This window comes from Labeo rohita, chromosome 24, assembly GCF_022985175.1.
Source record: "Labeo rohita strain BAU-BD-2019 chromosome 24, IGBB_LRoh.1.0, whole genome shotgun sequence".
In the NCBI taxonomy this organism is placed as follows: domain Eukaryota; kingdom Metazoa; phylum Chordata; class Actinopteri; order Cypriniformes; family Cyprinidae; genus Labeo; species Labeo rohita.
In genome coordinates this window covers 15,111,675-15,546,674 of record NC_066892.1, presented here as the reverse complement: position 1 = coordinate 15,546,674, position 435,000 = coordinate 15,111,675, and the positions used below count along the sequence as shown (strand labels likewise).

The window sequence follows — 435,000 nt, the reverse complement described above, 5'->3', positions numbered from 1 at the left end:
TTATATCACGCAATTCAGACTGTTCTTTCTTGCAATTGCGAGTTTATATTTCGCAATTCAGATTTTTTTCTTCGCAATTTGGACTTTTTTTCCCCTCGCAATTGGTTCAGACTTTTTTTCTCTCGCAATTCTTACTTTCTCGCAAGTATTACTTTTTTCTTGCAATTGCAAGTTTATATCTAGCAATTCTGAGTTTTTTCTTGCAATTGCGAGTTTGTATGTTGCAATTTTGACCATTTTTCTTAAAATTCTGAGTTTTTTCTCACAATTGCAAGTATATCTCACAATTCTGACTTTTTTCTCACAATAATTGTGAGTTTATATCTTGCAATTCAGACCTTTTTTCTTGCAGATGTGAGTTTATATCTCTCAATTTTGATTTTTTTCTCGCAATTTGGACTTTTTTTCCCCTCGCAATTGCTTTAGACCTTTTTTTCTGTCGCAATTCTGACTTTTTTTCTCACAATTGCTTTGTATCTCGCACTTCTGACTTTATTGCAATTGCGAGTTTATATCTCGCAATTGACTCTTTTGCTCGTAACTGTGAGTTTGTATCTAACAATTCAGAGTTTTTTTCTTAGAACTGCGAGTACATCTCACAATTCTGACTTTTTTCTTACAGTCGCGATTTTGTATCTCACAATTCTGACTTTTTTCACACAACTGTGAGTATCTCACACAATTCTGATTTTTTTCTCAGAAATCTGAGATATAAACTCAAAAAAATTTCAAGTTACAATATCCGATTCTGAAAATCCATAGAAAACAGCTTGATTTTTTTTTTTGGCATGGGGGACCTGAAATGTCTCAGGATTCTTTGACGAATAGAAAGTTAAAAAGAAAAGAATTTTGAAATTGAAATAGAAATATTTTGTAGAAATTATAAACATCTGTCACTTTTGACCAATTTAATGCATCCTTCCTGAATAAAAGTACTAATTAAAAAATAAAAGTCTTAGCCTAAACTAAAGGAATAATAGCCACAAACTCCTATTTTGATCTTTAAGATAAAATTTGACTGCTGTTATAGTGACAGCGTATTAAACAAATATCAAAAGACGTCTCTAAACTAAAACAGGCACACGGAAAGATGTCGAACTGTTCTGAAGACAGTAACAGCTATGAGCATGTAATTAGCCGAATGATGTTTACATGGCTGGAGGGCCTGAGAGCACAGCGGTTCCAGTCACGAACATGACAATAATGTCTTACTTGAGCAGTCTCCTCTGCACCTCCTCCCAGGCGTCCTGCCTGCTCTGGTCCGTGTACATGCGGAAAAGGATGCGCAGGCCACACGCCAGGCTGCTAGTCTCCTGTTTCAGCAGATTGGGCTTCGACTTCCCTTTGAAACCTGATCACACACACAGACACAATGAGCTTTTTTAATGTGGGACGGGAGAAGAAATCAAGCCAGACGTGACAAAGACTTTCCATTAGGCCACACAGGTGGCTCTATCTGATAACGAGAGGACTTGATACGACGTGACCTGTAAGCTACGTGACGGCTTTTGTAGAAGTGGAGAAATAAACTCCTAACAATGGATGTATTTACTGCATCTCGAGTTTCTAACAACAAAGAAATGACCACGAGCACTGACCAGCCTTCCACAGCGCGGTTCTCTGTTCATTATTGGAGTTAAAGGCCTTAGCAAAGCGATGAGACTCCAGAAGACAGTCGAGCAGTTTAAACAGCTGTTCTGAGGTCAGATAGCGATACATTCCCTGGTCCTGGGTATCCACATGTACATCAGCGTCCAAAGCGTCTCTCTGCAAGAAAACACACTCATTTAGAATGTATTTGACTAGTATTTGTTTAATCAGAGTTTTTAAAGATGCTTAGATGGTACCTGTGCTGCTGCAAAGTTTTCAGCATCCTCCTTCTTACTAGTTGCAGGAAAGAACACAATGTTGTCTATGGTCTGAATGAGCTCCAGCTGGACGACACACTTTATGAGCAGAGCGGCAAACAGCCTCTGTTCCTGGGCTTCTGGGGAGATCGCATATGGAAACATAAAATTAACAGCTGACCAGCTGATAGTCATTATGTTCTTGGTGCATTGTGAAATTAGGCTAAAATTTGGGATAAAAATAATATTGTTAAACTCAATTCATTAAATCATTAAGGATTATTACATGGTTCTCTGGATCTTTTTGATTCTAACTGGTCATTTGTGGCATTCTGCAATCAAATACTATTAAATTTGTGCAATGATGACAAACAATATAGTTCCAAATCTCTCAGTTATGAAATATTGCATGGACAAAAAAATCAATACAGAACAATTATCTATATGGATGGCCACGCTGATACATACCTGAAGCCACACTGAACTGACTCTGCCTGCGGTCAGCCAGAGCCTTCTCCATACTGTTCACCGACTGCTGGTCATCTGACCGAGTCTGAATATCCACTGACTTCTGGGAAATGGAGTCCTGTAAGCACCAGATCAGTACTTATTAATATTTTAACATTAAATGAACTCATATAATACTAGAAGAGCATCTGGTTGAGATAAACACTTGCACATTAAGCACAGTCTGGAAATCTTTTTTACATACCAGCTGTTTATCAGAGTCGAGCTGAGTCATGTGATCTCCCTCCGTACCAGCTGGTCTCCACGTCAACAGCCTGAAAACGACAAATAGCTGGGTTAGAGAGTGTAAGAGCCTTTTCTTTTAGTGATATGGGTTGTCATATCAAGCTAAATTAAGACATTTATTTATTTATGTTATTATAGAATTATGCTTAAAAGGAAACAAGGTTTGATGTAACAGGGCTGACAATTTTACAGCTTTATTTGGCATTATCTCACAAAAAAAACCTCAATTTAATGCAGCTATTTAATTTCTACAAATATCGAGAATTTAATAATCACTCATTGACTATAAAAAAAATCATAGTAACAGGGTTGAAACTTTAACAGTTAATTTAGCTACAAGATGTTATTTTAGAAAGAGCTTATTGCAAATATTTCCACAAATATTCTGTGCTTAATAATCAATTGTTTACTATACAAAATCATAGTAACAGTTTATATACAAAATGTTAATTAAAAATAGAATTTCATACAAATATTTCCACAAATATTCTGTGCTGCTTAATCAGTTGTTTACTATACAAAATCATAGTAACAGTGTTGACACTTTTAAAGTTGATTTAGCTACAAGACGTTTATTTAGAAGTAGAATTTAACGGAAATATTTCTACAAATATTCAGTGCTTAATAATCAGTTGTTTACTGTACAAAATCATAGTAACAGGGTTGACGCTTTTAAAGCTAATTTAGCTACAAGATGTTAATTAAAAAGAGAATTTAATCAAAAATATTTCCAGAAATATTTTGTGAATAATAAGTTGTCCACTATACAAAATCATAGTAAAAGGGCTGAAACTTTAACATTTAAATGAGCTACAAGATGTTTATTAGAAAGACAATTTAATGCAAATATTAACTCAAATATTCAGTGCTTAATATTAATTTGTTTACTGTACAAAATCATAGTAACTGGGTTGACGCTTTTAAAGCTAATTTAGCTACAAGATGTTAATTAAAAAGAGAATTTAATCAAAAATATTTCCAGAAATATTTTGTGAATAATAAGTTGTCTACTATACAAAATCATAGTAAAAGGGCTGAAACTTTAACATTTAAATTAGCTACAAGATGTTTATTAGAAAGACAATTTAATGCAAATATTAACTCAAATATTCAGTGCTTAATATTCATTTGTTTACTGTACAAAATCATAGTAACAGGCTTGACACTTTTAAAGTTGATTTAGATACAAGATTTTTATTAGAAGTAGAATTTAACGGAAATATTTCTACAAATATTCAGTGCTTAATAATCAGTTGTTTACTATACAAAATAGTAACAGGGTTGACGCTTTTAAAGTTAATTTCACTATATGTTAATTAGAATGAGAATTTAGTGCAAATATTTCCACAAATATTCAGTGCAATAATAATTAGTTGTTTACTATACAAATTCATAGTAACAGGGTTGACACTTTTAAAGCTAATTTAGCTACAGGATGTTAATTAAAAAGAGAATTTAATCAAAAATATTTCCAGAAATATTTAGTGAATAATAATTTGTCTACTATACAAAATCATAATAAAAGGGTTGAACCTTTAACATTTAAATTAGCTACAAGATGTTTATTAGAAGTAGATTCAGTGCTTAATATTCATTTGTTTACTATACAAGTTACATAGTAAAAGTTTACATAGTAAAAGTGTTGACACTTTTAAAGGTAATTTAGCTACAGGATGTTTTTTAGAAAGAGAATTTATTGGAATATATTTTCACAAATATTCAGAGCCTAATAATCAGTTGTTTACTATACAAAATCATAGTAACAGCGTTGACACTTTTAAAGTTAATTTAGCTACAAGATGTTTATTAGAAAGAGAACTTAATGCAACTATTTCCACAAATATTCAGTGCTTAATGATCAGTTGTTTACTAGAAAAAATTATATTAACAGGGTTGACACTTCTACAGTTAATTTAACTACAAAATGTATATTCAAGAAAATTTAATGCACATACTTCTACAAATAGAGCATTTAATAATTGGTTGTTTATTTTACAAAATCACACGAACAGGGTTGACAGATTTACAGTTCATTTAGCTACAAGATGTTTATTAAAAAGATGATTTATTGTAGATATTTCTACAAATATTGAGTATTTAATAGTCGAATGTTTACTGTACATAATCATGATAAAAGGGTAAACATTTTAAGACTAGATGTCTACTGATAATATGTAAAACATGATTAAGACGACACTTGTCCTGAAAGAGTTCACATTCTTGATAGAATAAAGCCGTTAGTATTTCAATTGTGGAATAGTTAGAATATTTTAGAAAGGTAAAATATGATAGTGACAGGGCTGATTTTGGTATAGAGGGAAAAAAAACTAAAACGCTATTTTTTATTTTCAGATTTTTTTTCATAACATGCATTTACAAAGAAGGCAGAGTTTTTGCTGAAGATGAAAAAAGTGCTATTTAAACAAATAACCTTTATTTAGGCATGAAGGCATTTTTACCTCTTTATATAAAGGAGGATACTATTAACATTCATTTTGCAAAATGACCCCTTATGAAAACAGCAAACTATCAATTCAGAAAAAAAGACCTTTAGGTAAACACTCACATGTGTGGGATGGTGGTTTTGAAGATGTCCAGCATACAGTTGCAGGTCTTGTCCCAGGTCTCAGCATTAAACTTCTCACCATTAAGGATGACCACGTTTTCAAGGCAATTAGTGCCTGATCTCGCTAACTGCTCATTATCTGTGAGGAGAGATGAGCGTGTGAGATCATGACCTGAAGTCGTATGCTTTTCAATGACCTGCCTATACACAAAAACTTCTAGTGTTCAGTATTTTGAACAACGTGTGTTGTTTTCTCAACAGGGTCACTACAAACGTACTGCAATTGTACCTCGTCTATTGTTGGTACTGTACACTCACCTTGCTGCACACACCAGTAGAGCTGAGAGAGGATATCATCTAACAGAACATCGCTGAGAGATTCAAAGTACTGTGTGAAAACGTCACAGATAGCATAAAGTGCATGATTGCAGGTGGTGGTCATCCACTCCGCTTTCTGTGGGAAGATACAAAATGGAACATTAGCAACAGTTTTCCATCACTGGTATGAAGAAAGGAGTGCTACCATATGATTATGTGAACAGCAGAGAGAGTCCCTTCCAAGCAATTTCTGTGCAGGTGAAAGTTTCTAAAATGGATGTCTTGTTATCTTCTAGGACAGGTTTCAGTGCTGATGTTGACTCGCCTCAGTCTGTTGCTCTGGAAGCTTCATGTTGTCGAAGATCCTGAACACGATACGGAACAGATCCTGCCACCAGTGTTTTTCGTAGGTGTGACCGTACGTCTTCATCACCTCAAACATCACTGTCAGACCCCTGACAACCAAAACAAAAATAGATTGTTGGGATAGGGCGAACAAGACTGAAAATGTGGTACGCATGATTAGAAGAACAAATTCGGGATTTAACTGTTAGCAGTAATTGTTGCCTCAAAACTGACACTTAAATCATACTTTAAATGTTTCTCTGAGACATTTGCTCGGAAATATAATTAATATACATTATTGTTCCAAAGTCTGTGGTTGGAAAAAAAAAAAAAAAAAAACATTAATACAATTTAATATAACCATTTTCTGTTTAAAATATTTTAAAATTTAATTTACTCATATAATGGCAAAGCAAAATTTGCTGCTCAAGAAATATTTTTTTATTGCCATCAATGAAAAACAATTCTGCTTAATATTTTAGAGAAACGCAACATTATTTTGTTTTGTTTATTTCTGTCACTTATGAATTGTAATTTTTGATTTTTATTTATCAGTAACAGGGTTGAAACTTTAACAGTTAGCTACAAGATGTTTATTAGACATAGAAGTTAATGCAAATATTCAGTGCTTAATAATCAGTTGTTTACTCCACAAATTCTGAGTAACAGGGCTGACACTTCTACAGTTAATTTAGCTACAAGATGTTTATTCAAAAATAATCTAATGCCCATATTTCTATAAATAACGCATTAAATAATTGGTTGTTTACTTTACAAAATCATAGTAACAGGGCTGACAATTTTTTAGCTACAAGATGTTTATTATTATGATTATTATTTCTACAAACAATGAGTATTTAATAGTTGGATGTTCACTATACAAAATCACAGTAACAGGGTTGATATTTTAAGCCATTTTAATTTTTGTTGTTGAAATAAAATAAAATACAAATCTTTTCTGTCACTTTTGTATTGTAATTGAATGCATTTGAATCAATTTAATGAAATCGTAGTAACAGGGTTGAAACTTTAACAGTTAATTTAGCTACAAGATGTTTATTATAAAAAAAAGTAACGCAAATATTTTAACAAATATTCAGTGCTAAATAACTGATTGTTTAATATACAAAATCATAGTAACAGGGTTGACACTTCCACAGTTAATGTAGCTACATGATGTTTATTCAAAAATGAATTTAATTCACATTTCTACAAATAAGAGCCTTTAATAATCAGTATTTACAAAAACTTTACAAAATCATAGCAACAGGGTTGACAGTTTTACAGTTCATTTAGCTACAAGATGTGTATTAGAAAGATAATTTATTTCAGATATTTCTACAAATATTTAGTATTTAATAGTGGGATTATTACTATTCAAAATCATGGCAACAGGGTTGATATTTTAAGCCATGATGCATAATGGTATACAGTTTTTAAGGATTTTTTTAGTATAATTTTTTGTATTTACTTGAAATAAAACAAAATGTAAGAGCTAGTTAACTCTCATTCTTTAACAGTTAAAACTTTAACAGTTAATGTAGCTACAAGATATTTATTAGGAAGAAAATTTAATATAAATATTTCAACAAATATTCAGTGCTAAATAACTAGTTGTTTACCATGTAAAATCATAGTAACAGGGTTGACATTTCTACCGTTAATTTAGCTGTAAGACATTTATTAAAAAAAAATTAATGCACATATTTCTACAAATAGAGCCTTTAATAATCAGCTGTTTAGTTTACAAAATCATAGCAACAGGGTTGACGGTTTTACAGTTTATTTAGCTACAAGATGTTAATTAAAATAGATAATTTATACAAATATTGAATATTTAATAGTCAAATGTTTACTACATAAAGTCATGTACGTTTACTATACAAAATCATAGTAACAGGGTTGATATTTTAAGTCATGATGCCTACTGATAATATACATTTAAGGATGCTTTTTTGTTGAAAGGAATTTTTTATATTTAGTAGAAATAAAGAAAAAAATCTGAATTGTAATTTAGTGTATTTTAATAAATTTAATGCATACTTTCTGAATAAAAATATTTTGTAAAAAAATCTTTCTCCCCAAACTTTTAAATAGTTTGTGTAAATCTAAATGTATTAATTTAATGCTACTTCGTTTACAATATATGTTATAAATACTTTTTTTTTTTTTTTTACTAAATACTATTTCCCCACTAGAGCCAGTTAACTCCCATGCTGTAGTTTTAAACACTTATCAAAAGCTTTACAAAAAGATTTGAGATTTTGCTGAATTGTAGGTTTGCCTCTAACCTGGTCCGGACGTCCAGCTTACACCTGTTGATGATGCACGACAGCTCAAAGAGGATGGGGAACCAGCCTCTCACCCAGACGCGGTCCTCCGGAGCAACATTCATATCATCACTGGTATAGTCTTTAAATGCCTGCCGACACAAAACACAGAGCCTTATTTGATTTGCTTAGCACATGCCAGAACACACATGCTGCTAGACTATAAGCTGCATTCACAGATCAAAAGGTTTTTGCCCCAATCTGGCAACCCTAAGTGAGAAGCAGTGGAGGTCTCCATGTGGGTTGCCTTCGCTAATCTCCACTTCAGAAACACCATAGCACTAAAGCACTTAACAAGCACAAACACAGCTCATAACACAACCGCCCTTCATGGGGAGCAGAAAACAGATCATTTACATTTTCCATCTACTTAATACAGGCCTTTAGGTTTTGCTCATTATGGCATCTGGTAATGAGAGTTTTCTCGTTAAAAGTGCCCTGTGGTCTCCTTAAGCGTAATCCATTTAGCGAATGTCTGTCTAAAGCCTGACCCGGGGTCAGATCATAATTCAGCTGTTATGGAGAGCGCACTCGTTAGCACTGACCTGAGGTCGGTCGGAGACGTATTTGGCGCAGTGGCGAATGAGACGGATGGCCTCCATGCTGGTGTCTGGGAAAGAAGCGTTGCAGGCGAACTCAGACAGACATTTGACAGCGTCTTGGAAGGAATCAATGGTAGCTGGGAAATGCTTCTCAAATACATTCGCTGTAAGGAGAGAAGAGACGAGAGAGGCCTTTTACAAAAAGCAGTTTTATACCTAAAAATGAATTAAAAGTTAGTAAATGTTCACAATGGAAATCCTCTATTATACTCCAATGAAACCAAAACTTAAATTATAAGTGTGGAAAATGATAAATGATAATGAATACCATAAATATAAATATAATCGTTTTAGCTGTAATAATTTAAAGGTGTAATAGCTGTAATAATTTACCAAAACAACAACTAATGATTAAATAACTAAATAATTGAATAATACTTTAATAATATTTTATAACTATTTATTAATATTTATCATTAGCAATTTATTTGTATATGAATACACTACTGATAAACTATATAAAAAACAGTTACAAAATATTATAGAATTAAAAATAAATACTATAATAAAAATTATATTTAATATATAATAGTATACAAAAAATAAAAACAATTGTAAAATAGTATTAAAAATGCTATCTAACATAAAAATATCCAAAAAAATAATAAAATAAATATTAAAATAGCACTAAAATGCTATTTTTAAACTTATTTCATGTCAGTTTTTTAATTTCTGCTTATTTCCAAGTGTAGTTAAAAAACAATGTTATAAAACTTTAATATTTTATAACAATTTATTAATAATTAGAATTAGTAATTTATTTTTATATGAATAAACTACTCATAAACTACATAATAAATAATTATATGAGTAAACTATAAACTAAACTATAATTATAAAGTAATCATATAAAACTAAATTATTTTTTGATTTAAAAAAAAGAAAAACTTGACCAGTAAGTGAAAGGAAAATGGAAAAAAAAAAAACATTAAAATAAATAAATAAAAATAAAAATTTAATTTAAAATAAAACACTTGAAAAATATACTGCAAATAATAAACAACAGGCCTAAAAGATGGAGATCCACCAGTGAAAATATGTTTTATTTAGCATTTTTTTAAATTTAATATAAACATTTTAATCATAAATTATATTATTGGAAAACCAATGTTATGATTAGTATAAAAATGCTTATTTAATGCCAGTTTTGTGTTCAGTGTTGAATTTTTTTAAACATTTAAACATCACAAGTTTAAAAAAAAAAAAAAAAAAATGACAACAATAATTTTATATTTTTATAATATTTCATAACTATTTATTCATAATTATAATTAGTAATTTATTTTATAAGAATAAACTATTCATAAACTATATAATAAATAGTTAAGTAAACTATAACTGTAAACTATTCATATCAAAATTATATAAAAACATAAACATCATAAGAAAAAATGTTAATCATTTAAAACAAAATGCTTGAAATATACTGCCACTAATATACCACAGGTCTAAAAGATGGAGATCCACCAGTGAAAATGTTTTTTTTATTAGACATTTTTGTAATTTAATATAAACATTTTAATAATAAATTATATTGGAAAACCAATGTTATGATTAGTGTAAAAATGCTTCTTTTTTTTTTTATCTTATTTTTATGCAAGTTTCTGCTTATTTTCATGTTTTGTTAAACAATTATACTGTACTAAAAACAGCTCTTCATGAGTTATTCCTAAAATGGTGATTTTATCTTGCATATTTTGTATCCTAAATCAGAGAATGCTTGATCGGCATCAGGCACTTACTGACGATGTGTCCAGTTGTCTGGAAGGCCAGCTCCACAATACTCTCATCCTGATCAGAGGCAGCGAGATGGAACACAGAGAAAATGTTCTTCCACCCTGATCTAATATTCCCAGCCTGAGAGTTGACCATCTGGGCTATACAGCGCACCACCATGTCTCTAATGGTAGGAGATCTGTAGATAGAGAACAAGCATGTGAGTGAAGCAGGAAAACACACACACACACACAAGCGCACACACTCGCTCTCTTCATCTCATTCTCCAAGGGCAAACACGTGTAGACAAGTTCATTTTTCTCCATCAGTCATGGAGTTTAGTCATGATGGCTTTTGACACCGTGTTCACTCACTAAGCCTAATGAGTACTGCAGGGTCCATATGAGCTAATACAACTTTCTCCTCTCCACTTCCTTCCACTGATGGAGAAGCTACTTTTAAAGTGAAGATTGCCAGGCTGCTTATAATTGAACACAGTTAGGTTGTAGTCGAGCTACCTTTTTGAAAAAGTAGTGAATCAGTATTTAGTGCTGTTATTGATACCTAAAGCTAAAACTATTTAAAGTTTTTCATTGTCAATTTTGTTAATATAGGAGAAATAATAATGAAATATTCTATAAAATGTATTAAAAAAGGAAAAACCTGAACTAAAAAAAAAATCTTTAAAAAGTAGAATGTTGCATCAGCAAATAAAATAAGTTGAAGCTGAAGTGCTAAAATTACGAAAACTAAACTGAAAAATAAAAGCTAAATTAAAAAAAGCTTGACAAAAAGAAAAGAATTACTGAAATATAAAAAAAGCTAAATTAACCTTGATAAAAAGAAAAAAAAGACAAAACTAAATTACTGAAATATAAAAAAAGCTAAATTAAAAAACCTTGATAAAAAGAAAAATAAAGACAAAACTAAATTACTGAAATATTGAAATATAAAAAAAAAAGACAAAAAATGACACTAAAAAAATAAAATGAAGCTAAATAGAAAAAACTTGACAAAAAAAATTAAAAAAAAAACAACAAAACTGAATTACTGAAATTCTAATAAAAAAATTAAAGCTAAATTTAAAAAAAGTTCGACAAAAAGAAGAAAAAAGACAAAACTGAATTACTGAAATATAAAAAAAGCTAAATTAAAAAAACCTCAACAAAAAGAAGAAAAAAGACAAAACTTAATTACTGAAATATTAAAAAAAAAGCAAAATTAAAAAACCTTGATAAAAGAAAAAATAAGACAAAAATGAATTACTGAAACTAAAATAAAACAAATAAAATGAAGCTAAATAGAAAAAACTTGACAAAAAAGAAAAAACAAAACAAAACTGAATTACTGAAATTCTAATAAAAAATTAAAGCTAAATTTAAAAAAGCTTGATAAAAAAAAAAAAAAAAAAAAGAATTATGGAAACTAAAAAAAAAAAAAAAAAAAAGACAAAACTGAATTACTGAAACTCAAATAAAAAAAAAAATTAAGATAAACAGAAAAAATGGACAAAAAGAAAAAAAGACAAAACTGAATTACTGAAAGTCAAACAAAAAATAAGGTTAAATAGAAAAAAAAAAAAAAAAGACAAAAAAACTGAATTAAAAAAACTCCAAAATTAAAGAAACTAGAAAAAAAAAAAATAAAGCTAAATAAAAAAAAAAAAGACAAAACTGAATTACTAAAACTCAAAAATAAAGCCAAATAGAAAAAACTTAACAAAATGAAAAAAAAGTACAAAACTGAATTACTGAAACTCAAAGTAAATCAATAAATCTAAACAGAAAAAAAAGAAGAAAAATGACAATACTGATTAACTGAAACTAAAAAATAAAGCTAAACAAAAAAAAAAAACACTTCACAAAAAGCAAAAAAGTCAAAAGAACAGCGAAGTTACAAAAGCTAAAATGACAAAAAATATCATAAAATATACTGACACATTAACAAATGTAATAATAGCCCAAATATTCCTATAATAACACCTGATTCATAACAAAACACTGATTTTTCTTTAATAATAATAAACTGATTCACTAAATGAACTGCCAATGGTATGACTTTAATTATTGCCAAAAATAAAAAGAGTTTTATAGACGTTGTCATTGTCATTATTATCTTCTAAATATTCTAAACATGATGAGTGAAATTAAAATTATATTTAATTTTACATTTTCCATGACTTTCAAATCAGTGCCTACTTCACAATAAATACTTTGTTACTGGAAAGCTACACTACAGAGCTACTATCACTTGTAAAAATGTAGTTATTTTAACTTTTAGTTATGGATCAATACACCACTAATGTTAAAAAAAAAAAGGAATGAAGAATTACATAACATAACTGAACTAATAAACAAGACCCTGTTTATATCTGCATGGCATGTCTTGAACGCAAAAATGTTTACCGACACAATGGAGAACATTCGGTATATTTAAACTAGGCAGTGAATGTGACGTAAAGAAGTTGTAAAAATATTTGGAGGCAGGAACTAAAGTCTCCTGAACTGAGAGCAGAGCCTTTCAGAAGAGAAACAACAATTACGTTCATCTCTAACCCGTCTTAAGTCGAGACGACAACGTTTGTACATCAAACCATGCAGTTTATTACAATTTGTTTGGTTATTCAACCGACACTTTCTAAATTTGAAAAAGGTCTGCATTATTCAGTGATATTTCACTTCAATCACAGTGTAAATTGACACGCTCACCTGTTCTTTTTCATTATGTGCTCAAACGGCCTGAGGAAATCCTTCTGGAATCTGAAATTGGCCAATTCGCCCTTCTCCAAAAATTTCATGGACAGCTGCCTCAGAGAATCCACAGCGAAAATAGCGACATCCTCATTGGGATTACAGCCGACCTGAGCCCAAACAGAAAGCGAGAGAGACAGGGAGAACGTTAAAGCATCGAGAGTGCTGTGTTTTCATTTTCGGCTCTCCTTCAATCTATTAGATGTGCCCTCGTGCGGGCAGAGTGAAATTTAAAAGCATCATTAGATTTCTCTGATATTATACAAAGCCACAGTGACACACTCTTCACGGACCGATTTTCTCCCGGCGCCGATTCGGCGGCCGCTTTGAACTCACCTTATTGAAATGATCCCCAATAACCTCCCATATCCTGGACCACTGCAGCCTGATGCGACCCATGTTGTAGTACGAGATCTCCACGATCTTCTGCAGACTGAACATTCGAGGGTGTGTAGGAGAGGCCAATTCGTCCATCGATACAGCGCACAGCCATCGTACAAAATCCACTGCAAGACACAACATCAGTCAACAAGCTGTCACTCAACCTCAAGCCATCCTAGGTGTATGTGACTTTCTTCTTTCAGACGAATACAATCGGCGTTATATTAAAAAATGTCCTGGCTCTTCTCATAATGGCAGTGAATGGGTGTTGAGATTTTGAAGTTCAATAAAGTGCATCCATCCATCATTAAAAGTACTCCACACAGCTCCAGGGAGTTAATAAAGCTTTCTGATGTTAATCAATGCATTTGTGTAAGAAAAATATCTATATTTAAAACTTCAAAAACCATAATCTCTAGCTTCGGATGACATAGGATATAGGCAAATGCGGTGACGAACATGGAAGCACGGTGGAGAGAGCAAAACACAACACAGTTCACAAATTAGAATTACAAAACGAGGATTTGTAATGAAAAATGTTGGAGGTTTGCAATTATAAGCCAAGAGGAGACTTCTCGCAAGACTAGCACATTGTTACCGGAGCTTATGCTATGCCTATATCCTACGTCATCTTCTGAAACGCTACTCTCTCATGAACACGTGTACGACAGTTAGCGGAAGCTAGAGATTGCGGTTTATAAAGTTTTAAATATGGGTGTTTTTCTTACACAAACGCATTGATTCGCTTCAGAAGGCCTTTGTTAACACCCCAGAGCCTTGTGGAGTACTTTTTATGATGGATGGATGCACTTTATTGGACTTTATTGAACATCTCAACAGCCATTCACTGCTATTATAAAGCTTGAAAGAGATAGGACATTTTTTAATATAACCTTGATTGTATTCGTCTGAAAGAAGTAGGGTTGGGTACCGTTCACTTTATCGGTATGGTACCCGTTATGGTACCTTTTTTTTGGTACTTTACTCTCTGTGTAATGCCAAAACCATTTATTTTAGTGAGAAAACAAGTCCAAAACTCTAAATTTCAACATTTTGAACAACAGGGCCATATATTTTTTTCTTCCAGAAATTCTTGTGTTTTAATTTTTCTGATAATCAAATGAAGGCATTAAACATTTATTTATTTTTAATCAAATGAAAATTAAACACTTTTTTTTTGTCAAACAGAGGTTTACTGTTAAAGGGGTCATCGGATGCCCATTTTCCACAAGTTGATATGATTCTTTAGGGTCTTAATGAAAAGTCTCTAATATACTTTGGTTAAAAATTCTCAATGGTTGTGTAAAACAACACCTGTTTTACCTTGTCAACATGAGCTCTACAAAAATCATCTTATTCTAAGGGGATTGCTCCTTTAAATGCAAATGAGCTCTGCTCGCCCCACCCCTCTCTTCTTTCTGTGGAGTGACGAGCCTGTTTACTTTAGCCGCATTTAGTCACGTTTACCCGCTAAACTTGCTAACTAGTACGTTATTAGGAAAGGCGATGGCAAAGATTCATTAAAAAACGCTTATACACACTTCTGCTGTAAGTGAAGCTGGATCACGAGTGATTTGCGTGAACATAGACGGATATAAGTAGATCGGGAGCCGCATGTTTGACAGGTTGCGATGTGTTCATGTCGTCATATAGACGCAGAAGACGAATATCACAGCAAGCATAGTATCAGCCTCAGACGCCATGACCACGGACCGATGGCAGAAGGTCTGGGAACCTTGGCCGCTTTAAATGGCCGAGGCCATATGACTGACAGGTAAAGCAACCAATCACATTTTGTTTGTGCCACATCATGTTTAGGGGCGTAGAAATGTCACCACAATAACAGACTGGTGTGTAAAACTCTCGAACATATTTAAAAGTTTCCAGGACAGGACTTTTGAAAATCCAGCGTTTAGTTGATCCTGATAAGCATTCGTTGTTACAGTTGTAAACAGCTTTCTTCTTTCGTGTGGGGGTTTGGCACCACAGCATTTTTGTTTCCAGGTGGAGCGTTAAAGAACGCAACACACACCTCTCTCGAAAATCCTGTGAGACTATGTTTGTACGAACTGTCTGCGTTCACAGGTACCGAAATTTGGTAGTTAAGCAGTACAGACACAATTCGGTCGGTACCCTTAAAAGTACTGAGTTTGGTACCCAACCCTAGAGAGAAGAAAGTCATATACACCTAGGATGGCTTGAGGACTGATAGTTTTGGATGAACTATCCCTTTAAATGTTCCCTGATATGACAAGGCAGGTCATGAGTTCAAATCCCAGAAACATATACTGATAAAACGCATAGTCTGAATGCAATCTACACTACTGTTTAAAGGGGAATGGTCAGTAAGATTACATGTCTGCCAAATGCATAAATGTACACTTGAAATCTCGTACTTACCGATGGCGTTTCCATCAAGTCTGGTAGAGCCTGTGAATATCCTGCAGAGAAGAATATGAGCGTTTGTAACCGTCCAGAGACATATTAGTGTTTGTAACATTATGAGGTTCATTAGAATTTATGATAACCGTCGTACCGGTCTACAGCAACTACCACACTTTGCGAGCTGGTCTCTCCAATAGACTCCTGAATGCTTGCGATCTGTTTGCGATCGACGTTCCCTCCTACAGTGAGAAAAATCGTGTTGTTTATACAAACACAAACTTCATTTCACACAGTGCTGCTGGATAATTATAGTGGATTATCATAAAGTAATCTTCATCATATTTCAGCTTGAGTTAAGATGTTTTTCGATGATGCAAGGGCAAAGAGAAAAGCTGCAATGCTGATGATGCTCATGTTGAATGTAATAGTTTTTGTCTTTTGACAAAAATATCCTTTAAATTCAGTCAATGTATTATCATATATTTATTAACCTATTTTACTCTGATGGAAATGTTGAAGAAAATATTTTACTTCTTATACACTGCCATTGTAGACTTTAAATGTGTTTTTTAAAGAAGTTTCTTATGCTCATCAAGGCTGCGTTTATTTGGAAAAAAAAAAACAGTAATATCATGAAATGTTATAAGTAACATTACAATATAAAGTAATGGTTTCTATTTGAAATCACTTTAACTTTAAGTTTACTTCACCATATTACAAATAAATCTTAATCTAATCTTGACAAACTATATATCGTTGGGAAGGTCTACTATTTTATCATGCTTTTGTGTTAGACATTATGTAGGCAAAGTAATAGATCACGCAATATAACTCTTAAGAATTTATATATATATACACATATATATACATATACATTTATATATATATATATATATATATATATATATATATTTATATTATATATATTTATATATTTATATATTTATATATTTATATATATATACACACACACATATATTTACTTTTTTTTGCAACATATACTTTTTCAGGATTCTTTGATGAATAAAAAGTTAAAAAGAACAACATTTGCTCAAACTATAAATATAAGTCTAGCACTTTTTAATCAAGTTAACAAATCCTTGGTAAATAAAAGTATTAATTTCTTTCAAATGAAGAAAATACATTTTACTGACCCCAAATTTTTGAACAACAGAAAAGTTAGAAAAGATTTCTATTTTAAATAAATTCTGCTCTTTTTAATTTTTATTCATCAAAAAAATCCTATTAAAAAAAAAGTTCCAAAAAAACATTAAGCAGCAAAACTGTTTTCAACATTGATAATGAATCAACATATTAAAATGATATTCTGAAGGATCATGTGACACTGAAGACTGGAGTAATGATGCTGAAAATTCAGCTTTGCATCACAGGAATAAATTCTAGTTTAAAGCATATTAAAATAGAAAAACACTCTTTTAAATTGCTTTTTTTTCTGTATTTTTAATCAAATAAATGCAGAAAAGTCTTCTTTTAAAACATTACAAATCATACTGATCTCAAACCTTTGAATAGCATTGCATATAACATTTTTTATTTTTATATTTCATTTGCTTTTTTTATTCTACTTTACAAACCAAACATTAACTACATTTTTAAAATTTGATAAATAAATGCACACATATTAAATATATAAAAGACCTATTAGCATAAACATATATTTAAAATCATTTAATTATAACTATGCTGCATCCTTTTCATCTCATCTTATCACTTACTGATGAATAACAACAAATATTTTTAATTGAACAGACCAAATTGCTGCCCATGTGAAGTGTGATTGACTGACCCAAGCCCAGGTATTCATCAGACGTCTGTTCCTTGGTGCTGGTGATGAAGCCTTCCTTCCCCCGTACGGTTCCTGATATGTACCGAGCCTTCACTCCTGTCCCGATGAGCTGGGCCAACTCCAGCTGACTAATGCACTTCAGGATCTGCAGCACACGTCGACAGAATAATAACAATACATCACAAAATCTGTCTGCCAATCACACTGCATAGAAAACATACAGGCCTGTCAAAGTTTGCAAGAGCTCACCTCATGCCAGGAGTTTCCTAAATAATTTCCATCTGTGTGAGCCACCGTGATGAGGGTCTTGATGGTGTCGATGTTCTTCTGCTTCATCTCGGTGATGCCCGAGCTGGCCGTCAGCAGCGTGAAGCGGGCCAGAGCCTGTACATATGCGTCTCGCTCCAACTGGAACAAACAAACAAAGAACTTTTTTTGGACTGAATGTAGGACACGAGTTGAATGGACCAGTTTTATGCACTTCTGGATCTTTGGAAAAGAGCAACATGCACATTCTACAAAATATCTTCTTTAGTGTTGCCCAGATGAAAGTCACTGAGGTTTGGAATGATTCAAAGTTTCATTTTTGGGTGATTTTTTTTTCTTGAAGTAGTCGGTCATTTCAAGCAAAGGTGCTTATTTGGACTGAATAGCAATGCAAACATGTGCCAGGTTTTCTCAGCTCCACTAAATGACCTCTTCATGGTTAATGCAGTGTGTGAAATTACCTGAATGCTGAAGATGCATGCTATCCTGATAGCACAGCGGATTCCCTCCAGGCACAAAGAGGCCACCTCGGTGTCATCACAGTCCTGCAGACCCACGCTGAACGCAGCCAGGAAGGGTGTCCATGCCAGCTATGAGAGATTAAGATAATATGGGATGGGTATTTGGGGCCTGACAGAATGTGTGTGTGTGTGTGTGTGTGAGCACATGCATTGAATACCTTAAACATTGGTCTGACGTGCTCGAGGTGGGTGGCGCTGGTGAAGGGGGCTTGAACGTGGCTCACGGCCTCCATCAGAGCCTTGGCTGTCTTTGCCATTTGCTCCATCTCAACATTATACAGAAGCCTCCTCTGCTTCTCACTGGCCACACCTGATCCAGGGACAGTGGGAAAAGATGCCGTCAGTTAGCACAAACCACATCTCAAAATATCCGAATATTTCCAGAACATAGTATATAATAATAGTAATCATTATTATGATTATAAAATATTGTTTATATTTAAGATTTTAATAAATTATTATTATTACTATTATTATTATTAATATTATTATTGTGTATAATATATTCTTTTATTTTAATATTATATTATAATATTATTATTATTATTGATAAAAACATTGTATTTTTATTTTAATAAAAAAATAAAACGTAATTATTATCATCATTGTTAATAACAAAATTATTAACAATTACAAAATACTGGACTAGTTTGTTTGTTGTGGTTGTTCAGTCAGCCACAGCATTCTACTGTGAAATACTATAAAATAAAATAACTTATTATTATTGATATATACAATGTATTTATACATTGTATTTTTTTATTAAGTGAATATATAATATACTCTTTTTATTTTAATATTATCATCAAGTTTTCAAATAATATTATTGTGATATATACACTGCATTATTATTATTATTATTATTATTATTATTATTATTATTATTAGCATACATTATTATTATTGATATATACAATTTATTTATACATATTATGTATAATATATTATTTTTATTTTAATATTATCAATATTTATACATTGCATTATTGTTGCTGTTATTACTACTACTATTATTATTATATCATCGATATATACAATTTATTAATACATAATTATTTTTATAATAATTAATAATTATAAGTAATAATTATTACTGTTAATATTTGTTTAATTGTTTGATATTTTTTATTTTAATATTATTAACAATTAATAACACTTTTAATAATAATAGTAATAATAATTATTATTATTATTATCTTTATTATTTTTGATAGATTGTATTACTTTAATTATTTTAATAATGATTACTAATTTAATAGCAATCACAATAAACTGGACTATTTTGTTTGGTCAACCTCAGCATTCTACTGTAAAAACAACAAAGTAAAAAAATGTATTATTATTGATATATGCATTGTAATAATACATTGCATATTATTATATTATTATTATTATTATTATTATTATTATTATGTGTATAATATATTCATTTTATATTAATATTATCATCATTATTAATGTAATAGCACTTTTAAATGATTATTATTGATATATACATTGTATTAAAAAAATATGTTATTATTATCATCATTGTTAATAAAAAATAATTGACTAAAATGATTATTAATTTATTAACAATGACAAAATACTGGACTACTTTGATCAGTCAACCACAGCATTCTAATGTAAAATACTACAAAATAAAATAATTTATTATTGTTGATATATAAAATGTATATGTATTATAATTATTATTATGTAAATTTATTTTTAGATATTATTAGAATCTAAATTTTATTTTAATAATCATCATCATTAAATTAAAAAGTAAATTATTATTATTGATATATATTATTATTATTATTATTATTATTATTATTATTATTATGTATAACATGTTCTTATTATTTAACTATTAATGATTAAAATGATGACATATTTATTAACAATTACAAAATACTGGACTACTCTGTTGAGTCAGCCACAGCATTTTCATGTAAAATACTACAAAATAAAATAATTTATACTTAAATAAATCCTTAGTAGGATTATACACACAATGTTGTTTATTCATAATTGAAAAATAAAAAGGATTGCCCAAAAAAAAAAAAAAAAAAAGTCACCATGCTTGTCAGTTCGTCATATACTCACTTTGCTTATTCGACTTCAGAGTTAACTCCTTTGTCTCCTTCATGGATATTTTTTTCCCTGCGATTTCATCATAAATGGCTGAGAGATACTCCTCCGGTAAATCTTTACTGTCATTGATACCTCGGTTCATCTTGATGTATTGCTCTTTCGTCATTTTATTCTTTACCTGCGCCGAGATAAAGGAAACAACAGATCAGTAGCGTTCTTCCTCTTGTTTTCCGTTGCGTCTCAGCAACATCCATCACCCTACATTTAGCTATTCCGCTCACACACATCAAAACTGAATGCCAAACAGCCGTTTCTAGCTCCGGCGTTCACATTAACATTCATAGACTGGGGAATGAAAAGAAAATGCATTCTGCATTCGCTGAAGATTTCAGTGAACAATCAGCGCTCGGCGAACTAACCTGCGGACTGTGTAGATCTGTAGTCAACATGATGATTGAATACGCGAGGACGTACGCGGTGTCAGCGCTGGCGAACAGCGTTTGCCTAAGGAGAGAGATAAAAGAGACAAATAGCGACCGAGTTCAGTGTTTGCGGTGTTAATTAGCAACGCAGGTTAATCGGATGCAACGGCAGGGGATCGGCGCGCTCACCCTTGGTTGCATTCTAAATATCTAGCAGCAAATTTCTCCATCAGTCGATCGATTTTCTGGGCCTCTCCGGGCAGGCGGAAACCCTCGAGGAACATGCGCAGAGCCGGCACGAAGTCTTTGCCCTGGAAGTCCATTTGGTCGACGTAGGCATACATAACCTCTTTATTGATGCGATCGTTGTCTCCGAGAAACTCTCCTACCTGGATCTGTAAGGGTGGAAACAGAAAAGGCCAGTGAGTCAGATATCGATTGTGTAGGTAGAAAAATAAATAGCAGAAAGACCATGTTTCATAACTGAAAAACACACGCTCAGTGCTACAGACACTGCAGATTGGAGCATCATTGAAATGCAATGTCTATTAAAGTATTCCACACACATCTCAAGTCATTCAGGAGGCTAAGGGCTGTTTCTGCTGAAGTGCCCTAATTTTAGGGCAGATATAAGGAGCTCTCTTTACCCATTACTGCTGGAGTCTTTTGAGGCCTGATGAATGAGCATTTGAGTTGCCGATTCATCGCGCTGAAGGATCAAACCGTCTCAGTCTAAGTGGAAGTTTGGCAACACTTTGCTAGAGTGTCTTGATATTTTTGTTTTGCTTTGTTTTGTTTCAGAAATGCTCTGAAGCTGCACATGGAGTTTTATTATAGTGCATTGCTTTAATGTTAAAAACTACACTTTTATACTTCCAGTCAAAAGTTTTTGAACAGTAAGATTTTTAATGTTTTTAAAGAAGTCTCTTCTGCTCACCAAAACTTATTTGATTCAAAATAAAGCACAAACAGTAAAATTCTGAAATATTTTTACTATTTAAAATAACTAGTTTCTATTTGAATATATTTTAAAATACAATTTATTCCTGTGATTTCAAAGCTCCATTTTTAGCATCATTACTCCAGTCACATGATCTTTCAGAAATCATTATAATATTCTGATTTGCTCTTAAAAAAAAAAAAAAAAAAAATTATTATTATTATTATTGTTGTTGTTGTTGTAAACAGCTGAATAGATTTTTTCAGGCTATTCAAAAGCTTTTTGGAAAGAAATTATAGAAACTAATATTTCTATTTAGCAAGGATGCTTTAAATTGATCAAAAGTGATGATTAAGACATTTATAATGTTACAACAGATTTCAATTTCAGATAATTGTTTTTCTTTTGAACTTATATTCATCAAAGAGACCTGAAAAAATCTACTCAGTTGTTTTCAACATAATAATAATAATAACATGTTTTTTTTTTGAGCAGCAAATCAGAATATTAGAATGATTTCTGGAGGATCATGTGACTGGAGTAATGATACTAAAAATTCAGCTTTGAAATCAGGAATAAATTACATATTCAACATATTCAAATACAAAGCAGCTATTTTAAATAGTAAAAATATGTCAAAATGTTACTGTTTTTGCTGTACTTTGGATCAAATAAATGTAGGCTTTGTGAGCACTACAAGAGACATCTAAAAAAAAAAACATGAAAAATCTTACTGTTTTAAAAACTTTTGAGTGGTAGTTTATTTGACCCTAGGCCACAGTACATGGAAGAAACAAGGTAAGGTAAAATATTGTATTTTGTAGGCGAACAATGTTTGTATGCTTACAGAGTCAAGCCTCTCCTCTTGATGTAAGAATTGCGCGATATCTTCGGGCGTGGTTCCCAGCATGCCTTGCTCCTGCAGGTACTGAATTCCCCTCTTTGGTTTTTTGTTAAACCTGTGCATTATGGTAAAAACATATCAGATATGTTATCAGATTGAACATTTTTTTTTAAAAGAGAAGTTTTCAGAATGAAAATTTCCTGATGATTTACTCACCCCCATGTCAAGACATGTTGGATGACATGGGGGTAAGTAAATCATCAGGAAATTTTCATTGTGGAAGCACACGTCTCTTTTAATTGTAAAGGGTAAGTGTGTTTTTTCTATAAAAGAGTTTACAAGATCAGGGGTGCAACCAAAAAAAAAAGGGCTGTGTAAATAAGTTCAGACTGCTTATTTGTGTACCGACAAGGTTGACAGCGGTTAATGCACAATTACCATTTTAGTTCGACTAATTGTAGATACTGTAATAGATATTGTAATACTAAAAAATCTAGGCTATACACTGCGAGTTTCAGGGCAGAATGAAAAACTGTGATATTTTATTCACTGACGGTCTTTACTCGGCAGTGCTAAAACCAGCAGTGCATATACTCACTTGGCAACCGGCCAAAACAAAAGCTTGCTGATTTTAGATTTGAAAATGTTGAAAATTTAAATAAAAAAAAAAAAAGAAAATGTAAATATTAGCACTGTTTTTTTTTTTAAATCACATTTTTATTTTAAAATAATATCATTTTGTTGATTATTTTATTTAAAAAATTAACTAAAAGTTCAATAATATTATTATTACTATCATTAAATAATTTTTTTTAATAGTTACATTTAATGGGTCACACTATGTGTAGTGTAAACAGCAAGCCAAATCTCCATGTGGTCTCATGAGAACCAGACTGAAAACGCATATGCACCCCTGCATATGATACATTTTCTATGAAGTAATAGCTCCTTTCACATTGTAATACCAGTAAATCACTGTAAATTTATCAGAACGACTCGTGCTGCTCAGACAAGTAATGAACGTTCCGTCTTTTTACCGGTAAAGCATCATTCACACATCAGTTTCAAAATACCGGTCAATTCTGTGACATCATTAACCTATCAGATGTCAAATGGACATCTGTTAGATGTCTTTAAGATGTTTATGATTTAGAATGCATGTAAAACTGACATCTTACAGACATCTGTCAGATGTTTGTACATAGCAGAAGCTTTCCAGATCAAGTGATCTTTAACAGACATCTTGCAGACGTACAGTACGTATGTTACCCTTATAGCACACATACATCATGGAGACGTCTATTTGACATCTCATTTACATCTGGAAGATTTTTTTTGTGTTTGCTCATCTGCAATATGTCTATAGGACGTTTCCTATCTGATGTCAAATAGACGTCTATTAGATGTCTTTAAGATGTTTATGATTTAGAATGCATGTAAAACTGACATCTTACAGACGTCTGTCAGATATTTGTACATGCCTTCCAGATCAAGCGATCTTTAACAGAAATCTTGCAGACATACGTGCGCTATCTGGGTATCTGGGTACAGTAGTCAACATCTGACGCGAATCAAAGTTAATCAAAGTTGTCCTAAGACAAGAACAGGTTTTTGGTTTTAGGACAACTTTGATGAAAGGTTTTGATCCACTTCAAATGTTGACTTCTTTATTTTTACAATTCTAACTGTTCTTAATAGTGGTGTCTTTACATTTAAGACAGGTCAGGAGTGTCCAAACCTGTTCCTGGAGAGTCAACTTGTTGCAGAGATTGACTCTAACTTGGCCCAACACACCTGCCTTTCTAGTATGCCTGGAGTTGGAGGACAATGTCCCTCCAGGACCAAGAATGGACACCCCTGGAATACTTAAACTAACCAACCTTCTATACACATGTCTATTGGTAGTGATTTTGTCAAAACATTGGGATTGATTTCATGCATCTGATTCCAACATAATGGCTTACAGGTCAATGCCTTGCTCTATGATCTCCTTCTGTTGTTTGAGGACCTCAAACTGCTCAGGGTTGTCCGTCCCGGACATCTGCGTACTGTAGCTCCCGATGCCCGACGAAGCGGTGGAATCCAAAGAGTTTATGCTGCCGTAACGGTTAATCGTTTCCGGATGCTTCGACTCATTGGTCTCCTGTTCTGAAGGCTTTTCTTGGCCTGAGTGAGAGAGAAGGGAATGAAATTCAAATGCAATTTCAGAGAAAGCAGAAGCAGTGACGAGCCCAGTCTGTGAGCCAATAGGCTAGGAAGTAAAGACGGCATGATTCATTGGGCTTCTGGTTGGCTGTTGGTATATCGGGTCTTTTCTCTGGCTCAGCTTCCCAACACAACAGTTTTCTAATAAAGTCTTTGGCCTAGAATGACTCACATCACAAAAACAGCTCGATGGGGACTGAAGAAAGAGCAGCGTGACCTGAATACACAATGCAACAGATCTTGGTGCAAGCGTAGAAGCCGTGGTTACGTGTTGCGGGATCTTATTACGCACTGGAAACACTGTAAAAGATTTAGCGGGTAGCTATCACTGTAACACGAGCTGTCAGGTCACTTTCTTCTTTCTCATAGTTTCCGCTGTTGGAAAGATCATAGGAGCTAGTCGCAGCTTGGAAATACTTATCCGTTAGTATTAATTCATCTGTTTGATATACAAAAGCTACAGCCACAATACAAAGAACTATTAAGAGACCGCTATCTAGTTTACGCAGCACAAGCTAATGCAATCAATTCTAATGTCACTACAAACTGCCGTTACCTGCTCTCCCTTTTGATGTGCGTCCGTTAAGAAAAAAGAACAAAGAGTGATTGGCTAGCGTGATGAGAATTCAAGAATCTGAAAGCTTTGATTAGTGATCCAAAACAAGCATAATGCACCTGAAGAGTTACCCAGATGAGTATGCTGCAATCTGATAGGCCGATTAGGATGTAAAGCCTGTATATGTAAGAGCATCCATTCATTCTAGATGAAAGGCTTCAGCCATTTCTTAAGCCACGGTAAACATTGTTGTATTTTAAGTGGTCGCTAAAGCACTTTGCGTGTTAGTGTTTGTTAGCCTGTAGCTATCATTTAAAAATAAACAAGAATCTCTGGTTTATGATTGGCTGATCACCGAAACTCTGAGGTGGGCTTGAGGCAATAGAGAAATTTCCCTTTGGGCCAGCAGAGCCTTTTCTCCTCCAAGTTTGATTAGACCTAAATCCCCTCTGCTCCGAAGAGGCAGGGTCTCTAGCTTGGCACATGTCCTCATGCCTGGTTTTGCAGTGTTCAGGAAGCCTGCAGACTGCCTCCCTGATGTCAGGGTGATGAATAACAGCCTCAGGGTTGTTTGATTAAGATGAAAGGCCTGCGTAGCCATCACTGCGAATAGCATTTCCTGCCTGTCTTTGAGGCACAGGACTCCTAGTGCGCTGTCCTCAAAAGCAACTGTTTATCCATTTGGTTCTGCACAAGCCAGAAGCCTCTGGAAAGCAGCGTAAATGCACTCAGAGGAGACTCATTTAGAAAAGCCAGTGTCGTTACCTGGAATATGTAATGCAACTGCTTGGATCCAAAGCATATGAGGATATTGAGGGGCTAAATAAGGTTTTGGAGGTTTGAAGGAGCTAGTATTGATGTTTTGTGCCGCAGAGGCTGAACGTTTGACTTACCGAGACTTGTCTGGGAATTGGGGTTGACATATTGGTCTTTGCTCCATTCCACCATACACTTGAGAATGGACACCAGACACTCCAGGCCTTTCTTCCTTAGAGTCAGCTCCTGAGAAACAACATGAGCTGGGATCACTAATACTGCTTTAAAAGAATAGTTCTTATAATTTACCTGTTCCAAATCAACATGATTTTTTAACTTTCAAACTTCAAAACTAATAAAACAACATCACAAAGTAGCATCACTACCAGATTTTTAATGTTTTTTTTTTTTTTTAAAGAAGTCTCCTCGGCTAAAAGAAGTCTGCATTTATTTGATCCAAAGTACAGCAAAAACAGTAAAATTTGGAAATATTTTTACTATTTAAAATAACTGTTTTCTACTGGAATACATTTTAAAATGTAATTTACTCCTGTGATTTCAAAGCTACATTTTCAGCATCATTACTCCAGTCTTTAGTGTCACTTGATTCTTCAGAAATCATTGTAATATGCTGTACATTGTATATGCATTGTAACATAAATTATAGAAATTAATACTTTTATTTAGCAAGGATGCTTAAAATTGACCAAAAGTGATGATAAAGACATTTATAATGTTACAAAAGATTTATTTTCTCATTACTGGAGTAATGATGCTAAAAATTCAGCTTTGAAATCACAGGAATAAACTACATTTTAAAATATGTTTAAATAGAAAACAATTATTTTAAATAGTAAAAATATTTTAAAATGTTACCGTTTTTAACTGACTTTGCTAAAAATCATTAAAAATCTTGCTGTTTAAAAACTTTTGACTGGTAGTGTATATTCCAAGTTTTTCCAACGCTGTACTGAAGTTTAGCAACAAATAAAATTGTGAATATTTCTAAACATTTACATGCGCAAATATAAATAGACAGTGCTTTGTAATAACTAATTACATGTAATCTGAATTACATAATCAGGCTCCAAAAATTAGGAACATTAAATTAAGTTATACTTCATTTTAAAGTACTCATTTTCAGAACACAGTTACTTTATGGATTACATGATTACATATTATTCACAAAATGACAGTAAATTATTCATAATGTGTTGATTTGCTGTCATTTTCTTTTCTCTATTAAATGATCCTTTCCACCACTTATATATATATATTAGTCTTCCAGTTTTGTGGAACTACACACACCAGTGACTAGCGAGGTGACTATAATTACACAGAAAATGAGAGTCTACACAAATTGTTTAATATGATTTAATAAAGCTTTATGATTAATTAGCTTTTCATCATCTCACAAACCCCCTGAAGTTAAATCAAGAACCCCAGTTTGGGAAAACCGTGGTGTAATGTAATCTTTAAAGGACTTTATGATGTTGATAAATAAAGTAATTAAAACATAGTCGGAACACTTTACCAATTATGCATAATCCAACAGATTACTAACTACAATTTTCTACAATTAACTACGTTACTAACTACAATTTGCGTCACATCATTTGTAATCGATAATGGACTACAATTCATCCTAACTCTGTTCAAAAGTTTTCACCCCCTGGCTTTTAATGCACCGTGTTTCCTTCTGGAGCATCAGTGAATATTTGAACCTTCCGTAGTAAATGCATGAGTCCCTCAGTTGTCCTTAGCATGAAAAGATGGATCTCAAAATCATAGTCATTGTTGGAAAACGTTCAAATACACAAAAAGGCTGAAAAGACCTGAAGGATTTACCTGAAGAACAGCAGGCAGTTTAACTATTCAGGACAAACAAGGTACTCAAGTTTTCTATTTTAATATATTTTAATAGAAAAAGAAATCTCTTTCAACATTAGAAATGTCTTTACTGCTACTTTGATCAATTTAATGTATCCTTGTTTGAGAGGACTGCACACAATATGATTTTGTAAGGGAAAGAGCACTTCAAATGTTTTTTTTTTTTGCGTGCTCATGAACAAAATGAGGGAATGAGTAAGCGATGACATTTCTGGGTGAACCAATCTGTTGAAGAACAGTGTGTTTACCTGAAGTGGGGTTGTGCCCAGTTCATGGCCTCCTCGTCCTTGTGCAATCTTTGAGAGGTCATTCACAAGCCTCTCGAAAATATTAGCAGCATTCAGGTCACAATCATAATTAACATAGATATCTACCACACTCTGGGCATCTGTGAGAACAGAAACATCGTAGAATTACTTGTAGAAACACTCTCATAAATATCTTTGAAAATGAGAAAGCTTTCATACCAGCACATATTCTAGTGAGGGTTTGAATGACCATCCACTTGTGGTCATATGAGCTTGTGGACGTTTCCAGAATGTAAAGAAAAATCTCTTTGAAAAACACCTGAGGAGAGAAAAAGATAAATACAGTTGTTTTTCACCTCATAAATTCATAACCAAGTCAGTAACAGAACAATAATAATGTTTCAAAAGTATATGGTGTTGTCAAGATATAACTTAATCGATTTGAGAGATATTACTATATAAGACTGCACAATAAATCCTAACACACTCGTCTGGAACGTGGCTCACACACACACATACAGACTGAGGCAGAATCACAAGCTTTCATCCTAAACCACAGCTTAAATAAATCCACACTGTCAGCTAGACGCTCCACAGACTGACGCTATCAGGGCAAGACGCGCAAACACATTACGATTCGGAGGGGGGAACTGAGTTCAGGCACCTCGATTTGCATCTTGAGATGTGTCTTGAAGTTGGACAGGAGGGTGAGGAAGATGGACAGCGACAGCTCGAACACCTCGGGGACGGAGGAGACGCCGTTTTTAGACAGCGCTACGCACAGGTACTGCTTGATGGCGTTGATGAACATCTCGTTGGTTTTGAAGATGGGCCCAGCGTTCTGCAGGATGGACAGGAGGAGCTGCAGCGAGAGGACCTTGGACCGTAGCTCATGGGATCTGGAGGAAGTTGAGGAATCTTGGGTGAATAAAACAACATTTACTCCTCATTCCATACAAAATACTCATGCCAAGGCCAAAATAACTCAATCAGTTAACTGTCTTACCAGGACAAAAAACTGCATGGAAACTACTTAATTCATCCAAAAATGAAAATTTCTTTCATTAATTACTCACCCTCAAGTCTTTCCAAACCTGTAAGACCTTTGTTAATCTTTGGAACTCAAACTAAGATATTTTAGATTAAATCCATATTTTGGATAAACCCTCATAGACAGCAATGCAACTGACACGTTCAGGACCAAGAAAGATAGTAAGAACATTCTCGTAGCTTCATAAAATTACGGTTAAAAATTATGGACTATTTTAATGATGTTCTTACTGCCTTTCTAGGCCTTGAACGTGGTAATTGTGTTGTTGTCTATGTAGGGTCAGAAAGCTCTCGGATTTCATCAAAAATATCTTAATTTGTGCTCTTACGTGATCTTACGTGTTTAGAAAGACAAAAGGGTGAGTAATTAATGACAGAATTTTCATTTTTGAGTGAACGGTCCCTTTAAAATTTCTCACTGACATGGCCCAAGTATGACATGATGGAAAAAAAATAAATAAATAAAAAAAAAACACTAAAACCAGCCTAAGATGGTTGGTTGGTTTCAGCTGGTCATCCAGCCTGGTCTTAGTTGGTCACAGCTGGTCAGCAGGCTGGTTTTTTAGAGAGGTTTTGACCACTTCCTTACCTGGTCAGGCTGGTCTTAACTGGTCAGTTTGGGAGACCAGCTGGAACGACTAGCTAAACCAGCTTGACCAGCTAAAACCAGCCACTTCCATCTTAAACCAGCTAAGACCAGCCAACCAGCTTAGGTTGGTTTCAGCAGGGATGTATTAAGAAAATCCAAAAATATTGAGAATTTAAAATGAATAGTTTCTGCTGGTGGCAGGACCGGTGATATTGTGCCTATCAGACTGCAGACATTAGCTGTACAATAATCCAAAAAGTTAGATTATCATTCAAGAGAAAAGGATACAGCTTTCAAAGTCACTGCGACAACAGCAGTGTTACCACTGTTAACTAAAACCATTACAAATGTTTTTTGGTAATTCAATTTAGTAATAAAATGTTATTATTAATATGAAAAGTTTAAGTTGAACTAAAATTAACTGAAGCTTTTAGGGGTTGATTGATTATTGGCCTGGCTGATTATCGGTTATCGGTATTGGTCATTTTCATATTCTTAATTTTGACATTAATTTTCAGTTTTACACCAGACATACTGCTTTAAAATATCGGTTATCGGTCTACTTGATCTGTAATAATTAGTATCTGCATTGGTCCTGAAAAACACATATCTGTGCAAACAGATCAAGTAGACTGATAATCGATGTGTTTTTCAGTGCCGATGACGATACCAATTATTACAGATCAAGTAGACTGATAACCGATATTTTTAACTAATATATATGTCTGGTGTAAAACTGAAAATTAATGTCAAAATTAAGAATAACAAGGGCTCTGACAAAAACTCTGCTTTTAAATTATTTTATCGGCAAATCGGTTATGAAAACGACCGATACCGATAACCATAAAAATGCTTAATAAACTATAATCGGCCAGGCCAATAATCGGTCAACCCCAAAAAGCTTTAAAAAAAAAAAATATACATTCAATCTTAACTTTTCACATTTATAATAACATTGAAAATCTAAAAATACAATCAAAATAAAAAAAAAAAAAAAAATCAATAAATTCAATAATGTCATACAAATAATATTAAAATACCACTGGACTATGGTTTTCTGCTGACACAAATGTCTAAACAGATTATTTTCTAATAAAATATCTATTTTTCATAAATTAAATGTGACCCTGGACCAGAAGACCAGTCATAAGGGTCAGTTTTTTTAAATTGAAATGTACACATCAAGCTTTCCACTGATGTATGGTTTGTTAGATGCAACTATTTGAAAATCTGGAATCTGAGTGTGCAAAAAAAAAAATCAAAATATTGAGAAAATCACCTTCAAAGTTGTCCAAATTAAGTTCTCAGCAATGGATATTAACATTTAAAAATTAACTTTTGATACATTAACGGTAGGAAATTTACCAAATATCTTAATGGAACAATAATCTTTACTTAATATCCTAATGATTTTTGGCATAAAAGAAAAATCGATAATTTTGACCCACACAATGAATTTTTGGCTATTGCTACAAATATACCCATGCTACTTAAGGCTGGTTTTGTGGTCTAGGGTCACAAATACTTAATTAAATATTAACATCATAATTCTCAAAACTATGCAGCAACAGAATCCAAAGGTACTCTACAGAAACAGCTACCAAAACCGTACTAACTGTACTAATTAACAAAATGAAGCTACATTTTTGGTGTTGCAGTCAGGGCACTTAAGGTGTTGTAGGCAGTTGCTAAGTGGCTTCTTAAAGAAGCATCATTCAAGTCCCTAACTTCCAAATATGCTTGCTTTAGTATGCAGCACTGATAAATGAGGCCTGATGTAAATCAAGAGGAGTCAACAGGTCTCAGTCCATTTGACAAAGAGTGATCAATAACATTGAAACGAGCTTCCTGCCTCACTGCCCCTAAAGACACACCAGAATGAATGGCTCTCTTTCTCTTCAAATGACAGGGAGGAACATCTCTCTTGCCCTCTGACAGCCCTATTCACCTGTCATGGGACAGCAGCTGATAAAACCAAGACAACTCAACTCTGCGCAATGCAGATTGATGCCATCAACACTCTTGCTTCAAAATATCTACAACCACAGATCTGAAATTAGGATACAACCACATCAAACTCAGTTGGGCCCTTTTCTGGCACGACATTCGGTACAACAAATAAACAACTCCTGCTGTATACAGTCAGATGATTTATTTAGAAAGACAGGCTTACTTCGGATCAGGGGGACCGTCTGAAAGGGGCTTCATGGAGAGCTTGCAGAGTGAACGGAAAACCAAGAACGCGTCCTTCTGGAGAATGTGGGAAAACTTTGCACCTGGTGCAGGACCAGTGGTAGCTACCGATTCCTGTGGGAGAAATGCTCATGTTTGAATCTTACGGCAATCAAATTTAACTGCCAGGAAAATTAATCATCATCTATAGCACATAACACACATCAACCATAAAAAAAGGCCATAAAATTGGTGTTATGGTCCATTAAGCATATACAATGGTGCCAAAAAAAAAAAAAAAACATCATATCTTTGTGTTTTAATAACAGAATTTCTGCAGAGTTTTTAAAATCCAGTTTAAAACTTAATAAGACCTTTCTTTAAGTCCTACACAAATAAAATGAATACTACGTTTATAACATTTTAATACTTCTAGCTGCTCATTCAAAAAAATTAGGGAGAACTGTTTTTTACAAAACATTACACAAGCAGTAGTTTGTTATTTTAGCAAAACACTAGAGAGAAATGAGGGTATCATGGTTTGTGACATTCCAAACAGACCCTAAAATTTAATTTTGAAGAATTCAGCTGTTAAGTCATTGAAGTCAGTTCTGGATAAACAATCCAGTCAAAAACAATTACTCATGTGTAAACAAAGCCGTTTTACCAGTGGAAACTGGTACCTGAGTGTCATTGGAGGAGACAGACAGTCTGTCGTCGGGTAGGGACGGAGTAAAGCTCGCAGAGATGGGTGTGCCAGGGATGCCGTTGGCGTGAACATTTTCGTTGTCGCTGCCCAACCCTCCCTCCTCTTCCAGCGAGTTTGGAATGCCCTCAGCTGGCTCAGCCTCGCCCTCACGGCTTTCCTTAACATCTGAACACAGAATAGCAGACTTCAGGCTGTGTCCATACAATGGTTTAAAGTGTGAAGCGTATAAAAATCACAGCCACTAGAACAGACATTTTATAACAAAAGATTTGCTTCCTTAAAGAGACAGTTCACTAAAAAAAATTTAATTGTGTGATCATTTTCTTATCTTGATGTAATTACAAAGTTTTGATTTCTGTATTATACAAAACGAGAAATTTTAAAGAATGCAAATTATTAATTTTAAAATAAACGTTTTAAAAGCAACAAATCAGCATATCAGAATGATTTCTGGGGGATCATGTAACACTGAAGACTGGAGTCATGATTCTGAAAATTCAGGAATAGGGATAAATAACAGTTTAAAATATATAAAAATAAAAAACTATGGAAGCCAGTTTAAAAAAATATAAAAAGGCAATTGTGACTTTTTATCTCACAATTCTGACTTTTATTCACAATTGCAAGGTTACATCTTGCAATTCTGACTTTTTTTTTTTAGAATAACGTGATATAAACTCACAATTGTAAGAAATAAAGTCTGAATTGCAACATAACACATTTCTGATTATTTTTCTGACTTCCTGATTATTTTTCTGACTTTTTTCCTCAGAATTGCATGATACAAACTAACAATTGTGTTATTTCGCAATTCTAACTTTTTTACTTGCAATGATGAGTTTATATTTCGCAATTCTGACTTTTTCTCGCAATTTTGGCTATTTTTCTCAGAACTGTAAAATATAAACCTCGCAATTCTGACTTTTTTTTCCAACTGCGAGTTTACAAATTCTGACTTTTTTCTCGCAATGGTGAGTATATATTTTGCCCTTCTGATTTTCCACGCAATTTTGACTATTTTTCTCAAAATTGTGAGACAAACTCGCAATTCTGACTTTTTTTACTTGCAATGATGAGTTTATATTTCGCAATTCTGACTTTTCTCGCAATTTTAGCTATTTTTCTCAGAACTGTAAAATATAAACCTCGCAATTCTGACTTTTTCTCACAAATACAAGTTTGTATCTTGGAATTCTGACTTTCTCACAATTGCACATTTTTATCTTGTAATTCAGATTTTTTTCTTGCAGTTGTGAGATATAAACTTGCAATTGCAAGAAATAAAGTCAGAATTGCGAGTTTTCAGATTTTTTTTTCCAACTGCGAGTTTACAAATTCTGACTTTTTTCTCGCAATGGTGAGTATATATTTTGCCCTTCTGATTTTTCACGCAATTTTGACTATTTTTCTCAAAATTGTGAGACAAACTCGCAATTCTGACTTTTTTCTCACAACTGCGCATTTTCATCTCCCTATTTTGACTTTTTTTCTTGCAATGCCGAGAACAAAGAGAACAAAGAACGAGAATAAATTTGCATTTGCAAGAAATAAATCTGAATTGCGAGATAAAAACATTTCTGATTATTTTTCTGACTAGTTTCTTCAGAATTGCATGATACAAACTCACAACTGTGTTTAAATTTCGCAATTCTGACTTTTTCTCTCAAAATTGACTATTTTTCTCAGAATCATGAGATATAAACTCGCAATTCTGACTTTTTCCGCAGTTTTGACTATTTTTCTCAGAATTGTGAGAAATAAACTCACAATTCGGACTTTTTTCTTGCAATTTTGACTTTTTTTCCCCAGATTTGTAAGACATAAACTCACAATTTTGACTTTTTTCTCAGAATAGCAGGATATAAACTCGCAATTGAGAGAAATAAAGTCAGAATTATGAGATAAAACTCACAAATCTATTTTTTTTCTTGCAACTATGAGTTTACATCTTGCAATTCTGACTTTTTTCTCAGAATTGCATGATATAAACTCACAGTTGTGGGTTATAAAGTCAGAATAGTGTGATATAAACTCACAATTGCAAGTAATAAAGTCAGATTTGTGAGATAAAAAGTCACAATAACCTTTTTTTATTCAGTGGCGGAAGCAGGCTTTCATAGAAAACAGCTATTTTAAATTGCAATAATATTTTGCAACATTACTGTTTTTACTGCATTTTTGACCAAACTGAACTCAGCCAAAATCTTACTGACCCCAAACACTTGAATGGTATATACACATAAATATGAAAAAAAAAAACATCATTTTTGGACGAACTGTCCAACTCTCCCTTTTAAGCAAGATAAATATAACTCACCTCCAGCAACCGTGTTTACGACTTCCTGCAAAATGCTCTGTACAATCTCCTGCGCCTTCTCTTCATAGCGCTGGTTTTCTTCTTCCTCAGTGGGTTCCGTGCCACGCTCTGCCGCACCTAAAAGACAGACGAGTATGTTTAAGCTTCTAATTCTGTCTAGTCAGTCATTCATGCTGTGATAGGAGGATTTTCCCTCCAAGCATGCTCCATTGTCACATTAAATCCACGTTATCAGTTTCCTAATTTAACGTTAAGAAGTGTTATTAAGAAGGGACTCCATACTGCCAGTAACTGGGTGATGTTCTGACAGAAAGCTGTGCTATTAAACTTATGTAAGACAGAGACACTGGCACAGTTTTCCAATAATATCACATCATTAGTAGACGTCTCATCTGTTCTGATGTCAAGCCTGAATACACGATTAACTAATAATGACTAGGAATCAGAGACGCTTGTGTGTGTCTAGCAGTGTTGGGAGGAGGGCTAAAATCCAGCTAAAAATAGTGATACTACTAACTTAAATGGATAGTTCACCCAAATATTATATAAATATAGTATAAATATATGTAATATATAAATGTGCCTTAGCAGTGTGTGAACACAACCACCCTACAATGATAAAAATCCATTCACTTCACTTTTATTAATCCCTACAAACCTAAACAGTCTCAATTATCAAGACAATTTGATTTTCTGAGCAGTATGACATCATATTGCTCAAGCTCCGCCCACGACCGCTGACTGACTTTGCCATATTAGCATATTCCTGCCCTCAGCCAGCTGTACACTGTCCGCCAACATCTTGTAAGCAATGCAGGTGTTTTGTATTTGGATGTAGAAGTGAACATAAGAGTCTTCATTTTCTCTCGACATCAGAGCCATAGGCGACACAGTAGATTAGTTTTGTTTTTGATGGTAATGCGCCACCAAATACACAAACAAACGGGAGAGAGGGGCGGGGTGAGCAGTAGCTCATTATCATTTAAAGAGCCATGCACCAAAACAGCTCGCTGTTTTTTTTCCAAGGTAAAAAGTTTATTGTTTTAACTCACAATTGTGTATAATAAACTCAGAATTGCAAAAATTTAAACTCAGTATGACATCATATTGTTCAAGCTCCACCCACAACGCTGACAGACTGTGCCGTATTAGCATATTCCTTCCCTTAGCCAGTTGTACACTGCCCGCCAACGTCTTCTAAGCAATGCAGGTGTTTTGTATTTGGATGTAAAAGTGAACATAAGAGTCTTAATTTTCTCTCGACATCAGAGCCACTGACGAAGCAGTAGATTAGCTTTGTTTTTGATGATAATGCGCCACCGAATACACAAAAAATGGAAGAGAGGGGCGGGGTGATCAGTAGCTTATTATCATTTAAAGAGACATGCACCAAACAGCTTGCTGTTTTTATATCTCAGAATTGTGAGATATAAACTCGTAATTCTGAGAAATTAAGTCAGAATTATAAACTTGCAATTCTGACTTTTCTCAGAATCGCGTGATATAAATTGCAAGCAATAAAGTCAGATTTATGAGATAAAAACATACAATTCTGACTTTTTATCTCGCAATTCTGACTTTTTTCACGCAACGGCGAGTACACATTTTGCCATTATGATTTTTTTTTTTTTTTGACTATTTTTCTCAAAATTGTGAGACAAACTCACATTTCTGACTTTTTTTATTGCAATGACAAGTCTACATCTTGCAATTCTTAATCTACTTGCTACTGTGAGTTATAAAGTCAGAATATCGTGATATAAACTCACAATTGCAAGAAATAAAGACAGAATTGCGAGTAATAAAGTCAGATTTGTGAGATAAAAACAAGTCTGACTTATCTCGCAATTCTGATTTTTTTCTCACAATGGCGAGTTTGTATTTTGCCATTGTGATTTTTCTTGCAATTCTGACTTTTTTCTCACAAATGCAAGTTATCTCGCAATTCTGACTTATTTCTCGCAATGACGAGTTTACCTCTTGCAATTTTTCTCAGAATTGCATGATATAAACTCACAATCGTAAGTTATAAAGTCAGAATAGCGTGATATAAACACAGTTGCCAAAAATAGTCAGAATTGCTAGATAAAAACTCACAATTCTGATTATTTTTCTCATAAGTTTTTTTCTCAGAATTGCGTGAAATAAACTCAAAATTGCGAGTAATACAGTCAGATTTATCTTGCAATTCTGACTTCTATATATGACGAGTATATATTTTGCCATTCTGATTTTTTTTTAGACTGTTTACATTTTTAGGGATTAATAAAACTGGAGTGAATGGATTTTTATCATTGTAGGGTGGTTGTGTTCAAACACTGCCAAGACACATTTATATGCAAACACCATGTAAAAGTTAATTTTGTGAAAACATCTTGTAAGCAACACAGGTGTTTTGTATTTGGATGGAAAAGTGAACATAAGAGTCTTCATTTTCTCTCGACATCACAGCCACTGAGGACGCAGTAGATTAGTTTTGTTTTTGATGGTAATGCAAAACCGAATACACAAAAAACAAAAGAGAGGGGCGGGGTGATCAGTAGCTCATTATCATTTAAAGAGTCATGCACAAAAGCAACTGTTTTTGAGGTAAAAAGTGTGTTGTTTTAACCAAAAGAACTCTCATAGAATATTCCACTGGCGTCTACAGTCATTTAGAGAAATTACCATAATCATTTACATAAACATGCAACCCTAAAGCAAAATTAATCTCTGCTTGTTTGCTTGTATCTCTTTACTTTGCGCAGCAGCAGTGGCCTGGTCTGCCTCAGTCTGCTCATTCTCCGCAGGGCAGAAGTCTGTGCCGTTCTCTGGTTCGGGACTCTCGTACGGCGGGGATCCCTGCTCGACTTTGCCACCCTGGTGTCCCGGTCCACCGTTGGCCTCCGCGGGCAAGCTTTTGGCGGGGGTGTCTTCGGTGTGCCGCTGTCCAGGAGACTCTGGTTCTTGCTGGCTGACTGGAGAATGCTGCCTGTGCCTTTCTCTTTCCATCTGCTTGGCTTCCTGTAGCTGGAACACACATACACACAAAAGTCAAGTCATTTTAAACATGTATCAGGTTGAGTTTATACACTCATGTTTCCTCCGGGGCAGCCGGGAGCCCAAAGCCAAGCGGACGTACATCCATTTCTCTGAACGGGAGGCAAATGATTACGTTTAGGAACACAGACGGTTCCTATCTTTTAAAAACAAAAAGAAACACAAGACCAGGATCTTATAGCATCTTACTGTATGTAAAGACGATGTCTGTGTTCATAGAGACAGATGGTGGTTGGACTACATGCACCCGGAATGACAAATCTGGACTAGTACGCACATGCTCACATTGGTGTTTTAAAGCAGGATAAGTGTACTCTTCAATCAAAAATGAAAATTCTGTCCTCGTGTAGATTTGAACCGGTATGACATTCTTCTGTGGAACATAAAAAAAAGACACTACACATACAAGGAAAGTCAATGGTGTCCAAACAACATGGGACTCCATTGATTTTCATTGTTTGGACCTGTGTTTCACAATAGGATGTAGTAGCATCTTCACAGAATTCAATGCACTGGGAATAAGTCTGCCATCAATGACAGTAAGCATGCCACATTATCCAATGTCATTTTAAAAATCGTTTAGGATCTGCATATTTTGTCTCAGACAACAAATATCATGTCAAAAATCACACAAGGTCCAAGCGCCCCAAGTATGACAACCAAATCTGAGCTGGTACCTTGGCTTAGCATCTGATAAAATAAAAATAGAGCTGTAAATAAGTTGGATGCTTAGTAAATTTAAAAATTAAAATAAATAGAGAGAGAGAGAGAGAGAGAGAGAGAGAGAGAGATGACAACACTACCACCACCTTGGGTGATAAAACTGATAATCAAACTAGGTTCGTTAATAGATTCAATAACTCCATATACACTACCAGTCAAAGGTTTTAAACAGCAAGATTTTTAATGTTTTTAAAGAAGTTCCTTCCGCAAGTCTGCATTTATTTGATCAAAAGATTTACTATTTAAAATAACTGTTTTCTGTTTGAATATATTTTAAAATGTAATTTGTTTCTGTGATTTCAAAGCTGAATTTTAGCATCATTACTCCAGTCACATGATCCTTCAGAAATCATTCTAGCATATTAGAATGATTTCCAAAGGATCACGTGACACTGTAGACTGAAGTAGTGATGCTGAAAAATTTAGCTTTGATCACAGAAATAAATTAGATTTTAAAAAATATTCAAATAGTAAGCAGTTATTTTAAATGGTAAAAATATTTTACTGTTTTTACTGTATTTTGGATCAAATAAATGCTGGCCTAGTGAGCAGAAGAAACTTCTTTAAAAAAAAAAAAAAAACTTTAAAATCTTACTGTTCAAAAACTTTTGACTGGTAGTGTATATACTTTGCAATTAGCACAATATCATTTTATGCATTTTAAATTATAGTTATAATTTATAAATAAATAGGGCTGTCAAATGACTAATCGCAGTTAACTGCATACAAAATAAAAGTTTGAGTTTGCCTAATATACGTGTGTGTACTGGGTGTAATTTTTATGTATATATAAATACACCCAAATTAATGTATATAGTTAAGAGAAATGTTATTTATGTACAAAATAAATGTATTTATATAAAATATAAATTACATAAAAATTATAATAAATACATATATGCATAAATATTTATTAAATATATACATGAATGCGTTTTTATTTATATATACATAATAATTACACACAGTACACACACATATATTAGGCAAACTCAAACTTTTATTTTGTATGCGATTAATCGCGATTAATCTTTTGACAGCCCTAAAAATAAATAAGTGAATAAATAAATAAATTTGGTACAACACCAGCCTCTGATACATTAGTTTCAATAGTAAATAGCAAAATTAAACATGGTAAATCACCTTAGGTCCTAGCAACTGATAATTAAATTTTAAACCTTTTTTTTAATATCATTATATGTTATATTGGTAATTTATACATTAAATACAAAATAAAGAAATACAAAATAATTCAATAATCACTCCATCCATCTCAACAGAGTAAATCACCCATACAAAGCGTACACATACCAACTGGATTTGATTTATGATTTAAATGAATTAAATATTTATATTTTTAACACACCAAAAAATCAGTGTTGCCAAGTCTACTTTTTCACTGTTGCCACAGGTTTAAGTGGGTTTAACTTCAATAACGTGTTATTTATTTCCTGGAATGCTAATTTTACCAGGGGAACCCCACCAAAAAGTGTATTAATACGTGTATATAATTTGGTGGGTTTTGTTGTAAAAACCTGGCAACCCTGCAAAGAACCTTACATAGCGAGCTGACTGTTGAATATACTGCATTTATCCATTACCCATTTAATGTAACCGTTTATTAATAAAATATGAGGTGCAAAAATGTCTCTTCTCTAGAGCTTTCAGCTATATTCAGTGGTCTGTGTTGGCAAAACAAGCACATCTTTAATATTGTACAGCTGATTAGTTATGCATGATGTGTCTGGCTGTGTCACAATGTGTCACGCTCCGTCCAGACTACTAAAACTGCGTGACAGTGTGTTTTGTTTGTGCCAAAACCGCAAAGGCCCACTTTCAAAGTGGCATCCTTTTGATCAGTGCAGCGACTGTGAAACATCTAAACTGCACCTCACTGTCCTCATCCACATGCAGCTACCTAAACCACAAAGATACAGACACGTCGCGTTTGCTCCTGGTAACAACATCCATCTCGGATGACCCGAACCCAGACGACGTAAACAACAATTGTAAACAAGGTCCAAAATGTCTTTTGATCAGATTACTTAGTGCACAATGTGTCCTGGCACAAACCCAACTGAAGTTTTAATTGACGAATATAATTATGCAACAATTCTGCTCAGAATATTATGTTTATGCGCAATCAAAGTGTATTTCGGAAAAACAATTTTTTTTTTTCTATATGGACTTCAAAATATACTAGGAATGATTCTGTAGTCATACATAAAATTAAGCACTGTTGTAAATATCATATTTAATGTGCTTTCTTTGCCATTATTTAAAAAAAAATTATTTGTGGAATTCTTCATGGAGCATTAATATTTATGTATTAAAATGTTTTTTTTATATGTTGTATATAAATATTGTGGTTTATGATAAAAGATTGTGCATATAATTGAAAATTATTACACATTTTATTTTTCATTAACACAGTGAAAAAAATGGAGAAAAGCTTGATTATTTTAAATAGATACTTTCTAACCCTAACCTTTACTGTTCATTACATTTACATACAGATTCAATATTTTGAAAATACAACAAATGTTTGATGAAAATGTTGTTTGCTCTGTTCAACTTTAATTTTTTTTTAAAGAAATTAATACTTTTATTCAGAAAAGATGCAACAAACTGATCAAAAGTGACAGTATTGACATTTAAAATGTTACAGCTGATTTTTATTTTAGATAAATGCTGTTGTTGTTTTTTTTTCATTTTCAGTAAGGAATCTTGAAAAAATGTATTACAATTTTTACAAAAATATTAAGTGACAATATTAATTTTAAATATTAACTGTTTTCAAAGTTGATAATGATAAAAGTAAAAGTTTTAAAAAAAATAATAACATTTAACATTATAACATTTTTAAATCTTTCATTAGTTCTTTCATTTGGACTTCAGGAAGACAACTGAAACTGTCAAAGTTTCAGTCAAAGAAGTCATAATAATTTTCCATAAAAAAATTGCTACTGCATTTAAATAAATAATAGAAAATTTATATACAGAATTTCTATATAGGAGCTGAAAAACTTATTTCTTCCAGTTTTTAAAAAAAAAAAAATAATAATAATTTTAAAATATATTTTGCTGTCATAAAAAATTGCTACTGCATTTAAATAAATAATAGAAAAAAAATAAACAGAATTTCTATACAGGAGCTGAAAAACTTATTTTTTCCAGTTTTTCAAAAAAAAAAAACATTTTAATAATTTAAAAATCTCTTTTCTGTCATAATAAATTAGAATTTAATACTAACTTTTATAGTATTTAATATATTAATAAAAATAATAATAATAATAATATTAATAATACAATTCCTATTAAATTCTAAAATATGATGACAGAAAGACATTATTAAATTATCAAAACAATTTTTGCCAAAACTGGCAGAAACATATACATTATTATTATTATTATTATTATTATTATTATTACTGCTGCTTTAAAATGTATTATTCTTATTTCTTTTATTATCATTATTTCATACAGTGTCTAATTTTTAATCAGACATATACGTCTGATATATGTCTATATATCAGATCTAAATATTGTAAATTAAATATAAATTCTTATTATTGCAATACTGATGGTCTTGTATGAACATCACCCAAATAACAGTCAACATTTCTGTATTTAAAAAACAAAACATGGCATTATTTGCGCTACATGTTTATTAGGTATCTCACATAAAAATATGACTTAACATTACATTTTCAAATTGTACAATTATTTTTAGTGTTGGTCAACGATTAAGTTTTTGTATAAATAATATATATGTGTGTACTGTGGTTATTAATTATGTATATATAAAGACACACACACATGCATGTATATATGTAAGAACAATATGTTATGCTAATATATTAAATATATTTATATATAAAATAAATAACATGAATATAAATATATACATGTAAATATTTTCAAAATAAATACTGCACTTTATATAGTACACACATATATTATATAAACAAAACCTTTTATTTTGGATGTGATTAATCGTGATTAATCGTTGCCCAGCACTAAATATTTTAAAAGATTTAGCTTTTTTAACTGTATTTCTGATCTAATAAATGCAGCTTCGTTAAGCCATGCTTTAGAATGGTAGTAATATTGTCAAACAGTAACTTCTACAAGAAAAATGGCCCAGTCTTATAAAGCAACATATGTCGTCATAAATAAAAAAAACTCTTTCCTCACAATCCAAACACGTTTGTCACAGGAGTCGCATGTTACTACCAGGTGTGGACAGCTGTTTTCACTGACAACTTGTGACCGAATCACCTGGGACGGATGTTACTACCAGGTGTAAACGTGGCCTTACAAACGAGAGAGAACCGCTGTAATCACACTCTTCCACAACACATAAACATGGTAAGACAGATGAAAGGAAGTCATTTGTCATGGAAGGGACGACAGCAGGCAGAAAACGAACGCAATGAAGCCAAGGCAAGCAGACTGGAGGGAGACGTCTGAGAGATCGGAGAGAGAGAAAGAGAGAGACAGAGTGCGAGAGTGACGGATGAAGCTGATGTACACAAACCAGAGAAAACTTCAGATCAAGCAAATTTCAAGGCAGTCCTGTCACTCTTTACCTGACGATCTCGCTTTCTTGATGCCAAAGACCAACTGATCTTGTGATTTGTAAGCTATATTTTGAAGGGGGGGAAGGAGGAGGAGGAGAGGCATCAACCAAAAAGAAAGAAGAAATGTTAGATCAAGGTGTCATTTCTCCATATTACCACAGGAGAAGTGTCGAGTGCACTCACTGCTTGGTTCTCCATGCGGGCGAATATCACATTCAGCATCTGCGTGAGCGTGGCTTTGGCCGTGGTCTGGTTGATGAGGTTCTTACTGGCCAGATAGATGTTGTAGCACGTTCTCACGGCCTGCAGAACCGTACCTTCGTGGATCTCTATGTGCTGTGAGGTCACGGCTGTAAGCAAGGCCTGTCGGGGACGGGAGTAAAAAGAAACAAATACAAATGTAAACACAGAGGACGTTAAGTTAAAGTGCAGCCATTAATCCTAGGAAAGTATTCGGACGTTACGGGGAGTGTTATTATTTCTTATTTTAGCTGCTGGAATCTTGGTAAAGTTCAAACAGATTAGGCTCGACACGCGGCCGTATGAAGGAGTTCAGCAGCTTTCGGGAGCCGCGGTTGTCCTGCTACTCCACATTCCACAATGAGATTTGTAAAACAATAGCTTAGGCAAATGACGCTATGGAAATCTGAGCGCTACAGGTTGGGGCAGTTCTACATAAAGAATAACACAGAACAGCCTACATACTCAAACTGGAAAAGAAGACATTCTAATTTGCTCAAAAATAACTAAATAAATAAGTGAATAAAACTCTTTCTGCATAATTTGAATGTTAATAATAGGATAAGTGAAATATGAAATAATTTTTTTTTTAACTCCCACACATTAAATTCTATAAATAAATATATAAATAGAATATATAAATATATATAATCCATAGAGGAGCTGAAATATATACTTCCACCAGTTTTGCCATTTTTTAAAAATTAGTAAATCTTTTTTTATAATAAATGATAATTTAATAATAATTATAGCATTTAATATCATAATAGTAATAATTATTATTATTATTATTTGAAATTATAATATATATAACAGAAAGAAGTGTTCAAATGATAAAAACAATTTTTGCAGAAACAAAATTATTATTATTACTGTTATTTAAAAATCTATTATTTTTTGACTTATTATTATTAATACTAATTATTATTTAATTAGAGATATACTTCTGATATACCTTCTTGATGTACTTTAATATATAATATAATACATTAAATATAAATAAAATAAATAAAAATAAAATTAAATATTATATTAATATATAATATAATAATAGACATAATAATAATACTTTAATACATAATAATGAAATAAAATATTAATAAATTCAAATTTTTAAGACGGAAAGGGATTTTCAAATGATTAAGACAATTTTTGCAGAAGCGTCATGCTATTACTGTTAAAAAAATCTATTGTTTTTATTACTTTTATTATTTTTTACAGTGTCATTAATAATTATTTAATTAGAGATGTACTTCTGATATACCTTTTTGATGTACTTTAATATAATGATAATACTAATAATAATTAAATACATAATAATAACAACATGAATAATAATAAAATTATTAAATTCTAAGATATGATAACAGAAAGGAATGATTTTTAAGGGATTTTTTTATGTTTTTTTTATTAATACAATTTTTGCAGAAACTCCATGCTATTATTATTATTAAAATCTATTTTTTTGTGTCATTAATAATTATTATTTAATTGGAGATATGCTTCTGATACACCTTCTTGACATACTTTAATATAATAATAATAATAATAATAATAATAATAATACTTTCATACATGGTAATAATAATCATAATAATAATACTAAAATTATTATTCAATTCTAAATTATGTCAGAAAAGGGATTTTCAAATTAATAAGACAATTTTTGCAGAAACATCACATTATTATTATTATTTTTAAAAATCTATTGTTTTTATTACTTTTATTATTTTTTATTATTTGTCAATAATTATTATTTAGAGTTATACTTCTGATATACCTTTATGATGTACTTTTATATAATAATACATTAATACATACAGTAATAATAATAATAATAATAATAATAATAAATTCTGAAGGCAGAAAGGGATTTTCAGATGATTACAACAATTTTTGCAAAAACATTACATGCTATTATTTCAATCACTATTATTATTATTATTATTTAAAAAAACTATTATTTTTATTACTTTTACTATTTTTTACACTGTCATTAATAATCATTCTTTTTTTCTTTTTTTTTTTTAAGATTTTATTTTTGGCCTTTTTGCCTTTATTATGATAGGACAGATCACAGCTGATAGGAAGTGAAGTGGGAGAGAGAGAAGGGGGCGGGATCGGGAAAGGTCCTCGAGCCGGGATTCGAACTCGGGACGCCCGTAGCGCAACGGCGCTGTACGTCAGCACGCAGCCCACGAGGCTATCAGCACAGACTAATAATCATTATTCAATTAGAGATATACTTCTGATAAACCTTCTTGATGTACTTTTTTAAGATTTTTATTTTTGGAGTTTTTGCCTTGTTTATTAGGATAGGACAGCATATGAGACAGGAAGCAAAGTGGAAGACAGAAGGGGGATGGGATCGGGAAAGGTCTGCAAGGTGGGACTCGAACTCGGGACAGCCTATATGTTGGTGCCCCGCCCACGAGTCTATTGGTGCCGATAAACATCACCCTAATAACCTACCCTGAACATTTCTGAATTCAAAAACCAACACACGGCATTATTTGCTCTGCATGTTTATGAGCAATCTCACATAAAAATGTTTGACCTTTATAATTTGCAACTGGACGCCTTCATCCGTCTGCGGTCCTTGGAAACAGCCACATATAGTCTCTATGATCCTGTCGATGAGCTTTTTTCCGGGTGTGGTGTTGTCCGGGGCGCTGCCCGTCAGGTGACCATATGCTATGAGTTTCTGAAAAATCACAAACACAGCATGAGGTCAAACATCCTCAACATAAGACGCATCCTGACGTGAGCGTGTTGTAGTGCGCTGACCTGTAAACAGTCTAGAGAGGTGATGACGATGCGCGGACATTTGGACTGACAGGCCAACTCAAACGGCAGGAAGTACTTATCTGCTTCGATAAAGTTGGTCTTGGATTTGATTGGCGGCAAAGTACTGGAACTCGACTTGTTGTCCCCAGCCGGTGGGCTGCAAAACAAAAACAAAGATGTCAGTCAGTCAACACATTAGATTACAATAAAACATTGTACATTTCTTTTTCTTTTAATACACAAAACCTTTTAGTTCTGGCAGTGGGAGAAAGCCCTTGAATCTTTTTATATATCCACACTGCAGTGGATGTGACCTAGACTGCATACTCTCGCTTTATATCCAGCTGGAGATGAGAAACGAATCTGGAGAGGTGCCAGGCCAAGCTGGGACTGCTGTGTGTTAGCTAGGACGAGTTTTACGATTTCCTTCGGCAAGACGAGTTGATGAGTGCAGTGGGACATGGGGAAGAGATTGGGGAGATAAAGAATGAAGTTGAGTGGAGAGAGAGAGAGTGATGAAGAGTAAAATGGCGCAATAAAATGATATGACGCAAAAGGAGAGAGTTACAGAGAGCAAAGCAGTGGAAGAGAAAGATGCAGTCACTATTCGTTAGGGCTGGGTTTTGACAAATTTCATGATTCGATTCTGATTCACAAGCTTGTGATTCGATTAAATTATTTTGGAGGTACAGTACATGCCAAAACTGGTACTACATTACTAATACATCACTGACAAGATATAATATATACGACTATAATGGGACATTTTAGGGCTCAAAAATGAATATGAAGACGATGTCTTTTAAGATCACCATTATTAATTTATTACAAATCTCTGCTGTTTAAAATTTCAATTTGAGAAAAGACTCCGTGAAGGAGTCTGTTGTGAACAGCTGTGAATGATTTACTGATTTAATGAGTTGGATTTAAACTGCTCGCTTACAACACAAAGCTGTTTTGTGAATCTGACTCATCAAAAACAGCTCTTTAAGAGAGTAATTTATTCACAATTCATTTTTATTAGAAATTTGCAGCTCATGTTTTAGCATGTATCATCCATCCATCCAGCTAATTGTACACAAAAACAAACAGGAAGCACAAAAATGCTGTCTATTTCATGAGCGAACATGCTTCTGAAAACGCTGTTGTTTTTAAGGAATCAAATGAATAATTTGGGAAATCTAACACAGGAGTCATCAGTCTGAATTATGGAGTAAATCGGTCACTGCAAAACAAAGTATTGTGCTTATCCCAAATTTCAACCCCACTCAAAAATTTTTGAAGTGATTTACTGATATAAATTTGATTTAAACTGATAACTAACAAACAAGACTGCTTTGTGAATCTTTTTGACTGACTCAGTGAAAAGAACCATTTCAAAAGATTCATTTAATAAACTCATATTTTAGTGCTTATCAAACCTGCTAACTGTACGCAAAAATGAACAGTCAGCATAAGAATGATTCATGAATCTTTTTGACAGACACACGAAAAAGAGCCGTTTCAAAAGAGTAATTTTTTCACAATTCATATAGTAATTCACTGACTGAATGAGTTTGATTCAAACTGCTAACTAACATACAAGACTGTTTTGTGAATCTTTTTGAATGACTCAGTAAAAAAATTCAGAAGATTCATGTAATAACACTTGATATTTATTAAAAATATTTAGTGCTTATCCAACCAACCAGCTAACCGTACGCAAAAATGAACAGTCAGCACAAGAATGCTTAATGAATCTTTTTGACAGACACATTGAAAAGAGCCATTTCAAAAGAGTTGCTTTGTGAATCTTTTTGACTGCCATTTCAAAAGATACATTTAATAACTTAATAAGATACATTTAATAAACACATTTAATGAAGCTCATATTTTAGCGCTTATAATCCAACCGGCTAACTGTACACAAAAACAGTCAGCATAAGAATCTTTTTGACAGACGCATCAAAAAGAGCCATTTCAAAAGAGCAATTTTTTTTATAATTCATATTTAGTAAAAATGTGCAGCTCATATTTTAGCATGCATCATCCATCCAGCTAACTGCACACAAAAACAATCAGACAGCACAAAAATGCTGTCTATTTCATGAGCGAACATACTTTTGAAAACAATGTTCTTTTTAACGAATCAAATGAATCATTTGGCAAATTTAATTCAGGAGCCATCAGTCTAAATTATGGACTGAATCAGTTACTGCAAAAACAAAGTATTATATTATGACCCAAATTGCATCCTTACTCAAAAATGTTTGGATTGATTCACTGACTGAATGAGTTGGATTCAAACTACTAACTAACAAACAAGGCTGAATCTTTTTAACTGACTCAGTAAAAAAAAATAATAATAATAATAATTTCAGAAGATTAATTTAATAACACTTGATATTTATTAAAAAATAGTAAGTACATATTTTAGTGCTTATCCAACCAACCAGCTAACTGTACGCAAAAATGAACAGTCAGCATAAGAACGTTTAATGAAGCTTTTTGAGGGACACATCAAAAAGAGCCATTTTTCACAATTCATATTTAGTAGAAATTTACAGCTCAAATCTTAGCACATATCATCCATCTAATCAGACAGCACAAAAATGCTGTCTGTTTCATGACAGAACATGCTCTTGAAAACGCTGTTGTTTTTAATGAATCAAATGAATTATTTGACAAATCTAGCACAGGAGCCATCAGTCTAAATTATGGACTGAATCAGTCTCTGCAAAAACAAAGTATTATATTATGACCCAAATTGCGCCCTTACTCAAAAATTTTTGAATTGATTCACTGACTGAATGAGTTGGATTCAAACTACTAACAAACAAACAAGACTGTTTTGTGAATCTTTTTAACTGACTCAGTACAAAAAAAAAAAAAATCATTTCAGAAGATTCATGTAATAACACTTGATATTTATTAAAAATATTAAGGACATATTTTAGTGCTTATCCTACTAACGAACTAACTGTACGCAAAAATGAACAGTCAGCATAAGAACGTTTAATGAATCTTTTTGACAGACACATTAAAAAGAGCCATTTCAAAAGAGTTCATTTTTCACAATTCATATTTAGTAGAAATTTGCAGCTCAAATTTCAGCACATATCATCCATCCATCTAATTGTACACAAAGACAGCACAAAAATGTTCTTGAAAACGCTGTTGTTTTTAATGAATCAAATGAATCATTTGACAAATCTAACACGGGAGTCATCAGTCTGAATCATGGACTGAATCAGTCACTGCGAAAACAAAGTATTGTACTATGACCCAAATTGCGACCTTGCTCCAAAAAATTTGGAGGGATTCACTGACTGAATCAGTTTAATTCAACTAACAAAGAAAACTGCTTTGTGAATCTTTGTGACGGACACATTTTAAAAGATTCATTTAATAACAATTCATATTTATTGAATTTCATATTTTAGTGCTTATCATCCAACCAGCTAACTGTATGCAAAAACAAACAAACAGCACAAAAACGAGAGCCTGTGAACTTGCTCTTGAAAGTACCATTATTTTTACTGGATCAAACAAACCATCTGGCGAATCAAACCCAGAAAACAAAATATTGCAGGAAAAACAGTCCCAAATCTCTACCTTACTCAAAAATACAGATTTTTCCCATTGTTAGATGTCTACTATCCCATACACTGCCATGTTGTGTTGCTGTGGCTATGGGTTATCTGGCTAGTCTCAGGCTGAGTCAGCGGGAGGCTGCTCCAGTATAATACAGCTCTTCCCATTGGCTCGTCTCTTTCCCCCTCCTCTCCTCACTTCTCCTTCATTCAATCTCATTAATCTGTCTGTGGAGGGATTAGCTAGCTCATATTTTTAATTGACATAAATTGAGCTGTAGCCAGGCTACAAGGGAAAAGACTAGAGCTCTGCCGGGTTCAGAGATTACCGCACACATCTCTCATTTAGCCTCAACTCTCACTGTTTCTCTCTCGGCCCTCACCAAAACAAACCCTTCAGAGGATTTTTTTTTCCATAGAGTTAAACCAAGTAGCTAATTAGCCAGAGCACAAATAGCGCCGTAAGCATCGTGCAACGACGAGACATCTGGGGAAGACAGAATCATCTAGTGCCATTTTAAAAGATTCAATACAAGATCTATTGAGAGCATTTGTGGCTACCCAAGAAAACATTTTCAAATGTGCTTCAATTTGTAAAAACCGTAATGCATTTACAAAGGAAGACTGTGAGGCAAAAAAAAGCTGAAATATCTATCTTACATTTTTATGCGTATCATCTATTTTTTCATGGCTTTGATGGTTATGTGTTGATATTTATATCGCTTTGCACATATATTAATATACATAAGTCTATCAGTGTGTACTGTAATGTTTATTCCCACTAAGTGCATTTCTGAAAATTCCCAGCAGGTTTCAGTGAAAATTATTTTCTGTTGTAAATCGACATTATACCACATATGCAGTTGATAGAGATTAACACTGAACCCAGAACATTCCTGATAAATATCTCAAAAAGGGCAAATACACACATTTGACATTTTCTAAATCTTAAATGTCCAAAATAAATAAATTAAATAAATAAATAAATAAAATAAAATCTTGAATGTCAAAGTGACAATGTACAAATCGAACAGACATCTCAGCAACCAATGTGTGTAGAATGAGAAAGCAGAACCAAAGTTTGAGGTCAGGAAGATTAAAAAAAATATATATATTATTATTATTATTATTAGAGTGCTGTCAAATGATTATTCATGATTAATCGCAACCAAAATAAAAGTTTGTTTATATAATATGTGTGAGTGTACTGTGTATATTATGTATATATAGACAGTATATGATGTATATATTAATATTAATATAATTTATATTATAAATAAATATATTTAATATATAAACATAACATTTTTTCTTAAATATATACATGCATATTATATACACACACACATATTATGTACAACATTTTTTTTTCTGGACGTGATTAATCACTATTAATTGTTGCCAAGCACTAAAATTGTTATATTCAAATAATTTATATTATATATAAATGTATTTAATATATAAACAAAACATTTTTCTTAAATATATACATGCATGTGTGTGTATTTATATATACATAATAAACATACATACTACAGACACATATATTATGTAAACAAAAAATCATTTTGGATGCAATAATCATTTGACAGCATTATTATTTTATTATGTATTCATTATTATTTATTATTATTAATTATTATGAATAAATAAATACATATTTTTAATGACCAAGTAAACATTCAACTGTTCAAAAGTGACAGTAAATACATTTAAATTATTTACTTTCATAAATATTGACTTTCCATTTAAAGAAACCTGAAAAATATAGTTTTTATTTATTTTAATTTATAATAATTTTATTTATTTACTATATTTATTCTATTTATTTTCAGTACTGCTATTTGAATATTAATTTAAATATTAATAATATTACATCTACAACTACTCCAGTATATATTATTATATTGTAGTATATATATATATGAAACCTTGAAATAATAAGACAATAATTATACCCTTTTTATTTATATTTTTAAATGAGTGTGTGTATATATATATATATATATATATATATATATATATATATATATAAATAAAGAGTTTATTTGCAAAAACATAACTCTGTTTTTTTTCTGTTTTTTTATTATGTTATCGTGTTTTTATTGTTCTATTGTGTTAGTTAGCTGTATTATTTTAGTTATTTTTACTTAATCAAAATAACCCAACTGCAGTTTGATTGAGATTAATTGGAATGCACAATAAAAAAAAAAAAAAAAAAATCTATTTTTGCCAATGAACTCAAAATTTTTTAATTGCACTTTCTGGGCTAAACACAAAAACGCAGCATGACCAAAATAGACAAGAATACTAAATGTATTTTTCTATGACAATGTGTACTTAAACATTCAGATTCACAAAGCATTTTGCAGTGATAAATGGTGTTTTAATTAAAAACTGATGCTAAAAATAGAACTATTGTTTGGAAGGAGCACTCCTCACTTCAAAACAGTAATCTGTAAGCAACAAAGGGAAGACACACCAAAAGACACAGACATGGATTTGAAAGCGAGACAGATGGGGGTGAAACAGGTGAGCTGGGAATTAATGGATGTAGAGGGTGAATGAACGCTGTCCCTAGGAGGCGACTGAGATGAAGGGCTGAGAGAGGTGAGGCAGGGGTTCAGAACGGGCTGCCCTGGCCCTGCAGAAAAAGCCCTGAGCACAGTACGTCTCATTCCTGTGTCCTAGTCACACAGCAAGGTCTCCGAGCACATTAACAACACAGGCTGTGAGGGGTGTTTTTCTCCAGCACTGAACACACACTCACAAATCACAATGAGGGCACGGCAGCAGCCAAAACACAAAGGGGCCGCGTGTGGTTACTCTCTGGAAAATGTCAGCGCTGCATTACAAGCATTGAATCTGACAACAATAAAAGGGGGATTTTGAAATACATACTCAATATCTCTACAGCTGGGGTGTGGCAGGAGATATCGACTTACCTTAATTTCTCCGATTCCGCCTTGATTTCCTCTGTAAAAGAAAAGAAACAGTCACATGAGTGTGGTGAAAAGAAACGAGGAGATAAATAAATTAATAAACAACCCTGTAGGGACTAATGCTGTTGAATTAAAGCCAGCTATAAATACAGACTTAATCAGATGGTTGTCTGACTTGTTTACCATCTACTGCGAGGGAAACACAAGAGTTCAAGAAGAGCTTTAAAGATATAATACAGCATTAAGCAAATCGGTTTTCCTAAACATAATAATAAAATAAAAATATTTATATATGCAGAATTTATGTATGGATATAAGGCTATGTTTACACTAGTGCGTTTTCGTTTTTAAAACTGAAATGCAAACCTGGAGTTTTTGGGTCTGCAGCATTTTCGAAAATCTCAGTTTTTGGCTGGAGTAGTGTAAACGACAGGTGTAAACATAGCAAAAGTTATGCATTTTAAAATGAAAACACACTAAACGTAAAAGTATCCTAAAACACAGATATACAACACCTTAAAAAACAACGCCAAACACTGACTACGATGATATTGTGAATTATTTGAAACAATCATTCAATCTTAGGCCCTGTTTTCATTTTAAAATGAAAACAATCCTCGTCTACACTGGCGTTTTCACTGCGTTTCAGAAACGATCTCTGTTTACACTACACAACCGAAAATGAATGTAACAAGACTATCCAGCCAACCGTAACAAAAGTTATGTTTTAAAACAAAAATGCACTAGTGTAAACATAGTCCAAGTTTAAGCAGTTTTAGGCCCTGTTTACACTAGTGCGTTTTCATTTTAAAACTCTTTTAAACTTGCATTCACTCTGCTCTGCGAATGTAGGTTTAAAACACGCAATCGTTTTTTTGCGTAGCCAGAGTAGTGTAAACGCCAGCTGTAACCATAACAATACTTATGTGTTTTAAAACAAAAATGCACTAGTGTAAAAGTAGCCTAAGCTTCTTAAGAAAGTTTATTGTTTAACTTTTACATTATTAAACACAAAAAGAGTTTTTGGCCCTGTTTACACTACATTTTTAAAATGCCGTTTTAAACAGTTAAAATTTTATTAATATGGCAGCCATGCCAAAATGTTCAAAAGTCTGTATTTTGGTCAGTTTAGACTGAAACGCAACCCAGGAGTTTTGCATTCAGGAGTTGAACGTCTCAGTTTTTCGAGGGCCAAATACACCAGAGTAGTGTAAATGACGGGCATAACCGTAACAAAAGTTATGCGCTTTAAAATGAAAACGATCCTTGTCTACACTGGCGTTTTCACTGTGTTTCAGAATCAATCTCCGTTCACACTACACAACTGAAAACGCTTGTCACATGAGCATTCACAATGAGCATGAAGCGAATGTGGGCAGCCACGCCATCGTTTTCAAAAGTCTCCATTCTGATCCGTTTTAGGGCTGCACGATAAATCGCATACGATTATCATGTGCGTTTAGTCAGTAAAACCGGTTATTTGATTAGTAGTAAATCTCCATCACGTTCGTTCGGCTGCAGTGCCAATTAATACACAGAGCTGTAAATCACTGACAAGCTACGCAAAAATCACGCTCATTATCAAATGCGATTCATCTGCGTATTCAGCTGTCCGATTTTGTAAAGTTCCTCATTCTACTCTACGTTTAAGCATGAAAATTTTCTCAAATATAAATTAATTTCATAGCTTTGCCTTCAGTTGGATTGGGTTATCAAGACATTTGGGTGTGCGCTTCAAAAATAATAAGTGTTTATTGTGATATAAATTGTTTTATTTGTGTCCAAACCATTGTCAACCAAGTTACCCACTAGAACCCCCCCTCCACACACACACACACACACACAAAAAGGAATTGTTTGTCCCATTCTCGTATAATTTGCACAGTATTATGATATTTCCTCTAGAAGCACATGGATGAAACACTAGAAGTTATTCTCTCTCTCTCTTTCCCCTAATATTGGTTAAACTAAACCTGTGTCAAGAGTGGATTAATTGACTGTCAAAAGTGTTATCCAAGTATTATTGCTGCAAATTTTAACAAGGCAATTTAACTAAAACTTGTTTTGTTTATGAAAATATATTTCTAAACATACCATATAGTAGTTCTAAGCTTCCATGTAGAGTATAGACCCAACACACTAAAAAAAGTCACGTTACCTGTCAACTGTGTTACCCAGTAAAGCTCCTAAACTGAGCTCCTGTACTCGTACTCGTACTCGTTAAAATGCCCCGATACCAAACGCCAATACCACATCATGTGACAAGTACGTATGCAGGCAAAGAAACACGGACAACAAAACAACAGACAGCAGAATGGAGTCATTAGAGATTAAGGATGTTTACGAAGTATATGTATGCAAGTAATATAATAATGTTAAACATTCAGTATTAAGCTTGTATAACTGGTGCGCGTCAGCAGATTGGATTGAGCGCGTGGCGGCCAAGATGTGCGGGCTTGTCGAGTTAATATCCCGCCTTGATATCACTGGAAAGTTTGTAGTTCGGTGAGATGTGTCAAAAACAATTTAAGTAAATCAATGCACAAGTTATTTAATGGTATAGAGAGAGAGGGAGTGAGAGAGAGAGAGAACGTGAGACAGAGAAAGAGACAGAGCGCGCCCTGTTGCTTGATCTTTATTGATGTTCGCATATTTAGCACACGCATCTTTTGGATTAAAACAAATTCGTAAATATAAAAAAAATTATAGGGGCATTCGCTATAAACATCATTTATTTTCAACCTGATTACAGTACTGAGCCGCTGCAATGGAGCAGTTTAATGCTATTAAATTGAGAATGATGTACGATAGAGCAAGAAAAAAAAAAAACAGTGAAAGTAACAAAACACATTTTAATGGACATAATTAAGTGTAAAAATAAAATAACTAAGGGATATATAGTCGACCCAAAAATTATTCAGACAGCAGATATACACCATCATTTGATCATTTTTATATATATATATATATATATATATATATATATATATATATATATATAATTTTTTTTTTACTAGTGGGTGCAGGACACAGTTTATGATAATGTGATCTAAATAAATTTTGGTTTGACTGTATCTATTTGATAAATGAAGTTGACCAACTAACATTATACATATTCTTTTAGTTTCTGTACCCTATATTTTACAAATCTACCGGTAAATCTTAAAATATCGGTATCGGTACTCGGAATCGGCAAGTACCAAAAATAAAAGTATCGGTATCGGGCGAGTACTGGAAAAAGTGCATCGGTGCATCCCTAGTAGCAAACATAGATGGTATTTTATACACATATTCCTACAGATCACCTATATTATATAGCACCTTATACAATATAGATTGTTTCAAAGCAGCTATGTAAGGTCATGTTTGGGTTTTTGGAAAATACTTTTCTTCACATAGTCAAATTCTAAATGTACCCTAGGGCTGGGCGATATGGCTGAAAACTGTATCACGATATCAGCGTTTCATATCGGTCGATATCGATAATTATTGATATTTTTTATGACCCATTTAAAATAAGGAACAGGAGAAAAATATATTACATTTCAACATTTTTATTTTAAACTTAACCTTCCTCTGATCATAACCCGCCCAGTTATTAAGACAGAAATGTCAACAACCATGGAAAACTCAAATAATTAAAATGTAAACATAATTCTAAAGTCACAATGAACACTTAACAATTATCTCTTAACATTTAAGGTGCAAAATGAAAGAAAATGTAAGAAATGCTTAATAAAGTGTAATAAAATAGTGCAGTGTTAAATGTAAACAGAGAAATATGCCACTGCCTCCGTTTTATCTTTGTACCATTTAGATTCTTTGTCATAAGGCACTGATGCAGAGTACCTCTCCATGGTGGTCTGCTGCTTGGGTTCAGGGATCGAAATTAACTTTTTTTACTTGGTAGCACTGGTGTTCCCAACTTCAAATAGTTAGGAGCACTAAAACTAAATTTAGGAGCACTAAATGAATATTAAGGTTGCATTAAATACAACTACACAACCTATAGCCTACAGCCTAGATATGTTATGTAGTCTAATTTGCGCACATTGGGGAGTCGCTCTCTAAACGTGGGGTATTAAAACTGCTTTTGAATGCGCGCGCGCGTTTTACTTTCGGTTTCGTTTTAACGATGGCGCGAAACTCTCGGCGGTGCTGAGCGTCCATTCTACAATACAAGATATTAATTTAATAATTTTGTCACTCCCACGTTGCTAGGTTATAGAGCGAGTGCCTTTGTTAATGCAACCAAGCTTGCTTCGCAACCTCTGTTTTCTTCCGACGAAGAATAAAAAATATCGAACACATTTTTATTGATATCGATCACGTGTCTATCGCGATACATATCGTTATCGTTTTATCGCCCAGCCCTACTTTATATACCCCTAATTATAGAATGACCCATATACATGAGAGTCAGTTGGTACTACATTACTATAATACTGAAAGTTAAAATTAACTGATTTGTATACAAATTCTTAAATTACACTCAATGAAGTTTTCATAATAATAAAGTTACAATTACATTATTATATTTCTACTCAATTCGCTTTTGGAAACAAACATTTAAATGGTTGCTGTCATAAAAACTTGACGAATTATTGAAGAACAGTGAAACATTATAATGAATATGTTATATGGTGTATATATTTAGCAATTTTTCTAGCTGACTAACGACCGAGTATGTTTGTTTACTGAGGTAAATGTGACGTTACGTGACACTGACGTCTTTGCGCAGTTGAAACACAGATTGAGCGATTACATGAGACAGTATACAGATTTCGGTAAGTAGTTCTCTATCTTTAACATACCTTCGGATGATTATTCATATTTATTTAGTGCCGAAACTGGTATTGAAGCGGAGGAGATCAACTAAGAAGCAAGCGGTCTGTCACTCCACATTAAACAGTGCCAAAACGGCATTTATTGTTTGAATAATGTAATGCAATGGACAGAATTCGAAATCTGAGACTTCGTTTTATATGAAAATAATGAAAACCACGAAGCGCATTGCGATTTATAGGATGGGAGGTGCGCGACAATCATCCAGTCATAAACTGAAAACAGGCTAGGCTAATCGATTCTCGAGATTTAGGAATCGACATCGTTTTATAAAAAAAAAAAACAAGATTAAAACTGAAAGCATAATTAAATCAGACAAAATATTTAATAATCCAAAACGCAAGGGCTCGATGACACCAAACGCACAGACAGCTTCCTCAGAACATATTCTGTCGAGAGAGGTATTTTCACTGCTATCGCAGAAGAATTTAATTACACATGGACCCTTTAACACCTCTTCCTCTGAAACCAGTCATTAACTGCATCAGAAATGCATTCGGAGCGTTGAATAAAACGCACTAACGAGAAGCCCAGAGATGGAGGTACTCGCTGCAAACTTCTGAAAGCGTCTGTATTACATAAATTAGACTTTAAATCAGCTTTAACACCTGGATTCATTAGCGTACGAGCACTTTGCGCCGACACGCGTCGGTCACGCCGTTCCTCACAGGTCAGGATATCTTGACTACTCCAATCTGTGCTGGTGTTTTCAAAGTAGTTTGGATTGAATATGTTTATTCTGAACAAGAGCCTCTGGTCTCAGCGAGCAGCTGCAGTCATGAATGACTAAGTGCTCGGCGCGGGAACAATGTAATACTGTAGAAAGAGCACTCTCCTTCCTCCTCTCGGCAGTAAACAATGACGAGTATAGCAGCATAATGACATCTACACGCTCTGCTGACAGACAGCCCTCCAACACACCAAACACACCGAACACCGACAGAATATCGAGCACTGCTGTCTGCTTACACTCACATCGTTCTCCATCACTCAGCAAGCGTTTCCAAAAATATTAGGGATACAGCAATATTGGTATTAGCTATAATTAGTATTTTTTAATTAGCAGTAGTGGTCTAATCACACTTTGGAAGCAAAGAGCTAACATCAAAATTTTTCCTTAATTTACACACTAGTTTCTATGGCAGGTTTCAAACAGAGATGGGTCACCTTGGACTAACTGATTTGTCGTCCAACAACCAACTAGCCAAGAAATACTGGCATTGACTAGTTCATATTTTTAGTGGCGGTGCTTTAATAATATTTATTTATTTTAAAGAATCACCTTTATAACATTATAAATATTATATTTTGATCAGTTTAATGTATCCTTGTTTTCTTTTTCTTAGCTTTGCCATCAGGAAAAAATTCTACTTACAAACAAATATATTTAATATATAAACATAAGATTTTTTGTTAAATATATACATGCATGTTTTATATATATATATATATATATATAGTTAATAAATTAAAATAATTAAAATATTATAAACTAAATTAAATTACATTAAACATTTAACTATAACTTATATGCAAATTGATATTTTGATATTTTTAGTGGCTTTGCTTTATTAATAATAATAATAATATAAATATAATAATATAAATATTATTATTATTATTATTATTATTATTATTATTATTATTATTATTATTATTATATATATACACACACACACACACACACACACACACACACAAAGTCAGTTTGGCCTGCATAAAATAAGTTAATTAAATTAAATTAAAATAAAATAAATTAAATTAAATTAAACATTCAACTAAAAATAATATGCAAATTAGATATTTTGATATTTTTAGTGGCAGTGTTTTAATAATATAAATTTATGTGTATATATATATATATATATATATATATATATATATTACATTATATTAAATTATTATATGATATATATTTAACTATAAATTATAAATTATAAATAAATTATGACAATTGTAAAAGCAATATCAACAATAATAATAGCATCAACAATGCATTACCCATCAAAACTTTAAAATAATTAAGATGTTTTTGGAAAAACATTCTTATTCTCATCATGGCTACATTCATTTGATTAAAGTAACCAAATAATTAAATTAATTAATTAATAAATTTATTAGTGTATTTTAAACAGACAACTTATGTAACATTATAAATATTATATTTTGATCAGTTTAATGCATCCTTGATTTCTTTTTTAGCTCTGCCATCACACGAAAGAAAATATTTATATATTTATCTTTCATAGTAATACATAAGACATAATAAATAGTTTATATTCATAAATTATTAATGAGTAATTAATTACAATATTATTATAGAAATTATTATTATTAACAACAACAACAATAACAATAACAATAATAAACTGATAAGGAAATTTTGGCCTGCATAAACTTTATGAGTAAATTAAATTGAAATAATAAATTATGACAAATATAACAACAATGTCAACAATAATAATAATAACAACAATAACAATATGCACAACCGGCCAGAAGTTTGGAATAATTAAGATGTTTTAATGTGTTTGGGGAAAAAAAAATTCTTATGCTCTTCATAGCTACATTTAGTTGATTAAAATAAATAAATAAACATTTATTGAAAAAAATATATTTTTTTATTTATTCATTTTTTTATTTATTTTAAACAGACTTTCTGTAACATTATAAATATTATATTTTGATCATTTTAATGCATTCCTTGCTTTATTTTTATTTTTAATTCTTTTGTGTTGCATAAATAAATTCTAAATAAATACATAAATCACATAAACAAATTACAGTCAAAACAAAAATTATTCAGACACCAAATATAATTTTTGATATTTTTTTTTACTAGTGGGTGCAGGACACTATAGTTCTTTTATATATATATATAAATTATTATTTTTTTCCACTCTGATAAAGGAATGTTGTCCATAACCTTCAAGACCATTCTTGGTTTAGTGTGTAGTTTAGGTCTCTGACTGGTTTGATGAAACTAAACTAGCTGTATAGTCACTGTGTTCACCGCAATGCAGGATGTAGATCGGTTTAATCAGTTTTAGTGGTAGACAGTCCCTGGTAAAACACGGAAACCATAGCAACATGATCATTTCCCAGAGAGCCACAACAAGTATTGTGTTACCTGAAATTTCAACACTGAAAACACCCTTGGTCTAAATTTATCCTCTCAATCTATTGCATTAGGTCCATTCAATGCACTTATTTTTCTAATCTTCAGAGAAAGCAATGAACCGACCTTGAGAAAGACTCCGGGCTTGAGCAAACAAATCAAGAAAAACAAATCACAGCCTCCACATCACAGCACAGCTGAAAAGCAAAGGAAAAACCTCACAGAAAAGCACCCCATCTAGAGGTTCCACCAAAATTCAAAGTGTTTCGGCTTTATAGAAAACAGTACGGCGTGCATTAGGTACATCATTTTAATTATGTAATTAATTAATAAATACATCAATTTTATTAATACAATTTTGGAAATGTACACTGTAAAAAAACAATTTGTTGAGTCAACTTAAAATAATTTGTAACCTGGCTGCCTTAAAATTTTAAGTTCAGTCAACTCAAAAAATGTTTATTCAACTTGAAATGTGACAACTTAGATATTTGAGTTGAATCAACTTAAAATTTTAAGGCAGCTGGGTTACTTACCCATCTGTTAAGTTTAGCAAACACAAATATCTGAGATGTTACTTAGTACAACTTAACATTTCAAGTTGAATAAACTTATTTTAGTTGACTGAACTTAAAATTTTAAGGCAGCAGGGTAACAATTTCAAGCTGACTCAACAAATTGTGTTTTTTTATTTTTTACAGTGCATTAGTATTGTGATATTGAATATACAGGAATGCATTAATTCAACGGCTTTAAAGGGATAGTTCACCCAAAAAAGTAAACTCTGTCATTACTCATCATCAGGTCGTTCCAAACTTTCGTTCATCTTCGGAACACAAATTAAGACATTTTTCATGAAATTGAGAGCTTTCTGACCCTGCATAGACAGCAGGGATCCTCCCATGGTCAAGGAAGTACAAAACGACTTTATTACTACCTTTCTGGGCCTTGAAAGTGTCAGCTGCATTGCTGTCTACGCAGGGTCAGAAAGGTCAACTTGCTACCATGCCTGCTTCTTATTCACTGAGCTACGAGCATCCCATACATATCTTAAAAATCTGATGAGTAGCACAAAACACAGTCTTACTGTATGCCATATTGGTGCACTCTAACAGTTGGCACCAATATGATTTTGAAACACTGCCAGCGCCCACAGTTTCTGAGCAGACAGTTGGGACAACATATTATGACACCGCATAAATAAGTTTCTTTCAGTTACCATCAGCTTCAAAGGACTGATATGAAATCTGACTGTGCCACACAGCACTCACATTCTCCAACACAAAGTGTGAAAGATAAATAAATCTCCTGCTAACTCCAGAGAGTTCATACATACATTTCTACAGCAGGAGGCTTGAAGATCTCAATTTAGTTATAATCTAAAAATCATCACGCCTTGTTTCAAAAATGAAATTACGTACATAATGGATGAGTGTGTGGTGAACGAGGGGCACAGAGTTGGCGGTCCACTCTGAATCCGCACTGACCCACATTAAAAGGCGCTTCCATGTGTCCCCTCTCCATTTTAGCAGGGCCTCCAGACCTTCTGCGAATGCCTGGACTGGGACACACGGCATTCCACATATCCATGGGAAAATAAATAGACTCAAGAAGGCCTACTGTATTCAGCTGCCAGTGAATGAGGTAATAAGAAATAGACAATATGATAGAGGGATATGCTAAACTACATATCTTCAAAATTAAAAGGGTTGGTTCACCCAAAAATTAAAGTTCTGTCATTAATTACTCACCCTCATGTGGTTCCAAACCCGTAAGACCTTGTTCATCTTCAGTACACAAATTAAGATATTTTTAATAATATTCAACGGCTTTCTGACCTTGCACAGACAGCAATGCAACTGACATGTTCACGGGCCAGAAAGTAGGAATGGGCGATATCTTATATTTTGCGATATACCGGTAAAATTTTTCCCCCATGATAAGAATTAGTCTTTTCTGCGATAATAACGATAAAGTTTAGTTGTTGACATGCTAAAGGCGGACGTAAAACTAGTATATCGCTAAACGAGGAGCTCCAATCTGAAACTGGTTTGGTCAAAACTGTGTAGTGCGACAAAAATCGCTCTGAGCCTTGAATAATGTTAACTATTACTAGTAGCAAGTGTGCGATGCACTTTCACATGTGTATGAGCCTTTTTACAAACCTGTTGTCCAACAAAGATGTCATTCATTGGCATACTTTTTCTCCAAATTAACTTTATAACATAGTCAAGTGTTTGAAATAACCTTTTGTGATCGGCAGTGGTTCCACATCACAGAATGAGGCAGAAATCATACTGTTTTATAGCATTATAAAGGCTATGTCGATTAGCATTGCATTATAAATATATTTTATCCTTATAAAAATACCCAAGATTGCTTGAAGAACACAGACAAACCATAGCAATGGTAGCAATCGTATGTTTATTGTCTTCAAGTTTCCTCAGTTAAAATTCCTCTGCATTTTATTCAGCTACAGCACATTACGTGTGTACTCAGTAATGCCCACAACACCCTATTTTGGGTAAAAATAGGAAAGATAATACTTTTCTCTAAAGAAACAGGATTTCCCTGAATTATCATCATTGATATTGTTATTGCAATAAACACCAGAAATTATCGTGATAAATATTTAAGCCCATATCGCCCATCCCTGCCAGAAAAATAGTAAGAACATAGTTAAAATAAGAGAGCTGCAAAACAATTAGTTGTGATTAATTGATTTATGTTTGCATAATATGTGTGTTTGTACTGTGTATATTTATTATGTATATATAAATATATTATACATAATAATAATATCTCAATATATTAAAAGACATACTGGAACATTTTGGATTTGTATAGGGGGTGGGAAAAAATAAGCTTTAGCTTCACCCCACTCCTTTTCAAACATTTTCTGTTATGTATGATGTCTTTTTTGTTGGTGCGTAACACTTTTGTAGTGTTTTTTTTTTTTTTTTAATTATGTTTTGTTCGAAATAAAAATGAAATGAAATAAATACAAATACATATATATATTAAGGAAAAATATGTTAGATTTATATGTAAAATATTTATATTTATATTTAATATCAATTATATGCAAGTGTTTAGATACAAATATTTTTTAACATATATGTGTGTATTTATATATACATAATAAATCTACACACACACACATAGTATCCAAACATAAACATTTATTTTGAATCTATTAATTGCAACTAATCGTTTTGGAGCTCTATAACATAGTCAGAATCACTGATTCAATCCTAACGCTTTGAAGCTACGATACACTTTTGGTCTGCAAAGAAAACTAAAATAACGGCTTTATTCAACAATTTCTTTCCTTCCGTGTCAGTCTTAAGGTCTTAAGGTCATTGCACACTTGAGTCTGAAATTTTCATGCGCGTTTTTTTTTGTTTGTTTTTTCCATGTTCGTCATCCTGTCCTATCAAAGTGCCTGCTACCGTCCGCAGAAAATCTAACCTGATCCGAAATTTTTTTATGACGGAGGAAAGTTTTGGAGGCAGTGTGTAAACGTGATTGACACAACCTGTTGTATTTTTTTTTTTTTACCTGCAAAAATTTCGGATGGAAATTTCGGACTCAGTGTGCAATGATCTTTAGACACACATCGATGAGAGTACCACAGAGTCCACCAATGTGGACGTGTGGCAGTTAAACCGACTATTTTAACAATCTCCTTACTACTCAGGTTTGCCAGGTTTTCTCAACAAAACCTACCCAACTGCTACTCAAAACTAGCCCAATTGTGTTTGAGGGGGGTCCCCTAGTAAACTGCCTTCCAGGAGGTAAAATACTGGTAAAATTCGCATTCCAGGGGCTAAATATCACATTATTGTGGTCGATTCAACCCTCAGCAACAGTGTTAAAGTAGCCCAATTCCGCGGGAAAACCGAAGACTTGGCAACACTGTTACTACCTTGCTGTCTATGCAGGGTCAGAAAGCTCTCAGATTTCATCAAAAATATCCTAATTTGTGTTCCGGAGATGAAGGTTTTACGGCTTTGGAATGACATGACGGTGAGTAATTAATGACAGAATTTTCATTTTCCAGTGAACTATCCCCTTAAATAAGACATAAGATACAAAGTTACCAAAATTGTAGAAACAACCTTATGGCCGTACATTCTTCAGCTGTAAAACATCTGTGAGAGAATGTTACAAAAGCTGTTGTGCTTTAGGATAAAACAAACACTTATAACCAGCATGAATTATGCATTAGCTTTGGGCGAGTTGCGATGCTGATGGCGGCTCGGAGATAATTGTGCTCTAAGGACAAACGCTGACAGTTCAGTGAAATCAAATAATGTACAAATGTCAAACTATGATGCCACTATCATGAGCCTTGATTCACTCCAAATCAAAGCAATGACACTAGCGCAATTAATGTAAACCAAACCTGCAACCCAATCATTGATGCAGTGGGGCTCTAGGATGACCGTGTTTATTCGCTCTCTGGGTGTTCTTACAGAGTGATTGCGTAACTGATGGTACGATTACAACCTCTTTGGAAAAAAAATGCTTGTCACTCTTTTTAGTTTTTTTTAGTATTATTTCTATATAGTTTTAATTTTCATTAGTTGCTTTTTTTAATCCGGTATTTTTTATTTATTTATTTTATTTAGTTTTATTTTTTAATCTAGTTGAAATTTCATTTTATATTTCAGTTAAAGTTTTATTAATTTTATATGCTTGTCATTCTTATATATATATTTTTATTTCGATTTATTTCAGCTTTATTTCAATTACCTTTTTTAAGTTCTAGTTCAGTAATTGTATTGTTTCAGTTATACATTAGAAATGTTGTCTTGGCAACTGTAACATGAAAAAAAAAAACTATATAATAATTCAAGCCAATATATAATTCAAGCCAACGATATGAAACGGACTGGTGTCACTTTTATTGATAGTATAAAAGAGAGATGACTAGAAATGACGGAACTTCATAAAACGACTGGAATCAAACTAACATCCCCAATTTGTGCATAAAATCTAAACTTTGGACTTGTGCGTCAACTACAACAAGGCCACAGCTCCAACAGTAAAGCGAGTGTTTGCTTAAACAGAAAACACAAACAGAGGGACAGGCTACTTTCTCAGGAATGCTGGGCTTGTGTGGGACTTCATAAATGCCAAACACGCTGTCGTCAAAAGATGTCCGCGCTCTACCTGAGAATATATCAGCTCTGGAGGTGTCAGTCGCAACTCTAATGAAGCAGAAATAGCTTTACTTTCACTCATGGTGCAGACGGTGGGCCGAGAGCATGCCGTGACATGTCACTCGGTACAGCAACACCATGGGGAGTTTCACTCGGCAGGACAGCAGAAAGCCCCGACTGTTGACAGTCTCTCTCCTTCATAGTGGCAATAATTGCAGGGGAGCTCTGTAATTGCATATTGCTATTTCGCTCTCCATCTCGATTGCAAAAGTCAAATATGTATATGCTTGCATATTGGTACCCTGCTTTGGTGTTTTAGACAACAGCGTGGTGGGATTGAGACGACACCTCCGAGACACCTTCATTTGGGTAAACAACACTCGGAGCAAATTCAAGTCTCCAGTTGCCGGTTTGTTCCATCAATTAAGCAGAAAGCGGATGGTGGCATGTTTTGCAGTACGCACATGCTGCAGCTCCAACGCTGGGGAAAGATAAACAGTAGGGTCCTTCGGGGGTTCTGCAGTACACCACGTGATCAACACCAAGGCAACACGCGCACACGACTGCAGTTTACAAGACAAACCAAACAGAAGCCGTGTGCATAGCCAGAGGTGTGCGAATAGAGTTCGAGGAGACTCCGTTAGGAGAGGTCTTATTAGGGCGTTCTTCGGCTCCTCCTTCATTCCTTCTCGTGTAGAATCACTCGGCAGCTCTCGAGCCAAGATGCGAAAACATCCAAGCTAAGCTTCTTTCACGAGACGTCTACATCCAAGTCCCTCCGGCCCTCGGAAAACTCCGATCTACTTCCCACTTTATCTCTTCCAGTCAAAGGGCAGGGTGGATTTTACACATTCCCAGATCCAAGACTAAAAGACAGAGGCGGGATGAGGCTGATCCCTACTTGGTTTTTGTGCTTGATCATAAGAGCTCACATTGTGATTTGAGAACAGACAGTCTGTGATAAATCTGCTTAAAAGAGGTGACATTTAGCAAAACCATTAGAGCTTCCAAACCAATCCCAATCCCATTCTCAACGGTGACTAGAGTTACCTGAGAGCGCTGGTGCTTTTTTCCTTCACTCCTACAGATGCATTACCATTTCAAAGCACACACATTCACACCGCGCCGGCACTCTCGACAACCAGAGAAACTATTTAAATGAACTCCTCTTGCCTTACAAACCTAGTATTTTCGAGCATGAATAAATCCGACAGACAAGTTCAGGAAGCAGAAGGCTGTAGTTCTTATGGGTGGGTTTGCATTTATAACACTTGAATGTGTTTCAGAACAGCGTGGAAAATCATAGGGCTTTTTTGTTTGTTAGTTTATGACAAGATCCAAGTGAACTTGTGAAATTTTAATCTTAAATCTGTCATATAAAAAAACCCTTCGGGGGGTACACTACTGCACCTTATCTTCCACAAAGGATGCATATTTGTACCTTTACACATACAGATAGGGGTGGGCTATATGACCAGTATCTTATATCACAATGAGTCATTTTATTGATACCACAGAAATTTCATTTTTTGATACCACAGAAATGTCATCATTCTTGTCAATTATCACAAAAACTAACAATAGCCTAAATAAAGAGCAGGTCATATGATATTTTAAAGTGTCCTAATATTGTGTTGGAGTCCAATATAACAGGTTTAAATGCATCTAAGGTCATAAAACATTGTGATTTTTTTCAGAATATACATTTAATTTTAGAATCATTTTTCATTGATGTTGAAACAATTTGTTCGAAGCGGAGCTTAAGGCTCTTAAGGTAAACCCCTCCCTTCCATAAGCCTACTCTGCTCTGATTGGTCAGCTGGCCAAGTCTGTTGTGATTGGTCTTTCTGTATACAATGCATGTCGGAAACAAAACAGCCTTTCCACTAATTAATTTTTTGCTCCAGATGGTTACTTGTAAACAAAGATGCTATAAGGGGTTTAAAAAAAATGGCATCGATATTACCCGAGTCCGAGGATGATACCAATGCAGTTGCTCAACCGGAAACTCCATCGCAAGCATGACTTGATCAGGATGTTTCTCAGTTGTAAGATTAAACTTTGCATGTGGTATTGCTGTGGTATCGTGAAAAAAAAGGATTTTAACCACTGATTCTTCACATCATCTTTCGGCAATGAAAACAAAACAAACTTGCTTTCACAGCACAGAACTTACATCATTCTTGACATAATGTAAACGCACTAACTAGCGGAAGTGTTTGTGGCCAGGTCAGAGTGTTCGTATTTCACGAGTAATGAGTAATGCCCTATATTTTACCAAATGTGCAATTTTCCGGCACTGTTCAACACTGTTCAACGAACACTCTTTTAGTACCACTCAGTGTTATTTTCTATTGGAAACTGCAGTGATATGTACTTACTGGTACGTATTTCACGTCTCTGGAAAAAGTTCCCCAAGGTACGTTTTTGTCATGAGACAGGGTGGGTCTTTCCACAAACTTCTGAATGGTAGTGAATATAATCTTTGCAAATATCTTTTTGGCCTATTATTAGATGAGGCTTTATCTGAACACAACCATGTGGATAAACTTGTTTGTTTAGTGATTCTGCACCTTAAACTATGATCTGGATCCAAATTTGGCCAGGCAACAAGCCTTAAGCATTTTTCACCTGGGCTGTACTCCACCTGTACATTAAAGGTGAAAGTAAAGGTGTGAGTGTTAACCATAAAGTTGAAAAATAGTTGAAACAAGTCACAACTGAGCCGCTGCACATCTCCGTTCAAACACAGTGGCGTTTCGTTTATGAATGAATGCGTTTTTAAATGAATCTAGTCAGTCAATGATTCAATTTCCCATTTCATGAAGTCACTTGATTTATTCCTGAATGAATCAGCTATTCGAACGAATCAAATGAATGAACGATTCAGTAATTAAATCAGTGACTTGCCGTCACCTACTGGCAGTTTTAGTTTCATTTTTAAAGTATCAGTTATTTAAATCATTTAATATTTCTATATTCATCATTTTATATTTAAAACATTATATTTATATTTAAAGCCTCATTAAACATATGAAAATACACCTACAAGCCACTTTTTGTTCTTCTGTACCACCTCTGTAGTACAAATTAATTTTGTTAATACTGATTTCATTCGATTGGTAACTTATTCTGCTGTTTTAATTAGAAATTTTAGATAGCTTATTAAATATAATTAATATAATTTTTAAAAACTGACATAAAAGATGACATACTTTTAATAAAGTTAGAAAAATGCCATTACAAAGGTAAAAACAAAATTCCTCTGTAAATCACTTTAAGGAGTCAAATATCATCTCGTAATGGGAAGGCCAAATTTTGATCAGATTTTTTTGATTATTGATTAGTAGGTGCTCCTAAAATTGACTATGCTCCTAAATTTTAAGTTAAAAGATAATCAAGCGAACAGCCCTGATTTTTATATATATATATATATATATATATATATATATATATACACACATACACATTTTTTTCTAGTATGTCTAGTATCTCCAGCATGGGACTGCTTACTTACAATGCATTGCATTTATGTGTGCATACTCAGGATGCTATAGTTTACAAAAATCTTCATCCTTCTCTACTTGCATAAGACCAGCTAGCTGTTTACAGACCCTACACTGTTTTATTTGCCTCTTGGTTTCTTGATGATACTGTCATGAAGGCATTCTGTCTATGGAAGGTAAACAACATCAGAGACAAATTTGCATAATGTATCTATTTAGCCCACAGTTGAAGTATCAAGTATCCGCCCACCAAATAGACACAAACCATTTCTCACACACAAACACAAATGCTTCCAAAAACCAGAGCCCCAGTGGAGAGGAAGGCAGTGTGCTCTTTTCACCCGTAGAGATAAACACCCGGCTCAGGTCCTCTGCGCTTGAGAAGAGAGCATTGGACCATTGACAGTCGCATTGTCTACGAGAAAGAGAAAATACCTAGCTGTAATTAAATTTAGGGCCCGCACAGGAAATGCTGAGGGAGGTTGTCTGGACAACGCAACATGTGGGGTGTGAGGGTGGCCTTGGTGTAGCCCTGCCAACTAATCACACCAACACTGTGTGTGTAACCGCATGGATTTACTTCACTGGTTAACCAGCCATGGTTTCAAAAAAAAAGAACTTTGAAAATGTGGCTTCTGCTTCAAAAACCAACGAAACTTGTCCAACCCTGGTTGGACACTTTTTCTGCAATCATCTGCATTAGATACACTCAATAAAAGCTAGAACTAAACGAAATGCCTTGACCCTTCATTACTGTTACTATGTCCGACAAGCCATGGTGCTCTCACACCACACATCATGTGAAAAATACATCATGATTACCTCATCACAATTTGATTGCATTGATTCGTCAAAAGAAACCAATGCATTTTTTTCCTCTGAGACAAACAGGAACGATTGTTGACGCTTAGTCCCACCTCTGTGCCTAGACTGGTTGAAACTGTCATCTATTCAACCAATAAACATACGTTTTGGACTTTGAACCACCAATTGGCATGTTTCTTTGGAAATTCGAACAAACTCATGCATGCATAAAAACACATTTGCATTACGGCTCTCTCTGCAAAAACCACAAAAAAAACATCAGATATATTGTGCATCCCTAAAATAAATATGAATTAACACCAGAAGGTATCTTGTTTCAACCATGGAAAGACATCAATACACACCATTTTTCAAATTCAAGTCTACCGACGTTAATCTACTATCCTTGCTGGTTTGTTTTTTGGACAAAACAGCAGATTCAGTGTCATAATTGCTCAAGATTTCCTGTCAAACAAACTCGCTCTGAAGGGTACAGATGCTCCCAATTTTAAAGTAAAGGTTTTGGTCGAAAATAATTTTAGAAGGCTAAAATATTTGACCAAAACAGTGCCTTTTAAATAGAGATTCACTGATAATACGGTTTCATAGTGACAGCGTTTATTTCAGGCACATGTCAGTAATCTGGATTATGGTTGAATGGTTAAAAATTATGGTTGAACCACTGATGTCACATGGACTATTTGTGTCTTACTACCTTTCTGGGCCTTAAACGTGTAATTTGCTTTGCTGTGTATGTGTTTGATTTCATCAAAAATGTCTTAATTTGTGTTCATTTGTGAATGAAGATTTGGAACGACATGACGGTGAGTAATGACAGAATTTTCCTTTTTGGGTGAACCCTTTAACCTAAAGTGTCCATAATCACCTACCCCCCTAGCATTCATAACCCTAATCAATGTAACTGCTGTATAATCTCATAAACACGCTGAAGGATTCTGGTCAAAAATACGGGGTCAAATGGTATTGTCTCTCATTATCTTGAGGCAGAATTATGATTAATTCAGCACCTGTCAGAGACCAAATGAGCTACCGCTACTGAAAGATTATGCATTATTTACAAAGGCCAGTAATGAAACAAAGTGTCTGGTAAAAGATCTAAGCGCCACTGGACTTTGATCCAAAAACCTGATCTTTTATATTAAATGTCCAATCTTGTTTTAATGCACTGCACAGCCAAACAGTTAAAACCTGTGGAAAAATAGAAAAGATACTGCTAACTTTCTGCCAGGACATTATCCGTTAATTTTCCTTAAACGAAACACAACACAATATGTAATTCAAAATGTAGGTAAAAGATACTGAAACCACAGTTTAGTTCCAAACCCATAAGACCTTTGTTCATCTTCGGAACACAAATTAAGATATTTTCTATGAATTCGAGAGCTTTCTGATTTACAGACAGCAACACAACGACCACGTTTAAGGCCCATAAAGGTAGTAAAGACTATACACTGTAAAAAAACAAAAAACACAATTTGTTGAGTCAGCTTAAAACAATTTGTTACCCTGCTGCCTTAAAGTTTTAAGTTCAGTCAACTTGAAATGTTAAGTTGTACTAAGTTACAACTTAGACATTTGAGTTTGTTAAACTTAAAAGCTGGGTAAGTAACCCAGCTGCCTTAAAATTTTCAGTTGAATCGAGTACCACTTAACATTTCAAGCTGAATAAACTTTGAGCTGACTAACTTAAAATTACAAATTATTTTAAGTTGACTCAACAATTTTTATTTTTTTTATTTATTTATTTTTTTTTACAGTGTAGGTTGACCGATATTGGATTTTACCGATACCGATAACTAGGTTGGACCACACTGGCCAATACCGATTAATCGACCGATAAATTAAAATGGATACTGAAATAGTGCTCTACTATTTAAAAAAAAGTAGCCTACTGAACCATACTTTGTAAATGAATAAAAATATTAATTATATAATATGATCATTACAGTTAGTTCATTGTTCATTAATGTTAAAACCAACTGAATTTTTTTTAAATATATCAGTAAATGCTGAAATTAACACATTCCTAACAAGGAACAATACTTCTATTCTACAGCTTTTATCAATCTTAATGTTACAAATGGACTCATATTGTAAAGTGTTACCATTACATCAACAATCAAGCTAAAGATGGCCATCTTTAAATATCTACACAAAGGCCACAGTATTGAAATTGCATACATATGGCTATTGTGTACTTTCACAATTTAACTGCTTCCATTCTGGAACATTTGTAGTTATCTAATCAAAATATAAAAATATGTTAGTCACACAATGGGCAAAAGTGCAGCACGGCATCTAGAAGAACTCGCAGCTATCCAGTGTCACACACACTGGAGGCGGAAAAAAATATCGTCATGGATTTTTGCTGATAACCGATAGTTCCGCCAATCAACTATCGGTGCCGATTAATCGGCAAAACCGATACATCGGTCAACCTCTAGTAAAGACTACATTGAAAAATAGTCCATGTGACATCAGTGGTTCAACAGTAATTTTATAAAGCTACGTGTCAGTCGACACGTGTTCACAAAAGTACCACACCGCATACACTGTAACACTGAACATTGTGCCCTATTTTTACAGACTTTTCTCAGAGTGCAGGACTTTGGTGGTAAATCTGGCACAGGTTTTGGGAAATGAGAAGAACAGTGTACTCTGGCAGGCTCTGCAACCTGTGTGATTGCATCTTAATAACAGAACTGCTCCATCTTTTGAACGTTTCCAGATACTTGCGCAAAAATGCACCCACCCAACATCTTAACAATAAACCCAGGGCCACAAAATTAAATGCATTCACCTTTTTCAAGTGTCCGCAAAGCTAAAAGCCTCACCAGCACAGCTGGGATAAGCCAGACAGCCACTGCCCTCGCATTTAATTCCACTTTCTTTATTAACGAAACGCACGCATACACGCAATCATGCGTCCTACGGCACTAATAAGTTGTACAAAAAACTATTTTCCATTTATGTTCTGAGAAGGAACCAAAAATCAGGACATTTATAGCGAGGGGCATTAAACACATCACGAAACTGCACGAACACAGTCTGGCAGCTTTTTTAATTCATCACCCTGGTGAGCCCTCAGAAAGCAACTCAGAAAGCTGTGATATTTATAAGTTAACTTTATTCTAGGATCTGAACTTCACTTTAAACTTCCTTTCCATTAAGAAACTTTTTATGATGAACAGCACAGGTGCCAACAGGACTCAAAAGCGCCTGAAGTGTTAGATGGCGTGAGTAATATACGATCGGTCTGAAAGCTAAATAATAAATGCGGACACCTGATCTTACTGGTTACTCTCAGTTTCGTCGCAGGTGTCTTGATAACAATGTGAGGACATTAATATTAATAGTCCAATGAATCACAATTAGTCTTTTTATGACAGTACAGGCTTTAAATTTGTGTTTCTGTGAAATTTAGGCCATTTTATAACAACACATCAGACACTGTTGTTGCAATGCCCTCGCTGACAGCGACAGCCCATAGATCAGGACCCAAAAGGAAGGTTTTTTATACCTGTCAGTAGCAGGTGAACTGGGAAACAGTTATGTCACATCCAACATCATATGGTTTCTCTGAAACTGTCACAAAAACATCCTTTCGAGTTTTTGTTATAAATGAACATTGGAGAAACAAAATTTAGAAAGAGTCTCTTTGAGCACTTCACCAACTGACCAAACTAGTGTCATTTAGCATCACTGGCTTATTTTTTTCTTTTTCTTTTTGCAAAAATAAATCTAAATACTGAGAAAATCGCCTTTAAAGTTGTCCAAATGCAGTTCTTAGCAATGCATATTACTAATCAAAAATTAAGTTTTGATATATTTACAGTAGGAAATTTACAACATATCTTTATGGAACATAATCTTTACTTAATATCCTAATGAATTTTGACATAAAAGAAAAATAGATAATTTTGACCCATACAATGTATTGTTGGCTATTGCTACAAATATACCTGTGCTACTTAAGGCTGGTTTTGTGGCCCAGCATTCATTTATATTAACTAATAAATATTAATTTATTAAAAGATTAACAAAAAATACAGGCCATATGAAATGCATTTTTACCAAATTCTGTTTTCATTGTAATGGTTTCATTAAATTGTAATAATCAAAAGTATAAAGCATCTTTGATTGATTTTATAAAAAAAAAAAAAAAAAATTCAATTGAGTGTTTTTCTTTCCTTTATAACATTTCTAGACTCGGTTTTATTATTAAACAAAAAGCAAATCGTACACAATTTAACAATTAAAATATTAACCAAACATACATTTTTAAGGCGATATGAAATACGTTTTTTCGCAAATTCAGTTTTATTTTTATCAAATTCTTTGTTTTCCATTCATTTTCTGAATTCCATTTTAATGGTTTCATTAAATTGTAATAATCAAAAGCATCTCTAATTGATTGATTTGATAAAAATTCTTTTTTTTTCTGTTTGAATTTTTCTGGATTCTATTTTTTTCCTTTTTTATATTTCTAGACTATTTATTATTTAACAAAAAGCATGTCTTACACAATTTTAAAGCAATTTATTAAAATATTAACAAAAATAAAATTTTTAAGGCCCTACACTCTCAAAAATAAAGGTTCCAAATGGGTGTTTTTGCAGTGACACAAGAACCATTTTTGGTTCCCCAAAGAATCTTTCAACTATAAAGAATCTTTTCTGCATTTGAAACAGGTTCTTCATAGAACCATTGATGCCAGTAAAGAACCTAAAGAATATATCAATGATCAATTTTATTTTTAAAAAATAATTTACTGTTTGTTTCTTTCTTTCTTTTTTCACAAAATACTGTGTTTTTACATTTATCTGGTAAATAAATTCTGGTAATTTTTTTTTCTTGTAAATATTCTGTAAAAAAAATGTTTTAATAATAAGCATATTATTAGCAGTACTATCATTATAAAGTAATAATTGTTTGCTGTCATCCAAGTTAAACCAAACTTTTATTTTGACGTGTTGCTGTAAAGACCTTTAAGTTTCTATTTGTATATGATATGATATGATAGATATAACAGTAAAATATTCATCACACACTCCATATCACCTTTTGATTTAAGTGTACTGATGTACTTTTTATTTATTCATCTAAAATTTGGTAAATTACGTAACATTCTGTGTTATACAGTAAATTCCATTTTTATGACTTTATTCCATGTTTTACTCATCGTTGAAATCAGAGCGCCCTACTATAATAACCCTGATCCAAACATATTTAATATTTTTTAAAAGACAATAAAACAAAAACCTGGAAAAGAAAAATAAATCTCACATTGCAATTTAAACCATACAACAACCATGCAATGTTCCTGTCAAAAAACAGTAAGACCATTTATACTTGCACTGGAGCTTGGCAGTTAATCAGGACCTTGTTGGAAGCTAAAGAGTTTTGGTACCATCTCCATTACGCTTTAATGAAATCTTCAATGCGACTCAAAAAAAAATCAGAAGCATCATGTTAGTGACACCACATCCATCTAAACAACCAAGACCATGAATCTGCATGACAAACTACAGCATTTGCAAGAGGTTCCCTGATCACTCAAGAGAGTTTGGTTAAGGTCGATGTGCGGTTTAAAAAAAAAAAAAAGAAGGATCAGACTCAGCCCCGGGGTCCTGTCTATTCAGCCTGAACAGAAGTAGTCTTGCCTGAAAAAGAAAACGATGAACTCGTTTTACCTGCTCCACAAGCATTTATTGTGCTTAAGGGACAAGAAACTCTGCTTATATCTAAACTGTCATTAGGGAAATCCATCTTCATATTCAGAAAATATCAACACTCGCATCAGAGAAGGAAACATCCATGTATTTAATGAGGAACAGTTCAACCAAACATGAAAATTCTGTCATTTACTCACATGATTTTCTAAAATGTGACTTCCTTACTGCTGTGGATCATAAAAGATGATTTTTTTTTGCTTTTTATACTTACAATAAAAGCCAGTGTTGGTAACTAATACAGTCTGGTTACCAGCATTGTTTAAAATATTTTCTTTTGCGTTTCCACAGAAGACAAAAAGTCATATAGGTTAGGAACAACATGAGCAAATGATGACATAATTTTACATTTTTTACATTTACTCCCAAAGCATACATTTACTTTAAAGGAGAAGTCCACTTCCAGAACAACAATTTACAAATTATTTGCTTGCCCCCTTGTCATCCAAAATGTTCATGTCTTTCTTTCTTCAGCTGGAAAGAAATTATGTTTTTTGAGGAAAACATTTCAGCATTTTTCTTCATATAATGGACTACTATGGTGCCCCAATTTTGAACTTCCAAAAGGCAGTTTAAATGTGGCTTCAAACGATCCCAAATGTGGTTGTAAACGATCCCAGCTGAGGAAGAAGGGTCTTATCTAGCGAAACGAACAGTTATTTTCATTTTAAAAAATACAGTTTATATACTTTTTAATGCCAAACGCTCATCTTGTCTTGCTCTCCCTGAACTCTGTTTTTTTCCGGTTCATGACAGTTAGGGTATGTCGAAAAACTCCCATCTCATGTTCTCCCTCAACTTCAAAATCATCCCATATCGCTGTTTTACCTTTTTTGTTAAGGGTGTTTGATCTCCTTTGCATGTTCACTTTGCAAAAACTGGGTCGAAACTTCTGCAGCGATGTAGAATGATATTGAAATGATTTTTGAAGTTGAGGGAGAAAATACGATTGGAGTTTTTCGACATCCCCTAACTGTCTTGAGCCAGAATACACCGAGTTCAGGGAGAGAAAGGCAAGACGAGCGTTTGAGATTAAAAAGTATTTAAATTGTATTTTTTTAATGAAAATAACCAATCAATTCGCTAGACAAGACCCTTCTTTCTCGGCTGGGATCGTTTACAACCACATTTGGGATCGTTTGAAGCCGCATTCAAAATCGGGGCACCATATCAGTCCATTTTATGGAGAAAAATGCTGAAATGTTTTCCTCAAAAAACAATTTCTTTACAACTGAAGAAAGAAAGACATGAACATCTTGGATGACAAGGGGGTGAGTACATTATATGTGAATCTTTGTTTTGGAAGTGGACTTCTCCTTTAAAGGAAACGTCACACTGTCTCACACAGCAGACTATTAAATGCTTCAAAAGCTCAGCATGAGAACAGTATGCTTGCTGTATCTGCAAAGAATAATATTTCAAACAGCTTCCCCTCATAGCCTTTTAGTGACCCATTTTTTTCAGAGTCGTCCCGGCAATGCTTATCTTACAGAAATACCAATCATTTTCCAAGATATACAATCTTGCTTTCTCAATATATATTCACAATGGAAAGTGAGGGAGTGCTAAAAATTGCAGATGAAACCGAGTGCACAACTTCAAGTGAACCACATGTGACCCCCTCCAGTGTGACAAATGAACTGTAGCTCGACAATTACGACAGGATTTCTCTAAAGTTCACTGACAGATGCTGTCATAACTCGGACATCAAAGCGAAACGCCAAATGCGATCCTAAATATGCAAAAACGGACCATAAATGCAGTGCGGTTCAGTAGAAATGCTCTATATGTGACCCTGGATCACAAAACCAGTCATAAGGTTCAGTCATACATTTTTTTAAAATTGAGATGTATGCATCATCTGAAAGCTGAATGAATAAGCTTAGATGTGTGGTTTGTTAGGATAAGATAATATTTGGCTGAGATACAACTATTTGAAAATCTAAAATCTGTGGGTGCAAAATCAAAATCAAAATCGCCTTTAAAGTTGTCTAAATGAAGTTCTTAGCAATGCATAGTACTAATCAAAAACGTTATGTTTTGATATATTTATGCTAGAAAATTTACAAAACATCTTTTGACTCGTACAATGTATTTTTGGCTATTGCTACAAATATACCCATGCTACTTAAGACTAGATTTGTGGTCCAGGGTCACATATTGTTTACCACAAATGCATTTTATAAGCGATATGGACATAAATAAACAAACTGACTGCCACGGTAACTAATAATATTCTTTAACCATTAACTATGTGCATTATCCACATGCCCACTTACAATTTTGCATCAGTCCTTTGTAATCAGAGTAAGCCCGTCTCATCTTTTAAGTAGCCAGAGACCAGATTTGCGAGGATAAGGCCTGTGCTGGGAACTTTGTCTTAGTGGTGTAAAAACACAGCTCACTAGATATGATCTAAATTATTCACTAACCAGCACAGAGAGAAACGGATGACAGCTTCTTATGTTTGCCAAGTGGCATGAAATAGATTAAACTTTCTACCACTCCATTTGACTGTTCTTTACATCTTCGTACGTGAACTAAATCACAGCCTCTCTGAATACAAAAGATGCTTCTATATATGCCAAAGTATGCCATTCCTAATAAAATCACAATGTTTCTATATCTTCAGTGTGAAAATCACAGTTTGCAATGCAGTAAAGCAGACTGAACCAACAACTCTGCATGCACAATGCACGGTGCATGTGATTCCAGCCATGAGGCTGGAAGCCATTGCTTTCTTCCCCCTTTAATAATGCACTGTAATTCAACTTCCACCGTGCATGCATTATTGACCACTGATAATGAGAAATGCATGACAGAGGTAGAGACATTCACCTTGTCCAAACAAGCCCTTTTAGACTAGCACAGCCCCTATTCTGCACACAATACTTCCGTTACGCCCATCGCAAACTAGTCCGAATCATTTGATTCTTTCGCTGTTTGTTCAAATGAGCCGATTCACTAACTCGATTTAACTCGTCATAGATAAACGCGAATTTTCCTCGCTTTCCTCACAAAACATAGCTGTTTATTCATTTTATTGTCAACTGTTAATCCGTCAAATGTTGTAGATTACATCAGAGTGATTTAAACGCTTTCCAATCGGTTCAGGCGAATCGTTCAAGGGAGCCGTTTGAATGAACTATTCGACGGAGACTGGTACAACAATTGCGTATCGTTTCTACACATTTTTAGAAAGTTTAACCTTCGCAAGCATATGTATTCGTTTTATTAAAGACAATTAATATTTCAACGACAGCACTAATGCAAAAAAGCATCCCCGTTTGCGTTTCGCCCCATCTTGCCCAGTCATTGTTGTCATTGGAGGAAACTGGGAATAGTGCAAATAAATTTCCACGAATTTAAAACGACATGACAGCTTAGTTTGTACACGTGAACGTCAGTGTCACATGAGAAGCTTCGACTGTACGCAAAACATTAATTAAAGCATCATTGTTATTGTAATATGACAGGTGGGGTCTCACAATTAACGATGGGAAAACAGTCAGCGACAGTCAAGATGCATTCGAAGCACCTAGTGAATGTTTTTAGAGTGTATAAAATGGTTATGGTATTTATTATGAATAGTTTATTCTGTGCAAAGACGGTCTTTCTGAAGCTCCTGTCAAAGAGGACAAACTCGCCCTGTCAGTTCCTGCTTTCCTTTACCTGTTTCCTAATTCGTACGTGCACTAAATGTGATTTATTTAACCCCAGAGCGCATAATTATCGACGTTTAATGCTAAAGAAGCGGGTACGGGTTTAATTCGAGGCGTTTTTCAGGTAGAATGAGAATAACTTCCGCAATGCTGCTGGATTCATGCAGCTGATCTGAAGCAGCTCCGTTTCATTACCGGTAGGATTAAAGCCACACATGCAGATCTTAAACATCTAAAACACCGCGATCATCGCATCGAAATCATACTGACCTAGTGCCACCTCACAGGCTTTGCGCAGCTGCGAGTGATGAGCCTTTTTCACCTCCTTGTCGGCCAAGATCTTTTCCAAAGCTCTGGTTAAAAACATGTTTTTCGTCTTTTTCCCTTCATACATGACGCGCTGCGACGGGGCGAGGAGAACCTGTCCCAATGGAGGCTGGATCCGCGATTTTTAGATATTCCCGTATGTTTGAGTTGTTCTCCGGCGGATGGTGCCCTCAATAGAGAAACATAAATAAAGCCAGAAGGTGGGGTAAATCCCTCAGTTTTCCATCAGCGACCTGCTGCCTGCGCCATGTTGGAAGGAAATGACGTCACGCACGTAAAAACGGCCGCAGTGAGGCAGAGTGAGAAGTGAGAGAGGACAATTTATAAATATAATGAATTATAAATAATACTAATAAATATAAAGAGGTTATACATAAAAATATCAAATAAATAATAATAATACGTGAATAAAAAAGTTCAAAATATATATGAACTGCGGTTGTCAGATCAGACAAGTAAACTCGCTTCCTTGTGGTAGTTGAGGTTGTAGATATAGTCATAGATACCTGTGGTTATGTTGTCTATAAGTTATATAGCAAGTTGTTATATAGCAACAAAAGAAAATAAAGGGAAGAAAAAAATCTGCGAGCACATTTACTCCTAATTAAAAAAAAACATATTCTAAATACATGTAGGATATTTAAAGTCATTAGGAAATATAATAATATAATATAAATATAATTTGCATTTATTAAAATGACTACCAAAATTAATTTCTGACTGAAAACAGTTCTTGCATATTTTAATAAAAGTAATTTACCGATATACGCTACCACTCAAAAGTTTTTGAACAGTATGATTTTTAATATTCTTTAAAGACGTTTCAGTAATATTGTAAGCAGTAATATTGTGAAATATTTTTACTGTTTTAAATAACTGATTCCTATTTGAATATATTTTAAAACATAATTTATTACTGTGATCAAAGCAAAATTTTCAGCATCATTACTCCAGTCTTTAGTGTCACATGATTCTTAGAAATCATTTTAATATACTGATTTGCTGTTCAAGAAACATTTACTATTATTATTATTATTATTATTATTATTATTATTATTATTATTATCAATATTTAAAACAGTTGGGTATTTTTTTAATTATTTGATGAATAGAAAGATCCAAAGATCAGCATTTATATGATATATATTTTGTAACATTATACATTATACCATTCAAAAGCTTGGAGTCAGTATTTATTTATTTTTTTATTTGTTTACTTATTTATTTAATTATAGAAATTAATACTTTTATTTAGCAAGGATGTTTTTAATTGATCAAAAGTGATGATAAAGTCATTTGTAAGGTTACAATAGATTTCTATTTCACATAAATGCTGTTCTTTTGGACTTTCTATTCCTCGAAGAAACCTGAAAAAATTCTACTCAGCTGTTTTCAACATAATAATAATACTAAATATTTTTGAGCACAATATTAGAATGATTTCTGAAGGATCATGTGACTGGAGTAATGATGCTAAAAATTCAGCATTGAAATCAAAAGAATAAATTACATTTTATATATTTAAATAGAAAGTAGTTATTTTAAATAGTACAAATATTTCACATTTTTACATTTTTTTCTGTACTTTGGATCAAATAAATGCAGGTTTGGTGAGCAAAAGAGACTTGCATTAAAAAACATTAAAATCTTTGAACTGGTAAAAAAACCCTTTTAGTGTTCATGTATACATATATAATGTATACATATACGTGTATGTGTTTTCTGTGTGTTACCATAGTTTGTTAGATCCTGTGTACTGTGCATTAAAAAATAACTGACCTACATATCCTTAAACAACAAATTAATTTTTGGACACTTAAGCCATTTGAATGAAAAACTCTTCATGTCTTAAGACTTATTATTTCTTTTCTTTTCTTCTCTGGTTTTATGGGAGATTAATGAGTCAACCCTCTCTGTAACGACAAACAGTGCTCTTCATCAAGCGCAGCCACAGTTTGTTTTTGGCACTCCAGGATGAGTAATTCTCAGGTCGTATTCACAAGATGCCTGAAATGCCTGAAAGAAGCTGACATCAAATGCGGAGGATGAGTCAAGGCCACGCGATTTCAAGCTGTCTGTTCCCAACAATTGCATATCAAAATTCAGATCATACAATAATTTAATATACTCAACCACCCCATTTAGTCATTTAAAAACAGGGTAAAAAGTCATGTTATGTATAAATAATTATTTATCTATAAATAAATATTTTAATAAGGGATGTCAATGATAATGCGTTAATTTAATTAACTAGTAATGGAAAAATACCGCGATTCAAATATTTCAATGCTGTTAACGATATTTCAGTTGACTGTTGACAAAAATGATGAAGGGCAAGAACTCACTGCGTGATGTAGCCTATAAATCCAGTTATGTGCTCTTGATATTCAAGATTTTTTTTATTCAAGAGTTTTTGTCATGTTTACATCGTAAGCCACTTCACACAAGCAGCAAGAGCAATATCACACACCTACGAGTGATGTTTTTGTCCTGAGTGCAAATGTGATTTTATACAACAGTTCAGTAAATAAGAAGTCAATATTGTTATATTTTAAACATAACAATATCTGTTTTGATGTGTGTTTTTGAGCAATACAGCGTAGAATCGTTTCTGAATTAACCCGTGTTTTGAACGCATCGTGTGAACCAAAGATTCAATGGATGTTCATAAAGTGAATCGTTTGAACGAATCGAATGCACGAATGAATGACTCAATGACTTACTCATTAAGACATTTACCGCCACCTAAATCAGTTTTAGTATTTTATTTAGAGTGTCATTTGTTAAAAATAAAATAAAATGAAATGAAAGGGTAGTTCGTCGTTTTAAACCTGTATGACTGACTTTCTTTGGTGAGAAAGAAGGTATTTTGAAGACTGTTGGTAACTAAGCTGTTTTGGTTAACAATGACTTTCATTGAACAAAAAATGACTTTCATTGAACAAAAAATTGAGTGTTTTTACGGCGCGTCATCAGTCGGCCATATTGGCGGCACTGAACGTAAAAAAAGCCACTAAACCGAACTAAACTCACATATTTTGCTGATTATTGCTGCTGAAAATGGTCAGTTATTGTCATGTTTTGGGCTGTACTTATCGGCAAAAACATTTGGAGTACTATAGACTGCCAAAAATTACAACAAATAAATCAGAAGAGTGCAAAAAACTGCCTGAGGAACAAAAGGTGTTTGTGGTTGGCCAAACTAAACCAGGATTTCCAGGGCAAGACTCTTGACAATATTCATGTTTGTTCTTATCGTTTCCTGTCAGGTAGGTGAAATATTAGGCTTATATCTTAATTAATACCGCTCGTACGTATCTTTACCACCTATTAAATTTAGTTTGTCAAAACACTGCGCCCTTTCCTGCTTACTAAGTCCTTCTATATATGATTTAGCAGCTTCCACACATTTTTTTTCCATGGTTTAGACAGCATAAATTAGCAGAACAACATATTCAGTACATTAACCGTGCAATCCATGCTGTTGTTTACATCTGCCAAATCGTCACTTGACAAACATGATGAAGGACAACAGCGTATTGTATTATGTAGTCCATAAATGCAGTTATGTGCCCTTGATATTCAAGATTCTTTTTATTCAAGAGTTTTTGTCTCATGTTTACATCGTAAGCGACTTCACACGAGCAGCAAGAGCAATATCACACACCTACGAGTGCTGTTTTTGTCCTGAGTGCAAATGTGATTTTATACAACAGTTCAGTAAATAAGAAGTCAATATTGTGTTATATTTTATAATATAATATATGTTTTGATGTTGTGCGTTTTTGAGCAACACAGAGTAGAATCGTTTGAATTAACCCGTGTTTTGAACGCATCGTGTGAACCAAAGATTCGATGGATGTTCATAAAGTGAGTCGTTTGAATGAATCGAATGCACGAATGAATGACTCAATGACTTACTCATTAAGACATTTACCGCCACCTAATGGCAGTTTTAGTATCTTATTTAGAGTGTCATTTTGTTAAAAATAAAATAAAATAAAATAACATAAAATGAAAGGATAGTTCGTCGTTTTAAACCTGTATGACTGACTTTCTTTGGTGAAAAATAAAAGAAGGTATTTTGAAGACTGTTGGTAACTAAACTGTTTTGGTTAACAATGACTTTCACTAAACAAAAAAAATGACTTTCATTGAACAAAAAATGTAGTGTTTTTACGGCGCGTCATCAGTCGGCCATATTGGCGGCACTGAATGTAAAAAATGCCACTGAACCGAACGAAACTCATATATTTTGGTGATTTTTGCTGCTGACAGTGCTCAGTTATTGTCATGTTTTGGACCGTACTTATCGGTCGGACTGGCAAAAACATTTGGAGTACTATACACTGCCAAAAATTACAACAAATCAATCAGAAGAGAGCAAAAAACTGCCCGAGGAACAAAAGGTGTTTGTGGTTGGACAAACTGAACCAGGATTTCCAGGGCAAGACTCTTGACAACATTCATGTTTGTTCTTATTGTTTCCAGTCAGGTAGGTGAAATATTAGACTGATATCTTAATTATACCGCTTGTACGTATCTTTACCACCTATTAAATTTAGTTTGTCAAAACACTGCGCCTTTTCCTGCTTACTGTCACGAATCTGGTCGGTGTCCCGTTGTCCACTCACCACCAGATGTCACTCTCGCCTCACCTACACACTCTGACTGTTACTTTGCATCTCGGACTGCATCTCCCATCCTCCACCGCTCTGATTACGTCAGCCCCCGTGACCAATCAGGCGTTCTATAAAAACCCCGGTCCTCCCCAGTGCACTTCACGGATTGTTGAATTGTTGTAGATTGTATTGTGTTGTTAGCGTTCCATAGTTTCCCGAGTTCCTAGTTTCCTTGTTCCCGTGTTTTTGACTTCTCGCCTGGACTATCGTTTACTCTCTCTGGATTATCTGTATTGCTCCCGTTCGCTCCTGTTCGACCCACGCCTGACTCACAGACTTTTATTGTGCATCGCCCTAATATACCTGCTTGCTGTTGTCTCGACCCTGCCTGTACGACTATGTCTTTGTCTCGCCCATGTAATAAAAGCTTGTGTATGGATCCGCTCGCCTCTCGTCCCTCACTCCCCGTAACACTTACTAAGTCCTTCTATATATGATTTAGCAGCTTCCACACATTTTATTTTTCCATGGTTTAGACAGCATAAATTATCAGAACAACATATTCAGTACATTAACCATGCAATCCATGCTGTTGTTTACATCTGCCAAATCGTCACTTGACAAATATGACGAAGGACAACAGCTTATTGCATTATGTAGTCCATGAATGTAGTTATGTGCCCCTATAATTAAAGGTATTGGGGCAAAATGTCGCTTTATGAGTGTCTCATGTTTACATTATATGATAAGCGATTTCACAGTAGCAGGGAGAGCAATATGTCACAGGGGTACAGTAACAGTTTTTTTTTCCCAAAATAGCAGGAGTGCAAGTGTGATTTCAAACAACAGTTTAGTAAAGAATACGTGAATATTGTGTTCTATAGTAAACACAGCATTATCTGTTTTTGCTCAGTTTTGCTCAGAACCGTTCTGTGTCTCTGAGCAGCACAGCGGTGGATCGTTTCTGAATGAATCCACGTTTTGAACGAATCGTGTGAACCAATGATTCAGTGTCGCGTTCAAAAGAGAGCCATTTACGTCATGAATCAGACGTTTGAACGAACGAAATTAATGATTCAATGGCTTAACTCAAAGACATTTGCCGCCACCTACTGGCAGTTTTAGTTTCTTATTTAGAGTGTAATTTTGTCAAAACAAACAAACAAACAAACAAAAAACACTAAAAGGGATAGTTTGATCAAAAATTAAAATTGTCATCATTTTATCATTCTCATGTCTTTTCAAACCTGTAAAATTTCTTTTGTGGAACATATGTTGGTAAAACTGTTGGTAACCATGCTGTTTTGGCTAACCATGACTGTCACAAAAACACTGAGAAATTTCTAAAATTATCTTATTTTATGTTCTCTGTTTTACTAGGCTGTTGTAGCCTAACATTTATGTGTAATAAATTTATGTTGAGTCAAATAAAATATTTATTTCTAAAGCTACGTTTTTGTACCTGATAAGTTTCTCATTTAACACATTAGATTTAAATGATCTTTTGGGGGTATTTTCACAGCCAAATTTAATTTCAGATTCATTTGATTAATTAATCACCACATAAAGTAATTAATTAAATTACAAATTTAAATTAGTTAACAGCCCTAATTATAATATAAATTGTACATATAAAATAATAGAGAGCTACATGAAGTAACGTTCATATTTTGTGCATTGGTCAAATCTGATTGGCCGATTTGGTACTACTTGCATTTAAGAGATAGTTCAGGCTTAAAATTAAAAACCTGTCATTAATTACTCATCCTCATGTGGTTCCAAACCCGTAAGACCTTCTTTCATCTTCGGAACACAAATTAAAATATATTTTTGATGAAATCCGAGATCTTTCTGACCCTGCATAGACAGCAACACAACTACCACGTTCAAGCCCTAGAAAATCGTTAAAATAGTCCATGTCACATCAGTGGTTTAACGACTTTACTCAACAATTTCTTTCTTTTCTGTATCACACTCCCAGTCATGATGTGATATTGAATATGCTTCTGATGTGATATAAATTCTGTGTACACAGGGATGGATTATGAACTGGACTAATGGGACAAGGGCCTCGTTTCAATCAGTTCAGAGGCCTACGGTGCTCAAAGTACTTGTAAGTACAATCTGGTTGTCTCTTTTGTAAGGTATTACGTACATAGTCTGTTCAATCTTGTATTTGCAACTTTATTTTTCATACTAATGAAGCACTGTTAAAAATTTAGATAGTAGGGCTTATATTTTTCATTTTCAACAAATAATAATCTATTTTTGGATTATACATTCAGCAAGAATGCTTTAACAGCATTGTTATCATAAAACCACTTTTAATAATCTACCTGCTGGTAGATACAAACAGTAAGATACAAAAATCATCTTAAATGCCAACTTGCAAGACACTTTATACTGTATATAACAAAGTACTGTATGTTTTCACTGAAATAAATACTGACTTATTGCAATAAAACTCCAAAACGTAAAAGTACGTAAGAGTACAAATGTAAACATTGCTCTTGCAAGTACAATTAATTATACACGTTACAATTACTTTAATAAGTTTTCTTCAAAACAACAAAAACAGCAATTTTATGTATTCTTGTCTTGCTCATTTTAGAGTTCCCAGTTGACCTTTTCCATTCAAAACAAAATCAAAGCTGTATTTTAGCTGCAGTGATACACAACGTCTACATTAAAATAAACCCATTTTAAGATAACACTATGCATTATTTACATTCTTTGGGCATTACTGTTTTTTGAAGCTCACTGTATATTCGCCCCTCAAAAGTAAAATCCACTTTTTAGTTCACAATTCAAGTGCTTGCACATCTTCACTGTTTACATTTATACCATTTTGTTTAACGTAGAGCTTTTTTATAGTAGTTTATAAAATAAATAAGTCTTAGTTACTGATTTATCAAAAAGGAATTGAAAACAGGCACATTTGTTCATAGCTAATAGACACTGCTATGGCTTATGGGTGTGAAATTGATAGAGGGAGAGAGAAAAAGTTTCATTTAGTACATTTCTTCAGCAGGCCTGAAGCAATGGTCTTTACTGCTCTCATGGTCTCTGTGCAAGTTGGATTAATCAGTTCTTCTGGCAACAGGAAGCCGAAGTAGCCCGTATCACGTAACTCGAAGGCGAATGCATATGGGATCCCATTCTTATAGGCCCAGTCTATTGAGCTTCCAGAACTCACATCTGCAATTAAAAAAAATGCATTACATCACATCTGGACACTGACTCTTGTTGATATTGAAATAGTCATGAGTCAGAAGCATACAGAGGGCAGACAGAGAGCTGATGACTCATACATGCAGTAGCTATATGTCACTGATTGAAGAAAAGGCCGAATGCCTGACTTACAAAGTGTGGTGGAGGCAGGGCCGTATCTGTATCTCACTCCATAAGCTGAGTAGAGAGCGCTCACTGCATTCTGGGCTGCTGATTCCTGAGGGGGAAGAGCAGAGGTTCAAATCTGCTCAAGTATTGGTCCGGGCGATCATTAAGGAAGCTCGCAGATAAGTGTAGTCAAAAGATTGTGCGCGTTAACAGCTATCCAGTCGATATATGTGGAAACTGCACTGAGGCAAGCCTGAAAATAATATCTCAGCCATTCCATATTCTTAATGAGGAGTTTAATGTTTTGCCCTCTGGTAAATGTTATCGAGTTCTGTATTTTTAAAGACTGAATCGCTTTAAAAACTCCAGGGTGCAAATTATACTTTTGCAGTGTTTACTACAGAACCCTATATGGGCCGTTCTATAGAGTTGGAAACGTCTTGAAAAAAATATCTTTTTCCAAAAAATATGTGTGTAAATGTGCAGTTAATTCTCATATTTTGTATTCAGAACGTTTTGGAATATTTGTTCTCTCCCCAAATTTGTCACTACCGAAACACAGTGATATATAATTTATTATAGTTTTTCTAAAAATGCTAAAACACATTTTTTGAAACCATCACTCATTTTCTCAAAACCTTAAACACTAATCCAAATGTTCAAACTAAATTCACAGAACTCCTGACTCCTCTGGCAAAATCAAACAATCGCTTCAAAACCATTTCACCTGTACTCAAAACCAAACAAAGCTTTTAAATCATACACATATTTGTCAGTACTATACACTCATTCATTAGACACTACATCAACAAATGGAGAATACATTGTATTTATTTATTTATTTATTTGTGTGTGTATGTTTATGTATCTTTTTATTGCAAAATAATTACTATATACTGTACAGTACATCATATATACACTCGTATATACACTCTTCTGTACCTGACAGATGCACCCGTGCCTTCTGTGCACTTTGGACAATATTGGCATGAATCCTTTTTAAGTTGTGATAACTTTGCACTGATAAGGGACAACACAAATTACGAAAACAGTTTATTGCATAAACAGTTTATACTGTTTAAAAACTTCATTGATTCATCAAAATGTCCAGCATTAGCAGCTATTACAGCTCTGCATAATCTGGGCCTAAATTCACTGTATTCTAAACTTAATTGGCAATTGTTGAAGCTATTAAGGTGTGCTGACCCAAAAATCTTTTAAAAACCTGGGCCAAGTTTACACCAGTAACCAGGCATCACAGCTGGCAAAGGGACACGTCTGACTTTGACATGTATGTATTCCCATTATTATGTAATCAAAATGAAAATTATTATTGCTGGTCTTCAATGATAATGTCAACTTTAATGTATTTGCACCAAAAAATGATCAGGATTTTTGCTGATATCGTCCAAAACCCCACTTTACCAGGGGTGTTTCCAAACTATTGGAGGGCAGTGTATATATATTTTTATATAAAACACAATGACGTTGTAATGTGTCATTGTAACTGTGTAACTGTGAATCCTATCAAGTCTCTTTCAATCAATATCCAAGTAATGTGTAAATTTGTACTTTTGAAATGGATATATGGCATACATAAAAAGTGCATCCTTCTGAATTTCAAAACAGCAACTGTCATTTGAAAAAATGTTTGTTTTCAGTCGTGCTTTCGTGTTTACCGTGAATTTTCCAACATTTCTCAGCCAATTACTTTCAGTCTTGTACAGAAATGTACACAGGAGTTTATGAAAGAAGAGCTTTAGGTTTTGAATAACTGTGTGTATATGATATATCCAAAAATATAATATTATGGCAAAGGTGTTTGCAACGCAAAACAAATGTTTGCTTTTGAGATGTGTGTGTGATATTTTGAATGCAGTGCATGATTTTGCAAGAGATGTGAGGCATATATTAAGCTTACTAATATTTAAAAGATCATTGTGGGTTTTAACAGATAATAGAAGGATCTTAGTAAACATCTAAGATTTAAATATTTAAATACTTTTTGAATGTTTTGTGGGTAAGCAGTTTGCACCAGATCTGTAGAATTGATGAATAAATATTATGGAAAAATATGGATTAGACTACCTTGGTTGTGCTGTATGTGTTTGATACGCTAAATTCACTGACATTTGGTCACACTGTGTTGACTCAGTAAAAAGGAACTCACAAATTGGGGTACACTAGTTGCTCTGTATGTTTTTGATTCACTAAAACAGACTTTTTCAGTGAAGTCATTTGCTTGTAAATTGGACCACACTGGTTGCATGTCTGTTGTTTTATCTAAATAGAAAGTTGCATTTTATTCACATTATTCTTACAAACACACATTCAAAATATGGTCAAAATGTGATTTGTACATCTAAAGTTTTTCATCTGCTCTAAAATAATAAATTGATTATTTACATTCTTTGGACATTAAAGTGTTAATTCACTTCTGAATTAAAATTTCCTGATAATTTACTCACCCCCATGTCATTGAAGTTGTTTATGTCTTTCTTTGCTTCAGTCGAAAAGAAATTAAGGGTTTTGAGGAAAACATTCCAGGATTTTTCTCTATATAGTGGACTTCAATGGGGATCAACAGGTTGAAGGTCCAAATTGCATTTTTGACACAGCTTCAAAGGACTCTACACGATCCCAGCTGAGAAAAAAATAAAAATTTGTATACTTTTTAACCAAAAATGCTCATCTTGCACTAGCTCTGTGATGTGTGTCTATGACTTCATGCATTACATAATCACATTGGAAAGGAGACGTTCTTAGTTCTTTGTCTGTGTACAAAAAAATTCTAAATCGTCTGACATTTTTGTTTTTGTAAAGTGTGTTTGACTTTCTTTGCATGTTTGCTTTGCAAATACTGGGTTGGTACTTCGCCTACGGCAAGCGTGACCTTTCCAACATCACTACGTAATGCGCAAAGTCGAGTTAGTGCAAGATGAGCATTTGTGGTTAGAAAATATATAATTTTTTTTAGAAAATGACCAATCGTTTTGCTTGATAAGACCTTTATTCTTTGGCTGGGATCGTGTAGAGTCCTTTGAAGCTGCATTGAAACTGCAATTTGGACTTTTAACCCGCTGATCCCCATTGAAGTCCACTATATAGTGGAAAATCCTGGAATGTTTTTCTCAAAACCCTTAATTTTTTTTTTGGCTGAAAGAAAGACATAACTTGCATGACATGGGGGTGAGTAAAGTTCCAGACCATGTTAATTCAGGAGTGAACTAATCCTTTGAATATTTACTAAATGATCCCCACCCATATGGACTGTCTGAAGGCAGAAATCACTCACCACACAGTTGAAGTTTGGTATAGTGGCGTACTTGTAGGAATACGGATAGAGGAGCATCTGAGCATAGGCGTGAATAGAGATGTAGGCTTTGACCCGTTTCCTGTGTTTGCGTAGAAACTTGGCAACGGCTTTGACCTCAGGCTCTGACTCAGGGAAAGGACCGCAGTATGTTTCATCACAGGGGTGCAGGGATGCACCCTCATCTATGAGAAACAGCAAGACAGCAGGTGTAGAAAAATATTATATAGCTTTCTAAGTAATTATTTCATCTTTGCCTTTTCTGCTCCGACTATGTGGAGGTAGACGACTAATACTTTCCTCCCTTGGCATTTTGCTGACTCATGTTCATTCTTTATGTATTTTCTATCATGGTGTCAGGTATTATCTACCAGAGCATTAAGAGTGAACATTTTTAGAAAGGCATTATTCCTGTGTCCTTCAGAAGCATAGAAGAACTAGACTGAACATCCTTAAAGTTTGAGAAAAATAAATAGAGTTTTATTAAAAAATGTACTGGCTCTACTGATTGAATGATTTTGAGATCCATCCTTTCAAACTGAGGATAACAGAGGGACTCCTCATATGCAACTATTACAGAAGGTTCAAATTCTCACTGATGCTCCAGAAGGAAACACAATTCATTAAGAGCCAGGAGGTGAAAACATTTTGAATTTGAATATAAGGGTAAATTTAACTTATTTTGTCTTCTGGGAAACATGCAAGTATCTTCTGTAGCTTCTGAAGGGCAGTACTAAATGGAAAAAAATATGATATTTAGGCAAAATAAGAAAAATGTACACATCTTTATTCAGGTCAAAAGTTTTCACACCCGGGCTCGTAATGCATTGGTTTTCCTTCTGAAGTATCAGTGAATGTTTGAAGCTTCTGTAATAGCTACATAAGAGTCCCTCAATTGTCCTCAGTGTGAAAAGATTATTTTCAAAAATCATACAGTTATTGTTGGGGTTCAAATACACAAAAATACTGAAAAAGCATTATCCACTAGAGCATTAAGAGTGAACATTTTTAGACAGGCATTATTCCTGTGTCCTTCAGAAGCAAATAAGAACTGGACTGAACATCCTTGAAGTTTGAGAAAAATAAATCGAGACATTTTTTAATAAGCAAACCTAACCCTGCTGAACTTAAGCTGGTCAGTGCTGGTTAGTTCTGCAGAGTTCTAGCAAAGATATGCTGTTTGACAGCAAATGTTTGAATATTTTATTTTATTTATTATTTAAAGGGATCATACAAATACAATCGGAGTTATATAAAAAAAAAAACGCCCTGGCTCTTCCAAGCTTTATAATGCCAGTGAATGGGGGTTGAGATTTTGAAGCCCAAAAAAGTGCATCCATCCATCATAAAAAGTACTCCACACGGCTCCGGACGGCAAATAAAGGCCTTCTGAAGTGAATCGATGTGTTTGTGTAAGAAAAGTATCCATATTTAAAACATTTTTACATTTATGATGGATGGATGCACTGTTTTGCGCTTCAAAATCTTGACTTCCATTCACTGCCATTAAGAAAGAACAGTGTTATTTGAAAGAAGAAAGTCATATACACCTAGCATGGCTTGAGGGTGAGTAAATCATGGGGTAATCTTAATTTTTGGGTGAGGTATGCCATTAATATTTGATTTTAATATCTGTTTTAATACTTTCTCTTTACCTGAAATGGTATTTTTTGATGACATTAGAAAAAATTTGATGTTAAATTAGATTATAATTGAAAAAAACTAATGTTTATAACATGAATGAATAAAATACTGACTAAATTTAGAGGATGTTTTGTACCATATTAATAAACGCATTTAACCACAGCTTTAGAGTGTTTCTTTAATGTGAGAAACCCATTGTTAAAAATGTAGCCATACACACAAACATAGATTCTAACATCTTAATTACCTCATGTATTACATAAGGAAATTCAAATACAAGATTGTGCTTGTAAATATTTCATTCTGTTGATTAATTTTTCATCTGTGTGTCAAGCATCTTCATTGGCTGCTAAAGTTGTGTCTACATACTCTGGAACGGTTGTTTATGAACACCAGGGCTCTTCATTTTGAACGAGGAGCTATTTGATTTTTCTGAATAACAACTTACCGCACCATTTGACTTTCCAATTTCGGTTGGCATCCACTCCCCGACAATGATACTTTGGAATCTTTGACCGAGTTTTCCGCCAAAAGCGATCCTGGGAGAGAAAGAGAAACTTTAGATATTTTCCTTCATTATGCCTGGCGGCCTCATATACTTTACAGAAAGGCAAGATATATTGCGTGTTTAACACCACAGAGCCGTGAACAATTAATTTCAGTGAGGTCCAGGCATATGATAAACAGACAGAAGTACCGTCTTCCAGCTGTAATGGTAACCATCCACATTGAAGACAGGCATAATGTAGAAATCAAGCTGATTCATCAATCGTCTAATGCTGGAGTCGTGTTGATAGGAGTTCAGCGCCTGCATTCGCAGAGAACGGAATTGTGACAGACTTCAAGAGATGCAGGAAACGTGTGTCTCGTTTTCCCCACAGATAAACTTCAATAGAGCAAAAAATACTCTCTCTAAAAGGACACAGCAGTGTGTGTTCAGTTCCTGTAATCAACTAAGAATAAATAACCCATTTTCTATTAACAGTTAAGGCCAAAAATTTATATACACCTTGCAGAATCTCCATTTTTGTGTATTTTAATCATTTCCAACAATGACTGTATGACTTTGAGATCCATCTTTTCACACTGAGGACAACTGAGGGACTCATACGCAACTATTACAGAAGGTTCAAATGCTCACTGATGCTTCAGAAAGAAACCTGATGCATTAAGATGCAGCCGGGGGGTGAAAACTTTTGGAATTTGAAGATCAGGATAAATTTAACTTATTTTGTCTTCTGGGAAACATGTAAGTATCTTCTGTAGATTCTGAAGGGCACCACTAAATGAAAAAAAAGATATGATATTTAGGCAAAATAAGAAAAATGTATAGGCTACATCTTCATTCTGTTCAAAAGTATTCACCCCCCAGCTCTAAATACATCGGTTTTCCTTCTGAAGCATCAGTGAGCGTTTGAACCTTCTGTAATAGTTGCATATGAGTCCCTCAGTTGTCCTCAGTGTGAAAAGATGAATCTCAAAATCAAACAGTCATTGTCGGAAAGGGTTCAAATACACAAAAATACTGAAAAACCAAACCTAAAGCGTTTTTCTGAAGAACAGTGGGCAGTTTAACTGTTCAAAAAAGGAACTCATGAAAAACTATCACTAAACAACAACAACAAAAAACAAACAAAACCCACAGCTGTGGATCATTCAGGTAACAACACAGTATTAAGAATCAAGCGTATGTAAACTTTTGAACAGGGTCATTTTTATAAATTCAACTATTATTTTCTTTTGTAGACTATATGTAAATGTCTTTTATGTGAAATATTTTATTCAGGTCAGTACTAAATAAAAAATAACAAGCATAATGATCTCTCTTATTATTTTGGTAAAATAATTCACATTTAGCTGATTCTGCAAGTATGTAAACTTTTGACCTCAACTGTACGTATTAGTTTACTCTAAAAAAACACATAAAAATAAGCAGTGTTATTATGAGTAATGTCTAAATGAGCACAGCAGAAAGCGAAAAATCATGAGTGATGGTGGTTTGAGGGTAATAATAGAGCTGTAATAGCATTCATGGCAAGGTCAGACTTCTTTATGTCTGTTTCATACTGAAGGTCTGCCTCATAGTGGTGTGCTGAAGGTATTGCAACAGACCTGGTACTTAAGTCTCTCTCTCTTTTAATCTCTATCTCGTTCTATATTTGTCTCACTCAGCTGCTGATCTGAGTGCAGTTCATTTGTGTTTTGAAGACTACACCCAGATGAGCAAAAAAGGATGTCACTTAACTAAAGGCACTCTTTGATATTAGTTTATGAGCTGATGTATTATTCAGATTAATTTTGGAGGAATTTAGAGGCTCGCTGCATGAAACAGAATACACAGGTTCTCACAAATAAACAGAACACTAAAAATTTTGTCAAAAATGTTATGAGAGTGTTGTCTTTTATCAGTATAAATGATAATATTAAAGAATGATCTGATTCTTGTCCAAAAGTCTGAGACCTTACTGAAAATTTGGGATTAAAAATCAAATCTAAACCTGAAAACACACACACAAACAAACTTTTAGGATTATGAAATATTTAAACATTTTCACTAGTGGTCTCAGTCTTCTGGATGCCACCATACACTTTGCATAACCTTTTTGGTATTTTTGCTTTGCAGTGGTGGTTGGCGATATGACCAAAATCTTATATCACAATATGAGTACTTTTATTTCACTGCAACAATATATATCACAATATACTTATTTTTTTTGCTTTAAATGAGGTCTTTATGATATCAAAATTTGTGACATCATAGAAATTTGTGACACCATAATTCTTGTCACCAGTGTCAGTATTGCAAAAAACTATTACTAGCCTAAAAACAAAAAAAACCACACACACTAGGGCTGCACCCTAAAAGTCAACTAACCGTTAGTTGACAAGAAGAGGCTTGGTCGACCAAAATTTTATTCGTCGCTTAGTCACAGAAAAAAAAATTCCACAGGAAAGAGGCGGAGTCACGCAATCTGTGACGGACATATCATTAACGGCTGGTCTATGTGGTAATATAGTCTGCTACATTGGGCAGGATATCCAAACACTCACCTATCATTCATCAACCTCAAATATGGCTTTTCAACAAAGATGTATGTAGTAGCAACTTTACATGGCAGTTCAAACAAATGTTAACCTAGAAAATATGCACTATTGAAGTGTCTGTGCAGACTGTGGAAGCTGAATAGTAGCGCACTTACTGCATGACAGATGGAGGCGTTGGTGCGATCACTTGCACTTAAAATACTCCGTCATTTTAGGTCATACAGATAAAGTAATACATCTTTCGAATCTGTAAAGACTCTCCGTTTTATTTGTGTACACTCAGAATAACAATGAAACGTTGCGCTTTTGTAAAATAAAGCAAACAGGATGCGCTTTCTGCCATCTCGAGCGCAAAACTTTGAAACTCCCTGTATATTTGCCTTACAGACATGAAAAACATATCTATAGAGAGTGAAACGTCTACTTTTAAATGAACCAGTTCAAATAGAAAATAAATATTCTCAGATTATGTCATCCGTATGAAACATGCATACAGGCGCATCGACTACTGCGAAGATGACAAGTCAGTGTCTCCGATTTTATCTCTCAAGCTGAAAACAAAGAAAGCGCTAGTTTATCAATACATTATTAAAACGTTAATGCAGTCTCCTTGCTGTTTTTCCCTGACACATTCATAATTATTATGTCTGCCGGTGCGCTGTGGCAAGTTTTTTTTTGCATGCGCTTGGGCGCTTATTAATCTAATTAGGCAACTAAAGGCTTATTATTATGATTTATATGCTTTATTAATAAACATATGACTAATGTCGACTAATGCTTAAAATGAACGACTACTAGTCAACCAGAAAAATATTTATTCGAGGGCAGCAATTAAATAAGAATAAAAAACTAATTAAAAGCCACAAGACAAAAAAAAACCTACAGTAGAACAAAAAAAAATGCTACATGCATTGTATAAAGTAATGTAAAGTAAATGTATAAAACACTCCATATTCTTTACTGTGTACATTAAATATATATATATTTCTTCTTATTAAAGTTACAAATTGATTTAGTCAAGAGCAGTGAGAGATTTTCACTTATTTGTTGTTTGATTAAGGGAGAAGTCCACTTCCAGAACAACAATTTACAAATAATTTACTCACCCCCTTGTTATCCACAATGTTCATGTCTTTCTTTCTTCAGTCGTAAAGAAATTATGTTTTTTTGAGGAAAACATTTCAGCATTTTTCTTCATATAATGAACTGCTATGGTGCCCCGAGTTTGAACTTCCAAAATGCAGTTTAAGTGCAGTTTCAAACGATCCCAAATGTGGTTGTAAACGATCCCAGCTGAGAAAGAAGGGTCTTATCTAGCGAAACGATCGGTTATTTTAATAAAAATAATACAATTTATATACTTTTTAATGCCAAAAGCTCGTCTTGTCTTACTCTGCCTGGGTTGTTTTTTCTGGTTCATGACAGTTAGGGTATGTCGAAAAACTCCCGTCTCATGTTCTCCCTCAACTTTAAAATCGTCCTATATCGCTGTTTTACCTTTTTTCTTAAGGGTGTTTGATCCTTTTTGCATGTTCACTTTGCAAAGACTGTGTTGGTGCTTCTGCAGTGATGTAGGATGATTTTGAAATGATTTTTGAAGTTGGGGGAGAAAATACGATTGGAGTTTTTCAACATACCCTAACTTGTCTTGAGCCAGAATACACAGAGTTCAAGGACTGCAAGGCAAGACGAGCGTTTGAGAATAAAAAGTATTTAAATTGTATTATTTTTTATGTAAATAACTGATCGTTTCACTAGATAAGACCCTTCTTCCTCGCTGGGATCATATACAGCCACATTTTGGATCGTTTCAAGCCGCATTTAAACTGCATTTTGGAAGTTCAAAATCGGGGCACCATATCAGTCTGTTATATGGGGAAAAATGCTGAAATGTTTTCCTCAAAAAACAATTTCTTTATGACTGAAAACAGAAAGACATGAACATCTTGGATGACAAGGGGGTGAGTAAATTATTTGTAAATTGTTGTTCTTGAAGTGGACTTCTCCTTTAACATGGATGAGAGACAGCAGAAATATTAGACTGCTGTCACTTTAAGAGCTGCCCAGATCCAATAAACTGTTACACATGTGTTTTCTTTCTCAGCTGTTTACTTTCACTTAAAACCTAAATTACTGTGTTTACAAGGATACTTGCAAAGACAGGCATTTTGACACATACTGATTGCACTTCAACGACTTAAAATCACTAGTTTGTAAACCGCAACGTTTAAAAACACATGCAAACAATGCACTTTCGTAACCATGCAGCACAGCAATGTCACATGAGCGTGTAACCGTGATAGAGACGATAGTTTAAAATCTCTACCAGTTGACAAATTTCTACCAGTATATCACCTACCCTTACTTTGCAGTGATTTTAATGCCAGCATGAAGTCAACAAAGGCAAACAGAAATAATAACAAGCACATACCTCTTTCACAAACCACTGGCAGAAAGCTGGCCCAATCCATTCTCTTGCATGCACTCCACAGTCTATCCACACTGCCTTCTTAAAGCGACGTGTTCTCTTTCCTAACTGACAGGAGAGGGACAGAGAATGCAGTCTGGTAAGTCCATATGTGTGAGTGTTTGTGTTCTTATAAATGTAGTCAATTTTCCCATCAGCCTTTACCTGGAGCACATAAAGGGGCCGTCCTTCATAGGACTGACCAATAGAAAAGAGGTCCACCAGGTGTGGGTGTGTCCGGTTCATCTCAAACATCCAACTCTGGATCTGTCGATAAGAGCAAAAAGATTTTGACCCACATTCTTCTTATTAACATGCAGCTTGTATTAATTTAAAACTTTGTAATCAATTTTCACACACATTTAATTTTGCAGGTCTGGCCTACTTTTGACCATACACACAAAACCTGTAGTTATTTCTTTTAGTTAGTCTTGTCTTGACTTGTTTGTCTTAATATGTTAAAGCTAAACTCAAGATTTGAAATATTAATTGATGCATGTTTTCTTTTCAAGAGCACTAGAGGAAATTACATCCATAAAACTGAATGTAATCCAGCTCTCGTCTGTTCTGAAGGTTTTCCCATTCATCATCTTGTCATGGGACTAAATCATAGAGCTGGAGTTGAATCGACGCGTTCATTTGAAGTTGGCATTCGGTCTGAGGGAAGAGACCTGTGAGTAAAGGTTTAATGATGTTTTAGGGGGGCACTGAAGAAAACCTCTCGAGATCTGTTTTTCTTGTGCTCTCGGACCCACAACTGAATGCAAATGCACTTCTCAATCAAAAAATGTGAAAATCAAGCTTCTTTTGAGAAAGATTGCAGACAGAGAAAAAAAAATATTAGATCTCTGACTTCTTTATCTCCCTACATAAAAATTACCATGTATATTAATTTTCATCCATGCACTCACCTCTTCCAAAGGATGGTACACTTCATAGTCATACTGGATTTCTGATCTGCGCTTCCTGGAAGACCGGTAGCCGATCTGTCTCTCAATTTCAGTTTGGAGATTGGAAATGAGCACCCTGTGGAGACAGTCAAGGAAGGAATGTTTAAAACACATGCACTGGGTATCTAACCATTTAATGGCAATTTTTAATGTTACTCAGATACATGCATATATATACATATATATATATATATATATATATATATATGTATATAAATGTAAAAGGCTTAAAGGAGAAGTCCACTTCCAGAACAACAATTTACAAATAATTTACTCACTCACTTGTCATCCAAGATGTTCATGTCTTTCTGTCTTCAGTCGTAAAGAAATTATGGTTTTTTAAGGAAAGCATTTCAGAATTTTTCTTCATATAATGGACTTCAATTGTGCTCCCGATTTTGAACTTCCAAAATGTAGTTTAAATGCAGCTTCAAAGGACTCAAAATGATCCAGCCGAGGAAGAAGGGTCTTATCTAGTGAAACGATCTGTCATTTTTTTTTCGAAAAATAAAAATTTGTATACTTTTTAAGCACAAAAGCTTGTGTACCACAGGCTCTCGGATGCGCGTCCATGGGTCGTTCTTGAGCGATTCGTTCATTTTGAACAAATCTTTAATTTGACTCGCAAGAACGAGTCGTCTCGGGGAGTGATTCGTTCAGTCGCGCATGCGCAACATCCTATTAGGTTCTGTACTGGAAGTAGTTCACCTGTTTGGAGTCTTCGGGCTTTTCGAGTCGTTCGTTCATCTTATGGGGCTGTCACGTGACACTGATTTTGCTAAAATTAACGAAATGACGAAGTGAAAAAAAGATTTGTTCATTTTGCTGAACGAGACTCAAAGGTCCGAGTCGGTAAAATGATCCGAACTTCCCATCACTACGACGAATCACATCTAAGTTTATCGTCTGTGTACTCCGGCTAAAAAAGGTAGAGTATGGTGAAAAACTCCATCTTATTTTCTCCTACAACTTCAGAATCATCCGACACGTTGTATCTTTTTGTTTGTAAACAGCGTTTGACTTACTTGCACTTTCTTAGTCTTTGTGTGTTCGCTTTGTAAACACTGGTTCTGTAGTTCCACCTACATTCGGGGCGTGACCTTTCGACATAATTCAATATTATGTAACGTTGTGAACGTGCATGCCAGAACCTGTGCTACATGAGCGTTTGTGCTTAAAAAGTAAACAAATTTTTATTTTCCTAAAAAAATGACAGATCGTTTCACTAGATAAGACCCTTCTTCCTCGGCTGGGAGTCCTTTGAAGCTGCATTTAAACTACATTTTGGACGTTCAAAATTGGGGGCACAATTGAAGTCCATTATATGAAGAAAAATCCTGAAATGTTTTCCTCAAAAATCATAATTTCTTTACGACTGAAGACAGAAAGACATGAACATCTTGGATGACAAGGGGTAGATTAGTTGTGAATTGTTGTTCTGGAAGTGGACTTCTTTAAAAACACTAACTTAATGAGGTTCATACTTGTCTTTAATAAATAGAATTATACAATATAAAATATAATTGTAAGTAATGTTTATTTAATCAAGAAAAAAAAAACCTTTGAGGACCTTGCCTCCTCATTTCAGAACACTAGAGAAAAATAAATTCAAGGATTTGAATTAATGTTATAAGGAAGACCCAATATCACCAACATTAATCATCTAATCACATACCATGCAAACGTATAACATGAAAAAAATGAATTAAACTCCAATTTTGCTTGTTGTTACTGGCTAAGGAAGGAGGAAGGAATGAGAATGCCACAATTTATCTATGTGACCTGTCAAAACCAAAGCAAGCAACGACGGAAGTATTTAAACTAGAGTAAACAAAGCAATAGATGCATTCATTTCTCTCTCTCAACCTATGCCATTACCCACAATCCTCTGAGGTATCACTTCTGCGTGTAAATATGCTCAAATACATCAGCCATGAGAAGGAGAGGAGATATAGAAGAAAAGGCCTCCCTGGGGAAAGGAATGACAATGAAAGTGCTTCTGGCTGCGGCGCGTGAGATAAGCCTCATTGTTGCGGTTGATCTGGATGATTGATGGAGCGAGCGGTTGAAAGACTACTCTGAGTCGAGCTTTCATTTCTGGATCCTTCGGCACATGCAAATCAAAGTCAGACGAATCCAAGTAGATAACTCAAATGCGTGTCCCTCAGAAACTGATTTTTCTCCGGCAGGAGTATGAGAGAAGAGTTCACTTTAATATGAGTCCCAAAGGAGGAAGAAGAGACTCACTCAGATTGGATGTGCGCTTGATGAAGATGTCTTCTCAGCCACTGCGTCTTGTTTCGACCCACATGAACGTCTACTGTGCTGTTCTCTTGAATCATAGATGCGCTGTTGGGCTGCCAAAGGTCCACCTGCAGAACATCATTAAAGTCAGTTAAGAATGTTGTTCCTCAAATGCTCAAATGAAAATTCTGTCATCATTCACCCTCATGTTATTCCGAACCCGTATGACTTTCTTTCTGCTGTAGAAATATCTTTCTCAAACACCACTGACATAGTCATATTTCAGTTGTTTATATTCAGTTTTGGCAGACCAGGTTGGATAGCATTGGCATTGAATTATGGCTGTCACAATTTCTTGATTTAATTTGAGTTCTTGATTTTAAAAAACCCTTGAGTGCATTTTGGCTATGTTGAGTAACCGCCAAAATACTGAAGGAGGCACATTCCATGGATGAGAATCTATACAACGCATTATTAGACTGTTTTCCAAAGCTGCATGATATAATAAACCCATTTAAAAATCATTATAAAGCATAAAGCTATTGTAATTTTACAAACGTTATGACTCAGTTGAATAAATAGTGATAATAAATAGCAGCTCCGTTTACAATGAATGCAGCTCCACACAAACTGTTATTACATGTGTGGAGCGTCTCAAACTCCATCTCTGCATATTGTTGTGAGTTGGGACTACTATAACATTAACTCTGAGTTTATACATTTCGATGTCTACATATTCAAGAAATTACAGTGGCTGCAGCATTTTTGTGGTAAAGAAATGGTCAAATGTTAAAGATTAAGTGGACATTTGAATTAACTCTTGTTTGGTCCATATTAAATTGTATTTTAAGTAAATTTAAAGGTTTTTGTTTGCTTAGGTCTATTTTTATTACCTCAAAAAAATTAATGATAATTATCAGATAACTTGATTAATCGTCAGAATAATCGATCGATTACTAGATTACCAAAACAATCATTAGTGGCATCCCTAATTTAAAATATACATGTATTTTAAGTAATTTTAAAGGCTTTGTTTGCTTAGGTCTATTTTTATTACCTCAAAAAAAAAAAAAAAAAAAAAAGATTACATGATTAATCGTCGGAATAATCAACCAATTACTCGATTACCAAAATAATCGTAAGTGACAACCCTAATTGCTAATATACATGTATTTTAAGTTATTTTAAAGGCTTTTGTTTACTTAGGTCTATTTTAATTACCTCAAAAAAAGTAATTATACTTATCCGATTGCTCGATTAATTGTCAGAATAATCAACCGATTACTCGATTACAAAAATAATCATTAGTGGCATCCCTAATTGCCAATATATATGTATTTTAATCCATTTTAAAAGCTTTGGTTTGCGTAGGTCTATTTTAATTACCTCAAAAAAGTAATTATGCATATCCAATTACTTGATTAATCGTCAGAATAATCAACCTATTACTTGATTACCAAAATAATCATTAGTGACATCCCTAATTGCCAATATATGTATTTTAAGTCATTTTAAAAGCTTTTGTTTGCTTAGGTCTATTTTTATTACCTCAAAAAAAAAAAAAAAAAAAAAAAAAAAAATTATCTGATTACTTGATTAATCGTCAGAATAATCGACCGATTACTTGATTACCAAAATAATCATTAGTGACATCCCTTAATCCCAGAATATATGTATTTTAAGTCATTTGAAAGGCTTTTGTTTGCTTGTCTATTATTATTACCTAAAAAAATGGATTATACTTATCCGATTACTCGATTAATCATCAGAATACACTGTAAAAAAAACAATTTGTTGAGTCAACTTAAAATAATTTGTAACCTGGCTGCCTTAAAATTTTAAGTTCAGTTGACTCAAAAAAAGTTTATTCAACTTAAAATGTTAAATTATACTAAGTGACAACTTAGACATTTGAGTTGAATCAACTTAAAATTTTAAGGCAGCTGGGTTACTTACCCATCTGTTAAGTTTAGCAAACACAAATATCTATTTTGTTACTTAGTACAACTTAACATTTCAAGTTGACTAAACTTAATTTAGTTGACTGAACTTAAAATTTTAAGGCAGCAGGGTAACAAATTATTTTAAGCTCACTCAACAAATTGTGTTTTTTATTTTTTACAGTGTAATCAGCTGATTACTTGATTACAAAATATTCATTAGTGACATCCCTAATTGCCAATATATAAATGCATTTTAAGTAATTTTAAAGGCTTTTGTTTGCTTAGGTCTATTTTAATTACCTCAAAAAAAGTGATTGTACTTATCCAATTACTCGATTAATTGTCAGAATAATTGACCGATTACTTGATTACAAAATAATCATTAGTGACATCCCTAATTGCCAATATATAAATGTATTTTAAGTAATTTTAAAGGCTTTTGTTTGCTTAGGTCTATTTTTATTACCTCAAAAAAAGTAATTATACTTATCCGATTACTCGATTAATCGTCAGAATAATCGACCGATTACTTGATTACAAAATAATCATTAGTGACATCCCTAATTGCCAAAATATATGTATTTTAAGTCATTTTAAAGGCTTTTGTTTGCTTAGGTCTATTTTAATTACCTAAAAAAAAAGAAAAAACAGTATCAGACTCATCAAATACTGAATATGCAAAAATGCATGCATTAAATAAAATCTGAGAAGAAATGAAAGAAAAGGGGAAACGTTTTGGGTTACGCATATAACCACGGCTGGCACTGGAATCAATTAAGAAATTAAATCCAAAAACAACGAGAAATGAACAAATAAAGCAATCTTTGTGAGGAAATCAGGTACTTGAAATTCAAGCAGTTTATCACACGTTGTAAGATCTTTGAACCAGAGAGGAGATCACAGATAAAGCTTTTCCCAGTGCTGTACGATCTGTAGATCAGAGACCTGCTGACTCAGTCCATTCACTGAGAGTTTGAAACAGAGTCTCCATGATCACAGCGTTTGACTGAAATTATCTATTTCTGTGTGTGGATCCACAAAACCACTTTAGATTGCCAGCATATGCCAAAGCCTTTGTAGCAGCCCAGATACCAGTCCCTGAAGCATAACCTCAGATTTGCATCATCAGCCTCTTCTGTACGCCTGCCAAGTCACTACGCTGTTGACTTTGGCTACAACAACAGGCCCATTTAATAAGACGACAGAAGAGTACAGCTATTCAAAACAGCACCAGCAACGGAGTAGATCACAGGCTAGTTTTATTTCCTACATTTATTTCTAGACTTAAAGTGGTGCACTGCATTATATTAGCTTATAATATGTATTTGCATTTCAAATTATATGCCTTGTGTTAAATACAACCTTTCAATGTGTGAGTCTTGGTTAAAAGCAGGGATATCAGTCATGCAATCAGTCCACTCTGCATGCAGAAAAACTCCTCAGTGCTGTGCTGCATGCATTCCTAACAGATGCTCACAAACCTGGCAGCTGAAATGGATTTGACACGTTTGTTTTGATGGTGTTTGACTGGTATGTTCTTGAAACAGATTTTGCATGCACAAGGAAAGCATGAGATTGAGATGATGAACATGTCTTCTAAATAAAGCAGGTGATTAAAAAACACCTGACTTTATATGCGTTAGGAATGTTAGTGATAGAGATGATTGTCAGCAGGTATTATAGGCAGTTTCAGTTCTGTAATTTGAGGGCGAAATCAGTGGAAATTATTAAATATGGTAAAATGTTTTCAAATGAAGCTGAAGCTTGTCACAGACAGGAACTTGAAAGATGGCTGAATTTTAAGGATGCAGATACATACTTTAATTTACATATTTTAATTAGTTACTTTTTATGTAAAATAATGCTTTACGTTATGTTTGACTTACCTTTTGTCACCTAAGCTGGCTTACTTATTTATTTTTTAATAACAAAAAACCCAAAGTTACATTTTTGGCAGCTGTAAAGGTGCTTTCACACTAAAAGTGAAATTAATAAGCCTCAGGCTGAAGGAAGTGCCTCCGAACCTCACCCCCAGTTTCTCTCAACACAGGAACAGGAGAGGTGTCAGTGAATAAATTGGGAAACACTGGTAAAAAACAACTCTTTCTTGTAAATTTAAAAGTAATGCATTACTGTACTAGTGATGTGGAAAAAAGTAATCAGATGAGTGTTACTTGCATTACTTTTAATGCATAACCCCCAATTCTGTTTATAAGGCAACCCAGAGTATATACTTTATGTGTAAGTGTGGTTTCAGATGCTGTACATTTAAAAGACATTTTAGTATTAACATTAACCATTATTTCTTATTGAAATAACAACAAATTGTTTTTTAGTGTACGTGCTTTGTGAATGAGACTCGACTTTTATATTATTTTACTGAAGCCAAAGCAAATATAGTGATTAAAAAAACATGTAAAACATTTTATTTTCTCTTAGATTTTCTGTAGAAGCCAGTTTCCGCCACTGAATAGAAAATAAAAAAGGTTATTAACTTTTTATCTTAGAAATTCTTCATTTTTTCTCAGAATTCTGAGATATAAACATGCAGTTGAGTTATAAAATCAGAATAGTGATATACAAACTCATAATTCTGACTTTTTTCTCAGAATTGCATGATACAGACTCAAAATTGCAAATTATAAAGTCAGAATTGCATGAAAATTCGATATCGCAAGTTATAAGGTCAGAATTCGCAAAGTCGCAAAATTGCAATTCTGAGAAAAATGTCAGGATTTTGAGTTTATATCCTACAATTCTGACTTTATTCTCACAATTGCAAGTTTACATTTCACTGTTTTGACTTTTTTCCTCAGAATTGTAATGTAAACTTGCAATTCTGAGAAATGAAGTCAGAGTTGTGAGATATAGACTTGCAATTGCAAATTATAAAATTAGAATTGCAAGATATAAAGTCAGAATCGGAATTCTGAGAAAAAGTCAGAATTGTGAGTTTATATCTTACAATTCTGACTTTTTCTCGCAATTGCGCATTTACATTTCACAATTTAGGCATTTTTTCTCACAATTGTGAAATATAAACTCGCAATTGCGACTCAAAGTCAGAACTGTGAGATATAAACTTGCAGTTGCTAGTTATAAAGTCAAAATTGTAAGTTTATATCCTAGAATTCAGAATTGTGAGATATACACTTGCAATTCTGAGAAAAAAAGTCAGAATTGTAAGTTTATATCCTACAATTCAGAATTGTGAGATAAAAACTTGCAGTTCTGAGAAATTAAGTCAGAATTGCGTGATAAAAAACGTGCAGTTCTGAGAAATAAAGAAATAACTCACAATTGTGAGTTATAAAGTCAAAATTGCCAGACGTAAACTCACAATTCTGAGGAATGCAATTCTGAGAAAAATCAGAATTGTGAGATGTAAACTCGCAATTGTGAGAAAAAAAGTTTGAATTGTGAGATAAAAAGTCACAATTACCTTTTTTTATTCAGTGGCGGAAATGGGCTTCCATAGACTCCAGCAAGTCTCTAGACACCTGTCCGAGAAGCCCTTCCTTATTTCAGCCAAGAGAAAATCTTGCCAAGTAGCACAACCTTATCAATGACTAAACTGATATAATAGTTTGCAGATGGTTATGTGTGAGCGCAGATCTGAAATCCTCTCTCTGTTAGTGCAGTGACCCCAATTTCTTGGGTTCTCCACATCAAGCATTATAAAAATCAACATGGCTTAGTTTGAGATAAAACTCTGAGATCATTTAACACACGCCATTGTCTAAACATTTCATCAGGATTTTCCAAATCCCTTTATGGCTCCTCAAAGATTAAGTCATATGTGGGCACATTTAGTTTGGGCTAAACGTGATACTGTGTTTTGTCTAAATAGTCATGTTTTTATTCAGTGCTTATAAACCTATTTTCTTCAAATGGCCGTGTCAGTACATCTTGTATTTGATCATCTGAGGTGCATGTGTTTGTACTTAAACGCCTATTTTTTCTGTTTCCGTTTCGTGTTGCCTGTGATGATGTCACTTTGAGAAAATACAGCAGAAATAACCAAATGACCCAAGTCTCCTCAAGCCTTTCAGTGTGACATCAAAGGCAGCAAAGAGAGAAACAAGGCCATTTCACGCTTGTCACTGGAAAAACACCTAGTGTAATATAATGAAATCTTTGTGATGTTTATGTTGCTTGCGCAAATGTTGTTTTAGTCAGAATAGCAAAGTTTTTTATTTATTTTTTAATATCGTGAGATGGCGGAGCGCAACAACGCCGTCTAAAGTACTGCAGCTGCTCACTTAACCGATCTTACTCGTCTCAATCTGCTCAATCTTGGTGATGTCAGTGCCCTGAAATACGTTATAATGGACTATTTCACATCCAGAGATGAAGGATTGCGCTGCACTCGCTTCTACCACAAGGTAGGCTGCATTATTCGTGCTATCTAAACATAAAATGGGTGATCAAAAGTTCGGAGACTATGCCCTGATAGAACAACGTTAGTCTGTGTAATGATGCAGTATAGCGCTCCCGACTTGACAGACAGCTCTCGGTAAACCCGTAAAGTGAAAGTCGTCTCACTTTAAACCTGTTTTTCTCAAAATTCCATTCTTGAAAATCATCGCTATCAGCCAACTTAAAATAGCCATAACTTTGGTTACGTTCAAGCTATGGACAAAATAAAAACAGTTTTGGAAAGGGCTTGAACCCAGCTTTTTAGTATCAAAACCTAAAAAAGGTCAAATTTCACCATGTGTTGGGTTTTCCTAGATCGCTTCACAATTATAATACTATAGTTTGTGTTTTCCTACTGTAACATTCAGTTACAGAAAACTTGTTACAATGATAGTTCACCCAAAAATTTAAATTCTGTCATTAATTACTCACCCTGATGTCATTCCAAACCCATTAGATCTTCGTAATCTTCAGAACACAAATTAAGATTTCTTTGATGAAATCTGAGAGCTTTCTGGCCCTAGACTGCAATGGTACTACCACGTTCAAGGACCAAAAAGGTAGTATAGACATCATTAAAATAGTCCATGTGACATTAGTGGTTCAACTGTAATTTAATGAAGATATGAGAATACTTTTTGTGTGCAAAGAAAACAAAAAGAACAACAAGTTTCCTTTCTTCCCTGTCAGTCTTCGATGCGCGTTCACGACAGTACCATATATCTGAGAATCAAAAAATGTGAAAAGAGTTCACTGATGATTTCATTTGCCTTGCATAGTGTACCATACTTCTCGCTTCTGTCTGTATCCGTATTGTATAGACAGTCCAGTTCAGAAGCATATTTCTGGAGGAAATAGTGGCTTATGATGCAGAGTAACTCGCTTGCCTGACTCTTAAAGGAAGCTGAGGATGGTCATGCATCACTGGTGCTGAGAATGACACAGTGATGGTGCAAAAAAAGATAAAGGCTCTAGAACTGTGATAAACTAAAAATAGTTTAGTTTGGAAGGAAAAAAATGAAGAAACTTGGAGGAGAAAAGGATTTGATAGAATTGATTGGTCGTTCAAGTAACACAAATCCTCCCTGAAGCAGTGGGATCAGTTTCCATGTGGTTTGATTTTGTTTCTCATGATTCCTTTCGCATGTTTAATGTTACGTGAGTATTGTAGGGGGAAAAAGGTGCTCACCGTTAGGTTTTGGAAAAGCTGTTTGACTGCTTGAACCTCTGCGTCGCTGCTCGGGATTATTCTGAACACTTGATCACTGCAGAAATAAAGCATTGCAGTTATTGTAAGTTATTCACTGACACAGGAATCAAATCAAAATACAGGACACAAGTTTTGACCAAGTAAATTTTTTTGGTGTTTATACACTATGCTATATATGTGTGACCCTGGACCACAAAATCAGTCATAAGTAAGTCATGGGTCAAAATGATAGATTTTTCTTTTATGCCAACAATCATTAGGATATTAAGTAAAGATCATGGTCCCTGAAGATACTGTCAGGCATTAACCACAGCCACCTCCACCTTCCACTTTTCCCTTACAGACTCACTACAACTGCTCAGCTGATGCAAGAACTTTCAGATAAGCTTATCATTGCTCAACCCATTCTTGCACTCCATTTTACAACCCTGTTAATAAAGCTCTTGTTTGGTTTTGCACCTTATCTCTGCCTCTGGTCTTATCCCTGTTGTACCATGACAGATATTTAGTAAATTTCCTACCATAAATATATCTGAACTTAATTTCTGATTAGTAATATGCATTGCCAAAAACTTTATTTGGACAACTTTAAAGGTGATTTTTCTCAATATATATACAGTATATATTTTTTGCACCCTCAGATTCCAGATTTTCAAACAGTCGTAAACCCACAATTCTGACTTTTTCTCGCAAATGCGAGTTTAAATCTCTCAGTTATGACTTTTTTTCATGTAATTTTGACTTTTTTTTCTCTGAATTATGATATAAACTCGCATTTGACTTTTTTCATGTAATTCTGACTTTTTTTCTCAGAATTGAGATATAAACTCACATTTGACTTTTTTTCATGTAATTCTGACTTTTTTTCTCAGAATTGTGAGATATAAACTCAGAATTCTGACTTTATAACTCACAAATGCGAGTTTGAATCTCACAATTGACTTTTTTTCCATGTAATTTTGACTTTTTTTTCCTCATAATTATGAGATATAATCTCACATTTGACTTTTTTTTCATGTAATTCTGACTTTTTTTCTCAGAATTATGAGATATAAACTCGCATTTGTGAGTTATAAAGTCAGAATTGCGAGATATAAACTCACAATTCTGACTTTTTCTCGCAAATGTGAGTTGGAATCTCACAATTATGACTTTTTTTTCATGTAATTCTGACTTTTTTTTCCTCAGAATTATGAGATATAAACTCGCATTTGTGAGTTATAAAGTCAGAATTGTGAGATATAAACTCACAATTCTGACTTTTTCGCACAAATGTGAGTTGGAATCTCGCAATTCTGACTTTTTTTCATGTAATTTTGACTTTTTCTCAGAATTATGAGATATAAACTCGCATTTGACTTTTTTTCATGTAATTCTGACTTTTTTTTCTCAGAATTGTGAGATATAAACTCACAATTGCAAGTTATGAAGTCCGATTTTGAGGGGGGAAAAAACTGATATGTTAACTTGCAATTGCAATTCTGAGAAAAAACGTCACAACTGAGAGATATAAACACTTAATTCTGAGATATAAACACTTAATTCTCGCAATCCCGATCTTAAAATCAATGCAAATTTATTTCTTAGAATTGCGAGTTTTTTTTATAACTAGTAATTGATAGTTTATATCTAACAATTCTGAGAAAAAATTTCAAGATGTAAACTGGCAGCTCTGAGGGAAAAAAGCCAGAATTGTGAAATAAAGTCACAATTACCTTTTTTTTTCTATTCAGTGTCAGAAACAGGCTTCCAACAGGCATATAAGGCTTATTTCAAAAGCATTAAAATCTTACAAAATCCAACCTTTTGAACGGTAGTGTAAATAAACCAAAATACAAGTAATTTTCCATGTATCAATTATTATTATAATTGTTATTGTTGTTGTTTTCAGATTTTCAAGTATCTACAGTATGAACTACCATCCAGCAGAAACCAAAATGAAGATGGATATATCATATATAGAACATTTTGTATTCTGAAGAAAATTAGCAGTCATTGTAAGTCTTTGAGATTTTTTGTCTACTGAGCAAGTCTGATTGCACACCTCTTCTCAACAAGCTGCATGATTTAAGGTTCAGTTCATGTGTGTACCACAAACCTGTCATGCTGACGTTTAATGCTAGAATAAGAAAACAATCCCTTAATGCTAAGCATAACAATAGTACTAGTGATTAATGCTAATATTTCCAAGAGCGGCAGTTTTATTGAGCTAGCTGACACATAAAGACTTCTCAGAGGGTTGTTTTCTCTGAAACGGTTCAAAACACACCAAAAATGACCTCATTACATCACTAAAAGCAATCTGCTATTTTTAGGGTTTGAGTGAAGCTGACGCTCCAGGTTACATTCTCCTTTTTTTGTGGTGTAATTGCGCGAGCAGCTCCATGCCAGCTCTATCATTACACAAGTAAGCCACAAAACTGGTCTCAGTTCATCATTAAAGACGTCATCTCAAACTAATGGTAAGCGCAGAGGAAATCGTGCCTGACGCCACACCTGTGCTGTCTTTGTGTGTGGTATTTTATGTCTTGGATGGTATTTCCCACAGAATCTTTATTGTGTGGTGTCATGCAATATCTGCCTATGCTTTAAATAAATAATAAACCCCTCCTCAGCTGCAGGGTGCAAAGTTCTTCATACTCTCATTTATTTTACTCACTATATCGAGGACTTTTTGTGGCATTTTTTAAACCTTTTTTCTGTTATAGAGTTTGGTTATTGGACTGGAGAAACATCCAGGACCTTCTCTATCTGATGTCAGCTGGCGATTCAGTCACACATAAGGACAAAGTTTGGCGTTTAGGTTAGTGTGTGAATGTGTGAGGAATGATGTTATGCCTCTTGGCTGATCTGGGGCAAATGTACTGGGCTTCACACCCTCACATACACTAAGAGGCGTTGATTGGTGTGTTTTATAGCCCCATGTAAAGCATCCATCTGATGGAATGGAGAAAAAACACAATGACTGACCCTATACAGGACAGGAATTTATAGCACCCTACCCTGTAAGATTGCTAACTGATACACTCTTTAAAAAAACGCTGGGTTATTTTTTTCAACCCAAATGCTGGGTTCAGCCTGTTTGGTCATTTCATTGAGTTATTCGGAATATTTATAACCAAATGCTGGGTAGTTTTTCTGCGCTCTAAAAAATGCTGGGTTCAGCCTGTTGGGACATTTTATTGGGTTAATTTTAATATTTTTTACCCAGGTGCTGGGAAGGTTTTCTGCACTCTAAAAATGCTGGGTTCAGCCTGTTGGGTCATTTTATTGGGTTATTTTTTAATACTTTTTACACAAGTGCTGGGTAGTTGTTCTGCACTCTAAGAAAATGCTGGGTTATTTTTTAACCCAAATGCTGGGCTTAGCCTGTTGGGACATTTTATTGGGTTATTTTTATTTGTTTCACAAGTGCTGGGTAGTTTTTCTGCACTCTAAAAAGTGCTGGGTTCAGCCTGTTGGGACATTTTATTGGGTTCATTTTAATATTTTTACCCAGGTGCTGGGTAGGTTTTCTGCACTCTAAAAATGCTGGGTTGGGTTTTTCTTTTTTTTTTTTAACCCAAAGGCTGGGTTCACCCTGTTGGGTCATTTTATTGGGTTATTTTTTAATACTTTTTACACAGGTGCTGGATAGTTGTTCTGCACTCTAAAAAAGTGCTGTGGTAATTTTTTTAACCCAAATGCTGGGCTCACCTTTTTGGGTCATTTTATTGGGTTACTCTTAATACTTTTTACCCCGGTGCTGGGTAGTTTTTCTGCACTCTAAAAAATGCTGGGTTGTTTTTTTTTGTTTTTTTTTTTACCCAAATGCTCGGTCCAGCCTGTTAGGTCATTTTATTGGGTTATTTTGAATATTTTTACCCAGGTGCTGGGTAGTTTTTCTGCACTCTAAAAAAAACTTGTGTTATTTTTTTTAACCCAAATGCTGGGTTCAGCATTTTGGATCATTTTATTGGGTTATTTTTAATATTTATACCCATGTGCTGGGTAGTTTTTCTATAGCTCAGCTGATGGGTCATTTTTACTGTCAATACAAATGATGGACCCCCTCATATACCTACCCAACGCTGGGTCAGTGTAACACAGTGTTGGGTAGTCTGTGCCAAACTGGTTAAAACTGGCTACATTTATCAGCGGCCATTTTGCTTTCTGCCCTGAGAGAAAACTGATTGATGGGAAACTTCCTGAATGAAATTAAGGTTTGTATTACACTGTATAAATAGAAAACCATCTGTAGTCTAACATTTTTTTCACATTCTTTTGTTTTAATGTACGTCGCAGCCAACGTCTGCTTGGAAGCTGGTTTTGATATAATTTTTCAAACATGAATATAAGATAAGTCATGAATATAAGTCATTTAATGCCTTATATTCCGTATATTTGCCAAAATAACCCAAACGTTATTTTAACCCAGCATTTTGTGGAGTTTTAAAATTAGAAAATGTTCTTAAGCAGCAAATAATCATATTAAAATGATTTCTTGAAAGATTAAGTGACAGACTGGAGTAATGATTAAAACTTGCTAAAATGGATATACAATATTACAATATCACAATATTACAGTTTTTTTATCAAATAGTGACTTTGAAGCTGAAGAGATGACATCCAATCACATACTAATAAATCTTCAGAGAGAATAAGGTTTATTATGAGCCATAAATAACTTGGATGTTTCAAAGCCATTCTTATGATAAGCAGCAACATTTCTAATCTCACATCATCGGACATTTTTCACCGGTCTTAATGAAGTGTCAGGCAACATCCGCCTCAAAAATATAACTGAAGCCAAAACATCACATCACAGAATGCACTATGTTGTTAACATCGTTCAGATTGCAGTATCTGTGATATCTCAGAAGACCGCAGGGAGGAAGTGTCCTTTTCATTACACCCTTTCTCTTTATGTTCTGACAGGCCTGTGTTTCCCCAGTTCTCACTCTGTCTGAGTTAGCATTTATATTGCACCCTGACAAGTAGAAAACAAGTGTTTTCACCTCTTTGTGAATTGTTTTGCTCTTTTAAGCCTCTGTGCCCTGAATAATTCATAAACAAGGCTTTGTGTGGAAGTACAAATACTGCCAAAAATTAATAGATACCAATTTATGTATCAAATTAGGTCTCTCTAATTTGAGGCTTTACTAAGTTTACATCAGAGCTTGCTAAAAAATTCACCAGGATGAATAATGCATCATAATTTACTCATTCTCATGTCGTTACAGATCCGTAATGACTTACTCTCTTCCATGGAACACAGAAAAAGATGTTCGGCAGAATCTCCTTTCACAACTCACTTTCATTATGTGGAAACAGATGCAATGCAACTGAATGCTGAGGCTTTCAGTCTCCAGCATAAATGGTTGGAATGCCACGAGAGTGAGTCAAAATACGAACAAATTAAAATAAGTCATTTTATAGAGTGCTCACTAAACAAGAGAGAATTCTCACCAATGGTAGTTTCGAAAATGTAATGTTCATTACTTTTCTATGACCTTGCATAAATTAGCCTCAGAATAGAGCGCAGGATGTGAATCTGATTCCACATTCCAGATTTCCACAATGAAAATCAAAAAAGCGGCCACACTGCTAATGAGAGATCCATAAGCATGGAGTACAGCCAGGAAATATAGTTTAGAATATCTGATCTCTGTCATTACCATCAAACCAACTGACAATCTATAAAGAAATAAACAAAAGATCGCACTTATAATGTTTGCCAAAGTGTCAGTCAGCGTCCATATGATCTTCAAGTCCTTTGAACTTCGTGCTTATACCTGTCGAGACCAACTGCATATTTTAAGATGTCACCAAGGAGTGCTCTTCAACCTTAGAAAAGGAAAAAATCTTGGCCTGCAGAAACTGCTTTGTTTTATAAAGCCGGTGTTGACACAAGAAGAGACAGACTGATCTCTAGTCTTGATCTGAGTGCACTTCAATGCTTCAAAACTATTTTACCAACTCCCACTAGTTCCTACGCCCTGGTTTGTCGCTTGAATCATTTCAGCGAATCGATTCATTCAAACGGTTCTTTTTGAAAGAACCGACTCAACCCATTCACAGTTACTGCGTGTTTTTACTTATTTTCTTATGTTAGCACATAAATGTTTCGTTAAAAACTATATATCGCTATACGTTTGATAAAGTTAAGTAGAGTATATGTGTATAAATTCATAAACGTTCAGCTGTTCATCAAAACGATTCGTTCGAGAGTCACTCACACGTCGCTCCCCGTTCACTACTACAACTCTAATTTAAAAACTTTGAATGAATGAAACGCTTACCCGAAGTAGCGGTTGTTGTAGAGGTAAGAGTCAACCGGATAAAGCACGGTGGTCAAAATGATAACACATCCTAGTAAAACAGCACTGGACAAGTCTGTGATTCTTAATGCCATATTAAGTTAGTATATCAATAAAAACGGAGCAGTTAATCAGAGGCGCTGCGCCTATTGATGCTGAATGGAAATCATCCCAGTGGAAGGAACTGTGAGACTTTTCTGTCCTGGGCGTCCGCTCCTGGGACTATTTCGTTAGGTAGAGGTGTGAAATCATTCATGTGGGAATTCTGGTGCTATCCCGAGTCTTTTAAAGTGTTTTTGGAAGTGTGGTCACGTGATGCGGGGTGTCAGAGGGGTTGGGAACCGAATCCCTGTTTGGAGTGAGATCAGTGGAAGTGCTCAAGTTTATTAAGAACGGAATTCTGCCTCGTCACGGCTGCCTGCAGCGTTCGCTTGATTCCATGGATGTTGTGGTTTTTAATTGACTTAATTAAAGTTGAAATATTTAGAAACACCCTACAAAATATATGTAGATAAATATATAAACTCGTGTTATTAACTCGTAAGTGTCTACACACGTAGAATGTAATATAATAAATGGTCACAGCAACGAAATTAATTGTGCAGCTGGATTTTAGATTACTTCTTGGAGAAAAACAAATTTGTGATGTGCTCTGAAAGGTTACTGTTAGTGAAACGGATATTGCTATAGTATATAGTGTTTTCATCAACTTGCGGCACTGAACTTAAACAATATTGGCATATTTTGCTGATTATTGCTGCTGAAAGTGATCAATTGTCATGTTTTCGGGCTGTACTAATCGAGAAAACATTTGGAGTACTATACACTGCCAAAAGTTGTAACAAATCAAGGAGAAGCGTGCAAAAATTGCAAAAATTTTAAGTTCAGTCAACTAAAGTAAGTTTATTCAACTTGAAATGTTAAGTTGTACTAAGTAACAACTTAGATATTTGTGTTTGCTAAACTTAACAGATGGGTAAGTAACCCAGCTGCCTTAAAATTTTAAGTTGATTCAACTCAAATATCTAAGCTGTCACTTAGTATAATTTAACATTTCAAGTTGAATAAACTTTTTTTTGAGTTGACCGAACTTAAAATTTTAAGGCAGCGAGGTTACAAATTATTTTACGTTGACTCAACAAATTGAGTCAAAAAATATTTTTTACCCAAATGCACTCTAAAAAATGGTGTTTTTTTTTTACCCAAATGCTGGGTTCATTCTTAATGCTTTTTACCCAGGTGCTGGATAGTTTTTCTGCACTCTAAAAAAAAAAAAAAAAAAAGAATGTTAGGTTATTTTTTTTACCCAAATGCTCAGTTCAGCCTGTTGGGTCATTTTATTGGGTTATTTTGAATATTTTTACCCAGGTGCTGGGTAGTTTTTCTGCAATCAAAAAAATGCTGGGTTATTTGTTTAACCCAAATGCTGGGTTCAGCATTTTGGATCATTTTATTGGGTTATTTTTTAATATTTATACCCATGTGCTGCACACATAGAATGTAATATAATAAATGGTCACAGCAACGAAATTAATTGTGCAGCTGGATTTTAGATTACTTCTTGGAGAAAAACAAATTTGTAATGTGTTCTGAAAGGTTACTGTTAGTGAAAAGGATGTTGCCATATAGTGTTTTCATCAACTGGCGGCACTGAACCTAAACAATATTTGCATATTTTGCTGATTATTGCTGCTGAAAGTGATCAATTGTCATGTTTCGGGCTGTACTAATCGATCTGACCGGGAGAAAACATTTGGAGTACTATACACTGCCAAAAGTTGTAACAAATCAAGGAGAAGTGTGCAAAAAACTGAGGAACAAAAGTTTTGTTCTTATCATTTCCGGTCAGGTACACTGTAAAAAATAAAAAAAACAATTTATTGAGTCAGCTTAAAATAATTAGTTACCCGGCTGCCTTAAAATTTTAAGTTCAGTCAACTAAAATAAGTTTATTCAACTTGAAATGTTAAGTTGTACTAAGTAACAACTTAGATATTTGTGTTTGCTAAACTTAACAGATGGGTAAGTAACCCAGCTGCCTTAAAATTTTAAGTTGATTCAACTCAAATATCTAAGCTGTCACTTAGTATAATTTAACATTTCAAGTTGAACTTTTTTTTGAGTTGACCGAACTTAAAATTTTAAGGCAGCCAGGTTACAAATTATTTTACGTTGACTCAACAAATTGTTTTTTACAGTGTAGGTGAAATGTTAGGCTAATATCTTAATCAAAACTGCTCGTATGTATCTTTACCACCAATTAACTTTAGCTTGTCAAAACATTGCGCCCTTTCCTGCTTACTAAGTCCTTCTCTATATGATTTAGCAGCTTCCACATGTTTTCTTCCATGGTTTAGACAGCATAAATTAGCAAACAACGTATCCAGTATTTATTAACCATGCAATCCATGCTGTTGTTTACATCTGAGTATCTCTAGTATGGCCGCACATCCGGGTAACTCACCAAATCATGACGTAAGTGCAAAGCCTCTATTCAAAGTCGATGTTAGAGCATTAGGTAAATGCAGAGGTGATGATTTTATATTTTGCCAGATGAAAGAAAGAAAAAACATTACATAGGCTATACATAAACTGTCCAACTAAATGTTTACGTTTTTTGAAAACACACACGTCTAAGTGTTCTGAATGGTTTCAGCGTGTTTCTCAGAACTTTGGCTAAGGTTCTTTCAAAAGTTTTCTCAGTGACATTTATTCAGAGTTATCTGGACTTTAAATTTGTTCTCAAAACGTTAGCACAAAAAATATTTTAAGCTGACGTTTGTTTAACGTTTTTTAAAATGTTACTACTTGTTTAAAATATGCTTAGGGAACATTCAAAAACAACGTTTCCATAATGTTTAAAAATTATAAAATGGAATGTTCCCATAAAGGGATAGTTCACTGAAATATAAAAATTCTGTCATTAATTACTCACCCTCTTATCGTTCCAAACCTGTAAGACCTTTCATCTTTGAAACACAAATTAAGATATTTTTGATGAAATTCCGAGAGCTTTCTGACTAAGAAACATAGTAAGGACATCGTTAAAATAGTCCATGTGACTATTTTACGAAGCTACGAGAATATTTTGTGCACAAATAAAACAAAAGTAACGACTTAATTAAACAATTCTTCTCCTCCACAATCCACACACGCGTTGTGGTACTTTCAATAATGGTGGAGGGCGGTGACGCGGAAGAGAAAACTTGTTGAATAAAGTCATCATTTTTGTTTTCATTGCGCACAAAAAGAATTCTTGTACTTTAAAGATGCAAACCGATTGCCTTGAAAAAACCAAGTAAAGTGAAATAAGAATAGTATTTTATACTTACAAAGGTTTATTTAGTGTTGTAAACTTACATGCAAGTTCTGGTAACTCAGAATCACTTTGTTGTATTTACTTGAACAGAACTGTAATTTACTTGCTAAAACCATGCAAACCGATTGCCTTAAACCAAGTAAGCATTAATCTAGCACCAGAGTAACGCTTACTTGATTTAAGGCAATCAGTTTGCATGGTTTTAGCAAGTAAATTACAGTTCTGTTCAAGTAAATACAACTAAGCACTTAAATTACTAGTCTAGTAACTTAAGTGCTTCAAAAATACATTACAAATTAATGAAAACAATGTTCTATTCATATGACACATAGAAAGGCAGTGACAAATCAAAGTTAAAGGTAATGTATTTTTTAAAATGTTTTTCAGTGCAGTTTTAAATACAAACCAACAACAATCTGATTTAGGGTATGCTTCCTGTAAAAAGTAGAGGTAGCAGTAAGGAGATGAGTTTAAGTATGGCACTGTGTTGGCTGCACATGTTGCCAATGGTTTATATAATTAAAGTTCAAAAAGTCACTTTAGTTTTAGGGTTTTGTTCTGTCCCAAGTCAAGCACCACAGTTTGAATGAACCTCCAAGTGTTTTTCATGGTATTAGGGCAATCCATATGTAGCAGTAATCCAAACGTACCAAATGACAGTCCAGAAGCAAATGGTTGATGTAGATTCTGGAGACTCTTCTGTGAAGTACTATCCTCAACAATGATGGCAGAAGGCAGAAGACGCAGGGTCAAGGCAGAAAAGATTTGGAGAAGTACATCATTTTCAGTGATGGTCAGCAACCCAACAGATATTAGTGCCCAGACTGCATCAACTTCAGACACCTGTATAAAAACCAAACAAAAACCATAAGGAAATGTAAGGAAATGTGGATGATTAGTTGTCAGTGTTATCTGTCCAGCCTACTCAGTAGTTCACCCAAAATTGAAATTTGTTATCATTTACCCATGACTTTAAAAACATTTTCAGTGAAATCTGAGAAATTTCTGGCCTTCTAAGGAATGCCTACACTGTAAAAAACAATTTGTTGGGTTAACTTAGAATAATTTGTAACCTGGGTGCCTTAAAATTTTAAGTTCAGTCAACTTAATGAAAGTTTATTCAACTTGAAATGTTAAATTATAGTAAGTGACAACTTAGATATTTGAGTTGAATCAACTTAAAATTTTAAGGCAGCTGGGTTACTTGCCCATCTTTGAAGTTCAGCAAACAGTACTTAGTACAACTTAACATTTCAAATTGACTAAACTTATTTTAGTTGACTGAACTTAAAATTTTAAGGCAGCAGGGTAACAAATTATTTTAAGCTGACTCAACAAATTGTGTTTATTTTTTACAGTGTATTTACCCTAAGCTGCAGACGGTTGATCATATAAAGGAATCAGCTCTCTTCAGAAGACTTGAGCTGCTTTTCCACCGTCAGGCCAAACCGTTCTTGTTGCTTAACCAAATCTAGAAGTAAAAAAACAGGTATACTGCATATTCAAGATTTTTTTTTTATGAAATTGTAAATAAAGTAGCACAGTGATTACTGAGTCAAAAAAAAAACTGCTGTACTGCTGTGTAATAGCTTAAGATAAAAAACCTCACCTCCAGTTTAGTGAGGCCTGTGCTAATGAGACCGCTGTTCAGAGAAGGCAGTTGCCACAAACACTTCTCCTAAATATGACAAATAAAATTAAGTTTCACTAGTGGTGTGGCTTACAGATTACAGAAACATTCATTCCTTGATATTCCTTGAGAAAGAAAGTATACACAATTCTATTTATTTGAGGCCACAATCATAAAATCAATTCAAAAGCCACGTTTCCTCTGTACTACTGTAGTAAGTGTTCCAACTCAGCAAAGAAATAACAATTACTGTGAGACAAAGAGCTCATTTAGTTTAAACCACAAAGCTGTAATCCTGCAATGGCTATAATTGTGACGTATTGAAATAAAAACCAAAATCAACATGCGCTGGCTGCATCAACTCGGAGCAAAACAGAAAACTAACTACAAAGTTTTACATTTGTGAGAGTAAAAAAGCATCTAGTGTAAACAGAATCACTTGTCTTTTGTTACATTACACGCAGCCCGTGCACAAAGTTGGCTTAAGTCTCTTACAATTAGCAACAGACAGAAAAATATTTTTTTTATGCACAATTTATTGATAACTTAGTACAAAAAAAGTAAAATAAATAAATAAATAAAAAAAATAAAAGTTGTTTCAACTTAAAATAATGTGTTACCCCGCTGACTTAAAATTTTTAGTTTAGTCAACAAAAATATTCCATTTGTCACTTAAATTAACATTAAGTAACTTAAAATTTCAAGTTGACTAAACTAAAAAATTTAAGTCAGCGGGGTAACAAATTATATTAAGTTGAAACAACTTTTTAAAATATTTTTTTTTACCAATTAGCCACAGCCAACCGATGTCAGCACAAATTCAAAACATTGCTTGTTGCATACGCTCTAATGGTCCTTATTTCTTCTTCTGTGGTTTTGTTGCACATTAGCAACACATTAGCGCACTGCTGCCTCTCACTGGTGAATTCATTGTCATTGGTTTCGTTGTGGCTACTTGAATATTTTAAGTAAGCCTTACTCAACTGTTTTATTCACCTTGAAATGTAGCTTAATAAAACCTAGTAAGTAGAGCAACTAAGTAAAGATAACCAATTATATATAAGTAAGACACACTATTGGATTTTACAGTGTACGTCTGGGAACATTTCAGTTACATTGCTGTCTATGCAGCATCAGATAGCTTTTGGATTTCATCAAAAATAGTTTAATTTGTGTTTCAAAGATCAAGGAAGATCTTACGGGTTCGGAACGATATCGGGGTGAGTAATTAATAGCAGAATTTTTATTTTTGGGAGAAGTGTCCCTTGTGTGCATACAAAAATGAAAACATTTACAAAACTGGATGTTTTGAACGTTCAGAGAACATTCAGAAGTAACGTTTTAACAACATAACACTCTTTCTACCAACCAAGGGGCCTGAATGTTCAATGGTTGTGAGTGCAGATCACTGACCGATTATGTTTCGTTTCATTCTTCCTTCAGTTATCCCATCATCCCCTAGATGAGTTTTAAGAGGTAGCAACTGGCGTTTGTTTGGAGTAGCACCCTCCAGCTCTTGGTGACTCCCATTAATTGTAGCTACAGCATTCCTCCGTTTGATTCTGTATTTATCAGTCTGTAGTGCGGTTAAAGGTCTTGAACCAGCAGGGCTTTGTAATTGCATGGCAGCAGCACATTTTTCAAATGCTTCCCTCTGTGTCAACACTCCGCCACCTGTTTTACACCCAATTACTGCGCAACAAATTACCCTCACAGACAGGCACTGACAGGAAAGCTGGTCCTGGAAAAGCTACTCCAATGTGGAAAACGAAGACCTGGGAGGAAAATTCCTTGGGAATGTGCTTCGCCAAAATATTTAATGAAACTTAAAATTAACATTCTATCATTCTTGCACTGCACATTTTACTTCTTATATCAATGGCATCTTCTAACTAAGTTCAAGGAAGCAATTAGCACTTGAATTTCACACTTGCTTTTCACTTACTTGCTGATGTCCACCATAATTTTTGTCCTCAATATAGCATGAATACAATTAGCCACCGCACTGAAAAGAATCATGAAACTCCTGCGTTCAGCAAAACAAAAATAGCCGTTTACCAGCTTCCCACATGGGCTGCCCAACAGAATCATATTTCTGACCAGTGGTTGGGTTTTGCACTCAAGAAAAACAGCTCTGACGTGTTTCTGAGGATTATGGACAGGTTGGGATACAGTAGCATATTCATGACTTGGTTCCCAACGAAAGCAGATCGTGTTCATGGTTTGTGGGGGACCAAAGGAGTCTAAATAAATAAATAAATAGGGTTGGCGGTTATAGACTGAAGGTGGTTTGTTGAAGCCTCTGATTGCAGAGATGTTAGAGACCGTTTGAAACACCCTTATAGCTTTGTGGTAGTAAAAACCAACGTAAGTAGGCTATACAAGTCCTTCAAGCCTGGAGGTTTGGAAGTAGTACTTGATTTTTAACAAAATAGTATCAGTGTTTGTTTCAAAGTATGTACTTGCAGAGAGTTCATACAGCTGTTTGTGGCCTGTTTGGGACTGCAGATGAAATGGCAAATTATGCAAACACTGTTAACAAAAAACAGATATAAATAAAGAAAATAAATAATTTAATAATTCAAGTTCAGTTTACTTATAATGATTCTTTAATTATGAATAAAAGGAATCATTTCAAAAGATCTCGGACCATTTGGTTGGGCATCAGAATACACTGTGCTGTGTTTTCATATGTGAAATAAACCTGCTCATAAGAGTCATTTGAATGGGAGTATTTTTTAATCAATAAAAAGACCTAGCTTGTGTGTGTCATATTACACTGGATGCGCTGTGATTTTGATTCACTAAAAAGAACCGGTTCAAAAGAGTCATTCGTTCTGAAGTTGGACTACTTTGGTTATGCTGTGATTTTGATTCACTAAAAAGAACCGGCTCAAAGGACTCATTCGTTCAGGAGTTGGACTACATTGGTTGCGCTGTGATTTTGATTCACTAAAAAGAACCGTCTCAAAAGAGTCATTTGTTCTGAAGATGGACTACACTGGTTGCACTGTATTTTTGATTCCCTAAAAAGAACCGGCACATAAGAGTCATTTATTCAGGAGTTGAACTACACTGGTAGCGCTGTATTTGTGATTCACTTAAAAGAACCGACTCATAAGAGTCATTTGTACAGGAGTTGGGCTACATTGGTTGCGCTGTGATTTTGGTTCACTAAAAATAACCGGCTCACAAGAGTCAATCGTTCAGGAGTTGGACTACACTGGTTGCACTGTATTTTTGATTCACTAAAAAGAACCGGCTCAGAAGAGTCATATGTTCAGGAGTTGGACTACACTGGTTGCGCTGTATTACTGATTCACTGAAATGAACTAGCCTATAAGAGTCATTTGTTCATGAGTCAGACTGATATAGTTGTGCTGTATGTTTTTAAATCACCACAAAACTTTCATAACAATAATTCATTCAGGAATCATACTACACTGGTTGCGCTGTATTTTTGATTCACTAAAAAGAACTGACTCATGAGAGTCATTCATTCAGGAGTTGGACTACATTGGTTGCATTGTGATTCTGATTTATTAAAAAGAACCGGTTCATAAGAGTCATTCGTTTAGGAGTCGTACAAAACTGGCTGCGATGTATTTTTGATTCACTAAAAAGAACCGGCTCATGAGAGTCATTCGTTCAGGAGTTGGACTACATTGGTTGCGCTGTGGTTTTGATTTACTGAAAAGAACCGGCTGGTATGAGTCATTTGTTCGTGAGTTGGACTGAAATAGTTGTGCTGTATGTTTTTAATACACTACAAATATTTCAAACGAATAATTCGTTCAGGAATCATGCTACACTGATCGCAATGTTTGTTTCGCATTGTAGACTGAGTATTGCTATTGCGGCTCTGTTAAATAAGTAGTGCAAGAACCTCGATCAGTTTTTTCAGTTACTACAAATAAAACCAAAAAAGCCCCATAGTTACTATACTAGTAGTAAAACTGTGGTTATACAAGTGGTAATCAATACGCCATAAAACATAATTACTACACTTTTTCTATTCATGGCTAGTTTCCGTAAGTGTGATTTGTGCTGGTCCCTTTACTCTGCGGCATACACATGTTCCACAGACATTTATTTGGTGAGACCTTCTATCATGAATCTATTCACTCTTTTATTGCTTGCCATATATTTCAGTCAGACTGAAGTCTGTATGAAGTCATTATGTAATAGAAACCAGCAAGAGAATCCCCGGTGTTAAAAATGCTAAAAGGTCACTGTCTCCGTAAAAATGTGAAAGCCATGGACGAAAATCAAATGAAAACACATTTGTATCATCTTTAAACAGCCACAATAGGGTGATATCATAGTTGTGAGGAACAAAGTTGTCATCCCAGGCTGCTGATTTATGGAAGATTGGGCTTTGTAGTAGAGCTGCACATTTCTCACTCAAGATCTGTGTCCCATTAAGCTCGAGAGAGAGCTGGTTTGAGAAAGAAAATGGATCAGAAAGACAAAACCAGCATAAAATTACCTGTGGAGGGCAAAGACAATTTACTTTCTAGAGAACCATCCCTCCCACTCCTCCTACTGATCTTCCCGCTCTAGTGGAGACAGATCTTCTGTCATTACCTGCTGCTGAACCTCAGAAGATGAAAGCAGAGAAAAAACAGAGTTAAAAAAGAACCACATGATTTCACAATAATTCTTAAGGCTCTGTATAGGAAAGTTACATGTTTGGTACTATATATAACATATTTTATTCCCATCCTGATTAATATCTTGGCTGGTGTGTTTCAGAGCGTGATATATTCACCTCACAAACCATTTTGTTTGGCTCTGTGTTTATATTGTTGTTGCAAATTCTGTTGGTGGTTATTTGTCACCAGCAAAATGCTAAAATGACTTACAGGGATAGTTCACCCAAAATGGAAAATTACCCCATTACTTACTTACCCTCAAGCCATCCTAGGTGTATATGATTTTCTTCTATCAGACAAATACAATCAGAGTTAAATGTAATGTCCTGGCTCTTCCAAGCGTTATAATAGAAGTAAATGGGTATTGAGATTTTGAAGTCCAATAAAGTGCACCCATCCATCATAAAAAATACTCCACACAGCTATGTGGGGTTAAAATGTCCTCCAGAAGTGAAGTGATTCGTTTGTGTAAGAAAAAGAAAAATATTTACAACTTCATAAACTGTAACCTCTAGTTGTTCACGAGAGAGTCAGCGGATGACGTAGGCTCCAAAGCTCATTATTGTTGTCTTTTCTGAGGTAAATCACATTATGACTATTCACAAGCTGTTTCACTGACAGTATAAATGCTTGGAAACAATATTTAATGTTTTCACATCTATTCACTAGTTGTAGTGCGCAAGGCACTCAATAATCTGGAGAAAAAAATACTTTAAATAGCTGTGGTGCAGATTGTAACATCACATCTTAAAGGAGAAGTCCACTTCTAAAACAAAGATTCACATATAATGTACTCACCCCCTTGTCATCCAAGATGTTCATGTCTTTCTTTCTTCAGTTGTAAAGAAATTATGTTATGTTCATTTCAGCATTTTTCTCCATATAATGGACTGATATGGTGCCCCAATTTTGAACTTCCAAAATGCAGTTTAAATGTGGCTTCAAATGATCCCAAATGCGGTTGTAAACGATTCCAGCCAAGAAAGAAGGGTCTTATCTAGTGTAACGATTGTTTTTTTAAATAAAATAATATAATTTATATACTTTTTAATCTCAAACGCTCATCTTGTCTTACTCTGCCTGGACTGTTTTTGTTCCGGTTCATGATAGTTAGGGTATGTCAAAAAACTCCCATGTTCTCCCTCAACTTAAAAATCGTCCTATATCACTGTTTTACCTTTTTTGTTAAGGGTGTTTGATCTTTTTTGCATGTTCACTTTGTAAAGACTGGGTCAGTACTTTTGCAGCAATGTAGGATGATTTTGAGATGATTTTTGAAGTTGAGGGAGAAAATACAAGAGTTTTTCGACATACCCTAACTGTCTTGAGTCAGAATACACAGAGTTCAGGGAGAGCAAGGCAAGACGAGCGTTTGAGATTAAAAAGCATTTAAATTATATTTTTTTAAATAAAAATAACCGATCGTTTCGCTAGAAAATGCCCTTCTTCCTCGGCTGGGATTGTTTACAACCACATTTGGGATGTTTGAAGCCGCATTTAAACTGCATTTTGGAAGTTCAAAATCGGGGCACCATATCAGTCCATTATATGGAGAAAAAATGCTGAAATGTTTCCCTCAAAAAACATAATTTCTTTACGACTGAAGAAAGAAAGACATGAACATCTTGGATGCCAGGGGGGTGAGTAAATTATAGGTGAATCTTTGTTTTGGAAGTGGACTTTGACTTTCGAAAAATGTTTGTAAATCACATTCAGATAATAAATACAGAAACTGTTTATCTTTTGTTTAGATCATAATTTTAAACATTCTATAGATACTTGAAAGTTTAAAGAGTAGAAAAACTACAGTATGCATAAATGGCATTTAAAAGCAACAAAAATGTGGTAAACAACAAAAAAAAATTATGTGACTTTCACAAAAAAAGGAAATTTATTACTTTTATTAAAAATAAACTCCATATATAGAGTGTTCACGACATGTCATCAATCAGCCATATTGGCGGCACTAGATGTAAACGATAGCAGTGAACTGAACAAAACTTGCATATTTTGCTGATTATTGCTGCTGAAAATGGTCAATTATTGTCATGTTTTGGGCTGTACTAATCAGTCAGACGAGGAAAAACATTTGGAGTACTACAGACTGCCAAAAGTTATAACAAATCAAGGAGATGAGTGCAAAAAAACTGTCTAAGGAACAAAAAGTGTTTGTGGTTGGACAAACTGACCCAGGATTTCCAGGGCAAGAATCTTGACAACAGCAGAACAGCAAAACAATGTATTGAGTAGTACATTAACTGTGCAATCCAAGCTGTTGTTTACATCTGAGTATCAGCGGTATAACCAGGGTTGCCAGGTTTTCATAACAAAACCTGCACAATTGCTACTCAAAACTAGCCCATTCGTGTTCAGAGGGGGGTCCCCCATTAAAAATGGCACTGCAGGGGATAAAGTACATGTTTTTTTGTTGGGATTCCCCTGTTAAATTTGTATTTTAGGGGCTGAATATGATGTTATTGGGGTCGCTTCAACTCGCACACATGAAAAACAACCCGCGGCAACAGTGTTAAAGGGATAGTTCATCCAAAAATAAAAATAGGATGTTTATCTGCTTACCCCCAGGGCATCCAAGATGTAGGTGACTTTGTTTCTTCAGTAGAACACAAACAAAGATTTTTAACTCAAACCGTTGCAGTCTGTCAGTCAAATAATGGCAGTCAATGGCATCCACGGCTTTGAGAGTCAAAAAAAAATACACAGACAAAACCAAATTAAACCCTGCAGCTCGTGATGATACATTGAGGTGTGAAGACACAAAACAATTGGTCTGTGTAATTTTTTACCTCTGATCCACCGCAATGTCCAACTGTCCTGAGCGCATTCACAACAGTCCGCGCGTGATGCGTAAATGTGCTCTGTAGACGCATGTGTAGAAGCGATCTGTTGCGCGTATACATCCCTCATTGTTTATACAGTGAGAATGTGGGTACTATGACTACTCAAAATGGTAACTACTTGTGCTTATCCTGATTGTTGCAACCGATTAAAAACTAAAAAGATTACGTTTGCTTGCACAAACTCATCTGGGAGTGTTGACTTTTCACCAACTCCCAATGTTTGAGCCTGATTGCCTACACTGTAAAAAACAATTTGTTGAGTCAACTTAAAATTATTTGTAACCTGGCTGCCTTAAAATTTTAAGTTCAGTAAACTCAAAAAGTTTATTCAACTTGAAATGTTAAACTATACTAAGTGACAACTTAGATATTTGAGTTGAATCAACTTAAAATTTTAAGGCAGCTAGGTTACTTACCCATCTGTTAAGTTTAACAAACACAATATCTAAGTTGTTACTTAGTACAACTTAACATTTCAAGTTGACTAAACTTATTTTAATTGACTGAACTTAAAATTTTAAGGCAGCAGGGTAACAAATTATTTTAAGCTGACTCAACAAATTGTGTTTTTTATTTTTTACAGTGTATGCCAGAGCACGTTGGCGCGTACGCGCCGGCTGTTGTGAACGCGCTCAGGACAGTCGGACATTGCGGTGGATCAGAGGTAAAAAATGATATAAATACTATTCAGTTTCCTGCACAGACCGATTGTTTCGTGTCTTCACACCTCAATGTATCGTCGCGAGCTGCAGGGTTTAATTTGGTTTTGTCTGTGTATGTTTTTTTGACTCTCAAAGCCGTGGATCCCATTGACTGCCATTGTATGACTGACAGACTGCAACAGTTAAAAATCTTTGTTTGTGATCTACTGAAGAAACAAAGTCACCTACATCTTGGATGCCCTGGGGGTTAGCAGATAAACATCAAATTTTCATTTTTGGGTGAACTATCCCTTTAAAGTAACCCAATTCCGTGGAAAAACCGCGGACTTGGCAACACTAAATAAAGCCGTGCATCCGGGTAAATGACCAAACTGTGAAGTGCGTGCAAACCCTCTATATTCTTATAGCTAAATATGATCATCCTATCAGTGTTCTTGGTATTTATTATGTTGGTATTTACAGCCTAATATGTAAGCAGTGATGATATATATCGTCACTATATATGTGTGTGTGTGTGTGTGTGTGTATACAAATTTATAAATATACAAAAAAATACACACACACAAAATCGGCATTCCGAGACCACTTTTATATGATGTCATAAAGAGCCTTCAAAGCGATCTGGAATGAAGCGTTCTAAATAACTCTTGGTAAGTTCAAAGTTGAAGTTCAACAGCTGATGTACCTTTTCTCCTCGCGAAATTACTGACACGTTTCTCTGCCGTGGTACTTGACCTGCTAACCCAAATATGCATCCAACTTAATGTGCAGACCCACGGTGGTATGTAACAGCACGTGAAGTCGGTATAGTTACCCCCCCTGCCGGGCTGTGGTGGTCTGTGGGTGTGCAGCCATGCAGGGGGGGCCAGATAGAGTCGTAAATGACCGGTGTGGTGTAGTGCGTTGTGTGTGGTGGGGGGTGTGACACGGCGATTGACAACCGGAGGACGGGGTGGTTATTCTCTATGACCAAATTAACTTTAATGGTTTATAGCAACCCCACCCGACCCCGCCCTTCATTAGTAATGGTTGTTAATCACTGTTAACACCTGCTATAAACCATATTTATGAGTAGATCAAATACATATTCAAAGTAATGAGGAAAATAAATGACCGAAGTGATCAAAAGACATTAAATGATATTCAATGAAATGCAATAAACGCTGAAACTGAATAGTTCTTGTGTTGTTGTTGTCTTGATGTAAACACTTCAAACTCATGATTCAAATCCAGCATGATGTGGTGCAGCATCCACAGCATGTTTACATAAACTTGAAAATATAGACAGAATACAAAAACAAATAAATCTTCCACAGATTGGACTGCTGTGGACTGTTGTCCAGTGATAGGCCTATGTTCAATGATATGAAAAGTCGGCTATATTTGTTCAAGACCTGGCTTTCCTACTGTTGTTCTTGGCCTCCGATTGAATCCATACACCGTATGGAGGCAGGGTGTGAAAAGGTGTTTACGTATGTGTGCAGATGTGATCATATTTGTTATGACCAGCAGGAACTATAGTAACCGCCACGTGTTATTCTATCTCAGACACCTGTACTGGATTCTGAGTGTAAGCTTGAGATACTTCAAAGATTCAACTTGTATGTAAAATAAGTAGAAAAGATAACACTTCTCTTTCTCAGGCAGGGAGGGAGATTTACTGAGCTCATGTTAAAGAAGTGTCATCAGTCTCGTGTGACTGTCTGAAGAAATTGAGTGTGTTATACTTGCCCTCAGACTACTGAATAAGATGTGGGATGAAGTGAACTGAGACAGAGAAATATGAATTTGAAGAAACATGCCCATATTTATATAGCACTTTATCTGTCATAGCTTTGGAAATGTTTTTCTTCACAGCTATGGGTCAGATAAATTCCACTTCAGATGTTTGCAGATGTTGGAGATGGGGTTGTGGTAAATGTAAAACAAGGGCAGTATTTCACAGGGAAATGTGATTCTGTTATTCTCTGTGTATAATATATATAAATACAACTTGTAAAACGGTATTTATTTAACCAAAATAAGAGGGATCATCTAAAATACATGTTATTTATCATAACCTGAATAAGATATTTGACATAAAAGATGTTCACATATAGTTCACAATAGAAAATAAGTTGAATTTATAAAAATAACCCTGTTCAAAAGTTTTCATACACTTGATTCTTAATACTGTGTTGTTACCTAAATGATCCACAGCTGTTTTGTTTGTTTTTTTGTTTAGTGATTGTTGATTATGAGTTCCCTTTTTGTCCTGAACAGTTAAACTGCCTGCTGTTCTTCAGAAAAATCTTTCAGGTCCCACAATTTCTTTGGTTTTTCTGCATTTTTGTGTATTTGAACCATTTCCAACAATGAATGTATGATTTTGAGATCCGTCTTTTGACACTGAGAACAACTGAGGGACTCTTACAGAAGGTTCAAACACTCATTGATGCTCCAGAAGGAAACACAACGCATTAAGAGCCAGGGGTGTAAACTTTTGAAAAGAATGAAGATGTGTACATTTTTGTTATTTTCTGCCTAACTCTCATATTTTTTATGTAGTACTGCCCTTTAGAGGCTACAGAAGATACTTACATGTTTCCCAGAAGACAAAATAAGTTCAACTTTACCCTGATCTTCAAATTAAAAAAAGTTCTCTCCCCCTGCTCTCAATGCATCGTTTCCTTCTGAAGCATCAGTGAGTGTTTGAACCTTCTGTAATAGTTGCATATGAATCCCTCAGTTGTCATTAGTGTCAAAAGATGGATCTCAAAGTCATTTAGTCATTGTTGGTCAGTACTAAACCAAAAATAACATGCATTTGTATGATCCCTATTGTTTTGGTAAAATAATTAACATTTTGCAGATTCTGCAAGGTGTATGTAAACTTTTGACCTCAACTGTATATTAACTGTAGATTTGGTAGAAAATATATCTTCATACTTTTGACTGCTTCAAAATGGATTTTCCATCCATTAACCCTCAATGAAATGAAAATGTCTTTTCATTTAGACATTATTTTGTTTGTAGCATGTCATTATTTGTTGGGACCCTTTGCTTCTACCATCAATGCTACTTGAGAGTGCAGTTCAATGAAAGCTTATAAGGGTTTGATGTTCTATTAGTTCCTCCTGCCTCTCTTTATCCCACAGAAGTGACAAAGCTGCCATCTGCTGGTCAAGACTGATTATGAGTTTAGTTTTTTAAGCATATTTGTGACCCTGGACCACAAAACAAGTCATACGGGTAAATTTTTTGAAACTAAGGTTTACACATAATCTAAAAGCTGAATAAATAAGCTTTTCATTGATGTATTGATGTAGATAATTGATTTGTTATGATAGAACAATATTTGGCTGAGATACAACTATTTGAATCTGGAATCTGAGGGTGCATAAAATAAAATAAATATATTGAGAAAACTTTTAAAGTTGTCCAAATGAAGTTCTTAACAATGCATATTGCTAATCAAAAATAACATTTTGATATATTAACCGTAGGAAATTTACAAAATATCTTCATGGAACATGATCTTTACCTGATATCTTAATGATTTTATGGCATAAAAAAACAAACAAACAATCATTCATTTTGACCGATACAGTGTATTTCTGGCTATTGCAACAAATATACCCATGCTACTTATGAATGGTTTTGTGGTCCAGTGTCACATTTCATAAATAAACTGTATTCTGAAGCACAGTATATTAAATTGAAATGAGATATCTGAAAAGGAACTCTGATCAACATTAGAGAACACTTACAGATACCTCCAAGTTATTGGTGTTAATCTGGCACCTGGTGCCAACTTCCTTAATCATATGACAAAGCCTATTTAACTGGCAGCATTGCTCCAATTTTCTCTAAGATTGCAAGATGGCGGGCCACTCTAAGGGGACTGAAACCCTGTGACAGGAGGTTGTCCAAATGTAGGCCAAAGGGATGACCCTTTCAGCCATTGCAAGAGACGTTGGTCATTCCAAATCTGTGATTTCTCAAATATCACAGGTTTACAATGACACTAATTCATTCAAATCCCTAAAACAGCTGGTCGCCCACGTAAGACAAATGCACGAGAAGACAGGATAATGTGCTCTCAATAGGGAATCGGTTCAGCACTGCAGCTGGAATTGCTTGCTAGTTCAGCACAGAACAGCATGTTTAAAAGGGGTCATCGGATGCTAAGTTCACTTTGTTCACTAATGTTGTTTGAACATTAATGTGTGTTGGCAGTGTATGTACAAATCTACCCTATAATGATAAAAATCCATGCAGTTGTTTTTAATTAATCTGTAAAAATATTATTCCCTTTTTCAAATCGAGCCATTCTCAGATGCCTGTGTGACAGAGGCCGCTCCCACGATAGTTGATTGACATGAGTGTCTTACCTTAGATCAGTTGTAACAGTCCAACCTCCAAGTTTTGATGCCGGAGCAGAGATGTAAGTTAGACAAGAATTGAGCAATTGAGGTGTTGTGTTGCTGGATGTAATAATGAACGTAGTGGTCATCATTTACTCCCGACATCTGAGCTGCTGAAGATGCAGTAGATTATGTTTGTCTGTGAAGGGAATGCGCCTCCTGATCTACATATATTCGTCTATGTTCGTGCGCATCATTCGTGATCCAGCTTCACTTACAGCAGAAGTGAGTATAAGGGTTTTTTTTATGAATCTTTGCGATCACCTTTCCTAATAATGTGCTAGTTAGCAAGTTTAGCGGCTAAATGTGGTTAAATGTGGCTAAAGTAAACAGCCTTGTCTCTCCACAGAAAGAAGAAAGGGGTGGGGTGAGCAGAGCTCATTTGCATTTAAAGGAACAACCCCTTAGAATGAGATGATTTTTGCCAAGCTCATTTTGACAAGGTAAAAGGGTGTTGTTTTACAAAACCATTGAGAATTTTTAATCAAAGTATATTAGAGACTTTTCATTAAGACCCTAAAGAATCATATCAACTTGTGGAAAATGGGCATCCGATAACCCCTTTAAGAGAAGTCAGACTGAAAGCATGCACTGCAGCGACCAAACCTCTCATCAGCAGAAAGAATCAAAAGGCTAAGCTCACCTTTGTTGAGGAGCATGTTGCGTGAAGAGAAGAGAACTGGTCCAAAGTTCACTTTAGCCATGAGAGCACGTTTAATTTATTCGGATCTGATGGGAAACATCTTGTTTGGCGTCGAACTGAGGACAGAATGAAGTCCAAGTGTGTAGAAAGTCAGTGAAAGGTGCACCCTGCATATGCTGGTTAGGTATGTTTTGAAGCCTGGCTGCTGGTCATGAGCTGGTTTAAGCTGGTTTTTAGCTGGTCCTGAGCAGGAGCTAGTTGCTTAGGACCATCTCAGGGCCAGCTAAACCAGCTCAAACCAGCAGTCATGCTTCAAAACATACCTAACCAGCATATGCTGGATTTTTCAACAGGGCAGGAGGAAGTGTCATGATTTGGGAGATGTTTTCTTCAGCAGGAGTTGGGCCTCTTATACAGATACATGGCTGGAGAATGCAAATGTTAATCAAAACCTCAGTGTGCAATGTTCATACAAGACAATGCTCCCATCACACTACTGAACAGGTAAAGCAGTTCCTTGAAGCTAAGAACATTGAAATAATGAAAAGACTAGGCCAGAGTCCTGATCTAAGCTCGACTGAAAATCCATGGTGACAAAGTTATGGCTAACAAACGCACTGCAGGTACCAAATTATGGAAGAAAGTAGAAAAAGAGTGGACCAAGATCACACCAGTGCAGTGTGAGAAACTTGTGATGTCCTGCGGCCACAGATGTGCTGAAGGTTTTTCAAAGCATGATTTAACTGTAATCTTTTGTGCTACAGTGGTTACTGTTCTCTAGTTTTGATTAATGTTTTTCACAAAATAAAGGTTTTTGTTAACATACCTTGGATATTTTGTCAAACATGTTAGTAGAACAACGGTATACCTACAGCTAATATTCCTTCAAATTTTGAGCAATTAACAATACTTCGGGAAAAAATCAAGTATGTTCTCTAATTTTGATCTCCACTGTATATTGAGACCAAGTCTGTGCCTTTTAGCTGTAACTGTCTAACACTAGAGGGCAGTGTCTGATAGCAATAAAGAAGTGTCACTCCTCTCACTCCCTCAGCCCTCACACTGCTATACCCCATGTCTTCACAAACTAAACATGTCTCTGTTCACATCATAACATTTTAACCCAGGCTCGTAGATGGTCTCTGATTTGACCACGGCAGAGCTCCTCCAGAGGATACTGTGCTCAGCGAGTCAATAACGGGGCGATATTAAATATTTGGCTCGGCTGATCAAATTTTATTGAGCTATTTCAATTTGGCAGACACTACACAGGGCAAACACTCAGTCCGCAGAGGGAAGTAAGCAGATCGGTGCTGAGAATACAAGCACACAGGCCACATTTTCAGAGACCTCCTTGACTGAGAGTCAAATATCTTCCTGTAGAGCTGCACAGAAAGAGCACAGCTAGGAGAAATAAAATAAAATGTTTGGCAGAGAAACTCTATTATAAAAAATAATGTATGCAGTTTAGATTATTTGTAACTGAATACTGGCAGCATGCTGCAAAAAGTGATAACCTGAAACTGTAGATAGAATTAACCCAAATAAAGTAGGTTTAGTTGTATAAATTAATGTATTTAGGTTGATTCAGATATTAAATAATATTTTAACTTAAACTCAATATGCATCTGTTTTTTTCATGCATTTTGTTCAACTGAATTTATAAACTGAAAACAAAATGTCTTAGTTAATATACACTACCAGTCAAAAGTTTTTGAACAGTAAGATTTTTAATGTTTTTTTAAAGAAGTTCAGCTCACCACAGCAAAAAGCAGTAATATTGTGAAATATTTTTACTATTTAAAATAACTTCTTTCTATTTAAATATATCTTAAAATGTAATTTATTCCTGTGATCAAAGCTACATTTTCAGCATCATTACTCCAGTCTTCAGAAATCATTCTAATATGCTGATTATTTGCTATTTAAAAACATTTTTATTATTATTATTATCAATATTCAAAACAGTTGAGTATATTTTTATTCAGGACTATTTATTTATTTTCACTTTTTTACTTTTATTCATTACTTTTATTTTATTATTAAGGAATTTATATTTTTATTTATTAAGGATGCTTTAAATTGATCAAAAGTGATTATAAAGGCATTTATAATGTTTCTTTTTTAGGTAAATGCTGTTCTTCTGAACTTTCTATTCATCAAAGAAACCTGAAAAAATTCTACTCAGCTGTTTTTAATATAACAATAATATAATAATGATAATAATAATAATAATAATATGTTTTTGAGCAGCAAATCAGAATATTAGGCAGATTTCTGAAAGATCATGTGACTGGAGTAATGGTGCTAAAATTCTGTTTTAAAATCACAGGAATAAATTACATTTTATAGTAATAAGATTTAAAAAATACTGTTTTGCAATACTTTGAATCAAATAAATGCAGGCTTTGTGAGCAGAAGAGACTTCTTTAAAAACATTAAACATCTTACTGTTCAAAAACTTTTGACTGGTAGTGTATTTAGGACTCTATGTTATATATGAGATAAAATTGTTAAAGTATCTCACATATATTTAGTTTTACTTAAAATAATCTTTTCAAAGTTTGCATAATCTGTGAAGCATTTGAAAACTTTCCCCCCATGTCATTACATCATTTCATATTGTTACATAATAACTCTTCTCTTTAATGCCATTCAGCTTAGAGTAATGTAACTAATGTAAGAGTCTGGGAAAGGCATGCGTTGTAATTACCCCCAATGTCATCAACATTTCCCCACTGTGCTGGCACGAATTCCTAGCCATTTATTTCCTGTCCTTTTCATGCTGGAGGGAGGCTGGATTTAGGATGAAGGTCTTGGGAGTCACATGGAGCAAAGTTTTTGATTGATGTCCAAAAGCCATTACTACACTTTTCTCAGGCGTGTAGAGTAGTGCTGAAGTTTGATGCTGCTGCTCCTGAATGCAGCCGTTTCCTAGATTGTTTTTAAATTGCGTTTAATCGTTCTGGTGAATTTATCCGCTGCTTTTCCATCATGTTTCAAACCTCCAGCCGGCGTCAGTTCGTTTAAACTTCTCCTCTTGCAACTTTGAAGACTCTTAAGACCATCGAAATGACTGAGGAGAGCAAAGCCGAACACAGAGCCGAAAGTGGGAAAGATTTAGAGAAACAGCTCCGTTTGCGAGTTTGTGTTTTGAACGAACTTCTGAAGACCGAACGGGATTATGTAGGGACGCTGGAGTTTCTCTCGGTAAGTGCGACTTGCGTAATTGTTTCATTGGACAATTTGGTGTTTTTTTAGTCTAGGTGGATCAGGAAGCATTGCCCATTCAAACGGCTGGCAGCGTGACAAAGAACGCTCCGGTTATTATCAAATAAACTTAGGCTACTGTAAACGCGCACATCATCTTTGAATTCCTCTAAGCGTTCGCTAGAGTTTAGAACGCTGCGATAGAACAGTCAGCAGTTCTTGCTGAACGGTGGAATGAAAGTGTACACTTGTAGTAGACATCTGATTTAATTGTAATGGAATCAAGCGTGTGTATTCTATCGGGTAGCAGTTTGCTAAACGCCAGTTATCTAAAAGACGTTTAAAAAAACCTTTTGTGATATTTAAACTAGAAAGCGTTCGAACGGCGTACTGTTGCTATGGTTACTCTAACGGTTTAGCGATTTTTGGCGCAATTTAAAGTTGCTTTCATCGCTGTTGAAACATTTAAAACCCGTGTTAAACACATCCCTGGTGAAAAAAACAGTCCTTGACCAGCAGCAAAGGACCAGCTTAAACCAGCTAAGGACCAGCATAAACCAGTAAAGGACCAGCTTAAACCAGCATCAAAACCTACCTAACCAGCATTCCAGCATCAAAACATACCTACCAGCATATGCTGTTTTTTTCACCAGGGGTGAATGCTTACTTGCAAAAATATGTACTTTGAAGTTATTAATTTGGACCAGTGTTCCAATTTTCCCTCAGAGATAATTCGCATCTTGAATGGGCGCATTCATATTTTGTTGTCACGTCCTTCGCTTGCGGACATGACCTGCACTGGACGCATCTATTTAGTATGCTTTGAGCAAATGAGCAGCATCAGAGGTCTTGTGGTGAACCTCAAAACCCAGACCGTGCCATGCCTGTCAATCCTGCTGATCGCTTTGGTTTGTTGCTCTATCTAAGAAGAAAAAGGACAAGAGCAATTTGTCTCAATTTAATGTGTGCTGCTTGTTTTTTTTTTTAACATTGGAGCGCTTCTCCAGTTCCCGTTGACCCTATGAACGCAGTTAATGTTTGGGATCACAGAGGAAAAAGTTCATTGCTCAGAGGTTTTACAGCTCAGGAGACTAACGGTATCGGTTTCGCCTCACAAAATGAGACGCAAATGTTGACATACAGTAAGCGTATACTGTGGACATCACTGACTTCTCTGAGTTTTGATTGCAGGTGTCTTGGCAAGTCTGAGATATTGAGAACTCGTTCTAAAACTTGATCACAAGATTGCAGTCTTTTTCTCAGAAGAAACATCTCAGAAGTACAAGTCTCTATTGAGCGTTGAAACTTGCAGATGAAAAAGACAATAAAATTGAAAGATTTGATCTTAAACAGAAAAGTGATTTAAACATTATGCAATCTCCATACTGGGTGTCTCTAGCAGGGACGCATGCATCTGTCCATGATTTGTTCTGGCTCAGTGAGCAGAATAGGTAAATGCTTTTGAGTCTGAGCCAAGAACTGAGGCAAAGCAGGTGGACTGAAAGTGAAAACCTCAGACTGGCACACTGTACCAACTAATATAATTTCTGCCTCTGCTGGAAGAACGAAATACTGTTCGCCTTTGGTCCGACAGGGGAATTGAAGACTGGAAGGAAAGGAAATCATTATTATTTTTTTTTTGTTTGTGTAATGCATCATTTTTTTCAGGCATATGAGCAAAAGATGATTTAAATAAGGAAATTAGTGACTAATCACTTATTTGTGTTTAAAGTTTGAAGCGAAGAGAGCAAAGAGAGCATGAAATTGAGTTTTATAAAGTCTGAAATGATTTAAGTCTAAATGAAACATCATTGTGATTGATATGTAGCGATGACCCATGTTTCCCGCTCTTCACGCGTATTCACAAGCTCACATTCCCCATCTGGAGACATTGTCACATGTGGTTTTCAAATTTATTCGAACAAACGGAAATCACTCTATTTAGACCGTTTTGATTCAGTTAAATAAAACATTAGCCTGTGGAGATCTTATTTGCGAGACCTTCAGCATTATGACTATTTTATAAACCAGGCCAGATTATTCTGACCACATGTGGATGTAGTCACTCATCTGTCAATCATCCATTGTGCTAAAAGAAGAGTTTTGTCATCGTGTCCAGTATTTTCAGTGAGTGAAATTCATTTGGAAAAGAGTTTAATGAAACTATGCTCTGAGACTTGCTGCCATGTTATAATTGGCTAGTTTTTGAGCCCATTTGCAACCTCAGACACTTCGATTTTAACAGAACCGGTTTACTTAGATTATTCCCAATTGGTTTGCTGTTCCAGCCAAACATTTCAGTTTGTTTTAGTGCCAGCAATAAACATGATTGCACAACTTGATCTCATGATGAAAACGTACCTGTGGGAACTTTTTCGTGGGATGCGAAATGCGTACCAATAAGAACATATCACAGCATTTCCAACAGAAATGTCCACTGAATGGCGCTAAAACAGTGTTTAGTTTTTTTTTTTTCCCTGAACAAATGAACATACATACGCTACGTTTTTTGTGACGTTGGTTTTGTATGTGTCACCGCAGTTCTGACTTGAAATGTCCTTTGAGTGGTGCTATAACTCTAATACTCCATGACGTTTTAAAATAACGTACCATTTGCACTACACCTAAACATCTCTAATTTTTCAGCTCTTTCATTGTGAGTCCTTTTTTTATGGGATTCATATCCAAGGATTCCGCATCCTAAGTCCAATTCATGATCTCATGACGAAAATGTACCCGTAGGAATGTTTTCGCGAGACGCAAAATAGGTACCAGTAAGTACATATCACTGCAGTTTCCAACAGAAATGTCCATTATATGAATATGACGTAAAAAATGCAGTCGCAAGCATGCCGTTTTAGCTTGTTTTTCAATCTCTAATCTTTCAGCTCTTTTATCGTGAGTCTTGTTTTTGACGGGATTCGTACCCAAGGATTCTGCATCCTAAGTAAAATTCCTGATCTCAGGAGAAAAAAACGTACCTGTGGGAACGTTTTCGCGAGAGGTGACATAGGTACCAATAAGTACATATCACTGCAGTTTCCAACAGAAATGTCCACTGAGTGGCGCTAAGAGACTGTTTGGTTTTGTTTCCCTGAAACAGATGAACATACATATGCTATGTTTTATGTGACGTTGGTTTTTACGTGTTACCGCAGTTCTGACTTGAAATGTCCGTTGAGTAGCTCTAATGCTCGGTGACGTTTTAAAATAACGTACCATCTGCACTACACTTAAACCCACTCAGTAGTATGAACAAAAGTGAATGTGAGGTAAAAACGCAATCGCAGGCATGTTGTTTTAGCTTGCTTTTTTCGAACTGTCATCTTTCAACTCTTTCATCGTGTGTCGTGTTTTAAACAGGATTTGTACCCAAGGATTCCGGATCCTAAGTCCAGTTTAGTGTGGCTAAGCTATTGAACAAGCTTGTTATGTCTGGTGTTGTGTCAATTTTTGACCCAGTGCCAAATTATTACCCCATTTAAATCGCTACAGGATTGCCTAATCCTAACCCCACATCTAACCCTAAACCTACCGATAATAGGGGGGTAGTAATCTGGCAGGGATCACCACCAGAAAGCGACACTGTGTATGAAAATGATCACAAGTGATCATTTACCGCCTCTAGTGTTCATTACTGTTGGAAACTGCAGTGATATGTACTTATCGGTACGTGTTTCGTGTCTTGCGAAAAAGATCCCGGAGGTACGTTTTCGTCATGAGATCAGGTAGTGATTTTTACATTCTTACAGAGGTGAAAAATACTTCTTTTGATGATAAAAGCTTGATGTTGTACCCCTGAGTGTGAGGTCAAGGAGGGAACTTTATCAATTCAAGTCACTGGGAAATATCACCCACATGCTCTCAAGGATCAAAGACTCCACGAGTGCCACTGCAGGTCTGTGACTGATCGCTTTCAACCGATCATCCTGTGGAGAAATGCCCACCAGAATTCCTCAATGTCTAGACCAAAAAAAAAGGCCAGTGTCAAAGGAAGCCTGTGCAGAATTGAAGTTAGATGATAACAACAAACCACGGTGGAGGACAATAGCTGTTGGGGGGTGGTGTTTCATGGCCCGGAGGGCCCAGAGGACCGGTGCCATGCTGAACAGAGGGCATTCTGTGTTTGTGAGAATTAGATGAAGGGGGTCGCTTCTAGACAATATGGCTCCCCAGTGGAACTGGCCTGAAGGTATTGCCAGGAGAGGGACTGTGACGTGAGAGCCCGGGCTGTTTGCCCTCTGTTGTAAAGTACATTTCCTGGTGGAGGAATTCCGGAGAGGTTAGAAGAAATTAGGAAACAATGGCGGATAAGTTGCCTTGTTTGAATCCAGGGGAGAGTTGGCTACATCGGATCAGTGGTTAGTTTGTTCTTGGAAAGAAATTGTTCCTGAAGGGTTAGTTCACCCAAAAGTGAAAATTCGGTATTAATTACTCACCCTCATGTCGTTCCAAACCTGTAAGAACGGAAAACAAACTAATATGTTTTTGATGAAATTCGAGAGCTTGAATGTGTCAGTTGCGTTGATGACTATCCAGGTCGGAAAGATCCTGGTTTTCATCAAAAATATCTTAATTTGTGTTTCAAAGATAAAGAAGGTCTCACGGGTAAGGGATCAACATGAGGGTGAGTAATTAATGACAAAATGTTTCATTTTTTTAGTGAACTGTCCTTTTAAAAGTTGCTGTCGAGTTGGTATTTAGTGTAAAATATCAGCTGCGCTAACTGACAGTTACTTGGCATGCTACGCAGTTGTGTCTGGAAATCAGATGAGCCAAGAACAGTGTCTGGCAATTCACATGAGATGGAGGAAGTCTCTTAAAAGATCTTTTCTGAGATATCCCTAGAATGGCTTACGTAACAGCTCGATATAGATCTGATAGTGGGAGGTTTCAGATAATCATGTTTATATTTGTTAACTGGAGGCTAAGAAAGATGATCCTCAATAAGAAGTGCCTCACTGAGCTCGTTTCTATGCTCTTTTACTGCATGTACCCTTGAGCTTATGATATAGGTCTCTCATGAGAAGTACAATTGACCAGCATGAGCATTTATCAGTACTTGTAGAGTGATTCCAATAGGAGTGAACAGGGGGGAAGCTTTTATGTCCTACTTCAGTAGAAAAACAGCTATGTTGCTGCATAATGTGTTCTCTGGAGTCTTAGCTTTGGATTAAGTGGTCCCTCTGCAGCGTTTTTCTTTCGCAATACCCTTCGGGTTTGGAGGAATTGACCACCCAATGTACTTTTTTAATGCTTAATAATAAAACTTCAAAAAGAGTTTTTGCACCACAAACTGTAATTACTTTTATTTTGCTTTTGGGGTAAACACAAGTCTTAAAAGTCCCTGTAGACATTTCTTGGTCTATTTAGAAATTTGTTTGAAGATGATGTGGTACAGTTTTCAAAGTTACTTGACAATGTAGGATTCCTGCTGTTTGACTCATTAGAACAAAAATAGCAGGGCCGTTTACCCCCAAACACAAATTTAACACAGGGCTGGCTTAAATAATTAAACCAATGCCTATCTGATTAGTCTTTTCCTGGTCTCAGAACTGAAAGTGCATGTGACCAAGTGTAAATGGACTGTGAAACACATTTGAGATGCAATCGATCACTCAGAAGGTGGTGTAAGATTATCTACATTATCTTTTCGTTTAGACTGAAAACCACTGGTTCTCATACGTTTTGATTCTTAATGTTAAAATCTGATGTTTGTATTAGAATGATGTTTTTTTGCTTTCTTGTTCTGTTTATTTATCGTCAGTCTGAGGCCTGTTGATTTGTTGGTGTCACATGACCAGCACTGATTGGTGGGGGTTATATCTTTTCCCAGCCAGGCAGTGAACCCTGCAACCCCGTCCCTTGGGGTCACAGTTCTCCATCCTCAACTTCTTCCTCTTTGTATCCTGGTTTATCCATCTGTTGCTCTGGAAACATAGGGGGTAGATCATCATGCCCTCTTCACCCAGTCTTCACAGGCAAACATATTTGCAAACAAAACCAGCATTAGTTAAACTTTTCTTTTTAGTTTTAGAATGTTTTGCTCTTAATATTTAGTTTTTTTTTTTTTTGTTTGAATCTTTGACTTTTGCTCTCAAAACGGTTGACTTTTAAAATGTTTTGATCTCAAAATTGTTTTGTTTTGACACTTGTTTGAGTCTCAAAACACTGTGCTCCTGAAACTTTGTTTGACACTTCTGTCTGAGTCTCAAAACTTTTTGCTCTTTGAAAATGTGTTTTGCTTGTGCGTTGCAAACACATAAAAGGCTTTTACTTGAGAAGGGTTTTGAAACAATTTCAAAAGTATGCTTGCAAGTCAATTTTTGTAAAAAACAAAACAAAAACAGAACTCAAAGGGTGGGGTCAGCAATCACTGATGAACGATGGGTCGGTTTCCACTAGAATGGCAGCACTTGTTCCTTCCAACTGTGTGAGTTATTAAGGTGGCAAAAAGATAAGGGATATAAGAGGATAAAAATATTTAATCCTTATTTAAGACATTAAGTAGGCTTTTGGAACTCATCCAAAATAAAAGTAACTGTTTGTGTCTATTTTGGATCCACATTAAAAGCACAAAAAATGACTCCAAACTGGGGCTGTTACGATATCAGATATTTCACTACACAAATATTGTGGCCTCAAAAATTCAGGATAACGATATATTGTGATATTCATCTACCTTATTCCTTTTCGCGGAAGTAAGCCTATGAGTGAGATTTCCAGTTCATTAGCTGCTATAGGGAAATAACGAGAAGAGTAACAACATGCAGTAAACTGTAAAACTATTTGCACTACAAACCAGTGTGTTCATAATTAAGATATTAAATTAAAATAGCAAAACAAGCTGTTTTGTACAGCAAAAAATAGCTGGACATGGATGAGACAGGAAGTCAGACCCAAATGGCCACTCCCGTTCTTACAGCAAAAATAAAGTGGATAGAAATCTTAAAAAATAGAAATGATAATAGTAAATAAATCATTCTATCAGTCAAATTAATATTTTATTTATTTATTTATTTATTTATTTTGACCAATGAATCAAACATAGACTGAAAAAAGTTGGATGACGCAACTTCTCTCTTTTCAATTGAGGAAAAGTGAAGCCGCCAATAGGGCGCTGACATACTGCGCTGTTTTGGGACCAGAGTCTGCGCAGTAGAGAACTCGGTACCCAAGTCTACGTGCTAGAGACTTGTGTTAAAATAAGGTAAATACAACCCCAGTCTCTTCCTGAAGATCTCGAAAAAGTCAGTTGGCACCTCAGTTCACTCAGAGAATCTGTCAATCGCAGCTGTCAATCATGACGTCACGCTCCCATTTTTATAGCATCACGTAACCAAAACCGAAGTTTTTTAAAAAACGAACACTTGAACTTACATCAGCATAATAAAGTTTGAAGTGAAATTTCATTATTTAGTTTGCCTCATCAAGTCCCATTAGATTACATGGAGAGGGCGGGGTTTATGACCTGTACTGGGACTAGCCACCTGGGGGCGATCGAAACATTTTGGCTTTACTTTTCAAGACAATTTATGAGAATAACTACATATTTTTAATCCAGACTTGCTTTATAGTGTTGTTCGAGTGTTTGAAATAATTTCCTTCAATGAACTGATTCTTATTTTATAGTATTCTATACAGTGATAAAGTCTATGTTGATTATCATTGCAATATAAATATACATTATCCATTTGAAAATACCCGAGATGGCTTGAAGAACACAGATAAACCATATACTTTTATAATCGTGTGCTGGTTCTTATGTTTTGTCATCCAAAACATTTCTTTCTGTGATTTATTTATTTTAAAAGCATCCTTTTATACAGGATGCCTTTGTACATATAAGGGATTTCCTCAGGGTTGCCAGGTTGTCACAATAAAACCTGCCCAATTCCTATTCAAAACTAGTCCAAAAGTACCCCATTTGTGTTTTGAAGTGGGACCACCATTAAAAATCACATTCTAGGGTTAAAGTACCAGGTTTTTGGCGGGGTTCCCCTCGTAAAATTAGCATTCCAGGGGCTAAATATCCTAATTTCCTGGCAAGTCTTTTGATTTATTACTCCTACAAGTCCCCCTTGCGAACTTTCTGCACGAGGGCACCCTCTGGTGTTGAGTATGAATGAAACAAATCACACGTGAGAGTTTAACGCTCCATAATGGCGCTGGTGTTGAATTATTATGTGTTATATTATGGAATGTGTACTATTCATATTCATAAATCAAATGATGTGGATTTTAAAATAACAGAAATCTTTCATAGATTTTCTACTACATATTTTAGTAAGAGATATAATTTATGTTATATTAAGCCATATTAAGTATAAGTATTAATAACCAGGGATCCCTTTAAATATCACAAATATTGTCAATACCGGTATATCGTGACACCCCTACTCCATACATGTTGGGTTTGAAGCCCTGGAAGTATAAAAAGAAAATAATTGGAGTGCAGACATGGTTGACTCAACTATCACTATCGCCTTTGCCCTTTGTCAGCCAATCAGAAGCTAGCATTGCTTTCTTTCACACTTTAACACGCTTTCTGTCCGTCTCTTGCCAATCTTTACAGCCTTCACCTCCTGCATATGTTCCATCCATTACGTCCCAATACTTTGTTTACTTGAAGTTGCGTTTTCCCCTTGCTACATGGAAGATCATTAAGATTCCAATCTTACTAATGAGTTTGGCTTTCTTTTTCCACTGTAAGGTCATAGGAGTTCTCATGCACCACAGACAGACGTTTTAACCAGCTTCCTTTATCTTATCCTGAGCCGTTTTTAAGCAGTATGCTTAACTAGCTCCCCGAGGCTCAGGGCAGGTCGCCTCATTCCAAATGCACAGCGTGAGCGCAAAATGTGTCAGCCATTTTTCTATTCTAGTGACAGTCCAATTCATGGAAGAGAACAGAGTCTTTTTGTGCCCCTGAGGGAATTTAGAGGTGAGGTTCAGCATTCCGTCTGAATTTACATGATGGTGCCTAAGAACAAGGAAGTTGTCGCTGGTGGGGAGGAATTGTGACCTTCCTGCTGTTTGGGTCTTGAGGTTGTTTGTTTCCGTGATTAAGCTGGAAGCATCTAATCACCTGTGAAAGCTCTCCATCATTTGGTTGCAGTTAAATCTACATCAGTCGAGGTGATTTTGATTATGGCCCTTTGGGATTTGGTCTTGTTGTCTCGCATTGTTTTGCTTTCGGGAAGCAATTGGTTTAGTCCCCCCGGGACCACCACAGTAACAAAATGAATATAAAGTGAACTTCATACATGTTTCACAATGAGCTTTTGAAAGTGTTTTACACTTGCGCCCGTCCGTGTCCCGTTACGTTGGTGTGCAGTCTTGTGTGTCATGTTTGTGAGTGCACAGGGGGCTACCAGGGGCTCTGGCCGGTGAGTTCCTTCAGCTTTTGTGTCAGCGTGAGCAGGATTTCCTTCCTTCCTGCCCCTCCTCTCCTTTTACATTGTGCTCTGCTTCCCCTGCACATAGAGCTGGCTGCGGAGGCACACGGGCCGCTCCACACGACTAGAGTCTATGCCAGGGCATCTGTCTCAGATCAGGCTCTGGAAGACAGCAACTGAATAAGAAACTATTTGTCAGATGTTTTCTGGTAATTTTTTGGAAAAAAGCATGGGTCATCGTGACCTTTCGGGGTGATATTTTGTCTCCTATGAGTTTTTAATGTGGGCTGTTAGTTAGGAGATGAATTAGGCATTTATGCTTGGCCAGTTGGCCTTTCAATTGAGCATGTGTGGGCAAGTGTCAGCATCCATTGGGTATCCATGGACATGTGACACAGCAACCCACAGTGTTGCAGTTGCAGCAACATGAATAACCTCTGCCAAGCACCATCATATCAAAATGGACCCTATTTAGTTTCTTAAAGGTATAGTTTACCCAAAAATAAAAATTTTGTCATTAACTGCTCACCTTCATGTGGTTCCAAACCCGTAAGACCTTCGTTCATCTTCATCCAACAATGACTTTGTGATTTTGAGACCCATTTTTTCACACTGAGGGACTCATATGCAACTATTACGGAAGGTTCAAATGCTCATTGATGCTCCAGAAGGAAAAACGATGCATTAAGAGCCGGGGGTGAAAACTTTTGAACAGAATGAAGATGTGGACATTTTCTTATTTTGCCTAAATATCAGAAGCTACTAGAAGACAAAATAAGTTAAATTTACCCAGATCTTCAAATTCAAAAAGTTTTCACCCCCCGGCTCTTGATGCAATGCATTGTTTCTTTCTGAAGCGTCAGCGTTTTAACTTTCTGTAATAGTTGCATATGAGTCCCCCAGTTGTCCTCAGTGTCAAAAGATGGATCTCAAAATTGTACAGTCATTGTTGGAAAGGGTTCAAATACACAAAAATGTGAAAAACCAAAGAATTTATGGGCCCTAAAGGATTTTTCTGAAGAATAGCAGACAGTTTAACTGCTCAGGACAAACAAGGGACTCATGAACAACTATCACTAAACAAAAAATCACAGCTGTGGATCATTCAAGTAACAACACAATATTAAGAATCAAGCCTAAACTTTTGAACAGGGTCATTTTTTTTTTATTCAACTATTTTTTACTTTTGTGAAAAAAAAAAATAGCATGCATTGTGTATGATCCCTCTAATTTTGATAAAATAATTAACATTTTGCAGATTCTGCAAGGTGTATGTAAACTTCTGACCTCAACTGTAATTGTTGGATATTAGAAGATATTTACATTAATGTAGTGGCAGCCCAATTGACAACCAGTCTAAATCCTTCACAGCCTTCTCAGTTCTTGGAACTTCTTAAAATGTCTGGACAAAACCAAGTACAAAACAGGAAAATCTGATGTAAGGTGTGTATGCAAGTACAAGGTAGTGTGGAAATTGAGGGGCCAGAAACAGTGAGCTGGCGGAAGTGTTGAACGAACCGACCGGCCGGTATAACTCAAGTCTGTCCTTGGTGTCCTTTGTTATTTTGCTTTGTTGTTGTGGCAACAGTTCACAGTCATTGTGTGAAAGCTGACATAGTGTGTAGTACAGTGACTGAGCTCCACAATATCCTGTATAGCATATCAAAGTGTTTCCTCCATGAGGTGCCTCTTTACACTTCTGGTGTTAGCAGACAGCTGCTGAATGGCAAGTCAATATTAAAGATATAAAAGCAAAGCAATGAAGTTGCATCCTTCCTTGCGGTTATCATATAAAAGACATACATAAGTTAAACCCTGCTCTGTGATTTTATCGCTGGAGGTCGCCAGGTTGCCATACTGCCGGTTGCTCATAACCGTTCCGACTGCTGACGTTATTGGTGGGCTGCGTGACTGTCCATAGCTTTTGAAAATCCTAGCACAAATAAGGTGTACTGTCTGTAAAAAAAAAAAATGTAATTTGATTTTAACAAGGACTCTGCAGGTTTACGTTTAGGCTGCCAAGACAGTAATATGTCTTGAGATGCACAATTTGTTATTTACAGAATAGCCAAGACCGCCTACTTACTTGTTGCTCACATTCAGAATTCTGTCTGGATGAAATGTCCGGCAAAACCACAATGAATTTGAGCCATGTTTCTGTGACGCACTTTGTGTGTTTGTATTCTCCTGCTTTCTGAGTCATCACTGGTAATTTGATCATTTTATTAGTCAGAGACCTTCATTTTAAGTCCGTCATCATGACATAGCAGTTAGGCAGGTATCTGTTCTTTTTCCTTCAGCATCTGTGTGGATGAAGACATCAGGTGTAACAGCTGGTGTTTTGTTTAGCATATTGCAAATTGTGCCTCACGTTTACAATCCGTTGTTGAGAGAAATATGCTAAATGCCAGCCATTTCTAAATGTAATGTCTGCTGATGATGATAGTGTTTTAAGAAAAACTGTAGTTTAATATTTTCAATATTGACTGGTCATTTAGGTTTGAGAGTCAGAAAGCTCTGGGATTTCATCAAAAATATCTTAATTTGTGTTCTGAAGATAAATAAAGGTCTTATGGGTTTGGAACGACATGAAGGTGAGTAATTAATGACAGAATTTTCATTTTTGGGTAAACTATCCCTATTCAAATTGAACTGATGATGGGAATACCAAGGTTATACCAATTGCACATTCTTTGAAATGTGCTAATATTTTTGCTTCTTGAGCACAATTTCTAAGCTCTGCATGTTTAAAATCATGTTTTATTTTGAGGATATTGTACTTTTTCAGTCCTGGCTGCAGTGCTTCTTTATCTCTGATTTGTTATTCAATCCACAAATAATCAACAGTCCAGCCCAGGAGACAAATTGAGCGAGCAGTGTTTCATCGTACGGGTCAGTTAAAGGCTACCGCCTGGGAGCGGGAAACAGCAAGTACGGCTTTTAAAGCTAAGCCCCAATTCGTATTCACTGACAGACTCCATGCTGCCTTCCAAAATCTGATTCACCTCAAACCTTTGCAGTGTTGTCCTTTGTGGCTCCACTGTGATCGGCGACAGACCGCTGGTGCCATCTTCCCTGTCTCTTGTGCTGTGCTAACTAGTCCCGGCCTCCAGCGGAGTGACTGGCATGCTGAAGGGGTTAGCGAGGGCCACTGTTCATTCATACACAAAGATGGCATTGATCCCAGAGCACTTGGAGGGGGCACTTTTGGCCGGCCCTTTTCATTGACATTCAAGCTGTCTTTAGGGATTTCCAAAAGGAAAAGACAAAGTTGTTTTCTCTCTTTCCCTCCGTCCAATTGCGACCCAGTCTGAGGTTCCAAGATCCCCAATCGCATCAGATTCAGTAAAAATTGGCTTTATTGAATAACCCAAGACCGAATTCGAATCAATAGCACAGTCGTGTGTGCCACGCATGCTGACTGAGCTTAAAGCGTGCAGCTTAAAATTCAGCTTAGTCACCACGGGCATTCAAATGTCAGTCTGTAATGGGATTTTGACCCCTTGATGCATAACAATTAGCTTTGAAATGCACTCGCAGTAACACTGAATTGGCTATTATGAATATAATAATAGCAGACTTTGAAATGCTATTACACTGTACATTTGATTGCCATTGAGACACTTGGACAATTGGTCATGGGAGCTGAAACGACACAGTCATGGCTCTCAAACCATTTGTCCTCATATCTCATGAGTTGTAGTCGGATTAAAAAGGTTTTCACAAATAGAAGTAAAAAAGAGCTAAAAGAATAATTCTTGGCTATTTTTGTTCTGGTTTAGGCGGAGAACCAGCATAGCTGTGCTGTTCATCTGCAAAATTCGCTGGATAATGAATCTAGAATTGATGTTTAGCTGGTTAAGCTAGTTAAGAAACCAGGCTTGGTTAGCCTAACGGATAGATTTTTCAATTAATAACATTCTTCATTTAAACAGTGCTGATAATGATTCTTAAAATCCCAAGATCAGTATTTTTCTCTCATGTTTTTTAAGCAGTTGTGTGTACTTTTTTTAGCAACTCCTGTATTTATGAATGTCGGTTTGGGATCTGTATTGTATTGTGTAGTCTGTTTCACGAACAAATGACTCTTATGAACAGATTTTTACTGAATTGAGAACACACCGCATGACTAGTGTAGCCAATTAATAAACAAATGACTCTCACAAACTGTTTTTTTAGAGGTTTAACATAGAGCATGACCAGTGTATTCTGATTTGTAAACAGATGACTCTTAGGAACTGGTTCTTTTTAGTGGCTTAAAAACATTGAGCATGACCAGTGTACTCTGATTCATAAACGAATGCTTACTGCAGTTAGTCTGACTTATTTTGAGCCAAATCAAGTGACAATAAGTCAGGCTAACTGAAATAAGCCTGGCTTATTTGGTAAACTTGTTTTTTATTTTTAGTTGATCTAAACATGCAACGTGATCATTTTATTCTGATTCAAAAACTAATGACTCTTATGAACTGTTTTTTTTTAGTGGCTTAAAAACATAGAGAGCGTGACCAGTGTAATCTGATTCGTAAAACAAATGACGCTTATGAATCAGTTCTTTTTAGTTAATCTGAACATGCAGTGTGATCAGTGGATTCTGATTCACAAACAAATGACTCTTATGAACTAGTTCTTTTTAGTTAATCAAAATAAGCAGTGTGATCACTGTATTCTGATTCACAAACAATTGAGTCTTATGAACTGATTCTTTTTAGTGGCTTAAAAAACAGAGCGTGACCAGTGTAATCTGATTCGTAAAACAAATGACTCTTATGAATCAGTTCTTTTTAGTTAAACTGAACATGCAGTGTGATCAGAGGATTCTGATTCACAAACAAATGACTCTTATGAACTGGTTCTTTTTAGTTAATCAAAATATGCAGTGTGATCACTGTATTCTGATTCACAAACAAATGAGTCTTATGAACTGATTCTTTTTAGTGGCTTAAAAACAGAGCGTGACCAGTGTGGTCTGATTTGTAAAACAAATGACTCTTATGAATCAGTTCTTTTTAGTTCATATAAACATGCAGCATGATCATTTTATTCAGATTCAAAAACTAATGACTCTTATGAACTGGTTCTTTTTAGTGGCTTAAAAACATAGGGAGTGTGACCAGTGTAGTCTGATTCGTAAAACAAATGGCTCTTATGAATCAGTTCGTTTTAGTTAATCTAAAAATGCAGTGTGATCACTGTATTCTGATTCACAAACAAATCGAATGTAATGTAATTCGATTTAGCTTTATTAAAAACACGTTGATTCTCTTTGTTGGAATTGATTCCAAACTTTGAATTTGAAATTGATTCTAAACTTTGAAATGACCAGTGTAATCTGATTAAAAAACAAATGACTCTTATGAACCGTTTTTTTTTTTTTTTTAGTGGCTCAAAGACAAGAGCGTGATCAGTGTAGTCTGATTCACAAATAAATGACTTTTTATGAACCGGTTCTAATCATAAACATACATTGCGACTAGTGTAATTTGATTCTTGAACAAAAGAATCCTATAAACTGGTTATTTTTAGTTAATCAGAAACATACAGTGACCAGCTGAGTTTGATTTATAAGTAAACAACTCCTCTGAAATTGTTTTTAATTAATCAAAACCATACAGTGTGACCAATATATTCTGACTCATGAACATACTGTATGACTTTAATGAACTATTTCTTTTTAGTAATCAAAAACGAATAGCATGATCTGTGTTGTCTGATTCACAAACAATGACTTCTACAGTATGAACTGATTCTTTTTAGTTAATCAGAAACATACAGCATAACCAGTGTATCCAATGTAGCTTTATTAGACTGAAAAGGTTATTTTAAAAAGTTGATTCTCTTTGATGGAACTGATTCCAAACTTTAAATTTGAAATTTATTCCAAACTTTGAAATGACCAGTGTAGTCTGATTCATTATCAAACGACTCTTATGAACCAGTTCTTTTTAGTTAATCTAAATATGCAGCATGATCAGTGAATTCTGATTCACAAACTAATGACTCTTATGAACTGGTTCTTTTTAGTGGCTCAAAAACATAAGAGCGTAATCAGTGTAGTCTGATACACAAATAAATGACTTTTTATGAACCGGTTCTAATCATAAACATACATTGTGACTAGTGTAATTTGATTCTTAAACAAAAGACTTCTATAAACTGGTTATTTTTAGTTAATCATAAATATACAGTGTGACCAGTTGAGTCTGATTTATAAACAAACAACTCTTATGAACTTATTTTTAATTAATCAAAACCATACAGTGTGACCGAAGCAGTCTGATTCACAAACAAATGGCTCTTATGACTATTTTTAGTTTATCAAAAACATACAGTGTGACCAATATATTCTGATTCGTGAACATAATGTATGACTTTAATGAACTATATCTTTTTAGTAATCAAAAACGTATAGCATGATCTGTGTTGTCTGATTCACAGTGACTTCTATGAACTGATTCTTTTTAGTTACTCAAAAACATACAGCATGACCAGTGTAATCCGATTGAACTTTATTGAACTGAAACGGTTATTAAAAACAAGTTGATTCTCTTTGATGGAATCGATTCCAAACTTTGAATTTGCATTTAATTCCAAACTTTGAAATGACCAGTGTAGTCTGATTCATAAACAAATGACTCTTATGAACTGGTTCTTTTTAGCAGCTCAAAAATATAAGAGCGTAATCAGTATAGTCTGATTCACAGATAAATGACTTTTTATGAACCGGTTTTAATCATAAACATACAGTGTGACTAGTGTAATTTGATTCTTGAACAAAAGACTCCTATAAACTGGTTATTTGTAGTTAATCAGAAACATGCAGTGTGACCAGTTGAGTCTGATTTATAAACAAACTCTTATGAACTTCTTTTTAATTAATCAAAACCATACAGTGTGACCGAAGCAGTCTGAATCACAAACAAATGGCTCTTATGACTACTTTTAGTTTATCAAAAACACAGTGTGACCAATATATTCTGATTCGTGAACATACTGTACGACTTTAATGAACTTTCTTTTTCGTAATCAAAAACGAAGAGCATGATTGATGTTGTCTGTTTCACAAACAATGACTTTTATGGACTGATTCTTTTTAGTTCAAAACCAAAAACATACAGCATGACCAGTGTAATCCGATTTAGCTTTATTGAACTGAAAAGGTTATTAAAAACAAGTGGATTCTCTTTGATGGAATCAATTTCAAAACTTTGAAATTGATTCAATTTGATTTGAAATTGAACGATTTGGAATCAATCCTTTTTGGAATCTGTTACCAGCCATAATCAATACCCAGTCTCAAGCTGAAGACCAGCATCCAAAAACCAAAAGTATGCAAGTTCCCTCTGCAGGGTGTACTGCTTTATGCTGTCTGACTGTCCGAGGTTGAATATGCAGGTGGGCGTTTGTGGAAGAAAGCATATATGTGACCCTGGACCACAAAACCAGTCTTAAGTCGCTGGGGTATATTTGTAGCAATAGCCAAAAATACATTGTATGGGTCAAATTTATAGATTTTTCTTTTATGCCAAAAATCATTAGGAAATTAAGTAAAGATCATGTTCCATGAAAATATTTTGTAAATTTCCTACTGTAAATATATCAAAACTTAATTTTTGATTAGTAATATGCTTTGCAAAGAACTTAATTAGGAAAACTTTAAAGGCGATTTTCTCAATATTTTGATTTTTTTGCACCCTCAGATTCCACGTACTGAAATAGCTGCATCTCGGCCAAATATTGTTCTATCCTAACAAACCATACATCGATGGAAAGCTTATTTATTCAGCTTTCAGATGATGTATAAAGCTCAATTTCGAAAAACTGACCCTTATGACTGGTTTTGTGGTCCAGGGTCACATATTGAAAAACGTTCTTGCCTTTGTTAATAATAACAAAGTCCATGTACACATGGGTTTTTAGCATGTCCCAAACCAGCATGTTAGCTCTCAGGGCATGTATTTATAGTAAGCGTTTCCTGTGGATGTTTCCCATTGGGATCCGTGGATCCTGATGGTGTTATTAGCCACTGTAAAACACAGGCTTGTTTTATGCTCATCTTTGGATCCTCTGTGAAAAGTGTTTTGTTGCTCGTGCTGTCTTTCTCCGAATTTGGTATTAAGTCTCACACTGTCACAAAGCCTCATGGCATGCAGGCTTTGTTGATGTTGTGCAGAAATAGGCCCTGGTAAATTGAGTTTTTCCTCCGCAGGAAGAAAAGCACAGGCCATTTCCTCAGACGCCCTGGTGTGGGTATGTGAAGGAAGAGGCTGGGCCCAGACTTTGGTTCATCATCTGTCTGGAAGAAAATAAAAATGAATGACCGTGGGAGAGTGCATATGTCCTTTAATGATGAATAATAATCATTTAATAAGTAGATAAAAAAAATAATTTATATTTATTGTGTATATCATATTATTCATTTTGGAACCAGCAGTTGTAGTTATATACTGTCTTGACAGAGTTAACTGTGTGAAAGAGTTTATTAATAATTGCGGATATCTTTATCCTTTTCTGCTTCTTCCATAAAATATTCAGACTTTAAATTCTGTAGTCTTGGTGGATCCAGCAGGCTCTGAATGTTTTCTTTCACAGACTGAATTAGAGCCTGGCCCAATTACCACAAAACAGAGAATCAGTGGATCATCGCTGAACAAAGAAGCCATTCACAGAATTATGTTTTGAATGGAGAGTGTCTGCATTTCTGCCGGCACAAAAGTATACGTTACCTGTGACTGACCGCAGACGTCATGCAGTATTTCCATTCTGTGACCCTGTAATAGTGCTTTGGTTACCTTAGGATTTTCAGGATTAGTAACAGGGCACTGAAGTCAGAAAAAGGGAGAAGAGTAGATTTTGCATAAATTCGTCTTGTATGCAGTAGATAAGCATGATATGTTAGTACCATATTGGTTATCAGCAAATATTAGATTTTTTTTTTCTTTTTGGATATATATCAGCACGTGTTAGATATTAAATGTGCATGCTCATTTACCCTATAGGTATACATTATTATTACATAACAATAATGATAAAAGAACATATTTTTAAAATCATGTGCATACTCATTAATATGGAGGCTTGTTTCTGCCATTAAATAAAAAATAAAAAAGGTAATTGGGACTTTTTTCTTGCAATTGTGAGATTACATCTCGCAATTCTGACTTTTTTTTCTAATTGCGAAATATACAGTCAGAATTGTGGCATATAAACTCAAAATTGAGAGAAAAAAAGTCAGAATTGTGAGATTTTAAACTTTTTTTTTTCAGAATTGCATGTTTATATCTCACAATTTAGACTTTTTTTCAGTTGTGAGATAGAAACTCGCATTTGTGAGAAATAGAGAAATAAAGTCAACTGTAAAATAAACACAATTGCGAGAAATAAAATAAGAATTGCAGGATATAAACTCGAAATTACAGGAAATAAGTTAGAATTTTGAGATATAAACACGCAATTGAGAGATATAAGGTCAGAATTGCGGGATATAAAATTTGCAGTTGCAAGCAACAAAGTCAGAATTGCGAGATATGAAGACAGAATTGTGGGAAATAAAGTCAGAATTGCATGTTTGTGTCTTGCAATTCTGACTTCTTTTCTTGCAATTGTGAGACATAAACTTGCAGTTGTGAGAAGTCAAAATTACAGGATACAAACTTGCAATTGCAAGAAACTAAGTCAGAATTGTGAGATATAAGTCAGAATTGTGGGAAATAAAGTCAGAATTGCATGTTTGTGTCTTCTGGCTGTTTTTTTTGCAATTGCGAGATTATATCTTGCAGTTCTGACTTTTTTCTTGCGGTTGTGAGATAGAAACTCGCAATTGTGAGAAATAGAGAAATAAAGTCAACTGTGAGATAAACTCGCAGTTGTGAGAAGTAAAATCAGAATTGCGAGATATAAACTCAAAATTGCGAGAAATAAAGTAAGAACTGCAGGATATAAACTCGAAATTACGGGAAATAGTCAGAATTTTGAGATATAAACATGCAATTGAGAGATATAAAGTCAGAGTTGCGGGATATAAAGTCAGAATTGCATGTTTGTGTCTTGCAATTGTGAGACATAAACTTGCAGTTGTGAGAAATAAAGTCAAAATTGCAGGATATAAACTCGCAATTACAAGAAATAAAGTCAGAATTGTGAGGCATAAACACAATTGCGAGAAAATAAAGTCAGAATTACAGAAAATAAAGTCAGAATTGCATGTTTGTATCTTGCAATTCTGACTTTTTTCTTGCAGTTGCAAGTTTACATCTCACAATTCTGACTTTTTTTCTTACACTTTTTTTCTTGAAATTACAGGAAATAAAGTCAGACTTTTGAGATATAAACACAATATAAAGTCAGAATTGTGGGAAATAAAGTCAGAATTGCATGTTTGTGTCTTGCAATTCTGACATAGTTTCTTGCAACTGTAAGACAAACTTGCAGTTGTGAGAAATAAAGTCAAAATTGCAGGATATAAACTCACAATTACAGGGAAAAAAGTCAGAATTGTGAGATATAAACTCGCAATTGAGAGATATAAAGTCAGAATTGTGGGATATAAGCTCACAATTGAGAGAAATAAAGTCATAATTGTGAGAAATTGAGTCAATTGTGTAATATAAACTCGCAGTTGTGAGAAATAAAGTCAGGATTGTGACTTTAAACTCACAATTGCAAGAAACAAAGTCAGAGTTGTGGGATGTAAACTCGCTATTGCAAGAAATAAAGTCAGAATTGCAAGATATAAAGTCATAATTGTGGGATATAAACACAATTGTGAGTAATAAAGTCTGAATTGTGAGACATAATTGTGAAAAAAAGTCAGAATTGCAAGATTGCAGGATATAAACTCAGAATTGTGAGATACAAAGTCAAAATTTCAGGATATAAACTTGCAGTTGCGAGATATAAAGTCAGAATCCCAAAATATAAACTCACAATTCTGATATTTGTCTCAGAATTGTGAGATGTAAATTGTGAGTAATGAAGTCGTAATTGCGAGATATATAAAACAAATGCGGGATATAAACTGCCGACTGTGAGAAATAAAGTCATAATTGCGAAATAAGAAGTCACAAAGTCATAATTGGGAGATAAAAAGACACAATTACATTTTTTATTTATTCAGTGGAGGAAACAGACTTCTATATCTAACACCCATTTTAGGTAAATCTTTTACACAATAACAGGAGACTAATTATCCGATATCAGATAAAATCTTTATCAGCCATAACAGTAATATCACTGCATCCCTAGCATTGTAGTTTGGGTTTGATTTCTAGGTTTTGTCTTGTGTTGTTGCAGAAGTGTACATTTATCCTTCATGACTATATTCTACAGCTGTCAATCGGCTGTCATACATAAGTTGTAGTAGGAGGTGAAATGATTTGTGTCAGAGATCTTGCGAACAAACCTGTCATTGATTTTTGACAGCTATTCATTGAAAGCTATTCCTCTCGTAGGTTTGGATGAGATGCTGCAGTTTAGTATTACATAACTGTAAGTGGTGTGGCCTATCATAACGAAACAGGCAGGGCCACTGAATGGCGTCTAACTGTGACTGAAAAGTTATACAATGAAGACTGCCATTGTGTAATTTTTAGCACACGCATGTATACACACGAGATGTAAACAGAGCATGAGCCCAAGCCACTGTGTAGGAGTTTGGCGGCCGACATGTCTGCCTAGCCGGACAAATGCGTAAACATATTCAAACACATACAAACACACACATGCAACTATACATTTATTGCTTCCTGGAGGCAGTAAATAATAGGAAAGACAAAAATTGTGCATACATGGAAAGAAATGAATACTTTTATTAATTAAGCAAGACTTCTTTTAAAAACTGTAGTGTATATACCCCCTCAAAGCCCCATGTAATGTTACCCGAAACCCTGCTGGATTTTTGTACCCCTGGTGAAGATATTAGTGTGATTATGGCTTCATGGCTCGGTGCAGGTTCAGAGCGCTCTCATTTTCAGTCATCTGGCTGTCTAATACAGGCTGGATTTACTGCAGCTACCTACCGTCTGAAGCTGAAGAAGACTAGACAGTGGCCAGCAGGTGTATGTGAGTTTGTCTGCATGTGGTTCACATCCATAAGTTTGTGAGTAAGTGTTTTGGAATGAATACTTGTGAGGTGTTCTTTAAAAGGGACAAGCTGTTTTTTCCTGCAGTCTCCTTGGATCACATCCACCTTTCCACCCTGAAGTTCCTTAGTGACCCAAGACTCATTCTCAATGGGTACTGGATTCAGTTTTTTTTCATTGACTGTAGACAAAACAGGAAACTTTAAAGGAATAGTTGATAATGTGGAAAACACAGACTGAATCGGAGAATCCAGTAATAAATATGGAATTTACTGTCTAACTAATGTCATTGAATTTGCCAAATTTCGGATGAATACATCAAAAGTAGGTCAGTGCGCTTAAATGAAAATGTGATATGGACTAGTGCCTGTGAATATTAAGCTGCAAAAACATTATTTAAATATGAATCTTGCATGTTTTTCCTGTCCTTGTGTGAATGAATGGCGCAGACGTGCGGATTCATTTATGTGTTTTTTTCATTTACGTGATGCTCACAGTGTTATTAGCCTCTTCCTCCTCAAAATATGAGCACATAAACACGTAAACATAATCTTTGAAATTGCGAGTCACTTCATGAGCATTTTACCATTTCTTTGAGAAAAGCTGTCGTCATATCATATACAAACAGAAAATTAAAGGTCTTCACAGCAGCCTGTCAAAATAAAAGTTCAGTTTAACTTGAAGAAATTGTGACAGAAATATATTGATTGTAATTATGATAAATAAAATAAAAAAATAAATATTTTTAAGGAATATTTACCAGAGAACTTATTTACCAGAATTTATTTATTTACCAGAAAAATTATGTAGTTACCAAAAAAAAACTACCAAAAAAAACACACAGTATTTCTGAAAAAGGAAGAAATAAAATAGTAATATATTTAAAAAATAAAATCAACTAATTAGAGATGTTTTTTGATTATTAAAATGTAATGTTTTGTTAAACATTTAATAAATATTTAATAAATTAAATTGTGTACGTTTCATGATTTAAATTTTTTAGATATGCTTTTTGACTGGTATTTTTTTTTTTTTAAATTTAACAATTAAAACAGAATCCAGAAAAATGTAAACGTAGAAAACAGAATTTGGGAAAAAATAAATAAATAAATAAAAAACAAAATAAATAAATAAAAAAAAAAACCTTTTATTTTCATAGCGCCCTGTTATCACAAAAATTAAAAATCTTTTTTTTAGTCACACTCAATTTGGTTCAAACTTGTATGGCTTTTTTTTTTTTTTTTTTTTTTGTCTGTGGAACACAGAAGAATGTTTGTGTCCAAATGTTTTTGAGTTCTGTTGATTTCCACAGTATGGACAAAAACAAGAATACAGAAGTCAATGGGACACGAAACTGTTTGCTGTTTGGTCACCAACATTCTTCAAAATATGTGACCCTGAACCACAAAACCAGTCATAAAGGTCAATTTGACATTTTTTAAGAAATTGAGATTTATACATCATCTGAAATCTGAATAAAGAAGCTTTCCATGTATGATGTATGGTTTGTTAGAATAGGACAATATTTGGCCTAGATACAACTGTTTGAAAATCTGGAATCTGAGGGTTCAAAAAAATCAAAATATTGGGAAAATTGCCTTTAAAGTTGTCCACATAAAGTTCTTAGCAATGCATATTACTAATCAAAAATTAAGTTTTGATATATTTACAGTAGGACATTTACAAGATATCTTTATGGAACATGATCTTTACTAAATATCCTAATGATTTTTAGCATAAAAGAAAAATCTATAATTTTGACCCATACAATGTATTTTTGGCTATTGCTACAAATATACCCGTGCTACTCAAGACTGGTTTTGTGGTCTAGGGTCACATATCTTTTGTGCTCCAGAGATTTTTGGGTCAACTATCTTTTAAATCACTAGTGCATGCAGGCATTTTTATGATCTTGCCAAAATCTAATGAGACTAGCATTTGCTGTGGAAGGTTAAAAGCTGCAGAACCTCATCGCGGTGGGACATATCATATTCTAAAGCTCAGACGACATGAAACCTTATGCAAATGTAAACTGAAGTTACATGTTGTTAGCGCAAGCCAGCAGCCCTGTCAAGCCAATGCAAGGAGCCGTTCGCTTACATTCCACACGCATGTTCATTAGACTTGCTAATCAGCCGGCACAGCTACAGAAACATAATCAGCGCTGAGGCTTTAGCTGCGCAGCCAGGCTGCAATCAAGAGCCCGGGTTTCATTACCACCTTCCTTATTCGCCCTTTCGTTTGGATTTTCATTTGGAGAGTGTTCTGGAACTGTTTAATTTTAGTTGATGAAATATATAAGTGGTTAGTTCTGGGCCTTGTAATCAGCACATTCAGTTGGCATGTGATTATCTTGCCGGTTGAGAGCCTCTCTTTGGTTATTTGGCCTGGTGTTGTAGACCCACTCACTCAGCAGTGAGGACGAGATGTTTACAGCACAGCCATTTAGACAGATATGCTAACAGGAAATGCCTCGTTTTCTGTAGTGTCATTAAATGGTAGTTTCGTAGGTATCGTTTTCAGTGAAATAGCACTTCTTGAATCTTTTCATCCATATGAAGAGTCATACAGATCAAGAAAAAAGACCGTAGATTGCACTTTATTTGACTTAGTAGCATCAGCTAGATGCTTTAGTCACTATCTGTTAAAAAAAATCCACAGGTAAGTTTTTGCTTGCTCTTACAAAACGCAAAAAATTATGGTACTTTTATATTATGACACGGTAAAGTAAAACAATACTATAGTTGTACCATGGTACATGTCCAAAATGTAGTGCTGGGTGATTAAATCTCAGTAATTTCAGCATTTTAACAAAATATATATATATTTAAATTTCCCATAATAAATATAAGGTCAACCAAACAGATATTGCATAGTACACTCAAAATGTTTAATTTAATTTAATTTAATTTAATTTTTTGAATGAAATTAATACTTTATTCAGCAAGGATACATTAAATTGATGACAATTGACAGTAAAAAATAAATAAATAAATGCTGTTCTTTAGAATTTATTCTATTTTTTATTTTTTAGAATGCTGAAAAATCAGCATATCAGAATGATTTTTGAGGGGTTTCTGAGGGAAGACTAATAATGGCTAATGAAAAAAAAATACATTGCAAAATATAGTAAATATAAAAAAAGTTTTTTTTAAAATTGTAATAATAATCATAGTACTCTTTTTAATGGATTTTGATCAAATAAATGCAGGCTTAGTGAGCATAAGAGACTTAAAAACATAAAAATATTTTACTGACCTCTTTTTAATGATATGTATGTGTACGAGTTTTATAATAAATAGCCATATTTACTCATTTACTTGTATTTTTATAAAAACATTTTGGGAACTGTACCACCTGGAGACTTCTGTGAGCACTTTTGTATAATGACTCACTGAATCATTGAATCTTTGACTTAATTCAATGAGCTTGAACTGATTCACCTGATTCACCAAAATGAATCTTAAAAAAGCACAGCTTTCTTAAAGCTCTCATCCTGTGATTTGAGACAATGAAATGTTGTGGAAATAGTCTAATTACAATCTTAGGAAAAATTATTGTAAGCTTGGCAATGTTTCTTTGCAATATTATACCTGAACTGTGTTTGAAAACACGGAGAAGTGAACGACATGTGAACTGTGTTCTCATAAATCTCTAAGCAATTTAAAACCGCTGAATTTGTGATGCAGGTTATTCTTTTAGTCTTTGTTTGAACATGTACCATGTATTTAACATGCATATTTAGCAAACCAAACATTTCTGAATGAGCTTCTGACAGCCTTTGCCTCACTCATATTAACAAATCAACAAGATGTACAGCCACAACTAAGATACCATGCTTTTATTTATCTAGCTTTGAGATGTTTATAATCCAGACATGACAGCTCAATTATCTCAGGCTGTTTTATAATAGAAAAAGCAAGTGCGACACTATGATTCAGATAAGCATTCTCAGCATTCTCTGCTCCAAATAGAGATCTTACCATGTGATAGGATTTATTTGTGTTTACTTAAATGTCCTTCTTGCAAAGTGTCTTGTGGACGCAGCTATTCGTCAACCTGAGTGCTTGAGATTTACTGTATTCATTATTTCTGGTCACAAATGCAGTCACGCTTCCTGTTGTTTTTATCTCAAGTCCTGTTTTGTCAGATCCCCGGTATTGTGGCATCTTTCTCCTTCTCCTTGGCAAGGTTGTAAATCGCATTTGTTATGTATTCCCTGCTGTCTGTGATCCGGAGGTAAAATTGGATTTCATGTTGGATCGTTAGTGTTGGCTGCGGTTTGCTGTAGTTTTGGTCGGTCAGGGCCTCTTCATCCAGCTTGCTGCAATTGGATATTCAACTCAGTCTTTCTCAGACGGATGACTGTGTGCAGGAAGAAGACAGTTTGGCCTGTTTTCTGACTATTTACATTCTCCTCTTTCCTGTGTCCCCAACAGGTACTTCTTCATCGCCTCAATCAGTATGCTGTGTCCAAAATTGATAAGAATATCACAGAGGAAACTGTCAAGGTGAGTTTTGGACACACCATTGGTAACGTCTATTAGTAGTTTAGAAGTTTTGGTTTAAGGGGCAAATTCAAGTGTCCAAAAAAATTGAACACTCATTTAAACACACTAATGTCATTCCAAACCTGTATGACTTTTTTTTTCTTCCATGAAACACAAAAGGAGATGTTTAGTAAAATGCCCAGCCTTCTCTTTTCCATACAGTGTAAGTAAATAAGCTTAAAAAATGACAGAAAGCGCAACGAAGTATCATAAATATGGTCTATAAGACCAGTATTGTTGTTATTATAAAAGAATAATGAGAAATAGCGAAAACATTTAGTTAATTTCACTATGTTGTTTCCTGTTTCTTTCAATAATTTGTGAAATTTACTAGCAATTCCTGAGTGGAAATAGTTTTGAAGTATTGGTTTTAAGGGCAAATTAAAATCTCAAAAATGAAAGAAAACAAATAGTTTATTAAAAATGAAAATTGTTATTTAAACACTCTAATATCATTCCAAACCTGTATGACTTTTTTTCTCATGAAACACAAAAGGATGTTTAGTTAAATACCCAGGCTGATCTTTTCCATACAGTGTAAGCAAATAAGCTTCAAAAAATGACAAAAAGCACAATAAAGTATCATAAATATGATCCATAAGACCACTATTGTTGTTATTATTAAAGAAACAGTTTCGGTAATTTGCTAAAAAAAATTAACATTAGATTAGAACTTACCAAGCCACTTAAAAATGTTATAAAAAGTTATAAAAAAATGATTATCAGAGTACATTTTGCAAATAAATACTACTTCATTCTCTATTATAACATTTTTGTTAAATTCAGTATGTTGCTTATGGATAACAAAAGAAACAAGAGGATTTTGAGACATTTTGTACCTTTTTATTTATTTATTTATTTTTCAAAACATTACATTTTCCTTACCTCTTTGACATTGTTGTGTTGAGACATCTACACGATAATTTCCTTCCTTTAGTATTTGTTCATTTAATTTCTGTGTGTAGTAAGTGTGTAATTTACTGATTTCATACCAACTGGCCCAAAATTAATTTCTGTCCTCTTAAGAGTCAAACCTAGCCTCATATAGACATCTGATTGGTGTAATATAGTATTGTGTTGTATAGTGATAACTTGTTACAGTGTAACCGTTTTGTGGCGAGCCAGCCAGGAGGTAATTTGTGACATTTTCTATTATTTTCTGTAAAGTTTTGAAAAGTGATTAAGCAAAGTGAGTATTTCAGATATTGAGAGACATTACAATGCTAAAGCAAAATGTGTTGTGTGTGTACCGATACTGATACCAATACTGAAACTATGGAACTGTGGTAAAAATACTGAGAAATACCAAGAAAATTTTGTTAAATTCAGTAGGTTGCTTGCTGTTTCTTGCAGTTATTTGTGAAATGTACCAGCAATTCCTAAATGAAAATAGTTCAGCGGTAAATCCTTCACCATTTTTTTTAATGTAACTGAAATTTGAAGTACTTAAATTACTAAAACAGAAATAAAAAATATATAGTATAGTATAGTATTAAAGAAACAAATGAGAAGAGCATGACATAATTAAAATAAGAAATAATATGAAAATATAAAAAATAAAATAGCTAATTTAACATATTATTAAAAATTATAATATTATAAAAAATAATACTAAATACTGTATAAGATGTTCAATGACACATCTTTTTATGTCATACAATAGATTTGTGTGAGGCACAGATCAAAATTTAAGTTGTTATATGTTGCTGTAGTTCTCACTCCACAATGTTGCGCCAGGTTTGACATCAGCGACATCAAACATCATTGGTTCTCTCCCGATGAATCACAATGTGCCAGACATGAGAGTGAGCAAACTGACAAAATTTGCATAATTATTATTTGCAAAATGGGAACTATTTTTTTAAGGGTAGGTCCATGGGTGAACCAAACGGTTGTAAACAATAAATGTTCAGCATGGTTAGTGGTGCGTGACAGTAAACTCAATGCATTCTCATTGGGACAGAAGTGAGTGAGTCATGTAAACATGCTCAGATTGCTTTTTGCATGTTTTAGAGCACATCTGAACATCCGTGTCTGAGGACATTTGTGCAGGATTCTTACTCTCCAAAGGTCATTCAGAGGTCAGGGTTATTGAATATCTGGACTATACAACACACAGCTGGCTTTTTTCTATATAGAGCAGACACAAAAGATTTTTTCAAAAATATTTTCATTTGTGTTCCAAAAATAAACGAAGGTCTTACAGGTTTGGAATGACATGAAGGTGACTAATCAATGACAGAATTTTCATTTTTAGGAGAACTATCTCTTTAAGAAGCATTGAAAATGTCTGAATGCGATAGTATTAGGTATAAGTTTTATATCTAGTTTTATAGTTTGTTTAATACCTTGACACCTACCACTTTTTGTGCTATATTTATATAAAGTTTGATATTACTTTTGCTGTCTAATCAAAAAATATTCATATATTTAAAGGAGAGTTGCATGCACTGTTGCGGTCACTTCCAGACGTTTTTCCTCCTCAGTTTTGGCAGTGCGTCGTTGGTTTTCCAGATCCAGACAATGTCCCTCAGTCTGTAAGTCAATCTTTCCATGTGTTCGCCCCACAGGTGCTGTTTTCTAACCTGGAAGAGATCCTGTCTGTGCACAGGGACTTCCTGTCCATGGTTGAAGAGCTTCTGCAGCCCGACCCCAACCCGTATCATGAAGTGGGACGCTGCTTCCTGCACTTTGTGAGTCTCTGTCTGACACTCTCTCTTTTTCTCCCTGTATTACACACATGCCTGCTGAAAAAAACCCTTCCTGGCTTAAGCTGGTCTTAGCTGGTTTAAGCTGGACTCCCAACCTGACAGGCTGAAAAGTGCCCAAAACCTCTTTAAAATCAAAAGTACAGTAGCTCAGACTGTTTAATTTTTTCCCCCCAAGCAGGATACAATATACTTGTTTTAAAAAATGCAATATACGTGCATACAAAGTGTGTATTTATAGTTATATTTTGCAATTTGTTGTATATATTTTGTAAAATTTCTGAATTATATAATATTTTTAGTAGTTTTTTGGGTCAATTTAGGTTTGTGAGGGTAGAACGCTGCAGGGGTGCTTTGTATGACAATACTGCGTTGTGGTTTTAGGATTGAGGCACTACTTTGTTGTGCTAGCATTTGGTCCGACAGTCTTCCTTCTGCCTCTAGGTAAAGCCTTAGAGACACTGAAGGGCATGAGGAGTGAAATCTCAGGAACCGTTAGTCATATGCAGCTTCAAAGGAGCTTAGCAGAACTGGCCTCCTGTATGTGACTGGCTGTGTCTTTGTGTTTTTGTGTCTCTGTATCTCCTCAGAGAGGAAGGTTTCAGATTTACGACGAGTACTGTGGGAATCACGAGAAAGCCCAGAGGCTTCTGCTGGAGCTCAATAAGATCAGGACAGTACGCACACTTCTGCTGGTAAGACACTTGTTGCTTGTTGCACCGTATATTATTTTTGTGTGAATTTACAATATTCATGTCTACTCCACAGTTTTTACAAGAGAAGTTAGGGCTGCACGAGTAATTAGAATAAAAGGCTCTAATTTAATTAAATAATAGTTAAATATTTTTGTTTGCTTTGGTCATTTGGTCAATTAATTTAGAATGTTTAGAATTTTTATTTTATTTTATTTTATTTTATTTATAATGTTTTTGTTGGCCACATTTCCTATTCCTGGACGGATATCTCATTAATGGGCAGGACCGGACCAAGGTCAGGTCTAACACTGAGGACCTGGTGGCATGTGTTTGTAATACTATATCTTATAACCTCCTGTGATACATGGGAGCTCCTTGGAGAGTCAGACACAAATTCATTTCCTTTGGCCGAGCTGACAGAAGTGTCCTTCAACGCTCTGTCTTTGTAATGTAATGCAAGCACTGACCCGTCTATAACACTAAAATACATACATATATTATAAGACAGGCTGCACACATTTCTGAAGGTTTAATGTTGTGGATTTACTCTGGAAATATAAAAACGTGTATATTTTAAACATTTATAAATGAATGTGTTAATACAAACAGAAATATAACCTAGTGTTCTTGAAAGGATAACGTTAGTAACCTGTTTGGTAGGATTGTGAGCGCTTTTAGATTTACTGCTTCCTAAGTCTTTGAACTCTCTCTGTGTTGGCAATACGGCTGTAATTGAATTTGATTTAATGGCAATTTTATAGCCGTGACCTTGAGGGGAAACATGCCATCCCTCTGAGTCTCAAATTCAAGTATAGAGTGTTATTAAACACCGCACAGGGGAATTTCTGTCATTTTCTGACTTATTTTGCTTGTTTATCTCTTAAGAACTGCATGTTGCTGGGTGGCAGGAAGAACACAGAGGTTCCTTTGGAGGGCTACCTGGTTGCACCAATCCAGAGGATCTGTAAATACCCATTAATCCTGAGAGTGAGTAGAAATTATAGACATCAACTATATCAACTATAGACATTTTTTAGACATTCTTATTTTGACGTAACAAAGTAGTTATATCTAGGTGTGCAAATTGTTTACTTTTTTAAATGAGTCTTTCCATTAATGTCATTACATTGTTCATTTAGACTGATTCGTGAGTGTGGAAAATGCACAAACACAAGAGGTGGGATTTATCGCATGAAACAATCGCAGCCGAGCATAACCAGTCATATCCAATCATATCGCGATGGAAGCATTGCCTCCTCTGAAGTGACTTCCCTCCATTCATTCTCAATTACCCCACACCAAACTCATCATATACTTTAGGGGGTCTGTTAACACTCAATGGGCTCAGGGGAGGCGAGAGAGCACCATGAAGTATCACAAATAGGGTCCATAAGACCAGTATTGTTGTTGTTATTATTAAAGATAGTTTTCAGTAATTGAAATAAAGCTAAAATAAAATAAAATATTAACATTAGATTAGCACTTAAACTTGAAACTTATAAATGCCTTGGTAACTTATTATCAGAGTACATTTTGCAAATAAACGCTATTTCAGTCTTTACTTAAATTTTTGTTAAATTCAGTATGTTGCTTACGGATAACAAAGAAACCAAAAGGATTTTGAGATATTTTCTACTTTTATTTATTGGACACATTATTGAATAACTTGGACTCAACATTAAATTTTCTTTACCTCATTGACATTTTCGGAATTGTTTATTTAATTTCTGTGTGTAAAAATGTGCAGGCTGTTAACTGGTTTCATACCAATTGGCCCAAAATTCATTTATTTTTAACATACTAAGAGTTGAACCTAGCCCGTATATTTCCCAAAAGCATCGTTAGCCAACTATGGTCGCAAGTTCCGTCGTTACCAACGTAGTTCAACGATTCGTGTTTCACGAAACCATAGTTCAAACGAACATTCACAAACAGCATCACAAACTTACGTGGTTGGAACTACAGCTCTCGTCCTGTGGTTTGTTAATAAGACATATAGGTTCAATAAATTATGCTCTTGGGCACAATAAGCAAGCTAACATGCAGTACAATCTATATCTTTTACTCGAACTAAATATAAATGCATTTTAATCTATGTATTTTTAAGCTTCCTCTGCAAGCAACATTTTTGAATAGTGCGTATGCGCATAAATGCCTACAGGAACCCTGGAGTATGACGTAAGAGGGTGTAATGTGGAGAGGGAGACGAGAGGCGAGGGGATCCATATGTAAGCTTTTATTAATAGGACGAGACAAAGGCATGGTTAGACAGGCAGGGTCAGAATAACAGCAACAAACAGGAATGTTGGTGTGAGGCTTAAGAGTACTCCATGAGACAGACGTGGGTTGATCAGCGGCGAACATAATCCAAGACGTGAGACAGAAGAGTAATCCTTATAACGAGCTAGAGTCCAGAAAGGCAGGCGGCGAGAAAGACGAAACGAGATAGCCAGGCGAGAATACAAAACTAAGGGAACTCAGGAACACGGGAACTAGGAAACTAGGAGCTAGGAAATACAGAAACTAGGAAACTTAGGAAACTAGGAAACAGTGCTAGCACTAGGAGAGCGCTAAACGCAACTGACACAGTTCTCCACATTTACACTCCACAAAACTCGGTCACTACCGAGTGAAAGTCCGGGGCTTAAATAGGGCTGCTGATTGGCCACAGGTGTATGGCGCAATCAGCGTGGTGGATGATGGGAGATGTAGTCCGGGATGTAAAGCAACAGTCAGTGTATAATGACAGGACCAGAGTGACATCTGGTGGTGAGCGGATCGCAGGTCACCGACCAGATTCATGACAGAGGGAACCTGGGATGAACTAAACATCAAATAAAGTGAAATGACATGGAATAGCTGCATTTTAGAGATCTCTAATAAGTTAAATAGCCTAAATTATTACTCACTGACGTCATTAACAACGGTCCTACATTGTTGAACTAATGTAGTTCAAGCGACGGAGATGTGACTGTGTTTGGGAAACAGTCATGACTAGCTAGTTCGTTTCCACAACAATGCATCATACTATTTTGTGGCGAGCCAGCCAGGAGGTAAATTACAGCCTGAGCACAAGTTATCTGATTGAACCGAGTGACATTTCCTATTATTTTCTGTAAAGTTTGGAAAAGTGATTAAGCAAAGTGAGTATTTCAGATATTGAGAGACGTTACAAACCCTTGAAAAGTATGGGAACTGTGGTGAAAAAAGTGGGAAATAGTGAAGAACGTTTGTTAAGTTCAGTAAGTCGCTTGCTGTTTCCTGCAATTATTTGTGAAATTTACTAGCAATTCTAGAGTGAAATAGTTTAGATTGTGCACACACACAAGAGGCGGGATTTATTGCATGAACCAATCACAGCCAATCATAACCAGTCGTTTCCAATCATATCGTGATAGAGACCAATCTCACCACATGCTTTAGGGGGTCTGTTAAAATTTAGTGGGCTCAGGGGAGGCGAGAGAGACGTGGACTCTCACTATAACTTTACCTGCTGGTGTTGCTGTTGGACAATGTTGCTTTAGAAAAATTAGTGATTTATACACTTTTTAATGTTATATTTTGTAATATGTACATTTTGGTGACATTTCCCAGCATTGTCACCCTCACATCTTAAATACAAATCAACTAGTAAAACACTACAAAAACTACATGTTTTTGGTGAAAAGTGTTACAAATTATATTGTACATTTACATGGAAAATAAACAGCAATTTTACAAGCGATTATTAACAGTTTCATCTATTGCCAGGGGCATAGCTAATGTTTCGTGGCTGTTCTTTAACCCAAAACATTGATATTTAAACTATTTACTGCAAACACCCACAAGCGCTAGCTCATGTAATAAGACCATCATTTCAGGCGTATTCACTGAGCTTCTCACAGTCTGAGCCGCCGCGGCCCCTCTCGCTAAATACCAGCGATAGGCATCTGTGGTTGCTCAGATATCTTAGACATGTAAATGTGAGCGGCAGAATTAAACTGATGAGGCAGAACACTTGTGTTTAGGCTTGGTTTAGAGATTAGCATCTTCCTCAACACACCCCGTCTTGCAGTAGCAAGAACACTGAACATACCACAAACACAGTTTTAGCTATAATTCTTCAAAACATAGCCACTGGCTTTGGTAATTCCATCAGTCAATGTCAAGCTTTGTTTTAAAGTTAACTTCACTGTGTACTTGTTCACGATACGATCGTGTTATGTTGTAATTATACCACTTTCTTTTTATGTAACGCTTGATGTTTTTGTTCTCTGTGGATGTTTAGGAGCTGCTGAAAAGAACCCCAAAGAAACACAATGACTACTTGATGGTGCAGGAGTCGCTGCAGGTGATGAAAGCCGTTTGCTCCAGTATCAATGAGGCTAAAAGGCAGATGGAGAAGCTGGAGGTGCTGGAAGAGTGGCAGTCTCATATTGAGGGCTGGGAGGTAAGCACACACACACACACATGTCATGATGGGATTCATTTGAACTCTGTTGTTTCTGAACCATTAGTGGTAGTTACTACGGCGAGCTTAGTGATTTGAACAAACCCGTAAAGGATATTTATTAGGGTCTGGCATGTAACTCAACCTGCAAAGTTTGAGTTACACACAAGAAAGATACCTTAAATCATGTGGCTTGTTGCAGAGATGTGTTTTACTTTTATTGTTTAAGAGACATGTTTTACTTTTCTTTCTTTTTTTTAAGTTTTCGAGGTTTTTGTTCAAAAAAAGTATATATATATTTAAAGACGTATCTTAGGCTTACCAAGGTTGATCAAAAAGGCAGTAAAGACAGTAAAATTGTGAAATATTATTACAATATAAAATAACACTTTTCAATTTTAATGTATGTTCAAGTGTGATTTATTTATGTGATGCAAAGCTGAGTTTTCAGCATTATTACTTCAGTCTTCAGTGTATCATAATTCTTCAGAGATCATTCTAATATGCTGGTATGGTGCTCAAGAAACATTTCTGTTGCAGTGTTGCAAACATGTTTTTAGCATGTTTATAGCATGATTATCATGTTGTTAACATGTTTTTACATAATTAGCCTGTTGTTAGCATGTTACTGGTAAGTTTCTAGCATGATTAGCATGTTGTCAGCGTGTTTTTATCACAATTAGCATGTTGCTAGAATGTTTTAACGTGATTAGCACATTGTTAACATGTTTTAGTACGCTGCTAGCATGAGTTGGAATGTTTTCTATGATAATCATTAAGTTTTGCAAATGATAGACAGCTTAAACACTCTAGAAGTCTAATTGTGCAGAAGTTTTGACCCCTTCAATGAAAGTCTATGAGACTTTTCTTAGTTTTGATAAAATCTGTAAAACGGATCAGTTAGAAAAGATATAGCAACTAACTTTAGAACAGTCTGATGGTCTTTTTCAAGCCAGCTTAATAAGAACTGTTTCTTTAGCATAAAATCAGCATATTACAATGATTTCTGAAGAATGGAAGGATGTCATTTGGAAACCATAATACTTTTTTTCCTCTAATAGAAAGTACAAAAGAACAGCATTTATTGAACACTGATTTTTTTGTAACACTTTCCTTCACTTTCGGTCAGTTCAATCCTTACTAAATACATTTCTTTGGGAAAAAAAAAATCATAATAACTTAAAATCTCCTTTCGCTGAGTTAGTTTGAGCTCAAAACTCCATTCTTAATTTTTTCAATGTCTTTGTTGTAAACTATAGAAACCCTAAAATCTTAAGACCTAATTGAACTTGATGCTTTTGTTCAACTGTTCTTTCAGCCTCCGTATAACCCCTCCCTCCACCCACCAGCTCAGCTGAGTGCTCTTTAGACTACGCCAGCACTGTCTGCTCTTTGCATCAATGCCTTTAATTAGACCCACTTTGTACGGCAGTGGCTGCTTGACCATAGCACAAGATTAACTCTGCCATTATTCATATTCAGATGGCTGATTACGGCAGAAATACTTTCACAAGTGCTCTATAAACTAGCCACAAACTATATCTAACATGCAGATGTGTCTTCCCCCCCATCACATCATCTTGCACACAACACGTGACCCATCAAGTAACCAGCAGGTAACGGCGACTGCAGTTCGAAACTCATTTATCCTCCAGACTTCCCCCTTAATAACATGTGACTGGGCATGGGGCTGTAGGCCAAGGGTAACAATGGCGGTGATTGTGCGGGCAGTGTGGGTTCTGGGCTTGGGGTTTATGTAACGGACCCGTCCAGAGAGGTTTTATGTGAGCGGGCTCTCGGTGGCATTAGGGAAAGATAGAAAGAGGTGAAATAAAAGACAGACATGGTGAACTCACACTGATTAGGACATGAACGTCAATGGGGACGTGAATTAGTTTAGACAATAGAGTGACTACAGTAGTTAAAAGAAAACTGTCTGAGTGAATTCTGTCATGATGTATACATCCATATGATTTTCTTCCATAAAAGACACAGGAGAACTTTAGCTAGATGTTTATGATAATCATATATAATTAATATATGTTTAAATATGCACAGCTATTTAATTATAGTTCACCTAAAAATGAAAATTGTCGTAATTCACCCTCACATTGTACCAAACCTGTATGAGTTTCTTTCTTCTGTTGAACATAAAAGATGTTCTGAAGAATAATAGTAACCAAACTGTTCAACTATCTCTTTAATATTTTTGTTCAGCAAGGGTGCATGAAATTTAATCAAAAATGAAAGTAAAGTCATTGTTACAAAAGATTTCTATTTCAAATAAATGTTTTTCTTTTGAACTCTCTAATCAAAGAATCCTCAAGGAATGTATTACCATTCCCACAAAAACATGAAGTAGCACAACACTGATAACTAGATGAGTAAAGTTTCTGAACAAACTTTGAAGTTGGCTTGAAAAAGCCTTGGCTGAAAGTTTAATGAAGTGGTAAAAGCTTGAACTTTGAAAGTTCAGATAGATTAGATAGATGATAATAACATGTTGCTAGCATGATTTAGCACATTGATAACATGATTTCCCATTAAAGGAGAAGTCCACTTCCAAAACTAAGATTCACATATAATGTACTCACCCCCTTGTCATCCAAGATGTTCATGTATTCCTTTCTTCAGTCGTAAAGACATTATGTTTTTTGAGTAAAACATTTCAGGGTTTTTTTCCATATAATGGACTGATATGGTGCCCCGAGTTTGAACTTCCAAAAGGCGGTTTAAATGCGGCTTTAAATGATCCCAAATGCAGTTGTAAACGATCCCAGCTGAGGAAGAAGGGTCTTATCTAGCAAAACGATCGGTTATTTTTATTAAAAAAATATAAGTTAAATACTTTTTAATCTCAGACTCCCGTCTTGCCTTTCTCTTCCTGAACTCTGTGTATTCTGGCTCAAGACAGTTAGGGTATGTCGAAAAACTCCAATCGTATTTTCTCCCTCAACTTTAAAAATCATTTCAAAATCATCCTACATCACTGCAGAAGTACCAACCCAGTCTTTGCAAAATGAACATGCGAATAAGATCAAACACCCTTAACCAAAAACGGTAAAACAGCGATATAGGAGGATTTTGAAGTTGAGGGAGAAAAAACAAATCTGAGTTTTTCGACATACCCTAACTGTCATGAACCTGACTTTCCCCCATTCATTCTTAATTAGCCCCCACCAAACCAACTCATTTTACCGTCTCTGACCTTTGAGTCTCGTTCAGCAAAATGAACGAATCTTTTTTCGAGTCATTTCGTTCATTTTAGCAAAATATAATTAAAATGTTACGTGTTACTTCTCTAACACATCTACTGCTTACACAAACGCTGATCACACTACAAACAAGACTAAACTATAATGCTATAAGAAACAGAAAAGATTAATTCATTGTTTACCTGGGTCGTTAGTCAATGATTAGCTCATCTCACCTCTTATTTGACAAGATTTCGGGTTCGAGTCATTCGCTCATCACGTAACAGCCCCATAAGCTTAACCAATGCAGTGTGAGCTGGAAAAAAAATTGATTAGTTCAACTCTCGAGTCTTCGGGTTCAGCCCCATAAGATGAACGAACGACTCGAAAAACCCGAAGACTCGAAACAGGCGAACTAATTCCAGTACAGAACCTAATACGATGTTGTGCATGTGCAACTAAACGAATCACTCTCCGAGACGACTCGTTCTTCCCAAGTTCAAAATGAACGAATCGTTCAAGAACAACCCATCACTACGCCTCGTGAGAGATGCTGACTCCCGCTGTAACTTTACCTGATGGTTTCGCTGTCGGACAGTGTTTCTTTACAACAGGGGTGCCCAACCCTGTTCCCGGAGATCTACCTTCCTGCAGAGTTTAGCTCCAACCCTGTTCAAACGCACCTGTCTGTAATTATCAAGTGCTCCTTCAGATCCTAATTAGTTGGTTCAGGGTTGAAGCTGAACTCTGCAGGAAGGCAGATCTCCAGGAGCAGGGTTGAAAAACGAGTGATTTAAACACTTTGTAATATTGCTGTTGTTTTTTGTACTAATTTATTTATTTATTTATGACTTCAACAGAGTCCAAAAGTCTGGGTTTTGTGAGTGTGGGTGTTGTTGGGACACTGTGGTAGGTGTGAGTCACTTTGGCATGGTGGCACTAGACTGAGTTAACAGTTGCGGTCAGTGTGTTAACCGCGAAAGACTCTCTGCTGAGTGTTGAGTTTAACAGTCTCACGTACAACTTCCTGTATCACTGGGATTGAGCCTCAGCATTGTCTAATCTCAAAATGGACACGTCACAGCAGGCGCTGGATCTATTTCTGACCATATTTTGCAGGACAGCGTTAATGCCTGCATCCGTTTGAATCTGTTTACCCATCTGCTTCATGAGTCACTGAGCCATGTCGTATTCAAGAATGCAAGTAAATGAATTTGTAAGCAGTCGTAATAAGTTCAAGCCTCGCATGTTTGGAGATTAAACAGCGACGACCGCAACTATTTTTAAACGAAGTGGACTTTTGATACTAGCAGCCACGCACATGCCCTTGTGTTTTAAAAAGAAATTTTGCAAAACAAAGGCCGTGTTGTTTTAGCATTCAGGGTGCGTGTTGAAACGATCCCAGCCAGGTTTCTCTGTCCACATCAACCATTGTAAAAACATACCGCAGAATGAAAAACAGGCGGTCGGATTTTACGAGGGAAATATAGTGGAATGTTTTATAACAGACAGACATGGGTTTTCGAAAATGATGTTGACTGAGTTTTGTTTTAAGATCTACAATTTCAAGATCGTTTCTGTCTATAACACGTATCTGAGCCGTCACACCCTTCTGGTAGGCGAGAAATTATATACGTTTGGTCTGTGTGGCTGGAGCTGTCACTTTAAGTTTCTCAGAGGACAAAAATGAATATTTTGGTGAAATTTCTGTGCGCCGTTTACTGGTACGTACTGTTCTAAGTGCAGCGACCCTTCCAAACCGCTTTTATGAAGCACACGCTGACCTTTTGGAAGCAGTTCCCGATTCTGTTTTAGCCTTCTGTGCTTTATTACTGGCCTTTTGCTTTCCTGTTACTTCATATCCAGGAAACGAGGCCACGAGGCCTTTGACGGGACGTTACACGCACACTTACAATGATAGCAAAGAATTTAAGATTTGCTGCGTAATCATGAACTTCACCTTCTATTAGATGTGAAATGCATCACTGCAGTAATATTGTTCTGGAATTGGGGGAGAGGAAGAGGCTGTCTGTTCTCACAGGCTGTGGGTGGAGGTGGGATCAGAGAGAGTCGTTTTTCCACAGTAGTGTCCAGCAGTGGCTGGTCGTTTTGTTGTTGTTGACCTCCTGCACAGCTGCGTGTCCTTCACAGCAGGTCTTGTGAAGCAGTGGTCATGACTGACCAAGAGCACTCTGGGAAAGAAGACAAAGTGTGAAACAGAGCAGTACGCAAGGGATGGACCATTTGCATGAATTAATGAATGGGAGAAATTATAACGCTTAGTATGGCAGCTGTAGGACATGGAAGGACGTTTTATTTTAATAATAATAAAATATTTTATTTTTAAAATATTTTAATTTTAATATTTAAATGTAATATTAGAATATATAAATACAGAAATTATCATTAATTAAAACGAAAACAATAAAAAATGTTACAAAATAAATATGAACTGAAATAAAATAGAAAAAAATGGCAACACAAAATTCAGCTAGCTTCCAAGGTAACATTTTCATTTTTGTTTTGTTTAACTTGAAGCAAATTACTAAAACTACAACTAATAGATAAAACTAATAAAAAACTTCATAGAGAAAAAAAAATAAAACGGATAAAAATGACAGAACACAAATAAACTACTAAAAGTTTAACTAAAATTAAAGCTGTAAAATTTTAACTAAAAAACATTAGAAAAAATAAAATTCTAAAAATAAAATTTAATTCAAAATATTAACAAAAACTATGAAACATCAGTAGTACTAACATAACACTGACTTTAACATCAAAGATGTTATTTTATTTTATTTTGTTTTATTTACATTTTTATTGAAGAAAAATGTTTTTGACAGATGTAAATTATTGTTAACTAAAACTAAAACTATAAAATGTTTATAAAAAGTATACTTGAAAAAAATCAGCTAGTTTCCTAAACAAAATTCTCATTACTTGAAGTAAATAACTAAAACTAAATGAACTAAAACAAAGTAATAATAATAAAAAATAATAAACTACACAGACAGTTGAAAAAAGAAAACTAATAAAAATTGCAGACACATAGAATTTTTTTAAATTCAAATTTAAACAATAAAAAAAGTTACTTAAAAAAAACATCAGTGGTATTAAAATAACATTGACTCCAACATCAAATTTTTATTTTATTTTATTTTATTTTATTTTATTTTATTTTATTTTATTTTATTTTATATTCATTCAGCTAGCTTCCAAGGCAACGTTCTCATTTTTGTTTAGTTTAACTAAATGAAATAAAACTTATTTAATTTAATTAAAATTAAATTTTAATTTAATAATTTAATTTACATTTTTATTTATTAAAGAAAACACTTTTATTTCTGACACATAGAACTAAAAAATAAAAATAATAAAAACTATAGACATAAAAAATGCAAAATAATTCAGAAACAATAAAAATGACAAAAGCACAACTAAATTACTAAAATGTTAACTAAAATTAAAGTGAAAACAGAATATATACCAATAAAAAATCTAATTCAAAATGTTAACGAAAAATATAAATTCATGAATGGTACTAAAATAACATTGACTAAAACATCATATTTTTATTATTTTATTTAATTATTATTTCTATTTGATAACTGAAAAAAATACAAATATATATATATACTAACGAAAACAATAGACATTAAATACTGAAAACCAATGAAAATGACAAAAACACAGCTAAATTACTAAAACTTTAACAAACTTGACATGAAAATACAAAATTCTAAATATTAACAAAAACTATAAAACCATCAATGGTACTAAAATAATATTGACTCAAACTTCACAGATGTTATTTTAGTTTATTTTGGTTTCTTTTAATGAAGAAAACACTGAAATAAAAAGTATATTTTATTTCTGACACAATGTTTTTTTTTTTTTTGCTCTATTTTCCCTCTCAGGGCTCCAACATCACAGACAGCTGTACGGAGATGCTCATGCAGGGAGTTCTGCTGAAGATCTCTGCAGGGAACATCCAGGAGCGCATTTTCTTCCTCTTTGACAACTTGCTGGTGTACTGTAAGAAGAAGAACAGGTGAGCTTTCACTTTCACCTGTCAAACCTTTCAGCTGCCAGCTGTGTTGGTTTTTAATGAGATAACAGTGAAGCTCAAAAGGAACGTTCTGTGCTGCGCTCTGTTACAGGCGTTTGAAAAACAGTAAGACGGCCACTGAGGGTCCTCGTTACCTCTTCAGAGGCCGAATCAACACAGAGGTCATGGAGGTGGAGAACGTGGATGACGGGACAGGTGTGTGTTGTTTACTCACCCTCATGTCATTACGAATCCATATCACTGAGATAATATTAGAATTTGTTTATATTATTTTTATTTTTCTGTTTTCATTTTAATTGTAGTTAAAGTTTTTAGTAATTGAGTTGTGTTTTACAATTTTATTAGGTTTTTTTTTTTTGCCCAGTTTTAGTTTTACAGTAGGTATTTTCAGTAGGTATAAATTTAGCTTTCTTTTCTGTTCTGTTCTATTGTATTGTATATTAACACAGTGAATATTAAAATGAATGTCGAAAAGTTGCAAAAAAAATACTATATTTTAAATAATTGTATAATGGCATTTTTAACTAAAACTAAAAAGATGCAAAAATGTTACAACATAAATATTAACCGAAATAAAATACAAAAATAAACATTTTCTTAATTTCAGCTAATTTCCAAGGCAACATTCTCATTTTTGTTTAGTTTAATTTGAAGATAATAACTAAAACTAAAATTAAATGAACTTAAAGTAATAAATAAAACTAATAAAAACTACATAGACATATTAAAAAATCAAAACCAATAAAAATCACAAAAAAACAACTAAATTACTAAAACCTTAACTAAAATTGAAAACAGAAAATATGTAAAAAAAAAAAAAAAAAAAATCTAATTCAAAATATTCACAAAAACTATAAAATCATCAATGATACTAAAATAACATTGACTCTGACATCACAGATTTTATTTTACTTTTATTTTATTTTATTTTATTTTATTCTATATTGGCACAGTGTATATTGAAATTAATGTTGAATTAACAAAGTATATTGTATATTTATCAACATTTACATTATTATTTTCACATATAATAATAATAATAATAATAATAATAGTATTTGTATTATTGTTATACTATATTACACATTCATATATAATGATAATAATAATAATAATAATAATAATAATAATAATAATAATAATATATCTTACATAATATTTGTGTAATGGCATTTTGAATGTTTTTTTTTATTTCAAAGGATAAAATTATTATATAGACATTAAAAATATGAAAACCAATAAAAAATGACAAAACACAACTAAATTACTAAAACTTTAAAACTAAAATTAAAGTGAAAACAGAAAATATGCCAAAAAAATCGAATTAAAAATATGAACAAAAACTATAAAACTATTATTGGTACTAAAATAACATTGACTGCAACATCACAGATTATTTATTTATTTATTTTTTTATTTAATTTTATTTAATTTTATTTTATATTGACACTGTGTATATTGAAATTAATGTTGAATTAACATAAAGAAACTATATTTTAAATAATATTTGTGTCATGACACAATCTTTAAATGTATTTTTGTTTTTCATTTCAGATGATAAATTCACTATGTAGATGTATTAAAAAAATAAAAACAGAAAATATGCCAATAAAATCTAATTCAAAATATTTAAAAATATATATAAAACCATCAATGGTACTAAAATAACATTGACTCTTTATTATTCATTGACTCTGATTATTTTATTTATTTTATTAAATATTATTATTTACAATTATTTTATAATTATTTTATAATTATTATTTATTTTATCTTATTTTATTTTAACACAGTGTATATCGAAATTAAAGTCAAATCAACATAAAAAAGCATATTTTAAATAATATTTGTCTAATGACATCTTTTGTTTTTTTATTCATTTCAGAGGATAAAATTAATTCGAGCAATTCAAGATTAAAAGCAATATATATCAAACTGTATCAATTTCATGTTTTAATTTTGTATTTAATGATACACACACACGTGTGTATATTTATTTATATATTTATTTTATTTATTTAGTATATTATTTTCATCTAAAGCAACTGCGTGTGTACTTTGTTTATTTATTTGAGTTATTATTATTATTATTATTATTATTTTGTTTTATTTAACTATAATACTCCTGATCCATTTGACTATTTTATTTTCTGTAAAACACAGAAGAAGTATTTTAGCAGAATGTGTTTTACCGTATAATGAAAGTTATCGGCTACTAAGGCTATGAAGCTTTAAAAGTGACAAAATAGCACCATAAAAGTAGTTCATATAAGTCATGTGACAGCAAACATAATTGGCTTTAATGGAAATCCATCCGTTCGTTTTAAAACAACTGCAACATCGTTGCACCCTCAGGGGGGAAACTATAATAAACTCTACAGCTCTGTAGCGGTTAATAGTTTAAAAGCGTGTGGGGTAAGCCTTTAACTACTTTACCAGCTAAAGGTTAGAAAAATGGCATTTTCTGGGCAGGATGACAAGTGCTTGGAGCCCAGTGACTGGATGAACTCTTGAGCGGAGTGTGTTTTGGCGACGGAGAGGCCCTGATTATCAGTTATATTTGTAGAAACAATCATTTGCTCCCTGGCGGACCTAATATCTGGCGGCTCTGGAGATGAACGGGTTTCAGTCCGTGGAATCTAAACGAAGCCAACGCCACCGCATTTGCTTGTGGGTGTTTTCCCGTTCTCCCCAATGGCTCCGTGTAAAATCCAGACATAGACTATTATTCGAGTGTAATGAAAGCTGTTAGTTTGATGGAGACTTCCTGTGCGTGGCTGTAAAAGTGCACTCGAAGTCATAGATGATGAGTTTGTCTTTGATTTGCATTTTAGTTGTTCAGGTAAAAGCTTGTAGCTTTTTATTATAATGAATTAAAATACTGCGAGGGCTAATGAAGCGGTTTTAAAATGGATGGGTGTTCGTATGAGAGTTGAGAGCAATTTGGAAATTGTTTCGGTTGAATTAAAGGAAGGTGCTGCCTGTAGTGGCGTTATCCCACCAGCGGTCGTACAGATGGATGCCTGTAATTTATCCAATTCCTGTGCTGAATTGAGAGGCGTAATCATTGCAACACGCAGGCCGTTCACGAGGGAAGGAAACACAGGCGCCCAGATTGACTGATTATGGTGCGAAGCAACGGCCCATTTCTAATGCATGAGAAAAACTGATGAATATGCTCAGCTTATTTGTTTTTTTTTTTTTTTTGTTTTTTTTTTTTGCATGTGGTTTTCAGGGTTATGCTCTGTCGGATCTTGCTTGTTTGGCTGTCATGATTATTACATAATCATCTTATAAATAAATAAGGGAGTTTTAAGCAGATGTAGTCTCTCTTTCTAAAGCATGAGTGTGTTATGTGAACTTTTCAAATGAACTTGTGAACTATACGTGAACGTATTAACATCATGTTCACATGCACTGTTCCACCTTGATCTTGCATAATACTGAAGAATTTTGAACAGAAGTAAATAATAATAACATAATGTTTAATACATTCAAAACAACCATTATAAATAAATTAATTAATTAATTACTAATAAGTAGTAAATAATAATAATAATAATGTATTCATTCATTGACTCATTTACTAATAATTTGTTATATATATTATTGTAATGTATAAAATAATATAACAATAACAATTATTTATTATTATTATGTGTAATAAGAATGTAAATGTTGATAAATCTACAATATAGTTTATTATTGTTATTATTATTATATTATTTGTAATAATAATAATGTAAATGTTGATAAATCTATAATATATTTCATTTTAAAATAATAATAATAATAATAATATAATGCATTAATTAATTAACATAATTAACAATGCATTAATTTATTGATTAAGTTACTAATTATATATATATATATATATATATATATATATATATATATGTGTGTATATATATGATATAATATATTATTATTGTTATTGTTGTTATTTTATTTGTAATAATAATAATGTAAATGTTGATAAATATACAATATATTTTTTAATAATATAATAATAATGCATTAATTAACAATTATTATAAATAAAAATTATTATTATTATTATTATTATTATTATTATACTTATTATTATTATAATGCATTAATTAATTAACATAATTAACAATGCATTAATTTATTAAGTTACTAGTATATATATATATATTTATGTGTGTGTGTATATATGATATAATATATTATTATTATTATTGTTATTATATTTGTAATAATAATAATGTAAATGTTGATAAATATACAATATAATTTGTTAATAATAATAATAACAATAATAATAACAATACATTAATTAACAATTATTATTATAAATAAAAATTGTTATTATTATTATTATTATGTGTAAAAAATAATGTAAATGTTGATAAATATACTACATAATATACTTTATGGTGCACATATTTCTATTATAATAAAAATGAGAATATATATATAAATATATATATAAATAATTAATTATTGTTATATATATATATATATATATATATATATATATATATAGTTATATAAAGTTTATATAAGAATTATGTAATTGCACATATCTGCATAAATAATAATAATATAATATACTATATGTTATGTAATATACTTTATTTAATTGCACATATTTAATAACAACAATAATAACAATGTATTAATTTAGTGATTCATTTAAGAATTAGTTTATATATTGTGTAATATAATAATAATAATGTAAATGTTGATAAGTATACTATATAATATACCGTAGTTTGTCAAATATAAATTATTTAATTTTTTAAATAGTTGTAAATAATTCTTTAAAATGGCACATATTTGCATTATTTTTATATTACAGATCCACCTTAATCAGGCATAAAACTGAAGAATTTTGGACATAAATAAATAAAAATCACGTAACATTCAAAACATGCAAAACCGCCATTATTTTTAATAATAATGGTAATAGTAATAATAATAATAATAAATGTATTTTGTTTGTTTACTTAAAAATTCAAATAATATTATTTTATTAATTGCTTTATTTACAGTGAATCATCAGCACCAAATTTATGATTATGACAGCCCAGTTTGCAAAGCACAGAGCCATACAATGTCGAGAAGTGCTTATCCCGAAACAATGCATGAGAATGATTAAGAAAGCAGCACACACGGTATTGTTTGGAAGTTGCAAAAAAAGTTCTAAAGGATTTTGTTCCTCAGAGACATTGATGCAATCAGTGCTTCAAGATGGGTTTTAATTCCTGCCTGTTCTTCAGGACTGTTCAAATAGCATGTCGATTCTTCACGGCCTTGTAATTAGAGCGATCGATTCGTCGTCTGCCTGTGATCCATTTCATTCATGGCCTGTTTTGTTTGTTGCCTGTTTCATGTGGGAATGTTTCATTTGCTCTGAACTTTACTGCTCTCATGGGCTGTTCACACTGCTTTGTTTACGGCCAAGAACATCCATTTTGTCATCTGGGCCGCTTTGATAGATAGCCTGGCATACAAATGTGGAGGGAAGGCAAGAATGCGAAACGGAGAACATTGCTGGTCGTGCCACATGTAGACAAACGGGCCACACAGACAAAAGAAAATATGTTTTGGAAAATTTAAGGAAGTGGCCTGGGAGGGCTATAAAAGGCGTCTCTGACAGGCAGACATTGATTACTTTTCTGTGTTTTTCCTCAGCGGATTACCACAGCAGCGGGAACATCGTGAACAACGGCTGGAAGATCCACAACACGGCGAAGAACAAGTGGTTCGTCTGCATGGCCAAGACGCCCGAGGAGAAGCAGGAGTGGCTGGAGGCCATTTTAAAAGAGAGAGAACGACGAAAAAGTGAGTAGGGATGTAATAATACCTGCTGGGAAAAAACATTACGTTACGGCTAATTACGTGTACTATGAGTGAACGAAAGTCTTCATTTGAGATTTAACGGTCAGATTTTGCTGACAGTACGGTATTACAATGGAATTGTAATTGTCAATTTTTTTGTTGATTATTATAATATATTTTTTTTATTAGTATTATTATGCTTTTGTTAATTTAATTTAATTTTAACATATTATATAAACAGGTAAAATAAAGTAATATAAAAACAAATTAAAATGTGTAACAATAAATATATTGACACACTGGATATATATGTATATATTAGCAGTATAATAAAAGTCGTAATTCGAGATTTAATAGTCAGATTTTGCTGTACGGTATTACAATGTAATTATAATTGTGCATTATTTTTGTTATATTATTATTTTTTCTTAAATATTTATTATTATATTATATTATTTAAACAGATAAAATAAACTAAATATAAAAACAAACAAATAATTGTAACAATAAATATACTGACACGTTGAATCCTGAAATTAATATCAAATCAATATAAAGAAATTTTATACAAAATAATATGTATATATTAGCCATATAATAAAAGTTGTAATTTGATATTTAATAATCAGATTTTGCTCTGCGGTATTACATGTAATTATAATTGTGCATTTTTTTTTATCACTTTTTAAAAATAATTTATTATTATTCTAATTATTATATTATGTTATGTTATATTATATTATATTATAAACAGATAAAATTTACTAAATATAAAAATTAAAAAAAATTGTAACAATAAATATATTGATACATTGAATCCTGAAATTAATATAAAATCAATATAAAGAAATTTTATACAAAATAATATGTATATATTAGCAATATAATAAAAGTTTTTTGCTCTACAGTATTACAATGTAATTATAATTGTGCATTTTTTATTTTTTTATTAAATATTACTATTATTATTATTATTCTAATTATTATATTATATGATATTATATTATAAACAGATACAATAAACTAAATATAAAAATAGTAAAAAAAATTGTAACAATAAATATACTGACACATTGAATCCTGAAATTAATATAAAATCAATATAAGCAATATATATAAATATATATACAGCAATATAATAAAAGTAATTATAATATTATATTATATTATATTATATTATATTATATTATATTATATTAAAATAAAAGTTAAAATAAATTGTGAAATTAATGCAGAATCAATATAAAGAAAATATATCTAAAATAATATCTTTATAATAGCAATATAGCAAAAGTCATAATTTGTGATTTAATAGTCAGATTTAGCTGTATGATATTAAATGTATTAAATTTATAAATAGATAAAACAAACTAAATTAATGTAGAATCAATATAAAGACATCAAACATTAAACTATATATATAAGACAATATAAGAACATTTTATTGTATCATTTATATTGTATTTATTATATTATATTACATTATTCATGTGTTTGTTTATTTATTTATTTATTTATTTATTTAGGCCAGTATCACCAATACTGATACCTATATGAAATTTATTTTAACATTTAATACACCAAAACATGATCATTTTTTAATTCATTTATTTTTTTTTACAAAATATAAATTTACATTATATATTTTAAATGACAACTTTTATTACATTGCTATTTTATATATATACTATTTTATATATATTTTCTTTTTATTGATTCTACATTAATTTTGGAATTTATTGTGTCATAAGACATATATAGACAACATAAGAAAACAAATTAATTTATATAATAGCAATATAATAACATTGATATATTATATTTTATTTTATTTCATTTTTAAGAACAGTATCACCGAATATCACAGAAATTTGAACATATAATAGACCAAAATATGACAGTTTTTTACAGAATATAATCTTATAATTTGCATTATGTACACTAACAGTAAGATTTTTAATATTTTTAAAGAAGTCTCTTCTGCTCACCAAGTCTGTATTTATGTGATCCAATTTTACAGTAAAAATGTGAAATATTTTTACCATTTAAAATAACAGTTTTCTATTGGACTACATTTAACTACTGTACATTAGTTAACACGAACTAAAATATACACATATACACAGTAGACACACATGTACATACACTGTGCTAACACATTTGACACATAAACTCACACAATCCATGCAATTCTGGGTTCACACTGATCTCTCTCTTATTTGCTTTTTCAGCATTGAGACTGGGCATGGAGCAGGACACCTGGGTGATGATATCTGAAAAAGGCGAGAAGCTTTATAACCTCATGAGTAAACAGGGCCACCTCATTAAAGACCGCAAGCGCAAACTCACCACCTTCCCCAAGTGCTTCCTTGGAAGGTAGGTCAGCGAGAGCCATCTCTCAATGCTCTCTGTCTATACGGATAATGGCTGCGATAGACATCCAGGAGAGATTACGCTAGAGGTCACGACCTGTAGTATCACGGGAGTGCGAGTGACACGCTGAGAATGAGAGTGTGTAGCTGTAGAAGTGACTGTAGTGACCGGAGCACATAACAATTCATGAACATCATAAATAACACAGCAGTGAAGTGTAACAGAGTCGAGCAGATCTCAGGCTACTGTACATGATGAATGGCTCTTAAACACTTTTATTACCCGTCCATTTCTGCAGAGTCCATCTGTCTTTTGTTTTTTATTTTCTTTGACTTGTGTGTTGAAGAATAGCTTCTAGGTCCCTTTTTTTGGTTGGGAGTCTTCTTTTAAAGCATTGGTTGAATGTTTATACCTGCTTTTTATTTAGCAGTTTAAATCTGGTCTGTTTTAAATGGTAGCCAGAGTTCCCTGCACCACCCAGTTTGTTTTTAAACTGTTCAAAACACCACAGAGGTAACTGGCATAGTTATGAGCGAACCCAGATGGAATCTGTAGAACTGGTTTAGATTATCTGGATTGATTTAGGAGAAAATATGAGGAGTTGATTGAAAATGGTCACATTTTAAGTGTGTTCTAACGCCATGGCGTGTCGTTGGCTGCATAGACGAGCACAGAACACTATTTAGTGTCCCAGCCTTAGAGGAGACAAAAGAGAAGTGGATTGATTTTTTATATCTACTTTATATTACGCTGCTGCCACACAGATCTAATATAAACATGCGATTTCTTTCCCAGCTGTTTAGCTTCACAAACAAACCCTGCAGTTTTTGTGTGTTTTTAACATAAACTTGTGTGTTTTTGACTGTTTAAGCGCAATTAGACATGAAAGAGATTTTAGTTTAGTACTCACATGCCGTGTGACAGACGCTTTCTGTGCGTGATTTGGATGTGTGCGCTCAGAAAGCCTTGTATCAGAAGTTTAAACTGATATGGCTTTAAAAAGCATGATTTCAGCATGATAAACAAAACCAAACAGATGTTTTTTTAGGAGAGTATCTGAGGAAGAAGCTGTAAAGGCACCATCATATTCTGGAAAAGGGGGCAGGGAGCAGCAGCTCATTTGCATTTAAAGGAGAAGTTTACAGATAATGTACTCACCCCCTTGTCATCAAATACCCTGTAACCACAGCTGTGGTTGCCGGAATTTTACCGTAAAAAATACGGTAGCAACATTTTATGTTTCGCGGTTTTTACTTAAATTTACAGGTAAGTACCGTAATTTCATTAACTGATGTAATGTTAATGTACCAACTTATTGAAGTATTGAAGAAAAAACTAAGAAAAGGGTTATTTCAACAAAAAAAACCATCAAATTTAAAAAAAAAAATGTAACATCAATGTAAAATGTAAAATGTAATCAGTTTACGGTTATTCACTGTAAATTTTACCGTTAACCATTTAACAGGTTTTTACTGTAGCATTTTTACAGTATTTTTACCATTAAATTCACAGTAATTTTTTACAGTGTATATTCATGTCTTTCTTTCTTCAGTTGTAAAGAAATTTCAGTTTCAGGATTTCTCTCCATGTAATGGACTTCTTTGGTGCCCCAAAATTTCAACTTCCAAAATGCCGAGGAATAAGGGTCTTATCTAGCAAAACGATTGGTTATTTTCCAAAATATTTACAATTTGTATACTTTTTAACCTGAAGCGCTCGTCTTGTCTAGCTCTCTCTCTGTGAACTTTGTTTTTTTTTTCGGTCATGACAGTTAGGGTATGTTGAAAAACTCCCATCTCATTTTTTCCTCCAACTTCAAAATCGTCCTACATCGCTGTTTTACCTTTTTTTTATAAAGGGTATTTGATCTTCTTTGCACATTCGCTTTGTAAACACTTGGTTGGTATTTCTGCAGCGATGTAGGACGATTTTGGAACATTTTGGAAGTTCAAACTCGCGGGCACCATAGAAGTCCATTACATGGAGAGAAATCCTAAAATGTTTTTCTCAAAAAAAAAAAATTCTTTATGACTGAAGAAAGAAAGACATGAACATCTTGGAGTACATTATCTATAAATTTTTGTTCTGGAAGTGAACTAATCCTTGGATGAAAACCTTGTTTCTGCTTCCACTCAAAATAGGCATTTCCAAAATGATATAATAAATGATCTCGGTATTTTGAGCTGAAACTTCCTAGACACTTTCTGGGGACACCTGAGATGTTTATTACATATTGTAAAAAGGGGCATAATAGGTCTTCTTTAAAGGGAGCTGAGAGTATTAGAGTTTTACAGTGTTATTGGCAGGTGAAATTCTATTCAGATTAGTCTTATTATTTATTGAACAGAAATGTAAAAGGTTTGTCGCCCCAGAAAACACTGATATTGTGACATATTATTACAATTAAAAATAACACTTTTCTATTTTAATGTGTAAAGACATTTTCAGCAGCAGTTACTCCGGTGTTCAGTCACATGATTCTTCAGAAATCATTCTAATATGCTGATTTGATTCTTAAGAAACATTTGATTTTTTATTATCAGTGTTGAAAACAGTTATGTTTAATATAACATATATATTTTTTGGGACGTTTTGAATTCTAGAAAGTTTAAAAGAAGAGCATTTATTTAAAATAAAAATTAAAATCTTTTGTAACATTATAAATGTTTTACTGTCACTTTTGTCCTTGCTGAATTAAATTTATATATATATATATATATATATATATATTTTTTTTTTTTACAAAAAATTGTACTTTATTTTTTTTTTTTTTTTTACAAAAAATCTTACTGATCCAGAACTATACAACAATAGCATGTATTAGTATTAGTAATCTAATTCAACGAGATAGTTCACCCAAAATTGAAAATTATGTCGTTAATTACTCACCCTCATGTCGTTCTGGATTCCATTTTTTTTGTAGACTCTGTTTTATTGGGTTAAATTAAAATTAAATAATAAATATTAATTAAAAAAGCATGTCTAATTAATCAAAATAAAAACAAATCTCAAATTTGGTTTTATTTTGACCAAATTCTGTGTTTTCCATTACTATCCTGGATTTAATTGTAATGGTTTCATTAAATTTTAATAATCAAAAGCACTTCTAATGAATTGATTTCATTGCTATATTGTTATTTTATTTATTTCTTGTTTATTTAAAAAAAAAATTTTTTACTGGTAAATATTTTTTTCCTGGTAAATATTCCTTAAAAATAATGTTTTAATAATAATTTTATTAGTAGTAGTAGTACTATCATTACATTTGGTAATATATTTCTGTCACAGTTTCTTCAAGTTAAACCAAACTTTTTTTTGAAATAAATAATATATGTTTATATATTCATTTACTCACATTTTGAGACGGCAGAGGCTGTAAACACAGCGAGTGTCACGCACGCTTCAGTATGTGTGTAGTAAACAAAACCACGCATCTACACCATTCATGCACACAGACACACACAGAACATGCAGGATTCATATTTAAATAGTATTTTTGCAGCTTAATATTCACATACACTAGTCCATACTGCGTTTTGACTATTTTAACAATCCATTTGATCTCTCTTTAAACCTCTGGTTACAGCCACTTTTAACCCAGAACAATGCAGTGCTAGAATGTAACATGAAGTTGTTCAGCATCAATCAACCAATCATAAACATCCTTAATGCTTGCCTCATTAAATATTCATGAAGTGTCTTTAATTTTAACATTTTATAGAAACAGTATCAGCTAAGGTGAGATTTAAACCAGAATAGATTTATATGGCAACATCTCCATATTTAGACAAGCAGGTATTAAAACAAATCACACATTAGCCTCGTAAATATGCAAATAAGAATGTCTAACTTTAAACCTGACTATTTAGGATTAAGGACTAAACCAGAGAATAACCCAGGATTATATTAACCTAGGATAGAGGATATTAACTTAACATGTTTTTTAGTGACTTTTCACCACAAGGTAGTTTTCCACACGAGTTATTATCATTTTAGTAAGTTTGATCTGATAGAAATATTGACGCCTGCCTTTGAAGATGTAAGTGTGAACATCTGCAGTCTGCATTACGTTTCAGTACTCAGACCAGAGAATATAAAGGCGATTGTTCCAAGATGTGTTGGATTTTTCCCGCTCTGATCTCTTTTGTTTTAAGCGTGGCTGGGAAATCCTCAGGCTGAACTCAGATTAACTCAGCTCGACTGGGAATCCAGAAGTCTCCGCAGCTGGCTTTCATAATTTAAACCCTTTGAGTTGTCAATATGACAACCTCACCGTTTGCTAAAATAAGATATACGAAACGTTGTGGCGCTCAACTGCGCTCAACCGCAAACGAGACTTTCACTCTTTATAATGTCTTTTGGTCTGGATTTGCCTGTTCAAAGGAGATGATAATAAGAAACCTCCTCAAAGAACAACTGCTTATAGTTGTGGCCAGATTATATTGTAAATGGATTTAGGGGCACAGCATTTTTTCCCCCCCAGCATTTCCAGACAGCACACAGACAGCGAGGTCTAGAGCGGGAATGGATTCATTAAAGATAGAGATCACAGACAGCAGATAATGTTCATGAGTGGGTGGTTTGTGCGTCTCAGAAAGCCAGATGGACTGAAGAAAATATGACAGGAGAACCTGTGAAAATATATCTCTGTCTGGGTGAACGCGTTGAAACACTGTGGTGATCTGGCCACCGGTTTGTGTTACTATTTTAATGTGTTATTCACAGCCAGTAGTATTTTTGATCAGTCTGATCTCTGTTTGCCTCATATATTTCTAAGGCCGCGTTGTGGAAAACGCGGGCAGAAATGCGGAATCCAGTCCTAAAAATAGAATTCACTGTACACAAGATGTCACAGAATTTGCCAAATTTTTATGAATAAATCAAAAGTAAAACGCGTTATGGCATAGCGTTTATAAATATTAAGCTGCAAAATTATTATTTAAAATATGAATCCTGCGTGTTCTGCATGTCTCTGTGTGAATGAATGGTGCAAACGCACGGTTTCGTTTACTACACACATACTGAAGCGTGTGTGGCGCTCACTATGTTTTTACCCTTTGCTGCCCTAATATATGAGTACATGAACACATAAACAATCTCTAGAACTGCTCTGAGAGTCACTTCATGAGCATTTTACCATTTCTTTTGAGCAAAAACTATCGTCATATCATTATACAAACAGAAACCCAGAAACTGCAACCTGTCAAAATAAAAGTTTGGTTTAACTTGAAGAAACTTTGACAGGAATATATTACTTAATGTAATGATAATACTACTACTACTAGTAAATTTTTTTTACAACATTATTTTTAAGGAATATTTACCAGAAAAAAAAAAAAATTTACTAGTAAAAAATTATTAAATAAACATGAAATAAATAAAGTAAGAAATATTTACCAAAAAAACTTATTACCAGAATTTATTTACCAGAAAAATGTAAATAAACACAGTATTGCTGAAAATAAATAAATTAATTAAATATGAATAAAATAACTTATTCATTTTATAAAATCAATTAATTAGAGATGCTTTTGATTATTACAGTTTAATGAAACCATTAAAACGGAATCCCGAAAAACACAGAATTTAGCAAAAAATAAAACACATTTCATAGAGCCTTAAAATATTTTAATAAATTGTCATTAAATTGTGCAAGTTTCATGATTTCAATTAATTATACATGTTTATTTTTTTTATTTTTTATTTAACCAAACAAAAATTTGGAATAAAAAATAAAACAGACTTCATAGGGCCATATATCCCTCCAGTGTTTTAATACAATTTCACTCTTCTCCGCTTTCATATAATTCTCCCCTTGCAATAAGTGCCTCTCTCTCATATGCTAAATTTGCATATTAAACACTGAGTATTGAATTTGCAGCAAATGTTTGCTCTTAATTAACAATCAGACTTAATTAAAACACTTGCTTTAAGGATATTATTGACTAATATTTAGCTATACACCATTTTTTAGAACAAGCTGCTCTAAGAAATTATGTATTTATTGTGCTCACTCATGACTAGCATATAGCATTTGACAGATTACAGTGCATTCACATTTACTAGTATATATGTTCTACATATTCATGATAGATTGATTTCAGAATTAGTCAATATTGGATATTTATCAGGTAGTGTTTATAAAGATATATATATATATATATATATATAGCCGTAATGGTAATTTTCTTATTATATCTGCACATTTACGATTATTTTCTATTTGTAAGACATGCTGTTTTGTGCAACGTTACAGCCTTATGAGCTTCTGTTTTTACATGTATAATTTACAATTTTAAACAGTCTATTGTTATTGACAACAGTTTAAAATAATGGTTAAAGTAATTGGTAAATTCTAGTATTTGATATTAAAGATTATATTTTGTTTTATTTGTATTATATTTAGAAATTATCTTTGATAATATGTTATAGAGCAGCAAATTTAAATTGCTTTGATCAGCCATAATATAACATTGTTACGTGCCACTTGAGCTACACAAACATCTGTGTTTCTTGATTAAAAGCCTAGTGTCTTTGTGATCTGAAGGAATTCATTTCAGTAATGTAGTCCGTGGTGTGATGTACAGTTCTGTTGTGCAGAAAACCAGGTAACAACTTGAAAGCAATTACCAAAGTGACAGCATGCTGACAAACCCTGCATTATTTCCCATCTTTTCACTCCTTCTCTTTCAATCATTGAATCTAATTCTGTCACAGAGACTGCGCTGATGTTGTTTTACATTTGTACATTCTGTCTCGTTCTGTGCTCATCTTTCTTTATTCATTTCAGTCACTGTCATCTTCTTTTTCTCTCCACATCCGTCATTCGTTCAGTCAGCGAAAATGCACTTAAATCCAAAGTTAAATGGTTGTAATTCATGAATGCTTTTTTAGAGAAATTGTATCTCCTAAAACCTCAGAGGTCTGTTGGAGACTGAGATGTTTCTCATGCTGGATCACCGTCGAACTCTGGGAAGAGCCGCAGGATTACACTGGTGGAGCTTGGCATGTTCGTTTTGGTTTTGCGGAGAGCTGGATGGGAAGGAGAGCCGGGGAGGGAGTGGTGGGAGTAGAATCAGATATCCTCTACTGAGACAGTGGCTTTACCCAGCAAAATTACTAAATTATACAGGGCAGTCAGTTTAGCTTTATCGGGCGAAAAAGACAGCAACTTAAGAAACCAGAGAAAGATTGAAAAAAAGAGTAGGAGAGAAACAGAAAAGGAATGAAGGGTTTTTTCGTTGAATTCGAATTTCGGCATTGTTAAGAGGATCAATGGATGGATTGATGGATGGATATATGATAGATGGAGAGATAGATGAGGAAAGAAAGAAAGAAAGAAAGAAAGAAAGAAAGGAAAAGTGACCAGACTTAAACTCCGTCTCACTGCACAAGAAGAATTATTGAGCTTGTCTCTGTGGTGTGATCACTCAATTTTAATGGATTTTGTTGACAGTCATTCATATAATTTATGGGTCCCTCTTTGTTTGTCCTCACATTATTTATATGTCCTCCGTCTCTCTTTTCTTAGTGAGTTTGTGTCGTGGCTGATGGAGATTGGAGAGACCAATAACCCTGAGGAAGGGGTTCATTTGGGCCAGGCTCTCCTGGAAAACGGCATCATCCACCACGGTTAGTTCCATTTTCTATGGAAGCCCTTTTCTTCCACTGAATTAAAAATAGAAAAAGGTCATTGAGACTTTTTGTCTCATAATTCTGACTTCTTTTCTCAGAATTGCGTGATATAAACTTGCAACTGCAAGTTGCAATTCTAAGAAATGAAGTCACAATTCTGAGAAATAAAGTCAGAAAAAACTCCCAATTCTGACTTTTTCTGTTGTAATTGCAAGTTTATATCTCACAATTCTTTTTTCTCAGAATTGCGTGATATAAATTCAGAATTGTATGTTATGAAGTCTGTATGTTATGTGAGATATAAGCTCACAAATCTGTCTTTTTTTCTCAGAATTGCATGATATAATCTTGCGATTGTAACTTAAAAAGTCAGAATTGTGAGATATAAACTTGTAAATATGACTTTTTTCTCAGAACTGTGTGAAATAAATTCAGAATTGAGTGTTATAAAGTCAGAACTGTGAGATGTAAACTCGCAAATGTCTTTTTTTTAAAGAATTTCTTGATATAAACTTGCAATTGTGACTTATCAAGTCAGAATTATGAGATATAAACTCACAAATATTACTTTTTTCTCAGAATTGTGTGAAATAAATTCAGAATTGCAGGTTATAAAGTCAGAAGTGTGAGATGTAAACTCGCAAATGTCTTTTTTCCTCAGAATTATGTGATATAAACTTGCAAATGTGAGTTATAAAGTCAGAATTGTGAGATATAAACACACAAATACGACTTTTTTCTCAGTATTGTGTGATATGAATTCAGAATTGTGTTATAAAGTCAGAAGTGTGAGATATAAACTCGCAAATCTGTCTTTTTTTCTCAGAACTGCATAATATAAACTTGCAATTGTGAATTATAAAGTCAGAATTGCAAATCATAAAGTTGAAATTCTGAGAAATGAAGTCATAATTGTGAAATATAAACTACCAAATTCTGCCTTTTTTTCTTAAAATTGTGAGTTTATACCTGACAATTCTGACTTTTTTCTCTGAATTGCATGATATAAACTCACAATTGTGAGTTAAGTCAGAATTGCAAGAAATAAAATTTGCAATTCTGAGAAATAAACTCCCATTTCTGACTTTTTTTCTCAGAATTGTGTGATAAAAGCACACAATTGCAAGTTATAAAGTCAGAATTATGAGATATAAACTCGCAAATCTGACTTTTTTTTCTCAGAATTGCAGTATATAGTCATTATAATTGCAAGACATAATGTCGCAATTCTAAAAATAATAAAGTCAGAATTGTAAGATATAAACTCGCAAATCTCTTTTTTTCTCAGAATTGCATGATATAGCCTTAAAATTTTGACTTATAAAGTCATAATTGTGAGAAATAAACTTGTAAATATGACTTTTTTCTTAGAATTGTGTGATATGAATTCAGAATTGCGTGTTATAAAGTCAGAATTGTGAGATGTAAATTCGCAAATCTGTCTTTTTTTCTCAGAATTGCATGATATAAACTTGCAATTGTGACTTATAAAGTCAGAACTGTGACATATAAACTCGCAACTATGACGTTTTTCTCAGAATTGTTTAATATGAATTCAGAATTGCGTGTTATAAAGTCAGAAGTGTGATATAAACTCGCAAATATGACTTTTTTTATTAGAATTGTGTGATATGAATTCAGATTTGCCTTACAAAGTCAGAACTATGATATAAACTCGACAAATCTGTCTTTTTTTCTCAGAATTGCGTGATATAAACTTGCAATTGTGACTTATAAAGTCAGAACTGTGAGATATAAACTCGCAACTATGACGTTTTTCTCAGAATTGTTTAATATGAATTCAGAATTGCGTGTTATAAAGTCAGAAGTGTGATATAAACTCGCAAATCTGTCTTTTTTTCTCAGAACTGCATAATATAAACTTGCAATTGTAAGTTATAAAGTCAGAATTGCAAATCATAAAGTTGAAATTCTGAGAAATAAAGTCATAATTGTGAAATATAAACTCCCAAATTCTGCCTTTTTTTCTTAAAATTGTGAGTTTATACCTGACAGTTCTGACTTTTTTCTCTGAATTGCATGATATAAACTCACAATTGTGAGTTAAGTCAGAATTGCAAGATATAAAAGTTGCAATACTGAGAAATAAGAATCAGAATTGTGTGATAAAAGCGCACAATTGCAAGTTATGAAGTCAGAATTGTGAGATATAAATTCCTAAATCTGACTTTTTTCTCAGAATTGCACGATATATTCATAATTGCAAGACATAATGTTGCAGTTCTAAAAATAATAAAGTCAGAACTGCGAGATATAAACTCCCAATTCTGACTTTTTTTTGCAAATGCATGTTAAGTCAGAATTGTGAAATATAAATTCGCAATTTTGAGAACATCTCAGTTTTTTTCCCCCTCCAAAAAAGTCAGAATTGTGGGAAAAAAGTCAGAATTGCGAGATACAAACTTGTATTTGTGAGAAAAAAGTCAGAATTGCACATTTTTGTCTCGATTCTGAGAAAAAAAATCAGAATTGCGACTTTGTATTACGCAGTTCTAGTAGTCAGAATTGTGAAATAAAAAGTCGCAATAACCTTTATTTATTTTTCCACTCTATGCCATAATTTTTATTTTTTACTAACATATGCTGTAAAATTTGGGCTTGTGACCTGTCACATGACAATTAACTGACATCGGAAAATATCAGCTTCAAATCTCTACCTCATTTCTATTTTTAGGTCAGAGGGATTCATCTGACAAAAACTTTTGAATACAAACAGTTGACAAAATTAAATAAACAGAGAGAGAGAGAGAGAGAGAGAGAGAATAAAATGTTCTTTATTCTGCAGAACACAATTTTTATTTTGAAAATACAATACAGACAAAACACACACAATATGCAAATCTTATAAATAAGAAAAAAGTGCTGTTTGTGCTTTACTAATATAGTAAAGGGATAGTCTACCAAAAAATGAAATTCTGTCATTATTTACTTCTCCTCAAACCTGTCTGCATACTTTTCTTCTGTGCAACACACCAGAAGAATATTGGTAACCAAACAGTTTTGGGTTCCTTTGACTGTTATTATATTTTATTTCTTTTTGTGTCCATATGGAAGTCAAAAGCATTAACAACAATCTTCAAAATATATTTGCATGTGTTCCACAGAAAAATAAAGTCATACAGGTTTGGAACGACATGAGGCGAAGTAAATGATGACAGAATTTTCATTTTAGAGTAAACTATCTGTTTAATGCAGATGGCTGATTAGACAAATAGCTCTCTTAATATTTCAATAGCCCTGACATCATTGTTCTCAAGCCCTGAGGAGTTCTGGGAGTGTCCACGAGCAGATGGCTTTTTATAACTTTGTCTGTTTTTATATGAAGTGTTACAAATATTCATTCCTTCACACCCTTCTGTTTGTTTAATACTGAGAGAAAAGGCTGGTCTTCTGTCTGCTTTGTCTTTTGTTGTTTGTTTGGGTAGTGGGGTCCCGTTCTGCTTAATGCATGCTCACCGTATGGACGATTTTTTTTTTCCGTAAAGGAGTCTGACTGGCTTTGAGCCAGGACTTCATGCTAAATCACTTTTCACTTCACCGCTTCCTAACAGGGAGAAATAAATTTGAGCATTAGGGCCCTCTGTCCGCTCGCTCGCATTTACAGCTTTGGTGAGAAAGATTCTTAAGCCTTCGCTAAGTGTTCGCTGAGGAGGATGAATTCATTTGGCAGAAACAGCAGGATTACTTTTCATAAGCACGTTAGTGTTACTTGCATTTGTGCTAACATGGAGCTGAAAGCTTCTAAATTCCATTGAGAGATTCTGGTCCTTAAAAGTTTTTGTAGCCTTTTGTGTCATTGTAAAAGCAACAAAGATATTCAATCAGCCTCATTGTATATCATTTCTCTCGCCATGTAAAATGAATCCACATAGAGTATAAGCCAAAATCTTTCAAATCTTTACATTACAGTGGTAATGTTGTATTTATTTGAAATAGAAGTGCTAATGAACAATATATGGAAGCCAGTTTCTGCCTCTGAATAAAACATAAAAAAGGTAATTGTGACTTTTCATCTCACAGTTCTGACTTTTACCTCGCAATTCCGAGTTTGTCATGAAATTTTCACTTATTTTCTTAGAATTGTGTTATAAAAACTCGCAATTCTGACTTTTTTACTCTGAATTGTAAGATTTAAACTTGCAATGTGAGTTATAAAGTCAGAATTGTAAGATACAGATTCGCACTTCTGACTTTTTTCTCAGAATTGTGTGATATAAAGTTGCAGATGCGAGAAAAAAAACACTCAAAATGTAAACTCACATTCAAAAAGTCAGAATTATGAGATATAAACTCACAATTCTCAGAACAAATTAGTTATTTTCCCTCTCAGAACTGGACTTTATAACTTGCTTTTGCTAGTTTGCTAGTTTATATCTAACAATTCTGAGAAAAATGTCAAAAAGTCAGAATTGCGAGAAAAAAGTCAGAATTACAAGATATAAAAAAGTCAGAATTGTGACAATATCATGCTATTCTGACCTTATAATTCGCAATAGTTTATATCACGCATTCCTAGGAAAAAGTCAAAATTGCAATATATAAACTCGGAATTGCGAGAAAAAAGTCAGAATTGTCAGACACAAACTTGCATTTTCGAGAAAAAGTTCTTGCAATTGCAAGTTTATTTCCCACTTATTCTGACTTTATAACTCGCAACTGTGAGTTTCTCACATATCTGAGAAAAAAGTCAGAATTGTGAGTTTATATCTCACAATTCTGAGAAAAAAGTCAGAACTGCAAGATATAAACTCGGAACTGCAAGAAAAAAAGATTCCGAATTGCAAGATATAAACTCGGAATAGCAAGAAAAAAGTCAGAATTGCAAGATATAAACTCGAAGTTTTGGGAAAAAAAAGTCTCGCAATTGCAAGTTTATATCCTGGTATTCTCACTTTATAACTCACTTCATATATCACAGTTTTGAGACAAAAGTCAGAATTGCGAGAAAAAAAGTCAGAAATGCAAGATATAAACTCGAAATTGCGAGAAAAAAGTCTGAAATGCAAGATATAAACTCAGAATAGCAGAAAAAAGTCAGAATTCCGAAAAAATTTCTGAGAAAAATGTCAGAACTGGGAGAAAAAAAATCTAAATTGCAAGAAAAAAGTCAGAATTGTGAGAAAAAGTTTCTCACAACTGTGAGTTTATATCTTCCTGTACTGACTTTATAACTCACAACTATGAGTTTATATCACACATTTAAAAAATTCTGAATTGCGAGATATAAACTTAGAATTGTGAAACACAAACTTGCATTTGCAAGAACAATTCCACTCTTCTGACTTTATAACTCGCAGTTGTGAGTTTATATCATGCATTTCAGAAAGGTCAGAATTGTGAGTATACATCTCACAGGCTTTCATAACAATGCAAAAAGTGTAAAAAAAAAAAAAAAAAAAAGAAAAAGAAAAAAATCAATTACTTTTACCTTTGGCAAATGTTTACAATTAAAAAAATGAGTCCAGTCTTATTATAAAAGCTGTTTCGTTCTTCATAAAGTGGGTTGCTGCATAGAGGCCATCTTTATAGCTCGCCTGTTATTGGACAGTTTTGAAAGTGGAATAAATTATGGCTCAAACTAACTACTGTTTTAATAGTGGATTGTATTTATAGATTGAATCGCAAATTGAAATCAATTACATTGTGTACATAAAAAAAAAAAAAAACTTTTCAAAACTTTTGTCTGTTATGTAATTTTTATTGTGACACTGCTTGTGAATGAACTTTATTAGTATTATTGCTATTTGCTAGTTGATAATATTTCCATTTGTTTTTATACTCTGCCATTTGGGGGGTTTTCCAGTTTAATATGTCTACATACAAGGCTACATTTATTTGATCAAAATGCAATAAAACAGTAATACTGTGAAATATTATTACAATTTAAAATAACTGTTTTCTTTATTGAAATATTTTAAAATGTAATTTATTCCTATGATGTCAAAGCTGATTTTTCAGCATTATTACTCCAGTCTTCAGTGTCACATGATCTTTCAAAAATCATTCTAATATGCTGATTTGCTGCGCAAGAAACATTTCTTATGTTAAAAAAACTATTTTTCTGGAAATGATGCATGATGCATTTTATTTATCAGGATTCTGTAATGAATAGAGCATTTATTGAAATCTTTGTAACACTGTAAAAACAGTCACTTTTTATCAATTTAATGCATCTTTGCTAAATATCTGTTGCTAAGTGATTGATTTCTATTGAAAAAAAAAAAAAATTCTGACCCCAAACTTTTAAACAGTAGTGTAAATGTAAATTTATGTGAAAACGTATCATTTTGTTCTAGTCTTAATTTAATCTCAACACTTTTAAACTCATTTCAGTGACAGACAAGCACCAGTTTAAGCCGGAGCCGGTGCTCTACAGGTTCCGCTATGATGACGGCACATACCACCCGCGCAGCGACATGCAGGATGTCATCTCCAAGGTAACTCAAGCAGCCATTCTCTGCTAAATGGCTAGTTTCTGTCTCTTTCTGCCCTTTGGAAAAGTCTGGCATACAATAACAAATGTCCTTCTTTCCCTCAGGGTGTGAGGCTGTTCTGCCGACTCCATAGTTTATTCACACCGGTGATCAGGTAAGGGGCCAGTAGCTTAGTTCCACCTCATTACAGCTGTCTCTAGTCACACCAGCTCTGCCAGGTGCGTTCGCACCCCTGTCGCTTCTCCTTCCGATCTAAAGATAGCACCTAAAGGAAAAAAACTAGAGGCTGATAAGTGATAAAAAAATCACTGGAGGTTTTATCCAGAATTACATCAGTTATTTAAATGTTTAAATGTACGTTTGGGTACATATCGGGATAATTTTAGTCTTAGTTCATGGAATTGGACATGATGTTGTGTCGTGCTCCTACGTGAGTAATTAGTGTGGAAGCCCTAAATGTGAAACAGGTGCATTCCAAGATTTTGGCAGCTGACAGACCATAAGACATTAAATTCTACATGCAAACACAAAGCTAATGGACTCCGAGGGCACTGATGATCGGATGGATCCATTTTCCAATTTTCTGCTAAATTCTGCAATTGTTGTTGAAGGCCCGTTGGCCTGGACTACAAATATGCAATCCCATAAATGCATTCTTAAGAGTTGCAAGCTATTTTCTGCAAGGTAAATTGCATACAAATTTGATTCTTTATCAAAGCAAAGAATGGTTGTTTTTGTGTGGGAACCTGAGTGCATTTCTAAATTTAAAGGTTTGTACACTTTGCAGTGAGAATGTGTTTGAGCCATAGACTGATTTTTTGATTTTTTTGTTAGTTTTCATCTGTATATAGGGCCCTATGATTTCCGTGATGCGGAAAAGGTGGACGGAATTGCGGAATCCGGTCATAAAAATTGTATTTACTGTATAATGCGGAATGTCACGGCAAATTTTCGATGAATGAGTCAAAAGTAGGTCAGTACACTTAAATGAAAGCAGGATATGGACTAGTGTCTGCGAATATTTAGTCGGAAATATACTATTTAAATATGAATCCTGCATGTTCTGCGTGTCTCTGTGTGGAAGAATGGCTCAGACGCGCATTTTACCATTTCTGAGAAAAACTATTGACATAATATCATATACAAACAGAAACTTTTAATTTAAGGAATATTTACCAAAATTATTTACCGGAATTATTTACCAGAAAAATGTAAATAAACAACACAGTATGTCTAGAAATACAAATCAATGTTTTTTTTTTTTTTTTTTTTTAATAAAATCAGCTAATTACAAATGCTTCTGATTATTAAAATTTAATGAAATCATTAAAATGGAATCTATAAAATTAAAATTAAAAACACAGACTTTTAAAGTATTTCATAGGGCCTTAAAACTTAATTTTTGTTGAACGTTTAATAAATTGCTGTTAAACTGTGTAAATTTCATGATTTCAGTTAATTAGACATGCCTTTTGATATTTTTTTTTATTTAACCATTAAAACAGAGACTAAAAGTTGAAAACAGAAAAAAACGGAATCCAACAAATCTAAACACAAAAAACTGAAAAAAAAAAAGGGATTTGGGAAAAAATAAAATGGATTTCATAAGATGTATTTATTTATTTAGTTTTATTCGTTTGGTTGGTTCATTGGTTAATTGGTTTTTCAAGTTTTTAAAAATTTGTTCTAATTTTATTTTTAAATCTAAACCTGCAAATAAAAAAATGAACAATGTGAAACAAAAGAAATGTAAAATATTGCTATATGCAGTAATAAAATATTTTAATATTTAATTTTAAATAATTCAATTTAATTTTGAGTTGTGCACTATTTTAGAAAATTATGAAATGTATTTACATTTAATCTTTTGTTTTTTTCATTTAAATGATTATGCTGATAATATATCTATACTCTTTCATTTTATGTTACATATAGAATTCAAAATGTAACTAGTAAAAGTAAAACTGCTTTAACTAGAAATTAAAAGAATTTTGGACCCCACTATGTTTTTATGTGTGCATAGCCGTATTTGGACAGTAACTGTATGTCTTGGGGACGTAAGATAATTTCGGCCTTTACAGAGGATTTTATTGCTGCCCGAATCCAAAAGATTAGTGTTTTTCTCCCACCGCATGAATAAAAATTCCTGTCTAAATTACCCACTGTTTTTTGACAAATGCCAAGGTCATGTGGTATTTGAACTGCCATCAAGATTCACATTTCTAAGTTCGATTCAGGAAGGATCGATTCAAAATTTTTTTTTTTTTTTATCCCATACGAACTGCATTGTGCTTTGCGGTAATTTACACACATTTTAACAGTTTTGTTACTGAAATGCTGTAAACTTTTACAACAGTTATATTATGTCAAGTTTTTAAATAAGACATTATTATGGGGTGCAGTACATTTTTGCATAACTGATTATTTTACTAGTCAAACATTAAAAAAAAGAAAAAGAAAAAAAGACATCCAGCATTTTGAGACTGGAAACCATTTTAACCATAGTGCGACAGTTTTCCTATTTTTATATGGATATTAAAATAATAAAAAACATGTTATTTTTCTATAATTAAATTACATGAGCATCGTTTTCACATGTTTGTAGAAGCTCAAATCGCCATCCGAATGCATTCGTTTTATCACTGGGATGCCATGCTTTTTTTTTTTTTTTTTTACATGACGTCCCCTTGAGAAACAATTACCATCTGAGTAGGGCTTAAGAATGCATATATTCCCACATTTCTCTATCCTGTACTGAGGAACTCTTCCTTGCAAAGCTATAATTGGAGAATCCAGCTCTAGTTTAATTATCTGGTATTTCCTGCTGGTTGGAGGGGCTCCGAAGGGGCTTCACATCTCTGACTTACCCATATTAAAAAAACAAAAACCTCCATCTCTTTTGTGCCTCGAACTCCAGGATGAGTAACATTCCTGACATACTGTATAACAGGAGCAGAACAAAAAGAAAGTAAATATCTAAGAGTGTTTAAAAATGACCAAATGGCCAAAATCAGGAGACTTGATTTGAAAGGTTTGGTTGACTTTGCACACACTTGTCCTACAGATTGCAGTGCTCTTGTGCCAGGCATATGACTGCCTGTGGTAACGCTGTTTACCCTCATTTGTCACGCTGACAGTTCTGGGTACAGCTACAGAGGAAAGGGCTGGCTGTATGTCTGTAGCGGTTAAATCATGGCAAGGCCTGTCCAGACTCACACTTCTGCTCTGTGATTAAAACAAATCCTTATATAATCGAACAGAAACTGTCACACACACTTTTGAGGTGCATAAGTCCTTTAAGAGAAAAGGCTCATTTCCTGTCGTATGTAGGTGTTTGGTTGTGTAAAAATGGAATGGGGATGTTTCTCTTTCAAATTCTCTGAATTGCAAATAGCTACGTTTGGAGCTGACTGCGTGAGTTGTAGGGTGTGGGCCCTAGCTTAGCCCTCTGACCTAGCGCAGTGAGTGTCCCCCAAGAGACTCTTGGCTTCATGGGAAAATCTTTGCTCCATTTCATTTCCCGTGGTCTGGAAGCAGCCACAAAGCATCCAATTGACCCATTCCAGGCCCTGGAGCTGGACCAAACTGAGCTGAGAGACACCTGCTGACCTCTACTGGAGCGGAGAATCTAAATATTTGGAGGACATTTTTAACTTGACACCATCCTAAATACACACCAGTCACTTAAATTGCAAATCACTTAAGAAACAGTGTGATATGCAACGCGGTGGCCAAAGATACCCATCTGAATATTTATGGTTGTGTGTTCTACTAATACTGAATTTACTTTTCCAGAATGGTTTAGTCATATAAACCTGTAATTTGCATGCTGTCAGCATGCTAATCCATCCATGTTTAAAGTTAAAGTTCTGTCAAATCTTCACACATCCAAAAAAAGTGACAACCAGGGCGTTCAAAAAATTGGTCAGATTTATGTACTGATTCATTTCATTCAGTTTTAGATGGTAATAAAGTGTCTTTGTGTGATTTCAGTGAGGCATTGAATCATTAACTCAGCAATTCATTCAAAACAAGTAGTTCAAACCTGAAAACGGTTTCATTCAGATTAATTTACTGCTTTGTCCATGGATTGATTCACTGATTCATTCAGTGGCTTTAGGTGTTGAAAGTGTTTTTTTGTGTTTGAGTGAGGCAATAAGTCATCAACTCAATGATTTATTAAAAATAACAGCCATTCGTGTATTAATTCACTGATTTGTTTGTGTATTCGTTCACCAATTCATTCAGTGGCTTTAGTTGGTAACAAAGTGTCTTTTTTGTGTGATTTCAGTGAGTCATTAAATCATTAACTCAGTGATTCATTTAAAACACATAGTTGACAACTGAAAAAAAGATTTGTTCAGATTCATTTACTGCTTTGTTCATGGATTTATTCACTGATTCATTCAGTGGCTTTAAGTGGTGACGGGTGACTTTTTGTGTGTTCTGAGTGAGGCGTTAAGTCATTAACTTAGTGATTCATTAAAAATAAACAGTCATTCATGCATTAATTCACTGATTTGCTCACATATTCATTCACAGATACATTCAATGGCTTTAGGTGGTAACAAAGTCTTTTTTGTGTGATTTCAGTGAGTCATTGAATCATTAACTCAGTGATTTATTAAAAAATAAGTAGTTCACAACTAAAAAAGATTTGTTCAGATTCATTTACTGATTCTTCATGTGTTTATTAACTGATTCATTCAGTGGCTTTAGGTGCTAACAAAGTGTCTTTTGTGTGATTTCAGTGAGTCATTGAATCATTAACTCAGTGATTCATTAAAAAATAAGTAGTTCACAACTAAAAAAGATTTGTTCAGATTCATTTACTGATTATTCATGTGTTTATTAACTGATTCATTCAATGCCTTTAGATGGTGAAAAGTGTCTTTTTGTGTAATTTGAGTGAGGCATTAAGTCATCAACTCAATAATTCATTAAAAACAGTTCACAACCGAAAAAAAGATTCACTGATTTATTCTTTGGCTTTTGGTGCTGACAAGTGTCATATGTGTGATTTCAGTGAGCCACTGAATCATTAACTTAACGATTTATTAAAATACAAGTAGTTCACAACTGAAAAAAGATTTATTCAGATTCATTACTACTTTGTTCATGGATTTATTCACGGATTCTTTCAGATTAAAAGTAAACAGTTCACAATTGAAAAAAAGATTTGTTCAAATTTACTGCTTTGTTGATGGATTTATTTCACGGATTCATTCAATGCTTTGAGTGGTGATAGAGTGTCTTTTTGTGTGATTTCAGCAAGTCTTTGAGTCAATAACTCAACCATTCATTTAAAATAAGTAGTTCACAACTGAAAAAAGATTTGTTTAGATTAATTTACTGCTTTGTTCATGGATATATTCACTGAATCATTCAGTGGCTTTAGGTGGTGACAGTTGTCTTTTTGTGTGTTTTGAGTTGAGCGAGGCATTAAAAAAATTAACTCAACGATTCATTAAAAATGACAGTCATTCATGTATTCATTCACTGATTTGTTTATGTGCTCATTCACTGATTCATTCAATGGCTTTAGATGGTAAGTGGCTTTTTTGTGTGATTTAAGTGAGGCTTAAAACCATTAATTTAATGATTCATTAAAAATTAGAAGTTTACAACTGAAAAAAGATTTGTTCAGATTCATTTACTGCTTTGTTCATGTATTCATTCATGATTCATTCAGTGGCTTTAGGTAGTGACAAATGTTTTTTGAGTAAAACACTGAATCATTTACTTGATTCATTAAAAATAAGATTCATTCAGTAGCTTTATATGGTTACAAATGTGACCCTGGGTCACAAAACCAGTCATAAGGGTAAATTTTTCAAAATTGAGGCTTATACATCATCTGAAAGCTGAATAAATAAACTTTCCATTGATGTATGGTTTGTTAAGATAGGACAAAATTTGGTCGAGATACAACTATTTTAAAACCTGGAATCTGAAGGTGCAAAAAAATCAAAATATTGAGAAAATCACCTTTAAAGTTGTCCAAATAAAGTTCTTAGCAATGCATATTACTAATAAAAAATTAAGTTTTGACATATTTACAGTAGGAATTTTACAAAATATCTTCATGGAACATGATCTTTACTTAATTTTCGAATGATTTTTGGCATAAAAGAAAAATAAATCAATAATTTTGACCCATACAATGTATTTTTGCCTATTGCTACAAATATACCCCAGCGACTAGTTTTGTGGTCCAGGGTCACAAATGTCCTTTTCAAAAGAGACATTAACTCAATGACTTATTAAAATCAAAAAGCAGTCATCCACAACTAAAAAAAGCAATTGTGCAAAGAGAGACACTTTGGTAAACGATTAGAGCATTGATATGAGTTTAGTGATTTGCACATTGTCAGCATGCTAATCAAGGCACCACTGCTAAAAATATAAAAGCTAAAAAAAAAGTAAGAAAACATTAATGTAAACTTAAAAAACTGACTAGTCGTTTAGTTGAACATTGTGATTCCTTGACATCTTCTCTCAGTGAACATCTCAACTCACTTTGCACAAATCAACTTTGTGTCACTTAGCTGGGTCAGCAAGAGCAAAATATGTGCAAAGGGTCCTTATTTGGTCAAACATTACGACCCCTGTGCAACCCTAAAAGAAATTCAAGGTAAAGAACTTGTTTGGGCCTCAAAAAATTGAGAGTAAAGGGTTGTTGTGACGTAAAAGCCCAAAACAGCTCTCTCAGGAGCTTTTCAGGCGGATGCGAGACAGGCCAAAGGTTAAAGTTTAGCTTGAAATGTGTTTCTCTAGAGGCTACTGTAAAAAGGAGATATTTTTAAACTGTTTGAGTTAAATTTGACTTGTTTTCCTCACAGGGATAAGGATTATCATCTACGAACATATAAATCTGTGGTGATGGCCAACAAGCTGATAGACTGGCTAATCGCACAGGTAAGATTTGAGTCTGATTGTTTTGTACGATGGTATTGTTTTATAGACAGATTGGAAACACATTGACTCCATAGGAAATAGGAAAGAATGGAGGAAAACTGGTAGCTGTTTCCTAAACAAGCCAGATAATCTCAAAAATGCTGAGGCGGAAGACAACAGCAACAGTAAACCACCGTCTAGCCACATAGTCTAATTCTGTCTACCTAAAAAACAGACTAGTCATCAGGAGAATACAGATTTTGATTAAATTTGAAGTGTAGTTCAAATATTTACAGACAGCTTTTAAATTCAGTGAGCGTTCAATAAGATGATGTATTGTGTTTGACTATGAAATTATTGCCAGACGGTCAAGTGACCCTTCAGAGTTGTCACACTGTGGTGACCGGGTCGCAGTAATGTTTATGTGAATTAAATGTGTTTTTCTGTAGCTCAGAAGGAGGGTGTGTGACATTTTGACCGCTTGTAAGCACACAAAGAGAGTGGCACTTGTCTTTTTCTCTTATTAAGGGTGACTGCCGAAGCAGAGAAGAGGCGCTGATCTTGGGGGTGGAGCTGTGTGACAATGGATTCATGCATCATGGTATGATAGCTGTTTATGTAATTGTTTCTCTTTTTTTATTTCCTGTCTTTGTTTCTGTGTCTGTCTGATTATACCTTTTCTCTTTGACACTGTATTTTTGTCACAGTTGTCTTTTTGTGTGTGTCTCAAAAGTGTCAACCAGGATGTTTTAAGCATAAATCAGAGACACTCTAGTGAGGTTCATACTTTAAAACAACAGCATCAATATCAAAAAATACAATTTGCCAACTGGATGAGAGAAATAAACTTCATTTATGATTTTAGGAGTGATTTTGATTCATATCAGTGACTTTTTTAGAGTCTGTTCACCCAAAATTTCAAAAATCATTTACCGATTTAGATTCATTCAGTGATTCGTACATTGATTAGTTTTATGGTTTTAGGAATTGATAAATATGTATTTGTGTATTTTGAGTGAGTCACTGAATCTCAACAATTCATTAAAAATAACAGGCATTCATAACTCCAAAAAAGACATTGCACAAAAGAAGATATTTCAGTGAACACCAAAAATATTTGGTTGAATATTTGTACTGATTTGTATGGAAACCTGTTTCCGCCACTGAATAAAAAATAAATTTTTTTTTTTAATTGAGAGTTTATGTCTCGAAATTCTGACATAATTCGCAATAGTGAGATTATTTCAGTTTAGAAAAAAAGTCAGAATTGTGAGGAAAAAGTCAGAATTGCAAGATATAAACACATCTGTCAGAAAAAAGTCAGAATTGTACATTTATATCTATTTATAACTTGCAATTGCGAGTTCATATCTCGCAATTCTGATTTTATTTTTTGTAATTGTTAGTTTATATCATGCAATACTCGGAAAAAAAAGTCAGAATTATGAGTTTATGTCTCGCAATTCAGACTTTATTTTACTCAGAATTGCGTGACATAAACTTGCAATTCTGAAAAATGAAATCAACTTTTTTCTCAGAATTGCAAGTTTATATGTCACAATTCAGAGAAAATTGTGAGTTTTTATCTTGCAATTCTGACTTTTTCCTCTCAATTCTAACCTTTTTCTCTATTTTTTTCTATTTTTTTATTGTGAGTTTATATCACACAATAGTAAGAAAAAAAGTCAGAATTGTGAATCAACTTTTTCTCAGAATTGAGTTTATATTCTGGCATAACTTGCAATAGTGAGATTATTTCACAATTCAGAAAAAAAAGTTAGAATTATGAGGAAAAAGTCAGAATTGTGAGATATAAACTCGCATTTGCGAGAAAAAAGTCAGAATTGTACATTTATATCTGTTTATACCTTGCAATTGTGAGTTCATATCTCACAACTCTGAGAAAAAAGTCAGAATTGCGAGTTTTTATCTCGCAATTCTGATTTTATTTTTTGCAATTGTTAGTTTATATCATGCAATAATCAGAAAAAAAGTCAGATTTGTCAGTTTATGTCTCGCAATTCAGACTTTATTTTACTCAGAATTGCGACATGCGTTTCTCTATTTCTCGCAATTGTAAGTTTATATCACGCAATACTAAGAAAAAAGTCATAATTGTGAGTCACCTTTTTTCTCAGAATTGCAAGTTTATATCTCAAAATTCTGACATTATAACTTGCAAAAGTGAGTTTTTATCTTGCAGTTCTGACTTTATAACTTGCAACTGCGAGTTTATACCACGCAATTCTGTAAAAAAAGTCAGAATTGTGAATTTATCCCGCAATTCTGACTTCATAACTTGAAATTGTGAGTTTATATCATGCAATTCTGGCTTTATAACTCGCAACTGCAAGTTCACATCTCACAATTCTGAGAAAAAAAGTCTGAATTGTAAGATAAAAAGGCACCTTTTTTCATTTTCTTTATTCAGTGGTGGAAACAGGTTTCCATAGATTTGTTCATAGATCCATTCATTGATTTGTTCACTGATTTGTTTAAAGGGACTATATGGCTTAATATAACATAAATGATGTCTCTAACTGAAATATACAGTAGAAAACCCCTAAAAGATTTATGTTATTTAAGAAATCCATGTTGTTTTATACATATTTTGGACTGTGGGGGCACTATTATTTCGATGACGTCAAATGGTTGCACTCGGTGAGCTACTGGTGCTACCTGTTGCTATTTTTACCGCAACACAACTTGGAATACACATCAAAAATACTGATACTGTGACCACAGCTACTGAAACAGCGTACAGGTAGCGATGGATATAAGTGTAGACTTGAACCAAATGCCGTACCATCAATTATTTTCCCACACGGAGTCTAAACTCCTGCAGATATTGAGTGAAATCTGTGCTGAGAAACTTCTTCAGTGGCTCCGGTGTCATGATAAGCATCGGCATGTTTATATCCTGAGAGGATGGCATCTAGCGTTTCTTGTCTCTGCTGTTTGTAAGCTCTTTCAGTCGCTGTGGTCTACTAAAAACTTCAAAGACATCAGGGCTAAAGTGAAGAGAACAAAGACGTGGGTCTTTAGGAAGTTTTATTCATCTGCAGGCATCTCCCCATTCTTTTCTTCTCTTCTTATTGCTAGGAAAACAGTGAAGACTTATACCGCTTCTCGTGTTGCCCTTCGACCCATCAGTATCAGTATTTCATCTTCCAAGTTGTGTATTTCGAGTTGTGTTTCGATCATCAGTAGCTCACAGAGTGCAACCCCCCATAGTCCAAAATATGTATAAATCTATGTGGATTTTTTAAACAACATAAATATTTTTGGGGTTTTCTAATACATATTTCTGTAAGAGACATTGTTTACTTTATATTAAGCCATACAAGACTTAATACCCAGGGATGCCTTACAAAATATTGATTAGGAAAATGATTTTGTAGTTTATGAGGTAAATTCACACTGCAAAACTTTTCCTCTAACTGGATTCTGCTCATTCTGTCTCTTGACAACAGCCTTGACCTTCTCAGCAATCCAAGTTTGACTGGCTTGTTGTCATGGCAACTGTTTGTTTGCAGGATTTGGGTCTCATTTTCAGGGCATTCGATGCCAAAGTCCACATCATGCTCGTGTGACTCATTTATCATCTAACATGGGCTGCACCCAACAGCCTGCAATTGAGTTTCATAGGCGGCAAACTACCAGCAAATTTATAGAACGTAATAACTTGACTGGCTATGCTTTCATTTTTTGGCCTTGTGTGCGATCGTGGCGTTTATCCGTGATCCAAGATCCAAAATGATTCAATGGGTTTTGTGACCATTACAGCTAATTCGGCTTTATCTAATCTCGCCCATGGAAGTGTGGAGAACACTGGAGCTCTTTTTCTCGTTGGGGGTATTTTTACTACAAAAGTGAAGGCATTGTTTAGAGCCCATGTTGCCGGGGTGACAGATTGAAATCCTGGCCTGTTCCTTTTCACGGGACCTACTTTTCATAGAAAAGGCTTTCCCTCTGAAACTCTCTGTATGGCTCTTGTCATTCCAGTACATTATGTGTTTCTGTCTTCTGTGTGGTACACTAATTCAATTTACACATCAATTTGATCCTCATCTGCTGCGTGACAAGCAGCAGCCAAAACATAACATAATAAGTAGTTGCTATAAAAGTTGCTTTTTGCTTTGTCAGTTATAAAACGACTTTAAAAATGTACCAAATTGAAATGAAACCAAGTAGTAGTCAAATAACTTTTTTTTTGTGTGTGTTGGGCAATGATTAATCATGATTAATTGCATCCAAAATAACAGTTTTTGCGTACATAATATATGTTTGTACTGTGTATATTTATTATGTATATATAAATACACACACATGCACATATACACATGCATAACATATAAGAAAAATATGTCATGTTTATATATTAAATATATTTATATATAGTATAAATTATATGAATATAAATATATACATGTAAATACATGTAAATATTTTCAAAATATATATTGTATGTGTGTGTTTATATATACAAAATAAATGTACACAGTACACACATATATTATAAACAAAAACTTTTATTTTGGATGTGATTAATCATTGCCCAGCACTAGTTTATTTATTTATTTATTTATTTATTTATTTATTTATTTATTTATTTATTTATTTTTTACAAAAACAGAAGTATATAGTAAAGTAATAGTATAATCAAATACAAAAAAATCATATAATTATAAAATCGTGTTATATCATATAACAACAACAATAATAATAATGATGTTTTATGGTATTTTTATTTTTAACAAATTCATAACAATGTTTTAAAATTTTTTAATAATTACTTATTTGTTAATTTCTTGTTTTTTTATTAAATACATACTGTGTATGCAGTGTGTGCATGTATATATTTGTATATTCATGATTTTATATGATTATAGTAACATTTATATATATATATATATATATGACTGTATAAAATCATATTAATTTAAATTATATATAATATTTTATATAATATATATATATATATAATATTTTATATAGTATAATTTTTATATAATAATTATATATATAAATAATATAGAATTATTACTATAAATTATTTGTATTAAACTTTGATAGTTCAAATAATATATAAACTTTGAACATCATTTTTTTTAATGAGAAATGTATGGTACAAAAGTAAACAAAATGGTGTTTTGATATTTATTGATTGTTTTTTTTTTAACTCATTAAATTATTACTTTAAATAAAGTAAATTGTATGGTAAAAAATTAAACAAAATTTTTTTTTTTTTTTTTTTGGTATTTATTTAATTGAATGTGTATAATATTTGATTTAATTATATAATAAATACCAAAATACTATTTTGTTTACTTTTGTACCACACATTTACCATAAAAAAAATGTATGTTCAAAACTTATATGTTTTGGAATGTCAAATTTTAATACTAACAATTTATAAGAATAATTATATATAATTATTATATAAAAATTATACTATATAAAATATAATATATTATATATATTATTTTATATATATTATATACATATATTATATGATATTTAATATATATTAAATATATAATATAATATAATCTATATTTTGTATATATATATATATATATAGTAAAAAAATAACAGAGAAATTCAGAATATTAGAAATTATGATTTATTAAATTTATTACAATACATTTGCGTTAAAAACTTTAATATTTCACAACTTTAATTTTATTTACTTTTAACTAAAAAATATTATTATTAAACTTTTATATTTCAAATTCTTTTAAACTTTGGACATCAACTTTTATACAAAATTTTATGGTACAAAAGTAAACAAAATGTCATTAGAATGAAGCAATTTTAATATTCAGTGATGTGGGCAGAATAGTAAACATTTATGTTTTGTTTTGATGATGACCCATATATATAGCAAAGTGTCATTTATTTTAATTTAGTTTCATTTGATTTATTCAGAGTTTAGCATGTGACACCACAGTATATGTACATTTCCTAATATCTTCTCTAATATCCAGTTTTTGGCTTACTGACATGTAGCACTACTGAACGAGCATCAGGTATAATTTGTCCTTTTGTTTTTTCTCAGTTTTGGAAAAAAGCGAATTTAAGGATGAGCCTCTTCTGTTCCGCTTCTTCGCTGACGAGGAGATGGAGGGTTCCAACACCAAACACAAGCCTATAAAGCACGATCTAAAAATAGTGGAGAATGTCATCGCCAAGTCGCTGCTGGTGAGAGATGTCGTCTGTAATCGCCTACAGCTGATGGCACTTACAATAGCACACGTTGGCGTGAGCCCATGTGGTTTTCATCCACTCGCATGGGGCTTTTCTGCTTCGGCACGTATGGGGGGTCTGAACTCGGGCCAGCTCTGACTCTAGAGTCTTCACCAGTAATTATGCTTGACTGTTTCTAAACCAGCCTCTCATTAGGCTTAAACATGAAGTCAACTGCTTTGACAGTTTTGGCTCATGAGAGACTGAACTTCACATTCTAGGAGCAGCTCCAAAACATGAATTGTAATAAAATGTCACTGTACGACAAAACCAAAGTTATTAAGTCATGATAACTGTGAAGTGTGTACTCTGATTTCAGATAAAGCCAAGCGAAGGAGGTTATGGCTTCATGCTAGAAGACCGAAACAGAGTGCCCATCGTCAAATCAGTGGAGAAGGGTTCCCATGCTGAGGTGCGTGTGTTAGCTTTGTGTTTTAAAAATGAAAACTCTGTTATTAATTACTCACCCTCATGTCGTTCCAAACCCGTAAGACCTTTATCTTCGGAACACAAATTAAGATATTTTTGATGATATCCAAAAGCTTTCTGACCCTGCATAGACAGCAATGCAACTGACACTTTCAATGTCCAGAAAGGTAGTAAGGACATTGTTAAAATAGTCCATGTTTTGTTTGTTTGTGTTCGATTGGACCAGTTAGGCATGATCAACTGAATCCCTAAACCTTGATAATTAACAATTAACACTCTCTATTTGAATGTGCTTAGTTGTAATGAACAGTTCGACGTTTGCGGTTGTGGACTTATAACACAAATAGACCTCAAGTCACGCCAGTCTTGAGCTTCCCTTTTAGTGCTTTAATATGTTCGATTTGCAAGATCAAACCCTGGTAAATGTGGTTAAGTGAACTGGCTCGGTTTTGACGTAGAGAGAGTAATGCTACCCAGACCTGAAGTAACTTGTGCGTCACAGTACGGAGCTCCACGCTGCATTGCATGTGCATCTGTTTCCAATGTGGAAAAAGAAATAGGCAATAAAATCCAGCTGGGCACTTACATAGATGAGGAGCTGTCTTAAAAAAATAGCAAAATGGACTTTCGTTTGTGACAAAAAAAAAGACAGTGACCGAGAGAGGATAAGGTAAAGAGCTGTAAATGATAACAAGAGAACAGCGAATGAAAAAGCGAAAGCAAGAGAAAAAAGGGAAAAGCTGACCAGCCGTTTTTCTCAATGCGGAGGAAAAACATGATCCGGAAACGGAGGACTGCACATTTTATTGTAAGAGAAGAATGGTTATATTTATAGCTGTCAAGGGACGTGTCCAATCCATTCAGTGAAGCACAGAATGAATGAATTACATCCACTTGAGAGCTCAGAGCAGGAAGTTGCATATATAGATGAAAGGATTGAACCCCGCACCTGTGAAAATGAAATTTATCTATGCATTCAGCCATCCATCTGTCCATGATATATACGTTAACCTCAAAATAGTTCTTTTCCCTCAAAGTTTAAGCAGCAAAATGAACACAGGTGTTGTTCATCACATTAGATGCATTCAGTGTGACAGACGAAACTAAGAAAAAATTGTTTGATTTTTAAGTATGTATTATGCTACCACTAAGTTTGGGCTTAGTAGGAGTTATTGATTTTTTTGAAGGAAGTCTTTTATGCTCACTAAGGCTGCATTTATATGATTAAAAATATAGTAAATAATTAGTAATGCTTTGAAATATTATTATAATTTAAAATAGCCCTTTTCTATTTGAATATATTTAATTTTATTCCTGCGATGACAAAGCTGAATTTTCAGCAGTATTATTCCAGTCTTCAGTGTCACATGGTCCTTCAGAAATCATGCTAATAAGCTGATTTGATGCTCAAGAAATGTGTTTATTAATAAAAACAGTTGTTCTATATGGAAACCTGTTTCTGCCACTGAATAAAAAATAAAAATGGGTAATTGTGACTTTTCATCTCACAATTCTGACTTTTTTTCTCGCAGTTGAGATTTTACTTTACAACTTGCAGTTCTGACCTTTTTCTCAGAATTGTGAGTTATAAACTCGCAAATATGAATTTTCTCAGAATTGCGTCATATAAACGTCTAATTCTGAGAAATAAACTCACAATTCTGAGAAATATAGTCAGAATTCTGAGAAGTAAACTCACAATTCTGGGAAATAAATTTGCAATTCCAGAAATAAATTCACAATTCTAAGAAATAAAGTCCAAATTCAGAGAAATAAACTTGCAGTTCTGAGAAATAAAGTCTGAATTCTGAGAAATAAACTTGCAATTCTGAGAAATAAACTCAAAATTCTGAGAAATAAATTCACAATTCAGAAATAAATTCACAATTTTAAGAAATAAAGTCAAAATTCAGAGAAATAAACTCGCAATTCTGAGAAGTAAAGTCTCAAATCTGAGAAATAAATTTGCAATTCTGAGAAATAAACTCAAAATTCTGGGAAGTAAATTCACAATTCAGAAATAAATTCACAATTCTAAGAAATAAAGTCAAAATTCTGAAAAATAGACTTGCAATTCTGAGAAATAAAGTCAGAATTCTGAGAAATAAATTTGCAGTTCTGAGAAATAAACTCACAATTCTGGGAAATAAATTCACAATTCAGAAATAAATTCACAATTCTAAGAAATTAAGTCAGAATTCTGAGAAATAAACTCGCAATTCTGAGAAATAAAGTCAGAATTCTGAGAAATAAAATTGCAATTCTGAGAAATAAACGTACAATTCTGAGAAATAAAGTCAGATTTCTAAGAAATAAATTTGCAGTTCTGAGAAATAAATGTGCAATTTAAAAATAAATGAGCAATTCTAAGAAATAAAGTCAAAATTCTGAGAAATAAACTCATAATTTAAAAAAATAAACTTGCAATTTTGAGAAATAAATTTACAGTTCTGAGAAATAAACTTGCAATTCTAATAAATAAAGTCAGAATTCTGAGAAATAAACTCGCAATTCTGATAAACTCGCAATTTTAAGAAAAAAAGTCAGAATTGTAGGTTTATTTTTCAGAATTTTGATGTTATTTCTCAGAATTGCAGGAAAAAAGACAGAATTGTGAGATACAAACTCGCATTTGTGAGGAAAATAGTCACAATTGTGAGTTATCATCTCGCAATTCTGACTTTATTTCTTGCAATTGTAAGTTTATATCATGCAATTTTGTGAAGTTTTTTTTTTATTTCACAGTTCTGACTTTATAGCCTTATAACTTCTGACTTTATATCACAGAATTGAGAGATACAAACTTGCATAGCCCATAATATAACAACTCGCCATTGTGAGCCATGCAATTCTTAAAAAAGTAAGAATTGCTCATTTATATCTTGCAATTCAGACTTTAAAAAAATATTCACCGAATAAAATAAGTTACAATAACCTTTTTTTCAGTGGCAGAAATGGGCTTCCATAGTTCTGCTTAATTTTTTTGGGGAAAAAAAGCAATTAATTTGTAAATGCTTTATTTATATGTAAAAGACTTTACTGTCAATTTGATCAGTTTAATGTTTTGAATAAAAGTATTAATTACTGTATTAATATTAAGATTGACTTGTTAAGTATTAATTAAAAGTGTTCTTTCATTTAATTAAAAATGACAAATTTCATTTCAAACCTTTTATTTGTGAAATGGTCTACTCTGAATATGTTTGTGCTGCCTTTTTTTTTTAATAAAAATAACCATTTTATATTTTGCTGTCTAATGACATTCTCACATTTTTAAGTGCCTGTGTAATTTTTGAGCAGCTGTAAATATAGGTCGAGAGGTTATTTGATATTCCTGTGTGTCTCTTGTGCAGATGGCTGGTCTAGAAGTGGGGAAGAAGATATTTGCTATTAATGGAGACCTGGTATTCTTGAGACCTTTCCAGGAGGTGGAAAACTTCCTGAAGCAGTGCTTCCACAGCAGAGGTCCCATCAGAGTACTAGTCAGCACCAAACCCAGAGAGTGAGTGGAAAACTCTCATCTCCTGCGATCTAAAAACTTCATAACACCATACAGACTGTCTATAAAGCCTGATATCAGTTATATAAGAACCCTTCCAGATAAACATCCTTTTATTGATGGATATCAGCTTGACTGCAACTCGGAATACATAACACGATTTGGCGGCCAAATTGATGTCTGTGTGTCTATCTGCTCCACAGGACTGTGAAGATCCCAGACTCCGCAGACGGATTGGGTTTTCAGATCCGGGGGTTTGGCCCATCTGTGGTGCATGCGGTTGGCAGAGGTAAGATCGAAACAGAGAGAAAAACTAGGCTGGGCTAAAGGAAGTTACTCGTGCCCTTTATATCCTACTGTGTTTTTGAACCTCAGCTGGATCACAGCTGAAGCTGTAGGTACATGACTTGACTTGAGCCAGACTGAGAAGAGCGTCACACACACATATATATCTATATATAGAGAGAACAAGCTGCACAGCTCTGACTTCCTGCTGCGTCTGTGGTGCATTCTCATCAAACATGGTGAGAGATGAATGAAAAAAGAAAAACAATCCAGCTTGCACTGTCACTCCTAAAGAGAATAAGAAATTGAAGAACAATCCTCATTTCACACTAAACAGAAGCTACTTGCATCCAAAATATGTCATTTACAAATCTAGAGTGTGGAAAATTTGAACAGAGTTTACCGTATAACACGGAATGTCATGGAATTTGACAAATTTGGGATGAATAAATCAAAAATATGTCAATACACTTAAATCAGTACACGATATGGACTAGCATCTGTGAATATTAAGTTGCAAAAATATCATTTAAATATGAATCCTGCATGTTCTCTGTTTCTGTGTGAATGAATGGCGCAGACGCACAGTTTCGTTTACTACACATATACTGAAGCACGTGTGACGTCTGTGGTGTTTTCAGCCTCTAGCGTCTCAAAATATGAGTACATAAACATATAAACCATCTCTAGAACTGCTCTAAGAGTCACTTCATAAGCATTTTACCCTTTCTTTTGAGAAAAACTATCGTCATATCATATACAAACAGAAACTTCAAAATAAAAGTTCAGTTTAACTTGAAGAAATTGTGACAGAAAAAAATATTACATTATAATGTAATGATAGTACTACTAATAATGAACTATTAATTTTGGAATATTTAATAGAAGATTTACATTTTTACTACAGAAATGTAAAAACAGAATTTCTGAAAAATAGAAATAAATAAAATAAGAATAAATTATTTTTTTGATAAAATCAGTCAAATAGAAATGCTTTTGATTATTAAAATTTAACAAAACCATTAGAATATAATCCAGAAAATTAATGGAAAACAGAATTTGGTAAAAAAAAAAATGAATTTGAGAAAAAAAAATTCATAGGGTCCTAAAAAAATTTTTTTAAACTTTTTAAAAAATTGCTGTTAAATGGTGTAATGTTCATGATTTCAATTAATTAGACATGCTTTTTTTTTTAAAATATTTTTTATTTAACCATTAAAACAGAGTCTAGAAAAATTAAAACTGAAAAAAAAAAAACAGTCCAGAAAAATTTAAATAGAAAAAAATGAATTTGAAAAAACAAAAAACAAAAATAAAACATATTTCATAGGACCAAATGAATGAATTCTGAATGAATCCAATTAATTTCAATATTTTATTGGAGAGAGACCGTTTACCTGAAGGGTTTGAAGTCTAACTTAAGGCTAATTCTGGTGGAAGTTAGCAAGAATGCAAAATCATATTGCCAAGGCTAATACACACCGGTCAATAAGTTCTTGAGTTTGACCGATAAGTATCAAATGGTGAAACTTTTTAGCTTCACTAAAAAGCCTACAGTATTTTGAAGAGTTTAACGTCTTGCAAATTGTGGAAGGTACAGTATGGACATTTATGCTAGCCTAAACTTGTCTTTTCAGTGTAGTACTGAAACATGGATTTGAGTTTCTCTGCCCACCTTTATAAGGGCAGCTGCTCCTTCAGGTGATTGCTGTTCATAAGCTCAGTGGGGAGTTATGATAATTATTATTGTGCTTAATGTGCTTCCTTGTTCTTAAAAATTGCTTTTGCCTGAGTTTCGCTGGCTGTAGAAGTGAGAGAGCATTTGCTCAGGGAAAAAAATAAATGCTGCGTAAAGAATTCAGTGTGGTTAGAGAAACACAGGAACCTTTTACAGAGACGTGCACTTTTGTTACAGAAAAGCTATTCGGTATAAGGCCTTGTGTTTGTTTAAGAGATTATGCAAACTGTCTATGAATATTTAGTCTCTGCAGTGAAACTTCAAACGTCGGCCTAGTTCTCAGATGTTTTACTCTTCTGAAAACTAACCGAAGTCATGTTAAAGTTTAAAGTATCACCTGCTATAATGCAGAAAGTAGTGCCCATGCCAAGTGGATCTGTCTATGTTAGATGGGTCGTAACTTTGGGGTCACACTGTTTATGTGTCATTTGCTTTGCAAGCTGCCATTCAGAGATGAATTGAAAGAATTGTTACTACAGAGAAAATCTGGGCCATTTTTCATGCTCTGCTTATAGCAGCTATTTATGGGTCTGCTTGTAAAAATGCTTATGAGATTGTGTGTTTAGGAGGTTTGTGTTAATTTATGTTTCTCCCTTCCTCATTGTGTATGCACAAAAACATCTGTTCAGTTCAAATACCTCTGTTACAGTAATGAACCACCTCACAATCCACCAACTACATAGGGAATTACCTTCTAAGGCAGCACCCTAGCCAGCATACAATTTTGACTGATTTGATACACTCTATGGGAAACAACTCCACACAGGAGCATCAATAGAGTTTGCATGCTGTAACTTACTGCGTAAAATACCTGCTGGTTGGCTGGTTTTAGCTAGTCATCCAGCCTTGTGATAGCTGGTCAGCAGGCTGATTTTAGGTTTTGGCTACCTCCTTAGCTGGTCAGGCTGGGAGACCAGCTGGAACAACCAGCTAAAACCAGCTTGATCAGCCTAGGCAGGCTGGGAGACCAGCTAAAACCAGCTACTTCCTGCTTAAACCAGCTAAGACCAGCCAACCAGCTTAGGCCGGTTTTGGCTGTTTTTTTTCCAACAGGCATAGTACACAATGCATCAAACAGAGGAGTTTGATGCTAACATGTTGCTAAACTAACAAAATAACACTTAGTTAGCTTTACACATACAAATATTGAGTAAAATAGTACACAAACAGCCCTCTGCAAAAGTTTGATGTTACCATGTTACTAAGCTAATGTTAGAATAATACGCAGCACATACAAGTATTGAGTAAAATAGTACACAAATAGTGTTTTGCACAACTAAATCAATAGAATTTGACATTAGCAAGTTGCTAAGGGCATGATACTTTAATTAGCATAACAACACATAGCACACACAAATCATTAAAATAATCCACAAACAGCCCTCAAGAGGAGAATCAGTTTGATGTTTCCATGTTGCTTAGCTAATAGTACAAAGCTCTTATTAGCATAACAGTACGTAGCCCATACGAATATTGATTAAAATAGTACACAAATAGCATTTTACACAGCTGAATCAATAGAGTTTGGCATTAGCAGGTTGCTAGCTAACGGCATGATACTTTAGTTAGCAATACATAGTACACCCAAATCTTGAGTAAAATAGTACACAAAAAGCCTTCTACAGAGGAGAATCAGTTTGATGTTACCATGTTGCTAAGCTAATGCTACAGTGCTCTTTTCAAAATAACATGTAGCACATAGAAATATTGAGTAGAATAGTACATAAATAGCATTTTACACAGGTGAATCAATAAAGTTTGGCATTAGCAGGTTGCTAGCTAACGGCATGATACTTTAGTTAGCATAACAATATATAGCATGTACAAATATTGAGTAAAATAGTACACAAACAGCCCCCAAGAGAAGAATCAGTTTGATGTTACCATGTTGCTAAGCTAATGCTATGTATTGCTATGCTATGCTAAGAACCAGCAAATGCTGGTAGGTATGTTTTGATGCTGGGATGCTGATTAGGTATGTTTTGATGCTGGTTTAACTGGTCCTTTGCTGGTTTATGCTGGTCCTCGACCAGCAACATGACCAGCTAAGACCAGCATAAACCAGCAAAGGACCAGCTTAAACCAGCAACAGAACATACCTACCGGCATATGCTGTTTTTTTTCACCAGGGAAATAGCATTTTACACAGGTGAATCAATAGAGTTTGGGATTAGCATGTTGCTAGCTAGTGCCATGATACTTTGGTTAACATAACAATATATAGTACACACAAATATTGAGTAAAATAGTGCACAAACCGCCCTCTGCAGAAGAGAATAGTTTGATGTTAGCATGTTGCTAAGCTAATGGTACAGTGCTCTTGTTAGAATAACAATACATAGCACATACGAATATTGAGTAAAATAGTTCACAAATAGCATTTTGCACAGCTAAATCAATAAAGTTTGGCATTAGCAGGTTGCTAGCTAACGGCATGATACTTTAGTTAGCATAACAATACATAGTACACCCAGATATTGAGGTAAATAGTACACAAACAGCCTTCCACAGAGAAAAATCAGTTTGATGTTACCATGTTGCTAAGCTAATGCTCTTAATAGTACATAAATAGCATTTTACACAGGTGAATCAACAGAGTTTGGGATTAGCATGTTGCTAGCTATTGGCATGATAATAGTTCATAACAATACGTAGCACATACAAATACTGAGGAAAACAGTACACAAAAAGCATTTTGCACAGGTGAATTAGCATGTTGCTAGCTTTCGCTTGATACTTTAGTTAGCATAACAATACACAGCACACATTAAATTTAGTAAAATAGTACGTCCTCTGCAGAAGAGAACAGTTCGCATGTAACTAAGCTAATGGTACAACCCTTTTGAAAATAAAAACAGCATATGCTGGTTTTGAAGCATGGCAGCTGGTCCTTAGTTGGTCATAAACTGGTTTAAGCTGGTCCTAAACAACTAGCTCCTGTTCAGCACCAGCTCAGGACCAGCTTAAACCAGTTCAAACCAGCTGCCATACTTTTGAGTACTTAATTTTGTTCACATTGTCCAACATTTTGCATTCTGGTATTATATATAATGCTGTCTGTTATATCTTATCTCTCTTCCTGTTTGTCAAAAGGCACTGTTGCAGCAGTCGCAGGCCTTCACCCGGGTCAATGCATCATTAAAGTGAACGGCATCAATGTCAGCAAGGAAAGCCACGCCAGTGTCATCGCCCACGTCACAGCCTGCAGGAAGTACCGACGTCCCACTCAGGTATGAGCGTGAGCCTCTTTCAGCCCCTCTGTGGAAATGCACAATTCCTGACCTTTCTAAATAGTAAAACTGTATATATAAAACACTACAAAGCACATAACAGAACCTTTGTGATCCAGTCCGGGTCATTACCCAGTAATAATAGCAGTTATGGCTTCTTTTGTGGAACAGGGCAGGGAAGAAGGCCAGTGAGTTGGCTGGGGGTTGTGAGGGATATGGGTTAAGGAATGGGCCAGGCCTGTGTTGGAGGGTAATAAAGGACAGGCTTGGCACAGGCTGAAGTAGGACGGCTTGGTTGGCACGCTGGCGGGACTCTGGTTTCCATCAACCATGGAAAAAGAGCGAGGGGGTGCCCACCCTCCCGCTGAGCAGGGATTTGCGGCTCACCATCAAGAGGAGGGAAATGTAGGGGAGATACTGACAGAAGTGGAGATGGGGTGGATGTGCTTTAGTCTGATAGTTCACCCAAAAATGACAATTCTGTCATTAATTACTCACCCCAAACCTGTAGATTTTCATTCATCTTCAGAACACAAATTAAGATATTTATGATTAAATCCAAGAGCTTTCTGACCACTGGCACAGTAGTTCATGTGACATCAGTGGTTCAACTGTAATTTTATGAAATTATGTGAGCACTTTTTGAGTGCAAATAATAAATGGTGTCTAGAAGAAAAAAATAAGGGTTTAGCTTTTTGATTTTTTTTAAGGGAATGTGTGATCAACTCATGATTCTGTTTTGAAAGCAAGCCAGTCTGAAATGTGTTTTGTTGTTTCTTGTTGCAGCAAGACTCCATTAAATGGGTGTACAACAACAGCGAGAGTGCACAGGAAGACCACCAGAGAACCAATCAGAAGCCTGCCGCAGGGGAGAACGGAGATGTGTTTGAGTGTAAAGTTGAAGGTGCTGTTACACGCGCCAGTGCAAATACATATTGTATACACAAGTACACACTTTTTCGACCTCCCACTCTAGCCTTCATATTTACTCTTCTGCTTTGTCCTCTGAGACTAACTCTACAAGACTTACTTTCGTAGTCTCATGTAGGATTCACAAGACGTGTAAACACGTCTTATGGTTTATTGACAGCACTGATTTTTATAGATTTTTTTTCAAAAATGTAACATTTTGTAATGACAAATTCTTAATTTTTATTAAATTGTATTTTATTTATATTATTTTCAATATGCACAGAATGTATTTAATTTAATTTAATTTAATTTAATTTAATTTAATTTAATTTAATGTTTTACAGGACATGGAAACAATTCATGTCTCATGGTTCATTTACAGCACAGATTTTTATACTTTTTTGTAAATGTAGTCAATGTATTGTAATGTCAAAATCTTAATTTTTATTTAATTACATTTTATTTATATTATTTTAAGTATGCACAGTATTTAATTTAATTTAATTTAATTTAATTATGTTTTACAGGACATGGAAACAACTCATGTCTCATGGTTTTTCACAGCGCTGATTTTTACACTTTTAGTACAAAATTTAATGTAATAATTTAATAATTTAATTTAATTTAATTTAAATATCGATATATTGTAATGACAAATTCTTAATTTTTATTAAATTAAATTTTATTTATATTATTTTAAATATGTACAAAATTTAATTTAATAATTTAATTTAATTATGTATTTAATTTAATTTAATTTAATTAATTTAATTTAATATTTAAATATGTTTTACAGGACATGGAAACAACTCATGTCTCATGGTTTATTTACAGTACTAATTTTTATACTTTTTTTGTAGATGTAGTCAATATTTTGTAATGACAAATTCTAAATTTGTATTCAATTAAATGTTATTTCTATTATTTTAAATATGCACAGTATTTAATTTAATTGAATAATTTAAAGTGATTTAATTTAATTTAATGTATTTCAATTTAATTGAATTTTATTGTATTTTATGTAATGTTTTACAATTTTAATTTAATTTACACTTTTAATTTACAATTTTTTACACTTTTTTTGTAAATGTAGTTGATATATTGCAATGACAAATTCTTAATTTTTTATTAAATTAAATTGTATTTATATTATTTTAAATATGTACAAAATTTAATTTAATTATTTAATTTAATTTAATTCAATTTAATGTTTAACACGACATGGAAGCAACTCATTAACACACTGATTATGAAATTATGAATGTGATGGAAGAACTGTAACAGACAAAGTAAAATTATGAAAAGATATTTAAGTATCATGATCATATTGTCACATTTTCAACTTTTGGAGGTCTTTTTAGTTACCGAACACAAAAAAACATTTTGCATTGCTGCATTTTTGTTACTAATTTCATTATCTATTCACCTTAAATGACCTAATAAAATAAAAATGATAACTTACTTGCTTAATTTTGTTGTCAGTCTGGGTCAGTAAATAGCACTAAAGATTTTGTATTTGCATGTACAGTATCTAAAGATTGTTGGTATTTTGTTATAAAGCAGGAAGTAGATTAGTAGTCTCTAGATGAGCTCCAGCCATCAAAGTAATGAGACTTTTTTTGTCTCTTTTGATCCGCTCTGACTAGTAACATTGACACAAATTGGTGTATGTGTGTGTTTAACAGAAGTCATGGACAAGTTCAACACCATCGCCATAATCGACGGAAAAAAAGATCACGTCAGCCTGACGGTGGATAACGTGTATCTAGAGTACGGCGTCATGTACGAGTATGACAGCACGGCTGGGATGAAGTGTCACGTCTTGGAGAAAATGGTGGAACCGAAAGGCTTTTTCAGCCTCACGGCCAAGGTAGAGTCACATGAGTCATCCCACAGACACACAGCAGTGAATTAATTCATACAGAAGCAGAGGAGACGACAGCGATTGTCTTGTACATTTGTAAGGGCCTCTTCACAGTTCACGTGTAACACAGAACCACTGATAGAAGCTGACAGCAGAGTATATTAAACCAAGTGTGTGTGACAAATGAAAGTGGTCTTTACGACCCCCTGCTGCGGAATAAAAGGATAAACACTTTAAATCACAGAGCCGGTCGCTGTGTGGAGACTGAGGAAGGGAAGAGACATAAATGACTCGGGTGAAACAAAAGTATTCAAAAGTATTTTTCCTGCTTTTTTTTCTTTTGCCCTGAATTTTACTGACTCTGACAACATTTTCATTTGACCCCTCCACAATTACAATAATTTGTTTTAGCAAAATATTTATGAAATATTTGATCAAACATCCATAAAAGCTGTAACTCTAATGTAACTCTATAACAGCTTGAAATTAATAAACACACATTTACTGAAAAACAATGATGCAATGTGCAATATTACATTTTAATATTTTACAATGTAGTTAAATGTAACAATAAAACTATATATTATTTCATATTTTTGAAAGACATCTCTTATGCTTAGTTTAAAAGGCTGCATGTATTTGGTCAAAAATACATTAAAAACTTTAATATTGTAAAATATTATTACAATTTAAAATAACTGTTTCTATTTTAATATATTTTAATGTCATTTATACCTGTGATGCAAAGCTGATTTTTCATCAGCCATTACTCCAGTCTTCAGTGTCACATGATCCTTCCGAAATCATTCTAATATGCTGATTTGGACATATTTCTTAATATTTTCAATGTTAAAAACAGGTGTGCTGCTTAATATTTTTTTGTGTTATTTATTTTAGAAAGTTTAAAAGAACATTAATTTGAAATGGAAATCTTTTATAACATTATACATGTCTTTACTGTCACTTTTCATTAATTTATTGCTTCCTTGCTTAATAAAAATAAGAATTTCTTCCAAAAACAAAACAAAACCAAACATTTTGGACTGTATTTTCTTTATCCATTTGGCCATTACGTATTGTCTAGAGCCCCTATATAATCCGTTTAATTTTTGTTCCCCACATTCCATTTTTTCATTTTCCAAATTCGGATTCCTTTTTTTTTTTTAAAATTCTTTTTCAGCTTTAATTTTTCTAGACTCTAGAGTTTTAATTAATAAATATGAATTTAAAAAATTGTCTAATTAATTGAAATCATGAAACAGACACAATTTAACAGCAAATTATTAAAAGTTTAACAAAAAGTAATTTTTTTAAGGCCCTATGAAGTTATATTTTTTCCCAAATTCCATTTTTTATTTTTATTTTTTTCAAATTCTGTTTTAATTTCTCTGGATTTTTTTCCTTTTAAATTTTTGTAGACTGTTTTAAGGGTTACATTGTTTCAAAAGCATATTTATTAATCGAAATCATGAAAACTTACACAATTTAATAGCAATTTATTAAAAAAAATTAACAAAAGTTAGATTTTTAAGGCCCTATGAGTTTTTTTTTCCAAATTTCATTTGAATTTCTCTGAATTTCTCTTGTTAGAAAATGTGTTGTGTTAGTTTTGTGTTAATGTTTAAAATAAAAAAATCAATAAAAAAGGTTTATTAATTGAAATCATGAAAACTCACACAATTTAACAACAATTTATTAAAAGTTTAACAAAAATGACATTTTTAAGACCCTATTAAATACATGATATATTTTTTCTCAAATTCAGATTTGTTTTTACCAAATTTGATTTTCCATTAATTTTACTGATTCCATTTTAATTGTTTCATTAAATTGTAATAATCAAAAGCATCTCTAATTAGTTTATTTTATATACTAAAAAATATATATTATTTTGTTTCTTCTTTTTTTTTTTTCAGAAATATATTTTTCCGGTAAATAAATTGTGGTAAATAATTTTTCTGGTAAATATATGGTAAATATGATTACATATTTCGTTTCCCTAAAAATGGATTTCTGTAATTTACAATCTACGTTAATGAACCAACAGCTGTCAGGGAAAACTGTTCGGCGTTCTGTTGCCAAGTAGTGGGGGCATCGCAGCTCGAGAGTGACGTCTCCGAAACGCACGCTAATGGGACTCTGATGTATTGACATGTTCTACATATTAAGACTCTTTTGTTTTTAATTCCCTTAACTGCCAGCAATTTCTGCCTTATTGCTAACATCTGCTTGGGTAGGTCTGCACTTCCTCTGAGAAAACTCGCTTCACATGATTTTTCATATTTCAGTGCTGTTAGGCAGATTACATGCAATTGTTATGGTCACAGTGTGCTCTTAAATTTCTTCTCTCCTCTGCAGGCTCACAGGCAGAGGCTTCTAACTCTTAAATAATTCTACCTTTGTGTGTGTAAAATTTATTTTTTATTGCCCTACCATTCTTGGTTGCATAGACAGCGGTAAAAGTGTTAGTTGCGTTTGAAGGATAATTATATTATATGTTCATTTAAATACTTATATGTATTTGAGAAAAACTTTTTGGTAATTTTGTTAGATTTATTTGTTGGTTTATTAGTTTATGTATCCACCTTTTTCTTTAACGTGGAAGTAAGCCTATGGGTGAGACTTCTGCTTCATTAGCCACTATAGAGAGATAACGAGAAGAATAACAATGTGAAGGAAACGGTAAAACTGTTTGCACTACAAACCAGTGTTTATAATTAAGATAATACATTAAAATAATATGGGAAGACACCAATTAGCAATATCAAGCAGAAAAATGAACTGTTTTGTACAGCTGAAACTAGCTGGACGTGGATGAGACCCGAAGCCTGACCCATAAAATCTACAAAATGACTGTGCTCACTCTTATGGGAAGAAAAAGGTGGATATACAGTGTCCTCCATTAATATCGGCACCCTTGGTAAATATGAGCAAAGGTGGCTGTGAAAATAAATCTGCAATGTTTCACAAAATTCTAACCTTTCATTAACGTAAAACAATTGAAAGTGGTGGAAAAAATAGGTCACATTGGCCACACTTATTGGCACCCAATTATTGCAATGTCCTTTTCCCAAGATAACAGCTTTGAGTTTTCTCCTATAATGCTTGATGAGTTTGGAAAACTTAACAGGAGTTTACAGGATCTCCAGATCCTTTAGATTCCCAGCTTCATTTTTCTTCAGTTCACCCCACTCATTTTCTGTAAGGTTTAGGTCAGGAAACTGACAAGGACACCCTTGGCAGAAGCTTCATTTTGTGCTCAGTGACACATTTTTTGGTTGATTTTAATGTTTGTTTTGGATAATTGTCATATTTATCATATCTGGAAGATCCAACCACAGCCCATTATAAGATTTCTAACAGAGACAGTCAAGTTTAGATTTTTTATCTGTTGGTTTTTGATAGAATCCATGATACTATGTATCTGAAGAAGATGTCCAGGTTCTAACCGTGGACATGGGGTACTTTTTACTCCTGTTTGCACTAAACCCATCTGGTGGGTTTGCTGCCAAAAGTCAGCTGTTCTTCAGAAAAATGTTTTTCAGAAAAATCCTTTTGGTCCCACGAATTCTTTTTCTGCATTTTTGTGTATTTGAACCCTTTCCAACAATGACTGTATGATTTTGAGATCTATTTTTCACACTGATGACAACCGAGAGAATCATATGCAGCTATTATGGAAGGCTCAAATGCTCACTGATGCTCCAGAAGAAAAGCGGTGCATTAAGAGCCAGGGGGTTAAAACTTTTGAACAGAATGAAGATGTGTACATTTTTCTTATTTTGCCTAAATTTCATATATTTTTTCATTTAGTACTGCCCTTCAGAAGCTATAGAAGATACTTACATGTTTCCCAAGAGACAAAATAAGTAAAATTTACCCTGATATTCAAATTCCAAAAGTTTTCACCCCCCAGCTCTTAATGCATCACATTTCCTTCTGGAGCATCAGTGAGTGTTTGAACCTTCTGTAATAGTTGCATATGAGTCCCTCAGTTGTCCTCAGTGTGAAAAGATGGATCTCAGAATCGTACGCCCATTGTTGGAAGGGGTTCAAATACACAGAAATGCTGAAAATCCAAATAATTTGTGGGACCTGAAGGATTTTTTCTGAAGAATTGCAGGCAGTTTAACTGTTCAGCACAAACAAGGGACTCAACAACTATCACTGAACAAAAAAAACACAGCTGTAGATCATTCAGGTGACAACACAGTATTAAGGAACAAGTGTATGTAAACTTTTGAACAAAGTCATTTTTATAAATTCAGCTATTATTTTCTCTTGTGAACTATATGTAAATGTCTTTTATGTGAAATATCTTATTCAGGTCAGTACTAAATAAAAAATAACATGCATTTTGATCCCTCTTATTTTGGTAAAATAATAAACATTTTGCAGATTCTGCAAGGTAAATGTAAACTTTTGACTTCAACTGTATCTGAACAAGATGTCCAGGACCTCTGGCAGAAAAACAGGCCCACAACATTTAACATCCAGCAGTATATTTAACTGTGGGCATGGGGTACTTTTAATCTGGTGGGTTTGCTGCCAAAAAGTTTTTTAGTTTCGTCTGACCATTGTAGGCAGTACCGTTTGAAGTTCCAGTCGTCTGTGACAACTCAATATGCTGGAGTTTGTTTTTGGATGAATGAGAAGGATTTTTCTTAAACGAAATGCGGTGATGTAGGAGCTGTTTGATAATTTTTAAGCTTTCTGGCCCCAAGACTAAACTCATCTATGCAGTTCTCCAGCCTGTGATCCTTGGAAAATTATTGGCTACTCAAACTCTCATCCTCAGCGTGCATTAGGGCGATATAGACGCGTGTCCTCTTCCAGGCAGATTTGTAACACCTTTAGTTCATTGGAATGTCTTAAACATTACCTTGACGGTGTAAATGGGGATTTTCAATGCTTTAGCTCTTTTCTTACAGCCACTTTCTATTGTGTGAAGCTCAACAATCTTGTTCTGCACATCAGAAGTATATTCTTTGGTTTTACACCTTGTGATAGAAGATTAAGGGAATTTGGCCTTTGTGTTCCTCATAATTCATAACCCTGTGGAACAAGAAGTCATGACTGGACAATTTCATGCTCCTAGTCACCCTGGTGTGCTAAAAAATGTAAATATGAATGGGAGTATATAATATGAGTGTTTTACTCATAAGAATTTCTAGGTGTGCCAATACTTTTGGCCAACATGCACTGGAGAAAAACATTTATTTTGTAATGTGAGTTTCCCCCTTTCAAGTGTTTTACTCAAATGAAAGGTTAAAATTTTGTGAATTTTTTTGAATGAAAGATTAAAAAAAATAAACTATGCAGATTTATTTTTGCAGCTGCCTGTGTTGCTACCAGTCACAAAAGTTTCATATTGCAGATGACCTGGGAACTGATGATTCCTAAGTACCGTGTTGGAAAGCGAATGACCTTAACTGTATAAAACTCTCCTATAATGCGTCACAGGACATTTAGTCTTGTTTAAGTGTAAAGTAATACTGTTTTTACTGTCGTACAGCTATTAAGGAAATAGGGGTTGGATGCTGCACACCCCTGCAATAACCACAGGGGAACAACAAAGTTCTGTGTATCTGTTTTGGGAAATGCATGTAGTGTTTCTAACTCACTTGACCTACGGCAGTTTTGCTCACTTTATCCACGTTACTGACGGAGGAACTGTGGAAAGCACATCTGGTATATGACCAAAGCCCCTTTTTCTGCCAGAACTCATGCTCTATGTCTTTCTTTGTGTGGTTTGTCAGATTTTAGAAGCTTTGGCCAGGAACGATGAGCAGTTGGTGCAGACTTGTAGTCGACTGAGCTCCAGCACAGAGCTCATCTCTGAGGACCTGCAGACTAGATTCAGCGCCATGTGCGGCGAGAGACTGGAGCATATCAATCGAAGAATCACCAATTACAGGAAGGTCAGCAAGCATTGTGAAAAACACTTGTTCTTACAGAAAGGGACGGGTCTGGGCATGCTGTGCATTTTTAGCAAAACATAAAGGCAATTTAAAAATAGTTGAAAAATAGGGAAAATATATAATTTAAAATCTGTGCACCTAAAAATGAAAATATTGTCATCCTTCACTGATGTCTTTCTTTTCTTTCTCTTTTCAATTCATTGAAAGTCAATAAAGGGCAAATGCTATCAAGCTCCTAATATTCCAAAAAATAAAATCACCATAAATAATGACAAATAATGAAAGTAAACAAAACTTCCATTATACCGTGTATAAAATATGAAAGTCAACATTAATTATGTATTATTATAATTTATATACAGTTTTCTTTTTTTTAGGTTTTTATTTATTTTATATTTTATTTCCATTTTATTTTTTATTTATATTTTACATATTTTTGTTAATTTTCTTCTTTTCTTATTATAATATATTTTATAATTGGTTTTATAATGTTTACAATATTATTTATTTAATATTTAGTATATTATATTTTTGGTTATTATTATTAATATTATTATGCTATATTTAATGTTTATTTTGTGTGGTTGAGCTATTAATTTTAGCTTTTTTTATTTATTTTATTTTCATATTTTATTTATGTTGTACTTATTTTTAAATACATTTTTCACTTTTCTTCTCATTATTATTATTATTATTATTATTATTATTATTTTGCGATATGTTTTGTTTTTATTATTATTATTTTGATTTTTTATATTTATTATTATTATTTATTATTTTTATTTAGCTATCTTTTTCATATTTATTATTATTATTATTATTGGTTTTATAATGTTTACAATATTATTTATTTAATATTTACTATGTGTTTTTTTTTTTATAAATTTATATTTATTTATATAGCTATTTTTCATATCTATTAATATTATTAATGTTTTAGTTGTTTTATACTGTATAATTTGTGAAATCTTTCACATAAAATTTATTCTGTGCATATTCAGTTATGTTACATTTACAAAATTTTCAATTTTAGTCAAACTTTTCACTTTAGCTGTTTATTTTAATTTTTAATTTATTTCAGATTTTATTTTCATATTTTTTATATTTCATGTATTTTTATTAATTTTCTACTTTTCTTCTTATTATTATTTTATATTTCTATAATTAGTTTTTTAATGTTTACAATATTAGTTATTTAATATTCACTACATTGTATTTTATTAAGATAATTTTGCTGTTTTTCATATTCATTGTTATTATTATTATTGTTTTATACTGTAAATTTAGTAAATTTGTGTGAGGAACAGACCAAAACTCAAAACATCATTTACAAAAAATGAATTCTGTGAATACGGTACATTAAGAGAATTTTCATTTTTGGTTAAACTATTTACTTTAACTAAAATTAAAAAAAAAACAGTTTCCACGTTTTTTTTTTTTTGGTTTTTTTGTTTGTTTGTTTTTTAATCTTGATTAAGTGTGTTGACGAAATCTTGCTGGCAATGCTTGTACAAAAGAAACCTCCACACCCACATCCAAAACTATATGCCATATTCTAGTGTTTTTAGCAGGATGACTCTTACTCTGTGCTTTAAAAACTATTTTCAATGTCTTGATAAATTTCTCCGGTCGGTGGCCTTTAGATGGCTGCAGCTAAGAAAACTTCGCTTGACTTGTAGCACTTCTATTTAGGTTACCGAACAGGAAACTGTCCCACCCTGTCCTTTTTAACACCAGCTGGCCTTGATTGATGAAATATGCAAGTCCACCAGTACCAAGGGAAGCAGGCTTGTGCAAAATGTCATTTTTAATTTTCATCAGCTGCTCTTATTTGGAGCAAGAAAAGGAAAATACGTCCACAAGCATCTGACAGTTTCCCTTGTTTTTCCCTGTGATCTGATTCAACATCCCACTCAGCACTGGATTAATTAGCTGTTGCTTCACCGGCTATAAATAGCTCCGAACATCCCGTCCCATTGCATAATTTCCCTTCTGCTGAGTTCTCAGTAGGGCCCCGTGAGAGGTCTGGCAGGGTCCGGACCCCGGACACCGAAGCTCCCCGTTTGTCAAAGCTAGCCAGGAATGTGGGAAGTCCGGTCTGAGGGGAGGCTACGTGTCCAGAGCAGCTGTAACCCTTCCAGTGTAGTCCGTGACCGCAGCCATTCAGGATCACAACCGCAGAATCATTATATCATAGTTGGAAAAGGGCGAGGTTCAAATCCCTGCTCAAGGGGAACTTGTCAGCCTGTCAGATTCAATAACATGCTCCTGTGCCTGAAGCTGTGACTTTGAATGCAAACAGTTTAAAACAGTTAGAATTTCAGGTGCAATATGGATCTATTCATGAACAGTCATGCCTTGCAAATAAATGACCCTGATATGATTGATTTTTTACATGTGGAAAAAGGACGTTTCTGCTGTAAAACAGTGAATGAGGGAGCAAACTGTCTCTGCACTTGATAAATGACATGCTGAATAGCCCATCTTAAACCAGGTGGTTTTCTAGACTTTGACTTAACAAAGTCTCCTAGCCTGGTCTAGCCTGTCTTATATCATGATAACATTGAAAGCTGATCTCTCAGCTTAGTATTTACTCACAAGTTTTGTGATTTCTTATCGCTGGGAGTATGATTGACAGGCGATCCAACCAATCATAGCGCTTAATCTACCATTTCGTCCGACAAACAACGTGACGTCTTGAAACAAGATAACTTCTGATGTTCATTCATGTTTATTTCTTGCTATAACTAGTAGTGTTGCACAATATACCGGTACCAAAAAAGTGTTGCGATACCCTGCTTTTAAAACCTATACAACTTTGCGTTTTACTAGTACCAGTAGTTTAAGAATGCATTTTAATAGAGCCTTATTTCCTTAGTAAAACACTGGGATGAATAGATTAAAAGTAGCCTGGTTTAGTAGCCATACATAGAATGTAGAATCGGTGGGCGGTGTAAACAGGCATTGATGTAGACTCAATAGGCGCAGCTAAACAGGCAGTGATGTAGAAGTGGTGGGTGGGGCTTAACAGGCAGTGATGTAGAAGTGGTGGGCGGGGCTTAACAGGCAGTGATGTAGAATCGATAGGCGGGGCTAAACAGGCAGTGATGTAGAATCAGTAGGTGGGGCTAAACAGGCAGTGATGTAGAATCGGTGGGTGGGGCTAAACAGGCAGTGATGTAGAATCGATAGGCGGGGCTAAACAGGCAGTGATGTAGAATCAGTAGGTGGGGCTAAACAGGCAGTGATGTAGAATCAGTGGGTGGGGCTAAACAGGCAGTGATGTAGAATTGATAGGCGGAGCTAAACAGGCAGTGATGTAGAATCGATAGGTGGGGCTAAACATGCAGTGATGTAAAAAAAAATCGAATATGTGGGCGGGGCTAAACAGGTAGTGATGTAGAATCTGTGGAAGGGGGCTAAACAGGTAGTAATGTAGAATATGTGGGCGGGGCTAAACAGGTAGTGACGTAGAATCGATAGGTGGGGCTAAACAAGCAGTAATGTTGAATATGTGGGTGGGGCTAAACACGTAGTGATGTAGAATCAATAGGCGGGGCTAAACAAGCAGTAATGTAGAATATGTGGGCGGGGCTAAACAGGTAGTGATGTAGAATCGATAGGCGGGGCTAAACAAGCAGTAATGTAGAATATGTGGGCGGGGCTAAACAGGTAGTGATGTAGACTTGGTGGGCGTGACTAAACAAGCAGTGATGTATTATAAGTGGGTGCGGCTAAACAGGCAGTGAAGTAGAAGGAGGTGTGTTTATCCACACTATGAGGTCATAAAGTGGCACATTCCACAGCCTGTCATTTCAGCAGATGGGCTTCAATATAAGATGACTAAGTTTGAGTTCTGAAATGACCTCTTATATGTCAAAAGATCAAGGGAATTTTGGTTTCTAAGTTCATAACCCCTTTAAAAATCAGCCTAAGCTGCCAGTTAAGACCTTAAACCACCATAGACTGGTTTACTGTTAAACATGCCATAAACATCCTCAGGTGATTGGAGATGTTGATGGTCTGGTGTTTGGTATAGAGTGAGTTTTGTATGGTCAAAACACTTTTAGTGTTCACAATTTAATCTGAAAATTAAACTGCGCTAGATTTTGATGGGAAAGTACTGAACTTAGCATGTTAGCATACCAGACTCAATCCAAAGATCCTATGGCTAACTCTTACTAAAGCCAGGTTGGCTGAATCAACACAGTGTTGAGTTGTTTTGGGTACGGTAGTACAGGTTTATATGATTTACATAGGATAAACCAATAAGCTCTTGCTCATGTTGACATTAAATATTTACCATATCTTACACTAATCACTCTCTGCTCTTAGTTTTCCCGGGTTTTGAAGAATCGAGCCTGGCCCACGTTCAAGCAGGCCAAGACCAAGGTTTCCCCTCTACACAGCAGTGACTTCTGCCCCACCAACTGTCACATCAACGTAATGGAGGTGTCTTATCCCAAGACCACTACTTCACTTGGAAGTGCCTTCGGAGTCCAGCTGGACAACAGAAAAAACACGCTGGAGAAAGGAGGCCGCAATTCAGAACAGGGTAAGTGAAGATGGATTAGAGAGACTAATGGGATTCCATTATAGGCATCAATCACCAGTTTAGAGACACCTATGAAATAAATATTGGGTTTTAGTTCATGTCTATTTGTGATTTCAGGCAAGCTGAATCCTATGGTTTACGTCCAGCATAGTATCACCAGCATGGCCGCCCCATCAGGACACAGTCTGAGCAGGGCAGAAGGTCACGGTCTGCGTTTCCTGCTCCGGGAGGACGATCTGCTCATCCTGGACGCCTACCACAAACTTCTGACCAAACTCACCACTGTCGTTAAAGAGATGGAGTGCTACGCCGCCCAGATTCATGAGTATGACATTTTTATTTGATATAATCTTTGTATTGTCATGTATGAATATTTAGCTTGCCTTTTCCGCGTAGTAAAACATCTGTCTTAAAATTCAGTAAAAGTCAAGTTTTGAAGTGAATCAGAACTTTTTGAAGGCAAACAGAGTTGTGAGTAAACTGTATTACTGCCCTTTGCTTCAAGGGAGCTCTGTAACACAAAGAGAGCTTGATCATTAGAAATGTATTATCTTTCATCGGAGGAGATCATTTTTTGTGGTTATGTATTATTCTCTTTATTCTATTGTTGGTTGCCTACCCTCTGAATGAATTGGTCTACCTAGTTATCATGCTTTTAAAGTCACAGAGAAGGTGGAAAGAAATCAGAAAAACAAATTTATGACTTCGGTGTTCGGTGCAAAACAACCATGGCTAATATTAGTGATAGAGTGAATGTGTAAACATACTAAACATACTACTAATAAAAATAAATATATAAATAAAAATATGATTTATTATTATTATAAATTATAATTTTTTTAAATTTCTTTTTTTTTGAAGTGTGCTTTCTGGCTAAAAATAAATTAGGTGTAATAATAATAATAATATTAATAACATAATAATAATAATAATAATAATAATATTCTCTGTTTTGTTAATATTTTTAATATTTTTCTTAAGTGTACTTTCTAGATAAATCATTAATTAGGTGTAATACTACTACTACTGATATTCTCTGTTTTATTATTATTTGTAATATTTTTCTTAAGTGTACTTAAATCATTAATTAGGTGCAGTAATAATAATAATAATAATAATAATAATAATAGTTGTTTTATTCTTTTTAAAAATATTTTTATTATTATAATAATAATCATTTTATAATATAAAATATTATAAAATGATTATTATTAATTAATTATGTAGGTGTAAATAATAATAATAATAATTATAATTATAATAATAATAATAATAATAATCTCTGTTTTATTCTTTTAAAAAATGCACCATATGTCGGCACACTGCCCACAATGCTATTGGTGCCGACATGTTTTATTCGTTTTTTAAAACATTTTTCTTGAGTGTGCTTTCTAGATAAATTAGGTGTAGTAGTAGTAATAATAATAATAATAATAAATACATTTTCTCTGTTTTACTCTTTATAAATATTATTATTATTTTAAAATACATTATAAATAATAATAATAATAATAATAATTTGTGTTTTTTTAATTATTATAAAAATCCATTATTATTATTTATTATTTAAAAATAATAAATAATAATAATTATTATTATTATGAAGAAACTAACAAAAATATATGTTAAACATTGTAAAATCATGGCTTGATGTTAACTAATTATATAAAACATTTGAACTTATTTACAGTATGTTTACATCTTTCTTGACTATAAACAATTTTAAAACATTTATTCAGATGTTGGATTCGAAATCAGATGACGTCAGAAATCACGCAAGTTGCTCTTAGATGTGACAGACTGCTAGAGTCTCTATGGGATGTTAGTGTCCCAGCAACCGTGTAATCTTTGTACATTTCACATGACCCAACATCTGGAATTTGCGTTGTGTTTCTAATTACCTTTTTTTCTCCAGCAACTAAATGTGTGTGTCTGTGTGTCTGTGACACTCAAGCAAAAAAGAGGGTGGGCACTTCCTGTCTGCGCCGAGCTGTTGATGGTTTCATTTTCTGGAAGCGCATTAACACCTTGAAGGAAATGGGACACTCTGAGGCCCCTATTTCAAAATGGAAATCTGCAAAAATAAAAAAAATGCCACAAGAGCTGTACTTAAGCAGTACACTGTAAATGTCACTCTCACTGAGTAATTTGCAAAGTGGCATAAGCGACTAACAAGACTCCATTAAAGAACTCGTTCTCATTCTCTTTCCTTCTGTCCTTTTCGATTCTATTCATACATATAGTTTAAATTAAAAAAACATCCATTATCCCATCAGCCTTTGAATTTTCATCATTATACGAACATCACATGCTCAGATCCTGGGTGGACATGATGGCAATTACAGCTAGTCTTGATCTGCGGTGGGGGCGGCACCTTTCACTGCTGCTGCCATATGCTTGTCAGTGCCGATCGCTGGCTGAAGGTCTGTGAGTGTGCTTATTGGCAAGGCCGTCCTTGATCTGGTGGGGAGATAATGACCTTCCTCACAGCCCAGGGCAAGAGAGAGTGCTTTAATGGCTGCCTGGAGGCGGTTGTCAGACAGCCATCCCTATCATGCAGCAATAATGGGGCAAATAGCAGCCGAGCAGCTCATCGCAGCCACTTCCGGAAGCCTCTGACTCCTCTGTGGATTAAGGAGTGCATTGATCTCTACAGTTGTTGAGGTTGAAGAAAAGGCTAAGAAAAGCAAAGTATGAGGAGATCTAAAGTGGGTGGTTGAGAAGCACTTGTGCCTGGTGTTTTGTTACTATATAAGTGTCTTAAAGGGACAGTTCACCTAAAAATGAAAATTCTGTTATTAAATACTTACACTCATGCCGTTCCAAACCTGTAAGACTTTCGTTCATCTTCAGAACACAGTTTAAGATATTTTGGATGAAATCCGAGAGCTTTCTGACCCCGCATAGACAGCAACGCAACTGACACGTTCAAGGCCCAGAAAGGTAGTAAGGACAATGTTAAAATAGTCCATGTGACATCAGTGGTTCAACCATAATGTTATGAAGTAAACAAAAATAATGATTTCTTTTGGGTCTGCAGAAGAAAGTAAGTCATACAGGTTTGGAACAACATGAGGGTGAGTAAATCAAGATTACTTAAAATAATTTAAAGACAAAACAGGCATTGAAATAAGCTAAAACAACTAAAAATCAAGGTAATTCTCATTTTAATTCACCTCCTCAACTACTGTTTGTTTCCGCTGACAGCCCACAGTCTAGAAAAACAAATTTATAAGGAAGTCAAATTTAAAATGTGATTTATGTGCCTCTAAAGGTCATGAATCTCAAAATCTCAAAATGCCACATTTTTCTGTTTACAAACTCTAAAATGTTTATTTGGTAGAAATTAGAGGGGAAAAAAATATCCATATCTAGTAAATCGTTCAACTGGAAGAGTCATGTACTGCTGTTTGCTTCTGAGATATTAATTTGTTATTTTTACATTTACAGATACTAGGATTTCCCATAAATTAAAGCGATAGTTCACCCTAGAATTATAATTACCTCAAGATTTACACACCCTCAAGCCATCCTAGGTGTACACTCTTAAAAATAAAGGTTCTTTATTGGCATCAATGGTTGCATTAAGAACCTTGAACATCCATGGAAACTTTCAAATGCAGAAAAGATTCTTTGTAGTCGAAAATGGTTCTTTCGATTTTTACAATGTTCTTGCAAATGGTTCTTTTAAGAACTGTTCACTGAAAGGTTCTTTGTGGAACCAAAAATGGTTCTTCTATGGCATCATTGCAAAAACACCCTTTTGGAACCTTTATTTTCAATCTCCTGTCTCTTTCAAGCTTTATAATGGCAGCGAATCGCTGTTGAGATATTGATCCAATAAAGTTTGATCCAATCCAGTGTGCTTATTCTTTCATCATCACATTCGCCTACGTAATCCGCTGGAACACCACTCTCTCATGAACGCGAGTATGACAGTTAGTGAGATAGAAGCTACAGATTACGGTTTGTAAAGGTTTAAATATCAATATTTTCTTACACAATTGCACCGATTCGCTTCAGAAGGCCTTTATTAACCCCCTGGAGTCATGTGGAGTACTTTTTATGATGGATGGATGCACTTTATTGGACTTAAAGAACTCAACACCCATTCACTACCATTATAAAATCAAAAATAAGAGAGATCATACAAAATGCATGTTATTGTTTATTTAGTGCTGAACTGAGTAAGACATTTCACATAAAAGACGTTTACATATAGTCCACAAAAGACAATAATAGTTTGTAAAAATGACCCAGTTCAAAAGTTTACATACACTTGATTCTTAATACTGTGTTGTTACCTGAATGATCCACAGCTGTTTTTTTTTTTTTTTTTTTTTTTTTTTTTATGTTTAGTGATAGTTGTTCACGAGTCCCTTGCTTGTCCTAAACAATTAAACTGCCCGCTGTTCTTTAGGTCCCACAAATTCTTTGTTTTTTTCAGCATTTCTGTGTATTTTAACACGTTCCAACAATGACCACATGATTTTGAGATCCATCTTTTCACACTGAGGACAACTGAGGGACTCATATGCAACTATTACAGAAGGTTCAAACGCTCACTGATGCTCCAGAAGGAAAAACGATGCATTAAGAGGGGGTGTGAAAACTTTTGGAATTTGAAGATCAGGGTAAATTGAACTTATTTCGTCTTCTGGGAAACATGTAACTATCTTCTGTAGCTTTTGAAAGGCAGCACTAAATGAAAAAAAACATGATATTTAGGCAAAATAAGAAAAATGTACACATCTCCATCCTGTTCAAAAGTTTTCACCCCCCAGCACGCAATGCGTCGTTTTTCCTTCTGGAGCATCAGTGAGTGTTTGAACCTTCTGTAATAGTTGCATATGAGTCCCTCAGTTGTCCTCAGTGTGAAAAGACAGATCTCAAAATCATACAGTCATACAGTATAATTTTTGAAACCCATATCACATTCTGTTCCTTTGGCTTTGGTTCCATTTCTATGCTGTCCTGCTAGTGAACTGCAGATGTCTTATATCTCTCTTCTCAGATGTTATAGATAGCAATCTCTTTTATATTTGCAAGTGTGACTTGACCAGAAGCCACATTCTGATTATAGTTGAAAGTGCAGAGTCAGCTGCACGACGTTAGCTGAATGTAAAGAGCCTCACATATCACATAAAAGCACTCATGTGTAGGCAGAGAGACCCATGGACCCGAACCAAGATCTTCCCTGCAGACTCTCATCATTGTTCCCCTCCTCCACTTCTTCTCACTTTGATGCTCAGTGCCCCTCGAGGCCCCATGCTGCGCACACTTCCTTATTAAGCTCCAGCCAATAGCGGCGCTGGGTGCTCTTTTCCATGGCGACACAGTGGTACTCGATGGTGGTGACCTGTCTGCTTTGGCAGGAGGGAACTTTGTTATAAAACCGCAAAGTTGGAGAACTAGGGCAATCTCACAAGTGAGGCGTCGCTGGAAACTTTCCTCAGTTTCTCACTTGCAGAATTGGTTTGAGTTGGAAGAGATTTCGTTGAAGTTTTGTTTATTGTCAGGATGAGAATTAAAGTTATGGTTTTACGTTGAGGGAACGTATTCCACGAAAGTATGTTTATGTGTCCCCGCTCATTACAAGAACCCGGTGGGGTTTGTCTGAAACTCAAACAAGGCTTGACATGTTAGTTTGTTCATGTGTGGAGAGAGTGGGCCTCAAAACCAGACTGAAAATATGGCTTAAACGTCCCCATGTGTGAGAATAAGCGACTAAATTTCTCCAGGAGAGGAGTTATGATTGTTGACACAGCTGTATAGGCGTGTTTTGATGTTATCCATATTTTGAGGACCTCTAACTTCCTTGAGTTGTTGTCCGGAAGCCAAACGCAAACAGGTTGTGATTTTGTTTGGCTCTGGTCATCCTCACACATTCAACACTCTGACACGCTGTGCCTGATCCTCTCGAAATGCTTTAAATTGGACTTAAAAACATGCTAGACTTGCAAGATGTTAGGATTTGAGATGTGACAGTTGGATGCACAGCACAACAAAAGCAAATAAAAGTTGAAAGAGTAATAGAAAAATGCACAAAACAAAAGAAACAAACCATTGAGCAAGAGAGAAACACAACATAAAAATAAACCATAATATAATGGAAATCAGTCACGGAACAAATTAAAGCAAGCCACGGCACAATGGAAATCATCCAAAACAACAGGAATAAGACAATAAATAACACAAATTGAGCAGACAATAAATAATAGTCCACTGCATTTTTACAGTAGTCTTAAGATACAGAAAAAAAGTATACATTTTGTCTTATAAATTATGGAAATTGTGACTTTGAGGATGTTATATACAAAAAAGATTTGTTTATATGACAGAAGTCTCCCGCTGTAATGTATGTTAGCACATGTAGTGTCCTGAGCAAATCTATTCAATTAAAACAACAATCTTATTCTATTTTATAAAGATGGCATAAATATATGCACAATAGTTTATTTTATTTTAATTATTTTATTTTATTTTATTTTATTTTATTTTATCCATTCTTCAAACCATACACTTACAGTTTACATGCTACATGTGACATAGTTGAGTAAAACACCTTGGACAGATGACCATTTTATTTATTTTATTTTATTTTATTTTTTTTTTTGTTATTTTATTTTATTTTATTTTATTTTTGAAACCATTCACTTACAGTATACATGCTATATGAGACATAGTTGAGGACATAGGTAAGGACAAATGGGCATTTTATTATTTTATTTTATTTTATTTATTTATTTAATATAGTTTTATTTTAGCCATCCATTCTTCAAACCATAAACTTATAGTGTACATGCTAAATGTGACATAGTTAAAGAAAATGCCTTGGACAGATAGCCATTTTATTATTTTATTTTATTTTATTTTTTTAGTTTAGTTTAGTTTAGTTTAGTTTATTATTTTATTTTATTTTATTTTATTTTATTTTATTTTATTTTATTTTTAATGTTTTTTATTCATTTAATATAGTTTTATTTAAGCCATTCATTCTTCAAACCATAAACTTACAGTGTACATGCTAAATGTCACAGTTAAGGAAAACGCCTTGGACAGATGGCCATTTTATTATTTTATTTTATTTTATTTTATTTATTTTGAATGTTTTTAGTGTCTTTTAATGTTTGATTTTTTTTTTATTATGTTTTTATTATTATTATTTATTTATTTATTTTATTTAGTATAATTTTATTGTAGCCATCCATTCTTCAAACCATACAGTGTACATGCTAAATGTGACTTAGTTGAGGAAAATACTTTGGACAGATTTTTGTTTTATTTTATTTTTAATGTTATTTTATTTTATTTTATTTATCTTATTTATTTTTAATGTTTTTTTTTTATTATAACATTTTATTTTAGCTATCCATTCTTCAAATAATACACTTACAGTATATAAGCTACATGTGACAGTTGAGGAAAATGCCTTGGACAGATGGAAACTTAATTTTATTTTATTTTGAATGATTCCATATGTCGTTCCTTATTTCCACTGCGTTTTCAGCTGTAGTATTTCTTGTGTTATCCACCCCTGGTTCACTGTGACAGAGTCGTAGAGTGATGTGTCTTTCCCTGTGTTTATGTGAGTCATGAACATGAGTTTCTGGAGGTGTAGATTTTGACTGTTTTATTGCATGTAGATTGCAGTGTGATTAAAGTGTGATTAATCTTTCTCTGGTTCTCTTTCTCTCTGTTCCCACAGTTTGCTCTCCTCTATCACACATCCCACAGGGTCTGAAGGGAAGCCCACCGAGAGCTACATTTCAGCTGAGAGTGAGAGCGATAAAAGTGAACGCAATGGGAAGAAAGTGTGTTTTAATGTGACCGGAGACGAGCAGGAGGACTCGGGTCACGACACAATCAGCAACAGGGACTCCTATAGGTAATGTGTTGAGTATTTTACAGTTAGATGTAGTGTCTTCTCCAAAACACCATGTCTACCAGATTTCACACAACACTGTGCAATTCATAAGCAGTTCATAACACAAAACAAGCATGTGTTATATTCTCAGTGCCACAAGAGATGAGAAAACAGACTTCAACATAAACAGTCTGCTTCTACAGTCAGTTTCCACTTTCTGGTCAACTTTTGTCATGACAAAAATTAGTAAAAATATGAAATAATTATTGATTCTATTTTTAATTAACTATTGAAATATATGTACTGTAGTTACAGTAGTGTTAAAAAAAATAGCAGTACAACATCAGTAACCTGTCAGTATCAAAAACAGTGGTTATGCAACTAAATATTAGCTCAGTAATTTAAACTAAAGTTAAAAAATGTCTTTATTTTATAAGTGTTTGAGGTTAAAGAGAAAAATGTCAATGCTGCTATTTTTTTGAACAGCTTAATATTCCTTTTCTTTGCCTCCTGTAACATAAAAACACACAGACTTCATAAAATATATTAATACTTTGATTGAGAATTGAAGGTGTAATGTTTCCACTATATATTAAATTTGAAAATAAAAGCTATTAACAAATATTTACACTTTATTCACTTTTATTTTTGTTTTGTTTTTTGTTTTGAGCATAAGAGACTTTTTCAATTTGATTTCATTTTTTTAATTTAATTTTTGTTTGTTTTTTAGCATAAGAGACTTTTTTTAGGTTGACTTGATTTTGTTTGGTTTTATTTTAATTACTTTTATTTTGTTTTTTGCTTTGAGCAGAAGAGATGTTTTTCTGTTTTATTTGATTTTATTATTTGATTTTTGTTTTGTTTTTTGTTTTGAGCATAAGAGACTTTTTTAATTTGACTTGATTTTGTTTGGTTTTATTTTATTTTTTTGTTTGTTTTGAGCATAAGAGACGTTTTTCTTTTTTATTTGATTTTATTTGACTTCATTATTTTATTTTATTTTTTGTTTTGGGAATAAGAGATGTTTTTCTGTTTTATTTCATTTTTTGTTTTGAGCACAAGTTTTTTTTTATTTGATTTGATTTATTTAATTTAATTTTGGTTTGTTTAGCTTTTTGTTTTGAGCATAAGAGATGTTTTTCTGTTTTATTTTATTTTTTTATTTTATTTTTTGTTTTGTTTTTTGTTTTGAGCATAAGAGACTTTTTAATTTTACTTGATTTTGTTTGGTTTTATTTTATTTTACTTTTTCATTTTGTTTTAGTTTATTTTTGTTTTGTTTTTTGTTTTGAGCATAAGAGACATCTTTCTTTTTTATTTGATTTTATTTGACTTCATTATTTTATTTATTTATTTATTATTATTTTTTTGTTTTGGGAATAAGAGATGTTTTTCTGTTTTATTTTATTTTTAGTTTTGTTTTTGTATTGAGCACAATTTTTTTATTATTTTATTTGATTTGATTTTGTTTTATTTTGGTTTTAGTTTTTTTGTTTTGAGCATAAAATATATATTTTCTGTTTTATTTGATTTTATTATTTTATGTATTGTTTTGTTTTGAGCATGAGACTTTTTTCTGTTTTATTTGACTATTATTTTATTTTATTATTATTATTTTTTTTTTTGAGGATAAGAGACTTTTTAAATTTGATTTATTTGTTATTTTATCTTATTTTATTTTGAAACTTTTTTCAATTTAATTTAATTTAATTTAATTTAATTTGTGTTTTTGTTTTAAGCATAAGAAATGTTTTTCAATTTGTTTTTTTTTTTTTTTTTGTATGTTTCTAGCTTTATTTGCACCAGAGCTCCTAAATGAATAAATCCAGAAGAATTTACTCTGATCTTAACAGATATTCAGGGCTTTAGCACCAGTGTGATCCTGTCATGTATTAGTATTCATCTTATTAACTCATAACACTTCATGTTCTTCTGAATTCTTCCAGTGACTGTAACAGCAACAGAAACTCCATAGCATCCTTCACCAGCATCTGCAGCAGTCACTGCAGCTCTTACGTGCACAGCGACGAGATGGACTCAGGTAATGCGAGCAGACATCATCCAGCACACGTCTGACACCACAACACCATTGTTAGTTCACCTCCCTGATAAATCCTGCATGACTGTAATCAAATTTGGCAAGTGGTCGGATATGCCTTTCAGATTGATTCTTATCGCATTGCACTGCACATCAAGCACGCATTTTCCACTTAGTCAAACAGAACCCGCCAAAACACAAAGTCTGCCAAACTGATGGCCATTTGATGCTAACTACTTAACAGATGGAGAAAGAGAAGGACAAGAAAGACAGAGAGAATCGTTTGCATTGTTATGGCAATACCTCGCTAATGAATCAAATGTGTTAGGGACTGTGTTAAATGTGCGTATCCTCTAATGATTACCAAACAAAATTTGTCACGTCCAGGTGACGAGATGCCGACCAGTGTGTGGATATCTCACGACAAACAGAAGAAGCTACATGGCTTCCTGGAGCATCTGTTTAGTCAGGTGTGTGTTTGCTTTTTTTCAGTTTTTGGCTGCATAAAAAATAGCATGGACCGTTTCAGTCATGATATCTTAAATATCCATATGTCTATGGATAGAAATGACCTAGAAATACCTTATATGTAAGTAAGTAAGTTAATAAATAAATAATATATTTTTTTCACATGTTCTTTTCAAGTTAAAAATGTTGAAGTATAAATCAGTTGATATATTTATTAATTTAGTTAATTTAAATTAAATTGTACATTACCTTACAATAGAATTTTGTTCATTGTTAGTTTTTGGAACCTAATTTCTTAATAACTGATGATAAAAAATTAAAAGATTTGTTAATTTTAACAAATTAACAATGATTTGTTTGTTAATTATTAAGGAATTGTATCTTGTTGTACATTTTTTTTAACAGCTCCTTTAAATTATTATTATTATTAATATTAAATATAACATATATATATATATATATATATATATATATAGTTTAAAAATTAAAAATATTTTAAAATGTTACATTTTATTGGAAAAATAAAAAATTACATTGAAAATTAACAGTTTTATTAAATGTTTATGAAATGTATTTTATATATCTGATAAATATAAAATAAAATGTTTCAATGCAAAATATTTAAGTTTATAGTAAATTAAATAGTAAATATAGTAAATATTTATAGTAAATTAGCTTTTTATTTATATTTACACTTATTATAAATATAAATAAAAGCTATTTTATTATTTAAATATTTTACATTGAATTTTTTTGTTAAATACTGTTTATGAAATGCAATATATTATTTATTAAAAAATTAAAATTGTTTATTATAAAACTACAACAAATGTACGTTATGTAATTAAGTAATGTTTCCGAAATGTGTTAGATACTATATATATATATATATATATATATATATATATAGTTTAAATAAAATAAAATAAAAGTGTTATTTTATTATAAAATATATATATATATATATATATATATATATATATATATATATATATATTTTTTTTTAACGCCGGATATAGGTTTTTATAATAGTTAAAATTTTTTTAAAAAAATGTACAATTATTTGATAAAAAATTATTACAAATATTTTACATTGAAAAAAAAGTGTGTGTGTGTGTGTGTGTATATATATATATATATATATATATATATATATATTATTTGACAATTATTTTATTATACAAATTAAAAATATTTTACATAAAAAAAAATTCTGCAGTTTTATAAAATAATGCACAGTATCCCCATCTGTTCTTAGTAAGATATAGCTTCAAATACACATAATAGTTAAAAAGTATTTGTTTTTTTATTCAACAATTGTTTCATTAGAAAAAATGTAAAAATATTTTACGTTTTAAAAAATCGGCGGTTTTATTAAATAATGCACAGTGTTATCCCCTCTGCTCTTAAGAAGACTTAGGTTCACCTTTGACTTCTTTGACACCTAAAACCATGCTGAAACCCCTCACATAGTGCACCAGGGCCATGGTCATTTTCCCCCAGAGGTCAATGCGTTTTGTCTCCACACTTTTTTTTAACGAGGATGTCTCTATCAGCAGTAAAATGGAGAATGCGCAGCTCGCTGCGTCCTCTCTCGGCCGCTGTTTGGTTTATAGCACGCAGGTTTCCGGGAGCACAAACCTCCCAGTTCACATGCAGCACAAATGTTTTCCGGCCGATGGGGTTGTGGGAGTTCAAGGGGCTTTTGTTTGTGCAGACTGCCTTTTTGGGCACTTGAGGTTTACAAGCACCAAAGGGATTGAATTTTGAAACAGAGTACTCTTTAATCTGTCCAGATTTGCTTAGTAAGCTAATTAAATACTCATTTCCTGTGATGTTTTCTCATTTTCAGGTGGAGTCCATTAGCAGTTTGTTGAAAGGGGCAACTGTGACACGAGCTTTTGAACAGACCAAGTGTTTCACTCCGGGACGAGGACTTCAAGGTATCGAGAGATTCTCATTTTAATGAAGTAAATTGTATTGGCACAGGCTTATTCATACAGACAAAGTGACTTTCATGGCTCAGTGCACTTTTTGTTACGGGTTGCATAACTTAAGTCCGACTTAAACTATACATGTTTATGAGATCTCCGCCAGTGTCCTGAAATGTCTTGTGTATGTGTGTGCGGGTGAAAAGGAGTGACATAAATCTGGGCCTGTATTTCATGTGTAAAGGGTTGTTGGCAAAAGGAAGTGTGGCTGAAGGTGGGGGTTTCCTCCGAGCGGTGTGGAGGATCTCTGTGATTGACTGCTCCAACCTCAGATTTGTCCTTTACTACAAATCATCTTAATCAAATCTGTGCAATTCATTTTATCTGGGACAGATAAAGAACATCAGACTACTAGAGATACGTAGTCTAGGACGCTTCCTCTCTCTGATCTGAGGACACTAGGACGTTGGACTCGTAGAGATTGTCTGGGTCACTTCCGCTGTCTCGTACTAGATTTTGTGACGGGTTTGCACCCTTGAAAAAGGACACTACTTGTAGAGTAATGCAATTTATTCAAAAACGCCCCTTTAACACATAATTGCTTGCATACATTCAAAGCTTATCAGGAGCAAATATCTCTTATATAAACATCTTATGCAAAATAGTATTTTATTTTATATTTTATTATATATTTGATTTGTTTATTTTAAGTTTGTTAGGTAATTGGTATTTCATTTTGTTTATTTCATATTGTTTTATTTAATATTTTATGGTTTATTTCATTTTGTTTTAGTTTTTCATGTTTTTATTCTATTGCATATTTTATCGTTTTTTTGTATTTGTATTTTTATTTATATTATTTTATATTTAATTGTTCTATGAGTTTTATTTTATTGTTTAATTTTTTTCTAATTCTTTTTTCTAATAGATTTTATAGATTTTTTTCTTTTATTTACTTGATATTTTGTTTATTTTATATTTTATGGTATATTTTATTGTTTTTGTATGTTTATTTAATTTTATGGATTTGATTGTTTGATTTGTTTATTTTATTTGTTTATTTCATATTTGATTGTTCATTTAAATGTATTGTTTTTCATAATTTTCTAGTCTTTTTATTTTTGTTTAATTGCAATTATATTTTTAATTTACATTTAATCATTTTTGTATTTATTTTATTTTTTGGATTTTTTGATTTTATATTTTTTAAAATTTTCTTTATTATTTCATTTTATTATTTTATTATATATTTTAGATTTTATTGTTTTATTTGTTTATTTTTGTTATTTTATATTATTGTTTATTTCATTTTGTTGTGTTGGTTTATTTTTGTTTATTTTATATTATTATTTTATTTCATTTTATTTATTTCATACTGTTTTATTTCATCTTTTATTTTTAGGTTTGTTTTATAATATTGTTTTTTGTTTTATTTGTTTATTTTGGTTTATATTATATTATTTTGCTTTTGTATTTTATTTTATTTCTTATTTCATTTTATTATTTTATTATATATTTGATGTTTTATTGTGTTATTTGTTTATTTTTATGTTTATTTTGTATTATTATTTAATTTTGTTTGTTTTTTATTTTATATTTATTTTGTTGTATTTGTTTTATTTTTTATTTTATATTATTGTTTATTTTATAATATTTTACTTCATTTTGTTTTATTTTATTTATTTTGGTTTATTTTATAATATTGTTTATTTTTTAAATTTTAGTTTATTGTTATTTTGTTTTATTTAATATTTTATTTAATATTTGTTTGTTTATTTGTTTATTTATTTAATTGTTTTTGTCTTTTTTTATTTTGTATTTATTATATTTTATTGTTTTTCATTTTATTGATTTATTTTATTTATTGTTTATTTCATTTTATATTTAATTGTACATTTTATTGTTATTGTTTTTTAACATCACAGCATTAAGAGATATCCAGTTTTAATTACATTTGCATAATGCTTAACACGGAGTTCACTTCAAGTGCACTTCTGCATGAGTAGGGCATAGTAATGCTCACTCTCAAATGGATTTCACCCATAATAGCCTGTATGATTTAATCTCTTTAAACATTAAATGTTTAATTTAAGAAGCCTAAAGCTAAATGCTAGATAAACAGCTGTAGGTACGAAGCTCTCGGTATGTTGACAGCAGAAATAAACTCTAATGCAGTCTGCAGTAACTCCTGAGTCCCAGGTTTATGTGATAATAAAGTTGATTCCCAAAGGCACAGTTTCACACAGGATGTGGCTCAAGGTCATTTGGTAGGTTAATAAACACAGTAGGCATTGTTCTAGTGATATTTGAAAGCAGGAGAGTTTTTGCCTGGGAAATAAATCTTATATGAAGTGATGAGTCAGCGAATGTCTGCTCTGTCTGTGTGTGTGGTCTGAATCTAGTTTTATATCTCCGCTAAATGTTGCTGCTTTGCTGTTGTAAGTAGATGAGCAGATTAGTATGGAATCCTTGTGGTTTTAACAGTTGATTATAACTTGTGTGTCTGTGCATGTGATTTGTTTATTTAAGATATTTCATGCATGCAGGAGGGAAAATGGGATTTGAGAATTAGAAAAAAAAAGTAAAACTAAAAAAAAAAAAAAAAAAAAAAAAAACTAAAACTAAAACAAACAAAAAAACTAAAAAGGCCCCTTTAAAACCATAGTTGCTTGCATACATCCAAAGCTTATAATAAAGAAAAAATTCTCATATAAACATCTGATATGACTATTTAATTTAATTTAATTTAATTTAATTTAATTCTTTATAAATGTTTAATATCATTTACCTAATAACTTATTTTTTATTTTATTGTATATTTTATTGTTTATTTCATTTTATATGATTGTTTTTTATATTTTTTAAAAATAATTAAAATTTACGATTCTGTTTGTGACTCAAATAGATTAACTTTTTTTGTTTTTTAATGGGGCTTTTTAAAAAATGTATTAGTTTATATTTTAAATTACATTTTGGTAATTTAACACAAGCGGGGAAATAAATAATGAAAAAAAGAAAGAAAATGCAAATACACACATATTTGCTATATATATATGTATTAAATTTCTTAGTTTATATTTTTAATTATATTTTGGTAATTTAACACATGCAGGGAAATAAAGAAATAAACAAACAAACAAATAAATATGCAAATGCATAAATATTTGCAATATGTAAATATTTGAAACCTGGTGTTTTTTTATTATTATTTCTTAGTTTATATTTTAAATTATATCGTGGTACTTTAACACAAGCAGGGAAAATAAAGAAATAAATATTTGCAATATGTAAATATTTGAAACCTGTTTTTAAAATTATTTATTAGGTTTTTTTATTATTATTATATTTTGGTACTTTAACACAAGCAGTTAAATAAATAAATAAATAAATAAATAAATAAATAAATAAACACAAATACAGAAATATTTGCATTATGTACTTTTAATTTTCTTAGTTTATATTTTAAATTGTATTTTGGTACTTTAACACAAACATGAAAATAAATAAACAAACAAATAAATAAATATGCAAATACAGAAATATTTGCAATATATAAATATTTGAAACCTGGTGTTTTTTTATTTCTTAGTTTATATTTTAAATTATATTTTGGTACTTTAACAGAAGTGGGTAAATAAATAAATAAATAAATAAATAAATAAATAAATAAATAAATAAATAAATAAATAAAACCTGGTATTTTTCTGTTATTTATTAGTTTATATTTTAAAGTATATTTGGTACTTTAACACAAGCGGGGAAATAAATAAATAAATAATTGAAATTTCTGTTATTTATTAGTTTATATTTTAAATTATATTTTGGTACTTTAACACAAGTAGGGAAATGAAATAAATAAATAAATGCAAATACAGAAATATTTGCAATATGTAATTTTTTTTTTAAATGTCTTAGTTTATATTTTAAATTATATTTTGGTACTTTAATACAAGCAGGGAAATAAACAAACAAATAAATGTGCAAATGCAGAAATATTTGCAATATGTAAATATTTGAAACCTGGTGGGTTTTTATTTATTAGTTTATATTTTAAATTATATTTTGCTACTTTTAACAAGCAGGTAAATAAATAAATAAATAACATTACTTAATTAATTAATTGATGTGTTAATGCGTATTTATTGTGTTAAAACACAAGCAGGGAAATTAATAAATAAATAACTTTGAAAATTGGAGTTTTTTAATTTATTAGTTTATATTTTAAATTATATTATTAAATTATGCAAAATACTATTTTAATAATAATAATAATAATAATAATAATAATAATAATTAGTAGTAGTAGTAGCAGTAGTAGTATAAGTGTTATTATTATTACTATTATTATTGTTACAATACAGTACATTTGTGTTCATATACCTGTATAGTAAGCACTAAAACTGAATTATATATACTATATATGTAGCAGCAGAAATAATAATAATAATGATAATAATAACAACAACAACCCTTATGTAAATAAACTAATGTTAAATAAACAATATATTGATGATTACTCTTACTATTATTACAGCTGTTTGTCTCAGTAATGGACCTGGTCTTACTCTGTGTGTGGTAGATTCCTGAAAATGTTTTACATCACCACAGAGAGCTCAAAGGAAATTATTATATAATCACTGAGACGAATCGAATGATGTAAGACCATCTCCTTTTCCCCGAACGGAGCAGGAAGCGGATAGGTGTGCGTGAGAAATGGCATATGTGTGTCACTGCACCAGGCCTTTTCATCATCACCATGGTAACAAGTGTTGACACCTTTTACGGCCAGAGTCATTACTGTGAGGGCATTAGAGATATATATCATAAGTTTTTACAGCACTCGACTCCAGCGATCCCTCTCCACAGGCTCATGCGTGTTTGGGTAAAAGTGTGTTACTCAGTTTAGTGTAGAGAGCAGTTGTCTGTTTGTTTTGGCCGTCTTTGATCCTGCACGTTTGACTCCAGTGATCCTGTGATTGTTTTTGGACAGAATTTCATCAGGACATGGAGCCTAAGCTCAACTGCACCAAGAAGCTGCGGCTGCACGTCAAGCAGGATCCGTGGAATCTGCCCAGCAGCGTTCAGGCGCTCACACACACCATCGCCAAGTTTGCGGAAGGTCAGTGGTTTCAAAACCGGCACACACCACATACGCGCTGTCCTGGCCAAAAACAACCACTAGAGCAGCTCTCGACAGGGCTGGATGCTGCCACGAGAGCGAATTATTCAAGCGCACACTTCTAAATGTGAGTTTATGGACGGGAGAGAGTGAGTATTTGGCTGAAACTCCCTCAGGTCACTTGTCAGCAAGGGCTGAAAAAGCATTCTCCTGCATTTTAACTTCCTTACGCTGCTGTATGTGTGTGTGTAAATGCCAAACCTGATGAATTAGCAGCAAAAAAAGGAACAATATAAATATTTTATTTGATTGCAAAGGATGTTAAGATTTATAATATTCAGTATCGTATTCACTGTACACTTGTAGTATTTCAGTGCAAAAACCTGCATCTTATTTACTTCACTATATACAGCAGGAAAGGAATTGTTCAGTTTATTAATAATATTTTATTTAATTTTATTGCAAAGGATGTTAAGATTTATAATATTCAGCATAATATTCACTTTATACGGTAGAGCTACTTCTGTCTGTAGTGCAAAAATCTGCATCTTATTCACTTTACTGTATACAACAGGAAAGGAAATATTTAGTTTATTAATAATAATATTCAGATTTTTTCTAGTGTTGGACAAAACTGCATTATTTTATTTTATTTTATTTATATGTTATATTTTATATATTATTGCATATTTAATATTTTTTTATCATGTATATTTTATTGTTTTATTTGTTTTATTTTTTATTTTATAATTTTATTTTATATTTGATCATATTTTATATTTTAGAGATTTTTGTTTGTTTGTTTTATTTAATTTTGTTTATTTAATGTCATTATATTTTATTTTTTGCATATTTAATATTTTATTATATTTATTTTATTGTTTTATTTGCGTATTTTATTTTATTGCATTTTTATCGTATTGTATATTTTATTGATTTCTTTGTTTATTTTTGTTTGTTTTATTTAATTTTGTTTATTTAATGTTGTGTTATTTTATAGTTTATTTTATTCTATTGTTTTTGATATTTTTTTAAAATAAAACTTACTCCATTTGTGACTTAAATTCACTAACTTTTTTTTTTTTTATTTATTATTTTATATTTTAAATTAATAAGTGAGACAGACAATTGTATTTATACAGGTAATATTCAGATTTTTTTTTTTTTATAGAGTTGGACAAAACTGCATTATTTTATTTTATTATTTTATATTTTATTTTATTTTAGTTTTTCATTTTATTTATTGCATGTTTATTTTTCTTATCATATTATGTATTTTATTTGTTGTTTTATTTATTTATTTATTTTATTTCTTCCATTCTATTATTTTATTGCATATTTTATTGTATATTTCAATTTATTTTATAGTTTTTAATTTAAAAAAAGTAAAAAATTATTATTCTGTTTGAGATTCAAAATGATGTTGTTTTGTATGTATTAGTTTTTTATTTTAAATTATATTTTGGTACTTTTAACTTTTAAAACATGCAGGAAAATAAAATAAAATAAAATAAATGAGACAAACATACATAGACAACAGTATTTATACAGATAATGCAGAGAGCTTAATACAATATTAATGTTTTTTTTTAAATAATTAATAATTATTATTAATAATAATAATAGTAATAATACATTTATTTTATTTTATTTTATTTTATTTTATTTTATTTTATTTTATTTTATTTTATTTATGTGTCTATATATATCTGTTCTATAAATCTGCATCTTATGTACTTTAGTAAATCCAAACACAAAGACAGCTTTTTCAGATTTTTGCTTTTTTCATGAACTTATTTCATGACTGACATTGCATTTTATATTCCCTCAGAGGTGAAAACACGGCTACTGTTGGTCCTGCTGCAGTACACAGGTAAATGTCGATTAAACCAAATTCCCTTACGCATATTATTCAACTACTAAAAATATACATGACAACTAAGGAACACATCATTTACGCTCTTTCCACCACACACTTATTCACACTCATTCATTACACACTATAAACTGTCACACCAAACAGTAGGCGGTCTTTTGAGGTCACCCTGAATAAATTACACTCATCGGAGAATTCCTCCACACAGCATTTCTCTCACACCTGCAACAGCGGCCCAACATCCTCCGAGAAAAATTATCCACACGAACAAAGTCCTCAGAGACTTCAGTAATCTCCTCAAGGAAGCATAATGTAATAAAAGACACAGTTTCTCAAGGTTACAGCTAGAAAATGCAGCTAAATTAAATACATTTGGCTGAAGAAAAAGACTTTGCTATGGTGCCTAATGTGTTTTGAGTGCATCGAAAAGTACGAATGTGTCTCTTTTTCTCTTTCAGACTCAGAGATTCAGTTGAGGAGAGATATGGTGTTCAGTCAGAGTCTGGTGGCGGCGGTTTGCTCATTCTCGGAGCAGTTGCTGGCCGTGCTAAATCAAGCTCTCAGCGCTGAGAGTGAAAGTCAGGAAGCCAGTCGCCGCTGGCTGGAGCAGATCTCCTCCGCCGGTCTTCTGTTGCATTTCCAATCCCTGCTCTCTCCCAACTTGGTGAGTACCTGCCACGGTCAATGGGCTTGAAATAAGCCTTACCAGCCTTTGTAGTCTGACATCCTCCTTTGGGTTGGATATATTTAGACTGAGGGTCATGTATGGCACTCGAATGTTTGTCAAAATCCTGCTCGATGTGGTCAGCATCCCACAGCTCGGTCGGATTTATCACATCCTTCTTAGTTACAACATAATGGTGTTCTGTGTCTGTGATGCGTGGCCTGTAAAGATGTAGTTGTTAAAGCAATAAGCCGTGAGAGGCCGAGTGCTATAGGTATTTTGTCAGGCTGAAGGGTGTTGTTAGGCATGACACAAATATAAAATGTAAAAATAAAATAAAATATCAAACATCAAATATGAATTCTAAAATGTTCACAACTTATACATAAGGGATATGATCAGTAAATAATAATGTAAAAAATTAATCAAATGTATTAATAGTAAGAATTTGCTAGCTATTCAGAAGTAAATCAGTTGGTTTAAATTTTGTTTTATTTTAAAGCTTTTTTAGTTTCTGCTTTTTGTGAGTTTTTTGTTTTGTTTTAAAACTGCTTTTGTGTTGTCGTCTGGTTTTTATGTTTTTTGTTTTGTTTTAACTGTTTTTTTTTTTTTCTTTTATTGTTTGCATTTTGTTTTGCACTTTTTTTGCAATAAAACACTTCATTTATTTATTTAACAGGATAATGAATCATGGTTGTGTTGATTATTTCCGTTGTTGGGGAGTTAGTTACATGTAACACTGTAATGTATCTTAGCGTGTGAAATAAAATATAAAATAAAAAAAAAAAAAAAAAAAACATTAAATATAAATTTTAAAATGTTGCCAATTTATACATTTAGGTATGTGATCAAAATAATAATTTTACAATTTTGTAACATTTATTAATTAAAATTGATAGCAATTCAGAATTAAATCAGCTATTTTAAGTTTTGTTTTATTTTAAAGCTTTGTTGTTTTTGATTTTATTTTATTTTCTGCTTTTTGTGTGTGTTGTTTTTTGGTTTATTGTTTGATTTATTGTTTGCTTTTTGTTTTGTTGTTTTGTTGTTTTTTTCAGATTTTTGTTTGTTGTTTTTGGTTTTGTTTTAAATCTGCTTCTTGTTTCGTGTTTTGTTTGAACTGTTTTTTTTGTTGTTTGCTTTTTGTTTGAAAACTTTTTTTGTTTTGTTGTCTGCTTTTTGTTTTGTTTTAAAACTGTTTTTTGTTTCATTGTCTTTTTTTGTTTTGCATGTTTCGTTTTGTTTTGCAATATAAACTAAACTTTTTTTTTTTTGCTAACAGTATGATGCATCATGGTTGTGTTGTTTTTTTTTCCCAGTATTGTATAAAATATGTATATATAAAAAAAATTGAAATATAAAATATAAAAATAAAACAATATATCAAACAATAAATATAAATGATAAAATGTTGGCAACTTATACATAATATATACATATTATCTGTATATAATAATGTAAAATGAATTTAGTAACAATAAGAATTTGCTAGAAATTCAGATTTTTTTGTAAAATTTTTGGTTGTTTTTGGTTTGTTTTGGGTTTTTTTTTTTTAGCTTTTTGCTTATTGTTTTTTTTTGTTTGTTTTATATTTTTTTGTTTTCTTGTAACTGTTTTTTTTTTACTTTTTTATTGTTTGCATTTTGTTTTGTTTTAACTTTTTTTGTCTTATTGTTTGCTTTTGTTTTCTTTGAAAACAATTTTTTGATTTATTGTCTTTTGTTGTTTTAAAACAGTTTTTTTGTTTTACTGTCTGCTTTTTGTTTTGTTTTAAAACAGTTTTTTTTTTTCATTTTATGCTTTTGTTTAGCTTTTTTTTTGTTTAGTTTTGCAATAAAAAACATATTTTTCTTTTTTAACAAGATGATGCATCATGGTTGTGTTGATTTCCAGTGTTGGTGAGTAACTAGTTACACGTGAAAGTTATTTAAATTACAGTTACTTAGGAAAATGTTAACGATTACAAAGGGGGTTACAATATTTCTTGTAAACTTCAGGATGATCTCAAAAAAAGTTGGTTTGATTTGTCCTCATTTGTAAATCCCTTTGGATAAAAGCATCTACTAAATGACTAAATGTAAATGTAGGAAATTAATCAAATGTAATCAGTTACAATACTTTAATAAAGTAATTAAAATAGTTACTTATTGCATTTTAAATAGGGCAACTTGTAATCTGTAATCTATTACTTTTCCAAAGTAACCTTCCTAACACTGATAATTTCTTATAATGGCCAGGAGGCTCAATAAAGAGAATAGCTGCTACTTAGCGTCTGACCTAAAGTCCATTATTCTGTGCCTTTAATGAGCAAGATAACTCTTCATTTAACAGAAAACTGTGTAAAGACACCAACAGCATCCCTAAACTACTTTCTTACTTTTTTTGTCCTCCTCCCTCCAGATTGCATCTGCTTTTTGTTTACCGCAACTGGCCGCAAGGTCAGATCTGTGTCTGCGTATTGTGACTCGGTGGAGTTTGCTGTCATCTTGAATTGATGACTGTAGCCATGTGTGTTTTCCCACACGCCAGCAATTTACACAATCTGCGGGCATCCCGACAGACCGAGGGATAATGCGGGATTATCATGTCTTGTAAAGTGTTTCTGTCTCTGGTTTCAACTCGAGATCAGATTTCACCTGGCTGTGATTGAGGCCGGAGGATTACATTTCTTTATTTGCGTGCCTGGGGTTTTTCTTTACGGGAAAGATTTATTTGCACCCGTCACTTCATAGCAAAAAAGTGAGTATTTCTCAGCCAAAGGATATAAGAGCTGTTCGTATTTAAAGGAATAGTTCACCCCAAAATGAAAATTTGCTGAAAATTTACTCACCCTCAGGCCATCCAAGATGAGGAAGAGTTTGTTTGTTGATTGGAACATTTTGGGGAAATTTAGCATTACATCACTCATAAATTGACACTTCAGTGAATGGGTGCCGTCAGAATAAGAGCCCAAACATCACAAGAATCCACAAGTAGTCTGCTAAAATACATCTTTTATGTATAATATGCTTTTAACTGAAAAAGTTGCCTTACAATGGAAAACAGTCCAAAGCTTTTTCACTGGAAGAAGTGTTATTATGGATTATGGACTCATATTTTGGCCAGAAGCAATGGTTTACAGTTAAAAGCTTTAATGATGGATTAGTTTCTTATAAACATACCTTTTCACTTCATAAGACGATAACTGATGGACTGGAGTCGTGTGGATTACTTGCGGATTGTTGTGATGTCTTTATCATCGTCTTGACGGCACCCATTCACTGCTGAGGATTCACTGGTGAGCATTCTCTATTTTTTATTTGGAGAATATAAAGAGATCCAGCTGGAGGTTTGGATGATGTATGTCAAGACAGACATGTTTAAATCAAGCATGTAGCCAGAGCAAAGCAGTCAGGCCGATTTGGCACAGAAACTAAACCCACGTGTAATATGAAGATTCCCAGCGTTTGAGACTTTAGTCTTATCTCCACAGCACTGCCGCTCTTCCCCCTCCACCCCCGAACACACTCAGGGGAGGGAGAGCAGGCGGCAGCGAGCAACCCGAAGGTAATTTCTTGACATGATAACGCTTGGCAGATTTGTCGGCCCCCAGATGAAAGGATTGTGGCATCTGGCACATGGGGATCTTCAAGAGAGTCGGCCCACGTATCAGGCAGAGGTGTCGCTTTCAGATGTGTGAGGAGTGGTCCCGCGATTCTCACACCAGACTTGTTCAGATTTGTACGTGGATGGTCTCATCCGCAGCCATGGGCATACTGTGTGTACGCAGGCACAAGATGAAGTAGAGAACGAACAGAGTGGAAGATGAGGAAAATATGAATCTATGTTTCTTCTTCTCCTCAGTGTGTCTGCAGAAAGACATATTTGTAATTTGTAATTCTATACCTACACCACAAACCTAGTAGTAATCCGGTAGTTTGGTAATGGTTTTGTACCCTTTTATGTCATTTTGTTTTTAGACGGATGAGCAGGCCATGCTGGAAGACACACAAGTTGCTCTCATAGACCTGGAGAAGGTGACCTTCTACTTTAGGCAGTTTGAAGGAGAGCCTCTTGTTGCTAGTGAGTATTCTTGGAAGAATAATTATTTTTAAGCACAATGCAAAAACTAATAAAGTATTTACAGTTGAAGTCAAAAGTTTACATACACCTTGCAGAATCTGCAAAATGTTAATTATTTTACCAAAATAAGAGGGATCATACAAAATGCATGTTATTTTTTATTTAGTACTGACCTGATTAAGATATTTCACATAAAAGATGTTTACATATGGTCTAAAAGAGAAAATAGTAGTTGAATTTATAAAAATGACCCCATTCAAAATGTACATACAGCTGTGATTTTGTTTTAGTGATGATTGTTCATGAGTCACTTGTTTGTCCTGAACAGTTTCCAACAATGAGTGTTTGGTTTTGAGATCCATATTTTCACACTGAGGACACATGTGAGACTCATATGCAACTACTACAGAAGGTTCAAACACTCACTGATGCTTCAGAAAGAAAAACGACGCATTAAGAGCCGGGGGGTGAAAACTTTTGGAATTTAAGATCAGAGTAAATTTTAACTTATTTTGTCTTCTGGGAAACATGCAAGTATCTTCTGTTGCTTCTGAAGGGTAGTACTAAATGAAAAAATATGACATTTAGGCAAAATACAAAAAACGTACACATCTCCATTCTGTTCAAAAGTTTTCACCCCCTGGCTCTTTATGCATTGTGTTTTCTTCTGGAGCATCAGTGAGCGTTTGAACTTTCTGTAATAGTTGCACATGAGTCTTTTATGTGAAATATCTTATTCGAGTCGGTAATAAATAAAATAAAAAAATATGCATTTTGCATGATCCCTCTTATTTTGGTAAAATAATTAACATTTTGCAGATTCTGAAAGGGCGATGTAAACTTTTGACCTCAACTGTATTGTTTAAATTGTTACTTGTGTTATTATTTTGGAGTAAATGTAAAATGCTTAGAAACACAAACTTACTGAAATTCATACTTGGCTTTAATAAACAGAATATTACTATTACTGCATTGTTAATGTAAAAATATAAAATATAATTTTTTTTTTCTTTTTCTGATAGTGTCAGTAATTTTATTTAACCTAGAAAATGTGACTGGGGCATGACTTGATTTAAAAAAAACCTTTGAGGACTCATTACAGACCACCACAAACCACAAACTATATTATTTTTACATTATTGTTGTTAAAATTGACAATAGTGCCAGTATTTATATTCTTAAGTTCAGTATTCGAAAAGTCACTTGGAACCATTAAATATTTTATTCATAAACCCTCTGACTCCATCATGCTGATGGCTTTGTTTCTTTTTTTCCAGACATGCCCATCTCATACCAAGTTGAGGGCACACGGCAGGCTTTGAAGGTCTGTTTTTACCTGGAGGCGTTTTACTTCCAACAGTTACCCCAGAGACTACGACACGGTGGTAGCTTCAAAATCTACCCTGTCCTGTTCACCCAGGGTACGATGTGTTTGTGTGGACACAGTTAGCCTGAAGCATGGCCAAAAATGCTGAATTATGCTACTCACCACCTTTAACTTTTCAAATAAAATGTAACTAATACATAGCTAAACGTCTGAAAAAATCCAAAGCTTCTCTTAATCTTTCTTTAATAGCCTTGGAGAGCATGGAGGGATATTATTACCGAGAAAATGTGTCAGTGGAAGAGTATCAGGCCCAAATCAATGCTGCATCCCTGGAGAAGGTCAAGCAGTACTACAAGAGACTCCGGTAAGTTTGCTTCACCTGTCAGTCAAACTTCAGCTCTGAAACTTCATTTTTTCTACACCTTCAGACTTAAGCATAGAGCTGTCATTGTATTTTTCATGATGAGGTGGAGTTGGGAATTCTGGGAGATTTTGAAAAGTGGTTATGGTTGCTCAGTTGGATCCCTACCCTGTGGGGGACTGGGAATGCCATAAAATAATGGAATTAAGTTATTATTTTTATATAGTCATTTTTAAGTCCTTGAATCTGATTGGCTGAAAGGAGTGTGATATTCTAGTAATAACAGAATTTCAAACATTTCACCAATTCACTCCGCTTACAGTATTTCTCACAGTGAGTGTCATGGCGGACGCCCAAATCCACTTTAATTTTATAAATAAAACTGGTTTTCTGTCATAAAGTGAGTTTTTAGGCAAGAGCATACTTGTTTAGACTTCAAGTTTGTTAATAAATATAACATATCTTTGAAAATTTGCTTTGACGTCTTTGGAAATGTGAGCCGTTCAGCACTCATGAACCTGCCGAGAGCAGCCTTACCTCGGCCAGATCTTCTGGAATTTGCCACTGGATCTGATGTCTCTATAGTGGTTAAACATGAGATATAATTCATTTTGGGTAAATCTAACAGGCAGTCTTTGGTCTCATTAATCTATTATTTGTTCCAGAACAATATATATATACATATATATGAGCAAATCTCTAAAACTGGCTCTCTGGCTGTAATTATTGTGTCAGTCTGTTTGAATAATAGTTTTTGATGTTGAGATGTAGATGAATTTGCCCCCAGACCTCAAGATAAGTTCATTTAGTCTGCCAAAACTCACTATATTTCACAGCCATGACTGATATGTCATATAAACTGTATGACCAAAAATATGTGGGCACCAAACACCAAACCCATGCTTGCTGAGCACTTCTGGGAAGGCTTTCTAGAAACATCGCTGCAGGGATATTCCCATCCAGTTAACTCCAGATATCTGTTTTTGCACCGCCTTCATGTTCCTTTAGTTCTATAGTTGTTTGTTTAAGTCTTCCAGAGGTCTCTTAGGACATTACAATGACTGTTGAAACATGTAAGTTGTTTCCAAACCCTGAACATCAGCCCTAATACTCCAAATATGAGTGAATTTGATATGTTTATGGAAAATAATCATCATGTAGGATCCTAATAACATGTTCTCAGAGCAGCTTTATAGCTCACAAGGTAAGCATCTGGTGTAGATCTCATCCGTAATTGGTTACAGCGTGCTGAGGTCAGCCAAGTTTCATTGTATTACGCGTGCCATAGGGGCATATTACGTTTGGGATTTGAATGGAAGCGAGCCTGCCAATTGTACCAGAGATCAAGTACAGCCTTGGCTTGATTTGAGGCCAGTGGAAAAGGTATGACGGGTTACTCAAGAAATATTGTCTCATTATGTGCAAACACTGTTTTGGTTTGGCTTGCCAGCATTCGGGGTGTAATGCTGACTCATTATCTACACTGTGCTCTCTGGCATATTGGCATTTCGAAAAAAATCTCTCTATATCCCACTAATAACGCGATCCTTCAGTGCCTTATCCTGGCCCTTGTTATCTGAACATTGGTATTGGCATTTTAAGCTGAGCTTGATGCATTTGTATCGACTGAAAGTGAAGTGTGAACACTGAATGAGGAAAAAGGCAAACCCGCGCCTTCTTCAAAATGTCACTGTTCCGATATGGATATGACAACGAGGTGACTCTATGTGCTAGATGCTAGTGTTCATAATTCTAAACGCGTTGTACACATTTTCATTTTCTTGTTTTTTTTTATTCTTTGACGCTGCCTAGGGATGTGAAAAACACTCTAATTTCAAAATAGACTATTTAGTGGGTTGGATGCCTGAACGACTTGATTCTTGTGTTGAAAAAAGCTGGAGCACAAGAGTTTTATACAACATCCATACAATTTATACAACATTTTTTCTCAAACCCGACAACAGTTCTCGAATCTGATTTGGCTAAGAGGAGTGCAATATTCCAGTGATATCAGTGCATCTAGGGATGCCTTTGACTAAAGATATTTCTGCTCAACTTGTAGTTGTTCATTTTAAGCATTAGTCGATTATTAGGTGCACGTGTATTATAAAACATATTAATTATATTAATGAGCCTTTAGTTGCTCACTTGCCACAGCATACTGGCAGATATAAAAATGATGAATGTGTCAGTGAAAAAACAACAAGGACTGCATTAACGTTTTAATAATTTATTAATAAGCTTGTGCTTTCTTTGTTTTTGGCTTAAAAGGTGAAGTCGGCGACAACTGACATTTCACTATCTATAGTTATATTTTAATGTCTGTAAGGCAAGTATACACAGAGTTTCGAAGTTTTGCGATCAAGATCACAGAGACTGAGACGCCAGAAACCACATCCTGTTTGCTTTCATTATTTTAAAAAAGTGCAACGTTTCATTGTTATTGTGAGTGTACACAAATAAACGTACAGACTTACAGATTCAACAGATTTATTACTTTTATCTGTATGAGCAAAAATGACGGAGTATTTCAAGACGCCTTCATCTATCATGCAGTGAGCGCGCTTCTGTTTAGCTTCACACTCCACACAAATACTTGAACAGCGTAGATTTTTCTAGGTTAGCATTAGATTGAGCTGGCATGTGAAGTTGCTACTACATACATACTTTTAGATGAAAAGCAATATTTGAGGTTGATAAATGATTGGTAAGCAAATGGATGTCCTGCCCGATGTACTGTATTACCACATAGACCAGTCGTTAACGATCTGTTAATGGTGACTTCGCCACTTTGTGTGAAATTTTTTTTGTGCGACTAAAAATTTTGGTCGACCAAGCCTCTTCTCGTCGACTAATGGTTAGCCGACTATTAGGGAGCAGCCTTAACCGTTTCACCGCTTGTATCGCTTTTTTTGGTAAATTTAAGGTGAGAATGTACTTGTTTTGACTTGAAATATGCAGTTTGTTAATAAAGATAACATCTATATGAAAATTTGCTGTGATGTTTTTAGAGATGTGAGCTCCAGGGCGTCATCGGCTATTCAACGTGTCCTAACTATACTTTGTACTTTTGACTGAATTGCCTAGCAACTTTTATGATGATTGTTGTTTATTTAATATTATTCTATAAATAATATTTTATATAAATTCTAGTAGTATTTAGTATTGAGAAACGGCGTGTGAGTGTTCGTGATGGTGATTTTAGTTACAGTGTTCCGCCATTAAAACCAACTTTTATATTGTAAGAGACTAAAACACGGTTGTAAACAAGGAAGTTATTTTTATTTTTAACAACAGCTTGTAAGAGAGAGCCACCAAATGCACTAAGCAGCGCTGTCGTTGGAATTCAACAGTTGAAAGGATAGTACGACAAAGATATCACTTTCCTCAGTGGACATTGAAACTAATGTTTTATTATGAATATGAGATTGAGCTGAAAAATAAATGCTGTATCAGATGCAGGCAATCACCCTTACTCTGTCCATTTTTCTCTCATAATACTCTACATAATACAGTGAGCTTTTAATACAATATACTTTCAGTGATGGATCTTAACGAATGTTCCTTCGTTACTAGTTCTAAAGTGATGTTTTCGAATTAGTACCTGAGGCTTGGGCTCAGCTGTTAAACTGTTTAGATTTGAATCTGTGGAAGAAAGTAGTACTCCACAAAGGAGAGTTTTTAAAGACACTTTGTTGTTGTTTCTTATGTATTTACACACTTGTTGCCGAGCTGTTGTATAAATGCAATATCACACCTCTAGCCATGTGATATAGCCATATATCAGCACGCTGTGATTACCTACGGCTCAATCACAGCTGTGCCGATATACAACCATATCGCACTGCTACTTTGATATTGCACATATCACAGTACATATATATCAGTAAATATAAAAGGTTTATAATAGGTTAATGATATAAATTATATAAACGATAATGTAATTATTTATATAGCTGCGTCGTAATTAAACTGCATTTTATTTATTAGCCAGATATAGTGAAAATGTGCATTTGCATTACAGCTGCAGCAGTGCTGATGACAATATGTTTCATCATTCATGTGAGTTCCCAGGGTTTGTGGTTTTTGTTCGGATTTGTGTGGTTTTATGCAGGTGTTGAAAGGCCCTGCAGGTAAAGTGATTCAGCTTAGTCATAGTAAGACGGAGGCTTTTTCAGAAAGCTGTGCAGATGAGCTTGAAATGAATTGACAGGGAGCCTTCTGGTGTAATGTGGAGCAGATGTAATGTGGAAGAACAAGAGGAGTGTGGAGGCAGAAGGAGAAATACAAGAGTAAAGAGGAGGAAAGGAGAAAGTGAGACTATCTTAGCACCCAAAGGACAGGTGTAAGGTTGCCAGATTTCTTTATTTGTCACTCAGCTGGTTTTGTTTAGCTACTTATGTTTGTTTGTTCATTTATCATTTACTCTTTAAAATGTATAATTTATTTCAACTTGTCGGATCCTACAAAGTGACCCCTATGAGATCAAAGCCAGGTTAAACTGTACGTCCTTGGCCTTTGTAAATGATTGACAGTATTCATTGGCCATTTTGCATCTTTAATCGTATCATATCTGAGCTCACTGACAAGTACAATTGATATTATGCTGCATAGACCTGACAAGGCCCCTTGCTGATGTTGGTAATGATTAAAATTGAAAAGAATACCAAAAAAGTCAGAGGGACGTCTGTAGACTGCTTATTATGTTGACTGCAGAGGGAGCTCATGGAAATTTTAATAGTACAGTCAGAACGTGAAGGGAACGCTAAATAACAAGATATGTTTCTTGTCATATAGACAAGCTAGACTGGAGACTGGAGTTTGAGTTGCGTTCAGTTATAATGCCTGAAGAGAATTATCATTCCTATTTATCTCTATTAGAAATATTAACTGTAGATATATGTTGCTTCAGCATCACTGTGATTAAACAAAGTCCCATTTGCATTAAACCCAGATGAAATGTATTGTATATTACTGTTCAAATGTGAATTGCATTACTTTTGACACGGCTGTTGTTGCTCATCAGAGTAAAGCCTAGAGATTGACTCGGCGGTCTTACCACAAAGATCCACCATCTGTCTTTACAAAAAGAGCATCTTAAGCACATGCCAGGATATATTTGGGCTATAATTTCAACTACGCTGGAGTCTGTGTGTCCGTGTATGTCTTAAAGGAGAAGTCGTGTATTATCTCCAGATTTTCTGTAAGTCAATCTATCCTGACTGATGGGGTCACTGCGATCATTACGAAACAAACCTGATCTGAAAATAACAAACACATGTCAGGTCTCATGCGAATGGGAGTTTTGCATTATGTGCCTTTGCATTTAAATTCAGTGTTGATGACTGATTAAAATTTTAATGTGCTTTTTGTTTGGACGTTTGAAGTTTTCCTGTGTTGCTGAATTAAGTTTGATTAATCTTTTTTGCTGCAGTGGCTGTTTGGCTGAATTAATGCTGATTAGTCTGATTAAAATATATAGTTCAACCCAAAATGAAAATTCTGTCATTAATTACTCATCCCAATGTCGTTTTTTCGTCTTTGGAACACAAATGAAAGTATTTTTGATGAAATCTGAGCGCTTACTGACCCTGCCTAGACAGCAATGTGACTGACACATTCAAGGCCCAGAAAGGTGGAAAGAACATCATTAAAATAGTCCATGTGACATTCACATTTTGACATATTTACATTTTACTATGATATACATACTGTACAAAACATGATGTACGCAACATCATGATGTATAAAACGCGCATTCCTAATGGACACATCTGTATACAGTATATACAGTTGAGGTCAAAAGTTTACATCCCCCTTTCAGAATTTGCAAAATGTGAATTATTTTACCAAAATAAGAGGGATCATACAAAATGCATGTTACTGTTTTTTTAGTACTGAAATGAATAAAACATAAAAGATGTTTACATATAGTCCACAATAGAAAATAATAGCTGAATTTATAAAAAATGACCCCGTTCAAAAGTTAGAAAGTTACCTGAATGATCCACAGCTGTTTTTTTTTTTTTTTTTTTAGTGATAGCTGTTCATGAGTCCTTTGTTTGTCCAAGTTAAACTGCCTGCTTTTTTTTTTCCAGAAAAATCCTTTATGTCCCACAAATTCTTTGGTTTTCCAGCATTTTTGTGGATTTAAACACTTTCCAATAATGATTGTATGATTTTGGGACCCATGTTTTCACACTGAGGACATCTGAGGGACTCATATGCAACTATTACAGAAGGTTCAAACGCTCACTGATGCTTCAGAAGAAAATACAATGCATTAAGAGCTGGGGGTGAAAACTTTTAGAATTTGAATATCAGGGTAAATTTAACTTATTTTTTCTCCTGGGAAACATGTAACTATCTTCTGTAGCCTCTAAATTCAACTATTATGTTCTCTTGTGGACTATATGTAAACGTCTTTTATGTGAAATATCTTATTCAGCTCAGTACTAAATAAAAAATAACATGCATTTTGTATGATCCCTCTTATTTTGGTAAAATAATTACCATTTTGCAGATCCCGAAAGGTGGGTGTAAACTTTTGACCTCAACTGCACACTGCAAAAATGACATCTTTTTAAGGATAAAAAAAGTCTTGTTTTACGGATAAAATATCTATGGGTTTCGTGAAATGGTTCAGAGCTGTTGCTTAATTTGTTGTAAATATGTCTGCATATTTACGGCAACATCCAACACTACATTAGCTTACATTTACAGCACATAGCGTTGGAAGCCCTCAGAGTTGATGTCAGCTCCAGTTGTGTCTTTATTTTTTCACGGAAAGCACATTTGGAGACAGCACAGCACTCCTTTTCATGTGGAATGGAAATTAAAATAGTTTGATTACAGTTGGCACATTTAATCAAATCCATGTCTCATCTGGTAGTTTTAAAGCATTTTCTAAGTCAGCTTTAAGTCCAGTTCATGTCGAGTTCATCTTCAGCATCCCATCATAAACAAAACTTCAAAGTGTGGAATCGAAACTGCTCCTAATACACCCAGTAAGTCAGTAATACACTTAAGACCTTGATGTGGCATCTGATATGTATGCGGTGGCTGATTTGTCTGATGAGGAACAGCCAAAAAAGACTCTTTTAAGTCATTTGGGCTTCATTTCAAGTTCTGCGGATTGTTAGATTCATTCTACAAGTTTGTCGACTAAAAATACACTTGGTTTTTGATTGTTCTCCTAAACAAGGAGTTCACAGCTGATTTCAAATCTAAACTCCACATGCCCACAAGTTCTTTGTTTTTTACTGGGTTACTGAAGTGCGACTTGTTTGTAGTGGTCTCTGCGGTGCGAGTCATGTGGATGTGGTTGGTTTGATACAGATGGATAGCTCGTTCTTGTAGCACTCTGGCCCTGTGTCGGATTTCTGCATTGTGAGATGTATGTGTTAGACAGCTGGATTAATGGCTGTACTTATCAGCCGGTAAAAACTCAACGCTTGGCTAATCACATGTCTAGAAGTGAAATCGGTTGATTGGTCTGGCCCCAATGGGAAGACACCTAAACATGGGCTAAAATATGGTTGTGGTTGCGTGTGTGTGTCTGTTAGATTGCTTTTGTGCCAGCTTGGAAGGAACCAGCATGACATAATGTTTGCGAATCTGTTTGTAATTAGTCAAGGTCATGATGGCGGTTGAGGCCCAATGCTATTTGTAGATTTATTGGTCTACTTAAAGGCATGATGGCCTGGCAGACTGAGAATGACCATGATGCAATGGTGAGCCTCAGAGAAACCAAATAAAAACAAAGCATACTGGCAAAGGTCACAATGTCAGCCAATCTAAAATGAAATGTTAAAAATTTAATTTAATTTAATTTAATTTAAGCAAATATTGACTGTACTTTGAGAAGATCACAGTGAAAATTTTAACTGAGTAAACACTTGCCTACTTCAGTTAGTGCTGAAACCTGAAGATCACCATCAAGTTTAAGGCCCTTTGAAACTCAAGCTCTTGTTTCCTAATTTTTATAGCCTCTGTCCTGCAAATGACTTAATTGCATGATTTAAACAACACATGTCAGAGCAGATAATGTTTTTAGACATCTGTAAATGTCAAACAGTTTTTGACCCCATAGAAACACACTTCTCTTCTCCAGATTTTACACACATGAGCATGTGTTAAAGATGAATTTATTCTGTGGAAAGTTTTATTATTTTATTTTATTTTATTTTATTTTATTTTATTTTATTTTATTTTATTTTATATTATTTTTATTTTATTTTATTTTATTTTTAATTTAATTTAATTTAAATCTTTTATTAACACTGTCAAATTCTTATGTTAAAGGGATAGTACACCCAGAAATGAAAATTCTGTCATGTTGTTCCAAACCTGAAAGACCTTTGTTCATCTTTGGAAGACAAATTAAGATATTTTTGATGAAATCTGAGAGTTTTCTGACTCTGGATAGACAGCAACACAACTACCATGTTCAAGGCCCAGAAAGGTAGTAAGGACATCGCATGCATCGTGGTACTCTTGTGAACACATGTTCACTGACAGTAGAGAAGAAATTGTTGAATAAAGTCGATATTTTTGTTTTCTTTGCGCACAAAAAGTATTATCGTAGCTACATAAAATAAAGGTTGAACCACTGATGTCACATGGACTATTTTATCGATGTCCTTTACTACCTTTCTGGGCCTTGAACGTGTCAGTTGCGTTGCTGTCTATGCAGGGTCAGAAAGCTCTCGGATTTCATCAGAATTATCTTAATTTGTGTTCCGAAGATGAACGAAGGTCTTATGGGTTTGAGTAATTAAGACAGAATTTTTATTTTTGGGTGAACTATGCCTTTAAATGTGTTTTAATGTATTGAAACCACATTTTAGTAAAATAATTAGAAATAAGAACCAGTAAACTACTACTATTTGCATCTAAATACAACTCTACTATCATGGTCCTGTTGAGGCACGCTGTATTAACGCATCAGTGTGTAATCATGCCTGAAGGCCCCAAAGCACACTGGGTAATGCTTGTGAAATACTGTAGGGCCAAAAGTGATGTTTTTTTTTAGGATTTAAGATGAAACTATGGCTGCAATTTGCTTTTAGGCCCATCTTTGGATCCTGTCCAGCATTTCCATTAAAGTCTCTCATAAGAGCCCATGGAGAGAAAACACAGGCCATCAGTTACTGCACAGTGTGCCTTAAAGGAAAGACCACTGCTGAGTTACGACTCCTGCAGGAGGGTCCCACATTCACCACACACAGACCAGTACAGCAGAGCGCATTCTAATAGAGATAACACTGTCCTCTGTTTTAATGGATTACATTTGCCTGCATGAATAGCAGCCATTAATCGCAGTAAGCCCACCAGAACCAGAAAACATTTTCACAGTACAGGGGGTTTTGTTGTTATGCTCTAACTTTGATTAAATTTTACACTACTTGACTTTGAGATCTTGGTATAAGTGTATTATTTATTTATTTATTTATTTATTTTTCTTCCTTTACTCTAGTAAAAATAATGTAAAACATAGCTGCAAGCAGCGATTACCGAGGTTCAGTCGCTTTAAGACATTTAAGCACGAATGAAAAATGCCTGTAACCACCTAAATCAATGATTTAAAAAAGAAAATATTATGTTTTTTCAACGTTTATGACTGTTATAGCACCAGCTGTGGTCCAATCTCCTTAAAACTTTGCATGCTTGTTTAGAATCACCGGTCGCATGTGCTCACCAGGTTTCATATGAAGTTTCGAGTTTTCCTCTAGGCTTTGGAATTGGGACAGGCCCCTTTTCTAAACGACTCTGTCATAGCTTCCCAAAGGGTAGATTTCAACATTTTTTGTTTTTAATATTTATTGACCTAGAGAGTCCAGAGAATTGTACTGCAGTGTTTTTTTTTCCAGATTGAGTGAAAAACCTAGGACTAGTTCGCAAAAGTAGGTTTTTGACATCTGCTCAATCATTTAACAAATGATTTGATTGACAGCAGTGGTTTTAGAGGCAAAGTTGTCGAGAATGAGGAGTTCTATCGTATGATATGAATATTGCGTGTCTTTCTAAAAAAACGTGCCTCATACAATCATTTACGCCCTTGAAAAATGCGATACCGCTCCCCAGTGGCCAATTTCTTCTAAATTTATCTCAGACCTTTAGGGCCGTGAGTCAAACAGGCCCACCGAGTTTTGTTCTGATCATCCTCTGTTAACCCCGTCTAGCCTGTACTCAAAATTTATCAGCCAATAGCGGCCATTTTTTTGAGACACGCAAATGTCCTTATAGACACTTGTGGCACTTTGGACCAAGATTGTGCTCAGCGATTTTTATGCTGATAGGACAAATGGTTGCATAGGTATAGCCATTTTTATGTATTTTTCCCTCTTATAGCACCACCAAGTGCCCAAGCTCTGCGATTTTTCTCTTGTGACCTCAGATTGAGCTCTTACATACATGTTCTGAGTTTGGCAAAGATATCTCATTGCTTTTAGAAATTCTGGGCATTTTACTAGAAGTGGCCCTGCCTTTTTTTAAATTATTGATATACACTCTCCAGAGAATCTTTCTGCACTGTATGGGTTCCGATCGGGCGAAAAACCTAGGGGTAGTTTGCAAGAGTATGGTTTTCAAAAAATACAAAATACCAGAAAATTTCGCCAGGCTCGTGATCGAATTTGAGGTGTGCATTTGTCCGGCATGAGCCAAGGATTCTAACGACATAAGACACTTGAGTCTGCGAATGACGGTATAGGAGTTGATAGATTTTATACTTTTGATCGCTGTAGCGCCCCCGTCAGGCCGATTGGGGCGAGCCTTGGTGACATTGTTGGCGGTGTGAGTACTACCATCCCTCCAAGTTTCAAGTCTCTATAACTTACGGTTTGGTCTCCACAATCAGTTTAACGTGGAGATTGCTAAACCTTGGCCATTCTAACAATTACAATAGGGTTTCAGTGCTATGCGCTTGAAACCTTATAATAAATGTAGGATGGGATTTTGTGTGAAAATCTCACGCCCCTACGTACACCTTCATGCACACCCCCTGTCAGTGCAGTGTTCTCAGTAGTGAAGTGTTGGCATGAGTTGTTGTCTCTGCCGTGAAACTGAACAGCGGATAGGCGATTGATCTAGTAGCATAAATCATCAGCTCCATCTGGTGCTGCTTGAGCCCGCCAGACTTGGATGTTTGGTTTTGTGATGCGTGAAGGCCCGCTCTGCCCGTCTGGTGTGTGGTACTTTGAGTAGCGCAGCAGGCTATTGTTTTACATCAGTGGACTCTTTAGTCACAGTCTGAAGTGAGGGGCGCACTATATCAAACTGTACTAGTGTAGAAAAACCAGGACGTGAACCACAGTGTGACTTAAAGGAATAGTTAAGAAAAAAAAAAACAATTTCTGAATATGTACTTGCTTACTAAGTGAATGGGTGCTGTCAGAATGGGAGTCCAAACAGGATTTGTATTAAGTTAAATACATCTTATTGATGGATTTTTTCTTACTAAAACACAGCTTTTTGCTTCACAAGACATTAAATGATGGACTGGAGTGGTGTGGAGTACTTGTGGATTATTTTAATGTTTTTATCAGCTGTTTGGACTCTGATTGTAACAGCACCTATTCACTTCAGAGGATCCATTGGTGAGCATGTGATGCTAAATTTCTCCAAATCTGTTCAGAAATAGAAACAAACTCTTCCTCGTCTTGGATGACCTGAGGGTGACTACATTTAAAAAAAACTGAGCAAACTTTTACTGGAACTTCTGTTCTTTATTACTACCTTATAATAGATCGCGTTTGGCTGTTGTACTTTTCTTTCATAAGGAATCCCTCGACAGATTTCAGTCAAACTGAGTGTAGCCCTGGGTTACAGAGCACTTTTCAAATCCGGCCAGGCAAGGACATCTTCGGAGACTTTGCTGATGGATGTGGCCACGGCTTACTCTGAGACTTTAGGCCATCTGCAGGAAGGGTGACACAGACTAAAACTTCAGAGGCTGGATCTTCACATAAATGATCAAGCAGCCGGCACAGAACTGCTGGATTGTGAAGGTCTTGTGTCGGCAGCCTGCGAGGCATTTATCTTCTTGACTGAAATTACAGAGTTCATTTTCTTTTGGCCTTGTCTCATTCTTGCAGTCTTTTCAGCACTCTGTTGTAGTCAGAGTCTGTAAACATTTAAAATTATATATATATATATATTTGTTTATAAATGTTTAATCATATCTTTATTGATTGAATTTTCTGTTTAAATTGGATGGTAAACTTGTGACTGTTATTTTTCCCAGAAAGTCGTAATTGAAGTATAGCTTTAGTTATGGCATTCGACAGAGGTCAAATAAATGTGACCCTGGACCACAAAACCAGTCATAAGTGTCAATTTTTCAAAATTGAGCTTTATACATCATGAAAGCTGAATAAATAAGCTTTCCATCAATGTATGGTTTGTTAGGATAGAACAATATTTGGCCGAGATACAACTATTTCAGTATATGAAATCTGAGGGTGCAAAAAAATCAAAATATTGAGAAAATCACCTTTAAAGTTGTCCAAATTAAGTTCTTTGCAATGCATGTTACTAATCAAAAATTACGTTTTGATAAATTTACAGTAGGAAATTTACAAAATATCTACATGGAACATGATCTTTACTTAATATCCTAATGATTTGTGGCATAAAAGAAAAATCTATAATTTTGACCCATACAGTGTATTTTTGGCTATTGCTACAAATATACCCCAGCGACTTAAGACTGGTTTTGTGGTCCAGGGTCACAAATGAGAAAGGTAATGAAACAATAGCATATAGGGCCCTATGAAATATATCCCCCCTCCCTCCCCGCTTACATTTTTTTCTGTTTTATTTTTTCTAGACTCTGTTTTGATTGTTAAATTAAATTGTAATAGCCAACAATACATTGTGTGGGTCAAAATGATCAAGATTTTTCTTTTATGCCAAAAATCATTAAGATATTAAGTAAAGATCATGTTCCATGAAGAGATTTTGTAAATTTCCTACCGTAAATATATTAAAACTTAATTTTTGATTAGTAATATGCATTGCTAAAAACTTCATTTGGACATTTTATTATTATTATTATGACATTTTTGCACCCTCAGATTCCAGATTTTTAAATAGTTGTATCTTGGCCAAATATTTTCCTATCCTAACAATCATGCATCAGTGGAAAGCTTATTTATTCAGCTTTCAGGTGACGTACTGTAGAAATCTCAATTTTTTTTCTTAAATTCAAATTTTGTTTTCCATTACTTTTCTGGATTTCATTTTAATGGTTTCATTAAACTTTAATAATCAAATGCATCTCTAAGTTATTGATTTTTATATTATATTATTTTATTTATTTATTTTCAGAAATACTGTGAAAAAAATGCATTTACGTTTTTTCTGGTAAATAAATTCTGGTAAATAACTTTTCTGGTAAAAATTTCTTGAAAATAATGATTTAATAATAGTTAATAGTTTTCTGTCACAATTTCTTTAAGTTAAACCAAACTTTTATTTTGATGGGTTTCTGTTTGTATTGTTATGTGACGATAGTTTTTCTCACAAGAAATGGTAAAATGCTCATGAAATGACTCTCAGAGCAGTTCTAGCGATTATTTTCATGTGTTCATGTACTCATATATTGAGGCGGCAAAGGTTGAAAACACGTCACGCACGCTTCAGTATGTGTGTAGTAAACGAAACCGCGTGTCAGATCAGTTTATTCACACAGAGACACACAGAACGTGCAGGATTCATATTTAAATAGTATTTTTACAGCTCAATATCCACAGATACTACTCCATATCTTGTTTTTATTTAAGGGTACTGACCTACTTTTGATTTATTTATCCAAAAGTTGGCAAATTAAATTTTTTTGACCAGATACCACGATTCTGTCTGCGTTTTCCGCATCGCGGAAATCATAGGGCCTTAAGTATGCCATGATCACAGACATCTCTTTGTATTACACAGCATTGAAATGGCTACAATGGCTATTGAAGTCCAGCAGCTGCTGAATCAGAGTTTAGCGGCCTTGGTGCATGTTTCTAAGGCAATTAACCTCCAGTAGTGTTTGTTTGCGCTTTGCAGGATGTGTTGGGTGCCGCTTAATGAAATGAAGATGAAAATCCTTTTGTAAATCAGCGGAATTAGTGTTTAAAGCTCTTAGTGCTTTAAGCTGATGGCCTCAGGGTGTTTCCAAAGAACTTTGCTTAATGCTTTCGATTACGCTAACGTGAGCTGCCTCGATTAGTATGCAGGGTGAGTAGGATCTTACGACGGCAGCTCAAGACTCCGTGCGTTTATTCCCTTGAGAGAGAGAATACCTGAGTCTGCGTTTGTAAACATCATTTGGCTTTATTAATAGTCTGTAATAGTGCCACACTTCTGGTTTCACATTTTCATATCATCTGTTCCAATCAGGGAAGGATTAATATCTTTGACTAATTAACAATAATATTAATGCTGCGTCAAATTAGAATATTACCGTGATAAATCTCTCCCTGGCTGGGTGCAGATGGTAGATTAATTTACCTGACAATAAACATGTGCTGCAGAATGCCACAGAACCAGCATAATTTTGCCTCTTTATAGGGGTGATAGTTTGCTTTAAAATGTAAAATTGGGTTATTCTCGTTAATCCTATTAACCATATATATATATATATATATATATATAGGCAACATAAGATACTAAGTACTATTTATGTTTTTTTTAAACACATATGTGACCCTGGACCACAAAATCATTCATTCAAGTAGCACGGGTTATTTGTCAACAATACATGTATGGGTCAAATTATCGATTTTTCTTTTATGCCAAAAATCAGATATTAAGTAAAGATCATGTTCCATGAATATATTTTGTAAAATTCCTACTATAAATATATAAAAACTTAATTTTATATTGATATGCATTGCTAAGAACTTTATTTGGACAACTTTAAAGGCAATTTTCTCAATATTTTGATTTTTTTGCACCCTCAGGTTCCAAATTTTCAAATAGTTGTATCTCAACCAAATATTGTCCTAAAAAACCACACATCAATGGGAAGCTTATTTATTCAGCTTTCAGATGATGCATAAATCTCAATTTCAAATAACTGACTGGTTTTGTGGTCCAGAATCACATATTTGTTGTATTGACCAAAACACCATCACATTTATTCTTTTCAGCTACTCTACTGCCTCCTATGGCTGTTATGGTTACTACAGGCAGTAATTGACATCTGGAATGAATCCCAGAGTACTTTAGATGTGTGTTGTTTCAGAATAGCGTTCCCAACTGCTTTGTTTGTAGACAGAAGAATTCTTACAACTAGCTTTCGTTTTATGTAAATCAAATCTCAAATTAAGTTTTACAGTGCATCCTGTGTTGCTCGTATATGTGATCATTTGTCTCTGCGTGTTCACTGCTTACACTAACTTGTCTGAATTAATCATCCACAGGGCCTTTTATCTGGATAAATCAAACCTTCCCCCAAGCTCAGCTCCCAAAGCAGCCTTCATAGACAAGGTATGTGTCATCGCTTACTATATGATCTGCAGGGACTTGTGGGGAATCTGTATTTATGGCAGTACTGTGAAGCTAGTTGTTTATTAAATGCATTTGATTGTCAATAATGAAAAAATGAACCTGCTGTGTTAATGACATTTCTGTCATTAATTGCTCATCTTGATTTTGTTTCAAACCCATGTGTTCGTATTGTTTCAGTGAAGGTCAAAAGGTCAAGAATCTTCAAACAGCCACTCAGCAGTTCAATCAAGAATGACCAATCAGAGTCAGTTGAAAAAAAAGAATCAGAGTCAGTTCTTTTCAGTGAAGCAGTTGATTCAATTCACAAACTGGACTGAATGATTCATTCACAAATCAGACTGATCCAGTCCTCGAGTTCAACTCATAAATGAAAATTCTGTCTTTAATTACTTGCCCTCATGTCATCCCAAACCTGTAAGACCTTCGTTCATCTTCTGAACACAAAATAAGATATTTTTGATGTAATCCGAGAGCTTTCTGACCCTGCATAGACAGCAATGCACCTGACACGTTCAAGGCCCAAAAAAGCAGTAAGGATCAGGGCTGCCCCCTAGTAATCGACTGTCACCTATCATTCATCGACCTCAAATATGGCTTTTCATCTGAAAGATGTATGTAGTAGCAACTTTACATGGCAGCTCAATCTAACTTTAACCTAGAAAAATATGCGCTATTCAAATGTCTGCGCAGAGTGTGGAAGCTGAATAATAGTGTGCTTACTACATGACAGATGGAGGCACTTGTGTGATCATTTGCTCTTAAAATAGTCCGTTATTTTTGGTTATACAGATAAGAGCAACACATCTTATAAATCTGTTAATAACAACGAAACGTTGCGCTTTTGTAAAATCATTAAAGCAATCAGGACTTTTCGGTCTCTGTGAACTTGTGCAAAACTAAAGTTTACACTAAAAAGAAAGTCTGTGTATACCTGCCTTACAGATATATCCATATAGAGTGAAATGTCTACTTTCAAATGAACTAATTTAAACAGAAAACAAATTGCTGCTGTGAAATTACAGTATAAGGTTCTATCTGCATTCTGAGCAGTTTTAAGATAGATGTTTTGTAGATAGAACCCAAAATGTACACAACTTATAAAAGAAACAAAATAAAAGAAATAATGTAAATAAGTTGTCAAAGAATAAGAATATGTGAATAACTCAGTTTTGACAAAAACGTCAGGTAGAACTTTATAATTCCAATGCGACAAAATATTCTCAGATTATGTAATCCATATGAAACCTGTGGATGAAACATCACTACTATGTAGATGATAGGTCAGTTTCGCCACTCCGTCTCTTAAGCCGAAAACAGGAAATGCTAGTTTATCAATAAAATATTAAAACGTTAATGCAGTATCCTTGCTGTTTTTTCCAGACACATTCATAATTATTATATCTCTCGGTGTGCTGTGGCAAACTTTTTTGGGTACGCCTGAACGCTTATTAGGCTGTGTAGGCAATTAAAAGCTCATTATTATGTGATTTATATGGTTTATTAATAAACCATATAAAAATAAATGAGTGACTACTAGTCGACCAGAAAAATCTTTAGTCGAGGGCAGCCCAGGTAAGGATATCGTTAGTCCAAGTCACATCAGTGCTTCAAATGTAATGTTATGAAGCTATGAGAATATTTTTATGCGCAAAGAAAACAGAAATAACGACTTTATTCAACAATTTCTTATCTTCCGTCATTCTTCAACACACGTTCACGACAGTACAATGCATTTCATTGTTATTTTTGGTTTTTTTGCATGCAAAAAGTATTTTCGTAACTTCATAAAATTAAGGTTGAACCACTGACGTCACATGGACTGTTTTAACGATGTCTTTACTACCTTTCTAGGCGTTGAACGTGTCTATTTAGGGTCAGAAAGCTCTCGGATAATAATCAAAAATATCTTAATTTGTGTTCCGAAGATGAACAAAGGTCTTACAGGTTTGGACTGACATGAGGGTGAGTGATTAATGACAGAATTGTTTCATTTTTGGGTGAACTATCCCTTTAAATGTTCTTTACTGGCATTGATGGTTCTATGAAGAAACTCTACACAAAATACACAAAACGTCCTTTATAGTGAAAAAAGGGTCTTTGGATTATTAAAATGTTTCTTATACTAAGGAAAAAATAGGTTCTTCTATGCTATCACTGTGAAACCCTTCTACTGGAACTTTTATTTTTCAGACCATGGGTTTGGAACATCAGAGTGTGATTAAATGATAACAGAGTTGTTGAATGTTATTGTAATGTTTCTCTATTACTTTCTCTCACTCTTTGTAGCTGATGCGTCCTCTGAATGCTCTGGATGAGTTGTACAGACTGATGGAAAGTTTTATCTCGTGTCGGCGGACGGCTGCGTGCCAGTTCACAGCCTGTGGAGCGTCTGGAGTCGGGTTGCTCACCGTGGCCTCGGAGCTGTGCAGCCGCTTGGGAGCGTGTCACATCGTCATGTGTAACAGCGGAGTACACCGGTCAGCCTGGGTTACACACACATACGCTCACACTCCCCCTTTCCCTTCTGTCCGATAGGCATCAGGCATTCGCCAGGGACTCTGTCTAAGTGGAACGCTTCTGTTTTTTCCTCTCCTGTCTTTTTTCTTTTCTGTCTGTAGCTCAGAGCAATTTACTTCCTGTCACTTATGTCTTTTATCCTGTTTTCTTCTCTGCAGCCTCAATCTTTCGATTTTTTGGGGGTTTTGTTGCAGTCTTTCTCTCTTCAGTCTGTCTTCCTCGTACCATCTAATATTCAATTTCCTCTTTTGTATGAATTTGTAATAATCCTCATTATATGTTCATGTATCATTCCATAAATATACCTTTCTCTGCACTAATCATTCATCCAAAGCAATTATGATATTCAGCGTCTCAGTTCTACATTTAGAAGGTCTCGCTTAATCCATCTTTTTAGAGATGGTCCGGACAGCTCTATTTCTCTAAGGGTTCATTTGTTAATTTCAACTGAAGGGACATGTTTTATTTAATTCAAGGACACTTTTAGTATCACCCAGAGCTGATATACTTATTTCGTGAAACCAACAGTTCAACAGTTCTTTTGTTATTCATTTTCAGTTTCAAGTGTCTCTGTGTATCCTTGCAGTGCCTTTCATTGGCTGTGTTGTTATAGAGATTACAAGATAGCAATGTATTTGTATTCTGCAGTTATTCAGATTTTGTTGAAGACATCTCACTGCCATTCAAAAGACTGGGTGTGGTATGATTTTTTAAAATGTTTCTTTAATATTAAGCATCTTATACCTTACTCTGTTCTCAGAATACGTATTACAATTAATGTTATTACAACTTTTTTGTTTTTATATATTTTAAAATGTAATTTATTCCTGTTCTGCAAAGCTACATTTTCAACATCATTACTTTGATGAATAGAAAGTCTTAAAAAAAATTGCATTTCTTTGAAATGTGTAAAAGTCTTTGCCATCCCTTTTGATCAATGTAATGCATCCTTGCTGGATAAAAGTACTGATTTCAAAAACAAAAATCTTACCTACCCCAAACGTTTGAACAGTGAAAGTAGTTGTATTCTAAATTTCGATTGGTCTTCTCGTAATCCATTGATTGAATTTAAATTAAATTGGCCACACTACACAGGAAGTTGAACTGAAATTTGAATTGGAATAACAGAAAGTGGAATTTCTTTCCTTTTTTAAAGTAATGGCATTCATGGAAAGTGTTCTTCCACCTCAGTCCATAAAGGCTTGTCTTTAAAGGGAACCCTAGGTATTAAGACTTGTGTGGCTTAATATAATGTAAATTATGTCTTTTACTAAAATATGTAGTAAAAAAAAACCCATGAAAGATTTAAGTATTTAAAAATCCACATCGTTTTCTACATATTTTGGACTATGGCGTCAAATGGTTCCACTCTGTAAGCTATTGGTGTTTTACGTTGCTATTTTTACCGTAACACAACTCGGAATATAAAATACTGATACGGAGCCACATTGTGTGACTTTTGGTTGTAATTGTCGAAGGGCAGCAAGAGAAGCAATGCAAGTCTTTAATGCTTTCCTAACGATAAGAAGAGGAGAAAAGAATGAGAAGATGCCTGTGGACCAATTAAATTTCCTAAAGACCCACATCTTTGTTCTCCTCTTCATGTCTTTGATGTTTTTAATAGACCACAGCTACTGAAAGAGCTTACAAACGGCAGAGACAAGAAACGCTAGATGCCATCCTGGCAGGATGTAAACATGCCGACGCTTCTTATGATGGCGTGAACACAGAACGAGTTTCTCGGCATTGATTTCACTCAATATCTGGGGCGTTTAAGCTCCTTGTGGGGGAAATCGATGGTGCAGCATTTGGTTTAAGCCTACGCTTATATCCATCGCCACTTGTAAGCTCTTTCAGTAGCTGTGGTCATCATATCAGTGTTTTATTTTCCGAGGTTGTGTTGTGGTAAAAATAGCAACAGGTAGTGACAGTAGCTCACAGACAGCAACCATTTCACATCATCGAAATAATAGCACCCCCCATAGTCCAAAATATGTATAAAACGATTTTTTAAATAACTTAAATCTTTCATGAGTTTTCTACTACATATTTCAGTAAGATACATAATTTATGTTATTTTAAGCCATACAAGTCTCCCTTTAAGGGGATTCCTTTAAGACCTGTAAAATGTTTTAAATCTTTTTTTAAGTATTAGTTAGTTAGTTCAAAATTACACTTAGGGAAGTATATATTATATTTGGAATTTCAGTTTAATTATAGTTCTATTTTATGAAATTTAGATTTGAGATTCAATTCTACTACATCAGTTTAAGCTCAACTGAAATTCAGGAAAAACATTCTCAGTTGAATTCTGAGTGGCACACAAGCATGGCATTTACCCCACTATTAATGCGCAATCTCCTTGGAGTTTCTATGGGCACTGAAATTTGTGCCCACTTTTCTTAGCAAAATTGCAAAGTTGATTGAAGCTGTTTTTGAAGTGCAAAGTCAATTCCATTGGATTTTAAGTCTGGTTTTGACTAGGCCACTCCAGGAAATCACTCTAGTTGTTTCAGTGTGGGTATTCTTGTATGCCTCGGGATATTGTTCTGTTGAAAGATTTACATTTCTCGCTGAAGTTTTTCTCATCTTATGAGTTTTTCCTGATGTTTCACACATCACTGTCTGGAGGACTGCAACTCTTTTAGATTCAATTTAAATTTTTTATAGGCCTCTTGGTGGCATCACTTACTCCAACTTTCTTTGCCTGGATACTAAGTTTTGGAGGACAGACAGTTCTGAGAAGATTTACATTCGGTCACGTTTGTAATAGCGAGCTTTACAGTGTGTTGAGAGATATTCATTGCCATCTTTTTTTATATATGTGTTGTTTCCTGAATGATCCACAGCTGTGTTTTTTCTTTAGTGGTAGTTGTTCATGAGTCCCTTGTTTGTCCTAAACAGTTGCTGGCTGCCTGGTTTTCTTCCAAAAAGTCCATCAGGTCCCACCGATTCTTTGGTTTTTCAGCATTTTTGTGTATTTTAACCCTTTCCAACAATGACTGTATGGTTTTGAGATTTATCTTTTCATACTGAAGACAACTGAGCGACTCATATGCAACTATTACAGAAGGTTAAAACGCTCAGATGCTTTAGAAGGAAAAACAATGCATTGAGAGCCAGAGGGTGAAAACTTTTGAATGGAATGAGGATGTTTACATTTTTCTTTTTTTGCCTAAATATCTTTTTTCATTAAGCACTACCCTTCAGAAGCTACAGAAGATACTTACATGTTCCCCAAAAGACAAAATAAGTTAAATTTACCCTGATATTCAAATGTAAAAAGTTTTCACCCCCCCAGCTCTTACTGCATCGTTTTTCCTTACTGTGCTAAAATTGTTATAGGCCTCTTTGTGGCGTCACTTACTCCAGCTCTCTTTGCCTGGATACTGAGTTTTGGAGGACAGCCAGTTCTTAAAGATTTACTTTCGGTCATGTTTGTAATAAGGAGCTTTACAGTGTGTTGAGATATATTCATTGCCACCTTTTTTTAAATCCTTGCCCTTGCTGGGAATTTTCAAGACCTTTGTCACCAATCTTCTTGGAAAGATCTTTCACTTTCATTTGACCAGATAGGGTTGTTCCCAGAGAGGGTGAGCCAATTTGCTAACAACTACCGAAGACAAGCAGAAAATTCCCAAATCATGGCTTTTCTTCTTCAGATAAATTAGCTTCTATTTGTAATTTACTTTGTAAAATGTTCATGTGTTGTTGTTTTGGCATTGATTCTCAGGATGTGGTAAAGAACAGGAGGGTGTTGACTTTTATTGGCACTGTATGTTGCTGAAATGGTATTTCAATCTCAATTTCAAGGGCCTTCACATGGCAGCAAACACACATGCATGCTGCTCTTTGAGTGGCACTTTACTGCAGTGTATTGGATAAAAGCAGCATGAAATGTTCGGAGCATTGTGTGTGTTGGTTTGGGTGTGACTAACTCACATTTGTACGCCAGGGCAATTACAGGCCACATCTCAGCTTTAGTGAAGCCGCAGGTGCTCAGACCTGCCATGGATATGGTGAATTCAGTCTTGTTTACCCCTCTAAACATGCCTTCATCAAACAAACTCTCTCTTTATTTAACCTGCTTTTGCTCATAACCAACCGATAGTTCCGGATAATTCTGCGTAAAACATGGTTTGGGGCATTTTCTCATATTTTAGTTTATTTCAAGCCCATTATTTCAATTCTTCTCAATAGTAGCTAAATTGAAGTTGCGTTAAATAGGTTTAGGCAGGAAATGTAAGAGAGGGAGTTGATGAATTAATTCCATAGAGTACAATTTCAGATGTGGTTAACTTGGTGTAAAGGGGATAGCTCACCCAAAAATGAAAATTCTGTCTTCATATAATCGACCTCAAGTTGTTTCAAACCTGTATGAGTTTCTTTCTTCTGTTGAACATAAAAGAAGATCTTTTATAAAACAAGATGATTTCATTGACTTTTTTAGTAATGCTATGGAAGTCAATGGGGACCATCAACTGTTTGGTTACATACAGTTAAAGTCAAAAGTTTACATACACCTTGCAGAATCTGAAAAATGAGAGGGATCATACAAAATGCGTGTTATTTTTTATTTAGTACTGACCTGAATAAGATATTTCACATAAAAGATGTTTACATATAGTTCACAAGAGATAATAAAAGTTGAATTTATAAAAATGACCCCGTTCAAAAGTTTACATACATTTGATTCTTAATACTGTGTTGTTACCTGAATGATCCACATCTGTTTTTTTGTTTAGTGATAGTTGTTTATGAGTCCCTTGTTTGTCCTGAACAGTTAAACTGCCTGATGTTCTTCAGAAAAGTCCTTCAGAAAAACCTTCTTTGGTTTTTCAGCATTTTTGTGTATTTGAACCCTTTTCAACAATGACTGTATGATTTTGAGATCCATCTTTTCACACTGAGGACAACTGAGAGACTCATATGCAACTATTACAGAAGGTTCAAACATTCACTGATGCTTCAGAAGAAAAAACGATGCATTAAGAGCTGGCAGTATAAACTTTTAAACAGAATGAGGATGTGTACATTTTTCTTATTTTTCCTAAATATCAATGTTTTTTTCATTTAGTACTGCCCTTCAGAAGCTACAGAAAAAACTTACATGTTTCCCAGAAGACAAAATCAGTTACATTTAAACCTGATTTTCCAATTCAAAAAGTTTTCACCCCCCGGCTCTTACTGCATTGTTTTTCCTTACTATACTATATGTAAACATCTGATTTAAAATTTTTATTAGCCTCTTGGTGGCGTTTCACGCATGAGAGGACTTACTCCAGCTCTCTTTGCCTGGATACTTAAGAACTGGCTGTCCTTCAAAACTCAGTATCCAGGCAAAGAGAGCTGGAGTAAGTCCTCTGATGTGTGAAACGCCACCAAGAGGCTAATAAAATTTTTAAATCAGATGTTTACATATAGTATAGTAAGGAAAAACGATGCAGTAAGAGATGGGGGGTGAAAACTTTTTGAATTTGAAGATTAGGGGAAATTTAACTGATTTTGTCTTCTGGGGAACATGTAAGTATCTTCTGTAGCTTCTGAAGGGCAGTGCTAAATGAAAAAAAAATATGATATTTAGGCAAAATAAGAAAAATGTACACATCCTCATTCCGTTCAAAAGTTTTCACCCCCCGGCTCTTAATGCATCGTGTTTCCTTCTGGAGCATCAGTGAGCGTTTGAACTTTCTGTAATAGTTGCAACAGTCCCTCAGTTATCCTCAGTGTGAAAAGATGGATCTCAAAATCTCAAAAACAAAAATGGACTCATGAACAACTATCACTAAACAAAAAAACCAGCTGTGGATTATTCAGGTAACAGAAGTTTATATCTTAACAGTTATTTTTATATCTTAACAGTATTAAGAATCAAGTGTATGTAAACTTTTGAACAGGGTCATTTTTATAAATTTAACTATTATTTTCTCTTGTGGACTAATATGTGAACCTCTTTTAGGTGAAATACCTTATTCAGGTCAGTACTAAATAAAAATAATTTTGTACGATCACTTTTATTTTGGTAATTAACATTTTGCAGATGCTGCAATGTGTACTGTATGTAAACGTTTGGCTTCAACTGTATGTTCTTCAAAATATCTTCTCTTGTGTTTAAGTTTGGAACTTGAGGGTGAGTAATTAATGACAGAAATGTTCCATTTTGAGCGAACTCTCCCTATAATAAAACACCCAGTATGCATGATATTCAGAGCGTCAGCATTTCATAATGTGTTCCTATTTATACACCCTTTTATCTGCCAAACGGCCTCAATCAACAGGCAAAATGTGCCAGTTCCTGCTTTTAATGAAATTAAATAGTTGCAGCAAGGCACAAGCTTTGCTTGAAAGTGCTCACCTGCCAAACGTGCCCGAGGTTAAGTGAGAGCTGATGTTTATTTTATGGCTAAATGTCTTTCGCCAAGGTGTTGCAGAGGTCCGATTTCAATATAAAGTTGTTCTAAATTTACTTGTTACCTCCAAAGCAGGAAAATAAGAACACAGTTTAAAGTGGGTGTATGAGAAATCACATTTTCCTTGACAGAACAGCACATTTCCTGGACTTCCTTCGCTCAGAAACATAGCAACGAGGTGTTATAAACTAAACAGGATAGATACTATTAGCCATAAAAGTAAAAAGAGTGAAAGTCCCCCAAATTTTATAATGTTTCTGGCTGTGTGTAGCAACTATGACTCTGTACATCCTTTCAAAGTGTTCAAAAAGAGAAGCTGAAGTTATTTTAGCAGCCTTTGACTTTTATTGATGGATGAAGCTCTGCAAACTTTACTGAACCCAACTGTAAACCCAAAAGACTTGAAAAACTGCATTATGACTGTTGCCAAAAAAGCCTCATAGGAAAAAACGTAATAGTTAAATTCAGTGCCGTTCTTTTTTTAGTGTACTTTAACCATCTGTCCTGCTCTTAGAGCATAAGACGTTCAATGAAACATTCATGGGTCTCTACAGAGCTGCATAAACGTTCTCACATATCATCATCCCCAACTTGGGATATCTGATCTTTCATTATATCCCTCTATTATGACCAATATCTGCTTTCGCTCCCTTGTATTGTCTCTCTAGTCCATCTGTCCGTTCACAGAGTCACATTTACAGTAAGTGTGTGCTGTAGATCAGTCACTCACATCTGCTGGTTGACGATTGCTTAGTGTGTAGAGTATAGCAGTCCTCCCTTAAGAACACCAGGCACATTTGATGAGTCTCTTCCACATTTTGTACGTCAGCAGAAGAGTTCAGAGTGCGTGTTTTATAAAGAGCCAATAAATGCCGTCACACAGGTCTTGCCTCAGGCCAGTTGGCTCAGTATTAAGCCAGCTTTGATTCGCTATGGCTGATATCACACAGCAGCTCCTGCTGTGGCTCCCACCTCTGCTGAGTCTCATGTTAAAAAGTACTGATGAATTGGAACATTTAAAGGGATAGTTCACTCAAAAATAAAAATTCTGTCATTAATTATTCACCCTCATGTTGTTCCAAACCTGTAAGACCTTTGTTCATCTTTAAAAACTGAAAATAAGATGTTTTTTGATGAAATCCAAGAGCTTTCTGACCCTGACGGCAATGCAGTTGACACGTTCAAGGCCCAGAAAGGTAGTGAGGACATTGTTAAAATAGTCCATGTGACATCAGTGGTTCAACCTTAATTATATTTAACATGTCAAAGACTGACATAAAGAGAAGAAATTGTTTTTCATTAAATTATTTTTCTTAATTTGTGTTCCAAAGATGAATGAATGAATTTAATATTGTCATTATTTTTATAAGACTGTTTTAGGAAAGTGTTTTTTTCCCTCGTACAATGAAAATCAGTGGGGTCCAGTGTTGTTTGGAGCCCAGTGTTCTTCAAAATATAGGAAAGAAAAAGAACACATTTGGTATTCAAAAACAAAAATTATTTGTTCTCCAGAAAGCATAAAATTAGCATAAAATTGCCTGGTTGTGTTTTATTTAATTTTTTTTTCCTCACGAGGAAGGATCTTATAATTGTTTGTTCGTCAAGTTATCTTTTTATGTTCCGTTGTTATGAATAATTTGTTTTGCCTATTGAATCTTGAGCCTTCCATGGGCTTGATCAGAAAATTATAGAAATAATACATGATATATTTAAAATTAATATATAAAAAGGCTTTTAAACATAATTTGCTTCATAAAAAATAGAAAATATAAATACAAATCTGAATAAAAATATGAATATTAATAGTATAATTATAAATAATCATTTATCAATATATTGTGAAATATAAATAAAAATATGAAATAATAGAAAATATAAATTTTAGATAAAACTGCATTGGAAAATATCTGAAATAAGTTTAAGTATTAAAACTAAAATTATTTAAACTGAATAAATAAAATAAAAGTAAACTAAAATAGAAAATAAATTAGTATTATTAAAATATTTAAAAATAACTAATAAAATGTCAAGTGCAGCATTTTTTAAAACTCAAAGTAAAATTAAAACTAAAACAAAGTAAAATTAAGAATAAAAGCTAAAAAAGAATAAATAAATAAAAAAGAATAAAAAAAATCTTATTGCAATATATATATATATATATATATATATTATACATTTATATAGTAAAATATATAATTAAATATATATATATATATATAATTGTATTAAAATATAAATAAAAATATGAAGATATAAATATTAGATAAAAACTGCATTAAATAAGTTTACACTGAAATAGGTTTAAATATTAAAACTAAAATTACTAAAACTGAATAAAAACAAAATTAATGAAAACTAAAATAAAAATAAATGAAAGTATTCAACCACAGCAATTACTAAAATTCAAAGTAAAAGGAAAACTAAAAATATAAGAATAAAAGAATAAAAGCTAAATCAAAATAATTAATAAATAGTACAATGAACTCAGCAAAATATATATATATATAATAATAATAATAAAGCATCCCTTTCTCAGGATACTGTGTAATTTTATAATAATAAATTATTATTATTATATATGTAATTCTTATTGAAAAGGGTTTAAATAACACAAATATTTACACATGTTAAAATTTTGCTGGAAATAAAAACAGTTGAGTGTGAGTTGAGTTTACTTTTTTCTTTCTTTCGTTTTTTTTTTTTTTTTTTTTTTTTTTCAACTGAATTTGGTATATCAGTAATAATGACACTGGTTTGCTTTTACTAGTTTCATCATAAACTCTTTCCACTTTCCTGCTACCAACCTCATAAGCTCATAAAATTGTCCTTCTGTTCTTCTTTTTTTCACTGCTAGTCATGTGGAGGTCAAAGTGGTGTATGGAGATTATAAGACCCTTTACGCTCGCTTTCAAGCGTTCCCTTAAGCACTTAAGTAACAGTAGGAATGTTACAGCTTAGAAGAGAAGGGACAGCTCAATCAGCCGTAAAACACTGAGGATCAATATAGAGGTGTAGTTTGCTATCGTAAAGAGGTCACACAGCGCCCTTGACACTCAATATATGTGTGTCTATCAGACTAACGGAAATACATAAATCAAACCCACACTTTAGCGAGACTCACCTCTCTTTGCGGAGTCATGTCCTTGAAGTTTAAAATTACTATGAATGTGGGATATCAGTGAGGAACACTGGTGATTGGTGACTCTTAAATCTTTGTATCACGCTTTTTCATGATTATAAATCAAGAAGATCGATGAAATACAGTTGAGGGTAAAATACACTTTAGCGTCAGGTAAATTTCAACATAGTCAGCAGTTTGCCAGAAAGAAACCTGTTTGTTGCCAAGGGCAAACAATCAAGGAGTGAACACCCAATATATTCTAGTATTATAGCTATATATGTGCATATGGAGATCAAATAAGAAAAAGGCTTTTTCTTGAGCCAAAGGTCAGTGCTGTTCTCACTTCAGAAGAACTGAATGATTGAATTCACAGATGAAAGCCGTATAACACATCTGACACTTCTGTCTGTGAACATGTATATAACTGCAAAAATGAGATGGAAATGTCAGGCTGATGCATTATGGATATGGACAGTTTGACAGTGGACAAGCTATTAAATAACCAAATATCTTTCTGACGGATTCGGTGTTCCAGCTCACCCGTTTTAGAGTCTCCCCACAGGTATAGAAACATTAGCAGTGTCAGATATTGATTTTTTCATGATTGCTTCACTGTTTATCAGATCTTCGTTCGTGTTCTTGGTAATCTGAAATCAGTCTGGTATGTCTCCAAATAAGTCATCATTTAGATTGGTCATTTGGATTAGGTCTTATTGACCCAGACACTGCTCATTGACTTTGTCTAGTGGTACCTCATAAAGCTCTTTGGCCTCTCTTTTGGGAAATCGAGAAATCAGATTTGGAAATAAATGAGTTCAGTGCACAATGAAAACACTCAAACATCTTGAACTTGAAAATTTCTCTCCAGTCTAAAAGACAGTTAAAATGAATATTTATAAAAAAAAATAAATAAATAAATAAAATAATAATAATAATAATAATAATAATAATAAAAATAATATATATATATATATATATATATATATATATATATTAATTTGTTTTATTTTGTATATTTATTTTAGCATAAATAAAAAATATTCAGTTTTGCTAGTGTATATCTATATATCTAATTTGAATTAACTAAGAATTATAAACAGAATTATTTTCTATGTTATGTTCTATGTTTAGTTTTAGTATTTTTAGTGTTTTATGTCATTTTTACATTTTTAGTTTTAGTTTAGTTATAATTTTAGCATTTTATCACTTGCCAAAGTTAATTGGTTAAGCTAAATGAAATAAATGTTTAGTTTTACACATTGATGTTTAGTTCATTTGAGGCTAAACATGGTAATTTCAGTTTTTATTTCTATTTTATGTTCTATGTTAGTTTAGTTTTAGTATTTTTAATCTATTTCCGTTTGTTTTTATTTTAGCTTTTGTTTCATAATTATTTTAGCATTTTAGCACTGCCAAAGTTAATTCTTTAAACTAAAGTTAATAATAGAATAATAATATAAAATATATATGTAAAAATTGTTTTGCACATGGATATATAGTTAGCTTCCTACTGAACAGGGTTGTTGTAGTTTTTGTTATTTTTTATTTATGTATGTATTAATTATGTCTTAATTATTATGGGTTCAGTTTTGGTAATTTTAGTGTTTTCTGTTTTATTTATTTAATTTTTAATGTGTTTCAGTTTATTTAGCTTTTATTTTAATTTTACTTTTATTATAATTTTAATATTTTAATACTGCCAAAGTTAATGCATTAAACTAAATGAAATAATATAATACTATTATTAAAAATATTCAGTTTTGCCATTTTGATTTTTTTTTTTTTTCTTTTTGCCCTCTTAGTCATTTTACTTTTCATTTCTGTTTTATGTTCTGTGTTAATTTTCGGTAATTTCAGTGTTTTCTATTTTATTTATTTAATTTCAAACATTTATTTAAATTTATTTAGCTTTTAATTTTACTTTCATTATATTTTTAATATTTTAATGCATTAAGCTTAACTAAATAACATAATAATATAAAAAAAACATTTTTGCACATGGATATCTAGTTAGCTTGCTACTAAATGGTTGTTTTAGTTTTAAATTATTTTTATTTTTTCATTATTATTATTATTATTATTATTATTATATATTTTTAGTAATTTTAGTTTTTATTTCTATTTTATGTTCTAGTTTCAGTTTTGGTAATTTCAGTGTTTTCTATTTTACTTTTTTTATTTCTATTTATGTAGCTTTTATTTTAGTTTTACTCTCATGATTTTATTACTTTAACACTACAAAATTTAATGCATTAAACAACTTAAAAATATTCAGTTTTGCACATGGAAATCTAGTTAGCTTGCTACTAAACAGGGTTGTTGTAGTTTTATTTATTTATTTATTTTTAGTTATTGTTATTATTATTATTATTATTAGTTTTACTTTCATTATAATTGTAATATTTTAAGACTACAAAGGTTACTGTATTAAACTAAACTGGTACACGTAATAAACTGGCATTCTCATCTAGTGGCAAAATGTGTTTATTGTGAGTGGTTTATAAAGGTTTCATGTTTTATATTTAATTTAATTTAATTTAATTTAATTTAATTCAGTTAATTTAGTTTTGGGGTCATGAAAAGCCTTTTCCCCCCTTTTCCCCAGTAACACTTTACATGTTAACTATTGTAGTTAACAACAATACAAAACAAACAATACAAGTCTTCCTTTAAATTACTTGAACTCAGTCAATCAGATTAAAGCTTATTACGTTAAGAAGGTCCCTTCTAGATTTTTATGGAAAGGGGTGCCAACTTGTCTTATTGACCCAGGCACTGTGCATCAACATGTCTAGTAGTACCTCATAAATTTATATTGATCTTTTGATTGGACGATCTGGTTTATTTTGTCCTGATCGGCTCCTTTCCCCGCTCATATCTAGTGGTCACAATCTTTTGGAGACTACATGCTTATAGTTCACCTTGGGGGATGTTTTTTGCTCTCTTGGGACTGTTCGCTTTGGATGCAGCGGAGTGTATGACTCTCACACCTGTTTGGCCACGCTGCCCTTTGACTGTCCGTTCAAATGTTAATGGGATGTGAGTGGCAGACACATGTTCCCAGAGAATGAAAGTGCATGTCACGCTTCATCACGCTGGAATGACAGCACATCTGACAGCTCTTCCTGTTATCCAGGCGTTGGCACAGACAGATGAGACATCGGCCCGGACCGCACAAGCTTGTTAAATGCCTCCGATTTCCTCGTGGAGCCAGAATCTGTCCCCCTCCTTCATTCTGTAATCAGAAATTAGTTATATTTATTTAGCTTCTCTGTTTTTAATTAAATTATTAATTAAAAACATCTCTGCATAATTAATTAAATTTAAACATGGCTAGCGGAAAGTGGTCTCTGATAAAAATGAGCTTTTTTCTTCTTGAGTGTAATTTTCCCTCTCATTTTTGGTATTGCTGCAATCAGAATCTAAATACTTTGACACATTTGATAAACAGTTGTGGTTTTACATTATAATGTGGAGTGTATGGTGCTTAATGCTGATCTGTATTTTATTGTCTGTCTTGCAGTTGTACGCTGAGTGTCACGTTGGAACAGGCCATTCTTCTGGCTCGCAATCACGGCTTGCCCCCAAGATGCATCATGCAGGCCACTGACGTCATGAGGAAGCAGGTATGTTCTCTTATTGGGTATTTCTTTAACTTTTGGCCCTGTAGACTTACAGATGAGTTAAACTCCAAGCACTTTTTACACACTCTCTAGTTTATCTGTTTTGTCCACTAACAATGTCTAACAGTGTATGTACAGTAAAGTTTGGTGTCATTAAGATTATTTTTAAACAAGTCAATTATTCTGCAAGACTGCATCAGTTTAATCAAAAATACACACAAAAAATGGAACTATTGTTGAAATATTGTTTATTCTAATATATTAAAATATACAATTTAAAATAGTGATTTTCTATTGTAATATATTTTAAAATGTAATGTATTTCTTTGATGAATAGAAAGTTCAAAAGAACAATATTTATTTGGAATAGAGTTCTTTTAAGCATTACAAATGTCTTTCCTGGTGCTTTTGAACTAATTAATACATCCTTGCTGGATAGAAGTATTATTTCTTAATAATAATAATAATAATAATAGTAGTGCACTGGCCCAAAACATTTAAGTGATAATGTACGTATAGTTATTATTTTATTTTATTTTATTTTATTATTTAATTTAATTTAATTTAGTTTAATTTAATTTAACTTAATTTAATTTTATAATTTTATTTTTCGCAACGTCATGAAATAACACATCTAAAATGATGAAACGTGTGTAACATTTTGTCATTATAAACATTTTTTGAATAAAATGCCAGACTTCTTTGTCTTGCTAACAGATAAAAGTATGGATGGAAAGAGGTATTATTTCTTTAAAAAAAGATGAATAGTGTACATAAGCTTCATATTGTAATTATTTTATTTTAGTAACTTTATTTTTTATGTGTTTTATATTATTTTATTTTTCGCAATATCATGAAACAACACATCTCAAATGATGAAATGTGTGTAACATTTTGTGAAATTGTAAACTTTTGGATAGCTAGAGCTATTATTTAAATAAATAAATAAATAAATAATTAAATGAATGAATGAATGAAAAAAATAAAAATGTTCTGTCCCAAACTTTTGAGCAATAGTGTACATATACATCACATTTTATTTTTTTTTATTTTTTTATTATTTTATTGTATTTTACGCAACGTCATGAAATAACACATCTCAAATAGTGAAATGTGTGTAACAATTTGACATTATACATTTATTTTATTTTATTTTATTTTATTTTATCCACAATGTCATGAAACACATCTCAAATGATGAAATGTGTGTAACATTTTGTGAAATTGTAAACATTTTTTAAATAAATGGCAGACTTGTTTGTCTGAATGAATGAATGAATGAATGTTCTAAAAATGTTCTGGCCCAAACTTTTGAGTAATAGTATACATATACATCACATTTTATTTTATTTTATTTTTTATTTTTATTTTTCCACAATGTCATGAAACACACATCTCAAATGCTGAAATGTGTGTAACATTTTGTGAAATTGTAAACATTTTTAAATAAAATTGCAGACTTGTTTGTCTTGCTAATAGATTGAAGTATGGATGGCTAGAGCTATTATTTAAATGAATGAATGAATGAATGAATGTATGAAAAAATAAAAATGTTCTGTCCCAAACTTTTGAGCAATAGTCTACATATACATCACATTTTATTTTATTTATTTATTTATTTTTATTTTATTTTACTTTATTTTTCACAATGGCATGAAACAACACATCTCAAATGATGAAATGTGTGTAACATTTTGTGACATTTTAAACTTTTTTTTTTTTTAAAAAAGGCAAACTTTGTCTTGCTAGTAGATAGAATTATGGATGGATAGAACTATTATTTCTTTAAAAAAAAAAAAAGCACTGACCCCAACCCTCTGAGCGATAATGTACATATACATCACATTGTAGTTTTATTTGATTTGATTAGAATTTTTTTAATGTATTTGTTTCTCATCTCAAATGATGAAATGCATGTTTTCATTTGATTTTTTTAAAATAAAAGGGCAGACTTCTTTGTCTTACTAATGCTAATTTTATAGCATTGTCTTTTTTTATAGTATTTATGTATTAAAATACACAACATTAAATATTTATTTTACTTTTTGCATAATAAAAAAAAATAAATGTAATTTTTTTTTTTATATTTGATTTTATATAACAATAACAACAAATTAAAAAGCTGGGATCTGTTAGTTTTAAAAAAAAATGTATCATATTACTGTTAGCTCTTTGTAGAATGGACCATTTTTTATTTTATAAACCAGTGGTTTCTCATTTAAAGTTTCTACTGCGAAATTCATTTATGTGTTTGGTTTTGAAGTGCCATCTCCAGCAGAGAGAAAGATGAGCTAATATCTACCTCTGCTTTTAATGTTTTCAGAATTATACTGACCCAGTTAATTTATTGGGAATTACAGTTACAAAAAAATCAAAACATTAGCCCACCGTGTTCATTTCTAGAAGGATTTATTTTTATCAAAGGCCTGTTTAATTATTTTGGGAAATGTAACAAGCTTAACTGCCTTGGTTTGCTTTCTCTCATTTCGGTTTCTCTACATGGCTATTAGCATAAGCTCTTCCTCCCTCTGGCTAGCCAGTCTGGAAAAAGGAGGATAGACGCTTATGAAATGAAGTCTCTCTACCTTTCATTTAGGAAGTAGAAGATTGTTAGTCTTTTTCTACTCATTTTCACCCTAGCCTTGAAGCGTCCTTCGTGAAGTTATGGATGAAACTGACAGGGTCTGCTCTTTTGATATCATTAAGCTCTGTGAGACTTGTATAATAGAGGACTAGGATGGCTGCTGTGTCAGCTCTGAAGAAATGAAACTTCAAGGTGGCCCTGAGTCAGGAGAGGCGAAGACTAGGGAGCCCTTGACAGTAGCTCAGTCACGTCGAGACAGATAATTTTCTCAACATAAAAAGAGTACATTACGGCAGTGTTTCTCATCTCAAGTGATGGCCAATGTGTGTTCCGTGCCTTCCACTTCTGCTGCCATTTATACATAGACTGTAAGTTTGAATCATTATTTAATAATAAAAGTAGTCATATACAGTCGAACCAAAAATTATTCAGACACAAGATATAATTTTTGATTTTTTTAATAGTGGGTTAAGAACACAGTTAATTTATGTAAGTGAGGATAAAGTAAACTGTGACATACCAAAAAAAATTTCAGACAGTGGACTACTAAAAAAAAAAAAAAAAAAAAAAAAATGGGACCAAAAATTATTCAGACACTTTGACCTGACCATGTTTTGTTTAAGTGTTTTTTCTTTAATTGCTAATGCGACCTACACCACAGACTAAAAAAATTAAGCATTGCTTAGTAATTGGTTAACAAAGTATTGATAGTTGTGTGAAAATTTGTATTTACTTAACTTAGTTTTTAGAAGTATTAGTAATTTTAGAAGTAACTTCTATTTAGCTAATCTTTGTAAAATGTGCAAGATATACGTTTTTGTTTCGACATCAAGGCACGTGACCATTTTTCATTTTGATGTGATTCAGGATTAAGGAGTGAAAATGCTCCATTAAAAGTCCTGTGATTCATTTAAATGACCGTTAAACCGTTTTGTTTAATTTTTTGATGATTTTGGGCCACCATTTGATGTCCAGTGTTAAATATGAAGCAAGAACATGTTGAATTCCTTCAGGGCATTCATAGGTCAGGCTATTAAAATGTATGTAGTAAAATGACTTTATAAATAACTTTATATTTAAGTTTCACCTGAGGGTAGCCATACTTTTTATAATATATATTTGCATTTCACCTCTGATTTTAAAACTGCTGAATTCATAATACATTGCAGCATATAATATGTGATGTTCTGGACCGCCTTTGGGTGATGACTCCTTACTTGCACCGTCCAGGCTCCGAAATGACTTTATGAATATAAATATGAATGACTATCGTCAGAGCTCCCCCCGGCTGACTATTTATTATTATTCACCGTAATTCGTACCTCACAGCAAGACTTAAAAGAGACTCATCCATCATAATGCCTGAAACTCATTGAGGAACAGAAAGGGACACTGACGAATCGCTCCACTATGCAGTTTCTTTGTATAAACACTAAATTGCTGAACTGCTAAAATGAGAACCTTATTTTTAGAGTGATTGTTGAAAAAAGTCTATCAAGATGTTGTATAATCTTCTTGGTGTCTGTAGACAACTGCTCTTTATGTTTTTGCGCTCTCATATCTCAGTTCTTCTCCTCAACATCCAGCCTTATCTTTTAAAGTCCCGGGAAAGCAGTAGGCAAAGCGCGTGACTCTGGTGGTGTAATTGCTGATGTTATCATGACTCGATAAGGGACTGACCATGGTGCCGCCCATGTCTGAAACACTCACCGGTCAGCAGTGATGGGAGAGGCAGTGTACCTGTACGCTGAAGTTCTGCACTCACAATCACAGCTGTGTTTATGCGGCAGTAACATCCCCCGCTGCTGATCCCGCCCCCCCCAAACACACCTGCCGAGATGCCTCACGTCAAACCAACCTGCAGAGCTATTTGAGGAAACAGCTAATGTTTGTAAAATGTGCAAGATATACGTTTTCGTTCTTACATCAAGGCACAGATAGTCATTTTTCATTACGACGCAAACGGATTCAGGAGCGAAGATGATTCATTTAGCATTGGACGTTCATTTAGTTGCCCGCATCTAACTCACAGCAAATGACTCTGGATGTTCTATGAGTATGTATGTTTTATACCCTAATTTACGATTACAAACAAGTCCATTTAACACATCTGACAAGGCCAGTGTTTGTGAACTGTGACGACGGATGCGGCTTGTAAGTCACAGGTTCAACTGACAGGACTGCTGGTCTTTTTCTATGAAATATGAGCCACAGTGTCTATGAATGATGGCAGAGCAGGCTGACTTGGGCAACTGAAGAAGAAAAAACAGATGATCTGTTCTGAATAGGAAATGATTATATGAATTATTTAATTTTTTAAAAAAAGAAGAAAAACCAGTGCATATTTATTTTAAAAAGTCATTTTCCTTGATACAGAAATAGAAGTACATTAAAAGAAATAAGATTATTTTATTTCAGAAGATGGATGGTGTGTGTGTGTGTGTGTATATGTGTGTGTGTGTGTGTGTATACTTGTTTTTGCTACATTGTGGGGACCAAATGTCCCCACAAGGATAGTAAAACCTGAAATTTTGGGGGCCTGCGGTCCCCACATTGTTAAAAAAATTATTAAAAATGGTAAATGATGTTTATCTGAAAATGTAACGATGCAAACATGTTTCCTGTAAGGGGTAGGTTTAGGGTTAGGGTTGGGTTAGGGGATAGACAATATCGTTTGGTCAGTATAAAATCTATAGAAGTCTATGGAAAGTCCCCACAATTCACAAAAACAAACATTAGTGTGTGTGTGTGTGTGTGTGTGTGAAATATATATACATCTCTGATGTAATATATATTGGAATATATATTAATATATATTATATATTCTTACACATTGCATAATATAGTATATATGTATATTTTGTTACATATTTTGTAACAAAATATCCATCAGCCATGATGAAAGTGTTTATTTGTATGAAAACTCAGGCTGATGATTTAAAGCTGTAATTTATGTTAATTACGTTTAATTTATTATATAGCATAATTCAAAAATTAATGCAATCAATCAAGCCTCCTGACAAGTTTGTATATTAAATTTTGATGAGTTTTTCTATCATCAGCAATTCAAGCTTAAAATACCATGTAAATGCAAAACATTTTCAAGCCTCATCAAAGATAAATTAATCTTAGGTTAATTAACCTTTGATTAATTATTTGGTATATCATGAAATTAATTCAACTAAAATATTTAATCCCAGCCCTAACACATTTTGAGTGGATTTTCTTTTTAATTCCCAGTATAATTTCTTTCTTTTATTTCTTTTTTTTTTCAATTTGTTCACTTTTTTCAGTCTTTTTTTTTCAGAGTGGATATTTCATATTTTCATAGCAATATACAACACAGCTTGAATGACGCCACTTCTCACCTTTGACCGACTGGACGCCGAATATGTTCGTGCTTATTTAAAGAATAAGTGTTCTTACAGGCCTAAAAGTCATTTATAATTATGGCTCTTTTTTAGGGAGCAAGAGTGCAGAATTCGGCCAAGAACCTGGGAGTGAGAGACCGCACCCCATCAACAGTGCCAAGGTAACCAGAGCAGCCCGCACACCACTTTCCTCAATCACTACACACACACACACACACACACACATCATTTCATTCCCCTCACATTCACACTGTGGTTTTCACTAACCTTTCACAAAATGTGCATGAAATAATTTTAGACCTAAATGCCACGGTTCAAAGATTTACACATTTCAGAATAATGTTTAGGCCTCCAGAATTATAACAGCTCTATATTGACAGGCCTCAAACATTCTGATGAAGGGTTTGCTGTAAACCTCTAAGTACTTGGAATGGTTGTGGGTGAATTTTCATTTTTGGTGAACTATTATGTTAAAGCTATTTAATGCGCAGACTTTTTTTTATAATAGAGTAATTTCAGCATAAGGTGGGCTATCTGTTTTTGGTAAGGTTTAATTTTAAAATAATTTAAAGGGATAGTCCACACAAAAATGAAAACTCTGTTATCAGTTATTTCCACTCATGTCGTTCCATAGATGAATGAATGAATAAATGTCATTGTGACCTTAGGATTGAGACACATCAGAATTGTGATATATGAACTCTGACTTTAACTGAGTTTGCATCTTGCAGTTCTGACTTTTTTTATTTGAATTGTAAGTTTACATTTTGAATAGGGCTGTCAAATGATTAATCGCTTGAAAGGTTTGAGTTTGCCTAATATATGTGTGTGTACTATGTGTAATTATTGTTTATTTATAAATACACACAAATTAATGTATATATTTAAGAGAAATATGTTATGTACAAAATATTTTATTTATATATATAATGTAAATTATATAAAAATATAATAAATATACTTGTAAATATTTCGTAATATATGAATGTGTTTGTATTTATATATACATAATAATTACACACAGTACACACACATATATTAGGCAAACTCAGACTTTTTGTTTTGTATGCGATTATTTGCGACAACCCTAATTTTGAAATTCATTGTCCTTTTGTTTCCGCCACAAAATAATGTATAAAAAAAGTAATTGCAACTTTTTATCTCACAGTTCTTACTTTTTCCTCCAATTGCAGCTGCTCAAAGAATTGCAAGTTTATATCTCACAATTGCTCATCTCACAAATTTAATATATCACAATTCTGAGTTAATATCTTGCCATTCTGACTTTATATCTCAGTTCTCAGAACTTAAAGAAAAAAATGTTTCCTTGTTAGTCCTGAACAGTTAAACTGCCCTTCAGGTTTCACAAATTATTTGGTTTTTCAGCATTTTTGTGTATTTGAACCCTTTCCAATAATGACTGTATGATTTTGAGATCCATTTTTTTTACACAGAGGACAACTGAGGACAACTCATATGCAACTATTACAGAAGGTTCAAATGCTCACTGATGCTTCAGAAGGAAACATGATGCATTAAGAGCCGGGGGTGAAAACTTTTGGAATTTGAAATTCAACTAAAATTAACTGAAATTCAACTAAAACTAAAGTAAATTTAACTTAATTTGTCTTCTGGGAAACATGCAAGTATCTTCTGTAGCTTCTTAAAAAGGCAGTACTAAATGAAAAAAATATGACATGTAGGCAAAATAAAAAAAATATACACATCTTCATTCTATTCAGAAGTTTACACCCCTGGCTCTTAATGTGTTGTTTTAAAACTTTTGACCTCAACTGTAAATACAACAAAATTAACGTTGTAATATTTGCATATTGAATTGTAATGGACTTCATTGTTGCATCTTTTTGCATACAGAATTGTGCAGAAACTTAAAACCTATAGCTCACCTACAGCTACTGTAAAATGCAACTTTTTCATTGTCTTGCAAGGGCTGATATTTCCTTCTGAAAAATGCAAATCTTGTATTGTAAATGTATGTCTCCTTTTTAATTGTCTTTTAGCATAGTAATCAGTGGCCCACAGTTTTACTGGAGACAGAAACTCAGGAACAGCTGTTCTGCTTTTATATAAATAAATCCCTGCAGTAGAGCTGTGTGAAACAAAAGATACAGCATTCTTGCAAATGTGCGAATTATGCTGTATGCATCCATATACAAAGAAATTGAACAGAAACCTTGGGTATTAAATTCACAAAACATATTATTCAGCTTCAAACGCAAGCCCTCTAGCAGAACAGTCATCACATTACTGCAGGTATGTGTGAGTATGAATGTGTGTGTGTAAAATAGAGATCATGTATGAGAGCCCGACTCTATTTCCTGCAGGAAAACAGAATGAGACATACGTTAAAAACAGACCCACTCATTCTCTCTCAGCAGGTACAAAACTCCAGTGTAAACTCTAATCTGTCACAGTCACTTGAGGTCTGTAGGGAGACGTACTGTAGCGTGACCCTCAAGACAATGACTCATATTTTTTCATAGCGTGTTGCATGTGATCATTGCTGTGTGGCTTATGTTTATTTGGCATATAATAAATGCAGCCTAAATCCAAGGATTTGTGTTTAACCTTTTTAAAATTCACTGCAGCTAAGAAGGAAAGCCATTAGCTTGTTTAGTACACAAATTCACATCGTTTACATTAGTAAGTTGCTTTATAAAAAAACATGAATGCCAATAATGAATGCCAAATATAGCATTACATCCTGGTCTAAGTAGGCACATTGCAATAGTCTATTCGCATTTTACGAGAAAATGCAACGTGACATAATCACAGCCAATTGGAACATTTTGTCAGACATTTTTTAATATAGTCTTTTAAAATAGTCTTAGTCCTGTGTCAGATACACTTTTTAGCTGTTATCATATTTAGTGAACTGTCCTGTTTTTGTTTTAATCAACTAAATGTCTGAGCATTTTAGTCTAGTTGTAGTCAATGAAATGACATTTTCATCATGTGGTATAATGGTTAAACTGAAAAAAAAAAAAAATAATAGTAATATTTTTGATTTATATCAAAGACTTAGATATGCACTCTCTCTGTCTACACTATGAAAACTGGTAAAAACAAACAAAAAATATTATAACAGTGAAATTCCCAATAGTAATTCCAATAATTCCAAATTGCAATAATGTTTCTCTATTAAAACAACAGCAGTTGAGTAGGTGCATTTATTCAGCAACCACAATTGCAAACAATACATTCAAGATCTCTTGACAGAAATTACACTTTCATTTAAGCCGAACGCCTCACACAGAGATCGCTAAAATGCAGAAAATGTATCTTTTTAACCAAGAAGCTCTGATTTGGGGATTTGAACTCTTAATATATGGCAACCGCACAAGTTCACACAGTAGAGGTATGTACAGCAGTCCGCAATAATATTTTGTCTTCTTTGGCGACAATAAAAAGAGATTTTGGTATAGTTTTTGTTTTTTACAATACATTTTAGTCTCATCTTTTATCCTCAGTTGTATTGCACATAGTCACAGTTATCAGTTATCAGTTATCAGTTATAGTAGAGGCATGTACAACAGTCCGCAATAATATTTTGTCTTCTTTGTATTGACGAAAATAAAGAGATTTTTGTATCGTTTTTATTTTTTTTAAATACATTTTAGTCTTGTCCTTTTAACGTCAACGATATTGTATGTTTATGTAGACACAGTTATCGTTTATTGACATTATTGTAATCTCGTCATTGTCTCGTTGTGGGAAAAAAGTGTCTGCACATCGCTTCCACAATGAAGAGCGAGCATGTGCTTTGGTTGCCAGATTGCAAGCAAAAAACTGGCTAGAAAATTACCCCTTTTTAACAGAGAATCTCTGATTTGGGAATTTGAACTTTTAATAATATCTGGCAACCATGCACATGAAAGCTCACGTAGTAGAGGCATGTACAGCAATACGTAATTATATTTTGTCTACTTTTTTTGATGAAAAAGAGATTTTTGTATAGTTTTCTTTTATCGTCAATGATATTGCATGTTGATGTAGTTACAATTATCGTTTATTGACCGTAATGTCTCGTCATCATCTCTTCATAAGAAAAAAGCATTTATGCTTCAACTGCGCTTCCAAAATGAAGAGCAAGTGTGTGCACATGGTTGCCAGATTGCAATAATTAAGCAAAACAATGGCCAGAAAAAAGAAGCTCTGATTTGGATATTGGAGCTCTTGATATCTGCCAGCCACACACATGAACGCTCGCAAAGTATAGTAATGTACAGCAGTCTGCAATAATATTTTGTCTTTTTTTTTTTTGACGAAAATGAAAATACATTTTTGTATAGTTTTTTTTTTTTTAAATGCAATTTATTTTTGACTTTTATCGTCAGTGATATTTCATGTTTGTAGTCTCAGTTATCATGTAGTGACCTTATTATTGTCTCGTCATTATCTCATCATAGGACACAAGCAGCTGTGCATCGTCTACGTTTCTATAATGAAGAGCAAGTGTGTGCGCATGGTTGCCAGATTGCAATAATTAAGCAAAACACCAGCCAGAAAATGTGTCCTTTTAACAGTGCTCTGATTTGGGGATTTGAACTGTTGATATCTGGCAACCACACACATGAACGCTCATGTAGAAGAGGAGTGTACAGTAGTCCGCAATAATATTTTGTCTTTTTTTTTGAAAAAAAAAGTATAGTTTTTTTTAAATACATTTTATTCTTGTCTTTTAATGGTCAATGATATTGCATGTTTATAGTCACAGTTATCATTTAGTGACCTTATTATTGTCTTGTGATTATCTCGTCATAGGGAAAAAGCACCTGCACATTATCTGCACTTCTGTAATAAAGAGCGAGAGTGTGTGCACGGTTGCCAGATTGCAATAATTTAACAAAAAGCGGGCAGAAAATTCCTTTTAACAGAGAAGGTCTGATTTGGGGATTTGAACTCTTGATATCTGGCAACCGCACACGTGAAAGCTTGCATAGTAGAGGCACATACAGAAATCCACAATAATATTGTCTATTTTTTCTCCCCCGACAAAAATAAAGAGATATTTGTATAATTGTAATATTTTTTTTAAATACATTTTAGTCTCATCTTTTATTGCAATGATATTGCATCCTTACGTAGTCAGTGTTATCATTTATTGACCTTATTGTTGTCTCGTCATCGTCACACCATGGGAAAAAAGCGTTTGCACATCATCTGCGCTTCATGGTTGCCAGATTGCAAAAATTAAACAAAACACAGACCAGAAAATATAGCTTTTTAAAAGAGAAGCTCTGATTTGGGGATTTAAACTCTTGATATCTGGCAACCACACACGAACTCTCGCATAGTAGAGGCATATACAGCAATCCGAAATAATATTTTGTCTTTTTTGACTAAAATAAAAAAGAGAATTTTGTATAGTTTTTAGTTTTTAAAATACATTTTAGTCTCGTCTTTTATCATCAATGATATTGCATGTTTATGTAGTCACAGTTATAGTTTATCAACCTTATTGTGATCTCGTCATCACCTGCATTTTTCGTCATAGTTTTTGTTAACAAAATTAACACTAGAACACAAGATTACACCATGGGCGGGGCTATTCAAACAATTGTTATTAATCCACTGCAACTTAATTATTTTTATCTGTTATAAAATTATAAATTTTAATTTTTTTAATTTAATTTTTTAAAGAAATACTTTTATTTAGCAGGAATGCAAAAGTGACAGTAAAAATATGTATCAAAATATTTTTTTTAAATAAAAGTTTTTTTAAATAAAAGCTGTTCTTTTGGAGTTTTTATTCATTAGAGAATCTTGCAAAAAATGTCACTGTTTGCACAAAAATATTAAGCAGCTGAACTGTTTTTAACATTGATAATAAGAAATGTTTCTTCAGTGACAAATCAGCATATTAGAATAATTTTTGAAGAATTGTGTGACACTGAAGACTGAAGTTGCATCACAGGAATAAATTCAATTTTACAATATGTTGAAATAGGAATAATTTAAAATATATAAAATAATATTTCATAATATTACTGTTTTTAAATCTAACCTTTATGAACATAGGACACTTTAAATAATAATAAATAAATAAATAAATAAATTCCTAATAATCATTAAAAAAAGAAAGAAAAAGAAAAAAATCTTACCAAATTTTTCAAATGGTACATAAATGTTTTTGCAACTGTTTTACAAATATCTAATATATAAATATTTGAACATTTTAAAATTGTTTATTAATTCCATCAACAGATTGTACAAACTGTGCCAGCCTCCACCTCCTGATGGCGACCCCTGAACCCACGTCTTCAGCTGATCTGGCCCAGCTCTGGTCCAACTGTCAACGACAAACACACAGTCCACGTAAAGAGACCGTCTGGACACTCACCCCCTTACTCCTGCTCAGAGGCAGATCTGTCACCTCTCAACTCAAAGGATTCACAGTGTAATATCTATTGACTTTTGTCAAAGCTTTTTAAAGGCGTCATTATTTTTGTATTTCATGCTTTGCTACGGCGCATCTCACTCTAGACAGAAGATCAAACAAACAGGATGTCTGATCTCCCAGCTGCTGTCAAGCCATTCACAAAAATAGAGCATCAAATAACTTTATTCTTCATGTAAAATAATTTGCACAATGCTTTAGTCTTTGTATGTTAAGGCGTAACTTTTGTTTATAGTTCCTACTTGGGCATAACATCTAAAAGCCTTGTTTTTAATTTCATCTATTTTCATATAAATCTTTAACATATGTATAGAGTTTGGCTTTCACATTATTAGGTTTCTCAACTTAGAATTTATTAACACCATAGTGCATTAAGCTACATCTTGCAGTCTCAGTACTGCACTCTCAGTGAATCTGACATACAGTACTGGAAAGTTCATACGACAGCGTTGTAGATTTATATATTTATCATACTTACATAGGTATACAAGTCATTTTGTCTTTACATTTAAAACATTCAGTACTCAGGAGTTGTTATATGTTATATTAATGTTGCTTAAAATAACTAATTAATCAATCATTACTATGCAATATTGAGAAACCGCTCTAAACAGGTATTTGTTTATTAACTCCACAAATGAATATATTTTATACATCTGTCTGAATTAATATGCTCTTGAGAAAAGCAGCCAGAAGGGAAACAGAAATTCACATGAAAATATTACTGTAAAAAGTTTTCACTGCAAAAGACAGTTATTTATTTTCATAAAACTAACCCATTTTCCAAATATCTTTTTTTTTTTGTTACCTGAAAACCAGGTTGATTCCCCCATTATTACAATAAATTGTAATGTCAAATTGTAATTAATTTCAAATAAAATGTTGAAATCATATTCCTTATATAAAAAGCCTTCAGTTTTTGTTAGAGCTGTGTGACTAATTATTTATGCAGGAGATTTTAACAGTGATTTTGATTTAACTTTGTGCTGCAAATCTGTCACCGATCTCTCCCGTGAATGTATTTAGTGTGCGTTTGACAGTATGCATGTGCTGAGTGCACGCAAACTCCCAGCTGCTTTATGTGCTGTGCTATGCTGTGCTGTCATCCATCAAATGTGCAGCTGGTTTTAAACTAGTTAAAGTCTTCAGGAATCTCACTAATGGCCTCTGTATGTGGGCAACTGTCTTTGACAAACGTTGTTTACCTGTCATAATTTCCCCGGGCTCATTGTCACTTGCAGTTTTTGTAAATGTTTTCCAAACTTGCAATAACTTAGGGGCACCAATACATAGTGACACCAGTGGACTGTTTAAATTGTTAAAAAGGGAAAATATATATTTATTTATTTATTTATTTTGCCTTTCCAAATCTAAAAAAATCTTGTGTTAGTGCTTGAAAGAGCCAGTGCAGAACGCTAACATGTTTTGTGTACATTTTATATTATTTACACACTGCCATTCAAAATTTTGGGATCAGTACGATTTTTAATGTTTTTTTTAAAGAAATGTTCATCAAGGCTGCGTACAGAAAAAACAGTAATATTGTGAAATATTATTACTGTTTATAATAATGTTTTTCTATTTTAATATATTTTAAAATATAATATATTCCTTTGATGCAAAGCTGAATTTTCATCAGCCATTACTCCAGTCTTCAGTGTCACATTACTTCAAAAATCATTCTATATAATGATTACTTTTTATTTATTTGTTTATTTATTTATTATTATTATTTATTATTATTCTTTGATGGATAAAAGGTTCAAAAGAACAGTGTTTATTCAAAACAGAAAACTTTTCTAACAGTATAAGTATTTGCTATCACTTTTTATCAATTTGACACATCATTGGTGAATACAAATATTAATTTCTTTAAAAAAAAATGAAAATTTTAATGAAAATTTACTAACCACAAACTTTTAAATAGTTGTACATTATATATTGCTGCAAAAGATTTTTCTTTTTAAATAAATGCTGTTCTTTGAACTTTTTATTTATTAAAGAATCACAGGTTGCAACAAATTCTTAAGCAGCACAACTGTTTCGAATATTGATAATAAATCCGCATATTAGAATGATTTTTGAAGGATCATGTGACACTGAAGACTGGAGTAATGATGCTGAAAATTCAGCTTTGCATCACAGGATAAATTATATTTTTCTTATATTCACCTAGAAAACAGTTATTTTACATTGAAATAATATTTCACAATATTGCATTTTTTTCTGGATTTTTTAAAATCAAATAAATGCAGCCTTGATGAGCATGAGACTAATAAATCAGCATATTAGGTCGATTTCTGAAGGATTATGTGACACTGAAGACTGGAGTAATGATGCAAAAAATTTAGTGTTGCATCAACAGAAATAAATTCTATTTTTAAAATATATTCACACAGAAGACAGTTATTTTACACTGAATTAAAATTTCACTATATTACAGTTTTTTTTCTGGATTTTTTAATAAAATAAAATCAGCCTTGATGAGCATAAGAATAATAAATCTGCATATTAGAATGATATTCTGAAGGATTATGTGACTGAAGACTGGAGTAATGATACTGAAAATTTAGTTTTGCATCACAGGAATAAATTACATTTTAAAATATATTCATATAGAAAACAGTTATTTTACATTGAAATAATATTTCAGAATATTACACTTTTCCTGGATTTTTTGATCATATAAAATTAGCCTTGACAAGCATAAGAATAAATAAATCAGCATATTAGAATAATTTCTGAAGAATCATGTGACACTGAAGACTGGAGTAATGATGCTGAAAATTCAGCTTTGCATCAGAAATAAATTACATTTTAAAATATATTCACTTAGAAAACAGTTATTTTACATTGAAATAATATTTCACAATATTACAGTTTTTCTGGATTTTTTGATCAAATAAAAGCAGCTTGGATGAGCATAAGAATCTTTTTTTTTTTTTAAAATACAAATTTTACTGATCCCAAACTTTTGAAGGGCAGTGTATATGTGTTGAACAAACGTTTTAGCACGACTGGAACGCTGTATTGCATAAGACAACTCTTTGTTTATAACTATTTGTTAAAAAAAAAATATGTAAGGGCCGATCACACAAAATGCCACAAAAAAATATATATATTTTACTATTATTTTTTACTATTTTACTATATATTTTACTATTATTTTCACAATTAATGGGCCACTTATTAATAGTTACAAAATAAAAAGTATACCGCATCGCTGAATGAAATGTTATGCTTATGTATTTTAATGCATTATACTTTTGAAACTGGAATAGGTACGCATTATATTACATTATAAATATAGCTGATTTACATATATACATAAGATCAAGCTATGACGCATAAAGAATTCATAAGATTTCTTTATAATCCAAGTTTCATAAAAAGTACGTGCATATGAATTTAATAATGTCACTTACTCTGTGTAAACAACGAGGGCGGGTCTCTCAGACCTGACCAGCCAATGAATAAACATTCATGTAAGGTGTAATGTTTTTGATTGGCTTTGAGAAGACGCTGTCGCCAGCTACTCTGCCGAGACCGGAGGAGGGATAGTCCCATCAGATAAGATAGTGAGCAAACGGAGGGAGGAAGCGAGCCCTGTTACTTTCAGCATGTGCTGGAGCGGCAGCCGAGCTCTCAGCGCTGGATGTCCGCTCACCGCCCGCTAGAGATCCGTCCGCAGCCCCGCACGTTGGAAGATGCCCGGTTCTATTTAACACTATCTAAACCTTTTCCTGTTTAACGCGACACATTCTCATGGCGTCTCTACAACAGTCAAGAATTCAGTCATACCTGGAGAAGAATAAAATCGGACCCTTGTTTGAGGTACGTTACAACTTTTTTTTTCCTCAAAAGATGTTCGTGAGGCACCTCAGGATTTTGCTGCATTGTAAATGAATCAAGCAGGAGCTACTTGTGTCTGCTCGAACGCACGTTTAGATGTTAATTAGAGTTGCATTGAAACCGAATGATGGCTGAAGATATTTTAAAAACATTTTATTGTGTTTCAAACCGTCTGAATTGGAAAGTGAATGAATGTAGGGATATTTGCGCTTATGCGCCTCCTGCATTCACTTACATTCATTCAATCAACTAAAACTGTGGGAAACTAGAGAGGTTGGACTTGATTTGTTGCATTAAAAAAACACTATAGCTTTCATAATATCCTACTATATAGAAAAATCTATGGTAATGTGATGGAAGATTTTCTGCTGACTCGACGCTTTCTATTTGTAACGCAAACTGATGCCTTTGTTTCTTCTATCAAGAATATTCCTACTCAAATATACCGTTTTTGGGAAATTCAGGCTCATCTATATTTTCTTACATTTGTAATGTATATTTGTGGCTTATCTTATGAATACTGTAGTGAAAATACTGTATATGGAGACATTGGAATGATGTAACACGGGGTGAGTTGTAACGAGTTGTAACGTTTTAAGCAAATTGGAAATGAACTACAAAGGATGAAATTAATATCATATATGATCCATATGAGAGATTATGAGACGTTATGACAATCTGAAAAGCTTTATAGGAGCAAAACCAATGTTGAGGTAACGTTAAAAACTACAGGCTTTCTAATGCACTTTATTCTGGACCTGCAAAGATTGCTAAATTGCCACAGTGTATAGGTTTACATTTTAAAATGTTTATGGCATAATAATAATAATGTTTAAACGTGTAAATATAAATCGTACGCCAAATTTGTGTTTCACTTTAGCGTTACAGTCCATATGTAACATCCGTAAATGTTGTATCTGCCGTTAATTTACAGAGTTTATAGGTAAGAAGTCAGTTTATAAACTGCTTTAATTTATAGCATACATAAAATATGGAAATATATCAAAATTTGAGACACACAGCACAAAAATCCACCCAGTTACAGACGTTTTAATAAATGTTACACTCCCGATCTCTAGTTTTGCATCGTCAGCATCATTTGATAATCAGTATGGTGTGATGGACTAAATAAAAACTATAATAAATGCAACAGATTGCCTATAAAATCTCTATCAGACTACGCTTTATACTGTAGCCGACCAGAAACTGGTCACACCAGTCACCTTGAGAAAAATGACTTTTCTGCTCCACACCATAATGAACCAGAATAGCGTTGTCATCCGCCACCGCTATTACCTCCGTGAGGCATCTGTAGTAAGGAGCACAGTCCATACGAGTCAAACTGCTGATGTATCAACTGTCTTGTAGCCGGGACTGTGTGCATGGGCTGAATTTTAAACAGCAATAAAGCTAAAAGCAGCGCGTGTGTGACCTAGTACCATGGACAGCGGCGCCGCGCAGATCTGCCACATGAACGCGTTTCCCCCCGGGGGCGAGCGCTGTGAGTGGGTTGCGCGAGTGTCTGTCGCCTTCTTTCTCTTTTGAATCGTGTTAGTTTTGGAGTATTTCGTATTTGAGATTTGTTTGGGCGAATAAACAGTCTCTTGAAACTGCCTCAGATTAGTCTGACAGTTCAAATTGTGCTTCTAAAGATGGTAAAACTTTGCATTAGTGCACACATATACAGTAGCATGTAACTGTAATTGAAAGTAGATTAGAACAGGGCTAGTTGTCACGCTGTCTGTAGCATGATAACTAGCTGTTTTTGGGGCAAAACGTCTTAACAGAAACGTGTATTTTCTCTAACAGTAGTATTCTAAGGTGGGACATCTAGTCTTAGATTGAACTGGAAGTCTACCAAACTCAGAGTTTAGTATCTTCATATTTTTAAAGGTAGTTTTGAAGGTTTTTTAACTGAAAGGACAGAAGTTCTCAGGTTCTCAGGACAAGAGCTTTTTTCTTTTTTCTTTTCTTTTATTTTCCACCTATCCAACCACCACTTGTCCTATGTAGGGTTGTGGGAATGTTAGAACCATAGGCTGGGATTTTATTTTATTTTATTTTATTTTATTTTATTTTTTTTTTTTTTTTTTTTTTTTGATGGATGGATTTTTTTGATGGATCCATCCATCCATCCATCCACCACTTAGGCAGGGATTATTATTAATTTAATTTAATTTAATTTAATTTAATTTAAATTTTTATCTTATTATTTTTTACTGTTTTGCTCAAAAGTTTGTATTGTGACAGTTTACCCCATTTATTTAAATTTAATTAAATGTAGATTACAATGGGTATTTTATTTTATTTTATTTTATTATTTTTTCACCTATTCATCCATCCACCACTTGACCTATGTAGGATTATGGGGAAGCCATATTTTTGTTCTGGTCAAAAGCTTGTATTGTGAAAGCTTATCCTATTTAATTTTGATTAAGTGTAGATTAGAATGGGTCTTTTTGTTATTTTATTTTATTTTATTTTATTTTATTTTATTTATTATAGTTTATTTTATTTTATTTTTTTCTGTATTTACTTTTTTTCTGTTTGTAAGCTTGTATTGTCACATCTTACCCCATTAATTTTAATTTAATGTAGATTAGAATGGGGCTTTTTATTTATTTATTTTTTTTTATTTAATTTTATTTAATTAAATATTGTTTGTAAGCTTGTATTGTGTTATTAGTTTTTATTTATTTTATTTTATTTTTCCACCTATTCATCCATCCACCACTTGTCGTGTGTAGGGTTATGGGGATGCTAGAGCCATTTAATTTAATTTAATTTAATTTAATTTGTATATTTTTTTACTGTTTTGCCCAAAAGCTTGTATTGTGAAAGCTTATCCTATTTAATTTTGATTAAGTGTAGATTAGAATGGGTCTTTTTGTTATTTTATTTTATTTTATTTTATTTTATTTATTATAGTTTATTTTATTTTATTTTTTTCTGTATTTACTTTTTTTCTGTTTGTAAGCTTGTATTGTCACATCTTACCCCATTAATTTTAATTTAATGTAGATTAGAATGGGGCTTTTTATTTATTTATTTTTTTTATTTAATTTTATTTAATTAAATATTGTTTGTAAGCTTGTATTGTGTTATTAGTTTTTATTTATTTTATTTTATTTTTCCACCTATTCATCCATCCACCACTTGTCGTGTGTAGGGTTATGGGGATGCTAGAGCCATTTAATTTAATTTAATTTAATTTAATTTGTATATTTTTTTACTGTTTTGCCCAAAAGCTTGTATTGTGACAGCTTACTTCATTTATTTAATTTTAACTGAATGTAGATTAGAATGGGGCTTTTTATTATTTTTATTGTTTTTATCTATCTATCTATCTATCTATCTATATATATATATATATATATATATTCAGTGGAGTAAAATTGTGCCCATTTGACTTGCCCCACAACTTGTCCCAGTCCTGCTTGTATGTTCATTAGTATTATATAGTAACACAAACACTTTAATGTAAAGTGTGACCCTAAATTTTCATTTGCACTGCACTTTCATATCCCTTCATAACATGACACAAATATTACCATATTAAACAGTGACACCAGTTTTCTCCATCTGTTATTTTATAATGTCACTGCAAACAGCTGATATAGAGCCTTAGTTTGTTTGCACATCATAACTATTACACTGTTATCCCTGAAGTTATTTCAATTCAAAATTATTAAGGACAATAAACATAAACTCTTACACTTTTGCTGTATTACCAGCTTTTTTTAGTTAAATGCACGATTTTCCTGCATTTTCTTATTCTACCTATTGGTTTAAGTTTAATTAACGTACATACGCTTATTTTAATCAGTTGCCAATGGCAACAGGCTGAAAAACGAGACAGAACGGAACACAACATGGCTGCTTGAACGTTTGCTGCACGGTGAGTTGCATTTCTTTACGTTTAACATTTACTTCACAACAAAACTCTGTTAAATGAGAGTTAACAGTTAAATACACATAAATTAAAGGTGCATTTACATCACAGTGTGTTTCATCACTTTTAATTCGCCTGTGCAGACTTGCACATTGTTGTACCAACGCTTGTGTGAACTTTTTTTGACTAATTTAAATTATTTTTGGTTAATATATGTAAGCGCACGGACATGATAGATGAAACGTTCGATTGTGTTCTTGTTGAACATTTGTTCACCGGTTAATTTTTGTTCGTGTTGTAAATGCAGCGCAGTTTCATAAACGGCTTCTATTAACTTACTTAATAGAGTTAACAATTCGATCTTTTTTCATGCACATAATTGATAATATTCAGAGTTCGATATTAAGAAAGTTCAACCGCGTGGTCATCAGCATGGCGTTTGTGTTTAACAAATGTGAATGACCACAGAAACCATTTATTTCACCAGATTGTTCGTTCAAGGGTTTTAGTAAATGCAGCGCGAACTATTTAACATTTCACATTACTTTTTGTATGTTAAGTATTAACACATATATACAAATCAATATTTTTCATGCATGTGATGGAAAATATTTCAAGTTAGATATTGAAAAAATGCAAGCTAATGCTAATCCACATGGTGTTAGCCAAGATAATTAGTTACTTAAAATATCTTAACAAATAAGTCTGTTCTGCCTTGTCATGCTTGATAGCTTTACAAAATGTTTGTAAAAAACTAAACCGATCTTTCATTTTAAATACAGTTTGCTTTGTGGTTAACCAGATATAACCTATCTAATGTGGATTTTTTTTTTTATATATACTTTGCAGGTTCCAAGAAAACCACAAGCAAAATGTGGACATGTAAGTACTGTGTGTTTTCGTGTGACAAAAGAGGTCATTTGTTAAAACAGACTCAATTACAGACTCAAACATGGGAGCTATGCAAGAAGCCAACCTTTTCCATGCCTATACCAGGAGTGTTTATGTACTTTCAAGTCTTTTAATAGCCTTAAAATACACTTGTCTCGTTTTCATACAATATCACAGGAACAGCAGTCTGTAAGACCGTTTCAAGTTAAGCTTCGATGCCAGCTTTGTGATTTTCTTGAACCATGTCAGGATACTGAATATTTTGCCCACCTTCGGCGTAGACACCTCAAAGACCACCAAAGTGTTCAGTGTCCATTTCAAGGCTGCAGCTTTGAGAGCAAAGTATATTCTACTTTCAGTTCTCACAAATCTAAGCATCACAGAAATCACAATGAGACCATGTTTAAACCAGAGTTGGTAGTAAGAATAGGAAGTAATGAAAATGATGGCAGTATTAGAGATGCTCAGCAATGTTCCCATCAGATGATATCAGAAGAATTAGACCAGGATAATGTCACAGATGATGTCAGTGGAGAAGCCAGTGAGACAGAAATTCAAGATTTAGCACAACAGTTGGAGCATAACTTTCTCAAAAACTACAAATGGCGACACGTCGATGTCACTTCCCTGGTTTGGGAAAAGCATGTAAAAGTCCACCTAATACGTTGACATGCACACAGACATAGTAGGTGGACTTTTTGTGCTTTTCCCAAACCAGGGAAGTGACGTCGACGTGTCGCCATTTGTAGTTTTTGAGACTAGTAGGGATCGCGTAAAAGTTGTTTTTAAAACACTCATGGTGGACTTACAAATTTTCCGATGCAGCGTTTTGTGAGTACATACCCTATTTACACTACTGTAGAAGTTTGGTAAGATTACTTGCACGTTTAGTGGTGCAATTTACAAGACACATCACATGTTCCATGTAGGGCAGTAGCAAGCCATTCGAAAAACTCTGATATCTCCCTCAATGTTCGACTAAGGTAGTAAAAAAAAAAAAACTTCGGATGGGGTATTTACATGGGCTTCGGAGTGCATAGCAATGAAGTCAAATCTACTCCGAACCATCCCTTTAAGCAAAATGGACAGAACAATATTTAGTAGAAATTTTCTGTGACAATTATCTTTCTGCCTCTACTGTACCTCAGACCTCAGACCTTGCTGACATGAGATGCGCTGCTATAAGAGGGCTTCCTGTTATACTTGGTGATGACCCAACAGAGTTCTTCAAAACATGCGTTGTAAGTATTATTTTTCTCTGCCATTTAAAACTTAAATGTACTCTAGAATAATTACATTAAGTTATAGTGATCTCATCATCACTGTGTATATCATTTAAATTAATTTATAATATTTTGATAATACAACATTATTATTACTAAAGGAACACTCCACTTTTTTGGGAAATAGGCTCATTCTCCAACTCCCCAGAGTTAATAAGTTGAGTTTTACCATTTTGAAATCCATTCAGCCGTTCTCCTGTTCTGGCGATATCACTTTTAGCATAGCTTAGCATAGATCATTGAATCCTATTAGACCAGTAGCATCGCGTTCAAAAACGATCAACCTATTTAAAACTTGACCCTTCTGTAGTTATACTGTGTACTAATACGGACGAAAAATGTAAAGCTGCAATTTCCTAGACCGATAAGATTAGGAACTACACTCTCATTCCGGTGTAATAGTCAAGGAAGTTTGCTGCTGTAACATGGTCGAAGCAGTCGGAGTAATATCACACAGCGCCTGAAATTAGTTCCCAGCTAGGTTAGCATTTGCACATGTGCTGTGTGTATTACTCTGCCTGCTTCGGCCATATTACGGCAGCAAACTTCCTTGACTATTACAGCAGAATGCGAGTGTAGTTCCTAATCTTATCGGTCTAGAAAATCACAGCTTTACATTTTTCACTGGTATAAGTACATGATATAACTACAGAAGAGCCAAGTTTTAAATAGGACATATATCGAAACTTGTTGGTCATTTCTGAACGTGATGCTATTGGTCTAATAGGATTCAGTGATCTATGCTAAAAGTGACATCACCAGAACAGGAAAATGGCTGAATGGATTTCAAAACAGTAAAACTCAACTTATTAACCTGGGGGGAGAATGAGCCTATTTCCAAAAAAGTGGAGTGTTCCTTTAAGAAACAGACAAACATATATTAATATTTACTTTACAGAATTGTATGCACATAATTGACAAAGCATCCCAAATCACTTACACAGTACATGTTTCTCTTTATTTATCCACATGTTTGTTAAAAGTTAATCTTAAAGAATATTAGACGGCTAATTTTTTTATTTAATTTTTTATAATTCCTGCTTCCATATCCAGTCTTCTGCTGATGAGGAGTTTCCGCATGTTCCACTTGGAATCCTAACCAAAGAAAGTGAAGCTGTGGCACAGCATCTCCAGTCTTTCCACCTCCATCCATCCTCTGTGGGAATTATTTTAGAAGGGAATGTGGTGATGGACAATTTGGAGAATCTGCCTCAGGCTATGTGTCTACTCTTTGGATTGACCTACGCCCTGCATCTCGACTATCCCAAGTGTATGACCAAGACATTTCATTTCATTCAGCAGGTGATGCTATGCTTGGGTAAAAAGGAGCTAAAAGGCAAAATTTTGGCACTGTCAAATCAACTCGCCATATGAGACGTTCAAGTCTTCATTTCATGTAAACTATGCCTATTTGTTAAATGTTTAAGCACTTTAATAGTACATTATATGCCTATTCAGAGGTTGTATATTTTTCCTCTTCACAGTTTGGCTAATGTTTACATGTACATTTATGTTGTTTAATATAACATGTTGTGCCTATTCAGGATTAGGCAAATGTTTATGCAACATATTGATGTTTTACAATATGTAAAAGTTTTCAAGTGTAAGTGATCACAGTGTGCCTATTCAGATTTTGGCAAATGCTTATGCCTTATAGTAAAGCAGTAATTCATATTCTGCCTTTAGTTAGGCAAATGTTTATGCAATAGTGTAACTATATATGAGTACATAGTGTGCCTATTTAGAGTTTGGCAAAGATGCATAATAATGCATTGAAAAGTTGGCGAAGTTACTTTTTTGAAATGTTGAATTTGAAAATTCAAATAAATCCTTGTAAGATGCATTTTTTTTGGTGGCTTATTGTGCATTGTAGAGTAAATTCTAAAAAAAAAATACAAACTAATTTTGACAACTAAAGCAATTTAGTGTAATTTAGTATTTTAAATTACCTAAACTAATACATTTTAGTTATTATAACAGATTATGTTAGTTCCAATAACTAAAAGTTTTCAATAAAATTATATGTAAAAGTTAAGTTCTTTAAACGTAAGATCTCTTGCTTGTTCAACAAGACAAAATTAACTTTTTTAGGGGAACGAGTTTCCATAATTTTTTTACGTTGAATCAACGTATATGGGCTTACAGTGTATCAGTATGTCTTTGCAGGTGTGTTTGCCCACTGTGTTTCCACTGTACGCTGCAACTATCCTCAGTACAAACACTTTGGCACAGCAACACAAACATACCGTACGAAAAAAAATGATAAATGACCCTCTCAAGCTACTTTTCCAGTTCTTGAAAAAACGAAGTCACCAAGTAAACTTAAATCGAGGTCACTATGAATGCAATATGCATGCGACTGGGGAATAAGACGACGAGTGTAGCTGCTGCATCTTTAAAGCGTTAGACCTTCCTCGCGAGGCACGGCAACACAGAACTGTAAAATTTTGTAGGTCAGTATTATTTTTAAAATGTGAAATACATTTGTATGCCACCGAATTTGGTCACTTCTATGAATATTCATGCTGTAAAACTAGTGCTTTCTCTCTTTAAACTGACTGACACATGCAGTGACAACAGCAGGAAGAAGAAAAGAGCAATTTGTTACCATTTTTAAGACCTTATCGCTTCGCTTAAGTCCAGATAGGATGAGAGTCGACATAGTTAATTGGTGATCGGCCATCTGGCTGCTCTGAATTAAAAAGGAAGTTCTCCGCGAAAACAAAAGAAGAAGAAGAAAATAGGAACACTTACTGTACAGCATGCTTGTATGCCTTCAAATTATTATAAATTCAATCTACCTGCACTAAATTAAAGGCTTTAACTATTTTAATTTCCAGCAGAGTGGCATAATGTGTGGGGGTTGAGGATCCAGATATACCGTAGCTGTGTTGATTAGCGTTAACTGGTTTGCCTGAGCGCATTTTTTGCATTCATTAGTGAAGAGATATTTTAATTCACATCTACATGAGACTTTCCTTGAAGATCTGCCTTCTAATGATGCCCAAGATCTTAGAAATATATATTTTTTCAGATTCTCATTTTGTTTTTTATACAGTTTGGCAAGAAAACAAGTAAATATGGAGGCGTATTTTCAGGTAATAACAAACCTAAGACTAAACTTAAAGGAGAAGTCCACTTCCAGAACAACAATTTACATATAATGTACTCACCCCCTTGTCTTTCTGTCTTCAGTCGTGAAGAAATTATGACTTTTGAGGAAAGCATTTCAGGATTTTTCTTCATATAATGGACTTGATTGTTGCCCCGATTTTGAACTTCCAAAATGTAGTTTAAATGCAGCTTCAAAGGGCTCTAAACAATCCCAGTCGAGGAAGAAGGGTCTTATCTAGCGAAACAATCTGTCATTTTTTTTCGGAAAATAAAAATTTGTATACTTTTTAAGCACAAAAGCTCAGGCACAGGCTCTGGGATGCGCATTCACGTACTATTGAATCACGTCGAAAGGTCAAGCCGAACGTAGGTGGAACTACAGACCCAGTGTTTACAAAGCAAATGCACAAAGACTAACAAAGTGCAAGTAAGTCAAACGCTGTTTACAAACAAAAAGGTACAACGATGTCGGACGATTCTGAGGTTAATAAGATGGGGTTTTTCACCATACTCTACCTTTTTTAATCAGAGTACACAGGCAATAAACTTAGACATGATTCATAGTAGTGATATGAAGTTCGGATCATTTTACAGTTGAGTCTTGTTCAGCAAAATGAACAAATCTTTTTTCGAGTCATTTCATTCATTTTAGCAAAATATAATTAAAATGTTACGTGTTACTTCCCTAACACATCTGCTGCTTACACAAATGTCGATTACATTACAAACAAGACAAAACTATAATGCTATAAGAAACAGAAAATATTAATTCATTGTTTACCTGGGTCTTTAGTCTATGATTAGCTCACATCACCTCTTATCTGACAAGTTTTCGGGTTCGAGTCGATCGTTCATCATGTGACAGCCCCATAAGCTCAACCAATGCAGTGTGAACTGGAAAAAGAATTGTTTAGTTCATCTCTCGAGGCTTCGGGTTCAAGTTGATCGTTCATCATGACAGTCCCATAAGATGAACGACTCGAAACAGGTGAACTAATTCCAGTACAAAACCTAATAGGATGTTGCGCATGTGTGACTGAACGAATCACTCCCCGAGACGACTCGTTCTTCCTGAGTCACATTAAAGATTTGTTCAAAATGAAAGAATCGTTCAAGAACGACCTATCACTAATTCGTAGCATCGTGGACGCGCATCCCAGAGCCTGTGCTACACAAGTTTTTGTGTTTAAAAAGTATACAAATGTTTTTTTTCGAAAAAAATGACTGAGCGCTTCGCTAGATAAGACCCTTCTTCCTGACCGGGATCATTTAGAGCCCTTTGAAGCTGCATTTAAACTATATTTTGGAAGTTCAAAATCAGGGCGCCAATCAAGTCCATTATATGAAGAAAAATCCTGAAATGCTTTCCTCATAAACCATAATTTCTTTACGACTGAAGACAGAAAGACATGAACATCTTGGATGGCAAGTGGGTGAGTAAATTATTTGTAAATTGTTGTTCTGGAATTGGATTTCTCCTTTAAAGGGATAGATCACCAAAAAAGGAAAATTCTGTCATTAATTACTCACCCTCATGTCGTTCCAAACCCGTAAGACACTTCGTTTATCTTAAAAAAACAAATTAAGATATTTCTGAGAGCTTTCTGAACATTTCAGTTGCATTGCTGTCTACGGCGGGTCAGAAAGCAAAAATATCTTCAGTTGTGTTCTGAAGATGAACAAACTTTCCCTTTAAGAGTGTAGAGAGAAGCAGACAGTAGAATTCGGACTCGTAGGCAGTTGCAGTGATTATTTGTTCCACTCAGGTGTGACGGGAACAAGTTTGGGGCAGGAACAGGAAAACAGGCTATCAATAGCCAATCAAAGTGGCCGTCTCGCTGTGTAATGGTTGTAGGCAGTGCAATAAAGGGAGTCAAATGTTTGTAAAGCAGCAGTATAATTGATCTCTGTTGTAAGAATTGTGCGATCACCCACAAAATACACTGGAGCTTGTGCAAATGGAGGTTTGATTAGCATACTAATGCATTCAAGCAATAAAACCACAGGCATCCGCACACAAGTCATTTCAGTATTCGGAACATATACAGTTAATACAGTATGTGTTTATATGCATACTGGCATCTTATTATTATGCCTGGAGGTTTGATTTGCAGCTTTTACACATAGTACTTGCAGTTTACTAAGCCACATAAAAACTTGGTAGGAACCTTATAGTTTTAATATCCAAAATGTAAATGAGTTTTATCATTGGAACAGATGTGGAGCAATTTAGCATTGCTTGCTCACCAATGGATCCTCTACAGTGAATGGGTGCCGTCAGAATGAGAGTGTTTGTAATAAATCCATCATTAAACAATCATTTAAACTGTTTTGTCAAGCTAAAATACACGTCCTCTATTTATAATATTGCTTTCTCCAGTGAAAAATAGTCATCTTGTCTAAATCAGGAGAGAATTATGCACAGATCAAGCACTGCTTACAGGCAAAAACAGTCTAAAGCAGTTCTAAACAAGTACACTGCCAGTCAAAAGTTTTTGAACAGTAAGATTTTTAATGTTTTTTTTTTTTTAAAGAAGTTTCTTCTGCTAACCAAGCCTGCATTTATTTAATTTAAAATTTTCTATTTGTATATATTTTAAAATGTAATTTATTCCTGTGATCAAAGCTACATTTTTAGCATCATTACTCCAGTGTTACAAGATCTTTCAAAAATCATTCTAATACAGTGATTTGCTGGTTTGCAAGAAACATTGATTATTATTACTACTATCAATATTTAAAACAGTTGAGTACATTTTTTTCAGGATTCTTTGATGAATAGAAAGATCCAAATATCACCATTGAGTGTAACTTCAGTATAACTTTTTTGGGAGAGAAAGAAATTATAGAAATTAATACTTTTATTTAGCAAGTATGCTTTAAATTAATCAAAATGATGATAAAGAAAAATGTATAATGTTACAAAAGATTACTATTTCAGATAAATGCTGTTTTTCTGAACTTTCTATTCAGCAAAGAAACCTGAAAAAATTCTACTTAGCTGTTTTTAACATAATAATAATAAATGTTTTTTGAGCAGCAAATCAGAATATTAGAATAATTTCTGAAGGATCATGTTAAAAATTAAGCTTTGAAATCACAGGAATAAATTACATTTTAAAATATATACAAATAAAAAAAATAGTAAAAATATTTCAGAATATTACTGTTTTTGCTGTACTTTGGTCAAATAAACGCAGGCTTGGTGAGAACAAGAGACTTCTTTAAAAAAAAAATCTTACAGTTCAAAAACTTTTGACTGGTAATGTATGTCGGTGGATTTTGATGTGAGAGGACAACAGGGGCTGGACAATTTTACCAGAGAAAGCATTTTTTAATGTTATGGACTAATATTTTGGCTAGTAGCATTAAAAATATATTCATGGTAGATTTGTTTATTACAAACACACAGCTTTTTGCTTCACAAGATTTTAATTGATGGACCGGAGTTGTGTGGATTATTTATGGATCATTGTGATGTTTTTATCAGCTGTTTGGACTCTCATTCTGACGGCACCCATTCACTAGAGGATCCATTGGTGAGCAAACAACGTAGTGTTAAATTTCTCCAAATCTGTTAAGATGACGAAACAAGCTGATCTACATCTCGGATAGTCTGGAGGTTGAGTACATTTTCAGATATTTTTTTTTCTTTTGCATATCACAAGATATGTAAATGCAAGATTTATAAGAAAACCTGCCTTTGCCATAAGACCATCCCAGTGCATTTCAGAATCAAGGGAACACTGGCCCAGAGTGCATTGCTTTGTTCTAGAAAAGTCAGTGTGCAGAGCAATTTGTGAGGCTCAGCTTCTCCAGGGCTCTGTGTAAGGATCACAGCCTAGACCTCTCTGAAATAGTGTCAGCCGGTGTTCACTGAACTTTTGGTGTGAAGGAACTAGGGGTTGAAGGTTGTTTGGTAATTTCTTTTCTTCTAGTTTCCCCTTTACTGGCAGTACCTGTGTGTTAAAGCTGCAGTGTGTGATTTCTTAACAGTATCAAACAGGATGTATAAGGAACATAAAATGCTATTTACAGTGACTTACCCTTTATCTTGTTCACACTTTCCCTTCAGTGGTTCATTTTAAAAGGTCATGCAGTGTGACTAATGAATTTAGTCTTAAATAATTTGGTCAAAAGCTGCTTGCATGATAATTGGAAAAGAGAAGCCAAAATACTGTTTAAAATAGTTATAGCATGTCGGCTTCCCAAAAGTATTTAAAGGGATAGTTCACCCAGAAATGCTAATTCTGTCATTAATTACTCACCCTCATGTCGTTCCAAACCCGTAAGACCTTCGTTCATCTTCAGAACACATATTAAAGGAGAAGTTTACTTCCAACAACAAACAACAAAAATTTACAGATAATTTGCTCACCCCCTTCTCATCCAAGATGTTCATATCTTTCTTTTTTCAGTCAATAAGAAATTATGTTTATTGAGGGAAAAAAATCAGGAATTATCTCCATATAATGGACTTCTATGGTGCCCCCAAGTTTGAACTTCCAAAATGTAGTTTAAATTCAGCTTCAAATGGCTCTAAATGATCCCAGCTGAGGAAGAAGGGTTTTATCTAGCAAAACGATTGGTCATTTTCGAAACAAATGAACAATTTATGTACTTTTTAACCTCAAATGCTCGTCTTGTCTAAGTCTACATGAACTCTGGGTATGTCGAAAAACTCCCATCTCGTTTTCTTCCCCAACTTTAAAATCGTCCTACATCGCTGCAGAAGTACCAATCAAACGCCCATTACAAAAAAAAAAATGACGATTTTGACATTAAAGAAGAAAACGAGATGGGAGTTTTTCGACATACCCTAACTATATTGACCCGGATTAGACAGACTACGCATGTGCATCGTAGAGCTGTGACAAGACAAGCACTTGAAGTTAAAAAGTATATAAATAGTCAATTTGTTTTGAAAATAACCAATTGTTTCACTAGATAAGACCCTTCTTCCTCAGCTGGGATCATTTAGAGCCCTTTGAAGCTGCATTTAAACTGCATTTTGGTTCAAACTTTGGGGCACCATTGAAGTCCACTATATGGAGATCATTCCTGAAATGTTTTCCTCAAGAAACATAATTTCATATAGACTGAAGAAAGAAAGACATGAACATCTTGGAAGACAAGGTGGGGGGTAAATTATCTGTAAATTTTTGTTCTGGATGTAGACTTCTCCTTTAAAATATTTTTGATAAAATCCGAGATCTGACCTTGCACAGACAGAAATGCAACTGACACAAAAGAAATTGTTGAACAAAGTTGTTATTTTTGTTTTCTTTGTGCACATAAAATCCGTACCTTAGTATTCTCGTACCTTCATAAAATTAAAGGGGTCCTATTATGTTCTTTTACAAAGTCTTGATTTTGCTTGGGGGTGTACTAGAACATGCTTGCATGCTTGGTAGTTCGAAAAATGCATTATTTTTCACATAATTTACATTATTACAATACCTTTCTCCTAGCCTGGCACATACGGCTCGATTAGTTCCGGGTTTAATGAAGGCCCACCTTCCGAAAAACGAAATGTGTTGTGATTGGTTAGCTGTCCCACTGCGTTGCGATTGGTGAACATCTTGGATGGTATTTCAATACTGCCACGCCCCTTGTCAAAGAAGCAAGTTTTGTGTACAACTGTTAGCGCAAGCTTACGTTTTAAATATGGATATTTTTCTTACAAAAACCCATTGATACACTACAGGAGGCTTTTATAAACCCCCCGGAGCCGTGTGAGGCATTTTTTTTTTATCATGGATGGATGCACTTTATTGGACTTGTTTTGGACTGATGAGGAGAAACACCCGTCAATGCCGTTCTAAAGTTTGAGAGTGCCAGGATAAATTTAATATAACTCTGATTGCATTTGTCTGAAAGAAGGAGGCCATATACACCTAGGATGCATGGAGGGTGAGTAAATAATACACTACAGTAGGTTCTATCATCAGCCTGTGAGATCACCAATACATGATATTATCATGCTAATCTGTTTAATTATTTACATACTTAATTTCATTGCCCGAAACCAGCTCCAGCATAAGGCTAAAAGCAGCCTAACATTATCAAAAAACATCATCACTGATTAGCCTAGACTATTCTAGTGCAAGTTTATGCATTTTAAAAAACACTCGCGTTATAAGTGAAGCTATCTACACTGTATGATGAGTAAATCTCCTACCACACACTGCACACATCTGCGGCGCGTTACGGCTTCGACACGGCAACCGGAGTAGATCACGGCTTCGGCATGTGTTTCGACCCCCTGTACTGCACACGTCTGCGGTGCGTTACTGCTCTAAAGCGGCTACTCTAGTCAGTAGTTGAAGCGGTTCTCCGTGCTGCATCGGTAAAGTTAGGCTAATCCCCCACCTCGTCCCTACACACCCCTCAACAATTCGAATTTCCGTGGACGGGATTTAATTTGATGATATTCTAATGGACCATGTTGTGACATCATTGCATGCGGAAAACAAACATTGTAGTCCAAAGGAGCCGTTCGTTGTAGTTCTTGAAAAGGGATTTTTTAAAAACGAAATATCTCCTTTTGGAGTGGACTTTGAGAGTTGTAACTTTGTTGATCTTTTTTATGCCCAAAGATACACTGTGTCACTGACTAAAGTTCAAAAAGTAAAAAAAGCATAATAGCACCGCTTAGATCCACTGATGTCACACGAACTGTTCTAACAATGTCCTTATTACCTTTTTGTGGTTGTGTTGCTGTATATGCAGGGTCAAAAAGCTCTCAGATTTAATGTCAGCATTTCTGTTCAGCCCAAATACGAAATGCAATGAAATAGTGAATAACAAGTTTGCATTGTACACATGTTGACCATGGCTTTGTCTTGTACTGACCAGTATTTTCAAATATTTGTGATCTTTCAGGCTCTAGATATTTTGAGCTGCAGCTGTCATTATAAGGCTCCTCAGTGTCTCACAAGTGACAAATTGAATGCTACATCAGCACACAGAATATCGATAAAACCAATTGGCTAGAGAATCATTGCATTTCCAGCTTGTAATTGAAAATGACACCTACCACAGGCAACTGAAACCTCAAAAACTGTTCAGTCTGGGTCTGTGTATCTCAATGAGTAATATAGATATATCAAGTTTCAACCAAAAAGTTCCCATGGGATTGGGAGCCTATAACTTAAAGGTACATCGTTGAGGGATGTTATTTCTGTCATTCAACAGTCAACCTTAGAAAGAGACAAAAATATGTAGGGTGTGTAGGTCTTGTTGAGACATTGTTAATTACAGCAGAGAGTTGCACACACACACATGCACACACAGAGCTCAGTACAGTACCCTGAGGAGACACACACTCACAGCAGGGTTGGATAATGGAGAGGAGATAGAGAGTTCCCTCTCTTGCCTTTATTTATAGAGGTTTCTTGGCGGTCTGGGCACTAATTAATGTTTCAGTGACCTGCAAGACACCCGAGGCGTCGGCGCAGCGTGAGCTCCCCTCCGTTGATCTTGAGCAAATGCCCTGCGTTACGAGACAAGCTCACCTGATAGTCCGAAGCAGAATAAATGCAGCATTAAGTGGATCCCGTGATCAAATCATGGCCAAATCCATCATAGCATTCACTGATTAAAGGAGAATTCCACTTCCAAAACAGAGATTCACATATATTGTACTCACCCCCCTGTCATCCAAGATGTTCATGTCTTTCTTTCTTCAGTTGTAAAGAAATTATGTTTTTTGAGGGAAAACATTTCAGCATTTTTCTCCATATAATGGACTGTTATGGTGCCCCGATTTTGAATTTCCAAAATGCAGTTGCTCAGTTAACAGTAATGATTTTTATTTTCAATGTCAAAACAGTTTTTGCAGGTTAATGTATATAAAAAAATATGCATTTTAAAATCAGCTGATTTAAAATCACCAGTTATTTTAAAATATATTCAAACTGAAACCATTCTTTAAATTGTAATATTACTTGACAGTATTACTGTTTTTACTTTTTTTTATTATTATTATTTTAAAAAAAAACAAAACAAAAAAAAAACAGCAAAACAAAACCATAATTATTCTAAACTTTTGACCGGTAATGCATAAATGCCACTGTATATATGTAATATACTTCATATTTATTATTCAGTATATATCAGTGATGTGTGGTGGTTTTCTGAAATTAGAAGGCAGATTCCTTTTTTTTCTTTTTTTTTTTTTTTAATCAAATGTAAATTCAGGTAAATTCATTTTCTTGTTTAAATAACAATTTAAAAATTTCACTATCAGAAGAAAAAAAAAACAGTTCTGTATTATATTTTTACATCAACAATGTAATTAATATTCTGTTTATTAAAGCCAAATATGAATTTCATCAAGTTAGTGTTTTAAAACAATTTACATTTATTCCAAAATAATAACTCAAGCCACACAGTAAAACCCCTAGTATTCTCACTCAGAGTGCTAAAAAAATAACACTGAAGCAGTGAAAAGTGAAAGAGATATTTAGTTGATTAATTAGTTGAGTGATGATTGAGCATTAATGAAGAACACCTGCTGTTAACAAACTGAATCACTGAAAGAAAGAAACAAAAACAGAACAAGAACTTTTTTAACACTCTGAGTGAGAATTATATAAACACTGTAGTTAGTGTTAGTAGTTAGTAACAATTTAAACAATATATTTTATTTGTGAACATACGTTCAGCTATTCTTTTTAATAGTTACCTCTTAACTATTTTTTCATTTTTCTGATCATCATTCATCAAAGCTCGGTAAATATTGGTCACAGACACACTTCACCAAGCTGATTACTCACTAAAAACTCCCACAGATCATGTTTCCAGGCCATTTTAAGTCTTATTTTATGTAACAAAGAGGTTATATGTAAGTGTGTGAGTTGTTTACTAACTTTTTTCAGTTAGTCTTTCCATTAACGCCATTGTAGTGTTCATTCAGTCTGAGTTACAAACACGCAAGGGAGGCGGGATTTATCTCATGAACCAATCACAGTCGAACATAACCAGTCATATCCAGTCATGGATGTGGAGGCCTTGCATTCTCAATTACCTCCACCAAACTCACCGCATGCTTTAGAGTCTGTTAAAAATCAACGGGCACGGGGAAGCGAGAGATGCAGACTCCCACTGTAACTTTACCTGCTGGTGTCGCTGTTAGACAATGTTGCTTTAGAAAAACAATTGACTTTTTAACGTTATATTTTGTAATGTTTGTGTTGTTTTATGTTTGTACTGTTTTTTCTCATTTAATATTTTGAGGAGGCGCTATATGAAAGAGTTGTTTGTTTGCGTTGTTCTCTGCGGCTGTACCACTCCTTGCCTTTGCTCCTCCTCTTGTCTCAAGGGCTGGAACCCATCCAGAACTCTGTCCCAGTCTTCAGTCAGCATCTCCCTGCTGTGACGTAAGGCATAAATGAAGGAATCAGAGGAATAACAAGAGTGCAGCCTCAGGCAACGCTGAGCTCTAAAAACCGAACATATACATACAGTTAGATCAACAGTGGCAACATATTAATAACTTATTGCATCCATACTGTGTCTAGACAGTGAGTCTGGAGACTATAGTAAATAATTCATTTTATTCCTTTAACAAGGAATTGTCTTTTCTGAAGAGTTTCTGTCAGTGACTGAGACAGTCTGTGGTAAACACTTAGTATCAGCTTTCCTCATGACTCATGATAGCTCAGCTGAAAACACTCATGAACTCTGATGAACGAAGAAGCTTCAAGGACGCGAACAGAATGAAAGATATCAAGAGAATTTGTGTCAGCATGAGCAAGGATAATATGCTTAATGAAAACAATCTGGATGTTATTTCAACCAGTCATGAAGGACTGTTTGTTTACAATATTTAAACTGTCCATCTGAATGGTAACACGTATTTTTTTATTATTATTATTATTATTATTTAAAAAATAATTTGTGAAAAAAGCATTGTCACATCCTGAACTGAAGACTGTTATAGTAGGTAATGAATGCTTTCTAGACCGTATTTAAAAAAAAAAATATATTTAAAATAATTTTAGAATAAGTAATGTGTTGTTTCAGTTTTAAAAATTAAGTGTTAATGCTTGATATAAAAATAGAAATGTAGTTAGCTTTAATTTAGTTTAGTTAATTTGGTTTCACCAAGTCTGCATTTTTTTGATTCAGAGTATAGCAAAAACATTAAAACTTTGAAATATTTTTACTATTTAAAATATCGGCTTTCTATTTGAATATATTTTAAAGTGTAATTTATTCCTGTGATCAAAGCTACATTTTCAGCATCATTACTCCAGTCTTCAGTGTCACACGATCTTTCAGAAATCATTCTAATATGCTATTTGCTGTTCAAGAAACATTTATTATTATCAATATTTAAAACATTTCAAAGGGGAAATTATAGAAATTATAGACATTATAGAAATTAAGACTTTGATTTAACAACATTATAGAAATTAAGACTTTTATTTAGTAAGGATGCTTTAGAGTGATTAAAAGTGATTATAAAGACAAATTTATAATATTACTAAAGATTTCTGTTTCAGATAAATGCTGTTCTTTTGAAATTTATTCATCAAAGAAACCTGAAAAAATTCTACTTGGCTGTTTTCAACATAGTAATAATAATAATAAATGTTTTTTGAGCGAAAAATCTGAATATTAGAATCATGACTGGAGTAATGATGCTAAAAATTCAGCTTTGAAATCACAGAAATAAATTATATTTTAAAATATATTCAAATAGAAAACAGTTATTTTATATAGTAAAAATATTTCACAATTTTACTGCTTTTGCTGTACTGAAATAAAATAAATGCAGGCCTGGTGAGCAGACTTAAAAAACATTACAAATTTAACTTTTGGCTAGTAGTGTAAGTTGTTATAACTAATTGCAGTACCATTTTTACAATGTATAAAATGCAGATAACAAATATTTTTTTTCAAGTGATTATTAATATCTCAAACCCTTTCAGGGCATTTCTGCTTAACAGCAGGATTATGTTAGGTGCAAAAAGTAATAATGTTCCTAAAAAATAATTAATTATTTTCAATTTAGTTTTTAAATAAATTTGTTTAAAACAAGAAGAAAAAAAATCTATTAGACAAAGGTGATTAAAAAGTTATTTAAGATAACTGAAAATAAGTCTTAATAGCCTATACCATTTTTAAAGTATTTTATTTTCTCTGGAAAACAAAAATATTGTTTCAAAATTAAAAAAAAAAAAAAAAACATTTTTAATAGATTTGACTGAAAAAGTCTTAAACGCTTGGTAGTTTTAAAAGGTTAGGAACTCACAAATGATATTACTTTCAGTTCAGTCTTCAGGCTGGATGAAGAAGGTCAAAGTCAAGCACGTTGCATATAGGATGCAGTTTTCTGCCTAGTGGTCTCTGCTGTACTCTGCACATTTTGGCAGCTGTAGTAGATCACCTAGTGTTTTATGCATGGAAATGCTTGCTGTGCATGGTTCACATACTATTGCAGAAATTGTAAGAGTAGTACAGCGGAACTAGATGTCATTCCAAACATTCTCTGTCACAGAATGTCAGAAAGTGCATTGAAAATGTTGTCCACAACAGAGCTTGTTCTTTAAAACTAGCACTGAACTTGGCTTGCAGTCAGTTTGTCTATTAGAAAGGCTGAGATTGCCTCCCCCTGCCAATTTCCCCAGTCTGTCAGTATGATCGAGAGATTCTGTGTTTCTCCATCCTGATGATGCAAGAAAATAATTTCAAATGCTTATATCTGTAAAGGGATTTTGACCTAAATTTGAGTATGTCTATGTACAGTATTCTCTCCATCATGCAGATACAGTATTATTACCATGCAATGTTACCGTATATTAAAGAGGTCAGTGAAGTAAGCAGGGAAACCCCTCTGATAGCATCAAATGCTTTGCATTCTTGAAACGCGTGTGCTAATCCACGCCGTGCTTTCCTGTTTACCACAAGGGCAATTACTCACTGGGGAGCCTGGGGTAGTTACAGTAACACAGCCCTGCTCAATTTATTTCCTGCTAAACCCACAAATTACAGTGCTCTTTTATGTACCCCCTGTTGCTAGGTTAGTTTAATTACCCAACAAGACTTATGTGTCGTAATTACCATGTTTACATCTACCCTCTTGTTGATTTGTGATTGTCTGGCTTGTAACATAGAACTGACACTTTTTTTGTGCCTATACATAAAGCAGAGACTGGAAAAGTTATTTTTATATGGACTACACTGTAAAAAATAATTTGTTGGGTCAGCTTAAAATAATTTGTTACTCTGCTGCCTTAACATTTTAAGTTCAGTCAACTAAAATAAGTTTAGTATAATAAATGTTAAGTTGTACTAAGTAACAACTAAGAGATTTGTGTTTGCTAAACTTAACAGATGGGTAAGTAACCCAGCTGCCTTAAAATTTTTTAAGTTGATTCAACTCAAATATCTAAGTTGTCACTTAGTATAATTTAACATTTCAATCTGAATAAACTTTTTTGGAGTTGACTGAACTTAAAATTTTAAGGCAGCCAGGTTACAAATTATTTTAAGCTGACTCAACAAATTGTTTTTTACAGTGTAGACATATTTGCAAAATACCTAATTTTGTTTTTATAACTCCCTTCACCAGAAGTTTGATTGACAGGCGATCTGACCAATCATAACGCGGAATCGTCCATTTTGTCCAACAAACAAACCGGACATGAGAGTGGATTAACATTGGTGAATTTGAACTTGAAAATGGTGTGTCTTTCTATGGTCGGAACAAGATGCCTTCTGATGTTCATTCATATTTATTTCAAGCTATAACTAGTAAAGAGGATGATCCGTTTATGTGCCACTTGAACTGAGGTGCTACAGCAATGTGTCACGACACATTAAAGAGCCACAAATCAGTAATTATTGTTTGAAATTCTTAAAAAATGACAAAATGTGAAAGCTAAGACTTTGTTTTGTGGCAAAATTAACCTGCTCCAGTGTTTCCCCTACGTTCACAGCTTTGGCAGATGAGGCAGGGGTGCTGGTTTTTGGTACTTTACTCTCTGTATAATAACAACATTTATTTCAGTAAAAAAAAGAGTCCAAAACGCTCAATTTCAACATTTTGAACAATATGGCCCTACAATCTTTTTCTTTCGTTTTTTCTTTCTTTCTTTCTTTTTTTTCTTTTTGTGTGTTTGTGTTTTAATTTTTCTGATAATCAAATAAAGGCATTAAACATTTATTTCTTTTTAATCAAATGAAAATTAAACCCTTTCATTTTCTGGCCAACAAGTTTACTGTTTCTTCTACAATTAAGTGGTTAATCTTTTATCATTTGTTTTATTTAAATTCGCAGAAATATAAACATATAAAGATGTAAATTATACTGCACAAAAGTAATACAAGAGTAATATATTTCTGTTACACGTTAATCCGTACTTTTATTTTGACAGGTTGCTGTGAAGTTTCTGTGTTTATAGTGTATGATATGATGCTAGTTTTCTCAAATGAAACGGTAAAATTCACCTGAAATGATTCTCACAGCAGCTCTGGAGATGAAGTTCATGTGTTCATGTCGTCATATAATAAGACGCACAGGCCAAAAATCACCGCGAGCGTCACGTGTGCGTCAGTATTTGTGTAGTAAACAAACCCGTGTTCCAAGTATATAAAACTGCAGACCGGAGATCTCCAAAATGGGGCGGGAACTCCAAAAGTGGGCAGAACCTCCAAAATGGGGCGGGGTCTCGTCACGCAAAGACTTTCCCCATTGGCTCTGGCTTCAGCCTATTGTTATTGACTTACATTTCAAAACTAAACTTTATAAAATAAACAATTTGTAGGTGTTCTCAAATGAAATAAACTATGCTATATAAATAAATATGCTCAGTGAGAGCAGAGCCCCAAAGCTCGTGGCCAGTGGTTAATGATATAAACGGGAATTACCCATGAGCTCTCCCGCGAGCCGTCCCAGTGAAGCTCAGAGGAAAGGTTTTACTCTGTCGCTTTGTTTTAAGCAACAGGGGTGTCCTGGTTCTTGAAATTCGTAGGGTAGTGGGGGGTAGTGATGCTGAATGTAACTAAAAAGATCCAATTTTCCGGTGAGGTCCGGTTGGGGAGTTACAAAATCTCATATCTCATAATATTATTAACTGTTTATTTGCCACGCTATTCAGCACCAATCCCAACGTGCAGTCAATTTCACTGGTTAAGGTTAGAGTAAGGTGTGGGGTAGGTTTAGGGGTTAGCATTTGTGTAGCATAGTATAGGTAATCAACACTGCGACTGCCACAACCAATAAAATCTTTAGAATTAGCTGTGGGGCGGAGTTTGCACTGAAGTGGATTGGGGGGGAAACTGCGCATGCGTGTCATGTGCCTGTCTGTCAAAGGGAGGAAGCCACGCCCTATTTTGGAGCGCCCACCCTGTTTTGGAGTTCCCGCCCCCATTTGGAGATCTCCGAGCTGCAGTTATATACCCCTCCCGTGTTTCCGTCATTCATACATACAGAGCCAAGCGGAACATGCAGGATTTATATCCAAACCGTCTTTTTCCTTTTTAATATTTACAGACATTAGTCCATATCGCGATTCGAATTAAGTGACCCAATTTTGATTTATTCATCCACAAATGGACGAATTCCGTGAGTAAATTCCGTTTTTATGAATGGACTTTGCGATCCCATCCGCGTTTTCGTGGAGAAATTGTAGACGCGCGTTCATGTAGAGACAGAATTGACATGCCGTCGTGTAAATAAGATAAATAACATGAGACCATTTAGTTTGTTTAATAAAAGAACAAGGTATAGACCTGTTCTATAGGAAAGGTAACCTTAAATGACTTTTGTTGTGATCTGGTGCTATATAGAAAATAAAATTTAACTTGACCTTCAAGGGGGGTGGGGGGTGCCTAATATAATGGCAGGGGAAACACTGTGCTCTGCCTTGTCTGTCAGCTTGTTGTCAGTTTCCTCTTTGTATGCAATGTATTTTTCACCGTGTGAGAACATGATGTGTGGCGTGAGAGTAACCTGGCTCGTTATTTCCAAATGAGGGTATATTTGTGTTTCACAGGCATACTTTGTGGTTTTAATCCAGTTTGAATCAAACATGATTGTGTTTCACCACAACTTTGGTTAAATTACAGAACAAATTGCATCTGAGAGGTGCTCTCAGGGGTCCTCTGAGAAAACTGATCCTGTCCGGACTGGATTTTTTTTATAACAGTATATTATTGGTTTCAAACAACTTAAAAAGAGGTCTTAAAAAGTCTTACATTTGTTTTAAAACTCTGTAGATACCCTTGGTAATTAATTATTTGTCAAAATCTAAATTCTAAAATCTAATTTTCCATTAAAAGAGTCCCTTTTCTGGCCTCCTGTTTGAAAACTCCTGGTATGGAAAAGTATTCATGTCTGAATAAAGTTGAACACATTTTAGATGTAATTCTGATGATGCCTACCAGCATTTTTTTCAACATTAATCTAATTTTTAGTTTTGTACAGTGGAGAAGTTTCCAGAAATCTGATTGGATTATTATTATTATTTATTTATTTATTTATTTATTTTTGTGATTGCTGGTTTTAAGCATTTTGATACCGAATACCCAAAAATATTATGTTTTCCTATAAGGTACCTTTTAAAAATATGTAAAGCATATCCATTTTTATATATAGACATGTTTGTTTATATATATATACATATATAGAAAAAAAAATAGTTTTAAATAAATTAAAGGTAAATATGTTATATATATATATACATATTATATATTTACCTTTAATTTATTTAAAACTATTTTTTTTTTCTTCTTAATATTAGGCTTTCGTTTACATTCCATACAGTTAAAAATAGGGCTAGAGTAAAGCAATTGTGAATTTTTCAAATATGTTAAAAATAATTTAACTATTTAACACATATAATGTATATATATATATATTTGTGCAGGTCAAACGACAGAACTAAAAAAGTCTTAAAGGGATAGTTCACCCCAAAATGAAAATGCTGTCATTAATTACTCACCCTGGTGCTGTTCCACACCCATAAGACCTTCACTCGTCTTTGGAACACAAATTAAGATATTTTGATGAAATCCAAGAGCTTTCTGACCCTGCATAGACAGCAACACAACTGCCATGTTCAAGGTAGTAAGGACATAATGTTAAAATACTGCATCGTGGTACTCTCGTGAATGGCGGCAGAGGCCGACCTGGTTTGGAACAACATGAGGGTGAACTATCCCTTTAAATATGCTTTTAAAAACTCTGCACATACCCCTCATCGTTAAACGTTATAAAGTTAAATTTCTACAGTCTAACTTTCTACTAACACCCCTTTGCAGCCTGCTAGTTTGAAAACACTTGGCTTAGAAATCTGATCATGTCCGAATATGGCTTAACACATTTGAAATTTAATTTTGATGATGCCTACCAGCCATTTTTTAAATTCTAATTTTTTTTTAATCTAAATCTTATTTTTGGCCTTCCGTCTTCCTGCCAGTTAGCCTACAGCAATATCCTCCCTGCATGCTATAGCTCATATAATACTCAATATCAGTGTGAAAATATTTCCCTGACCAATTATCTAATTAGTTTTCCTGATAGTGAAAGCTTGCCAACGCTGCTGATTCAGGTTGGCACGACGTGAGCTGGCTTGACAATGTGCTACTTTAGCGCAAGTTCTCTGGCATTTACTCACATGCTTCACGTCTGTACTCTAATCGCTTTTTGTTTGGCTCTGATAGGAGATGATGACCAAACTGATAACTGAGACACCAGACCACCCCATTCCTTTCCTCATTGGCCATCTGCAAACCAAGCAGGAGAGTCCCGGCAGGCTTCAGAGGACCCTGTCGGGATCTGCAGCGCTGTGGGCCGAGAGCTCCTCAGGTGGGTATAGTTTAGTATCCTTCAAGCTGTTTTGCACATAGAGAAAATGTAGATCACCACCAGTTTCCTCCGTCGTCTTTCTTTCTGTAGAATACAAAGGCACACGACGGGACTCCAGGGGTTATGAAAAACCTTGGCAGATCCATCCCAAGAAGCCCAAGAAATCAAAGAGCGACCTGGCCGTGTCCAACATTTCCCCTCCGTCTCCTGAGTCTAAATCATGTGAGTCCCGCCGCAAGAGCGAAGCTAGTGTCATTACATCAGTTTTATGTGATTCAGCTGGCTGTTAATCTGAGATCAGCCGAGCATTTTCAGAGATCAGAAATAGAGGAGACTGTCTGTACATTAGTGAACAATGATGACTTCTATCTTTAGATACTGCCATTATGGAGGCTATCAGCATGAACTCTGAGTGATACATATTGCTGAGGGAGTAACTCGTATCAGAGTCTTTAATAATTGAATATGATGCTCTGTTACTGACAGCGGTTCTATTTCTGCCTGAGTGGAGGCTTTCGGCCGGTTTTGGGGAAATGGCACGAAGGGAGATTGTTAATACGTGTAACCCAATTTTAAACTGTGGATGGGTGTCTGTGCCCATTTCAAGCTGACTTAGTAAGTTTGTAAAATCCTGTGATTGTGTTTCTGTTTTTGTTCTTATATTTTAAAGCTGGGGTCGGCAACCAACATTGGCACACAGTGGGATAATCACTGGCATGCAAGAAATAGCGCATACCGACGTACATTTTGAAATAAACATTCCTCATAATCACACAGCCTGTTAGGAGCTATAAATACTGTGTGAGAATTAACCTGCGCTATTCTACAGATGCACCTGGCTCTGGCAAATCATTCACGTGACTGCTGCACATACAAGGCGCTTCAGATCAGCAGTGCTTGTCAGTGTCAAAATGATTGAGATGGACAATCAAATCAAAGTAGGCAGGGTTTGCTGTTCACAGAAGCAGAGTGGGAATTCCAGAGCGAAAGGTCAGTTTAAAGGATTCGTTCAGTTCCAGAACAAAAATTTACAGATAATTTACTCACCCCCTTGTCTTCCAAGATGTTCATGTCTTTCTTTTTTCAGTTGTAAAGAAATTATGTTTTTTGAGGAAAGCATTTCAGAATTTTTGTCCATATAGTGGACTTCTATGGTGCCCCGAGTTTAAACTTCCAAAATGCAGTTTAAATGTGGCTTCAAACGATCCCAAATGCGGTTGAAGAACGGTCTTATCTAGCGAAACAATCGGTTATTTTCATTTAAAAAATAAAATTTAAATACTTTTTTTTTTTTTTTTAAATCTCAAACGCTTGTCTCAAGACAGGCTCAAGACAGTTAGGGTATGTCGGAAAACTCCAATCGTATTTTCTCCTTCAACTTCAAAAATCATTTCAAAATCATCCTACATCGCTGCAGAACTACCAACCCAGTCTTTGCAAAGTGAACAGGCAATGAAGTTTGAGATTAAAAAGTATTTAAATTGTATTTTTCTAATGAAAATAACCATTTCACTAGATAAGACTCTTCTTCCTCGGCTGGGATTCCTCGGCTGGAAGTTCAAACTCGGGGCACCAAAGAAGCCTACTATATGGAGAAAAATGCTGAAATGTTTTCCTCAAAAAACATAATTTCTTTACGACTGAAGAAAGAAAGACATAAACATCTTGGATGACAAGGGAGTGAAAAAAATTTAGAGATAAGTTGCTCACCCTCTTGTCATCCAAGATGTTCATGTATTTATTTCTTCAATCTTAAAGAAATTATGTTTTTTGAGAAAAACATTTCAGGAATTTTCTCCATATAGTGGACTTCCATGGTGCCCGTGAGTTTGAACTTCCAGAATGCAGTTTAAATGCAGCTTCAAAGGGCTCAAAACAATCCCAGCCGAAGGAAGAAGAACTTTAGTTTATGTACTTTTTAACCACAAATGCTCGTCTTGTCTAGCTCTGTGATGCGCATGCGTACTCTGTGTACTCCAGTTTAAGACAGTTAGGGTATGTCGAAAAAACTCCCATCTCATTTTCTCCTCCAACTTCAAAATCGTCCTACATCGCTGTTTTACCTTTTTTTGTAAAGGGCGTTTGACCTTCTTTGCACATTCACTTTGTAAACACTGGGTTGGTACTTCTGCAGTGATGTAGGATGATTTTATGATGGATGGATGCGCTTTATTGGACAACACGCATTCACTGCTATTATAAAGCTTGAAAGAGCCAGGACATTTTTTTTTTTTATATAACTCTGACTGTATTCATCTGATAGAATAAAGTCATATACACCTAGGATGGCTTGAGGGTGAGTAAGTCATGGGGTAATTTTCATTTTGGGTAAACTGTCGCTTTGAAGTGTTTTAAGTATGAAACATTAGGATTTATATACATTATATGTTCTGCCCCCAACAATGAAAATATGTAGCAAAGAGTATATTTTTGAATAAAACTGACTTTTTTTTTCTCCTAGAATTCCATATTTCCTCTATAAAAGCCATAAAAGCTTCAATACAAACATGTATGCAAACCCTCTTTTTTTATGACTTTTTATATTTTTGTCAGTGCTCAATAAACATTGCATTTTTTATTTAAAAGTATTATTTCATATGTCAGCTTTGGTGGTACAGGGTCACAACTGTTGTTATTTTATTGAAAAAAAAAATCGAAGTCTCAAATACTTTCATGCTTTTTTGGGTTTTTATAATGAACATTTGGTTTGTACATGTAAATGCCCTTCTCTGCGTCAAGTTTTGATATTCACAAGTGTGTATGAGATTTGAGCGCTGCTGTAAATTTTCTCCTTTTTTGCGTGAATTATTCATTTAACATCTTTGAAGTGTCAGCTTCGTCAGGTGTTTGTAAAAATGTAGGCTTTTGGTTTCCAGGCAGTGATGTTTCACAAAATGAGTCCAGAGGTTACTCTGCAGCACATGCAAAATAAACACAGTGTGATTTACACATGGGAAAAAAAAAAAAACATGCTGCAGTATGCATAGTAGCTCTCATTTTCAAGCTCACACATGAGACAGAAAGGCAGAATCGGTTCTCCCTAAGCAACAAATCGTGCAGAACACTTCTGACTCTGATATGCTATAGATCTACCTGATTTAATGTCAGGGTTTTATGTAAATCAAGCTCATGCATAAAAGCACAGTCCTTAAGGCATCAAAATACTTATTTCAGACCAATCCAAATTATCTCCCAGATCATCATAACACACTAATTGGTCGTCCTGGGTATCCAGCGTCCAGCTTTAGCGCTGTGGCGCTTGATCACGGAAGCTAATGAGCTGTTTTGTTCTTTTACCTGAGATAACCTGTGCTGTCGTTGAGTCATAGAGTTATGCTATTTTTCTAAAATATTTGTCTGGAAAAAAAATGCAGCTCTTACCGCAAGCCATCATATCGCATACAGTACTTTTTGTCCGCATAGGCCACGTTTAAAGCAATTAGAGAGGCTTGGCGAATGTGTTTTAGAGGTGTATCGGAAAACACCCTTACAGAAATCATTTGCAAAACATGCACTGCGCTGAAAGCAAATACCTCTGAGTCACAGCAGTGGCAAACACATTTAGCTTGACGTTGTGAGTGCTCTAAATTATTCAGTGTTACACTTTTTGCTGCGAGTGCTCTTAGTCAGACTCACAGAGGTATTGCGTATGTCTGACAATCTGTGCACGTTTGGGTTTTTTGCACTGGGGCTATGCACTGTGACAGCACTGAAATAGTACAATTTGAAGTACTTTTCCCAAAACAAGTTGTCAAGAGCACTCAGATGATGGACAAAGTAAAATTGTCTTTAAAATGCTCAGTGATTGCTCAAGTCAGGAAAGTGACTGATACTCAGTTAGGTTGGATATAATTTTCACATATTTATCAGATTTTGGTATTTTCTGTCCTGAGAAGTATGAAAAAATGTGTTGTAATGAATTCTTACAATGCTTTGCAAAAGTATTCATACCTCATGTTGCAGCCTTATGTTAAACTGCTTTAAATGACTTTTTTCCCCACGTCAATCTACACTCCATACACCATAATGACAACAGCAAAACAGATTTGTGACAACACTGCAAATTTATTAAAAATAAAACACTGAAATAAGTACATAGCATAAGTATTCACATCCTTAACTCAGTACTTAGTTAATGCACCTTAAGCCTCAAGTTTTTTTAGGTATGATGCGACAATCTTTGCACATCTGTATTTGGCAATTATCTGCCATTCTTCTCCTCACCTCTCAAGCTCTGTCAGCTTGGATGGGCTGCTGGTAGACATTTTCAGACGTCTTCAAAAATATTTGATTGCGTTCAAGCCAAGACTGTGGCTGGGCCACTCGACGACATTCACAGAGTTGTCTATAAGCCACTCTTGCTATGTGCTTAGGGTCATTGTCCTGCTGGAAGGTGAACCTTCTGCCCAGTCTGAGCTTCTGTATGCTCTTGACTAGGTTTTCATTAAGGCTATCGCAATATTTTGGTGCATTGAGCTTTCCTTCTGCTCTGACGAGTCCCTCAGTCCCTGCTGCTGAAAAACAGCCCCACAGCATGAGGCTGCTACCTTCATACTTTACTTTTAAAGGGGTCATCGGATGCCTATTTTCCACAAGTTGATATGAGGTCTTAATGAAAAGTCTATAATATACTTTGGTTAAAAATTCTCAGTGGTAGTGTAAAACAACACCCTTTTTACCTTGTCAAAAAGCTTTGCAAAAATCATTCTGAGGGATTGTTCCTTTAAATGCAAATGAGCTCTGCTTGCCCCGTCCCTCTCTTCTCTCTGGGGAGTGACGAACTGTGCTCAGAGATTGTTTACTTTAGCCGCATTTAGCGTGTTTAGCCACAAAACTTGCTAACTAGCACATTATTTGGAAAGGTGATTGCAGAGATTCATTATTGCTATGGCATCAAAACAATGGAGGTCGGACTGTTACAGTTGACTTAGGGTGGGTCTGAGGTAAGAGCCCATGTCAGTCAACTATCGTGGAAATGGCCTCTGTCTGTGTGACACCACACTGACAGGCATCTGAGAATGGTTCGATTTAAAAAGGGGATATTATTTTTACAGATTAATTAAAAACCACTGCATGGATTTTTATTATTATAGGGTGGATTTGTACATACACTGCCAACACATATTAATGTTCAAACAACATGTAAAAGTGAACTTTGCATCTGATGACCCCTTTAAGATGGTACTTTGCAGGTGATGAGCAGTGCTTGGTTTCCTTCAAACAAGATGCTTCAAATTGAGGATCATCATGCCAGAGAATCTTGTTTCTCACAGTCTTTGCAAATGCCAAGTGGGTTTTCATGTGTCTTCACTGAGGAGAGTATTAAGTTTGGCCACACCACCATAAAGACGGGATTGGAGTGTTGCAGTGATGTTTGTCCTTCTGTATGTTTCTTCCATCTGCTTCTTGGTCACCAGTATAACCAAGCCCCTTCTCCATGGTTCGCTCAGTTTGGCCAGGAGGCCAGCTCTAGAAAGAGTCCTAGTTGTTCCAAGCGTCTTCGATTATGGATAATGGAGGCTACATGCTTCTGTGAACCTTCAATGCAGCAGAATTTTTTTCTGAACTCTTCCCCAAATTTGTGCCTTGATGCAAGCCTGTTTCTGAGCTCAGCAGGCAGTTAGTTTGACCTCAGAGCTTGGTTTTTGCTCTAATATGCATTTTCAGCTGTTAGACCTTTTCTAAGAGGTGTGTGCCTTTCTAAATTAAACTCATTCAAATGAATTTGCCAGAGTTTAGCTCCACTCGAAGTGTAGTAACATCTACAACCGATATGAGTGCTCCTGAGCTCAATTTCAAGTGTCCCAGAAAGGGTATGAATACTTATGCAATGGAATCATTTCAGTTTTTTATTTCTAATAACTTTGCAAAGTTGTTACAAACCTGTTTTGTGCTTTGTCATTATGGTGTACGGAGTGTAGACTGATGTGGAAAAAAAGTAATTTAAAGCAATTTAACATAAGGCTGCAACACAACAAAATGTGAAAAAAATGAAGGGGTATGAATACTTTTGCAGAGCACTATGATTATCACAACGGCTGTGATTTAATCATGTAAACAGTCTGATGCGATGTGTGTTTTCGAGTGAAGCACAGCACTGTGTTTATTTACACGCAATAATGTTTTGTGTCTCGGAGCAGCTCGGTTTGCATCACTGTGCACAAAAGTGATGCAAGTATTACATTGTGACTTTAATGTTTGAACAGTACAGGAGGGATGTTTAGCTTTCAGTTATCGAAAGTATTTTATTTGTCATCTGTTGCAGTGCCTCGTTCAATACTGCGCCCTACCTGGGATTGGAGGACCAAACCTGAGAGTCGAGACTTTGATGAACTCAATCACATACTGCAAGAGAGCAAGAAGCTCGGTAGAGCCTTGGAGAACCTGTCCCGCAGTAAGTGAACCAACAGCTATCCAAAAATCTTAAAGGGATAGTCCACTCAAAAATGAAAATTCTGTCATCAATTACTCACCCTCAGGTCGTTTTAAACCCGTAAGACCTTTTTTCATCTTCAGAACATAAATTAAGAAATTTTGACGAAATCTGAGAGCTTTCTGACCACGCATAGACAGAAACACAACTTTCTTTTTTGCGCACAATTTTTTTTCCATAGCTTCATAAAATTACAGTTCAACCATTGATGTCACATGGACTATTTTAGCAATGTCCTTAATACCTTTCTGAGCCTTGAATGTTTCAGTTGCCTTGCTGTCTATGCAGGGTCAGAAAGCTCTTGGATTTCATCAAAAATATCTTAATTTGTGTTCCAAAGATGAACAAATGTCTTACGGGTTTGGAACAACATGAGGGGGAGTAATTAATAACAGAATTCTCATTTTTGGGTGAACTATCCCTTTAAGGAATAAACTGTGTAACTGTGAAATCTGTCTGCTTTTGAATTATGAACTATATATAGCTTCAGGAGTTATTATAAATATTCTAAAATAAACTCATTTTGTTGCAGCCAAAGGCTCTCTAGGTCAAGGGTTCTCAACTGGTGGGTCACGGCCCCAAAATGAGTCTCAGGCTCATTCTGACAGTAAGAAAAAAACAATGCTAAAAGCAAGTAATAAAATATAGCTAACTGTAAATTAAAGAAAGAAATTACACTTGGTTCTGTGTTGGACCATAAATTCTGAGTCCTGAAAACCAGTTGAGAACCTCTAACTTAGAGTGTCTAATAAACTATTTTGTAATGACATTGATTTGTTAATCATTTTCTTTGCACAGGCATTGCTGTTTCCGATGACTTTGACCTGGTATGATGCTTTTTATTTCTTATTATCTGCTACACAATGGAAATCAAATACTGTTATGGATTTGTTTAGATAAAAAAAAGCCAAGTTTGACTGATTCTTCTAAAACATCAGCCTTAGTCATATTTCTCAGAATACAGTACAGTTTTTTAAAACTTTAATAGCCTGTGTCTTTTTTGGCCGTTTGCCCAGGCTTCCCTCTGTTCCCAATTTGGTACTTCAAATGAAAATTAAAACATTTAGCTATTAATGCAAATGAATTTCTTCCTGTACTACTGTTATAGAGGACATTTTCTCATAATTGCCAGTTGCTGATAAACTACTGCAAAAGTATAATGTCAAAGCTGAATTTTTTATTGCTGCTCACCATGCGTGTCCTCCATTATTAAAATCTATTCATTTTAAAAATTACTGCCCACATAAGTAGCTTAGATAATGAGTCATACTTAAACATCAGTCCTTTTAATTATCACCTCTGTAATTGATTACTCATTTGCATAACCACAGATTGTTTTATGTTTATGTCTCTGTGTTCTTCTTTCCGCTTGTCACACCTTGGCCTCTCTTTCATAGGATCCTCGGGCGTATAACTCTTTACTGAGGCCGCGGGTGGTGGGTGAGTGGGTGGGCCGTGAGGAGGAAGATTCGGATCCCCTTGCGGCTGAGATGCTTCAGCCCCCCGTCCCAAGAGCCAAAACTGAGGGTTGGGTGAGCAAAGACAACAGCCCTGTTGGAAGGTGAGTCTTTTGTAACCCTTATGAGTTATTTTCCTACGTTGAAAACAAAAGGTGATATTTAGCAGATTGTTCAGGCAGTTCTTTTCCATAAACATCTAGTTTTAAAAAGAAAGGTCTGTCTGTATAGTGTGTGCATAATTTGGAGATTGACATCCCGTGGTCCCCATCCACTTTCATTGAATTTAAGAGATTGTATCCGAGTGTTTCTCCACATTTTTACTTCCTCTTAAGTTGTTGAAAGGAAAGATCATGACAGTCTGTCACATTCTAATTTATTTGCATATAAAAAGTGCTGTAATAAAGTGAGCCAGAGTTTAACAAAGCATATGTCATACTGTATAATGTACTTTCTCTGAATATCTCCATAAAGCTGAGATGTTTTGTCAGGTTTTCTAATCAAAGAATGCCGTAGCCTCCGGTAACCCCATATAAATCCCTCGAGGCGAGATGTTCTTTGAATGTGTCTGCATAGCATAGCTATATCTTTAAAACAGCAATTGCAGCTCCTCGACCCTTTAAAGACGTTACCAGGGTGATTTTAATTGGCTGGTGTTTGAATGGAGGGCAGAGGCTGGCCGCAGAGAATGCGGCTAATTAGAAAGGATCAGATATTAAATAATAAATCATATTCAGAAGCCGGCTGACAGAAGAGACTTCATTCCATTAAAATATTCTCTCACTTGATTACAGTAAATTATGGAGCCTCGGGTCGATACCGCAGGCGTCCCCAGTGCACATAGCTGTACAAGCGCTGCCAGAGACTTTCATTACAGAGGACGAAGGCAATGGGCTGCTGTGATCTCTAGCCTTAGTCCTCGTCAGTATGAATGAATCATTACAGGAGTAAACACATTCCCCTCTAGCATTGTGCCATTGGGCTTCTACTTTTTCTTACGCATGTTTGGACCTTTAAAGGTGCAACAGTTCATATATTTATTAGGGTGTGTTGAGGATGTGGCATATGATATTGACTTTTATTTGTCTAGCAAATGAGAAATTTAATTGAATAACATTCACTTTCGTTGATGTTTCTTGCATGCAAATTCTTCTGATACAGACTGAATGCTGTGCTAACATACTAAATGACAGTTTGTTTGTGCACTTTTGATCTAATGCATTCTTGCTAAAAAAAAAAAAAAAAAAAAAAAAAAAAAAATATATATATATATATATATATATATATATATATATATTTATTATTAATAAAAGTAAATTTATGTTCCAGTCACATTTTCTTGGCTAAATAAACATTACCTATACTATCAGAAAAAAAAATCAATTTGTATTTTTACATTTACAGTGTAATCAAGATTTTGTTTATTAAAGTCAAGTTTGAATTTCATCAAGTTAGTGTTTTTAAGCATTTTACATTTATTTCAAAACAATAATCAAGGCAGTAACAATTTAAACTATATAGCTGGCAGTTGCAATTACTGGGGTTCAAGCACTTTAAGGCATTTAAACAAATATAAAAACATTACATATATTTAGCAAGCCTGTATCCACCTAAATCTCTCATTAAAATCCAGGTAATTTACCGTAGAAAAATGTTTTTTTTTTTTTTTTACATTTGTGACTGTTACAGTGGCAGCTGTGGTCCGATCTCCCTAAAAACTGTGCATGCTTGTTTAGAGTCATCTGGTGCATGTGCTCAGTGGGTTTTGTGAAGTTTTGAGTTTTTGTTTAGGCTTTATAGGTTTTTGGGTATATTTAAACAGGCCCCTTTTCTTAATGACCCCATTCTAGCTTCCCAAAGGGTAAATTTCAACAGTTTTTTGATAATTATTGGCCTTGACAGTCCAGAGAATTGTACAGCAGTTGTTTTTTTTTTTTGACAGACAACTTGACTGACAGCAGTGGTTCTAGAGCCAAAGTTGTTCAGAATGAGAAATGCTATCATATAATCGAATTGTATGATCGAATATTGTAAATATTTGTGAAAAACTGCGCAACATACAATCGTTTATGCCCTTGAAAAATGTGATATCACCTCTCAGTGGCCGATTTCTTTTAAATTTCTCACAGTCCTTTAGGGCCATGATGAGTCAAGTAGGCCCACTGAGTTTCGTTCCGATTAGCCTTGTCTAGAAGTAACCTAAAAGGTGCTGAAAGTTCATCGGCCTATGGCCGACCTATGGCCATGTCTTTTGAGACATGCAAATATACTTACAAAGACTTGCGGCACTTTGGACCAAGAGTGTGCATACCAATTTTCACGTTGATAGGACAAACAGTTGCGTAGTTATGGCCATTTTTATGTTTTTTTTCCCCCTCTTACAGTACCACCAAGTGGCCAAGCTCCATGACTTTTTTCATGTGACCTCTTACATACGTGTTGTGAGCTTGGCAAAGGTTTCTTTTTCCGTTTAAAAGTTACAGCTGTTTTAGTAAAGGCTAGGGGCCCTGCCACTTTAGAATGTTTTGGCGTCCCTTTGCGACGGAGAGTCAGAAGTTCAGGGTTTTTTCTTTTGATGATTATTGGTATTCACTCTCCAGAGAATCTTCCTGCACTGGTTTGATTCAGTTTGCAAAAGTAGGTGTTCAAAAAATGCAGAATACCCGAAAATTTCGCAAGGGTGATGCATGAATCCACGTTTTGCCCAGCTTGCAGGTGAATGGTTTAGGAATTATTAGCGATTTTGTACTTTTGATCGCTTTAGCGCCTCCGTCAGGCTGATTGGGGTGAGCCTTGGTGACGACATAGACAGTGTGAGTTTCAAGCCTCAACGACTTACGGTTTGGTCTGCCCGATCAAGCTACACGCTTGAAACCCCTAAATAGATTTTATTTGTAAACATATGTTCAGCTGTTCTTTTTAATAGTTAACTTTTAACTACTTTTGAATTTTTTGGATCATCAGTCATCAAAGCTCGGTAAATATTGGTCACAGATGTGGAGATTTATTTTAAATTTCACCAAGCTGATTACTCACTAAAAACTCCCTCATTCAGACTGATTTGCGAACACAGAATGAGCACGAACACAAGAGGCGAATATATCGCATGAACCAATCACAGCCGACAATAACCAGTCATCCAGTCTTATCACGATGGAGGCATTTTTTACAGTGTTTTTGCAGTTTGTTTTGAACTTGCTGACATTTCTGGAGACAGCTCTAGTCGGTTACAAGACATCAAAAATCTGGACTGTCCCCAAATAACAGGGATGTCTGGTCACCCTTATTGACAACCCTAGTTCAACCCTCGCTTTGTCATTCAAGACATGAATCTGCAAGTCCAAAACCCCATGAGTAGGGGCTACAAATCTTCTCAATATCCCTGCACACGTGCTGAAGCACAGCAGGGCTGTTTTCAACACCTGTTCTGAAATTTGACATAGAGAAAGAGAAAACGGCAGCTGCTCTGTATAATGACCACCGCCTTCCCTCTTCTGGAACAAAACGCTGCTTTTCCCTCATAACCTCACCCTGAAACAGCAAGGCTCTCCTTAGCTGTCAGTCTTCGGGCGCTGCAGACAGACGGTGGAGGACGTCTGGGAGAGAGTCGAAGCTGGTGGGAAATTAGATGGAGGCAGAGGTGGATTCTGGGAAGGGTTTTTGTGACTGATTATAGAGATGATAAAGCCTCAGTGTGGGACTCCTATTCCCTTTACACACAGGCAACATACTATAAAGCGTAAACCCCCTCGTTCGCTCTCTTTTTTCTCCCCTCCTCCCTTTCCGTTTCCATCTGACTCCTACGCTCCACATCATTCTTCTTTCCTTACATTCATAAACATCCTCTTCAACCCACTCTCACTGCAGGGATCCAGTCAGAAACATTCATGGGGCCTAAATGCTCAGATGTACAGTATACTCCGCTGAGACCATTTGACTCTTTTGCAGCCCCTACAATCCTACTTTAGTTTTGATTAAGGGCTGGGAGTCAGTCCCAGGACTGTTTTTGTGGTGGCATCGGATATTTAGTGTTGTAATGACCTTATTTGCTCCAGCTCACGAATGATTAGTCACATGGCATTTACAGAAAATCGAGCATGCATGATTAGGGCCTGAGCACCGATGGTGTGAGGACCCTAATGGAATTGCTTAGATTCGTCTTCTACTTCAAAATAAATCACATTTTTGAGGGCCTAAACATGATCAAAAACTCTTGAAACTGCACACACAGCAAAAGTGGTGAAAATTTGCATCTGATATGGGTTTCAGAAGTGGGTGTGGCAAAATGGCTCGATAGCGCCACCTATAAAATTTCCCTCGGTGCGAATAAACAAGTCCCTCGGTACGAAGTCCGAAACCCAACAGGAAGTCTGTTGTTTTGAATTTTCTCTTTTTTTGCTGTTTTTGCCATTGTCTTGTATTTAAACAAACTCCTCCTAGAGATTTATTCAGATCAACACTAAATTTGGACCGGGGAATCTAAAGCCCTTTGTGACATTAAATTGCAAAGATCTTGAGTTTTCGTTAAACAGCATGTCCGTGGCGGCCTGACAAACTTCGATGTTTCGCCATGAAAAAGGAAGTTGTAATAATTCAGGCATACAATGTCTGAACTGCCTCAAACTTCACTTGTTTGATAAGAGTCCTGTCCTGAACACATGGCCATGACCATATTCAGTTATAGCTATAGCGCCACCTGCTGGCAACAGGAAGTGGCATGTTTTACGCTCTAACAAACTCCTCATAGAGATTAAATGACATCAACATTATATTTGGTCTACTCTAATGCCCCATTCACACGAGCCGTCAGTGTTAGCGCTTTTCATTTACTTTGAATGGAGTGATGTCAAGCGTTGCCGAACTGAATTATGGGTCTGTCGCGTCACTGGCGTTGCTTGCGTCAGAAGTTAAAAGTGTTTCAACTTTTCAAGCGCCAATGCAGGCGTCAGCCAATCAGATCGCCTTATGCAAATATTCTAGTGCAGACACTAGCCAATCCAGTTCGGTGCAGACACTGGCCAATCAGCACAAAGCTTTAGACACACCCTCCGTGAAGCAGTAACGCTGACGCCCGTGTGAATGGGGCGTAAGGTCCTTTGCAATTGTTAAAATGCAAAGATCTTGAGTTTTTGTTAAAGGGTGTGTCCGTGGTGGCCTGAGAAAGTTCGATTTTTTCGCCATGGGAATAGAAGGTGTTGCAGCTCACACATCTATAGGCCAGTATTCTGTTATAATAATAGCGCCATCTGCTGGCAACAAGAAAATTACTTGTTTTACACTAATTTAAACATGCAGTGTCCAATCTGCACCAAACTTTGCAGGTTTGGCCTGAAGACATCTAAAGACCAATATTCAGGTATAATCATAGCGCCACCTGTTGGCAACAGGATACGTCATGCTTTGCATTAAGTCAAACATGCCATGTTCAATCCGCACCAGACTTCATATGTTTGATAAAGTTCTGGCCTGAAAACATCTGCATGCTAATATCCAGTTATAGTCATAGCGCCACCAGCTGGTAGCGGGAAGCTTCGCACATATAAATGACTTTGACATATTCCTTCTATATTTTCCACTTTAAATGCATATAGCCCACTGTTCGCCACCGGGTGGTGGTGAGCCCGGGTGCGAAGGCCCTTTCAAAGCTGCTTGCAGCTTTAATTTTTCATTTTCATTCATCCCAGTGACTTAAATCTTTGATTCTACTGACCAAGAAGACTAGTTCAGATTAGAAATTCACATACTTTTGCAACTCACAGACGTGTAATTTTCCTGAATAGAGAAATTACAAAGAAAATATTTTTGTCTTGTTTGTTCGGTTGGGTTCTCTTTATCTGCCTTTAGGATTGAAAATCTGATTATGTTTTGGTTCATATTTATGCAGGAATATAGAAAATTCTAAAGGTTTCACAAACTTTCAAGCAACGCTGCACTAATTTTATTCCCTTTAATCCACTGATTACAATTGAATATAATAATCAGTGTCGTTGTTTACTTATTTCTACACTAAGCCTTGTTGGAGAGAAGGTAATAAAACCTGGCTTACAGTCTTTGCGTGTCTTATGCAAATAAAGTTTGTATTATATATGCAAATACAAGAAGGGAGGCAGAGAGTTCACAGCTAATGAGTATTGTGTATCACTGCCATCTGTAAAAGCTGCATCTACTAAACCACCAGCTGACCTGTGATCAGTGAATCTGCATTTCATCACTTACTACGTAACACTTTCTAAATCATTCGTACTTAAAACACAGATTTGCTGTGTGTATTTTGAGGCATATTGAGGTGTCAGCAACCTAGAATGACATGCGTCACGCTTATTAAACTGACCCATTTGCGGCTTTTTGTTTGGTTAAGCTTTCCAGGTCACCATTTATTCTTCCTCTATTCCTACTGGATGGCTTTCGCATTTACAGCCAGTTGACTCCTCGTGGCCTTTGTGGTTTGTGTAATTTCAAGCTATTTACATCATGGTTATTCCATATTACTTCATTCTCAGCTTTGGTTTTGTGGTCTTGTTTTTCTTTTCTGAAGCAGCGAACGATTCTGTGGATACAATCTGTTCTGCCAGGAGGACGTTGTGGAGAGTTTCTCATCCCACAGGAATGCGGCAGCAGTACAACTTTAGTTCTGTCTAACAAGGATAGCAACCCACGCAAGGGCTTACATAGTTTCATTGAATTGCATTCATCTAAAGCAATACCTTCTCATTTTCGTTTTATTTCAGTAGCACGGCCTCAGATTCACTGTTTGAAACAGTCTAATGATTTGAACCCCGGTCAGGCTCCATCTGAAAGACAAGCTCTTCTGCATGACAGGAGCAGAAATGAGTAAACTGAATGTTTCCATTTATGAAGCTTGTTCCTAAATCATTATTTGTGTCAGCTGTGCTTCACTGCGCTCTGTTTACCACATCCCCCTCCACTAGAACAAGTGCCTTATTAAGTGAAATGACAGGATAAATCAGGTCACTAATTCCACCTCTGTGTAATTAAGCCAAACTGAGCTGGCGTTGTCACAACAGTAACATTTGTATTTATATAAAACTCTACCAGCTTCCTGTACTGTAGATGTTTGTTAGACTGAGATATTGTGGGCTGAACGCATTGTGAAACTGATTTTTTTTCCCCTTTTCTGTGCATGAAACAATTAATGTAGTGCCAGAGAGGTTTAATGGCGTGATTGATTCATACAGCTCTCAGCCCACAGAATGAATAGCATATTTGTTTTCATCAAATTTCATCTGTGATAGTCTGTTAGCTTTATTTGAATATATTACAGTAGGGCCCAAAAGACTGAGATCACATTGGAAACATAAGATTGATAGTCTAGTCTCTAATTATTCTTTAAAATAAAAAGGAGTTTTTAAAGGGATAAATCACCCAAAAATGAAAAAATTCTGTCATTCATTACTTGCCCTCATGTCGTTCCATGAGGGCAAGGTTTTATCAACCAGGTTTTATCAACCAATGAAAAATGACAAAACAGACATTTTTGTGAGCAAACTTGAAGTTTCTCGGAGGAATACAGTAAAAAGTTTTATACAGTAAAATACAGGAATACAGTAAAAGTTTTGTGAGAAAACGCAAACGTTTTGTAAGAGAACGCAATGGTATTGTGAGCCAGTGTAAAGTTTCTCAGCGAAATGCATGTGTTTTACAACAAAACAAACTTTTTTTGAGCAACGTAAACTTTTATGGGGAAATGCACAGTAAAAGTTTTGTTAGAAAGTGCAAACGTTTTGCGAGAGAATGCAAAGGTTTTATCAATCAATAAAAAGTTTCTTAGTGAAATGCAGAAGTTTTGTGACAAAACAGACATTTTTATAAGCAAACGTGAATTTTCTCAGAGGAATACAGTAAAAAGTTTTATACAGTAAAATACAGAAATACAGTCAAAGTTTTGTTAGAAAGTGCAAACGTTTTGCGAGAGAATGCAAAGGTTTTGTGACAAAACAGACATTTTTGTGAGCAAATGTGAAGTTTCTCAGAAGAATACAGTAAAGAGTTTTATACAGTAAAATACAGAAATACAGTAAAAGTTTTGTGAGAGAGCGCAAACATTTTGCAACAAAACAAACTTCTTTGTGAGCGAACGTAAACTTTCATGGGGAAATGCAGAAGTTTTGTGACAAAACAGTAAGTGAACATGAAGTTTCTCAGAGAAATACAGTAAAAAGTTTTATACAGTAAAATAGAGGAATACAGTAAAAGTTTTGTGAGAAAGTGCAAACGTTTTGTATGAGAACGCAATGATTTTGTGAGCCAGTGTGAAGTTTCTTAGAGAAATGCAGAAGTTTTGTGACAGAATGCAAACATTTTTAGAAGCAAACATAGTTTCTTGGGGGAATGAACAGTAAAAGTTTTGTGAGAGTGTACAAACATTTTCTGAGAGAGAACGCAAAGGGTTTTTCTTTTATAGCCAATGAAAAGTTTCTCAGTGAAATGCAGAAGTTTTGTGACAAAACAGACAAAACAGACATTTTTGTAAGCGATAGTAAAATTTCTCAGAAGAATATACAGTAAAAGTTTTGTGAGAGTGCAAAGGTTTTATCGACCATTGAAAAGTTTCTTCGTGAAATGCAGAGGTTTTGTGACAAAACAGACAAAACAGACATTTTTGTAAGCGATAGTAAAATTTCTCAGAAGAATATACAGTAAAAGTTTTGTGAGAGTGCAAAGGTTTTATTGACCATTGAAAAGTTTCTTCGTGAAATGCAGAAGTTTTGTGACAAAACAGACAAAACAGACATTTTTGTAAGCGATAGTAAAATTTCTCAGAAGAATATACAGTAAAAGTTTTGTGAGAGTGCAAAGGTTTTATCGACCATTGACAAGTTTCTTCGTGAAATGCAGAAGTTTTGTGACAAAACAGACATTTTTGTGAGCGAATGTGAAGTTTCTCAGAGAAATACTGTAATAAGTTTTATACAGTAAAATACAGGAATACAGTAAAAGTTTTGTTCGAAAGTGCAAACGTTTTGTAAGAGAACGCAATGGTTTTGTGAGCCAATGTAAAGTTTCTCAGTGAAATGCATTCGTTTTGCAACAAAAATACAGTTTACAAGTTTTGTGAGAGAGTGCAAGCGTTTTGTATAAGAACTCAATGGTTTTGTGAGCCAGTGTAAAGTTTTTTAATGGAATGCACAAGTTTTGTGACAAAATGCAAATATTTGTGAGTGAACATGAAGTTTCTTGGGGGAATGTGCAGTAAAAGTTGAGAAACAAAGTCACCTACATCTTGGATGTCCCGGGGGTAAGGAGATAAACATAAAATTTTCATTTTTGGGCAAAACAATCCTTTAAAAATATTTCCATTTATCTCTCTCTCTTTGTACAGAAACTAAAATGTGAGCTTTATGACATAAAATGAGTAGGAAATATTAAAGATTCTACTTTAATTCTCACTAATAATACTTTGTATTGGTAAAAAAAAAATGGTATTCAGTTAGAAATATACATAATGGAAGCATGTTCACAAGTGGTCTAAGACTCCCTTACCATGGTATTTACACAGTACTCCAATAACCCTAAAAATGTCCACAAAAATATGTAGGCTCTGGCCTATTATTTATTGTGCCATAGTTCTCATGTGGGGATTTCAGGTTCAAATCTGGCTTGTGCAGTGTTGTCTTAAACACGCTAATGCCCATTCTCTACTGTGAAAAAAACAGCAAAAATAATGCTGTGCAAATGCAGAATACAGCAAAGACAAAAACAGTACTCCTTGTTTCTTCTTGAGTTTCATACAGTGAAATATATGCTCTTATGAATGTTTATGAGCACTGGGATATGTGTCTCAGCATTGATTATGCTGTAGTACACTACTGGAGAGTTGGGAATTGGCTGAGTGACACCCAATTAGGCAAAAAAGGTGAAAAGGGCTAAATGATTCATAGTAGAGAGATGTGCAGTATTAGCATAGCCATTAGCATAGTAATGTTCAGCTCAGGATATTAAAACAGCTCTGCTTTGGCCTTAACCTTTCGATTATCTGTGAATAATGTCATTCCAATAAGATAACAATCAAATTAAACCGCAGACTATTTTGTCACTATTTATCACTGAGATTTAGGAATAATTATGCCAGCGTAGACATGCAAAGTGCAGCATATGTTCATTATTCATTCAATTTAGTTCAGTTCTTCATCAGTTTGTTCAAAATTGAATAATTCATCTGGTATTTTTGACCCAGGAGTGAACTCTATTTCCAACGCTATTTTTAATTATTTAAAGTTTTTAATATAGATAAAAGTACATTATCAAATTTGTTCTCATGTTTGTTACATTCATATAGATTTAGGATTGCACATGTGGTTTAAAAAAATGTTTTTTTTGGGGGGGAAAACATGCCAGGATTTTTCTCCATAAAGTGGACTTCAGTGGGGATCAGTGGGTTGAAGGTCCAAATTGCAGTTTAGCGCAGCTTCAAAGTGCTCTACACAATCCCAGCCAATGAATAAAAGTCTAATCTAGCAAAACAATGTCATTTTTTTTTTTTTAAATTACATTTATATACTTTTTAACCACAAATGCAAATTTTGCACTAGCTCTGTGATGCATACACGCGATTTCACGCATTATGTAATCATCAAGTAATCAAGCTACCTCATATATCCACGTCTTCAAAAAAATGTGCTTAGATGGTAAAGCTATATACAGTTTCCCCTGTTTCTCTCTCTGTTCACAGCTTAAAAATGGAGACCAAGGGTAAAGGCCTAAAACAGCAGCAACAGAATCACAAGAAACTTCTGGCAGCCATGTTGTCTCAGGACTCGTTTGACTCCATGCCTGATTCGGCTCCCTCAGTAACTGAAGACGAGATGGAAGATGAGGACGACGCCATGGAGCTGCTGGGTAATGAGCGAACATACACGCCATATCACACTAGCTTGTTTCTCACTTATTCCTCCTCATAAGCACATAATCTACAGCAATCATATTCTCACGCATACCCAAACACAATTACATGTTTGCGGCTTATATCACCACTGATTTTGAAGGATCATCCGCAGTCTAAATTGTGTCCTGAATGCCTTTTGATTGCTAAAGCACATTCAGCATCATCTAAAGTGTGTCTCCTCATATCTGCATTGAGAGGTTGAGAGAGCTCATATGTAGTATAGAATATGTTATACAATTTTTGTAATATGTAATGTGAATTAGTAGAAGGGCAAAGATAACACTAATAGACGAAGTGTCATTGTGCTGTTTTTTAAATTGACAAATGCACATAAAATTACTAAAACCTAATTAACATTCAAATGACAACTGAAAATATTAACATACAAATTCAGAATATTAATAAAAACTGTAATATTACACTACCAGTCAAAAGTTTTTGAACAGTAAGCTTTTTAATGTTTTTTAAAGAAGTCTCTTCTGCTCACCAAGCCTACATTTATTTGATCCTAAACACAGCAAAAGCTGTAATATTATGTAATATTTTTACTATTTAAAATAACTAAAATACAGTATTTTAAAATGTAATTTATTACTGTGATCAAAGCTTAATTTTGAGCATCATTACTCCAGTGTTCAATGTCACATGATCCTTCAGAAATCATTCTAATGTGCTAATTTGCTGTTTAAGAAACATTTTTTATTATTATTAATAATATTTAAAAAGCTGAGTAAATTTTTCAGGATTCTTAAAGAAATGTCCAAAAATCAGCATTTATCCAAAATAAAAAAGTAATTTGTAACATTATACATTATACCATTTAAAAGCTTAGAGTCAGTAGAAATTAATTTTTGTTATTTTTTTTTATTTTGCTATTTTTTTAGCAAGGATGCTTTCATTTGATCAATAGTGATGATAAAGACATTTATAATGTTACAGAGATTTCTATTTCAAATAAATGCAGTTCGTCTGAATTTTCTATTCATCAAAGAAACCTAAAAAAATCCTTTCAACATAATAATAATAATAAATGTTTTTTTGAGCAGCAAATCAGCATATTAGAATGATTTCTGAAGGATCATGTGACTGGAGCAATGATGGTAAAATTCAGTTTTTGAAATCAGAAATAAATTACATTTTAAAATATATTTAAATAGAAACCAGTTTTTTTAAATAGTAGAAATATTTCAAAATTTTACTGTTTTTGCTGTACTTTGGATCAAATAAATGCAGGCTTGGTGAGCAGAATGCTTTTTAAAAAGCATTAAAAATCTTGCTGTTCAAAAACTTTTGACTGGTCGTGTATATAACACAATATATACTGTAAACCAGCGATTATAAACCAGATTGGTAAGCAGACAGCAGCAAACAGCAAAATTATACCTAGAAAAACAAGGACAAATGGGCTGTGGATTGCATTATACTTTTCTCAACAGATTGTTACGTTTACAATCCCCATGAATCACTATGATTTATCCTCGCTGCTCCAATGATTACATGAGCGTGACATCCTAAGTCCCTGTTTCTGTGCTGGTGCCAGACCACCCCTCAGGTACCAGAGCTTTGTAGCAGTTTAGCTCTGTGGTGTTAGCAGGTTGGTCCCTGCATGGGTGTAAGACGTAACTCAGCGCCTCCTACACAAAACACAACCTGTGCTTGCATGTGGCAAATCTGCCGTTTTTAATCTTAAATAGAATTAAAGCTTGAATATAAGAAGTGTTTGAGTTTTTAGAAAGCACTCCTTATATTTATGACTGTTTTAAGACACTTTTAAGGGTATGCCTATGTGAAAAAGAAGTGCCTTCAGTAGTATAGAATGTACACTTGTAATGTACTAAAAATCTGAAAGGGATAGTTCACCCAAAAATGAAAATTCTGTCATTAATTACTCACCCTCATGTCATTCCAAGACCTTCGTTCATCTTCTGAACACAAATTAAGATATTTTTGATGAAATCCAACAGCTTTCTGACCCTGCATAGACAGCAACGGGTGTACCATGTTCAAGGCTCAGAAAGGTAGTAAGAACATTGTTAAAATAGTTAAAATAAACACATTGATTCGCTACAGGAGGCCTTTTTTGACCACCCGGAGCTGTGTGAGGCACTTTTTATTATGGATGGATGCACTTTATTGACTTGGTTTGGACTGATGAAGAGAAACACCCGTCTATGCCGTTCTAAAGCTTGGGAGTGCCAGGATAATTTGTAATATAACTCTGATTGCATTCGTCTGAAAGAAGGAAGTCATATATCCCCGAAACATCTCCCTTTTTATCCCCGAAATATTTCCCTTTGGAGTGGACTTTGGGATTTGTAACTTTGTAGATTTTTTATGCCCAAAGATACACACCACACACTGACTAAAATTCAAAAAGTGAAAAAGCAAAATAGCACCCCTTTAAAAAGTGGATTTTGTACTAATGTGAAATTAAAAGTGTTACTTTAAAGTGCATTTAAAGTAAATTGTTATGTTTTAATAATATGTCATGGTTGTCAATACATGACAACATATTTTAGTAATATAATTGTATTTTAGTTATATAAATGCTTGTCAGTACATTTGACAGCACCGTATCCTAACCAAGACTATTTGAAATAATTATTAAATAAAATATAGATTAAATATAGATTTAAAATAAATAGTCCTACATTATGGATCAAAAAAAAAAAGTTCTTCAAAATTGCGCTTAATATACATTTAAACTTAATCCATTTTCATTTGCTTGCAATTTATTTCAGTTAACATGCAATTAAGTGTCCGATAAACAACACATTAACTATAATATTAATGTAATAAGTATTATAGTTGAAGTCAAAAGTTTACATACATCTTGCAGAATTTGCAAAATGTTAATTATTATACCAAAATAAGATAGATCATAGTTCTGAAGATAGTTCTGAAAAACCAAATTTGAGGGACCTAAGAGATTTTTTTGAAGAACAAAAAAACACAGCTGTGGATCATTCAGGTAACAACACAGTGTTAAGAATCAAGTGTATGTAAACTTTTGAACGGGGTCATTTAAATTCAGCCATAATTTTCTCTTGTAGACTATATGTAAACGTCTTTTATGTGAAATCTTATTCAGGCCAGTACTAAATAAAAAATAACATGCATTTTGTATGATTCCTCTTATTTTGGTAAAATAATTCACATTTTGCAGATCCTGCAAGGTGTATGTAAACTTTTGACTTCAGCTCTAAATACTTCTCCTGGAGGACAGTTCAGCCAGAAATGAACACTCGATTATCAATTGCTTAACTTTTTGCTTTAAAACCTTCTGTCTTATGTGGGACACAAAAGAAGATATTTTGTAGAATGTTTGTGCTGCTCTTTTTCATACAATAAATGTAAATATGACCTTTGCTCTAAAGGGGCTTTCACACCATGTAATTCTAAGAATAAGTAGTTCTATTTTATGGTTGCATTCGCACCGAAAGCAGGAACTCTGAAACAGCCTAAGGTGACTTTATTCATGGCATTTACAAAGTCAACAACTTAGTTCCGCCAAATGGAGTTTCTAGAACTAAATACGTTCCTAGTTCCTGTGGCGTGAACACCAATAGTTCTGGGAACTATGAAAAGGCTCCTCCAGTGCGAAAGCCTTAAAAGTTATTTGTCACACAAAGCTATCAAATGGCTTCAGGAAAGATGCTAGTCCTATGAACCACTTTTGTGATGCTTTCATAGTGCTTTCAGAGCCTTTTTTCCTGGTCACTTTCCACTTGTAAGCAACTTAGAAATGTTATAGCTTTGCTTTTGTGTTCCACAGAAGATAGTCATAGCAGTTTGGAACAACATGAGGGTGAGGAACTTGACAGAATTTTCATTTCTGAGTCAACTATCCCTTTACATAACCTTTTCGAGCATCAGCGTTTATTCTCGAAAGTGGTACTGAAGAAGCTTTTCATCAAGTCGTGTTCTTGTTTCGTATGTGAGGGTAAAGAGTTTGCCTTCTGACACTCCACACAGAGACCTGTCTGGGGCTGATTTCGTTTTGTTCTTTTTGTGGGACGCGGTGTGCCCTTGGTTGTGTGTGTCTGTTAGCAGCGACCTGGTGAGCTGAACTGCTGCACTGAGGCTTTCTCCTGCAGAGGATGCTGGGAGATAATGAGATTTTCTGTGCTCTGAGGCAGCAGCAGAGAGAGCGTGCAGAGCTGGGATGTTGGGATGGGAATACTTTAGTGATATTTCAACAGCCTTTTTCTCTTCTCCATCATTCCATGAGTCTTTTCTCTGACTATTAGTGATTGCTCATTAAAACTCCCACTTAATTACGTTTAGCTTGACTTCTCCGACCGAGGGAGCATGTTGTAGAGCTCCTTGAAACTTTCCGGTTGCACTTGCCGTCATTAAAGGAGCTCACTTGAGTGCCTGCTAGAAAGCCTCTTTATCCCCAATAACCCAATAACTGCAAGAGAAAATGTCTATGGCTATGTCCAGAATACTATATTACTGTAGTACTAGTACTTCTGACTGAAGTATATAATAAATTATGTATACTGTGTGCATTATATATTTATATCTACTACATTTGCCATAATGTGCAATAGACAAGTTTTTAAAAAAATTTTAAGCCAAGGACCTTCGAATATGATGATCCTCTTCTTTAAATAGCTATGTATTGCACATAGAGAATATATAGACGTATAATTACGTAAAATACGTGTGACTAGAAATTCATTTATGTTGTGTAATAAAACAATGTATGAAATGTTAATTGGCTTTATATATTGTCAGTGATCTAAAGAAATATCAGTAACACTTTACAATAAAGGTCATTACTTAATGTTCATTTAGTGAACATGAACTAAGAATGAACAATACTTCTGCAGCATTTATTAATCTTAGTTAATGTTAATTTCAGCATTTACTAATGCGTTATTAAATTCACAAGTTGTTTGTTAGCATTAGTGAATGCACTATGAAATACAGCAACTGTATTTTTATTAAACATTAACAAAGATTAATAAATTGTGTAATAAAAGCATTGTTCATTCATGTTAGTTAATACATTGACTAATGTTGATAAATGACACCTAAGTGTAAAGTGTTACCGAAGTATTACTTTGAAAAAAATAATTTTAATTAGATTATAATTTTAATTAATAAAAAATAATTAAAATTATAACCTGATTAAAATAGATTTGATAAATTAAATGTTAGTGTTATTAGTATGACATTTTAAACACAATTGCTGTTTTTTTTAAAAAAAGTATTTAAAATAAAAATGTATTTTGCTTTATAGTTTGTCAGAGATTGAAATAAATATTTCTTTGAAAAAATGTACTTTTAATTCAATTATCATTTTAAATATTTAAAAAAATTATTCAAATTATAACCTAATTAAAATACATAAATAAATAACTAAATAAATGCAGTTACAAATTAAATGTTAGTGTTATTAGTATGATAATTTAAACACAAATGTAATTGAAAAGAAGTATTTTTTAACAGAATTTAATTGGCTTTATATTTTGTCAATGATCGAAATAAATATTAATTTTGAAAAAAATAATACTTTTAATTACATTAAAATTTGTAATTAATAAAAAAATATTTAAATTACAACATAATTAAAATAAATAAATACATTTATGAGTTAAATGTTAGTGTTATTAGTATGACATTTAAAAAAAAAATTATTTTGAAAAAGTATTTTGATTGGCTTTATGTATTTTGCCAGTGACTGTAAGAAATATTACTTTGAAATATAATTTTAGCTATTAAAAAATAATTCAAATTAAAGCCTAACTAAATACCTAACCTAAATATATAACTAAATACCTAAATAAATACAGTTATGAATTAAATGTTATTGTTACTAGTATGACATTTTAAAAACAATTGTTATTTTTAAAAAAGAATTTTAACAAAAATGTAATTATTTTAATATTTAAATATTGTCAGTGATCAAAAGAAATATTATTTGAAAAAATGTACTTTTAATAATATTACCATTTTAATGAATTAAAAATGTTTCAATTTATTCAATTTATTAAAATAAATGCTTGCATACATTTAATAATTAAATGTTAGTGTTATTACTTTGACATTTCAAGCACAATAGTTTTTTTTTAAGTATTTTTAACAATAATTTAATTAGATTAATTTTCTTACCGTTAGTAAAGTAGTGCTGTCAATAAAAATAATAAAAAATAAAAGAATTAGTCTAATTATTTTAACCAGTTTCTACAAAGCAAAATCATATGTATGTGTGTGTGTGTGTGTGTATGGTATACCAAATTATATAACAATATAAAAATATTATAAAATATTGAGAATGTTAAAATAATTTCTTTAAGCATATTTCTTTAATATTTTAAGGTGCACGATCATTTTGACTTGCTTAAAAAAACATTTTGTAACATCTCTTTTTTTGACTCACTATTTAACAGCCAAAAGATTACAAAAAATAATCTTAATCTTCCTAATATTGTATTGAAATATGCTGTAATACGACTACTACTACTTGTAATAATAATAATAATAAATTAATGTAAATGAGTCCTATGCCTCATTTCCCATCACTTCTTTCTGCTTAGCAGGAAACACACTCCTCTGTTCTCCTCTTAAAGCCCTCGCTCTGGTGCTTTAAATAGATATTGGACACTGTTTGCAGCTTTATTTTCTAACAGTGTGTGTGTAGACAAAGCCATATAAATCATATTTTACTCCAAATGATTATAGACTTATTGATCTGATGAGAGAGATATATATAAGGATATGTGATGAACTTCTCTCAGTAGTTGTAGGCTGATGGAGTTCCTGGTGTCTAGTAGTGGCATGAGCTCATCACTCATATCGAACACCCTGTCAGACGAACTCAGACAAACGGTGAACAGATGGGAGAGAGTCATCTAGACGTGACTGAGACGCTGCGTCTTTGGATCTCATTTCTTCTGTCAGTCTTGTGGTCCCCCCTGACCCGAAACAGACAACAGCGTGACCCTCGGCCTCATTAGAGCATCATCACAGAGAGCTGTAAAGGTCACAACCACTATCATGTGGTTAATTAATCCCATTTGATTGTACAGGAAACAATATTGCCTCAGAATATAAATGAGCTTCTATTAAAAGATAATATGAAGTATGAAGATGCGTAAGGAGATGTTAGTTATGCACTAGCAGTCAAAAGTTCATCAAAAAAGTTTAACAAAACCAAGTCAAATGATATATCTAAAGTTTGCATGAGCGTGTACTGACCTCTAGTGGTGGAGATCAGAGCAGTATTTTTTTTTTCAACTCTATTTTTGTCAGTTGTTCTGTTCTAGACCTCCTCATCGATCTTCTCCTCTCCTAAGGCATTCGCATATGTGCAGGATTGCTGTGAGAATCATTTGAGCCCTGATGGCCGTCTCTCTCTGGAGAAAATATGGTGTAATTGCGTTTCAGACCCTCTCCCAACCTTGTTAAATGCTCTATAGAGAAATTAACTCAATTCAGGAGTGTAATTATGCTAATGAATAAACCTTGTACCTGATGTCTTCAGCCAACTGCTTTTTTTCTCAATTTATCATGCATTCAGTGGAGGTGCTGTTCAGGCTGTTTACTGAACGTATTGACTGGGCGCTTGAGGGAATCAGCCGCTGTGCTGCTCTAATTGTCTTGCTCCTCTGGCAATTCGGTGAAACTGCAGTGAAATTCATTTTTAATATAACACAGCTTTAGGGAAAACTGGGGAAAGCTTCTTAATTCTGTTCTTCCTTTGCTTCTTTTTCCTTTTTATGTTTTTTGATATATATCATTTTCACCAGTAGGGTAGAACATGCTTTTATATAACTCAAACGTTGGACACAGTGTTTAATTTAACAGTTTTTTTTCTTAACAGGGTTGTTAAAGTACAATCATCCTATGTAAGTAATGATTAGTTTTCGCCCCAAACCATTCGATCTTTAGGTGTTGACTTCAGAGGCTGGATTTAAAGGGATAGTTCATTCAAAAATGAAAATTGACTGTAAATGTACTCAGCTTCAGACAATTCAAGATATAGGTCTCTTTCTTTCTTCCTAGTACAGTAAAGAACATTTTTAGCTGAAATGCAAGTCAGTAGCTATTGTCACTTTGAGAAAAGCATATACAGCCTAAAAAAATGAATACTAGTAGCCTCTGATGATATATTGAGGTATATGATATTATAATATACTGTATATGTTCTATAGATATTCATCCAACGTTTGGATGGTCATCAGAGGTTGTGCAGCCACTCTAGTTTCAGTAACAATTAATGTTTAATTTTAATTGTTACGAGTTGTAAATTATTTCAATATAGATTACAATTTTGGCTTGTACTTTTTGTCCGTTTTGTCCTCTAAGCCAAAATATATAAAAATTTAAATTGTTTTGAACTTTTAAACAGTAGTGTATGTGTGTTAATAAAGTATATATTTGTATATCCCATATATCTGTCCATCCTGTACTATAAAAATATTCCATCACTGGAAAGTGAATATTTATTTATTTATTTATTACAGTTCAAGGAAAACTCTGTTCTTCTCTAAATGTTATTTATTTATTTACTTTTAAATAGTAGTAGAAAATTATACATAACAGTCATTAAACTGTTGCTGACCCAAAGTCTGCTTTCATTCTGGGACTACTGACATTAAAGAATAAGTTCTTTGTATAAACAAATCAACAAACAAAAGCAGTCTCCGTGGAAAATGACTCACGACTTTTGTCTATGAGATAAATGCATGTGGGGCCACTCATCACATGTCGTCTGCACACACTCAACCACATTTTCAACTCTTCAAATGGGGTTTTGAAGCAAAACCCTGTTTTTTGGCAGCATGTTGTTGTCTTTTGGTTAGCTAATAAACCAATATGGTAGAAAACCCTTTTCCCAAGACATCAGTGCTGTTCAAGGAAAACTCTGTTCTTCTCTAAATGTTATTTATTTATTTATTTATTTACTTTTAAATAGTAGTGTATGTGTATTAATAAAGTATATATTTGTAATATTCCTTATATCTGTCCATCCTTAACTATATAAAAATATTCCATCACTGAAAGTGAAAATTAATTAATTAATTAATTAATTAGATAAAGTTCAGGGAAAAGTGAGAAAAGCGTCTTAACTCTGTTCTTCTCTAAATTTTATTTATTTATTTATTAACTTTTGAACAGTACTGTCCGGTATTATTAAAGTATATATTTGTAATATTCCATATATCTATCCATCCTGTACTATATAAAAATATTCCGTCACTGAAAAGTGAGAAAAGCTTCTTAACTAAATGTTATTTATTTATTTATTTATTTATTTATTTATTTATTTATTAACTTTTAAACAGTAGTGTATGTGTATTCATAAAGTATATATTTGTAATCCTTATATCTGCCCATCCTTAAATATATAAAAATATTTCATCACTGAAGGTGAAAGTTAATTAATTAATTAATTAATTTATTTATTTGATAAAGTTTAGGGAAAAGTGAGAAAAGTTTCTTAACGCTGTTCTTCTCTAAATTTTATTTATTTATTTATTTATTAACTTTTGAACAGTAGTGCATGTGTATTAATAAAGTATATATTTGTATTATTCCATATAACCTATCCATCCTGTACTATATAAAAATATTCCATCACTGGAAATGAAAATGTATTTATTTATTTATTTATTACAATTCAGGGAAAAGTGAGAAAAGCTTCTTAACTCTGTTCTTCTCTAGAATTTATTAATTTATTTATTTACTTTTGAACAGTACTGTATGTGTATTAATAAAGTATATATTTGTAATATTCCATATATCTATCCATCCTGTAATATATAAAAATATTCCATTACTGGACGTAAAAAATGTGTTTATTTATTTATTTATTATTACTGTTCAGGAAAAAATTAGAAAAGCTTCTTAACTTTGTTCTTTATTTATTTATTTATGTATTTATTTATTTATTTATTTATTTTAGTAACAGCTTCAAGGAGTTTCTTAACTATGTTTTTTGCTTATATAACACCCATACTAAATAAATTTATTAATTTATTACTGTTCAGGGAAAACTGAGAAAGTCTTCTTAACCCTGTTCTTCTCTAAATTTATTTATTTATTTATTTTAATAACTCAGTTTCAGGGAAAACTGAAAAAGCTTCTTAACCCTGTTCTTCTCTAAATTTATTTATTTATTTATTTATTTATTTTAATAACTCAGTTTCAGGGAAAACTGAAAAAGCTTCTTAACTGTTCTTCTTGAAATTGTATTTATTTATTTAGATTTATTTATTATAACAACTCAGCTTTAGGGAAAACTGAGAAAAACTTCTTAACTCTCTCAATTTTATTATTATTTATTATTATTATTATTATTATTATTATTATAATAAACATAGTATATTACTACTAGAGTTTGGTAATGTCTGCTTTTTACCACTAGAGGGAAATCCTACTTATTTTTTCCTTTATTTGAACTGCTTGAACTGTTGAAGCAAAATGAACCAAAGTTCATTTACTGACCTAACATTATTTATAAAGGGTTACAAAAATATGACATTAGTTATCTGGAAAATCATACATAACAGTCATAAAACTGTTGCCGACCCAAAGTCTGCTTTCATTCTGGGACTATTGACATTAAAGAATAAGTTCTTTGTATAAACAAATCAACAAACAAAAGCAGTCTCCGTGGAAAATGACTCACGACTTTTGTCTATGAGATAAATGCATGTGGGGCCACTCATCACATGTCGTCTGCACACACTCAACCACATTTTCAACTCTTCAAATAGGGTTTTGAAGCAAAACCCTGTTTTTTGGCAGCATGTTGTTGTCTTTTGGTTAGCTAATAAACCAATATGGTAGAAAACCCTTTTCCCAAGAAATCAGTGCTTTCCTGTGTCAGAGCAACACTAAAGATTGCCATTATGACTTTCATGGCCTCATGAACTTGAAGATACAGATGAAGCACATTTACAGTAAATGATGTCTGAAGAGAGAGCTCACGGGACACTGGTTGCCTTTTTGCTGCGCTAGTCAAATCTAGCGATGACAGATGCTGACAGATGTGTGTAAGTGAGACTAAAAGAAATAGTGTAGGTCTATTCTCAGGTTGTTTTACATGTCTGAGCTGTGGCCGCTCGGCAGCATGAATAAGCTATTTCTGCCGGGGTTTAGGGTTTCAGATTTTGTGGCAGCAGCCTTTTATCTGGTATAGACTCTGAATATGAATCTGACACCTTTCAAACATGAGAAATAGATTTATGAAGGAGCGTTCATGTGGGATGATGGGACAAAGTTGATAAATGGTTCCCTTGTTTCACACAGATCACACAGTTGTAATTGTATGGAGGGGTTCTGTAGGGGTGTTGGATGCCCACCCGTATGGCACATCTAAAACACCCACTCCGTCTCGCTCAGAGAGACCCAGATGACATAGCAGCTGAGAATCTCTCCAATGTGGTTTGTTGGTTTGGCTGACAATAAAAACATGTGAAAATGTGGGAATTTCTGGGAATCTCTAAGTGCTGAGGGAAATATTGTATTCTGGTTTATTGGTTTTTGACTGATTTGTATATAAGCGGAGTTATCAGTAGCATGTAATTTCTGTGCTTTTAATGGGACACCAATATTTACCAAAGTGACTTGCAGAAATTATTTGATTCCCTCACAAAGTGTTCTTCATCTGTGTACTTCGGTTCAAAAAGGTACGGAAGGATGAAAAACTCCGTCTCATTTTCTCAAAGTCCGACATTGTTGTTTTACCTTTTTTTGTAAAAGGCGTTTGACTTTCATGCACAGTCACTTTCTAAACACTGGGTCGGTATTCCGCCGACGTAAATACTTAGAGAGAAGCAATAATAACTTCTCCACTGTTGTTCCATTGTAGTACAAGCAGGGTCAACACGTTCTCACTCCCAGCTCATCACATATTGACACTTGGTCAAGACCATTTAGCGTCACTTTTGGACGTGCAGGGTCCTCCATTGATTTCAGTTGTTTGCCTTAATTGAATGGTTTGCATGCAGTTGTAAAAATATTAAAATTTTTATATAAATGTATACTTTCTTTGAAGCACCTAAACTCACCCTTACCCTAAACTTGCCCATTTCTGAACAATATAAAACACGTAACAGCCAAATATAAGTACAGTCACATTATTTATTGCAGAAACTGAGCATAAACAAGCAGTATAAAAACATTACAAACAAGTCGTGTTGCATTCCGACTCTTCTGAAGCCATATGATATAAAATATTTAATCGCTGAAAATGATCCTGCTCCGTTAACATGCTCACATCTCATTCAGAAAGATACTCCTGAACATTAGCATGATGCAGTCGGTCACGAGACACATGAGCCACTGGAGTTTCACAACCAAAACTGACGTAACGCTTCCTGTAGTAGTCGGCTTTTTTTAAATGTATTTACGCACAAACTGAGCTTTACGGTGGACAGAGACGGATCGTGTCTATTCCTCTCACAAATCAATCATTTTGCCTCGGAAGACTTGGAATATGAGTACTTTTTGAATAAATAAATAAATTATGACTGTAGCTGCCAGTATCTGCCGGTTATATCTTGTGTTTTGTTGACAAATGGTAGGTTTAGGGGCAGGGGCTGGGTTACGTGTTCGTAAATGTGTAAATAATGAAATGTAAATAAGACTTGTGACTGTTTACACTGAAAAATCACACCCCAACATAAATGCAATAATGGTAATATTATTACCCAATGTATAATTTAATCGTGACGATAAAATTCCCAGTGCCTTTTGCATCAGCATTATGATGCCAAGGTTTCTTATTTAAAGGGGTCATCGGATGCAAAGTTCACTTTTACATGTTGTTTGAACATTAATGTGTGTTGGTAGTGTATGTACAAATCTACCCTATAATGATAAAAATCCATGCAGTGGTTTTTAATTAATCTGAAAAAATAATATTCCCTTTTTCAAATCGAGCCGTTCTCAGATGCCTGTCGTTGTGGCGTCACACCCACAGAGGCCGTTCCCACCATAGTTGATTGACATGAGCGTTTTACCTCAGATCAGCTGTAACAGTCCGCCCTCTTTGTTTCGATGCTGGAGCAGGGATGTAAGTTAGACAAAATATCTCTGAGGTGTTGTGTTGCTGGATGTAATAATGAACGTAGTGGTCGCCATTTACTCCCGACATCTGAGCTGCTGAAGGTGCAGTAGATTACGTTTGTTTGTGAAGGGAATGCGCCTCCTGATCTACATATATCCGTCTATGTTCACGCGAATCATTCATGATCCAGCTTCACTTACAGCAGAAGTAAGTATAAGGGTTTTTTATGAATCTTTGTGATTGCCTTTCCTAATAAAGTGCTAGTTAGCAAGTTTAGCGGCTAAACACTGCTGAAAATGCGGCTGAAGTAAACAGGCTCGTCTTTCCACAGAGAAGAGAGGGGCGGGACAAGCAGAGCTCATTTGCATTTAAAGCAGCCTTGACCAGAATGAGATGATGTTTGCAGAGCTGATTTTGACAAGGTAAAAAGAGTGTTGTTTTACACAACCATTGAGAATTTTTAACCAAAGTATATTATAGACTTTTCATTAAGACCCTAAAGAATCATATCAACTTGTGGAAAATGGGCATCCAATGACCCCTTTAAAGCAATGAAGGACACTACATGTCCAAAAATGACACTAAAAGGCACCCTGTGCGTGACAAAGTGACGCCAAAGGGTCCTGACCAAGCGTCAATATGTGACGAGCTGGGAGTGAGAATGTGTTGGCAAGGTGTGACGGTTGGTCGGTATTAGTCCCATCCCTCCTCCACTCTGATTGGTTAGAATCAATCTGATTGGCCGAATACCTCAAACGTGTGACCAAAATGTTACGCCCCTTACCATTATGCTGTGTCCCGGTGCGACGAGACGAGACAAAAACAATGAAACCCATTATAAATGAGGCATCCAGTAGGGACATAATTACTGATTTTAATGACTCATACTGTCTTTTTACACTTTGTGTTGTGTCGCACCACGTAAATATAACACCATGTCTGCATTTGTGGTTGTAGAAATGTACTTACAGGCTGTGAGTCAGAAGTGCCAGACTGTTCTTGCAAAGTTGTAAAATCCATAAAATGCGCTGCACACACTCGAATATTTGTGTTGTACTATTCCGGAACAGTGTTGTAAATATAACCTAACCACTGATTTCTAGTTGTGTACTCATCTGGAAGGCCAAACAAAGTAGTTTTCGCTTTCACAACGAAACACACAGCGTCTCCACGACATGACGGTGGCAACAACAATACTACAGCGAGAATAACAGTTACACCCTCTATCTTTGTTTAACATTTGGGTGGTGTTGCAGAACTTGATTTTACCAAGTACGACATGTTCCTGGATCAACATCTTTGTTGACCTTGGAACAACATTGTGATTAACCAATCAGATTTGAAAAAACAGTTTATAGTTTTTGTGAAGTTTAGGCTTACAATCAGTGTTTGGTGGTTGCACATTGGTGTCATTCATCAATCATTTCCTCTGATTTTAGGGATTACTCATGGGTAAGTTTAGGTTTAGGTTTAGGGACGTGGTCAAGATTAAAATTTTGGTTTCAAATGTTGTTCCAGGGTCAACAAAATATGTTGACCCAGGAACACATCTAACTCAGCAAAATGAGGATGTGCGGGTGGTGTTATGCTAATCCCACCATACAGTGGTGTATTTTAAAATGAGCCGTTTTAGGAAGGCTTAGCTGAATCTTAACTTTTGTAATAAATATTTCTTTGGGTTTAAGACTTTAATCTGTGCAACAGATCTTATATATGCACGAACAGCTTGTAACACTCCAAAGACAATGGAAAACATAAAAACGCATCATACGACCCCTTTAAAAAACGCAGCACTCCCATTGAGAACAATTAAAAAAATACGCTAGCCTCGGGAAAAAGCACTTTGGTGGACACGTGGCCTTATTCCTCGGCTGGGATTGTGTAGAGCCCTTAATTTCTTTTCGTCTGAAGACATAAAGACATCTTAGATGACATGGGGGTGAGTACATTATTAGGAAATTTTATTTCAGGAGTGAACTAATCCTTTAAAATGTAAACAAATGACATGCTTTGGCTTTAAGAAGACTCTTGTTGATTATGCTGCGATTAATCCTGTTTTACATGATCCTGTTTTATGGCAAAGCTGCGGGTTATCATTTTGATCTGTTTCACTTTAGCCAAATGACGCTCACTTTTGGTATTTTATAGATGTGGTGCGATTGCAGTGGATTAAGTGATCAGGGCGCTGCTTTTTGTTTGTGATGTAATGGCTGCCTGCCTTGGCAGCCGCCACCACCCTCTACTCTTGCCTGACGCCAGGAACTCTTTCCAGGATGCGGAGACACAACAGTTGCCCCGGCGACGGCGTAAACAAATAACAGAGATGCACCACTGTATCCAGCATGCGTGGTGTTTGTCAGGGATGCCGGTGATGATGGAACATGCTGGTGTAAATTACAGTGATCTTCAATCTTTCATATAAAGGAGGCTTGGCTGTGGCAGCTATATGGTATCTTTGATACGCTGATAAGAGGGGAAAAAATTCCCTCATGAAAAATTATTGCTCTTATATGGCTTTTACCACACACTTGCAGATGCATTACCTAATCGCGTACAGCTGTGCCAAGACGCTGCAAGCCGCAGCTTAATGATTGATTGTGTAGGCCACAGCGAGCCATTTATTAAAACTGAATGACAGCTGAAAAGATCCAGTGAGAGTATGATGTAACCCACAGAGCCCTAGAGGATTTACAGTAGAGCGAAAACCTCAAAATATGATGTATTGTAAGAATGAACCCATAGACCTTACAACAAACATATCCAAAAATCAGACATGTAACAAACAGTGAGTCATGTTGGAGTCCAGGCGTCGTGGATATGAATGGTCTGTTTTGTAATCTTGCGATAATGTTATTCCACACACAATGCCCCTGTAAGTTTTATCTGAGAGTTTGTGCGTGTCTGTGTTCCTCTGATTTGTTTCTTGGTCCTCGTGGTGTGATAACAGGAACATCACTTCTGCTATCAACAGTCAAGCATTTTTGCAGTCGAGCGTGGCAGGTGTTTGCTGGAGATGCAGAATAAATGTAGGGGTTGTTGAATGAGTTATTGGCTTTTTGAGGGTTTGCGTTTACTTTTACCATCAAGAGATGATGAATATATCTTGCAGTTGCATGAATGAATTTTTAGGGCCAACGTTGTCAAACTGGGGTCCAGGAAAATAAAATGTCAGAAAAAAGCATAAAACCTTTTGAAAATAGGCTGTATTTATTTGATGCAGTAATACAGTAAAACTACAGTAAAAAAGTAATATTTTAAGACTCTGTAGTATTGCAATTTAAAATAACTTTCTTTTAATGTCATTTTAAAACCAAGGCTGCATTTATTTGATCAAAAATACAGTGAAAGAGTAATGTTGTAAAAATATTATTACAATTTAAAATAATTATTTTTCGTTTTTTCGGTCAGTTTTAAAAAAAAAAAAAAAAGGTCAAAAAATATTTTTTTTCATTGTGCGTTCCAATTAATCTCAGTCAAACTGCAAGTAAAAATAACTAAATAAATACAGCTAACAGACACAATAAAAACATTACATCACAATAGAAAATATGATTTTTGATAATTTTAAAAAACAGAGTTATCTGTTTTTGCAAATAAACTCTTCATATTCTGAAATGTATTGTATTCCTTTGATGGCAAAGCTGAATTTTCATTCTAACATACTGATCTGGAGCTCAAGAAACATTTGTGATTATTTTTAATGTTGAAAACAATTGAGTTTCTTTATTTTTCTATTTTATCTTTTTTTTTTTTTTTTTTTTTTTTTTTAACCGTGATCAAGATTCTTGATCGTGATCAAGCATTTACCTGAAATAGAAATCTTTTGTAACATTATAAATGTCTTTATCATCACTTTTGGACAATTTTGATCAACCTTGCTAAATAAAAGTATTAATCTGATCTTTGGATGTGCTCAGTGGTTTTAAATATTGATGATAATAATAATAATAATAATAATAATACATGTTTCTTAAACAGCAAATCAGCATATTACAATGATTTCTGAAGGATCATGTGACACTGAAGACTGGAGTAATGATGCTGAGAATGTAGTTTTGATCACAGGAATAAATTACATTTTAAAATATATTAATTTAGAAAGCAGTTATTTTAAATAGTAAAAATATGTCAAAATTTCACTGTTTTTGCTGTACTTTTGGATCAAATAAATACAGGCTTGGTGAGCAGAAGAGACTTCTTTAAAAAACATTAAAAACCTTAGTGTTCAAAAACTTTTGACTGGTAGTGTACCTGCATTTCTATTTTAGAAATCAGTTAATTTGCAAGAGGATCATTGAATTTGACCGACTTTAGCATCTAAAATTTTGTACATTTCTGCTTTAGTGAACTTTTTTCATTGCTCGTCTCTCTTCTTTTCAATGTAGCACCAAAGAACCGTCTGTGTCTTTGTATGTATCAATGATAAGTGACCAGCAGGTGGCAATGTTGTACATATCAGCTATAGATTTGAACAATCACTCCTTCATAATATAACAAACAGTTGCCATTTGTACAAAAACTGATTAAGTCATTAATACTTAAACAAGAGTGTGTGTCTCTGAAGTGTCAGCGCCTCAGAGTCTTCCCATCCTCATCAGCCTCGGCGTCGTGTGAAACGCCGCTTAATCCCATCTTTCATTAACTAGATATAAACCTTGAAAGATCATTCATCAGGTTTATACAGACGTGAAATTTTTGCAGCGCGGTAGGCAGAAGTATTTTTAGAGAACGAAAGGGGCGACCCGGGGTGGTAATTATAAACGTAGTTAAAATATTGTTTTCATTACAAAGCATAACAAAAACTGCTTTTCCCACTCACTTCAAAGTGCTGTATGTATGTGAGGACTAAACCACAGTGTTGGAACGTAGCATTTTAGTCTTAATGAAACACAAATGCGGAAAGTGTGCAAAGTCGGAGACGTCTAGAGCTTCTCGACAGCGAATTCTGTCAATTACCCGGCTCAGATAATTACGAGCTAGAGATGGAACATAAACCCAGGCAGAACTTTGAAGTAGATCGGGAAACGTCATGTCTGCATGTGTAGTCTGCGTTTATTATAGTTTACTGTGGTATGGCTGTGTGATTATGGAATCTTAAACATCATCTGAAATGTAAAAAAATAAATATATCTAACTTTTGGTGGGATCCATATAACAGTCTGAGGAACTTCATTCAATTATGAGTTACAAATGGTGTCTAGCAATCTCAGCATAAACCACAATCATTTGTGTAGACTGTCTTTGGTGCGTTAAACTACATGGAAACTTTGTCTAGAATAGTCACACACACACACACACTCTGGCCCATTGCTTCGCTTGGTGTGAACAATTACAGACAGAAATTCCTTGTCATCACTCCTGTCTTTGTTTGGATAACACTTTCCACCTCTCTCCAGGGGCTCAGCATCCCCGGCAGTTGATTTATTCCACACTGAAGGTATGCGGTGACACTACAGTAACGCATGACTGCTGCAAACGCACACTCACATAGACGCTGTGCTGCTCTTGTTTTGTCTGGATGTGTGCAGTCCGCTGGTATTTTGCTTTTTAGCGTTATCAAAATGTATTGTGCGATATAAAGGTAGCATTTGTATACTGCGTCTGAGGTAGATGAGGTATTCTATGAACTCTAAGAGATTAAACAAAACTCTTTTGTACTGTGCCTACATCTAAAATAGCATGTTTATGCTGTAGGGCCCCAGGATATGTACAGACGTAAACGTTTATAGTTTTGGCTGACGACTGATGTTGCCCTTTTTGCATTAAGCATTTAGCTCTGTTTTAAAGCCTAGTGAGCTGTTTACTGCTTTTCCTTTTATGGCTGGTTGCTAATTGCATGGATGTGTTTATATACCGTACATGGAACAAAATTTGGGTTAATATAGTCAGTTTTTATGATTTTGTGATGTAATTGGAAGGACAGATTTTTTTTTAATGTCTTTTCAGTGTTATACTATAGTGAATATATTGATATCATATCGGCTATCAGAGATTATTAGAGATTATTTGTTTATTTAATTAATCTATTTAAGTCAAAATTAGATATTTGTGCATGCTCATTTTCTCTATTGTTACATGTAGATTACCTTTGTCCTCACATTCAGATAAAGTATCTTTAAAATCTATAAATTAGGGCTGTCAGATGATTAATCGCGATTAATCGCATACAAAATAAAGGTTTGCCAAATATATGTGTGAGTGCTGTGTGTAATTATTAAGTATATGTAAATACACACAAATTAATGTATATATTTAAGAGAAATAGATTATGTACAAAATATCTTTATTTATATATAATATAAATTATATAAAATTATAATAAATACAGATACTTGTAAATATTTCTTAAATATATACATGGATGTGTTTGTATTCATATATACATAATAATTACACACAGAACATACATATATTAGGCAGACTCAAACTTTTATTTTGTATGTGATTAATTGCGATTAATCGTTTGACAACCCTACTTTAAATATCATCAACAAATCTCAAAATGGATATAAGTTTTTCATATTGTACATTATAATCTTGTGATGTCTAATTTCACATGTAGCATTTTAAATGAATAATTTCATTATTTTAATTCGTTTAAACAATATTGAATAGAAACAACTTTAAAGGCTAATATTTTATTGCATTTTTATTAAAATTACAGTGCCTATAGAAAACTATCATACCCTGTGAAAACCTTTACTTCACATTACCTTGGAAAATAAAATAAATTAAGTCTTTTATAACACTTTTTTTGAGCTGCATGTGCACATTATAACCCTCATCATTAAAAGAGTACTTCACTTCCAGAACAAAAATTTACAGATAATGTACTCACCCCCTTGTCATCCAAGATGTTCATGTCTTTCTTTCTTCAGTCGTAAAGATTATGTTTTTTGAGGAAAACATTTCAGGATTTCTATCCATATAATGGACTTCTATGGTGCCCCTGCGTTTGAACATCCAAAATGTAGTTTAAATGTGGCATCAAAGGGCTCTCAGCTGAGGAATTGTTTCCAAAAAAAAATTACAATTGACATACTTTTTAACCTCAAACGCTCATCTTGTCTAGGTCTGCATGAACTGCATGTTTTTTTTTTTCGATTCAGTACAGTTAGGGTTTGTCGAAAAACTCCCATCTCATTTTCTCCTCCAACTTCAAAATCGTCCTACATCGCTGTTTTACCTTTTCTGTAAAGGACGTTTGACCTACTTTGCATGTTCACTTTGTAAACACTGGGCCCGTACTTCTGCAGCGATTTAGGGTGATTTTGTTGTTGGAGGAAAAAATGAGATGGGAGTTTTTCGACATACCCTGTCTTGAACCAGAAAAAAAGTTCACGCAGACCTAGACAAGATGAGTGTTTGAGGTTAAAAAGTATATAAATTGTCAATTTGTTTAAAAAATAACCAACCGTTTCGCTAGATAAGACCCTTATTCCTCGGCTGGGATATTTAGAGCCTTTTGAGGCCGCATTTAAACTGCATTTTGGAAGTTTAAACTCAGGGGCACCATAGTCCATTATATGGACAGGGATCCTGAAATGTTTTCCACAAAAAAAAAAACATAGCTTTTTTATGACTGAAGAAAGAAAGACATGAACATCTTGGATGACAAGGGGGTGAGTACATTATCTGTAAATTTTTGTTCTAGAAGTGAACTACTCATTTAAAGTAAAAGAATCATTTAAAAAAAAGTCTGGAGGATTATTAAAAATTAATCAGTGAAATGCCTGGTTTGGTAAAGTGATCAGCCCCTTAGAGTATACTAGGGATGCAACAATACAGTTAGTCCACGGTCCAGTACGTACCTCGGTTTTTAACCACGGTTTTCGGTTCGGTTCGGTTCTGATATCTTGCCACTTCAGTGTGGGTTTTTTTTGGAACAAATTAACAAAATACTCCCGTAAACCTCTGTACACTAGAAAAAGCGAGGTTTAGTATACGTCTGCTTAATTTTTCTTTTGAGAGAGGTATTATTTTTTCGATTTATACGCAAAATAGAATGGGTTTCATTCATACTGGACGCCAGAGGGTGCCCTCGTGCAAAAAAAAAAAAACGCATATGCATCAAAGAAGTAGCACTAATGACGTTCCGTTTCAGCTTCTCTAATATGGATAAAAGCATCGCTATTGCTGTAACTGATTAGAAACAAGATATAACGTTAAACGTTTCGAATGACGAAATGTAAGGACAATAAACGCTTGTCTGCAATAATATATGGTTTATATTAGAAGTTATGGTTTATATAAGAAGTTATCTTACAAGGCATTATGTTTAAGTTGATTTGTGGATGAGCTTTTATGTCAATGATGCCTTAAAATGCCGCCTATGGAGCAGCACATTAAGTCAGCATGCATCCGCGAAGATAATGACCACTTTTTTTCACATTGTTCAGCTGATTAAAGGATTTAAAATACATCAGACTAAATTGAGTACATCGTTAACAAGATTATTTTCAAAGCCTTGCCACCCTCTTTGTCTTACATTGACGGCAGGCTCTAAATTCTCAGATAAGAATCACAATAAAATTTGTGTCTTCATGTCATGTCTTATTTTGTGGCTCTGCTGGATCGGCAGCTCTGGCAGATTTATTAAGGAACGGCAGTGTACCGTTTAAAGAGCCTGCAGACACCTTTGTTTCCCTCTGCGTCAGTTTGTTCCAAATGGAATAGAAGAAAAGCCCACTCTGCAGTCTCTCGCTTTACTATGGCAGGAGTTCAGATCCCTGTCAGCCCGATGAAGGACTATTCCAAGTCTTAAAGTCCACTTCTGGCTCGGGCACTGGTGCATTTGTGAAACAAGCAGCTTTAAGCCCACATAAAAGAAGAAATTAGCCAAAGCTCTGTGGGAAAACACTTACAGAAAGACTTCCAATGGAAGCCCTATTAATTAGGGTGGGATGTAATGGGCACAGTTTCTCACACACTGACCCCCTTATAGAAAATGCTTAGTGAAATTGCATTGATAATATGAGCCAATGATTTTTCATAGTCTTTCATTGATAGAGTTCGTTTGAGGTGGAAAGATATATATATTTGAGTTGCTAATAAGATTCCAATTTATTTGGATTATGCAGTTTTAACATAAACAAACAGTTAAACTTAATGTGATGCTTATTTGTCAGTCAAACATAAATTTACAAAGCTTGGTCTGCACTCAAAATGTTTTATTTGAGTTAAAGCAGGAGGTAAATACAACATTGATTTAATTTCCTGCTTTAATTAACGAAAAAAAAAAAAGTGCAGACCAATCTTGGATCAATTTTCAACATATATAGATGGAACCTATATGTTTTATCAATCAATGCTTATTTATAGAGGTCATTTAAACACAACCGAGGTTGATCATGCTTTACAATTAATAAAAAACACAGTGCAAATACTAGGAAAACAGCACAGGACCAAGGATTGATCCTTGCGGAAAACCACATCTAAAAAGAATGTTAGTAGATGCGTAACGCCCCAATCAAACAGTAAAACACCTATTTGACAAATAAGCCTCAGTAAATCCAGAATAATATACCAAGGAGTGTTAAAAGCCAGGGTGAAAAAATATATCTTAAGATAAGGTTTAAAAATACTAATAGATATGGCATGCCTGATAAAGGAAGGAAGGCTATTCCAAAGCGTTGGTCCAGTAGCAGCAAAAGCGCAATCACCACGATTTTTAAGTTTAACTCTAGGAACTACAGTATTTGTAGGCCAAGGTCACAAGATCTCAAGTTTCTAGAAGGGATATACAGAAGCAATAAATCATTCAAGTATTGAGGTGCCAGGTTAATACGATTTTAAAATCAATCTCATACTTAAAATAGAAGTTATGCTGTCATATTTTCACTTTCCTTCAAGAGGTCTAGCGGCTGTGTTCTGAACCAACTAAAGATGGGAAATGGAAGACTGAGAAATACCATAGTACAGCAAGTTACAATAATTAAGCCGAGATGTTACAAAGGCATGGATAGCTGTTATAAGATTTCTCCTGGATAGAAAGGACTTAAATTTACTGAGAAGTCGAAGTTGGTAAAAACATGACTTGACAACAGCTGAAATCTGTTTGGCAAACTTTAAACTCAAACAGGATGCCCAAATTCCTGGCACACTATGTATTATATGGTGCGAGGAAGCCAAGATCAAAATCAAAAGCACCGTTTTTCTCAGGACCAAACATAACAATTTCAGATTTGTTTTTATTTAGGTGTAAGAAATAGCTGGAAAGCCATAACTTAAGTTTGTGTAGACCAGGGGTCTCCAGACTCCGGCTGGTATCCTGCCAAGTTTACGTCCAACTTGCCTCAACACACCTGCATGGAAGTTTTTAGCATGCCTAGTAGGACCTGGATTAGCTGGTTGAGGTGTGTATAATAAGGGTTGGAGCTAACTTTTGCAGTTTGAGTTTGGAGCCCCCTGGTTTAGGCAATCAAACTGTAGCTGAAGAGAGTATTTATTATTACACTGTAAGAGTAGATATCTAGGTATCACGTATAGATGAGAAACACCTCTCTCTCTCCTTCGGCTTGCTCCCTTTATCAGGGGTCATGAAAAGAGACACCCTGTTTTTGAAAAATAGAAGTCAAGGGTAGCAAATACAGGGAAAACAACACAGGCCCAAGGATAGAGCCTTGCGGAACACCACAACCGAGAAGAATGTTAGTAGATGAGAAATGTCGAACAGTGAAATACCTATTCGACAAATAAGCCTCAGTAAACCCAGGATAATATGCTTAAGAAATTGCTGTGCAGTACTTGTTTTGCATACCAGCAAATCTATCTATGTCTGGCAGTGTATGCCTTGCATAAATGATGGCAAAAGAAAACGAGCATGGGTTGCACAGCTTAAGTTAAAATACTGTGTGTGAAATAATAATGTGCCCAGCTAACCTTGCGTCACTTCATTTCATCTACCTAAATAAATTACTCTACTTAATAAACTGAAAGGTGAATTACTGCAAAAAGACGGTCATTGTGACACTGTAAAGTAAAGTGATGAAACTATGGCGCCGTCTGCTTTTTACAACAGTTTTCGTAGGTTTAACGCTATATTATAGACTCTGAAAATATGTGATTTAGACTAGAAACCCCTGAGACTGGAAATGTTTAGCATTGTTCCAGTCGGTCGAGACTTCCACGTTCAGGAAAAAAGTGGATAGGTGAAAAGAGACACTCTATTTTCAAAAATACATGTCAAGGGGAGCAAATACAGTGAAAACAGCACAGGCCCAAGGATAGAGCCTTGAGGAACACCACAACCGTTGAGAATGAGAATTGCCCCAATCGAATAGTAAAACACTGATTTGACAAATAAGAACGAAAACACTGTAAGACACTATCACAAAGTCCTATGCAAGACTCCAGGCATGACAGAAGAAAGTTCAATCTAAGCAAGTCAAATGCAGTACATGTGTATCACATTTTAAAGGAGAAAGATTCACATATAATGTACTCACCCCCTTGTCATCCAAGATGTTCATGTCTTTCTTTCTTCAGTTGTAAAGAAATTATGTTTTTTGAGGAAAACATTTCAGGATTTTTCTCCATATAATGGACTGCTATGGTGCCCAGAGTTTGAACTTCCAAAAGGCATTTTGAATGCGTCTTCAGACGATCCCAAATGCAATTGTAAATGATCCCAGCCGAGGAAGAAGGGTCTTATTTAGCGAAACGATCAGTTATTTTCATTAAAAACATACAATTTAAATACTTTTTAATCGCTCGTCTTGCCTTTCTCTCCCTGAACTCTATGTATTCTGACTCAAGACAGTTAGGGTATGTCGAAAAACTCCAATCGTATTTTATCCCTCAATTTCAAAAATCATTTCAAAATCGTCCTACATCGCTGCAGAAGTTTCGACGCAGTCTTTGCAAAGTAAACATGGAACGAAGATCAAACACCCTTAACAAAACAATAAAACAGCGATATAGGATGATTTTGAAGTTGAGGGAGGACATGAGATGGGAGTTTTCGACATACCCTAACTGTCACGAACCGGAACAAAAACAGTTCAGGCAGAGTAAGACAAGACGAGCATATGACATTAAAAAGTATATAAATTGTATTATTTTTATTAAAATAACCAATCGTTCCGCTAGATAAGACCCTTCTTTCTCAGCTGGGATTGTTTACAACCGCGTTTGAGATCATTTGAAGCCGCATTTAAACTACATTTTGGAAGTTCAATCTCGGGGCACCATATCAGTCCATTATATGGAGAAAAATGCTGTTTTTCTCAAAAAACAATTTCTTTACGACTGAAGATGTTAATGTTAAAGGGTCATTCTATGGAAATGTCCATTTTTTTTGTCCCTAGCCTTTACAGAAATATTACACTTCAAAAAACACTTTAGGGTTACAGTTCTTCATATTTTAAAATGAAACAATATGTTATTTGAACAATTACACCTTCTTGAGCCATTAATGTGGCAATATTTGTTTTTTAATTGATTATATAGAATTCCAAGCACCACAAAACTGCTCGTCCCAGCCATGTACAGAGGAGAAGTACTTTATTTTGAGGTCAAAAACAGGTTTTTCTACCATGTAACATACAATAATGTATTCATAACTATAATATATGATGTAAATGGCATTAAAAAAAACTAAATGCTGAATAAATACTATAAAATATGTAATAAAACTTAGGGTCCCCTGGAGTTGTCACTGGTGTTACAGTTTAACAAAAAAACATTTATTTTGAAATAAAAATCACACTGATGACATCCCTTGACCTCCTACTTCCTACAGATCTATGAAAAAAAGGCCCTTGTTACGTCCACTGTCTCTTTTCAGGTATCAGAAATTTTCTCATTTATCTCATGATTTCATATGAAGTCAGTGGTGTGAACTACTTTATTGTTAGGGAACTGTAAAAAAAAAAAAAAACTAGAATACAACTGGATTAAACTACTTAATTTAATGAGTATACCACGATTGACAACATGTGGTTTGATACCTTGCAGCAGCCATATTGTAAAATGCATTTAAAAAAATATAAAATAATTTATAAAATTGTCACTGGTGTTACTGTCATTGGTGTTACCTTTCTTTTGGGTGACAAAAGTGAAGTTCAGTATGTCAGGTCTTATGTATGTCACTGGCGATTCATTGTGCCACTGGTTTTACGGTGTTATTTGTCACATGAAATTAAACATAATCTCCTTATTTCTTGCATTTTAATTATTTTTCTGTAACTCTGACGACAGGCTAAAAAAAAAGAGAAATAATAGTTCTTTGTAATAATATTTCTGGTCCTTAAATAATTGCACAAAAAAGATTTTTTAAAAATCATTAAGCTGTCATGTAGATGTATTCATAAAGTCAAAGTGTAAAATAATAATGTGGTCTAAGTTTAAATATTAGAAAAATATTATAAAATATTAAAAAATATATATAAAATATTATAAAAATAAATACATTTTAAGACATGTTGCCATACCAAAAGTGGACATTTCTGTAGAATGACCCTAAAACTCTTAATTCAAATGAATTAAAATTTTATATGCAATCCAAATGCATACATCTTTATTTAGGCCTTATATTTTACTGTATTTTTAATCAAATAAATGCAGCCTTGGTGAGACATTTCAAAAACCTTAAAAATCATGAATTTTTATATCTAATTCAATTTCGGATGCAATTAAATTCATAAATCTAAATGTATTTTTTGTGTGTGTGTAGCTGTGCTCTTTTTGCGTCTATCTCCGTGCTTCTCTCAAATGCTTCATCTCAGCCAACTCATATCAGCATTTAACAATAACACTGCCATATTGCCACAAGTGCCCCCCTCAGCGTCGAACCACACACCCCGCAGCCCAGTCCGAAAAGAGAGACTTTCCCACGACGGACAGCTGTGTTCGCTTGTACAATGCTGCGTGTATATATGAAGTGGCCTCTGGCTCTCTCTCTCTCAGCTGGATCAGACCTGCGATGATGAATGAGGCATGTAATATCACCACACTCGCTGGTATTTCACGAACAAGGCAGTGTCCGCATTCCCGTGCCAAGCGGACCTCCCTTTTACACAAACACATGCTTGCCGTGCTTGCACAGAGACTCATGGGAGAAATCTCGTGTTGACACCGCGGAGCGTTCGCACACAAAAAGGTGCGTTCGGGGGGCATTTAATCGTGACTGATAAGTTATTTCCCACCGGGCTCCTTCCCGCATCAGCAGCTCGAACAAAACGACGAGGCTATTGAGAGATGTAAAGTGAGTCGAGTAAGAGTTTCGTGGATGAATAGGCCAAGTCTAATCCCTGCCATTAGCTACACTTACTTGTCTTACAAGGTGCTTTTTTTTCGGTGTGTCCTTCCACATGCTGTCAGCTGGTTGTGCGGTCTTGGCGTAAGCGCTACGGTTGGTATATAACACCTACAGCCGCAGGCACGGGTGGGAGGCGCTGACCCCACGGGACGCGGCTCACTTTACCCCGCTGCTCTGCGTTCTTGCTGGATCATGATGTTTGTGACATGAGAACGAAACTCCCTGTGAGAAACATGCTTTGTCAAAGTGGCATTATGAAACAGATTGTTCTGGCTCTGAAATCGAGTTTAATGAGCCGTGTCAAAGCTATTACACACACACCTGAGCATACATCTATTGAATTATATAATAAATACACCAAATTGCTACAAACCGTTAAATTGGTTGTTAGGCTTGATTTAGCAATTACGACCACCTGACTATATATTATCCTTTACAGAAACCGGATTATGTTTGTATACACACATTTTACTTTATTCTACTTTAAGTAGAATCAGCAATGAACAAAAGTGATCTGTGGATTTCAAATTCCAGTCAGCTCTGCTTATTCAACTGAGCTGGGAAACTCTGGGAAACGACCCAGTTTTCACCCAGCGGCCCTGTTGCATGTTGTTGAGGAACAGCTGTAGAGTAAAGAGACGCACATCTCTCAGATCCAGCCTTCTGCACCTGTTATCTGGGCGCAGGCGACTGTGCTGTGAGCATATGCTGTGAGAGAGTCACTAGTGACCTTCCGGAGTATAGCGTTGTCCATCTCAGTGCTCTCAGCTTTGTTTATGTCTTTTAATGTATTTTCTCTCCTTTACTGTCCATCTCTCAGGCTGTTTGTAATGCTAGTAATCAGAGAGTAATGCTGGAAACCCTAAAGTGCATAATATAAAAGTTGTTTGTGCCTGTCACCTTGTGTGGAACTTTAATCAACTCAACAGATGTATTTTATTTTATTTTATTTTATTTTATTTTATTTTATTTTATTTTATTTTATTTTATTTTATTTTATTTTATTAAGGTTGATGCTTTAAGACTAAATGTGTGGGGGAAAAAAAACAGAAAGAGAAATGTCAGACTCAAACATGAATAAATTCAGTGAATTTTCTAATTTAATTTACAATTTATGATTGATTTAATGATTTGTTTAAAAAAATGTCTTTATAATAATAGTAATACATTTATAATAAATGTATCTTATAATAAATAAAAATAATAATAGTAGTAATAATAATAATAATTTTGTTGTCAATAATAATAATAATATTATTGTTGTTATTTTAAAAACATTTATATAAACAATAATCATTACAACATCAACAACAACAATAATAATAATAATAATAATAATAATAATTGTTATTATTATTGTTGTTGTTGTCATAATAGAAAAGAGAAATAAAGAAAAAAGAAAATTAATTATAAATTAATTTACAAATTAAATTATAAAGAAAAAAATAATTAAACCGTTAAATATTATATACCTCAATTTTATTTTAATAACAATGATATAAAATCAGTGTTATTTTAATACAGATATAAATCATAATCATAACAACAACAACAATGACAATAACTGTTATTATTATTGTTGTGTCATTTTTATAAAGACAAAAATAAATCGTTAAGTATTTTTATATTTCAGTGTTATTTTAATTTTAATAATGATATAAACCATAATTATGATAATATAATAATAATAATGATAATAATAATAATAATTGTTGTTGTTGTTGTCATAATTATAAAGACAAAAATAAATAATTAAATAGTTAAATATTTGTATATTTCAGTGTTATTTTAATAAAACAATCATGATAACAACAATAATAGTAATAATAATAATAATAATTATTATTATTATTATTATTATTATTTATGTTTTTGTCATCGTTATAAAGACAAATAAATAATTCAATTGTTAAATATTTTTATATTTGAGTGTTATTTTAATAACAATGATAGAAACTTTAATCACGATAATAACAAAAACAGTAATAATAGTGATAATAAGTGTTGTTGTTATTGTTATTATTATAGACAAAAAATAGATAAATAATTTTATTTCAGTATTATTTAAATGGTGATGGTGATAATTAAAATAATATTGAAATATAAAAATAACATAATAATATAAAAGTATTATTAATAATATTGTAAAAATGTAAATTGTGTAAATGTGTTATTGTTATTTTTACGCACACCTCATCAGGATCTTTGTGACTCCAAACAGAAGCAATCTGATCATAGCCTGAGGGTTAAAATCATCAACAGATTTTGATCTGTCTCTATCTCTGTCTCTGTTTCTCTCAGAGGATCTGGATGACCTGCGAATGGAGGGGGTCACCGGCCTGTTGCCGTCCGGCAGTAAGTTCAGCCAGGGCCGCAGCTCCTACTGTTCGGAGCCCCAGGCCAAAGTCACTCTCAACATCTGCTCAAGGTGTGCAAGGTAAATATTTACACAGCTCAACATTTACCAACAGCTCTCTTCTCAATGACTTCACCACACAGCAAGAGCCGCCCCTCAACCTGCACACCTCCATTTAACAAGTCAAGCGGTGCACACAATGTGAAGAATGTCATCGTCTGGTCCGCCCTAGAATGCACTGTCATATATCTTAGTCAAGTCACGAGTCACGTATCCTGACCTGTGTTTGCTGAGGGACCGCAACCGAACCCCTTTCAGCCGGATATGAGGGCCACACGCAGCATTCCAGCAATCTAGAGTTAAAGCTCTGAGAGCTAAAAGTGAATAAATACATGCTGAGGTCATGCACAACATTTATCTTATCAAGGTGATTATGACGTGTGCAGATATCTTAAGTTATCTGGAAGTGTTTCTTCAACTATGGGCATGTTTGAAAATTCCAAAAAAGGACACCTTTTATACTCTCACAAGTTGAGTTAATTTGTCCATGAACGCTGACTAGCTGTGTCAGGAGAATTCCATCACACTGTCATTTCCAAAACATTTTAATTAGCATTCTGTGGATGACTCCTTTGTCTCCTTTGTAACACAATTATTTTCTCACTTTTTGCATAATTTGTCACCTTGACCGGAAATTTAAATAATATAATAAAAATATTAAATATAATAAAAATATATTGTATTTAAATAACATATTTATTATTTTTATTCACACATTGTGTCTTATAATTTATAACTTCTGATAAAACTTCATTAAACTTTGTTAGTGCATACGACCTTCAAAAGTTTTGGGGTTGGTAAGATTTTTTCGTAACACTTTACAATAAGGTTCATCAGTTAACATTAGTTAACTACATTAGTTAACATGAACTAAAAATGAACAACACTTCTGCAGCATTTAATAATCTTTGTTCATGTTAACGTCAGCATTTACTAATGCATTAATAAAATCACAAATTGCATTTGTTAACATTAGTTAATGCACTGTGAACTAACATGAACAAACAATGAGTGACTTCATTTGTTCGTGTTAGTTAATACGTTAACAAATTTAACAAGTGATACCAAATTGTAAAGTGTTTTATTTTTAACAAGAGATATTATTACAATTTAGAAGAACTGGTTTAATACATTAAATTTTAAAACAATTAAAAAAATATATAATAAAATAAGATAAAATCTAAATCTAAATAAATAAATAAATAAATATGTATTGCGTTAACATGAAATAAAATAAAATTAAATTAAATTAAATTAAATAAAATAAAATTAAATTCATTAAATTAAATTAAAATCCCACTGACCTCAAACTTCTGAATGTTAGTGTATCCGTGATGAATATGGATAAAATAAAATAAAATAAAATAAAATAAATAAAAATACCACTGACCTCAAACTTTTGAATGTTAGTGTATATAAATAATTTTCACATATTTAAAACAATTGGTGTTTGTGTTTGTAGATAATCATATTTTTAAACATGCAATATTTTTTTATATTCATATTATTTACAGTTGTATATAAAGAAGGCATTTAAAAACAGCAAACATAAAGGAAAAAAAAACTTAAAATGGACTATTTTAATGTGGATTCATATAACAGCAACAATAATAAATACAAATAATAATAATAATCTTTTGTGTCTTATAATTCATAACATAATTTATAACCTATAAAATTAAAGTCTTAAAAAAAAAAAATCTTTTAATAAAACTTCATTAAACTTTGATTATGCATCCAAACTTCAAAAGTTTGGGGTTGGTAATATTTATTTATTTATTTATTTATTTATTACTGTTTTAATATATTACATTTCAAATATATATATTTAAAAAATACATTTTATTTATTCCTATGATGACGGAGATTAATTTTCAGCAGCCATTATTCCAGTCTTTTGTGACACATGATTGAATAATCATATTTATAAACACACAAACATGTAATGATTATTTTATATGCACATTATTTACAGTTGCATATAAAAAGGCATTTAAAGGGAAAACCTTAAAATGGTTCAAGACTGCTTAATGTGACATTCATATAGCAACAACAAAAAAAGGAATCTTTTAGATCAAATATTACCCCAGGACATAAAAGTGTCAGAAGTTGAAGAAACGCCTATCTATGGATGAAAGAAAGCATTTATATCTTAAAAGCATTCTAGAAATCTGATTGCATTCATAAGCCCCACAAACAGATAATCTTCATTATCACTTGTTTTCTGTTTTGATTTCCTGTTGTGTGTAATTTGTGGCTGGGCAATATGATCACATTTCACACTGTTTGGCTGTGATAGGGTGACTCAGCGCTTGTGTCCGATGCCAGGCTCTGATAAGAAACAATCTGCTGGGTTAGATGGCTGTCACGCTCATACATCCCCCCACGTTTGTTTTGTTTGGCTCTTTCTTTTTGCTTTTTATTTCATATCAGATTCACCACAGATACTTTAGGCATTCTTCACAGTCTACAAGATGCCAGTCACATCTTTACATGCTTATCACGCAATCACCGTTTGTTTGCGCAGTGTTTATCACATTGATGTGTAAGTTCATTTATATCACAGGTTAAATGCGTAGGATTAGGGATACGGCCTACTCCGGGTATATATTTAGATCAGAGCTTGGGCTTCGTGCATTGATCTTTTTTTTATCGGTGATGTCCGATTCATGAACACACCGTTCGTTTTCTTCGGAATAATTCATTTATGAATCAGATTGAATCAGTGGTTCTTTAACTGACCCTAATACGTCTGGAAGCTCTTTTTATAGACTTGCCAAACAGCAGAAGCTATAATGTGGGGAAACTGATGCCCATCTCTCTATTCTTTCTTCTGTTTCTTTGTCTGGGCATGTGGCTACTTGGAGGACCCAGGAAGCATTCTTCACATTTTCTTAGGCTCAGGCTTTGGAATCCTTTTATCTGGACATTTGTTATCTCAAGTGGTCAATGAGTGAACAACACAGTACCGGATGTTAGACACTGTCAAAACTTGTAATATTATACTTGAGGCCATCAAGTTCATTCAGTGGATTCACTGATTTAATGGTGGTATCTGTGGGCAATAATCTGAACTGTAGTTTTATTCCAAATTATTTTATTTATGTTCACCAAGACTTCATTTGTTTATATACAGTATTTATTTTATACAGTGAAAAGAGTATTGTGAAATATAATTACAATAGAATTTTCAATTTTAATATATGTTTAGAATTTATTTCTAAGAATGCTTAGTTTTCAACAGTCATTACGGCTGTCTTGAGTGTCACATGATCCTTCAGAAATCTATATGCTGATTTGCTGCTCAAGAAACATTTATTATTATTTAGTGTTACTATTATTTAGTGTGTATTTAAATGTACATACACAGTACACACACATACATTATGTAAACACAAATTTTTATTTTGGATGCAAATAATTGTGATTAATCGATTTGATTTGCATCCATGGACTTCTATAGTTTTTATACTGACAAAACGATATTGTCTATCCCTTAACCCAACCCTAACCCTAAACCTGCCCCTTACAGAAAACGTATCTGCATCATTACACTTTTAGATAAACATCATTTACTATTTTTAATAGTTTTTTAACATTGTGGGGACCGCAAAAATGTCAGGTTTTACTATCCTTGTGGGGACATTTGGTCCCCACAATGTAGCAAAAACAAGTACACACACACACACACACACACACACACATATATATATTATGTAAACACAAACTTTTATTTTGGATGCGATTAATTGTGACTGATTTGATTAATCATGATTAATTGCATATATATATATATATATTAATCATGATTAATCAAATCAATTAGTCACAATTAATCACACACACACACACACACACATATATATATTTATATATATATATATATATATATACACACACACAGTACGCACACATATATTATGCAAACACAAACTTTTGGATGCGATTAATTGTGATGAATTGATTTGATTAATCATGATAAATCACATCCAAAATTAAAGTTTCATATATACATGCAAACCAAAAACACACACATATTATATGTACACCAACTTTTATTTTGGATAATCGATAATCGTGATTAATCGATTTGATTAATATATATATGCATATACAGTGCAAGCACACACACACACACACACACACACACACACACATTATGTAAACAAACTTTCATTTCGAATGTGATTAATCATGATTAATCACATCCAAAATAAAAGTTTTACACATACACACACACACACACACACACACACACACACACGTTTGTTTTTGTGAATTGTGGGGACTTTCCATAGACTTCTATAGATTTTATACTGACCAAACGATATTGTCTATCCCCTAACCCAACCCTAACCCTAAACCTACCCCTCACAGGAAACATGTTTGCATCGTTACACTTTCAGATAAACATCATTTACTATTTTTAATCATTTTTTAACATTGTGGGGACCACAGGCCGGTCCCCACAATGTCAAAAATTTCAGGTTTTACTATCCTTGTGGGGACATTTGGTCCCCACAATGTAGCAAAAACAAGTACACACACACACACACACACACAACGTAAATACAAACTTTTATTCTGGATGTGATTAATCGTGATTAATCAATTTGATTAATCACAATTAATTTCATCCATAATAAAAAGTTTGTGTTTACATAATATATGTGTGCTGTGTATATTTATATGCATATATAAATACACACACATAAATGTATATATTTAAGAAATATATGTAATATATATTTAAATTAATATATATATAATATAAATCATATATAGATATATATACATGTAAATATTTCTTAAAAATGTATGTATACACATAAATATGCACAGTACACATATATAATGTAAACACAAACTTTTATTCTGGATGTGATTAATCGTGATTAATCAATTTGACAGCACTATTATTATTCTTAATGTTGAAAACAGCTGGTTAATATTTTTTCTGAAAACCACAATACACTTTTTCAGGATTCTTTGAGTATTTATTCGAAATAGAAATATTTTGTAGCATTATAGCATTAGTAACATTATAGATGTATTTTGGGTAAATTAATGTGTTTTTGCTGAATTAAAATGTTAATTTCATAGAAAAAAAGTACATAAAAAAAATCATGTGAAAATTAAGCATAGTACGTTTAAAAAGAATTATAAGTGTATTTCTTACAGCCCCATTTTTATTTACATTATTTATTTAATTTAAAGCAGCACATTAAGTTTTAATGCAGTGCGTTTCAAATAAAATGCAAGAAGATAAATACAACTACGTAGTGAATGCATTGCAGAAAACATTTTGTTTTATTGTTTTTGTTTCTATTAGCGCAAGTGACGTGAAAAATCCCACAAGTAATCTAGAGCGAGCAATGCGATGCAAATATTCACTTCACTTTTGGTGTGCGCACACCATTAGTCTTTCCAAATCTTCTGTAAGGATCTGCTGACCCATAGTGCGCCAGTGTAGGAAAAGGTCATGGAATTTATTCCTTATCTGCTGGTGTCTGTCCTCTTCATGTGATGGATGAGGTGGTAGACTAAGCCACACATGCTTAGGAAACAGCTCATCTGGAAGTAGCACAATCGCTCTCCGATTTCATCTGCTCCTTAAATTGGCTACAGATATTACACTTCTGTATTACATGTAGGGATACATGCATCTGATCCATTCCAGGACAGGAGTGTGTACTATAAAAGGCAATATGTTGAAATTGTGATTGTACGACACAGAGTAGCTTTTTATAGCAAACCTGATCCACAGCTGCCAAACGCATCCAAGATCCGACCCCTGTCTGCTGTTATGCGGAGACTGACCCGATCACAGCTGGATGAGTCATTCACCATCATTATTTTAATTACTCACTCAAAAAATGATGTTGTATGAAACGGAACTACCTCAGATGGTCGGCTAGACCAGCAGATCTGGTTTTTCTCAGTGGCTTCTGTACATATGAGAGAGAATGAGGGAGAAAGTTGTAGGTGGATTTGATATATGGATAGATGGAGAGAAAAATAAAGTCACGGTGAAACAGCAAAGCAGGTAAAGCAGTAAAAAGAGAAGGAGTTGTTTTCTTTTGTGATCATGCTTATTAGCTGCCCTGATTGCTTACGGGAAAAGGCTTGCAATGGCAACGCTGAAAAAATGTGAAATGAATCAAGCCTATCATTTGCTAAGTACAGCATTTGGTGATTTACAGTTCTGAAGTGAAACCGATCCAAAATAGCACTTTGAGAATATGCCATTGTTGAAGAATAAGGTATGACAATTACACTGCTGTAGGTCTTCATTTTCCACTCTAGGAAATTTGTGAGACTGGAAGGTTTTAATTGGATGGTCCTACTTAAATCGCCTGGTATGATCCTAGCCTTTTTTTCTTAAAGCATCCTGATTTTTACTGCCTTAAAGGAATAGTTCACCCAAATATAAAGAATTGCTGATCATTTACTCCAAAATGTAAATTAGTTGTTTCTTCAGCAAAACAGATTTAGAGAAATTTAGCATTACATCATTTGCTCACTATTGGAGTGAATGGGTGCCATCAGAATGAGAGTCCAAACAGCTGATAAAAACCTCACAATAATACATAACACGATTTCAGTCCATCAATTAACGTCTTGTGAAGCAAAAAGCTACGTGTTTGTAGGAAATTAATACATTATTACGGCATTTTAACTTTAAAGTATAACTTCTGGCCAAAATATTGGTCCATAATTCATCACTTTCCTCAGCCAAAAAGCCAATTTCATTTTGTCCTTTCACATCAAAATCCACCATATTTGTTTCTGTTTTGGACTGTTTGTGCTTGTGCTTGATTTGTGCATATTTCTCTCCTGATTCAGACAAGACGACTTTTTCACTGGAAAAAGCAATATTATGGATAGAGGATTTGAGCAGCAGTTTGAACTTAAAAAATGTCTTAATAATGGATTTGTTTATTACAAACATAAAGCTTTTTGCTTCGCAAAACATTAACTGATTGACTGGAGTTCTGCAGTTCTTAAGTGAAACCGATCCAAAATAACACTTTGAGAATATGCCATTGTTGAAGAATCAGGTATGACAGTTACACTGCTGTAGGTCTTCATTTTCCACTCTAGGAAATTTGTGAACATTTACTCCAAAATGTAAATTAGTTGTTTCTTCATCAAAACAGATTTAGAGAAATTTAGCATTACATCATTTGCTCACTATTGTAGTGGATGGGTGCCATCAGAATGAGAGTCCAAACAGCTGATAAAAACATCACAATAATCTACAACACAACTCCAGTCCATGAGTTAACGTCTTGTGAAGCAAAAAGCTGCTTTCACATCAAAATCCACCATGTTTGTTTCTGTTTTGGACTGTTTGTGCTTGTGAATGGTGCTTGATTTGTGCATATTTCTCTCCTGATTCAGACAAGACGACTTTTTCACTGGAAAAAGCAATATTATGGATAGAGGATTTGAGCAGCAGTTTGAACTTTAAAAAATGGCTTAATAATGGATTTGTTTATTACAAACATACAGCTTTCTGCTTCACAAAACATTAACTGATTGACTGGAGTCGTGTGGATAGCTTGTGGATTATTGTGATATTTTTATTAGCTGTTTACACTCTCATTCTGACGGCACCCATTCACTCGAATGGTGATCATTTGAGGTAATGCTAAAAAATATGCTCTTCAAATATGTTCTGGTTAAAAAAACAATGTCATCTCCTGAGAATGAGTGTATATATATATATATATATATATATATATATATATATTTTAATCATTTTTGGCTGAACTATTCCTTTAAGGATCATGGTAGATGGCCATAATGGGACAGTTCACCTGAAAATGACTACTTTTTTGCTTTTCTTTCCTTTCTAGACCACAAAAGGAGATGTGTTTTTTTTTTTTTTTTTTAAGTTATGTTTATGAGCTTTTTACACCTTTATTGTGAGAGGACAGTGGAGAGCTGAAAGGGAAGTACTGGGTGGAGAGAGGGGTGCAGGATCTGCAAAGGACCTCAAGGTGGGATTCGAACTCGGGTCGCCGTGAGCTCAGTTGCGCTATATGTCAATGCAAAAGGCTATAGGTGCCAACAAAAGGCAATGTTAGCTCCATTTCCACTGAAATAAAAGTCTTTTTCCCCTCTGCCACAACTTCTGTTTTCCACAAATTCTGCTTTTGAGGATGAGTAAATGACGAGAATATTTTTGGATGAACTGTTTCTTTAAGAACAAGCTTTTTAGCCAATCTTCTAATCCCAGCATCCTCTGTGGTAGGACAACGTAAATGATGGGTGTTTGAGACAGCTGCACAGTTTGGCGATTAGTAGATTGTTGTCAGGTCTTAAGCGTTCCCCTATGTTACGCTCTGTCTACATTCCAGCCTGCCCATATCCTCATCCTCCCCTGATAGTGATAAGACAAATAGACTGCTTTGGCACGGTCTCATCACCTTTTATGAATAGAGACTCACTGTCTCCACTTGTTCTCATCCAGCAAAGACACTGGGTAAAAATAGAGATTTTATTCGATACTGATCCATTACACAGAGTTCTTTCATAGCCTCAGCGGAGAGTTTGCTCTGAAAGGAGAACATGATCGTATTTTCTCTGTTATCTTTCACAGCTATCATAACTGTGGGGAGAAATGCAAGCCACTTATTTGAAATGAAAACCTGTAATGCTTAATTTTTTGTATTTTTTTAGGCTGCAAGGGGACAGTCTAACTGCAAGGCCTGAAGAGGAACCAGAACCCCATGTCCCAGAGCAAGCTGTGCCAGAAATACCTTGTAAGTACCCACAGTCATCACTGAAATTAATGGGGCCATGGGACAGCATTTATTTATGGGATATAAACTCACACAAAATGCCAATCCTATTTTATCCTAAAATATATATATATATATATATATATTAAGCTTTTGTACTTTTTTTTTAGCTTTTTTTTTTTAAATAAGTCTCAAACAAGCTGCATTAAAAAATACAGTAAAAATAGTAATGTTGTGAAATATTATTACAATTTTAAAAATTGAACTGTTTTCTATTTTAATATAATATTATCATAAAATAAAATAAATAAATAAATATTATCCTAAATATGTATACTTTATTTATTAAGTGCAAAAGCCATTTTTTCATGCAAATAAATAAATAAATAAATAAATAAATACGTTTATATTATAAATATATATATATATATATATAATTATTTTCATGTTTTTTTTTTTCATTTTTTTAAGAATGATGTTTTTCATTGTATTTATTTTTATTTTTTATTTATTTATTTATTTATTTATGAAATCAGGGTGAAAAGTTACTTTAATTTGTAATAGAAAGAAAAAAATCATAGGGAAAAGAAATTATTTTAATTGTCTATAATAATAATAATAATAATAATAATAATAATAATAATAATAAATTGAAACTCCCAATTTATTTATTTATTTTTATAAAATCATAGGGGGAAAAGTTGCTTTAATTTGTAATAATATTTAAATATTATTAATGTGTATTTTTTTGGTAAATAAATTAAATAAAAACATTAAAAAACCTTATTTAGGTTAAGGTTTATTAACCTTATGTATAATTTATTTATTAAGTGCAAAGGCCACATTTTTTCATATAAACAGACAAATAAATATTAATATTATAAATATATAATTTATTTAAATATATTTAAAATTATTTACTTTTTTTGCATTTTTAAGAATGATCTTTTTCATTGTATTTATCATTTTTTAAATGTATTTATTTATTTACAAAGGCAAAACTTTTTCAAACAAACAAACAAACAAACAAACAAATAAATAAATTGTTTTTTTTTCCTGTTTGTTTTTCATTGTTTTTATTTTAAATATATATATATATTATTTATTATTACTATTTTTAATTTATTTATTTATTCATGCATTCATTCACTCACTCATTTATTGAAGAAGTCATAGGGGGGGAAAGGTTACTTTAATTTGTAATAATATTTCACAGTTAGTGTATTATTGATTAAATAAATGCAGTTTGACTGTAAGAGACTTCTTCCAAAAACCTTAATTAGGTTAAAGTTTATTAACCTTATGTAAAATGTATTTATTAAGTACAAAGGCCAAACTTAAATAAATAAATAAGTAAATAAATAAGTAAATAAATTCAATTTTAAACATTTAAAATAAATACAATGAAAAACGATAATTCTTAAAAAAGAAAAAAAAAATATTTATTAAGGGTAAAGTTTTTTCATGCAAATAAATAAATACATAAATACATACATAAATTAATAAATGTTTACATTATAAATATGTTTACAGAATTATTTTCTGTAGTCACAGTCTTTTTTTTTTTTTTTTTTTTTTTTTTTGTAATTTATTTCTAATTTTCTTAATTTAAATCCACTATTTATTTATTTAAATTTAAACTCTTTAAAGGAGTAACCTCTCCCAAGCAGGTCCATAGACATCCCACATTCTCTTCTTAAATCACATATCACATCCAGAAGGAGCAGATTTATGTATCATATTATGAAGTCTGAAAGGGGCGGCCTGTTAAAAATTAGTTTTTTGCTTGGGATTCACTCACTCTTACTGAGAAGAAATTTGATCTATCCATTGTCTCTTGAGGGGCCCTTTGGTGCCAAGTGTGGGAGCGTATTATGAGTGTGTGTGTGGTAAAGCCTTTATTGTGTTTTTTTGCTTCTGGATCAGGTCCATTACCCGCGGTGACAGAAACCTTGACAGCAGCAGAAGACCTGCAGACGGCCTCTCAGGTGACAGGGCAGGTAGGTGATCCTCACCCAACAAAACTGTTCGTTATATCACTTTCCCCAAGTCATTAATGTCTACAGCATCATCCCCATTGTGAGCACTGTCGGGGACAGTTAAAACCACTTACATCGTTCTCCAGGGAGGACCGGCCCCAGCGTGACTTGACTGTTTGTCTCCATGCTCGTCAAGCTAGAGGGGACGCTCACCTAGCCAAACAATGAATAAGAGCTTATCGTGTAAAAAAGGTACATTGTGTTTGATTAAAGAGCTATTAAAAAGGTACAGGGTTTGGATGAGCACTGTCTTGGCCGTGTACCTGCTGAGAAAGCACGCAACGCTTGCGTACTTCTCGCAGAGTATCGTTTTGTTGATGGAAAAGTGTTCGTTTACATTTGAGAGAGAGGTCAATGAGGACACCTGTGTTGTAGAAATCCCCCATTCCATCAAATCTGTCAGCAACAGCCACCAGAGACCAGAACAGACTTCCAACATGGAACACAATAACAGGAGTCTGGTAGTCGTTCACACATAACACGTTCTCGTGTTTAAAGACAGCTGAACAGAACTCAAGGGTCGAGTCGGTCTGTCCGTTCATCTATCTATCCATCTATCTATTTATCCATCCATATCTGTCTGTCTGTCTGTTGGTATATTGATTTGTCTGTCTGTCATTCTGTCTATCTTTCTATTTGTTTGCCTTTTTGTTTTTTAATTTTAGTTCTTTCAGTCTGTCTCTCTATCTGCTTGTCTGTCGTTCTGCCTTTTCTTCTATCATTCTGTCTGTTATTCTGTCTAATCTCCAGGGCTTTTTTGTTGATGAGGCAACAACTTTCTAGTTAGTTTTTCTCAATCGCTTTGGCACATTTTTCGAAACAATCTTAACGTTATCCAAACTGTAAGCACATCTGTTACTGCTCTTTGCTGGAACATCAGAACTCTATTGCATGCCTAAAAAATGTAGTAACTCACCCAAAACATTTAGTTCATGCTTCAAAACCCAGTTACTGTGTCAGTGACTTGGCCAGTGCCACCAAAATAAAAGTGTTTTGTCATCATGTGAGCCACACTGGTCAAAATGTTTAAATGTTTTATTTTTTTAACGCTGGAAATAGTTCTTATATGCTAATTTCATTTCATATTTGTTATATGCACATTTTTTGTTTGTTTTGTTGACAGATCGCTTTCTGTACTTAGGGCCCAGTGATTTCTGTGATGCAGAAAACACGGGTGGAATCGTGGAATCTGGTTAAAATACTGTATAAAGCGAATGTCACAGAAATTGCCACATTTCAGATAAATAAATTAAAAGTAGGTCAGTACACTTAAATCAAAACATAATATGGACTAGTGTGAATATTAAGCCGCAAAAATGCAGCTTCATGAGCATTTTATTGTTTTTTTTTTCTAATAAATTGTTGTTAAATTGTGTTTCATGATTTAAATCAATTAGACATGCTTTTTTATTTATATTTTTAATTTTAATCATTAAAACAGAGTTTAAATTAAAACAGAAAAAAAAACAGAATTTGGATGCTGGGTTAAAAACAACCTAACTTGGGTTATTTGGCAACCCAGCGCTCTGTAATATAGGACAGAACACATGCTGGGTTATTTTGACCCAGCTAGTTGGGTTAAATGTTTTTGCCCAACATGCTGGGTTGTTTTATTTAAGTCAACTATTGTTTAAAAAATATTATATTGCTGGCTTAAAATGGGCTGAAAATTAAAAATCACACAGAATTATAGAGGCAACAGCAATAATCAAAAGATGAACATTTATTGGTAAATAGTAGTTCACTTCCAGAACAAAAATGTACAGATAATGTACTCATGCCATTGTCATCCAAGATGTTCATGCCTTTCTTTCTTCAGTCGTAAATATTTTTTTTTTTTTTTGAGGAAAACATTTCAGGAATTATCTCAATATAGTGGACTTCAGTGGTGCCCGTGAGTTTGAACAACCAAAATGCAGTTTAAATGCAGCATTTTATTTTAACATTAAATAAACAAAGAAAAACAAAATAAAATTTATTCAGTTTCATAATGAATAAAATCAATTTGTGTTATGCAAGGCAAAAGGCGTTTCCATCATGCACAACTGCTGACTCATTTGACTGACATCTGTAAATGTTACTTTGCTGTAACATTTACAACAAAGTAAAGACTTTACACTCTAAAAACTGCTGGGTTAAACACAACCCAACACTGGGTAAAATATGGACAAACCCAGACAAACCCAAATGTTTAACCCAAACTTCTGGATAGTAACCCAACCGCTGGGTCAAAACAATCCAATTGCTGGGTCAAAACAACCCAATTATTGGGTCTGTCCATATTTTACCCAGCGCTAGGTAGTTTTTAACTCAGTTTTTAGAGTGTATAAATAAAGTAAAATGTACACAAACCGTTATATCACTGAAGAAGTATACTAAAGTGCACTGAAAAGCACTCTCTCTTGTAGAGGATACAAAAAGTCATGTTTCATTGGAGACAAGCTCAACCCAAGCGGTCTGGTAGAAAAACTAACCCAATATTTCATGACCCTTTAAAAGTGATCCAGCAGCTTAATTACAGAAAAACTACCCACCACCTTGGTAAAAATGTAAAAAATGTAAAATAACCCAATAAAATGACCCAACAAGCTGAACCCAGCATTTGGGCTAAAAATAGAGCAAACAACCCAATAAAATGACCCAGCAGGCTGAACCCAGCATTTGGATTAAAAAAAAATAACCCAGCATTTTTAAAGTGCAGAAAAACTACCCAGCGCCTGGGTAAAAATATTAAAAACAACCCTATAAAATGACCCAGCCGGCTGAACCCAGCATTTGGGTTAAAAAAAAATAACCCAGCATGTTTTAGAGTTTAGAAAAACTACCCAGCACCTGGGTAAAAAATATCAAAAACAACCCTATAAATTGACCCAGCCGGCTGAACCCAGCATTTGGGTTAAAAAAAATAACCCAGCATGTTTTAGAATGCAGAAAAACTACCTAGCACCTGGGTAAAAATATTACAAACAACCCAATAAAATTACCCAGCAGGCTGAACCCAGCATTTGGATTAAAAAAAATAACCCAGCATTTTTAGAGTGCAGAAAAACTACCCAGCGCTTGGGTAAAAATATTAAAAACAGCCCTATAAAATGACCCAGCAGGCTGAACCCAGCATTTGGGTTAAAAAAATAACCCAGCATGTTTTAGAGTTCAGAAAAACTACCCAGCACCTGGGTAAAAATATCAAAAACAACCCTATAAATTGACCCAGCTGGCTGAACCCAGCATTTGGGTTAAAAAAAATAACCCAGCATGTTTTAGAATGCAGAAAAACTACCTAGCATCTGGGTAAAAATATTACAAACAACCCAATAAAATTACCCAGCAGGCTGAACCCAGCATTTGGATTAAAAAAAAATAACCCAGCATTTTTAGAGTGCAGAAACTACCCAGCGCTTGGGTAAAAATATTAAAAACAGCCCTATAAAATGACCCAGCAGGCTGAACCCAGCATTTGGGTTAAAAAAATAACCCAGCATGTTTTAGAGTTCAGAAAAACTACCCAGCACCTGGGTAAAAATATCAAAAACAACCCTATAAATTGACCCAGCTGGCTGAACCCAGCATTTGGGTTAAAAAAAATAACCCAGCATGTTTTAGAATGCAGAAAAACTATTTAAAAAATATTACAAACAACCCAATAAAATTACCCAGCAGGCTGAACCCAGCATTTGGATTAAAAAAAATAACCCAGCATTTTTAGAGTGCAGAAAAACTACCCAGCGCTTGGGTAAAAATATTAAAAACAGCCCTATAAAATGACCCAGCAGGCTGAACCCAGCATTTGGGTTAAAAAAATAACCCAGCATGTTTTAGAGTTCAGAAAAACTACCCAGCACCTGGGTAAAAATATCAAAAACAACCCTATAAATTGACCCAGCTGGCTGAACCCAGCATTTGGGTTAAAAAAAAATAACCCAGCATGTTTTAGAATGCAGAAAAACTATTTAAAAATATTACAAACAACCCAATAAAATTACCCAGCAGGCTGAACCCAGCATTTGGATTAAAAAAATAACCCAGCATTTTTAGAGTGCAGAAAAACTACCCAGCGCTTGGGTAAAAATATTAAAAACAGCCCTATAAAATGACCCAGCAGGCTGAACCCAGCATTTGGGTTAAAAAAATAACCCAGCATGTTTTAGAGTTCAGAAAAACTACCCAGCACCTGGGTAAAAATATCAAAAACAACTTTATAAATTGACCCAGCCGGCTGAACCCAGCATTTGGGTTAAAAAAAATAACCCAGCATGTTTTAGAATGCAGAAAAACTATTTAAAAAATATTAAAAACAACCCAATAAAATGACTCAACAGTGTTTGTGTCTGTGTAAGAAAAAATCTTTCAATGTATTTTCTCCCAAAGCAATTGAACATGGTTTACACTTCACAGGTTTGCGCACATCGACTGCTGTTGTGTTCACTGTCTGAAGAGTTTGGAAAAAGTGACCTAATTGTTGAGAAATAGATCTTCATAATTGCAAAAATTACTCAACAACTGGACTGATGACTGCATTCTGGTCATGTAGGAACGCAGCCATAGAAAAACAATTAAAAACCTCTTAGACCTATGTGAACAACCCATCTCATTGCATTCAGAGTCTGACTTTCAAGATCTCATGGGAATTTAACTGCATACAGGTTTCTGTCAATACAGCAACCCCCAAACTCCCTATAACCCATCATGAAGTGGTTATTTTTCTATCAGCGGCAGAACAGAGAGTGCAGCTATAATTACAGAGGAAAAGTGTTGGAAAAATCCTCTTTAGGAATCGCTGGCTGACTGGTGTGTGGAGCTTATGGGCTGAGCGCTCCAGACAGAGTGGCAACATCAGACATGTGAGGCTTCTTCTTCGTCGCCCAGCGGGGACACCCAAGGAGCTGCGACTACCCTGAGAAAGCGTACCACAGAGTAAACAATGCCGTCCGGACACCGTATAGGGCCTCACACGCACTTAGGTCTGCTTTCTCATTCATGCTCTTTACTTTGGCATGCATTTTTAAGACCTGTCTCTCTTTGTGAAAGGGGGAAAAAAAGCAAGAGAGACAGAGAAAGTGTGAAAGGAGGCCCCATCGTCTATAGATTAAACCGTGCCAGTGAGCTAAGAGCGAGACGGCTAATGTTTCCCACATGGAGCGGCGTGTGTGAAAGGATCAGATCACCTACTGCTGCTTTTTTAAAGCTTAATGTGGTTGTTTTCTGGTTAATTGCTTATTTTGGGCTCTATTTGAAAGGCAAATGCGATTTGTCTTCCTAATAGCTTATTACTTTAACTGGTCCTCAGGGGTTCTCGCGTCTTGCCGCCCAGAATGGCACGGAAAACAAAACGTAATACTTTTATGAGCTGAGTCACTTCTTGGGACAACAATAGTCATGGGCGCTGTATCTGTGCTGATCTCCTCCTGGCTATAACTCTTTTTTTTTTTTGAGCCTCATAAATGATGATCAGGATGGGCAGAGCTGCTTATGGGCTCCAGATTGCATAGAGCATCTTGGGAGACTTTAGTTTGCTCGTTGGCATATGAACAACCTGTATTTTTTACATCCACGGTACTTTGTCTTAATGATTTTTATAACCAGTTCATATTATGAACTTTATTCTGTTCTAACTATAATGTATTTTACATCATATAATATTATTTTAATATACTTACTCTTAAAAGAAGCATTAAGTACAGTATAGAAATGAATCCTTCTTTGCTGTTAAACTAAACAATACAACATTCGAGTCAAACAGACCAATTAATTTAAATAGAAAAATATTTTATATTATTATATAAATAATCAACTAATTACAATATCAAAATAATGTCTCCAAACAAACATTTCAAAAGCATCACAATATTATATAGCTGACTAATTCTGTTTTGTAATGTTTATATTATGAATTTTACCATTTTTTCTTATGTAATGTATTTTATTGCATATTATTATATTACATTATATTAGATTATTTTAATATTCTTATTAGAAGCATTAAATATACCACAGAACTAAATGCTTCTTAGCTGTTAAAACATTTGTAAATTACAGACCAATTAATTAAATCGAAAAAAACAGACAAATTAATTAAATAGAAAAATATTTTATATTATGATATAAATAATTAAATATTTTTATATGTTTTTATAATTGTACATGATCTATATTTTATTTATTTATTTAGAGTTGGTTAAAAAAAATTATGCTATGCCAATCTAACTAATTACAATACCAAAATAATGTATCCAAATAAAAATAAAATTTTAATTAAAAATATCATAATATTGTATAACTGGTTAATTCTGCTTAAGTTGGGCATGCTTTTTTTTTTTTTTTTTTTTTTTTACTGATTTTTATAATCTGTTTATATTATGAATTTTATCATTTTTTCTTATGTAATGTATTTTATTGCATATTATTATATTACATTATATTAGATTATTTTAATATTTTTATAAGAAACATTAAATATACCATAGAACTTTATGTTTTTTTTGCTGTTAAACAAAATAATACAACATTCGTAAATTAAACAGAGCAATTTATTAAATAGAAAAATATTTTATATTATTACATAAATAATTAAATATTTTAATATGTTTTTATAATTGTATATGATCTATATTTTATTTATTTATGTATTTAGAGTTGGTTAAAAAAATAATTAAATTATGCTATGCCAATCAACTAATTACAATACCAAAGTAATGTATCCAAATAAAAATATATATATAAAAAACATCATAATATTATATAACTGGTTAATTCTGCTTAAGTTGGGTATGCTTCTTTTTAAAAAAAAAACAAACAAACAGAATTTTATAATCTGTTTATATTATGAATTTTATCATTTTTTCTTATGTAATGTATTTTATTGCATATTATTATATTACATTATATTAGATTATTTTAATATTTTTATAAGAAGCATTAAATATGCCATAGAACTAAATGCTTCTTTGCTGTTAAACAAAATAATACAACATTTGTAAATTAAACAGACCTATTAATTAAATAGAAAAAGATTTTATATTGTTACATAATTAAATATTTTAATATGTTTTTATAATTGTATATGATCTATATTTTATTTATTTATTAGTTGGTTTAAAAAAAAATTATGCTATGCTAGTCAACTAATTACAATACCAAAATAATGTATATGGATATATATTTATATTCTGTTTATATTATCAACTTTATAATTTTTTAACTTTTGTAATGTATTTTATTGTATATTATTATATTAGATTATATTAGATTATTTTAATATTCTTATGAGAAGCATTAAATATACTATCAAACAAAATGATTCTTTGCTGTTAAAAAGAGTAACACAATATTGGTAAATTAATTTCAATAGAAAAATCTTGTTATATAAATAATAAAAATTTTAATTGTGTTTTTATTTAGTTAGTTATTTTGAGTTGGTTAAAAAATAATTACAATACCAAAATAATGTCTCTAAATAAAAATATTTTAAAAGCATTACACTATTATATAACTGGTTAATTCTGCTTACGTTGGGCATGCTTATTTTCTGCCTTATCGTGTCATTTTTTAAAATCTATTAAAAATACGCTAATTCGACATCGCACTATTAAGTAGCTGTACTGCAGAAAGTAGGAAGTCAGAAAAATGTCAGAAAATATTTTACAATCAATTATTCATTCTACCCTTTGCTGGTCAATTTACACTATAATTCTGAAGTTCTCTAATCATCTTTTTTTTAAATGAAATAATCAGTTTTGTTTTCGTAAAATGAGAATCAGACGGTATAACTTAATTGAACCTCTTGAGCCAGGCCTAGATGTTTTATTGTTACACTGACTGAGAAGGAAGTAATTTATTTTTTTCTGTATATGCTAATTACGTCCAGGTCTGTATTACTGAAAGATTTGTTTTTGTATGGCTGGAAATTGAGGATATGTGTTTTTTTCCTATGGGCTTCACTTTTGTTGTGACAGCCTCCCACCTTGGCAGATCAGAAATATTTCAGCTTCAACCTTTTCTATTAATATTGGCCTTCTCCGTAATATAAGCCATCGCACGTTAATGGCTCTCTCTCATGTGGTTTCCGCTCTTGATTGTCTTAGTACTGGGGTGATATTAAAAAAACAGCCTTGAGGAGAGCTTGCTTTGACTGCGTGAGCTAGAACGGTAAAGTTTGGTCACGGCTGTGCATTGGCCTTCCTGATCTTTCTGATTAGGCCTGCTCATTTATAACATGGAAAAATGTAGTTGTTCTTGACACAGATGATGTCTGTTTCATTATACATTATTGCAGGAAGAAAAATCCTTCGTTCCATGTTCCAAGTTCTGGATTTGTTGTTTCAGTCCTCTACTGCAGTCTGAATTTACATCCATGTCTGATTATACCTCTAATATACAGTGTGATGCAAAAGTCAAAATCCACATTGAAAACAGAGGTCACTAGAGGTCATCTTATAAAGCACATATAAATGGCTTATTCTGTATGACCATATTTTAGATAGTTTAATCTTACCCCATACCTAAACTTAACAACTACCTAACTAGCTGTTAATAAGTGGCAAATTATAGATTTTTGGAGGAAAAAGTTGAAGTTTTTGGTCCCTAAACTAAATTGTGACCGTTATTTAGGAGGTGCAGCACTGAAACCCTGTTGTAATTGTTAGAATGGCCAAGGATCAGCGATCTCCATGTAAAACTGATCGTGCAGACCAAACCGTAAGTCGTAGAGCCTTAAAACTTGGAGGGATGGTAGTACTCACACCACCAACAACTTCACCAAGGCTCATCCCAGTCGGCCTGACGGGGGCGCTAAAACGATCAAAATTACCAAATCAGTCATAACTCCTAAACTCTTAGTCGCAGGCTCAAGTGTCTTATGTTTTTGGAATTCTTGGCTTCAGATTCGATTGTCACCCTGGCAAAATGTTTGAGTAGTTTAGATTTTCAAAAAACTATTTTTGCAAACTAGTCCTAGGTTTTCGCTCAATATAGAGTGGGGAAAAAAACATAAAAATGGTTATAACGATGCAACTATTTGTCCTATAAACATGAAAATTGGTATGTACGATCACAAGTATCTATAAGGACATTTGTGTATCTTAAATAACATGGCCGCCATTGGCCAATGAATTTTGAGCACCTATTAGACAAGGTTAGCCGAGGTCGATCAGAACAAAACTCAGTGGGCCTGTTTGACTCACGGCCCTAAAGGTCTGTGAGAAATTTGAGAGAAATCAGCCACTGGAGGGTGATATCAGGCTGTAAATGATTGTATATTGCATGGTTTTTCACACATACACACAATATTCATATCATAAGAGAGACCTCCTTATTCCGAACTGCTTTGCCTCTAGAACCACTGCTGTCAGTCAAATCATTTGTCAAATGATTAAGAATGATTTTTTCAGTCTGGAAAAAAAAACACTGCAGTACAATTCTCTGGACTCTCTAGATCAGTAATTATCAAAAAACAATGTTGAAATGTACCCTTTGGTTAGCTATAATGGGGTCGTTTAGAAAAGGGGCCTATCCAAAAATGCCCAAAAGCCTATAAAGCTTAAATGAAAGCTCAAAACTTCACGAAACTAGGCGAGCTCATGCGACGCTGCACACTGCAGTTCTATGGTACGTGATCTCAGAATGCAGAAAATGTTCACACATTCATGCATACATAAGATCTTCTCATTCTGAACAACTTTGCCTCTAGGACCACTGCTGTCAATCAAATTGTTCTTTAAATATTTGACATTATTTAAAAAACCTACTTTTGCGAACTCCTCCAGTCTGACCATAGGTGGCGCTATAGCAGTTGTAAATGCTACAAATCAATATTTCTATGGTAAATTACCTTTTTTTGCCAAAAAATCTTGTTTTAATCATTTATTTAGGTGGTTACAGGCTTGCTGAATAATACATAGTGTCTTTTTTTCATATGTCCTTAAATGCCTAAAAGCATTTGAACCCTGATAATCACTGCTTGCAGCTTTTTTTTTTTTTTTTTTGTGTAAAAAAAAAAAGCATTTCAGAAGCATGTTGTGTGGTTCTGGTGTTTTCGGCCCCTGTCTAATGTGTTAATATAGCTAATTATTCATTCTTAAGATAAAAAGTCTGTTGTTTGGTTACTAATTGCTCACAAATGCGTCATTTGCTATTCTTGCTATCAGTATTTGAAGTACATTTCTTAAACATTTACTTTAGCTTTTAGCAGGAAATGGATGTTTCATTAATTCTGTGAGTATGGATATTCTCTTGGCATCTGTTTTTGTAGTGGACTGTACTGTATATCTTCTGCTCTTACTTTAGGAAGAATCACAGATTATTATTTCTCATATCTATAGGTGAGAATGGGGATCCTGTGTCAGTTGTCTAAAAAGCTTTTTCAGATGTTATGCAGTCAGATTTGATTCACTTAAGTAAAATAAAAGAAAATAGTGATTTATTTTTGTTTTGTTGAGTGAAACAGCAGGGGTGGCCGCAATTTCTTCTTCTGTATGGGGTCCCTGAGCTCTTATGGGGGTCTGGGACCCTGCAGCTCCCCCTCAATTCAAACAATGAATGTAGTTCAGGCAATTTATAAGATATATGCCAGAGGAGCTGACAGACTCTCCCATATATTCCGTCGAGCCATCTGGTTCATGTTTTTCACTCATTACAAATTTCTGAAATGTTGTCCAGCTAACATAATATAGCGATAGCGTTAACAAATTATTCAGTTGACCTCTGGAACAAAGGCATTTGTCAGGCAAGACGCACACTTATTAAATGTCACACACCTGCCTGAAGCCTGTTATAGCAAATATACAATACTCACTGTCTAGATGGATGTTTTTCAGCGTGATTCACATGTTTGACTTTGTTATAAACAAATTATTCAGACGTGATCTGGTTGAATGAAGTCATTTCAACAGGTTACAAGTGGTTTGTGTGAGCTCTGTGGGTTCATGTTGTTTTCTTCATGTATAATCCAGGTGCACGCAGTATGTCATGCTGTAGGGCTCTGTGGTTTAGAGGTTTAGAGTTTAATCAGATAATAAATTTGTTATTGTCCATTTCCCTTTTGATTTTGGCACAGTGCCTGTGAACATACATAATGTGGGTTTGCATGCTGCCAACTCAAGTAGATTTAATAAACCTTTGTGTTAGACTTCATTTCCGTCTGTCATGCGCTCTATTGTAGCACCAGCGGGAAGGTTCGCTTGTGTATTTGTGTGCGATTTAAATCTGTTAGCACCTAAATGAAATTTGATTTTGTTAATGGAAGTCAGATTAAATGGATGTACGCAGATGTTTCAAGTGGCTTTTAATAGATGCAGCTCTTACGTTTTCAGTTTGTTTGCTTTTTCCATTACCAAATCTGATTTCCACCACTAAGGGGAAAAAAAAAAAAAAGGTAATTGCCTGTATTTCACAAGTCTGATTTTATTCTCAGAATTTTGTGCTACAAACACACAGTTATGACTTTTGTCTCAGAACTGCATAATGTAAACTTTTGTGAGTTATAAAATCTGTATTGTGCGATTAAAAACTCATGAAAAAAACATAGAACTGCTCAAATTCAACTTGATATCAAGCAATATAAACTTGAATAAATAAAAAATAAAATCTTTCAATTCTGACTTTTTCTTAGAATTATGAGTTTATAACTTGCAATTCTGACTTTTTTTCAGGATTGCAAGTTTATATCTCGCAATTCTGACTTTATAACATTCAATTGTGAGTTATTAAGTCTTTGTGAGAAAAAAAGTCAGAATTGAAAGATAAAACTCTGCAATTCTGGCTTTTTTACTCAAAATATAAATTCTGAATTGCAAGAAAAAAAGTGAGATACAAACTTGTATTTACGAGAAGAAAGTTTTTTCTCACAAAGACTTAATTCAGAATTGAATTAAGTGAGAATTGTGAGATAAAACCTCGCAATTCTGACTTTTTTTTCTTGTAAATGTTTATATAAAGTTTATAAAGTTTATATCTCGTTTAATTCTGACTTTATAACACGCAATTGCAAGTTTCTATCACAATTCTGAGAAAAAAGTCAGAATTGCAGAAAAAAAGACAGAATTGTGAGATAAAAACTTGCAATTCTGACTTTTTTTCTGAAATTCTGACTTTCTTCTTGCAAGTTTTTATATTATAAATTATAAATTGCAAGTTTATATCAATTCTGAGAAAAAAGTCAGAATTGTGACAAAATGTCAGAATTGCAAAATATAAATTCAGAATTGCAAGAAAAAAGTTGTATTTAAGAAGAAAGTTATCTCACAATTCTGACTTTTTTTTCAGAATTGTGAGATAAAAACTTTCTTCTTTAAAAACTTGCAATTCTGACTTCTTTCCTTGCAAATGCAAGTTCACATTTTGCAATTTCGACTTTTTTCTCACGATTCCGAGTTTGTATTTTGCAATTCTAACTTTTTTTTCTGAAATTCTGACTTTTTTCTTGCAAGTTTTTATCTATATTATAAATTATAAATTGCAAGTTAAATTCTCAATTCTGAGAAAAAAGTCAGAATTGTGAAAAAACATCAGAATTGCAAAATATAAATTCAGAATTGCAAGAAAAAAAAATTATTTACAAGAAGAAAGTTTTTATATCACAATTCTGAAACAAAAAGTTAGAATTGTGAGATAAAAACTCGCAATTCTGACTTTTTTTCTTGTACATGCAAGTTTATATCTCGCAATTCTGACTTTATAACACGCAATTGCAAGTTTCTATCAGAATTCTGAGAAAAAAATCAGAATTGCAAAATACAAACTCAGAATTGCAAGACAAAAGTCAGAATTGTGAGATAAAAACAATTCTGACAATTCTGACTTTTTTTCTTGTAAATGCAAGTTTATATCTCACAATTCTGATTTTATAACTTGCAATTGCAAGTTTATATCTCAATTCTTAGTTATATCTCAGAGAAAAAAGTCAGAATTGTGAAAAAAATAGATCTGTGAAATATAAATTCAGAATTGCAAGAAAAAAAATAGTATTTACGAGAAGAACGTTTTTATCTCACAATCAGACTTTTTTTCTCTCAAATGCAAGTTTATATCTCTCAGTTCTGACTTTATAACACGCAATTGCAAGTTTCTATCACAATTCTGAGGAAAAAGTCAGAATTGCAGAAAAAAAAGTAGGAACTGCAAAATACAAACTCGGAATTGCAAGAAAAAAGTCAGAATTGTGAGATAAAAACTCACAATTCTGACTTTTTTCCTTGCAAATGCAAGTTCATGTCTCACAATTTCGACTGTATAACTTGCAATTGCAAGTTTATAGCAATTCGGAGAAAAAAGTCAGAATTGTGAAAAAATGTCAGAATTACGAATTATAAATTCAGAATTGCAAGAAAAAAGTGAGATACAAACTTGTATTTACGAGAAGAAATTTTTTGAATTGTGAGATAAATTGTGAGATAATAAATTTCTTCTCGTTAATACAGGTTTATATCTCACTTTTTTCTTAAAATACAATCGCAATTCTTACTTTTTTCTTTTAAATGCAAACTTATATTTCACAATTCTGACTTTGACTTGCAGTTGCAAGTTCGTATCTCAGTTCTGAGAAAAAAAGTCAGAGTTTTTATCTCACAATTCTGACTTTATATCTTGCAATTCTGACTTTATAACTTGCAGTTGCGAGTTTATATAGTATCTCACAATTCTGAGAAAAAAGTCAGAATTGCCAGTTTGTATTACACAATTCTGAGAAAAAAAAAGTCAAATTTGTGAAGTAAAAACTCTTAAGTACTTTTTTTTTTTTTTTTTTTTTTTTTTTTTTTTTATTCAGTGGCGAAAACGGGCTTCCATAGATTCAGAGATTAGCTGAAACTAAGAACATTTTGTTGACTGAAATAAAGATGAAAAATATGAATATTAGATGAAAAATGTAAAAACATTTTGCCTTGACAACTAACTAAAATAAAGGTACTAAAAATATTAAAAAACTGAATTTAAACTAAAACGGTAATAAATTAATCCTATATAGTAATATTTAAAAAATAATAATAGTACTAAAATGACAAAAGCACATAAAAAAGATTCAAAAAATGAAAAAGTTAAAAGTGAAAACTGTAAATATTAAAACAAATAATAAAAGTATTCAAGACAAGTCTTGAAAATCAGTGCTAAGCAGCATTAAATCAGTAACTTCCTTTGTTAGACTTTAAACTCAAAGGAAAAGCACAAACAAAAGAGAAATTATGTAACTGGACTGTTTTATGGCCATTTTTTAATCTCTCACATCCAGCAAATAAACAGTGGAAGAGGCTTTCAACTGGTTTTAGCAGCCCAGCCCAGAAGGACTGATGCAATGCGGTCGGTGGTGTTTGCTTCCTTGTGCCGGGGTGGGCCGCCGCACTTTATTGTGCCTCTCTTTCCTTGTGGCAGGTCGGTGTGGGCAGAGCACAAGCCTCAGCGCTCTGTGTACATGCTAAACATCACTGTGGCTTGAGCCTGCGGCCTTCAACATGGCCGTAAAGAGCCAGCGCACGCAGATGTGACAGCAGGCAATGAGCCAAGGCAATGTTGTCCCTGTGCGGTAAATAGACACAGGCCGGTCGCGACAGCGAATGTAAATCCTCAACTTTCCCTTGTGGTTTTTGAACCTGCTTCCAATGAGCTGAACTGTTCTGAACAATTACAATGGCGTTTGATGTGCATAAGAGAAGCACCACAGCTTTACTACCCTGTTTAATGACCTTTGAGAGTGAAGTTTTGCGCTGAGGTGGTCAGCGGTTCGACCTAGGATTCTGAATATGAGTACTTAAAATGCGAGCTGTTGTTGAGCGCTCTCATATTCTCAATCTGCATTTCATTTCTGAAGCAATTGGAACCATCCTTGTGAGTGGACGGAAGCCCCTTTAAAAGTGGTTGCAAGCTTTGGTGGACCAGTTGGTTTGCTCTTAATCTACAATTTCTCATTGCAAACGTAAAACAGCTGCTTTGTTTGGCCGGTAAACAGCTTGTCTCTGACGGGCTCACACGAAACCGATTTGTTGAAACTAGTTTGACTCTTTCTGTTCCGAGTCGCACGCACACATCACGATCAATAAAGACAAATGTCGTCGCAAACCGCAGTTTGTCCTAAAGGGAATAACGTTGCGCTTCCAAAATATTGCTTCAGTTTGCAAGTATCTAAGATCCATTATGGGTTTGTATAGTCAATGACGGTTCTAAGTGGAACCAATAAACCTCAAGAGAACGGACTGGGCCAGTAAGACGGAATCAGAAATGAATCATTCTCCAATATTAACACTGACATGCTTCTTTTAACGACAGCCTCATCGTTTATGAAATTGTTTCTGTTAACTGTCATTCATATTTATTTGTTGTTGCTGTAAATGTAGACGCTTGTCTATAGAGAAATGTCAAAACATTTGTGAGGGAAGTTTTCTTCCCAGCATGTTTGGATGAATGGTGCTTTGAGGGATGTGTGTCGAAGGTTTGTTTCGCTGGCTTTGGAGATTCTCTCCAGAGTTAAAATGAGTGTGTGTTTGTATGCTCGTATGGACATGACCTGACTTTGCTCTGTTTAAATTAATAGTGCATTATGGGCTAAAAAGCTGGAATCTCAGATACAGTTTTGTTTATATGAATGTATCTTAGGATATTGGGGTAACATACTCTTCCTCATTGTTTATCTTCTTAGTGTTTTGGGTGTGTAATGTTTGTGTTCGTGTATGTCTGTCTGTCATTTGTCTGTCCATCTGTCCACCTGTCCACCTGTGTGCGTGTGTGTGTGTGTATATATATATATGTGTATATGATTTTGATATGATTTTAAATTTAGAGATCAACATCTTGAGATTTTAAACTTCAAAATAAACATAGTTTAGGAGTAAGCATTCAGGCAATCTACTTACTGCTGTCGTGTTTGTTGATTTGTTCACCAAAATTACCAGTCAACAATTAATAGTTCAGCTGTTTCTTCCTGATTTAGATTATATTATTTATAGATACTTTTCAGCACTTGTGCAATGGAAATTCAGCGTAGTATAAATGCGAAGGCAAGTGTGAACAGCTTAGGAAAAAAAAAGAAAAAAGGCATTGCGTAAAGTCACTTGCTGTACAGCGTTCCATGTAATTTAATTCATTAAGGACAATGAAATAATTTAAAATACTTCACAACACTTACTGCATTCAATACTACAAATATTGATAAGGATTATTCAGTTTTTTAAACCCATGATGTGTACAGTACATACTGGAGCTCCAAATGACTGTTTAAAGTGTTACTGAAACAAAGGATGATTAAACATGTTGTGCCATTTTTTCAGGCAAAAATTAAAATTAGCCCTTTTTTTACTCACCTTCCTGGCATCCTAGGTGTATATGACGTCCTTCTTTCAGACAAATGCAATCTGAGTTTGTATTAAAAATTATCCAGGCATTTCCAAGCTCTTGTCATGGCAATGGGTGGGTGTTTCTCTTCATCAGTCCAAAACAAGTCCAATAAAGTGCATTCATCCATAATAAAAAGTGGTTCACATGGCTCCAGGGGATGAATAAATGCCTTCTGTAGCGAATCAATGCGTTTTATTGGGAAAATATCTATGTTTTAAACATAATAATAACTTTAATGTAGCTTTCGCTCACTGTTGTACACGGAAGCTGTTCCAGGCATTGTGCATGTGCTGGTGAGTCTCATGAATACCAGCGTTTGTTTACAGGAGCAAAGGAAGCAAAGGAACCAGTCTCCTCTTGGTTTATATTGAAATCCTCCAACATCTTTACAAATCCTTGTTTCGTACTTCTAATTCATGATCATTGCTGTGTTTTGGTTTCTCCACGGCATGTTCGTGTTTGTCACGTCTGAGCGGCGCATGCACAAAGCCGACGTATTATGTCATCCACCCAGAGCTGCTTCCGTGTACAACTGTTAGCACAAGCTAGATTAAAGTCATTATTACGTTTTAAATATGGATATTTTTCTTACAAAATTGAATCAATTCAGGAGTCAATACAGGAATCAGTACAGAATCAATACATGAGGCCTTTATTCACCCCCCGGAGCCATGTGAGGCACCTTTTATTATGGATTGATGCACTTTATTGGACTTGTTTTGGACTGATGAAGAGAAACACCCCACCCAATGCCATGACAGACCTTAAATTTAAATATAACTCTGATTGGATTCATCTGAAAGAAGGAAGTCATATACACCTAGGATGCCTGGAGGGTGAGTAACTAATGGGCTAATTTTCATTTTTTGGTGAACTAACCAACTAACTGAAAAATGTATTGCAGATGTGTTTAAGTTATTTATTTTCATCTGGGGCTTTAGTATGGATCTCCTCATACTTATCAAATAGAAAGCAATGTATAAAAATTAAAGAGGTTCAGTCAAGTAACTTAAATTGTACAACGGGTGTACCCCAAGGATCAGTGTTAGGTCCTTTATTATTTAGTCTGTATATTAATGATCTCCCACAACAGTGTGAAGAGATACAAGTGCAAACGTATGCAGATGATACCGTTATTTTTACACAGTTGAGAACAGCAAAGTTAGCAGAAGAGAAGCTGAAAGACGTGATGGAAAGGATTACACAGTGACTACAGCAATCGTGTTTAGCTTGGACATTGGTAAAACAAAAGGGACGCTTTTTTTGCTACCTGATCTCATGACGAAAGTGTACCTGTGGGAACTTTTTCGCGAGACACAACATACGTACCAATAGGTATATATCACTGCAGTTGGCAACAGAAATTTCACTGAGTGGAAGTAAAATGTGTTTCCACTGGTGTAGTTAAGACTCTCATGCATGCTACAATCCCTTCTCATTTGTCACCACAGTTTTACTACAAATACCATGGTTAAACTATGGTTAGTGTAGTAAAACCATGGTTAATTTGTGGTTACCATCGTTTAACTATAGTAACCGTGTTTTTTTTTTTTGTTTTTTTTAATAGTAAAACCATAGTTCATTTTTGTAACATGACCAGCGAAGGACCACCTTTAACCAGCTCAAACCAGCAACCATGCTTCAAAATGTATCTAACCAGCATATGCTGTTTTTTTCAACAGAGATGACACACAGTTGACAGTAGCTAGGCTAACCAGTTAGCCCACTAGCTAGGCTAAATGTTTTCAAGCTGTTGTAAACAAAACAACTTGGCCTCTAAGCTGGTTACCACTGAAATGAAATATCTATTGTTGTCTTTACTATGTGGAGGTTAAGAAAAAACAAACAAACAAACAAACAAAAAACAGCTAAAATCAGCCTAAGCTGGTTGGTTGGTTTAAGATGGTCATCCAGCCTGGTCTCAGAGGGGTTTTGGCCACTTCCTTAGCTAGCCAGGCTGGTCTTAGCTGGTCAGGCTGGGAGACCAGCTGGAAGACCAGCTAAAACCAGCTATTTCCAGCTTAAACCAGCTAAGACCAGCCAACCAGACTAGGCTGTTTTTTCAGCAGGGTATTAATCTGTAATTCTTTTTGTTGTGTGTCTCTGGTGATATAATTGGAGTTACGCGTCCTGCTGTTATAACATTTAGCATTTTGAATTCCACCAACCAGTGCCACGACTAGTTTTTGGAATAAAAACAGTGTTTCTTGTGTTCCCCGGCGAGTATGCATGTTAGCAATAAGCAAAATCATTACAAACCAATGTGATTTTGATTCATCTATTGTTTTGGTGTTTCTCTCCTTAGGCCTGAATTGAAAGCCTGTATTCTTAATCCCCCCAAACCGCAAGTTTATTATCGCCAAACACAGTAATAGCAGGATATCTACGCTGCCCGTCGTCATCCGTTCTCGGATGCCTACGGTTTATTGATTGTTACTTCAAAATCCTGTAACCACTACTGAACATCTAGCGCAGTGTTCACAAATAAAACTTCAGTCCTTGCCGCCATCCAGACTTTCATCCCAAAGAACTGTGGTTTCCAGTGTTTTTCTAATTTCTCTTAAAAAAATAATTGGCCCTCATTATAACAGATATGGCACAGTGTTGTAACCATACATAGTATGTAAAAAAGGAGTGAAATTCAAAGCTAATGCGACTCTCTGTACTGTTTCTTGTGTGTGTGTGTGTCTGTGCCATAGCGTCACCCTGTCTGGGCATCGGATGTGAAGCCAATCAGAGGCACGAGCCCCCAGACGGCCAGACGTGCTCTGCAACTCCAGGACTCGCTTTTCTCCAAAGAACTGGAGAACATGGGCAAACATCTTGCCGGTAGGTTTTTAACACACAGACACCCACACGCATATAAAACAGGCCACCTTTCCATTACAGCCTGACACTGTCAAAGGCCACACATGTGAAAGTCTGCCTGCGAACACACTGATGAAGGCGTCTGATTGGCTAATTAAAAGCTGATCCACCTATTAAAATATGCGGTGAAAAACGGTGACCATCTTTGATTCATTTAATAATGCCACCGCCGCACTAGCTTGTTAGCGTCGCTGTGAAGTGACAAATCTCTGTCTGTAGATGATCAAACTCAGCCGGTGGTTTGATCTGGCAGACCTTTGTTAGACGTTGTGTGTGTGAGAGACGTGCGTTCGTTTGGTAACCGCTTGAAAGCACTGGGCAAAACCAAAGGCACAAACAGCACCAAGGGCTTCAACATGTGTCGCACAGTTGTTTGTTTACGCATGTACTGCATTTTATTTCAGTTCGTTGTCGTACACCGAATACATTTGAAACATATTAAGTATTTAAGAAGAGCACTCTCACTAAGTCATCAGGGCAACAGCTGTGTGTATGTGTGTGCGGATGTGGAAGGCTGACATTTAAACACAAAAAGTGAACAACCTTAGCAAAGAAGACACGAATATGTAGTGTTTGCACGAATACTTAGCTAATCTGAAAAGACTTGCTTTGTGTGTGTGTGTAATGAAATTAATCATGACCCCTCATCTGTATCTAACTATCTATCTATCTATCTATCTATATATATATATGCACACACACACATGCACATAATAAAATCAAAAGACATATATTTTACTGAATTGTTTAATAGCTGTATCCAATATAGTGTAATTGATCATATATTTTATAAAAATGCTAAAGTATTATCTAAAAGATACATACATTTCCAATAATAAATTACTCCAGGCCTCACTTATATATATATATATATATATATATAGTTTTTTTTTCATAAGTAACTCATTAAAAATTACACAAAAATACATTTCCAATCATTAATAAATTGCTATAATAAATTATACACACACACACATACATTTTCAAAATATGTATTCAAAACTACATACTGAAAAAAAAAATTCCAATCATTAGTTATTATATTAATTAGGGCTGCAAAACAATTAATCGCATTCAAAAGTTTATGTTTACATACTATATGTGTGTGTACTGTGTATATTTATATACAATACAATACAATACAATACATAATATATAAACACACACGTATATATTTAAAAAAATATTTCATGTATATATTTATATTTATATTGTACATAAATATTTTATACATAAATCTAACATTATACACATGTATGTGTGCGTATTTGTATACACATAATAAATATATACAGCAGGCACACATATAACATGTAAACATAAAATTGTATTTGAATGTGATTAAATGCGATTCATCCTTTTGCATTACTTGTATATTAATATATTAATACATAATTACTATATATAATAATATGTAGTTGTCTTAATAAATGCATTGGAACACACACACACTCACACAGTTTTAAAATATGTAACTAACTGCTAAAAAAATAAATATATTTCCAACCATTAGTTACTATATTAATAATATATTGCTTGTATATTAATATATAATTACTATATATAATAATATATAATTGTCTTAAAAAATGCATTGGTACACACACACACACACACACATTTTTAAATATGTAACTAAACAAATAGATAAATAAATAAATCTTTAGTGACTATATTAATGTATATACACACACACAAACAACACACACACACACACACACACATATATATATATTTATATATATGTATATGTATGTATGTATAACTATATATATAACTATATTTTAAACTAAAGAAATTACTATATTGGTATTACATTGATTTTATAAATAAATGCATTGGAACACACACACGCACACACACACACACATTTTTAAAACATGTAACTACATAAAAATAAATAAAATACATTTCTAATCATTAATAAATTACTTTAGGACTACATAAATTGTATTAATGAATGCATTGGAATTTGGAATTGGAATGCAGTGGTACAAGATTTATTTTGAATGGCCTATTTTTGAAAACAAAAAGATTGTTCTCATATTTCTTGCTATAAACATTAAAGGGATACATGAATGTGTATGTGGGAAGTGTTTATCTATTTGTATCAAGTGTTCTTGTTATTCCATGACTCAGTCGGTGGGAAACTTATTCTGACATCACTTTGCGGGAAAAATCGTCCCTGCTTTCAGATGGCATTGATTTAACACCATTTGTCTGTTGAGTTATATCTGAACAGAGCCATCCCCATAAGGCCAGGCATTAGGCTCATTCAACAGCCTAATTTACCCCTTTCATGCTTTTATTAGCTGTTAATGTTCTCCGTGTTGAAAGCCAGGCTTCTTCTTTTATCTCATTATTACCTCAATTATGTGGTCAACTAAATCCTCAAGACTCCTTTTAATTTACGATCAGGCTGTGTTGTTTTGTTTTAGGAATTTAAGAGCTTGATATTTGACTGGTGCCTAAAGGACAACATTATTGGCTGTTTTTTAATGGCAGAGAAAAGCTTTCCGCCACTTTTGGATAAATAAAGCATCGCTTTTAGCTAGCTGGAATTCCTCAGATCTCTCTCTCTCCCTTCTTCTGCGAGATGAACGTTTTGAACATGTAGATATGTAGGGGCGAAGAGTCGGGAATCAATAAGGTTGCATATGTTCTAAATGATGGGTTTGCGTGCTTGAGGATTGTAGCTTGTGGGAAGCGCATTTGCTTTTTTTGATCAAGAGCTGTTTATTATAGATCAGATGTGCTGCTTCTTGTTAACCCTCTAAAGTTACCCCTCCTTCTCTTTGCTTCTTTTTTTAGTTTTAGGGTCACTATATATGCTATATCTTTCTTTGCCATTACAGTAGCTTCATGGTGTAGAACATAGCTAAAGCGAAATGTAATAAATAATGCTAAACAATTAAATAATTTTGTCAGTTAATGGATGACACAAATAACAGAAATAATTAACAATTTAAACAATAATAATAAATAAATAAAAAGCACACAGCGGGAGTCAGAGTCTTCCTCGCCTCCCCTGAGCTTACTGAGTTTTAACAGACCCTAAAACTTGCGGTGGGTTTGTTAGGGGGGATATGGAGAATGAATGGGGGAAAGTCAAGGGAGAGGAGGCAGTGCCGCCATCGTGATATGATTGGATATGATTGGTTATGTTTGGCTGTGATTGGTTCATGCGATAAATTCTGCCTCTTGTGTTCATGGATGTTCCTCATTCACAAATCAGTCTGAATGAACAATATAATTGCACTAATGGGAAGACTAATTTAAAAAAAGTAAGTAAACATCTCACACACTTGGGAATGGGAATAACAAAGTTATAAATAAATGGCGTTACCAACGGAATTATTTTTTCAGTAATGATTAATCAAACAAATTACTGTTTCCCTGTTACAACGCCATTACCATTACTGACAATAAAATGCAGTGTTATTATAATTTATAATATTATAATAATTTTATTTTTCAGTTCATCTGACTGGATGCGCAGCATGCCTGTATTTGAAGAACCGTAAACTCTCGTGTGAAGGCACACGACTAGATGTCGGTTTGTCTTACACACAAGCAAAGAAAGATACAGATCGAGAGAGTTTTTTATTCCTTTGGAATTCTTCAGCTTTTAAGAACTGACGGTTTCTCGGTTGTGGCTAGAAGGGATACAGATCCGACCGGAAACTAACAATGCAATTAGTTGTTCTACCTATTAGATTGTTTTATTAACGTCTACACCTACCCCAACCCTAAACTTAGCCCTTACTATAATACAAAATCAGTAGTATTGTTATACAGTGAGACAAAAATAACGTTAGATTAAGCTGTCTCCCTTCTAGCCTAAAGGAGAAGTCCACTTCCAGAACAACAATTTACAAACAATTTACTCACCCCCTTGTCAACCAAGATTTTCATGTCTTTCTGTCTTCAGTCGTAAAGAAATTATGGTTTATGAGGAAAGCATTTCAGGATTTTTCTTCATATAATGGACTTCATTGGTGCCCCGATTTTGAACTTCCAAAATGTAGTTTAAATGCAGCTTCAAAGGGCTCTAAATGATCCCAGCCGAGGAAGAAGGGTCTTATCTAGCTAAACGATCTGTCATTTTTTTCGAAAATTTTATTTTTTTATACTTTTTAAGCACAAAAGCTTGTGTAGCACAGGCTCTGGGATGCGCATTCACGACACTACGAATTAGTAAGAATGAATGAGTCATCTCTGGGAGTGATTCATTCGGTTGCGTATGCACAACATCCTATTAGGTTCTGTACTGGAATTAGTTCACCTGTTTCGAGTCTTCAGGTTTTTCGAGTCATTCATTTATCTTATGGGGCTGTCACTTGATGAGCAAACGGCTCAAACCCGAAAACTTGTCAGATAAGACGTGAGGTAATCATAGACTAAAGACCCAGGTAAACAATGAATTAATCTTTTCTGTTTCTTACAGCATTATAGTTTTGTCTTGTTTATAGTGTGATCAACGTTTGTGTAAGCAGAAGATGTGTTAGGGAAGTAACATGTACCATTTTAATGATATTTCGCTAAAATGAACAAAATGACTTGAAAAAAGATTTGTTCATTTGAGTCGGTAAAATTATCCAAATTTCTCATCACTACTACTAATCATGTGTAAGTTCATCTTATTTTCTCCTACAACTTGAGAGGAGGACATCGTTGTACCTTTTTGTTTGTAAACAGTGTTTACAAAATTACTTGCACTTTCTTTGCGCGTTTGCTTTGTAAACACTGGGTCTGTAGTTCCGGCTACGTTCTGTGTGACCTTTTTTCAATAATAGGTAGCGTCGTGAACACGCATCCCAGAGCCTGTGCTGCATAAGCTTTTGTGCTTAAAAAGTATACAAATTTTCATTTTCCAAAAAAAATGTGTTTGTTTCGTTAGATAAGACCTTTCTTCCTCAGCTGGGATCATTTAGAGCCCTTTAAAGCTGCATTTAAAATACATTTTGGAAGTCCAAATTTGGGGCACCAGTCAAGTCCATTACATGGAGAAATATCCTGAAATGCTTTCCTCAAAAACCATAATTTCTTCATGACTGAGTAACGGGTGAGTAAATTATTTGTGAATTGTTGTTCGGGAAGTGGAGTTCTCCTTTAACCGGTTTCTCCTGTAGTAGGCAGAACTAATACACAAAAGGCAGTCTCATTGGCTTGCGCTCACCTATTATCGTCCCTGTTTTGATTTCAGCAAATCAATTTGAGCCAACGTAAAAAATGTGATTAATATTCATGAACCTCATTAATCCTTGGTGCGTTGTATATTTTTATTTGTAGTAGAATTTGTTTTATCTAATCAGTATTATTTTTTATAATGGTGTAACTCAGTTACTATTTGTGAGAAGTAACTATAACTAATTACTTTTTAAAAAAAAAAAAACATACCCAACACTGCATGCTTATATATCACGACTCACGTCAAATCAAATTCAAACTTCAAATGGCCTGAAAACTTGATCTGTGGGTTTTTAGTAAGCAATCAGCTTGTTAAAATTACATTCAATAAAAAAAATTATTTATAAATAAAAAATTGTAAAAATGTGAGGGCTTTGCCAAATGTTTTATTTAAGTGATGCTTTTATTTATATTGCAAGACCAAGAATTTCAAAAATCTACCGTTCGTGATGAATGATTTTTCATGTGTGTATGGTGTTTACAGTGAACATAACTGTGGCTCTTGAGTTCTCAGGCTCCAGCATCGACTCATTAGGACCTGTGAGCTCAGCTGCGTACTCTTAGAAATATCATGTGGGAAATTTTAAACACAGACACAACAGGACATTTTTCATTCATTTTGTTTTCATTGTCTTTATTTAGTATGGTTTGCCATCATCACAAAATATTTATATCTGTGTAATAATTTCACAACAAATCCTTTCCGTCGCATATGTGTTTAGGTGAGAAATTGCTGAAATAAGTTCCTGTATGCTTTTTAAATAAGACATCAGGGGTTTGAAATGACTTATGGTTGTCTACAGACAAAACAATCAAATTATCCATTCACACAATTACATGTATCATATATCACAACAATCTGGAATAGTTTCCGTAAAGGGAAGTAATTACAAAGCTGTGTTATCCAAAATGACATAGCATTAGTGTTCTGGACATGTGTTTCATATCGAAAAGCATCATGACGTTTCTCTGGAGAAACAGTGTTTGCTTACAAGTCAAGTAGTCAAGGTTTCTGAAGCACAAATCAAACTTGTGCATACTATTTATAATATGTCACATGTTGTTTCCTCCAAATCCTCAGCTCCTCTCAGACTGAACGCTGGTTGACGGGTCCAGATGTTCCATCTGAAAATGTGCAACAGACTTTCATAAACAAAAATATTTGACTTGCTACCAAGCAAACAAATATATTGACATGAATCAGGCCGTATTAAATCGTTCTTGTACTCATACAAAGTAAACATGCCATCCAATTTACACTTTACAGCTGACAATAAATACTGCTGCCATGACTGTTAAAAGACCTCGGCAAAACTTCAGGAAATTGTTTTGGTGGTTTGTTAATGGGAATCTATGAGTGGTGAGTCAATATTCTGCGTCAATACACTGATGAGATTTAAGGCTGTTAGTGTGTTGAATCAAAATACATGCCGGAAAAATGAGTGTACAACATTTTTGGGGAACATCTAAAACATTTTCTTTTTATAAATTGTTGTATACATTTATAGCTGAGCAAACAAAATTCAAACATGCTTGGGTAAAATGTCCACTCTTTCTCATGTACATCTTTTAAGTCATAAATAACTTGTGAATGAACTGATTCAGATGTTGCTTAGTTATACTAATAAGCATACTCAATTCTCAATTTATGTATTTAGTTATGCCCAGTATTAAGGAAAGTTACTTTTAAAAGTAATGCATTAAAATATTATGTCACTTCATTAAAAAAGTAACCAATTGTGTTACCTTTAATGGAAAGTAATCTATTACGTTACATTTGTGTTACTTTTTGTTACCTGAGCTGGGCTTGCTTGTTAATTTTTAACAAAAAAAAAAAAAAAAAAAAACTTGTATTTTTGGCAACTGTACAGGCCCTCTCACACCAAAAGTGAAATTAATAAGCATCATGCTGAAGGAAGTGCAGCTGAACCTCAGGAGAGATGTCAGTGAAAAAATGGGAAATAAAGTAACTGGCGTTACTTATTTGAATAAGTAACTCAGATATTTTCTTGTAAATTTAAAAGTAGTGTGTTACTTTACTAGTTATTTGAAAAAGTAATCTGATTGCACAACTTGTATTACTTGTAAAGCATTATCCCCAACATTGGTCATGTCCCGTATATACCTATGAGGCGTCAGTGAATAAATTGGGTATCAAATTAACTGGTGTTACTTATTTGAGAAAGTAACTCAGATATTTTCTTGTCAATTTAAAAGTAGTGTGTTACTTTACTAGTTACTTGAAAAAGTAATGTGATTGTGCAACTTGTGTTTCTTGTAATCTGTTACCCTCAACATTGGCCCTGTCCCATATAACCTATGAGGTGTCAGTGAATACATTGGAAAACACAGTAATTAGCATTACTTATCTGAAAAAGTAACTTAGATATATCTTCTAAATTTAAAAGTGATGTGTTACTTTACTAGTTGTTTAAAAAAGTAGTATGATTACATAACTTGTGTTACTTGTAATGGGTTACCCCCAAAATTAGTCATGTCCCACATAACCTATGAGGAGTCAGTGAATATATTGGAAAACAAAGTACAGTAACAAGCGTTACCTATTTGGAAAAGTAACTCAGATATTTTCTTGTAAACTTAGAAGTAATGCGTTACTTTACTAGTTACTTAAAAAGTAATCTACTTAAAAATTACATAACTTGTGTTACTTGTAATGTGTTACCCCCAACACTGGACATGTCCTATATAACCTATAAGGCATCAGCGAATAAATTGGAAAAAAAAAAAAAAGTAACTGGTGTTACTTATTTAAAAAAGTAACTCAGTTATTTGTAAATTTTAAAGTAATGTGTTACTTTACTAGTTACTTAAAAAACTAATATGATTACCTAACTTGTGTTACTTGTAATGCATCACCCCCAACATTGCTTATGTCTCACATAACCTACGAGGCGTCAGTGAATAAATTGGGAGACAAAGTAACTGGCGTTACTTATTTGAAAAAGCAACTCAGATATTTTCTTGTTAATTTAAAAGTAATGCGTTACTATACTAGTTACGTGAAAAAGTCATCTGATTACGTAACTTGTGTTACTTGTAATGCGATTGGTCATGTCCCATATAACCTATGAGGCGTCAGTGAATAAATTGGGAAACAAAGTAACTGGTGTTACTTATTTGAGAAAGTAACTCAGATTTTTTCTTTTAAATTTAAAAGTAATGTGGTACTTTATTAGTTACTTGAAAAATTAATCTGATTATGTAACTTGTATTACCTGTAATGCGTTACCCTCAACATTGGTAATGTCCCACATAACCTATGAGGCATCAGTGAATAAATTGGGAAACAAGTAACTGGCGTTACTTATTTGAAAAAGCAACTCAGATATTTTCTTGTTAATTTAAAAGTAATGCGTTACTATACTAGTTACTTAAAAAAGTAATCTGATTACGTAACTTGTGTTACTTGTAATGCGTTACCCCCAACATTGGTCATGTCCCACATAACCTATGAGGTGTCAGTGAATAAATTCGGAAACAAAGTAACTGGCGTTACTTATTTGATAAAGTAACTTATTGTCTTGTAAATTAGTTAAGGTACTTGAAAAAGTAATCTGATTGTGTAACTTGTGTTACTTGTAATGCGTTACTCCCAACACTGGTCATGTCCCACATAACCTATGACCGAAATGTTTACAAACCATGACTATTATTATCCCCTAAATGGTGATTCTTTGCTTTTATTGTCTTGATTTCTTCAGAGGTGGAGAAGGACTTGGCCAAACTGGCAGAGCAAGGGAAGCTGAACCGAAGTCCAAACAGCCCTCATAGGAGTTTGCTTTTAACCCCCCTCTTCCACACCACTAACACTCTGCCTGTGCTCGGACAGACGTCCAGACCACAGTCTCCCAGCAGCCTTTCCACAAAGACCACAGGCCTGCCACTTCACAACACTAAACCCACAAGCCTAGTCATGGGCCGGACATCTCCCAGCAACCCCAGCAGCCGTGCCCAGACCCCTAGTGGAGCACGGACGCCCAGCAGACCTTTGACCCCTAATAGCCTCATGATGCACTCGTTGACTGGCGGAAGCCTTGGGAACAAAGAACGTGTGTATGGGCGCTCGAGAAGCAGACCTGTCACACCAACGGGACAGATAACCAGACCGATCCTCACACCGCCAGGCCTGAGCACTACAGATTTATATGGAGGTCTATGGAGCACACTGACAGAGGTACACACACACACAAAATCACATATACACAACGTTATTAAATATTACATACTTTTAATAGCACTGTCAAACAATTAATCACGATTATTCGCCTCCAAAATAAATGTTTGTTTATATTCATTACGTGTATATATATATATATATATATATATATATACACGTGTATGTATATATTTAAGAAAAATGTTTTATATGTTTTAATATATATATTGTGTATGTGTATTTATATATACATAATAAATATACACAGTACACACATGTATATTATGTTAACACAAACTTTTATTTTGGATACAATTAATTGTGATCAATCGTTTGATGGGCCAAATATTTAATTATTAATTTTAAAATATTTATTGATTTATTTATTGAAAAAAAGTCTCTTATGCTAACCAAGGTTGTATCTGTTCAATCAAAATAAATAAATAAATAAATACAAATATTATTACAACTTAAAGACCTTTAATATTATATAAAATGTGTACTGTATATAAATAAAATTATTATAAAATGTAATTTATGTATGCCTCTACTATTTCTGTTTCTGTTATCAATATTGACAATGACTGCGCTGCTTAATGAAGTGGGGAAATGACGATACAGTGTCTTTTTCAAGATGTTTTAAGTCTGAAGAACAGTGTTTATATAAATTAGAAATTTTTAGCTGCGTTATAAATGTTTTTACTGTCACTTTTGATCGATTTAAAGCATATTTACTGAATTAAAAAATAAGAATTTCTTTCAAAACTACAACAACAAAATCACATGATCATTATACATCACAAATTATATATTTAACACCAAGCTTTTTTATTTTTAAATATAAAAAAAAAAAAAAAAAAAAAACTGTTCCCACTAAATCTAAAGGGAAATATTATTGGACAGCTGAATAATTACAATTACTAACCTCCACATTAAAATAATGTGGAGGTTAGTAAATAAGCAGTACAATGTTTTGGACTCTTTGCAAAAAGTGTTCTGCATGTTTTTATGTGCCAAATATTCAAATTTGGTCGTAAAAAGCCTTTAATCTACAACAAACCTCTTAGCGCTTGGAAACTAAGATTTCATTTTATATAGGCCTTGAGAAAAATTAAAGCCCACATTTGGTAACCCCGTAAACCTCAAGGTCAGTGGGTTTAGAATCACACACACTCACTGTTATTGTACTGGTTAGTTTGTAAAAGCTGTAGACTGTCTAATATTCTATTGTCCACATCTGACTATGGGCTATTCATCCCATGCTCCATTGAGATTAAGCAATATAATATAAAAGGATCCACGGGAAACTAAAGAACAGATTTACACATGACTACCCTTGGTATGAAAAAAGAAAGGAGTCTGGCGTTTCTGGGTTTCCGCTCTCTTTCTCTTTTATTTTTTGGTATTAGGGCTTGTTAATAAATCGAAAGCTCCTTTTGAAATATTAAATAGCCACAAACAGGAATCGTATTGTTAGCTCGTATTCTTATGACTGATGAGATTATGAAAACATAAATGCCCTGAGCATGCTCTGATTCCACCCACCTGGTCCCACAGCTGTTATAGTACTTCAGCTCCTGAATAAGAAAAAGAAATATGCACCTGTACATCTCATTCAGTTCAGAATGGGATCTACAGGAAGAGATCAGATGATTTGTCCTGCTTTTCTGTTTTCATATAAACGATTTAGCACTGAAACGCAGCGTAGATGTATGAACGCTTCCTGTCTGGCCCGTACCAGCGATACCTTTAACGCTGAAAAATAAGAACACATAAAAGTCTTTAGAAGCGAACAGGGGGCAATTTATTTATTAGAGGTTCGCTCAGAGGATTCGACCCAGAGGTGTACTTATTTCAAAGGAAAATAAAAACATCTGTAGAACGAATGGGCCTGACATGCACATTCACCAGCTCTCTATGTCTTGGGTTTCCAGTTCACAGGGGATTTTGTTGCTTTTCAAATCACCACCTTTCTGCACAGGCCACAGCAGTTTTTACTAATACAACATTATACTTCCTAAATATTCTAGCAAATTATGTCCTTTAAAGGAATAGTTGACCTAGAAATGAAAACTGCCACATGATTTACTTACCCTCAAGCCATCCTAGGTGAATATGCCATCCTGGCTCTTCCAAGCTTTATAATGGCAGTGAATGGCTGTTGAGATTTTGAAGCAAAATAAAGTGCATCCATCCATTATAAAGTATACTCCACGCGGCTCTGGAGAGTTACTAAATGCTTTCTAAAGTGAAGTAGTGCCTTTTTCTAAGAAAACTATCCATATTTAAAACTGTCTCTGGTCTCAAATTAGAAGTACAAAACAAGGATTTGTAAAGAAAATGTTGGAGAATTTCGATATAAGCCAAGAGGAGACTGGTTTTGCTTTGCTGTAAACAAAATTTGTTTTTTGCGAGACTAGCATATTCTCACCAGAACTTACGCTATGCCTATGTCATCAGCTGGAACTCCACTCTCTTGTAAACGTTCCTACGGCAGTTAGTGGAAGCTAGAGATTACAGTTTATAAAGTTTTAAATATAGATATTTTTCTCACAGAAATACATCAATTTACTTCAGATGGCCTTTATTAATCTCCCAAAGCCATTTGGAGTACTTTTAATCATGGATGGATGCACTTTTTTGGGCTTCAAAATCTCAACGCCCATTCACTGCCATTATAAAGCTTGGAAGAGCCAGGGCAATTTTTAATATGACTCCAACTGTATTCGTCTGAAAGAAGAAAGTCATATACACCTAGGATGGCTTGAGTTTGAGTAAATCATGGAGTAATTTTCATTTTGGGGTGAAATGGCCCTTTAAGAACTCTTGAACTCAAAACTGGAGTTTTGTGGTATTTAGTTGTCAGCTTTAAGGGTATAAATATGCAAAGGCTATAAATATGCAAAACTGGTTTTAGCTGGTTCAAGATGGTCTCCCAGCCTTGCCAAAGTAAAGTTAAGCTGGACAGCTAGCTGATTTCCCAAAGTCACCATCTAAAAAGTACCCACACCCCTGCCAAAAGACCAGTCTGACCACATAGGGGGACCAGCAGACTAGCTTAGGGTAGTTTAAAATGTTCTTTTCGGTGAGGTTGAGCAGGGCCCTAAAAGCATTTGGACACTTTTGGACAATTAAAATAAGATTACAAATGAATTAATTTAATTGAATTATACAAACTATCCAACCAAGCTGTCATTGTTATGATTTATGTCTTTGTTCCCATCATATGTGTTACCAGGATGAGTTTTACCAGCAGTTGCAGGCGGTCAGGAAGCCTTGGCGCATCCCTAGCGACACAGAGAGTGACTGTCTGGAACCACCTGAGCAGGACAAGTGTGAGTATTACAGCTTTGACCCTGTCCCATACACTGACTAGATCATGACATAAAGTTTAAAGGAGCAAATTCACTAAAACACTTTTAATCTAAATCTTAATCTTTTAGGGTGTGTTCACACTTGTAGTTCGGTTCGAGACCAATCTTTTCAGTGGTCTTGGTCCACTTGTTTGGTGCGTACCAGGGTTTGAATAGCACCATTCACACTTACTCAAATGAATTGCACTAACAGAACATTCACACCAGAGTTCGTTTTAATCAAACCAAACATGACAAATGTGAACACACATTTAATCTATAATTATAAATATACCAAAAAAAGCAACTGCCATTCTTTTCAGCCCAAACACACATCCTTTTAATACAAATCTGACTATTGTGGGCATTTGTGCTATTACCTGATTTGCATAAAGGTCCATTCACAGCAAAACCGATAACTGTAATGAAATCTGTATTGACATCCACATCACACGCAATAGCGTTATGTTTATTATAAGCATATGCTGCAGTATTATTGTCTGCTTCTAAAATGCTCAACCTCTTCAAGGGTATAGTTCGCCCAAAAATTTAAATTATCCCATGATTTACTCACCCTCAAGCCGTCCTAGGTGTATATGACTTTCTTCTTTCAGATGAATACAATCAGAGATATATTAAAAAATGTCCTGGTTCCTCTAAGCTTTATAATGTCAGTGAATGGGTGTTGAGATTTTGAAATCCAATAAAGTGCATCCACCCATCATGAAAAGTACTCCACACAGCTCTAGGGGGTTAATAAAGGCCTTTTGAATCAAATCGATTCAATTGTGTAAGAAAAACAATCCATATTTAAAACTTTATAAACCATAATCTCTAGCTTCCACTAACTGTCGTACGCACATTCATGAGAAAGTGGCGTTTTAGCAGATGATGTAGGATGTAGGCGTAGCGTAAGATCTGGTGAGAATATGCTAGTCTCGCAAGAACTCAGTATTGTTTACAGCAAAGAAAAAAGAGTCTCCTGTTGGCTAATATCAAAATCCTCCGATATTATTCCCTAACAAATACTTCTAATTCATGACCAGTGTTTTGTTTTTCTCTCTCCTCTGCGCTTCCGCATTCGCATAAAGTTTTAAATATAGATATTGTTCTTACACAAACACATCGATTCCTTTCAGAAGGCCTTTATTAATCCCCTGGAACCATGTGGAGTACTTTTTATGATGGATGGATGCACTTTATTGGACTTCAAAATCTCAACACCCATTCACTGCTATTATAACGCTTGAAAGAGCCAGGACATTTTTTAATATAACTCCAATTGTATTCTTCTGAAAGAAGAAAGTCATATACACCTAGGATGGCTTAAGAGTGAGTAAATCATGGGGTAATTAAAATTTTTGGGTGAACTATACCTTTAAGTGTACTATTTCATATTCAGCATAAAAAAACAACTTTGGAGGTGGTATATTATTATTTTTATCAGTGTAAAAAAACCTTTTACAGCTACAAATGATACACAGATTAAATTAAATGGTAATATATTGGGAATATAATTCTACAGTGCCATTTATGAATTGGCAAGTCTGAGATTCTGTAGAGGCCTATTAATGACGATATCTGAGCTCTCGTCCCTTGGAAATAAATGAGTCGGGTCGAGGGAACCACTTCCAAGCGGCACTTTTACAGCTTCCCTTAGTCTGTGCATACGCAAGACTGCTGCATGTGTGGCTTGGAGGTTGAACAACATTGGACACTTTAATATGTTGATATGGTCTCATGAACATATCTTAGATCTCCATTCCAGTGGATGTCTGAAAGATTTAAGCATGCTTGGAGTCATAAGAGGATTATTATTTGTCCAAATCACGGTCCGTCATCGCTAATAAATACCACTGGCCTCATTTTTCACTCTTTGAACGTGACATGGCCAGAATCTCAGTGTCCCTCATGAGCCGTTAGTCTGTTAATGACCTCAATATTGTAGTGTATCAAAGCTCTAGCCCTGAGAGAGTGTCTTTGAGTTCAATGATTATGCAAGAATAATTGTGATTTTTATCAGGACAAAGACAATTGTCTGTGATGAAGTGCTTTTTTCATAATAACAAAATGCTAAGTTCTGAGAAAATGTTAATGTGGATTCTATGTATATCTTTTCAGTGAACTCAGAAGCTCTTTTGGACAAATATTTGCTATAGATCTGGTATAATATTTCTTTGGTAAACAAATGATTTCGACATATGTTTGGAACGCACTATCGCACGGCCAAAGATTTCTAGACAAGCAAAACATTATACAAACAATCCAAGCTCTGCTATCAAATGAAATGTAACTACACATGACAGGCTCCATTTTGCCAAAAACATATCTTGCGTAAAATAAGTATATTTTGCTAACAGTCTCTACAGGCACGCTTGCTGGAACTGTCATGCCAGCCCAGTTATTTAAAGGAACATGAAGCACAGTCTGTTAGTGAGAACGCCTGGCACTGCCAACTGCAGGACGTGACAAAATGCCATTTGGCATTTAGAACATTTGCTGATTGGCTGCCACAGTGACTGTTGATGCTGTCTGTTGGAGTTTAGCCTGTGCCAACACAGGTTTCTGAATAGGCATCAAGTGCATGGCAAAGAACAAAATCCATAACAATTTCCTGTTATTGCAGAAACGCCCACAATGGGGTAACCACTAACCCTTACAACATTTCAGTCACTGCTTCATTCATTTTGAATTTAATGCCTTTCGACTCGTTTTCCTAATGAGAACTGATAACTCTGGCTTATGATCAGTAGAGAAGTTTGATTCTCAAATTTAATATTTTAGTAGTTTGATGTCAGTAGTAAAATGTTTATATATTTTACTCTGACTGATTGACAGGACCACACAGAATCTCTGTGTAGAAATCCACAGAACTGGAAGACCGGTTATCCACAACCTCCACCATTTGTGTACTCATTTATTTGATAATGTGTTTAGCTGCCAATACTAGTATGGTAAGCGTAGATCCATGTGCAAATCTGTTCTGCAGTATGGTGCAGATTTCCTGTCAAAATCAATGCAAAAATGACCACAAATTTAATTTGGCATTTTTGTTTTTTAGCTCACCCTACCATTTGAAAGTCTGGGATCAGTAAGATTTTATTTTATTTTATTTTATTTTATTTTATTTTATTTTATTTTATTTTATTTTATTTTATTTTATTTTATTTATTTTATTTATTTTATTTTATTTTATTTTATTTTATTTTATTTTTTTTTTTTGTGCTAATGCTTTAGCTGCCAATACTGGTATGGTGAGCACAGCTCCATTTTAATAAATTGTACCATGCTTAAATCCGTTCTGCATTATGGTGCAGATTTCCTGACAAAATCAATGAAAAATTACCAAAAATTTAATTTGGAAATTTTGTTTTAGCTCACCCTACCATTTAAAAGTTTGGGATCTGTAATATTTTATTTTATTTTATTTTATTTTATTTTATTTTATTTTATTTTATTTTATTTTATTTTATTTTATTTTATTTTATTTTATTTTATTTACCATTGATAAAGTTTGGGATCTGTAATATTTTATTTTATTTTATTTTACCCTACCATTTAAAAGTTTTATTTTATTTTATTTTATTTTATTTTATTTTATTTTAATTTATTTTATTTTGTGATAAAGTTTTTAGCTGCCAATACTGATATGGTAAGCACAGCTCCATTTTAATAAATTGTACCATGCTTAAATCCGTTCTTCAGTATGGTGCAGATTCCTGCCAAAATCAATGAAAAATGACCACAAATTTAGCTCACCCAAATTTAAAAGCCATTTTAAAGTTTGGGATTTATTTTAATTTATTTTATTTTATTTTATGCTTATATCCATTTTTTAGTATGGTGCAGATTCCTGCCAAAATCAATGAAAAATGACCACAAATTTGATTTGGAAATTTTGTTTTAGCTCACCCAAATTTTAAAAGTTATATTTTAGTAATATTAGTAATATTTTATTTTATTTTATTTATTTATTTTTATTTTATTTTATTTTGTGAGAAAGTTTTTAGCTGCCAATACTAGTATGGTAAGCGCTTCTCCATTTTAATACATTGTACCATGCTTAAATCCGTTCTGCAGTATGGTGCAGATTCCTGCCAAAATGACCACAAATTTAATTTGGAAATTTTGTTTTAACTCACCCTATCATGTAAAAGTTTGGGATCAGTAACATTTTATTTTATTTTATTTTATATTTAATTAAATTAATCACAGAACCCTGATAAAATGTGTTACAGTTTGCACAAAAATATTAAGCAGCACAACTGTTTTCTAGTAAGAAATGTTTATTGAGCACCAAATCAGCATAATCGAATGATTTCTTGAAGGATCATGTGACACTGAAGACTGGACTAATGACGCTGAAAATTCAACTTTGCTGGAATAAATTACATTATATATTATAATACAATACAGCTGATTTGTAATAATATTTCACATTATTATAGTTTTAACTGTATTAAACAGCTTTGGTGAGCATAAAAGACTTCTTTCTAAAACATTAAAAAATCTTGGCGGCCTCAGACTTTCGTCTCATTGCGTTATATTGAATTATATGTTTCAAAATTCTCAGCATGAAACCATTTACAAGCTTTTCTTCTGTATTTTGTCTCTTTTCAGGTAATCCAAGTGGAGTGAGGGATGCCAGCAAGAGATCGGTGTTCTCAGGTAAACATTCCAACACGTCAGTCCATCATGCTCACAGACGGCCAACTAATTGCCTGTGAAAGAATGTCATGAATCTTAGCCTCTGAAAAAAGTCTGACAGAAGTTTTGGGTCGTAGTCTTGCCGTATAAATTCTCCTAAGAAGCAAAAGAGAATTAGAGACATTGAGTTAAATTGTGGAAACTAGTGATGAACTTGTGACAGCATTCAGCGTTCCTTTACGTTAAAATCATCAAAATTACAATAAGTGACGCAGGCCTCATTTACTGACATAGTTATATAGCACCCACAATGCACTGTGAGATCACTTTTATAACAGTCTGAGACTACATGAGGTACCAGTGTTTCGGAAAGAGGCCGTCCGATGTTCGTTTCTGTTGACTTAGGTGGGTGCCACTCGAGCATGTGGCAGCTGAGAGTCACGGTAATGACGAAAGTGTCTCCTCTGTGGTTTGACTTCGTGTGCCCAGCCGAGGTTTTACAGTTGAAGAGGGCAGACAAGCCTGTATAGTCACATGCAGCCAGCAAGCTTTGTGGTGAAACTGGGCTAACCGACCCAAAGCTGGGTGCCGATTCCTCTGACCTCATCCGTACACACGCCTGCGAATGTGCAGCGTGACATGGATCGGCTCATTTTTCCATTCTCACATTTATCGTTGACATGTTCAAATATTAGAGGCTGTTTTTATGGTAATTACTGAGGTTGTTATGATTATTAGTGGTCATGTGGAGCTGACGTCTTTCTCCAGGCAACTGATGTTTTCGTCTTCGCTTTTTCTACAGGCTTGTAACGGTGCGTACGGCGGACACAGAGCCAATCAAACATTTATGCAATTTAAAGGGGCATTTGAATATTGCGAGTCAACAAGAGACACTTATTTTTTTAATTTTGACCAGAAGAAAGATTGTGTACTTTTTTTCCACAGAGGCCAATATTTCTTAGAAATAAAAATGTTACAATTCTAGAATGTAATGTGTTTATCAGAAAAAGATAAGCCTGCACTTGAACTTTTTTTGTCTGTCAGCATGCTTAGTTGTCTGTTCATAAAAGTATTTATTGCTGCCTTGCATTAATTAAACACAATTTATCACATGATGTGCCAAATCAAAGGGATTTTTGATAATTCTTTTCAATAACAATCAACAAAAGTGGACGTTTTATGGCATTAGCAGTGAATATGAATGTTAGAAATGTATGTATAATGTTGGACATGCACAGCACTGCCCCTGCTGACCTCAGCATGACACTCTCTCATTCCCAACAGCATTGTGTGTCTACAACTGGAGACGACACATTTCTATAGAACTTACTTTGACTTTTATACCCACAGAAATATATGTAGCCTGTTACACCTGTTATATCCTTGTATAATGCCAAATAAAAAGATTTGTAGAACAGTGGATTTGTCTGTATTTGTAAAGGTTTTCATGTTTGTCCCCGATTGGCCAATCCAACACTCTCCATGCAACTTTTCTCTTTACGAGACGTTAACTGTTAGCCTGCAGATTTAGATTTAAAATATTAGATTTAAAATTTATAAACATCATTTAACCTACTGCAAAATATGAATATATATATGTAGTTGAAATCAAAAGTTTACATTCCCTTTCAGAATCATTACAAGTGTTAATTAACCAAAAAAAGAGGCATCGAACAAAATGCATGTTATTGTTTACTGACTTGATTAAGATATTTCATATAAAAGATGTTTACATATAGTGCACAAGAGAAAAAAGGAGTTGAATTTATGAAAATGACCTGGTTCAAAAGTTTACATACACTTGATTCTTAAAGGAGAAGTCCACTTCCAGAACAACACTTTACAAATAATTTACTCACCCCCTTGTCATCCAAGATGTTCATGTCTTTCTTTCTTTAGTCGTAAAGAAATTATGGTTTTTGAGGTAAACATTTCAGGATTTTTCAATTGTGCCCCCGATTATGAACTTCCAAAATGTAGTTTAAATGCAGCTTCAAAAGGCTCTAAACGATCCCAGCCGAGGAAGAAGGGTCTTATCTAGCAAAACGAAAATAAAAAAAATAAAAATTTGTATACTTTTTAAGCACAAAAGCTCACGTAGCACAGGCTCTAGGATGCGCATTCTTGAATGATTCTTTCATTTTGAACGGATCTTTAATGTGACTCGGGAAGAACAAGTCGTCTCGGGGGAGTGACTCAGTCGTTCAGTCACGCATGTGCAACATTTGTTCATTTTGCTTTGAAAACTTTTGGAACTTGAAGATCAGTTTAAATTTAACTCATTTTGTCTTCTGGGAAATATGTAACTTATTGTCTGTAGATTCTGAAGGGCAGTACTAAATGAAAAATATGATATTTAGGCAAAATAAGAAAAATGTACACATTTTCATTCTGTTCAAAAGTTTTCACCCCCAACTCTTAGTGCATGGTTTATACCTTCTGGAACATCAGTGAGTGTTTGAACCTTCTGTAATAGTTGCATATGAGTCCCTCAGTTGTCCTCAGTGTGAAAAGATGGATCTCAGAATCATACAGTCATTGTTAGAAAGGGTTCAAATACACAAAAATGCTGGAAAACTAAAGAATTTGTGAATTTTTAAGAACTGCAGGTAGTTTAACTGTTCAGGACAAACAAGGAACGCATAAAAAACTATCACTAAACAAAAAACACAGCTGTGGATCATTCAGACAAGAACACAGACTTTTGAACTGGGTCATTTTTATAAATTCAACTACTATTTTCTCTCGTGGACTATATGTAAACATCTTTCATGTGAAATATCTTATTCAGGTCAGTACAAATAAACAACAACATGCATTTTGTATGATCCCTCTTATTTTGGTAAAATAATTAACATTTTTAATGATTCCAAAAGAGGGGTGTAAACTTTTGACCTCAACTGTATAGAAATATTTACGTAAGAGTGTAGGGATACTGACTTGAATCTGACCTCATGGGAGTGGGGGTGTTTCTTAGCTGCAATTTGCTTCTTTTAAGTCTCAGATTGGTGATTTCTATGCAGGAATTCCACTGTTAAACATAAATATTTTAAAAAATAAGAACCGTGGCATATAGCATCTATTAACTACCTCGTAGCTCAGGCCTGTCTTTACATTTTTCAAGGTTATCTTTACTAAAAATGTCTCTGCCCCTACTAAGAAAATGGATGTGGTTTTTACTTCAGAAACATATCATTTAATGTTCATGCATTTATGTCGCATCTTGTTGTGTAACAAGCATGAATAATGTACGTCTAGCAATATAAACTAGAGGTTGATTAGGACTCAGACGTGGATCTTCTATTCATCATTTAGTCAGATGAATTCAGAAATAGACTGAAGCAAATTCACCAAGCAGCAGTTAAACTACTTCACAGAGAGATATGGCAGACTCCATCTGTTTTGTTTCTAGCCATAAATTTGAGTGGAAAAGACCCAGATCTCCTTCAAATCTCATTGGATTTTAACTTAGACCCAACTGTGTTTGAGATGTGACTCGATGGCAACATATTTCAAAACAACTGCACTTGTTTGACAATTACTGTAATCTCTGGAAATCTTTTCCCGCTTATGGTTGATTACACTTCACATTTTCCCCATCAGCATGACAAATGTTGTTTTCAAAGCCGACGCTACTGAGAAATCGCCAGCCCTCACTTTGTGGTTCATGCTTCAAGTGTTTCAAGTTGGTGTCGATGATTGTCATGCCTTCCAGATACTCGGCACTGAGTTAGGTGTTTGTACAATTTGAGTTATA

General features: G+C 33.9%; 4 protein-coding genes and 1 long non-coding RNA gene across 10 annotated transcripts in view; 2 read left to right on the top strand and 3 right to left on the bottom strand.

Annotated features, from left to right (window-relative positions):
- Nucleotides 1–80,698, bottom strand: part of arfgef1 (ADP-ribosylation factor guanine nucleotide-exchange factor 1 (brefeldin A-inhibited)) — an 86,707-nt gene extending 6,009 nt beyond the window's left edge. The window contains exons 1-38 of one of the 3 annotated variants that reach the window (XM_051098441.1): nt 80,378–80,698; nt 53,255–53,285; nt 46,738–46,894; nt 46,508–46,654; nt 43,894–44,073; nt 43,720–43,773; nt 38,104–38,374; nt 35,366–35,482; nt 33,023–33,213; nt 32,341–32,474; nt 29,193–29,427; nt 28,748–28,847; nt 28,529–28,668; nt 26,528–26,636; nt 24,838–25,039; nt 22,877–22,988; nt 21,279–21,484; nt 21,087–21,171; nt 20,680–20,845; nt 18,747–18,898; nt 18,529–18,657; nt 18,050–18,208; nt 17,801–17,945; nt 16,145–16,232; nt 16,009–16,049; nt 13,564–13,733; nt 13,186–13,337; nt 10,504–10,676; nt 8,705–8,865; nt 8,121–8,251; nt 5,810–5,939; nt 5,485–5,620; nt 5,167–5,305; nt 2,560–2,629; nt 2,316–2,433; nt 1,848–1,987; nt 1,599–1,767; nt 1,213–1,351 (exon numbers count right to left, since the gene is read on the bottom strand). In XM_051098441.1, coding sequence (XP_050954398.1) covers nt 1,213–1,351; nt 1,599–1,767; nt 1,848–1,987; nt 2,316–2,433; nt 2,560–2,629; nt 5,167–5,305; nt 5,485–5,620; nt 5,810–5,939; nt 8,121–8,251; nt 8,705–8,865; nt 10,504–10,676; nt 13,186–13,337; nt 13,564–13,733; nt 16,009–16,049; nt 16,145–16,232; nt 17,801–17,945; nt 18,050–18,208; nt 18,529–18,657; nt 18,747–18,898; nt 20,680–20,845; nt 21,087–21,171; nt 21,279–21,484; nt 22,877–22,988; nt 24,838–25,039; nt 26,528–26,636; nt 28,529–28,668; nt 28,748–28,847; nt 29,193–29,427; nt 32,341–32,474; nt 33,023–33,213; nt 35,366–35,482; nt 38,104–38,374; nt 43,720–43,773; nt 43,894–44,073; nt 46,508–46,654; nt 46,738–46,894; nt 53,255–53,285; nt 80,378–80,501 — 5,303 coding nt within the window. In that variant the 5' untranslated portion in view covers nt 80,502–80,698. The remainder of the gene's footprint in view (nt 1–1,212; nt 1,352–1,598; nt 1,768–1,847; nt 1,988–2,315; nt 2,434–2,559; nt 2,630–5,166; nt 5,306–5,484; nt 5,621–5,809; nt 5,940–8,120; nt 8,252–8,704; nt 8,866–10,503; nt 10,677–13,185; nt 13,338–13,563; nt 13,734–16,008; nt 16,050–16,144; nt 16,233–17,800; nt 17,946–18,049; nt 18,209–18,528; nt 18,658–18,746; nt 18,899–20,679; nt 20,846–21,086; nt 21,172–21,278; nt 21,485–22,876; nt 22,989–24,837; nt 25,040–26,527; nt 26,637–28,528; nt 28,669–28,747; nt 28,848–29,192; nt 29,428–32,340; nt 32,475–33,022; nt 33,214–35,365; nt 35,483–38,103; nt 38,375–43,719; nt 43,774–43,893; nt 44,074–46,507; nt 46,655–46,737; nt 46,895–53,254; nt 53,286–80,377) is intronic. The other 2 variants (XM_051098443.1, XM_051098444.1) reach the window with 2 other exon arrangements.
- A 6,663-nt stretch (nt 80,699–87,361) lies between these two features.
- On the bottom strand, nt 87,362–116,163 carry cpa6 (carboxypeptidase A6). 2 transcript variants are annotated; one of them, XM_051098464.1, is made up of 11 exons: nt 115,912–116,163; nt 109,610–109,685; nt 102,062–102,186; nt 99,776–99,890; nt 99,030–99,131; nt 98,829–98,933; nt 94,050–94,160; nt 93,801–93,891; nt 91,691–91,893; nt 88,420–88,504; nt 87,362–88,254 (listed from the first exon to the last, which is right to left on the bottom strand). In XM_051098464.1, the coding sequence occupies exons 1-11, from the start codon at nt 116,022–116,024 to the stop codon at nt 88,064–88,066; spliced, it is 1,317 nt and encodes a 438-aa protein (XP_050954421.1). In that variant the 5' UTR covers nt 116,025–116,163; the 3' UTR covers nt 87,362–88,063. The 2 variants fall into 2 exon arrangements, with proteins under 2 accessions (XP_050954421.1, XP_050954420.1); XM_051098463.1 differs by having other exon boundaries at nt 98,829–99,131.
- A 3,338-nt stretch (nt 116,164–119,501) lies between these two features.
- Nucleotides 119,502–136,942, bottom strand: LOC127155888 (uncharacterized). Of its 2 annotated transcripts, XR_007825655.1 has the most exons (5): nt 136,816–136,942; nt 125,368–125,477; nt 120,858–120,926; nt 120,616–120,719; nt 119,502–120,091 (listed from the first exon to the last, which is right to left on the bottom strand). It is a non-coding gene; the product is annotated as an uncharacterized LOC127155888 (long non-coding RNA). The 2 variants fall into 2 exon arrangements; XR_007825656.1 differs by lacking the exon at nt 136,816–136,942 and having other exon boundaries at nt 125,368–126,344.
- A 32-nt stretch (nt 136,943–136,974) lies between these two features.
- Nucleotides 136,975–306,450, top strand: prex2 (phosphatidylinositol-3,4,5-trisphosphate-dependent Rac exchange factor 2). The gene is made up of 40 exons (XM_051098445.1): nt 136,975–137,312; nt 163,230–163,301; nt 165,911–166,033; nt 166,639–166,743; nt 167,629–167,730; nt 171,011–171,172; nt 178,287–178,420; nt 178,530–178,633; nt 184,103–184,252; nt 186,481–186,625; nt 194,154–194,254; nt 200,612–200,715; nt 200,817–200,866; nt 207,555–207,630; nt 208,138–208,210; nt 213,671–213,813; nt 214,178–214,270; nt 217,641–217,789; nt 217,990–218,075; nt 222,903–223,039; nt 223,826–223,943; nt 225,637–225,821; nt 231,575–231,736; nt 236,072–236,291; nt 236,409–236,616; nt 244,000–244,179; nt 246,105–246,199; nt 246,584–246,666; nt 248,517–248,607; nt 253,586–253,714; nt 255,546–255,587; nt 256,049–256,254; nt 260,214–260,316; nt 261,594–261,737; nt 261,893–262,007; nt 277,418–277,484; nt 279,792–279,982; nt 293,077–293,179; nt 299,225–299,292; nt 305,360–306,450. Exons 1-40 carry the CDS (start codon nt 137,175–137,177, stop codon nt 305,403–305,405), a joined length of 4,803 nt encoding a protein of 1,600 aa, XP_050954402.1. The 5' UTR covers nt 136,975–137,174; the 3' UTR covers nt 305,406–306,450.
- Nucleotides 306,451–309,113: 2,663 nt separating this feature from the next.
- Nucleotides 309,114–432,649, top strand: c24h8orf34 (chromosome 24 C8orf34 homolog). Of its 2 annotated transcripts, none has more exons than XM_051097557.1 (15): nt 309,114–309,386; nt 335,262–335,406; nt 335,497–335,628; nt 341,672–341,800; nt 342,638–342,666; nt 343,237–343,400; nt 353,987–354,153; nt 383,791–383,917; nt 392,594–392,676; nt 394,582–394,655; nt 413,708–413,837; nt 422,789–423,261; nt 426,482–426,578; nt 431,217–431,264; nt 432,046–432,649. In XM_051097557.1, the coding sequence occupies exons 1-15, from the start codon at nt 309,318–309,320 to the stop codon at nt 432,051–432,053; spliced, it is 1,875 nt and encodes a 624-aa protein (XP_050953514.1). In that variant the 5' UTR covers nt 309,114–309,317; the 3' UTR covers nt 432,054–432,649. The 2 variants fall into 2 exon arrangements, with proteins under 2 accessions (XP_050953514.1, XP_050953513.1); XM_051097556.1 differs by having other exon boundaries at nt 383,791–383,926.
- Nucleotides 432,650–435,000: the final 2,351 nt, after the last annotated feature.

Excerpts from the sequence above, each read along its gene's own strand:
- cpa6 (XM_051098463.1), bottom strand. The coding sequence starts at position 116,024 with ATGGCATTAAGAATCACAGACTTGTCCAGTGCTGTTTTACTAGGATGT. Across the intron at positions 94,161-98,828 it reads GCCAGTGGTTTGTGAAAGAG|GCGCTGAACTCCTATCAACA; the intron begins GTATGTGCTTGT and ends CTGCGAATGCAG. Across the intron at positions 88,255-88,419 it reads CCCTGCCTCCACCACACTTT|ATGTGAGTTCTGGAAGCTCA; the intron begins GTAAGTCAGGCA and ends TTTTAATTGCAG.
- c24h8orf34 (XM_051097556.1), top strand. The coding sequence starts at position 309,318 with ATGGCGTCTCTACAACAGTCAAGAATTCAGTCATACCTGGAGAAGAAT. Across the intron at positions 343,401-353,986 it reads GACAACAGCCCTGTTGGAAG|CTTAAAAATGGAGACCAAGG; the intron begins GTGAGTCTTTTG and ends CTCTGTTCACAG. Across the intron at positions 354,154-383,790 it reads CGACGCCATGGAGCTGCTGG|AGGATCTGGATGACCTGCGA; the intron begins GTAATGAGCGAA and ends TGTTTCTCTCAG.
- prex2 (XM_051098445.1), top strand. The coding sequence starts at position 137,175 with ATGACTGAGGAGAGCAAAGCCGAACACAGAGCCGAAAGTGGGAAAGAT. Across the intron at positions 279,983-293,076 it reads TGTAACAGCGGAGTACACCG|TTGTACGCTGAGTGTCACGT; the intron begins GTCAGCCTGGGT and ends TCTGTCTTGCAG. Across the intron at positions 293,180-299,224 it reads CTGACGTCATGAGGAAGCAG|GGAGCAAGAGTGCAGAATTC; the intron begins GTATGTTCTCTT and ends GCTCTTTTTTAG.